The sequence below is a fragment of the Paramisgurnus dabryanus genome, chromosome 13, assembly GCF_030506205.2.
Source record: "Paramisgurnus dabryanus chromosome 13, PD_genome_1.1, whole genome shotgun sequence".
Classification (NCBI taxonomy): domain Eukaryota; kingdom Metazoa; phylum Chordata; class Actinopteri; order Cypriniformes; family Cobitidae; genus Paramisgurnus; species Paramisgurnus dabryanus.
This window is the reverse complement of record NC_133349.1, coordinates 14,809,561-15,386,276: the sequence shown is the minus strand read 5'-3', so window position 1 is coordinate 15,386,276 and position 576,716 is coordinate 14,809,561. Positions and strand designations below refer to the sequence as shown.

At 38.3% G+C, this 576,716-nt stretch overlaps 16 protein-coding genes across 47 annotated transcripts; 6 read left to right on the top strand and 10 right to left on the bottom strand.

Moving 5' to 3' along the window:
* Nucleotides 1-15,104: 15,104 nt before the first annotated feature.
* On the top strand, nt 15,105-156,324 carry sema6cb (semaphorin 6Cb). 3 transcript variants are annotated; one of them, XM_065245415.2, is made up of 21 exons: nt 15,105-15,314; nt 34,032-34,127; nt 73,489-73,590; nt 102,226-102,419; nt 106,197-106,311; nt 107,950-108,007; nt 110,281-110,337; nt 111,010-111,111; nt 115,899-115,989; nt 116,271-116,393; nt 117,905-117,993; nt 118,184-118,401; nt 118,580-118,711; nt 120,713-120,868; nt 121,157-121,330; nt 122,851-122,988; nt 126,115-126,192; nt 131,587-131,645; nt 133,067-133,117; nt 138,913-138,990; nt 152,737-156,324. In XM_065245415.2, exons 4-21 carry the CDS (start codon nt 102,281-102,283, stop codon nt 154,014-154,016), a joined length of 3,138 nt encoding a protein of 1,045 aa, XP_065101487.2. In that variant the 5' UTR covers nt 15,105-15,314; nt 34,032-34,127; nt 73,489-73,590; nt 102,226-102,280; the 3' UTR covers nt 154,017-156,324. The 3 variants fall into 3 exon arrangements, with proteins under 3 accessions (XP_065101487.2, XP_065101486.2, XP_065101488.2); XM_065245414.2 differs by having other exon boundaries at nt 138,913-139,065; XM_065245416.2 differs by lacking the exon at nt 138,913-138,990.
* A 31,338-nt stretch (nt 156,325-187,662) lies between these two features.
* LOC135727986 (cortexin-2) lies at nt 187,663-190,256 on the top strand. Its single transcript, XM_065246080.2, has 3 exons — nt 187,663-188,009; nt 188,262-188,440; nt 188,844-190,256. Exons 2-3 carry the CDS (start codon nt 188,426-188,428, stop codon nt 189,159-189,161), a joined length of 333 nt encoding a protein of 110 aa, XP_065102152.1. The 5' UTR covers nt 187,663-188,009; nt 188,262-188,425; the 3' UTR covers nt 189,162-190,256.
* A 1,836-nt stretch (nt 190,257-192,092) lies between these two features.
* tmem79b (transmembrane protein 79b) lies at nt 192,093-199,226 on the top strand. The gene is made up of 5 exons (XM_065298210.1): nt 192,093-192,240; nt 193,211-193,813; nt 195,130-195,324; nt 195,488-195,710; nt 198,340-199,226. Exons 2-5 carry the CDS (start codon nt 193,222-193,224, stop codon nt 198,533-198,535), a joined length of 1,206 nt encoding a protein of 401 aa, XP_065154282.1. The 5' UTR covers nt 192,093-192,240; nt 193,211-193,221; the 3' UTR covers nt 198,536-199,226.
* Nucleotides 199,227-203,890: 4,664 nt separating this feature from the next.
* Nucleotides 203,891-209,066, bottom strand: cct3 (chaperonin containing TCP1, subunit 3 (gamma)). Its single transcript, XM_065298209.2, has 14 exons — nt 208,940-209,066; nt 208,338-208,399; nt 208,205-208,255; nt 208,007-208,069; nt 207,827-207,923; nt 206,804-206,921; nt 206,137-206,323; nt 205,735-205,884; nt 205,516-205,648; nt 205,338-205,419; nt 205,033-205,213; nt 204,653-204,898; nt 204,440-204,571; nt 203,891-204,335 (listed from the first exon to the last, which is right to left on the bottom strand). The coding sequence occupies exons 1-14, from the start codon at nt 208,965-208,967 to the stop codon at nt 204,237-204,239; spliced, it is 1,629 nt and encodes a 542-aa protein (XP_065154281.1). The 5' UTR covers nt 208,968-209,066; the 3' UTR covers nt 203,891-204,236.
* Nucleotides 209,067-216,165: 7,099 nt separating this feature from the next.
* Nucleotides 216,166-221,365, bottom strand: pdia7 (protein disulfide isomerase family A, member 7). Its single transcript, XM_065298214.2, has 13 exons — nt 221,055-221,365; nt 220,552-220,630; nt 220,226-220,343; nt 219,997-220,104; nt 219,709-219,838; nt 219,488-219,601; nt 219,268-219,393; nt 219,009-219,191; nt 218,721-218,829; nt 217,288-217,416; nt 216,764-216,843; nt 216,593-216,650; nt 216,166-216,523 (listed from the first exon to the last, which is right to left on the bottom strand). Exons 1-13 carry the CDS (start codon nt 221,198-221,200, stop codon nt 216,434-216,436), a joined length of 1,470 nt encoding a protein of 489 aa, XP_065154286.1. The 5' UTR covers nt 221,201-221,365; the 3' UTR covers nt 216,166-216,433.
* A 1,828-nt stretch (nt 221,366-223,193) lies between these two features.
* pear1 (platelet endothelial aggregation receptor 1) lies at nt 223,194-277,502 on the top strand. 2 transcript variants are annotated; one of them, XM_065298213.2, is made up of 24 exons: nt 223,194-223,420; nt 252,157-252,264; nt 252,627-252,728; nt 253,238-253,338; nt 253,575-253,667; nt 257,937-258,061; nt 258,179-258,300; nt 260,453-260,561; nt 260,739-260,875; nt 261,102-261,314; nt 261,400-261,574; nt 261,677-261,797; nt 264,422-264,585; nt 264,967-265,069; nt 265,853-265,999; nt 266,083-266,214; nt 266,297-266,425; nt 267,094-267,219; nt 271,857-272,066; nt 272,354-272,463; nt 272,689-272,815; nt 272,907-272,969; nt 274,078-274,278; nt 274,425-277,502. In XM_065298213.2, exons 2-24 carry the CDS (start codon nt 252,158-252,160, stop codon nt 274,565-274,567), a joined length of 3,060 nt encoding a protein of 1,019 aa, XP_065154285.1. In that variant the 5' UTR covers nt 223,194-223,420; nt 252,157; the 3' UTR covers nt 274,568-277,502. The 2 variants fall into 2 exon arrangements, with proteins under 2 accessions (XP_065154285.1, XP_065154284.1); XM_065298212.2 differs by having other exon boundaries at nt 252,154-252,264.
* On the bottom strand, nt 277,263-305,901 carry lmna (lamin A). 2 transcript variants are annotated; one of them, XM_065245406.2, is made up of 14 exons: nt 305,783-305,901; nt 303,691-303,827; nt 302,707-303,068; nt 286,216-286,372; nt 285,199-285,324; nt 284,633-284,803; nt 284,298-284,423; nt 283,990-284,210; nt 283,602-283,887; nt 283,310-283,417; nt 283,108-283,227; nt 280,505-280,564; nt 279,997-280,212; nt 277,263-279,304 (listed from the first exon to the last, which is right to left on the bottom strand). In XM_065245406.2, the coding sequence occupies exons 3-14, from the start codon at nt 303,051-303,053 to the stop codon at nt 279,269-279,271; spliced, it is 1,974 nt and encodes a 657-aa protein (XP_065101478.1). In that variant the 5' UTR covers nt 303,054-303,068; nt 303,691-303,827; nt 305,783-305,901; the 3' UTR covers nt 277,263-279,268. The 2 variants fall into 2 exon arrangements, with proteins under 2 accessions (XP_065101478.1, XP_065101479.1); XM_065245407.2 differs by lacking the exon at nt 303,691-303,827 and having other exon boundaries at nt 305,783-305,899.
* A 3,461-nt stretch (nt 305,902-309,362) lies between these two features.
* mc2r (melanocortin 2 receptor) lies at nt 309,363-312,357 on the top strand. Its single transcript, XM_065298219.2, has 2 exons — nt 309,363-309,467; nt 311,336-312,357. The coding sequence occupies exon 2, from the start codon at nt 311,433-311,435 to the stop codon at nt 312,345-312,347; it is 915 nt and encodes a 304-aa protein (XP_065154291.1). The 5' UTR covers nt 309,363-309,467; nt 311,336-311,432; the 3' UTR covers nt 312,348-312,357.
* Nucleotides 312,358-314,298: 1,941 nt separating this feature from the next.
* On the bottom strand, nt 314,299-317,840 carry mc5rb (melanocortin 5b receptor). Its single transcript, XM_065298218.2, has 2 exons — nt 317,635-317,840; nt 314,299-315,373 (listed from the first exon to the last, which is right to left on the bottom strand). Exons 1-2 carry the CDS (start codon nt 317,745-317,747, stop codon nt 314,299-314,301), a joined length of 1,188 nt encoding a protein of 395 aa, XP_065154290.1. The 5' UTR covers nt 317,748-317,840.
* Nucleotides 317,841-324,478: 6,638 nt separating this feature from the next.
* On the top strand, nt 324,479-328,826 carry fam210ab (family with sequence similarity 210 member Ab). Its single transcript, XM_065298222.1, has 4 exons — nt 324,479-324,584; nt 325,631-326,079; nt 327,585-327,696; nt 328,106-328,826. The coding sequence occupies exons 2-4, from the start codon at nt 325,667-325,669 to the stop codon at nt 328,424-328,426; spliced, it is 846 nt and encodes a 281-aa protein (XP_065154294.1). The 5' UTR covers nt 324,479-324,584; nt 325,631-325,666; the 3' UTR covers nt 328,427-328,826.
* Nucleotides 328,827-329,134: 308 nt separating this feature from the next.
* Nucleotides 329,135-386,371, bottom strand: ldlrad4b (low density lipoprotein receptor class A domain containing 4b). 2 transcript variants are annotated; one of them, XM_065245400.2, is made up of 6 exons: nt 386,233-386,371; nt 368,123-368,628; nt 364,108-364,248; nt 338,426-338,580; nt 335,777-335,827; nt 329,135-334,163 (listed from the first exon to the last, which is right to left on the bottom strand). In XM_065245400.2, exons 2-6 carry the CDS (start codon nt 368,160-368,162, stop codon nt 333,612-333,614), a joined length of 939 nt encoding a protein of 312 aa, XP_065101472.1. In that variant the 5' UTR covers nt 368,163-368,628; nt 386,233-386,371; the 3' UTR covers nt 329,135-333,611. The 2 variants fall into 2 exon arrangements, with proteins under 2 accessions (XP_065101472.1, XP_065101473.1); XM_065245401.2 differs by lacking the exons at nt 364,108-364,248; nt 368,123-368,628; nt 386,233-386,371 and adding an exon at nt 349,392-349,794.
* A 2,258-nt stretch (nt 386,372-388,629) lies between these two features.
* ptk2ab (protein tyrosine kinase 2ab) lies at nt 388,630-464,214 on the bottom strand. Of its 21 annotated transcripts, none has more exons than XM_073811587.1 (36): nt 464,010-464,214; nt 453,914-453,940; nt 441,111-441,337; nt 439,453-439,619; nt 435,068-435,155; nt 434,244-434,323; nt 433,772-433,834; nt 430,387-430,441; nt 428,261-428,401; nt 427,944-428,021; nt 427,758-427,856; nt 427,571-427,688; nt 427,267-427,306; nt 426,809-426,867; nt 425,422-425,436; nt 422,049-422,105; nt 419,625-419,654; nt 418,381-418,478; nt 418,165-418,249; nt 417,899-417,999; nt 416,451-416,566; nt 416,151-416,251; nt 414,502-414,591; nt 414,067-414,271; nt 405,545-405,656; nt 403,150-403,270; nt 400,878-400,906; nt 400,420-400,506; nt 400,182-400,328; nt 399,557-399,670; nt 396,065-396,127; nt 395,106-395,145; nt 394,854-394,957; nt 389,783-389,938; nt 389,611-389,691; nt 388,630-389,533 (listed from the first exon to the last, which is right to left on the bottom strand). In XM_073811587.1, the coding sequence occupies exons 3-36, from the start codon at nt 441,303-441,305 to the stop codon at nt 389,321-389,323; spliced, it is 3,348 nt and encodes a 1,115-aa protein (XP_073667688.1). In that variant the 5' UTR covers nt 441,306-441,337; nt 453,914-453,940; nt 464,010-464,214; the 3' UTR covers nt 388,630-389,320. The 21 variants fall into 21 exon arrangements, with proteins under 21 accessions (XP_073667688.1, XP_073667684.1, XP_073667681.1 ...); XM_073811583.1 differs by lacking the exon at nt 464,010-464,214 and adding an exon at nt 462,820-462,895; XM_073811580.1 differs by lacking the exons at nt 453,914-453,940; nt 464,010-464,214 and adding an exon at nt 451,886-452,461.
* Nucleotides 464,215-466,464: 2,250 nt separating this feature from the next.
* On the bottom strand, nt 466,465-486,077 carry dennd3b (DENN/MADD domain containing 3b). Of its 3 annotated transcripts, none has more exons than XM_065298243.2 (24): nt 485,954-486,077; nt 485,014-485,151; nt 484,225-484,486; nt 483,300-483,415; nt 482,734-482,867; nt 482,325-482,436; nt 482,090-482,209; nt 481,737-481,955; nt 480,171-480,286; nt 479,931-480,086; nt 479,740-479,836; nt 479,562-479,665; nt 477,430-477,605; nt 476,686-477,210; nt 476,321-476,580; nt 476,060-476,230; nt 473,722-473,851; nt 473,487-473,594; nt 472,009-472,145; nt 471,646-471,806; nt 471,165-471,301; nt 470,274-470,389; nt 468,525-468,662; nt 466,465-468,080 (listed from the first exon to the last, which is right to left on the bottom strand). In XM_065298243.2, the coding sequence occupies exons 2-24, from the start codon at nt 485,095-485,097 to the stop codon at nt 467,874-467,876; spliced, it is 3,786 nt and encodes a 1,261-aa protein (XP_065154315.1). In that variant the 5' UTR covers nt 485,098-485,151; nt 485,954-486,077; the 3' UTR covers nt 466,465-467,873. The 3 variants fall into 3 exon arrangements, with proteins under 3 accessions (XP_065154315.1, XP_065154316.1, XP_073667674.1); XM_065298244.2 differs by having other exon boundaries at nt 485,023-485,151; XM_073811573.1 differs by lacking the exons at nt 466,465-468,080; nt 468,525-468,662; nt 470,274-470,389; nt 471,165-471,301 and having other exon boundaries at nt 471,711-471,826.
* Nucleotides 486,078-489,019: 2,942 nt separating this feature from the next.
* Nucleotides 489,020-499,374, bottom strand: slc45a4b (solute carrier family 45 member 4b). 5 transcript variants are annotated; one of them, XM_065298245.2, is made up of 8 exons: nt 499,283-499,374; nt 496,588-497,197; nt 494,085-494,273; nt 493,716-493,895; nt 492,479-493,569; nt 492,112-492,211; nt 491,447-491,658; nt 489,020-490,594 (listed from the first exon to the last, which is right to left on the bottom strand). In XM_065298245.2, exons 2-8 carry the CDS (start codon nt 496,838-496,840, stop codon nt 490,229-490,231), a joined length of 2,391 nt encoding a protein of 796 aa, XP_065154317.1. In that variant the 5' UTR covers nt 496,841-497,197; nt 499,283-499,374; the 3' UTR covers nt 489,020-490,228. The 5 variants fall into 5 exon arrangements, with proteins under 5 accessions (XP_065154317.1, XP_065154321.1, XP_065154319.1 ...); XM_065298249.2 differs by lacking the exon at nt 499,283-499,374 and adding an exon at nt 499,157-499,267; XM_065298247.2 differs by lacking the exon at nt 499,283-499,374 and adding an exon at nt 498,304-499,139.
* A 49,256-nt stretch (nt 499,375-548,630) lies between these two features.
* On the bottom strand, nt 548,631-550,649 carry gpr20 (G protein-coupled receptor 20). Its single transcript, XM_065246079.2, has one exon. The coding sequence runs from the start codon at nt 550,634-550,636 to the stop codon at nt 549,554-549,556; it is 1,083 nt and encodes a 360-aa protein (XP_065102151.2). The 5' UTR covers nt 550,637-550,649; the 3' UTR covers nt 548,631-549,553.
* Nucleotides 550,650-555,316: 4,667 nt separating this feature from the next.
* dgat1b (diacylglycerol O-acyltransferase 1b) lies at nt 555,317-572,696 on the bottom strand. Its single transcript, XM_065298250.2, has 17 exons — nt 572,186-572,696; nt 571,231-571,318; nt 570,338-570,378; nt 568,901-568,986; nt 568,244-568,296; nt 567,046-567,151; nt 565,000-565,128; nt 563,331-563,402; nt 562,533-562,636; nt 562,218-562,256; nt 562,075-562,116; nt 561,944-561,988; nt 561,650-561,762; nt 560,780-560,845; nt 560,502-560,589; nt 556,483-556,545; nt 555,317-556,236 (listed from the first exon to the last, which is right to left on the bottom strand). Exons 1-17 carry the CDS (start codon nt 572,386-572,388, stop codon nt 556,063-556,065), a joined length of 1,512 nt encoding a protein of 503 aa, XP_065154322.1. The 5' UTR covers nt 572,389-572,696; the 3' UTR covers nt 555,317-556,062.
* Nucleotides 572,697-576,716: the final 4,020 nt, after the last annotated feature.

Here is a 576,716-nt window from a genome sequence, read left to right as displayed (position 1 = left end):
CTGGAAAATGAGCATTTTAAAAAAAAGTGAGTGTCCCTTTAAACAAGTAATTGTGTGCACATCCCATCTTCTGGCAAGTGCAGGACAAAAGAAACTATTCAAGTGAAAAAAATGTAATGTCCGCATCACTTTTTATGCTTTTCACTACCATATTTTAATAAAGAAGCAACGTTTCGACCCTACTGGGTCTTCTTCAGGCAAAATCAAAAGCACAGTTGTGCCTGAAAAAGACCCAGTAGGGTCAAAACATTGCTTCTTTATTAAAATATTGAAATTAAAAGCAGTGTTGCGGACATTACAAATTGTATTTTATTACCATCATATGTTCCTGTAACTAAGTTGAAAGAGCTTGCCCAGTTAACACACATTCTGATAAAATGTAATGTAAGTCACTTTGAATGAATGCGTCTGCCAAATGCATAACGTAAATGCAATGTATGTCTTATTTGGTGAGAAACTTTTAAACAGAAGAAACCCTTTAAACAGAACATAAAACTAAAACATTCACTAATTCCAATTGAATTCCAATAGAATGGCTTGCATTCCCATAAATGAATGTTGGGTTTTTCACATTTCGGGGAGTTAGCTTTATGCTCATCTATTCATTCTACTGGCAAAGAGAATTAGTTCATTAGCGTCCTGGTGAGTAACAGGTTGAAACGCAATGGGCTTTATTTTTAAAACTGTGGCTTCTAATCAGCATAAAGTGCAATTGTTTAATTACAAATCTCTTAGGAGTCTCCACTTGATTTCGTATCTCCTGCATTTCTGTTCTGTCATGCATCTAGTCATTTACAATCAAATACTCTCGCACTCGATGGATTACAGACCTCCTGCTTGTAGAACTGCATCCTTACAATAACCCATCTGGCAGCTGATAGGGGAGAGGGAGCAGGTGAACCTGGCACCCTGCCTTTCTGCACAGGCTGAGCCAAGATCCACCTGATAGAAACTCCGTGTAAAGCTTATGGATTTAAATATCTCCCAAATCATCTTAAACATCAAGATTGTATCATGCTGGAGTTGAAAATTTTCTTCTTAAAGCTACACTTGTACTTTTAGGATAGAAATTAAATTCTTTCTCCTAGACACACTAATAAATGCAGAAGTTTGTCAAATCAACATATTTTTAAAGGCGGGGGGCGTGATCTCTGAAAGTCAATGTTGATATTTGAAATCTCCTAAATAAACTCACCCCTGGCAAAGATGTTGGTTAGTAGACAAGTGTGTTTTGGGACTTGGCCTGACTTCACTGTAAAAAAATTCTGTAGAAATTTCAATGTTATTGTAGCTGGGTTGCCGGTAATTTACCGTAGATTTATATTTATTTTATTTTCTGGCAAGAGTTTGTTCAAAGTTAAATAAATTTTGAATATTAACAAGTCTTTATCTTTACAGAATAAAACCATACAATAACAACCTCATGCAAAGCATTCTGGGAACCAGAAATCATCATCAACCTTTTTCTGTTTTTTGCTTCAGATTTTGTTTCCCAAAATGTGTTGCTTGATGCTGTTTTTTTAGTTTTACTCTGTAAAGACAAAGAATTGTAAATGTTTGATGTTTATTAAACTTTGAACAAAATGTTGCCAATAAAAAACATAAATTTAAATCTACGGTAAGTTACCGGCAACCCAGCTGCAATTTCTACGGAATTTCCGTGTTTTCAAAAATCATGCACCTCACCTTTAAAAATATATATTTTTTACTTTATGGTGTATTTTTACAGTATAATCTTGGAGAAATAAATCCTTTGAAAAGATTTCGGTAGTCTCAGTGTTTGGCCCAGGTTTCAAAGTCAGTGTGGTTTCCCTTGTCTTGTAAACATTAGGATAATCACCTGAGATCCAAGATGATACCTAAATTTTGCCAAAATGTCTCCCCACACCAATTGGAGAGAATAGCGAGAATTCAGGTTACCGAAATTTACTAGGAGTGTGATGTCCTCAAAACGATGTATACTTGATTAGTCAGACTAAGCTTTTAAACTTTTTTAAAAAACTGTAAATGTGCATATGTTTCCCAATGGTAAGCTATGGGCCTTTCTCGCCCACCATGCTGATCTAAAGAGAGTTGAGCTTAATACTATAAATGAGGGCTGCAGTGTTTGTGCTCGGCAAGCTGAGGTTGGACAGGTCATTGTCTGCTAAAAGCATTAGCAGAGAGAGGACATCTGAAGAGAGGTATATGGACAGCTTAATAACAGAACAACAGAAAAAATTAAATATAAAACACAGGATACCTTAAATGGATCCGACAAAGGCCATTGTAAGTACATTTTATTTCTCCACCCCCAAATGCATTAGTTGTCTCCTTTGTAAACACTGATCTTAGTATGGACCCATATAAAGTTTAATGCTTTTATTAGGTTAAAATATGTACATAAATGTTCAAATTTTCTTGCACACCACTCTATAAATGGCTGGGTTATTTTTAACCCATAATGGGAAAATATTGGACAGAACATGTGCTGGGTTAAAATGACCCAATGTTTGGTTGTTGTTTTGCAACCATGGGTTATAATAACCCACCAGTTGGGTTAAAACAACCCACCTTTGTGTCAGTTTTAACCCAGCTGTGTGTTCTGTCCAATATTTACCCATTATGGGTTAAAATAACCCAGCCATTTTTAGAGTGCATAAATATGTTTAGCGATAATCACTTTTGAATGTTGGGTGTGTGTCACATGGTCACATTTGAACTTGGATGTATTTTTTTCAGATAAATATTTTTTTATCATTGCATTTCAGTAAAATTACAGTAATAATATAATGCTAAGTGCTGTTTTTGCTTTTAAGAAAAATCTGTTTGAGATTCTCCAAATAACAGTCTATTTCCATCATGGTTTACATGTAAGTAAAGACCATCATTTGGTGAATACTAAGCAGGTATTGCGCCTCTGGCTGCAGTAGCTGCAGAAAGCTATTAGTGTCTTGCATTCATATAATGGTGCAGTGATGTGTTGCAATTTTTAATGCAGCTCTCGTGATGTCCTTTAATGTATGTAAGTTCAATGGCATTGATAAATGATACAGACTGATGAAGTCAAAGACCTTATTACAACACCCCAGAAGTCTTGCTTAATGCTGATCAACCACTTAACAAACAGTGAAAGATTTCGAGAGAGGTGAGGTTGATCCCGGACAACATTACCATTTTACCCCATGCAGAAAATAATAGAGCACTCATCCAATTACTCTACAAATATAGTGTTTTATTAAACATTTCTTGTTAATGGCAAACAAATATGACTGAAATGGGCCACTCTATAAAATGCCCAAAATTTCCATGAATGTATTCCATAATTTAAAAATTCAGTAGTAACACTGGGGCTGAAAATGGGATGACTGAATTCAGGGAGTGAATCTCAAGGGGGACGGAGTTCCAGTTCAAGACGTAGAAGATTTCCATCTTTTATCCATGTAATAACCTCCACAAACTATGCAAATTTCATACATAGATATAGAGGAATTTTCTGCATCTGTGGTTTAAAAATACTGTCTGTCCCCAACTATACAGTATGTCCCCGCAGTGAATCTCTCGAACTGAATAACACAGAATACAATTTGACTTACAAGATAAATGGTCGCATTGTTTGAATTTATTATAAATTTGCAAATTGCTGCATTACTTGGCATACACAAACAGCCTACAGTTAGTCTAATGAACTATAATTCACAGGTTCATAGTTTGATATGGTAAATCAATTTGGCATGCTGTCCCAAAAAATAAATACCGATATTATGCTGAAGGTGATGGATGGATGCCAAAAGTATTGGTCACAGCGTGAAGGTACACTATAAAAAAGGCTGGGTTGTTGCATGGTTGGGTAAATATTGGACAGAACCAACCATTGGGTTATACATAAACTTATTATAGGTTGTTGTTACCCAACCATGGGCTAAAACAACCCAACATTTAAGTGTAAGAACATGCTTGTCCAGGATCTTTAAAATATGAATGTCAAAATATGAAATATAAGATTGTTGGTAAAAGTAAATATAAGTATATTACCCACTTGTGTGCAGTACAAAAAGCCACAAGAGATAGCAAATTGTAGGTTTAATGCTTTTACAATAGATACTTTATATATAAACTGATCTTAAGAACAACCATTTGCTTTCTCTCAGTTATGATAACATCTTTTGCTGACGCACATTTTAAAACTAACCAACACTGTTGTTGTTGTTGGGCCAAAGTAACATTCAAAGTCTTTAACATTTCCATAGCACTTTCTGTGTTTGAAAACCAAAAGATATGAACACACTTTTGATGGCAGATAAATAATGCTAATCCTTTGAATATATATTACAATAATATATCATGTATTTCTATTGTACTGCTGACTGGCCTGCGCCACTATCTTATTATTTCAGTTCATTTCTTTTAATCTTGATCTACATGAAATGGTAAAGGTCAACTAGAAGCCTGTAAGCCTGTAAACACATTTACCCTCGTTAAAGCCCCACTATCATGCTAGAGATATGGATTGATTTGTTTGTTGTTTTGTTTATGATGGTGATGGAAAACTGTAAGGAAAGGTCAGCAAGTGAGGTCTTCACACAGCTTTCCGTTCTTAAAGCAATATGTTACTTAACACACACGCACACACTCACAAGGGTGGATGTTACTGTTTTCTCAAGCGAGAGAGAGAGAGAGAGAGAGAGAGAGAGAGAGAGAGAGAGAGAGAGAGAGAGAGAGAGAGATTGGATGCCATTACCTATTTCTTCATGGGTAGTATAGATCATTTTTTAGCACAGTTTGAGGTTCTCTGCAGGTCTATTCTTTCCCACACCCTTTCCGGGCTATTATGTGACCTGCCTCTTGCCGCCCACAGCAGGACACGGGATGGCAATGCTAGTATGGAGACATAAAAGCCAGCATGTATTCTTATAAAATATATGGATTTTGTGATGGCCACATAGACGCCTTATGCTATTGGCTAAGGGTTCATGCACTGTGATTTATTCAGAAATGTTTGTTCTGTTGGAAATTTCAAGTTGGTCAATGATAGGAACGACAAGGGAATTGTGGGTTATGGAAGTTCATGTAAAGAGCCACTGACTGGATGAACTGCCTTTGTGTACAATATTCTGTGCAAAAAAAACTATGACTAAACTTTGAAATAGAAATATATGTACTGTCGTTACATTTAAGCATTTTGGCAAAGATGGTAAGAAAACTCTAAAATAAGCTACTGTGATTTTTTTGTGCAAAAACACACTTTTCTTATCTACGACTTGGCACAATTAATGTAAGTTTTATTGATGACCAATTTTTATATATATAAACATCATCTTATGAGAAGCTTTCCTTTTTCTTTATATATATATATATATATATATATATATATAAGAAAAAGGAAAGCAGCTCTGGGTCAAAAATATATATAAATAATGCATGTATAAACAATCCAGGGTGCTCTTCAAAGGGAAACCTGGTGGATTGTCAAACTTAGAGCCACTACTTTTCCAGGATTTAATGATGATGTGGATTTCTCACCCTTTTTATACTGTAGGGCATTTTAGTAATCTTGATATGTCTTTGGTAATACTTTTCTAGTGTTTGTTTTTAGACTACATATGGGTAATATGTTTTTGATATGTGTGTGCATAGTAATGTTCCAGTATAACAAATAATTTGTCCAACCATCACTTGTTTTTTACTATTAGTGTATTCTTTGTGAACAGCTCAGTGTGTTTTGCTGCAATGAAGATAATTAAATAAGTTTTACTTAGTTGTTGTTAAGGTTGGGCGTGGGGCTTGGGTCATGTGACCATTCTCGTACCTCTCTACCTGATAAATGCATTCACCTGTTTATGTTTGGCATGCCCTGATGAAAACTGTGTAGTTGAAACGAATTGGCATGTAGCCATTTTTGATCAAAGGCTTTTATACATTTATCAGGAGTGCCTCATTTTTCTATTTTCTAAATAAAAATAAATCCTAATTTCTAATTTTAAAGAAATAAGTATTTTTACTTCATTCTGCTCAAAAACGCTTAAGATGTATTTAGTGCCAAGAGAGGTCACACTAAACACTGACGATGCCTAAACTTAGACATTTAGTCCTGAAAATGTATTTTTTAATTTTTTGTACATATTTCCTGTATTTTCTGTTTGTATCTTAATAAAATAGATTGAAAAATAAATATGGATGGACATTAAAACTTCTAAAACAACAAGTCTTATGGTGGTGGCCTAAGACTTTTGCACAGTACTGTACATGCTTCAAGTCAAGTGCAGCTTTTTAAAGAATGGTTTCAAGTGCCAAAGATAAAGGATTTGAGGTAAACTGCTCTTATCAAGGTGAGTCCATGCAAATAACAACCCATGTTGAGTCAGATAGATGCACTTTGTCACTTACACTGGCAAAGAATATGCAGGGTTGAACTTACAATGTCCTACTCCCTATCATATAAATGCATCTTCGCATGTTGTTGTCGCTCCTCTCCAGCTTAGCTTTCCGGCAAGGACAGAAAGGAGTATTTATACACACATCTTTTCGGGTCACAGATTCGATGCAAATTACATCCATTAGACAGCACCCTATTGTCATGGAGATGCATGTTGTGTGGAATCGTCTCTTCGGGTGAAGTATCTTTAGATGGCCCGTCCATACGTGAAGCGTCTGCCAACCCCGACAATGTGCAGCGCTTAGGGAGACCGGAATCTTTGGCGTTTCTGACTGTGATTACGTTGAGCAGATTGAGTGAGATTGTACAGATTGTCTCGTCAGATTGCACCTCTGTTTTTCTGCTCCGTGTTTGCGTGGGGTTGAGCGTGTCTGTTATTACAGAGAGCTGGGAGCCATATTGCGAGGATGTGTCTACAAATAGCTGCATCTACAAAGAAGCCTCACAGATGTCACTCTGCGTTTGCACCCTTCCGTCGTGCTGCGTCCGGCTTATCTGTCAGCCACACAACGCACCTGAGGAGCGGTGAGGTGTCATCGTAGCTGTCACCTGTGGGAACGGGAAGCCATTTTGCCTTTAATTGCTGTCACAAGAGTGAAGAGGGGAGGGTTGGCGTCCCCTGACAGCCTAATTAGTCTTCTTTAGCTTGGCTCTGGGCAGTAAACATAAAGAAGATCTGAGTCCATTGAGCACGGGTTCGATGTTGAGGCTTCTGGTGTGTTACGGATCGTCGGACCTCTAACACCCTTATTAATAGCTCCATCCATCCTAAGCCTTTGATTTCATTAACACTATGTCACCTCACGCCCTGCAGCCAGGCCCACAGGCTCTCTCTCTATCCTGACATGCACTCACGCTGGCTGTCTCCATCCGCTGACCTCCCTGCTGCTGTACAGACGCTCATTATACAAGGGACTCATTAGACGATTATTGAATACATGATCTTGCATATGTGTCGGGTATTGAATGGTGTTGAATATTGATTCGATTTGTGTACGACTTTTGGATTTATAAATAATCAGTGTGAAAGCTACTGTTGAGGGATGTACAAACTACTGTTATTAACATCACACTTTACTATGGTCAAGAAAGGTGTACAATAATTAAAGAATATGTGTTGACCTGACTAATTGACTTGTTAAACTAGTCAACCATTATGACCTATTATAGATTCTATTTTTGTTTCAGAGGAAAACAGAAGCTTGCTGTTGTTATGGGTGATGCAAAGTGATGCATTATGGAAGATTGTTTGATTAATCACTGTAATAACTTCAGATTTTCTCTTCAGCTCCATTACTTGACTTGGCAGCATGTCCTTGGCAGGAAGTCACTGAATTATGTGTTTGATAAACTTGTAAATGAGAGCATTATTTATTTTGCAGTCTTTAAATTGGCCAGCGTTGCCTAATGCAGATCAGGAAGACGGCAAATAAAACTAGCTGTAGGCATTAAAGACTGATCCTGAACATGGACGTCATGGAGACCCAGAGGCAGAGCAGCACTGAACCTCATCTGACCTCATGCTTTCCAAAATTCTCCTTTATTATCATTTATATGCTCTGGGGTTTCTGTCAGGGAGCGAGAGAAAGAGAGCCGTAGACGCACAGATTCAAAATGGCATAATTATTTTAAACCGCTTAAACTAGACAATAATCGTTGGTTCTTCCCAAAACCAACAATGTCCGTGTTACCCAAAACTGCATTCAGGCCACAAATCATTGCAAATGCGGGAAATGCCATCGCTGTTTAGTCGAAAGAAGAAGTTCGGCTTCGAAGAGTTCATAGAATATACAATTTAATTTTGACATTGAGAGATGAGGGGAATTTAGATTTGGTGCACCAAACTGCTCTTCGGGGTCAACTCATTTTCTTCAGCTGTAGGCCCGGCTGAATGTGAATTCAATCCTCGCACAGAGCACTTCATTTAATTCCATACATCTTAACAGAGAGCTGAAGGTGACAGAAGACACTTGTTGATATGTTTTGTTGTTTACAATCACAATGTTGTCCTTGTTTAGTACAAAAATATATTTTCTAGACCTGTTCCAGTTTCTTCTAAATAAAAGTCACAGTGTACTTTGATATAAATGACACATCCTATCATGACCTCATTCCTCCAGACAGATGGATTAAGTTCATGTTTATGGTTTGTTTAGTCATGTAAAACATGGTAACCTACATGGAGTCATTAACATAAGATCTGCATTTTATTTGAGCCCCTATTACATTGCTATAATGTATGTTATTTGGTGTAATGCTATATGTTTATGGTTCAAAAAACATTCTTTTTCACATAATTAACCACACTGTAAAAAATGCAGAATTAAGTTAACTTGGTTTTGCAAGTCAATTCAATCTTCTATTTTAAGTTTTGTCCTGTGATAAGTTGACATAACCTATCAAACCAAGATGAATTTGTTGAACCCAAATTTTTTAAGTTAGCTCTTTCCCCGACAGTGTTTTTTTAAAAGTTGCCAGCCAGCGCCAGCTTTTTTAAGATTTTCACCAAACTTTAATACCTTCCAGAAAATTTTCTTCTTAAAATATATAAACATACAAAAAACTGAAAAAACAGACCCTCTGCTTTAAAAAAAAAAGAAAAAGTTTCATCCTACCTTCATTAGTTCTGTTTTATCACCTCTTAAATATGGGTAAGTTTCTTCAAAAACACAAAATTTGAGCAAAAAGCTGAGATAATTCCATTTATGTGAAGGACTTTTGATAGGAGATCAGATGCAGAGCGGTCCTCAAAACTTACACGGACATACATCTGTTTGCCCTAGGGTGATACTTCCAAGTTTTATAAGTTGCTAAAGAGCTCCACCTGGTGAATAATAGCAGTATTGTGGAAAGCCAGAAATACTCGTAATTGGCAGGGAAGCGTTTTTTCTTTATTGACGAGTTAACTTGTAAATGGCAGGGAAAGAGTTAATGTAACAAAGATTTGACAAAAAATTTTTACAGTTTCAATTATTGTTGGTTCCATATGTCCCAACTTTCTAAAACGAGTTGATTTCTCCAACGATCATTAATCTGAGAAAGCACAGTGTGCTCTTATTAGCCAGCTATTCAGTGTGTTGTGATTGGCTGAATACCTCAAGCATGCGATGGAATGTGACACCCCTTACCATATTTGGAACATCACCTCCCAACAGGAGATAATATCGTATTTACAACCTTATCAATAAGAGCACGAATCTGATCCAGAAAATGCAGATAACCAAGCTGATCAATCAACTTTGGCAGTGTGTCTTGAGCAAAATGTAACAGATTGGTGTGGGTATAGGGTAAGGATCAAGGATCAACCTTCTGATCTCTATGCCAAAGTGATTTAAACTGCAATTCATTGACTGCAAAAGGGAGTCAATTCCCATAGACCTCCATGTTAAAATGCCCAACTTTACAGTAGAAAATTATATGTTAACAGCCTGGTACAAACATTGTTTTTGGTCTTTATAACTAAGTTTGTCCTTCGTGACAACTGTGAGGGGGTGAATTTTTTTGAAACCCATCCGTTTAAATTCTATTAAGCCTTAAAGTTCTGCATAATTTAGGGCGTTGCGACTTGAGTGACGGTTGAACTGCCACTGCTGTCACTAGAATCGTGCTAGGCGGGTGTGGTTTCGGCAACCAGACACCTCAGCTTCACCCATGTCCCGCCTCTTTACCCATTTTCAGTTATCCGCGAGTGATGCACGGTGACACCCAGCCAAGATGGCGATGGCAGGCAACGCCTACTTTAAGTTTCAATAATGCTCTTCAGAAACCAATAGGTGATGTCATGGACACGTCCATATTTTTTCAGTTTATGTTAAGGATACTAAACATAAAAACATGTCTGCATTTGCGATCATAAAAACAACAAATAACAAGCCGGCAGTTCTTCGAGTCCACGTCAGCCAGCTGCAAAAGTAAACTGTTTCCTACAATCTTTGCGTTATTTGTAGTCCAAGAAAAGAGATTTCATTTGGAGACGATAATTTGCGTCATTGTAGAAAAAATGAATGTAAAATCACACCAAAAGAAATGTAAAATCATGAAAAGATAAATAGGGGCTCTCTAAGGAGCCAAACTATTGCAACCACAGCACACTAACATTTAAATCCCTCCATTGGTACTAGGTCCCTGAAAATCAACTTTTGTTAAGTTAAACATGCATTTGACTTGAGCAAAGTCAATGATACAATCTCATTTTTGACCTGAGTGTTGTTAGGATATTCTCATTAATAACATTTTATCATCACGGCCTCTATGGAGGTCAGACCAGCTGACACACAGCAATTTTACTGTGCTCACATTTGTAATAGACTAAAATGAAAGATTCACCATTAATGAGGCACAGCAAAACTGAGCTGTTACACTGATATACCATCTGCCGACCAAATCTGAATATTCTGGAAATGGAACAAGTAGAGAAAATGAAGATGCTAAAATACGAAAAAATTGCCTGCAGGTGGAATGATATAAAGTTTAGGATGTTGCTGATGTTGGTTTGAGCTCCTGCCTCAGTTTCCCTTCAGCTTTTTGTTCCAGAGTCATGTGAAAGTTATGACTGGTTGACGGCGCTTCTGTCACGTTATTGCTACTTTATTCATTGGGCTTGTGTTTTTCGCCTTACACTCTAAAAAAACAAACGGTGCTATATAGCACCAAAACAATTGCTTTGGATCGTAACGATAGAAGAACCATTTTGGTGCCATATAGCACCGGTGAAGAACCAGTGAAGCACCAGTGAAGCACCAGTGAAGCACCAGTGAAGCACCAGTGTAGAACCATATAGGGGCCATATAGCACCACATATGGTTCTACATAGCACTATATGGTTCTACACAGGTGCTTCACTGGTGCTTCACTGGTGCTTCACTGGTTCTTCACTGGTGCTATATGGCACTAAAAATGGTTCTTCTATCGTTACGATCCAAAGCAACTGTTTTGGTGCTATATAGCACCGTTTGTTTTTTAGAGTGTATGACATCTGTTTCTTTTGTGCTTCTGTCTGCTCTGGTCTAATCGTAACATTCCTCTAAGGAATGACACCTTTTCTTTTGTTAGCAAATTATTTCCTACACATACAGTAGCTACAGTAGGGTCTATTGTGACCATTATTAATAATAGTGGTATTTCTTTATATATATATCAGCTTGTCATCTCCTTTCGACAGCACATAGACTCTGCAAGTGCAAAACCTTGCACATTTTGGAAGTATTTTGAATTATTTCCTGGGAATTGTCCCAGATTTTTACTGTGGTTTCATACCCACCACATTTATAATTACAAAACAGTTGCACTGAAGTGACATGAATGTGTTGATGTTGAAATGCTAGCAAGAAATGTTGATGATGAATATAAGCATGTGATCAGTGTGTCCAAACCCCTTTAACCACCTCTGCTTCTGAAAAATGTCAACATTAGAAAAGAGTGGGGAATATTTTTAACAAATTCCTGTGTCTGCTTCACATTGTGGTAGCATTGTAGAAGGTACAGCACAAATTAAGATTTTAGGATTGTTTTGTAACCCTGCCACAATCTAAGACCGGTTTGGCTAAAGGACTATTATTGGAGGGTATTTCAGCTAAAAACATATATTGGACTTGACAGCAAACCTAAAGCTCATAAATAAGAGCTGCATAACGCTGTATCTCATTTCACATGCGGATGAAGTTGTAAATATTGAACTTCTATACAAAATAGCCTACTTAATTCTAAGGGTCAGAAAGAGGGTGGAAAATGACCATAAAATAAACTGAATTATGAACTTTACTATCATAATAACAAAGCTTTTAAAGAAAGCCACCTTTTAAATCATATCTTTGTTAGAGTTTTATTATAAAAGTACTCAACTGAAAGTAAGAATCACATGTAAGTTTGTGCAGAACATAAATGCAAAGGTTTATGTTCATATCGATCCACAGTGTTCGTAGTCTTAACAGGGTGTCTGTTTGTTTCCAGGACCAGGAGGTTTCTAGATTACTAACCACATGATTTCCTAGAGATGATGATGACAACAACATGATGTGTGCCACCAAGTCAGTGTTTTTGGGTGTATAAACACAGTGTGGGCAGGTCATATGATAAACCACAGCACTTTGAGGTTTTGAGTCAAGACTGAATGTTTCAAGGAATGTTAACATGTAAACTTCAATAAGGCTCAGTAACATTTAAAGTGTCACATGATAGTTAAATTAGAGAGAAGTAAAAACAGGAGGATTTTCATGAGATTTAAAATCTGGAATTTACAAACAAATATAAACCTGGAAAATAAAGAAAACGAATTGGACATTTTTGTTAACACTGGTTTATGTCAATAATAAAATATATTTCATATTATTATTGTTTTATATTATTAATATGAATATTATTAATTTAACACTTTTTAGTTATGTTTCAGACCTTTGGACCTCACTGTAAAGCTTTTTCAGAGCTTTTGTTTGAATATTGCACACTGAAGCAGAAATATAAACAAGAATTAAAACAAAACAGACTAGTTGAAAACAAGAGTCTTTGTTATTAGGGGGTGTGCACACCAAAGCTTTTAAAATATTGCATACATTTTAAAATATTGCTAATCACATAAAGCCTTAAATGGCCTAGGACCTTCGTATCTTCAAGAATTACTATCAGAATACAATCCATCGCATACACTGCATTCACAAAAGTCATTTAATTATCCCTAGAATATCACTAGTGTCTAAAGGTAGTAGATCCTTTTCTCACTTAGCCCCTAAGCTCTGGAAAGATTTACCCAACAGTGTTCGAGAATCGGACACAGTCGATAACTTAAAGTCTAAACTAAGACATATCTATCACATAATTTGTCTAGTAAATATACTTATGCCGCAATAGTTAGCTTGTCCGTAACAAAGCATTCACATTCATCTGGGTAATATACTGGGTAATATACTGGGAAATACCGTAATATACCGGTAAAAGTGCCAGCTGCTGGCTTTTTTGAAAAGCACATCGTTTTCATTGGAAACAATTAAATATATACGCCGGCGTAAAAGTTTTGGGGTATACGCTACCTTATATCTCTCCACCACACTGTATTGACAGCTCTCTGACTTTGACAGTCATATTTCCAACGTTTGTGGGTAATATATGCTGAAATAGTTCGCTTGTCTGGAACTGAGAAGATATTCAACCACTATACAGTATGACACTTGCATTACATGCGTACGGCCCCTACACTAATATGATTTTGTTATTATTTCCTTGTCTCGTCCTCGACTCGTGAACACTGAGACTAACAGAGTTTTATAAATTTTATAAAATAGTATCTAATATATAGTATATCCTTTATACAGTCAGCTATGTATGGCACTCGCAAGGGTTTTTTCTTCATAGGACATTTTCCTCCTATTAAAAATATATATATTTTTTCCTAGTAGTTTTTTTAACCCCTTAATGGAGTCAGCTGACATTGGCTTGACTTAGAACTCCTTTCTATATGTTACAATATCACTACGCTCGCTAGTACGGGTTAATCTTAGCCGCTGTTCTCTGCTACTTAAGTCGTCCACCGATTTTTCTGTGTTTTCTCCTGCTTTTATTAATGTAAAGCTGCTTTGAAACGATTAAACAATTGTGAAAAGTGCTATATAAATACAATTGAATTTAATTAAATTGAACTATATTGGCAAGTTAAAGAGATGAAATATGGAAAAACATGTGTAACATTTTTGCCAACTTGCTTTTCAGAACAGTAAGCAGAGTCCTTTTTCATTGAAGGACATGGGGTTGTATGGGCAGATCTACAGTGAATGGATTTGTTGCTTTTCCAAAAAGTTCACCACAGTTACTGGGCTTTCAGCAAACATCTGATTGCCAAAGGAAATTACTCAAATAAATCTGACTGTAAATGCTCCAAAGCAACCAAAAAACCTAAGAAAAGCATGACAGCGCAAAATATAAAGATAATTTTACTATGTGCATACTAGTTCCAAAACATCTTTAACAGTCTGACATACTGGAAATCATAAACATAATTTTGTCCACCATCCATGTCTAAACTTGTTGATCTTTTCCATGCTTTATGTACTAATCCCCTTTCTTTTTGATTTTCCAGAAAATCACCAATAGTACCAATGGCCAAAGGTCATAGAGCTACAGTTTTACTCTTTCATATGTTTTATTTATAGCACAAAAACATCTAAATAGAGGAGAAAAATATGTTCAGCCACATTACATGGCTGGACCGGAGTGGCTGACCACGGCAGCTAACCCAGGTTTTATGGTCCACGGCTAAGCTTTGCTGGAAATCTCTTGTCAAGGGAGAGTTGAGCTCTCTAAAAGTGCCCACTGAACCAAGCTGATCTCCTATCTGCCAATAACTCTGGGTGCAGTCACACTGCTGAATGTTTGCTCTGAGCCTACAATCAACACATAACAGTGTTACAAATCCACATAATGGAACAAAATGCCCTTTATTTTATGATGTAACTCTAAATGCTATCATCTCATTTGCCATTAGCCATTTGAGTCCAGTCACACCAGCAGTTTGGGGTATGTAATGGATTATTAGTCATGTACATGGATCTACAATTCAAACAGGGCACGTTTTGGGAGGGGCTTCTGGGGAACTTTTAAAGAGAAACATCCAAAATACTTCGGCGGATCGTGATTGGATAACCGGCCTGTCATCTAAATCCAGGGGCGTGTCTTGCACGCGATCGTTCTCAATGTAACAGAGTTTAGCGCAGTCTTGCTTTGTAATAGGCGTGTGTGAACTGTATGTGCGCCAGGGGGCTTACCAATACGATTAATGAAGAAAATTAACGAGAAACGCTAAAGAAACGGTCCGATTTTCTGTTTCGTCTGTGTTTTTATACAAGCCAGCTTCGAGTCTGCGAGGGATCAGCGTCCGACACGAGCACAAAGGAACATTTAAAGGAAAACAAAGGTAAACGGGCTGTTTTTCTTCATCGCTAGAAGTTTGTTCATTGCGTATTTCTCTTGGATCTGATATCTGGACATGGCAGTCGGTGAAGTTTGTTTAGGATAAAAACACACCGCAATATTTTGCAGAATTTGGGGGAACTAAGCAGGTATCTGTTTAAGACGATACATGTATTTTACTGTGTGTGGCGACGTACAGGCAGTCTTTATTGTTAAAAACAGAACGGCTGTGATCTGAATTATTGCTCTCTGTAGTTTTTCCACGGGTTTTTTTGTGTTGTTATATCTACACGCAATACAGTATGGGCACTCTGCATTGCACAAGTGAAGGAACCACTGCGTATAATGTTTTAATTCTGTGATATGATTGTTGACATCGTATGAGTCACACTGGCCACTTTAAAGACTTGGGTTTTTCATATTGTGGTTTCCAGCTGAACCTGTATTTGCGGTTGCTGAAGGTGTTGGCACGCTAGACATTTATCGCGTCTGCGGTCGCGATCACACGACACGCGTCCAGTTGTTTAGATAACACGCGCAGCACTTTCAATGCGCTAGCTGAGTTAAATATACACAGACATCGTCGTATCTCGCTGTCAAAAATACTGATTATGGATATTTATGGCGAGTTTTATCCATTTAATATTTTTAAGTAGTTCAGCCCTAGTCATAAAGCGAGTGCAGGATTTTTGAAGCGTGTTGCACAGCTTTGACAGCAGCTTGCTGGACGGAGTATTTTAAAAGGCTGCTTATAATTACGCTTGCAAAAAAAATGGTAAGTCTTCCTAAACCCTCTGTAAAAGCAGTGAATTATTTTATGCTTTGAGTCTTCGTTGTTTTCTGAATACATTTGTTTTTCTTTGTTCTTCATTGTTTGTTATGACTAAACAAAACCATATTTTTCTATAGTGCCCCAAACTGTTTCAGTTTGGTGGAGGTTCTCGTGTAATAAAATAAGAAAAACCTCTTAAAAATTAAATTTTAAAGACGATTCAGAGCTATTGAATTGCTTTAAGCGATTTCGTCTCTGCCAAAATTCAGCCCTAAGCCAGAATATTAGCCAGCATTCATCCCTCAGACTGCAGGAGGTATATTTCTGTCATCCACCCCGAGGTTTCTTAAATCATCTAAGACTTATTGAATAATGAATAGATTGGTGGGCTATCATTACACGTTTTCCTGTGGTCCTGTACTTCCTTTTAAACGTTTAATAACTGTTTTTTAATGAGTGGGTTTGGTTCATAATTACAATACAAGGGCTCTTAAAATATTTAACCAGCAATTCTGATGGCACAAGTACAATTTTAATGAGTTTGTCTAGAGACTTATGTGTATTAAATTGCTATTTTTTTCTTGCTTGCTTAACCGATATTAAGATTGTTAGATAAGTATATTTATAAATCTTCCTGTTTACAGTCACTATTGTGTCCTATTGTCCTTTTGACGTATTGTTCGAGGTTGTCCTCTTCTGGTGGCAGTTTTAGTCTTTCTTGTATAAAAAAGGCACATTAATGGTGATTGTTAAAGTTTTTTAATAAATTGTATATATTTTATTAGTGAAACAGCAAATTAAAAGCAAGAAACGTGAAATTGTTGGATGATCTCGTCGGCATTCTGCATTCCAGTTACCTTTTGTCTGAGAATTTGATCCTTCAGTTCTAAGTCATCACAAGTACTGGCATTTAGTCCTTGGTTTAACATAAACTAAATATTTACCTGCTCATCGTTAATTTAATTAATACCATAGTTGAAGGTTTATTTGCATTTGGTGGTCTCTGGTAGTCAGACCCAAGGCATTTTCCCCTCCAACCTTTACCACCAGTTTTATCTTACCCCATCATGGCTGCCTCGGGGCTGAGGTAATGATGCATATAGCCTGGGGTGTAATTTTATTTCCAATTTCCTGTTGCTGTAGTTTTGCCCCGAATGATGTTACGCTAACTGTGCACCGCGGATGACTGTGGGCTCGTAATGGCTCTTAGGGTAATGAGAACTAAAATAGCCTGGGTGCTACGATTGGATCAAAGCCATCTACCTTTGTTTCTTTCCGATTTCATCAGACGAGGGCAATTTACTTTTAGGACTTGTTTCACTGGTTTAGTTATTCATAGCCATTTTTATGATAAATTGAAACTGCAGAATGGAACAAATGCGAGTTCGTTTTCGAACCGAGTCGATTCATTTACATTTGAATCTGCGCTAAACGACCAAATGTACCTGTTCTGGACCGGCGGTGAGACACAATAGATCACGTTCAATTAGTTACCCTAGGGAGTTCAGTCGGCACCATAATGGCCCCTCATATTTCATTTTGATTGTTGTAACCCATGGCAACAAGGTAGGCAATTGCTGTTAGGCACACGTGAAGGTAAGGCTATGGAGACTGGTGAGAAGTTTGTGGGGCGCAGTAGAATCAGAGCTGTTTGTTCCTGCCTGGCTGCCTGAGTCCAGTGAGGGGTTTCGTACCCCTGGGGAGTGAATTATTACCTGTCAGACCCAGAGCCGCTGCATCATCTATTACGCAGCCCTTCTCGTGGGGGCAGTCAGCCCTAGCATGGCATCACGATCAGTGGGCCTTGGCCTTCAAACCTGCCTTTCTCTTCCCAGTTGGCCATAACTTGTGTGGTTTCAGGTATTATATATGTGTGGTTACGCTGCAGGGAGGCACTTCCACAGAGAGTGCGCTAGATTGGTTGTAGTGTTTGTTAATGCCATGTTTAAGTTTACTACGGTAAGGGTCCAAGAGTACAGCTGAGAGGTCATGATAACTATTTCAGTCCTCTATAATCTTCTGTAATGGATGGCACCGTCGTGCTTAACCCTGTTATCAAGTAGTTGGTGGTCAATGATGCTAATTTGTCGCACATTCACACTTAAAGTAATTCTGGTACCTTTCAGAATCACTTCAGAATACAAACACCAAACCTATTTGTACTCCTGCCTCGAGGCAAGGACTGTTACTACCAGCAGAATGGGGTGAGAAAGCTAGTGATGCAAGCTGAGAGAGAGGTAGGGAGTGAGAGAGAGCGGGAGGGAGGGAGCATGAGTGTTGGACTTGACGTTGGACGAGAGACAGGCCTCAGCCCTCCGTTTCCTTCTGCCCTTGGACAGACTGCCTGGCTTCCAGCAGCTTTGTAAGCCATTTTTCTGAAACTTTAACCCTCTTGTCAAACATCACGCTCACAACCACAGCAGCCACAGATGGAGGGACACAGAGTACTGGCCACTCCTGCAAAGCACGCTGAGATGGAGTGTGTCCAGATACTGCACAAAGACAGAGATATGTTTGCAAATTAAGCAAGATTAAACAGAGCTAAAAGAAAAGCAGACCTCGTGCTAAGTACAACAACGATGTTCAATAGACACATTTCTGGTGTTTCATACATTTCCATGCGTATAATCAGTTGCTTGTGGGTGCTGGAGTAACAACAGATGTCCAGAGCAAGGATTACCATGATATGTTACCATGACTGCTATTTTTTTTTTATTAAATCCTCATGTGCCGTCAAAGGCTTCACCCAACCAGGGCAAATAGTACAGCTATTCGGAAAGGAATTTGTGTATTATATACAAGTAAAGCTCTGTGCATGCTTTTTTGGCACTTTTATGCTGTAGACTTGTATTGTAACTATAAACTAGAGGTAGACTGATTAATCGGTTTTGCCGATTAATCTGCACCGATAGTTCATTGATGGAACAATCCACACAAAATATCCATGCAGAGTGCGTCTGTTGCTTCATATCATTATGAAGTGATTAATTGCTGAATAGATGCTGCATTAGAAGAGAAACAACAGCAGGAAGCTAAGTTTGTCGTCAAGGTTGTTTAATTACTTTTGTTATATATTTCAGCCTTGTTTCACTTTAAGTGTTATGTTTGTTTTTTGTCCAGTATCCATTTTAAACTATCGGTCAATTAATCGGTTATCGGCAAGTAGGGACCAACTTGGGTATCGGAAAAATCCATTATTAGTCGACCTCTACTATAAACAGTTTGCTTGATATTATATCGCTGCAAGGTTTGTAGTATGGCTGTAACGATTAATCGTGCAAATGCGTGTTTTCTCAATAAAGGAATTTGAATGAATTATGGTGAAATTCCGCCACATCCAAAAGCCAGAGGGCGCTCTTGTGCAGAATCTCCAACTGTGCCACAGAAGAAGTAGCATTACAAACGCTATTCCAGAAATGTCTAGGGCTGCGTCCGAAACCGCATACTGTATAGTAGGTACTGAATTAGATGAAGTGCTACAACACGTGACATACGTCGTCATCACGTCATGTCATTTCAGCGCAAAAATAGCCGCATGCCTCTTCTTCTTCGTTGTATAACTCCTCTCCCGGGGCATCATGGGATAGTGAAGTGTCCATCGTATGTACACTGCAAATCTAACCGGAAGTAGTAGGTCATCCGGGTACTTTTAGCATACTGTTTTTCGAATACTATGTATTCGGACATACTACTTGCCTCGCCTACTGCTTTTCGCGTACTATATGGTATGAAGTAGGCGGTTCTCGACGCAGCATAGAAGAATATTTATATCGCCGTTCTTCAGATTGTTTCAGGTATTTTCATGATAATAAAGAATATTTTGAATGATTTGTTTAACGAGTGTTGCTTTTTTAAATGCAGGTTATAAACGACTCTGACTCGTAATGATTTTGGATTGATAAGGACTTCTTACTGACCAAAACGCCATAGTACACGCACAAGCTGCGCAAGTCGATTTAAGAATCGATTTTAGACGGGTCTTTTTAAGGGACACGCGATTTATCGTTACAGCCTTAGTTTGTAGCTTAAAGTCTCTGTCAATCTTGAAAATTTGTTAAACACATTATAAATGTCATGAATGTATGGCTGAAATACAACAAAAATACTGTAAACTAAGTACAGGGTTCCCGCGGGGTCTTAAAAAGCCTTAAAAGCATTGAATTTATGAATTTGGAAATAATACCTTAAAAAGACTTAAAAAAGTCTTAAATTTTGATGTCTTGGTCTTAAAAATTGTGCTGTATGTAACTTCTCCATATTGTATTTTTCCTTAAAAGTTTCTTTGTCAACCACATTTTGATTAAATCAGGGATGCAAACACATCGCTTTTCGGCACCTGCGGCTTTTCATTATTAATGGCATTTTGGTTGCGAGCACATCGTGTCTCTCCCGATGAGTCTGCTGTTTCTCGATGAATTGGGTGCGACATGAAGCGAGTTCAGCGTCACATGTTTCTGAACTTGAGCAGAGTTGTATGCATAGAGGTTTTCACGGAGGACCGGGTCCGATTAACATTATGTGTAAAACCCGAGGCGATCGGAAAACGGCCGTGATCAGAGTCAGTCAGCGCTAAAGTTTACGTGCAGTTTCAAGCTGCGTGCCTCCGTTTCTATTGCGATAACAGACTGGCTTGGTTTGAAAGTCACGACCACGCGCTGCAGTTTCTTTCTCCGTCCCTTTGTTTAATAATATTATTATTAATGAACCATCTTTTTATATCTAAAAAGTTTGCTCAAAGATCACAGAGATAGTAGCAAAAAAGAAATTTGAATGTCAAGCCCATTGCACGAGCAAAGTTCAAGCTGACTCTAGATATAAAAAACGCAAAGCTCTAATATAAAGTCACCAGTCACTGGGACAGCAAGTAGACTTTTGAATCTAAAATAATAAGTGGATAAAGCTCTTTTAATCTGCAAGAGAGGAATTAAAAGAGGCACTTTTACTGCTTCTGCTCTATCTAAAAAGGAAAGAAAACTACAAAAACCATAACACACCAATTACATTTATAATCTCTAGACCTGCACTTTCTATCATTAATATACTATACATATTATTGTATTCAAAAGAGTTTGATAAAAGATGTCATCTACACAAGTATTGCTTCATATGTCAGTGCAAAAACAGTAAAGTATTTTGTGATGCTTTGACAAACATTGTCAGCTTTGTTCATTTATGATTGGGTTTATTAAATATAATGTGAAATTAATATAAATGAATGCAGCCAGATGGAAGGCCCTGGTTACGTTGCAGGAGGTGGCCAGGAAGAAGAGGAAGAAGGAGTAAAGCAAGAAGAAGTGCTAGATAGTTCAATAAGAGTTTTGGTTTAACATAAAAAAATGAAGTTGAATATTCCAAATTAATGTTGGCATCTTTTGATTTTCGAATTTCATTTTACTCTATATACCTAGTTTGGTAGGGATGGCAGGGGTCGGTGGCAATGTAGCCTAAGTATCTGGATATTTGCCTGGGTGCGAGGGCTTAGATTACCTTTCTCTTTTTTGAACATACATGTGTTTGCATCTCTGTTTGTTTAATAAAGTAGTATAAATAAAGAGTGGCGGATCCAATAATTGAGAACGCAACACAGTCCCGGGTCACAGTACAAAATACTGCGAACACGTGATGCCTTCAGTAAATGAAGATCACCACAATCATAGACTGCAACACAACACAGCAACAGGCAAAGGAGAAGCGGGAAAAATCAAATAAAATCTCAGAAATTCCTTAACAACTTAACATTGTTTGGCAAACTTTCTTGTGGCCTACTGAAATTTTTTTTCACACCTGCTTGGCTTATCGTCTTTTTACCCATTTCACATCGGAAAAATAAATGAACACAAGTTCAAGGATTTTAGTTTTTCTTTGCTGGTAGGGACGTGAAATGGGTATTAATTTTTTATATAAATGGTCTTAAAAAGGTCTTAAAAAGACTTAAATTTAACTGGAAGAAACCTGTAGGAACCCTGTAAGTAGTACTGAATAGCAGAGTTAGATCATTAAACAGTTTTTCACCATTTCAGGATTATTTGGGCAGGGTTTAAACATGGCCGCGCCCCAACACGATTGTAGCTGTATTTGAAAGTGGAGACGGATGGCAGTTTTACTGCGAGTGGGCGTGGTTTCAGCGCAGACAGCGGACACGCCCCCACAGCTTAAATGGCAGAGAATGCTCATGCTGCCTATTTTTCCAAGATTTTGATAACTTATTTTATTTACTTGGAGTTTTTTTCAGCATTAATAAATTTGGTTTGGTGCTTAATAACATTTTTCTGTGGTGGGACAAACTCAAAACACATTTAATATCTGACTTTATATGGACTATAAAAGACCAAATCGGCTAGTCTTGGACTAAAACACATGTTTAAGCTTTCTCAACTTGCACTGACAAATCCTAAAATATGCCTGTGCCACTTGATTTGTCTCAAGATACACACTAGTGATGTCCTTTTTTAAGTCATGTTTATAAAAGATGCTAAAACATCTTAATTTTACTGAGACCTATAGTCCTGGCTTTAGCTAAGCCTTGTCTGTGAATCCGTGCCAAAGTGTTTCCATTAAGAATCCTTCAACTAGACACAATAAAGGTATTTGTTGATATACAGTAAGGCTATTGGATTAGTCACAATGAATGAAATAAATACAACTTTATTTATTAGTACTTACGTTAATACAAACTATTTTATATTTAAGTGCAGAGGAAATGTAACTTCCTTTAAGGTATTTAATAGTTGTTTTGCTATTGGATTTTTTTTGTTGGTTTAATGAAAACAAACGCAGCTCCCTTTCTCACGCACATACATTGTGATTCATTTAAGAGACAAAGGCCCTGCCTACACACATTGCTATTTTTTGAAGATGTAAAGCCATCCGAGTTATAAGAGCCAAATGCAGGCCGAATATTAACAGCATGAAATCACTGAAGCGTGTTATTGTTTATAGTATATTTATACGTTCTCTCCCATCCACCCGATTACAGACTCACGATTGCCCTGTTTTGCTCATTTGAATATTCAGCCATACCCGCAGCCTCCAGGCTCTGCCACACAGGCACCTTTTTGTCCCTGTCACATTGGTATGCTAGAATTCAAAGCAAAGCAAAGCTCGCTACCACGGGCAAGAACACCGCTTTCGTTCGCCAGCCACCATCTCCCTCGCCTTCCTAATGCCAACCTGCATTTCGAATGGAGGCTGCAGCTTTCCTTTCTAATTACTGTTCTCCATACATACAGGATATTGATTGGCTCAGTACAGGGTGGTGGTTTTGGGGTTGCTCCAGATTGTGCTTTAAATGATCTCTTAATCACTTTATAATGGAACAACTCTTCCTGCCGCATTGATTAGCTGCTTGTGCTGGAATTGTGGTGCGGCTTCAACTTTCTAATCTGGTTTAAAAGTCTTAGGGCTCGTTTGTAACATGCTCATTTTCCCAGAATGCCTGAGAAAAGGCTTAATTTTAACCTCTCTTCCCCTCATGGGGGAAGATAAAGCATCGTTCATGCGTAGATAACCTGATATAGAGTATTATGTTGCCATTTATGTTGCTTCCATCACCCTGTAATGAGTTTATAGCGTGGAATCTGATTTAAAGTGTGTGATTTTCAGCACGCTGCATAAAGAAAGCCACATTCTCCTGCAATGATTTTCAGCCTCTACGTGGAATTGAAGATTGTTTTTGGAAAGTTCACAAAACCCCCAAACTCCCATATCGGGAGCAAGTAAACACACACACAAACGGAGAGGCTCAAACATGAAGACGTCAAGTGAAAAAGAGCAGAACGGAGGTTTTTCTAGGGGGAACATCACTTATTTTCAGGTGTTTGGCAGCATCTACTTTGTTAAAGGGAAAGAATGTGAAGTTTTAAAGAAAAGAAAGAGGATGCGTTTTATATTGTTCGCATTGTGGTGACCTTTAAGAGTCAGTCGTTTCGCGTTTGTTTGCGTTTTCTTTTTATAGCAGCTATAAAGAGTGCATCTGAATTGCGCTTATCAGAGTTAGTGCTGAATAAATGACTTGACTGCTTCACTGCATGTTTTTAAAATGAAAATTTTTATGGCTCTAAAGAATGAAACGGAGCAGGAAATTACAGCCTGAAGATAAGGAGATTCTTTCCCGGTGGAATCCCGTGGTACAGCAATGCCACACGTCACTCATCCAGGACAAGCAGCATTCATCAACCGCAAAACGCAGCTTTGAATTGAAAATTCGTTTGTGAATGTGTGTGCACGTATGCTCAATCTGTCGGTTTAGTATGACCACCAGCATTTCTTGTCCACCCGGTTTCAGGGAAACATTTTTCAAAGATAGCTGTAGCACTGGTGCTTTGTAGGAGATTCAACTGAAAGATGAAATTTAAAAGATACATTTCTGGCAGTAATGGTATATATTACTTTTCAGTTCCCCCCTTACTACCCCATTTTTGACAAATTTTTTTCTCACAGTGAACCCAGGTAAAAAAAATTGCACCTTTACCGTTGTTGTTCATTCAATTCTTCGGTACACTAAGAGGACTTTGCTGAAAAATCGTTGGGAATTACTAAAGTTGTATTTCTGAATTGCCTAAGGCTGAATTTAACCAGATTATGTGAACATATAATATCTACCGAGCACATACGGTCAATAATGGCGCTTTTCCATTGCATAGTACCCCACGTTTAGTTCGGGTCAGCTCACCTCAGTTTGGCTTGGTTATCTTTTCCATCAAGTTTAGTAACACATCAGAATGGGAGGGATTATAGGCGTGCCTTATATTTGCGCTGCCTACTGCTGTGATATCTTACAAGTGAGAGCATTGTTGGAATGAAATGCATCCCCATACATTCATTTATTTCTCAGTCTGCCACAAAATTAAAATTGACCACCACAAATAGATGTTTGCACACTGTGTTTATCACTTCCTCTGTCTCACATGACCGTTTCTGTACAAACACCTGTGGCGTCAGTCGATATATGCGGACGTGCGCGTTGCAAATGTGCCGCCACAAACTGCAAGTCTGGAAAAAACTGTTATGGTGTTCCTGATTCACGGATATTTTCACCGCTAAAATGGAATTTGAGAACTTAAAGCAAAGCACAAATGACAACAGGTTTACTCGAGACAGCGCAAGCTAGCATGAAGGTAAAGCTAATCTTTACATTATAGCGATGCTGCTGGTAGTGACGTTTTGGTATTAGCTCAGCTCGCTTGGAACCTCAACCGAGGTGGTACAAAAATTTATCGGGTACTACGTTCTGCCCTCACTGGAAAAGCCCCCAAAAGTAAGCTAACCGACCCAAACCGTGGGGTACTATTCAATGGAAATACGCCATAATATAATCTGAGGTAGTGTTTAGCGGCTTTTGCATCAGAGCTTTTTATATAACTCACTATTGCTCGACCTTCAAATCCTTTTTAAAAATGTCATCTCATAAGCCTTCTTTTTCTAAAAGCTGTGCAATGATTGTTGCTCAAAGCCAAACTAGGATAAGGTTAAAATAAGTTATAAAGTTTTAGTGGTTGTTATACTCCTTGCCCCCCTAAATGGAAAGTCTACACTATGACCTTTTGTAGAACTGGTCAAGGCATTTGTGTTCGGCCAGAAAGAAAGAAAAAAAGCTGATCTGAGTTTAAAAACTCAATGTCTGGCTTTGTGTGCATGAGCCAATTTTTGTGAGTATGTGCACATAGCCTGGGTTTAGTTTGGACCCTGTTGAGTTTTACATCAGAAACACACTTCGCTCTTGCGCTGCTCCTGCAAACTCTCTTATAGAGACAGGGTTTATTTTTAGGTCTGGCTGCAGAGGTGGGAAAGGGGTATAAAATCACCCCTTGGGCCTCGGCCAAAACGCTCGCCCCCAACCCCACGTTCCTCAAGTATGTCTCACCGTCAACCGTTTGATGATTTAACTGTAGATGTACTATATGTGAGAAGAAAAATGTAGATGTTTATGTAAATGCTTTTTTGATTTTCTATCCATTACGGCTATTTGTATCGGGTACCTGCAAATATCTTCAGTCGGTTCTGGTGTGGAGCTTCCAGGCGGCTGCATTTGATCTCGCTTTATTGCTTTCTCACATTATCTGTGTGTTGGCCTGCAGCTCATCCCTGCGGAGCAATCTCTGATGTATGAGAAACAACTCGCTATAAACACATTTCAACCACAGAGACTGATATTAGCCCTAATGCATCTCTCGCTACTGACATATAACCAGATTTTCTCTCCCTTTTTCTAGTCCCCTGTGTCATCATATAGTGATCACAGTGGATATAACTGGGAGGATTCAAGTCTCCGTGAAATAATCAAGTCTGCCCTCCGTGCCACATCTCCCTCCAGCCCCCTAAAAATATCATGATGATGAGATACATTGATTTACATAGCGACAGGGCTGAGTGGGTTCTAGCTCTGTCTGCTTCCCAAAGGTGCATCATATGAAATACACATTGAATATAGTGTGAAACTGTAGTTGTTGTTTTTTTTTTGAGTCCTTGAAAGCTTGTCTTTTTATTTTCTGTTTTTCCGGCTATATGTTATATTTTTTGTAAGCGTAATCTAGACTGGTAGTTACCAGATTTTTCTCGGAAGGGCACTTTGTTAAACAGTTAGCAAGTCACATACTTCATTAATGTACTCAAACATATTCTTTGTTACTTTTTTTCATTTCGATTAATCCATAGGTTTGAAAAACGAATACTCGATTAACTTGGGGCGGGGCAATCAAAGGGGCGGTGTACGTGTCATGGTGAAAATAAAATATTTTTATTAAAAAACTCAAATAAAACTACATTTTGAAGAAACTGTGACAGAAAAAATGAACACATACTTTTTGATGAATAAAATTTTTTCAACAAAAACCTATAACAGGAATAGCTGTGTGATGAAGTGAAACTAAAGGGTTAATAAACACAAACTGAAGCGATTTTTATATGATGCACTCTACATAATATTAAGCCTTGATACAACGTAAATATATTATACAACATGCATCTATCTGCGCAAAATGCAAGACATGCACTACGTTATGTCCTGGACAGAAAGTTTAACTCCCGTTGTGTATGTGCACCATTACAGCGTGCTTTAAATCACGTCCAGTCAAAGCACAAGCTTCATAACATTAATCAGCTTTAAGTCTTTTGCTATTATTTTAGCGATTAGCTGTGTCATCCTTTCACCTGTTCTCAGTCAAGATGTGCTGGTATCGCTCTCTGATATCTTGACATTTGATGTTTAAATATGAGATGATATGAGGGAACTTGTGACGGCGCTGTACATTTTGCACCTGACTGACTGTATTTTCGTCTTACCAAAGTGAATCCGAAAATGACTGCATCTTTTAAAAACCATAGTGCCGCAGTGATGAGCCTTCACAGTGTTGTGCAGATCAGCGAGGTGGCAGCGGCCTGTGCGAGCGCCCATAGAAAGCTTTTGAATCATGCTTGGTACTAATGTTAGCTTGTGTCGACGTCAAACATGCACCCAGTCTTTACTACCACAGGTCACAGGGTTATCATTTTAATGATTGATCGTCGATGTCACGTTCGAGTACTCAGTCAATCGATTACTCATGCCTGTTCTTAACTTTAACGTGTAAAAAAGGAAGAATGCATGCAAAATGATCCATGTTGAGTTTAATCTGATGTAAATTACAATAGATAACATTGTCAAAATAAGAGAAGGCCCACAGGCAGCCTTTATACCTACCTAGTTTCCAGACAAAAAAGAAAATCTCCTTATTTTATTTTAGACTACATATGTGCAATATGCATATCGCAATAGTTTGCAATAAGCAAACGAGAGAGACAGAATAGACACAGTGAGTGATGCTTTTTTCTTTCACAGAAACAATGTGGAGCATATGTTGGTTATATTTAATTTTCAGGTTCAGTTCTAATAATTTTTATCGATATTACAAACTTAAAGCATGATTGTATCACATCATATTTTACTTTTTTTTTGTAGCAAAATCACGTTTTTTCTTCAATAGCATGCAGTCCTAGTTGCATGTGTGTCCCTTAACTCGCTGAACAAACCGTTCGGCTACTGGATCCAACAATGCTGCATTCAATTTAGATTTAGATTTTTGGGTAGTGTTCTCAATTAGCATGATAATAGCGTGTAGATAGACAGGAAGAACTAATCTTATTTTTTTCTGTGACAATCGACAGCTTATTATAATACAGAACGCACCATCGGTTAATCTAACATGCTGAACTGCTCTATAAATCTCTGATATCACACACCAGCAGCAGATGGGAAAGGGACAATGGCTTGAATTATATTTCACTTTTATAATATTATGTTTTTATAGCGCAACCCGTTTCCACGGCTATTATTTCGTTGTAATAGTTTCCCGGTGGGTACTGCAGAAAAATTGAAGCATTGGCACACCAGAGTTTATTGAAGGAAGAGTGAGGGCAGAGAGTAATAAGTTAGTGACGGGGGGGGGGGGGGGTATATTTGCCAGAGCAAAGAAAATGTTCATCCAAAAGTCTGGAAAAGTTTGTTATTTGAGTAAAAATAAAGAAGGTGGCATAATGCTCCCCAGGAAGTTATTTCCCCTCCAAGCATGCATTGGGACCACCCTGCAGTGATGTTTAAATGAAGATGCTTTTGACCTCTGTTTGACTAAGACTACATATTTCTCATTACGCAGTCTAACAGAGTCAAAAGGTCAAAGGTTAAGCAGGAGCAGTGTGTCCTAAATACCAAAGCTATTGATTTTTCTTCCAGGGAAAAGTTGGAGGGCGATGACCAGGGTCAAATCTTTTGCCCTCTCAGAGAGAGAGGAATGCTAGAAGGAAAAAGCAATGCTGCGTTTTTTCCAGTGGTGGTCTAACATTTCGTAAACTGACCTACATCTCTGTTTGTAATGGAACGGACACCACCCATGCCAACAACAGCTTGTTTCTGGTGGAAGGTGGTAAAAGGTTTAAGTCTTACACAATGTCCTGAAGCGTCAGGCAGTCCTCTGGGCTTCCCCGAGTAGTGGACCGTGGCACTACTCTTTAAAGAATTTAACTTCAGTAAAGGACTCATTTATTGAGCCTGCTGAGTCATTTGTTAGGGTTTAATTAAAGAATCACTTTGAATCGGACAAACATTAATTTGGCAAGTTTGTGTTCGTTGGTCTGTTTTGATGCTCGGTGAGAACCATGCAGTGGAGAACTTTAATCATCTCTGCAAAGTTGGACAAGGCAAGAACTCGACCATCAGATAGTCTCAGCATTAGTTAGCACACAAAGCCCTCGAGACCACAGCCTTGTGTGTGTTTACTGCTGTTTGTTTTATTAGTGAGATGATGTCCATGCCTTATTTATCTTCAGTAATTCCCTGTTGATCTTTTCTCTCTTGAGCTTTATCTGGGATGATGAGACCTCCTGCCTCAGGCTCTCTTACTTAATCAAACTTCAGGCGGAAATCAGCAGCCCCCTTCCACAACTCCGTTTGGGCAGATCTCTGCACGAGCTTGTATCCTGCGGTTTGGAAGGATTCGGTTTCTGTCTTTAAATAGATGCTGAGGAGAAGCGAAGAAACTCAAGCGTATCTAAATGCAACGCATGCCGTATTATCTTCGAGTCATTTTGAAAGGCCGCAGTACTTGTGGGCAGTGCCATAAAGTTATTATTAAAGTTTTGAATTAAGACCAAGCCATGCCGAAGCATATAGGAATTGGAAATCTGCCTACATTTCTCTGATTTGTTTGGCCATAAATGTTTCCAGCTTGTTTTCACTTTTTTCCTCTTTTGGATATAAATTTAGACTTGGGTGAGATTCTTTCTCAATGAGCACATGCTCATATTTATGAGCGGATAAATAAGTAGCTTTGGTTGTGAAAACTACCACTCATTTTCTGTGAAACCACAAGAGTGTTTATTGTACAAGTTGTGTTATTTACAATCTTTATAAATGAAGGAATTCTGGACCATTGAGTGAACCAGAGATTAGACAAAGATTTCTAGCCTGTTTTCTTAACTCTTGAGCAAGAGGAAGATTACTGCAAGAATACTGGCGTTCCTTTCTGCTACTACACAACAAGTCTGTTTGGCATAAAAGCATCTGCTAAATGGCCAGCAATTGAATAACGTGAAGGACATTTGGATAATTCAATTATGCTCCTCTTAAATTGAACTGAAATTGCATACTGGAGTCGACAACAGTGCGAGTCTCCTTGTGTTGCGTTTAACCAAAGAAAAAAATGCATTGGATTTGACTCCAACTTGAATTAACTGGCAATAAGACTCTGGCTGAAATCCCAAAAACATCACATAACCTTTAAATATACTATAATTGATGCACTTAAGTCATTTCTCTCTGGTACTCCTAGATGAAGTAATGTAAATCTGTTGTGAGCACTATGACTTTCAAACATGAGCTTTTTCTGATCAAGGTGTAGAAAGAAATAAAACACGGATGGTTTAGTTGTTAGCCTTTTCCTCTCCAAAAGCCTCCATGTGAACCCTGAGGAGCTGAAGGTGACCAGCTGGCCGGAGTTCTTATCAGGGTTTAAGCTTTAAAAGCCTTTAAGGAATGTCGGCGAAACGCCACCCGTATTTTGCTCTCTAAAGGCTGTGGGATTCACAAAGAGGGTATGCTTGAAAAACATTCTTCTGTTGAAATACTGATCAAAAATCAGGTTTCCTGGCCCACAGCACTACTCAAACCTTTCATTTTTACTTATTGATCAAGACACAATGTATTTTGTGACATTATATCGGATATGCTGAAAGTACCTTTGACCTGTTTCTTGACCGTATGCTTAAAAAACTAAATCTGCAAATAAGGACGAAACGTATCACAAAAAGCACAAAGCATTGGATTTCACCCAAATCCAGACTTAATAAAGGAACACGCCCACATTTTGGGAATTTAGCTAATTCACCGTATCCCCCAGAGTTCGAGAAGTCCATACATACCTTTCTCATCTCTGTGCGTGCTGTAACTCTGTCTGACGCAGCCCCCGCTAGCTTAGCTTAGCACAAAGACTGGAAGTGAATGGCTCCAGCTAGCAATAAGTGACAAAATAATGCAAACATTTTCCCATTATACGTTGTGATTTGTGTAGTCACAGCGTGTACAAATTACAAGATCATATGAGACACAGCCATCTTTTTACAGTATACAAACTGGGAACTATATTCTCAGAAGGCGAAGCACTGCTACTTGGGCAGAGTTATTTGTACACTGTGTGACTATACAAATCACAACACATAAATAGGAAAATGTTCGTGTTATTTTGTCACTTATTGGGAGCAGTTTGCTAGCTGGAGCCATTCAATTCCAGTCTTTGTGCTAAGCTAAGCTAGCGGGGGCTGCGTTAGACAGAGTTACAGCATGCACAGAGATGAGAAAGCAGGGCTCCAGACTAACTTTTTTCACTAGGAGCACAGTGGCCCCCAACTGAAAATTTTAGGGGCGCAACCAGAAAATTTAGGGGCACACACCGTAAATCAACATGCTTACCAAATATTCACATTTCTACTAATTTCCACTGTATTACTAATAAATACTTTAATGATAGATGCAGAAAGTACAATGTGCTGTTCAGGGGCGTTGCTAGACATAAAGCTCTACTGGGGCACAGTCCCCCCATTTTTTTTTTTTTTTAAACTTTTTCTTGAAAGCCTGCGGTGTGCAAGATACAATTTCCTTTGCTTAACCCGCTATTCCAACATTGCAACAAGTACTGGGAAAGACTAACATTTATTTAAAAATATTTAAGTATCATCTTCATATATACATATATACAACATAATTAACATGTCTTAAGGCATAAAATGTTTGGAAATAATGGCTGGAGAGAAAAAAATGTTATGCACATTTGCATTTTACATAACAATGATTAATAACTTCTTTTTTTATTTTTAAGAATATTTTCATTTTGTGACTACTAAAAAATCTATCTTAGTTACTGCTAACTGATTATGTAATGACCTAGAGCTAGTGAACTAAATATTAATTTCATATCTGAAAATACAGAACAGTATAACACAGTTTTTGTATGTGAACAATGCAATTTTATAGACTATTGACAGAGGTTTTCCTGAAATTTTCCCTCTAATGTTTAAGCCCTGACAGGGTAGGATGTTATGTGTCTTTACTTCCTTAAATTCATCATCTCTCATTTTTCCTTCCCTTTTCCTGCTTTGCACAAAACATTTCTGATGTCCATCACATGCGTCAATGAGATTTTCATTATTATTTAGAAACTTACTTTAGTCTCGCCATGTTTTCATAAACCAACTCAATCGCGTGTACTTTGTATGCGGCTGCGCACGGCAAAACAGTCGCATGCACGCCTCAATTCATGTCCGTGTCCGCGCACCCATTCATGTCCGTGCGCGGACGCGGACATGAATCTGAGGCGTGCACGCGTCAGTGCGACTGTTGCGTCGCTTTTTCAAACGTGAATTGGGTAACTACATTGCATATAGATCCGTTTTGCCGCGATTTGTCTTTGAATAAACTAGTTAACTGCTAAAATGTAAACTTGAGATTTACACAGGGGTACAAAAGATTTACACTGGGGCACGTGCCCCAGTAAAAGGGGTCTAGCGACGCCCCTGGTGCTGTTTCAAATTCAGTAACACATTTTATTGTGCACTTTTGGGAAGAAAAAGGTCAAATTTACTGGTTGCACATGTGCGACTGGATGTAAAATTCAGTGGCACACTCTCAAATTTTAGGGGCAAAATGCCACCATTTGGGGGCAGTCTGGAGCCCTGGAAAGGTATGTATATGGACTTATCGAACTCTGGGGGATACGGTGAATAAGCTAAATTCCCAAAATGTGGTCGTGTTCCTTTAAGAAGCTATGTTTAGAGGTTGCAAGGCTGAGATTTGTGTCCAGCACTATCCAAGTCATTGTATCACTTTTTAATTTTAGCCAAATAAACTCTCTTTTTCTGAATTTGAGTATAATTGCCACTTGCGGTCCGTTCATTAGAACATCAGCTATATGAAAGGCGTTTAACAAATGCAGGTAGCGCTCTATAATTCTCCAGAATTAAGAGGCCGCTCTACATGAGCATAACTAATTCACATTGCCCAGGGGGGATTCGCAAGTTGAAGATCGTTTTACAATATTAAACATGGCCGTTATTAGATCAATTTTTCTTTTTTGCAATTCACATTACTCTCTCGTGATGCGAGCAGCCAGACTGTCGCATTTCTCCAGCGCACAGTCACGGGGGACCCTGGCGCGTCTTTATGTAAAGCACAATGGGGTAAGACGGGAGAAAAGACAGTCAGACAGGATGAGAATAAGGTGCACGGAGACAAAGAGCGAGGGACACGGGCAGGGTGGGAGATAAAGAGAGACAGACAGACTGACCAAGGGAATAAGATGATGCAAAGAGAAATTGCAGTGGAGACCGAAAGAAAGAGAGAGAGCTGGGTGATGTCAGTAAGGAGCTGGCTGAAGCTAGCATCTCATTCTTGCACAGCAGATTGGAAGAGCAGATTGCGCTCTGAGATGCCCTGAGATTTGGGCAGCATCCGATGGGGGATTTGTAGAGATTTGGAAAGAAATCTGCCTATAATGAATGTTAAGTGAAAAGCATTTCCATCGTCTTCTCTGTGAAAACATTGTCTTTGAGCGTTTGTTGTGTTGGCTTTGGCTTTCTGTGTGTGTCACAATCCTGAGATATGACAGTCTATCTTTATTAACTGGTATCTGCAGACCACACAAACAGGGATGTTTTCTGAATGAAAAGACATTTGACATTTTAGTAACCCTTTTGGTTTGTTTGCAGAGACAATAGTTAAGAACATGATTTAGCAGAATGTGTTGAATATTCAAAAGTGGAATGTGTTTGTTTTTTATTGCGACTGAACGCCTTTATTCGCATGTTGTTGTGTTTTTTGCCTAAACTAGTGTTTATCACTGTATACTGTGAAGCTGCTTTGATAATGTAATTGTGAAAAGTCCTATACAAATAAATTTATTTAAGATTTTTTTTTGTTTTCACTTTAAGGTGAATTGTGGATTGTCCTGAAGCACTTTATCAGAAACTTGATTCACCGTGATCACCTGACTGAAGCTTTGCTGTCACATTGGATCTTCTTTTGAGGTAAGGGAAGAGTGATATTAACACACCTTTGGTTTCCCAATTGCTTCATTTTGTTTTCTATTCACGTTGTTTTATTAAAATTTGGTGAAGTACGGTTGAGCCATTGGAAAGACAGTCACTTGACCAGGCAGAAAATTGAAATCTGAATTCAACTTCATTATTCTTGCTGGTCTATTCACGCGAGGCCTCGCCTAGTCTGTCGATTTTTGCAGAAGAATACAAATATAATTTTACAACAACATCTGACAATCTGTGAGACAATCAGGTTTTGAGCATAAGTGAAGTCTCAGGGTGAACAAGCAACAAATAATATAAAGGTATTGAAATCTGAGAGGAAAACGGAAATAAAAGAGTGAAACAAACAGATTACAGAATCTTAACAATAGACAACACGGATAAGACGGCAGACTTGTCGCTCGCACATGGATCACAGCACACCTGTGCAGGGTCCTTGTACTCATTGCCCCGTCTGAATAGATACCTCAGAGATGGAGACGCCTCCGCAACAGTCACATGCATTCTGGATTGCATTGCTGTATTGGGTTGTGATGGGGTCTGTTGGGTGATTATAGGGAGCAGATGGTCGGCCAGATGTGGGGTTGCATTTGACCTTGGGCCCTGTGATAGGCTAAACATCGCAGGCGTCCTCCAGTGCTTCTCCACCTCCCTCAGCTTTGTTTCTGAGCTCTGCAGAGTCGCTGCACCATTTTGACAGCTTATGGTTGTTTTATTTAGATGAGCCATATGGAGCCATTATGCCACTATCGGGTAGGTGCTATCACTATTCCCAGTCTAGTTTATCACCCACTATGTATTCAGACGAAGGCAGGTTTAAGTCACCAAGGCTGTTCACAATGACAGAGGAGATAAAGTGGAAGATATGAGTAATTAGATTCAACCATGTGCTCGGAGAAAAAGCGGATGACAGAAATATAATTGGGGTCGGGTGATCCAGGGTTGATAGAGTGAATCTTTAGTAAGTCGGTTAAGATTTATAAACGCGCTCTCTAACGCACACGTCAGATTTAGCTGTCATCATAGCGGTTTACCGGAAAATGCTAATTGGTGAGCATTTTTTTTTTTTTGATGGTGAACATGATGGACCAGCATAAACCAGCCTGGTCCTGCATGGAAATTTATTTTAGGTCAGTATAGTCTTTTAATAGGGTACCCAAAATTCTGCTGCATCTTGTCATTTTGCTTCAATTGTATTGAGTAGTCTATTTAGGTCTTCTTCTAAACCTGTGGGATGCATCAGAATTGGGTTTGTGAGTGTTGGTTGAGCCATTATTTCACCTGTTTAAAGGAAAACACCACAGTTTTTCAATATTTTACTATGTTCTTTAACTTAGACGAATGAATACATACCTATTTTTTATCAATGTGTGCACTTTTAATCTTTGTACAATGCAGAGTGAATGTGTTAGCATTTAGCCTAGCCCCATTCATTCCTATGGCTCCAAACAGGGATGAATTTTAGAAGCCACCAAACACTTCCATGTTTTCCCTATTTAAAGACTGTTACATGAGTAGTTACACGAGTAAGTATGGTGACACAAAATAAAACTTTTGTTTGGAGCCATAAGAAGGAATTTGTCTAGGCTAAATGCTAACACCTCTAAGATGCAATGTACAAAGATTAAAAATGCACGCATTGAAAAAAGATGGGGTTGTGTTAATTCATCTAAACTGAGGTAAGAACATAGTAAAATATTAAAACATGGTGATATTTTCCTTTAAATGGTTTATGCCTCTCTGTTAACAACTTCATTTAAATGCTTGTTTGTGTTAACCACTCTGTTACTTATCTCACAAACATGTGCCTATCAAATAGTTTTATTTCTATCTCACAGTTTTCTTTACTAAATTGTACCACCATTCAAATTCTTCACACTCAGTTCTGACAATAGCACTGCAAGCAATGTTGACAGCTGACTTTCCTAAATTGATTTTGATCTCAGTCCAGATGTTCAGGTCACATTCTGATCTTCATTCACATTCATCAAACTCCTTTTTTTACTATGGATTTACTCACAGTTCTTCGAAGTCCGCCGATCAAACACTCTGTGACACAACAGGCAGAACTGAACTTATCATCTTGAGGTTTGAATTGAGCTAAAGAATATTTGATAGCTTTCTGGCAGTCTCAAAAGCAGTTTAACCCTCTGAAACACCACATCATCTCTTCCTCTCATGAGAGGTTTGTTTGACCATAGGTCAGCTGAATAGGCAGATGCCAGCAAAAGGATTTGGTCCACCATAGCTTTTTCTGGTAATAAATCCTCTCTTGATGGTTTATCACTCTCATTAATGTCAGCACCTGCTGTGGCTGGCCTCTATCTGTCTGCCCGCCGGCTCTGCAGCTGTGCACGGCACTCTGCCCACCAACCATGCCCTCTACCCTTCCACTCGACCAATGAGCAGTTGGCTGGGATTGTGTAAAATAGCTTCACTAGATTCATGCATGTAGGGGTTTGGGTTTGCTTTGTTGGTCCTAAACGTGTGTTTATTGTGATCTAAGGATGCACATTCCAGAAAATGAAGCAGAAGTTGTGCAAACCGAATAAAAAAGCTTGACTAGGTCATTGAATTTCCTGCCTGCTGAAATTTGATCTTTGGGTGAACAGAACCAAATATGGAGTGAAAAGAAAAAGAGGAAAATAAGAAGGGGTCACAGACCAGGAGCCCACCCCCTCCCACTCTTTCTTTTTGCACAAATTGGTTTCTTAGGACCCTCTTTATTAGACTTTGTTTGTGTGTTTTCTGCCTCCTTTAGTTTTTCGGTTAATCCATCAGTGCTGGCATCGGAAAGGAAAAAGCTTGTGCATTCGGAGCCAGGATACACCTTCTGGCTCATCTGTGCCTTTTAATCCTGAGAATAACCATGCTGGTGAGATTGCAGGCCCCTTAGAGTTTCTCCTTCTGGAAACTTCAAAGTCAGGCGTTGGAGATTTGGAATACAGGGAGGAAAAGTTGGCAGGGAGCCGGCATGTAGGTCAGCCCAGATCTTTAGCCGAGAGCCCATGGTTCAGTGTAGGTGGATCTGAGGCATGTTCTGTCACCATAGGCAGATGGAGGATTAATCCCCTTCCACCGCCACATGTTTTTGCATTATAAATGTCTCCCTTTATCTCTCTGTCTTCAGCTTTTCTAATAAGCATAATTGTGAATACAACCCTGGTGCCTCAAGATTTCTCTGTGGAGTTATGTGTCATTTTGTAAAATGAAAGTACATTTGATGGTAGTTTTATTGCTGTTTAATTGACTGAGGAATCCGATGGATGACAGGAAGTGAAGGGGAGATAAGGGAGGTTGGGGGCCAGAACCGAGAGGGGAAGGTTTGGCTGCTAGTAAATGCCATAATTACACCATCTGGCCCATAAAGCATATTTTTAGTTGATCGACATTCAGAAGTTGTCAAGTGCTCTGACAAAGTTTATTAAAAGCAATCAAATAATAATTATAAATAATAACAGTAAAAATGCTATTTATGTACAGATGGTCTGGTTAATTGATCGCTCACAAATGTTATAATGGGTATTAAAGGCCTTATTTGTCAGGTCATAGTGCAGGCCATAGTCAAAGTGTATAAGTGCCACAGCTCCCAATGTTGCTGCAGCACATTGGCAAACCCCTGGGTCATGGCTCTTGTTTTGGATTTTTATTTTTTAGAGTTAGCTTCTACCTGAGGCGATAAATTGGATAAATCAACTCATTTCATTAAGCTGTAATTCCATCTGGTAAAACTTTGTTTGCTGGTAATACCTAGCCAAAAAAATTCTAGTTTTGGAGGAAGCACCTTGACGCATGTGTTTGAACCGATGCCGTGGAGAAGGCAAGGATTGCAAAATTTGGGCTGTGAAGATTTTCAGTATAATTCAAAAACACAAAGGAGTAGCAAATTCATGGAAATGAAACGAATGAGGTTAATACAGGCTGATTTATGCAGAAATCCTTGAGGATGACATTTGTTTTGTTGCACACAAAATGTAAATGAAGAAGGGGAGCCTTGCTTCAAGATGTCTCTGAGGGAGTCACTCACTGTGTTCATAGAAAAACAGCAGTTTGAGGATGTGTAGTTGGGTCCAGCAGTCAAAGAGCACAGAAGATCTATTAATTTTATTTGCACATAGTTTAACCCAAGTTAAAATAAGCAATTTATGACATTGACCATGTTAATTATTTTGCAAGATGTTCAGATTTTCCTCATTGATGCACACAAGATGTTTTGTGAAACGTTGACAGCCTTTTGGAGCCTGTATTGGTTTGAAATTGCATGAATACAGCCTAATTCTTTGAACATATCAATTTTGGTGCTTTTCTTGGCTTAGTTTGTCATCTGAACTCATGGAATTTGAGTATGTTTTACAGGCTTATTTCTGCCAATGAGATGTGACACTGGCTGAAACCATTAAAGAATTGAGCATCAGTTCTTTAGATGCCAGAACTGTCTGTCTCAACAAAGGCATGAAGAGCTGAAGACGTCTCAGCACCAATCAGATTCTATTAAAGCTATTAGTTTAACGGGTGACTGTGGTGACAGCGCTCTGGCTCTCCGAGCTGATGTCAATCTGTTTGCTATAATACCCCAGGCAGAAAAGACAACTTGGGAATTCAGACTCATTCTTTTAAATGTTTTAAAAAATTAACAGCTTATGTGGTCTTTAACTCTAAAGACCCCCTTCAACCTGGCATCTAAATGCTTTTTAAGTGGCCAGAAAGCACATGACTACATTAAAAGCCTTTAGTTTAAATCCACTAAGAAAGCATTGTTATTGGATCATTGAAACCACCTTCAGTCGTTCTGACTGGCTGACGCCTGACGGGGGTGTAAATGTTAAGGTGTTTTCTGTATTCACATACGATTATCGAAGCATTTCTTAATTACTTAAAGCGTCCATAACCCATGTTTCGGCATATCTGATGTTAATCTGGAGTACCTATAATGTAGTATTACATCCTTCAAAGAGTCCTTAGTTTTATCAGATTTATAAAAGACAGATTAGATTTACAGATTCTTTCCGATAACGTACAAAAAAATCAGAAGGAGGAGCGAGTACGAGTCATGCAAAACTATACACTGTTTAGCATCTTTTGCAGCGATTTTTGTGTGACCATATCTTTGAACACCCCCGACCACTCGGTGAGTTTCACGTCTTTGTAAACAAAAGTTTAATGCATTTTAGGAAGGATTGTTCCTGTGCACCTATACAACCATTATAGAGGTGGGAGGTGATACAATAAACACCCAAAAATTCTCGGGCCAGCATCATATGTCCAAATTTCAGTCAAAACCGTTCTATTTCATCATAAACAATCTGAAAACAGGGCTTTAAGTGTAAAATACCGAACTTTTCCTTTAAGGTTGCACTAATAAATGAAATTTTTCTCATTTGTCCCTAATTGTGTTGCACAGTTTTCTTCATACAATCTTATAACATAAATTTGATATTGATATCACCACTTCTCCAGCAAGACCTTTTTTAGTCTTGCAAAGGCCAAGTGGGTTCATGGCTTTTTCTTCTACAGTACAGTAAATTTCTGTACAAAACATTTCTGAATCTTGCAGATGATCATATTTAAAGTGAGTTACAGTACATTTAAAGTATGCATTTTTGTCAGTTTGTGTTTTCACTGGAAGTCAAACCCATGATCTTGGCATTGCCTGCACTGTTCTCTACCATTTAAGCTATAGAAATACTGCTTTATATTCTGCTCTTACTATGAAAAATAGATTATGTAAGAGTGATTCAACAATTTTTTTACATCTGTAATATATACAGTAAGTGCCCTTTTCCATTTTGCAAAGGTGGCACTTTAGGATTAATCCAATCACTCTCCAGGCGCATTGAAAATCAAGGTGTAAAGCATTCTAAAAATTTGCCCAATACTATCTTAATGTGACACACATTGTAATGCTAGGTGTAAAGAAGGCCTATTTCTAGCTAAAGACTGTTGTTTTCTCCAAATGCGTTTGTGTGACAACGGATGTGCTTTCGTCTTGCCGTCTTCCTTCTCTCCTAATTCTGTCCTCACTCACTTTCTCCCTCATTTGCTCTCAAGTCTCATTTGTCTCATTATTTGAATTTAACAAAGCACTTTGTTTTCTTTGTGGGGGAGGCTTCATTTAAAGGCCTGATTGGAATGAGGAGATGATGGCGGTGAAGGAGCCATTTATACAAGATGAGAAGGTGGTCTAAGCTATTTTGAGAATGAGCCCCGTGCCCACAAAACCTGCCAATTAGCCTAAGTGGCCTCACAGCGAGCCGGATTAGTCCGTACCTTTCCGTGAAAAGCGACAGCCGCTTTTTCTAACAAAAAAAGTGAGAAACCTGGTTAAGCTGCCAGGCTTTAATTGCAGGTCTGGTTGCAAAATATCACGTTACATTACAGACACCCACATATGGCCGTGTTTTATGTTGCGGGTAAAATGACTTCCTGGTTAAGCTGACTGCCGTTTCTTCACATTTTCTACCTGTTGTGTCGTAGTGTACTTTTGTTCTGCCAAGCTGTCTGGCTCTGATTTATTTAATTTCTTTTCACGGTGTTCTGTTCAAGTTATGCTTACCGGATAAGCGTGTTTATTTTGGCCACATTGTGGTCTTTGTTGTACCGTAGGCTGTCGCGACTTAAAAATAGCAGGCGTTCGCTTCGTTCTCGTGTGAAATGCCTCGGTGTAAATTTGATAGAGAATCCAAAAAAAGGTTCCCACAGCCTGGACAGACAGCACGTATCGATCAGAGTGTAAAGCGGGGTTTTGCCGGAGATTAATACTCTGCTCAGCAGAGCTCATGAAGTTGTTACCGTAATGTGGAAAAACCAGAGTGATCAGCCTTATTGACAGTGCAGGGCAAGGCCAATGATTAAGTAAGTGAAGTGTATTTCGCAAGCATTCACTAGTTCCCACATGAACTATGTATCTTGTCTGGTATGTCCTACCACCAAACGATTTCCGTTGTGCCCCTTTGGCAGCACGTGTACTCGTGATAGATTGGTTTCATCCAAAACCCATTGCAGAAAGTACATTTTTAATAGGTAGAGGCTTGCGTATGCATCTTTATTTAACAGTTTTAATGAACGCATATTTATCTTGAAATTGTTAAATATCTAAATGGTGAGCATGGAAGGTCACCTTGAGAATTTCACCATTTTAGTTTTACTCTTGCCTATTGAACTAGCTGACCTGCATTGGAGAGATATGTGAGTTTTTAATCGGCGTGGATATTTATTTATGACTCTCAGCCTGCAGCTAATTTACCTCATCTCACTCTCCTGTTTCAGGTCATTTACATACAGCCCACCCCCAAGGCCTACAGGGACAGGATTACTGTATTAATTGCTTTCGGTGTGATGGAGAACAAAGCAATCTTTTTCTTCCTCTTCTTCATATTCCAACCGACTAATGCTAAGAACTTTGCAGGAAATTAGCCACTTGGGACTGAGCCCTTGACCGAGATAGAGGCCTATGTATGTGTGTGTGTCTCACACATGTGTCCAAGGTCCAAATTAACACTTTACACACAAAAATTAGATGTGGGGAGTAAATAAACCTTGCCAGGTAGTTGGTAACTTCATATGGAACTTTTAGCCTAGCCTTATATATGCTGTGATTCAAAAATAATAATGTGTTGTGTCACTAATAATTCCGGGTTCCCACGGGTCCTTGAAATCCTTGAAAGTTGTTGAATCTGGGGGGATAATTCAAGGCCCTTGAAAGTTATACATACATAGATACAGGTCATTGAAAGTGCTTGAATCTATTTTATGCAAGAAGTTTTCTGGAAAAAAAATCCATATTATTCCCTGTGTAGTGTAGAATAATATCATAAAAATTCTAGACTTTAAGCACACGTGCTAAACTATTCGCTTTAAATGCTTATATCTTCTATATGCGAATGTTGATTCATACCAAAATGCTTTTTTGCATAGTTGTGTTTGACACATGAAAACGTCTCTGGTTACGTATGTAACTGTTGTTCCCTGAGAAGGGAACAAGACGCTGCGTCTCCCTTGCCATACTTCCTGCGCCCCTCTAATGCCGTCTTCGGCAATATTTCAGATAGCGATATACTTCCTGGCTCCAGCGTCAATCTGTCTTTGTCGTTAAGCCTCACCTTTGGTTGAATTTAATATACACATTCAGACGCACTTACCCCTGGAGGCGTCCCCAAAGTGTCATCACAGTGCGAGTTCCCTCCAAAGCGAACTGTAACAATGTATTTTAAAAGGTAACACAATGTAACCTTGCTCTCACTTGAAATGTGTCCCCACATTCAGTCCTTGAATTTGAGGGTACTGGACCTGGAAAGTCCTTGAAAGGTCCTTGAATTTGAAGTTAACAAAGGGTGTTTGTTTGAACACTGATTATTTTAAGGGTTTAAAGGGGTCCTACTGTGCCATTTACTTAAGTTAGCTAGTTAGTTAGTGTTTATTTTTGATGTTTTGAGTGTAATAAATATGGGTGCACCAAAGTATCAGCGCCGAAAATTTTAGTCCAAAAATTGCTATATCAGTTTCGGGCAAAAAAAAAAAACCCAGCAGAAAACGCAAGCCGATAATGAATGTGGGTTTTTGGTTTCGGCAAAGAATTTCATTTTGGTGCATCACTAATAATAAATATCTGCAAAGTTAAAAGCATAATATCCACTTCAAAGGAAAATAATAAATAAAGAAATAATTTTTTGGTAAAGGACGGGACATTTCTGAAACACGCTGCAAGCGGTGACCAATCACAATTGACTGCGCTAGCTTGACCAATTAGAGCGCTCTGGAAGAAGGGACTTCAGTGACTCCTAAAGAAACAGAGCATTACAAACAGAATAGGAAGAGAGGTGCTGCAATATTATAAACTATAGTTTTTTTGAACAATCAAGCATTAAATCTATTCAAGTACATCCCAAAACACAAAAGCCTTCTTTAATGGCCAGTAGAAAATATTTATGGCAGGATAAGTTTACTTGCAAAAAGTTGATTTTGGTCTCTTTATATGCGTATTTGTCTGTAAATGGTCACCCTTATTACCTTATGGACACAGTGGATGCCAGTATTATAGCTTCTATAGTCTCCACACGTAGACACACATAAGCAAGTGAATTGATTTTTGTGCGAGTGCTGCACAATATGTAGCAAGGAGTGATTGAACGCCGTTTTGCAATCATGGGTCGCATGCCACTACTCTTTGCAGCCACCTGCATGCGACCCCTGTCGTCACGGTGATTGATGACCTCACAATAAGGCCTGACGTGTGCAGGTAATGTCACTGAATCTTCCACTACAAAGACCACTGCGTGCTCGATAATATTGACTTTGGTTGTTTGTGTGTATGTGAGTACGAAATTCGTGTCCCGTTCGCCCCCATTAATATGTTGTGGGATATCTTTTCCATCATCTCAATGTTATGGGATAGGTTTATCCTTGTCTTTCTATTGTTGGATATAAATGTCTCTTCTGTCTGGTCCAAAGAACAAAGGTGTAGGGCCGGGGCCGATACAGATCGAGATGATTGGATAGATAAGGGAATGGAAAAATGAAGGGATTATTAGATATAGGAAGAAATCTCTTTATCTTGAGGCTTTACCTTTCCGGTGTATGCTTCCTTTCCTTTGAACGTTCCCCTCGGGTGAATCTAAAATTGTACTCATATTCTCCATTCTTCAAGGCCAAATGCCAATGACTCTGTGCCATTTATGGTTTACACTTCCTGTTAGATTCATATCTTTTTTTGGGCATTTTTCACCCACAAATACGAAATGATCGCTTTGCAATTACTTTTGAAACCTGCATTTAGAGTGAGTGATGCCTGCATTCTCCGTTACTCACAATCCCTGAGGTTTTATTACCTGTTTAGAGCTCAAGGCGGTTCAATGATGGCCTTAGGAAAGACATTTAAGGCTAGAGAAATGTCTCTGTTTCTGTCTCTTCTAAGTCCAGAGGTGACTTCTAAAGCTCGATGCTTTTGACAAAAGTGTCTTAAATTGAAAAGCTCAAAACTGTGGACCACCATCTGTGTTACCATGGAGACTGTAAGGTTTTTTTTCCTCTGTAGTGGAGAGCACCAGTTACATGGCACTCTAATTGCCCTGTCAGACATTGGAGCAGGAGGTTTTAATGTGGAGTTTGGCACTTAATGCCAGAAGCAAAAAACATCCCCTCCTTTGTAAGTTTATTTAGAGTTCCAAGATGTTCCTCTGTAAGCTCTCGGTAAATAAGCTGTTCATACCCGAATGTCTGTTTGGCAATCATTGCAACTCTTTGTACTGGGTTGTACTGTACTTCACCACCCTGGGGTCTAAATGGAGTTTTGCACCTTCCATGCTAAAAAATGTTTTGTTTATTTTCACTTTTTGATAGCGTATGGGATTTTGTCAGCATCGTTCAGCATATGTTGCATGCGTCTTTCGCAAAAGAGTTGCGTAAGTTGCAAAATGCAGACTGTGGAAATAACCCAGGTATTTTGGTAGCACAAACCGGTTAGTCTGAAATATTTAAAAGCCTTAGTGACTATGAATCGCTGACAGAAACCTTTTGCTAAGTAGAATGGCGCTGCTGTTTCTGGCCTCAGATCTTTGTTTGAGAACATGTACAGTGCGGCCACTGACGCTGCACAGTTGTTGATGTAAAGCATTTTTGCTGTACCGTAATGGGGGAAAAATTGCCTGCGGTGAAGATTGCACAAAGCTTGAGTGTGTGTGAAAGAGCAGCGGTGATCTCACCTGCCCTGAGACTTCGGGCACCAAGCACACTTTGTTTCCGACTGGACCACGTGTGCTGGCTGGTGCCCTTCTCGCCCCTCTTACCTTAGCCATGCGCTTTGCCTGCAGGTGCAGACGGTGGAGAGTTGAAGGATGGGAGAGGGTAATCAATCGCTTCTGTTTTGTGATAAACAGTAATGTCTGTTGAACAGAAATGGAAGTGAAAGATGGGGAGATACTGATTTTATGAGACTCTATGAGAGCAATTTTTTTTATAACAGAATTAAATGAAATCCTTTTTTTGATGCATCACAAATTTTATGTGTGTGTGTGTGTGTTTCTCTTTTTATGGCTTAGGGTTTGCACTAAAGAAATTAGTTTTGTCAAGCAAGAACAATGAGAGGTGACATTGCATCCCAATATAGATTGACAGCGCAGCATATGTAAAGCAAGACATCCATTAGAAGGTGAACTTGGTTTCAATGACGGTTTAATGACCGGGTTTATGGCGTGTTAAAGCCAGTGCTTCAGGGGAGCTTGACCGCTGAGTTTATGATTTTCTGAGACAGCAGTTTGACCCTTAGGCTTTCATTCTTTTCAAACGCACACAAACACTCATAGGAGCTGAAATGCCAGAGGAGGTCAAGATTGTGTTTCGTTTGTCCTGCGAGTTACAGAGAGAGAAAGAGAGACACGGATAAAGAGGGCGGGTGTGTCTATCTTGTGTTGACTAGCCTATCAGGATGCCAAGTTCAACAAGTCAACATCATTTTCACTCCCTACTCTATTTTCTTTCCTTTTTACTTCTTACCCGCTCTCCTTTTGTCACCCAGATGGTAATCAGAGGGTCGGTGCTGTTTACACAAGATGTGATAAAATGAAAACAAAATGAAATCTTAGCTAACCAAATTCAGCATGTTACAAACAGTATTACCATAATGCAACATTCTGATTCTAAGCAACCCCCCCAAAAACACAATAACCGTGTTGCAGTTTTCCCAGTTGTTGCATCCCAAATGAAATGGCCTCAACTTCAGGATCAGAAGCTCTGAGGGGATATTGAGAAATTCGCTGTCTTTCAGCGCTTCCTCGGCTTGCCGTGTAAATGATTTCTAATGTCATTGTCCTTCAGGAGTCTGTAAACCGTCAGCTTTTTGGACTGCATAAAGACAACAGCGTGTGCGTTCCCACAGCTCTAAAGATCTTGGGAAAAATGCTGAGGGTAAACAAAAGCTAGCGTGTCACTGTGTGTTTTCTTTTTCTCTCTGGAGTTTTATGAAAAATCACAGTGTTGATGGGACATGCTTTGTAGAGTTATTTTTGACAAACTTTGTACTCTGGCTTGACATTGTGCATCTTCTAAAGCACTTAAACCAATCACTATTGGCTGGCGCCGTGGCTTAGTGATTCACTGGCAGATTAAGCCATTATGCTCACCAAATTTACTGAAAGCCTGTAAACTGTATAAACGGATGGAGAAAACAGTGTTTGCATAATTTTTTTAAAAAGTTTTAAGTAAAATAAGGTTTGTAGTTGATAAGAAGTAATTGTATAGAAAGGTGATTGACCAAAATGTATGTCAACAGGAGATTAATGAAAGGTTAATGTTAAATTTAATCCAATAGCTACAGTAGCACATCAACGAATCAAAGTTTGTATACTGTAGATAGCATATGTTTCAGGCTAAATAACTGGTTGCATTTTATACTTAAGGTTTAAATTTTAAAACGGACCATATGCTGAATGTTTAAGGAATATTAAAAAGGGCACAATTTAAAAAGCACCTATGGGCCGATTCACGTTTTTACATTTCCTTCTGTGTTGTCTCCAACGTAAATCTCTTTTCTTGGACTACAACAAACACACTAATTGTAGGCAACAGTTAACTTCCTGGGATTGGTGATGTAGACAAGACCGACATATCATAATTCCTTCCACTTCGGACTTAGCCCGTAAGTTAACTCCTGTTAGCATTGCATTGTGACCGAATCTTTTAAACATGGCAAGGAGCGTCATATTTCCACCTGATATCAGAGGTATTCAGACCAATCAAAACGTACAGATTAGCTGGCCAATTAGGGACATATTATACCAAATACACACAATAAAGTTGTTTTTAGCAATGAAATAGGTGCTCTTTAAAGGTGATAAATATTCACACGAAACACTAAATATTTAACATGCAGAGTTAAACAGTTACAGCCCTTGAAAAGTCCAGTGGGACACAGTTTGGTTTGTCTTTGTTTTAAATAGGATAGTTTTTGATTTTAGTCTCAAGCAGGGGCGCTGACTTTGGGGCCTGGTCTCTTCATGGAACTAAATACAACCGATCAAAACCCCGGTCTGGCACCACCACCCCCACTCTCCCCCCTTCATATTCAGCCCTCATTACCGCCTCATAAATAAATAATGAAGGATCAATGAGATGGGACATCACTGGAATGCTGGATGGAGCCCACTTAAATATAGAGCTTTGTAATTCCCTCTCTCACTCTTGCTGCTTCGCCTTTTTCGCTCTTTGGTCTTAATTGAATGTCTCATAATGCAAATTGCTCATCATTTATGGATGGGTCATGATGAAGCTGAAAGAGGCCTCTATTTCTTCCCCATACTAATCTGGGACTCTTGAGAGAGTCAATGATCCTGCTTGTGAAGATGTTCCCTACTGCTCTTATGCTGTGGATGATGTTTAGGGTGACCTGTAACTTTCCAGGGGTGCTTACCTGTCAAGTTTTGCCAAAGGCCTTGTCCTCCCCTTCTCACCTTGCATCTGTCTTTTCCAAGCCTCTGAAGTCTCTAATTGACTTTTCATGTGAGTACAGAGTAATTGGGTTTTAATTACAATTTTACGTACTGTTTTGATATTTAAATCAGTCTCGCCATGCAAGGGGAAAAGCAAATCACTGCGTTCTTTAAGCTTGGATGTTGTTGCAGTGCCGTTTTGCTGATTACGCTTTTGAACCCGGCTTCAGAGTTGAGTCACACGCGCGCTCAAAGTATTCAGTAGCAAGGTCTCATACACAAAGACCTGCTAATGGCAGCCTCGCTTGTTCACAGTAAATACTAATTACCTCCCATCACCCGCACACTTCGTCAAATCCTTTAAAACACATGTGAAGATCTATTTGGGAAGGTGTCGTATTTCTGTCCTCTTCATCAAAGCATTTTACTCTGAAGAACACCAGAAAAGATAAAGATGTCATTGAAATGTCTGTTAGACGATTCAAAAGATGTCCAAAGGTTTACAACACAGCTCCTTGCAAGATTTGACAGTGTTTGGCGTATGCAATAGAGAAGATGCAGATTTGAAATGTAATTAATTTGCAGTTTTCATGTTGGTTTGATGTTCTCGGTGTGGTTTGAAACATTAGTAATTGCAAAGCTTAAACAAAGACTCAACTCTAAAGTATAACATTGATTTGATTCTTGTGAATTACATAAGCATTTAACAGAAAGTGAACATGCCTGTATGTTGGAAGATTTTATTTATTTAAAAATAAGGTGTGCGATCTTTGAAGATTACTGATCTTGTTCCTCACAACATAATCAGAGATGTGGATCATAGTTCTTGAGATGTGTTTTCATGTAAGGCAGTGATCTTGGAAGATATTTTAATCTCCGAGTCTTTTGAAGCATTTTGGATCTTTCTGACGCATTCCTGTGAGTCTTAAGCATCTATTGATGTTGGACAAAACAAGATATTTTATTAGCATACCAATTACATGTCTCTTTACAAAATAGTTTATCTGTAACAAGCAATCTTTTGATTCATTATTTAGAAACTGTAGCTTGCTAAGCTTATCAGTGTTGCTATAGTTATTTTAATGTTACTTTCTTAAATATTTATTTTTATGCAAACTATACACCATCTATTCGTAGGTAGACTTAATTTTTTTACTAATAATAGTAAATAAGAAATATTTCAGTTAATCTGTTTGGTGTGTGTGTGTCTTTTGTGTGTATGGCGGTTTTAATTCACAGCAACTTCAGTGCATTAACTCAGCGAGCAGCACATCATTCAGTTTTTGTGAACTTAAATATCTTTATATGTGCATTTGTTTTTCGCATTAAGCTGTTGAACATACTCTGAAGACTTTAAATGTAATGTATGAAAACATTTATGGTGCTTTTATAAAAGTCTGACCTTTCTATAGCATGACACTAACAACCATGCGCAACAGAACAAACTGTTTTGGATTTGGATCAGTCCCGTTAGTCCGAAACCCAATCCAGCAAAAAAGTTCCGGATCGGCCTGATACCGATCCAGTGTTGTTTTTGTCAACGATGACGATAACTAAATAATTTCATTGACGCACCTTTTTTAATGACGATAACGTAAAGATGACTAGCTAAAATGGCTCAAGACGAGACGCTTTCGAGTTTTTGTTGACAAAACGGAACGAAAATTATTATAAGTCTGACGTTCACAATGCATGTCATTTCTGCCAATTTTGCAAGAAATCTGTCTGTTTTTAGCTAAAAAGTATCAGCAATGCTGGCGCTTCCTATCCTTGTTTTGGGTAGGCCCACCACCCGGCTGCCGCCATGCCGCGCACCAGATTTCACACAACAACACCACACCACACCTGTAGCTGTGGCGAGTTCAAAGGACTGTGGCGATGTCGCCAATAAACAGAAACGACGAGATGATTTATGGACATAGCCTACTTTCAGTATAATCCATCAAAAAGAAAAACGGAATGCATATTGGGAGACGACGGTAAATGTGGCGACCACAAACTAGGTGGGAAGAATACCACCAACCTCAAGCGGCACCTGAAGGCTTTTTTTTAAAGGTAACTAACATGTTAATATATCATATACATTCATTTTTACTCTACAATCGGTTTGTGACACATTTCATGGTAAGCTTAAGGTTTTACATGTGTCTACCTGTCAAACCTAAGCCCATTTCCAATACTTTTTAACCTAAATTAATTTATTTGTTTACTAAAATTGACTTAAACTTGACTAAAACCTTTTTGCGTTTTCATCGGCTAAAACTTGACTAAAACCTTTTTTGTTTTGTCGTTGACTAAAACTTGACTAAAACTATCAAGTTTATAAGTGACTAAAATGTGACTAAAACTAAAAAGCATTTTCATCCAAAAGACTAAGACTAAAATTTAAAGGGCTGCCAAAAACATCACTGTACCGATCCCAAGTATTGGATCTGCCTACGCCTAGTTTCAACTCATTGTTGGATAAAATAAGTACATTGTCTTGGTTATTTTAACCCAGTGATTAGGTTTGTTCACATTTTACCCATTGGGTAAAACAAGCTAGGTATTGCGACCAATTGTGCCATGTGACTATTTTTTATTTGGTTTTGATTAATTTTAAGTCAATGCAATATCGATAAGTTATCTATGTTTCATCAAAAAAATTGTTTTGCAACATGGATTTTGTTTGGTGTGCTGTCCCTTTAAGATGTACAGGACATGTAACGCACAGATCCAATATACTGCTATACATTTGTTTTCTTTCTGAATTGTTTACATTCACACAACGGACTACGTTTACAAGGGTTATTGCAACATTTTGAAGTAATTTTGTCTAAACATATTTGTTCAAGCGCATATGTGAACCCAGTATTCGGCAGTGTCTGAAGCTTTAAGATGCTGCTTTCCGGGCTCGCTTTTGGATGTACACACCACACACACAAAACTCAAACATCGTAAGAGTTTCGCATTGACATCTGTTTCAGGTCTTGTTTGCTTGAGTATATCATTTGGCAAGGCCAATTAAATATGATAAACTTTCATGACGTTGCCACACAGGCCTGATCGGGCAAGTGAAAGTTCTCTCAACTAGCCTGAGCAAAGTTTTCAGCACGTGCATTAAGAATCGATTAAGGGATTTCCAGGTTCGATATTGTTTTGTTAAATTGAAAATGTTTTTTCCCCAGCCTTGTCAGCGAGTGTAGATATTGCACACAGCAGTTTAAAAGTAGTTTCCGAAACACATATCAGGGTTATAAGTTCTCTCAGACTTCTTGTGTGGTTTGTGAATGTATTTTCTCTTAGCCATGTTGTGCACAGCTGCAGGTCTCTGCCTGAGGGAGGTGAGACGTTTTTGCCTGGATGTAATTGGTGTGACAGAGGCCTGCAGCCATTCTGTACTTCCACACATAGACTGGCTGTTAGCTTGCATTAGAGACCCTGCGGGTCCTGCTGTTACCCAGCACATCTGATAGGACAATCAGAGTTTTCTAACCGGTTTCCCTTCTGGCCTGGCCATTTAAGAGAGCGACATCGGTGCGGGATGCAAATTCAGGTTGGCTTTTAGTGGCTTAAAAGCTGTTTGGTCAAAAATCTAATGTTCTCATTTTAATTGAAAACCTTTCAAGTAGAACTTGTTTTCAAAAATATCTGCCATGTATGCGGATTGTGCTTTTTGTAATCGGGCCGAGATGCAGGCGGATCGGCTGTATCCGTGGTAACAGGTAAAGGTAGCTTGTGTTATGTGTGTGTTCTGCGTTAATGATATTTCATTTATCTGTGTCTCTGCCCTTTTGCAAAGAACGATAACGAGCCATTCGAAAGGCCAGAGTGCTCGTACACCCCCCCACACCTGCGTTGTATACCAATATCTTCATCTGTCTGTCTGTGTATATATCTGTCTGTCTGATGACTTATGCACGTGATTTGTACATCCACATACACGTCTATTTTGTTTATTTCTGCCTGTTTTATCTGCATACCTGTATTTGTCTTTTGCTTGTCATCTTTTGTTCAAGCCGTCCTGCGTTGGTTTCTAAAATCAACTACCACTCTAGACATAGAGAAAAATAAAGATATTTTCTTGTAACCTCCTTTTATTACCTTCTCCCTTTTTTGACCAAATCCATCGAGTTTCTGCTCAGTTGCACAGATTGTAATCTTATTCTGGCAGAAAGACCTGCTGGAAATGAAGCCATAGATCACACGAAAGAGAGCAGGCTGGGTAAGGGAGGGAGAGAGAGCGAGAGCTGGCAGAGATGGAAAGGTGGATGGAGAGATTGAAGAGAGCAAGGAATAATTGCATGAGAGTGAACAAGGAAAGGGTGAAATAAATAAGAGCCTTTATCCATCACCTGGCCCAATTCAGTGTTTTACCCATGTTACCTTGTTTTAGGAAGACCTGCTACTCAAGTCGAACGGTAACAATGTTGCACATGCAAAATAATACATACAGTACATACAAAAATTGTGTATTATATTATTATTTATTCTTTTTTCTTCTCTGTAATTATTTTTAATTTATTAAAGGGGCCATGGCATGAAAATCAGACTTTTCCATGTTTAAGTGCTATAACTGGATCCCCAGTGCATCTATCAATCTAGAAAATGTGAAAAAGATTAAGTCTTAGTCTCTACAAGCACATAAAAAATTAGGTCATTGATATTTGTCTCTCCTTATGATGTCATAAGGAGATCTTATTATAATAATACTGCCCCTTTATCTGTACTATCTAACCACGGCACAGCCATTTAGTGCAGAGAGAGAGCGAATATAATTTACAGCACAATTGAGTTTCAATTGCAACAAACCATCATCATTCGATCAGTGTTTGAATTTCATCAGCTCATTTGCAATTTAAAGGACACACCCAAAACGCCACATTTTTGCTCACACCTACAAAGTGTCAATTTTAACATGTTATAATAAATTATCTATATGGTATTTTGAGCTTAAACTTCACATATGTACTCTGGGGACTGCAAAGATTTATTTTACATCTGAAAAAAGTTTTGTGACATGGCCCCTTTAAAATCCTAACTACTACAATGGCTATCATAACTGGTTAGTTTAAATGATTAAACAAAAAAAGCCATTGCAAAGCATTACATAAATCTCAAGCTATATGCTTTGAATATATCGCTACAAAGCTGAAAATAATGATAACTGATATAGTTTGATCACTAATAGCAAATTATTTTTATATAGAGAGGATGGTCTCTTTTCACCGTATGCCCACATTAACATTCAGATTCTGCGGTATATGCTGCACAAATTCACTCCGACAATCCCATTCAATCTCACAGACACGGCTCTGTCTTTGACTTTCTCTCTCTCTCTTTAGGTCTTGCTCTCTCTCTCTTTCTTTCTCTCTTGGCTTTGGCGTGTTCAGAGGAAGCAAAGAGAGTGAGAGAAGACGGGGGTATCTCTGTTATGGAGAGCTCTTTAGTGTCTTTGTGCTCTGCATGTGTCCGGCCATACCCTCACATGTACCCGCTTGTGTTTGGACTCGCATAAAACTGCCCGTTCAGCCCTGGCAGTCGTTGCCATGGAGACAGAGTGGTGATGGACCCAGAGAGAAGCTGCAGGTAACCGAGAGAGATACAGAGACGGGCTTAAAAGAAAAAGGAGGGTGTTACTGGATGTAACCGTCTACTTTGAGTAGGTCCAGGTTGAGATAACACTTCATTCAGATAAACACAACTTCTTTCGTCTGTGTTGATGTCAAAGGGTTTTAAAGAAGCATCTCTGTATGAACACGGTCCATGTTACTTACAATTTATAATATGTTATAAAACAGGTTGATTAAGCTTATTACATTTGGAGTTTTATGTATATTTAAATATGAATATACATTTGCATGTATGCGTTTGGCTGATGCTTTTTCCAAATTGACTGATCAGTAAGTGTGTTCCCTGGGATCCAACCCATGCTTATGTAATGGTTTATCAATTGAGCTACAGGAACAATGCATACAATGTACATTTGAAAGTAGCTTAAACGTTTAAAAGAAAATAAAAAATTCCCTTGTGCATTATGCAGTATTTATATCATAACTTCATCCTGCCAAACAGCCAAGCATCTGTGTTATGGCCCATGTCCTCGTATTGTTTGTTTCATTTGCAGAAGTCAGCATGGAGCTGTGCGTAGGCTGCTCAGGGTGAATCACAGCAGCAAGATGAAACCTAAACCAGTCTGGAAAAAATCAATAGAGCTATATGTGGATCAGTATTAAAAGAATTAAGGCTCACGTTAACGTAATGATGGTTTTTTTCTTTGAGAACATGTGGAATGTGGGTATGTTATCGGTCTCGGGTGAACAATAACGAAAATGCCAGTGCCAGAGAGATTGGTGCTTTGACACGGCGAAAGATAACTATCAGAAACTAGGACAGTTCTCAGAGGGACAGTAAGAGACATGACAGCGAGGACAGGGGCTCATGATGAAGGCCCCTAACCTCGGCTTCTGATTCGAGTCCCACACACACTGATAGAGCTCGGTTTCCTTGAAGTGTCCTTCGCTCAGAGCAGGTGTTGTTACGCGGTGACCTGTTTGGCGGTGGAACAAAGACTCTATTTCTGTTTCATTCTCTCTTAAGTGTTTTAGAGATGAAAGACGTGCATTTCTGAAACGCCGTCCTTCTGTTTCAATCACGTCACAAATTCCTCTCTTCGGGTGAATGCTTTTTAAATAGTTGCTTTTCTTTCAGACCAGACTCATTGATCGTCTTGGTTCCTGGACGATCAACATTTCTTTAAAAGCATCCTTCTGTCTTAGCATCTCGTCTTCATCGGCCCAGCCAACTGACCTCCTCAGGGGGTCGCTCATGGAAGGCATCACCAAGGCTGTAGGTGTACTCATTAAATGCATCCATCCATTCCTCGCTTCCTCCACCTGTTCTCACTTGGAAGCTCTGAGGTTAATTAGCACATTCGATTAGCTAGACGCCTCCACAATTTGCCCTCGTTTTCATCTCCCTCCTTCAGTCTCTCCTCCTGAACTCCTTCACCTCTCCGATGCTCCTAAAACCTGTTGTGCGGTCCAGCAATTAAAAGCATAGTTTCCTCTGAACTTTGGTTATCAATCAATTAATTAATGAATAAAAGGATAATTTTTAGATAATCCCTACATTGAAGGGATATGCATATTAGTGTGTGATTCCTAAAAAATGAACAGTTGAGATGCAGGAACACCTCAAACCAAGCCACATCGCTCCATTAGACAGCAGTTGTGTGCAGTCCTCCAATGTTATTGGCCAGCTGCCGTTTCAAGAGACCTTGGATTTGGTGTGACAGAACTGGGTTGTTTTGTTGTCTGTATCGCTTCATTTGTCTGCATGTGTCAAATTGTGGCAGAGCCCCTAATAAGCTCCACAGGATCCAGATTTTGGTTTGATTCTTGTAGAACTGCAAACTGATAAAATGTATGCTTGCACTATCTCTTGGCATAAAAATGTCTTCCGAATGCATAAATATAAATGATGCCAAGTATCAACCCATTACCATCCCTGACCATGTGCAGCTATTTGTTTACTGTGATTTAACTAAAGATAACTGGTAAAACCAGCTCTTGCTGTACACCGAGAACTGTTCGAGACCAAGCTGCCATAGAAACACGCTTTGACATGTTGCGTGTGCTTGGTCCTGTTGTTTTTCTCTTGTCTTCCTTGTATTTTCTCACAGGGTTCATTAAGAACTGTGTTACAGATTAATGGAGTAGATCACCCAAAAAAATTGTGCCCATTGACTTGATTTTTCATAGTATGAATAAATATTACTATGGTTAAGTCAATGGTGACTACTCCTTTAAGTATTTTAAGCGGAATGTAACGATTCAACTGTCTGAAATCGATTCTGAATCGTAAGGCTGCGATTCTTTGTTTCATGCACAGCTTGTGCGTGTACTACGGCATTCGGTCAGTAGGAAGTCCTTTTCAATCTAAAATCATTACGAGTCAGAGTCGTTTATAACGTGCATTTAAAAAAGCAACACTCGTTAAACAAAATCATTTAAAAATATTCTTTATTATCATGAAAATACCTGAAACAATTTGAAGAACAGTGATATAAATATTCCTGTAGACATTTCCTGGAATAGCATTCGTAATGCTACTTCTTCTGTGGCACAAAGGGAGTTTCTGCACGGGAGCCCCCCCTGGCGTTCGGATGTGCCTGGATTTCACCGTAATTCATTCAAATTCATTCATTGAGAAAACGCGCATTTGCACGTTTAATCATTACACCCCTACAATACAAAGTTATTTGTTACTTTGATGTGATCAACAAACTCCTGCTTTCCAATACAGTTTTGGTTGTGCCATAGCACCACTGGCGCGCACAACCAATAATGTGAGTTTTGTGCAGGACAACCTGTTTTTCCAACCAATGTTAGATGGGTGGTGTTGTTTGAAAACTCATTATGTTTGCTATTCTGTTTGGTGATTCAGATGGCACTTCACCTTTAATAGAGTCTTTGTTGTTCTCTTTGTCCCATAGCCATGCATCTCATCAGCAAATCACTGCTGTACACAGTGTTCCAACTCAAGTCTTTGGACACCTTTGTACTATATTTTGCTGTCTAACACACACACACACCTCTCCATCCGCACAACAAAGGCTAACCCGCCCAGGACAAATCCTGCTCATTACAACCTCCTACAGTAAATATCCCATAATCCTCTGTGTTTTGGTGCCGCTGCATATTGCAATGCAGGTACCCCAGGGTGAGCATCCGCTGTTAAGCCCCTCTGTCCTCCGGATGCAATTTGTCCCTCCCCGCCTCAAGCCAGTCTATTCAGGGCAGTAAATATCAGCAAGGTTATACACATCTCGCTCGCTCACCCATTGGAGGCACAAGGGGAGGCGCTTCCGGGGAAGGCTGTGATGAGCCTTGGCGAGAATGAGGATGGATGGAGAGATGAGAGATGGGAATGATAAATCGTCTGCCTCTCCTTTATGTAAAAGAGGTACTTTTAGACATGACACAACCATAAATCAGACATGGGCCGCTCTGTGTAATTTCATTACAATAGCAGGCAGATGCACAGACACGCGCGTTCTTTCACACTTAGGCACACAGCCTTTCACAATGTGGTTTACGATGTCTGGGGGTCTGGGTTATAGCTGTGGGGGCGTTTAGCAATATTCACCTAATGGGTTCGTGTGTCTTTTCATATTTCTTTATAACACCACCGTTTCATCTGTCACACCTCTCTTCCACCCAGCCAGGTGTTTGATATATAATATATATATAAAATATTTGTAACTTTGAACAGTTCAAATATTTTATTAAGGATGCATTAAACAAAAATGCAACATGCACGCAAAATTTTTCAAGTATGAATTGAAGTTCAGCTTTGAGACAAATTTAAGGAGGCATTGCAAAAACATCATGTGCAAAGTTTAGAGAGACATAGCCCAGGATGGATAGACCGAGTACAGAGCTTCAATTCTGCTATGGCTGGTGTTCCAGCCGTGATGCATTATTTTCCTGATACCAGGTAGGGTGGGACAGAGTACACAAACAAAGCAAGTTTGGGTAGATTTTGATCCCTAAAGCAGGTGACGAAAGGGGTGTGTGTGTTTACTTTGTCATTCTCTGTCTTTAGACTTCGTAATGTCTTCGTAAACGTGCATGTATATTGAGCGAGTTTGTCCTCTCGGTTGGAGTCGCCGAGTGCTCCAGCTGTTTTGGCAGATAAGCCGTTGCCGGCGAGCTATCGGCTTCCTGCAGCGCATCAGCGGAACAGAGCGTCTTCTGTCGGCACACAAACCAACAACGCACCTTTCGTGAGCTATCACGGACTCGCACACCACAGCAAACCGACCACCTGCTCCAAAACTGTTCGCACAGCATAACGGGCAGGGTTCAACCCAACACGCCCCCGGTTACCATGGTAACCTGATTACCTTACAAACCAGCCTATCATAAACATCTCTTCAGCAAAAAAAGTCTTTAACCCTAATGAAACTGCACAACAATCCGGTGATGGCAGTGATTTGCACACCGATATTCTTGTGACGCTGACAATAATTGCACTAATGAGAACCGCTGTTCCCACACTTCTGTTGTTTTTTCTTTAATGCAGGGTCTGATGACTCAGACTGCCATGTTTAGCAAACGCTGAAATCTTTCCCAACCTGTCCATCCGTCAGGGCGTTCCACAACTGTCAGCCTTTAACTCTGTAATCACCACCTGAATCAGCTGAAAGCATTTTTGTCAGATAACACTGACCAAGCACCGCTGTCAGCTCAGGTAAGGGAATCGTTCTCCACCGCTGAAGAGAATGTGACCCGGCTGGTCTTCTAACTTACGGAAGCTGCGACTGCATCCATATACTAGAAAGGGTAAATACTGTACTTGCAATCGAGAGATGTATCAGACTGCGTAAAAATTATGGGTCTCCAACTGTGCTTAAATGATGCACGTCAGACGTGACCTAATTAACACTGGACATAATGAACACAGGATATGTGTGTGTGTGTGTGATAGGTTTTGATTTAGAAGATCTGTTTCTCATCTATAATATGCACAAATTGGCCAGTTACTTTTATTTAGGAGCACACAGCTGGCCAGAATAACCGGAACAGCTTTTTACTGTTTTTTTGGGAAACTCTCAGCGATGGGAAGTCATTTGTTAAACCTATCACAGAGCGAGATGTTTTCATAAACACGAATCTCTTCACTTGCTGAATATTCTGAACATTCTGTTCCAGGTTTAATTTAAAAGATTAGGTGAGATTGTTAGCACATCTCAACTAATTAAGCACTTGCGTTTATGTATGTTCGAATGTGCCTTCTTGCATTTGTGGGTGCGAGTACGTACAGGATCTGTTGGCACAAGGATGTGTTTTTCTTCAGATGGAAGGGAGTGCAGATCTCACCTCATGCGAGCTGCCTAAACTTAGCAGCCAGTGAGTGCCTCCATTCATTCACCTCATATTTACACAGCCCACATCATAAAGTCCCTCAGCTAGCTTAGGCTAGAACAGAAATTTTCTGAAATATTTTTCTTAGCTGCAGTTGTTTGTTTGAAGAGACTAATCATAACTAATCTATGAAGACTTTACAGTTCCTAAGATATACTTGGAAATGATCTTTTCTATTAGGAAAAATTGAAATGCTTTAATGTTACATGATGGAAGATAAATGTCTCCCTCTCTTACTCTCTCAAATGCTCTGTCTCTCTTTCTGTATGTATTGATCGGTTTTATTGGATTTTCGGTGGCATTTGCTCATTGCTTTCTCATTTCAGTTTATTGGATGACTACCACCTCGCATGTTTAGCAATCGAAGAAAACGCCAAAGTCAGACCAAGAAACAGACCACACTGCTTTTCCGCCCAACGATTCGCACTCCTACAACTCCCTGACCCGTGTTCAAACAATGTTCCTCTCCTGCTAGGCACTCAATTTATAGTTGATTTGATTTAGAAAAAGAATTTGCGAAGCAGTCAGGACTGTGTGTGCCAAGTTCGTTTTTGTTTTCTGGGTAAAAGGTCACTTTGCAGTCTTCTGTGTGTGTGAAGAATGATGGCTTATCCTGAAATATACTTTATGAACTCAAACTTTATGTAAGCAGCTGTTTCCCTTGAGGAATTCTTTACTGTAAATTTGGTGCGCTGTAGTCAAAAAGAGTAAAAAAACATATTTGAGCTAATGTAAAATCCAGCCATAGGAGGGTAAAAGTCTCTCTGAGCTCTAAGGTCAATAAGCAGCTGAGCATACGGTATCTAACCCATATCTAGAAGTCACCACAACGGGATCTTTCCCCTTTTTTCAAGTCAAGGTGATTGCCAAAACATACCGTATTAATAAGAAATATGTCAACTTAAAGAAAAACAACTGCTGATAGCAGAAAGTCACCGAGTTTAGACCGCCAAGGAGAGAAGAAACATACAAAACTTTAATATTTTTGTGAATCCATTGGCGATCAATTGAATATGCTAAGAAAGTGGGAGTGATTATAAACATATAATCGAAACGAAAACACTTGCTGCGTCCAAAAACGCCTACTTCCATACTATATAGTAGGTGAAAAGCAGTAGGCAAGTTGAGTAGTAGGCTATGTCCGAATTAGGGATGTATAACGATTAATCGCGATTAATCTAGCAGAATAAAAAAATGTGTTTACATTATAGATGTGTGTGAACTGTGTATAATAATTATGTATATATATTTATATATTAAGTATGTATATTTATATAGAATTCAAATTATACATAAATATACAACCATATAAACACATGTAAACATTTCTTAAATATATACATACATGTGTGTGCATTTATCTATACAAAGTTATTATATACAGTTCACACACATATAGGATGTAAACAAACACTTTAATCTCGATTAATTGTTGTGCATCCCTGGTCCCAATTCATAGTATTCCAAAAACAGTAGGCGAAAAGTACCCGGATGACCTACTACTTCCAGGTAGATTTTGAAGTGTGCATACGAAGGACACTTCACTATCCCATGATGCCCCAGAAAAGGATTTATTCAATGAAGAAGAAGAGGCGTCGTCATATTAAGGAATGGCGGAAAGCGGCGATGCAGCTGTATTCGCGCTGGTATGACATGACGTGATGACGACGTATGTCACGTGATGTATCAACATGGCAGATGTTGGATACGATGACAGTACCTACTGGTACTTCTTCTCATTCAGTACATACAATCAGAGTATGCAGTTTCGGACGCAGCCCCTGATATGTCCTGCAGGCTTATAAAGCCAGGTCGCATGGCTTCTTTATATATTGACAGAATTGCAGAGCTTATGCATGTTTTGTGCAAGTAACCACAAAAAAATTGTGTCGTGTTGCAAGAGTCCAACAACAACGGAGGGTTATTTTTAGTAGAATTTGTTTTTTGACTTTTGATTTGCTGACTTTCAGAATGCTGCTTAGTGCCATTGTGCATTCCAGGTTCACTTCAGTAATGTTGTTTTCTTCAAGGTAAGTGTTTTTTCAGTACTGGGTATGTCTGAAGTTTTGTGATGGGGTAAATGCATTGATCCAACTTCATGCATATTTCATATGGACCCCTTAAAAATTATATGCAGCATTTTTGCACAATAACATAAAAGTTACTCTTGGGTAAGTGTTGTTGACGTGGAGTCAGGGAGGAGAGCACTTTTGTTGAGGGGTGTGCAACATTTCCCCTACCTTTTTGCATAGATACAGAGAAAAAAATGGCAGTAATGTGATCTTTAGAAAACTTTGAACTTTAGTCTATTGGCAGAAATATTGACATCTTAAATCAAAGCATAAATGGCTCAAAACCTTTCAAATTCACTGTAAAAAGTGCAGCATTTTTGTCAAATCAACATATATTTTTGTTACTTTAACTTAAGTGAATCAATTTCAAGTTGTTTTATAATATATCAACATATCACAAGTCCAAACTTAAAATAGTAAGTTGAATTGACTTGCAAACCACCAAGTTGACGGAGGTGGCATTTAGAGCCTTTTGCATCTGAGCTCCTCATTTCCTACCTTTTATGTGCAATACCTGTGCATTGCATATTTTGCATCCCCCATTTTATTGTATTCTGGTTTAAAGGTGACCAGGAATGTGCGATCGGCATGTTAAACATGTTTCTCTTCTTGATTCTAACCTTCATTTTTTTCTCGAAGTCAAATTTGACGGCAAATCTCAATTCCTGACCTCTGTCCTTGCTTTGAGCTTTAGCTTTGGTGTGGCTTTCTGTTGTGTAGCACTGTGGTTGAATTCATAGTTTTGAAAATATAACAAATATGAATGAAAGTGAAAATGTATATTCTTTCCTGTTTGTTTATCCCTTAGGGCAATGTGTGCGCTGTGTGCATTTAGATTGAACTTCATTGCTGATGATAGCCAGATGTGTTCATTTGAGTCCAGCTTTATTCAGTCAGACTGCAGTAGATTAAAGGGGCTACAGTATATTTTAAACTTTTTTAGCTTTTTGTTCCCTTGAGGTTCATTTATTCTTGTATTCTTGTTTCGTGTAGTTGTTTATATAGTTTGTATGACTCAGTTCATTTTCACATGCATTTAATTAGATTTGGTTGTGTTTGCATTAAACATTTGTAATTGCCAGCAATGACTTGAATAAATTATTTTTAGATTTAATTAAAAAATATGCACACATCTTTTATATAAACACTATGCATTCAATGCTCTTGTAGTTGTACTGTGTCTCTTAGTTCAGTTCTTTTTCACATGCCTTTTAGACTTGGATTTTATTGTGTTTACATGAAACATTGTATCTAGCAACATGACTTTAATAGATTATTCTTTAATTTAAAAAAAAGATTTATATGTACTGAAATACATTTGAAATATTATTAAATTTGAGATGTATTAAGCCATTGTTACACCAAGCCCTAATGATCAATACCATGGGATTCTGGTTGACCCATTTTTGCAGCTTATTTTACATAATGGTCTAGACAGACCGGAGAGGTAGAGAACTGTAGAGGATGTTCGGTATACCTGTACCAAGTCCCCCCCCCCATTATATGTCCCCTCTTAAACCTGCACAAAACCAGGGGTCAAGTGATCTTATTGAACATGACAGAGGATTGAGAAACAGATTTACATTTTTAATTCCTGCTACTTGAGACTTTTCTGAAGTGTTTTGTCCAGACATAAATGACTGGCTATTGAATTCATTCTGGCTATTGAATTAACTTATTTATGGTCCAAAAATCTTCACCTGAATGAGCAAAAGCCCCTGTCTCTGTTTCATGTGTGTGGTATGTATCCATGCTGCTTATATAATAGAAATTTGCTTTTGACCATGAGTGAGACAAGAATTAAAAAGATAGTGGGCCATTAACCTAAATTGACGTCATGGTAATTTTTTAAGTGTCAGGGAGAATTTTAAATAAGCTTTTTTATTTTCTACCCAGGCCTTTTCCCAATCTCTCTTGAATAGTGGTTATGACATGCCATAGTTTTTTGATTTAGTTGTCACCCCCGACAGCGGCATACATCACCCCTGCTCTTTCTATAAAGCACAGTCTTATTTAAACATTCATCATTCCTCTATCTTCCATTACATCATTCAATCTTTCTGGCACCTGCTCTCTTTTTTTATTCCCTTATTTCCTCTCTCGGTTCTCCTGACACTCATTGTTCAACACGTTTCTTGGGTCTCTTTGGAAGGTGGGGCTGTGTCTGGGGCCTTCAAGATGTGGCATTTAATAAAGACATGCGGTGGGTTGCCAGGTTGTCAATTTTTATGCCGCTGATTAATGATTAATGATTAATGCGCAGAGATGCCATTATATTGCTCTCAAGCCTGATCGTACCCATGCGGCTGTTGGCCACTCGCCCAGAGGGGGGTCTGGTGATGCCTTTCATTTTAGATCGAAATTGTTGCATTTTGTGGCTGCTGCAATTGAACAACCAGCTACTTTTCTTGTGGTATTGGCTGTTTGTTGGTGCTGTGTTGAACGTGCAGACTCAGCATATAGTTACAGATGTGTGAAACTTTATGAAACGGCAATACTTCTGGGTCGGTGAGCATGTTCAATGTTTTCTGTTGAGCAACTAATGAACCAGAAGATATTTTAAAGGTGTCACATACTTTGAACCTATACATTATTACCCTCTTATAGTAATACATGAATAACAGAAGTGTCAATCAAAAATAGTTAGAATTTAGTTTTATCTTTTTACCCTTTCTAGAGATTATCTCTTTCCCACCAGGGGTTTTAAAAGAGTTGCCAGCCAGCAACAGCATTTTTTATGATTTTCACAAAAGTTGAATGCCTTCCAGAAAATGTTCTTTAAATATGTAAACATACAATATAGCAAATGACCCTCTGCTTTCAAAAAAAAAAGTTTCATCCTACCTTTATTTGCTCTTTTTTATCACCTCTCAAATATTGGTATGTTTTTAAAAAACATAAAAAATTTGAGCAAATGAGCAAAAAGCTGAGATAATTGCATTTTTGTGAAGGGGCTATACTTTCTGGTTTCATAACTTGCGTATCCACCTGGTGGATAATAGCGGTATTACGGATTGCCAGGAAAACAAATTTTTTTTTAATTGACGAGTTAACTCATCAATGGCTGGGAAAGAGTTAACAAACTATAGTACTTTAAAACTTCTACTAAAGGTGTAACTGAGCTCTATAATTGGCTAATTTCTTTTTTGGGCGCACTCACACAATCCAAACCCCCAAAGGCCAGTGACTAAGACTAGTGTGATCGCTCTGTACTGCACATGGGCGCAGTTTGGTTAATCGCGCCCTGGACGACTTGCAGAGGTGGCCTCGAGAACGGTTTACTTGGGCTTAGGGGCGGAACGGGCAGTGTGACCGGAACTCTTGCTAGAGCTTGGTTCAAAATGAGGGACGTCAATTGCGCGACCACCCACCTTCATCTGCCTTTGTAAAAACCTTTTGATGCGTGCAGCAGGGTTACGTCAATGTCCGAGCTGCACATGTGACAGATCAACCAAGCCATATGATGGCATGTGAGAGGGCTGTGTGTCATCACGCACCAAACGACTCAGAATAAAAAACACAGACTTAAAATTACGATGTGCCCCAGTGTTAAGAGACCAATTTACTTCTTGCTTTCTTTAAAACAAATGCATCCTAATGACGAAAGCACACCCGGGTAAGGATCGATAAAAGTACAGTGTGGGTGTGTGCTTCTGGGGGAGTAGGGAGGGGGACAATCGCGCTGGGGCACGGTTTGGTTTGGTTAGCCCTAGTGTGAGTCAGTGCACCCTTAGTGACATGCTTGTCAAGTATGCAACGCATACTCGAAATGTAACCTCAAAGTCTGTGAGGTGCCCGCCAAAGCTTAATTGTAAAAAAATTATTTATACATAGCTTGGCTTCTTTTATGTATGTTAACATTTTAAACGATGATAAAACATATCAACAAGTAAAATAAAATAAAATCAACAAGTAAAACAAAAACTTTAAGCTTTGAGTAGACTATAAAAATGTAGCCCTCTAGATTGTTTTATCCATTGTGGTAGCCCTTGCTCACAGAAAGGTCGGAGACCCCTGGCATCATATAACTTGAACACAATAACTATATTGTACATAGAAGCTCATGTTTTAGATGTAAATATGTGTATCCTGTTTCCCATCATATGTCCCCTTTGAAATAAGTAAACATTTCAGCCTGCAGCTGATGAAACAGTTGGTCAAGACATCGTCGAAAGGCCACTTGTCACCTGACAAAGATGGAACAGCAGGACTCCTCTGGACACAGAGAAAAGATGTGTCAGGGTCACTGTGAGCAAGACCAGTGAGAAAGATGGCATGATGAGAGAGAGAGAGCGAGAGAGAGAGAGAGAGAGAGAGAGAGCGAGAGAGCGAGAGAGCGAGAGAGCGAGAGAGCGAGAGAGCGAGAGAGCGAGAGAGCGAGAGAGCGAGAGAGCGAGAGAGCGAGAGAGAGAGAGAGAGAGAGAGAGAGAGAGAGAGCAGGTGCAGTACAGGAAAAGAAACGTAATCCACCTTTGACTGTGATTGGCAAGTTCTCTTTGTTTCCTTGAAGTCAGAGTGTACATGTGGCCATGATTCTGTTCACACTGCTGTGAATTTCAATGTCTGCTGTTTAACTCACAGATTGTTACTTTTAACAAATTTTACTGAAAAAGAAGAAAGAAAACACTTGAGACGAAGGGAGAGATACAGTGGTCTTTTTGTGTGTCTGACCCGTCTGTCCGTTCCCACGGTTTGAGGAGGATGAAGGACTGACCCTGTACGAGCTTTGGCTCTTCATCCTACCCAAACTCTTTTCTCACACACATACAGACACGAGCGTGGTCACATTAGTGGCGTCACTTATTTGATTTAACCATGTTGATTAGTAGACATAGAGTCATAAATCATTTTTTAACATTTGTTTGTTTGACTGTCTGGCAGCCTGTCTACATTTTAAATACGTTTGTTCAAATGTGGTCTGTTACTATCTAGCAATAACCATCAGATATGCGTCAGTCCATAAGATCTGTTATTCTATGTTTTGGCTTGCGTTTGTTGTTTAGTTGCTGCTTGTTAGAAGTCTATCCTTTGATTTCAAGAACAGAGGGATCTCAATATCATTAATCTCCTCCAGTTTCTTTTATATTGATACTCTCTGATTGAATAATGAAACACAAAGTGTCAGACTGGGAGTGGGGCAAAAGTTTATATTTAATAATACTGGGGTCGACCATGTACGGGTACAAAAATATAATGTGCGCTAAAACATAGATTGGGTATTATAGAACAAATTTGGCCCAAGGAACATGCCCAGTTTTATTATATCCCAGAACAGCTTGCTGAAAAAGCTAGTTGAAGTGACGTCTTATGTGATTTATTAAATGGTTATGTTTTCTTAAGATTGTACTACAACATTGTTGTACCCGTTTTGATGTTTGGATTGAGTTGAGATTTGTTGTCCTTGTTCTTGCTCACCGTGTGTTCAAGTTCTTATAGGAATTGATCCAACCTCTCTGTTTTTGTAGGTACAGCATTAAAATCTAGGGATGCACCGAATATTCGGCCACCGAAAATTTTCGGCCGAAAATAGCCCAAAAGAGCATTTTCGGCTTTCGGCCGAAAGACTTTTATCACCGAAACAATACGTCCGAAATGTTGTGATGACGCAAACAGAAACCGCGACCTGCACGTGCTTGTCTGAAGCAACATGTATGCGGCGTGGATGTATTTAACCGCAAAAAGGCGCTAAAGTACGCACAGAGGCACATGCGGTTGTGTCCGGTCCAGACGTGATCATCACAGTGAGTACTCTCTTCAAAGATCAGAACTCTTGATGTGTAAACTTTAGAGAGAGTCGCGCAAATGTGTCTCATACTGTATAGTCCATTAACATACATGTGCCGAATAAAGCAATGAAAAACAACGTAACGTTTTTATGCTGCGCTGTTTGGGATTCGCCTTCGTTCTCTGTGTGCGCGCGCGCATTTAGTGCCCTCAATAGTGCACACACGAGTGAGACGCAAACAAGCGAACGTAAAATCTTTCTGTTATTGACAGGGCACATATAAACAAAATTATCTCCAAAGTATTCTTTTTCTAATAAAAACATTTGTTTATGTCTAAAGTGTATTTATTACAGTCATAAACCAGTCTCTGCTTACAGTAACCTCAAATAACCTACTGAAGTCTAACAAAGAGACAAATAGCTCTAAAAATAATAATATATTTAATTTATACAATAAAGACAGTGTTATGACTCATTTAATTTGATTTCTGTACCAAATGCTAATGTTAGCCCTTATTAATGTGCAGCTTTGTTCTTTTTTATAAATGTTTGTAATTTCTTTATTTGTTATTAGATTTTCCCCACCCCCTTTTTGCTGATCTGAAAAATAATCCGATCCATGCCTCAAAAACTGTAATGTGATCTGAACCGTGAGTTTTGTGATCTGTAACAAACCCCTAGTAAAGTTAGTACACAGTGATAGCCATAAATGCATTTGTACTAATAATTGGCATAATAATTTATTTCGGTGTTTCGGTTTCGGTTTTTCGGCCTTGGTTTCCTCATTTTCGGTTTTCGGTTTCGGCCAAGAATTTTCATTTCGGTGCATCCCTATTAAAATCTCTTAAAGGGGGGACTCTTACTCTTACTCTCTCACTTCTTTTTTGTTCATCTGTAAATTATATATGAAAAGTCAGCGAGTGTTGCCATCAGCCCGACCACATCAGACTTCTCATTGCATATCAAAGTAGACTCTGAGAGAGAAATAGAAAGAGACATACCAAGAGAGAAAGGGAGTAGGGATGGGCATGATTAATCGACGATCGATAATTGATCGTTAAGAATTTAGTCGATGACGTTAATTTGTTATTGATTAATCGAATCCTTTTTTTATCTAATGCAGGTTGCGTTGCCTAGCGTAGCATGTGTCTTGAAGCAGTTTGACCTTCCGTTTTGATTTCAAAAAAATAATCATAAAGAGGTCATGATTTTTGGAACAAATTAAGTCTCTGTTTAAGAATGCGGCCCGCAGCTGCAGGTTCCGCTGCTTAAGAGCACAGCATATTCAAGCGCATATATCTTCCATTTGTCTAACTAAATGTAGTTTAACTGTTTGCCACAAGTTGATCTTGTAATAAAGGTCTCATGGAGGAAAATGCGCTGTATTTTTGTATTCAACATTTTTCAATTATAAAAGTTAAATAATTATTTTTTATGATAAAAATATTAATGATTAATCAATAGTCGATCGTTAATTCTCCCGACGATCGACTAAAAAAATTTAATCGAATGCCCATCCCTAAAAGGGAGAAGTAGGGTAAAAAAAGGTGAGGCTAGGCCTTTAGTTCACACGTAAGTTTACGGGTATTTTATTAACTAAATTTGTACTCCTTCTTCATTTTCAAAAAAATCTCGTCCACATAAGCACGATTAAAAAAATCCCCAATGAAGCCAACAGGTGGCGATATAACTCTAGCGGTACATTCACACGGGGCGTAAGCGTTAACGCTTCCCATTCACTTTCATTGCTCACGTCAAACATTGCCGAACTGAATTGTGGATTGGAGTGTGCCATATCATACCGTTCACGATAATACCGGTATAATTTTTTACATGCTGGTGATAAAAAGTAAAGTAAATTTTGTGGCCAAAAAGTAAACTAATGACTCAACTGAGCATCGCTGTGCAAATTACTTTAGTCACTGTTAAACTAAAGTGTTAAGGAGTTGCGTTATATAGGGAAACATACCAACTCGTACCACTGTGATGACAGTAACTTACTTAACTGACTGAATTTAAATCCAAAAAATGTTCACTGACCCACGTTTACTTAATATTTAATTAGACAGATCCATCTATTTTATTCATTTTCCATTAAATTATGCGATCTGATGAGTTTAAAGCTCCGTTTTACCCTGTTTGTTTCTTTAGCGACTGCCACGAGGCATGTGTGCATCGTCCGCTACTGGGTCCTAAAGTCCCCCTCTATTTGTCACAAACGACAGATACATTGCTGATTTCTTCTATTAATATGAAAATCTGATTTATTTACTTGATTTTTATCTGAACTACAACTACATTTATCTCACGAACCCAAATGTGCCATGATTAATGTTATTTATTTGATGTTTATGCAAACATAAGTGCATTTAAAATCATCTTAAAATCAAAATGTTTAATTGTTAGCTAATGACTAATGTTAGCTAGTGTCATAGTGATGTAAAATCTTCATATCATTTCATCTCTAGTTTGTACTTTGTTTACATTTGATTTGACTCATGCTGTGTGATCGTGTCACTACTTTTACTTATGACAACGAATTTACACTTTGAATTAGTCTGTCATCAATGACAGATCATTGGATGGAAATTGCCCTTCCTTTTCCATATTTTTAATATCGTCATAAATATCATTACCGCAAAAATTCTTAAAATATCATGATATAATTTTGAGGCTGTATTGCCCACCCCTATTGTGGATCCGTCGGCGCCTCGTCACTGCCGTTGGTCGTGGCAGAAGTTGAACATTTCTCAACTTTTCAAGCGGCAACGCGTGCGTCAGCCAATCAGATCGCCTTTTCCAAATAACCTAGAAAGAGCCAGCCAATTACGTTTATGGAAGACCGAAGCATGTATTGCGGCCACTGTGATTGGCTGTTGGCCACTCTTCAGACAAGCCTTCTGTCAAGCGTTAACGCTTACTCTCCGTGTCAATGTACCGTAAGCGTAAAGCCATGATGGCCAATTAGAAGCCTGAAAAGGTCATAAGCGGTTTCGATAGTATACCGGAAAACGTCTCATCTGATGTAAAACAAATGAGATGACAGCACACATTCACGTCACAAGCCATTCCACCGACTATACGGCAACACTGCAATCGGAGTTTCTGAAAATCTGAAAAAAGTTTTGGTGACCTTATCCTGCGTTTGCATGTATACGAAGAGGCAAAAAGAAAATGTAATGTTAACGCAGAATACAAAAGTTTAAACATGAAGGTGACGTTTATTCATGAATAAAAACATGGTCTGGTTTTTCAGCAAAGTTATCCCATGTCTGTAGATGATTAGAATATAGCCCACGAATCATTTGAACTACTTTAATCGTTATATGATGCGTTTTATGTTTTTTTGACGCTTGACAGATGTGGTTTCTATGGCCCATCATATGGCAAGATGTCTGTAATGATTCTTTCAAAAATTCAGATCTATGTTTCACGTAAAAAAATTTTGACAGGACCTGAGGATGATTAGATAATGACAGATAAACTGTTCCTTTAAGGTGGCCTTTATGTTTGCATAGTTTACGGTCCGTGCATGTGTACATCTATATGAGGCTCACAGAAAACTGTGATTTATCCATATTTATACTGCATGGTTAATGGAAACACAACTCTAATTTGTGTAGTTTACCTGGCACACAGACAAATAAACACAATAACTCAACACTATTATCATCTGTATACCATCTGTATGTGAACAGTAAAATAATTTTGCAGGTACATAAATGAATAATGATTTATATCAATAGTGTGAATATTAATAAAATTCATTTCTGAGCTCAGCTAGTAAAAACACAAACTTATTTTAAGCATCAAAACACCTTGGGTTTGTAACAAATGAATACTGATGTTCTCTTTGATGTTCTCACTTGCATGGATATTGTGTTATATTGAGTACTGAGAAGTTTATCAGATTTGTGAATAATAATGTATTTTTCTAGGACAAGCATTGGTTAGCGCCATCGGCATACACATTTCTCGAGCGCATATTAAGCAAAACAAAATAATGTTTACCAGTATTTCTGTTTGAATCCTTAATAATGGACAATGTTCTCTTTAGATAATAGTGGTTGCAATTGCAGGCGGTTCTTGGCTGATGTTTCTAGAAGGTTCAGTATATTACCATGCGCCACGTGGTCCCTCACGTTTTTCATTTCCCCACTAAAAGTCAGCGATTAATCTGATTAGTAATCTATCAGCTGAAGGTTCTGCCTCCTGGCTTTAATGGTCAAAGCCAAAGCCTGGTCTGAATTATTAACAGTTCCATTCCTGGAGACCGGGGACCATTTATCAGGAAACAGAGAGACAAACTGAAATAAAGAGACAGGTTGGGCAAAGTGGAGACTAACAAACAGGAGGGATTGTGGATAGAACACACAATTAGAGGAAGATATAATTCTCATAGCTTTAAGGAGGAGACAGGGAAAATGTTTACTAATAGTGTTGGTGTTGGAAGTACTTTAACCAAATATTTTTTTACATTTTATACTAGTCGTTCTTAACCCTAGACTGGAACGCAAATGTGACATTTTTCTGATATCACAAAAATGTTTAGCGAATAATGACTTTTTGATCTGCTATATAATGATATAAGCATGAGTAAATAATAACAGAATTGTAACATTACATTATTGTTTTAAGAGAAAATGCTTCAGGCAGGCTCCGTAGGTTAGGTTTTAGGACATAACATATCTATGCTTAAACCTCATGTAGGCTATATAAAACATGATCCTAAATCTAATCTTTAGCTTAAATGTTTTTCTGGTCAGGAGTGTCTCTGAGAGCATTTACAAACAACAAGAAGTCTGTCTGTGAAGAACAATCCCGCTTTAAGGACAAAAATCACATTGTAAAGCAAACAGCTGACACTCGGCTGATGTTTTTCATGCACACACATATTAATTTGCATAGTTATCTAAATAGGTAGATATTACAAACTCCTATTCATTTTATATAGAGCTTAATATAATACTGTGCACTAACCTAACAAAATACGTGCATTAGGAATTAACAAACATTGAATTACTATAGTAAAGCCTGGAGTATATTTTGTTGTTTTACGCATACAAGGACGCTTGTGCATTGGGACAAATTGGAATACCTTTCTGGTCTACATAATGGATACGTCTGTACGTGCACGGGTGATTCTCACGAAATCCAGTGTCCATTCTCATGAAATCCCTGTCCAGCATCAGAATAAAAAAAAACTTGAAGCCAATTTTTTTTTTTGCATATATAAGATTAAGGTCTGAACTTACTATAACCATTATTTTTCGAGGATTTAAAAATATTTCCTATATAATTATTTAATTTTTTTAGATTATAAAAAATTATCATTACCGCAATATGATATTACATTATATGTATGCATTTACAAACTCATGTTTCGGTAATGAGAACTAAAAAGTTGTCTAGGTACTATGGTGACAAACAAAATTAAAACTTTTATCTGGAGAGAAAAAATAAGAACTGCTTACCTGTTAGCCATCTTGAGTATCACAGTCAATTATGTCCCTTCCAACTAATGTTAGTTTCTTGAGGGCTTAAACAATAATTGAAAATTGTTGCGGAGGATGAAAAAATTTCTTGGACACATTTATATTCCTTTTTATTGTCTCTACATTTACCAATGATCACCAAATACCACATGTTTCTGTATTGTAAATGTTTATAGTATAACATGCACTGAAGCTTTTTATTTTTTTAGATTTTTTAATTATAAATATTTCAATGTCAAAGAACCTAAATCCAGTCATGGACACGTTGCGGTAATGATTATTTTTTCTTTAAATGTGGAAAAAACAACAAAATTGGTTTATTTGATGTCATATGAAATCATGTGCAAAATAGTACATGAAGAGATGTTTGTAACTCTATGCTTCTTATTTTGATACTCTTACTTCACATTTACTTTTTGAGCAAAATGTTTTATGACACCTCATAAGTCTAATTTCATGAGAATCACCCGCATGTACGACATATGCAGACACACAAATCACAACAAGCACACAAAGGCTGTCGCTTAATGTGTTATTTAGCCAAATGGGTATATACTGGCATCAGGCAGTTTCTACATTGTTATTCTTTTTTACCCTCAAGTTCATATATCCAAGCTGAAACTCACTCTCACCACAGTGTGTATTGATTTTATTGCAGTGTAACTTCATGCTTGGATAGTTAGATTAGCTTCATTTTAAATGAGCTGTGTTTGATGGATTTGCTCATCAAAATGCCAATTGACATCCACCAGCCAAAGCAGAATGAACTACGGTTATGCTCCCTGCAGTGTACAGGCATAAACACAATGTAATGTTCATGTGTGTATGTGTGAATTCAGTGCTGTTTTTACAGAAGCAGACCAGCATATAGGAAGCTGGCAGCTTTTTCAAAACAAGCTACTTCATCCCAACACGGCAAGATAAGCAATGTGTTTGTATTTTGCCATGGTTTGTTTTGTCTATTCTTCCCGTGTACCATAATACAAATAGTTTGAGCTTATTTGCAATGCCTTTAGCTCGCACCCCTTCTGTGTCCCCCTTGGTTAGCGTGTTTGCGGTGGGGGGTTGTGAGTGGGTGAGTTGAGCAAGAGCCTATGCATGAACACGCTATAACTCACTAGCGGTTAGAGGGGCTAACTGTGGTCAGAATGTGATAGCCTTGCACAAATGTTTTCCGGGAAATGCAGTCAATCCTCGCAGCCTTATCAGGGGTTTTAAAAGATGCAGGGGTATGGAATTCCAGGACTGGTTAATTGAATCCGTGATTTGGTCACGCTGACGGATTCCACGGTTAGATTATTTTTTGTATGGCACCTATACTTTATTCATACATGGCAGTACTTATTGTGCATAAAGCACAAATGGCTTTCATGACTTTCTTGTTGTTTTTGACGACAACGGGTTAATGAGTTAAAAAATTGTGCTTTGCGTTCTTTCTCCATGCACAGATGGGAGTGCAGTTCCCAAGCAGAAACATCTGGTCCTGTTTAGAGCTATGCAGTGTGTGTTTATATGAGAGTATTTTTTTAAAGCATGAGTAGGATTTTTTCTTCACAACAGTTTGAGCTCTGAATCTTCCTCTGTTGCGGGTCACTGACCGGTTTACATCTCCTGCCAACATGAGTCACCTACAAACCAGCGGTTATTTGTCTGCAAACCTCTAACACAGCCAGATCCAAATATACTTATGTCCATTTTTTTTTCTCTCTCCCTTTCTCTCTCTTAGCTAAACGAAGACATTTAGTTTTTGGAGGTGTTCCCTTGTGAGTGAAAAACAGGACCGTATATAGCCTGACTCCCCTACTGGCCGTCTGCTGAAAAGACAACAGTGAGTACTGAGTTCACCCTCTCTCTCTATTTACAGCGTACGAGGTTTCCTGCCTGTCATCATGGAAACGCCAGTTCATATTTCCTCTCTTCGTCATGGCAGACAAAATCAATTTTAGACACCGCAGTTTACAGAGACGCAGCATCGGTTAGAGATCAGCAGAACTAACAGACGCAGATCAACCTGTCAGGGCTGATGCAACCCGCGCAAGCCGGATCGCATCCGTGGAATGCGTCGCTAAGGAAACGTGACCGATGCCTGTCAGTCACATAGGAGCTGCGTATCTGAGATTAGTTTTTACGGTGCCGCTTAGAGCGACCAGACGTTCCTATAAAATTGGAGCATTGCGATTTTATGCACCGTGTCCCAATTAGTTTGATTCCTATCAATAAACATTTTAAACTGACACCAGAGTAATTCATGCTGTTTCTATCATAACAGCCAGCAGCAGTGCAATATGTAGCATTCGTAGTGGGTGGGTTACTTTCAGAAATGTTCATCTTGAAATTATACTCTTTAAGTCGGCAAAACTTTTGCTTTGTGTGAGATTTAAAGGTCCCGTTCTTTCTGTGTTTTTGAAGCTTTGATTGTTTTACAGCATGCAATATAACGCATTATTTTCCACATAGTTTACTTTTCTGTGTACCGCTGCTTTCACTGTCCTAAAACGGGTTGATGTCTTCCTTGTTCTATGAAGTCCCTCCTTCAGAAATACGTATCGAGTTCTGATTGTGTAGCTTGTTTAGTGTGTTGTGATTCGACAGCTTGCTGTTAGCTTAGCTGGCGACTGATGTATTCCTGTGGGCGGAGCTTAGACAAAAACTCTACTATTGACGTCATTAAAGCAGGAAGTAGAGGGCTGTAGGCTTTGAAAGGGGACTTCTGTTAAAGAAAATATATCGCCTGGCAGTGAACTTTGAGCTTTTTCATTTTACAGGTATTATTTATGCTATTATAGCAACATTACACACTAACTAGGGTTTAAAAAATGGGATCTGGAAGAATGTGACCTTTAATATAAATTGTTGTCATTGGTCAAATGTATCTAAACCATTGTAATAATTCAGTCTCTGTAAAGTCAGATATTTGTGTTCTGAGTTTGTCACACCACAGAAAAATGTGATATTGACCACCCCGCTGTCAGCACTAAAGCCACACCCACTTGTAAGCTGCCATCTCTCAACTTAAATCAAATCAAATACCAATGCAACCTGAATGGATGCTTGCGATTGTTTTAGGGGCGGGGCTATGCACAGTGGCTCAAATGCATCATCGAGCCACCATTTTAAGACCGCCTAAAAATCAGAAATTATAAAAAACTGATTAATGATCTAATTCTGCAATTCAGTACTACATTGTTTACAGTCTTTGTAACACGTTTCAGCTAACATTTGTAACATTTATAATGTGTTTAGAAACTTTAATATGCATTTGTTGTTTTCAGACCATTGTGAATTAACAGTAACATTACCCTATATATTAGGGTGGTCCTTATTTTTCAACTTAAAAGTTCATGCTCTCACCCCACCATTATGTTTGGATAAAAAAAATTGGGCACAATTTTTTTCAATATTAAAGGAACAGTATGTAGGATTGTGGCCAAAACTGGTATTGCAATCACAAAACATGTGGCTAAAGCTGGTACTGCAATCACACAGCTGGTGGCCAATATACAAAACGACAACATAAACATCAGTTGAGGGCTGCAACTCCACTTTTTCAATGATAATATCCTGGTTATACCACTGTTGTCAGTGATATAAGTATTTGAAATGAAAATTATTTCTTAATGTCTAGTGACATTTCAGGGCCATTTAATGATTAATTGATATAAATTTCTTACATACTGTTCCTTTATTATGTGATACTTTGTGCTAGCATGTATAATTGTTTAATAATATATACTTATGGCAGCAATGGACTTATTTGACCATGCTCCATGCAATTAAAACTCCTGTTTTAGTTGTGATATGTCTTTCAAAGCAGGAAAGCTTCAATGTGAATGAAGCACAATAGACAATATACACGGAGACAATGGCTGAAGCAACACGAAGCAAGTCCACTATATGGTTACTCGGATCAGAAGAGACTGAAATAACTGGAACAAAGTTACCCTCCAAGAAGTTTTATGTGTGTTGTGCGTTTTTTTGCAAAAATATGTGATTTTGGAAAAATTCAAAGGCTTTGAGCAACCTCTAGATATTGTAGGAACAATTCAAAATTTTGCACAGTGTGGTTTTATTGATATCCTAACACCATTTAGAGGTGAGAGTTGAACATTAAAAAAAGACACATTATAAGGACCACCCTACTATATACACTATATAAGGGTTGCCAATTTCTATACATATACATAGAGGAACACATGATACATTTTGCTGTAACATGAAAAGGTTGTTTTTCTGGTCACACAGTTGGCTTTGTCTAAAACTGTCATGCCCTCACATCATTTGGGCAGCACCATTGTCCATTGACTCTCTCTTTCTCTTCTGCTGTTCTTTGTGAGCAGAAACAACAATGTAAGCCCTCTCATTCTAGATTTCTCTCTGTCCATCTCTTTTGTCCTGGAATCCACATTTCGAGTCCAAGGCCACAGAGGATACCTCATGGTGCTATTCACTTGAATTGCTTTACTGTTTATTTATTCTCTGCGTGTTCTGTATAATCTGATTCAGAGTTGAGCAGGTGAGGACGGTCGCACCTGGTTAGGCTGGTACGTTTCGAAAGGTCAGATGAGGATGCTTACCGAAAATTAGTTTTTGCTTTCGTTTGGGGAAACGTCAAAATAGTTTTTTTTTTCGAATAGTTTAGCTAAATTGAAATTTCCATGTAAATGTATTCCATGGCCTTTTCCAAATATTTCGATTGGATAGTTGTCAACATTAAATGAAAATTGTGCCTGTATTTAATATGTTTTACATTTTTGATATTAGTATTACATTAACATTAATTCCCTGGGATTTGCACTCATAACTAGTGCAGACATATTTTTACGCTCATCCTCATGCCCTGTTGTAGTGTGTTGGGATCAGTACTCACCCTGTACAAGAGCAAAATCTCAACCAAAAAATAATACATTTTAGAGCAATCATCTAGAACAGTACTTGAGGTGGGCAGACAATTGTTAGGCTATCTATGTGCAGTTTATTGAGCATGAACAAGCAATATCAGACTATCCACTTATCCTAAAATTATATAAATGAATAACTGTATTATAATGAAGTGTCTTAAAGCCATAGCACATCACTATTCTGGAACTATTAGGATTTTAGCATTCACTTATGGGTGGAGTTTAATGGCTCTATATAGGATTCATACAAACAGTACCTTTACTTCACCTCAAGTCCACAGCCACCCATCAGTATCTGCATTTTGCATCGGCTCCCCGGTACTCCAAGAGGGATGCACTCGGGTGCACAAAAATAGCTCGGGGTTAAACTCTCTTTTTCGCCAGGAGATTGGCACTCCAATCACTTCCCGGTTCCTGGTCTGCTTGCCTAACCACTAGTTTCTCTAGTTATTTCAGTGTGTTTAATGTGTGCGGGTGCATGTGTGTGTTTGTCCCCTGGGGCCAGTTTGAGATCTGAGCTTCAGTGCCCTGAGACTAACAGGCAGGAGGAAGCAGATGGCTCCAAGGAGGGGTGACCCTGTAGCAGCTCTCTGACTCTGACAGAATTATATTCTCCTGTGTCACACATGCCTCGCTTCTGTAATCCTTATAGATACCCAGACACACACACACACGCTCACACTGATATTTTCTGTATCTCTGTAATCCATATGGCTGCTCCTCCTCCTGTCTTGCAATAACAGCCAGTGATGGGTAACCATGGGATTACGCTCAGTCACAGTGACACACTGACTTTAAATTATATAGACTGCATTGAGCAAACCCACACATACCCACAACGACTGAGAACGAAGCAAGGACAGACTTGGAGATTGAGAGCTCATTAAAGATCTCAGAGATGTTAAATTTCTTCATGCCGTCAAGAGTCGGCGCCATATTTAATGTGACACGGGATGGTGAGGAATGGAAGTACAGTTCGTTCAATATTTCACAATGTAACTAGGTGCCAGTCGTACATGTGACAAACATTGGCGATATGTCTTGCCACAGATTTCACAGTGGACAAATAGCTTTTCTTAGGGTTTAACTGGAAAACAAAAATAGAAAACAATTTGACAGCAGTATTGAGCACTGGTACTTCAGTTGTGCACAGCCTTGTTTTCATTCGTACCAACTTAAAAATAATGTATATTGAATGGATAATGAAAAGCTTACCCTAATGAAATATCCAGCTGGTTTAAGCCAATCCTCCCAGCCTGGCAAAGGTGGTCAAGCTGGTGGGTCAGCTGGTCGTCCAGCTAGACCAGTTTACAGGGTTTCCACGGGTTCTTGAAAATTTGTGAATCTGGTGAGAAAAATCCTCTGGGAAGTTTTTGAAAATATACATACAAAGATACAGGTCATTGAAAGTGCTTGCAAGAAGTTTTCTGAAAAAAATACATATTATTTCCTATGTAGTGTTGGATAATATCATAATAATTCTAAACTTTTTAAGCACAAGTGCTAAACTGTTCACTTAAAATGCTTATATCTTCTGTATGCAAATGTTGATTCATACCAAAATGCTTTTTTGCATAGTTGTGTTTGACACATAAAAACGTCTCAGGTTACGCATTTAACTGTTGTTCCCTGAGAAGGGAACGAGACGCTGCGTCTCCCTTGCTATACTTCCTGCATACCTGTATGCCGTCTTTGCCAATATTTCAGATAGCGATAAACTTCCTGGGTCCCGCGTCACCCTGTCTTTGTCGTTAAGCCTCACCATTGGTTGAATTTGATATACACATTCACACTTACCACTGGAGGCGTCCCCAAAGTGTCACCGCAGTGACGCAGTGCGAGTTCCCTCTAGAGGGGACTATAACAATGTATCTTAAAAGGTAACTCGATGTAACTTTGCTCTCACTTGAAATGTGTCCCCACATTTAGTCCTTGAATGTGTGGGTACTGGATCTGGAAAGTCCTTGAAAGGTCCTTGATTTTGAAGTTATCTAAGGTGTGGGAACCCTGAGCTTAAAAGTGACCAAAACACAGTCATACCAGCTTGCTACCCCAACAATACCTGCTAAAACCAAGCTGGGAAACCAGCTAAAACCAGCTTATGCTGGTCTTAGCTGGATTTTTCAGTAGGGTAGAGTAGCGTGAATTCTTATGTGCGTATGTGAAATAATTAAGAAGCCATCCAACATTGAGGAGTAGCGTCTAGGGGTACATCTACACAACAACAATGAACTAAAAACGGAAAAGTTTGCCTCAGTGATTTTGGGGTACAGATGACAATGTTGGTATGACATTTAAAGGTGCAGTGTGTAACTTTTAGAAGGATCTCTTAACAGAAATGCAATATAATGTGCATAACTATATTATCAGTGGTTTATTAAGACCTTACATAATGAACTGTATTGTGTTGTGTTGTACACCACGGGTCTTTTCACATGGAAGTCGTCGTCTTGTTTCTACAGTAGACCTGATTGGACAAACGACAGAGTGCGTTTCGTTCCTACGTTGTCTCAGACAACGACATGTTTGTCCTGTGGTGGCTCTACCATAGCTTCTCGTTGCATTTCAAAATTGAGGTTGGTTACAATTTGCAGTCTCACTGCTAGATGCTGCTAAAAAACCCGTACTGTACCTTCAAGTCTGTACTGATGAGTAGTCTATTTGCAATCCCCTGTACATGGCTTGAGATGGGGCTAATTGCTACGGTCAATGCTGTAATTTATTTTCCAACTAAACTCATTAAGAATTCCTGCAAAAACCTTCTCATGATCTGACTGAAATATAATCAAGATCCTCTTGCAATCTCACCGAAACATCAATTGAGAACTCTAGCACCCATAACTGGCCAGCATGTTTATGCGCAAAAGTAATTATGGGCTGTAGCCGGTATCGTCTGGAAGGTGGTGAGTGAAAAGCTTTCTCACGGTCAATTGTTATTCCACAACAGTGCAGCATTAAGTGAGGTATTGATCTTCTGATGTGATGCATCCGTCGGGATTCACCCACTGCTGATCCAGGATCAGGTCTGTCCGTCCTAGATGCCTTTCACCCGTGTCCTTTGATGCATTCACAACCACCACAGTGAGAGACGGCATCTGCTATGCGTTGGCTTGTGTATCAATCTAATCCTGGCCAGAAAACAACAATCAGGACTGAACCGTTTTTCAACTTTGATCCTACCTGAATATGTGTTTGGCCCCAAACCTTACCGAGCTATTAGTGTCTGATCCGTTTCCAAGCTTTGTGAACCTTTCTCACTTTCATTTTTCACCCTTTACTTTGATGTGTATACAGCCCCCAGTTGTGGTTTGTTACATTACCCTTTTCTCCAAAAATACTGTACCAAACATCCAGTCTCTTAAGAAGAAAACATATGCACACAACTTACGCAATCTTGTGTGCTTGTGTATGCATCGGGCCATGAGGGAAGCGCTAACTCATCCTCCTGTTCAATCTCGCCTCAGCTAAAGGACTTGAAAAGCAGCCAAAAGAAGATAAATGCAATGCATTTAGCTGAAATCAAAACCCCACGCCCCTTCCAAGGGATACCATGATGCTCAGCTCTGACTGGTCTTCTGAATGCTGTGGAAAGGATTGAGATGCCATTACTGATTTCTGCAGTGTGAGATAGCAGGAATGATACCACATATTGAGCTGTATGGATAGATAAGACTGGTGAAATGCTCTGCGTTTAGCTACCAAACACACAACCTTAGAGAGTTTTCTAAGACCTGCTGAACTACCTCAGAGTGATCAATTATTCATTTTCTATTATGTAACTAATCAATCATTCATCATTTTAAAGTGTGTTTCAGATCATCCAGTCTGTTATTCTGTTTAAACAAAAAAAATGCCATTGAAAGGCTATTTTACACAGTACACTTTGCAATAACCACAAGTTTCCAGACAATTTACAATGGTCAGGTGACAATGGTAACCATGGGTTCACACTAGGGATGTTAAGAATTAAATCGATAAAACTTCACGATTGTCGAAAAAGCAAGTGTGTGTGGCGCCTGCGCAAAGCACATACACAGGGTGTGAAAAATATAAACAAGCGGGCAGAAGTTAAACTAGCCATGATCACAAACGATGCTCGATGACAAACACACACCTGGGCTTTTTAACCTCATTCGAGACGAGGCTGGCTGCTGACGCAACGAAATGGCATTCGCAGTGGATCTGAGGGGGTCCGATGCCAAAAATGCAAATACGGTTAGAATACTGACAGCAAAGACCCTATTCAGGGAAGCCGGCAAGAATAGCATAGCAACGGTGCTAACGCTGCTTTACACAGGGAAGTTTTTAATGAACAGATTAAAATTTAATCTTAAATTCTGGCAAGAAACTAAAATGTTAACTGTAACTGACTGTCGTTACACTCTGAACGGCCGCAACATATATATCATTGATCATTTATCATAATTGACTGGCTGAGGCGCTACACGCTAAACGGGTTTTCTAATGGAAGGTTGAAATCTTCATAAATAAGCATCGTTGCTGAAAGTACGCCGCAGCTGAGGTGACAATGGGTGACAAAAGTGCCCTTCGTGTGTCTTTCTTGGATATAATTGCAACAAGCGGTGTATCAATGACTTGGAAAGTGAGGTGAACAACTAGAAAAATAACACTTGATGATAATGAAACTTTTATTTTGTCATGGACGCACAGACTTTCATCCGACTGTGCGGAGTGCACGTTATGAGGCGGAGTTAAACGGTGTTTATTAGTCATTATATTTCATTACGAGATTAAATTGATGATTTTTATCAAAACACCAACTACATTGACTCAATTTACAATCCCACTAGCATGTTATTTAGACAAAATAAAATCTGTTAATTTGCTTGAAGCTTGCATTTTTACGCACACTTTTATGTCATTGGCTAAATGCTACTGCTGTAAAGGCTTATTGCACTATTACTGTTAACGATTATTCGATTGATTGATCGTTAATTTAAACGATCATCGAATATGGGAAATTGCATAAATTGACATCCCTAGTTCACACCAGCTGCGTTTGAGGTGTCAAATTCACGTCTACCGTGTCTAGTTTGCCTCTTGAACATTTTGAGTTTACTTGCTTTATTCACGCATGAAAGACGCACGTAAAATTCTAGTTATCAAACATTCACACGAAAATTCATGGGAGGGGCTTCTGCGACTCTGTTCGCTTTCTGTAATCACGTCACTACTACATCAAGCTCCTGATTGGTTAACGCGGCACGTTTTCCGCCAAAGTTCACATTTTTCAATTCCCGCAGCAACGTTAAATTCATGCAAACTAGACGCTATACTATTAATAGAATGTGCTTTGGTGGGCAACTCACAGACGGGCACCATGTTGGAGACCACTGCTGTATATAGTACACATTTTACACAGAAACATTAGTGTAGTTTTTGATACCCTTTAGCTATGGTTTGAACTAAGGTCATTTACTTGTTGTTTATTTAGCTTGTTATCAGAAATAAAGTACTTTAAAAGGACTCTGTTGTTATTGATTCTGTGCCAAAGCTTAACGAAAGAGTTACTTTTGTTTCACCAAGGCCGTTTGTTTATGTTGTTATTGCTGCAACCATCTATAGTTTGATTAGGTAGTTAATTTACGTTTTAATAAAATACTTTTTTTTACTAGCAATAACTTGTAATATAGAATAGAATTTGAACACAAATCGATTCATTTAGAGATATATGAACACTAACATGGCAATAAACACCTCGCCACCTATTACGTACTGTGAAAAATGCCCCTAGCAAACATTAACAAAGGAGTAGATGAGACTCAGAATAGCTGACGGAAGCTTGTGATTAATGTGCATGTTAGACGCGGAGAAGTGGCTTTTATTCACAAAGGGTTTTGGCCTTTTGTGCGAGACATTCGCACCCTCTCATCTGATAATTGTACGATAGAGATGCGGTGAATCACTCTTAACAGTTGCCCTCTTATCTTTCCTCTGTCTGTCTTTTCCTCACAACATGCAAGAGCACTCGCAATCACGTTCATCCACACACATTCCTGTCAGCCCTCTGGCCCTATTTGACATGGTCTCACCAGGCCATCTCATGCCAGGATCATTTCAAAGTCTGAATGAAAGGGGCATCCAAACAGTGATGCAGATGATCCTTCGCTCCTCTGCTGCTCTCATAGACGCTGCGTTTATGCCCCCGGGTCACATTACAATATTCATAGAGCCGGGGTGTACTGTATATGTGAGCGAGGCCGCACATTTTCGATCTGTTTAATATAATGTTACATTTTTCAGCAGGTAAAGTGTGATGTGTCTGTTTCTGATTCTACTTTAATAACTCCTCAAGTCCGTGGATAAATGTGGCTCAGGGGCATTTGTGTTATTCATATTTCACTCCAAACTGTTTTTCCTTGAGGTAAAGTATGTATATCAGACCTCTATAGTGCTATTTCTGGGATTGATATCTGATCGACCCAGATTTTTTCTATGGGTAGCCAGAATAAAACATAGCATTCTACTTTTAGATTTAGCCCTGCTGCTTACGTGTCCAAAAGTATTGGCAGAAGATCAATTCATTCTGTTTTGGGCGTAACTAGACCTCGAGATAGTGCCAACCCTCTTTTTGAACTTTGAAAGTTGTTTTACGTTACAGATAAAAGAGTTTTGAGGGTTTTAAATGAGTTTAATTCAAGTTAATTAGACAGGCTTTAACTTCATCTCACAAAATAACAGGCTCTTATTATGCAAGAGTTTTGTAAATATATTATTTAGTAAATATATTTTGTATAAAATTTGCATTCTTTTCGATATAAAATTAATCTCAAAATGATTATTTACGTGAAATAAAATGCAACATGCATAGCTTGAGTTTTAAATGATGTCATGTTAGATCAAGTGTCTTTTTGACATGGAAATTATTGTTTATTGGATGCAGGTCGGTAAAGACGAAGCTGATGGTTTTTGTTTAGACTGGTTATGGCTGTCATCATCTGACATTATGAATGAGGAAGAAGTTTATTTTCTGCTGATTGTTACACGATGGCAAGCAGGTAGACCGTCTGTCAGACTATCTGTTTCTCATCATGTAAACATGAAAGATGCGTCACCTCTCGTCTTGGTGTTATTATGTGCACATTGTGCAAAGTCACATTTACATGCTTTACTGGTGTTAAGTTGTCATACCAATAAAGTGAAAAGATTAGATATGGGATTAATAAATAATTCTATTATAGTTGTATAGATGCATGTTAACACATAAATCATGCATATTTTGTTTATTGTATCTGTGAGGGTTTTTTACTAACATGCAATGGCTTTTATCAAAAGCGACTCACAAGTGCATTTAAGGAAGATTTTATCAAGTTTTTTGTGTTTCCTGGCAATCAAATCCTTGACCCATGTGTTGCTAGCGCCATGCTCTAACAGTTCAGATGGAGAAACAGCCTAAGGGTCGAATCTAAATTATTGGCTTCCTATTCCACGGAGAGAGAAAAACAAACAATAATCACAGTAGTAGTTTGAAACTTTACAAGTCAATTTTTGTTCCTTCGTAGCGTTGGGAAACCCTGAAGTAACACAGTTGCACATCTGACATTTTAATGAGAAAATATAATTGCCTTTACAGTGTGCCACAGAAGAGTTCGTAACACGCTGCTCTCCCTGCGAGTTCAACAGACCCGTTTCGTTTCATCCAGTGGTCCCTCCTCGCCTGAGGGGGTGTTGTGGAAGATTTGGGCCTTTGATCTGTTGATAGGACAGGAGCTCTAGAGATCTGAGTTTTTCTCAAGGTCTAAATGTGCTTCTATCCCCTCCTCCTTACTATAATTAACTTTGGACCCAGATGACTTACATTCATGGGACTCATAAGTCCGTCTTAACTACTTGGAAAAAGATTCTGGAGATTACACTGTGTAATTTTTTGCATTTTATTTACCATCTAAAATCTGTACCTTATTTTACCTTAGAGACACTTAGTAAAGTCTCAATGTCTCATTCTGCTCCTGGTTCAACAGTGGTGGATTGAGAGGCATCACCTATGTCCACAAACAGCCTAAAAAGCCTTTATTTCTAACCACTACGCAAGCTTCTTCAGTTTCTTCTGTTTGCTATTTTTACTTCTCATCGATCCGTGGCTCATATTTTTCGGTCTCCCCGTGCCAACTAAACCCTCTTTGTGTTTCATTATATTCAGATTTCAGGCCACTTGAATGATTTCAAAACATCTCCGTCTCCATTCGCATTGAAAACAAGCTCTCTGTTGCGCGTGTCGCAAGAGCTGATGGATACGAGACCCCTCTGGGGAGAGCTGTATCTGAAGACCGTAAATGATGTTGGTGGTTTTGGGATACGGGCATCCCAGGCTCGTATCTGTGTCTGTCTAATGTACGCACGGAGCTTCAGTGTTTCTGCGGTGAGTTTTGTGTTACAGAGATATGGTTGCAGAGTTGTAGCCATTATAAATTGAGTTGTCCTAAAATCGCTGGGTGTGTTTGGACGGGCGATGTGTGTGTGTATGTGTGTATATGATGTCTGGTGCCACTACTAAATTCCCAGACGTGACCAAGCACTGTCTCAATACTTTATGTATTGATTCAATTTAGATGATTCTCTCTCTCTCTCTCTTGCTCTCTCTCTCTCTCTCTCTCTCTCTCGCATACCCGCACAGACACGCACAAACAAACACACATGTGTCAGGCAGAAGAGTAATGGCCTCTCCCTGCCTCTTGCTCACACTAATGAGAATCTCAAATCTGACAAGTGAAGTGCATTTATCTCTCTCTCTCACGCGCACACACACACTTTTAATGACACCAAATCAAGACTGTTAAACACACACACAAACACACTTTGTTTCTTGCACACGGACACATTTAAATCTTCTCCATTACTCCTGATTTGTTGCTCGGGTATGTGTAGTCAAACATCGAACTATAGCACTGTGAACTAACCGGGTGCACTGGGACAGGTTTTGAGCTAATTGTCTGGCCTTTGTGAAAGTGAAATACTTTGGCAGCCACATTACACCCAATCGAAACGCATTTGAGGTTGTATTTGGTACCAATGAGCACTGTAGTTGGACCAAAATTGAATTAAGGGCCTAATGAATTGAAAATTTAGAGTTTTGTTGCTTTTGTTCCACGCATTTTCAACTTTGATGCTAATGCGGTCCTAAATATTGATGAATCTAACCTTTTGCAGGTAAAGACATTTATTTTATTATTGATATTTATTTATAATATCATTATTCCTTTTAATTTATTTATGTATTGCATTTCACTTGGAGAGGATTTGTGAAAGTGACGTGATAAAGTATGGTAGTCCATACTCGAAATGTAACCCCTGCATTTTACCCATCCTCACCACAGTGCCCTGGGAGCAACCTTGGGACGGGTGTCTTGTTCAAGGTCACCTCATTCTCTTCCTGCCGCCCATGAGACTCAAACTGGCGACCTTCGGTTATAAGCCTGCCTCTTTAACCATAATGACTACCCCATGACTTGTCGTTTATTGCTTATCGTGTCACCTTAGGTTAGGACCTTGGATTGAAAGAGGCTTCAGACCAATGCCTGACATGGCTGAGGTTTCCAGTCTCACTGTAGCTCTGCTGATGTTGAGTAATTATGATAACTGGATGCAGATAACTAACTGATGGTCAAAAAAATGTGGATTAAGAGAGATTATACATTTCAGATGAAAAGGAAAGAAGATGGAGGAATGCCACGATAACATAAGCCTTAATTAGAGTGGTCTCAAAGCCACATTTGATCTTTTAATCAGGTCTGGGATTGAGATTATGGGTTGGAGATTGAGATTGGGATTACATATGGGATTATCCCATTGGAAGACAAAAGTATCTGTGTCATTCAGCATGTGATCGAATGTAGTGTTAACAAATCAATGTCTCAACACACACGGACAAACTCATACAACCATGCTCAACTCCAGAGGCCCCTTCATAGTTTCTAGTTTGAATCAGATTGAATGCTGTACTACCAGCAGGCATATCATCATTATAGGGATCAGACGGGAGCAATCTCAGATTTAAGCCTCAATTAGATTTTAGTTAAAGTGATGCATTTTATGTCCTAAAAGATGCTTTGAGATGATGATGTTTATTTGGAGAAAATTTAACCGTATGGCCCAGAGACCCCTTCTGTAATGGTGCTCCACACGTGTAGTGTGTGAGCTGTGTGGTCTAAGGCTTTGAGAGCTCTCCATTAGTTCTGGTCTGGTAACATACTCTTCAAACAACAGCTGAAGGAGAAACTAGCAGATTAGTTTCAGTTCATTGGGCACAGGCTTGAATAGGATGTTTGTGACCGTGCCCTAACCAGGCCTGATGATACATCAGAACATATTTGGCATCTGTTGACAAAGTTCTTTCATTTCATAATCAAAGTTGGATGTTGTCTTGTTGGGTTGCAGTTTAACACACTTGAATAATGTCGACGACTGTCTAAATGTGACTATGAAATCCAGGCTTAAGTCTCATACTGTAATCTAATGATGATATATTAGGAGCATTGAATGTACATTGATTTAAATCTTTGAAATGCTCTTCTTTGGTCAATATTAAATATATCAAGGTTATATTTTCACTAAACATTATTTACATTATATAGGATATTTTATATATTTTATATAGACGGTTTCAGCAGTAACAACATAAACAAGCGGCTGCGTGGTCATCACGTAACTTCCGGTAAACTCTGCGAAGAATAAATAACAAAGTCCTTTTAAAGTAGTTTATTTATATAACAAGCAAAATAAACAACACATAGATTACATAGGAACCCAAAACATTTGTTATTTTCGACGAAGTATTTGTTTAGGAGTTCAGTTTCAGCAATTAGTCAGATCATTAAACAAACAGAAACTGGAAGTAAAGTTCGGACCAGACACTTATGGCGTCACCGCACGTGTGCCCGATGAAACGGGATATAAATATTTATATATTTATATTATTTATTTTTTAACTATTTGACTTTAAAGGAAACACTACCATTTTTCAATATTTTACCATGTTCTTACCTCAACTCAGTCGAATTAATACATCCCTATCAGGGTTTCCCGCAGAAAATTTCTTAGTTAAGGTGGTAGGGTTGTGCCGGTGGGCGGGCCGGGGGCGTGGCAATCAAAGGGGCGTCATGATGAAAATATTTTTATTTAAAAATTTTGAAGAAACTATGACAGAAAATGAACACATACTAGATTATTAATGAATTAAATGTTTTATCAACAGGCTAGTTATCCTCCAGACATTGACGAACCATGTGTTTCTCTCATTTCAGCCATGTGGCGTGTGCCCGCTCGCAGTGTGAAGCGCGTCCATGCTATTCTCCGAGATGCACTTGACTGCCTTTTGTGCAGCAAATTTTTTTTTTTGGACGACCTTGTTAAGGTGGTAGGGTATCCCAGCTTAGGTGGGCCGCCCGAACTCAAAAGTGCTGCGGGAAACCCTACCTATCTTTTTCAATGCGTGCACTTAATCTTTGACAGCGCGTCCTGAATGTGTTAGCATTTAGCCTAGCCCCATTCATTCCTTAGGATCCAAACAGAGATGAATTTAGAAGCCACCAAACACTTGTTTTCCGGATTTAAAGACTTTTACACGAGTGGTTACATGAGTATGGAGTTCTCAGGAGTGATCTAAGTGCTCTTCCGCCATACAATATGGTTCTCGTTTTTTCCGCTTAAAAATTGGCCACATTTTATTTTTTGCCACCACACTTACTTGTTTAACTACTCATGTAGCAGTCTTTAAATGGGGAAAACATGGAACCGTTTGGTGGTTTGTAAATGAATCCCTGTTTGGTTCCTAAGGAATGAGTGGAGCTAGGCTAAATGTTAACACATTCACAATGCACTGAATAAAAATTAAGTGCACGCATTTAAAAAAGATAGCTATGTATTAATTTGTTTAAGTTGAGGTAAGAACATAGTAAAATATTGAAAAACGGTGATGTTTTCCTTTAATACCTTGAACCCTGGTTGCCTTCCCAGTACACCTGTTTGATTTTTCGGTCATTGTTTTAAAAAAAGAAAAGAAAAGGGTTTTTAACATGTTCCTTTAAAATGAAATGTTATAGTGTTTTGAAATAATACATTTTTCAATGAACTCATTACCCTGGGAAATCATAGTCTAACATACAGCGACAATAAGATGGAGCTGCTAAGCGTGATAGACCAGAAATGCAAACAGCAAGGGCTCTTGTGTAGAAAACTGTAAATAACAGAGGTGACGGAAATATGAGACCACCCAAAGCTTTCCGTGTGTGAGCCTATGAGCTGGGTTGCTGAGCTTTGAAACAGCAACTGAATACAGTCCTGTCACTGGAAACTAACCAGCCTGAAATGACACGAGTCTCCTGCGCTGCGTCTGTGTGTGTGTGCACTTGTACTTGTGTGTGTGTGTCAGTACACAGCATGTATGTATGATCACAGCTGCGTGACGTGTGTGCATGTGTGCGCACACTTTTTGTGTGACTGTGTGTCTTATATCTGTCCTGCACAGCACGTATGCTCACAGCTCTATGACTGTGTGTGTGCGCGTATCAGATGAACATCAGTGCCTGGTAAAGAAACTCCTCTCCCAAATCGTCTTCACCAGGCACAGAGACACTGAGCTCAGCATGTGTCTGCACATGTGTGTCATACACACAATCACACACTATGCATCCTGTTGGTGCAGACTGAAGACCATATATGGATACTTTATCCATATATCCACAATATCAGGTGGTGTTGACTTTAGCAAACGTTCCTAGTTACAAATCATACACCTTTGTAAATCATACAGTCTCCCAGCTAGATATTTGTTCACCCTGTATATATTTAGCATCTATCTGACAATGTGTGGCATCCCATTCTTACTACAGTTGGATTTTAACACAGGCCTAGATTATAATGAGGCAGAATCATTGTAGTGTTTATTATACTTGAGTATGTTGCATGACACTCAAATATGCTTTATTGGCGTGCTGATGTCTCCTTTGGAGCTCAGAGCAGCTCTCTCTCTCTCTCTTTGTCTGTCTCTCTCGAGCTTTCTAATTGGAACGCTTGCATGCTGTGCTTGGTTCGAGTGAAAGACATAGAGAAGGAGAGCGTCAGGCAGATTTTGACAGACTACACTGCATTTCTTTGATAAAGACTCCTCCTCTCGATTCCTCGCTTACCCCTGCACATAACCACCCACTCCTATTTCTCCTGCGGGAATGCTTTGCGGAGTCTATACGTGATGACTTTAGCAGTCGAGTCCCTGGGATGTTATTTTTTCTGAATTTATAATAAAAATAGACTCGCCTAAAAAAATCTGAGGGGTGAAAAGACGTTTTCCTCCCTTTTTTCCGTCAGCACGCACACACTTCACCCTCCAATTATAATATCCGCCGAGGGATGGCGGCTCCAATTTCTGTCAATGCAGACAGGTAATGCCTCTAAATAACAACCTTATATATTAATGAGATCAAGCAAAAAGCCTATTTTGCATTTGTGACTTTAAAAGTCAAAGGAAGTGAGACAATTTGAAAGTAGCATGCATAATTTGAGGGCTTGTGTTTGATGAGGTTGTTGTCAGGTCATCTCGAAGAAAGAAAAGACGAATTGATTTTCCCCTCTGTTTAAATGACTGATTTTGCAAATTTGATGAAAAGCGGGTTAAGCGAGGGATGGACCTGAAGCACTTTGTTAATGCCGCAGTCATCTATGAAGTCTGTCTGGCTGGGAGACAGCAATGGAGAGTCTCTGTGGTTCTTGTATTGATCTGCTCGGTCAGAGTGTTTGCTGTCTGGCACGGATACCTCTCTGATGTCTGGTCAACGTTGTTGACGTTGATGCTGTTTTAAACTCTCAAGAGCGAAAAACTTCAGTGAAATGGATGAAAGTTTATTGGATCGTTATAGGGGCGGAACAGAGCTCATCTTAGTTTCAGACTAAAGTGCATGTTTGAGCTGCTTTAAAAACATCTTGCACTTATAGGTCTTAACATTTATCATTGTCTTTATTTTGTCTTAAGATGCACACCAGGTATGTTTGTTAAAACTACTTAAATGGCCTACTGTAAGATAACCAAGGCCTAGTCCTGGATTAATTTAAACCCTATGTGGAAAGTGCCCCTTAGTGTTTTACAGGGATGCCAACATGGACAGGTTGTGTTTCATTCATTCATCCCTAAAATATCAAATACAAAACTTTTATATAAGGGAGAGCGGGGCACAACCTAACGCTTTTTGGTTTTGGCTCAATCATTCAAAAAATATTGTGAGTTTGATTAAATCTATTTTTTACACAAGCAACAGACACATCTCTGCTACAAATGAACATTTGAAGTTTGTTTCTAGTAATTACCATTCTTGGACAATTACACCAAACGTGACAGAAGTGCAAACGTTACAACTTACCCCATAGGTGGGGTTAATTGTAACAGGCAGGGGGTTAGTTGTAACACTAAAAATTAAGTTTGCAGGCAAATATTTCAATACTGTTTTGTCTATATACTTAAAGTGGATATTGTTTATATATCTGTCTATAATAGACAGGTATCCACACTGTACTCATTCATCCAGCCCTTTTCTAACAATAGTTTAATTATAAATGGATACAAATGTCTAAATATGTGAGAAAAAGCAGCACAATTATGAAATTTTTTTTTATATGTGACCCAGTCTGTAATAACCATACTACAGTTTCAAAACCAAATTCTGAGATAATGAGCATCAAAGTCTGATTTTAGCCATTAATTTCATTGTAATTTCAATCATTGATGTAACCTTATTCAACCAATATTAAAGATATGAAAAAAAAAATTTGACACAATTTTTGATAAGACAGACACATTTATTTTGTTAGCAGCCAGCAATCATTCGTGTGTAGCCTATTTAAAACATGAAAGCATGAATTCTGCTATCGTTAGCGGTTTTCATATCGTAAGTGCTAAGGGGTTCGTTGTAACACAACAATTAACCCCGCTGGGTCAAAATATTTTCAAGCCCACCAAAAAAGTTGCTAAGAGCTGCAGACATATTTTAAAACGATGCTATGTACAAGACACTGATTAATATGACATAGCATTGGATTTGGTATCTTACAAACCCTACTCAGAAACCGAAAAAATAACTGTTTCTGGAAAAACATTAGACATTTCCAATAATTTGCGGGAGATTGTCTTTTGGGCAGCGTAAAAAAAACTGGAAAAACAAAACGCTCAACCTCGTGCAATAATGTAAACAGTCCGTTTACAACTAACCCCACATTAGTTTTTGCCCCGCGCACCCCTGTTAATCACAATGTGGTTTATGCTGTTTGACTGATTTAATCTTCCTCTCCCTTTCTGACTCCCAAAAATAACATAACCCCATCTGATTTGCACTGGCGAGATTAGCCATCATTTCTTTATTCACATATATGACATTTTCACCAGATATGACATTTCATGTGCCCAACCTCATGCTAATCAAGTCAGACATTGACAGCTTGTCCTCTTGGAATTTTAGAATGAGATGGGAAAAACATGAATTTTCATTGGTGCATGATATTAAGAGTGATGTTCTCGTTTCCTCCGGCATTCCCAGCAGAGGCAGTGCTGCAGACTGGCTCAGCCCACCAGAGTTTTCCTGCCTTGGACTGACCTTGTCAGGATTGCAAAACCCATGTGGCCGCGGCAGATCTCTTTCTTCCCTTAGGGATTGGCTGACTGGCATTGATAGTGAGAAGGTCGTGACCTCTCACTGACACATCAGACACCCGTGTGACATCAGACGCTTCTGATTTTTTTAATCAAAGCAGTTTTTTATAGTTTTTATTCCTCACAGCGCTGCATATTGTTCCATTTGCAGAGCCATATATTTAAAAATGTTTACACAGGAACTCAACCTGCCAGTGGTTTATAGTTATCCCTGCATATTAAGCTGGAGTAGGAGAAAGTACGTAATTATACACCTTACCTAGTTTTATTTGTCTAGTTCATAACTGCATACTGCAGTACATGCTGACAGGGAAACAAGCTATATAAATGTTTCATTACTGCTACATTTTAACAGTAAGCAGTACCAAGCTTCTGCATCTTTTGTCAGATGGCCTGTACCAGAGAACAGCTAGTCCCTAGATTTGTCCATGTTTACAAAGTTTATGGCAATCGAATATTTGAAATAAATCAAGTTATGATTCAAGCTGTTTGCATAAACAAAATGGGACAATAGTAGTATTGTAACATTTTTGTTGTCGCAGCTGCGCAACATTTTTGCCACATGTTGATGGTTAATAGTTGTTTAACCCATTAACTGGCGCTGTTTCGTGAGTGGGACACCTAAGTTTACTTCAATATTCTTCATGTAAATCTATCTATGTTAATTTATCACGACAAACTATATATTGATGGAAAAGTTTAATGCTATGTACACACCAAACGCAGAGCATCGCAATACTTGCTCTAGATTACTCTGAGGATTTAAAGGTATAGCGGAAGATTTTCCCGAATTATTTAAAAGAACCGCCCCTCGATATTTTAAAAAAAATGCTCCCGAGAGGGAACGCCTGTTAAACGCGTGCACGAGACAGAGAGAGAGCGTGCAGGAGCTCAGTTCTTCTCTTCGCTCTGTTTACAAGTTTCTGTCGGCATGTTTACCGTGTCTGTGCGGTTCGTGACTTGTGCCAGGGCTAGCATCGCAAATCATAGCTTACATCAACTTTTACCAGCAGTGATTTAAAATGGATTTCTCCAAATAGCATGACAAAATGTACCTTTCCAGTAGAAACTTCGTGTGGGAAGCCCAACCTGTCCTTTTAGCTCACGCCAGCGTGTGAAATAGTCTCCCATAAACATCTGGTCTTGTTTCTTTATTTATAGTCCTTTCTCTTCTTGTCATACAATTCGTAGACACCTTTTCTCTTGTGACCCTTAGACATTTTGAAAAAAAACAGTGAGAACGCGACCTTCAATGAATGTTTGAAACCGTAGCACAACACACATACACGTGAAAGTGCGCATGTGCAGAAAGCGAACGTAGAGGCGAGCACGTGCGACGGTTATACGTCAACATATAATCAGAATGATTGACATCTGGGATGACCAATAACAGTGGTGATCCACCCGGAAAACAAAAATCTTCCGCTATACCTTTAACTTTGTGTCATGCAAATTTTTGAGACGCGTTTGATGCAAATAGTGCATGTTTTTGCGGCAAACATGCTGCCCATATCCCGTCATTCGCATCGCCACATGCGATCATTAAGGACGCGTCTGATCGCGTCTTTGCATTGACTTTGTATGTAATCTACTCGCACAAAACTCGCTACGTTTTTCTATTTTTATGTATTAAAAATAATACTATATTGCATTTTTATTTATTACAAATAAATGCAAACTGCTATAAAAAAAAATTATATTTGCACCTCTAGACACTTCCGTAAAAAACCTTGAAGTGTCTTTTTTAAATTAGTTAATTACTACAAACTCACACTCAAATTTAATTTTAACTACATAAAAAATGTAAATGTTCTAGTTTGTGTCATTGTTAAGAGTTTTAATTAACAATAACCTTGACAGTTGGCACAAAGACAACAAGAGAGAGGTTTAATTTGTTTTGTAATCCCACATGAGGGTCATAGTGTTTCCTGTCTGTCTGTCAGCTAGTTGTCATTCTCTCTTATTCTCTGCACTTGAGAAGACTTTCACACTGGTATTGTCTGCATATTAATGTGTTTTTGGTTACTACGGTTACCAAAGTTCCTGGTCCCATCCCAAACGCCGATATTATGCAGAGTAGATTAAAAACTTAAATATGTGGTTTGGGATAAGGGCAAGCATGTCTATTTTATGAGCCATGATAATGGCCTCTTAACTTTTCTGTGCTGTCAGATGTCTCTCTCTCTCTCTCTCTCTCTCTCTCTCTCTCTCTCTCTCTCTCTCTCTCTCTCTCTCTCTCTCTCTCTCTCTCTCTCTCTCTCTCTCTCTTGCCCTTGCTCGCTCTCTCGCACGCGCACACACACACTCACTTATATCTGTTCTGCAGGGGCAGACCCTCAATAATTGCTTGACACTCCTTAAGTCCAGTTGTAATTTAGCCAAGCACCAGCAGGGTGGTCACTCACTGGAAATCTAATTAGTGTCTTGTGTGTGTGTGTTTGTGTGTGTGTGTACACATGTCTTTCCACATATAGTTTGTGTGTCCCCAATGAAATGTGCAATAAAATGACGGATGGCATTGACGGATTTTTAAAGAAGAGAGCTGCAAGAGCTATTCCTACCTGAATACTGACCTAAATGATTTTGAGTCAAACACAAAACTGGGAAAAGGTTTAAGTTGTTGTTTAGAGCCAAATATGGCTGTGTATTATACATTTTATGGTTTTAAGGATATATTTTTATGTACTGTATCTCACACAGAGCTGTATTGTTAGCTGTTTTTATGCGTGTGTGTGTAAATGCGTGCGTGACTGCATTAGCCCGCTAGGTGACCCCTGGATCATGTGACAATATCAGGAGACAGGTCGGTGGTAGTGATTGGTTGTTTTTCCGTAAACAAGTGGATGTCTGCAGTCTAAAACCAACAATGATGTCTTTGTGGTCATAGTCACACACGCATACACACCGTGACACTGCTTCCTCCTTGTTTTTCTTCCTCAACCCAAAAGCCCATAAGTCGTTTCGGTAATTTGTTTGTTTTTGTTTTTCTTTCCGCCGAATGGATGAGGGCTGTTGATCGGTTCCTGACTCTAATTTGTCAGACTAAAGATGAACCAAAGTCCAGGTTTGTGTATTTTACGAGAATCGTACGTGATATTCTTTCTCTTCAGCTCTTCCTAGCTCATTAGCTCACAGAAGACAAAGATGTGAAATATTTGCTCAGAGTATATGTGCGAGGAACATAAGGGACTCAGTTTGGCAGATTTCAATGAAGCGAGGAGTCAGCTCATCCAGGATGGTGTATTTGTAATTCAGCAGCAATTCCGCAGCAATTCACCTTAATGTAGGTGTAAAATACAGGAATTCGGTGACGGTTTCTCATCATTGACGGGTTGAAAGGTGTAATTTAAACTCGCAGCATCTCTAATCAGCAATGTTTTCTGCTGATGCGAGTCCACACCTCGGATGAAGCTCCAACACAGTTACATTTTTTGTTCAGTTGGATTCCAGAACTATATGGGATCTATACTGTATATGTATTGTGAATCTGGCCTCTGCCCCAGCTACTTGTGGGTCCCTGACAGCAGGGTTGCTGGGTAATGGGCCGTGCAGAGCCAGAGCACTAATGTGCTTAATCGTGTTTGAAATGACAGAGGAGCCCAGGGACACCAGACTTTATTATGTTGGGCCATGTATACAGAGGGGAGACTCATTCAATCTCTGCTTCTGATGGTGTGAAAGGGGTCCCAGGGTGGAAAAGAATAGAGGAGGGAAAGGGAGCGAATGAAGTGTGTCCTTTTCCCGTGTCAGAGGACAACGAGAGAATTACATTCCAGACAGCCCAAATCTTATTTGAATAAAAAATGATACCCTCTTGCTCTTTACACTTTCTTGGCTGATGTGATGTTTCCTTATGCAGGTGTAATAAACCGCTGATGGAATTTAAAATTGTCTGTGTGAAATTTTAATTGCGAGGTTTTATCGCAAGCATGCCTCTGGCCAGCGGTGATAAAAGACTTGTTAAAAACAATGTCAACTTGTAAATTAATATAGGTCTTTTAAAAGTGATATGACCTCGTTGCTCACACGCCATAAAAAACGGTCTCTGTGCCGGCCTCTGTGAGCGCTTTGCAAGTGATGGGAGAGTTGTTGGTAAATCCAAATGAATGTCAGATAATTAATCCTGAGCTCAAGAGATTTCTCTTCCTCAAACTTTACAGCAGCTTCTTCACTCACTCACCCCGCCCCACACCGCATCAGCAACTCTGCCCAGCAGCCCCACCCACACAGGGCCGACAGAGAGCCAGCACTGGCCCCTTGGAGGAAGCAGGGGATTAAACAAGGGTTTAGTCACATATCGACAGCTGTCTTCTCATCAGCACCCCACATTACTACAAACACCACATGAATGAAAGCTGATTAGAGTAAGAAGCACGCAGACAGTTTGCAAAGATGCTCGTGAGTGTTAATGTGTGCCACCTGCCTGGAAAAAGAGAGAGAGAGGGGAACTACTTAGTTCTCATTGTATGCATGTTAGTATAAATTGGAGGATTTTTGTGCATCATAAGCATTTACAGATGTGTGAATTTGATCTTGTACAGTTGGTGTGACTTAAAGGGATATTTCACTTTTTTTGAAAATATGCTCATTTTCCAGCTCCCCTAGAGTTAAACATTTGATTCTTATCGTTTTGGAATCCATTCAGCTGATATGATCTCTGATCACTTTTAGCATAGCTTAGCACAATCCATTGAATCTGATTAGACCATTAGCATCGCGCTAAAAAACAACCAAAGTATTGCAGAAGGCACAATGATATTATGCAGAGCCTGAAAATAGTCCCTGCTATTGAAAGTAACCAAGGGGACTATTTTCAGGCAGTGCGTAATATCACTACGCCTACTGCGGCCATGTTACACCAGCAAAGTCCTTTATTATTACGTCAGTTTGAGAGTATAGTTCCTAGCCATATCTGCCTAGAAAATCACAACTTTTAATTTTATGTCTGTTTTAGTACACGATGTAACTACAGAAGAGTCAAGTTTTAAATAGGAAAAAATTATTATTTTTAGCGCGACGCTAATGGTCTAATCAGATTCAATGGATTGTGCTAAGCTATGCTAAAAGTTCTAGCACCTGACCCGAAGATCAGCTGAATGGATTCCAAAACGTTAAGAATCATATTTTTAACTCTAGGGGAGCTGGAAAATTAGCAAATTTTCAAAAAAAGTGGACTGTGCCTTTAACATAAACAGGTGTGACCTAATGTAAGTGGGTGTGGCTTTATAATAAGCATTGTGCATTTCAATAGCAATAGAAAAATGGATAGCATGCGAGGTTGAAGCAATGTTGGTGGGGCTTTATACTCCAGTGGTATTGTACAACAGTGTTTTTAATCAAATTATTTTAACTGTGGGCTGCACAATGGAATAAGGTGGGTCACGCAAAGTCACTTTGATATTGCAGTGAGTGGCAGAGAGAGAGAGAGGGAGCACAAAACCAGTTTAAGGTGGGTGGGGCAAGTCACTGTGATATTGCGGTGAGTGGCACAGAGAGCGAGAGAGAGCACATAAAACCGTTTCGTCTAATAAATCACTGCCAGTGACAATGGTTGTAATATCTAAGGTATTTTGATATTGCAATTAATTTTTTATTACTTTCAAGGAAAATAAACTTATCTTTAATGAAAGAGAATAAATGTCTATTTCCCCCATATTTTATTTAAAATATTGTGGTGGTGAGATAGACATCCCTAAATGGGTCCTGAAATGAATTTTTTTTTCACTATGTGTCTGAATTACACATTTTTGTTGTCATGTAAGAAAATATAAGATTTTACTCATCCACAGAAAATATGCTAGATCATCTTTACAGCCACGCGGCAGACATTTTAAACAATGGGATGAAGGAACTGTCTGTCAAATCCAAATGTCCTACTGTATACAGTCAAATGCAAAGTGCTGATGTTACATCCACTCCACCCAAAAGATTATGATGACACACATCTCATCCAGCTTGTAATATCATTGTGCCAAGAATTTCAAGCTGTATTGGAAGCTTATTTATGTAGCCTGAATGTGCCGAGCTATACGGAGACAGACAGAGTGAGCTGAAGTGAAGTAATTAAGTCCAAATCCATTTAGGTCATTTAATTAATTGAGGGACACATTCAGTGGTTTCCCAGGCCTATCAGTGCTCACATCAGCCTTGAGAGCTGATTGAGGTGCCATTTGGAGCATGTACGGTGTTAATGACAGCAAAGAGAGAGGAGCTCGGAGGAATGGGCTGTCTGCTCTTATCTGCGCCGTACGCTACTGAGGTCTCAAACTTTTGGGTCTCTCAAGAGTGCTGAAGGGATGTCTTAATGTTGATTATTATTAGGGCAAGAGTTTGTTAAGGAGTAATTCAACCTGGCACCTGCTTTTAAATTTCGTTTTTTTATGAAGATTTCTGAGTATAATTGTGGTTAGTGGTGCTTGCCGAGGTAGTCTGTTTTACTTGGGAATCAGCTTGTTGACCCTTCATTGAAAATCTATGCACGCCACGGTATACTGTCCATGTCCAGAAAGGTAATAAAAACATCATCAAAGTAGCACATGTGGGTCAGTTAGAATGTGTTGAGGCATCGAAAATTTGAAGCATCGACTTTATTTAGCATTGTCTTCTCTTCCGCGTCTGTTGTGAAGTGCATGCGTGAGACTAAAGTCACGTGACTGCAGTGACGCGGATGACGTGTTATCCTCAGTCATGTTTGCGAAGTTTTGTTTCCAAACATACAGCGTGTGTTTCCCTCAGACTTTAAACGAAGCCAGGGCACACAAAAAAAAAACAGCTGAGACGCACCAGATAACACGCCAGCTGCGTCATACGTCATCCGCGTTATTGCAGTCACGTGACTTTAGTATCGCGCATGCGCTTCACAACAGATGCAGAAGAGAAGACAATGCTGAATAAAGTTGTAATTTTTGTTATTTTTGGACCAAAATGTATTTTCGATGCTTCAACATATTCTAACTGATGTTTTTATTACCTTTCTGGACATAGACAGTATACTGTGCATAGATTTTCAATGAAGGGTCAACAAGCTCTCATACTAAATCTAAAACATCTTAAACTGTGTTTCCGAAGATGAACTGAGGTCTTACAAGTTTGGAATGACATAGGGGTGAGTCATTAATGACATTATTTTCATTTTGGGGTGAACTATCCCTTTAATGCATGTGAGGCATTGTTAAAACAAAGGTGTACTTTACTTTTACAAACAGCCAAGAACAGACTTAAAATGTTCATCTGGCAGATGATTAAACGGGTGATTAAATACAATAGACTTGGACTGAAAAATAAAAATAATTTATTTGGTAAGAGCCAGAATATCGTGGGATCTTTTGACCTAAGCCAGCTTACACCCATCTTTACTTCACTTACAATGCAAATTATAGTTGTTAAACATTTTATTCCTGATTCACTTTATTTATCTATTTTAAGATTTGTTTGGAAAAGAGATTTCATTTTTCCGCCTGCTTCTGTATTTCACATGATCGTCTATTCCTTGAAAAGTAACTCTGCTCTGGTTCTGCAGTCATGAGATGTCCAGATGATATAGCTTGTGCTTGTCTGCCATGGTTCATGCTTGTTTGTTTCTATAGGACAAAGGCCACATGATCATTCAGGCTTTGGACTGTGAAAGATTATATCTTACCATTTGTGCTGCATTCTCAAAAAGAGTGTGTTTTTGTTAAATGTTTAACATTAGCCTGTCCATGTACCCAATGCTATTTTTCTGCGTATATCTATAATCATCACACATAATCATTACAGTATATAACCCTAACAGGGTGTGTGTTCATGTGGGGTGATATTAATACTGATGGGACTTCATATCCGTGTTGACACTGCCAAAGTGCTAAAGCTCTAACAGCAGATGACTACTTGAGTTCTGATCCAAAATACCGACTGGTCATTAAACGTTAATCGGCACGCTGGCCTCTCATAAAACACATATTTATCTGTAAGTCTGTTTACTGAAGCAGGGGTCTGGTGGGTTGCAACGATAAAATGGGCCACAGGTCTGTTCAGATAAAAGAAGAGAAATGCTAAATGTAAATAATTAAATGCAACTAACCATGTAATTATTTATAGCAGATAGCAAAAATAAGCTTTAAAAGGGAGGTTTAAATGTTTTCCATATACTATGCAGCTGACATCAAATGTAGCATTGGTTTTTTTGTAACATAAATGTGGTATATATAAGAAGTTTAGATGCAAAACCCTCTAAGCGCTCCTTCAAAAATAAGCAATGTTAACTGGTGCTGTCCCATGAGCGGGACACCCGAGTTTACTTTAATATTTTGCATGTAAATTTAATCTATTACGAAAAACTATATATTGTTGAAAAGGTCTAAGGATGTAGTTTTCATATTTCAAAACCTTTTAGCAGTATAATAATGCAGTGACTCTAATTTATTAATTTGTGACGAGTATGCAGCAAACCAACAGTCCAATTTTTTTATATTTTTATGTATAAAATACTACTATATTGCATTATTTTTATTTATTACAATAAATTAAAATTGTTTTAACAGTTTTTTTATTTAATATTTTTACCTCAAGACACTTCGTACAAAACTTAAAAAAAATAAAACTTGGGGTTCTAGACCAAGAAATGCCAAAGTTATATTAATTTGAAGGTGTACATCACCTTTTTACCCCCACACATTTAAAAATGGCTTATTTTCACAAATGTCACTTAAGCCATCTCATTGATAATTTGATTGTCTTTCGCTGCAAATCCCTCTAAAACCGACATGGCATTTTCTACCAAGAAAGCTGTCATTCCAGGGCTGTAACCAAAATAGACATTGACAGGGATATGTTCCCCCAAAAAATCAGAAACTTATATTTTTAAAATGCATATAGCCCTGAATGCTTCGGTCCCCCCAATATTGAAGATGTGGTTACATCTTTGGGCATTTCTGAATGAGCTGAGACCGGGATTAAGCATATTTGAAGCAAAGGTATTTAATGAACGAATAATACATGCCAAGAGCATCCGGTTAATATCATTATCTCATTTTTGACAGAAGTGGCAGTTAGCGGCTTTTGCATCTAAGCTCTTCATATATTAAACATCGGTTCTGTTGCAGCAAATTTAGTTACGGTTTACTTTGTGTGGTACTGACATTTAGAAATGATATTTTCACTTTTTCATATAAAGGCTCATTTTAATAATGTTGAATATTTGCCTTTTGCAGTTCGTGGGACTATTAAATGTAATAGTTATATAAGTAATAGTATAAATTTCAAGAGTGCTTCATGTAAAGTCTAAGTTCTGAAGCAAAACCAGTTGAAAGCCACTAGAATAAAGTACAATGCTTTTCTATCTATGGGCCATTGTATCATGTAGAATAACCTGATGCTGAACTCATTACTGCAGTCCATTATGAATCTAACACAAACACTCAAGCAGTTATTAATAATTCAGCCTGAATGACATTTTCAATAGGACTCTCAGGCAGGAGATTTTAATTTTTTTTCCTCTGCCTTGAAAAAAACGTTTTTGATCCATCCCTGTTGGCCTTGTGTAAAAGCTGACAGACTGAAACGATATCCCAGCAGCCTTTGCGGTTAATTGAGTTAAGTCACCTGTGAAAGACTGTACAGTTTAAGTCAATGAGCAAGGTGTCCCCCAGGCTGGGGCCCTTATAATAAAACCTAATGTGTTCACCCACGCACTCCTTCTCTTTTATTTCCTGAGCTCTGTTTCTCCTTTATTAAGTTGTGTGTGTGTTAATAATAAAGTACACTTTCAGTCAAACACATTTTGACTGCAGGTTGTTGGAGAATGTAACTAGATTAACAATGACTTCACAGTCGTTGCATGTACAAATTGATCACTTAGGTAATGCTGCAGCAGAAATGTGAAAGTATTGTGAAACCAGTTTGACAATGGTGCTCTCTTTATGGTCTCTTTCAGGTGGTGTTTGGTCCACTCTGGGTCATGTGTGGCTGACTTCTATGCTCTTGCTGAAATGAGGTTGGTGGTTTTGGGGTCGCGGCCCCTCTTGGCCTTGACCCTCACATTCACCTTTACCTGCCTAACTCATCTGTGCCATGGTGCCACACCCTTTCCTCAGGACCTGGAGCCCATCAGCACCATTGGAAGTGAACGTAAGTATTGGGGGGTGGGTCACAATGGTCAGCTGGTTTTCTTTTATTATTCGACTAGTCATAGGAACCCAAGGCTTGATGATTCGTGATGTGTGTTTTTGCACATATTAAGTATATGAAAAATGAGCATAATAGCTTCAGTCATAGGTTCATTTTCACTTAAACAATTGTGCAGTAATAAGTAGGAAATTATCACAGATTTGTTTTGGGACCTCGGGGAGAAAGTGAGCCTTAAACCCATGGTTTTGTCAGATCTTCATAATTCACAAGCAATTTGAATTATGATTGCAGTATCTCATACGGCATAGCAGTAGAGGCATTAAACCGTACCCTAAGTGTAAAAGTAAAATGCCTGCCAAGCAATCAGGTCTTGGCAGATGTAAAGCATTTCCCAGGCCAAAATCTCGTATCAGCAACCATGGGTGCCAAGTCCATCCCCACTACACCTTCCTGTTCCCAACCCTAATCTAGCCCCTTCCAGTTTACCGCCCCATGATGCTCTCCAGCTTCCAGACGCAGTGTTTCTAAACCTCAGAGCTGCTGTGAACTTGTTACTATTTGCCAAATAAACCCTTCAGTATTGGCCATGTTGAAAACAGCAGGATGTGGAGAGGCCTACTCAATGTCAAATGATGTGTAATAGATATGTTTAGTGTTTTATGTTGCTATTTTTGTGTTTTATTTATTTATTACAGACTGAGTACCCAGCCATACACTGTTTTTCATAATTCTTTAAGAATACAGAAAATATTCTGCTGGAATTCACTGAATTTGTTGCACCTGTAGCTTAGCTGTTAATTAGCTCTAGGGACCACTGGTGGGCCGCGGCCCACCGGTTGAGAATCACTGCCCTAAATGACAGCAGTGGCTCAGAGGTTATGTTTGAGCATGTACGTGAGCTCTGCAAGGTGTTTTGTTCTGTCGAAATGATTGTCCCTATTTGGGAGAGAGTACAAGTGGATCAGAAAGAGATACCGAGCCTCACAACCATTGGTACAGGTAGCTGGGCTAATAGAGCGCTCAGAGAAGAACATCACATGAGTAATGAAGCCCATTTATCAACTATTTCCACCTATGTTTGTGTGCTTCTACATCTTAAGGCTTTGTGCAAACGCTTTTGAACATTATATCATAGTCATAGTAATTTTATTGTCATTATACTGTATACAGTTGAACGAAATTTCGTTTCATCATTTAAACTCATTAGAACTGTGGCTGCAATGTAGCAACAAACAGTTGTCACTTTTGACATTAGTTAATTTTATTCTCTTTGTTTAATTATTTTTAAGAAGTGAGCGCCATATTCTAACACCCAGTTGCTGCAATGCATCCTACATCGCCATCCTTGTTTGGTCAAAAATAGTTGAAGTTTCATGTTGGCATAAAGTTTTCAGGCTTCTATGAGTACATGAAAATTTGAGAGACAAATATATGTTGCTTGTGTGTGGGTAAGTATTTAAGATTGCTATAATCAGTCCTTCCAGAAAAACGTAGTTTTTTTTGTGATTGTTGTGGGCAAAATCCTTGATCTTGCGGAAAATGCAATGGAATATGCAGGATATTTATGCAATTTTATGCAATGAAATTGTGGGAACTTGCAAAAATTGCGGGATCTTTCAGTTTTCAACTTTTGCAGCTTTTTAATGGTGTTCACGTCACATAATCATGTCACTTTATAACGTCCCCATGGCAATGGGACATGTAAATGCAACATTTTTCATATATGTGATTTTTTTGCTATGAAAATCCGCATATTTTGTGCATGGAAATCTGCAATTTATGCTGCGAAAGTGCAGCGTATTTGAAAAATTGCGTCCTCCGCATAAATATGCAGACTTTGGCTCAGAGCCGGCGCCATACAATAACTAATAGGGGGGCACGCTGCTTCCAACGGGGGGCACGCAATTGGCAACAATAACTTGCAAAACATGCATTAAAACAACAAATACAGTGCAAGTACACACTCATACAACTGGTACAGACTGTAAGCTAATTGTATCACAAACAAATAAGTATTACCACTTTGCAATGCTGTTAATGGTCTATAGCCAAACTTCACATTTTAACTAACGTAAATGAAAACAATGCTAATTTACCTTTAAAAAAAGCTGAAGGCGTTGTTTGCGAACATTAAACTTCCTTAAAACAGTGTCCTGTAGATTTAAAAATTCTGCCTCGACCTCTAATCTCAGAGTTTCATTAATATGCTAAAGATGTAAAGACGCAACGCTGCAATACAACCAATCAGAGAAACTGGTCTATTTTAATTTTTAAAAAAAACGTATATCAACTATATTTTCCTCATTTGATTACATTAAAAGTCATGAAACATTCGATGTTTAATTTATTTTAATTATTCTTGATATATATTAAATTAATAAAAAACTGTGTAGGGGCACACAACCTGTTTGGGGGGGCACGGCCCGCGAATGCCCCCCCTTGACGCCGGTCCTGCTTTGGCTGATTATGCGTAAATCATGCGATCGCATAATCGTGTTTTTCTGGAGGGACTGTATAATATTTCTTGAATATTTTTTGTATTGAGGAATAAGGGTTCCGTCTGTCTCTCCATGACTCTGTCTCTATAGACATACAGGAACTCCGGGAAATCTTTCCTAAGTGATGATACTACAGGGATCATATGGTGTTTACCCCAGAAATCCCTTGGAGAAGATGGGGAGGTTTCTTCTGTAGTTTAACCCTTGCATTGTTGTTTTTGAACAACAGTACAACCTTCAGTCACTGCTGAGTCCACCTGTGGCCTGCAAAACTTTAAAAATCCACATGCGTATAAAGTCTAACCGTCAGCTATTATATTGGGTCTTAGCAATAAAGATCATATACAAGTATACTTATATTGTTTATGTTTTCTTTCCACCCACAGGTCACGTCTGTGACCCTATTTTTCTGCAGAAGGCAGTTTTAAAAGCAGACCTGTAAATTAAAGGTCCCCCCGGGTCACTGTAGTCATTGAAATTGAATTTGTTGTGAAGCCATACCAAGAGTTTAAATTGTTGTGTGGATAAAAAATTGTGAGCCCATTTAGCTGTCGTAAGAAGAACATGGTGAAGTAACTCTTGACTCTTGACATTCTGCTAGAAATAAATCTCTTATGTATAAAGGAGAATAATTTGCAAATGGTACTTGCTATGTCAGAATGTAAACACACACATCAGTATAGCTTGCAGCAAAATGAGATCTGGGATATGAATCACTTTTCATGTTGATGTAAACAGTGGGGGGACATGTTTATCAACCTACCGCTTGAGCACCACAGCCTAATGAGTCTCAGTGCTAACCACTGGACCACAAAACTCAGAGTTTTATAGATATAAATATTACTTGTTGTTATTAAATTACAGTTAAATAGGGAAATAATTAATTGTAAAATAATCCTTAACCTTAAAGAGTATGATAAAATAATGTTTAAGGTGACACCAAATATTAAAACAATATAAGATTTTTTGTTTATTGTTGGTTCATGTGTTACTAGAACACCTGGTAAATCATGGAATGTTAGTTTTTATTTCCAAGCCTCTAAATGTGACTGAAATTAATAAAAACTTTCAAAATCATGGAAAATGAATGGTAAAGTGTGTATTAAGTAATAAGATTTATATTGCTGTTTATGTCTTCAGTCTCGGCTGCATAATGTTTTAATAAATCTTAATATTATATTCATACTGGAATGGTCATAGAAAAGTCATGAAACATTTATTGGTCAAAAAAATGCTGGGAACTGATATTACCATGTCTTTTCTCTTCCCCATCCTGCAGACACCTACCTGTACCCCAGTTACCAGGGGAATATGTCCGATAATGACACTGCCAGGCTGGGGCTGGATTTTCAGAGGATGCTGCGGATTAACCACATGCTCTACATTGCTGCCAGGTATCCCACGCCAATTCAGTCACACACACACACACAGTTACACTGCACCACTGCAGAGAAAACCACAACCACAAAGGTTTGCAGAATCTAGATTCAACATTTGCTGAGAAATCCAAACCTTCTGTTTCCTACACAAGGGGACTGTTTCTCCAGACGGCTACAGTGATAAGACCCACGCACTAATGATAAGGGCTGGGTGATTGGGCCAATCAGTCTCATTCAGACCTGGATTGCAGACAGATGGATGCTTGCTCACTCTGTCACCACACTTACCCATTCTATTTCCTCTTCCTCTGTCTCTCTGTATGTCGCTTTACCTCTCCCTCTCTTTCTCTCTGTTTTCTGTCCCTTTCACTACAATTCAGTGTTTTTGTACTATTGTTATTTAGCAACTAAAATGGCACATACATTAAATTGCTCATACTATTTTTTGTTGAATTCTGATTGTTCAGAATCGGTTGTAAACTACAGTATATCGGTTTGCATGCACTATTGCCACAGTACAAATACAGACAATAAAAACTTTCAGTTAAAGGTAACTCTAATAAAGTAATAGTAATATGGCAATAAAAACACATTATTTATAATAATGATAATAATGCATTTTATTTGTAAAGTGCTTTTCTTACTGTGGGTTCACACCAGACGCGTTTGAGGTGTCAAATTCACGTCTACCGCGCATAGTTGGACGCGTGAAATTCTAGTCATCGAGACATTCACACAGAAATTTGCATCATGGGAGGGGCTTCTGCGACTCCGCTCGTTTCCTGTAATCACGTCACTACTAGAGCAAGCTCCTGATTAGTTAATGCAGCGCGTTGTTTTGCCCAAAGTTCAAATTTTTCAACTCGCGCGTTTCCCGCCGCAGCGATCAATTCACGCCATTTGCACGAACAAGGTGAAATTGCGTCTACCGCAGCGAGCTCATTCACGCCGCGTGACCTCCAGACGCACGTTAGCGCATGTTTACATTGACTTAACATTGAAATCACTCGCGCTTGACGCCTCTACCGCGGCTGGTGTGAACGCAGCATTAAACCCAAAGCGCATACAGTACAATAAGCAAAAACAACAAGGGCAATAAAACAATTAAGAATATACAGCCTTAAAAAAACGTGTCTGTCTTAACGTCTTTGACGTGTCCCAAAGTTTGTGCATTTACTGATAGTTGGAGGAAGCGCATTCCATAGCTTGGGGGCTTTATATGAAAAGGCTCTTTCCCCCATGGACTTGAGCTTACATGAAGGCTGTTGTAGTAAGAGAGAATTAGCAAACATAGTGAACGTGATTGGGTATAAGGGCTCATGAGGTCACAAAGATACTCTGGTGCAGTCCCATTTAGTCCATTGTATGTTAAAGCAAGAATGTTAAAATCAGTTCTCACATTTACGGGAAGTCAGTGTAATGTGTTCATGAGGAAAGAGCAGATTTTTAAATATACTGTAGCTTGCTCAGTATTCGAAAATTGTTTAAAAAAAAGAAAATTAGAAAATTAAAATAGAGAATTGTTGAAATATAAGTTTTTCTAGAACAGTAACAAATGCATCTCATCTATTCCTGATGGTTTTGGGAAATGTGGAAGGAGGTTTAAAAGCAGCTTTTAAATATTAAGTGTTGTGTTGTATTCTGTCTTTTCAGAGATCATGTTTTTGCCATTAACCTCAGCGCTTCTGCGGAGCGTCTCATCCCCCAACAGGTAAACCCACCTGACCCTCAACTTCCTGTTTTATTCATTTGTAGTGGCTCTCTTTTTCAAAGATCTCTGTTGAAGTGTGTGATATTGGAATATTTTTCTTTATTTGTCTTTGGGGAAGGACCATTCAGAAATCTCATTTTTCAAATGAGCAGTTCTCTTTATAGCCCCTTTAAAAGCCCTTATATTCTACACTTCTGTAGCATTTTATATTTTCCCTGAGGTCCACTTGTAATGTAATGCGGGACAAGGTCTTTTGCACCAAAAACACCTGTAATTTTGTTTTACGCAATCATATTCCACCGTGTCTAAACAGGCTGTTTTTGTAATCGTACCTTTAAGACTTTTATGTTAATGAGATCTATTATGGTTTAACTCTTATTTAACACTTACCGTTTATGGATTTGAAGAGCTCAGATGCAAAAGCCACTACATGCAAAAATGAGAATTGTTATTTACAAAATGCTCTCGTCACAAACGATACGTTCATCAAATACTTTCGCTTAAATCTGCTTATTCCCGGCCTCGGGTCATTCAGAAATACCGGTATGTTTATAAAATCTATTAAGAGTCTAATACAAAATGCTAATTTACAAGAAAACATGTCAGACGCCCTTAGATAGGTTTGCATCTGAGCTCTTCGTTTGCGTTTTGCTTTCCTATACAGTTCCCACAGTCCCATCATTCAGTAACAGCCTCTTTGAAAAGACTGCATTACATTATGACTGGTTCACAAACAATCCATGCCGAACTGGTGCACACATAATGGATTTTCTGAAACATCTATTTTTGTTGGGTTTCAATAAATGGACTGGGTGAAGTGTGTTTTGGGATATTTTATACTGAAGGTTGAAGTATGTCCATAGTTCCTTCAAAGGAACAAAGAAAATACTGTTTTCCATTTGTTAGTTGTATAAACCAAACATATTGTGGTACTTACAGGGGAGTCATTTTAAAACATCATGTGTGCGCTTGTGACAGGAAAAGATGTAATAAACTTTGTGGCTTATTTTGTGCAAATTCTGAGGCAGCATTGAATGTTTCTTTTAAGCAGAAAACAATCCATGAATATAGGCAATAAAGCAGAAATTGCATAAAGAAATCTATTATGTCAGAGTAAGTAACAGAAATAAATATATAAAGAGCTCAGATGCAAAACGACACATTTGTCAAAAAGGAGAGGATTATATAAACCGAATGCTCATGGCACGTACTCCACATTTATCAAATACTTTCGCTTCAAATCTGCTTAATCGTGGCCTGAGGCCATTCAGAAATGCTGGTTTGTTGGCATAATCCATTGAAGGGGACATTTCACAAGATATTTTCAAAGATGTAAAATAAATATTTGGTCTCCCCAGAGTACATATGTGAGGTTTTAGCTCAAAATACCATATAAATAATTTATTAAAATTTGTTAAAATTGTCACTTTGTAGATGTAAGCAAAAATGTGTCATTTTGGGGGGTGTCCTTTTAAATGCAAATGAGCTGATCTCTGCACTAAATTGCAGTGCAGTGGTTGGATAGTGCAGATTAAGGGGCTGTATTATCCCCTTCTGACATCACAAGGGGAGCCAGATATTATAGACCTATTTTTCACATGCTTGCAGAGTTGCAAGTTACAGAGTTGTTATTTTTCAAATTTTCTATGTTGATAGAAGCACTGGTGACCCAATTATAGCACTTAAACATGGAAAAAGTCTAATTTGTTCCCTTTAAATGCCACGTTTTTGCCTATGCAGAGGTTTCCAAATCTCGTAAGGATTCATGACCATTAGGATGCACCCTTGAAAGGCATCTGCTAATCCCACTAGATTTTGAAACGGAGCTAATGTTTTGGTTAATTATAATGTTCATTAAAGTAATTTGCTTCTCTGTGACTTTAATCTCTTAACTTTCAAGAGTGAGACATCAGATATTACTGCAGTGAATGGTGTTGTTGTTTTACCCTGTCATGGTGTCTGTGTATGTGAGTGTTGATTGCCTGGTGTTCCTGTTGGGTGGGCTAACGGGGGGTCAGTCCAGTAAATCACTGTAATACAGCCTGACCTAACGACACCAGCAGCCACCCCTGACACACACACATACACATAAAGGCACGAGCACACATCCCACAGCTTGTTAACAACCTTTGAGATCTCCTTTCCTCTTCATTGCTCAGTATTCTCTGCCTGTTTGTTTATTATCTGTGATGCTTATTGAAGTAAATGAGATTTTCTCATTGCAGTTGTTGTGAATAGGGACAAGTCCATGATTGTGTTTCTTTGTGTGGCAGAAACTGACATGGAAGACAAAGGATGTGGAGAAATGCACAGTCAGGGGGAAAAACAGCGTGAGTAAACAAGCTTTTTATTTTTCTCTACACTTTATCTCTTTTTCACTCTCATTTTTCTCAATAGACAACAGTTAAAGGTCAAGAGAGATGAATTGCATTTATGCTTTTGCTAAAGCATTTAAAGTAGATATGTATACTATATAGAAAATAAATAAAAGCGCAGATTAAAATATGGAAAAACAAAAGAGAGAAATGGATAATTGGGTTTAAAGGGGTATTACTATGACAGTGCCGGAAAAAACATACAGACACAATGTTTTGCATAATGTGTATACATGCATTCGTAATGACTACATGAACATAATGACTTACTGTACTGCATTTGAAACATGCACATTAGAAGCACTTTTGGGCCCATTACGCATGGGGTACATACCACCACACACAGGCTATAATGTTATTATAGGTTTCAAAAACTGAGTTGCACTGAGCGAGTCTCATCCTGGGGCTTAGCATTGGGATTATGGTAATTTTCTCTCTGTGTGTGTGTGTGTGTGTGTGTGTGTGTGTGTGTGTGTGTGTGTGTGTGTGTGTGTGTGTGTGTGTGTGTGTGTGTGTGTGTGTGTGTGTAAAATGATTTGAAGATGACTCAGTCTCTGTGTGAGTGTGTTATGCAGGAGCTCTGTATAAATATACTGCGCATAAAAGTCAGTCTTCTGCCTCTCACAGGATGAGTGTTACAACTACATCAAAGTCCTGGTGCCACGTAACGACGAAACTCTCTTTGCGTGTGGAACCAATGCTTTCAATCCCACCTGTCGCAACTACAAGGTATGTTAAGCCTTTATCTGTCACACGCACAGACTCATATGTTCACACACAGTTTTCAGATGTCTCTACAACTGAGTAGATTTTTAAAGCTTCTCTTTAAACATCGCATCTGACAGCCTCCTTGAACACACAGACACGTTTGTCTTGAATGTTTTAGCATTTAATTAAATTAGGCCCAATAAAAGAAATATATTGGGCCTCCTCCGCCACTCAAAAAGTAAATCATGTTCTACACACCAGTCTCAATTCCAACTTGAATTTGCAAAGGGAGAAATGAATTTTTGTGAGGCTGAGCATGACATTTTTCTTGTAGTTATCTAGGAATTTTGCCTGTTTGTGTATTTTTTTGACTGCTTGTAAGTGGCTTTCATTGTCAGTGCTGGTGATCATGTGCTTGTAAGTTGTGTTGGTTTATGGTGGGAGATATGTTTTGATGTAGGAGGTATGTTTTTGTTGTCAATAGGCATGTGCTGGTATTAAAATTTCATGTTGCAATAATTAGTGAAGTTTTTAATAATGTTTGATTAATGGTGGACGGTATTATCACAGTGTTGAATTGCATCACAATACGGGTTGAAAAGTTGAGATAAAGTCACAGACTTTACACACTTTTACAGTACAATAGTGTAATCAACATACATGGTCAAATACATATGTAATATTAAATTCAATGAAATGGTCATTATTTACTGACACATCACTTAATTATAAATAATTACCAGTACTGTAATTCATGTTTTTCTTCCTAGATAGCAAGCAGTCGAGTAGCTTATATAGATTAATAGACATTTTTAACTCTTTCCATGCCAACTTTTTTAAGTTGCCAGCCAGCGCCAGCATTTTTATGATTTTCACAAAGGTTTAATGCTTTCCAAAAAAAAATCTTCTTTAAATATATAAACATACAATATCCTGTATCAAATGAAAGAACAGACCCTCTGCTTTCAAGCAAAAACCCATTTCATCCTATCTTTATTTGTTTTTATCAGCTCTCAAATATGGGTAGGTTTCTTCAAAAATACCAAATGTTAAGGTAATTGCATTTTTGTAAAGTACTTTTGATAGAGATCAGATTCAGAGTGATTATCAACATACACTGAGTATTTACTGTTTGGCCTAAGTGGATGCTTCCAGGTTTTATAAGTTGGGTACGAGCGCCACCTGGTGAATAATAGCGGAAATACGGATTGCCGTAAAAATCGTTATTGGCAGGAAAGTGTTTTCTCTTAATTGAAGAGATAACTCTGCTTTGCAAGGCTTTGTAGAGGTCTTCTCAGGTCCAAAGAAATGTACCGACCCAAAATGACCCGAATCTCTTTATACCCGAACCTGACGTGCATACATTTTTAAAAAGAAAGACCTGACCCGAGAAGATTAGACCTGAGTCTGACCTGAACCAGTGGCATTTTTTTTAACCCGACTGGACCCGAATGTAAATGGCACCGACGTGTGTGCAGTCTGCAGCCCCGCAAGCAGCAGTCAGACAGAAGGAAACCCCGCTGGTCTTGCAACCAATTTGGCGAGCTACTCCATTTGTTTTACTTTATCTCACTACGACACCAATGTAACCGGTTATTGAGTGTATCAACGAAAATTAACCTACCACCAGCCACAAAATGTTGCAAGTGCACTTGGCAAACAGAGGAGATGTTTGAAAAGGACATTGACACACACACGCAAGAGAGTTCAGGTCTTCGGGTCCGTTCGGCAAAACACATTCATTTTAAATTACCCGAGACCCGATTCCGCTGTTATTATACCCGACCCGTGTCCGAGTCACAGGTGAAACTTTTAGACCAGAACCTGATCGGGTCTCAGGTCGGACCTCGGGTTTTCGGATCTAAGTGGACCTGTGAAGACCTCTAAGTCTTTGACTGAACGTATACGCAAGAAAACAGACTATACATCAGGCTTTACTATTAGTGAATTTCTATATTTTAGTTGTTAAATTATGAGACGGAAACTTTAGCATAGATGGCGGACCTCTGGTGGACTCTTCAACTGCGAGGAATGCAATGGATATAATGGTTTTTAATTTGGTACACTGAAAAAAATCTCTGGTTGTACAAAAAATGTTGAATCAAGTTTTCTTAAAATTAAATTAATTTTAATTAATTTAATGTTAATTTCATTTTAAGAAAACCTAATTTAATCATGTGCAACCGATGTCCAGAAGTTTTTTTTTTTCAGTTTATTTATACCTCTTATTTGACCCTTTTAGAAAGAGGATAAATATTCATCTTAACTCATCCTTTTGCCATTCTTCTGAGACTGTTTACATCAGCGTGTGTGTGTGCATGACACGTATACAGCATGCACACAGCATACAGGCAATCTAATTTTAACTAGTAAAATAAAAAGATGATGCAAATTCTTCTTCAGTGTTATTTTAAGTGCCCACAGTAACACTACTCTTCATTTTCACTTCCGCGATATAACGCATTAAATTGTTTACCTTCATCATTCTGATAAACCTGTTTGACAAAAAAATCTACATAAAACATTCTAGTGGGTGCAAACGTTCTTATTGGACAAAAAAAAATTCTGAATGTTATTTTTCTGCATTACCTGAATGCACACACATTACGATGTTTGCACATTTCTGGATGGGGAATCAGGGCAGTCATAAGATTGATGGATTGTCATCAACTGTCCCTGAGCAACGTGTTTGATTTAGCGTATGGGTGCGTGCGCGTCCATGTGTTTCTCTGCGATGGAAAGCATGTAAATCTGACTATACTTTGCGGGCCAGCAGGGAGTCAGCTAAACTCGCAGATGAGTCTCCGCTCCTGATTTATGCACCTTACCCTGACGGCATCTTCCTTCCCTATCTCTCTCTCTGTCTTGCTCACTGTCTCGTTTTTTGCATCTCTCTGAGGAGGAGGCCGGTCTGTTGGAGCCCTGGAGAGGGAAGATATGTCACAACGTGCAAATCATGTCACTCAGTTCCTCTGCCTCGTCTCCTTGTGCATTCCTTCACTCTCAGCCCACAGCTCCAGAGGTTACACATTAGCTGAGAAAAGCTTTCTGGAAAACTTAAAAGAGAGGTTGTAGGAGATTTAGGGCTAAAAGCTGTAAACATTTGCAAACACTTAGGCTTTCATAGCATTTATATTCTCCTGTGTCCTTATATGATGTTACGTATGATGTAAATTTCATATTTTTGTTTTTCATGACCATTGTCTAGCCTTTCCCACACTCAAAATGACCCTGCAGTCACATTAGCTACGACACGCACTCGCTTGATGGGCGTTACTTGGCAGTATCTAAAAGCGGTATCAAAAGTCACTTTAGAGGTATTTTTAAGTTACAAGAACAATGTTTTTGGATTTAAAAGTATTTATTTCTCGATAAAAGTAACAAAATATATGAGATAAAATCGCATCGCTCAGCATTTGCATAAAATAGCCTGCTTGTCTATTTTGGCCCCGCCTAGCTCGTCGCTTGTTGCTGGGAAACGGCCACTCCCATTGAAAATGAATGGTAGCCTGTGCCCTGTGGCTCTGTCTCATGTAGCTAATGTGACTGGGGGGGGTAGTCTGTTTAGATACTGTACCATCAAGACTTCGCTGCATCCCAAATATTGAATTAGATGAAGTACCTACTCATCAACCGTTAAAACATTAGGTACTATATAGTATGAATATGGATAGTTTGAATGTTCAACATCCGCATTTTGATATATCATGTACATATGTTGCTGTATGTTATATATGTTGTACTATGTTATAGTATGGAAGTAGGGGGTTTTGGACGCAGCCTTCGATATGAAAATGTAGGTTTTTGTTTAAATTTCATGTCATCCAATTACAAAGGTCATGAATTGTGTTTAGTGTTTGTTTTGAGTGCTCGTTGGAGGTTTTTGCACAGATATCTGGAGCTTGTCTCCGGTGTTACAGAAATGTTGTGGACCGGTGGGTGTTGCGTGTTTCCTGTTTGTTTTTGTTATGTTCCTCTTTGGGAACTGGAGGCGTGAACGGCGTGCCAACTTCTCGTGTTAGTCATAGGAAGAGCAGAAGCTACAGACCTGTGGTTTTTACAGGAAAGCGGCGTGCTAACTGCCTCTGTTTGGTGGCACCCACATATGTCCGAGTCCACGATGATATTCACACCTCAAGCCCTCACAAAGACCACCGGATTACACGTGCACACAAGGACACACATTTAGCGGTGCGTTACTGCTGTGAGGGTCCTGTGGGCATTCTAGTATTCAGGGTCACACGGTGTGTCATCCGCACCGGCTTAGCACCTCCTGAACCTGTTCAAGCTCACCAGAACTTACTCTGCCCTGTCGCTCGCAGAGAAAAAAGAAGAATAGTCGGAGCGTTAGATTGCTTCCAGCTGAACTAAATGTGTCGACACCACTGTTATACAATGTGTTTGTTTTATTCAATTTTTTTATTTACATTTATCCAAACGCTTTTATCCAAAACGAGGTATCTATTTTATCAATATGTGTGTTCAATGGAAATTGAACCCTTGGTCATTTGCACCGCTAATGCAGTGTTCAACCAGTTAAGCTACAGGAACATCAACATGTGTTTTGTTTTTACTTCTAACCCTTCAGTCTAAGTATTACAGACACAGATCATGATAGATGTATGGATGGATGCCAGTAAATCGTTGCAAAGTGGGACACCATACTCAAACGTGCATCATTCATATGAGCACCACATCTCAACCACTGTGCAACTATCCAACCAAAGCATATTTGTTTGTACAGAACTAAGATCCTGTTGCTTTTGCAATATTCTTACTAGATTTCTTCTGTGTCTCCGTCTGGTCAGATGTCATCTCTGGAGCAGGACGGAGAGGAGGTGATCGGTCAGGCCCGATGCCCTTTCGAATCACGCCAATCCAATGTTGGCTTGTTTGCCGGTGAGTTGGCATAGCACCAGCTGCCTGGGGAGGAAGACACGAAATCTCCTATAATCTCGCTAGTGTTCGACTGACATTTTACAAAGCACAGAAAGTGGCAGCGAGACAGCAGTGATCACAGACGCACAGAGATTTAAAAGGGACATCAGGGAAATGAGAACGCCTCAGACTAGAGTTTTTTTTTTTTTTTGTACTGTATACACGCTGAACCGAACTGAACTCTTTACGGCTTTATGGCTTTGTTGTTGCTGTTTTATCAATACTCATTTCTCACTTCCCAGGCGGTGACTTTTATTCAGCCACAATGACGGATTTTCTGGCAAGTGACGCTGTGATTTATCGAAGCTTAGGAGAAAGCAGTCCTGTCCTGCGCACTGTAAAATATGACTCCAAATGGTTACGAGGTAAGTCACGTGACCTGGGTTTATTAACAGTTGGGGTTAGTAAAGTACAGAAGATACAGAATTGTCATTTGAAGTTGAATTTAAGTAAATTCGTATTTGTGCTGTACAGTAAGTTTAGGTTTTCTTTCTTTTTTGTGTGAGTGAATTACCTGTACCCATTAACTGTTTGTGTCATAAACATAACATATGGGGTATTGTTAAAAACAACAACAATAATAATCAATGTATAAAAATTTGTGTTTAAAGTCGTCATGAAATGGAAGTTGGGATTTGTTTTTTTCCATATTGTTGTGACATATATCCAAGTAAAATGCAAAACATATAGTGTGGGATTTGATTTAGTTCATTGGGAGTAGATAAGATCATTGGATGTTGAAAGTCTGGCCATTAGACGTTTAATATAGCCCCGCCCTCAGGCCAAGACATGCATCATTAATAAAAGAGATAAGAGGGGAAGTTAATGTTGTTAATTAAAGATTATGAGGGCACATAAACTTGACAACGAGGCCTGATGAAGACCTCTTAGGTGAAAACATTGTGTGTATTTTAATAAATAATTTTGGGAGTGGCAGTGTGCAGATTTTTGTTTTGTATTAGTGAAGTGTTTTGGCTAATCATTCACCTGCCTTTTTTTTTTGATGTGCAGATATTTTTTAAGGCACGTGAATAAAAAAAAATATTTACAATTATTTATAATAAAAACTGAAATATCCCATAAAGCATTGTTATTTATGGTCACTTAAAGGGACACTCCACTTTTTTTGAAAAAATGCTCATTTTCCAGCTCCTGTAGAGTTAAACATTTGATTTTTACAGTTTTGGAATCCATTCAGCTGATCTCCAGGTCTGGTGGTACCACTTTTAGCATAGCTTAGCACAATCTATTGAATCTGATTAGACCATTAGCATTGCGCTAAAAACAAGCAGTGTTTCGATATTTTTCCTATTTAAAACTTGTCTCTTCTGTAGTTACATCGTGTACTAAGACTGATGGAAAGTTAAAAGGTAAAGCGATTTTCTAGGCAGATATAGCTAGAGACTATAGTCTCATTCTGGCGTAATAATCAAGGGCTTTGCTGCTGTAACATGGCTGGAGGTGGTGTAATGATATTACGAACTGCCCTAAATAGTCCCCTTGGTTACTTTTAATAGCAGGGGACTATTTTCAGGTGCTGCGTAATGTCTTTGTGACTCTTGCAGCTATGTTACAGCAGCAAAGTCCTTGATTATTACGCCAGAATGAGAGTATAGCTCCTAGCCATATCTTAAATGCATTATGCTAAGCTATGCTAAAGTGGTACCACCAGACCTGAAGATCAGCTGAATGGATTCCAAAACGGTAAAAATCTAATGTTTAACTCTAGGGGAGCTGGAAAATGTGCATATTTTCGAAAAAAAGTGGAGTGTCACTTTAAATTTGACATTGTGATGGACATGTTGTGGTGCAATATATTTTTCTAGATAATGTCTTCACTCTAATTAAACTCCATTTTGTTTTTGTCTTTATTCAGAGCCTCATTTCCTGCATGCTATAGAGTATGGGAACTACGTGTACTTCTTCCTCAGTGAGATCGCAGTAGAGTACACTACCCTTGGCAAGGTCAGGCCCACAAATTTCTCCCAAACTTTGGCTTCTCTGATTTAAAATATTACATACTTCTTTCAAATCAGTCAGACTGAATTCAAGTGCAGAAGTGTGAAGTTGTTCTCAAAAAAGTCACGCTGTGTAAAGCTCATCTCCTGCATCCTTTCATCTCTTCGTCCCTCTCATACTCATCTACTCACATCAGGTGGTGTTCTCCAGAGTCGCTCGCGTGTGCAAGAATGATAACGGTGGTTCTCCGCGGGTTTTAGAGCGCTACTGGACTTCATTTCTGAAGGCCCGGTTAAACTGTTCTGTTCCTGGCGATTCGTTCTTCTACTTCGATGTTCTTCAGTCGCTAACCAACGTCATTCAGATCAACCACAGACCTGCTGTGCTGGGAGTCTTCACTACGCAAGCCAACAGGTGCATTCACTCATTCTGCTTTACGCAAATGTATACACTGACCTTAAATTTAATCCAAAATCCAGTCCATTTGGTCTGTTTTCAATATAAAGCTTTTGTTGTTGAATGATTTGTTTGTTTAGAAAAATTACAACATTGTGCGCAATAACAGCAGAGCATTTCCTTGCTCTCTCCTCAGCATCACCGGTTCTGCCGTGTGTGCGTTCTACATGGATGACATCGAGAAAGTGTTTAATGGGAAATTTAAGGAGCAGCGAAACAGCGAGTCGGCCTGGACGCCAGTCCCTGATGAGATGGTCCCCAAACCCAGGTGAGATTATCACACAGAAGACAATAAAACAAATCAAACATTACACACAAAAGTATCCTTGCTTGTCTGGAATGGATATGGTTTGTTTTATTTGCGTTGATTCTGGTCTCTGGAGTTAAGAGAGCAGTTTTTTTGGCCTAACGGACCCAGAGGAGAATTGCAACAGCTTTAATTTAATAGTGGCAGATGGTTGGAATGGGTCTTGTTAATTGTATGCATGTGCTGTTTATCTCCATAATTTTTAAGTCCCTTTATAGGAAGGACAAGAAAGTGTTTTCCATCTTCCCTCTGTTTTACTTTTTGCTTCTTTCTGCTTGACCTGCTCTCTCCTTTTTACAGTGTGCATGACTCAAACTGTACATTTATGTTGCCAAAACCATGCATTACAAGGCTGACAGCATACACTTCTCTGCTGCTGAGAGATGAAATTCAGTTGCTCAACTCTTAGTGCACGCCATTATGATTGAATGAGTGAGGGTCAATGAGCTACTTCCAGAATGTGACTGCAGATATCTGTATCATTTTTTTATTTCTCTTTCAAGATTCAAATAGCTTTATTCACTGTAAAAAAATACATGTTGCATGGTCGTTTTGTCTGTGTTTTCGAAGCTTTGATTGTGTGTACGGTGCCCAAAATGTGTTCAGGTTTTGTGTGTAAAAAAGCGCAGTATTTTCACACAATTTACTCATCTCTATAACGCTGTTTTCACTGTCCTATAAATGGGATGATGTCTTCCTTGTTCTATAAAGTCTAATTGTGCAGTTTGTTTAGTGTGTTGTGATTTGACAGCAGCTTAGCTTAGCCAGAGCCATTTGACCTTAGCTGGTGACTGATGTATTCGTGTGGGCGGAGCTTAGTCAAAAACTCCTATATTGACGTCATATATCTGGGAAGTTGAGGGCTGTATTCCAAACCGGCCGTTCTCTGTAGTCCTTGACAAGTGAATTCTGTAAAAAATATTGCTTGGCATTGAACTTGGCACTTTATAATTTTTAAGGTATTATTTTATGCTCTGGGCGTCCACACCAAAGCTTTTACGCCCGCGGCCGGCGCATGTTTTCTATTGTTTCCAATGGAAGCTCTGCGTTTTTCAAATAAGCCAGCAGCTAGCGTTTTTTTCGTGCTGAAGGACGGCACTCCAGAGTTGAAAGAGATTCAACTTTGGGTGAAAAGCTCCGCTCGTCAATGTCAGTTCTCACACACCCGCCCAATCACAGCGGAGGAGGGGTAGGACAAGTATCACAACAACCAATCAGCTCACAGCTTAAGTATTACAGCTAACAAAGCGCTCGGCTGTAGAAAGCTGGCGCTCAAGCATGTTTTTAATTGTTTCCAACGGATGCGCGGATTTTTTAAAACAGCCAGTAGCTGGCAGATTTTTTCCGCACTGAAAGCAGGCGTTCAGAGATTTTTCTGCGCTTTTTCAGCGCTGAGCGCCGAGATTTGAAAGACATTCAACTTTGGGCGAAAATCTCCGCTCCTCAATGTCAGTTCTCACACAGCCGTCCAATCACAGTGGAGGAAGGGCGGGACAAATGTCACAACAACCCACCGGCTCACAGCTCAAGTATCACAGACCAAAGCGCTCAGCTGAAAAAATAGCTGGGATTCGGCATCCTCCAGGCATTTTCGGCCGCATTTAAAAGTTTTGGTGTGCACACCCCTTCACTAAACAAGTAATTACAACTTTCTTGACTAGAGAGAAGTTTGTATAAATAAAGTTAAATGGGCTTAAATTATTACAACTTTATTTTTATCATTTATTGCCACTTCTAAATTAGTTTAAAAAGTTGAAATAATGTAATAACATTTTTTTACAGTGTTTGCATAATAAATAAAGGCTGTGCCAAAGCATAGGAACATTTTTAATGTTATGCATTCAAACAGTAAAATTTAAGTATTAATAAAAAATCTCATTATGAGTCCATCATGTCATTTTATGCATGTTTTACTGGTGGAACTTGACATACCTCTCTTAACATCCCTCCCTCTCTCTATAGGCCGGGATCCTGTGCTGGTGATGGCCCTGCTGCTGGCTATAAGTCCTCTACAAATTTCCCAGATGAGACTCTTACATTTATTAAGTCTTACCCACTAATGGATGAAGCCGTACCCTCGGTCAACAACCGACCCTGCTTCACACGAACCACCAGCAGGTGCGCGTACACAAACACACTGGTTCACATGCTCCACTGAAGGTCATTTGCTCTTTAAAGACTTAACTGCCTCACTCACTTCTACACACTCTCCCTCACATTCACGCTTTGTTTCTGAAGTCATCTCTTCATTCTCCAGCTGTTTTTTCAACATCTGCGTCTCTCTCTCTCTCTCTTTCCCCCGAGGGCTAGCAACAGTACTGCAATATAAAGAAACATTTTGCGTCATGATGAAAAGACATGTTGTGATTTGTTTTGTTTACTAATAAGCTCTTGTTTCACATCTAGGTTTAAGCTGACCCAGATCGCAGTGGACACGGCAGCCGGGCCTTACAAAAACTACACAGTTCTGTTTCTAGGCTCGGAAAACGGGCGAGTTTTGAAGATCCTTGCCAGCACACACCCGAACTCCACATACAGCACCCAAGTTTTAGAGGACATAGATGTGTACAACCCCAGCAAGTGAGTATAATACTGTTGTGTAGAGCAGCACGCATGCCTAAAACCTGGGATATAGTTTTTTTTTTTATGTGTATGCGCATGGTCGAACACATAGCCTTGCAAAGTACAGTTTATTTGACGCGTATGATGCATGTGCAATGCACCAAAATGCAATGTATCTCTTTGGGTTACATATTACATTCTCCTGTATGCACATTTTTTTTAATAAAACCTGGCGTGTGCGTACAGTACGCACGCACTCCTCTAATGACAAAATTGCTTCACACGCACTGTACATGGACCTTCGCATACACTTAAAAATTGGCCTATACGTCAGGCTTAATATCTACATGTGAGTGCTTTATCAAGATGGCTTCGGAGTTATTGGACTTTCTTGGAAGGAGCAAGACAGCATGGCTACACAGAAATATTTTTTACACCATTTCTTGCATCTGTTTAGGCCATGTGTGTTTACACACATACAGACACATGCACAAAATAACACATCCTCATCTCTCTCACACACTTCACCCCCATCGACAGGTTTCGGGCAAATATAAACATGCACAAGCAGACAACCCTAACTTAATGTCAGAGGAGGTGCTAGATTAAGACCGTATCTTCACTGCAGTGGATTATAAGTGTGGAGCTGTAATTGTACTCTTGGGATTTCAGCCTTGTTTGTGTCCCCACTGTGTACCTGACAAGCAGCCTCGGCTCCAGCTGAGCCTCACAAGTTCCACAACAAAACATGAGCTCATCTTCATCCTAAGTGAGGAGAGCCTGGATTTCCCTCATTCCCTGTATCCCACCCATAGGCCAGTTAACTTTAGTAGAGACATTTACATGGCACAAGGGATTAATTTAGGATGTGAGTCACCCTTAGGATATGACTTGTGTGGAACACATATTCGTCTTTTTATTATTGGGGATTTCTTTTCCTCCCATTAGAGAGCAGACCCTCTTCTTTCTTTAGCGGTAAAAAACTGTATTTTTTCAGATTAGCCAAACACCAAATGCAATTATTGGACATTTAGACCACTTGTCTTTTATATTGCTATCAGAATGTAAATAGACTTCAAACTAGTAAAAAATATATATCTGAAAAATACTGCCCACCCCAAAAAGCAGCTTACATCCCATCCCGTTTGTGCAACTGGATAAAATTCTGGATATGGAGCTTGTTGCCACTGTGGCTCTTCTGTTCAATACAATAAATTACTAGCAGTGCACAGTCCAAACGCTCTCACGAACCTCATGTTTGCTTGCAATCAGTGGCAGATGTCTTATGTCTGGGAACGCAGGCATGTCAGGCAATTCTGAAAGGTAATTTTAACCAATCATTCTGATGACCGACTTTGACCTTTTAGAGTGACCAGACCATTTTTCATACAGTTATGTTTTATACCATTCAGTATTTGTTACGTTTGCTATTTTTTAATTCATTGAAAATGTAATGGAAAAAGACGCATTTTAAACAGATGAGAAACACCTAACTGATTAATTGGTTTATTTACTTAAATTCCCATTTCCCTCCCCAGGTGTAATGTTCAAGGTGAGGATCGGAAGATTCTAGGTTTGGAGTTGGACAAGGACCATCATGCCCTCTTCGTAGCCTTCTCAAGCTGTGTAATCCGTGTTCCCCTCAGTCGCTGTTCGGATTACGGCGCTTGCAAAACGTGAGTGATTACTGTATGGACATGATTCTGAATTCACAATCCAATTAGTTGTATAGTAAATCTAAGTGCACAACTTATTATCTTAAAGAGACTTTTCAAACATGTTCAAACTACATATACTTGAAATAGTCCTATTGACAATGCAGTGCAGCAACTCAGTACTGAGAGGAAAATTTATGCCAGTCTTCGAAAAGTCTTGTGCGTGGCTTCTCTTTTGATCTATTATGTATAACGTTCTCCATAAGTGCGCTGAAAGTGCTATGCGTTTCCAAAGACATGCATGCACTCGTTGAGATGCATTTTAGAGGGCACAAAAGCTTTAGTATTCAGCTTGTCCTGAAAGCTGCACCTAGAAGACACAGAGAGATGGGTCTCTGTGGATGTAGATGCGTTTCCATCACAAGCTGCAGTCCTTTATCCAGCAGCATCACCCATGCATTCCGCACTCGCACGCAAATTACAGCCATCTGATTGGACACAGGCCAGCAGCAAACAATTTCTTTTTTTTTAGCACAGCTGTATTATGAGCAAGCTGATAGAGTGTTTCCTTTTCAAAAGATTTTCAAATCCTATCAGGGGATTTCAATCCAAAAACAATTCTGCTTGCTCGGTGATGTTGGATCCAGCCGCGTCTTAACTTTTTGCTAATCTGTTAGCTCATGCCGCCTCAGTCTCTGAGGACAGACTTACATGATAACCCCTGTTGATATTTGTGTGAAAACTTTATTTTTACGGTTTTCTGTCTGTGGATTGGTTTCATGACTGTGGATGCGAAGGCAATTTCGTTTCTCTACACTTAAATGCTTTTATTCATTCAAAAATAAATAAAAGAAAATGTTTGTTGTGATCAAGGAGTTTGTTTTCTTAGAGTCTCACAGCAAAAATAGTTTTCTTTGTGTTTTCCAGTAAAAACAAGATATATTTTCTTGAAACAATTAAGACTTGTGGTAGTGAAGTTGCATTAGACTGAAAATACAGTATTATGTTTTTAAACTGAGGACAAGAGACTGATGAAGAAAATTTAGAAAACGATCTAAAAACTCAAAAGTAAGAATAGATAATAATGCTATACAGTAGGCTGCATTTGCAAGACCATATGTCCTAGTCCCATATTTGCTAGTCCCTACACTTACTACTATATTTTTTACGCATTTCCAGTTAAATATGGAAGATTTTTGTATTAAAATATATCCAAGTTGGTAACACTTGAAAAGGGGAGTTCGTAAGACTGACATGACACATTCATGGTCATGACATGACATGTGCAATTAACATGAAGGAGATTTTATGCACGTTTATGACAACTTTATTAAGGGTCATTCATTCAATTATGTCATTTTAAATGCAGAGATGACATTGTTTAAGATGTATTTGTCATGACGACTTGACATTATAACATCGTCATAAATATTTTTCTTGACCTCAACTACAGTAGTTCAAAATATAATTTGTCATTAAATTGTAATTTTGCTGTCATTTTAAGTTTCCTCCATATCTTTAACAAATAAAATCATTCAATAATAATAATAATAATAATAATTAAAATTGATAAAATTATATTTTAGTGGATTTGGAGACCGATTCACCTACAATTAAATAAAAACAGTACAATGGTGGGTTAAGCCATGCAGCGTTGGGTCCATATTGCGGCAAAGTTAATTACATTAAATTAAATTAATTAAATGTTTTGTTCGTTTTTTCTTCCATGTCGAACATTTCAGAACCTCTGTGTGAGGAAGACCAAGTTTTGTTAGTTCATACATAAAGTTAATTACAATCTTTTGATGTGTCTGTTACATTTTGTTGAGGTATTTAAAATTATTTGACAGTATTAACACTTAATGGCATTTAAATGGCAGTTTAATGTAATGTTAACCCATAAAGCTAGATAGTTTCTTAAGTTTGAAAATATTCTGCTATGTCATGTTTATGACAGATTTATGATAAGTTATGATGTATTGGTTTATGTCAAGTTGTCACAACAAAGACAAGTCAAACAGTGTCATCTTTGAATTAAAAATGACATAATTGCACTTAATGACAATTGCCATGAAATTGTCTGTAGTGTATCATGCCAGTCTTATTACACCTCCCCTTAAGTAAAGTGTTACCAAAAAGGTCAGCTCACTTTTTACTTTTGCTGCCATAGAAACCATAGGCGTGTTTATGTGGCAATGCGCAGAACAATCGGCATATGACATTAAAGTATTGTGACAGCGAAACGAAAGCAGCACTCTTGGGATAGTTGGGATCACGTGAAGTCAAACAAACCTACACCCTAAAAAATTACAACTTAATGGGCTGTTCTCGTCCCTTTTTGACCCAAAACTGGATTGAAAAAAACCCAGCTTTTTAGAGTGTATGCAACAACCGAGGATAACCCTGACCATGATGGACGTTTGCAGTAGTTATGTCTAGCACACCATTTTACTGTGGCTCTATCAAGCCACACTGTGGGGCCTAAATGTAACGATTATAAAACTTTATTTCAATGCCTCATCGACAATAAAGTATCCACCAAACATCAATGATCAACCTGTGACGAGGAAAATATAGAAGGAAATAGGAAACAGTAGTGACCTTGCCCTTTCACTCTATGACTTGCATCAAGTTACCTCACACACTTTCCTTACCTCTCTGTCTCTCGGACTTTATTTTTCTGTCTGTCTATTTTTTCTATTTTTCTTTCTGTATTCTTTCTGTCTCTCTTTGTCTGTCTGTCGTTCTGCTTTTTCACTCCCTCTCTCTGTTTCTTTGGGTGACTTGCCAGTTTAGCCATGTATCTGAATCTCAGTTGGCCTCTGGCAAACACAACACTCCTGTCAATCATGCAACACAAACATACACACACACACCTGGCAGTATAGCAGTAAGACACACTCTTTTTCTTTGGATTTTTACCCTCTGAACAGTGAGGGCCATTTATGCTTAGTTACCGAGTTGTCGCGTCTGGCTGTCCTTTCCAGCATGTGACATACTGTATACTTAGAGGGAGAAAGGAAGAGGAAATTGGGGAGGAGGGGTTTGGGGGTTGTTGGGGTAGAAAAACACGCACAACCTTTCCAGGACATGTGGTATGAGTTAACTCTCTCTCTTTTTCTTTCTGTGTATGTGTGTGTGTTTTAGGAGCTGTTTGTCCTCGCGAGACCCATACTGCATCTGGTTGAGTGCGGGGAATTGTGCCACCGTGGCGCCTGGATTCAAGTGAGTTAAACCGCATCACGCAACCTTCTATTAGTCTTGCCATAGTAAACATCCTATGGCACACTTTACAGTTCATTACTGTATAAAGAGGCCACACATCTACTGTACTCTATACACAGTCTGTATTCTTATAGAACGCAACACTATTTAAAAGTCTCTTACAGCTCAAGTTACTCAAAACATCTTAAAAATAACATCTGGAAAAAATCTGATGGCCATAAAACGTCTTGAGAATTTATTACCAAGCACATTTACAAAAAATCTACCAGACATATACTACACAATGGCCTGGATGACTTCATACTGTAGATGGCTAAAAATAATTTTTACTTTAAATTCATTATAGAGCAGAGTTTTAAAGTGGCTCAATTTAATCCTTTTAAATTAGTATCATCCTCTTATAACTGTTTACAATAAATTCGAGTGAAAAGCCCCTTTACTCTGTTGTTGATGACATCACTGTCACACTCATTCACGCCATCTGTTGTTAGTTTGCATCTGCTGCTTTAGACCAGTATGCAGATATTGTCTCAGATAAACTTTCTTCAAAAGATAAATATAAAGGCTTGTTTACTAAACTTAAAAACTGTTACAAATGGCACATGGCGTTAACGTCAAAATAACACGTGTCTTTCACAGCACAAACATTATGTGCCCCTTAAACCAAGTTTATAGATATTTTATTGATGGTTTTTGGCATTCTATAATTCATGATACGTGATTTGAGCATTTGCATTGCACATTTTGTATAATTGTGTTGTATAGCATGTTAGCATTTAACAGATTAACATTTCTTAACATTCGATAAAAAGGTAAATTTTATATTGTCAGATGTCTTAAATTATACATTCTCTGTTTTGCGTTTACATTGTAATAGTACATATTCCAGAGGTATTGGTGCATTACCACTTTTGTAGTCAAATTTATGTTGTCATAAATCCAAAACATCATGGCATTTTAAAGAGAACATCATATAAATTTATTGCTAATGGTCTTGCATAACTTCCTTAGAGATGTCTTATAAAGATCTGTTCAGTGTAGTGGACACCATGCATCAATGGGTTAATGACGGCCTGTAAATTGTATTTTTATGGATCCGGTCCCTTTACGCAGTTTTTCTGTAACCCAGTTGTAGTGTTAAATGGTTTTACTTCCTATCCACAACTTTGGCTCAATATTTGTGCCAGCATGTGGTCCTTTTGTATCTGTGAGTATGAATGTCTTTAAATGGAGATGTAGAGTTTTTTGTTAAACGTATAAACATTATTATGAGTCCAGCAGATTTCCAGAATGCGGTCAACAAATTGTTCGGAACATGAGGAGGGTACTTATCATTGTCCCAAGAGACTCTTGGTTTTTCTCCAGTATTCAATTATTTCCATAGCCAAACTTATGTCGCAGTCATACATCTTTTGCTGTCAGATGCCATAAAGTGTTCTTTAATCATATAGCAGTTTGTCATTATTATAAAGAGCTGGAGAATATTGGATTTAAGCTTGGGTTCTTTCATAAAGCCAGAAGCATCAACACACATACTAGTCAGGCCTATGGAAACAGCTATCAGCATTAAAGGAAAACACCACCGTTTTTCAATATTTTACTATGTTCTTACCTTAACTTAGACGAATTAATACATGCCTATCTTTTTACAATGCGTGCACTTTATCTGCTTAAATTGCCACATTTTATTTTATGCCACCATACTTACTCGTGTAACTACTCATGTAAATATGGAAAACATGGAAGTGTTTGGTGGCTTCTAAATTTATCCCTGTTTGGATCCTAAGGAATGAATGGGGCTAGCCTAAATGCTAACACATTTACGACGCGCTGTACAAAGATTAAGTGTACACATTGAAAGAAGACAGGTATCTATTAATTTGTCTAAGTTAAAGTAAGAACATAGTCAAATATTGAAAAACGGTGGTGTTTTCCTTTAATGCTGATTCCGTTTTTATCTTGGACAAATATTGTTCTTTCCTAACAAACCATACATTAATAAAAGCTTATTTATTTAACTTTCAGATACTGTATAAATCTCAATTTGCACCTTTCTTTTAAACTGGAGAACTGCAACATGGATCAGATTTTATGCTGGTAAAAACTCTGACTAAATAAGACTAGATAATCTCATAACAGGTAACAAGACAGGGCACAATATGTTCGGAGGGGAACTATAGCTGCCAAGTGTACTGTGCGTTTAATTGCTAATCAGCTTTTAATGAAATACTGCTAGACAGAGAAGGTGACATGAGAAAAAAGAGGCCAATAGATGTACTGGTAATAATTTGACTTTCTCATTTTTAGAACAGTTCTGTAACTTTTCACACTTTGTTCTGTGCAAAGTAGGGTTGGGGAATATGAGAAAAAATATGACTTTATTATCTTGTGTGAGATTTTCCTTCTGTATTCCCCTTCTCCCCATGCGCTCGTTCTCACTCCCAGGGGCAATTTAATCTACACGCGATGGGGGAGAGAGTGTTTTGTGCTAAAGTGTGTGTGTGTGTGTGTTGGTGAATTTAGGCATAATGAAAAGCATGCGTCTAAGAGCCATATTGATGTTCAGATATTATGCACCTGCGAGATCCCAATTTGCCTCTTTATGTGGGAGACTTTTTTTATCTTGTCCTTCCATTTATCCTTCGATATGAGATGAAGTCATATTCTCTCTTTCTTTCTTTCCCTCACTCTCTCTTTCTGTTGCTCTCTCTCCACTCAGGTTAATGGAAATAAGGACTCTAAATCATGTCAGGTAGAGAGGGCTGATTCACAGATAGATTGAATATGCAGGGCGGGGCAAGAGAGAGGCAGGTGTCTCGGCAGGGCTGAAATAGGGTGTCATTATATGATAAGTTGTTTAGTGTGTGTGTGTGTTCATGTTTTACTCTTAAAGTTGAGATTTCCTTTTCAGACGTCACCATTGTACCCTGTATTTCACAGTTAGATCTCAGTCCATTCTTGATTCTTTAAATTGACTTAAATTAAATCAAGTCGGCCATAGATCAAATCTTTAGTGTTTCAGAGCAGTGTATAATACTGATTTTGTCTTATGCACCCTCACAGCTCCAAGCTAAAGTAGCCCTTAAGTGACACTAAGTCAGAAGTGTATTTATTTTAACTCTACTTTAGATGTATAGTCACAAACTCATGTTTATACATTTATAAAACCTGAGCTTAAAACACACATTTGTTTTTTCTTGGCTTTAAAGAAACACGCTTTGGGGGACTTTAGCTTATTCACCATATCCCCCATGGTAAGATAAGTCCATATCCTGTTCATCTGCAAGTAGATGTGCTTCGCTTTCTAAGAATATAGTTCCCAGTATGTATACAGTTAAAGGATGGCTGTGTCTCATAAGACTGTGTTATTTGTACAAACTGTGACTATAAAAATCACAAGATATAAATGGGAAAATGTTGGCATTATTTTGTCAGTTATTTGGAGCAGTATGCTAGCTGGAGCCATTTACTTCCAGTCTTTGTGCTAAGCTAGGCTAGCAGTGGGTGTGTCAGACAGATGGACTTATCTAACTTTTGGGGATACGGTGAATAAGTCCCAAAAAAATGGTGTTAAATGAAAATGATGAAGTTGTTTTCATAGGTTTAACAGACTAAAATGCACTAAAAGTACATTTATATACATAAATGTAAATGTAACTACACTACTTCTATGGGGACTCAAAAAAGAGATGTAATGCCAAAATGTTAGTGACAGACAAACCCAGCCCCTATTCACTTTCATAAAAACACAAAATTTGTCATGTTCAGTGGAAGAAAGCAACATAAGAGTCATACGGGTGTGGAACAACATGAGGATGTGTGCGCAAACCATTTAAATACCCCATGAAACACAAACCCCAGGTTTGGGAATCACTGTTGTAGAAAACAAGCGTGCAGTGATATATGAGCTTTGAGAATGATAGTTTTGGACGTTTAGATACAAAATTGCACTTTCCATTAGACCACATTCCCTGATCTAATCGTGTCTCCATGGTAACGCTGAGAGAAAGGGAAAACCAGCAGGATGTGTTGTGCATCTGTGTGTGAGATGTCACTCAGGTACTCAGCAGTGAATAACGGTGACACATTCGTTTCTGTGATGCCAAGAGCAGAGGAACATTGCGGCCGGTGACCGACGCGTCACTGTGGTTACGCTGTTAGACTGCATGACTCTGCGACATCCTTCTCAGTAAGCATAGTCGCTTGCATTTGCTCTTAATGGACTGTTTTGCCCAAACACTTATTTTCTTTACATAAAGGAAATGAGAGTCAAAGCGGAAGACGTTTTTATTTATTGACACTTGAATGAATAGTCCATGTAGCTCTTTCCACAAATTTAAAGGTGCTCTAAGCGAATTCATGTGTTTTAGACCATAAAACATTTTTTGTTACATACAGCAAACATCTCCTCACTATCTGCTTGCTACCTGACTGAAAAACGCGATCTCTGTAGACAGCCCAGGCTCCACAAACAGCAATAACAACACAATGGCCAAACCTAGCACCACGAAACATCACAAAGTGTTCCAGACAAAAAACGACAAGAAGGATTTGGGGTGGGGGTTGGGTGCGTTCATGAAAGCACAGAAGGGAGGGGGAGGGGAGGAGTTAGCTACGCTCCGTTTGTTTGAAAACAGTTCAAACATCAACAACAGGTGACGTCGCACAGATTCGCTTAGAGCGCCTTTAACTTTAAAGGAGTAGTGTGTAGATTTTAGCGGATTTTTAACATCTAGTGGGGAGGTTGAGAATTGCACCCCTCCCTTTTGAAGCACAAAGAAAAGCTACGGTAGCCATCATAGGACAAACATGTCATCTTCTGAGACAACATAATGACAAATGCGCTCTGTAAGGTTGTTTTTCCATTAAGGGTTACTGTAAAAACATGATGCTCCAAAATGGCAGCCTCCATGTAAGGGGACCCTCTGTGTATGTAGATAAAAATGGCTTATTCTAAAGTAATAAAAACAATACAGTTTATTTTGTAAGGTCTTTATACACCAATGAAAACATAGTTATCTTTTTTATATTGCATTGCTGTCAAAATAACTTTCTAGAATTTACAAACTGCACCTTTAAAGCAGTAATCTGGTCTCCATACATTGTTTCACTTATATTTTTTTAAATATGTTATATATAAATAAATATGTTGTCAGGGTACTTTATTGAAGACAAATGTCCTTGTATGGTTGTATGTCACACGTTCAAGCTTCACTCAGATTGTTACGTGCTATTTCCCTTCACAGTTACTTAGAGAGACAACAACAGCATGATGACAGCAGAACTAATTAGAAAGATCATTCAAGGAGACAAGCACAAAAGAATGATTGTCACTCGCTTGTTCTTTCTCTTACTCATCTTCGGTTTCTCTCTGTGATTCTGTCTCTGTCACAGGTCTGGATTTGAACAGTATGTTGAGAGTGGATATCTTCAATACCCAGACAGCTGTCATGGTGAGTTTCAGACAGTCCGAGCTGACTCGCTCTCAAAGATCATAACTCATCCACACCATTATTACAGCCCTGCAGATTTCTGCTTCTTGTTACAGCACAGTACATCCTCTCTTATGCTCTAGAACAATTGAAACTTGTTGAAGGAGAATCTGACGAAACCTGTCAGAAATTTTTCTGGTTCATGTGTCACAAGATGCATGTTATGTGATGGCAGGTTTTTGAATTATCCTTTATTAACATAAGTGTAATGTAAAGCTTTTTTATTAGACTCTTATGTTTAGGTTCTGTAATTTTAGTTGAATAGCAATTAAAAGGTTATTGGTCATTAATTAAAATTTTCAAAAATGTGATTTTAGTTATTTTCTTGCTATTTAAGAAATTTGACTCTCTTTCATTGCAAAACCCTCTAAATGCATGCAAGCTTTTTAGACAAAAACTTCCACCAAAAATAACCAATTTTTGCACAAGACATAGTAAACAGTTCAAAATCACTAAAGTTACAACTAGAAACATTGCAAGATTCAAAAGGTAAAAATAAAGAAACTGAACCACACACTGGGGGGTGGCAAGTTTTAATGACTTTCCTGACTTTCCATGGTTGTTTTACATTCGTCTTCCGTGTAATTTCAGGACTTTGCTGAAAAATCGATGTGGTGTTTAAGGGATTCTGCCAACAGTATTTCTGAATGGCCTAAAGGCCAGGATTAAGAGGATTTAAAGTGAAAGTATTTAATGAACATGCGTGCCGAGAGCATTTGGTTATTATTTTTATCTCATTTTTGATGGAGGTGACGTTTAGCGATTTTTCATTTGAGCTCTTCGTATATTTAAAGAGTTTGGTTCCAAAACGCAATTAATCCATTTTGACTAATTTGGGTAAAAATGTGTTTTCTTTACCAAGAAAGTGACAAGATGATAACCACTATTTTCTTTTACAAACTTTCACATAGTATCTTTAGGTTATAATAACATTTAAAATTCAAATCCATAATTTGATTTTCAAAGATTTATTATAAAAACTGATTCTTTTTTCCGCAAGTGGTGGTTCTAAAAATGCGTGGAATGGTGCGCTATGATTGGTTGAAAGGATTTATTGCATTCTGCAGAGAAGGAGGACTGCCGTTTGTCGTGGTTTGGAAAAAAGCGAGAAAAGATGAATAAAGAATTTACTTCATTCTGACTGACTGATTTTGTAACAATTTTTTTTTAAATGGCGCTAATTGCGTGTTTATAGTTATATAGTTATATGTTTATATATATATTGCAATAATGAGAATTTAAAGAGAGAAATTTGATTAGTTGCAATGAAAGTATATTAAAATATTAATTGTCACATATTAAAATAATAATTGTGTTTACATTGTTGTATTGTTTATATAATCATCTCTCATTCTCATTCTTCTTTTGTTTTTATTGTGTAGATGTCTTGGCCACAACCCGCAAACAAAACCCCGCCGTGGACTCTGCATATGGTCAGTGTACTAAATTACTACTGTGTGTTTTCATTTTATTAAAACTCATTCAAATCCCATTTGTAAAATATCATTCTTTTCCAGCCATATTCATGGTCATTTCTATCAAAGCAAGAAAAAAAACATGACCAGCCATTACTTTCCAACAATAGGCACAGATTGCTATTATTATTGTGACATTTTGTGGCTAGCACCTTGGTGTGAACAGAGCAGCATATCATTTTAATATCCGACAGTTTTTCTCTCCATCTCTCTCTCTCTCATACACTCTCATAAAGCTTCAATCTGTCCTGCTCTGACCCCTGATCAGCCCTACAATGATTTCGACCCAAGCGTTAACATCCCAGATCAATAACGTGCATTACACAAATGACCGTCAGTGAGGCTGCAGGCGACAGATCTGAACTGGCACACAGGACTCGACTTTCTGACTGTGCCAGTGAGCTTTGAAAGAACAACTGAAATTCACGATCTGACAAATTAATTCTTACTGAGTGGATGTGTGATATGTCAGTATGTGTGTGTGTCTAACAGCGGGGTGTATGTTGTGATAGACACACACACACACACAAATATGCACATGTACTGTCTGTGACTTGAGAGACAAAGCATATGTGTGTGCTTTGGAGAGCAATAGGGAGCGTGAGTGTGAAAGGGAGGGTGAAAGTGTGTGTCTGAGGGTGAAAGAATAAGTTGCAGGGTTTGGTTTTCATTTTTTGTGGACTGTATTACATTTCAGACAGTCATGCGCTAATACTAGCTGACAGCTGGCTTCTGTATGTGTGCGCCTGTGTGTGTGTGTGTGTGTGTGTGTGTGTGTGTGTGTGTGTTATCCCTGGGTGGTTTTGTCTGGTTTTGTTTCTAAAGCGTGCCAGTAGCTACAGAGTGATCCGGGTCAGAGCATACAGCTATTTAACCACACACAATACACACTGACGTTCCCTATACTATCCAAAATATTGCTTAGAGTCATTGTATTGCCATCTGGATTAGTCACGTTGGGTTATTAACACGGATTAGTTTTAGTAAACAATAGCTTTTTTTAGTCACCTGCCTTATTTTAATCTGCAACTAATGAACCAGTGCCACTGTTAAAATAAAGCGAGCTGAAATATCTCTCAGACAGCCTTGAAACGGTCTACTAGATAATTGGAGGTGAATAATTCCCTGGTGACTCCCTAAATTTTGTTACTGTCTGTTTAATATGCTATTTGCATATTAAAAAGAGATGAGGGGAAGAGAGGGACGAGGAAGAAGCGAAGGAGGGATCAGAACAGATGAAAGGAGAAGTAGAGGAAGAGCAAGCTAATGAAAGAAGGGAGAGAGAGATCAAAAAGTGAATTAAAGGACTGCGAGATCAAGAAAAATGAGAGAAGGCTCTTGAAAGAAAAAATGGAGAGATCAAGGAACGCAGAAGGAAATAGATGGGAAGGTTGGAAAGTGTTAAAGAGAGATCTATTCATCATTGCATTAGCCTGTAGTGTTGTCTTCAGATTGTTGGTACGAGTACGTGGGATGCTGGATGGCTTTTCCCCACGCTCCTCTCTTTCTGTGTGGGGTTTTGTATGGTGTGAAAGAGCACACAGTGGGTGCACCGATTCAATGAGCTTCCCCACAGATTAATTCAGTTTGCATCCTAAGGCACCCAAGGTCCTCTTCAAGCCGGTGTAAATGACACAGCAGCGTACCGTCCTTCTCTTTTCACCTCACGCTGAGACGCCGCCTCCCGAGACACCGTGGCACAGTAATTAGAAGTCTACCTGCATTCGAAAGGAGTTATTAGGTTCTCCGAACCCAACTCCCAGGCTATCTTTCTCGCTTTCTATCTTCCCACTGTGTGATAAAGCCATCCCATTGTGAAAGCCAGACAAAAATTCCCACAATGCACTACTGTTTTCCGACAGCTCTTTTCTTCCGGCACCCTTTAAATAGAAAAGAATTGGAAATGGTAATAAAAGCATCCCCTGTGCCAACCCTCAGCCTCCCGACTGAGCGGGCACCGTGTGGCTCGGATGGCAGGCTGACAGCCTTTATTTAGAGGTGGACAGGCTGACGATGGGCTCCGTTCTTGGCCCGGTCACTCGGCTTGTGCTGATGAGTGCCTTGTGACGGTACATTAAGCATTAGTCCAGTGATGGGGCTTTTCGCAGCGGCCTGGGCGCAAGGACAGGGAGAGGAACTTTTCAAGGTCATTGGTAATTAAAATTGCCAAGGATGGAGAAAAGCTAAATCTCTGTATCGGTCTCACTAGGATTTCCTCAAAGTCTGTGGTCTGCAAGTATATTTAGGATCAGCACTTTGTGGAGGACAGATAGAAGAAATGAAGGGAAGAAAAACTCTTCTGAAATATGCTTAGACTTGGCTTTTTTTAAGATTAGCTTCAGTTCTGAACTTTTGCACGCCTCTGATCAAATGCTACAAGTCCAAGGACTGTCATATAATGCAATAGGGAATATGAAACTAGAAACACTTTTTGGATTCTGACTTTTCAATACTTTTGAATGTAGTTCACTCAGGAATTGATACAGTGTGCTGTCATTTTTACTGACCTTGATCCAAACCTGTATGACTAAAATGTGCTGTCTTACACAAAGATGTGGATTTGTAACATATAGAATATTATTCACATGTTATGGACCATGTTTATTTTACTTTTTGGTGCTTTTTTATTCTTTTAAAGCTAGTATTTCAGTTATTTATTGTTATTGAGTGACCAATACATTTCTTCAAATTACTCTTGTTTTTGTTCCAAAGTAGAAATACAAATTTAAAGTGATATAAGGTTTGTTCATAATGACATAGAAGTTATTTTTAGATAAAAACAAACAATGCTAAATAGCACTAAAAGTGGTTCTTGTCTCGTAATCATAAAGGAACCATTTTAAGTGACATATAGCACAGATGAAGTACCTGTGTAGCACTGGTGTAGAACCATATGTGGTGCTGCACTGGTGCTATATGACCCCCCATATGGTTCTTCATAGGTGCTATATGTAAGCAATAAGGTACGAGAGGCTGTGCTGTATCGTGAATAAGTAACGGCTGAAGGGCGTTGTTAGGCACAACGCGAAGCGGAGTGCCTACAACCCCTTCAGCCTACTTATTCACGATACAGCACTTGCCTCAAGTACCTTTTTGCTTTTATAAAATGGTTACCACACAATATTAAAGTAAAAAATATTAGTGCAACTTTCATGAAGTTAAATCAATAAAAAGCATTCCTTCCACTAGAAAAAATAGTCCCTGACCATGAACAAACTGTGTTCCAATGTGTAATATGCATGAAAGCTCAACTAAAAACAACAAACCGATACGTGTGGTTGCTAAGGGCGCGGTGATAAACAGAACTGTTGGGTGAAGCAGTCATAGCCATGTTTTATCGTGAATAAGGCACACCTATTGACCAATCAGAATCAAGGATTGGAACTAACCGTTTTATAAAGCACTAAAAATGGTTCCTCTATGATTACAGGCCAAGAACCACTTTTAGTGCTATTTAGCCCCATGTGTTTTTAGAGTATTACGCAGTGCACTTAGTAACGTTTGGCCTGTGTTGTGCTGCCCAGTTTTTGGCTACCAGTGTCATTTAAAAAAAGGCCCTATTAGCATTTCATGGAATGTATTCCACGAGCAAACACGTACGATAACTGGGGGTTTCGAAAAAAAATAAAGCAATTAATATCTGTCTAGTTATGTGAAAAGGTCCCCATTAGTTGAGTCACTCTGTGTGAAATAAATAAACTTTTAATAGGTCACTGTACGATTGGATTCAGTATGTGATTTGTTCACATATTGTTCCATTTCTTTTTGGGTAATACATTTTTAATGAGAAAAAACTGAACGCACCTTAAACAAATAAACCATCAGCTGGAGGATGTGTTTGTGTTACGGTGTTCAAATTACTTTGGAAGGTTGTGTTCCTATTTTTTTCCTGTTTGATAAAGTAAGCTACAGTATTTATCAGCCAATCTTCCTCCTTTCCGAACAAAACAACTACAATTATTGTTAAAATTTTGCACAAATGTTGTACTTTATGTTGCTTTTATTTTACCTATACTTTTTATATTACACTACACTGTAAAAAAAAATTATATAAAATCATCATATATTTTTATGTTACAAATGAAGTTAAACAATTTCAACTTGTTTTTAAAGGAACAGTATGTAAGAAATTTATATCAATTAATCATAAAATGGCCCTGATATGTCACATTAGGAAATCATTTTCATTATTATTCAAATACTTATATCACTGACAACAGTGGTCCGGGATATTGCAATGTAAAAAGTGGAGTTGCAGCCCTCAACTGATGTTTATGTTGTCATGTTGTGTATTGGCCACCAGTTGTGTGATTGCTGTACCAGTTTTAGCCACAAGTTTTGTGATTGCAGTACCAGTTTTGGCCACAATCCTACATACTGTTCCTTTAAGTCAAAACTTAAAGAGTAACTAAACCCTAAACCAACTTTTTTTAGTTAATGATCTGTAAGAAAGGAGCTTTATTAGTCTGTTCATTGATTTGAGTAACTTGACATTTTGGTATAAAGTGTTTCAGTGCTACAATATATGGTGTAAAAACGCCTGAGTGCTGCCCTCTTCAGGTTGAATAGTGGCTACTGCACTTGAATTTTCCTATTGGATGTTGCGGTACTGCGTGATATAAGCGGTACAACCCTACGTAAGCGGGTTCAAGCACACCACACGCCCTTGTTATAGGGGTGTCACGATTCTCCAAATCCTCGATTCGATTACATTTTTGATTCTAAGGTCACGATTCGATCCGATTCTCGATTTTTACATTTTTTTTTTGAAGACAAAAATGATATGCCATTATTTATTATTTATTATTATTATTATAGTTTAACATAACATGCACATTGCACAACTCGCATGGGGGTTTGTGGGCTTCACTTAACGCGAGAGCTTGTAGAAAGAGGATTCCTTCTTGCACGCACATGGATTTAATGCACATTAACTTAATGCGCGTGTCTTGGACTCATAGCATCTGAAATAAATCCAGCATCATAAGCAGCTGCGCTTCTCTCTGTCTCACGTGCACGTGCACGCGCTCTCGCATCTGTCCGAAGTCTAAACATAAACTAAACGTAGTAATCCTTATGTATTTGTTCAGTTTTTTGTGTTTCATGCGAGCTGAGGCAAACTATCCATTTTGTTTAAATATAACCCGCTGCATATTTGCGCCTCCCTCACTCTCGCGCACGTGCAGAGAGCTGCGCTCTGTCCAAAGTCAGATCACTAGTAATCCTGTTTATGATATGCATTTCAAGGAGATGTAGCATACCTCGTGTTTAAAATATGATCGCGTTCCGCTGGACAGATGTTTTTAAAGGCATCTCTGAGAGTTTTTTTCCCTCGCTTGGCAAGCCGACCGGACGTGACATGGGGGCGTGGCAGCATTGACGATCCCATTTTTTAATTCGAAGTTCGAAGCTGTGACTTAATTTCGATCGATTTCGATTTAAAATCGAAATCGTGACACCCTTACCTTGTTATGAGCTCAGTTCATCTCCTTTATCTCCGTTGGGGTCTGCCCACTTTTCGTGCATTTTTCAAATATTGCCAGTGGGTGGAGTCAGGCTCTGACCAGAGGTTTAGTTACTCTTAATATAAAAATAGAAGGTTGTATTGACTTGTGTAACCAATTTGTTTTAACCTTTTTTTACAGTGTGTATTTTTTTAACAATTCATTTGTTTGCATTTGTTGTATTCCTGCATATTACGGATATCTGATATTATTTTGATATTTTGTTGCCCCCTTCCAACACAACCACAGGAAAGACCTCACCCACAAGCGCTACCCCAACCAGTCAGGGGCCAGCTGTGCCTAAAGTCAAAGGTGTCCCTGAAACAGGTACCCACCCTGAGGAGGGGAGTCGGGGAGGGCAGGGTTCTCCTGACTTGGAGCCAATCAGTGTGGAGATGGAGGGTAAGGGGGCAGGAAGAGGCCCTTGACCCGTCGTCTGTCCTTCTAGCTTCCTTTTATCCCAAGTTGAACTTTTCTAGCGCTGTATTGGATTCCACTGTGTGACCCCCAGAGCCCCACATGACACAAATACTCGCAAAGAAACACAACTCAAAATGCACGCACATCAGTTGTAAGACACAACGTACCAACTTCGAAAGATAAAAAGCCTTTGAGTCAAGCAGTCTGTCAGCAATTATCGCATTCGAACTTAATGGAATACATTTCCCACGGTGTTTTAATGCATAGAGTCTGGTTTTCACTCATGTGTCCCAGGCTGAAGTTATGTACAGTAAAATGCAGCAAAATGATCATAAATTCAGTGGCTGTCGCTATGATTGTTCACTCAGTTCATAATGAGAAGCACCAGCAGTCGATAAATAAGCAAAGGACTACAAGCCCGCAGGCAGACAGCGCCTGATAGAAACTTCCAATGTGCAATCTTTTCAGCGGCTCGGTCGAGAGCTGTCGTGTGCTCGTGCAATCAAAAGAAGGAGCAGGGGTTTAGTAAAAGAGCCACAATGCACCTTATCTTTCTTTCTTTTTCTTTTTACCTTTCTCTTCGACTCTATTCTCATTCATATTTCTCTCTCTCTCTCTCTGTTCCTCTGTCGTTGTGGCTCCTAGTAGAGACATTAAAAGTAATGTGTTAATACTCACAAAGGTCTTCTAGAAGACTCCGAGATGAGTTTTCACACGTTGACTGTAAGGTGAGAGAGGCACTGATGAAATTTTGTAGCCCCATTCAAAGAAACTCATTGGTTTGAAATAGATAACCATGAATAATAAAATAAGTAATAAAGCGAATAAGAAATGACAGTTTTCATTTTAGGGTGAACTGTTCTTTTAAAATTAACTTCACATGCTTAACCGTTATACGAGATTGTATATAGATGAAAATGTCATCCGCTAATGATTTAATCTTCTCAACCTGCATTATCATGGTTAATTTTAGCGAACGGAGGGTCAAAGCCGAGCGAGTCATTTTGTATCTCTTTAGCTATACCCGAGTAGGCATGGATGAATCTTCCTCTATTTATAAAAAGAAAGCGATAATGATGTCTGCCAAAACGAAACCTCTATTTGTTCCGAGGTGACGGCTACCGAGTTATTTTAAACACACCTTCTCGCGGGTCATTCACACACTCAAATAAGCAGTGTGATGGCAGGAACTCTGGCCCCCAGATAATTTGTGAGCGTGCTGGAGGACGGACCGCTATGAGTGGGTGGGCAGACTCTGAAACTCATTAAAACTGTAGAAGATGAACTGACAGTGAACTTCAGCTAAACTCCCAGATGAAGATGCATTCAGTCCTGCAGAGAGGCTAATAATACCTCAGCAGACCGAGAGATGGAGGCTTAGAGAGTATTGAGACAGTGGACAAAATACGCAGGTGTCAGCAAGAGATTGAGAAGAGGAGGTGTGCGTTCCAATCACCGATATAAAGCCCTGCAAAGAAAAGGGAATATGGCCATCTTTTGTGAAATAGATTAATATCTATTTTTGGCATCAAAAGAGTGCACACGGGAGAAAGTAGTATGGAGCCCAGGAGGTGCATTGCTTTTGTCGCAGTGCACTGTAAAAAAAAAATCTGTAGAAATGACAGTATTACTGGCAGCTGTTTGCCAGTAAATTACTGTAGATTTAAATGTACAGTGCAGTGCAAAAGTCTTAGGCCACCAGACTTCTTTTAGAAGTTTTAATGTTCATCCATATAAATTTTTCAATCTATTTGATTAAGATACAAACAGAAAATACAGGAAATATGTATAAAAAAAAAAATTCAGGACTAAATGTCTTCTTTAGGCATCGTCGGTGTTTAGTGTGAACCTCTCTTGGCACTAAACACATCTTGAGAGTTTTTAAGCATAATGAAGTAAAAAGACGAATTTCTTTATAATTAAAAATTAGGATTTAATTTTATTTAGGTTTAAGAGATCCTGCAGTTTCCTGCTATTGCTTGAGTGTAAGGAGAGTTTACCTTAAAACTTGACACATCAGTTAATATTTTTATACAGTTTTTAATACTATACACCCATTTCCTGTATTTTCTGGATGTATTCTATTAAAAAGACTGAAAAACAATTATATAAGATCACTATAACATTGCAAAAACAACTAATCTAATTCTGGCATGGTGGCCTAAGACTTTTGCACAGTACTGGCAGCAGTTTGTTAACAAGTCTTTGTTTTTACAGAATAAATCTATAAAATAACAGCTTTACGCAAAGCATTCTGGGAACCAAAATCTGAAGTATAATGAGGATTCTGATTCCCAGAATGCTTTGCATCAGACTTTTATTTCGTAGATTTATTCTGTAAAGACTTCTTAATGTTTAATGTTCATTTAACTTTGAACAAACTGTTGCCAGTAAATAATATAAATTTAAATGTACAGTAAGTTACTGGCATACAGCTGCATTACAGCAATTTTTTTACACTAACGTCTGCGTACACGTACAAGCCAAATAAACTATACTTTGCAAAGCTGTGCGTTTGACCGTGCTTACATTCGCATACACGTGAAAAACAGACTACACTCCAGGCTTTATCCTGGATTACACAAGGCAGGGTCACGTTTGTATAGTTAATACAATTACAATTGTTCATTGTTTATTCATGTAAGTTTATTGTGCATTACCAAGATGCATTTGATTTAAATAGCTTTTCCTGGACAGGATTTAGATTAATCCAGGACTTGGCCTTAGTTATATTAGGACATTTAAGTAGTTTTTACAAACATTCCTTACGAAAAACAATCTTGAGACAAAACAATAACACTGATGTATGTAAAAATGTGTCAGTGCAAGATTTATTTTAACTTCAAACATGCAGTTTCTGGGACAAGGATAAGCCCTGTCCGGGAAACCACCCCTAAATGTTTAAATAAGAATTAACCATAGAGGTATTATTGTTAGGTCATGTTAAACTAAGTTAACAAATGGGACCCTATCGTTGCCATTGTTTATTATTGTAATTTATCTTTTATTTACTCAAGTTAAATTTACCTGACATTGTTAAGGCAGCAGTGAATACTTCATAGGGATCCTACAGTATGAATTAGAAAATAACCATACACATGGAGGTAAAGGTAAGAAAATGTTAAAGGAAGAAGTAGGAAATCTACTGTCAGATGATTTTCGCTCCTGATCACGTACACAAACATGGTTTTATGGTTTTCAGTAAAAATAAAATAATTAAAACGCTCCTCAAAGGCAGGTTTGGTAAGGGCTATAATCTCTTTCATAGGAGCTCTGGTCCTGAAAAGAGCAAAGTGACGTTCATCTCATTAAAGTGTTTCACTTGTAAATGTCACAGCTAGTCTGCTGCCCATGTAGCCACAGCGAGGCAATAATGTCCATCACCAAAGGTCACAAAAAAAGATCACGTTTTCTTCTAATATTTTCCCCCGGCACATACTCTCACACATGCAGACTCGAACCCAGGGCCCGTTTTTTACACTATATAATTATATATAATTTAATCCAACGGTGGCTCCGACACAAAACCCTATACTATAATAGCGTGCACACAAATTCATTCATACACATTAGTTTTTAGTACTGTGGGCTCATACAGTGTTTGGATCCATATAACGCGCTTCCTAAAACCCTCCGCCCTCCTCCTTGCCCCCCTTCATCCGGTCCTTCTGACCGGAGAGATGTAGTGTTTTGTTAACCTGCCTGTTTTTTTCCAGACTAATGCTTCACCTTCTAAAGTCTTCTTATTTCCCCCTCTGGGTTTAGTGTAGGATCTCTTAAAGCCTGAGCTCTGTAGTCAGACTGGAAGATTATTGCCTTCAGCTTTTTAGACTTCCAAAACTCGCTGTCACCTTTTTTTAAGTCTCAAATAGAGTTCTGGAACTTTCTCCCGAAGACTAGAAACACACAGTCACGCACACATATAGACTTCAGCTGTAATGGGGTGTAGTCTTACTGTGAACTCAGGCTTCAGAGTGAAGCTCCATCATCTCCCGCATGCTTGCTTTATGCTTCTCTGAGATTTTTGGATAGTTTTCCCAAGATGGACCAGTGCTGACTGTTCCCTTGAGTTTCTGCTGTGTGATGTATAAACAAGTGCGTGTGTGCGTGCGTGTGAACCCGCTGCATGAATCTAACGGTTCTTTTATTTGAAAGCACACCTGAACAGAAGATCTCTTTCTTCAACTATGAATGCATGATGCTTTGTTATGCATGACATTGTGGTATTTTGCAAGATGTATAGATTTTTTTGTGAATTCTTTCAGATTATAGCTGGACTGGATTGTTTTTGCTGAATTTTTGTTGTTTGATGTGTCTGATGTGTCTGAGATGAAGTTTTTTAGAAAGATAATAACATCAATAACTGAACACTGACGATATCAACCCAGAATATCTATCAGGGTTCCCACTCGTCCTTGAAATCCTTGAAAGTTTGTGAATCTGGTGGGAAAAATTCAAGGCATTGGGAAGTTTTTTAAAATATACATACATAGATACATATGTCATTGAAAGTGCTTGAATCTATTTTATGCAAGAAGTTTTTTGAAAAAAAAAATCGTATTATTCCCTGTGTAGGAAATTCTAGACACTTTAAGCACAGGTGCCAAACTGTTTGCCTCAAATGCTTATCTCTTCTGTATGCGAATGTTGATTCATACCAAAATGCTTTTTTGCATAGTTGTGTTTGACACATGAAAACATTTCAGGTTACGTATGTAATTGTTGTTTCCTGAGAAGGGAATGAGACGCTGTGTCTCCCTTGCCATACTTTCTGCTTCCCTGTAACGCTATCTTTGGCAATATTTCAGATAGCGATATACGTCTTGGCTCCTGCGTCACGCTGTCTTTGTCATTAAGCCTCCCCAATGGTTGAATTTGATATTCACATTCAGGCGCACTTACCCCTGGAAGTGTCCCCAAAGTGTCACTGCAGTGACGCAGCGCAAGTTCCCTCGAAAGGGAACTGTAACAATGTATCTTAAAAGGTAACCTTGCTCTCACTTGAAATGTGTCCCCACATTTAGTCCTTGAATTTTAGAGTATTGGACCTGGAAAGTACTTGAAAGGTCCTTGAATTTAAGTTAACTAAGGTGTGGGAACCCTGATCTATTTATATCTTATTTTTATGCATTAATGTGTTTTTAATCATAGCAGGTAAAGTTTTTGGACATGCTTTGTCCCATGTTTCAAGAATCAGTGGATAGATGTTAACAGTGCAATGTGGGACTTTTAGCAATGAGATTGTAAAATGGCTCAGTCCAAAGCTCACCCCACCTTTTTCGAAACGCGTAGTGAAGCTACGGTAGCCACCACAGGACAAACATGTCATCGTCTGAGACAACATAGTGACGTAGTCTGTTTAGGGCTACTGTACAAACATGACGCCGATAACATGACAGATACTTTTAAGGTAATAAAACTATACAGTTAATTTTGTGGGGTCTTTATACACCACTGATAATATAGTTATGTGTATTATATTGCATTTCTTTGAAGAGATCCTTCTAAAAGTCCCACATTGTACTTTTTAAAGATGCTTTAAGCTATTCAGAAATTCCTTACTAACTGAATGGTCTGAGAAATAACTTTATATGCCAAATACAAAAGTGAAAATCTATGGCTAACTCACACAGGCCGTAGGAAATTCGAGTGACAAGAGCACCAGGCTGAAACACAAATCCATTTTTCCTACAGACACACTCAATTATTTACCTTTGTCGCTGGGTACCTTTTCATATCCTCAGTCTGTGTTTAATTTTGAGAGAAAGATTTTTCACTCCTGCGTCTAGATCAGAGAAGTCAGTCACCTTTTGACTAAAAGAATTTCTTGTCATTTCTTGGCATTTACACAGGTCAGGCTAGATACAGATACAGGGCAGGAGGTGGCAGCTGCTCGATTTAAACTTCTGAAACCACTTTTCAGCACTTCAAAATATTCAACAATGCATTTTTTGAAGCATCCCCACCAAGGGGTCCGAGACCCCACAGTTACTCACTTCTATTTCTGAAGACTGCTTTCCCACTAGCCACATTAGGGTGGGCAAAATTAATTTTAAGCTTTTGCAAATAAGATGTTGAAAATCCCAGAGTTAAGATTTAAGTTCTATCCAGATGCGTAACCGCAATAACGAGCGTATAGACAATGAAACTGTCTATAGTGGAAGAGAAAGAAATGGTAATTTTAAGGCCTTTGACTTAAAGGGACACTCCACTTTTTTGAAAATATGCTCATTTTCCAGCTCCCTTAGAGTTAAACATTTGATTCTTACCGTTTTGGAATCCATTCGGCCCACCTTCAGGTCTGGCGGTACCACTTTTAGCATAGCTTAGCATAATCCATTGAATCTGATTAGACCATTAGCATTATGCGTTTGATATTTTTCCTATATAAAACTTCACTCTTCTGTTGTAACATCTTCTACTAAGACAAGTAAAAGTTGAGATTTTCTAGTCCGATATGGTTATGAACTATACTCTCCTTCTGGCATAATAATCAAGGACTTTACTGCTGTAACATGGCTGCAACTTTTTATTTTCCACCGGTCTTAGTACACAATGTAACTACAAAAGAGTCGAGTTTTATTTTTTATATATTTTTTTAAGAAAAATATTGAAACTCTTTGGTTATTTTTTTTTTTTTAATTTTTTTTTTATTATTATTATTTATATAGTGCAAACACAGAAAGTGACTCTATTTACATGTGGTAAATAACAATGAATAGAACAAAACGGAAAACAGAAAAAAAAAAAACATTAGACAAACAAATAATAAATACAGCCATTGCCCATACATATCATGTTGTAAGTATATGTGTGTGTAAAGAATGAGGGGATATTTAGAGTAATGCATACACGTTTAACAGTAGGTAATCCAATTAATAGATACATTTAGATATATTCATACGGTTAAAATAGAGGAAGAAATAAAGAGGAAAAAAAAAAAAAACATATATATATATATATATATATATATATATATATATATATATATATATATATATATATACCAATAAATAAAATGGGGGGAGGTAGCACAAACAGAGGGATTGAAAGATGAGGAAAATACATACACCACAAGCACCTAGCCTTGTGTGTTTTGAAGTATTGGGGACAGATGTGGCATCGGGCCCAAGGAGCAGCCCCTCATGGTCACATAGGATAGTTCCCACCTCAGGCCTACCCTGTTTTGTTTGAATAATGATAAATGAAAAATGAAAACCTCTAATGTGTGGTGCATTTAAAAAAAATGGACATGCAGTGGAGATCCAGACCCGGGTAGTGGTCAGGTCAACACACACGTCACACTTACCCTATGTTATATTTGTAATATTAGGTTGTATATTGAATTAATATGTATCAAGAAATCTACTGGTGTTTAGTGCATTAAAAACAGTGTGATGTGCAGTGCCGAACCAGGTCATAGTAAAGCCCTTGCCAGCACACACGCCACACTTGCCCTATATTTTGGTTATGGTGTCGATGTTATATTTTTAAAGTGTTTTAATAATAGCAATAATGATAATAATAATAATAATATTAATAATAATAATAATAATAATAATAATGATAAACGAAGGAGGCACGAAAAGCTGGGTCAGACTGAGGCTGGTAACAGCAGAGGAAAGATTATGGGGACAACCAGGTGGCAATTTCCTCAAACTCCATGCCACATCCATCCACCATCATCAGGCAGAAAATCTGCGAAGGAGAGAGAGAGAGGAAAATAAAAACAAAACAAAACAAAACAAAAAAAAACAAGGGGGGGGGACTGGGGACAGAAGGAAGATGGGGGGAAAGAGAATTAAATGTCGATATGTTTATAATCAGTACAATATTAATAATTATAATAATTAATTGATACTACTAATAACATTATCAATGTTTCTCCCTCTTCTCAGAAATGTATTTGGTGGAGAAAATTAGAAAAACAACAATAATAATGTCAAAAACAATAATATAATAATAATGATAATAATAATATAATTTTTTTTTTAAATAGATAATTAATTAAATAGAAGAGTGAGGAGAGGAGTATAGATCCATGTAGCAGTGTAAATAATAACAATAAATACAAATGAAATAATGTTAGTAATAACAATGGTTAAATAATGAACAATATATATTATGATTTTATATTTATAAACAAGTATTTTAGGAAAAGAAAAAAAAAAATGAGGAGGAGGAATGTGCGTGTATCCGGGTTCATATGTCTAGTAAACTGAAGTATTGTAAAAATGGGTTCCAGATGTCAGTGAAGTTATCTGTGGATGTAGTTTTTTCTAATGTTATGTATTCTATAAGGGTATTGGTCCAGTGGTTAATGTGTAGACAGTTTTTTGATTTCCAGTTTAATAAAATTATTTTCTTGGCGATAGTTAGAGAAATAAGTATGGTATTTTTATGTTTGAGTGGAAAGTTATCTATTTCTGTAATATACTTTGGTTATTTTTGAGCGTGATGCTAATGGTCTAATCGGATTCAATGGATAATGCTAAGCTATGCTAAAAGTTGTACCGCCAGACCCGGAGGTCGGCTGCATGGATTCCAAAACTGTAAGAATCAAATGTTTAACTCTAGAGGAGCTGAAAAAATGTGCATATTTAAAAAAAGTGGAGTGTCCCTTTAAATGGTTCTTTGGAGAACCAAAAATAGTTATCCTGTGCCATCGCTGCAAAGAACTCTTCACAGTAAAACCTTTAATATTAATGTTGTAGTCTTGCACAGAGCCCACAAATGTGCATGTCACACACAGTATTTGTGCAAAACTCGTTCTGCTCTTCAAGACCCGTGTATGCCCTGTATAGTCTGTCTGCAGCCTATTGAAGATGCTTTATGATGCCATTCCTTCAATCACATCAGCGCATCAGAGGTAATTGGGTAATCAAGAAGCAAGACTATTGAATGCACAGAAAAGCTGTGAGGCTAATGTATCTAATTCCTTCAAGTCTCCTTAAGGACACAGTGAGCTATATCCAATATACTTAACATCTGGTCTCCTTACAGACAAAGTCAATAAACAGAAATCCTTTTGCTGCTTTCTAGGGAAAACTGATTCAAACCAAACCGAGAGCTATATAACCCTACATCGAAATTATCCCTCAGGACGTCACTGTTTTCCTTTCACCTTTGTGCAGAGAAACAGCACACAAACTGCACATCAATAGCCCTCGAAGCTCTGTGATGCCTTATATCACACCATCTCTAAATGCATCTGATCTATTCAGTGATATCAAATTTATGGTGCATGAGAAGTTCCATTCCCGAGTCGATCACAGACAAACACACACAGAGAAAGAGAGAGAGAGAGAATGCATCTAAAGAGTATGTGTTTGTGTTTGTGTGGAGGAAGTCTTTTATTTGCACATACAGTGAGAGCACATCAAAAATCAGAAATTTTATATATTAACCTTCACATTATTTTGCTTATCAATAGTATTTCATAAATTTTCAGTTTATTTTTCCATGCAAGGCTGCCGATGATGACTTCTGTAAATGAAAGAGTCCAGCTATGAAGTGTTAGCAAGAAATACATCGAATTTAATGTACTCACTCTTGGCCCCTAATGTATAAAAACTACCATAGTACACACACAATCACCAATCCCAAAGCATCGCGTTCCTCACGCCAATCACACCGCCCAATTTGCGTCATTCACATTACCCTACGTCTACTCGAGTCTTTGCGTTGACTTTGTATATAATCTACTCGTGCAAATCATTGAATTCGCGTTTGGTGTGTACACCCCATAAGAGATCCCCTTTCAATTAAATACACACATCTGCTTTTCACACAAGTCTCTCTCTCCCACTCCCCGGCTCTTTGAGGAGTTAGCTGGGTTTTGACAGAGGCCTCCACAATCCCTCACACAGCCAAAAGGAAGATAAGATTGCAAGACTTTTCAGAGTTTTCCCCACCGAATGTCTGTCACTCATTTCTCCCGAACCTATTCTCTCCATCAAACTCCTCTGTTCTCACCCACTCTCTTTACTCTCAGTACCGACTCATTTTCTCTCTTCTCCTTTCTCAATAAATCTGTCATTCTCTTTTCTAACAATCGTCTTTCTCCATTCTCTCGGTCCTTTTCTTTCTTATCCTCACGCTCTTTCATTCAGTCAATGAGGAGTTATTGGATTTTTGACAGGGGCCTACACAATCCCTCGCAAAGCCGAACCCTTTTTTTCCCCTATATAGGTTTTGTCATCTCCGCACCTCTACTCTGCTCTCACCCACTCTCATTTTTTGTTTTTTATTATTTCTTTTTTTTCTTCTCCATACTTCTTTTTAGTCATTCTCTCATCCTGTAGCATTTTTTTAAGTTTAAGTTGTTTTTGGCAAAGAGACATCTGTCCTTCTTCTGCATGTCCCTGTTTTTCACACTTTCTCACTATTTTTAGCATGTGTTCGCCTTAAAAACTGAGACTAAGACAGAGATAAAGCCCGCAGCTAAAAACTCATACTCTAGTGTTTAATGAACACTGATGGTGATCTTGTTTGCATGGCCTTGAAAGTTACTGACCCAATTACAAAGTCAGTTTGATAGTTTTAAAGGAGAGAGAGTTCAGCCAAAAATGAAAATTCATCCATAAACGCTCCCTCATGTTGAGCCAAACCTAAAAAAAGAAGATATTTTAATAAATGATGGTAACCATAGGGCTCACGATAGCCATTAAATTAGGAAAAATAAATTCGATAAATGTCAATGGGTACCGTTAACTGTGTGGTTGCCATTTGTTTACCAAAATATCTTCTTTTTTTGTTCAACAGAAGAAAGAAACTAGTGCTCAAACTCGGGGTGCATAAATGATAACAGAATTTAGATTTTTGTGTGAACTATTTCTTTAAAGGTGCAGTGTGTAATTTTTAGAAGGATCTCTTGACCGAAATTTTAAATAATATACAAAACTTTATTATCAGGGGTGTATAAAGACCTTTCATAATGAACCGTTATATGTTTATTACCTTAGAATGAAACGTTTTAATCTACATGCACAGAGGGTCCCCTTACATGGAAGTCGCCATTTTGTGCCGCCATGTTTCTACAGAAGCCCGGACAAACTTTTTTACTAAGTTGTCCCTGAAGATGACATGTTTGTCCGGTGGAGGCTACCGTAGCTTCTCTATGCATTTCAAAAGTGAGAGGTGAGGAGTGGACTGAGCCATTGGTTGCAATTCGCAACCTTACCACTAGATGCCGCTGAAATTTACACAATGCACCTTTAAAGTGCAAATTGTGTTTAAAGTCTAGTTGAATATATGTAACCCTGTAAGTTTAATTTCATTAATTAATTTCACATTGATTTTAGTGCCATATAGCACCGGCAAAGCACCTGTGTAGAACCACATAGTGCCATGTAGAACCATATGTGGTGCTATAGTGGTGCTATATGGCCCCCATATGGTTCTACACAGGTGCTTCACCGGTGCTATATGGCACTAAAAACGGTTCTTCTATGATTACGAGCAAAGAACCACTTTTGGTGCTATATAGCACCGTTTGTTTTTAGAGTCTATGACATGACCTTATTCTATTGAAATATTAAATATTAAGGTTATATTTTCACAAAAATGTATGTAGGAAACAACTTAAAGGGGACATATCGTGAAAATCTGACTTTCCATGTTTAAGTGCTATAATTGGGTCCCCAGTGCTTCTATTAAACTAGAAAATATGAAAAGTGGTTACTTTTGGTAAACAATTCTCTGCAAGCATTTAAAAAAATAGCTCATTGAAATTTGGTTCCCCTTGTGGTGTGAAAAGGGAATAAAACCGCCCCTTAATCTGCACTATCCAACCATGGCACTGTCATTTAGTGCAGAGATCAGCTCATTTGCATTTAAGAGGACACACCCAAAAACATTTTTGCTCACACCTACTAAGTGGCAATGTTAACATGCTATAATAAATTATCTATATGGTACTTTGAGCTAGAACATCACATATGTACTCTGGGGACACCAACGATTTATTGTACATCTTAAAAAAGTCTGGTAAAGTGTCCCTGTTAAGCTTGGCTTTCACAGGCAGGGTCACGATTAGTTAGCTTGCATGCAAAATAGATTGTATTTTACTTTAGTATGTTATAATACAATAATCATTACGATTCAAATTATAATTTGTGTCCTAATCGGTTTAGAAGTTCGCTCATCAGTGCATCTGAAGTGTACTAACATGCAGTTTAGTCATAGAAAAGGAACTTGTGGTGACATTATATGCGTTTACATGTGTGAGTCATGCATCACATGGCATATGTTGGCCCTCAGACCTTCCCAGGGGCCAAAGACCACAGTTTATAGGCCAAACAGATGAGTCAGAGAATGATAAAGGTCTCTTTAATTATTTTAACATAGGCCTGTTATTGCTTACAAGAGAAATAAGCAAACTCTGACAGGTCTCATGGTTGTTTCATCCAAACATTAAACACGTCAGTAATGATACCTTTAAACCTCATTCTTATTAAAACAAAAGCCGTTAAGTGCTTCCCATAAACATTATGTGAAATGTGGGGAAGTGCATGCGTGTGTGCTCCTTCAAAAGTTTACTTAGCTATAACTCATCCAGGTTTCATCTATGAAGTTGGTGAGAAACATTTCAGGGAGTTGGCGAGAAGCTCTCCTTGTTCTATAGTTATAGAGCCGCCGCAGCTCTGCTAATGTGTTTGTATTGATGCCTGGAGGAAGATTAGCCTTGTTTTTCTCACATAGTTATTATGTATTCATAGATGTATTTTTGCTTACAGCAGCTAGAAAAAGCGCAATAGCATCCCTCTCTCTCTCCTTAACTCGATAGCTTGCTTACGGTGATCCACCCACTCTGTGCTCGCATATTGTTGTGTTTTCCGTCTCTGTATTGAAGCCTTTAACAGCTATAAAACTCTGTTAGCCTTGCCAAGTTCGTCTGTTAAAACACCTAATGCTACACGTTCCTTTCATCTATGTTTAGTTTTGGCTTTGTTCGCACAATTGTCTCAATTTAGATTTTCATGATGTGATTAGTTTATTAATCGCATGCTGTTTTGCAGACTGCCACCACAGATATCTTAAGCATTCCTTATCAATTTGAAGTTACGGTACCCTGTTAAGCAGGTGTTTTGGATGCGGTGTCACCACTTACAATTATGGCCCTCCAGTGTAGTAAGACCATCATATCTTTAACCTGTAGGTTCTCCATTAACCGCCTTTCTCATAAAGATTAAAGAAGGAAATATGGTAAGGGGGAGAAATGGGGAAGAGCTGATGGCTGTGGGAGTTACTAATGATCTGAGCGTGCACATGTTTCCAGAAGCACCTTTACCCTTAGCTCATTAGGACTGTAAGGTGGTTCGTGCCTTTCGTTTTTGTTTTATTTTGCTCGCAATAAAGCCATCTTCATGTCATATTCATACCATCTGAACAGCATGCATAGTTTGGTTCAGAACTCCAATATCAGCTTGAGTCAAGCACTCCTTTCTGCGTCTTTTCAGATTGCTCACTATGAGACCATTAGTGATTGCTCACGAGGACTGTACCATTATTTCATGTTAAACCAATGAGAATTCTGGGTTGTCAGCAGTGTCAAGTGTAAACAAAACTTTTCTTCTTCACTGCGGAAAGTTCACCTCACCTTGCTGTGTCTTTACACTGTACTTATCTTGCTTTCTTTCTCCCTCTCTGCAGGAGTACGCCGACCCCCTGAGGTAGATAAGTCCAATCACAGTGTTCACTACACTTTGCTGATTGCATGTGTACTAGTGGCGTTTGTCCTTGGTGCTTTCCTCTCTGGATTCCTTGTCTCCTGTTATTGCAACCACAATGTTAACAAGACCAAAAGGCTGTCGAAAGACCCAGAGGCACCAATCCCCCACGCTCTATCCCTGCGCAGCCTGGCCAAGCTAAACGGCTTGCTGGAGAGTCAAAATAAGGATGAGAAACTGGACGTGTCTTCACCCAAACTCTACAACTCTTTCTTCAGCAATGGCAAAGAGCAAGCACATCGGAGGAACGGCCACCACTCTGGCATGACGGACCTCATACATCCACATCATCATCATTCCACAGAGCTCACCGGCCTGCCGACGCCCGATTCCACACCGGAGCTTCCCATCAAGAGCATGAAGGCTTTCAAGAACCAGTGGGAGAAGAATCAAAACTGCAATAATGCAAAAGAACCCAAATCTCATAACATGGGTGCATCTCGACCGACCTCCGCTATCCAGCATCAGATGTTTCCTTTCTCCCAAGGACTCAGCAACGGACAGGTACTGGGTGGCTCGGCGCACCTCGATGAACGCAAAGTCCACAATGCCGAACGTGTCGTAAATCAACCCTATCACTGTTACCCGCACAAGATCGTGGACGTCACCTCCCTCGACGAACTTCTGAAACACATCCACGAAATCAACGTTGCTACTGGTAAAAGTCCCACTGTCCTTACTTCCTCCATGTCAGCCCATGGCGGTCAAATGGCGTTCGCGAACCGCATACAGCCGCACATCCCAGAAACGGAGTCTGCGCCTTACTACAGCTCCTCCACTCTTCCTCGGGACAGTCTCACTCGTCGGATGGACGTCCCTCCCGAAATTCCTCCCCATCATCATCAGTCCACGCTGGAGAGAGCTGCCCGTCACTCATCCCAGCGTCACTCACTAATAACCACCCCCAAGATGCCCAGCGGGGGCGTGGTGCCACGACAACACAGCTTCAACCAGCGCAGCTCCCATCAGCCCCTCCTGCTATCCCGAATGAACTCCGGCGGCAGCAGTACGGGTTGTGACGTACGACATCCGCTCATCCCTAACGGATATCTAGCGCGCCAGCACAGCTACAGCGAGCAGCCGGATATTCACCGTGGAGCTATCGTCCGCCGGACAGCCTCGCTTAAGCCCGACGTCCCGCCCAAACCGCTGTTCATCCCTGCCAGCTCGCCCGTCAACCAGGCAGGGAATTTCAACTACTGAATGATGGAAAAGCCTGTGGTTTTTCGTGAACGGTTCTCAACCTCTCAGAACTAAATGTGTGAGGATTAAAAGATGAACTGCCTTTATCAGGGACAGAACCTCTGAAGATTGACTGCCAGTGTTGTCGACTTTACATTAGAACTATGACCTCTTTTTTTTGTTTCATAAATATATTTGTACCATATTGGTATTGCTCAGCTATTGGCCAATAGGAGGGGAGGAGTTGCAAGAGTCCACACCCACCTAAATTTAGCCTGACACAGTGATAAGTGTGTGGCTTTACGGTGTCCCTTTGGATTGTCTAGACGGGCACTACAAATCCTAAGTTCCGGACCTGATCGTTTATCCGAACAAGCGTACACACACCTTTGATACTCTAAAATCTTTCTTGCTTTGGTTCAACTATTCTGTTTGTGTAGAGTTGATGAACTGTGCTGATCCCAAGTAGGAACATGTATATATGCATGCATGTGTGTGCGCGCGTGCGTGTGTGCGTGTTCATAACTGCACAGAATATGTGAACATATACATGCCCAGTGTATGTGTTTAGAATATCGAAATGGTTTAGCCCCTCAGAAAGTTTCTTTACCTTGTTTTTGAAGCAGATGTGCCCATACAACCAATGAAGAGTTCTCTGTAAAATCCATAAGCAATAATCTCAACCTCATTCTCTCCACTCCAGCGTAATTCAACTAGAAGAATTCAACTCAATAAAAGTTAAAGTGTAGCTATAGAAAAAGTTTCATCAAAATGCTCAGTCGCCAATGAGGTGAATCAATCTTACTGTCATGAAGGAGAAGTGTGTACTGTATACACCCAAGAGGAATGTATTCTTTGTCTTTTGGTTTAAGGGTGCTTCAGTATTTATCCTCGAATCTCTGGTATGATAAAGTTTTTAACCTGAAAATGAATCTAAAACCAGGTGTGACACAGTAAAGAAACAAGCGATAATAGTTCAGTATTTGTCCTAACCAGCAGGTTTCTGGGATGATGATGCGCAAAGGGGAGCCCCTCCCACATTGGTCCAATTCACAGCTATCATATATGTTTTGATTGGCTGTGATAGATTGCAAACAGACAAATTGCTTGTTTTTAAGAACGCGTTTCGTCTGGCTAAGATGCCATAAAAATTCAGAGCAAATTATTTTCTATTGAGTTATTCCTATACTATGTGTTACAAACATTGTATCAATATTAACACTACACCTGTTTTGTGTAAATAGATATAAAAATAACTAGCCAAATTTGAATTGTTTGTGTAAATTTGTGCCTTATTTAATATGATGTGTTGGGGGGTTGGCGGCGGATCGGGATAGGAAAGAACAGGGCAGAGGAGCCGTCATTATATTTTTATTTTTAATATTAGTATTTTTTTTTTATTTTGGTTGTCTGTATGTGTCATAGCTATTGTAGATATATATTTCTAAATACTTTTGATATCCCCAGGCTGTGTGAGGCTTTTGCATTTAGATCAGCATCTATTTTCTTTCCGTCTTTCAAATGCGTTTAAACTCCTGCCCTCACAGAACTGGGTTTTTCCGAAATTGTATAACATAAGATACGTAAACTTCTTCACTCCAGCGTATCTTAATATCTTTTGTTTAATAGCGGGAGGAAGACTTCTTAAGCTTTGCTTTTTGTTGGAGAAGAGATGTGTGTGAGTGATCGAGTGAGTGAGTGAGTGTCTGTGTGTGATCCATAAGGAGACGGCATCAGTCGTCTTTAGTTCAAACACATACCTCCCTTTCCTTTTCCCCAAATACTTCCTCTGCTCCAAATCATCTTCTTCTTCAGTCTGTCTAAGACTCTATGATGCGTCAGCTTTTGCATAAATTTTTGGTGCTGGTCTGAAACCGTTTTATCATGTACACTCGAATGAACTTTTCAAATTGGCTGCCTGTAACAGTGTCCTGTCGCTCCTTACAAAACCAAATGCAACATTGCATTTTAAAGAACTGCTACTACATCATATGCATCATCACAGATGGAAAACGGACTGAGTGTTGAACGTCTGCTCCGCCCTCTGCTGCAAACTGGAGTGAAAGACTGGAGCAGGATGTACTGGAGTAGTTTTTTTATTTTTATTTCTATAGGTATTTTGATGGAAAGGGAACTGCGCGTGTCTGTTTTACCTGCTTTAACCATTGAGGTTTCTGTTATTGCACAGTGTAAATACAGTCCTGGAGTTTCACAGGATTCAGTGCTCTGTTATTATTGGGCAAAACCCCATGGATTCTCCACCCCTGCTTTTATGGAATACTGTTGTATTTTCCTTATAACAGAAATAAATGAGAGATCATAACATGCATTTGCTTTACTGATTGATTATATTACACAATTACCTGTTTGTCTCCTTTTGTTTTACATGTAAAGTGACATTCACACTGCATGACATTTTTCAATGATTTACTAAGTTGTTTCCTTAAAAATCCCAGATTTATAATGACCATGTTAAGAAGAGAAAAATATTTGGGTGTAGTCAAGGTCTCGCTGCTGTCGCACATCCTGATGTAAAGCACAGCTGACTCAATTGTTGTTGTTGGCCAACCCCAGCTGTGTTACAAGGATGCATGAGATGATGTTGACCGTACCACACGAAGGCCAAAAAATGACTCCATAGCCATTTTGCTGCCCTTGGTTTTCATGTGAATATATGTATTGAATGTGATTTCTATGGCTCTCTGGCCAGATGTTGAATGCACGTGCAAGGATGGCTTATGGCTTAGCTAAGTGGAGACCTTTAACCAACAGAGGACTCAAACTGAGACGCCCACAGTGACCTGATATCTGAAAATAAGAAAGTCCAAGTAATGTAAAATAACAGAGAGAGAGAGAGTGCATGCGTGCGTGAATGTTGAAATGTGCTACACTTAGGGTGTCCAGAAACCTTAAGCTGAAAGTATAATTAATTTTTTACGTGCACAGACGAGCGCACACTCTCACAAAGCATATTTCATTTGATTTGAGCGCAAGCATAGACATTGGATGCGTGCAATACCTCTCCTGGCCTACAGGGGTCCATAAGGAGAAGTTAAAGGGCCTCCATTGTTGATATAGCTTGCACTCAGTCCAGTCCGTTTGTTAATGCAGATTTTTTCATCGACTACCTTGTTAATCAACTTTCTACAGGGCACGTTTGCCACCTTTACCTTGAAATTCACACTTAAAGGATTAGTCAATTTTATTTTAAAAAAATCCAGATAATTTACTCACCACCATGTCATCCAAAAATGTTGATATCTTTATTTATACAGTTAAGAAGAAATTATGTTTTTTGAGGAAAATATTCATGGATTTTTCTAATTTGAATGGACTTTAATGGACCCCGACACTTAACAGTTTTAATGCAGTTTAAAAATTGCAGTTTCAAAGGACTTTAAATGATCCCAAACCAGGCATAAGGGTCTTATCTAGCAAAACGATGGTCATTTTTGGCAAGAAAAAAAATATGCACTTTTAAACCACAACTTCTCATCTTCATCCGGTTGTGTGACAGGCCAGCGCGACCTCACGTAATACGTCATTACGTCAAGAGGTCACGGATGACGTATGCAAAACTACGCCCCAGTGTTTACAAGTGTGGAGAAAGAGGACCGTTCCTACGTTGTTGCATGTCGAATGATAGTTATTAATGTCTTTGTGTCAGTTTATTGTTTAAAATGGTCCCCAAATGTGCGTTTCATATCTGTAACACTTGACCTTTCCACGGCATTACGCAATTACTCGAGGTCATGCTGGCGCGTCACACGACCAGAGGAAGAGAAGTTGTGGTTTAAAAGTGTATATTTTTTATTTTTCTTGCCGAAAATGACAATTGTTTCGCTAGATAAGACCCTAATGCCTCGTTTGGGATCATTTAGAGTCCTATGAAACTGCAATTTAAACTGCATTAAGTGTTGGGGTCCATTAAAATGAGAAAAATCCTTCAAAAATCATAATTTCTTCTCTACTGAATAAAGAAAGACATCAACATTTTGGATGACATGGTGGTGAGTAAATTATCTGGATTTTTTTGGAAAGAAAATGGACTAATCATTTAAGTTTTGAGAGCCAAACGTGTAGGGGGTAGTCTATCCAATAAAGGCAAAAATGGCCCAAAAACATAACTTTAAAAAAAATTAACTGAGTACTGCATGAGAATACTATGAGCCTCCGCCAGTTTGATTTTTATAAGCAACAAATCATCCAGATCATGTTTAATACGAATTATAATATGCTAATCTGGTTAGTTTTCCCAGACATAATTTTTAAATAAATCTATAAATCTTTGATCTTAGCCTGCTTGTAAATGTTTTTGTGAATGTTTTACATTCCACAGATAACAAGATGAGCATCCCATTTTGCCTTGCTGTGTGTGTATGTGTGCACGCGCGTGCGTGGATGCTTTTATATTTAAATAGAAGATTTTTCCATTTGGCCGCTGCTTTCTCAGCACTATCTTCTCTGAATAGATATGAGCTTTAGCACTCAGACAGAAAATAAGGAACCATGATCTTGAACCACGAGACAGAGGACCTTGATTAAATGCTCCCTGATAGTTTGCTGGTTCTCTCTCTCTCTCTCTCTCTCTCTCTCTCCGCTCTTGTTCAAAGGCAGTTGAGATTAAATTCTCGAACTTTAGCTGCCCTCATCAGCTCAAAGCCTTTACTAGCTCCAGATCGAAGGAGGTTCTGCAGATGAACAGCGGCAGTACTGACTTGTTGTCATTGCAAATCCGCTTGCTGTTTTGTGGATTGTTTGGTTGTGGCCAAAAAAGAAAACGCATGATTTCGCTCAAAAACCAGCAAGGTTCAAAAGTGACTTTTACCAATCTAGCTAACAAAAGCATTGTAGATATCTCACATAGCAAAAGAATGAATGCATTTCCCGGATCACTTTTTTCCATGCATTTATATTAGCCTGGTTAGCCAGACCTACATCAAGATGTAAGGTCTGGCAACTCTTCACACAAACGGCTCAATGCAAGGGGCGGGATATAAGGTTGTCCCTCAAAATGCTTCTGCACGCAATAGGATAGCGCTATGACGGATCAGAGCAACGAAAAAGGTGACGTAGTTACCGTAACCAGTCGACAAAACTCCAAACACATCTTTCTTGCTTAAAAAGGACTTCAGTAGGGTTTATTTGCTCTTCTCTCAAAGAAAAACATAAGTCTAAGTCCTCCAGAGTCGCGGCCAAAGCCGCTTCAAAAGATAGCTGTTCGCCAGCAGCAGCAGCCATTCTCTGTTTTCAAGTAGGAACCGTTGCAGCTCTGTCGTCATCATGTTAAGCCCGCCCCACAGACGCTACACACGATGTGATTGGCCTGACCAAATTTTGGTTTTTGGACCGGTTAAGTGTATTGTGAGTGCCTAGACCAGGGGTTCTCAAAGTTTACATTCAAAGGTCCGAATCTGAATTCTCATCATTTTCATAGGTCCGGAAAAACTTTATGTAAATCATTTGTTTATATAACAAATCAACACAAACAGTTTGGGAAAAACATAAGTGTATTTTGCATTTAAAGTAAAAAAATTTTTTAAACATAAACACAAGAAATATGCAAAAAGAAACCAGGTGCAAAATACAGAGCAATCTAATTAGAGAAATGGCACAGTTTGTTCTCCATCAGATGCATAAACCATGGCAAAAAAGTGTGGTTGGTAGGCAGAGACACTGACCAAAATTAGGGATGCACCTATAAATTGGTTTATGATGCTTGCTATGTTTCTCATGAATTACGGTGAAATGCCGCTACATCCAAAAGCCAGGGGGCGCTCTCGTGCAGAAACTTAATATGCGCTGCAGACGAAGAACAAGACACACGCAGCTCCAGGAAATGTCTTAAGGATATATTTATATTGCTGTTCTTCAAACCTTTTCAGGTATTTTCATGATAATAAAGAATATGTATAAAGATTATGTTTGACGAGTGTTGCTTTTTCAAATGCATGTTTTAAACGACTCAAACCAACAGTGATTGCAGATTGATAAGGACTTACTGATCAAAAGCCGTAGTACGTGAAGTAGCTGTGCATAATAGGGACTTTAAGCAACAGCCTCTGGTGGAACGGCAACGGCATTCTGACGTTGGTTTGCGCATGCGCGAATTTAACTGCTACTTTGCGACGTTCTACTGTAACGGTCTACTACGGGAGAACAGCTGATTTGCCGTAGTCGCTACAACGTGAGAGAATATGTAAATAAATGTTATGTTTTATGGCATATGACATTGTAATTGCATCAGTTTATGATTGTACCAAAAGTCTTTTATATAATATGTGTTCAAATGTTTGAAATTTAAGCAAATTTTAAAGATTTTTAAGTATTCAACATTTTCAGTATTGCTTAAATCTAGGTTTTAAGATTTATTTACATCATACAATAGTAAAAACTCTTCTTCTGACAGAAGATTGTCATTTAATGCCAAAAGCAATCCTTCTCTTGTTTTTTTAAATGACATATTTTTGTATCTTAATAAATGAATTAATACCGCGTTGCGCTGTCCTGTTTACGGTTGCTTAGTGATTTTTACGTTCTTGGCTACGGCGGTCTGACAGCATACTTCCGGTCGCCGTAGCCGTTCCATTCCCAGCTGTTGCTTAAAGTCCCTAATATCTGGGTGTGATGGCTACAGCGTCACACAGGAAATTTTTAAATAACTTGTTTTATTTTCTGACCAGGAATACTCTTAAATCTAAAAAGAAAACAAAACTAAACGAATGGTTTACAAGTTCAATATGCATTTGTAATGTAGCAAATGCTCACGTTTAATCAATCACATAGAAATTAATGCACTTGTAATATGAAGTGGACGCGGGTCCGGATCAAGTTCTCGTCGGGTCCGGATTCGGACCGGAGTCCGGACTTTGAGAACCCCTGGCCTAGACTAAACCCTGGCAGCAAATATATTTTGCGGCCGCTAGGGTGCGTCTAGATTTCTAGGCTACATTTATATCTGATTTGATGATTTTGTTATAAATAAAGGTATACACAATGTTTGCTTTATGTATTCATTGTTTAGTACATCTGTTTCTGCCTACAGCAGAATTCCAGAGCAGACAAGTGGTGTTTGGTTCAACGGACAGACTAACAACAGGTTACCTGACACAGTTTCCATTTTTCCTCATCTTATGAGTAACTGTCTGATATTACCCTGGCAAGAGTCATCAGATCGGTGTCAGAATATACACTTCATTCCTGCCTGTCCGTTTTTTCCTCCATTATTTTCTTTATTTCTCTCTCATTCACTTCGTCTCACTATCTCTGTTTCTCCTGGCTGGTTGTCAGGGCTCTGGAAGTGTGAGGGTTATTAGAGAGGTGCATTCTGGGAAACGAAATGAACAGCTTTCATCTCAGAGCTGTCAGGCACTCTTAACATGTTGAACTCAAATGGAGCTGTTAGACCAATATCTCAAGTGAAAACACCCGCCTGGTTTCTCTTGTTCGATATGGAATGTATTATTTTTGTTGTTAACTTCCCCACTTTGGAGGTAGAGAAGGGTTCCGAGCCCCACTTGTCCCCAATTGCCCCGACAAAATAGTAATCAAGAAGTCTTTACGTTTAACAGCATTAAAGACTTTAAAAAGAAAAAATAAACGTGCAAATGTATTATCACATTGCATTAAATAAAACTTTAAGTAAGGAATAATTGATGACGGGCCGTTGTCGCAAAGCGGAGTGGCCATAACACCTCGGGTGTGCATTATTCTTAAATAATTCAATGGCCTGGAGTCAATTATTCCGCTTATACTACGGAATACCACACCTCAAGACATCAATCACATGATATATTTGAATGGATTCGTCCGTTTTTTGTACTTAAATCGCTATTGTGAGTAGGACTATTTCTTCTGTGTCTCATCCAACGGCTCTTTTGCTTGTTCCAAAACGTCATTTAAAGGTGCAATGGAGACTTGAGCCGTTGATAGCATTCTAATGCAGTTATTAATGAAGTTATTTGAAAGAGAGCAACAGAGACACAGAGAGAGAAAGAAAGGAAGAAAAAGAGAGAGAGAGAGATGGATTGTGTGAACTAGGATACCTCTGTGTGTCTCTAAACAGCGCTGTTTTTGCCTCGGAAAATCGTCTGTCATGTTGTTTTTGTTAGTCTGTTATTACAGTTAACTATGTGAAGTGGAACTGTAATGCGGTCAAGAGATCTGCCTGGAACTACGTTCGCCGTGCGTTTCCCAGAAAATAATTGCACCCCTCAGAACGTCAGATTAGCCAATCAAATTCAAGCATACATTAACAATGCTACTGTGTTAACATTTTGTCTCTGACAAAAGTCATCCTACTTTCTTTACTGCTGGCTTTTTGGTTAGGTTTGATTAGGTCTACTGTCTGTCTTGGTTTTCTCTGTGGGTGCCGAATGTCCAGTTTTCTTTTCATTCCGTGTAACAAACGTATCCATTGTTTATTAAAGATTTTGTTAAATGTGTCATTTTGAGTGTATGGTCAATAATATAGAGATGTGCACAAAAATGACCAAATTTCCTCCCATTTGTCACGCCCTACTAGTAATGTTCCTATTTCCACCAGTGGGGCCGGCCCCACACTTTGAGAAACGCTGGTCTATGTGAACACACTGAATTGGTTTGTAGCGGTGTATTATGCTATGAGTTTGTTTGTTTGTGAGAGAGTGGTGGGGTTTTTATCTGTTTCACAGTCAGTAACACAGATGAAAGGATGTATACATAACAGAGCATGAGAATAGACGCTGCTGACAGCATGCTATACAACTATGCTGACTACATCTGTTTAGATGTGTATGCACTTGCAGGTTTATTATATTGGGGCCTATTCTATTTACAGAGCGTATAACATCATTAACACCAGCATTTATGGCTATAATAATCATTTTGTACATCTATCTTATTAAATAAACAATTGCATTCAAAATCTGACTTAATTTAAAATACTAAAGCTTTTTTCAGTACATCTTTCCATCTTTGTTTTCTTTGTTTGCATATAAAGAAATGATGCATATAATTTTTGGCAGATTCTCTGTTATGAGTCTTTTTTCTGTTAAATGCTACAGCACTGCAAACCGCACAGCATTTGGATACATTTACATGAATCATAAACCAAAGAGAACCACATGTCTCCATGTATGTGCGTATTGAGAGAAATACAGCCGGTGGACTGTGTCTGGCTGCCGTTACTCCCAAGCGTAATGTCTCTTCAGAATTGCTGCTACATTATAAAATTACAAGACTCCCTGCTATTTGCCCCTTACATATTTTAATAGTTCGAGTCCATCAGCGAATTATCATTTGATTCACTTTGGATGAGTTTAAGCACATACAGTATGCACGTAAGATAGGTACTCTTTTAGGAACCTGTAAATCCTCCAAAGATTGAGCACCATAGAATAATCCCATCCTGTTGTCATGGTAACCGTGTCCCACTATGTACTCTCTCCTAAAGCAGAGTGACCAAACGGGGCTCACAAAACCTCCTTAAGTGTACTTCTGTGCCATAGCATGCCATACTCTTCTCGGCAGTGATGATCACGGATTTAGAGTTTTTCGATGAAAGGCAGATGGATCTCAACCAGAACTAAGAGCTTCCAGAAAAGTGAATAACTACAACTTGAATAATAGGTAACCGTGCTATCCACTGAGGAACTGTGCGACCTTAAATTTTCCAAATGATAATCATTATGGCCTTATTGATAAATAACAGGATCACTTAACCCCAAATCTAGGTGTACATGTTTAATAGGGCATTAATGTCCTTAACGCTTTAAAGATCTATGTGTGTTTTGGTAGGGATTGTTTTAACCCAAACCCAACCAATCCTGTATACAGTACTTGCATTTACATATGCATTTGACAGACACTTTATCCAAAGCAAATTACAGCTCATTCAAGGTATACATTTTATCAGTAAGTATGTTTCCCATGACCTGCTACTGTAACACAATGCTCTACCGGTTGGTCTCCTATGCTGGGTTATTGCAACCCATGATTGGTTCAGATATAGTATTTTCCTATAGATTAATTTAACCCATCCATATTTTACCCAGCCATGAACTGTAACAACCCAGTCGTTTTTACACTGTGTGTTGTGTGGGGAAGTCCCTGGCAATAGTACAGAGCCTGTTGGATCAGTGAAGGACTATGTGCAATGGGTGGCATGTCCAGTATGCCAGACAGCCGTGGCACACCCCCATTACAGTAAGGGCCGGCTTCATCCAGTTTCCCCTGATGTACCAGAAACCTTTACTCAGCACTTTTGACATTTTACATTGATACAGTAACACACCTGTCTCTGCCTGTCACATGATTACTCTTCCTGACCATTTCACTACATTGGCAGCCTTCCATACCTGCCTGCCCCAGCCTGCTTGTCATCTACACCCTGCATCTGCCCCCCAGCTGCTTTAATGAATCCCACCCTAATTACCTTGCAAACCACAGTGTGGGCATATGCACACATGCACATTCTTCTACCCGCTTTTAATTAACCTACAAAGTATGACCCCCATCCCAGCCAGCACACGCAAACATACACATAGCTAATAGTCAAAGGATCGGACCATCTAAACCACTGCGGGACTCACGTACATTACCAGCTGTCGCAGGACATCTGCTCTGTCACCTGATGCCGGGGATTTTGGGTTTCAATACAGAGTCGTTCTTATGCCAAAATTGTGATCAACATGAATGCCTATATTGGTCCGGGCTGGTTTATGCTGGTTAGTGGTGACCTTGTTGGCACGCCAACATTTCAGCAATCAGATACTTTTAATCATTTTATCTTGACTATTGTATCTAATCTAAAAAAAATCTGGGTTGTTTTTAACTCTTAAAACTTATTTAACCCAACTGTTGGGTTTGTATATTTACATTTACATTCAGTTATTTAGCAGACGCTTTTATCCAAAGCAACTTACAAATGAGGTAAACAATAAAAGCAATTAGAAGAACAACACAAGAACAAAACATACAGTAAGTGCATACATAAAAGCAATACATCTCGTCAAGTCTAACACAGTACACATAGCCAAGGTTTTTTTAAGAACAGAAAAGATAACTCTGTATTAGTATAGTGAGGTGTTGGAGGAAGAGATGGGTTTAAGCCGATTCTTGAAGATGAAGATCAGCAGATCTTGTCCCAGCCGGCAGATCAATCCACAAATGTGGAACAGATCCAGAGAAGGTACGTGATAGTGATTTTTTCCTAATTTGGGATGGCACCACAAGACATCGCTCATTGGCAAAGCACAGGGATCTACATAAGTCTGTATAAGTGAGTGAAGGTAAGGGTGGGCTGACCCAGTGGATGGGAGCAGAGATTTGAAATTGATGCGAGCTACTATAGGAAGCCAATGTAACCTGACAACGAGAGGAATGACGTGCACCCACTTCGGCTCTTTCTTTTTTTTTCTTTTAAACACCATACCAGCTTCTAAGAATTTATTAATGCAGAGAATAACGTGTAATTAAATAAAGTAATACTAGAAAAGATGTTTAAAATTCATTTCCTCTAAAAATCTTCGGCTCATTCAAGATCATTAAAGGACCTATTGTGTACCTTAAGAAACCTTAACCAGCCTGGTTAAAAAAAGTTCCACTGGTTTGGGTTGGACTGGGGTCTAATTTTCTCGGGTTTGTCTCGGGTAGGGTCTTTCTTTAAAAAAACGTATTTATATACGTTGGGTTTGGCTATAAAGTGATTCGGGTCATTTCGGGTCGGGTACATTTCGTTGGACCCGAGAAGTGATAAAAATCACTCTTAGTGATAAAAACAACACATTAGTGTTGATTCTGGGACAACACTTTGGTGCCATCTTCCACGGTTAGGAACTTAAGTGTGGGTTTCAACAGCAGTTTATCCTTCGATAGTCATATCTCCAACGTCTGCCACACAGCATTCTTCATTCTTAGAAATATCTCAAAAATATGCCATATGCTGTCTACATCAGATGCAGAGAAGCTTATCCACGCTTTCATGACCTCTACAATAGACTATTGTAACTCGTTACTCGGGGGATGCCATGCAAATCAGGTAAACAAGCTTCAGCTAGTTCAAAAACGCAGCAAGAGTGCTTACTCGATCGAAGAAGTATGACCACATAAGCCCAATTTTGGCATCTTTACACTGGCTGCCAGTTAAATATCGCATACAATTTACCTACAAAGCCTTAAATGGCCTAGCGTCTTCGTATTTTAGAGAATTACTATCAGAATACAATCCATCGTGAACACTGCGGTCGCAAAACCCTGGTCTCTTAACTATCCCTAGAATATCAAAAGAGTCTAAATGTGGTAGATCCTTTTCCTACTTAGCCCCTAAGCTCTGGAATGATTTGCCAACTGTTGTCCGAGAATCAGAAACAGTCAATCACTTTAAGTCCACCAAAACACTTTGTGACCCTTACATGCGAACGGCCCCTACACTAATAGGATTTTGTTTCTCTCCCTCTGTCTCGTCCTCGATCCCGAGGACAATAAGACAATAAGATCTACTGGCCGTCTTTCAATGTGATGCCCAGCCGATGCTTGACCGACGACCACCAGCGGTACCCGTTTAATCTCTTTAATATAATACTAACCTCCTATATATATATATATATATCCCGAGTGGTTTTTTTTCTCCAAGGGGAGTTAGCCGACATTGGCTTAACTTAGCACCCTCTTCTATACGTTACATTATTAATACACTCGCTTTTAAAGTTTATTCATAGCCGCTGTATTTTGCTACCAATTTTGTTTGTCGATTTTTCTCTGTTTTCCCCTGCTTCTATTAATGTAAAGCTGCTTTGAAACAATTACCAATTGTTAAAAGCGCTATATAAATAAAATTGAATTGAATTGAATTAAAAAATTACACGTTATGTGTTAAAAGCTTAACACAAAAGGATAAGTCTTTCTAAGTGTGTACATGCTTATGTGACCATACATTCTACATGAATGTGCCATAAACTGCTTCCTCACTTCAAAAGTTGCCTACACAATACTACACAATCATGAATCACCTGTGGTAAAAATTACAGTAATGCACTATTTCCGGTAGCTTATTGCCATGTGAATCCCTGTATAATTACATTTAATGGAAATTATGCTTTTAACAGTCCCCAATGCCCCAATCCTGATCACTAATTGATCATTTATAGGCATCATTAAAATAAATACTCAAGGTCCTAACCCAAAAATCACTCCATTTTCTATATTTTCTATAGTTCCCTCGAATGCTGTTAGTGTGAAACCACAACACAATCCTCCTCCAGTGCCACTTATAGTTCCTGCAGCTTATGTGTGTAAGGTGAAAAAAGTCCAAACCCAGAAAACATTTTACTCCATTTCCAGTTTGATTGGTTGACATAAATTGAAAAAGCAAAATGAACAGATCAGTGAGGATTTAAAATTTGTGTTGAGTAATGGCCTCAGCTTAAAGTATTTGGGGTCTTCATCTCACACTCGAGGTCTGAACTCCTGATACCTATAAACACTGTTTGCCTCTTTCCTCGTTTCCATTAAAGATCAGGGGCCGTATTCACAAAGCATTTTATCTTATCACTAAGAGTACTCCTAAATCGCACTAAAAGATTTTAGCTAGGAGTTTTCTTTTAAAAGTTATTCACAACGCCTTTCAGACCTACTTTTAGTAAGGAAAAATGATAACTCCTAAACTAAGAGTGAGTCTTCGTTGCTACGGATGACGTCAATTCTCATGCACGAGCTGCCTCGCAATGACCACGGTGATTGGTTGTTAGATGACAGGGCTGTCATGCGGAACATAACACAGACGCACCAAATCATGGAATTACAATATCGAAATATGTCTGTGTCCTTTACAAAATAATAATAATAGTAATGCCATCGAAATGCATATATAAAAGAAAAGTCGTGAATTAAATTAAATTAAATCAAGCCTAATACAAATGAAAACCGCCAATTGCCTAATAATAAAACGACATTGCATTAACACTTGCTTGATTAATCTACATCCTATTAGCCTAAATAGACTACTTAAAGCAAGGAAATGTTGCCCATATTAAAGAAGCCTGCCCAATGTAATAAATAAATGATGGTGGAACTCGCCAAAACGAAAAAGAAAGCCCAAATGGATGCAGGATCAGTTTTGCTGCTGGCCCAGTTGGTGCTGGAAAAAAGAAACGTAATAAAAGGGAAATTCGGCACTGAGATATCAAGCAAAACTAAGCGTGAGACATGCGAGAAAGTGATGCGCGGGTCAATGTACAAAACAACTGGCACCCGACCATCGTTTTCAACTAACCCGCCCGCAACTCGGACCGCAAAAAATAAAAAATAAATAGTGTACCCGACCCGCTCCCTGGCCAGCATTTTTTTTAAGTAGTAATTGTTTAATAGTTAATTGCCATCTTTATTTCAAACGACCCGACCGAACGCGACCCGAATATCATAAAAAATATTTTTGGATGACTCGTGACCGCGGGTGACCGCATGCATCCGCTCATTTCGGATCAACCCGCGCATCACTGGGGAGAGGATTTGTTGCAGATCAATGCAGCATTCCCGCTTATGTCGCGGACCCCGGACGAATGCGAGAGGCGGTGGTATATGCATTACAATCGCAGTAGAGGGTTGAGATTGCAGCCTTTAAACAGACTAGCATGGCAACAGTTATGCCTATAATATTAAATATTTAATATCATTATTGTTTCATGTAATTCTAAAAAACTTCCTGCTTGCCATGAATGTAATGAATTATGAAACAAATGTTATAAACAATATGCTTACATTAAAGTGTGCTTTTAAGTATGTGCAATGCTTTTGAGTTGGTGAAACTGTCCATGTTAAGGAGGATCAGCACCTAAGGCATTTTAAGATCTTTTGTGAATAGGTCTTAGGGAGTTAGGAGTCCTCTCGACTTCTTTTAAGCTGTCCCAGACTTAGGTGCTACTTTTAGGGCTAAAATGCTTTGTGAATTACTCTTAGTGAAAAAAATTAGGAGTCCTAAATTTAGGAGTGACACGCCCATTATTTTTAGGAGTTGCTCCTAAATTCGCCAGTTAGGAGCTACTTTTAGCCTTAAAATTCTTTGTGAATACGGCCCCAGGTTTGGAGGATCACGGAAATGAAAAAGTGATCTGATGAAAAGAGAGCAGAGAGATTGCGTGTTCCTATCACAGGCTTTTTAGGAGCTGCCTGCACTGCGGTGGTCCCCACAGAGGAGGCCCTGATAAACACCAGGTGCCAGTGCTTCACAGATTGAACTAATCTTGCACCGGCATGAGAATTTCTAGGGTTCTGTAATTTTGCACCCAATTAACTAGAAATTCTAATTGACTAAAAATGGACCAATCTGGTTGTGTACTGTAGAGTCGAATATAAATTGTGACCATCTGAGAAAGATGAGAGTTAGGAATAGGAGCATCTGGAAAACAGTTCTCTTCCTGCTGTGCATGTGTCATGATGGAAAAAAGCCAAAGAACATTGCACAGGGAAGACAGAACGCAGAGAAGATACTGCTTTGGGAGTCCCTTTCCGTAGCTGTGGATGATGTAGACTAGATCGCCAGTGAATGAGGATGAGAATTCAGACAGAGCTTGAAAATGTAGAGAAATAGTTTACACCTTCTTGTAAAGAATATTGTTTTTGCATCTGAAGCACCACCTGATCCAGCACAAAGAAAGTTTTGTGCAACTGAATTTGCTGAAATTGACAATTCCCAGATTTTGTGAAATGCTGGATCAACAACTTTTTGGTCCTGGAGCAACAAAACTGGGTTCAGACTGCTTACATTAGCTTATAACTTTGGGTTTTGGAAATTCTGTTATCGCTTTTATTATACTGATCCAATGGTTTGTAGAGGAACAAACCCAGATGCAGGCAACAGGTATATACAAAGGTTTTTAATACAAAAAGCAAACACTCACAAGGTGGTAAAACAAAGCAATGACAGATGAAAAACAGGACTGAACTAAAGACAGACTAGACTGGACTACTTAACATTAAACTTGAACAATAAGCTAGACAATAGGTGTTTCTCAATGTCAAGGATACTTCCTTGGCAGGACTGGTCCTTACAAGTCACTTCCTTCAGAGGCTAGGAGAGGCCTGTGAACTTAAATATAAGTGCATAACTGCATATGATTCAATTTGTTTAAGTTCACAGAACTCAAATGTATGTTTTTTAAAACTAATGCAACCGGTTTACTTAAATGGTTTGAGTTGAGTTAACTTTTAGGTTTTACAGTGTGGAAGACAAGCATGTAGACTGTATGATGATGACACCTATTGAATCAGAGGCTTTGACGGCTGCGTCACAGCGGTAAACATGCGCTAGGGGTAAACAAATACTGGTCGTAGCAGCAAACACATTGTGCGTTGATCATGTTGAATTTCTGACACTGTCAGAAAGACTGGGACAGCCATCTTTACAGCTCTCCCACTGTACGACATAAGACCACAGATGAAGAGTCACAATCACAGAAATCGCCACAATTGTTTCACAATGGCAATCTTTCATGTAGGACAACCAAAAACCCAGCAGTGTATCCCATGCTTAATAATAACACAAGGACAAGAGGGCAAAATCATGATACTTATGGCAATGAAAAGGAGGATGTAACTTAAATGCATTATTTTCACAAATGTCATTTCATTGGAATTTAAAGGGAAAGTTCACCTAAAAAATTAAAATTCTGTCTTCATTTACTCATCCTAATGTTGTTACAAACCTGTATACATTTCTTTGTTCTGATGAACTCAAAGGAAGATATTTTGAGAAATCCAGTCATTCTTCATTATCTTTTCTGAATAAAAGTAAAAGCAAAAAAAAAAAAAAAAACGGTCAAAATCCTAATAATAATAATATATTTGGTAACTTCTTTAACAGTGTAAAAATTCAACATGATCTCTCTAAAAGTCGTTTTATAGTCATAAAAAATTTAATTAATTTATTGGTGTCCATGGCACGAAATTCAGCTTTTTTTCGTGACTTGAGCACGAATGTCTTTTTCGTGTCATTTCATGTATTGTTTTCTCATTTGTTTCCCTATTTTTAAATCATTGGTGCTTGGGGTTGGGCCGCAGGGGCGTCGCTAGACCCCTTTTACTGGGGCACGTGCCCCAGTGTAAATCTTTTGTGCCCCGGTGTAAATCTCAAGTTTAAATTGTATCAGTTAACTAGTGCAATCCTTTACAAAGACAATCGCGGCAAAAACGGATCTATATGCAATGTAGTTACCCAATTTACGCTTGTAAAAGCGACAAAGCAGTCGCATTGACGCGTGCACGCACGTATCCATGTCCGCGCGCGTCTTTGCGTCATTAGCGCACAACCGCATTCAAAAGGTGACGCCACGCGAGTGAGTTAGCTTATGAAAACATGACGAGACTAAAGTAAGTTTCTAAATAATAATGCTAATCTTATTTTGACTCGATCATTATTGGCTTCTGTAGATGGACATCAGAAATGTTTTGTGCAAAGCAGGGAAAGAGAAGCAGAAAGGAGAGATGATGAGTTTAAGGGAGGTAAGAGAAACTACATCCTCATCCTGTCAGGTCTCAAACATTAGAGATAAAATCTCAGGAAAACCTCTTGTCAAGTCTATAGAATTGCATTGTTGCTGAGAAAATCAACAGATGGATACTGTTCTGTATTTTCAGATATGAAATTAATATTTAGTTTACTAAAATATTAGACACATAACAGCAGTAACTATGATTGAGATTATTTAATATAGCAGGCATAAAATGACTGTTTTCTTAAAATATTCTTGTAAAAATAAGTTATTAATCATTGCTATCATTGTATAATGTAGAAAATATTTCTCTGCTGTCCTTATTTATGCCTCCAAACATGTTAATAATGTTAGGTATGATGAAGATTACAGTTGTATGCATCTTTTGCAGTAACTGTTGCACTGTAGAATAATGGGTTAAGCAATTAAGGACATTATATAGAAGTGTTGCACACTTCTTGCACACAGTAGGCTTTCAAAAAAAGTCAGCAAAAAATGGGGGGCCTGTGCCCCAGTAGAGCTTTATGTCTAGCAACGCCCCTGGGTTGGGGTTAGATTTGGGGTTTGGGTTAGGATGTACTTTTATGTATTGATTTCTAAATGTTTTTCTTCCGCTTTTAAAACTAGTCTCGCCAGGAGTTGGGGTTAGAGTTAGGATGTCTAAAAATGTAACAGAAAGTTATTCTAACCCCAAGCGACAATGGTAAGAAAATAGGAAAAAACAATGAGAAAACAATACATAAAATGACACGAAAAAGAAAGTCGTGCCACAGACACGAAAAAAAATAGAAATTTGTGCGAGTGACACGATAAAGACCTTCATGCTCAAGGCACGAAAAAAGCTGAATTTCGTGCCATGGACATAAATAAATTAATCAAATTAGATTCTCTCTTAAAAAAGAGGGAAGGGAGAAGGGGAAAAGAGAAAGGAAAAAGAATTATGAGAATAGTAAATGTTGAATTTTTAGGAAGTACTTGTAAAAAATATTTGATATTGGGTTTTTTTCTTTTTTCTTTTTTTTCCTTGGTGCACTGTTACGCAGTTTTATTTTAGCTATGGTTATGTGTGTATGAATGCAAGTAAGTATATGCATGCATATATGTGTATGTGTGTGTATAGATATGTGTGTGTATATATATATATTATTATTTTAACTGTTTTATTGTGTTCGAAATAAATAAAATGAAATAAATCAAATTTTTCGTGACTATTACACGACTTTCTGTGAGATCAGTCTGAATGTGCCTTAATTCATCAAATTCTTCTTTTGTGAACATACTGTAGATGACATAAATCGTTGTAGCATTTAATGGATTCTGCCAACAAAATGTCTGGCAACAAAATGGTATTCTGAATGGCCTGAGGCCGGGATTAAGCAGATTTGAAGCGGAAGTATTTGATAAATGTAAAATGCATGCCAAACACATTCGATCAATATCATGATCTCCTTTTTAACAGCGTTTAGCGGCTTTCGCATCTGAGATGTTATGAAACAGCTACAAAATAGAGCAGAGAGTTACAGATATATTTTAGTAAGATGTAGGAGGTAAAACCCTTCCGATTAATCTTGTCCAACATCAAAGCTTAATTTTACTAACTTTTTGGCTGTCATCCACCCACCTGGTTATGCTGACAAAGCACTTGAGTTCTTCCTCAATGGTTTATGCTGACATTCAATTAGTCCCAAAACCAGTGCACCTCCTCGCAGTTAATGACTCTGAACCATAATCTTCCACAGAAAACACTTATACCATTTGTTGCAAAATGAGGGTTAAAAATAGCCCAGGGTCAGTGCAGTCAGCATGACACAGCAGTGAAGATTTCTTTGTTACTGCTGCTTTGTCTGTTTTTGTAATAAAATGTTTCTCTAATGAATTGCAAACGTTTCCCACGCTTTGTTTAGTTGGATTTGAATTCATCTAACATAAGTTATCCAGTGCTTTATTGACGATGAAGCGATATAGGCCTGAGACGTTTGTAAAAAGCAATTATTTTGTCTTTCATCACCCTCTCAAGCTTGCTGTGAAGAAATTCATCAAAGGTCACCGCAGGCCTATGTCAAATCATGCTTCTACATATGGATGTTTGGCTGTGGTTGTGGGTAGAGACAAAGGCAAAGAGCTACAGTATAGAAAGAAAAGGAACAATTTAAAAGCAACCACAAAAAGCTATTTAAGCCTGAGGTTTAAAATATCATGCACAATGCAAAAAATATTGTCTTCTAACGGTATGAAAAATGCAGATCTGCGGATGCAACACATTAGTGTGGTAAATGTTCCTTTCTTCTGCTTTCATTTTAGCATTGAGTGTCTCTCACCTCATTTATTTCAACAGCCGTCTCAGCTGAATAATAACGATCGATAAGATCATTCATCTTTGAAATATATGATCACATATCCGTGAGCTGCCCGCAGTTTCTTCCATTTGCATCCATATTAACAGCAATGCGAATGAATCAGTCAAATGTTTCATTACTGTAATATTTCTGATGGGGCTGCAGCCGTACCTCACAGTCTTCATATCGTTGTATAAGAGCTTGCAAATGAGATTTAGATAGTGGTTTTGTTAATGATTTTCACTAGACATATATTAATGGTGGTTAATGTTGTTGCTGTACAGATGAGTTTCTTCTGCTGGCACATTAAATGGTTATGTTTACACTTTCACTGAAACTCAGGTAAGATCCTAGGCCGGTACAAGCTTGCATAATTAATTTCATTTTGAGTAAATAAAGCTGAAATATTATCCAGCATACTGCCGTGATATTGGCCGCTTTACTAAATGTGACACGTGTGCGTATGTTTTTCAATCTTGAGTTTGTTATTAGGGGTCAAGCCACGAAGTGGCGTAGACACCTATTGTTATTGTTAGTTTTCTTATTATTATTCATCCTAGTTCTTCCGCCATTGAAGTCAATGGCAGCCCATAGAACCGTACGTAGGAAAGTTATGTAATTTGGCACACATGTAGAGGACAGTCTTAGAAGTTACTATAGCAACATTGGTGTGTCTAACTCAAACCCTCTAGCGCCACCAACAGTCCAAAAATCCACTTATGTTCATGCTCATAACTTCTGACCCGTGAGTCCTAGACACTAAATTCTTGTTTCCTCTGAATCCTTGGCTCATGATGATTCAATTGCACACATTGATGTCATTTGTGTCATGCACATCTTTCCGCCATTTTGAATTTTCCGTAAAACCTACTTTTTCGAACTCCTCCTAGAGCGTTCGTCCGATTTGCATGTCCTTTGGTATGTAGCATCTAGAGACACCCCAGACAAAAAGTTATCAAAAGCTTTTTGATAGACCAATGCGTTCTCATATAAATTGACAACATATAAGGCGGCGAGCACGCCAAAACGGACGTGAGGCCGTATCTTCGCAAAATTTTATTGTATCGACACGAAACTTGGTATATGTCATAACAGTCATGACCTGAGGGTGCCTGCAATGTTTCGTCGCAGCGCCACCTAGTGGTCACGAGATTCGAAAAATGCCTATTTTTGCTTATAACTTCTTCAAACTTGAGTCTAAAATCATGAAGGTGGTCTTGTTAGATTCCTTGAGGCATGCCGAGTCAAACGATACCAAACGGTTTTCGGTCGGCCATTTTGGGTGTCGGCCATTTTGAATTTTCTCATTAAGTTCAGTATTTCACAAACAGATTGGCGTATCGCTACGAAATTTGGCATGGTTCATCAGTGACATGTTCTGAGCGCACCTATAAATCTTTAGGACGGCGCCACCTAGTGGTCAGGATATGTAAAATAAATTTTTAAAATCTTTATATCATTTGATTAAATTGCCACTATGACATAAGACTTCACTCTAATGATTCCTTGGCTCATGCTGAGTCCGACTGTACCAAATATGTCAGAGTCAAACCTACTTCCTGTCGGCCATTTTGATTTATATTGAACAGCTACTTTTTCGAACTCCTCCTAGAGCGCTCGTGTGATTGACTTGATTTTTGGTATGCATCATCTAGAGACACTCTAGACAAAAAGTTATCAAAAGATTTTCGGTAGACCTATCCGTTGTCGTATAACGCATCAAAGAATGCGAGGGCGAGCACGCCAAAATGTGTTTGAGCCTGTATCTTCGCAAAACTTTTGCGTATTAATATGAGACTTGGTATATGTCATAACAGTGATGACTTGAGGGTGCATGCACCATTTCGTCACACTGCCCCCTACTGGTCACGAGATATAAAAAATGTCTATTTTTGGTTATAACTACTGCAAATTTGAATGTAAAATTATGAGACTGGTCTTGTTAGATGTCATGAGGCATGCCGAGTCAAACGATACCAAATGGTTTTTGGTCGGCCATTTTGTGTGTCGGCCATTTTGAATTTTTCTTTAAGTTCAAGTATTTCAGAAACGCAATTGCGTATTGTTATGAAACTTGGTATGGTTCATCAGCAACATGTTCTGGGAGGACTTGTAAACTTTTCGGTGCCCCCTAGTGGTCAAGAGATTTGAAGCTATATCTCTGCATCTCTTTATCGTATTTACACCAAATTTGGTGGGTGTCATCACAATCAAGATCTGAGTCACAATTTATTTTTTGGTCAGTGCCCCCTAGTGGTCAAGTCATTTAAGGCTATATCTCTGCATCTCTTTATTGTATTTACACCAAATTTGGTGGGTGTCATCACAATCAAGACCTGAGTCACAATTTATTTTTTGGTCAGTGCCCCCTAGTGGTCAAGTCATTTAAGGCTATATCTCCGTATCGCTTTATTGTATTTACACTAAATTTGGTATGTGTCATCACAGTCATGACCTAAGGCACCATCTATTCTTTCGGCACAGTGCCACCTAGTGGTCTCAAGATACGAAACAATTGCTTTTTTTCATAAAACTAATGCAAACTTAGATCTTAAATCATGACAGTCATCACGTATGAATCATTTTTTGCCATATTTGGCTTGACCCCGGTATCGCTGCTTGCATCTATATTTATTATTATTATTAGGGGTCAAGCCCCGAAGGGGCGTAGAACCCTATTGTTATTGTTAGTTTTCTTATTATTATTAGGGGTCAAGCCCAGAATGGGCGAAGACCCCTATTGTATCCGTTAGTTTTCTTTTTCTTTTTCTTTTTCTTTTTCTTTTTCTTTTTCTTTTTAAATATTATTCTTCTTCCTGTTCCATTGCGGTCTATGGCAGCCCATAGAACCGTACATAGGAAAGTTATGAAATTTGGCACACTGACAGAGGACAGTCCAAATAGTATCCACAGCAATTTTGGAGTCTCTATCTCAAACCCACTAGCGCCACCAACAGTCCAAAATTGCACTTACCTTTTTGCTTATAACTTCTGATCCGTAAGTCCTAGAAACGAAATTCTTGTTTCCTCTGATTCCTTGGTTCAAGACGATTCGATTAGACCCTATGACGTTATTTTCCGTCATGAAAATTTTTCCGCCATTTTGAATTATTCGTAAAACCTACTTTTGCAAACTCGTCCTAGAGTTTTTACCCGATTGCCACGAAAATCGGTATGCAGCATCTAGAGACACTCAAGGCAAAAAGTTATTAAAAGAATTTCGATAAACCAATCCGTTCTCGTATAGCGCGTCAACGAATTTTACATAGAGCGCAAAAAAACTGATTTTAGGCTGTATCTTCGCCAAACTTAGGCCTATTGACACGACACTTGGTACTCGAGATGCCAGTCAGGAACTGAGGGTGCATGCACAGTTTCGTTGCAGCGCCACCTAGTGGTCAGACGAATGTTCTATACGCCTATAACTTTGGCTGCGATAAAAGTATTTTCACGGGACTTGATTTTTTGGAGTCCTGAGTAGTCGCCGAGTCCAACGATACCAAACATGCCAGGATTCGCCTTACGGTTAGCCCTGTGCATCAAAATAGCACTTAAAAAACACGCGCGAATAACTCCGCGAGCGTTATTCCGATCGACACGAAAACACCATAGGAAGAATATTGCATTACCTTCTGAACAAAAAGTTCTATTGGCGTTATATTAAAATTTTCATCAGAAATGGCCGAAAAATGCAAAAAACGAAAAATTACCTTTAAATTTTGCATTTTTTACACATAAATGGTTATAACTTCGCAACGAAAAGAGATTTTTTCACCAGATTTGATACGCAGATGTACGACCACAGTCTGAGGCCACACAAAAAAAAATGGTATGCCTCCACCACTAGGTGGCCCTATAATTGAACAAAATCTTTCATATCAAGCAAGCCCTATGGTCATACAACTATTTTATTGCTTAACTAAAGTGTATAGTCATGAAACTAGCTAGATGTAACACAGTCATGACCTAAGGTTGCATGCACAGTTTTGTCATAGCGCCACCTAGTGGTTTTGAGATAGAAAATGGCTATTTTTGCCTATAACTACTGCAAAAACACATCTAAAACCATGAGTCTTCATGGATTATTCCTTTCATGAATTGAACTATAATCACTGGTGCATGTTCATTTACTCTCTAGCAACCAATGAGAATACCTTATCAACCGTTTTTGCAAGAGCTTTTTCTCTGCATCAGAACATTGTAGACACATGGGGATGGTGTATTTTGACTCATTTAACTTGTTGTAACATGTTGTGACACCATGGGCGTAGATTTAGGGTGGGACGCTAGGGACATGTCCCTACCAATATTCAGAGAAGACTGAATTGTCCCTAGCAATAATTTCGACCAAACATTTAATCTGTATTCATATATAACCACTAATGTCCGTCTTGTTCTTGTGTTTTCTATTTTTTACTTATTATATTTTTGTCAGAAATCATTTAAATTAGATTAGAAATCTTTTGCAATCCCGTTCTGTAAAAATAACGCTCTATGTGGTACACAAACGGTTAACAGCTTTCGTTCTCTGCAATGCCCGCCTTCGTAAGTCACATCGCTAATATGATTGGCTTTGCATTTCTTTAGTCCCGCCTCTCTAACGCACATTGCTAATATGATTGGATTAGCATTCTTGAGTCCCGCCTCTCTAACGCACATCACTTTTTGATGGGCTTGTCTTTACTCGCTACGTGTGATAGGATGGTTTCACTTTGTACAACGCGCCAAAGTTCACTCAACAAGACGTGCGTGATTATTCGGGCGACAGGTAAGTGAGGAAGAAAGTATTATTATACCCACTGTAACTGTTTCATGCACAAAAAAAGTTGTGCCACATAATGATTCAAGGACAGTGTTTTCACCAATACAGGACAATCCCATGTTAACCCTGAGGAGTTGCAAACTTGTGTCAACCTTTTATAAATGGGGTGGCAAGGTTATTTAGAGGGTCCCTAATCCATGAAAGAAAATAACCCCAACATGGTAAAAACATGAATTCATGTCATGATTGCTGAATACTTTCATTACTGCACTGTGTTCATTACTTGCACAGATGTAGACATAATGTTGCATTTTAAACAAACTATTTTTTTCACACTGATTAACTGTCTGTTAATGAAAAGAAGATTTAATGTAAACTACAGAAACGTTAATAAACTGTGTTCAGGAAACAGCATGATATATATACCTACTTCAACACTGGGATTTTTTGGCAAAATTAAATTAAGAATTAAATATTAATTGCATATTCTTCAATATTATAAAGTTAATATGGATTCATATATGTTACTATGTGATTTTCTTTTTTTGACAAAGACTTAAACAGCTGCTGTTTATTAGGCTCTAGGACATAACGAATTGTTTATTATAGTACATTAAATTTGGGATGGCACCGGGGGTGGCGAGTCAGATGTCACTGAGTAAAGTACATACTGAGTTGTCTGTTGTTTATGTCAAGTAAACGGTGATAAACAGTTTTTGCAATGCGACCATTTTATTTATGTCCCCACCAATGCCAGAATCAAACCTACGCCCTTGTGTGACACATGTTTTGCCACTGCAAATATCACTCACATGTTCTTCAGTGCTCTAATGTTCCATGACTGTCAATAACAGAACGACGATTGCAGTAGACAAGAACAGAGATTATTTTTGTTGATTATTTTTGCGTTTTTTCATCTGAAATCATTAGGTTTACCTAGGTTCTTCGGTCTGCTTATCCAAACTCAACTTTACACCCTTCTGTGCCCTTTTCGGCTTGACCCCGGTATCGCTGCTTGCAGCTATATTTTTCCTTTGTTTCTAGACAATGAGTTTGTAAGAAAATTAAAGAGACAAAGAGCGCCATCTACAGATGCAATTTAAAAACATTTAAGAGACGAAAAGATTTAAGCGTGTTGCTCTGCTGCCACCCAGTGGTCAAGAGGTTCATTAAATGGATGTGACGTTTTAATTCGACTGTTTCTGTTTGTAGAAATTATACAATAATTTCGTGTCTGAAATTTAGTCAAATGTGGTCGTGAAGACGAGAAAACATTTAACATTATGGTAATGAGCTAACGTTAAGTGAAAGGCAATGTTTACAAGTAACGTTAGACGTTGGAGCAAGGTAACAACACAATTTTTAAGTTAGGTGTAAGTCAGATTAATGCGAAAAATTTGAGTTTTCGTACATATAACACACCTTAAAAACCACGGTCAAACTGAATTTTTTGTTTATATATTTGTTTTCTCTGTCTCAGTTCCGAATTAGAAGGGGTGGAAAGTGTATTTTTGAGTTCACCTGTACACTACAACAGAAATTCGGTAAGTGGTGCTATTTAAATCTACAAGAAGAAAGCGAAAGGAATTTTATAGAGTTAGTTTAATTACAGAAGTGCTAATTCTGCACGTGCCGTTTGTGCACATTATGTGAACACTACCATAAACTACGGTTCAAACGTTTAGGCTTACTTTCCTACCTATTTGTCACTTACATGTTAAAAACAAATAATAAAAATAATATGGATGGGAATAAAACTTTTTGTTGTGACTAAAATAATCGAAATGCATCAAGGATATTAAATTAGCACCTTTGGCCAAAGGGGAAGTTTCACGTTAGTGTTTGGGGGCACCCACAGACCGACAGAGGAACTGCACTTTAAGATAGACATGAGTGGGGCTTTGTGGATTTAAAATATGATTTAATCACAAATATTTTAGCCTTAAGTTACTCGGTATGCTCACTAAAATAATAGTATATGAAATATGAAAAAAATCAAAATTGGCTCTGGTCTACCCCCCTCAAACTCTGCCTATGATAGTTAGTAGCAAAATTTGCAGAAAGGCTCTGACATTATCACCCTGAGATTTTAAGTAGTATGTATTGAAGAAGTCCCTATCTGTTCTGGGTTTTTGCATTATTAGCAGGGGCCTCACTGGGCTTTGAATGTTTTCAGTAAAATTATGAATTTTCCATGCCATGTACGCATCATCACCTGAGCTGCAGTTAAATACCTGTCTGTGCTTTTTATTGGTCTGTCTAGTGACTAAACTGACCTCTGGAACAAATACCTTGTAGAAAATAATATTTTGGTTTTTAAAAGATGAGGGGTGACAGTGAGTATGGATCACTGCTTTGCGGATTTGGCAGGCAGGCAAAAATGGAAGAATCTGTAGCTCATATTGTATACACTAAAGAGCACCTATTGTCTGATTCACGTTTTTAAATTTCCTTTGGTGTGTATCAGTACATGTTAACAATATGCAAAAGGTACAAACCCCAAAGTAAACAATGATGCGAGTTATCATCTCCAACGTAAATCTTTTTTTCTTGTACTACAACAAACACATGGATTGTAGGCAACAGTTTACTTCCTGGGATTGGTGATGTAGACAAGACCGACATTATCATAATTCCCCCCGCTTCGGACTCCCAGCCTGTAAGTTAACTCCGGTTAGCAACTGAATCTTTCAAACATGGTAAGGAGCGTCAGGTTTCCAGCTGCCGTCAGATGTATTCAGGCTAGGGCTGTCAAAATTAACGCATGATTAATACAACTCACAATTTCTGTTTGACTCTTGGTCTAGCCCACAGCTGGATGAATTGAGACGCAGCAAGTGACCCGCGCTGTCTAGATGAGTCTGAGGTTTTCATAAAAATAAGAACATTAAGCTCTCGTCTAGTGAATCCAATGCTCTAAATGGTCATTAAACATCTAAAATAATCTTTATCTGTACGTTTTCTGAGTGGTGTACCATTCAAAATCCATAATCTAAAGGGAAGTTGAGTCTACATTCACTTGTTCGTATTTTGGTTTCGTTTTTAACGCATGCGGAAATAACAGAAAATAGACTGCAGGACTTGCTTGATGTTAAAATAATTATTAAGAAAGATAAAGTTCGGGACCTGATTGATGTTAAAAGAGTTGTTAAGAATGACCAGACTCAAAAATGATCTTCCTGATGCTGACGTCTGAAGCACATGCACACAAATATATAGACATCTACACAAAATTACAGTTTTAAAAATATCTGTTTTTGACAAGTATTCACGCAGGTATGACCTATAATCTGTTATATCTGAAGTGAATGTTTGGTTAACTGTTGAGGAAAAGTATATCTGCTGTGTATCATTATATTTAACCCTTTAATTAGCCTACCGTATCTTAAAGTGGTCTGTCTCAATATCAAAATTAAACAATAAAAGAAAAACATATATTTAACATATAATGATATTGTTTTTGCTTTGCGTAAACAGGTGTAGTTCTGTCATGTTTTGTCAGATTCCAACAAATCATGCATTGTTTTGAAGTTTTTTAATAGAGAATGTTATATGTTATATGAAATATAAATAACAAATTTTTGAAAATTTGCTCTTCCCAACTCAATTTGCCAACAGAGGTCACAAATGATGCAGCAGCAAACAGAAATGGAGAAAGAACAAGGTCTCCTAAAGGGAAAATCATATATTAAACTATGGCTGATGGTTCTGTTGAAAATGTAAACAGTCTGTTGTAAACATACATTTCCATATAGCATATACATTTGTCCAAATCCATGTTGATTAGAGCATTAAAAACTTGAAAAGTGTCACATTTAGGTAAATTAAGAACAGATAAAAATGTGAAATTAATTTGCGATTAATCGCAAGTTCATTTATGAAATCATGAGATTAATCTAGATTTAATTTTTTTATCTATTGACAGCCCTAATTCAGGCCAATCACAATGTACAGAATAGCTGGCCAATCAGGGACAAAGAGCTTTTCAAATTTGTGCGTTTCAGGAAGATGTACAGTATGTGGAAAATAATGTGTTTTTTAAACCATAAACCCGCAAACATTGTATTATACCACATACACAAATAACGTTGTTTTTAGCAATGTAATATGTGTTCTTTAATTTTACACAGTGATGTTTGCTCAGTGTAATGGTCGATACGCTTTAGCTATGATTTGAACTAAGGTTTATTTATTTTGCTTGTTATGAGAAATAATCTACTCTAGAGGGACTTTGTTGTTATTGATTTTGTGGCAAGATGTAGCTTCTTCAGGAATTTGTAAATGACTGTTTAACTTATTGGTTCCAATTTAATTTTGTTGTAAAACCAATCTCACTATTTGTCAAATAAGGGTATTTGATACTGAACAGCCCTGTCACTGTTAAGCATCAAATATAGATGTCATTCATAATATTACATTTCTAGTTTTTTTTATTTTTTATAAATCTTTAAAAAATTAAAAGATTAGCAATTTTCAAAAACTTTTTTTAGTATCAAAATTATATTTTGTATAATCTAGCAAAGCCACATTTGACAGCCTTTGAGCATCAGTTGTATTAAAATAAAGTTTAGAATAATTTAGAATAACAGAGTCCCGATTTAGATATAATATCAAACTGTTATTACAAAATAAAAACAATGATAACATTTACGGTATGTTTAATATGTTTGTGCATATGCAGCAGTGTTTTCTTCTCTTCTACTCGTCAGTGCTGTTTATAATGTTAATGGTTTTCTAACTGTTGATCCGGCTGTTGAGCTCTTTGCTATCATGCTGGAGCACCCGGTATGTGTTTCCGCTGTATTGGCTCACGGGACACTGACTCATTTCTTATCCCTTACATAGTGCAATTCCCCATATAAGAACTAGTAAATGGAAGTGTCTCATTTTAGACGCTTACAATTTCAGGCAGAGGTTACAGAGCATTTGATTGGACAGGACATTTGATGAGAAGCTGACATGTAGGATGATGTCATAAAAATTCTAGACTTTTTTAACACACATGCCAAATTTGTACGTTTTGAATTATATCTTCTGTACTTAAATTTTTTGGGCCATACCCATTTATGTATATCCTTAAGCCTAACGTATTTATACTAAAAGGAAAAAGTTTAATTTAGATTTTATGAGGACACTTTAGCGCCATTTAGTGGTGAGATTACGAATTGCAACCAACAGCTCACCCCTCAACTTCAAAACGCATATGGTAGCCACCACAGGACAAACATGCACTCTGTAGAACAGTTTGTCCGTTTAGGCAAGGCAAGTTTATTTGTATAGCACATTTCATACACAGAGGTCATTCAAAGTGCTTTACACAGAAATGAGAAAACAATATATAAAAAAGAAAAAGAAAATGTAAAAATAAGATTTACACGATAAGATCACAATAAAGACAAAGATACATGAGAATTTAAAATAAAAATTAAAGAAAATAAATGTGATTTTAATAAAAACAGTTTAACATGTTAAACAGAATAAAACAGGAGTAAAAGTGACTTGAGTTAAAAGTGCAGTCAGTGTGAAGCAGCACAGTGCTCATTCAGTAAATGCAGAGTTAAACAGATGTGTTTTTAATCTAAATTTAAAAGTATTTACTGTTGAAGCACATCTGATCTCTTCTGGAAGTTGATTCCAGCTAGAGGTGGCATAAAAGCTAAATGCTGACGCACCTTGTTTTGAGTGAACCCTTGGTATTTCTAACTGACCTGATCCTAATGATCTGAGTAATCTGTTAGGTTTATATTCAGTTAGCATATCTGTCATGTATTTGGGTCCTAAGCCATGAAGTGATTTATAAACGAGTAACAATACTTTAAAGTCTATTCTAAATGTAACAGGAAGCCAGTGTAAGGACCTGAGGACTGGAGTAATGTGCTCAGATTTTTTGGTTCTGGTCAGAATTCTGGCAGCAGCGTTCTGTATGAGCTGCAGCTGTCTAATGGTCTTTTTGGGGATCCCAGTAAGGAGTCCATTGCAGTAATCCACCCTGCTGGTGATGAAAGCATGAACAAGTTTCTCTAAGTCCTGTCTTGAGACAAAACATCTAATTCTGGCAATATTTCTGAGATGGTAAGCTGATTTGCTTATCGCTTTCACGTGACTACTGAAATTAAGGTCAGACTCTAAAATTACACCAAGATTTCTGACTTTATTTTGTGTCTTTAGACCCCTAAGGTCAAGGTATTTGTTAACTTTGAGAGTTTCATCTTTATTTCCAAATACAATGACTTCGGTTTTGTCTTTGTTTAACTGGAGGAAGTTTTGACGCATCCAACAGTTAATTTCATCAATGCATTTACATAGAGAGTCAATGGGGCTGTAGTCATTGGGTGACAGGGCTAAGTATATCTGGGTGTCATCTGCATAGCTGTGGTAAGCAATTTGGTTCTTTTTCATTATTTGACCAAGTGGGAGCATATACAAATTAAACAGAAGCGGTGCAAGAATTGAACCCTGTGGGACTCCACATGTCATGGATGTCCACTCAGATTTATGGTTACCTATGTTCACATAGTAACCTCTTCCTTGGAGGTATGTTTTAAACCATTTGAGAACCATCCCAGAGAGCCCTACCCAGTTTTCCAGTCTATGTAAGAGTATGGTGTGATCTACTGTGTCAAAGGCAGCACTAAGATCTAGTAGCACCAGCACTGATATTTTACCTGAATCAGAGTTTAAGCGAATATCATTTATTATCTTTATGAGCACTGTCTCTGTGCTGTGATGCTGACGGAAACCAGATTGAAAGTTGTCCAGATAGCCATTTGAGTTTAAGAATTTGTTCAATTAGTTTAGGGCTATTGTAGAAACATGACGGCGACTTCCATGTAAGGGGACCTGCAGTAGATAAAAAACGTCTCATTCTAATGTAATAAAAACATATCAGTTCATTATGTAAGGTCTTTATGCACCACTGATAATATAGTTATTTATAATATATTGCATTTCTGTCAAGAGATCCTTCTAAAAGTTACAGAATGCTTAAAAACAAGAAGTTTATATTAAGTTACTTACATTAAAGTGACATGCTTCATTTCACCAACAAAAACAGTTCAAAATCTAGTGTTTTACAATATTATGCATTACAATATTAAGTTACTCCCCAAAAAAGTAACTAATTGCATTACTTAGTTACTTTTCATGAAAGTAATGCTTACGTTACTTTTAAGTAACTTTTGCGTTACTTTTTCTTACTTGGCTGAGGCTTGATCTCTTTCAGGCCTTGCAAAAATGTCAAGCTCTCCTGCCATCTCCGTTTCTGACTCAAACTGTTCTCACTCAGGCACACATAGTGCGTAATTCTATGTTAATATGTTAAGTTTAATCCAGTACATTATTTTATTTTTAGATTGAATTAATTAATCTGAAAAGTATCTTGCGTTACTTTTTTTTAAAAGTAACTCAAATATTAATGTGTACATTTATAAAGTAATGCGATACTTTACTTGTTACTTCAGAAAAGTTATATTATTACGTAATGCGCGTTACTTGTAATGCGTTACCCCAACACTGTCCAAATCTATTAGAATTACGGGTATCTGCAACAATACAAATTTTGTTATTTATAGTGTTTTGTTTATTGAATGAATTCGCAGTTTTTAAAGAATTTGGTGAATCAATGATTCACTGATTCATTTATATAAATAATATACATTAATCCTTATTTATTACCATAACGTGCTTTGAATTATCTTTATAGTTCAAATAATATTCCTACACTTATAATATCTGTGATTATAAATCATGTAACCCAAGGAAACTATACTAACACGAGTAAACTCATGTTATCATGTAAAACTTTTTCAGGGTGACCCCCCCCTGTAAGCCCTATCCCTATGTGGGCCACAAAACAATCTCAAACTTAGAATTTTAAATAAAATACATGTTAGATTATATAATGCTGGAGCATCTGTTCTGTTGGTTATAGCCTCATTTCACTGATGTTTGATTACACAAAATGTATGATAAATTCATATATTTTATACAATGCTATAAAACTGCCACCATCTGACAGCGCAGAGAAGTTTATGTTATACAGATTATTATCTTTTATGGCTTGTAGAATAGGGTGACCAGATTTTTCAAATGACAAGCAGGGACATGTCCTTGTTTAATGGTTAAAATATCCTTGAAATCTTATTTGTTATTGTATGACAGGAGTCTCCAACATTTTGTGAGCAAGGGCTTCCACATTGGATAAAACAATCTGGAGGGCTACTTTTTTGTTTTATTTTACTTGTTGATTTATTTAATCATTATTTAAAGAAGCTGAGCTAATATTAAAAATATGTATAAATATTAAAATTAATGCTATTAATAGAATGTGCTTTGGCAGGCTACTCACAGACTCTGTGCGGGTAACCTGGTGCCTGCGGGCACCATGTTGGAGACCACTGGTCTATGAATTTAAAATCGAGGACAAAACCTTTTTTGAACGTTTTCATCTTTTTATTCTTGTGGGTTTATGGAGAACAAAACACTTAACAATGGGACTGCTCTATACCAATATTTGGATAGAAGTTCATTAGTAAAGCCAACCATATTTGTGACAGATAAAATCATTAGTTTTGTGTATAACAACTGGGGGAAATAAATATTGTAGCATATATAGAATATGTTTTTTTCACTATTAAAACACAAAAATTTTCACAGTTAATGATTCTATAAAGGTCAAGATTCATACATTCATTCATAAAGACCCTAGTCAGAAGTCTTAAAAACAAATCTGCTTTTTGCTAATAATACATGGCTGCCTTTTCTTCACCGTTATTTCCAAATCACAGCAATCAATCAAACATTAAACCAGTCTGCTCCCTCTATAATATCATGATTTACATGATCACATGTTTTCATATGCACACATTTATTAGACTGTAGGTACAGACAGTTTTTTAAAATGTGTTGGCATGACAATCCCAAATTCAAGCCGATTAGCCGGCGTTCATGAGCTGCTTGTGTGGCAAACATCACGACTCAGTGTAGTTAAAGACCGTATTTAAATGTGTTGTTAATCCAGCAAAGTTAAAAGCGGTGACTATTTTTAGCTAGTGTTGTTATCACACATCAGTGGCTCTCTGTATTACCCGCCGCCTTCACAGAGACACACGTTTACACTGCGCTTTGGCTGGATCACACTTGTCTCTCACCAGCTCAGCTTTACTGAACACACTTGGAGGGATTGCTATGGCAACTGGTTGCTATGGGTGATGTGACACCACTACATGCTCATCTTGGTGAGGGAAAGAGGGAGTTGGACTACAGAGGAGAGGAATGGAAACAGAGAGCAGCGGATTCTCTTTTGATTCCTGAACGTATCGACGAGCTGCCTCGAAAAGTTGTGAAAGACATCTGTGTCTGGGTGGACAGCGGTGATGGAAGCCGTCTGTCTCTTTGGTTATTTTGGATCCCCGTCACCCACGCACCGATGAATCCTCTTCAGTAACAACAGGTGAGAAACTAATGCGTTCGTTATGTGTTCACAGTGTTTCGGGTTGAACTGTCACAGCTGTCAAAATGCAAGCTAGGGATTTTCTGTGAGATCAATCTAACATGTACACACACAGTCACACGAAAATTGCATGAGTAAAATAAAAATGGAGATAGTGATGGACACCTTGTTTACAGGAATCCAAAATCCAAGGCACTCAACGCCTGTGTGTTGTTGATTTTCAAGCAACACATTGTATTTGTACGATTTCAGGTTATCTGAGAGAAATCTTCGCATCGGTGGTTCACACAAAATCCTTGTTAGACTCTGAGGCAGATATCAGAGGGAGTGCCAGGGCTGATCGTGAGTGCTGGCATCAAAGAAGTGAACCATTAAAGGGTCACCGGCTGCCACAGAAACAGAAGCGGGTTTAGAGAATGAATCGTGTTTTGGTAGGAAAAAATGGATTCGATTGAATTTTCCTGCTGTATTGGTAGAGAGATGTGTACTCAAGGCTACTTATTATCCCCAGCAAGAATTTCAATTTTCAGTGATGTGCATAAGAGTCGGAGGAATAACATATAATTGTGATTCACAGCTGTACAATTATAGTAGTCTTATGTAACATGGTGTATAGCAGTAAACGTGAGGCCTGTGTCTGATGTATTGACATACGCACATTATACACACATGAATATATATATATACAGTATATATTCTGCAAATCATCTGAATGTATGTCTGGATTCTAACTAGCTTCTTTTATCATATATCTTATATGATCATATTTCATGTTTAAAGAAGACATTTTCTAGTGACGTTCTCTAACCATATGGTATAAAATGTGTGTTCTAGAATGGCTCTATCCAGGAACCTGTTGATTTCGAACGTGGTGAAAATGGCCGCGTGCCCCTGACCCGTGGCGTCACACTGGACAGGATGGCCGAGCACCTCCACAGCAGCACGCTGTCTGCGTCTGGGGCCAACCAGCCCATCCCTTTCCTCACGCTGGAACAGAAGGCTGCCTTTGTCTTCGTCCTCCTCCTCTTCATTTTTCTGGGGCTGCTGATCGTGCGCTGCTTCCGTATCCTGCTGGATCCCTATAGCAGCATGCCGAGTTCCACATGGACGGACTATATGGAAAAAGACACATTCGACTATCGCATCGCCTGAGCTGCCGGCCGGGTTTCAAGCTGGGAGACGTGCGATGGTTACCTCACACAAACACACACACACACACACACCACCACCTTCACCTCAAATACACCACCTCAGAGCTGACTGTACCTTTCAAGTGTTGTTGTTCTGTAATGGTGGTTTCGTGTACTTGGTGGTCTGCACTTAAACATACATCGTCTAACAAAGGTTGATACAGGGTTTTTATAAACTCACAGATTTCACCACTATCCACTGATGTCACATTCAGCGTAGCTGAAAACTCTTAGCGATGATGACTCATTTATGTTTAAAATCTGCCAAATAGCTTTATCATTTTGAATGCATATGGTATTTTGTACGTCCAAAGAATGACAAAAATTGCAAAATTATGTAAAATAAGGTTAATTCATTTTTGAATGAATCATTTCACACTTATCATGAAAAGCACAGTGCATCGGTTCCAGGATGATTAAGTCCTCTGAGCTCTACGTTTAGGGACTCGAGATTTGCGCCTTATGAATCTGTGTGTTTACAGAACAGCAAGACAAACTGGCCTTGCTGTTATTCAGCTAAATGTCAATCAATGTACTGACCTACCAGCCTCTATGGGCAATCTGAATGTTTCACTTGACAATGTCTCCCCGCCTCTCTCTATACAGTTTTCTTAATGGACTCTGCCAATGTTGAAATGGACTTTTCTTTCAAATGTTTACTGTTCTGCCCTGGCTTTCAGCACAGTGTTTTTCTCAGTCTGTGTTTTGCTTAAGACGTACATGTTGAATAGAAACGATGCCGAAATAAACAGGTGCAATATATGTCTAGTGTGCAGAGCAGGTCAATATTACCATTTAGGTGCAACTTAGGTATTGCTTTAAAGTCAGTCGTGTTTATCTGGGGATCATTGTTTTCCTAGGACACCGGTCTGCTGTTCTCACAATGCACATTGTGTCTTAGCCGAGTGGTGTGTCCGGTATTTTTGAGCCTTTAAATGCAGAGAGATGCTGGTGACTTTATTCCAAGAGAAAATGTGCCATGTAGTTTACAAGTGGCTTTTGCATTTTAATGTGCTTTTATATTTGTTTCCAAATAAAATGACATGTTTACATCTCACCCTGTCGAGTGTCATGATACATAACGCCAACAAAAATGTGATTAAAAAGCATATTGCATGCATTGTTTATTGATTTTATTCAGTTTTTCTACTGCAAGCCACAAATACAACATAATTAGATATGAAAAGCCCAAATAGATGGCGGGGGACACTTATCTCCTCACTCTCGCTCTTTTAATCCATAAACATCTCCTCCTGCTGAGAAAGACATCAGATTCCCTTTCCAGAACAGCATGAAAACAGCTTTAACCCCTTCATTAGCATTGTGTGAACAGCAGGGACGCACGCTGGTATAGCAGCTTTCGCAAGAAGGAACGTGGAGCAAGAAAACATCTCAAAGTCATCTGTTTTCATCTTCTTGTGCCACCATGTACAGATGTGCTTTCACTTAACCTCAGGACACCATTGATGGTTTCATTTTATGGTGCCACATCCCAGAAGGGCCCTTTTGGTTCAGAACGTCATGCTGTGGTGCAAAATGAATTAGGTGTGTGGTAGAGGAAAAGGTAATGAGACATGTAATGTAGGCAAGGGCAGTGCTACTTTATCAAACTACATGTTGTGCATTTGGGGGGTCATGTGTTTCATTGACATAATGTTCCCACTGCAATACTCTTACAGTGCAGATCTGCAGAATCATTTTTTATATGCACAATCTTATTTATTTTCTTGGCACATGCTAAATTATTACCAAAGTGACTTATGATTTGCGTTTTCTGGGTGTATATTATTGCTGTGAGTGTGACTGTTACCTCAGCTTGTCGCACAGTTGCAAAACAAGCAAATGAAGATGAAAAGTAAAAAGTAAAGCATTATCTGATACAAATCTAGTACATGCAAAAAAGAACATTGTATTTTAAAAGGATAGGTCTGATTTTTTGGAAACTAAATTTGAGTAGATTTTAGCATGAAGCCTGAAATAAAAAAGTAGGAACACTAATACACAATCTTCTTCAGTTTAACTGTTATAGGTTTAATTTTGTATGTTAATGTTAGTTGGCCAAAAAATACCTCAAATATTTTCTATTTTTACAAAAAAAAATTCTTATCTTCTACATAATTACAGTAATATACGGTTTTAGTGACAGCAACATAAAAGATCTCTGATATTTCTGATAACAATCTAAATAAATAACAAGTAAATAACCTGGCTAAAGCGTATCACTGAGCAAACGTTACTGTGGAAAAATAATGTAGGCTATATGTTATCTACCGATTTTTTGAATTCTTGACTGGCTGCCAAACCTCTCTTTACACAGCAGTGATTCATGCTCGCTGTCTACCCTCGACTTTAGAAAACCGCAACATTTTATTTTCAACAAGATATATGTTTCAGAGGTAAGTTTAGCCACTATACCAGATCATTAAACAATTAACCATACACGAAGTTAACTTAGGGCCAGGCACGTGCATAATGTAAAGCAGACATAGTGAGCTGGGTTTTATTTTGTATCACTTTATTATGCCCTTCCCTTTCCTCACCAACGTTTCTCTATTTTGTTCATGCATGTCATTAAGGTTTTTTTTGACTTCATGCAGTTCCGCATGAATAACATCACAGTACCGCGAGAGCGATTCGAAAGCAGGCTCCTCTAAATGGTTTCTCGAAGCACTCTCGCGGTACTTTGATGTCATACGACTGTCGGTTCTTGCTGTTCCGCAAAAAGTCGAACGCACCTGTTGCCTGCATTGGCAGAACCCTTTCAAAGCGATGGGTTTAAATCAAGGTGCATGACGTGGCTTATTTTACTAATATTTGGCTTATATTGTATGCGAATATAGAGATGTATATTTGATTTGATATACGATGTCAACGTCTACTGTGCAAAGACTACACTGATTAGAAAACAGAGCGAAAGTCACCCACCTTCCCTTTAAGAGCTTGTCCCTTTAAGAAACTTCACCTGGACACACCTGAAGTTCTACTACAGAAGTTTCATTTCAAAACAGGAAGAGAAACATCCAAGAAAATAGAAAATCAGGGTGAGGACAATAACAAAAATAACCAAAAATACTTTTACAATAACGTGCGAACCGCTACGTGATTCGCGTATGTCCAACGATCTGCCGTGTTTTGACGTAGCAAATAGCTTCAGTTGTTTTCGTCCTTCTTGGGATTTTCCTTCATTTAAACAAGGCAATGTGGTTAAAATTCAGGATCGGATGTGTCGTATAAAGCTATAACACACTGAAAATAACTGTTGTCGTCTCTAATTTTAGTGTTTTTAGAGCTCAGTCTGTTTATGTGATAATGTGTCGTGTTGCGGCCTTATCGTTGAATTGTGCGCTAAACTGTGGCACGCGTTTCTGATCAAGCTTTATAATTTACCATGGATTCATTTTATTTATTTATTTAGTGCAGATGTTGTGTTTTTATACTAAATATTTATTCCTAGTAGAGTTGGCAACTTGTTGCCTCGTTTTTCAAGTAGGCCTAAATAAACTCTTCTGATAAATATGAATGTAACGTTACTCCATCCTTTTTACAATTAGCTGTTATGGAAAGCAATTTATTTATAATACATTTATTTTTTTCCACAGTTTCATGACTGTTGGCATCATTTTATTTTAATAGAAACTACTTTAAGCTGACCTTTATTATCTTTACATGTGGTTTATGTTAACTGTAAATAGCAAAGCTATTGTATTTATATATATTTATTATATTTATATAAAGCTATATAAATACAAAATAAACTGTATAGAAAAGTAACATAACACTGCACGTGTTATGTTACTTTTCTATACAGTTTATTTTGTATTGAGTAAAATTGTTGTATAAGTTAAGTTAGTTGAAATGCTTGTCACACTCATCATCTTACAAATACCCACAAACACCAACAACATAAGTCGGCTGTTGGATTTTGTATGAACAGTGTGAAGTTACTCAGACTCTTGCCAGTTTCTCCTCATCATTCATTTAAATTTAATTTTCTCCAAAATCTGTCTTCAGGTGCAGGTAAGATGGACAAAGGCCCTCCTGCGACCGCAGCAGTGCCCCAGACCCCTGAGTGGGTTGCAGATGTAGATAATTTAACAAAGACGAAAAGCAGCACTGAGAAACCAGAGGAGGATATTGTCAAATCTGCAGATATGGAGCCCAGTACCTTACAATGGCCTGAGAAGAAACCTGAACCACAGAGCGCAGGCAAGGATGGAGAGAGTGCCAGTCTGAGATCTGATTGCACCTCACTTCAAGGCGGAGTGAGCCGGACGGAGAGTGAAAGGGAGGAGTTTAAAGAGAAGCAGAAGGTAGATAAGGGATGCATGGATTCAGGGGAAAAGAGGGTTTCAGAGTTGGAGCTGAGGAATGGAGTGAAAAGTGCCTCTTACACCGAGATAGAGGTGGAAGAGGAGAACATTATGCCAGATAAGGCTGCCAAAGTGTTTAACGTCAACGTCCTGCGTTCCACCAGCCAGCCCGAGTATCCTCGGGACAGAACATATGATTGGAGAGATGGTGAAGAAGAGAAATTTCTGGATACGCACACTAACCATGGAACACCTGTGGATGATTATTACCCTGACTGGCCCGTTGAACGCAAACTACGCTGCTGTAAGTAAGGCTGTAAAATGCCCAAAACATATTTGACACAGTCTTAACCCTAAAATAAAGACCAGCATTTATCATAAAAATCTAATAGAAATGTTTTGAATACAAACACACTTCGATTGTTGCTGTCAGAATGAAAAGTGTTGCAGAAATGTTCTTAGAAATATGAAAAAAATCTGCACATTGTTGATGCACATAAGGAACAGACAAAAATGTATGTAATTATTCGCTAAACAATTTTCCAACGTTTACCTGCAAGCCTTATCCCAATTGCACCCATTTAAATTTGCAAGACAATAACTTTAATTTTAAGGTTAACTGTGCCTTAACTCTTTCACCGCCAGCGTTTTTAAAAAAGTTGCCAGCCAGCGCCAACGTTTTTCATGATTTTCACCAAAGTTTAATGCCTTCCAGAAAATGTTCTTCTTTAAATAAATAAACATACAATATACCAAATGAAAGAACAGACCCTCTGCTTTCAAACAAAAAAAACGTTTCATCCTACCTTTAGTGGTTCTTTTGCAATCAGCTTTTGAATATGGGTAGGTTTTTGCAAAAACACCATATTTTGAGCAAAAAGCAAAAATAATTCCATTTTTGTGACTGACTTTTCATAGAGATCTTATCCAGAGCGATCTTTAAAACAGACACGGACATGCAGCAGCTTGCCATAGGGCAATACTTCCGGTTTTAAAAAGTTGCGGAAGGGCGCCACCTGGTGGATAATAGCGGTATTGCGGAAAGACGGAAAATCTCGTCATTGGCGGGGAAGCGTTTTCTCTTAATTGACGAGATATCTCGTCAATGGCGGGGAAAGAGTTAAAGGGGACGTCTACACCAAAGCTTTTAAACACGATTGAAAGCGCTAGGCGGATGCCAACTTGCCAGCGTTTTTTCAGCTGAGTGCTTTGGTTTCTATGATAATTTTGTTCTGTTTATCAGTCGTTTTACGATGAAGCGATTGGTTGTTGTGGTATTTGTCCCACCCCTTGTCCTCTGTGATTGGAAGGCTGAGTTAAAAGTGACACTGATAGGCTGAACGTTTCAACCAAAGTGGAACATTTTGGGTGCTCAGCCGACCCAAAATGTTGACGCTCAGTCAGCGCAGACAAAACCTGCCAGCTGATGGCATTTTTGAAGAGCACAGCGCTTTCATTTGTAATAATTGAAAACACGCAGGCCACAGGCGTAAATGCCCCCTAAGGGTCATAATAAAAGTAAACTTCCATTATAAGTCCTGCACCACACAGCTCAGGGTGAACTGAAATGATATTTTTAAGATGGACTCATGAAAGATTTGATCTCTTGTTTTTATTCAGGTAGCTATGGTGGATCTAGTCGTGATGCCCTAAAACTGGGTGCGTCTATGTTCACCTCAGCTTTGATCTTCCCTATGTTGGTGTGGGGTGGGTACGTCTTTCTGCCATTTGATGCACCTCCACTCGACAGCGCTCCCTTGCGGCTGGTTTACACACTGCGCTGCTCTGTTTTTGCAGTCATCCCTATCGTGCTTGGTAAGCAACTTTGAATTTCCTGCTTTGTGAAACTCTCTGTCTATATAAATATACCTTTGTGTTCATTCAGTACTGTAATCAATGGTTTATAGTAACAACAATAATAGGAAGGAATTTGAGGCTATCAATCACTTTTTCTCACTGTTGTTCAAACCACTTTTAGGTGTGTTGGTGCTAGGTGTGTCACGTCTATGGTATCGCTCGTTGAAGCCACGATTTGAGGGGGAGATGGAAGTCAAGCAGGTTGCCGTTCACCAGCGCTATGTGGAGGATTCCATCTCCCTCTTTCTCCTTTATTTTCTTCAGCTGGCTGTCATGGCTGCTTACCTGAATCAGGATCTGCTTAAACTGGTTCCTCTTCTGACCATCGTCTTTGCCCTTGGCAGGTACAGAATCCCAGAAATTACCCACAGTTTTACTACTTTAACCATACTTCAACTATGGTATTTTAGTAGTTCTACAGTATCCACATGTACCGTTCTTTCCGGACTATAAACCCCACCGGAGTATAAGCCACATCATTAAAAAATGCGTCATTAAAGCAACACCAAAGAAGGTTTTTTTACCTTAAAATAACGTTTCCAAAAAAGTTTCAGTCGTTCATCCACTCGAAACGGCGTGAACGGCACTTTCACATTCGCTTTGAAGCCCTCTATCGGCCAAAACCACACTAAAGAAGTTTCCAACCGTCGGGTTGCGGTCTTGTAGTTCGAGTGAAAACTACAAAAACTTGCTTTACGGCAGACCTACAATCCAATCAGAGCCAGCTTTGCTGCAGTAGGCTAAATTATTTATGACAGTGGTAATGGAAAATTCCGCTTCCAACCTGTAGGGGGAGCAAAGAGCAAAAACTCTTTATTGTTGCTTTAAGACGAAATAACATCTATATAAGTCTAGGGCTGTGACGGTCATTATATAACCGTGAGACCGACGGTTATAGTTGAACACCGTCATTAGAACTCTATAACCGGCAAAACCGTGTTATTAAAATATTTTAAAAAAAAATTTATCATAAAGAATTTTTAAATGCTATTTAAAACAATTGTTAACAGTCTGTGTTATACGCCCCACCATGTTCTCACGCAGTGAAAAATACAGAGCGGAGCAGACACTGACAACGCGCTGACATACAGGACAGACCAGGTTACTTTTCGGTTCCTTTTGAGATTAAACGTATTAAACAAAGTCTCACCTTTCAAATCATCTCTTCCTTCTAGTTAATTTATAGCATCAAATAAACATGAATGACCATAAGAAGGAATGTTGTTTTAACCGCGGAAAGGCGTCAGTACACTCCTCTTTTCAAGTTCAAATCCTCCCATGCTAATCTACTAACTCTCCTGAAAGCACATTCACTGCTTGTCTTGCTGTTAATTTTAAATAAACGTAGAGTAAGTAGCTAATCAGTGTCTTGTTTATTCAAACGCCGGTTTACTTCGCAAGTGTGAGCACTGAACAGCGCATACTGTATGTGGAGAGCGTTTGCCGCGCGTGGCCATTGTCGGCTGCGTTTGCAGCGCATACTGTGCAGTTTAATAACAGTATAAAAATCTCAAGTTCATATTACTTTACTTTACATGCATTTATGAGCAAAACCTCTTCAAGACGCTTTTTAACCCACATTCTGGTCCATGTGATGACAGATATAGACACAATTAAATCTGTTTCTCTGAAGATTATCAAAATAGATGAGAGAGGATTCATGCTGAGCAGAGAGTGACAGCACAGTCTTCTGTAAACAGTGTGTTTTTAAATATTTCATTGCTTTCTGTTAAATTGCTTAAAGTCATTACTGTTTAAAACACACTTGGCATCACATTCATGATTTTATGGTAAAATTACACTTTCGCGTCAATCCACAAGCATTTAATCGAGCAAAACGCCCCCCACAGACATTTGACTCACGTCATCACCAATTCTGAAACCGGCACACCCCTATATAAGTCACAGTGGACTATAGGTCGCGTTTATTTAGAAAATTATGTCACAAAATTCAAGCCGAAGAACAGACATTTAATCTGGAAAGGCAAGTTATTCAGTTAAACAATAGCGGACAGAACAGCAGGCTGAATAGATGTCTGTACGTTAAAAGTAACATTATCAGTTAATTAAAGTGACACTTTGTAGTTTTTCAACCTTCATAATATATTTTCAAGAACCTTGTGATGGTACATCGACTTAAAATAGGTTAAATGACATGACTACCATAGCCTGACGGGGTCTGTATCGCTTTTACTCGTACTTTAAAACTTGGGGTTTCGGGTAGTAACCCGAGCACAAAACAAAAAAACTACAAAAATTTAAAATAAAATAAAACCCATGAAATGATATTCATATGACATGCTGGAAGGCACACTTTGTGACCTAAAGAGTTGTCTTCTTTTCCTTTGCGACAGTGCCGCGGCGCTTGTGTCCTCTATGGGCGCTGGATGTGAAAAATACATGTCTAGCACCCCCTAGTGGCCAAAAAGTTCCATGGTGTGCCTTTAAATGATAAACCATATCATACAGATCTTACCTGGAAGGTTGAATAGGCTAAATTAACCGAACAAGCCAACTTGCCTGAAGTTCGCATACTCGTCATTCCACATTACAGAATCCATTGAATTACAGAAGCAGCATATGGCAGACTCTCGCGGCTGTAGACTGTAATGTTGTCTCTTGCCTCATAAATGTCAAAATTAATTTATACTGACTTACAAGGCGCACCTGATTGTAAGACGCAGCACCAGCCAAGTTATGAAAAAAACCCACGGCTTATGGACCGTAAAATACGGTACTAATAATTCACCACAGTGATTCTATTTTAATCATGATATTTGTGGTAAAACTATGGTTTTAAAAATTCAAATTGGTTTGCAAAATATTTTTTCATAAAGGCTTTGGCTTATGTCATACGTTTGGTGATTTGCAAAGACTTCTCACTCAGTTACCACTTTAAAAGAGCACCGTATGTTTTGTATTTGGCAAACAATGAAGTGTTTGATATGGTGTTTTGTGTTGTGTGCACCACAGATTGCTTTACTGGATCGCAGCAGCGTGTGAGAGCAGCGTGAGAGGCGTTGGCTTCGGGTTCTCTTTCCTTCCAATGCTGGTTATGCTTGTGGCAAATCTCTACTTCATTTTCCTCTCAGATTCTGGAGGTTCTATCTTCGCACCCGACATTCCAGAACCACAAGTTCCTTCTGTAAAGCAGAGGTTCTGGGGCTAAACCAGCCATGATAGACTTCTCTTGGCAAATGCCCAGATATAACCCTGAATATATAGACACTCGAAGCCAGTTAAATATGCATTGGACAATTACTGCGTGAAAATGTTTAATCAAACTGTGATTTTTCTTCCTCATTTCTATTCTTGAGTACTTTTATATAATGACCAGGTGGGTTTTGCTTTTGCCAGAACACCAGTCAAACTGCCAAGGAGAAGAGAAGAACAGCGAGGCGAGGGAGGAATAATGAGGGAGGAAGTGTGGATCTCTTTTCGGAATAAACGTATAAATAGAACTGAAAACTTTAGATATTAAGCTGCAGTTAATTAGGCTGAAGTACGATAGATGTACTATAGTTAAGCCAACAACAAATACAAAGCAGATGCAGGATCAGCTTTTTAATAACTCGAAATGCACTAGTTTCAACTTTTCAACCACTTTATGAGACTGTAAATATCTCAAAATGAAACTTTCAGATATTTATTCCTCAAATATGTATTTTGTATGCTCAAAAATGGGTAAGCTTTATGCAATGTTTGCTTATTCAAACCGCCCAAGTATTGTGTTGTTTGCCTGCCTGAGCTTGTAATTTTCTACGGCTGCTCCTTTATTTTCATTTAGTCATTTAAGGGTAGTGTGCCGATAACAATGTGCAAAGTGTAGAAATAAACTTTTAATATATTTGTAAAACAAACTACTGCTTATTCATCATTTTTCTAAACTAAGATTAAATATTTGTAATCATATTTGAACAAGTGTGTCGCGAATATGGATGTAAAAAATAGTTCATGAATTTCTTATATTTTCATTAACACTATGATATGCATTGCTTTAGTTAGGCCTACTTACTTTTATAGACATTTTATAATATGTGAAATTCGAAACGCATGGTATTACATAAAAATGTGGTGGCTCACAGATACGACCTGTTTAACAAGTTTTGAATACATTTTTTGTCGGAGGATAAAAATTATTTCCTGTTACCTGCTGTCATTTGACAGCAGAAACAAACACGTACAAAGGACGAGAGACTCTGTAAGACCCTTAAAACGGTGTATGGGAAGACCTCATGAACACTTGGGAAAATATTAACCGGTATAAACAATAATCGTTATGACATCTCAAGGCAGAAGGAAACATAGCGAGTGTCTCTTTCGAATGAGGGAAAACTGCCCGTTTCGGAAACTGAAGAGAAACAAATGCGGCGGTAAGAAGATCGATAACACGATTGAACTGACATTGAAACAATTAAACTTAAAAAATAAATGTTTGTTTGGTATGTAGGGAAGAATGCAACACTTTGTATTTCGCTCAGACAGACTTTTTGGACTACCAACTAATAATTTTTATTTTCCTGTCCTACCATTTAACTTAGGGGTGAAAGCATATCACGTATTATTCACATTTATATTTTATGTGAATAAAAAGCCATGTTGCAACTGACCCCGAGCCTGGGGACAGTTAGACTGCACCACACATGCCTAACATATTCAAAATATTTAATTTCATAAATTAACTTTTACTTGAATCACTAATTAAATACTTAGATTTATAGTATTGTGTATTTTTGTATACCGAGTTTTTTACGTTCCTTGTTTATGCACGGCAAATATGCAATTTTTATATTTTAGTGTGAGACCCCAGGTGAAAAAATAGTACATTTTAAAAAGTACACTTAATAATGTACCCTACCATTTTCACGCACGAATTGTTGTACTTACTCAACTCTGCTATTTTGAGGCAACACTTACTTCAATCCACCAAAGTTTCATACTACTTGGTATCAATTTGCACTGATACAGAAGTTGAACTATACTTTTAATTAGTTTAGTTGTATTTTTTTACTTTTATTTAGCACAAAAATAACAATTTCTGATATTTAAAGGTGCCAAAGAATGCATTGAAATAATGTTACATTGTTCTTGATATTTAAATAGAAGGTATGTAACTTTATTAAGTGCAGAAATTAATCGTTTTTACATGTCCATTAACAACCCTAGAATTTGTAATTTGAGTGAAGTGGTCTATTTTTGCCCTATTTGTAAGGGTCATGAGTAATAATGTTGAGCTCTGCTCTGTTTGCTCTGCGGCTTATGCCAGTAGCTCACATTAGTAAACAGACCTTATATGTTTGAGCCTGTATCAGATTAAAATACAGATTTTGAGGAACAACTAATTGTTTGGAGATTGTTAATGGACGTTTCTGAGTGGTAAGTTTGTGTTATTTTTCAGTATGAACCTGCAAAATGTAACTGTAACATCAATAGTAGAACATCAGCCTAAACGTTAGCATATAGCATTAATTAGCATGTAGCACTAATGCAGCAGTCACAACTTTGTAATAAATTTAATGTTTGGGGCGTACATCTCGACTGTGAGGTCACTGTCAGTGTTTTGTTGAGATTGGTCTGTTTTTCAGTAGTTTTTGCGTGCATGTGGTTTACATAAAAACGAGGAAACAAATGCATTTGAGGCTTACGATATGTTATTACCATGAGCTCTTATTGTTTATCTATCCCTAGCTAAATAGAGTTTTTATTCTATGGCACCTTTAAGTATATTTTTAGTTATACTTATTAATATTTTATTTTTACCTGGGACAGAAAGAATAGAATGAAGAAAACATTTTTAATGCACCAAACTTGTATTCACTTAAATGACTTGTTGCAACCATCCTAATCAAAACGTTTTAGCTAGGCACATCGACCTTGTCACTCAATACCCTTTTCACCTAGAACTCAACAAAACTAATTCAAGTTTTGACAATTCATATTTAAGGTCGAGGCGGTATGACAAAATACATCAGAGATCAAAATAAATTGAAATACCTCAAAATGTGTTTTTAATAAATTAAGCAGCAAATGTTGAAATTGCTCGTTTCCAGAGAATTGTCTACATAGTTTGATTAATTTTTTGTTCATTTTGTCAATACTTTACATTCACATTGTCCAGACTCAAGGAACTCAATCGTGTCCAATGGAGAACAATGGGGAGCATCTAAAAGTCAGATAATGGCAGGACCCTCAGTGTCAAACAGTAACATTAACACGGCTGTCAGCATTGAAAGCCTCTCGAGACCTCCAGCAAACCTCCAGTCTGTTTCCCACCCGCAGGAGGAACTCTCAGGTCTGCCTATAGCGAATCATATTTCTGAATTGTTTTGCTTGACATTAAAATGTCATTAAGGGTTCATGTACTTTTAGCTGATTCTATTGTGGGAAAGAGGTCACTAGTATTAGTACAATACATAGTGTTGTTTAGATAACACTGTTTCTTCTCCTGTTATCTGAACAGCTATGGACACAGATATGCCCCCCTCAGCAGCCAGGCCAAATTACATGGTGTCAGGCACAGCAGGACGTTCCAGTTTCAGCCTCATCAACCACCAGCAACACAACTTGTCCTCCAGCGACACCAGCATGGGTAACAGAAGCTGCTCAGGGGCCAAGGCTATCACAAAATGATCACTTAAACACCTAATGACATAATACTAAATAAAAGACAACTTTCTATAGTAGTCATTATTGTATAGTCAGGTGTTTACTACACACCAAAAAATTCTACTTATTGTCAGGAAATGAAACTAAACCTCAAAATCTTTACCCTAATTTTCCGTTTTCTTTTAGAGCTAGACAGTGGAGTGGACCCAGAGACAGGAGAACGAGCTCAGGGGTGACACAAATCTGCATGTGTTAAGGAGTGATGTCGTTACTGCATGCTGGGTATTTCAACACGCTTCACCATGACTACTTTGTATACATTTGAATGTGGTATTGCTTCAGTCACTGCACAGTGTTAGAAATGCCTAAAGGAGCAGTCGGTGCAGCTAAAACAATTCTTTTTGACATAAGATGTTAAAAGTGCATATGAAGAGTGTGGTTCCAAAACGAGAAAATTATTTTTGTCAAAACATTTTTTATTATGTTATCATGTTTTTATTGTGCAACTTAGCGGTTTTTATTTAGTTCACACAGCTTTTTAATGTCAAAAAAATATTTTGGGTCCCCAGAGTATGTATGCAAAGTTTTAGCTCAAAGTACCATATAGATCATTTATAGCATTTTTAAATGACCACTTTGTAGGTGTGAGCAAAAATGTGCCATTTTGGATGCGTCCTTTAAAATGCAAATGAGTTGATCTCTGCATTTAATGGCAGTGCAGAGGTTGGATAGTGCAGATTCAGGGGCGGAATTATCCCCCTTCTGACATCACAGGGGGAGCCAATTTACAATGCCCTATTATTTCACATGCTTGCAGAGAATGGTTTACCAAAACTGAGTTACTGGATTGTTCTTTTTCACATTTTCTAGGTTGATAGAAGCACTGGGGACCCAATTATAGCACTTAAACATGAAAAAAGGATTTTCATTATATGCTCCCTTTAATCAAAACAAACCAACTGCAGTTTGATTGATATTAATTGGAATGCACAATCAAAAACAAGATTTTTGCGGGGAAAAAAACGAGTCATCTTTTTTTGAACCAAACTCTTCATATTATCTTCTGGTTAATTAAAGGTTTCATCCACCACACTGTCCATTTCTTTATCAGAGCTAAATGACACAAAAATCTTGTGCAGGTGTTGTTTTATGGTGAAGCATTATTTAAAGGTGCAGTGTGTACATTTTAGTGGCATCTAGTGGTGAGGTTGCGAATTGCAACCAATGGCTCAGTCCACTGTTCACCCACCGCTTTTGAAATGCATAGAAAAGCTGCAGTAGCCACCACTGAAAAAACATGTCCTCATCGGAGACAACTTCGTTAAAAAGTTTGTCCGTTAAGGGTTTCTGTAGAGACATGGCGACACAAAATGAAGACTTCCACGTAAGGGGACCCTCTATGTATGTGGATAAAAACATCTCATTCTAAAGGTAATAAAAACATAACAGTTCCTTAATGAAAGGTCTTTATACACCCCTGATAATATAGTTTGTATATTATTTTGCATTTCTGTCAAGAGATAATTTTAACAATTACACACTGCACCTTTAAACACGGTTTTAAATGCATGTTAGTCCAACTTTTGACATTCATTCTTGTACTGTATATAATGTAAATGCGCAGGGAATAGCAGGGAACATTTTAAAATGATATCAAAACAGAGCACTTGTTTCTGTTATGTTGTTGTTTTATCGGTCTGCTGGGGAAAACTGTATTAAATCTTTTAACTTTTTGATCTGATTCAAATGGGATTCCTTTTTTAATTATTGTTTGCAGTAAGTGCTTTAATTCGTTAATTTGACAGACTTTTTAATGTGTTTGATTTAAGCAAAGCTGTTATTCTAAGCTGTTAACTCAAAAGGTCAGAATTGCAAATAAAGCACATAGCAAAAAAAAAAATCTTTCCACACAACATGATCAGATTTTACATTTATAACCGGTAGGAAATACAAAGTAACAATACCAGTATAGTGAAGTACAGTGATACTAGCACAAACACATCCTAATCCAATCCAGGGTTGTTTCATTTGCCAGAGGAAAAACTAAATGAGGGTAGAAGAGCTTCTGGCCTAATGATACAGCACAAAGTGCAAGTGGCTTTTAGAAAACATTTGCTCGAGAACCATGTTTTGCACACAAATGTGAATATATTTGCTTCATTCCATTTATCATTTGCCAGCATCATTTGCGAGCGGTTTTCTCACAACTGTCCTTTTGTACTCTTCTTCCTTCATTCTCTTTCTTTTCCCTGTGTCTAGTTCCTCTACTCCCTGTCCTCCATCGGTGCTCCACCTGACTGGTCCCCTCCCTTCTTCTTATGACCAGAAACAATGTCATCAATGCGGAGTAACAGGACGGCCGTCTAGAGAAAGAATAAAAGAATTCAAACATTAACAAAAAAAATAGACAACCTTCTAATCCAAATATAGTCACCATATATACGGATACATATATAAACTCTCCTACCTCCACTGCTGTCTTGTATGTTTGGGCTTTAACTGCCAGAGGTTCCCAGATCCCCAGTTGCTCCATATCAGCCAGGGTTCCCGTCTCTCCATTGACCCCCCATGAAGTGCTTCCCTCCTGGGTGTGCTTGGCCTGAAAAAGGAGTTGAGACACTTAAACATTGAGAAATACCACCTTTACAAATTGCTTCAATAAAAAAAATAAACCTCTTACTCTGAGAGCAGTGAGCACACGTATTGCGGAGGCTCCACAGTTTTGGATGAGTGTACGTGGGATAACCTCCAGTGCCTGTGCTACAGCCCGGTACGGCCACTGCTCTACACCCGTCATTGTTCGTGAACGCTCTGTCAGCCGATGAGACACTGCCATCTCCACTGCTCCGCCACCTGGCAAGAGATTAGGGTCCAGCAGGACGTTACGACACACCTGCATGGCATCCTGTAAGTTCCGCTCCACTTCCTGAGAAGAGAAAAATCATCATTCAAACTGAGAAAAGTCAATTACCTCAAGCAAAATCTGCCTAAAGCCACAGCAAACTATGGCTCAGTTGATCAAACGTTCAATAAAGTCATACATCTCTTTCCTTCACTTACCGCCAAGATCTCCTTGCTGGCTCCTCTCAGAAGGATGGTACAGGCTTTTGGGTCTTTACACTCCGTCACGAAGGTAAAATATTCATCACCAATCTTCTTCACTTCAAACAGTCCAGCTCCTGTACCTACATCCTCTTCACGGAGCTCATCTGTCCTGCTGGCAATACGTGCCCCACATGCTCTGAAAGGCACAAAAACAAACTAAATTAGACATGGATGTGCATACGTTTAGACATCAGATAACCATCTTGTCATAAGATGCCACCAACCACACAATGATATATGTAAATATGATGTCTCTGCACCTTGCAATACGGTTGTTGTCAGTCTTTCTGATACGACGGATTGCAGTGATGTTCGCTTTCACCAGATAGTGCTGAGCCAGATCTACAAACAGGACAAACCACAAATATGAAACTCCCATTCTGATCTCACCAGCATCCCTTTTCATAAACACACAATTGTGCTACTTCTCATTTGTACCGGAGATGCCTTTCTCCGTGAAGACCAGGTCAGGTTTGAGACGAATAATGTCCTCACAGATGTGCTGAATGTACTCTTCTTCCATTTGCAGGATGCGGGAAAAGTCTTCCTCACGAGTGATCTCAATATCAGTCTGTGGAAAGCGAATTTGAAGTTCTTGGTTTTAAGTCTGTATGAACCGCATTCACAGAAGCATTCTGGTTTCAGGCAACAACTCACCTGACTTTCACCCTTCTTGTACTCCAAAGAGCAGTCCAGCAGAACAATTCTGGGGTTCTTGATGAGCCTTCGCATACGGGGATGCGTTACATCCTTATTTACCATCACGCCCTTTAGCACGCACGAGTCCTCGATAAAGCCACCAGGCACCTATATAGATTCATCAAATCAGTTAGTTGTGTGCCTAAGAATGTTCTTACAACTCCTTGACAAAACAATCAAACAAGAATGTGCAAAAAATACAAAACTAGTGGGTTTTGATCTATATCGAAATATACAGAATTTTTAAGTTGATACTACCTGTGAGCTTAAAAACAGCATACAATGGCCAAAGACGCCACTTCTCTAAAGTGAGAGAGAATGAAGTGTACACATAAACTCTTATTTCCATCTGTCTCCTACCTTTTCAACTTTGGCATAGTTCTTAATGTCAATCTCCTTGCGTCCGTTCGCCTCGAGCTCAACAGTACGAACTGCGTCCAGAGCAATGTTACAAGCCAGGGTGGACCAGCGGCTCAGAGCTTTGGTGTTGATGGCTGAGTTTATAATCATCAGCATCATATCCCGATTATTCACATCTACTGGAGTGCTGTAGGGGACAGAAGATACACTATCTGACTCCAGAACAATCACAGCTAAAGTCCAAAATCAAATTTAAAAGATATACTCCTTCCTTAAAGGGGACATATAATAAAAATCTGACTTTATTCATGTTAAAGTAATATAATTGGGTCCCCAGTGCTTCTATCAACCCAAATAGGTCTTTGAAATTGGGCTCCCCTAGTGATGTCAGAAGGGGATCATCTTATATTAAAACCGCTCCTTAATCTGTACTATCCAACCACAGCACTGCTATTTGGTGGACACACCCAAAATGGCAAATTTTTGCTCACACCTAAAAAGTGCCAATTTTATCATGCTATAATAAATTCACATACGTACTTTGGGGACACTAAAGATTTATTTTACATCTTAAAAAGTCTTGTAAAAATGTCCCCTTTAAGTGTAAACATATCAAATCTCTAGTGATAACTAGAAAACTTTTCAAACCGTATGTGTGTGGGATTACCTGATTTCTTTGAGCAGGTTCAACATGTCATCCAGAGCCTGTCTGTATGCACTGATCACAACAGTAGGATGCATCTGCTGTTCCAAAAACTGCTCAGCCACTGACAGCATCTCACCCGCTGCACACATAATAAACCATCACGACATCATGAGTATGAAGACTCTAACAATAGCTGAGCATTGAAAGTTACACTCTGTACAACACATTTGTCCATTAAAACTGAATCCCCGTTTTCAAAAACCTAGGGAGCTGACTACAGAGACACAATGTTAGGACCTCATGTGTGCAACATGTCCAAAACGTGTGCGAAAGACGAAGTGATTGATGTATTACCAACTTTTCTGTCCTTATTTAACTCTTTCACCGCCATTGACGAGATATCTCGTCAATTAAGAGAAAACGCTTCCCCGCCAATGACGAGATTTTCCGTCTTTCCGCAATACCGCTATTATCCACCAGGTGGCGCCCTTCCGCAACTTTTTAAACCCGGAAGTATTGCCCTATGGCAAGCGGCTGCATGACCGTGTCTGTTTTAAAGATCGCTCTGAATGGGATCTCTATGAAAAGTCCATCACAAAAATGGAATTATCTCTGCTTTTTGCTCAAAATGTGGTGTTTTTGCAGAAACCTACCCATATTCAAAAGCTGATTACAAAAGAACCACTGAAGGTAGGATGAAACAGTTTTTTTGTTTGAAAGCAGAGGGTCTGTTCTTCCATTTGGTATATTGTATGTTTATATATTTAAAGAACATTTTCTGGAAGGCATTAAACTTTGGTGAATATCATGAAAAACGCTGGCGCTGGCTGGCAACTTTTGTAAAAAACGCTGGCGGTGAAAGAGTTAAGAGATCTTTCAGTCTTTGCTTTAGTTCATATGATGCGTGTCTGCTTTAACACACATTATCTGCAGCTTTCTTAATACGGATTTAAAGTCACATAATTCAGATCCATAACATTTTTTAGTATTATATGGTCCCACAAATTTAGTTACGAGACAGAGTATAACACAGATGACTCTTACCCAGAATAATTACAGAGGTGGTCCCATCTCCAACCTCTTCATCCTGTGTACGACTGATTTCAATCATGGATTTGGCAGCAGGATGCTGGACTTGGATCTGAACGTAAGAAATGCCACAGAAAATTTAAATAATCTAAAAATTATACAGTTCAGAGGCAATGAAGTGGTGTTATAGATTACCTCTCTTAGAATGGCATTGCCATCATTGGTCATGACAATACCACCCATGGGATCCAGAAGCATCTGCACACAGAGAATAAATCATTTGATAAAACATTTTACATAGTATTGCATACTTGCAATACAAAAAGCATCACTGGTTCATCTGTGCATTACATGTACATGGCATTTCTTTTGTGCTAAAAATCAGAAACATACCTTCATCATAGCCCTTGGTCCCAGACATGTTCTGATGACATCTGCTATGGTCTGAAAAAAGAGAGGAAGAAAAAGATAAGTGATTTTGCTCCTTCTGACACGCCTGTCAAATTTAAGATAAAAACTGACCCACCTTGGCAGCACTGATGTTTCCTACTTGGACCTTCCGCCCAGACTCTCTTTTGACGTTTTGACCTATTATCAGATGTGCATTAAATTAATAACTTACCAGCGATATTTTTTTATTTTAAGAAAGGTTTATTAAATAAAGACGTAAACCCCAAACTTTAACAAAAAACATGAGCACTAATAATAAATACATCGCTATCTTTCTATCTAATATTATGGACAGGGTGCAGCCTTGGTCAGCATTTAGCCTGCTGCTAGCTAATACATAATCTTTCAACTGGCATTAAACACAACCGGCTGCACAAACAGATGGCTGAGAATAAAACAGTGCTAGTTTTATTATTCACTGTGTTACTTGTGACGAAACATTAGAATTAATATCAGAGTTAACGAGCAACATTAGCTACGAAGCTAACACAATGACTAATCTCCACACTGACATGAGTTTGTCAGACACGCGAGGCCACCGTGCCACACTAGTTAGCATAGCATTTCAGCGCTGATGCTATAAAACTCCTTTATTTTAAAAGCAAACATATCCATCAGCTTGCCACTCGAAATTAGGAGTTACGCATTTATGAATATTATGATGAAATCAGCACTCACTAAGCACGAGAACCGGTCGGCCCATCATCTTTGCTGCGTGGTTTAGCTCACCGGCACCGGACAACGCGCACAACGGTAGAAGGGAGGATGCACGAGGCGTAACTGGGTGTTCCGTCACACAGCGGACCAATAAGCAAACGAGAAATGTTTGACATACATCCCACTCCACCAATCACAAAGAGGTTAGCACACTCCTTAGAGGCGGGTCTACGATGGGCCGCTCTGAAAAGTTCTCGAAAGAAGCCTTATTTGAGCAATGAAGAGAGCGCTTTCACATCCACACAATGCCTTAAGTTTACCATGTTTATTTGTGATAATATCTAAACTAGTTATTTTAGAGATATAAAGACTTATATTATATTGAATAAAATATACAGTCTAAGCTAAGGGATACATTTTCCGATTTATGCAAATTATAAAAAAAAAATGCTCAACACGTCAGATGTGTTTATCCTCCTTTATTGTGTGTGCAAACATGAAACACTCTTATTTAAATACATAAACACAGTTTCAGAAATAAGTGCTAAAAGATTTACTAGCCTGAAATAAGTTTACTCACAATTCCTCAGATGAATAAACGGAGGATCTGATCTGAGATCAGCCTTTAATGGATGTTTTTACTTGACAAGACAAATATGAGGTTGAAGGTAACTTTACTATTTTTTTATTCTTTTCACAGGCTGTTACTGCACAGTTATAAAAACCCAACAGAGTCGTACAGATTTGAAACAAACCATTTTATGGAACTATCTAAATGGACCATAAACAATTATTTAAAATGACAATGTACATTGCAGTAACATTCACACAAATTGTAAACTAAACATAAAGATGTTTGTAATGTTGTAAAACTGACTCTTATTTTATACAGAAGTATTCAGACAATCTACTGTATGGTACACCTGTGATCTTGGCACATACATTTTTGACCTGTAAGCTTTACTAATCCTATAGTTAGTGAAGGTAAACGCTGTGCAAACATTTGGTGTACTCCATACTCCATCCCAAAATAAATATAAAAACAACATAAATGTTGGTGAAATTGTATTAAGCAGTGATATACATTAGCATATGGTTATAGGATGCTACAATAACATATATAACCTATGAAATAAAAAAAACGGTCTTTAAATAAACGTTGTAAACACAGTAGGAAATCTGGAAATTGTCTTATATGCAGTGAATTTGCAAATGACTTGAACAAAAAGTGTGGCTGAAAACTGAATAAAGGCAGCAGATTGATAAATAACGTCTCGGTTACATATGTAACCCTCGTTCCCTGAAGGAAGGGAACGGAGACGTCACGTCGTGACCGACGAATTGGGAACCGCTTCGCGGGTGACCTATCTGCTTCGAGAAACCTTTAAAACGCCAATGAACTTGGCATGCAGATAATTGCATCTGCCGGCGCCGCCCCGCCGCACAGGTATTTAATGAGCGGCAGGTGCAGTTATCAAATCAGCTATTTTTTGCTGAGAAAGCTGGACAGAAGGAAAGGGTCCGGCCGATATCAGCAGTGGAACAGCAAACTGTGGCGACGGGACGTGACGTCTCCGTTCCCTTCCTTCAGGGAACGAGGGTTACATATGTAACCGAGACGTTCCCTTTCAGTCGGTCACTACGACGTCACGTCGTGACCGACGAATTGGGAATCCCTACCAAAGCGCCACTGAAGCTGACCCTTCCAGTGCCTGCATAAACCCTCCGACTCTCCTCTTTAAGGGAACGGAAATGGGGTTGAAGCAGAGGCCGGTCACTACTTGTTCCTTAACCCACGATAGTGACTAGGCGAACTGGGAAGCGAACTCGTCAGGCGGGACTAAGATCGCTGCGGAAAGAAAACCCTCTAGGGGTCTACCACTAAGGTGATGGATAAAAAGACACGAGGTCTATAAAAAATACACTCTCTTAGCAACACTAGAGAGGCGCGGAACGAACTCCGCTAAGGGAAACATGGTAAATCAGAAACTTTCCACGGAAATACTCACAAAGAAACCACTAGGGGGCGCAATGTGGGCGCTAGCCTCACCCAGATAGTCAAGGATACATCTAGTGAGAGGCTGGCAGCCGATGCTCCGCAACATCGGCCACCAAGCGGTGGAGGAGACAAAAAACAGCTTTTTGTAACGTTTTTGCCTTAACTGCCTTCCATAATGGTGCGGTCGTGCAGCACCGAAAAGAAAGGCACCAAGCCGACACAGGAGCCGTTCCTCGATGTTCTCACTGATCTGACGAGAGAACTCGAGAGGATACCGGCTCAACACGAACACTATAGAATCTAGTGAACGTATTAGGTGTCGCCCAGCCAACAGCTCTACAAATATCTGAAAGTGAGGAACCACGAGCCAAAGCCCAAGATGAAGCCACGCTTCTGGTTGAATGGGCTCTCAACCCAAAAGGGCAAGGAATGCCCTGTTTTTCATAAGCCAGGGCGATTGTGTCTACAATCCAATGAGACATCCTCTGTTTAGTGACAGCTTTCCCTTTCTGCTGACCACCGTAACAGACAGAGAGCTGTTCTGAGGTCCGAAAGCTTTGAATGCAATCCACATACACACGTAATGCACGCACAGGACATAACAAAGCCATGGCTGGGTCTGCCTGCTCCAAAGGCAGCGCTTGTAAATTCACCACGTGATCTCTAAAGGGAGTGGTGGGAACTTTAGGCACGTAGCCCGGCCGGGGTCTTAGTGTAACGCTGGATTCAACCGGTCCGAACTGAAGGCACGAATCGTTGACCGAAAATGCATGAAGATCCCCTATCCTTTTAATAGAAGCCAATGCGAGGAGCGTCAAAGTTTTCATAGTGAGAAACCTGACGCTCACAGTCCGCAGAGGCTCGAAAGGGCAGTCCTGAAGGGCTTTCAGCACCATGGACAAGTCCCAAGGAGGAATAGAGGGAGGGCGCGAAGGATTCAGCCTCCGTGCACCTCTTAAAAACCTAATGACCAGATCGTGCTGACCCACAGATCTACCGTCTATGGGTACGTGATGCGCGGATATTGCCGCGATATCTACTTTAATGATAAGTGTCTTCTCCAAGCGGTGCTGGAGATATAAAAGCACAATACTGATCGAGCATTCCCGGGGGTCCTCTCGTTGAGAAGTACACCATACAACAAACAGGTTCCATTTCAGCGTATACGCCTGCCTCGTAGACGGCGCTCGCGCTACAGTGATGGTGTTAGATACCGCCTGGGGTAAATCACCTAAAACCTCCGCGCCCCGTCCAGAGACCACACATGGAGGTTCCACAGATCGGGGCGAGGGTGCCATAATGTGCCAGGGAATCAGCCAGGGAGGGACTGTCGCGAGGAGAGTGAATTCTGTTAAACCAATTCCTAGTTGTCCGGTACGGCGCAACTAATAGAATGCGCTCCTCGTCCTCCCTGACTTGCACAGTGTCTGCGCAATAAAGCTTACTGGGGGGAAACCCCGCGGCCAGCTGTGTGCCAGTGCATTCACGCCGAGTGTTCCCTCGGATAATGAATAAAACAGGCGACAATGGGTTGTCTCTGAAGAAGCAAACAGATCTAACTGCTCTGCCGAAACATTTCCAAAACAGCTGAACCGACCGGGGGTGGAGCCGCCACTCGCCGGGGCGCGCTGCTCGTGAGAGCGCGTCTGCCGCTGTGTTCAGCGACCCCGATATGTGAATGGCGCGAAGAGACCTCAGATACTTCTGACTCCAGAAGAGGAGAGACGGGCGAGATGCGACAGGTGACGAGAGCGCAGACCGCCTTGGCGATAGATATACGCTACAGCCGCAGTTTTGTCGGTGCGCACTAATACATCTTAAGCATCGAATCGCGTTGATGAAACGGACGAGCGCAAGATATACAGTGCACAGCTCGAGGCAATTTATGCCAATGTCGCTGGAATGTCGACCAGACCCCCGAAGCGACGAGCCCGCCGTACGTAGCTCCCCACCCCGTTGTAGAGACATTTTTGCCAACAATAGCATGCCTGGAGACCTATCTCAGTGGCATCCACACCCTGAGAACCGCTGGGTCTGACCACGGGGTGAAAGTGTGACGGCATCTCGATGTAATTATAATACTGTGAAAGCCGGTGAGCCACGCTCTCCTCGGGACTCGGTCATAAAGCCAACACTGAAGCGGTCTCATATGGAGCAGCCCGAGCGGTGTCACAGCCGCAGCTACTGCCATATGCCCCAGAAGTTTTTAAAATTATTTTAGTGGAACCGCAACCCTGCCTTTAAATGTTTAGGCAAGTCAGAATTGACTGAACACGCGCTTCTATGAGACGTGTTGTTAAATCGACCAAATCCCGTTATATTCCGAGAAAAGAGATCCTCTGCACCGGGCAAAGTTTACTCTTTTCCCAGTTGACCTGAAGACCGAGACGAGCGAGGTGTTTAAGTACACGATTTATGTGTGTGCACAGCATCTGACGAAACTGAGCTATTATGAGCCAATACGCCAAAACGCCAACACCGCTCTCTCTCTCTCAGGGGCTGCAGTGCGCCCTCCGCAACTTTCGTGAAGACACAGGGAGAGAGAGAGAAAGCCCGAACGGTGAGACTTTGTACTGATATGCCCACCCCTCGAACACAAAGCGGAGAAACGGCCTGTGTCGGGGAAGTATGGAGACATGAAAGTACGCGTCCTTCAGGTTGAAGGCTGCAAACCAATCCTATGGGCGGATGCATTAAAATATGCTCCTCTGCGTAAACATTTTGAACACCATTCTGTGAATGTGAATTCTGTGAATTCTCGACTCAGTACGCAGATCTAGGATCGGACGCAACCCGCCACTCTTCTTGGGTACAACGAAGTAAGGGCTGTAAAGCCCCGACTTTATCTCGGCTGGAGGGACCGGCTCGATCGCGTCCTTCGCCAATAGGACAGCAATCTTCCGCACGCAGTACGTGCGCATCGGCAGCCTTCACCGTGGTGAAGCCTGAATATTTGAGAGGTAACCGGGCACATTGAATGTATAACCGAGACGGATCGTGCGTAAAAGCCAACGCGACGGGCTGGGAAGCTCTTTCCAGGCCCCCAGATACCGAGCGAGAGGAAATTAACGGCACGATGTGTACCCGTGGCGAGCGGAGACGGGGAACTCAACGACGCGTGCTCTTTGGCCGCATTGTGAGATGTTGTGTGTAATGAAACACTCACCCGAGACCGCTGATGGATGCTGAGCAAAGGGGCTCCCTTGTAGATGTCCCGCTCGATACATCCGCTGGCGAATGAGGAAGAGGAGAATGTAGGGTTTTGAGCCCGTCCGAAGCTCCTATATGCCTCCGGGGACCTGGAGAAAGAAGAGGAATTCGCTCTTTGAGGTTAGTGGGTGCCGATTGAAGTCGGCGGAACACAAAACGAAACCAAGGATTCCCCACCCGGCCCTCCTACGGGGTGGGGGGGGAGTGATATTTTCACCATCTCCTGACGAGCGATCCTCTCCATCTTCAGGTCGCCCGACTCAGAGCCGCTAAGTTTCATTTTCCACCTTTGTAGCGGGCTGAGTGGGCGGGTGAACAGCTTACGACAGGTTCCTCAGAGCTGCCGGGATGAAGGAACGAAAAAGCCGTAGCAGGACACCCTCGGCGAAAAGCAGACCAATATACTGACGTATCGGAGGGGGCAGCTAGGCTCCGACGTGGCATGAAGCCTCAGTCTGCTCTAAAGCGGCCGATCATTGTTGGACACTCTCAGCCGCGTCGCCGAAATGGCTGGTCTAAAAAGGAACATTAGGGCGATTATTAATGACCTACTTAATGCCCGCAAGACACAACCAGAGATGGCGTCCCTGGACCACCGGGGGGTGGGCATAGCACGTCCGGCGGCCTGTGGGGTGAACCCAGTCGCTCGTAGCGCCAGGTCAGAGCCACACAGGATTCTTTAGTTGCCGGACCGTGACCTCGCCTGTGCAGATCCTTCAGTGCCGTAGCCTGGCGGACCTGCATCGCGCCATGGCGCGCACGGCAGAGGCCGCCTCTCACAAGCCCGTGGGTCTGTGAGGGGAGGGAGGCTGGTCTCTTGGAGCAGCATAACCCTTAGCGGCCCCGCCGTCAGGAGAGGTGAGAGGTGATGGCTGAACGGTCGGTTCCGGGAGGAAAACGAGTTTTCCATGACCGTGTCAACCAACATGCACCCCGGGAAGAAAGGCACAGAAGGTTGGGGCTGTTCTTGCAGTCCTGAAGTGCCAATCATCTAGGCGGGACGGTGCGGGTGGGGGAGGAGCTCTCCGCTCCACACAGACCGTCTCCGCGCTCCCGAACGTACATGGCCGCCACTCGGGGTCGAGCACGGGAGCCCCTACCCAACCCGAAGGCGGGAGTGGGTCCGAGTCGGCGACCGAATAGACGACCCCCTCTCCGATGCTGTGACAGACATAGAATCCTCGTGAGGACTGAAAGAGGACGAGAGCACGTAGAACACGCGCCACCCGTCTCTTACGGCACCTCTGGCTGTGGATGGGGGTGCTGAGAGTCACTGGACGAACCAGCTAACCGATTCAGCACCGTTTATACGGAGATAAAATTTCCGGAGTTTTGCCACCGCACCTTTAACGGGGCTCCGCAACGGAAAAAAAGGGGGTGACGTTCCCGGAGGTACGAAACCCGTCTCCGCCATCCAAGAGGTTCACGCTCTCTTAGGAGTATGAACCCTCCACGAACGCCGCCTCAGCATGCACTCTTGCGCACGAGAGAGGACGATCGTGGCCACCCGGGGACCCATACATTTGCCGCATCCAGAAACACGGACAGAAAGACATCTTTAAAAAGACGCTCCTGCCTCAGTGCAAGTGAAATGCTGTCTTTAAAAAGACGCAGAACACCGCAATACTCTTTTAGAGGAAACACTCTTTTAATGTGCTGATGTTGATGAAGCACACAGGGGAACGGCTACGCACACACTCAACTAAGAGTGAGAAAAAAAATTAAAAAGAGAGGTGGAACACCCGCGAGCCTCCGCTGAAATGCCTTTGCCCAACCAAATCAAACACGCAGAGTTCTCCAAAGAGCAGAGAGTAGCTTCTCGTGAGCAGTCAGTCTGCCAGCTTTCGAAGCTAAAAAGCTGATTTGATAACTGCACCTGCCGCTCATTAAATACCTGTGCGGCGGGGCGGCGCCGGCAGATGCAATTATCTGCATGCCAAGTTCATTGGCGTTTTAAAGGTTTCTCGAAGCAGATAGGTCACCCGCGAAGCGGTTCCCAATTCGTCGGTCACGACGTGACGTCGTAGTGACCGACTGAAAGGGAACTGATTTTTAAAAGACATCAGTATTTAACTTTTTAAACCACAATCCTTAACATATACGCAGTTTTAGTTTACAGTCACTAACACTTTACAAGTGAATAGCAGCTTTAGCAGTGGGCCAAATGGGCATCAATGATTCCATTCAATTTCATACTATATAGCTGCTTTGAAGCTGTGAAAAAATAGTTGTACTGACGATCAAATGATCTCTTCAGTGTGGCTCTGTACATATCTCTACCTTAAAGTCACTGTCTCTATGTTTGTTTACAGTTCCTCCCTTGAGTCGCTAAGGACGAGTGGATTTGTGGCTTCTTTCTTTAAGTAGCTGATGAAGTCACTAACCTCCCGACCACCCTGGAAAAAGATTTATTAGTAAATAGCAGTATATGCTTTTAATTGAAGTACAATATCTGTGAGTATTACCTCATATCGCTGTGGCTGCTCTTTTTGTCCAGATGGTACAAAGTAAATTGTTGGAAATCTATAATTTAGATAAAATATGTGATGAATCAACGATGAAAAGGTAGAATGCAAATAAAGATCTGATGCAATTGATTATAAATGGAGATTAACAATAGATAGATAAAAAGTTACCCTTGGACGTCATAATTAGGAGGAACATCATTAGCAGTGGCATCCATTTTGGCTATAACAATGCTGGGGTCCCCAGAAAGCTGGGATACAAAAAACAAAAACATGAATTCTACCACAATAACATTAAAAAAAAAAAAATGCTTGCAAGCACAAAGATACTTGGATACTATGTTTTATAATATTGATTGATTTCCTGATGTTAATGCAATGCAGATATTAAAGGCGGAGTGCACGATATCTGAAAAACGCTTTGGAAAAGAGAGTCGGGCTGACTACCAAAGCACACTTGTAGCCAATCAGCAGTAAGGTGCGTGTCTACTAAATAACATACTTGCCTGGGATGCGTATGTGTGGGGAAGGTCTATCGACAGAAGGTCTAGATTCTATTGGGGTATGGGCGTGTTTGTTTAGGTGATTTCAAATGTCAACATTGGCTTTCAGAGATTATGCACCCTGCCTTTTATTCAAAAAGATGTGCAACCAACAACACATGGCTTTTAGAACAACAGATCAATCTGCCAAACCTTTTCTCCAAGCTCCTTGTATATGGGCTCCAGGTTCTTGCAATGGCCACACCAGGGAGCATAAAATTCAACCAACACATCCTTTTGTGGATCGTTTACAATCTCATCGAATGTGTCGGCCACAACAACCTGTGGTGCATTCAAGATTTTTTTTAATGTCAAGAAATGTATTTATTTACTAGGCAAACAAGCCTATTAAACCTAATTTTTGATTTCTCTCAAAAATTATATTCATTTGAAATATAAATTTGTATAGACCAATTTCGTGTTTGCAAACAGAGATGACGTTTTTTGTGGGCGGAGCCAAACTGGTTGCAGAAAGTGACTGCTCCGCAGTAGCGTTGTGAAGTGTTTTAGCATTAAACCGTGATTTTTATGGATCCGGTGTTCTGTCGAAGTCTGATTCCCCTATGTTTCCATTTAGTGCAATTTTTCTTATAGCGTTTTAATCACGTTACGTTTATTTTTTAGATAGATAAAAAGTTTAAATGGCTTGGCTACTGATATGCATGTATGTAATGTATATGTATTGTTTTTTTTTGCTAAATCAATTATTTTTACAGTCTAAATAGCTAAAGTACATATAAAAGCAATACTATCATGTATTATATATAATAGCGTTTATTAAATATTTCATAATTTTCCTATTTTCTATTATTTCTTTCTTATATTTATCTTACGTGTTAGTTCTAAAACTATTATTAAAGTATTATGTTTAAACATACATTAAAAAGGCCTGTTTATATATTAATAACACTTTACATCATGTGTGTGTGCTATATTTATATATTTATTAAGTATGTAAACATAATAATTTTAGAACAAACAGGAAGAAGACATAAGCTAAGATATAAGGAAATAAAAAGAAATAATAGAAAACGAAAAAATATGAAATATAAAAAAAAGATATTATTGCTTTTTCTGTATAAAAAAACATTTATTCTGAATAAATTATAATTGTAACGTGATAAAAACGCTATAAGACACATAGAGGGAACAGACTTTCGACAGAACACCGGACATCTTCTCTACTTATTTTCTATTCTAATTATTAAAAGATTTCCAGATGATTTCCTCGCTCCATTCTGTCCGTTTAAGGGCTTATTGTAATCATAAACACCTACGTTTATCTTCAAATGATGTCTTCGACGATGGTATTCTATAAAAATGAAAGCCATCTTTTTTGGCATTCTTATTCTGACACTTAACAGCACAACAGGACATTTTCTAGTGAGTTACCTTGCTCGTTTCACTCGTGTCTAATTCATTTCCACAGTTTTTCTGCAACCGCATTGCGCGCGCAGCTTGCAGTGACGTAACTGTGACATCTACTCTAAATTGGTCTATACAGATTATACTATTTGAACATATCATCAATATCAATGACAGACAGAAAGATTAATTTCAAGTCATATACAAAGTGTTTGATGTACCTTGACAGGGCCATCGTTAGAGTCTGGAACAGCTTCACTCTTAACATATCTTTTCAATTTATTATCAAAGTAATCTTCCAAGAACCTCTCCAAGGACTTCCCATCTCTCCTAAAAACAAATAGAAGGGCTAATTAAACACACTGACTAAAGTTCTGAAGATTCTTGGACTTAGTTTTCAAATGTTTAATTTATTTCTTACCAGACTGCTCATACTGTACAAAGTGTGAAATTGGACAAATTGTAAGCAGTATGTATGGCGTGAGCATTAGATGTGTTGCAAGACTCACGTGAATTCCTCTTGCATGCTGTACTTGTGTCCGGCACTGGTTCGGATGGTGATGAGGGGAATGTCTCCTTCCTCTGACAGACCCAAACCAAACTCCTCCTCAAGCTCATCCTGGAACTCCTGCCTATCTGCAACCGCAAAATTCAAACCTCGACCCTGGAATTGTGTCGCCACCTTCATTATTCTGAGATCAAAAGAAAAGCAGAGCTTCAATAGTGGTCTGAAATGAATCAGTGATGTTGCACTGAATGACTCCTCACCTGTTTCTCCAATAGTTTGTGCCTTTAATATTCCGTATATAATCTACATTGTAGTATGCTGTAAGCAGGTCACTTTCCCTCAGAGTCTCCCTGTTCTCAGTGGTCAGATGTGGACAGAGCCCAAATCTATGAGAAGAACAAGAGAAATTTTAAATGGGAAAGATATGGGGACATAAACAACAATAAAATAAAACTGTACTGGGATTATGGAGTAGCTTACACATTGTCTCTGATGAATGTGCGCAGAGAGGACAATGAAACCGGTTTAGTGTATTTTACCACACTGTCCTCAAACTTGCTGTTCAAGCGTGGAGGACGAAACAGCAGAACACACCTAAATGAATCCGAACAAGAGGGAAGTGTACTCAGAATAACATGTGAAAAACAATATAACAGTATTAAAACAAAACATACGGTCTTAATGTTTTAGGTCATACATACTCTTCAACTACACCGTATTTCAGACCTGTTCCCACATCAGTAGAATGGGCAAATCGATAGCTGTCACTCATGGCACTAGATGCCTTCAGAAACTCTGCAAGCTGTTCACTGTCGTCCCCAGAGAAAAAGCCTGAGGCGTAGGAAAAAAGAGAGAGAAACAAAAGAAAAGAAAGAAAGAACTTCAGTCACATGCTGTTGTATAAGATTTATTCTGTTATTTACTACTTGACTTTTTATATCACACTGAAGAAAAGATTTATACAAAGATGTATTACAGATTCAACTCACCCACCACACCAGCCTCAAAGTTGTCAACAAAAGAATCCAAATCAACCTCACTGATCAGAGCAACAGAACTCGGCCCTGAATGCTTTTTCATATGGCTGACAATTCCAGCTGTAAAAGAGATTACAAAGAAAAAACAATGTTATGCATTAAATCTATATGTCTGTCTCTCTCTACATATAAATATGAATTATATACATATGCTATTATATAAAAGAAACAAAGCACCTACCTGCTGTTCTGGGCCCATCATAAGATCCAGCTTCCTCTCCACTGCGGAAGATTTTAAGTGTGGGGTATCCATTTACTCCAAAACGTTCACAGATCTCAGTGTTTGTTGTGCAGTCAACCTGATAAAACACAACAGAGAAAGTGTCATTTAATACATATGATATGTGTATTCTAAAGTTTGATAAAATAACACACTTGATATAGGGCTGATGATGACAGACCAAAACTAAGAAAAAGTCTCTCTTTCTCTCGCACAACTATTTAATATGAAGTGTTAAAAAGGCAGGATATCCAGCTTTAACAGGAACTGACAGTGTTACATCTAACCTTTGCTAGAGGCACTGTCCCTTTCAACTTTGTTGCAGCGGTCTCATATTCAGGAGCCAGCCTCTGGCAGTGACCACACCTGAAACATTATAAACATTAATGTAAATGATACTTTATGATACACAAAACCAGGCAGACAGTTTCAGGTTTAAGACAGCAGAATAGAATTAAAACCATGCACATGCAGAAAATAATTAGACCGAAGGGTTGTTTGAATTATGACAGATTTATGCATCATTACATTTAAAGACCGTAATGCACAACATAGATCTATGCATTGCCAGAATTACGCAGCGTGCAGAATACGAAGAGTTAATTGCACTTTGCGTGCATTACTATGCATAACTGAAGTATGCAGGATAAGCCAGGTCCTTCTACAGACAGCCCCATTCAAAAACTAAGAAACACAGGTTCAGTTAACAAGCCCTAGTAGTTAGATGTGTAACTTGTTAACCAAACAGCATCGGTTTAGGGATTTATTCAACTTCATGTTTGGTACATACCAAGGTGCGAAGAACTCTACCAGCATAGTCTCATGCATGGCTGCAGTGCGATCAAAGTCTGAGTCTCCAAGCTCGAGCACATCGCTGCCCTCTGAAGATCCAATGACCAGTATGAGACTGATAACAACAGAGCACGCAAAACGCATTTTCACCACACCGAATATGAGCTCAACCTGGGGCAGAAGTGGCACTGAAACTGAACCGAAGTCAAAGTTAGCAATACTGCTATACCACTTTGCTACGAGTACACTCGCGACTTGAGCAAAGAGTGAGTGGCAGTACGGGAAGCCAGATGGTCCAGAAAGACCAAAGAGGCGCTCTACTGGCAAAAGCGTTTGATAAATGTTAAAGCGCGTATCATATTGACCAAGGAACGTGATATTAAATTTTTTATTATACAGCATATACCAAAGTAAATAAATGTTTCTAATTCACACCAAACACAACAACATTAGTAAACATTAGACAAAATAACCAGGAAAATTAAAACAAACTAAACATTGGGCTAGGGGTAATATATATATACCCTACAACAAAAAATAAATAAAGGAAAATTGTCTTGAGTCCATTCTACTATTGTTGTGATTTCAGCCGTATTAGCAAACGAGGACCCATTACGTCATATTGTTTCGAAACTCCGATGATTCACCGCTAGGGGGTGTTGTTCACATTGAATGTGCAAATATGTAAAATTGCATTTTTAGGCATCTAATGGCCAAACTGACCCCCCCCCAAACCCTACAAAACTATGCATACTATAAATAACATTAAATACATGTTAAAAAGTATACATTATTAAATCAATTATATTTTTATGAAGGCAAAAGTCAATTGATGAGGCGATAAAGTAGTTAAGTACAAAACAACAAGTAAAAATGCTAAAGTTTTCTGAAACGCACAGCAAAGTACATTGTCAACAACTTATGTGGAAATCAGTGATCGACAAAGTAATTAGAATTGTAGTGACCCATTCAAGCACTAGGGGTCAGCATTATATATGCTTTTGACTACTCGTGACTATCAGTCTAATAATAGCAATATAGAAATTTTATTTTTCTGTACCCTGGTCAAAATAGCCAGAGTCACTCTAAGTAACTTGTAATTTCAAGCAGTTCTCTAAATATGTAAAATATTAAAAAATATAAATACATACAGATAAATAAGTGATGTAAACATTAGGATATGACAGATATGTAATAGAATGTTCAGTTTTATGCATTTGGCCCTAGAAGAAGTACACTAGTGCACTGATTCATACGAAAGATTTCTGTTTAATTTCTTAGAAAAAGATGGTATACAAAGAAACATAAATCATCCAGGGATTGTCAAGACCTACAACATGCAAGTGCAACTCTGGTCTTAAACTGATAAACTGATGCCAAAACTGACTCATCCCATCTTTTGCTGAGTGTCTGAGAGAAACAGGAACTCTGTTTTCTTTCATTCTTTATTATTTCCCATGTCATATAGGGTTATCTGTTAATATGATGTGTGAAGGGAAAATACGTACTGGAACGTCACTTATCATTAAACCCAGCAGGAAACCATACCAACAGTCACATACCCTTCAGAACAGTGGCTAACCAATGTTCGTTACCCTTTCTTTAGCCCAAATGCTATTTTAAGAGGGCATTCTAAATAGTAATTTAGAAAGAGGTCTGCTTTGTTGATGTTTCAGATCCCATATATCTCATTTGACATGACTATTTTTAACTCACTCAGTTTTGAAAGTTTAAAAATAAAAATAGTTTTGTATAGTAATTTACTTAGATCCAGCCTAAAAGAGATGCAAAGGAAGACAGTTTAGTCTTAAATATTTACACCAAATATTATTTAATCTTAAATTGTAAATTAAATAATGAGGAAAATACTTTAAAATCTCTCTGTTGATTTTTTTGCAGTGTAAAAGAACGTTAAAGGTGAAATATTTTTTCCATTAATAATTACGGCAACACAAGAATTAATTCATACTACTTATATTTTGCAAATGTGCATTATTTTTATGAGTATGAGTATTAATGTATTTAAAAGTATTAATTGTTAAACATACGCTAGCTCAAAAGGGCATAAAAAGTGGGAGAGAAAAAAACAGGCGGCGTAAACGCGTGCCCACTCCTCCTTTCCCACCCAGGGCTTTCCGCCGCGCGCTCTCCTGCGCACAAAACTACATGATACGGTAAATGATAACGAGCACAACAATTCAACCATCACTTTGGCAGTAAGACTCGGCTTCAAACTTTATTTACTGATTCACTTTTACAAAGCGTAAAGAAGGACGTCCGTCTGAAACACCGTGTCCATTTTCCTCTTGACGGAGCACTCAAGAATATTCGTTCAAGACATTTCAATGCCACTTCTCCAGTAAGGTAAGAGAGTTTTATATATTGCGCAACCGATGAGAGAACTGAATATCCCTTTTGCACCAAAAACCTTTTATATTACAATTGCATAAATGTTTGCTTGAATCCACTTCATTTTCTTTTCTTTTCTGGAAGCGTTTTTGCATCTTTTTCTTATTTATTTTCTCATCTTCCACCCTGACTGACCTACTTCTTGAAGTCTTCTGAAGTCTCCTGAAGTTTTCTTGTGAGTTTTTTATTAGACGAGAGAGGTACATTACTTCTTTGTATGGCTCACTCTCTAGGTGAACTTACATTTGTTGAATTGTGCAGCTACTGTATATGTACATTATCTAGTCTAAAAAAATTTCCTCCATAACAAAGTCAACACTTGTATTTATGATCTTTGCCAGATGCTGTTTTAATGTATTTCTGTGTTATAAAAGTGTAATGTAAAGCGCAATGCTGATGGAGTTCAATTTTGTAGTGTTTCAAAGTCTCTTCAATACAGTTCTGTCATGGCTGGTTGATCTAACAGTTTTTTGAAAAGTATCCAAAAGTTTATAAATTATAAGGTGGAGAGATTGTAACATGTAATTTTGTTTAATACAAAACAAAGCACTGGACCCCCTAAGTAAGCTGATCTTCAGTATGTAAGACCCTCCTTATTCTGACCTTGACCATGGGTCTAAATGATTCCAGACTAGTAAAGTTAATTCATTGTTTGTATCAGCATCTGTTTGTTCCTACAACAGTCTAAAATCAGGTCAAGCTTATGAATAGAGGTTCAGGGTTTGTACCTGCCAATTGTTCCACATCTGGACTGCAGAGATTAATTGATTTCAGCAGGAGGAACGTTTCACCTTGACAGCAGCATACAAAAGCCTTAATAGAAAGCAGCTGTTTTAGATCTGGGTTCTCTTTTGGGTCACTAGCACTGGGTTGGCACTATCTCTTTAAATTAAATTCTTTGGATTATGACCAGGCCATATGCCAAGATATAGGCATAATTATCAACTAACAAACCAGAATTTCTGATTCTACATGTCGAAAGAAATAAGGCTAGGGTTTGAAAACAGCATAGAAATTCCATTTCAAAATAATTTTCTAATTCATACATAACAGAACATTTGTTTAAGAAAATAAAAACCGCATTGAAGAAAGAACATATAGTGAAATTGGTGGTGATGAGATGGGGTCATTGTGTTAATAGAGAAGGATGGTGGGTAATATTTCCACCACATGCTTACATAAGACACATGCTCTTACAGGAAAAGGCTTTGGATTTGTTGGGTTCTTCCTGAAGCTCTTCCCTTATCTTGTGCTGTGCCCCAAAATAACTTTTTTGTCCTGAATTTGTCCTTTGGCAGAAGTTTATTGTTTTCTAATGAAGCATCTTGCTTCGCATTTTTGTTATTTGTTTACTCCCGTGTTATTTTCAAAAGCATACGGTCAAACAGGGACAAACACAGCCTTTGGGTTAAATTAGAAAACTGAATTAGAAAATGTTTATATCAACCCAGCATTTAATTTGAAACAACCCAGCATAGGTAAATACCAACCTAATGGGTTGGGTTTGTCCCTTTTTGACCCAATGCTGATATAAAACTAGTATTTTTTGAGTGTGCACACCTGGGTATTATCATCATCCCTCATGTCACATCAATTCATTTTATTGAGCTGAACTGCCACAGAATGAGTTGCAGTGTGACGCTGGGCCCACAGTCCTGGCACTGGTAGAAGAGAAAGGGAACCTGATGTTGTTTTGCAAGGAAGAAAAGAACGATGACTGTGGGGAAATAAAAAAGCATAGCTGCCTCTGTGAGATCTTACAGTGTTTCAATAGAGAACGTTAAGAAGAAAATGTTATGACAGCCACCAGTAGCATGTCTTTATTTACTTGTGATTGTCAAACAGATATTTATTGCTTAAAGGATGCTCCTTTAAACTTTAGGGAACCTTTCTTTTTGTTTCATTCAAGTGCATAAACCTCATTTTAAGACGTTTTTTTCTAAACATCTGCCTTCAGCAGAAACTGAACCAGATGTTGAGATAAAGTAATTTTAAACTCATTGAGGGTTGCAAGCAAATATTTGAGAAACTTGAAACATACTTCAAGTAGAATGCATGTCTAAACTTCAATAGCAGACTATGGTGTCCGAGCATTTAAGGCAAACTTGAGAGAAAAGAGAGAGAAGCTGCAGACTTAAACACAAGCCTCTATTTGCTTTCCGCTTAGTTTTATTGCTGTCTAGAAGAAACAATTGATTTATTAAACAGGTCTTATTTGTGATATTTCTTTCCTATGAAAGGACTCGGATTTGACTGGAACACTTGGAAAAATGGCCATGACATCCATCAGTAGCACTTTTTTATGAATATTGTGATTCATGACATTAGAAAGTTATTTGTTTAACCGGTTTATCAGAGACGGTTCATTCTCTTTTCCGAGTGCTGCCTGAAGGTGGTACTCCTCTGCATCTGCGCTATAGAATAAAGTCATTGTTGTAAAAATCATATTTGGAACTTGAACCTCTATATTTGCAGCCATTGTCCTCTCAACGTTTCAGAATTGTGTTGTTTTTTAAAGCAGGTTGACAACAGAGGAAAAAAAACCTTCCATACTTATACTTATGCTAAAGTTTGTCCCTTGAGATCCAGTCGGAAAATTCATTGTGGACAAATATGAGGTCAGGACAAATATTTTGCATTTATGTGTGATGCACAAAAACACAGATATTTGTCAATATGGATGTGTAGCGTGAGAACTGTGTGTGTTGGATGTGTACTGAAAGGGAAATGGACAGTGGATGACAGACCTGGAGTTTCTTTCAAGATGTTTCCTTTTGTTTTGTTTCTGGTTAACTCCCTGGTGTTCTGCTGTATAAGAGGAGGAGACACTGGAGACTTTTTTTTTAAAACAATGAAATGCATACAAATGTACATGGATCCTCGATCCTGAGATGCAAAAATAAACCGTTTTAACCACATCAGGTGGAAATGTACAAGAAAATAATCTAATTCCTTGTTGCACTTACATTTTTAAGTTTAATCAACATGAATTCATTTCAACTTTCTTGATTAGTGAGGAGTTGCTATAAATTATAAAAAATTAAGTTGAATTAGCTTAAGTTATTTCTACTTTTTTAAATTATTTATAGCAACTCCTCACAAGTCAAGAAAGTTGAAATGAATTGTAATTTTAAGTTGAACAAGTGCAACAAGAAGTTTTTATAGTGTTTCTGGAAAAACACTTTATTTTTTATTCAGGTTTCTATATACTTCCTATTTGTTGATAAATTGTTGCCAGCACAGAAATTTGACCCTCTGTTTCCTCTTTTACTCTCTCTGTCGTCTCTATTGCCCAGGACATCCTGAGTCCTGCATCTCGCAAACTCTGTTTACCTGCCGCATTTTCTCTTCCATACCTCTCACTCCCTTCCTGTTATTGTGGAAGTTATAGAGTCTCCTTTACATACCATTAAGCTCTCAGCTTTTGATGCATTTGTTAGCAAAATTACAGTTAGATGTAGCAAATCAGATGCAGTGAATATGATTTTACGTCTTGTTATTAAACAGTTAATGGTCCTGTCATTGGCCAATACTATCTGAGTGAAGTTGTGATTTTGCATGGGTGAGGAGCAGGTCAGACTGATGATGTCATGGACTTGCTCTTCTTGGCAATATTTTTAAAAATCCTTTGGATAGGGATATAAATATGATTTGAACTGTGACTGGAGAGGGACATTGAAAATCCCTTTACAGGAGTCACCTGTAGGGCAGACAAAATGCAGTGCAGCTTTTTTGGTAAAGCCTTTACTTTCAAATGCTCAGATGCAGAAACATCTGGTTATTTTTCGGCAGTAAAAGGCGATAAAAAGATAGCTTTAATAAGCAGCAGGTTTCCTCTTCAGTCTCCAGCAGTGCTCTATAGCGATGGCCAGTTGAGTAAATTAGGGAGCTTTAGCAGGAATGTGCTGGCGGAGAGTGGACTTCCTCTTGGGAGCTGAATGATGGCAAGTGGGTGATGCAGTGATATTCTCAGATACAAGATGCCAACTTGAATTCCTTTAAAACTTTGTATCTTGATATCTTGGCATTTTTGTCAGAGAGCTAAAAGAGAAACAGTACGTTTTTAAGCTGCCAAATAAAATACAAAGCATTTTTGCATTTGAAAAGAAGTTCTGAAAATACGATGAGATCTTCAGTTTCATGATCACACACCTGATTTCCCTCTTACTGCTCCTTTTAGGTCCTAGGGAAGGCTCAGTGTTGTATATCAAACTGTTTAAGTTTACTTAATCCAGGTATGAACCAAACCTCTGGAAATATAATAATAAATATGGAAATATTTTCATAAAAATAAACAATAATAAGAATAAGAATAAGCTTTACAAATGGCTTATCCTGCTGTATTTTGTATCTGTCTGCATGGGCAGTGTGGTAATCTCATTCTGATCCAAATGTTTGCTCATAAATAAATGGGTCTCTTAAGGTCAATTCCTGTGTGGGACAGCTTTACTATACCCAGGACAGGGTAATAAAACAATGCAGAGAGGACAAAGAGCTCACATATGAAAAGTTCCTTAACATCCCAGAATGAGCTTGAGTTTGTATTAGTGTCTGCAAATAAATTTGCCATCCAGCAGCGTGTTGATTCAGAACAGATGCTGGGGGAGTCTGTTATCTCAGAGTTGAGTCTTGCATCAGTCCATTAAGCAAAGCTAAATAAAATGGTGTTTATTAAAACACAATAGGAGGAAAGTGGTGATAGTGTTGTGATGATATGTGATGGCTGAGATAAAATGCTGAGGACTACCAGCATGTCTCTCTGTATTGATACTGTTTTGGGTGTTTCCTTTAAAATGCAAATGAGTTGATCTCCGCACTAACTGGCAGTGCCGTGGTTGGATAGTGCAGATTAAGGGGCAGTATTATCCCCTTCTGACATCTCAAGGGGAGCCAAATTTCAATGACTTATTTTTTAAATGTTTGCAGCGAATGGTTTACCAAAACTAAGTTACTTGGTTGTTCTTTTTCACATTTACTAGGTTGATAGAAGCACTGAGAACCCAATTATAGCACTTAAACAAGGAAAAAGTCAGATTTTCATAATATGTCCCCTTTAAGTGTATCAAAATAAACTACAAATACAGAAGCCACAACATGTATCAAAATAAACTACTTTATTTTTGTATTTTGAACATACTACAAAATGCTTTTACAAGGGAGAATGAAATTTCTTCGCAAACCTTGCATTAGCAACGCTGACAAACAAGTCATTTGTAAGATGACAACTGATGGCACCTGTTTTCATAGCAACTTGTTTCTAACTAATGAATCATTTGATTGTTATCATAAATATAATAATAAATTGTGTGTCAGGTGTGCATATTCATGCAATGGTATGCAAACACAAATATTATGATCTTACTAAACAGCTACTTCAACTAGGGGTACCCCTCTGTGCAACAATCAATTATTTATTTATCAAATCATTGGACAACTTTTTAGCAGTTGAAATAATTTCAACAATTATTAAATTATCATTATGTTTGGATTTTAAATGTAGCCAGAAACTTAATCTGAATTTAATCGCATTTCTATGATGTCATCATGTAGACTTCTTACAAAGTATTTTATAGTATTTTAAAAATAAGAAAACAATAAAGTATTGGGATGCAAAATACGAAGGCATTTTCATCAACCCTATCAAATACAAATTACAAAATAATATTTTTTATTTTAAATTACTGCATACGGGAGCATATGTGTACAGGTAAACGCAAACCCTTGCAAAGCATAGTTAATTTGACTCACTTGATATACGTGCGATGATGTTTAATGCATGCACATTGCGAAAAGTTGCAATACCTCTCGTGACCTACATACTCCTGTACACACATGAGCGACCTATGCATACAATGTACCCCCCCTCCTCAAATGACAAAAATTGTGTCACGCAAAATAATGGACCATACTTCAGTCTTTGTTCAGTACAACTGCAGAATAACTCTGTGTACCTTTATTCTTGTGTGTACCTTTGCAAACGCAATTTTTAGGTCAGTAAACCGAACCTTTTTTAAAACCCCTGGCATGGTAAAGATGTTCAGAAACTCGCTTTGCAGTGTTGTTGTGTAGCCAGTAAAATCTGAGATTTGTGAAGTCGGGGTGTGCGCTGTTATCTCCTTTGATGTCAGATTATAAACCGCAATCTCCTTTGTTTACATGAGGCAAGTCTGTGCAATGGCTAAATTATTTCAGTGTTTGACCTGTGTTAAAGGTATGAATAGTGACTAGGGGTGTAACGATTAACCGTGCAAATGCGCGTTTTCTCAATGAATGAATTTGAATGAATTACGGTGAAATCCCGGCACATCCGAACTCAAGGGGGTGCTCTTGTGCAGAAACTCCCTTTGTGCCACAGAAGAAGTAGTATTACAAACGCTATTCCAGGAAATGTCTACAGGAATATTTATACGCTGTTCTTCAAATTGTTTCAGGTATTTTCATGATAATAAAGAATATTTTGAATGATTTTTATTTAAAAAGTGTTGCTTTTTTAATTTCACGTTATAAACGACTCAGACTCATAGTGATTTTAAATTAATAAGCACTTCCTACTGATCATAGAGCCGTAGTACACGCACAAGCTGTGCATGAAACAAAGAATCGCAGCCTTGCGATTCAGAATCGATTTCAGGCAGGCATTTTTAATGGGACACGCGATTGAATCGTTACATCCCTATTAGTGACCATATCAATATTGATTAAAAAAAGTTTTTAGTTTATTATTTTAGATGTTATGGCAGCATTAAAAACCAATAACTTTATTATTACTATTTTTTATTTTTGCAATTTAAAAATCTTTATTTTAGGAGTCAGGTTTCAAAACAGGGTTCCCACAGTCATGGAAAACCTGGAGAACATGAGGGAATTTTCAATTGTCTGATTTCCAGGGTGGAAAAGGTGAAAAGGAATTTTTATAGTCTTAAAAGTCACTGAAAAGTCATGGAAATTTCTATAATGTTAGTTATGGTCTAAAACGATTCAACAGACTGTTGAACACAAGCTCTTTATGAAGGCAATCTCTAATAATTCTTAATTTAAAAAATCACTTCTGGAAAAATCATTGACAGTTCACTGTCCTTAGTATGTGGGAAATCTGTCAAAGCACTATAAATGTTAAAATAAAACTGCTATTGTACATTGTTTAAAATGTCAACTAAAACATGTTTCAATAAAGACTGAAGCCAATCTATTTGTATTGGTCTTTTCCTAATCAATGTTATATCAGATGCACACATGCACTGTTGTTAAAGTCCTGACAGAAGTAAGTTCAGGAAAATGTCCCTCACAGAGAGATTATTCAGCTGACTTCACAGCTGTGATTCTGGGTCTCCAGCCTGGATTGATGTTCCTTTGGGTCCTATTGGGACCGCGGCGCTCTTTTCCTAAAATTTTCTCTCGCTCTCTTTCTCTTACTCGCATGTGTTCTGACTGCATGCCCAGACTCTTCAGGGTCTCATATACACACACACTGCACTCATGGAAATCTGCAATCAATTTATGCAGAGGGTTGGAGGGGATCAGATTAGAGACCCCCCATTTTTGGAGAGTTGTTTGTGTGTATGTGCATGCTCATATGGAAGAATATGCTCATGTGGGTACAGTGCAGTACATGACGATTGGCTTGGCTCTTTATTCACACACATATGCATTTGTTCAGCATTTCCTTATCATGGATTACATGCAGCATGCTTTGTTTTGTGTGACAGAGGATGCACAAGTTACTGGACAGTCATTCATCAGTCATTGACATGCGAACAGACACTTAATAACACAAACACACAGTAGGAGTCTAAAATTAAACTCCTCTCGTCCCATCACTCTTTCAGCCTTAGATTTAAGCATTCTGACAGAGAGTTCAGAGAGCAGTTAACTAAACTGGGTCACAATCCTTAGAGCAATAAGCAAAAACTTATGACAAAGTGAGATCCAAGCTTTTTGAGTATTTTGTTTTTCCTTTCATCCTTGTAATGGAAAAAAATAAGTCTTACTTTTGGAAACGTGCTTGTTTATGTTGCATGTGTTGGAAAAACAAAATGTGAAAGGAATGGTCATGATGTCATGTTCAGTGTGTCACTGAAATTAAGAGAGTAATCTCATCCGGCCCTTTGGGAAGAAAACTGGAGAATGCTAATTTTTCCCTAAAGCTGTACCAAACATGATGTTACATATTTTATGAGTTGGCTAATTTGTACAAAGTTAATTGTGCAAAAGGTACAGCATAAAAAACACAACGAAACTCGACCCCTAACCCCAACATCACAGGGATCAAGGCAAATCATACAAAAATTTACAAATGTGGTCGTACGAGTGAATACGAAGTAGCCACCTCGTAAAATACATACAAATTGCTATGAGATAGCTTTGGATGTGGACCATTGTAAGCCCAGAAAAGAGTTAAATCAACTATAAGATTTGTATTTATTTTGTTTTGAGGTGATGGATTATAGAAAAATAAGGTTATTATTATGGGAAAAAAATCTTCTCTCTCCCTTAACAGGTTGTTTCTCTAAAGGTGAAACTTTGTAAGCTGTAAGTGACTTTGTGCGGCACTTTTACAGTTATTGCCTTTCTATGACAAATTGCTTGTCATAGAAGCTGTTGCTGTTTTCCTCGCTTTTGTATGTCACTTTGAATAGAAGCATCTGGTAATTGCCTAAATCAGTGGTTAAACTTTTCGGCATGTGTAGGGTGCATCCCTTTGAGCCCCCCCACCCAAAGAAAATTCATGACATAAAACAATCTCAAACTTGAAATATGAATTAAACGAAACATAATAAATTATACAATGTAGGGCTGTTGGTTAGTAGCCTTGTTTTTGTGTGGTTTAATTATACAGAAGTTCGGATAAATTCATCTGTTTTATACAATTTCATAAAACTGGGGTCCCCTGGCACCATCTCATGCCCCCCAAATGTGAAAATTCAATTAAAATCTTTTTAATAACCTTCAAATAATAAACTTTTGATTCCCAGTGAATTTACAGTTACAAGTTAAGGTATACAGTTATTTTCAATTTCAAGCTTCAGATTCTATTTAGTTAACTAAGTCATAGTAAAATACCCAGAAGGACATGTTATAAACACCTAAAATATTTGCTTATTAAACAATTATGACATTTAGAAGGCTAGACATACTTGTTATAATTTATATAATACTTTGTTTAAAAGCTTTTACACCTGGTGCAATTTACATGCATTACAATATAAACATTTCAAATTACATACCAGAGCATGAAAGTGGATAAATTCCCAATAGTCTCTAAACATGATTTTCTAATAATAACAATGAGTATTAAAGGTCAAATTAAGATAAGCGCATAGTAAAGTAATTGATGGACAGCGACTGCTTGATCAGGTCAAATGACTCAGATGGCTGATTTGTCCAGAATGCATCATTCTTAATATTTGTGGATGGACATTTCTGTCTACACAGGAAGCAGAAAGAAGTGACATTAGCAGAGGAAGCAGTGAGTTAGAGGAAGACGTACGCTAGAAATCATTTCCTGTCAAGTACAAATGTGAAGAGTCATGCTGCTGGGTTAATCAACATTCCAGAGGAATTAATGGAAAATTCCTGTTCAAAAAAATAAAACACATCATCAAGAGTACATACCCCAAATGTCACAGTTTTGAGTCATTCACATTTCCGCTAAAAACAATACACTGGCAATAAAATGGCGAATGGACAGCTAACTGTATAATAAGTGTCACTTACTGACTTAATAATTCAAATATAGAAATTCAAATCAAAATGTTATGACATTTTAAAATGTGGCTTTTTTGAAGGCACTGTATATGAAGACTTTGGTTCCAAAACGTGATAAATGTTACCACCAAAATCAGTATTGTGAGTGGTCAGTGTTAAAAAGTAAATTCTTCGTAAAATCTGATATCCGCCGTGTTATTCTGTCATCTTTTCTCCCTTTTTTCCTAAAACGCAGTAAACCAGTCCTCCTTCTCTGCAGAATGCAATAAATCCGCTCAACAAATCACAGCGCACCATTCCAGGCACTGTACACAACAATGGCGGGGCGTTGAATACACACGCAATCCTAGATTTCCTCATCTACTTTGTACTTCGTGATCAACAAACAAAAACCAAATAATACTTTTGATGGCATTGTTAATGTAAGCAGCTTGGGCAATGGAAAAATGCGGGCTTTTGTCATATTCCCAGGGGATCTTATGAAAAACGTTCCATTTTTTTACGCAAAGTCAACGAATATCGAGCAGGACCAATACATTTTACAGCTGATCGCTGTCAAAAAAGTTCAGCAAAGACGTCCAAAGGATGACAGCAGCAATGACAGTGTTATTAATATGACAAAGTAAGTGTTTTGATTAATCCCATTAGTGTTTTGATTTTTAATCAGTGTATACAACGAAATTAATAAAACATGGTAAAGATGAACGCACATTTATATATTGATTCAATAGATTTATAGCATTTAAAAAAAAACTTGTCATGGATTTATTGCATTTTGCTGAAAAAATAATCAGTTTTTATAATAAATCTTTGAAAATCAAATTATGGATTCGAATTTTTAATGTTATTATAACCCAAAGATGCTATGTGAAAGTTTGTAAAAGAAAATAGTGGTTTTCATCTTGTCACTTTCTTGGTATAGAAAACACATTTTTATCAAAATTTGTCCAAATGGATTTATTGCGTTTTGGAACCTCTTCATATATTTGTCTGACGATAAGACGCAAAAAAAAATTCTGCTTCGGTTTTTGCCTCTCCATGTTCTGGGACATATAAATTACGGCCCATGTAATTATGGTGGTGCTTGGTCATGTCTTTTTAAAGAGCACCAACCTCAGAAGTGCCCATATCTTTAGGTTTTCTGCCTCTGAGGGTTTGGTTCAGCATGGCAACACTATCATCACAGCTGGGGATGTGTGTGTGCATTTAAATGTGACTTTAATTTGATCCTTTGTAGTACCTTTACTGTATGTGGTTAAAATATGACAGCATGTGTTGGTAAAGAGATGTGTTTTGTTTGTTTGGCCACCACGTGTCTCAGGCCCAGTAAAGCCACAGTCATGCAGTCTGTGGTTATATGGTCCACAGTGTCTTGAAGAAACCAGCTGTCAAACTCTGAGGTCCCTCACAAGGCTTCAGGGGAACTCTGCTCTATGCCTTTAAATGGCAGAAAACTTTAACCGGCTATAACGCTGTGAAATATCACAGAAGAAGAAAAAACAAGAAAAGTATCATCGGTCCATTTTTGGACCTACAGAGTGTGATGTTTAACAGGTCTTTCATCACTAAATAAACTTTGATGAGCATGTTGTTTTTCACGGAGAAACTGTCTTTCTGCTTTCAGGATTACCTCTGAAAAAACATTTATGGATACAGCAAAATGGTCGTCATGGTAGAAGTCTTATCGCAAATCTTCTGCCTGTAGTTTTTCCAACTGTGAGGTCATGCGAATATAATAGTTATGGCGTAATCCAGCTGATGACAGAACTAGAACAAGTTCAAATTCACCATCGCAATCACACAAGGTCAAGTTTGCCTGAAAGATACACGAGGAAATTACATATGGATTTCTGGGATGCAGGTCTTTCATGTGTGCGGAGTGGTCAGGTTGGTCACTGTGGCTCGTGCGAGTGTGGAGCAGTGGTTTTTGACCCTAGAGAGATTGGGGGGGTGTTCAAGGGGGTGATAAAGAAGGAAGGGCCCACATATCCTGTTTTTTTCTTTTTGGAGAGCTACTCAAAGCTTATACCAGCTGCAGAGCATAGCATGACATAAGCTTGTGTTTCTTAGCCAGACTCAGGAAGGTCAGCTGATGTAACTTTTATTTATTTTATTTAAAAGATTACAAAACACAGAAAAAAAATCCTTTTTTTATTACACATTTATCAGACATTACTGCTTCTCTCATAAACTCATATAAAAGTTTTCATGAAAAGTTTTTAAAGGTTCAACAATTCAGGCCTCACTCACTGTACTTGCATAGTAAAGCTTTTCGCAGTATTTTTCACACAATTTAAAATGGGAAAAGTATGGACTGTGGTAACATATTCAACAGAAATTTGGAGCTGTCTTTTTCCAGACTGCAAAAAATACTCAAAGGAGAAGTAAATCAGTAGCAGTAGCCAAATGTCAGGTATGTAAAATTTTGGGATAAAAAAAAAAATACACCAATAAATACTCTTATTCTGTGTAATTGCAAAGTTTTGTCAGTGAGCCTTCATTAAAAAAACATCTATTATGATGAGCCTTGTGTTCTACAAAGGTGGGATGGTTTAATAGTGTTAGGCAAGACAAACATATATGTCAGGAAAAAGCAATGTCTGGCCGTATGCCAATGTCCACAGACCACTGGTTGTCTGGCAAGTTGTTAGGGTCAATGTTAAGGCCAAGCTGATAATAGTCAGTTTTACTGGCATCTTCACAGCAGCCGCTATGAAAACCAGGAATTATGTTGACTGTTTTGCCACTCAACAGGATGAGCTCCTGCGTGGTCACATGGAAAAGTGACGTCGTTGCATACCCTCTATACCACTGTTTTCACTGTCCTAAAAGCAGGCTGATGTCTTCTATGTCCTATGAAGTCCCTCCTTCAGAAATACGTTACGAGTTATGATTGTGTAATTTGTTTAGTGTGTTGTGATTGGACAGCAGCTTAGCTTAGCCAAAGCCGTTTGAGCTTAGCTGGCGACTGACATATTCCTGTGGGCGGAGTTTAGTCAAAAACTGTTTTATTGACGTCATTCAACCGGGAAGGAGAGGGCTGTATGCCAAATCGGCCATTTGAAAAGAAAATATATCGCTTGGCATTGAATTTTGAGCTATATAATTTTACAGGTATTTTTATGCTCTAACAGCAACATTACACACTAACTAAAGTTTGAAAAATGTGATCAGAAAAAAACATGACCTTTAATTAGAGAAAAATGGTCTTGGAATGATGTGAGTAAATAATGACTTTGAACCTAAACTCTGAATAAATTTAAATAAATATTTAAACCATTTGAGAGAAAAAAAATCCACTGTTAAATGTGATTAACATATGGCCTTCACAAAGCACACAGCCTGATGTTTGTTCTAGCACTCTTTAAGTCTTTTAAATATTTTCTCCAGCAGTTTCTCTATAGCGTTTTTATGGTTCCCATCACAATTACTTTTGCATCTTTATGTGAAAGCTGGGCATATGGGTATTTTAACCGAGGGGTTGGCTGAGAGTTGCCAGCATATCACTTCATTTGCTGAAATTGTTTGGGTTTAAGACTTCTGTTGCACAGACTACGACAAACACTATTAGAAATCCATCTGGTGCTGTGAACGGCTATTATTCTCCAAGTTCTGTGTTTTGTCTTTCTTTTCAAAGTAAAAACAGAAATCTTGCTGTCACAGTTCGCACAAAGGAACGTTCAAGTTATTTAACAGAAGCACAAAACATAAACGTCAAAGAGAGAGAGAGAGAGAGAGAGAGAGAGAGAGAGAGAGAGAGAGAGAAAGAGAGAGAGAAAGAGAGAGAGAGAGAATATAAATACACTCTAAAAATGGCTGGTTTATTTTTAACCCATAATGGGTAAATATTGTACAGAACACGTGCTGGGTTAAAAATGACCCAATGTTGGGTTATTGTTATGCAACTGTGGGTTATAATAACCCAGCAGTTGGGTTAAAACAACGCAGTATTGGGTCAATTTTAACCCAGCTTTGTGTTCCTTCCAATATTTACCCATTATGGGTTAAAAAAAATTTTTTTAGAGTGTAGTTCTCAAAAATCATACTAACTAATTTAAATATTTGTTAATGCTTCACAAAATGTGTGAAAATGATCAGAGGCTGTATCCTGGAAAACCATCGAAAACTTTTCAATCCCCTAAAATACTGTTTTTTTATTATTATTAATTTTGCTTAAGCTAGAAGTATATGCAATTTTTTACATATACATGTTATATAAATTGAACTACAAATACAGGTTTAAATTAGGCAATTAAAAGGGCATTTCTGTTTAACATTTCTGTTTTAATTTCCCGATGGTTCTCCTTACTCTTTTCCACATTCGATTTGCTTTTCGTTTTAGCCTCTCTATTTAGCTTTTCCGTGACTCTTTGGGTCCTTGCAAATGGTCAAATGAGAAATGCAAATTAGCTATGGCAAGGTGGATGTAACAAGCTCGCTGATTGGCTCTGATTGTACGTCATGCGCAGATTTATAGATCTCGCATGAGGACCCAAAGAGTCACGGAAAAGCTTAATAGAGAGGCTAAAACAAAAAGCAAATCGAATAGCAAAAGAGTAAGGAGAACCATCGGGAAATGAAAACAGAAATGTTAAACGGAAATGACCTTTTAAATGCCTAATTTAAACCTGTATTTGTAGTTCAATTTATGAATCCAGTTACTTATTTCTCTTTTTAAATCGCTTTTTAAAATACATTTTGAAATTCCATTATTTGACAATTTATAAATGCAATTTAAAATGATGAACTTATTGAGTGTTTTATGTTGTTTTTGTAAATTGTTATATTAATTTGAACTATTTATTAATGGATTCATATTTCATTTCTACATTATTTTTATAATCTCACTTTTTATTGCCTAAACAAATGTTACATAATGTTTTTTTTAACTTTGTCTATTTATTTATAGATTAATTAATGAATTTTTAAACAAATTTATTAATTGCTATTTTTATTGTCCAGGTAGTTATTAAATATTGAAGTTCTTTATTACATTTTGCATGACTCTTGTGGTCCTCCATAAGGTCTGCCTGATATAAACACATACAAGTAAACAGGGCAGCGGTGCTTTTTCTAAATGCAAAATGCAATAACGTTACATATCAGCCAATTTTAATGGTTTACTGTAGTTGAGATTTTTTTTTGATATAAGAACTGTGAAAACTCACGCTAACAGTGATTCAGCTTATTTTTCTTGGTCATCTCTAATATCATATGCAAGTGAAATCAGACACAGACGCATGCAAACATTTGCGCTTATTCAACACTTTCTCACGCTTACTTATTATTAATTGTCACTTGGTATGCATCAGAACAGCCTGTAGCTGCTAGGTTATGTGTTTTCCATTGTAATTATGGCTTGTGTAGCCCGTAAGTGGATATTTTAGTGGTTAAGAGCCGCCCCCTATATGACGCCTTCGCACAGTCCCTCAAACCGATTCCGTTCTTGTGTTGCTGAAATGCTTTATGAGATAGGTAAACAAAGTGTTTAAAAACCAAAAGACTTGGAACGTGACGAATCTGGCATCACAATGTTTTTTCTAGGGGACATAAACATGATTTTACTACATGAATTTGAAATATACAATATTAAGTCAATGGATTTGCAAAACCAATGCTTTAATCAAATAAATACACACTGCCACAGACTTAAACATTACTAAAGCAGTAAACATGGAAAAATGGGTGGAGAACTGACTCACTAACCCTCGGTTTATGGATGAGGGGTTCACTACCCCACACCCCCACACATGTATACACACTCCTGTATGTGGCACTGCTCTGAATCCAAACCACAGCTAAACACTATGTGGTGTGGAGGCTGAATGAATATTTGAAATGGAGTCCCATATGTTTTACATTACAAAGCTTTTATCCCAGTTTACCGTAAATGGGTTTTACTGGTTTAACTAAAGTTAGTGTGTCTGAGTCAGAACTGGGTTTTGGTCAAATGACAGACAGATTTTGATTATTATATTGCACCTTTCTTCCTTTTTCTTTATCTCATTGTGTCTCTTTCTGGCAAGGTAAATAATGGTGTGGCAACTAACATGGATCTGTTCTGCCAAACGGGAGCCGGTCAGCTGCAGACAATCATGATTATACTGTAGTACTCTAGTAACTCGTCACTCACTCGTCTGAGATGTTTTTATGTGGTTGTTTTTGCTAAAGTAGACAGTCAAGTTGAGTGCGGATGAACTGAGCTCATTGAAATGATGTTGTTTTGGACTGACTGCTGCTGTAAGTGCTGAGTTTTGAGATCAATGTTACGCAAAAATAAAAGCTAGGTGAAACTAAATGTTATATTCACAAATACATAAAAGATTAGGCACTACAGTGGCTGCTCGCGAAGGAAGTCCCGCCTTCCAGTTAAAAGAACCAATCATTTAACGATAAAAACGAATTCCTTGGGAAAGGGGCTCTATCAGAGTTGTGTAAAGGGGCGGTCAAACTAGATTTTTCATTCCATTGACTTCCATTCAAACGTATGCGAATGCATCAGACCAGAAACGCAAGTTTGTGTGCCGATATTTCGCATTTGGCTTTTGCTTTTGATAGAGATCAGATTAATAGCGATCTTTAAAACATAAATGAACATGCAGCTTCTTGCCTTAGGGCGATACTTCCAGGTTTTATAAGTTGCGGAAGAGCAACTTGGTGGATAATAGCGGTATTGCGGAAAGCCGGAAAACTCGTCATTGGCAGGGAAGCGTTTTCTCTTTATGTCGGCGAAAGAGTTAAAAGCACTCTGTAAATAAAATTTTATTGAAGTCTAGTGAACTCTAACTTGCGAATTCGTATCACGTGGATATGTGACCAGTGGAAAATAGGTAAATCACAGCGTGACCTTTCTCTATACTGAAAAGCACAAATGAACAAAACCAAATATCTTGTGTCCAAAAAATATTTGCATGCTCAAAGTCTAGTATGGCAGTGCCGGATTATCCATAAACGGGATTGTGCGAGTGCCCTGGGGCACCAGGCAATAAGGGGGCACTAAAGGCTCCAGGCTGCGATCAATTAGAGGTTTTGACACAGCACGATCAGGTTTTTTACAAGAAAAAAATGGTTTACGGACAACCATGACAAAAATACTAAATGCACGATCGAGTTTCTACCGCACATTAGCATGACGCACCAATCGTTTTATGTCACCATGCGCTGTATGATTATTACACCATGGGGTTGTATGATTATTTGGTTCATAACTTTCCATTCTTAAAGTTTCATCATTGTGCATGATGCATGTGCAGCAACTGTAAAGTCTATTAAGTATTTTTCAGTATGCCGTTATTGTGGAAAAAAATTAATAATTGCATTGTAGGCTGATTTAGGTGTGACCTAAATTTTCTGCCAGAGGTCACAGTGCTCCTAATAATAAAAAGTTGTTGTTTTTTTTAGGGGGGACTTTAAATGTGGTCACCCTGGGGCACTACACTGTGTTAATCCCATAGACTGTAAAAAAGATGGACGTAGTGTCCATGACGTCACCCATAGGTTTTTGAAGCTTAAAGGAGGCATTGCCTGCCATCGCCATCTTGGCCACCACGCATTACTCGTGGATATCCAAAAATGGGTAAAAAGGTGGGACATGGGTGAAACTGAGGTGACCGGTTGCTGAAACCACACCCGCCTAGCTCGATTCTAGTGACAGCAGTGGCTGTTCAACCATCACTCAAGTGGCCACGCCCTTAATTATGCAGAACTTTAAGGCTTAATATAATTTAAACGTATAAGTTACAAAAAAATTCACCTCCCTCACAGTTGTCATGAAGGCCAAAATTAGCTACACTGTCAGAAATAAAGGTACAAAACTGTACCTTTTCTGTCACTGGGGCTGTACCCTAAGTTTCCTTTTTATACCTTTACAGGAATACAAAACTGAATACAATTTTGGGTAGATTATCGTACCTTAAGGACCTACATTGTTAGAAAAAAGTTGAAATATGTTCCCTAGCTGTCAATGGGGCAGCACCCTTTAAAAAGGTAATTGTATGGACCATTAGGTACAGATATATAAACATTTAGTACCAATATGTACCTTTGAGATACTTATATGTATTTTTGAGATACTAATAAGCTCTCTTTGGTCCCAGAATGTACTTCTGAGTTACTAAAATGAAATCCTTAGGTGCAAAGCTGTAGTTTTCGAAAGGGTACAGCCCCAGTGACAGAAAAGGTACAGTTTTGTACCTTTTTTTCTGAGAGTGTATATAGACCAAAAACAATTTTTGTACCAGGCTGTAAACATATTATTTTCTACTGTAAAGTTGGCCATTTAACATGGAGGTCTATGGGAATTGACTCCCTTTTGGAGCCAGCCTCAAGTGGCCAGTCAATGAATTGCAGTTTAAATCACTTCCGTATTGGCTTTATCAGGGAGATCGGAACGTTGCCCCTCGGTTAATCCGGGCCTGCCCTTAAGGCGCTTGCCAATCTGTGCGCATGCACAGTATCTGAAACAACCAAACCTACACTGTAAAAAAATTCTGTAGAAATTACAGTAATTCTGGGTATTATTGGCAACTAGCTGCCAGTAACTTACTGTAGATTTTACATTTATGTTATTTACTGGCAACAGTTTGTTTAAAGTTAAATGAACATGAAACATTTTCAGTCTTTATCTTTTACAGTAAGTTACTGGCAACCAGCTGCATAATTACAGCTAATTTTTTGAGGTTAAGAAAATAAAAATGCACGCGATTTTAGAAATATCTGTCTATTCAGGTAGATAAAACCATATGGAAGAAAAATAATGACAAAAGTTTTTAAATTAAAATAGCCTGTTGAATTGTACTACCTGAAAAAAAATGCATTGTATTAACCGTACTTGAATTTTAATGCATTGTATTTTTATGTTTTTGAATTAAAACAGCCTGTTGAATTGTACTACCTGAAAAAAATGCATTGTATTAACCGTGCTTGAATTTTAATGCATTGTATTTTTAGGTTTTGCATTTTTAAGGGCTGAAATTCAACATGCGTGTATATTTTCTGTATTAAAAATTCAATAGTCCACATTCACCTTATAGATTTCACTTTAAAATATTCGGTCTGTTTAAAAATACAACGTAAAATATTCAGCAGGCAAGTTTCAGTCCATTTAAATTCGCGTCCAAAAATTCAAGTCCAAAAATTCAGTCGTACAGATTTCAACATTTAACATCCGGGAACTGCAGGAAAAGCAGTAGAGTACCGAGTATAATCTCATCTGCTGTTAATCGATCTGGCCAGCAGGTGGTGCACGTGTTCGCAAAAACTTTGTACATGTAAGATGATTTATCCACTGCAGTGATGAATGTTGGCTTTTATGTTCAGTTTTAGTAGAACAACTGTAATACACTCATACAGAGAGTGTATTGTTTGGTTATGTTATTGACAGGATACTAAACGGTTTTTAAATGCCATATAAATTAAATAGGGCCTTTCTGCCTGCTATTGGCTTCGTTTCTCAAAAGCTAAGTTGATTGTAGATTTTATTGGTGGCAATCTACCATCTTCTTATGCCTACGAGAAACGGACACGTTTTTGTAATTCGTCACCTCAGTTTATAAACCATACTCGGATTATTGAACTGTTCAAGTTACAAATTGTGCGCGCGGATTAATAAACCATACGCACAATTAAACAATCAGTGCTCTCAGATTTTCAATCCATATCCACAAATTCATAAACAATAAATAAACAGTGCACACGCTTTCGCAATGGTTTTGCAAACTGAGTCCACTACCGCAGAGGTCCCCAACCACCGGGTCGTGGACAAGTTGCCACCGGTCGCAAGAACATCCTGAAAAAATGTGTATAATAGCTACGTTATAGTTTAATCAGGTGTTTTGTCCTTTACGAGCCGACTTCAAATAACATATCAATCCCCTTCTATACAGGGCCGTGCTCACTCTTTTTCTTTGTCTCTCTCTCTCTCTCTCTCTCTCTCTCTCTCTCTCTACCAGCGCATCGGCGATCACATTGCTGTCATATTAATGCCGTAGCCAGGATTTTTCAAATACCGAGGACAACCCCTACATTTTTTTTATTATTTATATTTTTTCCATATTACAGAATAATAATTAACACGTCCAAACTACAATAGCACATATGTAACTGTGTCTGTGAGAATTTTTGTTGGTGACTAAAAGCATCCAAAAAAATCAATGGTTACATTTCATCATCTGAAGTCACCCTTTCAGTGGCGGATGCAGAACGTGACATATGGGTGGGCATGGATTAAGTCCGGGTGGACCTGAATCTATGGGTGTCACTTTTGAATAAGAAACTATAACAAGTCTATAAAATTCGTCAAAACTTCAGGAATCACAAGCGTATTGGTGAGAACAGCCGAACTGCACGTCACATTTTTGACATTATTGATATACTTTAAATTGTAATGCAACATGACATTAATTAAGCCTTTTTGGTTAAAAAAATTATTGGGCTGTCATATAGCCTACAAAAAAGAACCTGCACACAGTGACAAGAAATATAAATGAACACAAAAAACCTAATACTTTTTAAAATAGCCTATTAAAACTGTTTAAATAAATTAAGCTACTAAATGCTTAAAATGAAGCTTCACTCTGAGCGAACACATACCTTGACGAAGGCTATTTGCCGATACGTTGGTTATAATAAATAATTTTTGCAAGTGAGTGTGCAGTCACTATTTTGTGTTATAAAATAAAGCTTCTAACATCATATTCTCTTCATACAAATCACTAAAAATATATTTTCGTTCTCACATATTTAAGATAACTTACTAAATAAAGAAAGAAAAAGGGAATTGCTAGAATAATGTTTGACTCTGAGGTTAAACGAAATGACAAATAAATAAACATTAATATACTTTTTGATGACCATAAGAAGCGGGTACTCGTAAAGAGCGGAGCCGAGGAGCGCGCATTTCAGACGTGAACACGAAAGGAATAATGGGTTTAGTTATGCTTTCACTTCATTTCCTGACAGTTTCACTTGTTAGTGGGGATAGTAATAACTAACAAGATGACACCGAATTACATACAATATAATTACCTAACTAAATCTGAGAGAATGCAAACCCATTACAATATTTTTTCCTCCGACGGGCAGGGCGCAGATACATCTTTGTAGCCCGACAGGAATTCGCCATAGCCCCGGGACAGTTAGACATGGATACAACTTCATATGGTGTATTTTACCTATTGCATGTTATGTTAAAAACAGTAAAATTATAAGTAAGCCTGATAACTATTTAAAAACTATTATAAAGAAGTTGAATGTTGCGTTATATGGTTCTAATGAAAAAAATATTCCCGAGCAGCTTTCAGCCATGATCACTTTGAGAACTTTTTTTGCAAGCAAGTGGAAAACGTATTTTGAATAACAATACGTTATAAATATGTGCTGCGCGCTTTCCTCTCAATAACATAAACACACAACAAATATATGACAGCGGGGTAAAAAATAGAAAGGAAACATCTGATCACAGTGATGTTGTTTGATAGCCTACCAGCTCTCTAACTCAGCACTAAGTCACGCCATGTTTATTGCTACACTTTATACAATATAGTCTATTGCTTTTAGCAACAAATAGCCTATCATAACAACCTATAAGCCTACTGTGTAATTGAGACATTCATTTAAGAAATGCATTAAAAGCAGAAAGAATAGGCTGCGGAAATATAGTGGGTTCACTATAATCCACACCACAGACGTTCTTGGTTTGCTTCTTATTTATTAAATCGAGGCAATTGTTTGATTAAACATTGATTAATATTAAGATACAATTTATACAAAACGAAATTCACTTTAAAGAAAGTCTTTCTACAAAACAAACCTATGCAGGGCTCGCAAAATCGCTACCCCGACGTCCCGAGTATTATTTTTTTTTTTTTCATTTCTGATTGGGCGGGCCAGCTGTCAATCTCCGCGCCTGCCTGCAATTAGTTTCATTTGCGATATCAAATGAATGTCTTCATTTTATTCATAAAGTCATACCTTTGCAATTCTTTGATCGATTGTGTTTTAGAAGTACTGTATGCTTAAACTCTAATGACAGCAATGTGATCGCCGATGCGCTGGTAGAGAGAGAGAGAGAGAGAGAGAGAGAGAGAGAGAGAGAGAGAGAGAGAGAGAGAGAGAGAGAGAGAGAGAGAGAGAGAGAGAGAGAGAAAGAAAAAGAGAGAGCGCGGCCCTGTATAGAAGTGGATTGATATGTTATTTGAAGTCGGCTCGTAAAGGACAAAACACCTGATTTAACTATAACGTAGCTATTATACACATTTTTTCAGGATGTTCTTGCGACCGGTGGCAACTTGTCCACGACCCGGTGGTTGGGGACCTCTGCGGTAGTGGACTCACCCTTACGAAAATTAACCATGGTTTTACTACAGTTAAAACCAAAAAACCATGGTTACTGTAGTAAAACCATAGTAACTACAAAATAACCATGGTTTTGGCAATCATGGTTTTCAAAAACCATAGTTAAACTATAGTTAGTGTAGTAAAACCATGGTTTTGCTGATAGTAATCAATACACCAAAAAACCATGGTTACTACACTTTTACCACAATATAACCATGGTTAATTTTCGTAAGGGCAGTTTGCAAAACCATTGCGAAAGCGTGTGCACTGTTTATTTATTGTTTATGAATTTGTGGATATGGATTGAAAATCTGAGAGCACTGATTGTTTAATTGTGCGTATGGTTTATTAATCCGCGCGCACAATTTGTAACTTGAACAGTTCAATAATCCGAGTATGGTTTATAAACTGAGGTGACGAATTACAAAAACGTGTCCGTTTCTCGTAGGCATAAGAAGATGGTAGATTGCCACCAATAAAATCTACAATCAACTTAGCTTTTGAGAAACGAAGCCAATAGCAGGCAGAAAGGCCCTATTTAATTTATATGGCATTTAAAAACCGTTTAGTATCCTGTCAATAACATAACCAAACAATACACTCTCTGTATGAGTGTATTACAGTTGTTCTACTAAAACTGAACATAAAAGCCAACATTCATCACTGCAGTGGATAAATCATCTTACATGTACAAAGTTTTTGCGAACACGTGCACCACCTGCTGGCCAGATCGATTAACAGCAGATGAGATTATACTCGGTACTCTACTGCTTTTCCTGCAGTTCCCGGATGTTAAATGTTGAAATCTGTACGACTGAATTTTTGGACTTGAATTTTTGGACGCGAATTTAAATGGACTGAAACTTGCCTGCTGAATATTTTACGTTGTATTTTTAAACAGACCGAATATTTTAAAGTGAAATCTAAAAGGTGAATGTGGACTATTGAATTTTTAATACAGAAAATATACACGCATGTTGAATTTCAGCCCTTAAAAATGCAAAACCTAAAAATACAATGCATTAAAATTCAAGCACGGTTAATACAATGCATTTTTTTTTCAGGTAGTACAATTCAACAGGCTGTTTTAATTCAAAAACATAAAAATACAATGCATTAAAATTCAAGTACGGTTAATACAATGCATTTTTTTTCAGGTAGTACAATTCAACAGGCTATTTTAATTCAAAAACTTTTGTCATTATTTTTCTTCCATAAAACCACCTTTTGGCGCGACTTCTCTCAAGGCACTTTAGTATTGAGAAAGTTCAAACAAACTTTAAAGAGCAGCAAAAATCTTATTTTGAGTGCATTTGTGAACCCTCAGATGAACTTCTACAATAGATTAAGTGTTGTGTATCAACAGATACTTCAAGAGGCAGACATATGACCTCACTCAGAGATAAGCATTCTAGCGGGCTGTGTGTTTTCTCAGTAAGATCTCAGTACTGTTTTATTTCATACTACGAGCTTTAAAAACAGGAGGACTGCAACAAACACTTCCAAGCCCTGTTGTCAACTTGAGCAACGTAGCAGTTGTTTTATTATTACAAAAATGACACAAATTAAAAAAAACTGCTGATTTAGAAAGTGATGTTGAACGTTTAAGAGCTTATTTTTGTTATTTTCAAGTCTTTTACTGCTATACTTCATTGCCGTTTTGGCAGTGTGTTTTCTTGCTTGGATGAAAGAGTGTGTCAGTTGAAATCTGTTTGGATATCCACTTTTTGCTACATTTGTCAGTGGTCAATAGAACTGTGATGGTTTTTATATATAGATGTTATGAGAGACTATTTATGCATGAAGGGTCCATGGGGTTCAATGTTATTATGCAACCTTTCTGTCTCTCCCTCTGGTTTTTGACTGTCTCTCTTTTTGGCTGTCCTTTTTTTGACGGCTCATTTTTCGTTTTATTTTCCTTTTCCCTTCATCCCTCCATTCCAAAGAGTGAGTAATATTTTCGCCCCAAATTAGAATGCAGCCCCAAACAGTTGTGGAGAAGGACAGGAAATAGGGATATTTGATCAATGCCATGTGAAACCTATGCTATATGAAACCCTTACTGTATATACCAACATTAAAGCTCTGCTTTCTGACTTTCCAGCAGAGCTAAAACAAACTCACGGGAAACTGTGTGAGCATATTCATGTCCTGTCAATTCTTGTTTTGAAAGCAATAATGGAATTACCATAGAGCTAGCTTAGTACAGAATAAGTTGCCCATGGCTTCCCTGGATAAACCATGGCCATGTGGGTGAACCAAAGTGCAGCATTTATAGCTGTGGTTCTTATGTTGGTGATGCAGGTTTCATTTCGGCTAGAGATGTCCAATTTTTTGTCACGCCTTTATAAAGGCAAATGCAAACGATTTATGAAGTACTATCACAATTTCCAACTGTGCATTGATTGACAAACTTACTAGCAGCAACGTGTGCATTTTTACTTTGCTTCATAATGTTCTTAATCCTAAACATGAGGACAGCGCTTTACTAACCTAGCCAGACCTATGACTGCATCTGTTTTCATTCATTTTCCATTATAAAGAAAACCCTCAACTGGATTTTGGAACAGTGTTGTGGAGCCTTTTAAATGACTGAACATCTTTGGTTTGAGCGATCACAGCACTTTCACTCAGGCTGCTACCTCCATCGCTGTGCATGTCCCCTAAAAATATCTTCATCATATTGAACTCATTTTTAATGTGGCACTAATTCTTGTTGTCAGATGCAAACAAAATGTTGATGAAAGAAATTTCTCTCTCTCTCTCTCTCGCTCTCATTCCCTTCTTGTTTGTGTCGTGTAGTACGTCGTCTCCATAATTCGTCCACATGAAAGCAATAGAGTGCAAAGAACAGCCAGCTGTTTGTGTCATTAACATCAGCTCATGGTTTAATACTGCACCTTATACAGTCTTGCAGGGGTATAGCAATCCATTCTAAGATTAGGGAGTTTTTAAGTAAATAATTTGGATCGTCCAAAATGTTTAATCTTATAATGTAGGTCATCATAAAATGTTGCATGCATCTGTGGCAAATCATCTTCAACCAATGCATAACCAAATCCAGATGCTTTTACATAAAATATTTATCTGATATTTGAAGCAGCGGGTGCACTTTGAAAAACAGTGCACGCCTTGACATTGTGATTCCAGATAAGCATCATTTCTGGATCTGAAAGTAAACATATTTTATACTGAACGCATAAATGTAGCCTATGTGATATATTTTCTTAGATTTTGAATGGTCAGTGTGCAGCATCCAGTACCTCACTAGATAATTATATTCAATGTCCAAAAAATCAGTATGTACTGTAAGCGCTTACTTTGAATTAAATGCATTTGACTCTTAGTCAGGTTTGGAGTAGATTTAAACCATTTGTTTGTCACAGACGCTTTGTCGCGGTACGCTGCTCATTAAACACGCTCCTAGTTTCTCAGCTCACAAGAATCCTGATGTGGTCTCAAGCCCTTTTTCTAATGAAGCACTTAAAGAAAAAACAGAGCAGAATTGTTATTTACTCCACCCCAGTGAAACCTATAAAGTCCTATAGCACTTAATGAAAACCTGACATGCATATGTAGAATGTTCTGGACTCTTTCTCTTTGTCAAGTTTGATCTAGTTGTGTAAGATGATAAACTGACCTCCATTTACATTCATTCATTCAGCACACGCTTTTATCTAAAGAGTCTTACAAATGAGTCTTTCATATGAGTTTGAGTTTAAACGCTGTTTTTCTTTATTTGTTCTTAAACCAGAACTGACTGGTTATTTGATTCATTCAAATTTAAATTCTGAGGGTTTTTCTGCACTTTTACAAGTAATAGAAAACAAAATGTTTATATTTGGAAGGTGTTTATTCTTATGATCTGTTCAAAAAGATCTTATGAATAACACAATTTTTTATGTTTTATTTTTTATTTTTTCTAAATGTGGTACAACAGCTCTGATATATGTTAACTCTTGTGGGTTGTTCAAATTCACTACAAAAAAGGCCACTAAGTTAAACAGCTGTAAAAATGTATCAAGTGATACCCCAAATGAAGCTCTGTTTTTTAGGTGCCACATGGTGATCAACAGTAAAATTGACAAATTTGACCTCTTTGCAAGAGGAAAAAGCACCAACAATCAAGAATGCATGATAATAAGGTGTCATGGCTTTGCAATCAAAAAATGTCATTATAATGGAAGTCAATGCGGCAAAAAACCCCACAAACAACTAATTAGGGAGAGAAAATTAAAATCTGATGCTGCATAAAAACAAAAAAATGCATCAATGCCAATCGTTGACAAGCCCAAGACTGTGAAAAAGGTTTAAAAAATACAGTGCACAATCACTTTTTATATTGAAAATCTGTCATTTTGTGTATTTTTTTCCCAAAAATCAGTGACATCACTTATGAAATTGGCAATTAAAGAGTTAAAAGCATGAAATTTTTGTAAACATATGATAGTTTTGAGAACTGGTGATTAACAGATTTAAAAAAATGGAAAAAAATTAATTTGATACATTTTTACAGTCGTTTGATTTAGTGGCCTATTTTGTACACGAACAACTGAAATGATAGTAAATTAGCCCACGGTATATTGTTGAGTTAAAAAAAAATTAAAGCATTTGGGGAAAATATGTGTCAATATAAGATTTGTCACCAAAAATCATTCCATTTGCTGGAATACAGAGAAAGTTGTGGCCAAATTAAGACAAAAAATATTTAAAAATCGCGAAAAATGGCCTCAACAGGGTTAAGATATGTCAGTCCAAGATGTTTTTAAATGAAGGCAGTTATTTTTCTAACTTTTTTTTCCTAACATGTAACATACATGACTTCCACATTGTTCCTGTATGATCTAGTGCAGTGTTTCTCAAACTTTTTCAGCCCAAGGACCACTTAATCTTCCATTTTTTATCTGAGGACCACCTAACAGAATCCCACTCTAACACGCCCCCAAAAAACATCAAAATAGGAAGGATAAGCTAAATTTAAGTTTAATATGCAACTGTTTCAAATCAAAAAAATAATTTTTTAAACACAAATGCAATGCTATGTTCAGAAATTAAAATTATATGATATGAATTTTATTTCATTTGAAAAAGTAAATGTGAAATGAGTTGCAGCTTAATATGAACAACAAACTGCACATGTGGAAAAAACTGCAATTAAACATACTATAACAGCCTAGGTCCCACTAAATTTCATTCCAAAGAGCCATTAGTTTAAAACTGAGGTGGTGGGTATATGAAGTCCATGGTTGTATATGGTAACAATAAAATGCTGAAAAAAAATGTTCCCCTTAGTGTCCAAAATCACTGAAATTACAGGGATTTTACACATGAAACAAAAACTAGTACATTACAAAACTAATAGATCTGTGGATTTTGGCTGCTTTCAGTTGACGCTTGATCTTTTCTTTTGACTCCTATTTGGTTTAGCCACCGATCCATTTTTTAAGTTATTAAAACAGAATGGCAAGAACTGATATCACAGTTTCGCAACTGCATTAAAAATCTACTTAAATAAGTGACGATTGTATAAACACTTGCCTAGTTTAGGTCATCTTTTGGCGGAGCACTGGGGGGGTTTGGCGGACCACACTTTAAAGGAATAGTCTACCCTTTTGCCATATTAAACTATGTTATTACCTCAACTTAGACGAATTAATACATATCTATCTTTTTTCAATGCGTGCACTGTACAGCGCGTCGTGAATGTGTTAGCATTTAGCCTAGCCCCATTCATTCCTATGGTACCAAACAGGGAAGCCACCAAACAAAAAGTTTTTTTCGTAGCATAGGAATGAATGGGGCTAGGCTAAATGCTAACACATTCACAACGCGCTGTACAGTGCACGCATTGAAAAAAGATAGGTATGCATTAATTCGTCTAGGTTGAGGTAATAACATAGTTTAATATGGCAAAAGGGTAGACTATTCCTTTAAGAATTGCTGATCTAGTGGTATAGCATTGTGTTAGCAGCACAAAAGTTTGTGATTTCGATTTTAGGGAACACATATAATGATAAAATGTATACATTGTAATGCACTGCAAGTCACTTTGGATAAAAGCGTCTGTCAAATGCATAAAAGTATATGTATTTTCGAACATAACAACAGCATGTTTTTTAGTTGTATCAAACAAATCTCTTGAAATGAACTCTCTTCTAACTATTATGACTGTTAGCTATAATATAAAACAAAACTCATATGTGTCCCTGTCTGTGAAATCCAGTCTAAAGTCTTAGATTACAGATTAAAGATATCAAGGTTATATTTTCACAGAATGTTCTTTACATTAATTTTATGTAGAATAACCAAAGCCCTGATAAATTTCTTATCCCACAAGCTAGACACAATAGTGTGGTAATTTGGAGTTGCATTTTTTTTTCAAACAGGAGGAAGAGACTCATTGTGCACATATCCTGACATTGTTCAATAGGTGTGTGTATATGAGAGAGCAAGCACTCATTAGGTTAGTGTTATGGGAGATTTGTCTGGGCTCTTCCTAAGCATCCTCATAAATAATACCAGATGGCTTCAATGTGTTCTGAAATGGAGAGAGAGCTGTGAATCAGCCCTGAAGTGTCATGTCAACATTTGTGAGGGGGCAGAGTTTTGATGTTTTATAAGACGGTCGACTGTTTTTATGCTTACAGCAGGATGAAGATGGCGGAGAGCTGTGTGGTCCTGTTTGTCTTGGGCTGTGTGTGTGGACTGTCATTGTCTTTAGACCCTCGAGATCCAAATGTCTGCAGCTTATGGGAAAGGTAAGAATCATCCAGTATAACCAGGTGCCAAAAACAGCAGGTTTGCTCCACTGCATTCTGGCTACCAAAACGGTCCAGCAATGCATTTACCAGAAATAACAAAGCATTTATTTTCATGGCAGTAGGTTTGGTTGAACTAAACATTTGGAAAGACTGTGGTTCAATATAGTGAGGTAGTGGTCACTTATGCAACCTGTAGATTAACTGATAAAGCACAATGCTAACACTGCCTGAGGTTTCATTCATAGGTAACACACAAACTGTATACAATACATATATTTAATATAGGCCTACCACTGCCAAATGCATAAACATGCCTGACTCACATTTTCCAAACTAACAGGATATTTGTTCCTCTCTAGTTTCACCACTTCAGTGAAGCAATCGTATGCTCGCCCGTTTGACCAAGTGTATGAAGAGACATGCACTGAACCCTGGAGCCCTAACAAATGTACCCGACACAGGTGACAAACACGCACTCACTTAAGCATCACACTCACAGTTACACCGAGTTGACAAAGACTAAACTCACGCATGAATAGTAGAAGTTTTGTGCTGCTGTGGTTTTGGGTCTTTAGCTGAGGTCATAGCTGGGACTGTATGGTTTGGCAGTGAAAACTGCTCTGGGTCCAAGTAATTGTGATTCTGGTGTGCACAAGCACGCTCCCTTTAATATAACGCTGGAAACTCGCTCTCCTGCGGGTCTTACGGCTGTTCCCAGAGGGCTTTTTAAGTTTAATCTGAACTAAGGCGAAGGGAAGGGCATAAAACAGTTCTAAATATTAGAATTTTTTGGGTAAAAGACGCCAAAAGCTGATTTGGGATAGTTACTGAAACAGAAATGCTGAGTGCATTTAATTTGAACAATTGCTGATCTGCAATAATAAAGACAAAATTTCTATCGTATGGCTTTGGCTTTTGAATATCCCCATGTGGAAGGCATTAAACTTTGTTTTTCACTCATTCTCGCCAGGATCACTTATAAAACTGCGTATAGGCAGGTGGTAAAAATGGACTACCGTAGGAGATACCAGTGCTGCCGTGGCTTTTATGAGAGCGGAAATAACTGTGTCCGTAAGTATTAAATCAAGGTTATACTAAAGTTTGGACTTTTATCCCTTTGTGCTTAGTTTGGAGTCATTTTAGGAACCAAAAAAAAAAAACTGTATCCTCAAGAGGAATGAAAAACCATATAGCTATACTGTATTTAATAACTATATATTGGATTTGTGTTAATGCATTTACAAAAGATGTAAGCCTTTCATGTTTCTCTGTGTTTATTTTTTCTTTCCTGATGTGAATTTGTGTAGCACGTTGTACCAAAGAGTGTGTCCATGGCCGTTGTGTAGCACCTGATCGGTGTCAGTGTGAAAGCGGCTGGCGCGGAGACGACTGTTCCAGCTGTGAGTTACGCTTCACACAAACATACTTTTTATTCCTATCACCTCAATATTGCACTACTCTCTTCACTTTTTTGCATTCTTTTTCTAACATACACGCACACGCACGGAGAGATGTTTCATTGGCTAGTGCTGTGGTTTCATTTTTAAGCGTGTTGTCATCTGTTAGTGTTACTGTGCACATTTTAACTGGGCCCCATTTTCCCTGTTTTCCTTTTCCTCTTGTTTTCTTTTGCCCTCTCCTCCCTCCTCTTTTTCCCCTCTTCCCTCTACTTCACTTCTCTATTTTAGTTTGTATATATATGTGTGCATCATGACAATGAAAAACTTTGCACTGCTAAAGTTTTTAACGCCTGCCATCTTTTCTTGCTTATCATATCTTCAAACTAAGACTAGGACCAGTTAACACATCCATCTGAACACAATTCACAATTTATATTTTTTTAATAAAAGCTTGGTGTACGGTGATGTTTAAAACCACATGTTTACAACGACACAAACAACAGAAGCTTTTGTATGAACCAGTTTACAAAAAATACTTGCTGTGTTGTCACACAGACAAATACAAAAGCATATGTGCATCCATGCTTACGCATCACTGACACCTACTGACCTGCCCGTAGAAGAATGTAGAATGAAAAATGATGGAAAGTTTGTCTTACCTTTCGCTCTTCTTCCATATAGAGCGCCCGCTGTCATCTGGTCACAATGCAATGAAGGCTTTGCAAAGAGGTTTTTATTGAACCATGAGGGAGTTAAAAATTTAACATGACAGCAAACTCTCAGCTTTTGTATAAACACATCAGACAGCCATATTGCTCATTTTACAAGCTTAGGGACTTTTCTTAAAGGTACAGCAGCAAAAAAGACCATTTTAAAAAGCTATATAAAGAATGTTTAAAATGTGACATAAATATTATCTGCTTAATACGTAACAATTACATAACAACACACACAATCTCAGTCCAAGTTCCTGCTTTTTTGAAAAGTATAAACCAGAGTAAAGCTGTATTCTCAAATACACAGGACATGCATGCTATCAAATACAAATTTATTAATATGCTGGTTCGACGTGCAGTAAAACTGATGTTAAAGGACCCTGCAGTTTAGTGTAGTAAAGTGTTTTCCAGGTTTTTTTTGTTTTAGCAGGAATGAAATGGAAACTAGCCTTTCATTCAGACCTTTTTCTATAATTTGGCTCTGGTCTTTGTTTAGTTGGACTGTGAAACCCTATTATTAGCTTGCATTGGAGGAATATGACTTGATACATCCTGAATATCTGTGTGTTTGTAGTTTTGTGGGAAATTAGAGAGGTTTGAGGTTTTAAATACACATTTTCTCACTTTGTCCTAAGGGACCAAAGGCTAAATTACTTGAAACTACTGTTCATGCCTGCTAGCAATTTGTGCAAGGAGATAAAGAAAACTGAATGTTTTAAAGTTGAGAACAAATTTAAAGGTCAAAAACATAGTACACACAAGCTAATCTTTTGGGGAAATCAGTTTTTTTTTTCAAAACGATCCTTATTGATCTAAATCCTGAAAAATAAAGGTTCCTAAATGGTACCTGGTCGGGCTATATGGTTCCACATCCACAGGACCATTCGATTGCACAAAAGCTTCTTTGTAATGGAAAAAACAAGTACAAAAACAAGTACAGATAACGTTCCTTTAAGAACCCTTGACTGAAAGTTTTGTGGGGAACCAAAAATGGTTATTCTGTGGCATCACTATGAAGAACCCTTTATACCGCCTTTTTTTATAAGAGTTGTGGAATATCCTTGTCCCAAAAGGTTAGGTTTGACATTAGAAAGAGTTTCATGGTTGCTGACTATTTAGGCAAAGGCTTCTGGGAAAGTGACCTTAGACATTAGACCCTTAGCTCAAAATAATATATTTTCTCTCGAGGGCAGGAGAGGAATTTTCTCACATTCCTTATTCAGTGGATACATGGTGTTTGAAAAAAGTTATTTTTTTGTTTTTAACTTACACAAAAGAGTCTTAGGGGCGGTTTCCCGGACAGGGTTTAGATGAATCCAGGGCTGCGTTCAGCCCCGACAGAACGTTGCACAACGTTTATTAAACTGAAACGGTGATGCATTGAACACCCTGTTGTGATGACGCAAGAGTTGCAACTACGGTAGCTGAGAGGCCATGCTTTGTGTTCTTTTTTAAATGTTTCTGAAGCCTGATGAAATCGTTATAAATGTGTGTTTAATACTGTAAAATACCCTCGATGTTACAGTCACTGACCTTGCCTTCCAGAATGAAAGACAACATTCCAACTTGAAACCATTGAGAGAGCTGTCTCTTTACTATCGCGTGGTTTTATACATCTTGCCGCTGATTGGGCTGACATTTCTGACACACCCACCAAACAAGAGAAAACGCTTCTAAAACCTGTTGCATTCCGTTGCACACCGTTTCAAGGAAACATGTCGTTCAACCCGGAAACCGTAGCAAAACGTTGCGCACCGGTGTGAGATTGAACGTGCCCCAGGACTAGGACTTAATATATTAGGACATTTAAAGAGCACCTGATGTGCAATTTACGTTTTTACATCTCCTTTGGTGTGTAAGTTTGTATTAGTACATGTTAACGATATGCAAAAGGTACAAACCCCAAAGTAAACGATGACGCAAGTTATCATCTCCAACGTAAATCTCTTTTCTGGGACTACAACAAACACACAGATTGTAGGCAACAGTTTACTTCCTGGGCCTGTTGACGTGGACACGACTGTCATTATCATAATTTTTTACCGCTTGGACTCAAACCCTGTAAGCATTGCATTGTGAGTGAATCTTTCAAACATGGTAAGGAGCGTCACATTTCCGGCTGATGTCAGAGGTATTCAGGCCAATCACAATGTACAGATTAGCAGGCCAATCAGGGAGCTACAAAAAAATCTGGAGCTACAAAAATGTACGGTGCGTGGAAAATAATGTGCTTTTTAACTGTAAACCATGCGAACACATTGTATTATACCAAATACACAAAATAAAGTTGTTTTTAGCAACGAAATAGGTGCTCTTTAAGTATTTTTTTTATAAATATTCCTTGCGAAAATATCATACTGGTGTGCACATTCAGACAATACAATGACACTTATATATGTTAAGATATGTAGGTGCAAGATGTTTTTAATTTAAGGCAGCTCAAACGTCCATTTTAATCTAGGACTATAAGCCATGTCTGGGAAACTGACCCTTATCTTTTATGCCATTTTAGGCACACTTATTTTGTTGTTTAATTGTGACTTTACACGTTTATCCTAAGGAACTTTACGGCAGGGGGCTTGGGAAAGGGACATTTAAAAATAGGCTTTTAGTGTAGTTTAAAAGTGAGAAAAGCAAGTTGTTAGGCTTCCTCTTGTCTCATTTTAAAAAGCATGTATTTGCTTAAGAGCTCATTGTTTGAATCGAGACAGCTGGTAAGGTCCGGTTTCAGAGTTTGACTGTGATCGTGGGGAACAGGAATCATTTCCCCCCATTTGTCAGAATGCATTGTGATTGGCTAGACCCTAGGTTCCTAAATCTGTGCACTGAAGAAAATAAACAATAACTTTACCTAATCATACTGGAAAGTGAAAACACAGCAGTAAATATATATACTGTATATCTGCTGGCATTGTTTGGCCAGAATGCCAGAAATAGAAACAAACCATCAAAATACTGTACAACCAACTGGAATACAAAATCATACATCATAAACATCCACACTCAATACATTTGATATAGTCCAACAGGCCTGACTCTTCTGCAATAGAGGACAAAGTGAGTTCGGATCAAAATGATTTATGTTCACTTTAAGAAGCTTTCTTGGTAATCAGCTCTTCTTCTTGACATCCTCCACATGACTGTGTGTATAAATGTGTCTGTGTCAGTGATGGATTCCTCTTCTTTAACCCACAAAGGGTACGTGTCATCAGTTGAGGTTGTGTCCATGAAATCCAATCCCTGTGTGAGCGCTGGCCCAAGATCTCTGTGAGGTCCGGCCAAATTCCCTCTGTAAAATTTCCCATTATAAACTCATTCCTTTTGTTGATCTCCGTGCAAATTCTCCAGTCAATCACGTTATCAATTTGTTATGCTCTGAAGGGACGCTCCACACAGGGCCTCCAGAGTGGTTTTCAAAGGACCAAACACAAGTCCGATCACCTTTAGTGACCATTTAAACCAAAGAAACCATTTGTGTGTGTGAGTTAAATGAATCTAAACTGACTAATTAATGCTTATCACTATGATTTAGCTGAATTAATTTGTGTTTTAGCATGTGATGCCCAGCATTATGGTCCAGGCTGTAAGCTGACCTGCGAGTGCCAGAACGGAGGATTGTGTGATGTTCTTAAAGGATCTTGCCTCTGTCCGGCTGGATTCACTGGTCAACATTGCAAGGTACAGTGCCACCAAAAAAATGTTGTTTCAAATTTCAAGATTTGAACATTCAAAATATTCTATCAGCAACACTGCCCCTAACCATCGATTTGACTTTGATCATTGTCTGCCTGTCAGGATCCGTGTTCTGAAAAGTCATTCGGTCTAGGTTGTCTACAGGATTGCAAGTGTGGAACAGGAGGATTCTGCAATAAAACCACTGGAGAATGTGTGTGCAAAACAGGTTTTACTGGAACATTGTGAGTACTGAGAAGCAAATACTTTAATATATATGTGTGTTTTTGCTGCAACAGAATTGTATTGTCTCTTAAGTGATGAGTTTTAATTATGAATTCACTTGTTGTGTCTCTAAACATTTGTAGACATCTTACTATCTGCTACATTTATGACATTACGTGACTGCTTTGGCACAAAAAATACTTTACTAACATTAAAATACTTTGTAAAAAAAACATTTAAAGGGACAGATTTAGTAACAGCTTGCCAGAGCTGGCGCCAGACCATAACTGGTGGGCACTTGGCTTCCAACGGGGGGCACGCAATAGCAACAATAACTTGCAAAAACAAGACATTAAAACAACAAATACCGTGCAAGCACACACTCATACAACTGGTACAGACTGTCAGCTCATTTCCCATGTAAAGTGCACAAGACCACAAACTATGTGCAAAACTACTGAACCTCCGCTGCGCTCGCGCTTTGATCGAAGCAACAACAAACCGCCCTCGCGCGGCGCAAGCCATTGAAATGAATGGGTTGTATAGCGCAGCGCACACTGCGTCCTAGCTTTAAAAAAGCCGCTTTACCATAATCACGTGCTGATAACGTCTATAGCCACACTTCACATTTAAGCTTACATAATTTAAAACAACGCTAACTTACCTTTAAAATAGCTGAAGATGGCGTGTACGAACATTAAACTTCCTTAAAACAGAGTCCTGTAGATTTGTAAATTCCACCTCGACCTCTAATCTTTGAGTTTGAGCCAGTCTGTGTTTGCATGAAGTCAGATGGAGCAGGCGGTGCTGGTTCGTTCTAAATGTTCTAATATCCATATTTTACACGATCCATTAAATGCCGCGAAAAAACGCGTTGCTAGTATCAAGTCACAAATATGCTAAAGACGCAAGACGGGTGAGACGCGGCAATATATCCAATCAGAGAAACTGGTCTATTTTAATTAAAGAAAACATATATCAACTAGATTTTCCTCAGTTGATTACATTACAAGTCATGAAACATTCAATGTTTAATTTATTTTAATTATTCTTGATATATATTAAATTAATAAAAAACTTTGTAAGGGGGCAAAACAACGTGTTTGGGGGGCACTGCCCGCGAATGTCCCCCCTTGACGCCGGCCCTGCAGCTTGCACCAGCGCAAACCATCATTTTGGCAATAAATAACGACAATTTACTTAAGACGCACAGTGGATAATTAGCGCTGAAAAGGTCTAGTCTAGTTATTTTTGCGACTGGCCTTATTGCATATGCATTTCTAGGAGTTTACCTTTCAGACACAAAATTTATGGGAGAAGATTATTTAAATGATTCACGCAAGGAGAGCCTTCGAATAGAGAGCGTGTGGTACAAGGCAGAGGGTTTTTGACACGTAACTGTTTATTTGGAATGCCAGAGGCATTATTCAAAAATATTGTTGCCAGGCCATGTTATTTTTTGTTTGCGAGAGGAAATAAAAGAGTAGTCACTAGGAGAAGTTACACATCTTGTAAACCTTTATTTTTTGACCTCCAGTTCTTTTTAGTGTACTATGGGTTCCTTAGCTGGGATTTCACACCCCAAATTTTCCGCTGCGGTGTCCATGGTGCTGAACTCAAGCGCATCAGGCGTTAGTAGATCACCTGCACCTCATCAGCTTATTTGCAACCCTGCTCTTAGTAGATTGCGTTGGTCATTATGGAAATCGGTGCTTGTGTTATTTAAATTGGGTCTATTTAGTAAATAAGATATAACCACTCCCATCTGCACTTTTTTGGAATTGAGCTATCACATACATTTTTTACTACATCTGGCCCAAAATGTGAAATAAATAACATACACACAAATTTGCTCAGTCCAAGTTTATGCTTTTAGAAGTGAAATACAAAGTACAGCTGTATTCTTAAATGCACAGGACTTGCTATCACATGCAAACTTAGGGTTGCAGTAAAGCTGATGTTAAAGAATCCTACGGTTTTAGTTTTTGCGGTTTTGATTTTAGCATGAAATTTTAGAGAACTATTCATACAGATAGGACTTTATTCTTACATGACTGATTAACGGCCCGCAGGCGTTGCAAAATTGGCCGCCTAAGGACTTTGGTTTTACTCTCTCTGTTTAGTTTGACTGTGAAACCCTACAACACAGTTATTTGGTGTAATGTGTGTCAGGTGTGAGGTGTCATGTTTGAGGCGGGCCCAATGTCCTCTACGCTGCCCATGTCAGAATGGCGGCATCTGCAAAGGAAGAGGAGTCTGCGTGTGTCCTCCTGGCTATATGGTGAGTGTGTGTTGGATCTTGTTTTCAAAATAAAAGTCCAGTTGTAAGTGTAACCTGAATTAGCATTATACTTTAACTCACTAATGTATTATCTGAGTCGCAAAACTCCATATTTAATTTCAATTTCTATAGTGACATATATTTTATATAATCAATAACTGCATTGCTCTTTGTTAGGGTGAAGTCTGTACTCAGCGATGTCCACCAGGCCGGTTCGGTATTAACTGTTCTAATGAATGTATGTGCCATAATGGTGGCCACTGTGATCCAGTGAACGGCCAATGTCAGTGCGATGCAGGCTACACAGGAGAAAGGTCAGTATGACCTCTCATATTGAACATTTACATTTATGCATGGGCGGATGCTTTTATCCAAAATGACTTATATTGCATTTAAACTATACATTTTTTATCAGTATTTGAGAGCCCTGAGCATCGAATCCACGACCTTCCTGTTGCTAACGCAATGTTTTATTAATTAAGCTCCACTGAAACGTATGTGGTTTTACATTATACACATGCTTGTGTCTCTCCTGTGAAGGTGTCATGAGGAGTGTCCAGTGGGTACATACGGCAAGGACTGTAAGGGTGTGTGTGACTGTGCTAATGGAGCTCGGTGCTATAACATCCACGGCGGATGTCTGTGTGATCAGGGCTTTACAGGTCCCCGCTGTGACAAAAGGATGTGTCCTGATGGGACCTATGGCATGCATTGTGAACAACGCTGCCTCTGCAACTCACAAAACACTCTCAGGTGTGGACTGTGTTATGTGTTGTATTTCAATCAGCTGTTAATCACAAAAAGGTGCATGCATGTTGATATGTTATGGTTGTTACAGCTGTCACCCCCTGAAGGGGGAGTGTACCTGTCATCCTGGTTGGGCGGGGCTGTATTGCAATGAAACCTGTCCACATGGTTACTATGGTAACGGTTGTCTCGAGCCCTGTCTTTGTGTGAATGGAGGAGTGTGTGACACAGTGACCGGCCAGTGCCATTGTGCTCCTGGATACACAGTGAGTGGTTACTGTCACTATAATGAATAGACTTACAAAACTACAAATCTAATATGTTTGAGTGGATTTTACATACTGGTTTTATCTTGTGTGTGCATTTAGGGTTTGCATTGTGAGAAACAGTGTGAGGATGAGTTTTATGGGAAAGACTGCTTATCTCCTTGTACCTGTGTAAACTCTATAGCCTGTTCTCCTATTGATGGAACCTGCTTCTGTAAAGAGGGTAAGTTTAAATGAACGAATATATGAATGAACGAATAAATGAATGACAGGTTTTTATTATTTTGATGTGTGTCAGGAAATTAGTTATTGTATGAACAGATGATTAAACGAACAGGCAAATTATTTTGCTAGGACTAGGGACACAGTGTTGACAGTGTCTGTTGTAGATACAGTATCAGGGTCACATCAGCAATGTTTTCTGGAAAATATGTAAAAACTCTCAAGAGGATAAATTTAGATGACTTTTAGCACAAGACGTTCCAGGAGAACTTTTACAGAATCTTCTACAATAACAGCTACCAAAGACTATTAACAACACTGTAAACTATCTCTCAAACTATCTTCATCATCACCATTTAAGGCAATAGCAGTGTCGCCAGATAAATTTACAGTACCGTTCAAAGGTTAAGGGGCATTTGCTCTTTCTTCATAAATTTTTCCCACATTTTTGAATAGTAGTAAGTACATATGTAACTCTGGGAGTTGACCAAAGAAATAAAACCAAAGTGTTAAACTGTTAAAATGTTATCAATTTTAAAGTGCACTCCTGAAAATAAAGGTGCTTAAAGGTTCTTCACCGCAATCCCATAGAAGAACCTTTTCACAAAGAACCATTTAGTCAAAAGTTCTTTAAAGGGACACTCAACTTTAAAAAAAAAAACTCCCCTAGAGTTAAACATTTGATCTTTACCGTTTTGGAATCCATTCAGCTGATCTCCAGTTCTGGCGCTAGCACTTTTAGCATAGCTTTGCACAATCCATTGAATCTGATTAGTTTATTAGCATTGTGCTCAAAAATAACCAAAAAGTTTTATTTCCTATTTAAAACTTGACTCTTCTGAAGTTACATTGTGTACTAAGCCGACGGAAAATTAAAAGTTGAGATTTTCTAGGCAGATATGGCTATGAACTATACTCTCATTCTGGCGTAATAATCAAGGACTTTGCTGCCATAACCTGGCTGCAGGAGGCGCAATGATATTACGCAGCAGACGAATTTAGTCCCCTTAAGCCGCCTTTACACTGCACACGACATACGGAAATGACAGTCGGAGTTCTCCCCCTAGTGGCAGTCGTAATGAAGTTTCAGTTAAATCGTATATGGGAGAGAAGCTCATTCCAGCGCAAGAGGCTTAATTCTAATGTTTAGCATGGTGGAATAAATAAATGAACGCAAATGAATGAAACAATAAACAGCTATGCATATATGACAAAGATTGCCAATATTTTTTGGAGAGAACATATAAAGACAAGATTAAATTAATAACATACAAAAATTTAATTAATAATGTATTACTTATCAGTAATCAAAAGTGTTTTTTTAAGGATTCAAGTGTTACTAATACAGTTAAACCAAAAGGATTAATCATTTTCACCTCACACACAGTTTGTGATTGGAATACTTCCGGTCGGCATATCGCATGCGGTTTAGTCGCACAAGTTCAAATTTTTTTAACGGATCCAACGCTCAAAACGGATCCGATATTTACGCATCCGCAGATGGTCGGCACCTCACGCAACCCCTTTGCGACTCTCCATAGGAAATGAATGACATCCGGCTTATTGGCCGTCGTTTGTCGTGTGCAGTGGAAAGGCGGCTTTGGTGTCTTTCAATATCAGGGGACTATTTTCAGGCACTACGTAATATCATTGCACCTTCTGCCTTACCGAATTTTCCGGATTATAAGTCGCTCTGGAGTATAGACCCTTTTACAGGCCACGTGATCAAATAGTCTGCGCGCGGATTTTGGCAACGGAAGTGGTAGTTAAAATAACTTTCTCTGTCTGTGTTGCTTCACTGCTGATTCTTGAAATACTTCCGTTGCCAAAATGCGTGCGCATACGTTGCCACGTCATCATTGTGTACAAACAGTAAAAGGGTCTATAAGTCAAATCAGTCAAAAAATGCGTCATGAAGAGGAAAAAAACATATAAGTCGCACTGGACAATAAGTCGCATTTATTTAAGAAATTATTATTCTTTTTGGTGACATTTTGTTTAAGTCTTTCCCTGTTGTCTTTAAGTTAATGTTTCAGTTAACAGTTTTCAGGTGTAGGTTACAGAAGCAACATATAGCGCCCTCCCGTGGCTGTAGACGGTAATGTTTTCTTTTGGTTCATGTTAGTCAGTATGAATTAATTTTGACATACAAGTCGCACCTGACTATAAGTCGCAGGTCCAGCGAACTATGAAAAAAAGTGCCACTTATTGTCCGGAAAATACGTTAAATGTCAAGTGACCCTAATCTTTTGACGGTTAGTGTATAAAAACTAAAAATATATATAATATAATATATTTTCCTTCCGCAATTTCTAAAAAATAAAGTTCCCTAAAAGGTTCTTTGTCCGGTTGTATGGTTCCATAAAGAACCTTTAACATTCACAGAACCTTTATATTGCACAAAAGGTTCTTGTAGTGTTAAAAGGTTTTATAGCCTATAGAAAGAAAGAAATTGTTCTTCTTTTAGGAACCTTTAACTGAAAGGTTCATTAGAGAACCAAAAATGGTTCTTCTATTGCATCGCTGAGAAGAATCTTTATTTTTAGAAGTGTAGCTCCTTATAACATTTGACTATCTTGGGGTAGAAATGAGCTAAATAAGCACTGTGTTTGTGTGTGTATTTAGGTTGGAGAGGTCTTGACTGTTCTGTGGCGTGCTCAAAGGGTGCATGGGGTCCTGGCTGTAACTTCACATGTCAGTGTGCAAATGGGGCATCCTGTCACCCTGCTGACGGGTCATGCAAATGCACTGCAGGATGGAAAGGAGACAAATGTGATGAGCCCTGTCCTGTGAGACACACATTCACTTCATTATATAATTCACTTTTTTTATTTATTTAGACTAATTCATTGCATGGGAACCTAACAGATTCAACAGATGTTGTGTATGTTCGGCATATCTGTCTCCTAAATCAGCAGAAATAATGTAACCCGTCAGCAAAAGTTATAAATCTGATGTTAAATACATAACAATACGTGAGTGTTACAAAAACACTAAGCAGATATTGTTGAAAGACGAACTTTTGCTGAGAGTTTATGTTGCGTAGCTATCATCATTTATATAAAAGTTGTAATTATGTTGGAGCCGTATAATCTCACTGAGAGGCTGTCTGCGTTACTTGATACTTATGAATCAGGATTTCCATTCTGAACTGCTTCTTTACTTAACAGATAGGCACGTTTGGACCAGGCTGTCAACACAAATGTGACTGTCTGCATGATGAGGGATGCCACAGTATTACAGGACAGTGTCTGTGTTTACCAGGCTGGACAGGTAGGACCTCACTTTTATTATTTCTTACCTACATGGACTTTCTTATTAATGAAACAAAATTCACATACATATTAATGGTTATATAAGTAGATACACATGATATCAGTCAGTGGTTTCTGTAATAGTATGGTGTATTATAAAGAATAATGGAGGAAAACAAAAGCGTACTGGCGCTACATGTTGGCGCACTAACCAGGATCTACTGGTGCCAACACGTATTAGAAATTTAAAGGGATTCTGTCATACTACACCTAATTAATTCTGCAAAAGTAGTATAATGCATACATAATAACTAAACAATTTGCATGCATACACTGCATAAGTATTGTTAATTAAGTTTTCCAGCTTATCCAAAGTTATTCCTCACTATTAAAGATGCACTGAAGTGACTTGAAGTGCACAGCCTTGTTTAATACATTGATGTAATTTCCACTGAAACAAGAAGCTAGGGTGGGACATGTTGCGTGACCCCTCCCCCTTTTTTAACATAGCCAATAGTGTTCGTTTACTTCACAAGCTGGAAACTGATGAGGAGCTGAAGTGCAGAATGATGTCATAAAATTGTATTGGAAAAAGCAAAAAAAATTAAATGCTTTAACAATGTTTTGGAGCATACTATTTTATAAATATCCCAACATATTCATCTTGAAAGACAAAAAGCATTCTGATGTCATGGGGACCTGGTTTTGATGTCAAGTGGTTAATATTTCCCACAATGCTTTTTAGAGACACTAAATATATTAGCAGATCAAGTTTCAGTCTGTTTTCTTCATTTTTCTACAGGTTCACGCTGCACAGAACGATGTCCAGATGGCACATGGGGACATCAGTGCAACCAAACATGCTCGTGCCTCAACAGCGCCACCTGTCAGGCACACACTGGAACATGTCTGTGCAAACCTGGATTCTGGGGAGCTCAGTGTCAACACAGTGAGCAGACGCACAGGCATTACACAAACCTGTCTCTCTAAGATCTTTCCAGATAAATAGTCGTCTTTTCTCTCTTTCTGTAGAGTGCAGTGCCGGTCTGTATGGAGAGAAGTGTAGCCGTCAGTGTCCGTCGTGTGAACATGCCACTTCCTGCCATCACATAACAGGCGAATGTCAGTGTCTGCCTGGGTTTACCGGAACACTCTGTGAACAAGGTTTGTTTTGCACACACACACACAGATTACAAACCTCTGTTGTGTTACAAGTGCCTGATGCAAGTTGTCTGCTTTTGTGTAGCCTGCCCCATTGGTCGGTATGGAAACCAATGTAGCAGTGTATGCATGTGCAGCAACAATGCAACGTGTCATCACAGGGATGGTACCTGTATCTGCCCTCCAGGATGGGCTGGATCAGACTGCTCCTCATGTGAGTACCTTACTATACACTATTAAAAATTAAAGGGATAGTTCATCCCGAAATAAAAAAATTGTCATCATTTACTCAGCCTCATGTTGTTACAAACCTGTATAAATTTCGTGGTTCTGATGAACACGTTTGTAAACGAACCGTTTGTGGACCATTTCCATAGTATTATTTTTTCCTACAATGGAAGTGAATAAGGTCCATTTTTCAAAATATCTTCCTTTGTGTTTTTCAAAACCAAAATATTTATACAGGTTTGTAGCAACATGAGATTTTTTGGGTGAACTATCCCTTTAAGGTTCCCAAGAGGTTCCTTAGTCTGTATGGTTGATACCTGTCAACATTGGGATTTGAAAATAAAATAAATTTCCAGCACCATAACCTACCCCCATGAGAGTCATAAGTGTGATAAAAAGCAAGATATTTGAATCTAGAGGCTTTTAAATGTTGATCTTCGTCGTAATACCATACTTTTTTAGTCTTCCAAGTTCCGACTTTTTCTTTTAACTGTTTCCATAATTCCAACTTCCAACAGTTGCTTTTCCTAAGGGGGGCCTGTGTCCTGGATGTGATCTTGGAATAAACTCACAATGTTGAAAATATGTCTTTGTCTTAAAACAGACTCAAAGCTCCACGTTTATCAAACATTTGCCAAATATCTGTCTTTGTAGTCTGTCAGATGGGGACATTTGGCACTAACTGTGCTCAGATCTGCTCATGTCCACCAAACCATTCCTGCGACCCTCATACTGGAGACTGTGTGTGTGTGCCTGGATCAGATGAAGACTGCAGACCAGGTATTAGCCTTAACAGTGACCTACGTTCTGTCTGTTTTTTATTATTTGAATTATTTCTAACTTTTCAGTACATTTCTAAATGTCTACTTTCAAAAAAGGCCAAGAATATGGTTGTAGATGTCATAAAAAGCATTGAAACCATTTTACATCTATAATTTTTTAGGGTTTATACCGAAAAAGAGTCTTAAAGGGATAGTTCGCATTAAAATGAAAATTCTGCCATCATTTACTCATCCTCATGTTGTTTTAAACCTGTATGATTTTTTTCTGATGAACACAAAAGAAGATATTTTAAAAAATGATGGTAAACACACAACAGATAGTGACCATTGACTTCCATAGTAGGAAAAAATATTTTGGAAGTATTGTGATAAATGATGGTAAGCACGGAGTTGATGGTACCCATTAAATTCAATAATATTTTTTTTATTTCTACTATGGAAGTTAATGGTTACACAAAAGAAGATATTTTAAGAAATGACGGTAAGCACACAATTATTTTGTAACCATTGACTTCCATAGTAGGAATAAAAAAATATGATAGAATTTAATGGGTACCATCAACTGCGTGCTTACCATCATTTATCACAATACTTCCAAAATATTTTTTCCTACTATGGAAGTCAATGGTCACTTACTGCTGTGTGTTTACCATCATTTCTTAAAATATCTTCTTTTGTGTTCATCAGAAAAAAATCATACAGGTTTAGAACAACATAAGGATGAGTAAATGGTAACAGAATTTTCATTATAAGGTGAACTATCCCTTTAAAGGTATAGTTCACCCCAAAATAAAAATTCTGTCATCATTTCCTCACCTTTATGTTCTAACACGGCCATTCCCAAACTGTGGTCCGCGGACCACTAGTGGTCTGTGAGGGTACTGCAGGTGGTCCGTGTAAAGGCAAGATTAAATATAGAATAATAAATTTTTTTAAGAAAAATATATTTGTTTAAGAATATTTTTCAAGAATCTGTTGTACTGTATGGAAGGTTTTTTTGGTCTTTTTTAAATTAATTAATTAAATTATAAAATAATTAATTAAATTATAAAATAAAAAATAAAATCGCAAAATATGTCCCAAATTTGAAAATTAAATGCTAAAATAAAAATTAAAACATTATATTAAATTATTTCATTTTCATTTTTAATGTGATGAAGCATCATTCCGGCCAAATTAAAAAAGAAAATTAAATTGATGATTTGACATTTCATTTTCAATATAATCTTGAGTCAAGACTGACAATATTAAAATAAAAAATCAAGCTTGAAAAGGAATCTGTAAATAAATTTTAAAAAGGGTTTTTATTCATACCCAAACAATAATTGGGACAAAATTAAAATGTAAAGTTCAGTTTTAATTTTATGTTCTCTTTAAATTATTTGTTTTCTTTTTCGTTTTCATTTTCATTTTCAACTTGTATGCAAATTCAATGTTAATCAATGGGTGGCGTTTACATGCTTAAAAAAAAAGGGGATTGGCTGAAGCAGCATTGCCAACTCAGCGACTGTGTTGCTAAAATAGCGACTTTATTGCTACATCTAGCGACTTTTAGGCCCATTTAGACAAACTTAGCGAATGTTTGGATGAATCTTAGCATCACATCTGTACAGATAGGCTACTGTGTCGCTTGTACTGGCCCACGAGTGCCGGGTGGCGCTGTCCCGGTGAAATGTGCGTCTGGTGTCTCTGTGCATGAAGCTGGGCAGTGTAGGAGCTGACGCGTGGATGAGATTCGCGTTCATTGTTTACATTTGAAAGGAGGAACAAACAATAAAAAGTGGCTGGTCCGCTGTTATATATGCGTATTTTCACACATCTGATCCGGTGAGGCGTCAGCCATTCTCATCAAATGCATACACGTAACACAGTGTGATTATCGTGCAATACATAATTATGCCAAAATCCGTTAAGGACTGGAGTATCATATGCTCGCAAAATTGGTGTATATATAGCACTATAATCACACTGCGTGTTATTTGTATGCATTTCATGAAAATGGACATGAGTGACCAGTCACTTACTTTTGCAGCGGGCACACTGGCAGAGCAGACCTTCAGCCTTTGTGGTATTTGTAAGCGGTCCTCATTTGTAACGCTGATTTGTGAGTAGGGCTGTGACCGTACGGGATTTTATTTTACCGTGGTGAAGAAGCAACTGAATCACGCGGTTAGACTGTTAGCACAACAACCCACCCCATATTATTAAAACAACAAATTATATTAGCAATAACAATGTGAAATAATATGTATTTCTATATGTTAACTTTTGTTTTTTATATCTTTTGAATATACAATGATTTATAGACCTTTTATGTCATCGTTTATAACCCATTTTATACAATACATTTCATAGAATAACAACCTGAAAACCTGCAGAAAGAACATGCAGAGTTTAAGATTGTTTCTGATGAGTTGTGCAAAACCTGATTCCTATTTCTTTAGACATTCATTTTCGGTAAACTCTCCGTGAATAGAAACACACTTCTCCAAACATGTTGCAACTTTTAATAATTTATTGTACAAAAAATGGGTTACAAACAATGACAAAAACTGTTCCATAATTGATATTAAACTCAAAAGATATAGAAAATAAATATTATTTAATGTTATTATTGTTAGTATGTTTAATTAGATTTTCTCAAAGTGGATACAAAACGAAATCGACAATTGCATCATTACGTAAATAACTGCGCAAAACTTATGGATACTCCAATCATTGCTTTCAGAAATTCGCTTACAGTAGCTCCAGATATAAGCACAGCATTCAACCAAATAACGAGTTGTGCTGTCAGTATACGCGCTCCTGCCTTCATAACGATAGTTGTCATGTTTGCCCATTATAGTTTTAAATTATTATTATGCTGTCATTATCATCACCAGCACAGTGCTTCTCCTTGAATGAGAAAGCTTAATATGCGCGTGGCTCGGACTCCTTGCACATGAAATTTCATGGGCATGGCTCTGACATTTTCTTGCAGAGATATTGTTATTCGCGCAGGGGTTTAAAACCAGGGAGTGAGTTGGTACAGTTCAAGAAATCAGAGCACTTGGGCATGACGCGCTTTATAAGGTTGCGGCCGTGACATCACCGCAGCTGGCATCTTATTACAGCAGTGATGCAGTATTACTGTGATATCGTCACAGCCCTTATGTGGGTAGCTCGTCTTCCACACTTCAGCTATGGTCAGAAGAACTGTATGTTGTGTCCAGTGCAGTGTACACAGAAGACTCCGAGAGACTCGCATTTCACAGAGGACGCAAGTTCTGATACTTGTACAGACAACACATAGGCTAAATAAACAGATAGGCCTAATGTTAATTTAAAAGTAAGTGACTGGTCGGTGTATCAGCTCGTTAAACTGACGCCTCACCGGACCAGATGTGTGAAAATACGCACATATATAACAGCGGACCAGCCACTTTTTATTGTTTGTTCCTCCTTTGAAATGTAAACAATGTACGCGAATCCCATCCACGCGTCAGCTCCTACACTGCCCAGCTCCATGCACAGAGACACCAGACGCACATTTCACCGGGACAGCGCCACCCGGCACTCGTGGGCCAGTACAAGCGACACAGTAGCCTATCTGTACAGATGTGAAGCTAAGATTCATCCAAACATTCGCTAAGTTTGTCTAAATGGGCCTAAAAGTCGCTAGATGTAGCAATAAAGTCGCTATTTTAGCAACACAGTCGCTGAGTTGGCAATGCTGCTTCAGCCAATCCCCTTTTTTTTAAGCAAGTAAACGCCACCCATTGATTAACATTGAATTTGCATACAAGTTGAAAATGAAAATGAAAATGAAAATGAAAACGAAAAAGAAAATGAAAACAAATAATTTAAAGAGAACATAAAATTAAAACTTTACATTTTAATTTTGTCCCTTTGATTGCTTGGGCATGAATAAAAAGCCTTTAAAAAAATTTATTTACAGATTCCTTTTCAAGCTTGCCTTTTTATTTTAATATTGTCAGTCTTGACTCAAGATTATATTGAAAATGAAATGTCAAATCATCAATTTAATTTTATTTTTTAATTTGGCCGGAATGATGCTTCATCACGTTAAAAATGAAAATGAAATAATGTTTTAATTTTTATTTTAGCATTTAATTTTCAAATTTGGGACATATTTTGCAATTTTATTTTTATTTTATAATTTAATTAATTATTTTATAATTTAATTAATTAATTTAAAAAAGACCAAAAAAACATTCCATAGTACTGATGTGATGACCAGTTATAGTTTTAGTGCTAGTAAACCTATTTAGAGGTGCAGATAAATTCAGGACATATTTTATTAAGAGTATTATAAGGTGGTCCGCGAAAATTCTTGATTACAAATAGTGGTCCACACACACAAAAAGTTTGAAAACCCCTGTTCTAACAAACCTGTAAAAAAAATGTTGTCCTGCTGAACACAAATATATCTTCTTTTGTGTTCAGCAAAACAAAGAAATGTATACAGGTTTGGAACAACTTGAGGGTGAGGAAATGATGACAAAATTGTGTGGAATGTCATTTTGCTTTGTCTTTCATAACACATTATTATTTGTAACTTCTACAGTGTGTTGTAGTTATGTGTATGCTTAAATACAAATGTATATTTTAATGATACTATTGTGTGTTTTTCAGAGAGGGAGCAGAATATAATGGTACCAGTATCTCCAGTAGAGAGGGACTCGTGGGGGGCAATCGGAGGCATCGTGGTGCTGGTGATTCTGGTGGTGCTTTTATTGGCTGTTTTATTGCTGTATCGTCGGAGACAGCAAGACAAACAGAGCAACACACCTGTCGTTTCGTTCTCCTCGACCCGTACTGTCAGTTCAGAGTATGCTGTGCCAGGTATGTGCTACAGAGACTAGTGGTTTATTCAAAAAGTATTTTTTTTAGTAGTTAATTGTTTTCTACATAAAATTATCATACATAATGTAAAGAACATTGATATGTGCAAAAGTCTAAGGCTACCACCACCAGACTTGTTGTTTTAGAAGTTTTAATGTCCATCCATGTTTATTTTTCAATGTATTTTATTAAGACATAATCAGATTATGAGACTTTAGCCTGGCTCACAGACGGGTTCACAATAGTACACTGATAAATATTTATCTTATATTTTGATATTTTTGTAGATATACCACTCAGCTACCATCACTATTACTCAAACCCAAGTTACCACACGCTGTCTCAGAGCAGACCTCCACTGCCCCACATCCCCAACAACCAGGACCGAGCCATCAAGGTGTGTGATACTGTTGTTAGTTTCAGAGCATACTACCTTTATTATTTCTGAAGTATTTCTAAGTGTGCTTATTCAAGGAATAGTTATATTGTTTTTCCACGTAAGAAAAGTAAACAGTCAGTGACTGCCTATAATCAATAGACCCTGAAGTGTGTCTGTGTCTGTATGAAGATTTAGCACCCCATTAAACAGAAAGATCTTCCCATGTCTCTCATACTTTGGTAGAACACCAACAACCAGCTGTTCTGCAGTCTGAAAAACAGAGAGAGAGAAAGGAGAGGGCTGTTTGGAGCTGACACAAATGCAACTCTTCCTCCAGGATGGAAACACCAGGAGCCTCCAAAAGATCCAGGTAATGACTCAAAATTTCATCGGACGAACTCTTGATTTCTTAGTAATGTCCCTTACTGTGCAGTTGAAATATGGTCTTGATCGGTTTGCAGGGGCTTTTGGGATTGATCGGAGTTACAGCTATAGCGCAACTATTGGGAAGCGCTACAACAAAGGTAAAATTTGCTTTGATATGATTGAAAATGTGTGTCTCTCTCTGTGAAACCCAGCTAAAGTCTTTTTTTCCTACAAAAATCATCCTAAAGAACATTCTGTGAAAATATAACTTTGATATCCTTCATGCTAAAGACTGAAATGAATGTGAAATCAATGATTGAAATCAAACTTTGATACTCCTAATTTCAAAATTAAATCATGAGACTTTAGCCTGGATTTCACAGACTGTTTCACATATGAAGAGTTTGGTTCCAAAACTCAATAAATTCATTTTGATTAATTTCGGTAAAAAAAAATTTCTATACTAAGAAAGTGACAAGATGAAAACCACTATTTTCTGTTTCAAACTTTCACATAGCATCTTTAGGTTATAATAACAAAAAATTCAAATCCATAATTACATTTTCAAATATTTATTATAAAAATCTATTTTTTCTCGCAAAATGCAATAAATCTATTAAATGTGCATTCATCTTTGCCATGTTTTATTCATTTAGTTGACTAGTCGTATACACTGATTAAATGAACATTAATGACATTAATCAAAACACTTACTTTGTCATATTAAGAACACTGACATTGTTGCTGTCATCCTTGGGACGTTGTTGCTGAACTTTTTTGACAGCGATCAGCAGTTTTGGTCCTGCTCGATTTTCATTGACTTTGAGTAAAATAATGGAGTTGGGGTCAGTGTGTTAGCATGACAGAAGCTTGATGCTGTCGTTGGAGAACAAGCAACAGCGGGCATTTTTCATTCGCCAGAGAGCCTCTCACGTAAATTATTCGATTTTGATGGCTTACGTTTCTTCCCCACCACAGGTTTATCAATGCCATCAAAAGTATTATTTTATTTTTGTTTGTTTGTTGATCACGAAGTACAAAGTGGATGAGGAAAACTAGGATTCTGTGTGTACTCAACGTGCCGCCATTGTTGTTTACAGTGTGTGGAATGGTGCGCTGTGATTTGTTAAGAGGATTTATTGCATTCTGCAGAGAAGGAGGACTGCCGTTTATTACGTTTTGGAAAAAAGGGGGAAAAAAGTTTTGGAAGCAAACTCTTCATATATCGTCTTATTAAGTTGTATGTAATACCGTTTGTGGTTACAGAGCTGAAAGATTCATGCGTGGCAGTAAGCAGCAGCTCTCTAAACAGTGAGAACCCATACGCCACCATCAAAGATCTACCCGGCCTGCCACCATGTCCACCAGAGAGCAGCTACATGGAGATGAAGTCTGCGGTGCCCCGCGAGCGATCCTACACTGAAATCAGATCACCTGCCGTGACCTCTTCTTCTCCAGTTTACAGAGGTAGTTTTACTGCACTTATCAAAAGAAATATGATCTAATATTACTGTCTAGCATCAGTCATTTTACACATTCAGTAAACATACAATCAATATGGGGTTTCATGCATCACATGTATCATGGTTCAGTATTTATTTACTTTATTTCAGAGCACTGTTCTATTGGCAACGTTCCGGAACAAGAGCCTCAGAATCACTATGATCTGCCGATCAACAGCCACATTCCCGGGCATTACGATCTGCCCCCTGTGCGGAGACCACCCTCTCCATCACCACGGAGACTGCCCCATTGATCTCCTTACACTTTAGTGTTTACAAACTTTGCTGCTTCTGAAAATTCACTGCCAAAAAATGCCAGTTTACAAAGTGGATAATCCATGCATTGATGGTTGGGAGCAAAGACTGTCACCACAGCTGCACAACACTGCCATCTATTGGACGCCATTGAATGTTAATGGAACAGAATGCCTCTTCTTAAAGGAAATGAACCCAGCACAAAGCTGTTTTTCCACCTGTAAATATTTTATGTTTTTTTTAAACACAGACAAGAAGGAACTTACATACAGACGAAAGAGCTTTTGACAATTTGCTGGATATTGTGTCACACATACTGTGTTGTATAAATCACGCTGCCATTTCAGTGTGTTTTGCTCAGAAACACACCTGGCAATTTTAGTACTTGACTGATGGGCAAAACCCTTTATGAGCTTAATCTTGCACATGTTTCTATATGGAGATAGTTGCTCATTGCCTGTCACTTAGTGGCCATATTTAAATATTCTTTGTGTGAAATATACACATAAAATTGCCAAAGATATACAAGGAATGTTCAAATGAAAGATTATGCCATTTATTTTAAATAGGAAGAATCTGTGCTTTGATGGGTAAAATGCTACATATCGGTTTTTAATCTGGTAATCAGGGTTGTAAATGACAATATCACTTTATCAGTTAGAGAACAGGCTTCATATGAGATTGTAAATTTGAAAGCACATAAAAGATTGCTTTGAATGTCAGTTGAATTCAACAATAAAATCTGTATATAGTGTAAATAAAAATGTTTTCATGCACAATGTGTACATGAATTATCCTTGTCAGTCAGGTATTAACTAAAACACTTAGGGGCAGTTTCACGGAGAGGGATTAGGTCTTAGCTATATTAGGATATTTAAGTAGTTTTTACAAACATACCTTACAAAATAACAATACTGGTGTGCATCTTCTTGAGACAAAACAATGGTACTGATATATGTTAAAGGCGACAGCGAATTAAAACCCATTTTTACCTTGTCTTTGTTGAATAATGGTAGTCTACCCGCATTCAAGAACATACAAAAATTGCTAGACATGCTAAACATCTCAGTCTCATAGAAATTCCTCTTTTAGAAATGTCAGCCAGAAAACGGCCCAATCTGAAAAACTGATGCTTATGACAGCACAGGCATCTCCCAGCCCCTCCACTTTAAAATAATTGGCTACATTTTTTGAGTGGCAGCAAAGTCAGCCAATCATTAATGAGATTGCAAGTTAAGCCAGTAGGGGGAGCCAAATAGGTGCAAAACCACTTGTTTAAAATCCCCCACCCTAATAGAGCTATCTGAGAGAGGTTTTTAGGAAGCTTCAAATGGCGCTTTTCCATTGCATAGTACCCCACGGTTTGGTTTAGTTTGGGTCGGGTCAGCTTACTTTTGGGAGCTTTTCCATTGGGTGCAGTACGTTTTACCCGATACTTTTTTTCGTACCACCTCGGTTGGGGTTCCAAGCGACCCGAGCTGATACCAAACGTGACGCGAAAACACAGTAGATCACTGATTGGTCAATCGTCACCGTAAAGATTAGCTTTACCTTTAGTGCTAGCTTGCGCTGAAACATTTTGTCATCTGTGCTCTGCTTTAAGTTCCCAAACTCCCTTTTAGCGATGAAAATCATCCACTGGTTGAGAATCAGGGACAGTTTTTTCCAAACTTGCAGTTTGTGGCGGAACATTCGCGACGAGCACGTCAGTATCAATGCAAATTCAAAGAGGCTCAGCGGAGTGTGTCAACTACTGACGCCACGGGTGTTTAAACCGAAACTGTCAAGAGAGATAGAGGTAACCTTAATTATAAACGCGTTGTGCAAACATCTATTTGTGGTGGCCAATTTTAATTTTGTGGCGGACTGATAAATAAATAAATGGGAATGTACAAGGATGCTCTCACTTGTATGATATCACAGCAGTATGCAGCGCAAATATAACGACACGCCTATAATCCCTCCCACTGCGAAGTGATACCAAACTCGATGGAAAAGCTAACCACGCCAAAGTGAGGTGAGCTGACCCGACCCAAACTAAACTAAACCGTGGGGTATTATGCAATGGAAAAGCGCCATAAGGCATTACAGACCCAAACAAATTTTTTTTGTCTACATGTCACATCACAGAACAAGGATAAATACCCCGTTCAATCATTCTATGTCACCTTTAAGATATGTCAATGCAAGATGTTTTTAAATAAAGGCAGCTCAAACATGCATTTTAGTCTGGGACTAGGATAAGCCCTGTCCAGAAAATCACCTCTTAAGGTTTTCCTATAATACAATTCAAATCAAAACTCAAAACTTTTTTTGCTAATGCAGCACACATTTGCCTACAGAAACCAATTTACATACAATCCCACATCAAAGTATTTCATTGTAGTCAGGTTTCTCATTAAAGCTCATTCATTCTTCGCTTTAGTAAAACAAGTTTCACCAGAACAGTTAACTTTTTACAGTTAACTAATTAAACATGAAAACCCTTGAGGAAACAAAGATGTAAATCACCTGTAAACAAAGCACATGTTTGCAAAACAATGCAGCATCCACATTGCCTACAGGGATGTATCCTTATCTGTTTAACGGCAATATAATGAGATGATCATTGTCACATGAGCTTTTAAGCAATGACTGCAGGAAAAATGCAATCAAATAAACATTTTGAATGGAAAAAAGCATGTTAGGAAGCAGTTTAAAAAGTCAGAATGGCTTTATTTAAATGCATCATATTAAGGCACAGTTTGAAACAAGGCTCTTGAAATAATGTTTTACATCAATTCTGATATCTTCACACAAGTAAATTAGATTTAAAGACTATGAAAAGCAAGCAACAAAAATGTCATGCCTTGCAGTCGGTTTTAACTTCTTTTTTTTTTTTGTTGACAAAAACCTTCATGACTTTAGCCAATGACAAAATAAAAACATTAAAAATACAGAAAACAAAAATAAAAACAAAACAAAAACATCTTTTGGTGTCATGATCTTATACTGTATTATTTAAATCTTTGTTTCATGATGAAAACGTATACTAACAGAAAATGATTAACACATTAGTGTTAATTAAACATTCAAATTCTTTTCATAGGATATTTAGTCAAATTTAAAGATTTCAAACAAACAGATTTCTTATTATAAACAACAAAGACATGCCTTATTACACTAATATAATAATACCAATAGCTGTTTAAAGCAGAAATACAAAACCGCAAGTCCTAAGTATATATGTAGAAAAAATAGAACGATACTATCCCATATTTTCCATTAAATATCCAAAGCTCTGCAATGCAATTCAATAAAGTAATATATGTACTGTAATATGCCAGCAAAATCCAGTCCTCTGTCTGGGGAGCCGCGTTTAGCTTCACTGAATATCTGTTTAATACATTACTGATCTTTTCATAACCAATTAATCACGTTTAAACTTAATTCTCAGTGCAAAACCCCTTTATGGTGAATTATGTCTCTGCGCTGGTAAAAATAACTCTCATTACTGGAGTCTTACAGCTGTCCAGGTGAGGAACTGGAATATTTACTGTAAGAGAGGAGTGACGGGAATATCAACACGCAGCCCATAGATATACTTAAAAAAAAAATTATTTAGTGTAAATGCGTATCTGATCTTTAACAAAACTTAAAACATAGCAAATACCACCGAAAAAATGAAGGGTAAGGTTAAACCAGGGAATGACGGTGGCCATTTTGCATATTTCAATATTCTGCCTCTAGGGCCCCAAACAAAAACGAATCGCTCGTAAACTAGCAACATTTGTAACGGTTCCTTACAACATCGTTTTCTTTTCTCTGCAAGTTAATTTTACAACAACAAAAGTCAGCTTTTGTTTAAAAAAATGCAGGCAACTTCACAATTACAAACAGTTTTCTTATTAGACGCTTTAAAGTTCAAGTCTTTCAGAAACTTCTTAAGACAGCATATTTTGCAGTCTAATAGGGGTTTGTAACAACTTCCCCTACAAATCAAAAAAACACAGTACCAATTTAAATGTGCAACTTTATAGCACTTTTGCATCCAGACCATCTAAATATAAGTTTTATAACCTAAAGTCTCACCATAACAAAACTCTGACATGAGATTCAGCTCTATTGTAAATTTGTGAGCACTTGCTACTGCCGTTCATAATTGATAACAGTGCGTCTTTGGTGTTGTCATCTAAATATGTTTCCCTTTAACAAGTGTGCATAAAAACTGCAAGAGGTAGCACAGAAATACCATAAAACAAACTTTTACACAAGAGTCTGGGATGGTCAATAATATAAAGTAAAGTGGAACCAGATAACCAGCCTGCGGTAAGAGTTTTGTTAGAGTTTTGATACAACAAACATCGTGGAGAAGGTTTGTTAACTGTGCGTGTTGCATTATGACAGCATTCCCGTGTAGAGTTTATGGTGCGAGTGTGAAATGCTCCGTTCGCCTCTCTACCTGAGTACAGTATGGTGAAGCTACTGCCATCATGCAAATCTATTAAGAGTATGTTGGAGAGAATATTATACAGCTACAGCATATAAGTTACTATGAAGCCTTTTGCCATACCAAAGCCAAAATCTACCCCGCAGATTATGAAATATAAAATAAGAAAGGTACAAAAAATAGCATGTCATAAGAAGAACAATAATCCAATAAGGAATTAGCAAGGAATGAATTATTCCTGCCTTGTTAATGGAGAGATGTCCACAGCTGTCTACATAATAGAGCAGCTCTCTAGTTTGGGCCCAGCCTAAGAGAGTGAGAAAGAGAAAATTAATGTTACAAAATTTTATATTAAAATAAAAAAATAAAATTTTTTTACACAAGACTTACAATTAAGTAAAAAGTAGGGCTGAGCATAGATTAATCTAGATTAATCTCATACAAAATAAAAGTAATTTTTTGCATAATATATGAGCTTGTGATCTGTGTAAATATTATGTATATTTAAACACACACATACATATATATACACATTTAAGAAATGTTTTATTTAAATATTGTTTTTTTATTTATATATAATTTAGAATATATAAAAATATAAATAAATATATATACACATGTAAATGTTTCTTAAATACATACATGAATGTGTGTGTATTTAAATATACATAATAATTACACACAGCACAAACTCATATTATGCAAAAAATTACTTTTATTTTGTGTGAGATTAATCTAGATAAATCTATGCCCAGCTCTAGTAAAACGTTTAATGAAATCTAACAAAAAAATTTAAAAAGTGGCTTAAAAGTCAATATATTGTATGTTACTGTATGCGTTTGTTATGTCTACTCATCTGACACAATGTGACTTCTTTACATTTTATTAATTTGCCTTTCAATGCAAAAAATAATTCATGCATTTCTCTGATTAGTTGATTTAATCTACACATTATGCAATAGATGTCATAATAAATTGATGTCATAAGTCATCACAAACCTGTCTGGGTTTGTCGTTGCCCACAATAAAGTGTGAGGGCGACACAAAGCTGTCGGGCAGCCCTCCTCCGCTGCTGAACGAGCGGGATGCACTCGAAACTCCAGAGCTGGTCGTCATGCAACTGGTGTTTTTGTCCGACGGCTGTCCGCATGAGCCGCAGACCACCGTACGACTGCGCAGGTTATACTCACTTTCTCCGCATGTGCTGTGGGCGGCCTGCAGGGGACGACAGCGAGTGAAAAACAAGGAAACCAACTAAGACTCAGAATGGTAGTGGATCTTAATATAGACAAAGTGCTTCTCAGTTCATTTTAGTACTATGATTCACTGCAGGGAAACTCACATGCGAACCTTACACACAAACTACAAAGATGGTTAAAGAAAGAAGATGTTCTTTATGACTTAAGTGCTTATGTGACACCAGATACTTTATACTGATACGTCTAAAGATGTCAAATCTATCTAGAATTGTATCTATCATTTTACAACCAATGAGATGCATATATACCATATCATCATCTTCATCATCCTGGAAAAGGGTACGAGTCACCTTCCTCATAGCCATTTCCTGAAGAAACACAAATAAAAAGGGAGCAAATGAGTCACTTTTGCTTTAGTCTTAAATTGCCAGACTTTTGACTTAAGCATAAGGTGTGGTCCACAGCAGCTTTTTCTGTCCAGGCACCGCCCGTTTAGGAAGTGTCTGACCGGGCATTTAGTGTTCAGGGTGTGTTAAAGGAAAAACACCACTGTTTTTCAATATTTTACTATGTTCTTACTTCTTACCTCAACTTACCTAAAGTAATACATCCCTATCTTTTTTCAATGCATGCACTTAAAACAGCATGTCATGAATGTGTAAGCATTTAGCCTAGCCCCATTCATTCCTTAGGATCCAAACAGGGATGAATTTAGTAGCCACCAAACACTTCCATGTTTTCCCTATTTAAAGACTGGTACATGAGTAGATACACAAGTACCGGTAAGTATGGTGGCACAAAATAAAATGTGGCAATTTTTTAAGAGGATAAAAAATGAGAACTATATTGTATGGCGGAAGAGCACTTAGTTTGCACTTCAACATGGGGCGCAGTAAAATTTACGGAAGTTTGACCTAGAGGGGGAGTGGTCAGGATTGATGCGGTTACTGCGCACCGAGGTTGAAATGCTGCAAACTAAGTGCCCTTCCGCCATACAATATAGTTCTCATTTTTATCCGCCACGTTTGATTTTGTGCCACCATACTTACTTGTGTAACTACTCATGTAACAGTCTTAAAATAGGAAAACATGGAAGTGTTTGGGGGCTTCTAAATTCATCCCTGTTTAGATCCTAAGAAATGAATGGGGCAACACTAAATGCTAACACATTCAGAACACGCTGTACAAAGATTAAGTGCACGCATTGAAAAAGATAGGTATGTATTAATTCGTCTAAGTTGAGGTAAGAACATGTGTGGCTCTCTCTTACACCCGGCGCAATGCAGTGCAATGCGCGACGCAAGTGTCTTTTGCTAGTTTCAACCCGGCGCAATGATCATTTTCACGTTTAGCGCCACATTGTTTAAATAGCAAATGCATTTGCGCCCCCTTTTGCGCCCATGGGCGTTCTGGTCTGAAAACTAGGTGTGTTCAGGCGCATTGTTGGCGCGTTGCTATTTTGAGGCAACTAAAATAGACTAGGCCATTGACCAACTAAAACCTGGTCTAAAGTCTAAAGTCAATGGCGCAATATGTTTTATGTTATTTAAAGAGCGCATTAGTAAAATGTGCCTAAACGGGACGACAACGCGGGTTTGCTTAACACATACATGAATGTGCAGCAGCACAAAAACGCTTTTAAATATGAAAGATTAAAGGATTGAATGTAAAAGATTATTATTGAGTCTCTTGGACATAAATGCGGACTAATTATGAGACGTTAGAAGACAAAAAGAGCTGCTTCACCTGCAGCCTGATAAGTAAATAAATGCTTTGCTTTAAACAAATGCATCTGTTTTTAAATGTTTTTTTAAAAAGCTACCTCACGGATTTATTGTATATGATGACCTGTGGATATGGTGAGATGAGAAACATTTTTAAGTAATGCTTAAAAAAAACTGACGCTGTCCAAGTGCTGAACCTTGCGGAGAGCCGTTTGTAAATTCTTTATCTCCTGTTTGTTACAAATAAAGTATTTTTAGAGTACAAACCTTTTCTTACATACTTGTAAATTATTTTTTGATGATATTGGATAGCCATACGTTTAAAGCAATTAAAAGCCTGCTTTTTTACTTCCATGACTAAAAGAAAACGGGTTCTAAAGGTTTTAATAAAAATAAAAAAAATTCAATACAAGTGAAAAACCACACAATTATTTAACATTAATCTTAAACTGGGGATCTTCTTCCTCCGCTTAGTTTTTCAGTTTACAAAGTCCGTCATCTAAATAGGGATTACGCACAGCGCCAGAGCAACTGGCTTTTAAAGGGGATGCGAGCTGAGACTCTCATTGGTTTATTTCACGTTACGCCCAAAATACTCCCATTACTCAAAAAAAAATAAGGACCAACCTTTTTCGACCATGCGCTCGTCGCACAAACCATTTTTCCCGTCGTTAAATTAGCAAAAGTGGGTTTGGACACGCCCATTTAGACGTTGCGCTGTGCGCTTTAGACAATGCGCTTAGATCGTTAAAATAGGGCCCGTGGTGTTTTCCTTTAAACCCACTACTTTTAAGTCCTTTTAACAAAGTCTTAGACCAGGTCCTATTACATCTACTTAAAAGGGGGAAGACTGATATCTTAAAAAAGTCAAAATCAGAAAAACAATTTCCAACCAACAATTAAACCTGATATCAACAGTACCATAAATTATGGTTGTTAAAGAGACAGTTCACCCAAAAATAAAAAATCTGGTCATCATTTACTCTTATGTTGTTACAAATCTGTATAAATGTCTTTGCTCTGATGAACACTTTTTATTAAAAGGCAGGATTTTAGTTGCTGGAGTGGCCATATTGAGCTTTGCATTGTTCCACATTCATTGTAACAGTATTGTGATATCTTGTTAATTTCTATAATCTTTGGATAATCTTAAACTGAGACCAGAAATACATTTAACATGATCTCACCTCTCCACTGGCACTGATCAGGGTGGTCTGAAACAGATCTCCACTGCCCCACGAGTTCTGGGTCTTCCACACCAGGTCAGACGGGGGGTTGTGGGATGCACCAGCTCCTGCGGCCCAAATCTGGTAACAGGTTGGGACACTAAGTTACCGCAGGAATTTATACAATAGAAGACAAATGTTACAAATTAAAATGAATACGCACGGTGACAGTCTGGCCCGCCTTCAGGGTAAATTTTGGTGGGAACTTGTAGATAATGGGACTTCCAGAACCAATCTGCCTCTTCACCTGCCAGTGTCCCAAATTTTGATCCTGGGTAAAAAATAAAGGAATGCAATTAATAACAATTAAGGAATTAACTGTTAAAATTATTTGCTTTAATTGTTCATTTACACTTACACATTTGCCAAGGCATTCAAGATATGTAATGGGAATAAATCCCTGTGTTTCAATTGGTAAAGCATTGCTTAACACTGCAAAGGTTTTCTTTTCTCACCTGGTCAGATTTGTTACTAAGGCGGACATATTTTCCCTCCATGTCCACTTCGTCCACAGTCACGCGGCCACTGGCGGAGGCCTGCTGGGAGACGCGTGTACGTGTGACGGTTCCGCCGACCACGCTAGAGGCATCGCTGTCGTTATCGTTCAGTCGCCGTTTCTTCGCACTGCCGGATGCGGTGCGAGTGGTGCTGCTCTGTACCACACGTGCGTGAGTACCAGAACCAGAGGTGCGGGACACAGTTACACTGCGTGTAGGAGGAGGACTTGGAGAGAGACGCAGCCTTGACAAAAACCACATCAGAGATTTGTAAGTAAGCATATGAAGTTGTACATGTAATGTACATTATTTTAGGACCAGGTGCGCATTGAGTGACTTCTCTCACCTCTCCTCCTCGCCCTCCAGAAGCTTCCGGTAGGCACTGATCTCCATGTCTAGTGCAAGTTTGATGTCCAAGAGTTCCTGGTACTCGTCCAGCTGTTGCTGCATGCGTTGTCTCATTTCAGCCATCTCTTTCTCCTTGTCATCCAGGCGACGGCGCAAGATCTCCCTCTCTCTGGACAGACCCTCCTCCAGCTCGCGGATCTTCGCATCACGAGCGGCCAACTAACAATTACAGGAAAAGGAATTTCTAAGCAACGCTTGCCTTTAAGCACTGCAATAAACATTTGAAGCACACGCACGTGTGTGTACCTGTTTCTGCAGTTGACTGAGCTGAGAGGTCATGCTCTCCAGCCTCATACGGCTTTGCTGCAGTTCCTCATGGGCGGCACCCACCAAATGACTGTTCCTGTCTGCGGACTGGCGAGCATTCTCAAGCTGCAAACATAAAACAGCATGACATTTAAGTATTGCATATGCTTTCATATCCTAAATCTCTGACAAATGCTCCTGGAACTAGATCACTCCGCAATTATGTATAAAGGGCGGACAGGTTAATCCAAAGTGCCTCCGGGAGATCATAAAGCAGCGTACCATTAAAGTTAATCCAGCACATTCATCGGCTCATACATTGATGGTTGTGTTACCTTAGCGTTGTAGGTCTTCTCGATCTCCTCTTTGTAGATACGAAGCTGCTCTTCATGCTGGATGCGGAGTTCAGTCAAAGCCTCGGCCAGTTTACTCTCAAACTCCTGTGGAGAGCCGCTGTCGATTTCCACCATACGCGACTCATGCCTGCGTTTAGACTCACGGATCTCCTGTATAAAAACATCTTTTACATTAGGTCTACACTGATATATGGGATACTATCTGTGTAAACATTGCATACTTAAAGGGATAGTTCACCCCAAAGGAAAATGTGGTCATCACTCATGTTGTTACAAACCTACTTTGTTCTAATGAACATAAAAGAAGATATTTTGAGGAATGTTTGTAACCAAACCGATCATGAGCCCCATTGACTTACATAGTAAAAAAGTCAGTGAGGCTCCTGATAATTTTGGTCACAAACATTTTTCAAAATATTTTCCTTCATGTTTATCAGAACAAAGAAATTTACATAGGTTTATAACAATACGAGAGTGAGTAAATTATGATTTTGGGTGAACTATCCGTGCAAAAAATGTAAGTGTAAAAATTAGGTGTGCGAGACCTCTTTATAAATGTTCTTCTGGAATTCCAGTTCCTCTTTCAAGGTTTGGATTCGGTTCTCAGCATCCACACGCCTCAGCATTTCATCCTGTAGTTGCTTCTTAGCATCATTCAGATTTCCCTCCAGCTGTAACGCACATTTACATTCATTTATTAAAGTTCAACACACACTTAAACAACAACAACACTTGTCTTTATATTTTATTAATATTCAGGGTTCCCACACCTTAGTTAACTTCAAATTCAAGGACTTTCAAGGTCCAATACCATCAATTCAAGGACTAAATGTGGGGACACATTTCAAGTAAAAGCAAGGTTACATCGAGTTACCTCTTAAGATGCATTGTTACAGTTCCCTTTCAAGGGAACTCACGCTGTGTCACTGTGGTGACACTTTGGGCACGCCTCTAGAGGTAAATGCATCTGAATATGTATATCAAATTTTACCAATGATGAGGCTTAACGACAAAAACAGGGTGATGCGGGAGCCAGGAAGTATATCGCTATCTGAAATATTGCCAATGACGCCGTTACAGGGGCGCAGGAAGTATGGCAAGGGAGACGCAGAGTCTCGTTCCCCTCTCAGGGAACAACAGTTACATACATAACCCGAGACGTTTTCATGTGTCAAACACAACTATGCAAAAAAAGCATTTTGGTATGAATCAGCATTCGCATACAGAATATATATAAGCATTTAAAGCGAACAGTTTTAAAAGGCTAGAAATTTTATGATATTATCCTACACTACACAGGGAATAATGTGGATTTTTTTCCAGAAAGTTTCTTGCATAAAATAGATTCAAGCACTTTCAATGACCTGTATCTATGTATGTATATTTTCAACAACTTTCCAGGGCCTTAGATTTACAAACTTTCAAGGACCCGTGGGAACCCTGAATACTCCTGGACCTCAACAGGTATAAACTGACAACCAGATCGTATTGGTTCTTAGCAAACACTGAATTTGTAACCACTACACTACCCTTGAGTCTGACGTTTTTAAAAAAGTCATCACCTTGGCCAGTTGGGCTTTCAGATCTCGGACTTCCACCTCCAGGGTTCTTTTCTCTCCAAGAGCAGTGGAGAGTGCAGCATCCTTGGAGTTCAGCAGAGCTTCCAGATCCTTCAGCCTGGCCAAAGCCGTTTCAAGAGCCGCCTCTTTTTTACCGTTCCTATAGTTACAAACATAAAGAGATAGAGTTAGAGCATTTTTTCACCCAGACACACATAGGTAGAAGGTAGTACAAGGTAAATTTGCTTCACAAGGTCGTAGAAGAACCATTTTTGGCTAAATGATTGCATTGCAAAAAACTTTAACATCTAAAGTACCAAGGCAAAGCTTGTAAAAGTGTTCATGTAGCTCAAAGTTTGATTTCCAGAAAACAGTTAGTGTTAAAATATGTACAGGTATATCTTGAATGAACTTTGAGTCACTTTAGGTAAACCATCTGCCAAATGCATAAATGGTAAAATGCAATAATCAATCAAATGCATATTAATGTCAGCCTGCCCAAATTTCCCAGGCTCATTTTGTACCAAAACCCAGGACCCCTTAAAATCTATAAACACTAACCCCAATAAACCGCTCTTTTAAAAAATCCTCCAACCTCCAACAGTGAATTTAAACCACATGTGCAAGACTCTGGGTTGTTTAGCTCCAAAACATAATAAGAACCACACAAAATCCTTATATAACACAAACCAGCTGAACATCTTGGTAAACAAATCAGTGAAAGAAAAATGACTGGCTGATTGTACTAAATGAAGGTTCAAGTTTGCCAAATTCTTTATCTAAAATGGCACAAAGCCCCATTAATTGTAGGTGTCTTAGTTTCTAATCCTCTGTAAACATCTCATTCAGCTTCAAATGTACCACCCAGACATGCAGTACAATGTTTTAGACAGTATGTTTTATTTCAAAACACTGAGAGTCTATAGGACTCTTCTTTGCACAGATCACATTTCAAAAGGCTGGTAAAGTAACTCAAGCTCACTATAATTGACATGATTAACAACCAAACAGGGCATAAAACTATTTCAACTGTCACGCTTTACACACACCACCCACCCAGACAACCAAACACCCACCCACCCAACCACACACTTACTTCTCTACTCCAAGACTGGATTGTACACTAAGTATGTGTCAGTGTATATAGAAACAAAATTGATTGTAGATGTCTGCTGTTGATAAAAAATGAAATAATCTAATCTAGCTCTAATTTAACATCACTGGTTGAGCAATCATTGGTTTCTCAATAAACCCCACAGCGCTAAAATGTTTAATTGTTTGGGAAAATAAACCTACAGTATAAATGGCTAAATTTATTTGTCTATGTATGTTAAACTGAGATTTGGTGTGTAAGTGGAGCAATCCTGATACCTGCTTCCTGTGGGAGGGAATTCAATCAACTTCCCATTGAAAACAACACAGGGTCTTTTAGGACTCATTCTATTCTTTCCAGTCACATTATCTTCAATAAAAGTTTTACAAGGCTGGAAACCAATACATAAGTAATCTCTGACACTTTTACTGACACCTAGCAGTATAGATGCTGCATCATCCATTTCATGTAATTAAATATATCATTAGTTCATATTTAATGTATTCCACCAGCATTCCTATTAGGCTAGTATCTGCTTAAACTATTCCTGAGATTTTTTACAGGGAAGAAACTGTCGGCTTAAAAACAAAAACACTTCTGAAGAACTGGTTATGGAAGTTTTAGTTCCATCAAAGGCAGTTAAAAAATGCCTTTAATTCAAGTAGGGTTTCAACATAAACTAATTGCAATTCTTAAATATTTTAAGAGGTTGCAAGCTAATTCTTATGAATTTGTGAGACGTTACTCGAGCACTGTAAAAATTCCTTGTTGCACATACTGTACATTCACACCGCCGCCGACTTCAGCTTCCAAAGAAGCTCAAGCCATCCGGCCAAGGATGCCTGTCAAAATGTTTGGGGAAACTTGTTGACGCTTTGGCCGCTCTGAAGTCTGTTTTCTCGAAACTAATGTTTTGGTAGGAACGAAAGTTTACATTGTATGTTTCTCCAAATCAGCAGCCAGCAAAGAACGTCTAGGCTATATTCCGATTGGTTGCTGGCGTTTTACCGCTGATTGCCACTGAACCGCGTCATAGCTCATTACCATAAAGATGAGCTTCTTTCAACTTTCTGATTAACGCTCTGGTCGCTCAAAACGCCATGCCAATGGATTTGACGCTTTTTGCAGCTGAAAAAAGCCAGCTTCCATTGTAAATGAATGACTTCCGGTAACCTTGGAAGCTTAAGTCGGCGGCGGTGTGAACGCAGTGTTACATTTTTAAGTTTAATCAACTTGAAATTACAATTAATTTCAACTTTCTTGACTAGCGAGGAGTTGCTATAAATTATAAAAATAAAGTTGAAATAACTTAAGCTAATTCAACTTTGTATTGTGTAGGGGTATAATTTATAACTCCTCACTATTCAAGAAAGTTGAAATGAATTGTTAATTTAAGTTGAGTAAATGTAAAAATTTAAGTGCAACAATTTAAGACATTTAATATTAACAAGATGTGTCACTGGTATTGATATTAATTGGGGAGATCGCAATGGTCAGTATGGCCACTCTAGTCCCGCCTTCCAGTAAAAAGAGCCAATCATCAACCATTAAAGAATGAAATCCTCTGGGGAAGGGACTTTGTGCTTCAGCAAAATCTGGAGGCGATGCAAATATGGTGGTGTACAGGCGCAATGATGCAACATCCTTAAAAAGGCTTTGGTACAATCTGCTTTTACCACAGTGAAACTGGGTTTAGGGGTTGCAGCTTCATTCTTGCACTTTCCTGATCAAATTTTTTTGGACAATTTGTATGAACTCACACAAAATAGCCGCCTTGTATAATACTTTCATTTTTCCATGAAATCAGAGGTAGTTTTTGTAAATGCTCAGAGAACACTGTTAGAAAAAAAAGGTAAAACTGTACCTTTTTGTCACTGGGGCTGTACCCCCATAGCTTAATTTATACCTTAAAAATATTAAAGGAAACATATAACTTAAAGGCATATTGTGTACCTTAAGAAAAATTTTGAACAGTAAAATTTTAGGGGTACAAAACAGTTAACTGTACCTTTAAATGTACATAATACACTATCAGAAAAAAAGGTACAAAAGCTGTCATTCGGACAGTACCCATTGAAAAGGACCATTTAGGTACAAATATGTATACATTTGATACGGATATGTGTCTTTGAGGTACTAATATACTTTTTTAAGAAACAAAGTTGTAGTTTTTAAAAGGGTACAGTCTCAGTGACAGCTTTCGTACCTTTATTTCCAAGAGATATTGCAGCTTATATCAAATGCACTCTGTTTATGTGGAAAATTCTGCCCAAATCACATCATTATAAATTGTTTCAATGGACACAGAGAGACTTGAGGCCTGTGCTGCAGGAGTTACGACAACACACAAGCAGTAACACAAGCTCACAGTGCACTGGAACACTGCACACTTCTCTTTAGCAAATAGAAACCAAGCCCATTCGTCAACACCACATGCATACTTGTTTAATTTTATACTTTATAACACAATACCTGGCAGATCTTTGAAATGCTTGTTCTGCAGTGGTGTTCCTTTAGGGGACACATTAAAAGTTTTACAGTACCCTGGGGTCCACATTTTTAAAGGATACTTTTTTAAACTAATGAGTCAGTGTTTACAGTTAAACTCACATCAGCAGTTCATTCCCTTATTTGGTTTCTATTATCTTGTTATATTTATCAGCATTTCACTTTTTCTGTTTATTTAGTTTCCAGCATCTCAAGGATCTGTTCACAGGAAGTCAAACGAACCAGAGGCTCTTAAAAGTAGACAATAGGACAACATGTTTTAATGTCCCCTCTGTGCCGGTTCTCTATGTTGTTGACAGGACTTGTTGTTTGCCCAAGCCTGGTCAAAGTTTATACTGCGATTGGTCAGCGATAGATTATTTGGCTAAGCTTAACTACAGCTTTAAATCATGGGAACAAAAATGTGGTTTATTTTATTAAACACAACTGGAAAAACTGTATTATATGGTATAGAGTTTGTAAAATTACAGCATTTGGCACACAGGGGCTCTTCAATATAAGCATCAGTTCCAGTAAGTGTGCACTTTGTGTGTTGGATTGTATGTGTGTGTGAGAAAAGGAAAAATGGGTTTGGCTTGGCATCGTAAAACCATTGGAAACATTTTAGGCACAATGAAAACTGGGTAAAGAGAGAAAAAAGGGCGAGCAAGAGAGGAATGCATCTACTCAGCCTCCAGCTCCTCTGCAAATCACAACTATCTTTGTTTTCTTCTGTGACGAAAATGAAACCCACAAAAAGCCATCTTAATGTTTGCTGTATGGTTACTATGGCAAAGTGAGTGGGCCTCATGACTAAAGGTGAAAATATGGACATCTTTGAGGGAAAAGACCACTAAAACAAGAAAAAAAATTGGGTTTCCCCAAGAACCACTTACTGTGTGTAGTCAAAACATTGCCAAATGCACATTTTCCAGTAGATGGTGTTAGTAAAACTCATAGCCATTCATTATAATGCACTTATGATTCCAAAACCACACTTTAAAGCCCATTTATCTCTTAACCTTACACAAACCCAATAGTCACCACCATTATATTTGAACGAAACATTACATGTGTGGCTCTCACGAATATAGCCAAAGATGTCAAGAATACAATCACCTAAATAAACAAAGTCTTGTTTAGGTGCATATTCTCAGAATTTTGCTCATTGTCTTTCTCGTCCTGTATTAACTGTGAATACGGCAACCAGATGCTTGTAGGAAACAGTACCATGTAACAGCCTGAAACAGACAGCTGTTACCTGCTGGAAGGTTTTGAGAAAGAAAATGATTGTAAGCATTATTAAAAGCTTTGTAAAACAATAAAGAAACTAAATAGTAAAACCATACTATGGGACACAACACATTATTAGTCTAATAAAGGACTGGGAAAAGTGCTTGTTTACATTTACATTTATTCAGCAGACACTTTTATCCAAAGCGACTTGCTGTACAAAAGTGAGGTAAACAGCAAAAAAACAAAACAAACAATAACATGAGAAGTGCGATACAAAACTGACTGCTATACAAGTTAATTACTTATTAATTAGTTATTTCCTTTTCTTTTTTAACTTGTTCCTATGTTGAATTAAAACAATTTGCAAATCATATCACCAAGCAACTCCCCTTCTTCATTCAGCCTTACAATCTTAAAATACACCCATTCACTGCTTTTGACGTAAACGTGACCTACACTTCTATTTTCCACCGTATCTGTATGGGTACAACACATGTGAGATGATCTTAAAACAGAAACATCTCATATAGGGGTTCCCCATTCCCTCACCGGTCAAAAAATAGCTCTAAGTAACTGTTGAGACGACTCTGACTCACTCTCACCAATAAACCAAATACGTCTCCATGGAAACCAAATAAAACATACAGAAGGGGAAACCATATGGTCAAGAGGAAAAAAAATGGTAACAGGGTCCTATAATTCACTCGACAAATTGAAAAGAGCTCCAAGTAGACCAGGACAGAACTAAATTTGGCACATCACTGGGATCAAAATCTGGGAGAAAATGTTAAAATCTCTTAAGGACATAAATCCTTAATAGTGTTTAACAGCTATCAAGATGAAAAAGATTATGCAATACCTATAATGTAGATAATCTCTATATACGGATATTAATCTAACCATTTATCTAGTCATCTATATATGTTGGTGTACTCCTAAATGTTGACAAATGTACTTTTAGCAGATATGTGCAAATCTACAGCTTCTCTCTTCTAAAAATTCATACCAAAAATGTTAATGACTCACACTGCACTCATTATGGTAACTAAATGTCCCTTTCCCTCACTAACTTTTGTTCTGACTAACAATAGCAAATACCAAATCATGCTCATGGCTGTGATGTGAACTGAAGGCTATAAGAAAAGCATTTTACAGACGTTTTAATGCTGACGTGCATTTGCAAAGCAATTACAGTTGCATAAATAATTTGAGATTTACGCTTAATATATAAGATTATGAATATAAAAATATTAATGAAATTATAATATACATGCAACATGAAGAACTTAACAAAGAAATTGTTTAATAATTCAACAAATAAACTATTCATTGCACGACAAGTGCATGAACATGAAAACCACTGGAAACAACAACATACAAACAATACCTAAACAAGAACAAAGAAAAACTGGGGAATTTATATACACATGACAGTCAAGGCTAACAAGACCTGGGGCCCTGAATGATAACCCTGAACTGAGGAAAACTGAGTTTTCCGTTTTAGAATGGGAGGTATGTTAAGGGTAAGTCAAGGCTGTTTCAAAAGGAAAGGATAACGTTTACTCAGAGTCTGTTTTCAGGGTAACTTAGAACCTAGCCTGTTCAGGAGCAGTTTTTTCCTGTAATCTCAGAGTTTCTTGCAGTCTCATCCCCTGTTTAGCAGTAGCGGTGTTTAAAAATCTTGTTAGTTATTCACTTCATTCATTGTTTACACTTTTATTATGTACACTGTAAACATTTTTAGCTGACTTTAAGTTAAGCTGTGTTAAAAAGTCATTTTACATACTATTTTATATATTTAGTACATAAAAAGTTTTACTTAAAATGTAAAACTAAATTGAAATGACTTGAAAGCTAATTTGATATACTTGGGTGCAGAAGCTGTCTAAGTGATTAAATATCATGTCCTTTTATAGAGGATCCTGTAGATGATGACGTGACATTAATTTGTAGGAATTTTTCAGAATTTTGAGGCCCCGATTTTTGTCATATCCATGTGCATTTATTTGACAGTATAATTTTTCTTTGCAATCATTTTAGATATATCAATACTCATCCTTACCTGACTAATGTCAGCCTTTGTGGCCGTGCTCTTACATCTGAATAGTTGCCTTTACGTTTCTTATAACAAGTTTGGCAGAGTAACACAAAAAAACAAACTACAAGGACGATGAACAAAGACTTCCAAAATAAGAGATGGAAAACTAACATGAAAATAAATTATAACATTATGAAACCCATTGGTTTAGTAGGTTTGAATAAGAAATACTGTAACACTACCAGTAATGTAACACTTCCTGTTCGTTTAGATTTTAGAAAATAACCGTATGCTCACTACGTTAAAAAAAATCTGAAAAATGACACCGGCATAACCACATATTCACATATAACCACATTGCTAAGCTTAGGTGTTCTGTTCCAAGTAAATCGAGGTAAAGTGCCACAAAAATGAAAAAAATTAAATGTTAGGAATCTTCTTAATCTCACTGGTAGATCTAAAGGTGTGACCTTATTATCGAGACATGTCCCTATCTGTAACAGAAGCAAAGAACCTAAAACAAACAGTACATTATTCCCTCTGTTTAATTCAATAGCACATGACAACTGCTTACAGACTTTGCTTTCATAGTTTAAAACAGCCATAATTTATTTAATCCTTCTGTCTAGTCAGGCTAAAAAGCAAGACGTGTGCAAAATCATCCTGCTTATATTTCAGTGACAATTACGGCACAAATTGCTACATATTTTAATGCAATCATACTACAGCTGAGCGCAGTTGTACAGCAACTGGGCCTCATCTCTACAATGCCAAATCTGTCTATGCTCTCAGACTGGAGTTAGAAACATGCACGTATACTAAATCTACCTTTACAATATGCTTTAATAAAGAGCGCTTTGTTTCAGAGTTTGTAACGTGGAGAATTCAGTTAAGTCCTGCCAGCGTGGCAGCATTGTGTTAAGGAGCCGGAGACGCCGATGGTGACTCACTCTCTCCTTTACATCCGTGGCCCGTCGACACCGCCAGAAGAACGCCAATTACAGTAACCCGCTCCTCCCTACGCTTACACGAACCCGGACTAACAAAATCTTAGCAAACTACAGGATGAGGATCTCTGGCCGTGTGATATAAACAGTTTTCCAGTGACTCTTTAACATAATAAACATAACCAGATGCCTATCTCCGTCCGCCCAAATATAATTTTGCATGTATGCAGCTGGCTTTGGTTAAGAATGAAACAGAACTGGTGTGTTTAAATGTGTATGTGCATGTGTAGCGTTCCTCATTATGTGTGGTTTGGATCTGGCAAAGGGCAATATCAACTCAGGCTATGAGTCACATGGCACCACCACGTGACTCCACCTCCTCTATCTTTCTCTCTATTCATGAATAGTTTTGCAGACTTTGATGATGGCATTTTAGCAACACTAACAAAGTTTCAGCACATCGTGTTTAATTTTAACCATCAAAAGTTTGTAACCAACTTTGATCCACCAGACAAAACAAATAGATGCACGTACAAGATAGTACAGGTAATGTGCATTGGTAATGAGCCGATTGGCTCTTTTACCTTCGGGTGTGGCTTGCATTCAAACGGCTGCTATAACAAACGTTATCCCATTAATTTTTCTGTCTCCTTCCCCTTTATGTGGTCTTTGCATAAATGCGTTGTCTTTAAACAACGGTTACACTGAAAGCTATGAGGGGAAGAATTTCACAGCAGAACCCTGTACACAGGTTAACTCTGATTTCTAAACAAATTACTTGCAAATGAAAAACATGTATGATCTTTATAGTTTGAAGATGGCAATTACATAACCGACCGAATGAGTCAGTCGGTCCACAGGCCTTCCAGATTCAACCACAACCAACTGGAACTGTATGTGCGCTTGAGAAAAAATTTAGATGTGCATGTGCACTTTTAAGAATAAAACAACTTAAATACTAAACTGAGAAGTTATCAGTCGGTGTGTATCTAACCAAATATGTATTCATGTCTAGACCCAATCATTATAACTGATGACTTGGAGATCTCAGGATAACTTTTTTATTTGACATAACTGGACACCTACAAGTACACTTTAAACACACAGCCTGAGATAGCCATCAATGGACGAAGAACATTTTAAATATTTATCTTTTTACATTTTTTTAACTTTGTCATTGCAACTATTTGACCTTAAGTGACCTCAGTCGAGCAATGCATTTTGTTAAAACATTCAACAGAGGTGGAATAAATGTGTAACTTTCTGCAAAGTGATGTCACAGATGATGTCACAATTTACTACATTATCAAGAGAGTAAGCAAGTAGCACAGAACCTAAAATTTTGGATGATTTATGTCTTAAACATGATATGCTTAAGACAGTTGATCTTCAGTGAGGTCATGAGAGCAGCGAAATTTGCCTTGAGGCAGTGAACACAGTGACAAAAGAAAAGAGATCTGTACACCTCTTACAATGAAATTCAGGTCCTTACTAAGAAATGAGAGATGATTTTCTATTTAGATGCATATGGTGTGATGAACGTAATGCTTTTTGATACGGGTGCTTGCAAAAGTTGAGAGATTAAGGAGAGTGTGAGAGAGTTAAATGGATAAAAAAATATTTAAGTGAATCTTGCTTTTTTTAAGGCAAGACAATCTTTAACTAAGCAAGAAATTGCCATAATGGGAGTGGTACGTAAGATCTAAGATTTGATAGTCACCTGGCATTTTAAGAATGTAACCATTTAATATACACTAGTTGGTTGTAAAAGTAGATTTTGAAACATATGGCCAAACCACAGAAGGATTATCTTTTTAAATGTGACGTGTGTGTCGCCATAGGAAGTGTTTATTGCCATGTGTTAGATTTGATAAAGCCAGAGGATGATGGGAGAAAATAAACACTTTTGTGGAATTTTCTGCATAAACAACCCATAAACTAAAGTGGTTCTGTTTAAACACTATCCAGCAGAAAGAGGTACTGTATATCAATACAAGCAGGTTAGCCTTACAAAAAGCGCTGTAGTGGTAACATGGCACTTTGGTAGTGTTGATGGATTACAATTGTATTTTATATAAACAAACTGCAGTAAATACGGTACCGCGCGACGTGAGGCATGGATTACAATGGATAACAGTGACAGTGATATGTGTGATTTTAACACCATAAAAAGAGATAAAACAGATAAAACCTTTAAGGGTGGAGTTTTCTCCATAAGGTTATCTTTAGCCAGACTAGTACAGTTGTAACTTTGCACCACTGAAGATAACAGGTAAGCCAGTCAATGGCAAGAAAAGAGGGAGGGCCAGGAAATGACTCACCAGTCAAACATAGTAGTATTTTTTTAAGGCTGAAAGCTGCCCTACTTGTGTTCAGTTTGCCCTAAAGCAATGTACAGTATAACGATCAGAATGCAGTTTATAAAACAATTACAACCACATACCGTGGAAATTGGACTGAATTCTTCATTGGCTCACAAAAAGATCCAAATTTTCATCAACTACAATCAGGCTGCATAAGAAACACAAGTATAGAGAGGCAATGGGGTTGCATACTATACACAACTTTAACACTATTGAAACCAGAGATAAGCTCACCTTCTAATAATCAATACTTTAATCTTTAACACTTCCTCTTGTCTTGAGATGCTGAAATGCGCCCTTGATTACTAAGATTAAAACTAATACTGAACGAAAATTAAAAACATTTAAAACATTTGGCAAATATGTTTTAAACAATGTACAACCACAGCCATGATTAGGGTTGGGCGATATGACCAAAATTTTTAATGCCATAGAATTTTCATAATTCTCACAATAAAACGCAAAATATACAAAATACAAACACAAAAAAGAAGATTAAAAATAAACCAAACTCAAGCTCACTGAAGAGAGACAACTCAACTCAACTCAACTCAACTTTATTTATGTAGCACCACTAAAAACAACGATTGTTGACCAAGGTGCTGTACATTAATCCATAGAGTTAAAATTAAATAAAACTAAAAACATCAATTACACCAGAAAAGACAGGACAAAGACATAAAAACACTCCAAACACCGCAATATCAACTACACTTATAAGCCAAGGAAAACGTTTTAAGTTTAACCTTAAACTCATGTAGTGTGGTGGCAGTTGTAATAACAGCAGGTAGACTGTTCCACAGTCAGTAATGAAAGAATGATAATAAATTATATATTTATATATTAGTCAAGAGCAGTGAGAGATTTTTTTCTCAATGCTGTTTGATTAACATGAGGGACAGATAGGAGCAAAATTAGGTAACTTCTCATTTAAGACCAAAGTCCGGTTCCAATAAACTGTTACACATGCATTTTCACTTTCATCCGTTTACTTTCGCTTAAAATCTAAACAGTCGTGTTCATGAGGATACTTGCAAAGACGCATATTTTGCCGCATATATGTTTTTAAGGCCAATAAAGTGGCAAAAATGCTCACGATCTTAATGAGCAGCGGATGCGCTACTATTTGTGTTTCAATGGCTTAAATCACTTGTATTAAAACTTCAGTGCTTAAATACGTGTACAGCGTTAAGTTTATGTGACCGCGCGCACAGCAACATGACGTGGGCGTGTAACTTCAATAGAGACGATAGTCCAAAATCTCTACCGGTTGACAAATGTATCATATTTACCGGTTTAACGGCCACTCCTAGCCATGATATGACTTTATTTGAAGGTTCAAGACCTGGACCTATTTGTTTTATTTTCGAACAAATAAAATGGCGGCCAAAAAAACGACTGGAGCACAAATTGTGTGTAGATAAAGTTTTATTCACATTTTTTACACCTTTTAATTGCATTTCTTGGGAGAAATTAGTATTGTAGTTTAGTAATTAGTTAACACAAAAGCGCTCTCTGTTTATATTTCAAACTAAATTTTTTTAGGCTGCCTATTATGTCTGTCCGAAAGCGCTTCTTGCAGCTGCCTTCATGCCTCTGAAGTCATCGCTTTATGAGGCAGCGACCTTAGCTTTCGGACGTAGCCTATGTTGTCTCAGGGCGTTTTCACATTAGCACTTTTGGTGCGCACCCGGGTTCGATTGACATCAGAGTTCGGTACATTTGGATGATGTGAACGCTGTCTTCCGAACTCGGGTGCGCACCCGCGAAACATACTCGAGTCCGCTTAAAAAGGGTGGTCTGGGGTTCGTTTCATGTGAACTCCAGATCGGTTCGCTGCTAATGTGAGTGCAATCGTACCAAATCGCGGAAGTGAACCGCTGTTAATTACGTATTATATGGAATCTCCCACCAAAACAGACGTGTGTGTTTGTGTGCGTGCACTTACCTTGACAACAAAATGCATAGAATGCTTGCTTGAGTTTTTTGTTCTTATTTTTTTAAACCTCTGGTTTTGTTTTCAAATAAATAATACAGAAACGCACTTTCGTCTGTCTGCCGCAAACATACTAAAGTCGTTTCGATGACAACGCGGTCTGTCCGCCGACGTCATTTTTTGCGGAGGCATTCAGAAATCATCTCCCTGCTTGGAGTTCGTCAATCACGCTTGTCGTCTTCTCGTTTACAGCGGTTGCCAAGCAACATGAGAACGCGCCGGCTGCAGCTTGATGATGCAAGCGTACCGCGGTTCGGATGCAAAAATAATATGTGAACACAGTCCATGGGGGGCATGGGGAGGGGGAAGCAATCGAACTCGGGTTCGGACCAGGCAATCGCACCAAATGTGAAACCGTCCTCAGACGATGATGTGTTTGTCCTTGTGGCTACCGTAGTTTCACTATGTGTTTCGAAAGGGAGGGGTGAGCTAAGCACTGAGCCGCTGGTTGCAATTCACAGTCTCACCACTAGATGCCGCTATAATCTACACTCTGATCCTTTAAAGCTGCAACCCATAACTCTTTTGCTTAAAAATTTACAAAAATCCTTTATTGCTAGTACAAAAATTATAATTGAAAACAATCTCATTATCTTTGCCCGATTCACAACGGCGGCCTATAACAATGATTTATAATTAAACTGTCAGGTATGATTTTGCAGGTTATGTCAGTTTGACCCTTATCAATAAAACTTTGCAATTAACTTGCAATTTTGCAAACAGAGATGACGATAGATAGGAAAGAGTTATGGATTAAGACAATTACTTTTACATTATACATTTAATATAAGTAAAGACATCAATCAAATTTCCTTTAAGAAACTGCAAAAGCAAAACAATTCTAAATATAATGTCATCTGACTTTTCCCAACTTTCCTTTTGATAGTATAGTTGATTATTTAGTCTACATTTGCATTTTAGGTGATGATGACATGTTGCTCTTTCAAAATTCATTGAAAGACATGTTTCATCTGCTCGGTCCACAGCTGCAATCTTTCCACATATGAACCAACTGATCACACACTCCCACATTGCACCTGTCCACACACACACACACACACACACACACACACACACACACACACACACACACACACACACACTAAGTCTTGTGTCTGGTAATTACCACAACAGCCAAATGGTGTCATCCAGAGCCAACAACAGAGACCAGAAGCACATGTACACTAACCACATTCACACACATCTCCTCAGAGCCAAAGATGTGAACTGTCTGACACTTCAAAAATCAGTCTGACACCTGAACTGTAGTTAAACTGAGCAATCTGAATCTTGTTGTCATATCCCAACCTGAGCTACACCAAAGGACACATTTTAAATATGGTGTGTGTGAAAAATTTGTCAGAAACTTTTCATTGGTCACTCGGGCCTACTGTAGCAAGCACTGGGTCATTTTAACAATATGTGCTGTCTGTCCAGATACCTAATGCAACCTTTAAAGCACAATTTTACTAAAGTCTCAGTTAATCAGTGTTTAAAGAACTATAAGGTATTATGTATCAAACTATATGACAATGCTGGTGATTCAATATGGACATAAGGCTTTTTTCATGAGGCGAGTCCCTCACAGTTGCCTAAAGCTCATGAGTCACTACTAAGTCCACTCATAAGCATCTCACACATCCTGGCAGGTCTGCGTGGTTGCTGTAGAAACCAAACACTTCCAAACAGCTCTGATCCAATCTGCATTACAAGATGAACTGTTACAGGAACACATTTAAAGACTGGGAGACAAATAAAGACCATCCAGGTCTGCCCGCTTCTCTAATTTAACCACAAATATTATCAAAACGTAATACGGGAATGACAATAACCCATAGCACTGAGCTCTGAAGCTAAGCAATTTCTCTGAACTTTCTAGTTTCACACAACTGTCCTAGAATGTTGCGGAAATTATTTGGTAAAGGGATGTGATTGGCCATGATACAGTATCTGTTTGTCTTAAAAGGACAGTTTACCCAAAAAATAAAAAGTTCTGTCATTATTTACTCACCCTCATGTTGAGTTTGTATAAGTTTCTTTATTCTGTTTAACACAAAAAAACTCATACAAACATGAAGGTGAGTATATGGTGACACGATTTTCATTTTTGGGTGAACTTCCCCTTTAACATCACACCCTTTTGGGTGAGAACAAACCACTCACTTAAACATGACTAAATGTAATGCCATAGAGACCGCAGAATAAACAGTCTGAGAATATTACACTAATTATTACTATGACTAATAACTAAAAAAAAAAAAACTATGACTAATAACTAACAATTACATAACAATCATCAAATAAAAGTAGACTGTAAACCATTATTTGCAGATAACCTGATAAATAATCGTTTTAATAACCATTAATTCTTCTGTACAGTATATACTTATTTAAATATACATTCAATGTCATATTTATTATATTATAGATATTATTCAGTGTTATATGAAAGAGTCAAATTAATTAAATTAACTATTAGTTATCTCCTCAATGGGCGGAAAACACTTCTCTGCCAATGACGAATTTTTACGGCAATCCCAACTTATAAAACACTGTAGCATCCACTGATCCAAAAACAATAAAAACTCTGTGTATGTTTTGGTTATCATTCTTAAACTGATATCTAGCAAAAGTCCTATAAAAAAAATGCAATTATCCCAGCTTTTTGTTCAAGATTTGATATGATAAAATGTATTTATTTTTTTTAAGCAGAGGGTCTGCTCTTTTTGTTGATATATTGTATGTTTATAAGAATTTTCTGGAAGACATTAAACTTTTGTGAAAATCATAAAAACTGCTGGCAGGGAAAGAGTTAATGATGACTGTGATAAAACTAATAATCAAACTTTATACTGCATTCCTAATAAAGGAAACAAATGTTTCTCCAAATGCATTATTAAAGGTGCAGTGTGTAATTTTTAGAAGGATCTCTTGACAGAAATGAAAAATAATATACAAAACTATATTATCAGGGGTATATAAAAACCTTTGTATAATGAACCCTTATGTTTTTATTACCTTTAGAATGAGATGTTTTTATCTAAATACACGGAGGGTCCCCTTACTCGGAAGTCGCCATTTTGTGCCACCATGTTTCTACAGAAGCCCTTAAGGGAAAACCTTTTTTTACTAAGTTGTCCCTCTCAATGACATGTTTTTCCGGGGGTGGCTACCTTAGCTTCTCTATGTGTTTCCAAAGCGAGGGGTGAGCAGTGGACTGAGCCGTTAGTTGCAATTCACAACCTCACCACTAGATGCTGCTAAAATTTACACACTGCACCTTTAATGTGTATCCGTGGGCTTATTGGTTGCTAACTTGCGTGTCGCTATAATGTTTATATTATAATTTAATAAAATTGCAGAACAAAAAGCTTTATTTATTTATAATACAAACCAACTCTAACGTGGAAATTAATTTCATTCATTGGTGGACCAAATAAACAAAAAAACACAATGAATCTGTTGTAAAGGGTGTGGACCCAACAGCCATTTCTCCACCAAACCAAACACACCCACATCTCACACCTGTTCACACCTTTCATACCGGAGCAGACGAGCACAATATACTGTAAAAGAGACAGAATGTGTGCGTGCGCCCCTATTTACACCTTGTATTAGGATATGATCCCATCACAAGATTTAATCCATCAAACACTGCATTTAAAGCCAGGGGACAATGCTTTCCAGTTATGTGTGGCTTTTACATTCAGTAATGACAGTCACGGTATAATACTGAACCAAGCATGTTGTCTAGCTTTTGTCCATGTCTATTCTTCTTCATAATATGATGATTAGAACTATAATTGCAAATGTGTTTAAGCTAATGCGTTACAGGAAAAGATGTATCATAGAGACTAAAGCGGAAAGCTGTCAGCTTTTGTGACAGGAGCAAAAAGCAGACACACCAGGCAACGAACCGTCGTCACAGTTCAGCTAAAATTAGCAGAGGACTAGGCTAAGTGCCATGGGGTCGGCACCGTTCTGTTCCTTGGGTTAAACTTATCTCCTGAATATATGAAAGAAATTTTAGAGAGGAAGAAAAGGCGTCCACTGATACCAGCCGGTGCCTGCAGTACTTATGCGTCAGCAACTTGCACATGTGACGTGCCATTGTATAGAAACTGAAACTGGGGGTATTTTTTAGGAGCCTGGTTATTGGTGGTAGGAAACCCCTTATATACTCAATGGGAAAGCACTCATTTGCTGATTTTGGAAATTAAACATTGTTGTATGATTACTTGCACTTTTTATGAAGAATCTTTTTTAAAATCATTAAAAATCCAAGGGCTCCTAATCTTATAAGTTAATTATTGAATTGTGACCTGCACACCTACCTGGCCTTCAGCTCCTTGTAGTCCTCACGAACTTTGCTGAGCTCCAGCTGCAGTCGGGCTCGCTCTTTGGCAACCGAGTCCAGAGTCTTCCTGGCGTCCGCCAGTTCGGCCTCGTACGCCGCTTTCATGCCACCCATCTCTCGGCTGATCTCCGTCTCCGACTCGGTAATGCGCATTCGCAAGGTCGCATTCTCCGACTCTAGAAATCGCACCTTATCGATGTAGACCGCCAAACGGTCATTCAGGTTGGACAGGTCCTCTTTCTCCTGCAGCCGGGAAATGCGGGTGGGAGACAGGACGTTGGTAACCCCTCCACGGGTGGTACGTTTTTGACCTGGAGTCTCCATAGCTGCACTACTGCCCTAAAACCGTACAAGAAGGAGGATTCATTTATAGTGAGATACAGTTCATAAACTCATTTATGGAAATAAAAAACCATGTAAATTTTTAGGCTCACATGTTCCTTCCCTCAGCCTACCCACAGTCCCTCTCTCTCTCTCTCACTCTCTCTCTCTCTCTCTCTCTCTCTCACTATGTGACTTACCTTCTCTGCCACGCCCAACCACTAATCATATCCAAGTATGTTCACTTTTTTAGGAGTAAACACTCATTATTTTTTTAGACAACCTCAAACATCCCCCTCCAAAACAAATAAATGTGGTATCAGCATGTACTGCAGCGTATCCTAGATAAACTGTCCAAACACATGCACTATATTTATGACTGACATGCATACGGCAGCTTTCATCAGATAGATATTTAGTTTGGAATGAATCCTGAATGCAATACCAAACGTTACAATGTGCTGAAACAGGCCTGTGCGACACTCCCCCTAGACAGACTTACTGAGCCCAAACGTGCCTCTACCTCTGCAATGCTTAACAGCTATAAGCAACACAACTGAAAGTAGTTTACAAAAAGCATTTATAAACTACACCACACACAGCTGTAATCAATAGACTGTAATATGCCAGAATCACTAACCTGGTTGATGAAAGCGATGATGGTTTGTGTTATTTAAGGTCCTAAAGCTTCTGTGTCCAGAGCAAACTCTGCAGTGAGTGTCTGGTCTGACTTACGCTCCAAGCCTCTGGCAGAAACTCACGCTGACGCTCAACCCTCTTTTCAAAGGTCGAGGAAGAGAAGGAGGAGGCGAAGAGGAGCAAGGGAGGGAGAGAAAGGTGGAGCTTGTCAAGCCTGGCTCAGTAGGTCCACACAAGGGAATACAGAATTTACGGTTGTTAAATCTTGGTACTTTTGGTACTTATTATATATTCTAATCTGTACCTTCAGAAACATTCACTTTAATCCTAACATTTATCATTTATATTCGTAAAACTTAAAAAAACAAAAATATGCAGCATTTAAAAATAAATAATAATATTTCCATAAAATCAGAGGTAGTCCACAGGGCTTTGCCCAACAAGCATCCCAACCAAAGGCATACACCAGGAAAAACATTTCTGTATTCATCTCTCACGAAAATCCACAATAAAACCAATCCTTGCTGTCCGAAGCTTTAAATGTAAAGGTCAAAGAAAGCTGGTGGAGATGCAAACAGCACTTCTTGTATTAAAACCCAGCCTGTCAGGGAAGGACATACTAAAAATAAAGTATCCAATCAGGTGTCTTGAGGAAAAAAGAGAAGGAGTAAATGAGATCCTTTTTAGGGAGGAAGGTTGTGCTTCAGTTTACACGCTACTCCCCTTCACTACATAGTGCATACTAGCTTACACTGCTTGCTGAACAAGTAAGGACACATTCGCAAAACAACCTACCCGTTTCATCAGTAAGTATGCATCATACAAAACATGTTAGGGAATGGCACCAAAGCTATCCAAAGATATGCATCAGCACTAATGCATTTGGCAGAAGCTTTTATCAAAAGCATTCCTGGGAATATGTGCATTCCCTGGGAATCAAACCCAGGATTTGGTGTTACTAACATCATGCTAGTAACATAACACAGTAAATAATTATGATTTTGTGTGTTAATCACTATGTGCAAAGAAACTGTTCTGGAAACACCACTGGACACTGTGACGTAAGTTACGGCTGTAAGGAAAATGACATGGAATACTGGAAAAAGCGTAGGGGTAGATCAATGGAAAAGTCACAGCAGTCTGTGAGAAAGGCCTGGCTTCAAGAACACACACACACTTCTGTACTTTCTCCCTTTTAATGTTTCTGTCTTTGTCTATTTAAACGTTCGCTGCCTCGTTTTTAACACACACACACACACACACACACACACACACACACACACACACACACACACACACACACACACACACACACACACACACACAGCATTCCAACACAACAATAAGATTCCCTAGTCTCCACCCAAAGTGTCGCAACTACTGGGAAGTCAAGTTATAGGAGACATTAACATATCCCTTTTGATAATTAACTATGGTTTAACTATTGGCTAGTGATCAACCACAGATTTTTTTTTAGTTTGTAGTAAAACCACAGTGACCACAAATTCACAATAGTCTCACTACAGGAACATACATAGTTTACACATGACATGTCTTGTAGTTAAAATCTGGTAATACACATTTTAATCAATCCAACTTTAACTATAATAAAACTATAGTTAATTTTCCCAAGAGTGCCAGCTATTTTGCAGGAATACTTAAATGTCAAAGGGTGGAGTAAATTTGGGACAGATGCTGCAGGTTCCAACCAGCATGCTTTTTACAACACTCGTGCACTCAGATCGTGTTACACACTTCCAGAACCATCCTTAAATGATACTGTTGCCTGTTCATATAATTTTCATCAAGTACAAATGATGATTAATATCTGTAACCTATTATACAAAAGATTAAATAAAAGCATATTTTACTGCTGTACAAAAGACTAATTCATTTCTAAAGAATATAATTCACATGAACAACTGGGATATATTTAAGGAAGATTATAGGTTGTTAAAACTGGTGAGTCATGCATTAGGAATTGAAAGTCTGAGTCTAAACACCACACAAAAATGGCGTTGCTATGGACCAGAGTAACCACCGCGGAGGATGAAACGTTAACCAAAGACTCAATTGTGGAAATAATGACTCACGTCACGGTTCTTCTATCCCAAAATCAGGAAATGTTTGAAGGCGCGTTCAGGCTCCACCATAGCCTCCTGACTCTTCTGCAAATGCGCAGAAGATCTGTAAAACGCCCTCTAGTGGCCATTCCGTAGACAAGCAATGGCTTCATACATGGTGACCGTGGTTAAATTAGATTAGACAGAGGCAGGCTTAACCTCCTAAGACCCGAGCTTTGGTTTGGCTTGCATTTTAGATTTCTTCCAGCTATTTGGGATAAGAAAGAACCAATAAATATAATAACAAAATATTTTTCTTTAACATAAAGCAGTGTAATTGTTCACGTTTGTGTACAACAGTTTTCAGTTACACAGAATTACACTCTAAAAAAGGCTGGGTTATTTTTGACACATAATATTGGACAGATCACATGCTGGGTTAAAAATTATCCAATGTTGAGTTGATGTTATGCAACCATGGGGTAAAATAGCCCAGCAGTTGGGTTAAAACAACCCAGCACTGGGTCAATTTTATTTTTTTAAAATAAAAAATAAAATAAAAAAGTTTAAGTATTATGGTACAAACAACAAAAATGTTATCTCCACGTTATGTGGACACTCCTTTTAAACTTAAGCTACTATTATATGTTTTCAGCAGGACTTCCTGATCATAGATGCCTGTAGAATAGATATTTACATTTTAAAATCTAAAATTATACATTTACATTCTATGATATAAAAATGAAACCGTCTGCTAAATTAATAAATGTAAATGTTGCATACTACAAAGACAGCCTGCATTATTTTGTTTTATTGTTAATTAATATAGGAGTGACTGGTATGTCACAAACTGTTTTTTTTCTCAGGAGTTTTACTGTAATAAAACCCATGGTAGGATCATGTCGATTAACATGGTAGATTTTGTCTTGATTGCATGTTTATTTCTTAAATGATCATATTCAGGGGGGCTGGATATGGTAGAAAATTCCCTGGGGAAACTGGGGTAATTTTAAATTAGCTACTTCTTGGTTGGTTTAAAATAACTAGCATTACAATTGTTTATGTTTCCTCCTAAGTATTTACTTGAGTAGTGTCACACATAACAATTTAACAATGAATTTGTCCTCAGGTTAAAGAAAAAATTTGTAGAGTGTAAAAAATTGGACATGTAGTTTATGGATATTTTAAATAAGATAAACATCTGAAATAGACCCGATACACAAGTCATACACTGACTGTGAAGTGTAATGTGGCAGGCGTGAATGACACATTTTAAAATAACTGTTGCAATACAAAGCTCATTATGGAGTCATTTTTAATGCTATTAAGATGTTTAAACATAATTCTTTTTCAATTCCACCAACTCCGTTCCCCCTCTAAAATTCACTCCCCTTCATTTCCAGCCTTGGGAATTACCCGGCAGACCCCATTAAAGACCACTGAAATGACGTGTAATGCACAGCCTTGCCTTGACGTAATATCCACTGAAACTGAAAGTTGGGGCTTTCCCTTTTAAGATGAAAATATAAAGTGTTTCTTTTTGGCTTACAATAGAGTCCGATGTGAAGCTGAAGTGCAGAAGTGTCATAATAAAAGTAGAAAAAAACTTTATCCTGCCAATGAAAGCGGCAACAACTCCTTAATTCCATTTCAAACGCAGTAATAACAAAGGTGTTGACTATGACTCTGGTGACCTCTGCTGACCATTAGGATCATGATCAGAGTCAGTGTGCCGTGCATCGCAATTACGCGGACTAAGAAGACAGCAGCCTCTGAAGACTGAAATGAGAAGGTCTATCTTACGGAGAGAGTTGGGTGCCTGCTGTTCCCGCTCCCGCGCCTGTCAGCGGGACCCACCTACTTCTATACTTTATAGTAGGCGAGAAGCCCTACTTCGCCTACTATAGTATGCGGTTTCGGACTCAGCGGTGACACCAGAGACGTTTCAGACTTTTAAAAATAATGTGTTTCTTTTATTGGAGAGAATATGATGCGTTGATGCAGATTAAACTACCCAACAGTATATCAAATTTAACAACCAAATATACAAAAGTAAAACGCACACTATTGCAGCAATAATATTAATTCACATCATTAAAACATTATAATACTAAAACAGTGACAATAAATTTGCTAAATATACACTTTTATTTAACTACAGTTATGAATGTTTATTTTAAAATACCCAGACGTCACAGGCGCGCGTTGAATCTTGAATCATTTTGAGGCTGCGCCGTTTCTCAATCAGAAGGCTACAGCCTCCGGAGGTCGCATTTGTAGGCTGCATAGGTTCATTTCAGAATAATAACAATTTTAAAAGTTGACTATTATTCTTAGTTAATCTTAAAGTGGTGTAATATGCTTATGACTTGTGAATGTACTGCTTAGTTAACTGAATTAAACAAGGCTTGATGACGTATGCAGCCTGCATATGCGACCTCCGGAGGTTGCAGTCTTCCGATTAAGAAACGGCTTGCATGTCAATGAGCTTTTGATTTGGGATATCGGCCTTCGTCATTGGCCTTCAAATACGGCCTTTGAAAGACGCAGCCCCTAAAGAAGATGAAGGTCGCAGCCCCTGAATTGGGATGCACCACTTTTACCCACTTGGTGGCACCATTATCACAGATTTATTACCTAACTGTTGACATTAACCTTAAAACATCTGTCAATTTAAAAATGAAACACAGAAGACTTACATAACATGGCATTTCAAAATGGTTAAGTTCGGATAAACGTTTATCATGTCTAAATTGAAACATATGTCACAAATGTATCTACACTAGTCAACATTTGAAGTGGATCAAAACCTTTCCTAAAAGTTGCCTTAAAACCAATACCCAATATCCGTTCTTGTCTTAGGACAACTTGGATGAAAGTTTTTGGTCCACCTCAAATGTTGACTAGTATATTAGCCATTAGGAACGTGTTTGTACTTTGTAGGTGTAGGGCATCACCCCACAAAGAAAAATTACCTACTTTATTTTATACTTCTTTTTAAATAATTATTCTTGAATACACCCTCGCATAAGTGTCCGTTTCAATCGTGTTTTACAATGATTATGATTATAATTATGTGGTACAATAAAGTTTCCAAAGTTCAGGTAACTCAAAAAGTTGAATATATGTGTTAAGTATAGTGCTGAAAATAATAAAAGAAATGAACAGGTGCGGGAAACATGACATTTTGTAAAAACAGAGGCTTTCTCTGAAATATTAATTATGACTGCTGAAACTAAAAAGTTAAATTAATGCCTGGGCAACCGTATAACCTCAAATATTTTAGACTTATAGTGAAATGTGAAAGCAAAAACTCTTTTAATGCTCTTTAAAAAAGATCAAGGTCAAGCAACCAACCAACCATTTCTCCCTTCATTTGTTGAGAGCAGGCCAGCTTCACATAAACACAACCAGTGTAACAAGGTTTGATAAATAGAGAGTGTTATGAAGTAAAGTTAGATTGGCCTTGTGTTGTGCTTTGTTTGTTGTCAAAAGGAAAGTGGGCACAAATGGTTCACACAGCCTTGGGCACTCAAGGATACACAAATAGACAAGCATGTCCACATGCTATCAAGCCCCTAAGCCAATAATTGCCATAACAGCGAGGGGCCACTAGTCTGATGTCTTGCGCCATTCCAGCTGAAACAGATGAACATTTCTATTGTGAATAGTTAGAGTTTGCAACACTCCGTGGATGTGTTTAAAAAGAGAGACGGTAAGTGAGTTTGAAGAATACTGAGAAAACTGAATTCTGAATAGTGTATGCTGTTTCTTTAAATCTGTCTGGATTCAGGGGGTCTTAAACTGTCCAAAATTGGACATGGGTATTAGTCTTGGTACGGATCAATAGACTTTTAATTGGCAGGAGCGTTGGAGTCGTTGTCAACATTGGAGCTTTTAATCTCTGGCTCTGTTCTGGCCTTTTCAAGTTTTAATTATGGTTGCCTTTGTACTTGCAACACTAAAACTGTAGAGCAGATTAATGAGGAAAGAAATAAAACGACAAATAATGGATTACACAAAATGAATGAACCTTTGTGTTTGATGTCACTTAATTGATCCTCAGTATGAAATGTTGTACTCTGTCATGTTCTGACAGGTGTAAAGGCTTAGATAACAGGGCATTTTTTCATATTTTTACTTAGTATATAAAAATATATGCAATAATGTACATACACAAGAAATACAGAAACTGAATGTGAAAAAATATTAATGTTATTAACAGACGTATATAACACACAAAAAAAATCACATTTAAATGCTCTTATCGATGATGTTTCTAATAGCATACCAGCAGCATCATGTAGACACGCTAGTGCATGTATAAAGCACATTATTATGACTCAGGGCACATTGTTACATTGGGAGGTATTGTTGCTAACAGACTGACAGCATTCTTTCATCTCTCTTATCAATTATTTTTTCTCTCGTTCTCATGATTCAATGGCTTTAACATTGAGATGGCTTTAGATGTTCTGTATGCATTAAACACATAAAAGAAACTTCACCAGATTATATCACAACTAGCTGCTTTAATACCATAACAGATTTTGTTCCCTGATAAAGGTCTTAAATGGTAATGAAGTTAAATGTTTCTCTATTTACAATTAAGAGACACATTTAAAATAGTTTTAAAAAATCAAAGACTATAATGAGCAGATGGAGTTCTTTAAAAAAAAATGTTATTATTAATTCTATTTAAGTTTTCTTTAAAAAAATTCATGTTCTTCCTGTTAAAGGTCATATATATTTATATTGAGAATGTAGGCAATCATATAGAGCTTTTTAATTTGCATTAGATATGTTGCAGGGTGAGCGGAGACAGGCACAGTGGGTGTTAAAAATCAATAAATGTTTAAAAATAGGAATTAAGTGTCCATTGCTATAGATGCAGTGTCAAGAAGCTCCAGTCAGAAGCCTGACTGAAGGGTGGCGATAGATAGGACTGCGTCCCGTTGACATCAGGGGTGGTGTTCTTTCCATAAAAAACAAAAACAAAACCACATGACATCTACAAACACATAATGCTAGCTTTTTCTCAGCCTTGATTCTTATTGACTAATGCCACTTAGTTTGACATTTCGATATCTAAAGCATTGCCCTTCATATATTTTTAAGTGCCCTTGTGCTCTGATGAAGGCCTAGATGTAGGCCGAAACATGTTGGTGGTATTTTTAAGTTCCATTATGAACTAGCATCTTTATTAAAGCGGTTTTATAATTTAGAAGAGTGCCTTGGTTTCCTTTTGTTGTTTTTGAAATTTAGCTTATTTCCCAAAGAGCACCTTCGATTTACATATATTTTTGACATTTTGTACACTGTTTTGAACACCGTAGCCCTCCAGCCCCTGCTTTGTGGGTGATTGTTTTTGTGATATATTTTTAAGTGTTGGGATACTTGGGTGTCCAAATATTTTTGTCATACTACAATAGCTACATAAGATTTTATTTGACTGTTTAATCTATTTTGTACCTGACATTAAATGTATCAATGTAATGAATGAAACTAAGAATATTCACTTTCTAAATGAAGATGACATCATCTCTATTATCTTCATAAAAGCAAAATCTTTGTGTCTTACAGGTCAGTTCTTATCAAATCTTTAGCTGATGAACCACCATCCATCTAAGTAAAAGTTTAATCTGCATGTATTTGGTTTCTTGACACTCATCGATCTATCATGAACTTTAACACAGAAGCTCCGTCTACGAAGCATACAGACTGTGCTGAGGTTCAAGTGCCCATGGAGGTTTTTATGGCCATCACCATGGCCAGTCTCAGTGAAAACATCTTGGTGGTTTTGGCAGTGATCAAAAACAAAAACCTTCACTCTCCCATGTACTGCTTCATCTGCAGCCTGGCTGCGTTCAACACCATCTCTGGACTCTTCAAGACGCTGGAGAACATCATGCTGTTGTTTATCGATGCTGGACAGCTGAACTCCACTGGCAATTTTGAGCTGAAGATAGATGACATCATGGACTCGCTACTCTGCATGTGCTTCCTGGGTTCATTTTTCAGTATCCTTGCCATAGCTGTGGATCGATACATCACCATATTCCACGCGCTACGGTATCACACGCTCATGACCATGCGTCGAGTGGTGGTTATTTTGTCAACCATCTGGGTGATGTGTGGTATCTGCGGGGTGCTCATGATTGGGTTTTTCCAAAAAGCCATGGTGATGATCTTCTTTGTTGTGCTCTTCTTCATCGCTCTGCTCTTCATCCTTCTGCTCTATGTGCACATGTTCCTGCTAGCACGCCACCATGCCAACAGGATCGCATCTATGCCAGGTGCCAGATCCCGCCACAGTAGAAGCGGTATGAGGGGGGCGCTGACGCTCACCATTTTGATTGGGGTGTTTCTGGTCTGCTGGGCTCCATTTAACCTTCATTTGCTGATAATTATGATCTGCCCAGAGAACCCGTACTGTGAATGTTACCGCTCTCTCTTCCAGCTACATGTTGTGTTACTGGCGAGTCACGCAGTTATTGATCCAGCCATCTATGCCTTCCGGAGCGCAGAGCTGAGGAACACCTTCAAGAAAATGTTCTTGTGCTTGGGTTCAGGGATCTGTAAAGAGTGTATCTGAGAGGGAGAAACATGTCTGACCGGTAAGGGCCAGATACATTTTCGCATGTGGAATAAAGTAGGTGGTACATGCAGAAGAAAAGAATCAACTCACATGTGTTAAAAAATCGAAATGACATTTATTAAATACAGAAATATCCATGCATTCATTTACTGTAGCAGCTTATTAACATAACCAAGGTAAGGTAGGGTAGGACAATGCCCTTTACATTGCTCTTCACAAAAACTTTTCTGCAGTACAGTCTTTCACAGATATCATTATAAATATTTGTAAACGACACAAAGTTTGTAAAAAATCACCAGCAGTTTGTACTTTTGCAATGAAAAGAAAAATACATCAGGCATCTACATGCATACTTTTATACACTTGACATTTAAATAACACACAATTTTACACAAATATTTAGAATTTTGGAAATGTACTTAATTTTTTTTCTTGTATTTTTTGCATGATTTTTTAACTTGCACTGTAAAACTTACAATCTTTAAAAATGACTGTTGGTCTTACCTGATTATGTCAGGTTGATTCAGTCATATTAAATAATACTTTGATGTGAATAAAACCATTTAATATTTTTCTACCTGACTAGATGTTTTATTTAAGATGTATTGTGACACCATAAGTTAGTTTTCTATATAATTATAAAACAACTAATTTACACTTAAATCACTCAATATACAAGAAATTACTTTCTAATTCTTCTATACATTTTTAGCATATGTAGAGGTTTCAAACATTTCAAACCTGTTATGGTATGGTATGTATCTAAATAACCTATAGATCTCACAAATTATATTTTATGGTTATTTTTATGGTTTATGGTCTGCTAGTAAAACCAACTTGTATTTATTATGTTTAGATTGTCTACACATGATAACAGTATGCCTTACTGACCTTTGTGTCCAAAGATTTTATGTTAATAAAAGAAAAAAAAATCTAACAGATTTCCACTTTACATATGAATATTTATTTTCAGTTTACCTATGATTATTTTTATTTTCAATAACATGTACATGTGTTCACCTTACATATGAATATTTAATATTGCTATTGGAAAATGTCTTAACATTAAAAGATGAATATGAGACAAAAGTACAGAATATTTATTACCTGTTATAACATATACAATTTATCAACTCAACAGAAGAAATTTTTTTATATCAGATTTATATAGGATTTTAATATGTCTATCTATGTGAGCATATTGAGAAAATGGCTCACAAGTGTTAAAGGGATAGTTTACCCAAAAATGAAAATTCTTATGTTGTTACAAACTTGTATAAATGTTCTGATAAACATGAGGGAAGATATTTTGAGTAATGTTTGCAACTAAACCGTATTCTTTCTTCCTACAATGGAAGTGAATGGGGTCTTACAAACATTTGGTTTGGTTACAAACATTCCTGAAATATCTTAACTCGTGTTCATCAGAACAAAGAAATTTATACGGGTTTTGTAACAACATGAAAGGGAGAAAATGATGACAGAATGTTTCTTTTGGGGTGAACTATCCCTTTAAGTGATAAACTGTGTCCTGATGCATTAAAGACCACCTATTTCATTGCTAAAAACAACATTATTTTGTGTGTTTGGTATAATACAATTGAAACAAACAAATGTTAATAAAATGTAACATTTTGTTTTTTTGCCTTATATTCATCTTACAATTTTTTTCCCAACAGCAATTTTGTCCTTACTGTTCCAATAAATATGAAGGGCACTATATATTTAATTTCTAGTATAAATACACAAAATTACACAATTCTGAACCATTTCAATTTCCTATTTAACAACACAAAACTTAACACAAAAAGTAAAACAAAAATGGCTCATGCATGTGCTTAACCATCCACCCTACCTCATCTGCAACCGCATATATGCACAGATCAATCCATCTAAACACACATTCATCCATCAGTCCATACCGTCCGGTTCCTTCAAGAAACTTGATTCAATATTTGCTGAACAGGCGACAGAAACTACGCAGTCCGTCACACAAAATGATCTCTTTAAAGGTCTTTCTCATCTCCTGGCTCCTAAACGCATAGATCAGCGGGTCGATCACTGAGTTGCACATGATGAGTATCAGATACATGTTAAAGTGAGACATAAAGCAGACACAGTAAACGTTCTGTGGGCAGGAGATCATAAGGATGAGGTGAAGAAAAAACGGCGCCCAGCACACAATGAAGATGCCCAGCAGTATGGTAAGGGTAACAGCACCCTTCATGCTAGCTCTCTGCCTGATGTTGGCATTGTAACCTGGCAGTGCCGCCATGCGTTTGACGTGCGAGCGCGCCAGTAGGAACATGTGACTGTAGAGAGAAGCCATCAGGAGAAGCATGGCAAAAAACATAGCTACCAGGCACACCACCACAGGCTTTGTGTCGGAGTAGATGATGAAGATGATTCCACAACCCGTGGAAAAAGTCCAGATGGAGCTGATGATAATTCCCGCTCGACGTACTGTCATTATGTTATGGTAGCGTAGGGCGTAGAAGATGGTCACATAACGATCCACGGCGATCGCTAACAGGCCCCACATGGATGCCACCACAGAGATGCAGATAAGCGAGTCGAACACATTATCCATCTGACGGATAAAGTGATCTTCAATGACCAAACTCCTGTTAGCCAACAGGTGGATCACTATAGTCTCCCATGCATTTGACACGCTTACCAACATGTCAGCTACAGCCAGGCTGCAGACGAAGAAGTACATGGGTGAGTGGAGGTTCTTGTTCTTCACAATGGCGAGAATGACCAGGATGTTCTCAAGCAGGCTGATGAGACCCAGTGTGAGGAAGACCTCAGGCGCAATGTGCATCTGATCACATGCAGCCAATGCACTCGATCTGTGCTTGCTGGACTCTTCGCTGTTGTTCGTATATCTCAATGAAGAATTTGGGGAAAGCGTGGGAAACTCGGAGATGTTCATGTCCTGATGTGGTGTGGGCTGGAAGGTGTAGCTCAGGGTCTGGTAAAGGGCACCGCTTGACACATGATGATGTACCTGTGCACGTCCGCTGTAAAACAAAATTAAGTTGTTGAAAGAAATAGCAAAATGCATTGCAAGAGAAAACATTCTTTAAACTTTTTTAATTGAAAAAAATTGGTGACTGATGTCATATGGGTTACAGAAGGATAATAATGCTAATGATAATAATAGGGGTGAGCAGGGCACAGCCAAACGTGCTGTTGAACAGCAATTGATAATAATACTGAGTTAACAAGCCATAATTTACTTACATTACAGCTTACTTGATAAGCTGGAAAGAGGCCAATCACTGCCGCTTACTTCTCTCTACTTACATTACTAAAGAAAGCCCAGCCTTAACAACTGAGGTCAGCAGGAGTCAAGAACACAAAGACTTCAAGACTGTGTCTTCACTTGAAATCTTGCTGCGCTGAGATGGTCAGACCACATGTTAACGTCCTTCTGACCTTTAACCATTATGGGTTATGGCAAGCTGGTAATCACAGCTCAGGGCTTCACAACCAAATTTTGCACATTTTATCCTGGTAAAAGCGCATTACAACTGAATAAAGTACTCAGTTGGCCTGGAATTACCGTACTGGAAATCAAACAACCTGGCAACCTGTAACTACAATACAATTTTGCCTAAAATAACAGCAAGTGCACAATTCCACATGTCACCACTTCTACTGAGTTAGAAAAAGTACTATTATATACAGACACAATCCCTGCTGAAAAAACAGCATACCAGCAAGACCAGCATATGTTGTGTTTTGTTGCTGATTCCCATGCTGGTCCATGCTGGTTTGGTGCTGGTATAGCTGGTGGTCATCAGCATACCAGGATCAGCACCAGCATCCCATGCTGGTCATACCAGCAAGACCAGCACCAAACCAGCATGGGAATTATGCTGGTCTATGCTGTTTTTTTTTCAGCAGGGATATTTTGCATCTGGGACTCTTTCTGTGTCTTAGAAACAAGTGCAGTGTATAGAAGACTAAGCAGAACTGAAATGTTTCCTTTCTTAATTGTTGAAATGTTAAATGTGTTTGCAAGATTATGTTTTTTGCATTTTTAATGCATTTTCTTTTGGAAAGTAAATGTTTGATCAAACATCAAATCTGATATTATAAATGTTTAATCGCCAGTCATATTTTGTCCTATAGTTTTGGACTATACTGACTATGAAACTCTCCAGGAAAATATTCAGTATATTGCACAAATTTTCTAAGCAGAACTATGAAACAAGAGAAAATTAATTCAGTAAAACCACATAATGTAAACAGAAATATGCTCTAGTTAAAATTTGCTATGCTATTCCACAGCGGTTCACTCCACTTCCTTAGTTAAGATAGTTAAGCATGTTTGTTGACAGGGAACTGGACAGAAAAATATCATATTTAAAATTTTGTTTTCCTCATAAGCTCCTTAACTGTGTTTGTGTTTCCTTAATTGTCTGTTTGTGTTTATCTTATCTTGTCTTGAATTGCTGTTTTTTAACTTAAGCCCCTTGTTTAAATCCCCTCCTGATGCTTGTAAGATGTTTTTCCTCAATTAAATCAATGAAATTACAACTGGACTCAGACAGGTGGATCATCAAAGATGATCTTTAATGGTTAATATAGACTTGCAGTCTTCTTACAAGTGACACACTAATCTTAAAGTGCTTTGATGGTATTGCAGACACTTGTCATTTTTTTCCCTGATAAGGAATAAATAATTGAAATTATTGGAATATTGATTATTGTAATGCCTTTTGTCAATACACCTGAGTAATAAGTCTAAAATACAAACAGGCATGCACATGCATATGTATGCAAACACACACACACGCACGCACGCACGCACGCACGCACGCACGCACGCACGCACGCACACACACACACACACACACACACACAGGTTTCCATTTTTATACTTTCCATAAACACAATGACTTTTATACCATACAAATTCTATATTAACCCTTTCCCTAACCTAACCCCTTAACGTAACCTTACAGGTATTATCGTTGTGGGGACATTTGGGCACACCATAAGGATTACCAGGTACGCACAAAGGAATGGACACTAAAAGAGGATATCATCTGACCATATATTTCTATTTGTGTGTGACCCATATGTCTATTTCTATGGATACAATACATGAACAGAAAACTGTCACTCAACCCAAAGACATTACTCAGAAGAAGAAGAAGAAGAAGAAAAAGAACAAATGTGGTATTTAACACAGATAACAAGTATAAAGTACATTTAAATGTACAATAATCACACACAAAAATAATAATAGTGAAATAAATAAATGACTCACGGTTGTATGGCCGCTCCAAATATTGTAATTGTACCATATGTTGTATTCAGTGTAGTGAAGTTGATGGTAGAGCTCTCTAAAGACGGCTGCAGTGTGTCAGCGCGCGCACTCATATAGCACAGTGCGCGCTCCACCCCCGCGGTAGCGCATTGATGCCAAGCCACCACAGCAATAACTTTAAATCCAGACCTGGGGTATCATTTATGTCGTTTTCATGTAAATTCTCGACAAATACGCAATTAAACAGTTTGCTGAGCCTGACACATAGAAGAAACATCGCAGCGTATCACTATTGTAAACATGCACAATCACTTTCTTCTTTATCATATCGCAAAGTTTATTTGCTTAGTGCAGTTTTTAATATCAGGGTGCCATGTCCAGGGTTACAGCGAAATGGACATCACAATGATAAGATTAAACCAAGTTTAATATTAAAACTCTAACGATTTTAAAACCCTTTGTATGCAGATTTGTATGAAGTATGCATTCTGCGATGTTCAACTATCATATTTCAGCTTAATCACTGTGTCCTAACAAAGTTTACAAAATGGAAATACAATTTCAGCTGATGCTTTGGGGGTATGGAAGGCATAGACCAGCATAAATGAAATATTTTTTTAACTGTATATGTACAGTTTACCTGTTGATCATGTTTAGCACACAGACAGTGTATCCCAGGGGTGGGGAACCCTGGGTCATGAAGGGCCACTGGAGGGTTAGTTCCCACCTTAATCAAACACACCTGCATTTCATTTCTAAGTAATCTTGAAGACTTTTATTTTAATTTTTCAGGTGTGCTTAATTATGGTTGGAACTAAACTCTGCAGGACAGTGGCCCTCCAGGACCAGGATTCTCCAAATAGGGTATAGAAATTAATTGATTGATTAAATAGAACAGAAGGAAACGTAACGCTCTTTATCCACTAGCAGTTTTTCAATATTTTATGTTCTTACCTCAACTTAGACAAATTAATACATATCTTTTTTCAATGCGTGCATTTAATCTTTGTACAGATCTTTTATCTGCTTAAAAAAATCACGATGTTTTATTTTGTGCCACCATACTCAATCATGTAACTCATGTAACAGTCTTTAAATAGGGAAAACATGGAAGTGTTTGGTGGCTTCTAAATTCATCCCTGTTTGGGTCCCAAGGAATGAATGGGGCTAGGCTAAATGCTAACACATTCAAGACGCGCTGTACAAAGATTAAGTGTACGCATTAAAAAAAGTATGTATTAATTCGTCTAAGCTGAGGTAAGAACATAGTAATATTGAAAAACTGTGGTGTTTTCCTTTAGGAAACACAAGGCAACCTGTTTAAATTGTAGCTCAATTTGGTAGAGCATTGCAGCATTAGTCATGGGTTCGAATCCCAGTAACACACATACTGATAAAATCTATAAGTTGAATGCACTGAGAGTTACTTTGGATAAAAGCGTCTGCCAAATGCTTACAGGCATCAGAACCATTCAACACTTACAGGGGACATAACCTTACACAGTTATAAAACTAAAAGCATCTGTTAGATATGACTTAGCAGTGAGAGAGAGAAAGAGACAAAGAGCATAAACATTTAAAGAAGAAAAGACAGACACACCAATAATGTGTTTTATGGTCAGATGTGTGACAGTTGGATTCCTAATCAAACTTATTACAATACAGTTTAGTTAAAGTTATTAACCTCCACTGTCACAGATGCCAACATCTACAAACGCATCACTTTGCCACCCACATCAGCAGTCTGGAGTGCAAATAAAATATTTTGAACTTGTCTGTCATGTGCATTAAAGGCTTTGTGTACCATACAGCTGAGACTAGCGTTTGTCAATTCTAACAAGCAGAAGACTGAACGTCACCAAAATCTAATTAAAAGTTGGAAATAAAATGAAATTTTTCATTTTTAAATAAATTTTTAAATAACATGTTACAACATGTTATTAAATTATGTGACAAAAAAACATGGAAAGAATCTGACAGATTTTTGATATGACCACTGATCACTTTGATGTGCTTATTCAGGCTCATGACAGATAAAGCCAGATTACTCAGCTCGTCAGCTTTGAAAACTCTTTATCCTCATAAGAATGTTTTAATCTTCTTATAACATTAACATTCACAGTGTTCCTCCTTATGTTAGATTTGTCTCATTATAACCATTGGTCAAATTGGTCATGAGATATTGGTCATAAGACATTGGTAATAAGATATTATTTCCTAGTACGCATTGGCCTCAGGGCTGTGGACCAGTGCCACCCTGACCCTTAACGTTTCCCTGCTCCTCAGCATTCGCTACATTCGGAAAATAAGCATTTGCATGTGGAATATATCTATGAATTACATCTTGTAAAAAGATTAATAGTTTCCTGCTCCTCTAATCCTCTAAATTTTGTTTTCTGAGTTGACTCAGGGGGCAACCCTTACGAAAAAGAAGTTTATTCAAGTGTGCTATAAGTATACTTCTTTTAAACTTAAAATAAAAAAGTATACTTTCAGTTTACTTTTTATGTACCTCTCTAAAATGTACTTTAGGTACTTCTCAGAAATATACTTAAATTGTACTAAAGTATACTTGACCTATACTGACCGAAATGTCTAAGTATATTTGGCCTATACTTGTTTACTGACATATACTTAAAAGTATTAAGTAAAAATGCAACAACGAAAGCTACATCAAGAAAGCTGCAAAAAGCCATATGAATAGCCCTGGTAAAAAATAAATATACTTTATTGTATTTCAAGTATATTTAACTTAGCATGTACCAACTTTTAATATATTGAAAGTATGCTTACAACATATTTGCTTACAATTAAACTTTTAATATATTTCAAAATAATTATAATTTAATATATTTTCTAAAAGTATACTTTAAAAAAATATACTTGGAGTTAAAGTTCTGTGCAATTTTTAAAGTATACTAATTTGAACTTATTTTAAAGTTTATTTTAGGTATACTTTATCTGTTAAAGTTATCATTATAATAATGCACTGACAGCATATTTATAAAATACATTATTTAGCATCCTTTAGAAACAGTATATTTTAAGTAAATTTTGAAAGTATATGTAGTGTACAGTACAAATGTGTATTATCTTCATGGAGAATCTTTAGTGTTAGTAAACTAGTAGGTTATTAATTGTGTGCTGCAGGTATACTTGCAAGTATTCTTTTACTATACTTTTAGTTAACTAGTAGTTTACTACTCAACTTTACTTTAAGTGAACTTAACATCATACTATATATATATATTAAATATAATTTATATTATAATATATATATATATTTATATTATATATAAAGTACAATAAATTGTTCCTGTGTATTAATTTTTATACCTGACATATACCTTAATTGTACTTTCAATTTGAAGCTAAATCTTTCGTATGCTATCAGTGAGATAATCAAACAATAAAAAAAGAAAAAAATATATATATAATGGGACACTACAGTGGACACTGTAGAAATTGTGAGTAAAAAAGGAATGGAATAATTTGCAAATCTCATAAATTTATATTTTATTCACAATAGAATATAGACTATCTCTGCCCATCTTGACTTCTGAGAGACACTGCCACACTTTTTATACCCAATCATGTTGCCAATTAAGTTGCAAATTGGTCCTTTAGTTGTTCCTTATGTACATTTAACTTTTATACTCTTATTGCTACCTGTCCCAACTTTTTTTGGAATGTGTAGCTCTCATAAAATCCAAATTGAGCCAATATTTGGAATGACATTTCAAAATGTCTCACTTCAACATTTGATATGTTATCTATATTCTATTGTGAATAAAATATACGTTTATGAGATTTGTAAATTATTCCATTCCTTTTTTACTCACAATTTCTACAGTGTCCCAACTTTTTCTGATTTGAGGTTGTATATATATCTATATATATGGCTGAACCCCCTGAATATTAACTTTCGTTCTGGACTCCATTTCCCATAATCCCGCATGCCTGGACTGATTAATCTGCACCTGAAACTCATTGGACAGCCTATATAAACTCTCTGGAAACATTCAGTCAGTGCAAAGTCTTGATTTGTACCAGCTGTCATTGCTGAGTGGTTTGCCTGCCTGCTTATCTATCTGTATTTATTGATCTTTATTTGTTTTACCCGGTTTATGAGTATGTTGCCTGTTTCATGACTACGAGATTTGCCTGCCTTACATTGCTGTGTTTGCTGTTGTTTGACCTTGCCTGTTGGAATATGAGTGTGTTTAATAAAAACCTGCAGATGGATCCTCAGTGTCAAAGTGCTTTGTTACACAAGCAGTATACAATAAGTTACATACTAGTTTACTAAGAGTACACTAACAGAACACTTCTGCATGTACACTTGAAGTATATGACTAATAAACTACTAGTTAACTAAAAGTATATTAAAAGAACACTTGGAAGTATACCTGCAGCACATAATAAGTAACCTACTAGTTAACTAAGAGTACACTAACAGAACACTTGCATGTACACTTGAAGTATATGACTATTAAACTCTTAGTTAACTAAAAGTATATTAAAAGAACACTTGGAAGTATACCTGCAGCACATAATAAGTAACCTACTAGTTAACTAAGAGTACACTAACAGAACACTTGCATGTACACTTGAAGTATATGACTAGTAAACTACTAGTTAACTAAAAGTATATTAAAAGAACACTTGGAAGTATACCTGCAGCACACAATAAGTAACTTCGAGTTTACTAAGAGTACACTAACAGAATATTTGCATGCACACTTGAAGTATAAGTCTAGAAAACTACTAGTATACTCATGAGTTCACTTGCATTACAAATGAAGAACTAATTGTGCACTAGTTGTACACTTAAAGTTGACTACTCTTACACTTATAGTACACTTAGAAGTATACTTTTATATACTAAAAGTGGGCCAATTTAGTCCCAAGCGGTATTCAAGCAGTACACTTACAAGTATACTACTAGAACATAAATGTTAGTACACTTACTACATAAAGTATACTTAAAACTATACTCCAACATTACTTAAGTATACTTAATAAAATTAACTTGAAGTGTACTTCTTTTTCGTAAGGGAATGTCTGACATATTAACTGACAAACTGACAAGGTTTTTTTCAAATGAATTTTTCATCATCTTGGTTACATAACAATGTGAAATATCAAATGGAGATGGTGACCATAAAAGCTAATGGGATGCATGTTGTTTAGTTGCCTCCTATTAGGCTTTACCAGTGTCTAGCAAAGATTGCTGTTTTGTGCCCCTGGGTAATCAAACACAAAATAGTAAAATTAAGTAACCTGACCTGGCCAGTCATTATTTTATTGTACTTTATATTTTATGACCAGATAGTTACTTTATTGTGCATTTGCTCAGATGAGAGAGAGAGAGAGAGAGAGAGAGAGAGAGAGAGAGAGAGAGAGAGAGAGAGAGAGAGAGAGAGAGAGAGAGAGAGAGAGAGAGAGAGAGAGAGAGAGAGAGAGAGAGAGAGAGAGAGAGAGAGAGAGAGAGAGAAACGGTCTTCTTTATTTATTCTTTAGTTACACCATTCCAGCATCTATGACCATTCATGGTGAGAACCAGTTAATCCATAGGGTTAGGGTCCAAGTTGATACCCAAGTTGATACAAGATTTGCAAGAGGTCCAATCACCTAACTTGCATGTTTTTGGCCTGTCGGACGAATCCGGAGTACCTGGAGTAAACTCACGCTGACACAGGGAGAACATGCAAACTCACACAGAAAAGTCACCTGACCTAGCCAGGGCTCAACCCAGCGACCTTCTTGTTGTGAGGCAACACCTGAGAAAGGGAATTTAAAAAACAAACACAAAGTTTTTGCCACTGGACACAAACTCAGGAACCTTAAATTAATGAAATTTTAACTAAACTGCTTTATTACATAACATAACATAACATAACATAACATAACATAACATAACATAACATAACATAACATAACATAACATAACATATTATAATATAGAATATATTTTTTAATTCCTCTCTGTGTTTTATAATTGTTTTATACTGTACAGCACTTTGGTCAGTCTTGGGACGGTTTTAAATGTGCTTTGTAAATTAAAAGAACTAGAACTAGAACTAGAATAGAATAGAATAGAATAGAATAGAATAGAATAGAATAGAATAGAATAGACCAGACCTGAAGAATGACAATAAAGTTTTATTCTATTCTATTCTATTCTATTCTATTCTATTCTATTCTATTCTATTCTATTCTATTCTATTCTATTCTATTCTATTCTATTCCATTTTATTCAAAAGAGCAATAATGATTGACAGAAAAATATTTGATGTTAATTTTAAATTAACCTTTATTATTTTAAATCAAGATATGTTATTTAAAATGTTAGTAAAAACCTACACAAACATACACATTCTCCATTTAACCTCCATCTATTGCAGAAAAAATGTAACTACAGTTTATGTGGCTACAGTACATTGTAACGTCTTGTGAAAATTCTAAATAAGAAATAATTTAGTTGTTATTACTTAATCATGATAATAAACAATGGAAAAATGCCTTATAATAAATAAATAAAATATTTCCATAATATAAAACTGTTACAGTTAGTATAGACGCAGCAACGTACATATCATTCAATCTGTATACATTTTTCATCTGTGTTTCCTGGAATCGAACATGACTAGACGTTCATAACGCAATGCTCTACCAGTCAAGCTATATCGTATCTTATATTATATAGTATAAAATAATAATATATATTAGGGATGAAAGAAAGATGTATAGTTTACAGTACCAGCAGCAGCAATCTTTTCAACAAACTGAGGTATAATGAGCATACAGCCTCAAACGACTACATTTCCCATAATGCACCGCGCAGCAGCGCTCCATGTGGATGTGGAAATCGCGCGTGTACATGACATGAGGCATGGACCGCAGGGAGGACTCTCTTTAAACCCAGAGCAGACCTTCATGAGGTGAATGTAAGTATTGCTTCTCTATTTTAACATTTACAACGTCTTTCTGATTTAAAAACTGTCTTGTTTCAGACGTTTAGCTGTACGTGTGCTCGTGTAGCATGTTAGTTAGCTGAAGTTTAAATCAGGGCCCAGTTAACTTGGACTGAACTATGATAGTTGTACTTCTGCAGGCAGCGACAGTCTGTCCTCCAAAACCATTCAATGTCAGCTGTAGAGAGATTCGGCGTTTAAAGTTACGACCTTATAATGTCACGTTAACTGTTACCTCCTACAAACATCTCGGAGATTTAGTTCAAAACGTGTATTGAAAATAAATGTTTAGTACAATTATTATTTTGTAGATATGTAACGTTAGATCTCTGTAGTTTTTACCCTTTTTTAAAGGCTGACGGTGAAAAACGTTTGCTAAATCATAAGTAAAGAAATTGTCCACGATAATGCATTGCCACGGGAAGCACTGACAGCATGTTGGGATAAAACCATCCTAGTATTTAAAAATGCCCAAACATGCTGTTAAGTAGACGCCCTAGTAGGCTGTAAGACAGTCAGTGTTTGGATAAAATTTGGATAATAGTGTCTGCACCATAAAAATTATAAACAGAGAAATAAAGGCAGAGTTTACTCAGTGTACCATTTTTAGAAACCCAACTGACGTGCCAAAATTGTCTGACAGGTTGAAACTAACCCTAATAATCACTGGAATTAACTTACTGTACCTTTAAACTGATCAGTCTGGAAACTGACAGTGCCATGACCCTTACCTTACCTTTGCATTTGTTTATCACGTTCAAACCGTGTGACTGTTGAGTTACATTTTTTGCATGTAAAACAACTCCACCCTACATCATTATGTTATGCTTCAAGTAGCTTTAAAATACGTTTTAATTGTAAAATTCCTATAAATTGAAATGGGTTTTAATATCATGTTAGACAAAACCAGTAAAACATTTCTAAACTTGATCTATCATAAACCAATAACTGAAAGTTTAGAGTTTGTCTACTCATGTTAATATGCCGGACAATGTTTTAAACCGACCTTGTTTGTCCAGGATCTGTAGGTGGCGCTCTATAGGTGGGGGGAGGTGATGCAGCGGATGTGGTCTTCAGTCACTCTGCGGCAGGTGTCCCGGCTGCGTTCTGCGTACCTGGGTCACGCCTGGGCCGCACGTCAACTTCCTTCGACCATCCAGGCCTCGCGCTGCTTTAGCTGCACTAATGTTGTGTGGGTGAACAAAGTCCATAAAACGCCTGTGGAGGAAGAAACGCCATTGGACCCTCCGCAGAGTCTTGCAGGAACTGAGGGTCTTTACAAGGCTGATCCCGGGTCTGTAGAGACTGCCCCTGAGAATAAGGGCGATGTCGATCCTCTGCAGGACAAATCTATTGGGCTTTTCCAGAGATTTAAGAAGACGTTTAAACAGTATGGTAAAGTGATGGTGCCCGTGCATATCGTCACATCCACTGTATGGTTCGGTAGCTTCTACTATGCTGCAATGAAGTAAGTGAATTAACAATACAAACAAACAGATACCATAGCATATTTAGTAACCGGTCGCTAGCTACCAGCTATTCATAGGATTGTTTTATCTACCTAGTTTTCAGCATTAGGGCCTTATATTTCTCTAGTGACAACCAATATTTTACACTATGTTTTAAACATTCAGCCCTGATTATAATTACAGACTATAATCTAGCGTCATGCATTTACCAGTTTTACAATGATTAGTAGAAATCATCACTCAAAAGTTTTGGTACATAACAGGTTAAGACTTCCCAGCAAGCAATTGTGGGTTTAAAAGCAGTGGTGGCCGATGACTTCTTTTTTTGAGGGCAGACGATGCGAAGTTCGTCACATGTATGTAACCCATCATGTGTGTGGTTCGTAATTTTAAAATATGTGTTCAGTGCGTTAAGTGAACCTATGTCCATCACGTGTCTTGTCAAAATAAGTGCCTGCTGCAGACGCGTATAAAGGGTTTATGATAAAATAGACGCTTGCATTTGCCAGATACTCGCATAATCTCATGCGCAATCAGAGTTTAGTGTTAAGGGAGTGTCTTGCGTGTATTTTGTGAACGTGAGCGTCTCTTTTATCATCAACAGGTTTGACATGTGTGCAGCAGGCATTTATTTTTTAAGATATTTTTTGGGCCATTTTTGCCTTTATTGGATAGTAATTAAGGAGACGACAGGAAAGTATAGGGTGAAGAGAGGGGTATGGGATTGGCAAACGACCTCGAGCCGGGATTCGAACTCGGGTCGCCAGAAGTGCGTCTGCACCATGTGTCGGAGCACCATCCACTACACCATCGGCTCCGACAGCAGGCACTTATTTTGACAAAACACATGATGCACATGGTTCACATGATGCAACAAACACATATTTTGAAAACACGAGCAACACACATAACACTCTGAACACATATTTTGAATTTGTGCCCCTCGGAAGAGCAGTCACAAGCTTCAACTGTTTAAAAGACATCTAATAGCCGTCCACATCACAGACGTCTAGGCTAAAACAAGGCTTAATTTGGGCGGTCTGTGAAAATCAAATAGACACTAAATAAAACCAAACACCTTAATCACTGTTGACTTTGCTTACCTGATGGGATATCATACAGTATGCAAAATGACATGTAACCAAATTCAAGGTTATTTTGGCTAGAAGTGGGTTACTTGTAGCCAGACTATATCGGGTCTATAGTAACCCAAGGTGGTGAAATGACAACTACTGCTTGCTGGGTTAAGACTTCAGTGAACTAAATTAAGTGCAGATTAAGCACACTGTCTCTAGGGTAGGACTGGCAGGGAACTTGACATTTTCCAGATCAAGTCTGTCTGATCTTTAGCAGGTCAGAAAACCTGTAGTTTAGGAAAATGCCATTTGGAAATCAACAGCTTTTCTAAAACCACATTTTAGGCTTGTGAAAACAAATCATTCCTCTCTGGTATAGATGCATGAATGTGAATGTTCTGTATTTAGTATATATGTGTTCTCCACAGAGGAGTGAACCTTGTCCCGTTCCTGGAGTTCATTGGTTTACCGGATTGGATGGTGGGAATTTTGCGCGATTCCCAGGGTGGCTATGCACTCACAGCCTATGCAATGTATAAGGTATGTAACATTCTGTTATTAAGTATTATTGCTTCATTGAAGCAGTAGGTCTCAACCGGTGGGCCGCAATTAATTTGGTTGTCTTTTCTGATGTCCTACCATCAGGGTAGGATAAAGCATTATCAACAATGTATAAGGGGATATAAAAGTTTATTTTGTGTTTCAAGTGCAGCTGATTGTATTTATAAATGGGAATATATTTGTGTTATTTTTAAAAACGTAGTTGGTGTTGGTTGCTTTTTTCTTTCATTAATAATATGCTTTTAACTTTTATCATATACTTTAATTTAAATTTTTGGGTGAACTATCCCTTTAAAGCTACACCAGTTAAACCATAAATACTTAAAAGGTATTTTAGTTATTTTTTATCTGGTGTTGTTATTTAAACCATATGTCTTTCTGGTCACAGCTTGCTACACCTGCCCGATACACCGTTACACTGGGCGGCACGTCCCTCTCCGTCCAATACCTCCGTAAACATGGATACCTCTCCACCCCTCCGCCTGTTAAAGAGTACATACAGGACAAAATGGAGGAGACCAGGGAAAGATTGACTGAAAAAATGGAGGAGACAAAGGAGAGATTTTCAGAGAAAATGGAGGAAACCAAAGAACTGCTATCGGACCGAATGGAGGGGACCAAAGAGCGTTTTTCTGAGACGAAAGACAAATTTTCTGAGAGACTTCAGGAGACGAAAGACAAAATGTCTTTCCGTAAGAAACCTGATTAGGAATTTGCTGTGATTAAAGAAATCACACACACAGTCAATTACTCAAGGAGAAAAGTAGGTAAAAACTCAATCTCACGGGTTTTTTGTGCAGTTGTATCTAAGTCTTTGTTGACTTTGTAAGGTACTGAACGTTCACCTACAACAACTGTTGGTCTGTGTTCATGAAACACAAATGTCTGTTAAATTAATGATAAGAATACATTCTCATGTAAATGCATTAAACTGTATGTAACAAGGTACAAATTGTTTTGAAGTGAATAAGGTAACAAACTTGAAATATTGCAATAATGTTAAATTCACCATATCAGGCTAAAATCAGGACTGTATTAATTTTAATATTACATTTTGAAAAGTGTTTCTACTTGACAGCCAAGTGATAAATATCAATATCTGTAATTGATATGTGTGTTGTGTGTCTGTATTTGAATTCTTGTGCATGATGCCTACACAATCTAGTTCGGTCATTTTCCCATAACAATGTACGTTTTGTATTGCACTGTTTATGGACTATCCGGGATGCAGACTGTGGAAAAATAAAGAACGTTTATTACATACACATTTTTCCACTTTTGGAAATAGCATTGTGTATTAAAAACAACTGCTGAAATTGCTAGTTTTATTAAGGTGATTTGTGTTCATTAAATGAATAAAATTGTTAAGTTGACATATTGTTTGTATTTAAAACCAATCTGAATGTAAGACATAGGGAAACTGGTACATTTTAGTTTATTAGTTGAACTGCAGTTAGACAACAGCAGAAATACAAGCATAAAAGTTTGACTATAACAGTGATTAGAGCAACGTTTGATTACATTTTTCTGTGGGGATAAACAGCATTGCAGTAACAGACCTTAGGCTTAAACCTATTAGTTACATCACAATGAATTAAATAAAAACAAAATATGTAAGTTTTTTTTTAAGTGTGAATATGCACATGTGCATGTATAGAAAAACGTCCGTACACATGAACATAAAGGAAATTTTGATCAAGCGTAAAAAAAGTAAAAAGGTCTGCGATATTGTGATGCTCTTTAGTTCTGAATGGCTGCACTCAGACGCTTTTCACAGACACCTAATAAGCCTCAGTAAATTACATCTAAACCATTTTCGTGTGTGTTTGTGTGCAAGAAAAATGCTTTTTGTAGCTCTGAAAGCTTAATACATTGCTCAAAATGTCACCAACTGCTGTTAGTCAGGTGCTTGTAGTCAAAATGGCATCGCTATGTACATTATTTTCAGGTATATAACTATAGACATGCGAATACAAGCTACTGTACAGTGGAGCACCGGCACATAAATATCTGCAATTAAAATCATTTTTTGCTCCTATACACCACATACACAAGAATGTCAGAAATATATAACAAAAATAAGAATGTTAAAACTACATCTCTCATTTGGTTCATTATTAAACTTTGCAAAGACAGGAAGCACAACACAAGGTGTCTCGAAAACAAAAAATCATGTATCTGTTGGGATTAAAATAATAAAACACTTATTTGAAATCCAAAACGTTTAAGCAAGACTGTCTTACCAAAGCCCTCTGTGTTTTTGTCCATGAGTGGGAGTCTGGCACAGGTTGGTGGTTAGATATCAAAGTTTCTATAATAGGTAGATTCCAATTTAGAATTAACTAGTTAACTTGTAACTAAATTATTGACTTTACTATTAAAGATGTTTAGTGCACATCTCTTGTATGTAGTTGTGGCAGTTAACATCTAAATGGTTGTCCCAGTACATCCGTTTGCAGGAATAATACTTTTAGCATCTTTTTGAAAACAAATTTCCTTGTTCACAACTGCAGGCATTTACAAACCGTGCCACCATTTTAAAACCTTTATATCAATTATAAATTGTTACATTATTAACGTTGTCTTTTTTTCTGCGGTTTCTACCCATTGGGTAGGATATGTGCATACAGACTGACTTTATTTACAGCACCGTACAAATAAAAGAGGATTAAAAAAAACGTTACACCAAAGAAAGCACCATTGGAAGTGAGGCACAGCTAAGGTGGGAACTTTGAGTGCAAGTGGGTTCCTACGTCGCTCAAAACAACACGATCAATAGGCACCGATTTAGCTCGCGAGTCACATGCAAACATCCTTGGACAGCAGAAAACGGCGGAAAGCAAGACGAACGAAAAGCAGACGCGTTTATTGGGATGGTGAACAAAAAGGCTAAACATAAAAAAAGAAGTAGCATAGCAGCAGCAACGGTGAAAGCAGCAAACTGATCTGGAAATAGAAACGGGGGTTTTAAGTTGGAGATGGTTTGAATATTGTGCTCAGTGAAACAAATGTTGCTAAGTTTTGTTGCCTGTGCTTGACAAGAGCATCTATAGCAAATCTAGAATTTTATATCTAGCTTCTCTGTTGTGGTTTATAAAATGACACATGTGGAGTTTTGATTCCTTTAGTCTGATTTGGAGCACGGGGGTCCAGATGACAAATATAAATCCCACCAACAGCAAAAAAAAAAACAACAACAAAAAACAAGAGTAAAGCCAATCGACACAGACGCTGAAAACCATATGATTTAAACACATTTTGATTGGCTGACTCTAACATTCTGAGTACAAACAGAGTAGCTTATAAAGGTGGATGTGTTGCTTTGAAAAACATCTTTTTGACCATAACTCCCACATAACGAAAACAAGAATATAAAAACCACCATGGCCTTTGTACAAGTCCATTTGTCCTTGACAGGCTAAGTGGTGACCAATAGCAGGGGCTCAGTCTTCAGTCTCCTTATTAAAGGGTTCGTGTGCACAAACTGTAAAGAGTCTTTGGGGTTTCTTCTCGATTCTCTCGACCTCTGAACCAGATTCAACAGCTCTGGTCGGAGCAACATCATCTATCTGGGCCTACATGATTGTAATTAAGCTTAAAGTGAATGCAGAGAACCGCTCGGATGAGTACAGGTCATGGATGCGTAAACACAAAAACAAGTGTGCGCACTAGACAGGAGCTGGTGTCAGGGTTGGGATCAAAAGCAACAGGACAGAGGAATGCTGGGTTTAAATGGATCATTTTAAAAATGCTCATCACATTAGCCCTTGACCTTACCATGTTTTGAAACCTGATTCATTTTTATTGGGACTACATAATAATAGAGGATGCAAAAGGGATTCACACTAGGAGGTCGACCGATATGTTTTTCAGGCGTACCGATACGTGTGTCTGGTGTAAAAATGAAAATGCTGGAAAATATGCTCATTTTCCAGCTCCCCTAGAGTTAAATATTTGGTTCTTACCATTTTGGAATCCATTCAGCTGATCTCCGGGTCTGGCGCTACCACTTTTAGCATAGCTAAGCGTAATCCATTGAATCGGATTAGACCATTAGCATCACGCTAAAAAATAAGAGTTTCAATATTTTTCCTATTTAAAACTCGACTCTTCTATAGTTACATCGTGTACTAAGACTGACGGAAAATTAAAAATAAGATTTTCTATGCAGATATGGCAATGAACTATACTCTCATTCGGCGTAATAATCAAGGCCGTTGCTGCTGTAACATGCCTGCAGGAGGCGCAATGATATTACGCAGCAGCCGAAAATAGTCCCCTTAGTATCTTTCAATGGCAGGGGACTATTTTTGGCTGCGGTGTAATATCATTGCTTAAATTTCTGTGGGTCTTAGTACACGATGTAACTACAGAAGAGTCAAGTTTTAAATAGGAAAAACATTGAAACTCTTTGGTTATTATTTAGCGCGATGTCTAATCAGATTCAATAGATTATGCTAAGCTATGCTAATAGTGGTAGCGTCAGACTGGAGATCAGCTGAATGGATTACAAAACGGCAAAAATCAAATGTTTAACTCAAGGGGAGCTGGAAAATGAGCATATTTTTTTAAAAAAGGGGAGTGTCCCTTAAAGAATAACAAGGGTTTGGACCAAACTTTCTTTAAATGAAAGATACCGATAACCAGAAATTTTTTTAATATCGGCGCCGATCCTCAGTCGACCCTCTAGTTCAAACACTAAACTTTTTGTTCTAGAATTGGCAGTGGAGACTAAAACAGAAATAAACAGAAGTGAGCGGGCTATAATTAAATGAAATCCACAATGATACAGTGCTGGATTATATTAGTTATCTTAAAAGTCTGTTTTTAGTTGTTATTAACAGACAAAAGTGCAAAAGGCATGCAATGGTGACCTTTAAACTTAAATGATGTTAGTTTTATATTCCAGCTATAAAATATACATATAAATAATAAACTTTAAGGTTTAAGAAACAAAAAAAGAGCAAATGAAAAACGGTGAACTCTCCATAACCACTTAAGGATAACAAAAGTCTCATAACACGTCAAGCCTTTACAGATCTATTAGTAAACTGACTTTTCTTTAGACAAAAAACTTCAGATCAGCTTGAATATAAGTGGTTGAAAGTGTCACTGGTTAGGGTAGATGAGACTAAAGCGGGCTCTCTGTATTCTGTGCCTCATATAGATAAATATTTAGGCTGGATCTATGATTTTTTTTCTTGTGCTGAGGACAGACAAGACCACTTCCCTCTCATAGAGAGCTTGCATTGAAGCATACGATCGGATGTACATGAAAACAAACAGTATAAACAGTAAACGTATACGTCACCCATCGCTACCCCCCTCTCCATATTACTCTGATTAACCAACAATAGTGCAATTTCACAGAAGGTTTTACATGTATAACAAGTCTTTAAGACAGTCGATGCCCCATGTGACACCTTCCGTATAAACCTTGGCACTAGGAATTGGATTTACACAATTTTTCGCATTTATGTTTTGTTCATGCTGCACAGATCTCGGTCTTTAAAAAATAAATTCTTATCCACCCAGTGTCACGTGTGGCTTGGGCGGTAGGGGTACGTTTAAGGGGATACGACGATAAAAGTCAACAAAAACAACAACAACAAAAGGCCTGTCTTGTGCTCGAATAATGTTTTCGGATTTGTAAGCTATACACAAGTAATACAGAGCAACGAAAGTAGGAGACTGCAACCGTTATGTTAGCACAGCTGGTCTGCGAGAAAAGAAATAAAACGTTGCTTTAGCAAGCTCAGCTCCACACAGTTTTTTTGATTTTGTCGCCAAGATCCATTAAGCTCTGTTGTGCATGGGAGTGTCTATGAGGGAGAACCCATTCCTTTTATGGGTGTGGAGAGTGGGCCGCCGATCATGTGCTTGCCCCGCCCCTTTCAGACTAGTTCCTCCCTTTGTCTGTCCTTGCTCAGTGCTATTGTGCTCTCTGGGCTGCTTGGATCTGTCCGGCCCCTGGGCGGAGTCTGCACGGTGACGGGGACAGGTGCGTTATTGCTGTGCTGGTGGAGGTAAAGTACTATGCCCGAGTGCTGCCCGATCACTTGACTGTAAGCGGGCGGAGGGCCCTCCATGTGTCCGTGGTTACTGGAATTGACGACACTGATCCCAGAGTTGCTACTGGGAGGGCGTGGCCCACCGCCACCCCCTGAACTGTGCATGTCAATGAGGTCGCTGTCGAAGATGGTCCGGTTGGGTGGGGCGCGTACGGACTCTCTGTTGAGCTCGAGTTGCTGCTCGGGGTCTCTCAGCTGCAGCGTGCAGGGGCCCTGGTACGGCGGCGGTTCCTCCCCGTCTGACAGCGAGATGGTGGGCGGCAGGTCGATCTCATGCTGCAGGTATGGGTAGGTGGGCTGGAAACGTCGGAAACGATTATGCTGCATGAAAGTGGGAGCAGTAAAACGGTCCCTAGGCTGAGGAGCGTACACCACCTGCAGAGGAGAGAGGGAATAAAATCAAATGAGAACCTGCGTTCTTATTTTTAATAGATGTCATACCATTAGTCATAAGCATTACATTACTTTCAGGCATTTGGCAGATGCTTTTATCCAAAGTGACTTACAGTGCATTCAAGCAATTCATTTTTATCAGTATGTGTTCCATGGGAGTCAAACTAACAATCTTTGCACTGCTAACGCACATACACATAACCTAAAACCTTTCAGTTTCCAGGCCTTATATTTAAAGGAAAACACCACAGTTTTTCAATATTTTACTATGTTCTTACCTCAACTTAGACAAATTAATACATACTGATTTTTTTCAATGCGTACACTAAATCTATGTACAACGTGTCATGAATGTGTTAGCATTTAGCCTAGCCCCATTCATTCTTTAGGATCCAAACAGGGATAAATTAAGAAGCCACCAAACACTTCCATGTTTTCCCTATTTAAAGACTGTAACATGAGTAGTTACACAAGTATGTATGGTAGCACAAAATAAAAACGTGGCGATTTTTTAAGCGGATTAAAAATGAGAACTATATTGTATGGCGGAAGAGCACTTAGTTTGCAGCACTTCGACCTCGGCGTGCAGTCACATCATCACTCCTGACTACTCCCCTCTAGCTCAAACCTCCGTCAATATTACTGCGCCCAAAGTCAAAGTGCTGCAACTAAGTGCACTTCAGCCATACAATATAGTTCTCATTTTTATCTGCTTAAAAAAATCGCCACGTTTTATTTTGTGCCACCATACTTACTCATGTTACTACTCATGTAACAGTCTTTAAATAGGGAAAACATGGAAGTGTTTGGTTGCTTCTAAATTCATCCCTGTTTGGATCCTAAGGAATGAATTAGGCTAGGCTAAATGGTAATACATTCATGACGAGCTGTACAAAGATTAAGCATTGAAAAAAGATAGGTATGTATTAATTATTCTAAGTTGAGGTAAGAACATAGTAAAATATTGAAAAAAGGTGGTGTTTTCCTTTAACCATAGATAATAATAGTAAATCCTGTTTAACTGCTGTATCTTAACACAAAAACTCCTGTGTTCTACTCATGCCACATTTATACAGATCAATAATGACCAATCCATTTTTACATAACTCACCAAGGGACCAAACATAAACTGTTCCCAGTTCAGACATTAGTATGCTAATGTGCAGCTGATGGACTAACACGACTAAAATCTGCATGCGAGTTAGCCACTGAGATCAGTATCATTATAGCAAGGGCCACGTTTACATTAGCAAGATGAGGATGATGAGTGGCAATTTACACAGATAGACAGCGAGTGTCTGGCCTCTCAGACGGCTGTCTAGACGCTGCCAGAGGAGGCAGAGAGATTAATGATGCGCTGAGAGGCCGCGTCCCGGCGAGGGGGGGCACCCCCCTCCCCAGACGCAAACAATGAATATATACACACACGCATCCATCGACGTACTTTATTTTCAGTGCAAGCACTCGTATAGTCATACTGACGTGTCCATCCTCACCCACATGGGCACAAAGACAACACACACATGAAACTTTAGACAGACACGCTATTTATACAAGAGAACAACAAGGCCCACGCACACAAACACACAACTCACCTCAGATGCCCCTTGCCTCAGCCCATTATCTGATGGCCATAAAGATCCCTCCTGCAAACAAGACAGATGCAATATACATTTATTTCAATTGCAGAATAAGACACAGCTGCAATATATTTAAAACAAGCATGTAGGTTTCAAGTATTCTAGTCAAGGAAATGTGATTTTCTTTAAAAGACATTAATAAAGTAGTACTTTTATCTTAAAAATCGGAAATTTATTTAAAAGGAACATTAAAATTATAATGGATGTACTTGATGACCTTTATAAAACTGAATACAAAAATCCTTTCAAATCACAACAGATATTCCTCTTAAAAATTAGGCTTATATGTGACCCTGTCTGTGAAATACAAGCTAAAGTCTCAATCAAAGTATAATTTCGCTTTAATCTCAATCTTTGACATGGTCTTACTCGGTCATTATTAAAGACAACAAGGTTATTTTTCACAAAATGATTTTTAGTGTTGGGGAAGTTACTTTTTAAAGTAATGCATTACAATATTAAGTTACTCCCTAAAAAAGTAACTAATTGCATTACTTAGTTACTTTTCATGGAAAGTAATGCTAAGGTTACTTTTTAGTTACGTTTTCTTACTTGGCTCATGCTTGATCTCTTTCAGGTCTTGCAGGTGCTTTTTATGACTGAGAAGTTCTGCATACAGAAATGTCATATTTCTATCGCAAAAATGTCAAACTTTGACCTGCCATCTCCGTTTCTGACTCAAACCGTTTCCGCTTAGGAGCGCACTCAAAAAGTGCATAATTTACGTGACTACGTTCAGTTTAATTCAGTACATCATTTTTAAAAATCCAATGGATTAAACTGAAAAGTAACTTGCATTACTTTTTTACAAAAGTAACTCATTAATGTTTACATTTATAAAGAAATGCGTTACTTTACTCGTTACTTCAGAAAAGTAATATTATTACATAATGCACGTTACTTGTAATGCATTAAGGGCTCGTTATAGTTATGCGTAGGTCCTACGGCGTAGCCGCGGCGACGTAGTATCCGCGTCGGTTTTCATTTATACTTTTGCGTCGTCGTCCACGTCGACGTGCAAACACCCGCGCAGACCGCTGGTAGGCAGTATCCACGTGTGTAACCACAGTAGCAGCATGACTGTCAAAGAAGCAGCAGCTTGGCAAGTTAACCCACAAACGAAGAAGAAACAGCAACTCGTCCACTTGTGATCCGATCGATGAAAACACATCTTAATACCAAGTGTAAACAGCCCCTATGATTTGAGAAGACCAGGAATGATGGAAGTAAATAAATAGCAACGTTTGTTGCAGTTTGAGTTAAATCATTCCCTCAACTTGGCCATTCTTTGTTTTCACCGTCGCAAACGGAAACTGGTGGACCAATCACAGCGCTTGCGGTTTTTGCGAGGTGCACATCAGGCTACGCATAGCTACGCACAGGCTACGGATAGCCTACGCCGAACTTACGCACGACTATAAATCGGGCTTTACCCCCAACATTGATGATCTTTACATTATGTACGATGATTTTATGTAGAAAACAGTAAATCACAAAAAAGACTCCTGGCTGGGTTTTCCTGCCTGTGAAAACCCAGCTGAAGTCATTTTTTATTTACTGCTTTCTACATCCTACATAAATGTACAGAACAGTCTGTGAAAACATAACATTGACATCTTAAATATTGACTACCATGTAAATCAAACTTTGATGCTTTGTTAAATCCTATTTTGTTCGGTGTCTTTATATATCCATGCCATTAAAAAAAAACCTAAGAGCATCATTCTCCAGACACCCCTGCCTGCTCCCCCTCTGATCTCCCTCCTCCTCGGGTTTCCCCATGAATGAAAATAAAGGTCTCTGTCATATAGACGTCTCTCTGGTGGCTGCTGCAGTGGTCTGCGCATGTCTGCGTTCGACTGCCGTCTAGACACATCTGATGCATGTAATCAACTTTGCCTGGTCTCTGAGGGACACTGCCATTGTGTCCTCCATAACACACTGCCTTCCTACAGGAAAAATGTCTTGATGCTGCATTCAAAATCTATAGTCTCTGTCTGGTTTAAACACAGCAGGTGCTCTGAAGATTTCAAAGTGTTTTTGATAGTAATGGCAAAAACAGGAAATAAAAAGAATGGGAAATTGAAGAGGGGGGACTCTGACTTGAGTCACACATCGGCTCGATATGTAAAAGTATGTGCCACACAATTTGTCTTTTTAAAGTGTTGTGCTTTGTTTCGTGCTATCTGCCTCCAGCAGAAGCAGAACCATATCAAAAATCCTCCCTCTGGTGAGACACCCACATATGCACCGCTTTCTCCTCTGCTCAGTATAGGGTGGCATGCTATTTTGGATTAGATATAAAGGAGGTCTTTTCAGAAGTAAACAAACACAAACAAAACACTTGAAAGACTTTTAGGTTGTGCTGAACAAAGCACTCTTAAACCAAAGCACTGATAAAAGCTTCCTTGCATAAGACTGTGTGTGATAAATAACTGATGGACTGTGATACATGAATGTAAAAAACTAATGGACACATAAACATGGGAACACAAAGATTTTGTATAATTTTCTTAAAGGTGAAGCGTGTCGTTTCTGTATTAGCGTCAACAAACGGAGACGAAAACGGGTCAGCCAAACAGGATTTAGAACAGGCAGACTTACCGGCTGCAGAGAGAGATCCTGACTCTGTGCCTGGCTCGCCCGGCTCAGGAACGACCACGTGTTGAGTTTATAGTGGTTGAGCAGGCACACGACCACCACGACCATCACAGTCATGACTACGATTATGATCACGATCTGCACAAACTCCAGTTCAGCTGTAAAACATAAAAACCAGAAGTGTAAGTCTTAGATAAAGCGTAGGTCTCATAATGACCAGGAGATGGCAGCAGAGTCCAGCTGCCGTCTAAGACTAATATGGTTACCCAAATTTGTAGAATCATAAAGCAAAAAATGATGCAGCCATTTTGGTTTGAGATGAAATAACAGGATTAAAATAGCTTGTATTATAGGATTTTAAAAGAATACAATGCTGAGTGAGAAAGTATAAGAATAAATTGCTGTTCTGAAATGTGCCTATCATTTAAACCAGAGAAAATGAGGAACCAGAAGGTTTAAGTGGTCCCCAAGAAATTTCAAAGGAAAAAATTGGAAACAATATGCTGTCTGTCTTTTTAATATCACAATGACAGTTTATCTAACAGAGTTTAAATGTTTCTTTATACCAAATAACATTTTAGGGAAAAAATAAATGGTTCATCATATTTGGGGAAAGTTTGAAAACCCTTATTAAGCAAACAGACAAGTGAATAAAGTATAAAGTTAGATGTCCACCCTGCACAACACGCACCACTTGAATGTGAGTGCATAACAACTTGGCCAAAAGCTTAAAGAATGTAGCTCATGTCTACTTTTATATCTTCTGACATCCTTGTCTGCAACAGGCTGATGAAGTCCAACACACCCCGAGCCGTGTTTCTGTAAGGCCTGCGTATTGTGTTTGAACATGAGGAGCACGTTGCCGGACCACAGACCTGCTCTCTCAGTCAAGACGGGCCTGTTTCTCTCAAGGAGACACTTTGTGGAGAGTCTATGGGCTTTTCAAAAAGCACAAAAATGAGCTTGGAGAATTCTCCACCAACTGTGCCGAGAGACTATTCTGGAACCTTGTACAGTCGAGCGAACACAACAGAGTGTCATGGAGCGAGAATAAAAGTATGCGCCGTTTCCTGCAATGCAGTACTGCGGGATACTGGCACTCACACATCAAAAGAAACAAACACTTCTCTCCCAATTTAGGGCATAAGAGGAGAAACCAAAAGAAGGAAAGAGAGAGAACAGAAGGGGCGGGTGATGAAAAAAAATGAAGTGACAATCAGGCAGGGGGGCAGATAAGGAATAAAGAGACACGGATCGCGGTGCTGGTAGGAACAAATATGACTACAGACACAAATCTATTAGACTGGGCCTGAATCAATATAACACAAAAATCACTGCAGGCTTCATGCTGGCAACAAGAACCCTCAGCAGTTCTTAAAGAGACATTCCACTTTTTTTGAAAATATGCTCATTTATCCAGAGTCAAACATTTGATTCTTACCGTTTTGGAATCCATTCAGCTGATCTTCGGGTCTGACGCTAGCACTCATAGCATAGCTTAGCACAATCCATTGAATCTGATTAGACCATTAGTATTGCTCTAAAAAGACTGACGGAAAATTAAAACTTGTGATTTCCAGGACAGATATGGCTAGAAACTATACTCTCAAACTGGCGTAATAATTAAGGACTTTGCTGCCGTAACATAGCTGCAGCAGGCGTAGTGATATTACGCACTGCCCGAAAATAGTCCCCTGCTATTGAAAGTAACCAAGGGGACTATTTTCAGGCAGTGCGTAATATCACTACGCCTGCTGAAGCCATGTTACATCAGCAAAGCCACTGATTAATACGCCAGTTTGAGAGTATAATTCCTAGCCATATCTGCCTAAAAAACCCAACTTTTAATTTTCCGCTAGTCTTAGTACACGATGTAACTACAGAAGAGTCAAGTTTTAAATGCTAATGGTCTAATCAGATTAAATGGATTGTGCTAAGCTATGCTAAAAGTGCTAGCGCCAGACCCGGAGATCAGCTAAATGGATTCCAAAACGATAAGAATCAAATGTTTAACTCTAGGAGAGCTGGAAAATAAGCACATTTTCAAAAAAAGTGGAGTGTCCCTTTTAGCTTTAAACTAAAAAGAACCAGATTTATGTATAGGATTAAGTGTAGAACATATACTTCTGATTCCTGTTATTATTCCACTGTTGCAAATACACTATGCCGCAAGAGTGTATCCACTAGTACATAAACACATTAATAAAGGAATCTAGCCACATCTATTAACCATAATTTAATAAAGACTACTCATTTATCTGATTTATAATTTCAAAATTTAAAGCAGACAAGTTAAAAGACAAAATCCACTCCAGATCATACAAATTCCTGGTGATTGTTCACCACTTCTTTATATGTGGTTAAGCACCATGTCACACAAGTGATTTTACAAAGCAGTCTGGGTGGATCCAGCTGAGCTGTACAAGAATTTGTTGGCACTGTAGCAATACAGTAAGTGAATAAGTTGATGACAGGATCTTTTCTCGGTTAATCACTTGGCTTTGCTCTTTCTCACATGCAGAGAGAATTTGTCCTTCATCTGAGTGACAGTGTGGGGAGCTGTTCTTTGATTGTTACTACGTCCTGTCCTGGTCGCCTACTGACACACTCTTTGTCCTATTTTAACATTGAACATTGAGAGAGAGAAAGAGAGAGAGGGGGAGAGAGAGAGAAAGAAAGAATGGTAAAGGTGTCTAGTTATCATAGACTGTGGGTCTGGACACCACCAGTCTCACATGGCCACACCGTTGACTGCGGCAAAAGGTACCGGACCATGCGCCATCGGCAGCTTAAGCTGTCCAAGAACCACCTTTTTAGACAGAAAGAGACATGTGTCTGGCATGTAAAGCAACCCTTCAACATTACTTTTGTTATATGTATTCGTAAGAGGTGGGGTTATCAAAACTATCATACTATAATAACAATCAATCAAGAAGGAACACGTGTACTTCTAAAATGTAGGGGTGCGCGAGGCAAAAACTAACCTGGGGTTACTTACTGTTTACATTGTTGCACAAGGCTGACCTTTAATTTTTCAGTTTTTTTGTTCACGCTGCTAAAAGACGATCTCCCGCAAATTATTGGAAATTTATCATGTTTTTCTAGAGAGTTATTAATGAACGAGTGTTTTGGTGGCATGTAAGTAAATGTTTTCATATGTTTTTTTTTTTCGTTTTTTTTAAGTTGGGTGTGTGATACCAAATCCAACGCTATGTCATATTAATCAGTGTCTTGTTGACTAAAACATAGCATCGTTTTGAAATATGTCTGCAGCTCTTAGCAACTTTTTTGGTGGGCTTGAAAATATTTTGACCCAGCGGGGTTAATTGTAACACTGTGTTACAACTAACCCCTCAGCACTTACGATATGAAAACCGCTAACTTTAGCGTAATTATTGCTGGTGTTTTAAATAGGCTACACACAAATGAATGATTGCTGGCTGCCAACAAAATAAATGTGCTTGTCTTATCAAAAATCGTATCAAATTTATTTTTTACTTTAATATTGATTGAATAAGGTCACATCAAAGATTGAAATCATAATGAAATGAATGGTTAAAATCAGACTTTGATGCTCATTATCTCAGAATTTGATTTTGAAACTGTAGTATGGTTATTACAGACTGGGTCACATATAAAAAAATGTTTAGTCATAATTGTGCTGCTTTTTCTGACATATTTAGACATTTGTATCCATTAATAATTGAACTAACGTAAGAAAAGGGCTGGATGAATGAATACAGTGTGGATACCTGTCTATTGTAGACTAATATATAAACAATATCCACTTTAAGTATATAGACAAAATAGTATTGAAATACTTGCCTGCCAAACTTAATTTTTAGCAAGTGCTACAACGAACCCCCTGCCTGTTACAATTAACCCCACCCATGGGGTAAGTTGTAACGTTTGCACTTCTGTCACGTTTGGTGTAATTGTCCAAGAATGGTAGGAAAAATAGGATTCATAAATGTCTCCCCACATCCAAATCCAGGCTGAAGTCTTAATCTAATTATGAGATTAGGAGCATCAAACATGAAACTATCTTACTCAGTCGATATTAAAGATATCAAGTTAATATTTTCTTTACATTACGTAGAATGATTTTATAGAAAACAGTAAATTACCAAAAGGTTTTTTGCAAGCAGGGTCACACATTTTCTGCTATTTTATTGTGGAGTTAAGTACATTACTGCACTTCCTGTGTGGAAGTTGCATAAAATCTGCCAATCAGATTAGTGTTTATCAGATTGAGAAAGTCATTTCTTGTTTTGTGTGCAACATGTATCAGAAGGGTGGCAAACAGTGGGCGTATCGTGGGTGTCTGAGGCTAAGACTTGTGTATTATGGACTGCAGATTAACCATACAGAGTGACTGTCTCTCAGTAGACCACACTGAGAGGATCAAAACGCATCAGGCTTTTCTGTCACCAGGCAGAGCAGAACAGAGTGCTAGACCAGACACTGTGTGAGTGTGTTTGGGGGGGGGGGGTAAGAAGGAGAAGGAAGGCAAGAGAAGCGAATGATGGTGTTTAATAGAGGCAGAGAACAGTGATTTGTGTATGTGGGTAGCAAGTGTGCGTTGAAGGTGACATGTTCAATGGACTAGACAGAGGCCACTGCTTTCAACATCTGCCTACTTGTGCCCTTTAAATGCATTAACCAATTTACGGTGGCATTTCACATATTGATGCCCATTTAAACATATCTTAGAAAACCAAAGACCTGAATCTAAACCATCATCCTAAATTGTTGCAGACTACAGCAGGGGTGCTGAGGGATTGAAAATGCAACAAAAATGTTGATTCATTTATATTTATTTATTCTGAGTGTCTATTTACACCAAGTGCCAGTAGTGTCCCTTTGGGGTGTAGGCAGTAGTGCCTAAGACTCGTAGATCAAGTTAGAATCCGCCTTTTTGTCAACCCCGCTCAACTGCTTGTCTATTCGGACCTTGTTGACATCATAGCTGGTTACGGCCATACACACAGCACTGCAACCTAAAAAATCTCCGTGCCTCTGGACTAGACTAATGGCGATTTTCCATTGCATAGTAGCCACGGTTTGGGTCGGGTCAGCTTACTTTTGGGTGCTTTTCCAATGGATACAGTACGTTTTACCCTATACTTTTTTTAGTACCACCTCATGGGGTTTCAGGCGAGCTGAGCTGATACTAAATGGCGCTTTTCCATTGCATAGTACACCACGGTTTGGTTTAGTTTGGGTCAGGTCAGCTTACTTTTGGGAGCTTATCCATTGGGTGCAGTACGTAGTACCCGATACTTTTTTCGTACCACCTCGGTTGGGGTTCCAAGCGACCCGAGCTGATACAAAACATGACGCGAAAGCAGTATGCAGCACAAATATAACGACACTAGGGATGCCACAATTCTCAATACATTATTGAACCGTTCGGTTCGACCCCCACGGTCCAATACGCGCAGGTGAATTGCGGTTTTTCGGTTTATCCATCCAAATCTGTCAGTTTTATATTCCCTGCACTTTTGTTAATGTGCGCATGCGCGTGATCTGCACGCTTATAAACGCCACAGCGAGTTGATATCCAGTCACTGTGCGCTAGCTGCGTTAAACTCTGCTTGAACTCTGCTTGCAATGCTGGTGTCAGATTTCATTCGCGTGCACACACACCCAACAGAAGTACAACAACAAAAAGAAGCAGCACGACTGTCTTTTAAATCTGAGGTGTGGATTAATTATTTGCGCGTGTAGATTACATACAACATCAATGTAAAGATGCAAATTCGCGTCGGGCAATGCGAATGACGCAAATTGGGCTTGTTATTGATGCAAACGCGCGTTATTTGCCTCAAACACGTCTTCTGCGCAAGTTGAAAAAGTTTAACTCAAGAAGAGAATGCGCCTGATGCTAAAATAAATCCCACCAGTAATGTTGATTGAGGAACGCATTTTTGGTTTCTACACAGACATGATGATGTTGGATTTAACAGTAGTGCAGTAAGGTATAGCCTTCATTTACAATGTAAAGTTTAATTTACTAAGTACAGGTATATAAAATGGCCAATTTATGTAATGTAATGAATTCACATGTTCCCCAGTTTGAATAGGATATTATTTTTATATGTCTTTATTTAATTATATCTTATATTATTGTATCAGTACACTAGAAATATGTAAGATGATTTTTGCATTTACATAAAATAAAGAGAACTGCAATTAAAACCAGTATTTTTTTCTTCTGAACATCTCAATGTTTCTGTTACCTAAGCATAGAATAATTAAAAACACTTTAATAGGCCAAGGCATCAGAACCGAGACCGAACCGTAAACCGTGAACAAGAACCGAAATATGTATTGAACCGTGAACTAAGTGTACTGTTGCATCACTAAACGACACCCCTATAATCCCTCCCGCTGCGAAGTGATACCAAACTCGATGGAAAAGCTAACCACGCCAAAGTGAGGTGAGCTGACCCGACCCAAACTAAACTAAACCGTGGGGTACTATGCAATGGAAAAGCGCCATAAAACATGACGCAAAAACACTGTAGATCACTGATTGGTCTGAGACAATCGTCACTACTAGCGTCATCGCTATAATGCAAGATTAGCTTTACCTTCGTGCGTACGCTGTGAAGCAAGCCTCTTGTCATCTGTGCTTTGTTGTAAGTTCCCAAACTCCCTTTAAGCGGAGAAAAGCATCCACAGGTTGGGAATCAGGAACACCATACCATATTTCCAAGCTTGCCGTTTGTGGCGGCACATTCACAACATGCAGGTCCGCATGCAGCCATTATTGCAACTTTTAATGAAGCTCAGCGGAGCGCGTCAACTTACGCCACGGGTGTTTGTACAGAAACTGTCATGTGACACCAAATCTATTTGTGGTGGTTAATTTTGATTTTGTGGCGGACTGAGAAATAAATAAATGTATGGGTGTGTATAGCATTGCAATGACGCTCTCACATTTATGACGTCACAGCAGTAGTCAGCGTAAATATAACGACACGCCTATAATAATGGAAAGGCTAATCAAGCCAAAGTGAAGTAAGCTGACACAACCTGACCCATGGGGTACAATGCAATGGAAAAGTGCCATAAGTGATGGTCAGCATGTTGGCTGAAAGCTTAATCAGAACTGTGCTGGTTCAAGTCCCAAAATGAGTGGACCACGCACGAGATAACACCACCAACCTGTCCTAGCAAGACTTAAGCTTATCTTACTCCAGGTGGCAAGTCATTTTGGATAATAGTATATGCAAAATTTTACAGTAACTGAATGTCCTAACTCGGGAAAGGTCATGGTACACTACACTTCCAGTTTCGAGTCATTTTCTGTTCTTACTAAAAACAAAAACTGTGTGTGAACAATCAGCCAATCAGAACATTACAGCTATACAGATATATAAGAGAAAAAAAATTACAGATACAATACATACAGCTATGTGGATTGATATTTGACCAATGAGATTTTACAGTAGCTAGACCAAAATTCAAGAATCACATGTAATATCCAAGAGGTTGAAGCAGATCTGTGTGGGTGTGTGAGATGGCACTCGTGTTCACCTGACCCCCTTCTAATCTGTTCAGAGGTGTGTGTGACTTCCCCATGTAGCCAGATCTGATGTTTTATGCTACAAACACACGCTAATCCTCAATAATTTATGGCATTTGCACATAACACCCAGCGCCACACACACACCTCTCTCTCAGATAGTCTGAGAGATGAGGATCCTGCACCAGACGCTGCATCATGCCAAGCTAGTGTCAAGGTAACAAGAGCAGGTGAGCCAGTGCCCCAACACAACAAACTAAATCCTATATAACGTTTTTACATCACGTCTGCCTAAATATATTTAAATCTATACATTTCGATATGGCAGAGACAGTGGAAACTTGGAATAGCATTGGGTTAGCACTGGAAAGGTCATGGGTTCAGGGCAAACGCATATTGATATAAAATGTATAGCTATAATGCTCAGGCTATGCTTAGGATAAAAGCATTCACGTAAGTGTAAACTAAAATCTTTCAAATCAAACCTTAACCCAAGGCTATACCTCTACTGCAGTGAACATTTGAAAAACTGAACTGACAAGCAGAATGATTTTGTTTGTCAGCTTGTCTATCGCAGTCAGCACACCGCTATGTAACGTCAAACGGTTTTGACAGGCGATTGAAAACATCAGTGACGTGACAGCAATGAGCATTTTTAGCTCATGAACATAAAGATGGCTGTAGAATACATCCCAAATTTCAAAAAAAGGTCTTAGAAACCAGTCTGTGGGTGTCTGTAAAGGACCGATCACACAGGTTGTCTGTGTGCTGAAATGAAAGGCCAGAGGCATGCAGGGACAGTGAGAAAAAACACAAAACAAGCTGGCAGACTGGCATCCCGCTGAGCACCAGGGGAGTGGGCATCCAGCCCGGTTCTGCAGAGAAGCCACAGAACACACAGCACAGATAGTCTAAACCGGCCATCACAGCCACGCACGCCAACGCAGCCTGATCTCCACAGCTATGCCACACTGGAGCTTCACCATCAATAAAGAGATTGTTTAAAAAGAACGCAGATGTCGAAAGAGGAGGGCCATGCATATTTTGACCTTGGAAACAATTATATTTTTGTGACAATGTGTAATTACAGATTCCGCACAGATAATCACAGCCTATGTTTGCCCGAGCCGAATATAACCAGCGCTTATTTTGGTCTCCACGGTCTAGGGTGGACATGACCAAACGGATGGCAGCTAAGGTGTGGCGACCTAAACAGTCATGTTGCCAACTGAACGCAGACTTACCAAGCCCACAAACTCTAACAACCATGACCGCAATTATAAAAACCTTGCCAGACGTGTTTTCTCTCCTTTATTTCGTTTAAAAAGGTGCAAGACGCGGAACAGACCGCCTCGGGGCATGCTTAGCTAGGAAGGCAGTTTCTAAAAGATCTGTTGGAGGGAAAATAAGCTCCGCTTTCAAAAACATTCCTGCATGGCCGCTAGATGAACTTCAGTGATGAGAATCGCACTACTTTATCCGAGTACATTAGTATGGGACAGAGTTTACTGGTGACATTTCCAAAGAGCCAATTCAAAGAGAGGAAAAGGCGGAGAGACGGATAAAGAGTTGGTTCTTTATTTCCCAAAGCCGTGTCGATGTTGGCCACACCCTCCTCTTATTAAAACTTTGTCCTTCATGGGTGGTCCTGTTTATCGCTATATAGAACAAAGTATGGATTTCTAACAAAGCACAGCTCGTCCTTGGTTTACTCAGGCTGTCTTGGCTAATGAGTCACACTCCCTAAGGCTGGATCCGACACCAGCTGCTTTTAAAAGCCTGGAGCAGAACACTAACGTGCAGTAGGTTACAGGTTTGGGACTCGCTCCGGGCAAGATCTGTTACAAATACGCGTGGGGACAAAAGAAGCTTTTTTCAGGTTTCATTACTCTAATCTCATATAGTCAAGAAGGGAGAATTTTGACTGAGGCCACTCCTGATAAAGCCGGGCATTGTGCGTGGGCATAAGGATCATCCTGGGTAATGCCAGAAGCAGCACTCAGACTGGCATGACGACACTGGCCTTTATCAATAATTCATAGTGGCACCTCGGGGCTGCTTAACCCGGCACAGTTTCGGATGTGCTTAGCTCGCTGTGGATCCACAACTAAGAGAGCCTGTCGTCAAACAATCTGTTTTCAATTTCGGCCTAATATATAACTTTTCAGCCTCCTTCAAAAGCCATCTTATGGGTTTGATGTTTTTAAGGAGAATCTTTAAATATTTTAAATTAATGGATAAATCAAAACGATGCACTTGGGTTAGCAAAGATGTCATATTCTGTACTAGCATATGTTACATTACATGTAAGAGGCAGGCCTCCCAATACGCTACTGAAAGGCCTTTTCTGCCTACTGTGTGGGAATTCCCCTGGACTAAATTCATAATTTATGATCCAGACAGAATATGAACTTTTCACTCCATGAACAGAGAGAAAGAGCCTGTGTCTTACAGATCCATCATCCAACCAGGGCAACAACACACTTCTTACATTTCAAGACTCAAGTGGTCAGATTTAGACAGACAGACTGACATAAAGAAAAACTATCAGTAATAAAGTATGCATCAATATGTTAGGTCAATACCAATTCAACATCCTATTTTAGATTCAAGTGCATTAGCCAAGAACATAGTAATGCTCCCCTACATTGTTAGATATTCTATAAATATTTTACAGTTTAAACTTTGATCACTGATATTTTGGCAGACACTATGACTACCATTGCAAAAAAAAAGTCTAAGGGAGAAAAAACATGAATATTTTATTTAGTATTATATTTATGCATATTAAAGTGGCTCACAGTACTTTCAAGCTACACATTTTACATTTATATTTATGTTTGCAGTGCATTACAAGATTTACATTTTATCATTACGTGTGTTCTCTGGGATTTAACCCACAACCCTTTGCGCTGCTTATGCAATGCTCTACCACTGAGCTACAGAAACACATCAATAGTAAAGTTTCACAAAGTAATTTGCTCTTAAAAATATACACTAAAACAAATAGTGCAAAATAGTATTAAAAGCTCATTTTAATAGTTTAAATTTAAATTTTATTAACACGTGAAACGAGCTTGCTAAGACATAAAACTTGACTTTTAAATGCTCAAGAAATGTATGACATACATAAACTGTCATAATAAACAACGGTTTCCTGGTTTCCACGGAAGTCGAGCACTAGTCTGCAGTTTATAAACTCTAAAAGGCTTTCGCCCCAGCATACGTTTTAATCCTGTCTGTTGGGTTTACGTCCCAGACACATTCACAGACAGACTGCGTTGAGAAATCCGACGTGTACAAATGTGACGCGCTGATAAGAGCAGACAGCCAGACGATACCGCAGACGAAATAAAATAATAAACACACTCACGCGCTCCAGTCGCAGACATCAAACAAACAGCAGAATAAAGTCAGACAAAGTGTAACACTTACAAATTTCCATTCCCTGGAGTTGGGATCCGCATGTGATGTTAGAGCCATCCGGTGCGGTGAGGTTTCGCATGGAGCACGTTAAATACTGTAACCGGTGCGCGAGGCAGCCGGTGTAATAAGCACGTCCAACAGCTCGCGCGGAAAACGAGAGCTCGCGCTCGCAGCCTTGACATGCTGTTTCTCACGACATGTTTTCCGGTAACGGCACTACTTTGCGTTTACTTAACGTTACCGAATCTGTCCGCTTTCTATACTCTCTCTATCTCTCTTCCTCTTTGACCTCTCCGGTTGAAAGGGAAAAGCGCAGTGTTTGTGAGATCAAGCCGGCGGAGTTTCTCTCCACCCCTTCTGAACACCCCCCTTACTTTTTCAGGAGACTGTTCGTACGCGCGCACTTGTGCTCCTCCGTCGTTGACCGGGAGAGGGGGTGGTCGCGCGCAGTGCTCGAGTGTCTAATGTTACACCTCCCCATTAAAGCCAGACGCGAGCAGTCAAGGCGAGCATTGTAGGGAGGTGACCTTCGTGTGACCCCGCTGTCTGGCGACACAGAGCACGTGTCCGCAAACAACAACCCCCTTCAACTTCAGGCTCTGTCACGAAGGGCGCGTGGGCGAGTTTGCGCGTGCCCGTGAAGTCCATCTGATCATAAGAAGTTTCATTTGCCACCAGTTTTGGGTTCTCACGGCCTCTTCTGAAGCCTAAGCTGACGCCCCTCAGTCCACGTAGCTTTGTGTATTAAATTATAAACAAAACTTTTGTTGTCACTACTTGAAAAATCATTTAAGAATTATTTAGACTCCAAAATATGGAGTAATACAATTTTCAATTATTTTATCACTGCATTTTTAAATGTATTTATTACATCACTACCTCATTCGCTATCACGATACTACCAACGCCGCTCATCCGAGTACTGCCAGTCATATTGACCAGTACTATTAATCACTCCGCTAATAAAATAGCTTAAATTAATATTCAGCTAGGCTTGTAATAGGTGAAGTAATAATGTGCATTCATTTGGATGTTATCAATAAATAAACATACTTCAGGAAAAAAGACTACCTGATCACTTTTTTTATTCTGCTAGATAACAACTGTTTGGATGCACATTATTTATGCATTATTATGTGTTCAGTGGTAGAATGCATAAAATGTTAAATGTACATTATTCCTACAATTGACTCTTAAGAATTACATAACATTTTATTTTATCAGAAGCAAGTGCGGTTTTATCATTGTACATTTACATAATTGTTAAACATCAAACTTCCGGGTGTGCGCCCCACTGATCTGTACGTCACCACAGTCTGGATCTGCAGGAGGGGTCCAGGGGTTTAGGGTGCTATTTGGGACAGGACAGCCGGTCTATAAATAACCTGGCAGCTATATGGACTTTTATTGAGGGGCAAGGCAATATACTCGAATCCACATTGGGGTAAAGGGGAGGAGGAGATGCTAAATAGTCTGTAATCCTAAAGGCTACCTTAACACTCATTATTTTTTTTTTTTAAGTATTTCAGCTACACTGAAATCCACACAACTTAGATAGATCAAACACTTTCAATAAAACATTCATTCCTGCAGTAAAATTAATCAAAGCATGATTTTTTTTATTCTAGGAAGACATTCAACAGTAAATTAATAATCTACAGTTGTAAGAAATACCTTTAAGTTTAATAATTCTATATTTTTTTAAAGTACCTCTTCCCGACACTAGAAGTTTAAAAGATCTAACAGAGTTGAATAAAAACACTGATTTCCGGTAAAAAAAAGAAACACCATTTAAGTTCGTATTTCACTGAACTGAACATTGCTATCATTCCCGGCTAAGGCAGACATTGAAATGAAATGTGAACTTTTAAAATTTTACCCCTAGTTAGCGATTCAGCCCTCAGGGGAATAAAATGACATTTATCTGTCTGAAGTCTAGACTGGAAGTAGAGTCGATCCGCACACACATGCGTGCATACAGACACATCCCCCATTAAAACAGACATGGGAGGAGAGCCAGAGTCTGGTGGGGGGTTTAGGGGTCAAGTCTGAATTTGAATGCCTGTCTGAGGAGGAAGTCTCTGGGGTATTGAGGTGGATTCTCTCAGCATGCTAATGCTACCGGTTTGGTTTTGAGGTAAGAGACCTGACACATTGCCATATCATTTGTGTATCATAAAACCTTGTTTACTCAATTGAAAACCTGAAACTACCTTGAAACCTTAAAAAACCCTTAAAAATTAACCTGAACATTTACCATCTGTTAACGAAAACAAAAAGTGAAATCAAGTTAAATCACATTTTGGTGCTGTATAATAAATAAACAGTGCCCGCTAGTATCACCCCTGCACAGAAGCCTCTACAAGCAAAACAAATTTATTCAACCAAAAAAGCTAAAAACTAAATCACAATCCATTCTGAAACATCCAAAAAACCCAATGTTTCCTTATTTTATGGTAAATTGCTGGCAGTAGCCAAATGGACAAAAAAAAACACATACGCAATGATCCCCGTTCAATCCAGTATTTCAAGAAATTATGCATCATAACTGACATCATAATCCTGCTCTTATACTTGTGAATAGGTAGTTTACAACAATCATTGTAAAACAGGTCTATTAAACTAAAGACATATAGCTAATATTCATTTAACTGACAGCCCCTAACAAACCTTGAAACATTATAAGATCATACGACACGTCCAACAAATAGCTGATGACTAGATACTTAAAATACCAATGCTGCTTTACAGATTACTGCAGGAACAAAATTACATGCTGAGCCCGACTTGATGACAGGTTTCTTTTTCACGAGCCATCCAGGCTATGTGGCAGCTATAAAAACTGCGCAATCTGTTCTATCTACAGTGGGAAAGTCCTAAAAAACAGCAAGATGCAAGCATGTGAAAACATTCCAGTTATAACCTGTAATATAACTACCCCAAAAAAATGACAGAGACACTTCCTCGTGAAACCTGCATTTTGTGATACTCGCACAAATCCCTGCAGGACACGTTGTGTGAGACGGGGGAAGGGGGAACTGTTTGTCTGACTGAGTTTATGACTGGGGATTGCTATCTGCAAAGCCAAGATGGGTCGCCTGCAGATGTGATGCATTGCAGTGTGTGTGTGTGTATAATCACCAGGTATTGAGTTTTTTCACCTCTCCTGCAGCCTGCTGAGCATCGTAATGGGTCGTCTGCCCAGGAGTGAGGTAATGTCTAGGTTTAATGCCAGCCTACTGCACTGGCTGCACTCATACACAAACACGCAAACACACACAGGGCCACAACAGGAAGAACAGCAGGCGCCACAACTCCCAAAATGGCCGCTGTTGTGACTCTTAATGATGCTGACAACATAATTAGCATTTTGCTAACGAGCCACATGGCAGAGTTTGCTTCCCCGGACGCTGCCATACGGCCTCACGGACAACACCTGTCTGCTCTCGGTCCGTTTTATGACACATCATCTCCTAACATAAACACGGCCACACCAAACGGATACTAAAGCGGAGGATCCCAGATGACAAATAACCCCGTCTTTCACGATTTGGGCTACTGCACCCAGCAGGTTGTCGGTTCAACTCCCAATCCTGGCAAAACACTATAGAAACCTTATTAAATAATAATGACGCTCCATATGTATGTGTTTACAAAGACGAGTCTCTGTGTTTTCGCAAGAGATATTAATGTTGTCGCTGTAGCTTGCGTGGCATTAAATATTTACAAGGTATAGCTTCATTTACTTACCCTCATGTGTTTCAAAACCCAATGGACTTTCTTAGATTTTTATGGCAGGGTTTTAGTCTTCATTTTTCCATTTAGCGAAAGTGACCAGTCAAGCAAGACTTTCAAGGCCAAATATTTCTCCAATCTATTTCTCACTTTAATGGTGCTTTTTGGTTCTTTTGAAGCTTGACGGCTCCTGGTCCAAACAAAAAAAATGTACGTTGGCGTTTCACGGAAGAAAAGAATGTACAGTTTAGAAACAGCATAAAAGTGATGATGACAGACTTTAATTTCGTGGTGGTGAACTATTACTTTGGTAAATTTTGATTTACCACAACTCATGATGCAATGTTCTCTTATAGTTTAAAAAAAAGATGCTCCGTAGGTAACCTTAACTCATTTTCTGACTCAAACATGTTTAAAAACTACAGAAATAGATTTGGGCCCAAGGCCGATCCATTCGCTGACAGAATAATTTGTTTTATTAATAATGTGATATTTCGCTCTATAACTGCAGACTAAAGCACAACCCAAGTTAAGAGCCAGTAGTAATTTAACTCAGTACTATGGTAAGATGTCTTATCCCAAAGAGAAACTATTTCCAAACGTGATATAGGAGATTGTAGTCGAAGCTGTAGCGCTGTGACCTGTATCAACATGATTTAAAGAATAAAATGACCCAGAGGTTTGACATTTACATTTTACATTTATGCATTTGGCAGACGCTTTCATCCAAAGCGACTTACAGTGCATTACAAGGTAAACATTTTTTATTGGTATGCCATGACCTTTTGCGCTGCTACCACAATGCTCTACCACAAACTCTAGTTGAATTTGGATATAAAACGGAAAATTGCGTAGGTAAACAAATTTAGTGCATGTGACCCTTTGCTAGCCGATCACAAGTGGGAATGCAGTTGGTCAAGCTCAAGACAAGGGTCAAGCTTAAATTTACAACTACTGTGCTTTCATAAAACATACACGGAGGGCAGTCAAACTATGGTAAACAATGTTTATTTGCTTGTTTATTTGTCAAGACTTTACACCTTTCAGGGTAGAGAGTGTCTAGTCCCTAACTCACAGCTGAAACTACAACCCCACACACACCCTCCCCTCATATGGGTGAATCAGTGTAAAACCCATAAGAATTTAATACCACCCCATTTAGAGGAAGTGATGTTTACATCAGGGCCCTTTTATTTTCACTCTATTCCCATGAGTCACATGTTCAGCCTCCAGCCAATTCACATCCACAGATTCCCAAAAACGGAGATCACAGCAGTCCGACTTGTTTTTGTCGTGACACACCTTTAGTGTGTAGGTCAGTGGAGAGACAGAAAGAGAGGACACGTATGACTTGAGCTCAGCTGACCTGAACTTCAATGCGCTGAACTAGAAAAACAGACACGCACAACAAAAAATTATGGCAAATATGACAAAATATGACCAAAGTAAATGTTTTTTAGCTGTTGCCATGCAGTTTTCCGAGTGGTTCCTATAGTTGAGGGTGATTGCTAACTATCCAATCTCAAAAATCTTACTGACAGGTATCTACAATACTCATACCTTTACAGTATTTCAGTATCTACGGTATTCAAACATTTGAAACTATAAAGCATTTCATGAATATTAATGTGTTTGCAATATAAAGTGCTTTGCTCTATTTGATACATATATAGAGACACAATGAGAAAAGAAAAACACACAACTGCACCTCACTTTTCTTGAGGGATGTTTTTAACAAATAAAGAGTCATAAAAAACAAAAGAGGCTGCAGAAACTAAACAGCACATCAGCAGGAAACGTTCTTCTCATGTTTCATTCTCTCTCTCCTTTTCTCTCTCACACAAACACACACACACACACATTAAGAATTCATTTATTCCATTCATGCATCTTCAAGCAACAATGCAACCTGACATTCTGCAATCAGAGTGTGAATGAGTTTAGGTTCTGAATTTCATCCATACAGCCGTGACTGTTATGACATAAAAACACATTATGAGGCATTATGGGTAAACTGGAAATGAGCTAATAGGACATCGCAGTATGAAAGTCTTCATTCACTGAGGGAAGAGAGAAGATATTTCTGAGAAATGAGCACCTCAGGGGTACAAAAACACGACGGGTTGGAAGAGGGAATGCGGAAAGAATGAGAAACCATCCTCATTTGCATTCTTACTCATTTAAAATTGTTTAAAAATGGGCAAGCATTTTGCGTGCAGAGGGCACACTAAAAACAACCCCATAAGAGAGGCTTCATAATGTAGGTTCAGTCTTTGTTGAAACATTGTAAACTGGCTGTACTACAATACTTCAGTATATACAGTACTGTGAAAAAGTCTTATGCTACCATTAGATTTGTTGTTTTTGCAATGTTATAGTGATCATATATAATTATTTATCAGTCTCTTTATTATAATACAACCAGAAAAAAAACAGGAAATGTGTATGTAGTATTAAAACTGTATAAAAGTATAAGCTGAAGTGTCAAGTATTTAGGGTAAACTCCCCTTCCTCTTCAGCAATAGCAGGCAGCTGCAGGATCTCTTAAACCTAAATGAAATTAAATCCTAATTTTTAATTCTAATCGAATGACTTCAGGACTTCAGTCTCCTCAAAAAGCTCGTTTCGTGCCAAGAGAGGTCACACTAAATACTGAATGATGTCTGAAGAAGACATTTAGTTCTTTTTTGTTTTTAATTTTGTGTACATATTTCCTATATTTTCTGTCTAAAAAAGAGTGAAAAATAAACATGAATGGACATTAAAACTTGGCTAAAACAACAAAGTTGGTGATGGTGACCTAAGACTTTTGAACAGTACTGTATATCATGGTGTTGTAGAAGTAGTGTATTTAAACACCATCAACTTTGTACACTGTAGTATTTTCACTTTGACCGGCTGGGGTGAAAGGTTCAAGCCATAATGATTTTATGTAGAAAACAGTAAAATCACAAAAAAGACTTTAGCTGGATTTACACAGACTGGGTAAGAAAAAAAGTGTCTACAAAGAAAGAAACAAGACCAAAGTGTTTTTGGGAGACTATTTCACACGCTGGCTTGCGCTAAAAACACAGGTCGGGCACGCAAAATTTCTACTCGACAGGTTGAGTTTGGCATGTTATTTGGAGAAATCCATTTAAAATCACTGCTAGTAAAACTTGATGTAAGCTATGATTAGCGATGCTAGCCCTGGCACAAGTCACGAACCACGCAGAAAATGTATGAGCCATGCCAACAGTGCACACGTTTAATAGGCTTTCCTTCTCTGGAGCAGGTAAAGTGTTGCGCATGTGCATTTTTTTTTAAAAAAAGTGTAGGGGCAGTTCTTTTTATAAATTTGGCAAAACCTTCCGCTAAACCTTTAATCGGCCATGTATTAATAGTGTATATCGGCTTTTATCGGAGCACCCCTAGTCTGAAGTCTTGGTGAAATGCAAATCTTCCGACAGCAGCTGCAGGGCGGTCAGAGCAGAAATACAATACAAGAAATCTGTGAATTATCCAAACTTTTGTAAAATCCTGATCCATTGGTAATGCCGGGCCTAAATCTCCAGTGATCTTTCAGAAACGGCTGTTTTAACCCCAAATTGCACTTTTTAGTCATTTTAATCTAGATTTGAATAAAGCGCTTCTATGAAACACCTTTTTTTCATGGGACGCCTAAAGAACCCATGAGTGTCGCCACCAAGCATTTGTTGGTAAACAGTAATTTCATCTATACGGTTCTTAATTCCGATTCGGGTATTAAGCACAAACAATTGACATAGTAAAAAAGCCCAAGTTTCAAGCCCAGGCTTCCATCTCCTGTGACACGGGGTCCTTCTTTCTCTGCCTCTCCCGTTTCCTTGCATTTCTCATTGTTTTTGATTGGATTCCCGAACGACTTAGACGACTCCATTTATCGCTCTGCCTCTTTTTCTCCTCTTGTTTTTTCTTATTCCTAGTCTATCGCTCTTTCAGCAAAGTGAATGAAAGCAAAGGAGCAGAGCTGTCAGTTTCCCATCTATAATGGCCCCAGCTGCATCATTACTCTCTCGGCTCACTCACACACACAGGGTCAACGTACTTAGGTAACGGATGAAGAAACGAGGGAGGGACGCAGGCCACAGACAGAGAGAGAAAGAGAGATTCCATCATACTGGGAGGTTCGAATGACTGAATGAATGCAGCGAGTAAATGAGTGAATGCAGAAGAATAGCGCCCGATAGACCTCCAACTCAGCCACGATAAACAATCCCAGAATCCACTGTGAGCCTGCGTGAGGTGACACTGTCTGAAACCCATCAGTACTGACGGTGTTGACAGCCAACGAATACAGAACCACACGGCACTCGCCCTGAAAAACAGCCCCGCTAATGCGCCATCGTGTGTGGGATGTGGATCAAAGGATGTTGGGGGGGAAAGCGAGCGAGCGAACGAAAGAAAAGAGAAAGCGCAAATCTAAGATTTCTCTTTACTGACAGTGTTCTTATTCATCGGAAAGCTCTAAAAAAGAAAACAATGCAAGAAAAGGACTATTAAGAAGCAAAAACAATCACAACAGTCAAACTATTGAGCACGAGATGAATTTAGTGCACAGGTGCTCCGCCCGCTGGTTCGTTAAAGTGTAAATCTGAGGAATTACTTCTCTTTATCCCGAATATTGCGCAAAGTCAAATAACGTGAATCAAAGCGAACGCAATCAAAGGAGAAATACCACCAAGACATCAAATACCAAACACAAAAGTGTCTCATTCAACACCATCATTATCATCTCGCATTAAAACCATGATTAAGACCCTCTGAACTTCATTCAGGTCTCCTTTACAGTCGGGCATTCCTGTAAGCCGAACAATTCCATCATCCGGCACTTTCCTTGCACTTGCAAGAAGTTCAAACGCTTCATCTGAGACTTGCCCTCCCTCCAAGCGACACAGATTGCATACAGAAGACATGACGTCGGTTTGGTAATGAGCCCCTTAGCATGAAAATGCAGCCTGCTGTGGTCGCCCAGATTAGCATGAGAGATGATGGAGATTAGCGATGGAAATCCGTAACTCAAACAAACTGATTGTTGAGCTCTTCACATCAGACAAGGCTCTAAACGTGACCTTCGTGACCTCTGAACCTCATCAACCTGTTATAAACCATCGAGGGGATAGGAAGGAAAACGTGAGGAGAAAGTGAGAAAGTATGGGATCTGTATAGATTGACGGACATCAAAGTACAGGATATGTTGGGCCAGTGTGAGAGGAACGCGGTCTTACTGAATGACCATTGCCTGACAGCTTCAACCAACTTGTCTGTAGCTCTTGAAAAACTCGTCTTTCACACACACTTCTGTGAGAAGAGCAATTAACAAACACACAAACTGTTGAAGAGGCTGATTTACATACTCTTCAAAGTGTGTCGCTATCGTGCCGCCTTCAAAAAGGACAGGAAGAATTGTAAGCTTTTATGCGGCGTGAAGAAACTTTTCTGGTTTTATGTGTGAATAAAGGTTTTTTGTTGGTTTTAAAAGTAATGCTATACGTTCGCCAAATACTCCGCTGGCAAATCTGTGCCGGGAATGGGGCAGATGCAATCGGTTTTGCGGTAACTGCTCATCACAAAGCCTGAGCCTACAGTATATACAGTAAGACGATCCTCGATGTGGTTTCTTAAAGTGCGCAATGCATGTCATATTTAATCAGCATCACTCTTAAACTAATTCCTGCAAACACATCTGTGGCCTGCGTGAACCGGCACAACAGATGCTCACTCATACCTCTCTGATGTCTCAGCACAACACATTTAGGCATTTAGCAGATGCTTTTATCCAAAGAGACTTACAAAAGTGGGGGAAAGAGCAGAGCGATTCGTCTGAGGGAGACAATAATATGAGAAGTGCAATACAAAGTTACTTGCAACTTAGAGACAAGAGACATGATACTTCAACATAGCAGCCTCGTGATCTTTTTAAGGAAATAGTTTACACCAAATGCGAGTTCTTTCTTTATTTACTACCATTATTAAACTCATTCAAAAACGCATAAGCTATTTTTCCATTAAAACACAAAATACTAGATTTTTTTTTCAAATGAAAAATCTTATGCCGCTTTTTCATTTCATAGTACATCACGGGTTGGGTTAGCTTACTTTTGGGGGCTTTTCCACTGGGTACAGTACCTCCAAGCGAGCTGAGCTGATACTAAAACGTGACGTGAAAACACTGTAGATCACCGATTGGTCCGAAAGAATAGTCCTTACCAGTGCCACTGCTAAACGCAAGACGCACCTTCGTGCTTGCGCTGTCTCGAGCAAACCTGTAGTCATCTGTGCTTTTTTGTAAGTTCCTAAACTCCCTTTAAGCAGTGAAAAACATCCACAGACTAAGGGCGTACTCACATTATCCAAACCAAACCATGTCCCAGCGCGATTGTCACCCCTCCCCACTTCCCCAGGTGCACGCACTCACACTGTACTTTTTATCGATCCGAGTCCGGGCGAGCTTTTGTCATTAAGATGCGATTGTTTTGAAAAAAGCAGGAAGTAAAGCTCTCTCTTAACACTAAACATTTACGTAACCACGCTGCTCACATCAAAAGGTTTTTACGGAGGCAGATGAAGGTGAGTGGTCGCGCAACTGACGTCTTCACCTTTTGAATCGCGCTCAGGCGCGATTGCGCTCACACCACAGCCTTCGGCGCCTGAGCCCAAATGAACCGTGCTCCGGCCCACCTCTGCAACCCGGCTGCGGTGCGATTAACCAATCCGTGCCCGGGCGCGGAACAGAGCGATCACACTAGTCAAACAAACCAGGTTTTGGGGGTCAAACGCGCCCGAGCGCGGTTTGGTTTGGATAGTGTGAGTCCGCCCTAAGAATCAGGTCTCAGTCAACACCACACCAGTGTTTTCCTTGCAGTTTGTGGCGGCAGACAGTAAAAAAGATGGACGTAGTGTTCGTGACGTCACCCATAGGTTTCTGAAGATCGTTTTTGAAGCTTAAAGTAGGCGGTGCCTGCCGTCGCAATCTTGGCCACTCATCACAGCGCATCAATCACGGATTTCCGAAAATGGGTAAAAAGGCGGGACGTGGGTGAAGCTGAGGTGACTAGTTGCTGAAACCATGCCTGCCTAGCTCGACTCTAGTGAAGCAGTGGCTGTTCAATTGTCACTCCTTAATTATGCAGAACTTTAAGGCTTCATATAATTTAAACAGATTAGTTACAAAAAAATTCACCCCCTCACAGTTGTCAAAATTTGCTATAAAGACCAAAAATAATTTGTACCAGGCTTTAAACATATTTTCTACTGTAAAGTTGGCCATTTTAACATGGAGGCCTATGAGAATTGACTCCCCTTTGGAGCCAGCCTCTAGTGGCCAGTTGATGAATTGCAATTTAAGTCACTTCCGTATTGGGTTCATCAGAGAGATCGGAAGGTTGCCCCTCGGTATATGCACTGCATTTTTGCAACTTAGCGGAGTGCGTCGACTGACGCCACGGGTGTTTGTACAGAAACCGTCATGTGAGACAGGGGTATAATAAACGCAATCTATATGTGTTGGTTAATTTTGATTTTGAAGCCGACTGACAAATAAATAAAACGCTGTATTCCAATGATGCTCGCTCTCACTTTTTGTATGATGTCACAGCAATTGGCAGCGCAAATATAATGACACGCCTTTAATCCCTACCACTCTGAAGTAGTACTAAACTCAATGGAAAATCTAACCAAGCCAATGTAAAGTAAGCTGACATGACCTGACCGTGGGGTACAATGCAATGTAAAAGCGCCATTACAAATTGCCCATTTTTTTGGTCGCAGTGTGGTTAGGGTTTGGTTCACTAGATGCCTAGTATGCATATTATGCTGGAAATTAAATCACACTCTTATAAAGACATTCAATACATTTTTCCTATCATAAGCTTCAGTTAAGTAGTCTGACATTTTTTTCCGTATTTGCTACACGGTTCATTTGAAGCAAGGTCATTATATTGTATATAATATTAAATACTCTGTAAAGAGACAATGAACACAAAACACACAGAGCCACAAGTACATATAAAATTGAAAATGGTAAAAGACATAAAAAGCCGAATAAATGAATTGCATCAAATATGGATGTAAATGACTATATGTAACATAAACAAACTTCTTTAAGACCCAAACTTAACTTCCGGTAGACTTCCGTAAAAGATCAATAACAACAGAGTCTCTCTAGATAACAATAAAATTAGCTTAGTTTAAATCATAGCTAAATTGTATCAACTACTACCATACACTGAGATAACTTTATTAACTTTAAACTATCTTTGTGATCAATTCATTATTTATTTTCTTACTATTAGTGTTGAAATATAGGCTCACCGTCTCCCCTCGTATTAATGAAACAGAATTTTTTTATTTTTGACAAGGTATTTGTTTGAGAAGTCAGCTTAACCACTAGCCAGACAGATAAACAAACACAGACCGGAAGTTAACTTCGGGCCACGCGTGTGCGTTGGATAAAACCATCTATTATTCAAAATATCTACCAATTTTTTATCTTTCTGTTATCTTTTTCTCAAGATGGAATTTAAATTGGACACTGATGGAGAACATGTTTTAGCCTGACAATTCTGTCAATACTGACTGACTGACTCCCACACGCGATGCCAGTAAATGCGCACCACTGACAAAAAAGATAACTGCAGCAGATCCTTAAAGCCAAGCATAGCTTTTCATCATACTCTTAAAAAACAAAACACCTCACTCCCTCATTTTCTGCAAAGGTTGACGTCCCTCACCCCAACCACACAATGTGTGGAGGCAGAGAGAGACAGACTGCTGTGTTCAAGCTGTACAATGCGTGTCCGATTGTCAACATGAGGGACACTAAATATTTGAAGCCATTGCTGTTGCTCCTTAAAATTTATTTACTTCCCTTCATTGCCAATTCTATTTTTTCATCCATTACTGACTCAAACATGCTGTCTTGCACTGCTGTAATTGCATGTTTATATATATAAATGCTATTCACCATATGAATATAAAGTATTTGTCATTCCAAGGCACACTTAATAAAACTAAATATGGAACTGAGAGGAGAGTGAAGTAGAGAGAGGGAGGGTGAGACGGAGAGAAATTTCGTGCAGGGTGTCTAGACTGTATTCATGATCAATCTGTCTGGTCCTGCTGTACAGACAGAGATTGCAAACCCGATTAGACTCTAAACACTTCCTCGGATTCGGTCGAGCTCCCAGCATATTTCGTCTTCACTAACATCCATCAGCATCTTTCCGCTCTCCCTCTGGCAGTAAATGGAGGCTGTTTGTCTCTAAATTTCTCTAACCGAATGCTCTCTCAGCGTCCCCCTTACAGAAAAACACGGGAAGCATGACACAGCAGGAACAGCCGACTGATTTCACCACGGGCAGGACAGAGAGAGACAGACTGCTTTTTTGGGATTGTCCTCAGACTTAAAGACACAAAAGAGCTTTAGTAGATCAAAGCTGACTAGCTGCCACTGTCTCACACTCGAACCACTTATACACACAAACACATACACACACTCCTTCTAGACATTTCAGCGTGTAGAGACATCACTTAACACTCGTCTCACACTTGCACCCTGCAGGTGGCTTGGACATGAACGTTTCAGGAATTCAGATGAGGACTGACCAATGGGAACGCTAGATCCTGCTGACCTCATCAGAACCAGAACGCAGACAAATCCGAGTCTGGAATCACAAGAGAGATGGAGCCCGCTTGTAACATCTGTCTTTTGGGTGATCTTATCACTAAGGGTCAGCTTTAAAAGGGTCATAGCGTGAAAATGTGACTTTTTCCATGTTTTAGTTATAATTGGGTCCCCAATGCTTCTATCAACCTAAAAAATGTGAAAAAAACAACAACCCAGTAACTTGGTTTTGGTAAGCCATTTTTTGCAAGCATGTGAGTAATGAGATCGTTCAGATTTCACCTGTTTTGTGAGGCAGGTAGGAAGGGCAATTACAATAATACCGCCCCTTTATCTAAACTATCCAACCACAGCACTGCCATTTAGTGCAGAAAGAAAGAGAAGGAAAAATAATAGGCTTTATGCCCAGCTGCACTACTTCCTGAACTTCAGCCAGCTCCTTGGTTCCTGTCTTCCATTATTGGACAAACTGATTAATCCAGGTGTGTCTGATTATTGTGGTTGTGACTACTGAGGTCAGGCACACCTGGATTAATCAGTTTGTTTGTGACTACTGAGGTCAGGCACACCTGGATTAATCAGTTTGTCCAATAATGGCAGACAGGAAACAAGGAGCTGGCTGAAGTTCAGGAAGTAGTGCAGCTGGGCATAAAGCCTATTGAGTTTCAATTGCAACAAACCACCATCATTGTGATCAGTGTTTGCATTTCATCAGCTCATTTGCATTTTGAAGGACGCACCCAAAAATGGCACATTTTTGCTCTGAGCTAAATAAAAAAAATGGGAATTTAACATGCAGTTATAACAGTTCTGTTAAAGGGGGGGTGCATGATTTTTGAAAAAACACTTTGAAAAAGAGAGTCGGGCCGAGTACCAAAATACACTTGCAGCCAATCAGCAGTAAGGTTCGTGTCTACTAGCTGACATAGTTGCCTGGGTTGCGAATGTGTGGGGTGGGTCTATCAAAAGAAGGTACAGATTCTATTGGGGGTAGGGGCGTGTTTGTTTAGGTGATTTCAATTGTCAACATTGGCATTCAGAGATCATGCACCCCATCTTTAACACAACTGCATGACTAAAATACCAATGGACATTTGCTTGATATCATGTCATGTATGCGATGAGATTAACCAAGCCAAGAACATCTGGAAGAAACACCAAATTTTGTGCTTAATATACACACAGTTACAAATTGTAACGAGTGCTGCCACAAAACCATAGATTCAGAAATTCGATCACGACGATCATACAACATACAGCCGATGCATTTTACCACCAAGCATAAGCAATGACGTGTCTTGCCTGACTAAACTAACTACAGATGCTAAACAAGAGTCATAGACTTACAGCTGAAGATGGCAGATGCAGGATGCTGGGTGGAGACTGGGCAGTGCTCCTCATCACTGTTGTCCCCACAGTGGTTGAGCTGATCACAGACCTGTGAGCCCAGGTTCAGACATCTGCCATTAGCGCACTGGAATCTGCACTCTGGGGGAAAAAACACAAATGGGAAACCACGGTGACTCATACAACCTTTTAATCAATAACAATCAGAGTCTGTCTCTGTTTTCACACCTGGGCTTGTCAAGTTTCAAACTTTGATTTGTTCTGGCCTTTGTGAAAGAAACACTGATCCGTACAACAACCCACGCTAAAACAAAATGTTTTAGAAATGTGACTTAGACCAAAAATTATATTGGGTGATTGTCACGAAATTAAGTTTATGATGTGTCATGAAACATTTTGATAAAAAAGTAAATGCAAAGTAAGAGTATCAAAATAAGAAGCATAGAGTTACAAACATCTCTTCATGTACTATTTTGCACATGATTTAAAATGACATCATACAAACCAATTTTGTTGTTTTTTCCACATTTAAGGTGAACATTTTCATTACCACAGCGTGTCTAAGACTGGATTTGGGTTCTTTGACATGGAAATATTTAAAATTAAAAAATATAAAAAATATAAAGCTCCAGTTCATGTTATATTATAAACATTTCCAGTAAAAAACATGTGGTATTTGGTGATCATTGTTAAATGTAGAGACAATAAAAAGGAATATAAATGTGTCCAAGACCAATTTTCTCATCATTCGTAACAATTTTCAATCATTGTTTAAGCCCTCAAGGAACTAAAATTTTCAAAAAAAAAAAATTGTTGGAATGGACATAATTGACTGTGACACTCAAGATGGCTACCAGGTAAGCAGTTTTTATTTTTTCTTTCCAGATAAAAGTAAATTTTTTTAGTTCTCATTACCGAAACATGAGTTTGTAAATGCATATATTTAATGTTAATGTAATATCATGTTGCGGTAATGATCATTTTTGATAATGATAATCTAAAAAATGTAAATAATTCTATAGGAATTTTTTAAAAATCCTCTAAAAATAATGGTTATAGTAAGGTCAAACCTTAATCTTATATGTGCAAAAAATTGGCTTCAAGGGCTTTATAAAAATTTTGATGCTGGACACCTTCTAAATCTGGATTTCGTGAGAATCACCCTATTGGGATGATGATTAAATGGCAAGAAAACATTGACAAATAGATTATGAAAATGCTTATTACATATACAGTATACACATATTATATATAGGTATGTATATTTTATAAAGTTTACGGTATCTTAGCATTATATATTTTGCCATGGCATTATGGATTTCTCAGTGTCATAGAAAAGACTGTCACAGTATTTCAGTAAAACAGAACTGAATTATAATGAAAGAACTGCTTTAGAAAGCAACTCGTAATGTTTTTTTATTCAAAGTGTTTCTGTAAGGGGCTCTAAAGAGACTCTTAACTAATGTCATGGCCAAGCCACAATCAGAGTAGAATCTGAAGTTAGCAAGCGAAGTTAGTTAAACTGTCAAAGCCAGCTACTTGATAAACATTAGTATAGCATTCAGTTCTTATAAATGGTAGGTCTCCTGAATGAATCTACATTTTGTAGACTTCAGAGTAACACCGTTTCAAAGGTTTTTGGATAAAAAGTCCTATGCGCTTTCTGCAAGGGTCTTAAAATGCTGAACCCCAGAAGTTTGAGAAAAACTTGCAAAGATTTGTGGTTCTCATGCGACAATGATCCTCCATATGTAGGTCAATGGCTCTTATAAAAGATCTTAAAATAAGTCTGCTCGCAGACACGCTTTTAGGGAAACTCAACGCTGACCTGATACCGGTTCAGATTCAGTGCTGTGAAAAAATGTAGACTATAAAGTAATAATACAAGAGAAGGAATCCAACTAAACAAAGCAGCAGGCAGGGATGAGACCAGCCCTTGAAACAACTTCTCTGTGTGAGGAGGAGGTGCTAAACATTTCCAGACCATATTCATGCAATCTTTTAGAGGGTGTGGCGCAACTTGGTTCTCGAAAATGTTATTTTGATCCTCAGACAAACATAAAAAGATAGTAACAATCAAGCTGTTCAGAGAAGATATCATGTGATTAAACAAATACATCTCAACATAATGTCCTGTCAAGAATGCTGAATCATTAAATAAGAATCGATTCAAATAAGTTTCAGAAGAGATGAGAAGATTCAGAAAAGGCTCAGAGGTTACAGAAAAGAAGTTTCAGAATGGATTCAAATAGGTTTTCGGTAGAGAAAATTAAGTATGGGTTGAAATTGGTTTCAGAAAAAAAGAGGAGATTCAAATTGATTCAAATTGATTCAGAAGAGAAGATTCAAAATAGATTCAGAGTTTTCAGAAAATAAGATTCAGAATGGATTCAAATAGGTTTTCGGTAGAGAAGATTTAGTATGGGTTGAAATTGGTTTCAGAAGAAAAAAATAAGAATCAAACTGACTAAAATAGGTTCAAAAGAGATGATTCAAAATATATTTAAACAGGTTTCAGAAGAGAAGATTCAGAATAGATTCAGTGGTTTCAGAAAATAAGATTCAGAATGGATTCAAACAGGTTTTGGTTGAGAAGATCCCAAATAGGTCAAATTGGTTTCAGAAGTGAAGATTCAGAATTAATTCAAGTAGGTTTCAGAAGAGATGAGAAGATTTAGAAAAGGCTCAGAGGTTACAGAAAAGAAGATTCAGAATGGATTCAAATAGGTTTTCGGTAGAGAAGATTAAGTATGGGTTGAAATTGGTTTCAGAAAGGAAGAGGAGATTCAAATTGATTCAAATAGGTTCAAAAGAGAAGATTCAAAATAGATTTAAACAGGTTTCAGAAGAGAAGATTCAGAATAGATCCAGTGGTATCAGAAAATAAGATTCAGAATGGATTCAAACAGGTTTTGGTAGAGAAGATTTAGTATGGGTTGAAATTGGTTTCAGAAGAAAAAAAGTTTCAAACTGACTAAAATGGGTTCAAAAGAGATTATTCAAAATGGATTTAAACAGGTTTCAGAAGAGAAGATTCAGAATAGATTCAGTGGTATCAGAAAATAAGATTCAGAATGGATTCAAACAGGTTTTGGTAGAGAAGATTTAGTATGGGTTGAAATTGGTTTCAGAAGAAAAAAAGTTTCAAACTGACTAAAATAGGTTCAAAAGAGATTATTCAAAATGGATTTAAACAGGTTTCAGAAGAGAAGATTCAGAATAGATTCAGTGGTATCAGAAAATAAGATTCAGAATGGATTCAATCAGGTTTTGGTTGAGAAGATTCAAAATAGTTCAAATTGGTTTCAGGAGTAAAGATTTAGAATTGATTCAAGTAGGTTTCAGAAAGATGATTCGGAATAGGTTCATGGACAATTGTAGCCTAGTGGTTAGTGCGTCGGGCTTGTACCCAAGAGTTGCCGAATCGAGTCTCATGGCCGGAGGGTTGCGGATAAACAACACGCATGACGTTTACTGCCCATAAAAAATCTTTCAAAAAACGCAGCTGCCACTGCCATAAACACGTGTGATCGGCCCCTTAGCATGGATCTAAAAAGTTTTCGGAACAGGAAAAAGATTAAGATCTGATTCAAACAGGTTTCACATAAAGTTCAGTTTTCAGAGAACGTTCAGTTCAGAGAAAAGAGAATATGAGAATATATTTCTATGTCTGCAGTGTAGTAGACAGTCAAACTGTAGTTTAGTACACAGCCCCCCCCACTCGTCTCGTACTTTCTCTCCCTTCTCTCTTTCTCTGCATTCCATTCCAGGCGGGGGAGAGAAACGCAGCCTGTCTGAGAAATGGAGCAGAGGAGGATGGGAAGGGAGGGGGAGTGAGGCGAGAGCTTTGAATATCAGCACAAAAAAACATCATGAGTTTGTAAAGCACAACATGACCCTTCTCGTGAGCGCAATCTTTACTGCTGGCACCAATCATTAAACCCAAGTTCATGCCAAAACAAAAGCTTATCCTTTAATTCCCAGTCCGAGGTTATAAACCTGATCTGGCGCTCACCTGTGAAAGCATTGGTAGCCGGTAGGTCAGCCTCCTGCATACTGCTCCTGCCCGAGTTTGTGCCCACGTTATTGGCTCGGAGTGCCTGAGGGCTCCTGGGGGCCAAACAGCCACCTCGCTGCCATTCTCACCTCATCAGTCCATGTCTCCTGCTCCGACCACTGCCCTCTGCCTCCACAAAGGGCAAATAAACTCAGAGGAAAGGTAGAAGGGGGGGAACAAAGTCTAGTAAGTAGGGCTCTATTCAGCAGAAATTAGGGTGGGGTTGCCAGGGCAACCAGCTCACCGATTACCCTCCCAGCCAGAGCCAGCCAGCCATAGCTGTGCATGTGTGTGTGAGGGAAATATCCAGACAGGTACTTGATATACTGTAAAGCAGGTGCTTGATAGCTGGTTCAGATGGAGATTGTGTGGTTGCTGCTGCTTGTCCTGGGTGGATAAACTCTTCTCAGTGTAGCAGAATGCTAATCAACGTGCACCACCTCATCTTTCGAACCACAAGAACGCTGTAAGAAAGAGAGAGACAGATGTTAAGTGGTTAAAATACTGAAACCCAGACAAAGTCTGTGGTCAAAAGCTAGCTCCTTTAAAAATGTAATGCTCTCCATGCTTTCCTTTAGGAATTTTTTCATTGTTTATTTACTAAAAAACATTCTTCTAAACCCATCTGAATTACTTTTATGGCAATTTTTGTCATGCTAGAGCTTGAAAGACATGACCACTATGAACATGTCACTGTAAAAGAGCTCAATAAATGTTTACTTTTTCAGTAAAATTGAAAAATAACATCATAAAATGTATTTAACTCCTCAAGAAATGTTATTCATATAGACTTGCAAAGTGAATATTTTGTAGGTCACTATGACTTAACATTGTTTTGCTAGTTTACAGCCAATGAAATGAGAAAAATGTAAAGTTTCCTAAACGGTTTTTAGTCCTTGTGAAGAAACTTCTCAAGAACGCTACATCGACCAACATTCAGTTTCTAAATTTTTAACGAATTTTGTAACTAAGAAATATCTCTTGATAGAAATGCAATATAATATACATAACTATATTATCAGGGGTGTATAAAGACCTTACAATATGAACTGTATTGTATTTATTACATTAAAATGAGACCTTTTTATCTACATACAACAATAAAACAATAAAATTATACGCTAGGGATGTGCATCGATGCATCGCGTTCCCATTAAAAAGACCTGTCTAAAATCGATTCTGAATCGTAAGGCTCCGATTCAGTGTTTCATGCTTGTGCAGCTTGTGCATGTACTACGGCTCCGTGATCAGTAGGAAGTCCTTATCAATCTAAAATCACAATGAGTTTGACTCGTTTATAATGTGCATTTAAAAAAGCAACACTCGTCAAACACAATCATTCAAAATATTCTCCATTATCATGAAAATACCTGAAACAATCTGAAGAACAGCGATATAAATATACCTTTAGATATTTCCTGGAATAGTGTTTGTAATGATACTTCTGTGGCACAAATGGAGTTTTTGCACAAAAGCGCCCTCTGGCTTTTGAATGTGGCGGCATTTCACCGTAATTCATACAAATTCATTCATTGAGAAAACGCGCATTTGCACGATTAATTGTCACAACCCTAGTATACGCACATCGGCGCCGACAGGTGGCACCTGTCCGCGGTGCACAGCTACGACTAAGGAAGTTGCTCAAATCCCTGTCATGCCAGAGTGCCACTCACATAGTTTAACATTAAATGACATCATATTTGTCCCAAATCATTAACGATTAGCATTGGCTGCTAATGTATATTTTGCATTTTGAAGTAGATGCTATCTGTCGAAGCTTGCGTTATTTAATATGCACTTCTCCGGTGTACGATCCCTCAGAGTTGTCCTAGACGCAACTCGACAAGGCGCTGAGCGTCCGGTGTGCGACCTCCCTTGCCATTTCATACCGTCTTGTATCTATGGAAGCCCTAAACGGACAAACAGTCTATAGAGCGCATTTTGTTACTACGTTGTCTCAGACAATAACCTGTTTGTCTACCATAGCTTCATTATGCATTTCAAAAAGGAGGGGTAAGCTGTGGACTGCGCTGTTGGTAACAATTCACAGTCTTACTGCTAGATGCCATTAAAAGTCCCACATTGCACCTTTAACTAATCTGTGTACCGTTTCCATCTTTAGTTGTTACTTTTTTAAGGCTATAAAAATGATGATACATTTGTATTATTTGTAAATAAAGATTCAGGAGGAACATCATCCCACTGCTATCATTGTTTATTTTCTATCATTTCTATTCTTTCAGCAGATCTTCAAGTTTGGGAGAAGATTTAGAGGAGCATCAGCCCTAAACGTTTGTTACGTAACACATTACAATGCTTTACTTGACACTGATTAATCACATGTCAAAGATAATGCTTCTGTGGCTTAATAGCATTGATTTAATGTCTCAAAAACATTCAATTTTCATCTGGAGACGACTAGAGCCATGGACGTGTTAGAAGGTGTCCTTAGACAACCTTCAAAGCTCTCTGACATCCCAGAGGACACTGCACTGAGTACAAACCGTCGGCTGTGTTACTTAGAAACACGACAAGCCCTCGCCTCGTCTGACCCCGCCACAAGCCGCGCAGCGAGAGCCAGTTTCATCACAAGACAAATATTATCCCACACACGTTAAAAAACAAGAGAACAGCATCCAAATCAAACAATGACCGAGTCGCAGTCAATAAAGGTTGTTTCAGGACACAACTACTACGGCAGTCACACATAACACAGGTGAACATCTGCCAGATGTTTGTGTTTACTTTTCTTCATTGTTATCTCTTTGTTCCCCAGTGTGTTCCTAGACACTTCTCATCTCAGAGTAAGGAGCCTTGGGAGAGTGCATACTTGGGTCTGTGCATATTTTCACATCTTTGGTACGTGAGAGAAAAACCCTCTACTGTAAAAGGCTTTGTTCTGAAAGGCAAAAATTGGCGCAAAATAATATAAATGTTTTTTTCAAACCACTAAAATCAGATCAAGTTCACTGTACTCTTAAGCTGCGTACACACCAGTGATGTGCAGGTTGATCCAAAATGAGCGGGTTATGAGTCATCCAAAAATATTTTTAACGGTATTCGGGTCGCGGACGGTCGGGTCGTTTGAAATAAAGAGGCCAATTAACAATTTTAAACAATTACTACATTTAAAAAATGCGGGCCAAGAAGAGGGTCGGTATAAATTATTATTTTTTAGGGTTAGTTGAAAAGCATTGGTCGGGTGCGGGTTGTTTATACACATCGCTGGTACTAGGGGTGTCACGATTCTTAAAATCCTCGATTCAATTACATTTTCGATTCTGAGGTCACGATTCGATTCGATTCCCGATTTTTTATTCTTTTTTTTTGAAAGACAAAAAATTATATGCCATTATTATTTATTATTATTATAGTTTTAGATTAACATGCACATTGCATTCTTTTCCTTGCATGGGGGTTTGTGGGCTTCCCTTTACGCGAGAGAGCTTGTAGAGAGAGGATTCCTTCTTGCACGCACATGGACTTAATGCGCGCGTCTTGGACTCCTAACATCTGAAATAAAACCAGTGCGTCATAAGCTGCTGCGCTTCTCTCTGGCTCACGTGCACGCGCTCTCGCCCCTGTCCAAAGTCTAAACATAAACTAAAGTAGTCAACCTTACGTATTGTTCAGTTTTATGCGTTTCATGCGAGCTGAGGGAAACTATCCCTTTTGTTTAAATATAATCCGCTGCATCTTGGCGGCTTTCTCGCGCAAGTGCAGAGATCTGCGCTCTGTCCAAAGGCAGATCACTAGGTAGTAATCCTGTTTATGATATGCATTTTAAGGAGTTGTAGCAATACATCCCTCGTGTTTAAAATATAAATCGCGTTCTGCTGGACCGATGTTTTTAAAGGCACCTCTGAGAGGTTTATTTTCCCCCACTTAGCAAGCCGACCGGACGTGACATGGGGGCGTGGCAGCATCGGCGATCCCATTTTCTAATTCGAAGTTTGAGGTTGTGACTTAATTTCGATCGATTTCGATTTAAAATCGTGACACCCTTAACTGGTACACACCAAATACAAAGCATCGTGTTTCTCACTCTAGATTATTTGCAGGATTTAACTTCGTGTCATGCTAATTTTCTAATCGCCCTTCCCAATTCGCAAGCCCCGTGTGTATTATTGTCTGTTCACGTCTGGGTAATTCTCATGAATTTAGACTTGCGAGGCGTCATGAAACATTTTGTTTATAAAAGTAAGTGCTATCAAAATAATAAGCATACAGTTATAAACATCTCTTCATGTACTATTTTGCACATGATTTCAAATGACATCATACAAATCAATTTAGATTTTTCCACATTTAAGGGGAACATTTTCATTACGCAATGTGTCCATGACTGGATTTGGGTTCTTTGACATGGAAATATTTATAATAAAAAAAATCTAAAAAACAAAAATAAAGAGCTTCAGTGCATGTTATACTTTAAACATTTACAGTAAAGAGACATGTGGTATTTGGTGATCATTATTAAATGAGGAGACAATAATAAGGAATATAAGTGTGTCCAAGACCAATTTTCTCATCCTCCGCAACAATTTTCAATCATTATTTGACCCCTTAAGGAACCAACATCTTCACCAAAACAAAAAATAGTTGAACGGGAAATAATTGATTGTGACACTCAAGATGGCTACCAGGTAGCAGTTCTTATTTTTTTCTCTCCAGATAAAAGTTTAAATTTTGTTTGTCATAGTACCTAGACAACTTTTTAGTACTCATTTACCGAAAAATTTGTTTGTAAATGCACATATTTAATGTAATATCATGTTGCGGTAATGATAATTTTTAATAATGATAATCGAAAAAAATATATAATAATTCTATAGGACATATTATGTAAATTCTCTAAAAATAATGATTATACTAAGTTCGTAAGAAGAAATCTTATATGTTCAAAAAAATTTGGCTTCAAGGGCTTTTTAAAAATTCTGATGCTGACACCTTCTAAATCTGGATATCATAAGAATCACCCATATTGACTTTGCATGTAATCTACTTGCGCAAATTATTAAATTCGCTTCTGGTGTTTACACAGCATTAAAAACAAAGTTGCTTAAAAGGTTTTTCAAAGCGATGATACAAAAGAACAATTTTAACAGTAAACGTTCTTTGTTTTTTTAATCTAAAGAACTGTTTTTTTACAACAAAAACCATTGAAACAGAAATGTTCTTTGGATATTAAAGGTTCTCCATGGAACCATTCAGATCAAAAATGGTTCTTCTATGTAATCATGAAGCACCTTTATTTAAATGAGTGTATGTAATGAATAGCGAATGAGTAAACAAGCGGTTTCAATGTGTCTCCTGTATTCCTGATGACCATGAACAAATTTATCAGTTTTTCACTCTCCCGGTGCTGATCGTCAATTTGTTACTATGGTCACTGATGTAATTGTATAGGAACAGGCATGGATTACTATGCCAAAAAAACTGATCTGATTTCATTGCCTGAAACTGTACGTGTATGTGTAGTGTGAACAAAGCAGCTGACAAAAAATAATGCATGATCCTCATTGATCTGTATTGCACTTGACAAAGTCCTTTATTTCACAGCCACATCCAGACTTTGGTGCTCCAAGTTTTAAATCAGTCTAAACTATTAGTTGACTTTTAAAAGGTTTGTTAATGTGTAAGAACTCAATGTTATTCACTTATGAGACTGACTTGCAGTCTACACTACAGTTTTTACACAAGCTGCTGTTATATAAATGAACTCCTGGGGAAAAACATCTATAATGGAATTTTGAAACTTAGCTCATAAGATCCAAGCTCAGAAGAATGTTGGAATATCTAAACTACAATCTCCCTCCAGCAGTGTTTTGTCTTCAGACATCTATATTCAGTGTCTACATCTGAAGTTAAAAAACAGATGTTTTATATCTTTGGGCAACAAAATGACAGAAGATCTTGACAGAAGCATGCAGGGTTGAATGTCATTTAAAATGATGTTTGACACATTAAAAAAAGTTTCTGCAGAATAAACATAACTAAGCAGTCCAGATATGAGCACTGTCTAACCAATTGGGTCATGACACAGTTCCAAATAACGGTCCTGAAACATCTCCATTTTTGCACATGACACAACACCACTAACATTACTATGAGGATAGCATGCATCCTTACATGCAGGGACCACTGTTCACATTTGGCTTCTCTTTACCGTTCCTGTTTTCACTTAGAATCTAAGACACACCCACCGCTGTGAGGGTTTACTACATCACAGGGAGACCAACCACAAAGTCAACATCCAAAAATAAATAGTGTGTCCTATTATCTTTTATGCCAGCAGTAATTAGAAGCATCTTTGATGGTTCTGATTTTTTTTGGTTGTGAACCAAATAACTTTCGGTAAATCACTTTCAGGCCGTGCTCTTGCGCAGTCCCAAACCTAGAAAGGACCTTGATGTAGATCTAATGTACACAGACCATCAAGAAGCTAACCTCATCCTCGGATGATACCACCCAGAGTCTATAAGCTGGCAGCCTAAAGTAATTATACTGTACACAAACTAAAAAAAAGTACTCTTAAACTAGCAAAGCTATAACACTGTAATTTGGGGAGTAAGGTCACTAGGGTTGGGAATCGAAGTTTAATTCCAATTATGGAATCAGATCCATAAGAAAGGAATTGGATTATAAAATTATAATTTCGATTATACTTAATGATTCAGGACCGCACGGTCACATCATTTTCACGTCAACAGCCAAGACCTGAAGCAGTGCACAGGAGCTTCGGCACGACAACTTCAGTTCGATGGATCATGGTGGAAAATGCTCTGTGGCTGCATTTTACAAAATCAGAAAAAAAACAAAACTAAGTGTATTATCGTGAACAACTATCATGTTGCAAGATGGGTTTCACCAGCAATATGGTTAGGAATCAATAAGCAGAATCGATACATTTCAAACAATGCCTAACCCTAAAGGTCACAGGTTTTTTTTAAGGATTAGTCTGTCTGGAAACAAATAGCGCTTTTCGTCGGAGCCGATGGTGTACTGGGCAGCGGTCCGACATATGGTGCAAACGCACTTCCGGCGACCCGAGTTCGAATCCCGGCTCGAGGTCCTTTGCCGATCCCATACCCCTCTCTCCACGCTCTACTTTCCTGTTGTCTCTAAAAAATCTACTGTCTATCAATAAAAGGCAAAATGGCCCAAAAAAATAATTATTAAAAAAAATAAATAGCGCTTTTAGTCGTGCCGATCGCATTTAAAATGCATCTGAATTACATTTCAAAGGATGCTATTATCAGTCACACAGTGGAAAATAAAACTATAACCATACTGGCTTGTGGTTGGATCGGCACAGAATATAATAGTTACAAAATGAGAACCATTTGGCACAATGATGGAAGAGCATCTTATGTCACTGGTGATGCTGAAAGGGTTAACTACTCAATTACTAGATCTAAATCTTGTTTTAGACACTAACTAGTAAGTTAAAGATATAAAGATAATTTTTTAAGTTATGTCTATGAATTAATAATTACGTTTATAAAATGCAATTCTAAAAACATTCATATTTTCTAGTTTCTACAATTTGTATGTTTTTTTTTTTTACATTTATAGACTACAATTATTGTGAAATAACCTATTTTAGATAAAACCTGTCCCTCAACAGCACATAAAAAACAACTTCGTCTGGTGACACAAGATTATGAAGAACTCAACCAAAGCCAACAAAACATCAACACACACAAAAGACAATTCATGTCCACTAGTGGAAACTGTCTCCTGAAGCACACAACTAAACGATTGGACTGAATGTCAACCATGCTGAAACAACTCAAATGACTGCAATAAATGTCTGCTGAAACAATCTCTCCATCTCTTGGTCTGTCTACTGGTTGTGTAATGTGATTTCAGCAGGGGGTCTGTCGCTTTCTTTGCCTGGTTAAATCATGATAAAGCTCTTAGGAACAACTACGCAATGCACTGATTCTTCTACGTACTGTAGACTTAAATTATAGCAGCCTAACAGATGCTTTCAAACAAGATGGCATTATGACTTGTAAAAGTCATAATAAGCTGATAAGAAGTTTTAAAATTACTTATTTTAGTGGCAGTGAAAATAACAGGGTAGCACAATATATAGAAATTGAAAAGCGAAAAGGTGTATATAATAATATGCATAGCAATAGCTTGCAATAATTGAATGATTTTAATACTTCGAAAGAATGTTGTGTGTGCTCTGATGATTATAAAGAATGTAAAATATGTTTTATATAGCTTTTATACAATTTTCAGATTTGTATATTTAAATAAACTCAGGGCATTCAGAAATACCACTTTGTTAACAAGAAACAATGTCAGACGCACTTAGAGGGTTTTGCATTGGAGAGGCTGTTTACACCAGATATTAAGATGGGTTTTCGTCGATCGGATCACAAGTGGACGAGAGAAACACATTCCGTTTACCCCAGGTATTTAAATCCGTCTCTTTTTGTCCACTTTCGACTGCTTTGAAAGTGGACAAAAAAAGTGCAAGTACGTGACAAACTGAGGCGCGTGCTACATGAAGGCGAGTCAAGGGCCGTGTATACGTATTTCCGAGTCCGCAGAGCTTTCAAAGTCACCGCGGCTATGCGTGGATGGCCATGTTCGACACATACGAAATACAAACGATTTCTTATTCAAATTATACTCTACCAGGCCGTCAGGGCAGCAATGTAGGTGAAGAAACGTATCCGGTCTACCATTGCAAATAAAGTTTAGAACAAACAACGAGAAAAGAAAACAGGAAATAAACAACATGGTGACGAAAATGCTCCACAGATTTCTGTTCTTGAAAGAAATGAAAATAAAAGAAGAGAAAACTAAAGTGTGTGTGCAAATGCTGTCTATTTCCTGTGTGTAATTGTTTGTAGTGGAGTGTCCTGTCTAAATGTTTTCTCACGCATGCGCTGTTGTACGCAAAATAGTCTTTAAAAAAACAACATGCGAAAAAATCGTGATTTGTCCTAAAACAACCGTAATATATGATATTTCCCCATATAAACCGGTAGACAAAATTAACCGGTAGAAATTTGTCAACCGGTAGAGATTTTGGACTATCGTTTCTATCGAGGTTACGTGCCCACGTCACGCTCCTGTGCGTGTGGTCGCGAAAACGTAACGTTTGAACACGTATTTAAGCACTGCAGTTTTAAAACAAGTTATTTTAAGCCATTGAAACACAGACAACAGATCTGTATGCGTGCGTTCTTTCTGTGTGTCAGGAGCGGACAAGTCGCGCAACCGCTGCTCTTTCTGTCTGTGAGGAGCGCGCAAGTCGCGCGACCTCTGCTTATTAAGCTCGTGAGCATTTTTCCCGCTTTATTGGCCTTAAATACACATATGCGTCAAAATTCCCGTCTTTGCAAGCATCATCATAAACACGACCAGTAAGGTCTTAAGAGAAAGTAAACAGCTAAAAGAGAAAGCGCATGTGTAACAGTGTATTGGATCCGGACTTTGGTCTTAAAGGGGAAGTTACCTAATTTTGCTCCTGTCTGTCACTCGTGTTAATCAAACAGCATTGAGAAAAAAATCTCTCGCTCCTGATTAAATCACTTTTGTACCTTAAATAAAAATATATATAGGCCTATACATACATGCATAATTATTTATTATCATTCTTATTGACTGTGTATCTTCAGAGAGCTTGAGTTTTGTTTGTTTTTATCTTCTTTCTATGCTTGTATATGTTTTTTGTGAGAATTATGAACATTTCTATGGTATTAAAGATTTAAACCTTATTAAAACATAAAAAACTCTACCGTGATACATATCGTTATCATGATATAAAATTTATCCTATCGTGATAGAAGATTTTGGTCATATCGCCCACCCCTACTTCTTTCCTGATTTCTTTGTGTTGATGGTCTGTGGAGACTGTGGGCGAGTCCCTCTGCTTTTGTTTAAACATGAGCTGGAGAAATGACAGGTTTAAATGGACCCAAACTAATATTATGTCAGAGTCCACTGCTTGTCTTGTTAGTAAACATGCTGCACATTGTTTTGTACATGTATAGGGTTGTATGTAAGAGCTTTCTCTGATATTTCAGCGCAATTGAGGAAACAAGCTCGCGCAACTTTCACACGCTTACAAAATGAAACCATAACGAAAGATGTGGAGAGCAGCCGCTTTAGCTTTATTATTGAAAGCGTAAAGATTGTGCGAACCCACAGTGTACAGCGCTTTCGAACATTGGTGCTCGGTACATAACGCTAGATAAATAGCCGAAGAGTAGGCGCCCTCTTGTGGCTGCTCGAACACATTCGACCACATGTGCGTTTACACTACAAAAGCAATCCGGTTGAATGCGTTTTCGACTACCTCTGAATGTGATCGAAAGTGCTCAAAATGTTTTGTGTATCGTTAACACCTGTCTTTAGCGTCGCCCACTAGCGTCGCCCACATCTTAATACCAGGTGTAAACAGCTCCTGAGCTCTTCAAACGTTAATCTTTAAAGCTAAGCCCTAAATGTATCAAGTCTAACATAAATAACTCTAAACCTTGTTCTTAGAAAAAACTATGATGGTTTTTATCACTTCTATTTGCCCAATACTTGAGATACAACACCGGATACTTGCTTTCATTACACAGAAAGGGCATTCAGAGAATGTACACTTCATGGGTGTACTGTTCCTTTAAGACCTTTGACCAGCTTTAAAGGGTATCATTATAAATAATTACAAACTTGAAGATTCAATAGACTCAATTTCCTCACCTTTCTCCAAGCTATTCTAGCAATTTCATATAGACACGACAGCCTAGCCAAAGTGGCAAACATAAAACACCATCAAAGTAAAAGGTTTCTCCGTTTCACATAATTCTTAGGGCTGCCCTCTGTTGTCTCTTTAATAAGAGGGACTAAACCTCAGGTAAACTGGCGACCAAGATCTGCAGGTTACCAAATGATGACTCAGCTGTCTGGGTTAGTCAGATTTAGGTGTGTGCATATGTGTGAGACAGTGTTAGAGACAAATAAAGAAAGAAAATCGACATTGCATTCACACACAGGACTCAATATCTCTGTACGGGCATGGTTAGTTTATAATAGATACAACAGAATGAATTTATGATAGCATGTCTGCACAGTGTCAGGTTGGCTGTTGTTTTGACAGTCTATTCACTCCACCAATACTGCAGTATCTGCATTCCTTCTGCAGTCCTCTCTCTGTCTTTCTCTCTCTCTTTTACTCTTTTGTTATTGCTATAAGCTTTCATGTTATGGTTGCCCCTAGCAGTAATTTGAGTGACAGCACCTAATCCCACCTCTTATGTAGTTTGCCCCACCTCTCTCAAGTGAATAGTTTACTTGGTTTAACAGTCAACCCAGCATAGGCAAAATCTGGCATGTATTAAAGGCTGTTTTTTATTATGCAATATGTTCAAGATTTTAGTTGCCCTGGCAACAGCAAATGAGATGACTTGATTTTTCGACCCAAAAAGATAAGAGATCTTAATATAATACAACAGTATAGTTAGTCGGATCACAGAGTTACATAAAAAAAGCAAATCAATCACATTTGGATCCATGTGGGTGGAAAGGATTCAATCAATTTGTCCTCAAAGAACTGAAACGCAGACATTCAAAACAGAAGCAAAACTCAAACACAGACGACAAACAAACACAACTCTGAAGCACACGTCTCTCCTCTCAGCCAATCAATCAACAGCCCTCTGGGACTCCGCCCACAGCGTCTAGACAGTCAGACCTTTGCTGCTCCACTGCATTCTGCATTGGTGCACACATGGGAGGTCAGCCAGGTCAAGTCTAGCATGAGCTCAATCCACACACTTGTTCTCCAGGGCTTTACAAATGATGTGCTGGAGGATTTAGAGGATATACAAAACTTTAAATAAGCTAAAGCATTGATTTGTAAGGGCTTAAAGTGCTTGTTTGCATACTTCTAAATTTCCTGAAGAAAATGTAAGTGGTAGGCAGTTTCCTCATGTAAAGGTTGGAGATGATATCAAGTGTGGTTACCAAGGCGTTGCTAAGTCGTTATGAGTTTTTCTTAAAGATTGTTGATATGTGGTTGCTGTGGTAGTTTCTAGGGTTTTATGGATGGTTGCTCACTATGTTAAGTGAGAAGAAGAACTCACCACATGTCTACAATATTCACATGTCAATTAATAAATGAATAATAATTTGTTACATTTATGTAGCGCTTTTCTGCAACACTTAAAGCGCCTTACATATGAATCTTCACAACCACCTCCAATATGCACAGGGCTCCAGACTAACTTTTTTAACTAGGAGCACAGTGGCCCCCAACTGAAAATTTTAGGGGCACAACCAAAAATTTAAGGGCACACATCGTAAATCAACATCCCACTGTATAACTAATAAATACTTTGATGATAGATGCAGAAAGTACAATGTGCTGTTTCAAATTCTGTGTCAAATGTACTGGTCAAATGCACATGTGCAACTGGATGTAAAATTCAGTGGCACACTCTCAAATTTTGGTGGCAAAATGGCACCATTTGGTGGCAGTCTGGAGCCCTGTTGCAACGTTCACCTGGATGATGCGACGGCAGCCATATTGCGCCAAAACGCCCACCACACACCAGCTTATTAGTGGAGAGGAGACAGAGTGATATAGCCAATTAGTGTGGGGATGATAAGGCCAATGGGCAAGTTTGGCCAGGATGCCGGGGCACACCCCTACTCTTTTTCAAATGACATCCTGGGATTTTTAATGACCACAGAGAGTTTAGTTTAACCTCGGTTTAATGTCTCATCCGAAGGATGGTGCGTTTTGACAGTATAGACAACATAAACAAGCATTCAATAGTAACAACATAAACAAGCACTTTCGTGGTCAACATGTAACATCCGGTAAACTCTGCTAAGAATAAATAACAACAAAGTACTTTAAAGGGATAGTTTACCCAAAAATGAAAATTCTGTCATCATTTACTCACTCTCATGTTGTTACAAACCCATATAAATTTCTTTGTTCTGATAAACACAATGGAAGATATTTTGAGAAATGTTTGGAACCAAACCCCATGGTTTGTGGATCCCATTTACTTCCATAATAGGAATAAAGGATACTATGGAAGTAAATGGGGTCCAGGAACATTGTTTGTCAATGTTTGGTTTCAAACATTTCTCAAAATATATTCTGTTGTGTTTGTAACAACATGAGAGTGAGTAAATGATGACAGAATTTTCATTTTTGGGTGAACTATCCCTTTAAACATAGTTTATTTATATATAAGCAAAATAAACAACACATAGATTACCTAGGAAACCAAAACATTTGTTATTTTCGAATGAGGTATTTGTTCAAGAGTTCAGTTTAGCAACTAGTCAGACTATTAAAAAAACTGTAACTGAAAATAAATGTACCGCGTCACCGCACGTGCGTCCAATGAAACTATAGTGTCTATGAAACTATAAGTGTCTTTAGTGATTTCAATGTTAAGTAAATGTAAAGATGCATTTATGCGCATCTGAACGTGTTGCGGCGCGGATGAGGCGTTTAGCATTCGTAAACGCGAATTCGCCTCATTCGCGCGTCTGGTTCGAATGACGCAAATTGGCGTCTGACGCCTGAGTTAAAAAATGTGAACTTTGGTGTCAATTTGCGCAGCGTTAACCAATCATGAGCCTGCTTGCTGCTGTGGCAGCAGGCCGGCCCGGAGTCACTCATTCAACGTTTAGGAACGACTGATATTTCGTGTTAATTTTATCTCCAAACGCTTGGTTTTTACGCGTTTTAATGCAGTCAAAATGTTCAAGCGGCAAATGCAAATTTGACGCTTTATTCGCAGTTGGTGTAAATCCAACATTAGGACCCACACAGACCACAGGGTGAGCACCCCCTGTTGGTCTCCCGAACACCTCTACCAGCAGCAACCTGGTTTTCACAAGAGGTCTCCCATCCAAATACTAACCAGGCTCAACCCTACTTAACTTTAGTGGGCAAGCTGTATTGGGCTACAGGGTGATATGGCTTGTTATTGTTATTATTGATAATTTATAAATTATAGGAAAGATATAATAAAATATTCGATTTTGTTTTAAAATATACAATTTATAATAATTTTGGTGTGTGCCTTTCACTAATATTCTGATTATTTTATTGGTTATATATTTTTTAAATAACATTAATTAAATTGATTAAATAAAGTCTAATACTAATCAATTACCCACAAAAAATAATTTTAAGATGTTTTTAAACAAAGTCCTTTTTGGTTTCAGTTTACAGCCACTGCAGTCTGAATTTTCTGTTCCAGGCCAGATTTTTCATTTGGGTGCATCATAGCCGATTTTGCATATGCCTCAGGTCACTCCTTTAAGTCTATGGGATTTTGTGCAGTGATTTTGCTTAGTTGAAATAATGGCTGTCCTCTGAGAGAGGTGATTTAGCCAAGCAGAGACGTAGTAAATAATTAGAGTCCTAAAAGTTTGTGTCCTCTAGCGGAGCTGATGTCAAAGTCAAGCGGTACTGCAAAAGAGAGCGGTAGAGAGAGAATTAAAAGAGACAGCGAGAGAGGAAGAGAGGGAGAGAGAGAAAAAGAAAGTGTGTGAATGGTGCAGAGTGCTGCAGTGTCCTGTATCAGAACAGAGATCAGCTTTGAAGCATAAGGGAGAGACAGAAACATTAGAGATCTTAGTATATCTACACTACAGCACGTACGGTTTCTGATGGAGCAACGGCGTTTACACACAATAGTGATTGATTATAATGGGGTTTGGTGCATTGCAAGGACACGGTATAAAAGGAAAGGGGTTTGTGAAAGTGAAGCTCTATGAAGCAGGATCATGTGATCAAAAGTGTATAAAATATAAATTCAATGCACTAAAATCTATATCTCAACTTATACAAACATGTAAATCAACAAACACAAAGTAGGGTTTACTGATGGCATTATGATGCCATAATTATGATACAGTTCCACATGACCTATTTTTACAAAAGAAACAGATTTAGTGTCAGAATGTTTGGACCTCTAATAACTGCACAAGCTGAGCGGTAGTGAATATCTCAATCTATGCCATGCGGGGACCTCAGTTCCCCTCATGCCCCAGCATGCTTCCATCTGTCTCCCACTACAGGATGCCAACCAGGGACCCCGGCCCTATCAGACCATCTTTACCATATGCCTATGTTCCGAGATAATCCGTAGGGATCGGTCTCAGGGCTGAGAGAGACCACTTATTCTAATCTGTAACCCACAGCTGACACCACATATGGGTGTATAGCACTGACATTAGAGCAAAATATGTGATGCGTACCAAGGTTTGTTTAATAATGAAGTAGAGTAAGTCTCGAACACATAGGCGGTATGACCTTTTGTCATAGGCCGATCCATAAGCATCCGGCTGTGATCGCTGCCTGACAGCCTCTACTTTTGGCCGCGTTGTCTCTTCTCGTCTCAGTACGTTCGGAGGGGGTACAAGTAATTTTAAGATCCTCCTGGGGGTCTTAGCTAAAGTGTCCCTACTTCAACTGATCCAAACACAGTTCTGCAGTACCTCCAATAATGACAGACAGCAGGGTACGGAGAACGACAGCTGATCCCGGTTCAGCATGCCGTTCCTACCCAAAGCCCTTATGCCACCTGACGTTTCAGTGCCAGAGGCCAGATGATGTGCTTCGCAGCAAGACAGGAAGCTTGGCGTACGATGACTCCGCGTCAGACAGACGGCTCTCAGCGAGACGGGAAGCTTTCTTCCCACAAGCAGTGAGTGTTCCGGTCTGGAGTGGGCTGATGTCCCAGCTCTCAGCCTCAAATCACTCACACGCCATCAGGATAACACTCAATTTACTGTGCTTTACAATACTCGAATCATTCGATTACAGAATAAAAGTCAAATAGGGAGGACAGGCCAGACAGGGCAATATATCGTCTAGTCAAAACAATCAGACATTATATGTATCGGCCAATAAACGTGCCTGCTTTCAGCTTGAAAATCTACAATATTGACAATTATGCAGGGTTATATATGTAACCCATGACCATGTGTGTGAAAAACATGTTAAAGTCTCATAATCAAATTATGAATAATAAATATTGGAGCATAAAAAAATTAATTTCTTAATTTGTACATTATGTAGGATGATTTTATGTAGAAAACAGTAAATCACCAAAAAAACACATTTAATAGGTTTTCACAGGCAGGGTCACAATTTCTACAAATTATTATCAGCTTATTTCATCAGTAAAATAAGTTTAATTCCCATTTAATTTGTTTATATCAACCACTAATACAGACTTATTAACTCTTATCTGTTTGCAATATTATGTTATTTATAGAAATCATTCAATCTCAACACTTTTTATATTTATACATGTATGCATACTATAAAAAACCTATGCATATACCAATTCTCACTTATAAATACATGTTTACATCAACTCTTAATAAATTAAACACCAATGATATTTGTATTATTATGCAAATATGTTTACTGACAATTTTATATCCTGCTGTTTCTGTAAATAATGTTTTTTTTTTTAAATGTGCATGATCTTTTTATTCAACTTGTACTTGAATCAATCAAGTGCAAAAGGAAACATCCCTAAGATCTTCCATAACAGACTCCTCAATATAACTTTTTCCCAGCTGATGGTGGTGCATAGGTGTTCATGCACAAAGTGTTTCAAATTGTTTCCCACACTTCAGAATCGAAAGCACAACCCAAATCTCTGAGAAAACATCATTTTGCACTATTCACTATAAGTCCCGTTAAGCTTCTGTCACACTTTTTACCGATGTATCATTCTTCACCCCTCGAGCTGCACGCGTCTACACAACTCACTGTTACACTTGGCCCGATGCCACTAAAGATCCATTAGCCGACACCGTGACACACCTCGCTCGCTGTCTGCCTGCATGCAGCGGATGATCACAGCTGGGACCCGAGCTCATTTTTCAGCGGAAAGTGTTTGAAGAACGTCATTCAAGTGGACCACAAAGAAACTCGCGTGCAGGGAAAACAGCGAACTTCTGATGCAGAAAAGAAGTGAATGGGAAAGAGAAGATAAAAGTGAATGTGTTTGATGGCTTTGTGGGCAGTCTTTCTGGCAATGAAGGACGCAATCATGTCAGTGTCTTTCAATTGGGCCAGGACCTGCAGCGCACAGGAAAGGACACGGAGAGTGAAGTCTGAAACTGGGCTGAACAACTAGTCACGACAGCCACTGGCAGCACACTCAGTCCAAGTCTGGCCAGAGTCAGCTGGCAGCTACACACACACCCGTGCAATCCCGTTCTGTGTCTCGCATGTATAAAATATTTAAACCAAATTAATAAAGAGACGTTAAATGCTTTGGACATCACTGCGATTATAAGACATTGAAGAGTGACGCAAAGTTACAGTTAACCGCTCAACATAACGTTTTGTTATCACATCATTGTGCGCGACTTCCGGGATGCAAACGGTAATGCAAACACATGAATATCGAGGAAATCAGAAACGAATTAAGTTCCCAAAACAATTTCCCACAAAAATCGCTATATAAAAGAAGATAGAAAACTATCAAGTTCAAGTGCAAATCTCTCAAGAGAAAGCATATCAAAAAATAAACATTCGTGAAAAACATTTGTAAAAAACACAAATTCTGTATTTATAATGTGCAATTATTAAATATATTTTAATTAAAATGTTAAAAACATGTCATAGCAAATTTTAATAAACATCTGCAGAATAAGCAATATACATATCGCGGTCCAAAATAAGCCTGGTTACAAGATGAAGAACAATAATTAATTACGTTAAGGGTCCGGGGACCCGGCTGTGGTCTCGGTTAACGGACGACCACTAAAATTCAGTCTGATAAAGGAACTATATGTGAGTCTACTGTACATATGGACCATACTATAGACTTTAACTTAATCCTACGCATTGACCTGATCATTGGCTTTCAGTTGTCGGATTGGAGATGACGTGAAAGGGTCCCAACAACTTTTCTGCCCCAGTCTGGAAAAGCCGCTGCGCTCGTTATTCTACCCCCGGGGGCCACTGGCACAGCTGGCATCATTACGCGCCCATCTGATGCTATTTGCATTAAATCACACAAAATGTGTGAAGGATATCGCTTCCTTACCTGTTAAAAGAGGAATCAGGAAATGGCACTGCGGATCTACTGAGAGCACACGCCTGAGCCGTGTCGTCTGGCGATCCGGTGAAGATGACCTGGATTTCACCGCCAGACTCGACGGCGTAAAAATAATCAGGCGCACAGAGACTAGTGGAGGACAGAGGGCGGTGTTTCAAAATAAGAGTCCTAACCAATGAAACACATGGACGACTCAAAATAAGAGTCTTGGAATAAAGTTGAAGTAAACTTAGTGGCTAGTTATACGGTTATTGTCTTTTGATATTGGTTTGAGGTATGCAATGTGTTTATTGTAAATTAAATTTTATAATTAAATTCTACTCCACTAAAGCAAATAAAAAATTAGTTTTTGTTTAAATTTAAAGCTCGGTATATTGTATTATTCCCATTCGTTTGATCGAGATAATTTTATAGTTTGTGTGTAAATACGTTTACATATATAAATACAAGTGTACAGTATAGTCCCTCTAAACTTGAAGCCTGGAAGGTAACGTTAGCAGGAGCGAAGTGTATATACATACCGCCCTCTACTGGAATTAGGCTTGAACTTGAAATCATTGTTTATTCATTAAATCAAATAATATGGATTTATACAGGTTTTTAAACACACAAACTAAATAACTAATAATAAAACTTAATATGAAGAAATCCCTCAACTTAAAACAAAAGAAATGTTTTTATTATAAAGCTGGCTCTTATGTTGAGTAGGCTTGGTGTTATTGTGCCTTCTATCTTACTGATTAAATAAGTAACTTGATTCTGAAGCCATGAATGACCATATTTATGATCCAATTCGTACTCTCTTATTACATTACTGTCATCCTCCATGCTGGAAATGATGATAAAACTGTTTGACTGTCATCTCTAATTGGCCAGCATGATTTTCGATGAGTTTTCAGCAGCGCTCGAGACATCATGACCCAGTAGAATTTATTCTCTATTAAACTATGACTTCAGCTTACTATAAAACATCACATATCTTTTTTTTTTTTTTTTTAAGAAATATGACAACCTGGATAAATATAAAACGTTGGTATATGCATGCAAATTGGAGTATAAAAGTCTGAAGCTATGCTAAAAATGTGGGATTCAAAAAACAAAAAAGTTTTAGGATTTTTTGTTGTGATTGTGAAACAAGAAAAACTTTAAATTGTATTGTAAAAATAATCAAATAGCACTTAACCATTTTACATACACTTTTCGACAAACAGAGCATTGCATTATTTTTTATTCCTGATTCCAGGACAGGGCTTATCCTAGTTACAGACTAAAATGCATGTTTGAGCTGCCTTATGAGAGTGCCATTGTTTGTGTTCAAGGGGCCATGTCACAAGACCTTTTTTAAGATGTAAAATAAATCTTTGGTGTCCCCAGAGTACACATGTAAAGTTTTAGCTCAAAATATCATAAAGATAATTTATTATAATACATTATAATGTAGCTTAAACAAATTGATTGCAACCACTTACCTTAAAAAATTTGAGTAAATTGAATGAATAATTTTTTCAGTGCAAATTTCAATGACCTATATTTTTCACATGCTTGCAGAGAATGGTTTACCAAAACCAAGTTACTGGTTTGTTCTTTTTCACATTTTCTAGGTTGATAGAAGCACTGGTGACCCAATTATAGCACTTAAACATGGATAAAATCAGATTTTCATGCCATGGCACTTTCAAGATGCACACCCTTAATATCGTAAGGTAAAGTATGTTTGTAAAAACTACTTAAATGTCCATAACTAGGCCTAGTCCTGGATAAATTTAAAACCTGTCTGGGAAACCGCCCTATGCGCTACCTGGGATCAAACCCAAAAACCTTCATGGTGCTAACACAATGCTCTACAACTGAGCTACAGGCACATTGTTAAAATAATAGTTTACCCCAAAATGAAAATTCTTAATTTTCTTACCCTAATGTCCTGCATGGCAGAAGAAAGCATCATTTATTGATGATAGTCACACATTTTTTAGACATAAACTATAAATTAAACTCCCAAAAGGTCAGATTTATTTCATTTTACAAGATGCTCATTTAAACATGTTTATATTTTGCTGGGCTAAATTAAATCTTGAGGTTTAAAAACTCACGAGTCCTGCCAGCTCAAGTGCAAGCTGTCACTTAAGCAAAAACAGGAGAAATAAATTACTATACAACTCACTTTTCAATTCACAGCCTTTCACTCTACTTGTTATGCTGGTAATATTATTTGTAACAAAATAGTTAACTTTTGGACCACATACACATAATCATGATCCTGTCTGTAACCATAATGTAACCCTAGCATGATATTTACCTATTAAATTAGAGTATTTTTCAACCACATTACCTTACTGTGATTATCTCTGAACAGCATTTATAGAAAACATGAGACTATAAAAAATCTTTTAATTCAGTCATAGCTTTATTTTACCTCTAGGTGGCACAGGGCCCAAATGTACAACACTCTCCATCTCAGTCCATGGGAGAAGTGTGGAGTCTGCAATGTAGATTGAGACATGAAATCCAGATTCTGCAAATCCAGACTCATCTCAAATTCTACTGTGCAAAACTGACAGTCTTAAAAATACAGCTCAAGGTTCATGACTCTACAACTAGAACCTGAGCCGAGCGGGATTCTAGATTTGTGTGGTCTGCCTTGTCAATAAAATACAGACATATTAGATACAGTGTAAGAGTGTCTCTTTATCCTCTAGAGACTTTTAAAGCACAGAGCAGCCCCAGATTTAGAGCCTTCTTCTCAGCGTCCAATCACAATCCTCCTAAAGCAGATCACCAAATCCCCACGTAAGCGCTTCACCGAAGAGGCAAACCGTCAGGCCCTGTCGTTACGTTCAGTCTTGACTAGTTCAGTCCGATCCGGGTGATCCAATAAATAAATCCAGAGCCCTTCTCACGGCACCCGCACTTGCAGTGTGGCTTTAACCGAAGGGTCAGTGAGTAAATAAAGGGGGCACCATTAGATTCCTATTGTGTCCAAGTTGTAGAAATCTGTGCTGGTGTGTTGCTAGGGCATCGTTCTGCTGTACGTTGGTGTCCCTTTGCCTTATTCCTAATAGAGTCCCTAAGCCCTGGGCTAATGTGGCCGCACCTGGCCCAACATCTTTAGCCTGGCCTGGTCGATAACGTCCAGCAGGTTCTTGGCATCTACAGCAAGCGCGTGAGCAGCTGTTAGCATCTGTTTCTTATAGTCCTGCTGCAGGCTGGTCATGACGTACTGTTGAGCTAACTTCATCTTATTTATCAACTCCGCCAGGTCAGAATTCAGAAGCTTCTGGGCCATTTCAATCTAAAAACAAGAGCAATAATTAGCTTTGCTGACATGGGGATTGACAGCAGGCCTTATAAGACAACAATTTTTTTTACCTCTCTGTGAGTGTGAGCAGGGAGTAAAGGTATTGTCTCATCCACGGTGGCCAGCAGCGTCCTCAGAGCTAATCCCACTTCCTAAAACACACACACACACGCATATCACTATGTAGAGAATGTAGAAAAAACACATAAATAAACACAAAAATAAATTGAATCTGTGTCGTACCTTTACCATGGGCACGTATTCTTCAGGTGGAGCTGGCTGGATTTTACTGGACATCTCAATCACAGCCTTCACAAGCCCCGTTACGTTTTCATAAACCTTATCATTGGACCGATCCAAGTTAGCTGTAGGGGGAGGGTTGATCTCCTGAGGCTGAATCTAAAGATACACAGAAAATTATATTATATTAATTATATATATATATATATATATATATATATATATATATATATATATATATATATATATATATAAACGTATAGTATTTATGTAAATGGACACATACAGGTTTATGGCTCCAATACATCATTAAAGATTTAGGACTATAACAGAGGTTTGTTACAAAACTTATGTTACTTTAATAAGTGATTATGAAGATGAAGGAGATTTCACCAAGTAGGATGTGATCCTGGAACAACATTTTTATTAACCAATCAGATTGCATAATTGGGGTGTATGTTAGATTTAGGTTTAGGATTGGGTTTAAAAATTCTTCTCAAACTATTATTTCAATCAAATTTGAGGGGTAAAAATGTTTGGGGTATCTTTGATTAAAACGTTGATCCAGGACTAACAAAAAATGTCAATCCAGGATTGCATCTTACTTTGTGAAATCACAGTGACCGATTGGGAAATGAACAAGTTTGAGTTATGGTACACACATAATGGACACTAGGTGGCAGCACAAGCAGCTACTGGAAACCAATCACCACTTCCAATACTGAGCAGATACCCTGATTGATTTTAACCAGTGGCCGCCGTTGACTTCTTTTTCCGAGGGTCCACGATGCGAAGTTCATCACAATATGCATGTAGCCCGTCATGTGTGTGGTTCGTAATTTCAAAATATGTGTTTTGCGTGTCGAGTGATCTTATGTGCATCACGTGTCTTGTCAAAATAAAAGCCTGCTGCAGACGCGTCTAAAGGGTTTATGATAAAAGAGACGCTCGCGTTTGCCATATACTCGCATAATCTCAGGCTTAATCAAAGTTTACTGTTAAAGGAGTGTCTTGTGTGTATTTTGTGAACGTGAGCGTCTCTTTTATCATAAACGGTTTTGACGCGTGTGCAGCAGGCACTTATTTTGACAAAACACATGATGCACAAGGTTCACATGACGCAACAAACACATATTTTGAAGACACGAGCCACACACAACACTCAAACACTTATTTTGAATTAGCGCCCCTCGAAAGAGCAGTCATGAGCCGCCACTGATTTTAACACCAAACATATGACAACATAACATTATATGAGAAATGTTAAACAGATCAAAATAATAATTAAGAAAAGATCAATGTAATATCCCACTGAAAGTGCCAACAGACTTCCATCTGGATTGAAACGGGTTTGCTCTGCAACCAAGCAATCTCAAATATTTCATTAACCCATAATGTACACTAGATGGCGCTACAAGCCTAACAGCTAGAATGACACTCGATCTTAGCCTAAACCAGTTGTTCTCAGTCCTTGGGCCCCCCTTCCAGAATGTTTTAGATGTCTCCTTATATATATTAAAAAAAACACTCTTCCAGAATGTTTGAAACATTTCCTTAATTATCAAACTAACAAGCTGATGAACTGAATCAGGTGTTTTATATATGAAGACATCTAAAATGTTCTGGGAGGGGGACCCGAGGATAGGAATTAAGAACCACTGGCCTAAACAAAGAACATGCAATGAGATACAGGAGGTCTATGCAAGGCGCTATAGTTTTGGCTTAGTTGATAATTGGGTTATGATTCTAAATTATATGCATGAGTAATGACATAGCAACTAGATAAAAGGGGTACAAACACAGACAGAGACATTACACCAAATCTACAGTTGGTCTTACCCTCCAAGGCTACCAAAATGTGCAACAGAAGAAGAGTAGAGAAACAAATGCATAGAAATAGAGTGTAAAGAGAGAAAGAAATAAAGGGATTAATATAAAGAACTTCACATATTCATGCTGGAACACAAAAGAAAGTGAAAACAGTTCGGAGTTCCTACAAAAGTCAGTGTGCAAGGCGATATATTTCTAGAATACAATCTCATGTTTGCTTAAATGGCTTGCGGTAAAGTGTTGCTATTTGAAAATGAAAAACACACACATTGGTTAAACTCCCAAAAAGTTATAAAAACATCGCAAAAGCAGACTAGAATTATGTACACATTGTTTCTAATTTTATTTTCTATTTTGTGCCGTATTTCTGCTTACAGTTACGAGACCCCCTGCGTGCCGAGCCACAGCATCAGGAAAATGCATTGGAATGGAAACTATTGGGTTTACGGTGTTCATCTGTTTTATGGGAGACCCTGCAGAGTAATTGTGTGTGTGTGTGTGTGTGTGTGTGTGTGTGTTTGCGCGTGCGTGCGTGTGTGCGTGTGTGTGTGTGTGTGTGTGTGTGAAAGGGGGCTTTAGGAATGAGGATGATTTTAATGAGGCTTGGCGAACAGCATCTGTTGGCATGTTGACTCCTGAAGGCGACCCTTGAGTACAGATGCTTATCTTACATGTTTCAGAGTGCATGCATGTTTGTGTGTATTTGATACGAGCGTTAACTTTATTTGGTCTAAAAACAGCAAACAGTGATTATTGTAAATTTGCACAAGCACAATGCATGTCTCAAACAGAAGTATTTTCTGTGCATGTGTGTAAACTGTCTAAAATCAGCACTCATTGAGTGCCAAATGCGGTTAAATAGAGTTATTATGAACTTTATTAGGTACGAGAGAGCGGGGCACAAAGTAACGCTTTTTGACTTTGGCTCTATCATTCAAAAAATATTTAAGTTAGATTAATAATTTTTTTACACAATCAACATACACATCTCTGCTACAAATGAGCACTTAAAAGTGTGTTTGTGGGACTTATTGTTATCGTACAATTACACAGAAAGTGACAGGAGTGCAAACGTTAAAACGTACCCCATAGGTGGGGTTAATAGGCTTTATGCCCAGCTGCACTATTTCCTGAACTTCAGCCAGCTCCTTGTTTCCTGTCTGCCATTATTGGCCAAACTGATTAATCCAGGTGTGTCTGATTATTGTTGTTGTGACTACTGAGGTCAGGCACACCTGGATTAATCAGTTTGTCCAATAATGGCAGACAGGAAACAAGGAGCTGGCTGAAGTTCAGGAAGTAGTGCAGATGGGCATAAAGCCAATTGTAACAAAAAGAGGGTTTGTTGTAACACCTGCTAGAAAATTTTGTTTAAACACAAATAATTCAATAAAACTCTGTTTATGTACTAAAGGTGGATATTGTTTATCTATCTGGCTGTAATAGAAACATATCCACACATTCATCCATCCATGATCCTTCATCTAACCATCCTTGTATTACGCATCAATGCATATTAATAGATTTTCTTGAAAGGGATACACAATTAAGACAAAACTACATTGTTTTCATTTCATTATCATTGTATACCTGAGGCTTAATTGTAACACTGTTACCCTGTAGTGCAAAAATGTTTTTAATCCCAGCTATCAGTTACTAGGAGTTGCTGACATTTTTCAAAAAGGTTTTATGTTTAAGGTAACAAGACAGTGACCTACACACCCAACTCAGAAATTGAAAAAAAAAAAAAACATAAAATGAAGATATTTACTTCCATGGCTCCAAAACACAATTTGTTCAACATCTTAACCAAAACATCAAAACTTTTCACAAATTTACAGGAGATCATCTTCTGACAGTAAGAGAAAATGACGTAAAGCACAGATTGCTCAGCCCTGTATAAATATATAAAGTAGCCGCGTTACAATTAACCCTGCGTTAGTTTGTGCCCCGCTTATCCCTACTGAAACATAATACACATTGATGAAATCAAATCAAAAGACTAATAAACTAAAAGAATAAAAAGGATCTGTGTCAATGCGAGGTGTATGTTTTTTGGAAATCTAATAAAAAGTTTTAAAATTAATAAATACATAAAAGAATAGTAAACTAACTGAAGCTAACTTATGTGAAACTTACAAGCAATTTAAACTGTAAAGACATGCAAACCGTGTACCAAAAGTTTTTTGGGGGGTCAGAAACTCAATATTTTGACACATAAAATATTAATTCATATAAGAAAATAAAGCACTAGGATAAAAACCAACATTCACTTTTTAGATTTTTGGTGGCAGGCAATGACACTGTTGTGCAATTCACTTGATGTGGTCCAAATTCTAGATCCTTGTGTGCAAATACGCCTTGGTAAAAAACTGACCAGTCCACCAGTGCACAGTTATTTATAGGTAGACTTATGGCGCTTTTCCATTGCATAGTACCCCACGGTTTAGTTTAGTTTGGGTCGGGTCAGTTTACTTTTGGGAGCTTTTCCATTGGGTGCAGTACGTAGTACCCGATACTTTTTTTCGTACCACCTCGGTTGGGGTTCCAAGCGACCCGAGCTGATACCAAACGTGACGCGAAAACACTGTAGATCGCTGATTGGTCTGAGAGAATCGTCACGTCATCGCTATAATGTAAATATTAGCTTTAGCTTACTGCTAGCTTGCGCTGTCTCAAGCAAACATGTTGTTATCCGTGTTCTGCTATAAGTTTCCAAACACCCTTTTAGTGATGAAAAACATCCGCAGGTTGAGAATCCGGGACACCATAAGTTTTTTCCAGACTTACAGTTTGTGGCGGCACATTCGCGACGTGCACGTCCGCATTATATATGCTTATATGCAACTTGGATGAGGCTCAGCGGAGCGCCGTCGACTGACGCCACGGGTCGGGTGTTTGAACAGAAACTGTCATGTGAGACAGAGGTAGTTATAAACGCGATGTGCAAACATCGTGGTGGCCAATTTTAATTTTGTGGCAGACTGAGAAATAAATGAATGTATGGGAATGTACAACAACGCTCTCACGTGTATGATGTCACAGCAGTAGGCAGCGTAAATATAACGACACGCCTATAATCCCTCCCACTCCGAAGTGATACTAAACTCGATGGAAAAGCTAACCACGCCAAAGTGAGGTGAGCTGACCCGACCCAAACTAAACTAAACCGTGGGGTACTATGCAATGGAAAAGCGCCATTTGTTTCTCATGTGTCCTGTATGCAGTGTGATGCTTCTAATACCTTTACGCCTTCATTGTAGCTCTCTGTAGGGTTCAGGCCAGAAACTCCTGCTGGGTGGCTGGGAGCTCCGGGTCGAGGAGGCTTTTTAGGAGGAGCTAGATGCTCTGAGGATTACAAGAAGTTTTAATTTTACATTAGTGCACTATGCAAAGCTGAAAAGACACAACAGAGACCTATATCTACTGAACATAAGTAAAAAACCCCGTAAATGACGTGAAACCAAACTGAAACAAATAAAAAACAAAAACTCACCCACTTTCCCTATGGGTTGATAAATGTGCTGGTTTCCAGTCTGCAAACAGAAAACACAGTCACAACATAGCCAGTTAAAAATATGCCGGAGCCAAGACAGAGCGACCGTGCCATGTGTGTTGTTGTGGTCTGGGTTGGGAGCAGCCTGAATGCCTGGCATGCCACACAAGACCACAGCGAATCAAAAAGGACAACCCAATGGGATAGCAAAGACATTCAAAACCACTGCTGCAGACAAACAAGCTATAACACAGCTGAAAACGTCTGCTCTGAGATCAGCTTCATCCATCCAATTCACAGCATGCGTGACACATCCACAAAAACTGCACTGGATCAGGATAAAGCAGCACTAAAATCACAGTAACCTACTGTGTCAAAGTGATGAATGACATGAGACGGGACATCTTACGTGTGGATAAGGGTTGTTTAGTGAACTCTGTAGAAACTAGCGCAGGATTTTAGCTCTTTGTGTTAACATTAGCAGTGACTGTGAGCAGATCAGATTGGGTTTCTACACAAAAGAGTCATTGTTACCAGCGCACTCATTTATGCTACTGATCTACCGATAGATACCCAGCCAAAATGCATCTTAAAATTATACACAATGATATGAGCATATGATTCATTGCATACCTTGATGGTAAAACAAGGGCAAATGAAACACATATGGACATTTTTTTACTAAAGTGGCATAGTGTACTCAAACTACAGTACAGTAGAATGGGATTTAGAGTGCCAATCATTCCCAAAATGATTTAAATCTCACTGTATACACTGTATAGAGAAGAGACTCATGTCCTCCTGCAGTAAATCACATTATGCTGAACATGAGCTGATCTGCTTATATGTCCCACTCTTAGCTCTTATTTAAAAGTGCAACTTGCACATTCCAGACTTGGAGAAGATACGTAACACAATTATATTTTACAAAGAAAACTAAAAGGAGAGCAGAAACTCACTGGTCCCTGAAGACTTCCATCATCACGTTCAAGGCTTCCTCTGGAACTTCTCCCATCAGGCTTCTGTAACACAACAAAAATGACAAATATTACCTCTCATCTAATTTTATTCATTATGTCTAACACATCTGTTGTACTACTAAATCATCACTCACACTATCAGTCACTCTCATTGTGTATGGCAGTGTTACCAAAGTGTCAAGTTAAATGAATATTAATTAAAACTAGATGAATGTTTTATAGGACCTTAATGCAAAAAAGTACAATCAGGTTCCCCCCAGACACATATCCAGTGTAAAGCATTATATGAAGAGTTTGGTTCCAAAACGCGATAAACGCTATTTTTTAATTCTTAATTTTACACAAAATCCGATATCTGCGGTGTAATTCTGTCATCTTTTCTCCTTTTTTACCAAAACGCGATAAACGGCAGTCCTCCTTCTCTGCAGAATGCAATAAATCCGCACAACAAATCACAGCACACCTTTCCACGCATTGTAAACAATAAGGGCGGAGCTTTAAATACACTGAATCCTAGTTTTCCTCATCTGCTTTGCACTTCGTGATCAACAAACAAACAAAACTAAATAATAATTTTGATGGCATTGATAAAACCTGTGATGGTTTTCTGTGGCGGGGAAGAAACGTAAGCCACTCGGGCGACGGAAAAATGCCGGATGTTCTCACACGACAACATCAAGCTTCTGTCATGCCAACACATTGACGCCAGAGGATCTTATGAAAAACTTTCCATTATTTTACTCGAAGTCAACGAAAATCGAGCAGGACCAAAACATTTTACAGCTGATCGCTGTCAGAAAAGTTCAGCGACGACGTCCCAAGGATGACAGCAGCAATGACAGTGTTCTTAATATTACAAAGTAAGTGTTTTGATTAATGCTATTAATGTTTCTTTTTTATCAGTGTATACCACTAGTCAACTAAATGAATATAACATGGCAAAGATGAATGCACATTTATATATTGATTTGATTCAGTAGATTTATAGCATTTTGAAAAATAGTTGTCATGGATTTATTGCATTTTGCGGAAAAAATAATCTAATTATAGTTTTTATAATAAATATTTGAAAATCAAATTATGGATTTTAATTTTTAATGTTATTATTACCTAAACATGCTATGTGAAAGTTTTTAAGAAAATGGTTGTTTTCATCTTGTCACTTTCTTGGTATAGAAAACACGTTTTTACCCAAATTAGTTAAAATTGATTTATTGCGTTTTTGAACAAAACTCTTCATATTGTATCACCTGTTAAGTCTGTTTTACTTTGAAAGACCAAAATTTGAACACACCAAAAATAGAAACCTCTGGGAAACATCTTCAGATGTTTATTCACATGCACCCTGTTCACATGCTTGAACTGTCTGTTTATAAATGTTACAATAACATCATGAGAATGTCCTCCAACATTAAAAACAGAAAACTTATCGCAACTGAGCTATCTTTAATAACACTCATACCCTTACAAACAACTACCGTACATCCATTTGATTCAACTCAAAGCAACCCTGATCTGCATCCTATCCATGTTTTCTCTATTCTAACAAAACCCGATCAGCAAACACAAACCAAAACACAAATCTAGTAACTAATTTAACAAAAATATTACAGTTCTGTAAAGATTTCCAGAATTAAGTTTAAATCATGCCCTGCTGTACAGAAAACCTAAACATTAATGCAGCTCTCAGTACACACTTCAATTCATTCATTCACAAGCTTTTACATTAAATGAATCTTAACAGATACATATCTACAAATATACACACAACTACTATCTCCTCCCAAATTTACTGTACCAGTTTTCCGAAGCATGATTTGAAGACCTGCATCTTCCCGGTCGTTCCTGCGTGCCTTTCTTTCTGGCGTTTCTTAAACATGGAGTGCAGCAAAGAGTGGATCTCCATTAAGTAAGAGTGAGATATAACTCAAAGTGTGTGCGTGTATGTGTGAAGTGACTTGTTTCTTGTTTCTAGGACATGTCTACGTACATACTGACTCACTCACAGCGAACGAGCTTCAACTCGGCAAAGCCAAGCCCTTTTCTGCTCTCTCTCTCTCTCTCTCTCTCTCTCTCATCTTCTAGCTCTGTGCTTTCCCCACCCTCTACTTTTTCCCTCATGTGCATTTGAACGCAACATCTGCTAAGAAACAACCTCTGATCAATAATTTAACTTTCAGTAGACATGACAATGAGTCATGTTGAGTTTACCCATCTCACACCCTTAGTGCCAACCAAACATTCAATACAGAGGAATTCCTGTATATAACACTCCTTCATACAGAAACTGCGCTTATATAAAACTGTTTGAATCAAAAACATTTCATATTCATTAAAAAAATCATTAAAGTTTCAACTGTGTGTGTGGAGCCTAAGATAAAAATGAATGTTGTTTGCTGTGGTGGAGCTCTGAATGCCCATTTTACTTGGTACAGGAAGCTGCTAGAGGATTTCTGGAAGATGACTGAACATAATAACATAGTGGAGATAGAAATGATGGAGACTGTATGACCAAACTTGGCATACCACAAACGGACACAAAGACTCTCAGACAAACGCATGGATATAAACAAGTGCGTATGCACCCATATCCGTGCACAAAACACAATGGTTATGCTTGCATATTGTTATATACATTACACAATGCCGCAACAATGCAAAATGATGTGGAATAAAATCCCCATATACCAGAACTGAACGGAAATTTTTTTCAATTTGTAGACACTTCAGATGACCAGCCCTGAAAATAGATATGAATTGTGTGGTCTGCTTGCAACTGTTTACAAATGCAGGGGGAAACCACAACTGGTGGAACGTTCTCAAACATGAAAAAGTTCAGAATATTATGTTATTGCTGCAGCTAAACATAAACATAATGATGATTCATAAAATCTTTTAGGGAGAATTGAAGAAAAGGAAGGAAGGAAGAAAAAATAAATAAAAGGAGAGGATGAGGAGAGAAGGGGAAAGTAAAAAGTAAAGGGGAGATTTAAAAGACGAGCAGAAGAGAGGAATATTAGGGAAGGAAAGGGGAATAGGAGAGGAGGAAAAGAATGAGGAAGTGAAAAGAGAGGGAGAGTCAAAAGAGGAGGAGAGGAAAGTGGAATAGGAGAGAAAGAAAGGCTGCATTCCAAAGGTCGCACTTCATGTGGGCTTGCAGTCTCGTAGACTTACAAATGTCCATTATGTCCACAAGACCGTAGGTATTGGTCATTTAAGGTCTGAAAAGCGTGATCATAGGTGCCCACTTTATGGTCGATATGCGCCCCAATGCATGCTTTTCCTGAGCCCGCACTTGAGAGCACCACTTCTTCCCATTACGTCACAAAAGTATGGGCTTGTACAGTAGGAAGTAGGGGTGCTATTTGGGACAAGAGGAGGAAAGGACGAAGGGGAGGTGAGGAGGAAGGGGAGAGTCAAGAAGTAGGACACAAGAATGCAAGTTCACGGTGAATGAGGTGGGATTAGTACCAGTAGTCTCTCCTCCTGCTCCAACCAGCGTTGATCATCCTCCATCTGCTGCTTTTGCAGTAATAACTGCTCCTCCATCAGCTGAGACAGACCTCCTCTCAAAGCCGCTCCATCCTGACAAACGAACACACACCTTTATGTTTTAGCCTCTGGTTGTTGCACATATTACAAACACCCAATAACTGAAACAAAACTGCAGTCTGGAGCTCGGTATCAAAATGTACAGTGGGAGCTATGCTGTTTATTACTTGCATAAACAACTACTAAAGCGAATGATAGAAATGGAAAAGCGGAGGTATGCATAGAGATAAAGCACAAAATGTGAAATCTGTAATGCTGCGTAAACACCATAGACTGTAAAAAAAATGGACGTAGTGACCCATTGGTTTCTGAAGATAGTCGCCATCTTGGCCGCGCATCCCTCGTGGATATCCGAAAATGGGAAAAGAGACAGGATGTGGGTGAAGCTGAGGTGGTTGGTTGCTGAAACCACGGCCCCTAGCTCAACTCAAGTGACAGCAGTGGCTGTTCAAGCGTCACTCAAGTGGCAACGCTCTTAATTGTGCAGAACTTTTGTAACAGAGTTTTAGATTTCAGTAGTCAGGAAACAGCTCTCTTTTCTCACCTCCATGCCAGGGTTCCACATGTGATCCTGAGCAGTTCTGCGATGGTTCCAGCTGTCATGCGGATCAAGTCCCGTGCCGGCGCCCTGTGGAGGGTACAACCCACCGGGTACAGTAAGCAAACCACGGGGGTCTGAGTGCCCTCCCATCTACGGCAGACCAATGCACACAAGTCAAATTAACATGCTTTACATACAGTATTCAACCATACAGTCTACATGAATACAAGCAGCACCATACCTGATAATGATTGTGCTGGCCAATGTGCTGAGGACTTGGGTAAAACCCTTCACTAGATCTGGGACTTGGGTATCCAGGTCGACTGGGCTGTAACCACACACAAACTTTGTCATTCCGCTAGTATACATTTCGATAAGCAAGTTTAAGGTTAGCAAATGCTGTTAAAAACGGTCCAACAGATGCACACAAAATCCATGTATGTTTTGTGTGGATAAGGATTTCAGGCTGTTGAAGGGAAAAATCAAAATGGCCGAACAAAATGCAAGCAGTTAGTTAAACAATAACCCAAACGCATTCGTTATTTCTGAAATGTTACTGCATGAGAGAGGACGGGAATTAGATTTTATAGGGATGAGATTGAACAATGAAAGCTGATTGGCAGGAGGCAGTCCTCGTCCGACTGGTTGGGATACTCCGTGCTCAGCTGTGGGCGGAAAACAGCAGAAGGACTGATCTACCTTGTAAACCCTTTCATAGAGAGAGTCGACTGACCACAGCTCCAGATGAGCAGAGGAGAAAAAAGGAAGAGGAGAAAAGTAGGTGATAACAGAGTAACACAACAGTAACACACATAACACATGACAGAAGTGTTTAAATGAGGGTAAGCGGGCAGGTTTAGATTTTTCAAAATGACTTTAAAACCTTCCAAGCAAATCAAATTCAGGAACACTGGAGTGATGTTTTACAGAAGGGTTTTTACAACTGTCTGCATTTTTTAAATACACCTGCTGTCTATGATGCAAAATAGAAGAGATACACACAACCACACAGCAAGTCTTAATTTCAGCCATGTCACACTTCAATCCTATATTTAGTTGGCATGCATTGAAGTAGCAACATGCAGTTTTCCACACTGGACCATTATCTGTAAGTTTCAACCTGTTTAAGCCCAAAATGACCTATGATCATGTCTAAAATGGTCTAAAGCTGATTTATAATAACAAGAGCCTTTAAGGGATACTCCAGCGAAATATCAAAATTATCCCATGATTTACTTACCATCAAGCTGTTCGAGATACACATGTCCATTAACTTTAAGACGAAAACATTTGGAATTATTTTAGTAAATGTCCTTACTCTTCCAAGCTTTATAACGGTAGAAAACAGGGATCATGGAACCTCGGACATTAAACCCCCAAAAAAGTGCATCCATCCTTCACAAAAGTAATCCACATGGCTCTTACTGTGCGTTCACACCAGACGCAGGAGAGGCGGCAAAAAGTTGGACAATTTAACAGATCTTTCAACTCAATCTGCGCCATCCGTATTTAAATTTTCAAGTACAGACGCATTTGACAGACATTCGTAGCGCCCAAAAAACGGCTCTGGGCATTCGTAAACCATGCCTCAAATACGAGAAAATGAGCATGTGGTTCCCAGACCACGTCTCATTCTCTATGAGACTGGTCTGGTGTTAGCAAGGCTAGTAGTTCACAGAGAAGCTAGGCAAAATCATGTTCATTATCGAGGAAAATCGACTCCTATAATCTATACGATTTTGCCTAGCTTCTCGTGAACTATGACTCTGTGTAGTAAATGCTGCTCCATCTGAAAGCAGGTGATGGCAATTTACCACTAATCAAGAAACAGGCTTAACTGATTAAACACACATGAGAATCACAGGTGATTTTTTGCACAGCCCTAAAAATATCAACTTTTCAAACTTTATAAACTATAATAACTAGCTTCAGGTAACAACGCCATCTTGGAGAGCTTGGAAGAGCAAAGACATTTAAAGGAACAGTATGTAGGATTGTGGCCAAAACTGGTATTGCAATCACAAAACATGTGGCTAAAACTGGCACTGCAATCACACAGCTGGTGGCCAATATACAAAACGACAACATAAACATCAGTTGAGGGCTGCAACTCCACTTTTCAAATGACAATATCCTGGTTATACCACTGTTGTCAGTGATATAAGTATTTGAAATGAAAATGATTTCTTAATATCTAGTGACATTTCAGGGCCATTTAATGATCAATTGATATAAATTTCTTACATACTGTTCCTTTAAATAAAATAACTCCAAATGTGTTTGTCTGAAAGATGATGGACTTGTGTATCTTGGACGGCTTAAGGGAGGGTAAATCACGGGGTAATTTTGATATTTGGCTGGAGTATCGCTTTAAGTCCTGAAGGGTCACTAAGACTCAGGCTGCGTCCAAAAGCTTAGGCAGCTTACTTGTTGCTTCAACGCCTTATCACAAAGTGATTTCACAGGTAGAGTTTAACACAAAAAGCGCTTTGCACACAAAGGCACCTCCAAATACCTTGAGCCGAACAAAATTACGCACATGCACAGGGATATCAAAGGCAATGAAGGATTGCAACCCTTGGGATCGGATGTGCCTTTGTGCCGCCCCGCCTTGGAATGCATTCTCTGAAGGCAGCATTTTTTTTTTAGCTTTCAGACACAGCCTCAGAGTCATAGCAGTTAACACTGCTGAAGTGTAATTCTGTACCTGGAGGATATCTGTCCTACACAGTTAAGCTACAATCCTAAACAAACACATTTGAAGCAGTTGACCAAGATCTTAAGCATTCCTTGACAATTACAGAAAGGTGGGTTTGATTAAGTTTAGAACCAAACTCTATAGGACAGTTGCTCTCCAGGACACCCACTAAATACTGCTGTACTTTACCACTAAACACCTAACTTAAAATTTGTATGTTAAAGTTAAGGCACTTGTGCAAATCAATATGCCCTTAAAACAGTCCTAGCACACCTGCCTGTGAGGGTCTGCAGTGCACATGGTTCAGGCTCAGCTGTTGCATGGAAGGATAGTAGGGGTCGAAGAAAGCAGGCTGGGTGGCACTGGGGGGGATAGGGGGTCTCCTCCAGGGACCCTGGGGGAAAAGCAGGGAGCAGTGCAACGGTAATGGTTGAAGCAGAAGCTGCGTCTGAGCTTGCGGGAATGGGCTGCTCTGAACGTTAAGCTGTCGTGTATTAGTAGGGGTTTGAAGGGGAGGGCTTTGGTGAGACTGTACGTGAGGTGATTGGTTAATAACTGTTTTGTTGCATTGCCCCAGATATGAGTTAGACGTCTCGGAGTGCTCAGGTTGGCGGAAGCAAAGGGAAACCTGGGAACCAAAAGGATGCTGTGTGGGGCGTGGAGAAGCAGACAGACAATCCATACTGAAGCTGTGCTGGAGGGGACGTCTGCGGGAGGGCTACACACACACGCATACAGTGAAAGACGATCCCATTTGACATAAAGAGAACACGGCACAAACAAAAGGGATGACAAAAGCAGATGTTTAGAAAAGCATGGAGAAGAATGCAGACATAAGCACAGATGCACATGTGACCGGTTAAAGCAACAAGACGTGAATCACAGAGAAGCATCAAGCTTATTTACATCACAGGGGACAAAACAAAAACTGTACCATTAGACCACACTCTTAAAAATAAAGGTGCTACTGTACATGATGGCATAGATGAACTATTATTGGCTGTATGGTTTAATAAAAAATCTTTTCAGTCAAAGTTCTATGGGGAACCAAACATTGTTCTACTATGGCATCGCTGCAAATAACTATTTATAACACATACTCAATGACCTCCAACACGCATAAATGCCACATTAAAAATGGCTTAATTTTTCTTTAAATGCACCACTGCCTCATTCAAAACAGGTTCATTATACCCCTGAAAACACAAACACACACACAGACATCAGCACCTGGGCAGGATGGTTGAGGGGTCTGACAGCCACAGATGGAAAGAGAAGGAAGGAAAGTAAGAGTAAACCACACACAGAGAGAATAGAGGGAGGGAGCTCAGCCAGGCCTATCAATCACCGTAATGAGAGCAGCAGAGGACACAGGAGTTTAAAATCGTGTCAAACATAATGATATTCATTAAGCAGCCCATTCATTTAACTGAGGTTTTGATTATTTGATCAATAATGGTCGATTTTGTTTCATGTTCCAGATAATAAATGAAAGGCTGCTCTTATCAATTAAAGGGTTAGTTCACCCAAGGATTAGAATCATTTATGTGCCCCAAAAATCTCTGATACATATTAACAAAAGCAGGAATTATGATAATGTCGATCTTGTCCACGTCAACCGGCCCAGGAAGTAAACTGTTGCCTACAATCTGTGTGTTTGTTGTAGTCCAAGAAAAGAGATAACTCACATTATCGTTTACTTTAGGGTTTGTACCTTTTGCATATAATTAACATGTACTAATACACACTTACATAACAAAGGAAATGTAGAATCTGACCATAGTTGCTCTTTAAATGCATGGGTATATTTGTAGCAAAAACTAAAAAATACACCGTTAATTATGGATTTTTCTTTATGCCAAAAATCATTAGCATATAAAGTAAAGATCATGTTCCATGAAGATACTAAGTAAATTTACTACTCTAAATATATCAAAACTTTATTTTCGTGAGTGGATGCAGTTGTAAGTGACTTTATTTGGACAACTTTAAGGGTGATTTTCTCAATATTTAGATTTTTCAAATAGTTGTATCCTGGCCAAATGTGGTCCTATTTTAACAAACCATACATCAATGGAAGGCTTATTTGATGTATAAATCTGCATTTCAATTACTTTAATGATAACAATTATATTACTAAAGAATGAAAGGCATATACATCTGGAGAAGAAGGGCGAGTAAAACATGAATTTTTATACTTGGGTGAACCATTTCTTTAAAAATAGCAGCTTGTTCTGAATAAACATTTTAACCCTTCATTTGCTGCTAAACAGTGCTGCTCTATGAACAAAACTGTAGGCATAGCACATTATAACACAAAACACAGCTTAGACAATAGTTACAGGGAACTTTCTCTAGTGCTTCACCTAGTGTACTTCACTTTTGAAAACATCAGACTAACACACACAGACGCTCTTGCATAGCCACCATGTGCTGAAGCAACAAATGGTGACACGCTGCTAACCTTTTAACCTTAGCAGTAAATCTGCCATTTAGGAGGAACTCAAGCTGCCATAAAATGTAAAATCGGCAAAGACTTGAACATTCCAATGAATAAAGCACATATTGCTTCTTAGTAACATCAGTGTAGATATTATACGTCAAGACAGCTCATTTTAATCAAACTGGCTGAACAAAATATGTGGCACAGTTCAGAGCAGCTACTTACTTTGGGTGGCGCCTCATCCGATCCCCCCGAGTCCCAGGAAACGGGGACCTGTCTTCTCATCTCCATTCGGCTGCGCTCCTCCTGTTGAGCCTTCTCTTCTGCGAGAATCGTGCTGCACACATATTGGTAGATGGCGTTAACAAATAACATCATGTATCTTTAAAGCAGCTGACTGGGTGACACCTTAAAATCCTGAACTGATCAGCTTGAGAGATCCAGAGGAGTAAATAAGTTAGTTCAGCTTACTTTATAACCACCCTCTAAATGTGGTAAAACTAAAGCTCTTCTATAAAAACGGTGAGTAATGATTACATATATGAAAGACATTTCCAGCTAACTGATTGTGAAAGGTAGAGTCAATGCAGAGAGTCAACACAGAGTAATGGAGATTTCAGCAGCTGTTGCCGAATCCTGGCATCGTTTCTGAAACGCTATTCATCATATTACACAATCAGAGACATCATGACACGCTTGAAGTAACGTCAGACAGCCCACATACTATTGTTCTTAATCCTCTTAACACATACATAGATGTGATACGACAGACAGCTTTGGATAAAAGTGTTTGCCAACATCATAAAAAATTATTTTGAGATCCTCGCGTTGAGCTCTTACACCCCATATGCACTGTGAATCACCTTCATGCGTATACAGCTTTATGGTGCATCCCCTCAATTAAACACACACAGGCATCTTTCAAACTTAAACAATAAATGCTTAATAAGTTATCAATGACCCTTAAACTCACCACACAGCCTGAATGTTTTCTGTAAAGGTCCTAGTCTCGCTTTCAGAGGTGACTACAGAGACACAGGAGGTGCGAATGCCAAAGCGTGAAGGTCTTAGTGGCGAGAGAATGCGAGCTGCCTCATGGCTTGACTCTCTGAGAGACTATTTCTGGAAACTCTATTATCTCTGACCGAGCCCATGTGTGTGGATAGAGAAGAGAGATGTAGGATAAACAAAAGGGACACCTGTTCTGATCAATCCAGACCTCTAGTGCTCAGCACTACTATATAGTGTTTAATTTATAGTACTCCAAAACCAGTAGACAAAAAGTGCTCGGATGACCTTCCACTTCCAGCAAGATCCCGAAGTGTTCATTCGATAGACACTTTACTATCCCAAAAGACTGAGGGGCATTGTTGTATTAAAAAATTCCAAAAGCGGTAACACAGCTCTATTCAAATGCAAATACATATATTTAACAGCTGTCCCTTATGGTTAAATTGCGCTAGTTTAATGTCATTCCAGTTAACGATTAACTTGTTGTAATGACGACGTATGTCACGTGTTGTTTCAACATTGCGAATGTAGTATGTTCAAATTCATACTATCCATATTCATATTACATAGAACGTACTGTTTTAACCATCGATGACCTACTGTCTAGTGCTGCCTCACAATTATTCACGCCTAATCGTTTGCAGAATAAAAGTTTTTGTTTACATAATATATGTGGGTGTACTGTGTATAATAATTATGTATAAAAACACAAACATATAATTAAGAAACATTTGCATGTGTATATATGTTTATGTTTATATTTATCTGTATTATATATAAATATTTTTATATAAATATATTTTTTTCTTAAAAGTATACATGTATGTGTGTGTATTTATAATAACATCATTATTATACACTAGTGAAGCACCGATGTATCGGCCACCGATATTTATCGGCCGATTTTTGATGAATTTGAAACCATCGGCATATCGGCAAAAGCACGAGAAAGGCCGATACCGACTGTTTATTAATTAACCGCATAAAGGCAATGAGTTGCATGTCTGTTGTTCAATTAAAATTATTTAATGTTCTGGTGTGCACTATACTTAAGCACAGACAGAAAACCTTTGTTGAGCTGGCTCAAATGTCTTGGACAATAAAAGAAACAGACTGCACTTTAGTGGGGGAAAAGAAGTCCAACTTTTTTTGAAGTAGCAATATATATACTCTGTTTAAAGCAATAGCACTGGCATTATTTATGTTTATTAAAGAAATCCATTATATGTAAAAAATGAGTTAATGTTGTTTAAAAAAGAAATGCTGAACAGCAAAACCACCTTTGAAGGATGTCATGTTGTCTTATTATATTTGTTTGAGCTTAATTTGTGCCTCTCTTATTATGTTGGTCAGTTGAATGTTAATTAGATCCAATCCATGTTCAGTAAAAATAATTTGATGCAGCAATAAACTAGCTAATAGACCAAATGTATAGTATTGTATACAAGTGTTTAATACCGGTATCGGCATTGGTATCGACCAGAAGTTGTCTGTTTAAATCGGTATCGGTCCAAAAAAATCCTTTCGGTGCATCCCTATTATACACAGTACACACACATATATTATGTAAACAAAACTTTTATTCTGCAAACAATTGGTCGCAACCACTGATCTATATAAATGACTGGATTGCGCATGACGTCACACTTGTGAAGCCACCGCGCCGCCATGTTGGTATACCCAAACGTTCTATTAAATCAATGGACGTGATCAGATTTTAATGATAAAACATCACTTTACTCGTCTTCATTTTTATATGTGAAGTTACCCTGTACATTATTACAACACAAACGTCCTAAGCATGTAAATGGTTATTTACTGAAAATTGTACATTTTGCGTTTTAATCAGTTATTATACATTCATCTTTATTACAGTATCAGATCAGCAGACAGACCGCAGCATATTTAGTATTAATGACAATAAACGCGCTCATTCTGAAATCTAAATAAATAATCATGCTTTGTACCGTATGTGCATGCAATAATTTGCTAATTTTGTAATTATGTTATCTAAACTTACAAGTTACCTAAACTTATTTAGAGAAATAACGCTGACCGTCACAGTGTAGCTGAATGTCAAAAAAAAACTTTATTTATACCCGTGTCATTAACAAATGCAACAGACACACTCACCTTAACGTTTTTTTATAAATCCATTATCCAGCCAGATTAAAACATAAACATTGCATATAACACCAGAATTAACAAATAATTAACGTACACATATCCTAAAAATTAACCTTGTGTAACTGATACGCTGTAAAGGGGGTAAATTTTGATCATGATTTTGAATGGAAGTCAATGACGCTCTCTGCCGGTTGGGAATACCAAGATGGCGGCTCGAACTCTGCGCTGGCTTCACCTCACGCAGTTACGTCAAGCATTCTATGCGCAATCCAGTCATTTATATAGATCAGTGGTCGCAACTAATCGTGAGGCAGCACTACTACTGTCAAAGTATGTGATTTCTGACGCAGCCAGACACTGAGGTATACCGTTACCTTTCACCATCACTTCTAAGCCCCAATGCTGAATGACGGCTAACTAAAGAAGACCCAATACAGTCCGGCTACGAGTAACCCATTTCTACCCTAAAAAACCTTGAATTTGGTTACATGCATTTTTGCCTAAATAACTTGAAGAAGCACAATATTCCATAATGTAAGCAAAGTCAACAGCTTTCGTTTCTTCTAAACGTATAATGTATGCATTGTCTATTCTTGGGCTATGGTTAGACGTCTATTAGACTTTTACTGACAGCCCAAATTTTGCCTTGTTTTAGCCAAAATGGCTTGCTGGGTATGCTGTATATTTTATCATCATGTAGTACGAGAAATTCATGGATACAGCACTTCTGTTCTTTCACTTCATAGCTGATTATGCAGTCTGAGTGTGCAGATGAATAAAAAATCATTCCTGATTATGCTTGCCATCTACTTTCCTTTAACAATTAATTACGTTTAAAAAATCATTGAAAACAATTTCCATTTAAAATGACTTAATCATCTTGTGTGTCAGACTCTTGGGTTATCTTTTATTTAATCTTTATTACAATCAGTTATGCTGAAAGTACACAAACCGCCTTTCATTTCATGATCGTAAATGGAGAGCTCTTTAACACAAACCTCATCTACACTAATCATGTTGACGCAATAAAGTCCATAAATGTACCTTAAAAACTAACCACAATTTAAAGCTGAAGAATACATCATCTCGGTGGTTTCCTTTATAACCACAAGAGGATATTGACTAAGCCGGAGCGCTGATCATTTTAACACCAATCGTTGTTATAAATTCAAAGCGCAAATATTTACAGGGTCTCCTAGAAACAGATGTGCCTCAATGTAATGTATAGCAAAATTAATACTGGAAGGGTGGTGGGGGGAGAGGGAGACTTGTCTAATATGCATTTCCATAAATCCACTCCTAAAGGCAACTATAACTTATTTTTTAAGATTTGGTGAAGAAATTAAGATTTGATAATATATACAGTATCTACCTCAGAGACATTTGTGACCCGGACTGTAAAATCCAGGCTAAAGTCTCAAACTAATTATAAGAATAGGATCAACATTTGATTTTTAATCATTGTCATAACCTTACACAGTCAATATATTAAAGATATCAAGGTTATAATTTCACAATTGTCTTTACACTATTTAGGATGATTTATGTAAATAGCATTAAATACGACTGGGTTTAGCTGGGTTTTCACAGGTAGGGATCTCTAATGTGAGATCAAATAAATGTCCAGTGTTTTCAAATCTGTTTTGGGTGTGATGCTTGAATGTTTTTGCTCAAGGCAGAAAGATTCTTCATATTATGAGGCAATCAGAGTAATGTTTGTCTGTCATGGGGTGCAGCTGAGGTAATTTTTCCTTCATTTTTGAGCGGTTATATGGGAATTGACTGCATGTATGGACATGAAGAGACATTTTGGGAAGTTAGACTACTGCATTACGAAGGATGCTTTCCAAACAGCTGCATGCCATAGAGATTCCTTTTTTGGGTCTGCCTGCGAGTATGTGTGTGTGTGCACGTGCCTGACCGAGTCAAAGAAAGATAAAGAGAGAGGGAGTGTGTTTTTCCTCATAGTTGCCATTTCAAATCAGGTCCAGACGGGAAGTGTCATAGACAGCCAGTGGGTGGGTCATGACTAAAGTGTTTCAACTTCCTTTAAAATTGGACCTAAGATGGGCTTGAACTTGCACCGCCCCACTATTACCAGTTAAATGTGTCAGACTTGACACATCCTTTACTGAAAAACCACCCAACCAACCATCTAATCTTGCTAGCATTACAGCACCCTCTACTGTTTTCTGCAAAACACTACTTGACTAACAGCACTACCTATTCTTTAAGCATGAAATGTGCCAAACCTTAAAGGAATATTCCATTTTCTTAAAAGAAAAATCCAGATAATTTACTCACCACCATGTCATCCAAAATGTTGATGTCTTTCTTTGTTCAGTCGAGAAGAAATTATGTTTTTTGAGGAAAACATTGCAGAATTTTTCTCATTTTAATGGACTTTAATAGAGCCCAACAATTAACACTTAAATCAACACTTAACAGTTTTTTTCAACGGAGTTTCAAAAGACTATAAACGATCTCAAACGAGGCATAAGGGTCTTATCTAGCGAAACGATTGTCATTTTTGACAATAAAAATAACAATTAAAACTGCAAGCAGTGATGGAAGGGCCCTCGCACACATGACACCGCCACGCCGTGGCATAAGAATTAAGGGAACAGTAGTAAATACGCATTTAAGCATGTAAACATAGGTGAACTATTTAAAAGTGTAGTATAATGTGCCACATTTCCTGTTGCTAATTACAAATTACAGCGAGGTAGCATCGTGTAAGATAGCATGAGAGAGAGAGAGAGAGAGAGAAAGAAAGAGAGAGAGAGAGTGAGTGAGTACATGTAAATATTGGCACGTAGATGTGTTCAGCCCAGGACTCTTATTGATCATGTAAAATGTAGGGCAGATCTGACTTTGAATAATCAGTGTAAAACATGTTACTTCTTGTTGCCAGCAGGTGGCGCTATGGCCATAAGTGACTATTGGCATGTAGATGTGTTCAGTCCTGGACTCTTGTCAATTATGTAAAGTTTGGGACAGATCAGACAATGCATAATCATTGTAAACATGTCACTTCCTGTTGCCAGCTGGTGGCACTATAACTATAAGTGACTATTGGCGTGTAGATGTGTTCAGTCCAGGACTCTTATCAATCATGTGGAGTTTGTGACTGATCAGACATTGCATAATTAGTGTAAACATGTCACTTCCTGTTGCCAGCTGGTGGCGCTATGACCATAAGTGACTATTGACATGAAGATGTATTCAGTTCAGGACTCTTATCACTCATGTGAAGTTTGGAACAAATCCGACATTGCATAATCATTGTTAACATGTCACTTCCTGTTGCCAGCTGGTGGCGCTATAACTATAAGTGACTATTGACATGAAGATGTGTTCAGTTCAGGACTCTCTTATATTTTCAAAATAAGCCCAATATAACATTATTCTCGTCAAAACTGACAATCATTTAAGTTATATGTATATTGTTTTGTTTGTGTTTTAAAGTTATTTATAATTAGTCAAGTTTACTGTTTTGTGCACTTATATTAGAATCATTTTGGATAATAAAGTTTATTGTTAACTTGTAAAGCACACCTGCCTATATTACATATCTTTGTCACGTCATTTTAAGTGTTTGATCACCACATTTGTGAGTGATCATTGCAAAAAAAGTATTTATATATAGTATATTCTGTTAATGTATATAGTGTATTATATGTACAGTAGCCTGCTGTAGTATAATATACTGTAGTATATGTGTACTGTACTATAATATACACATAAAGAATATCGGCCGATATACCGTTATCTGTCTTTTTTTTTTACCCTAATATCTGTATCGGCATCGGCCCCAAAAAATGCATATCGGTCGGGCTCTAATGTGAAGTTTGGGACAAATCCGACATTGCATTATCATTGTAAACATGTTACTTCCTGTTACCAGCTGGTGGCGCTATGACCATAACTGACTATTGGCATCATAAGTGACTGTAGATGTGTTTAGTCCAGGACTCTTATTAATCATGTGAAGTTTGGGACAGATCAGACATTGCATAATCATTGTAAACATGTCACTTCCTGTTGCCAGCTGGTGGCGCTATAACCATAAGTGACTATTGACATGTAGATGTGTTCAGGTCAGGACTCTTAGAAATCATGTGAAGTTTGGGACAGATCGGACACTGTATGCCTGAGTTCCAGCAACCTGTTTCATAGAGAAACATCAAACTTTGGCTGGCCGAAACAGACACAAATTTTAACATAGAATCAAATCCTTCGCAATTTAGCATCACAAAGGCCTTAAGATGAGACTCGCCAAATATGATGATGAACCGACGAAAACTGTAGGAGGAGTTAGTTAAAGTATGACTGCTGGAAATGAGAAAAACTGAGCCAAAATCTGAGAAATAATTCAAATTAGCTGACTTCCTGTTTGGTGTAGGGCGTTGCTTCAAGAGACTGTTTTGTAGGGCTTGTAATAAAACATGAGCATACCGAAATTCGTACATGTACATTAAACACAGTCCAAGGGCTGCTTCAGTGAATATTTGAAAGTGGCGCTAAAACATGTTCCTTCAGGTTTCCAGCTGGTGGCGCTATGGCTATAAATGAAAATTGTTATGTAGATGTGTTCAGGTCAGGACTCTTAGCAATCATGTGAAATTTGGGACAGATCGGACATTGTATGCATGAGTTCCAGCAACTTCCTGTTTCATGGGAAAACATCAAACTTTGTCAGGCCAGAACCGACACAAATTTTTACGTAGAGTCAAATCCTTCGCAATTTAGCATCACAAAGGCCTTAAGATGACACTCACCAAATATGAAGATGATCCTACGAAAACTGTAGGAGGAGTTAGTTAAAGTATGACGCCTGGAAATGACAAAAACTGCGCCCAAATCACAAAAATAACTCTGAATAGCTGACTTCCTGTTTGGTTTACGGCTTCGCTCCAAGAGACTTTTTTGTAGGTCTTGTCATGCTACAGAAGCGTACCAAATTTCGTAATTGTACGTTAAACACAGTCCGAGGGCTGCTTCGTTGAAAATTTGTAGGTGGCGCTATAGAGCCATTTTCCCACGCCTAATTCCAAAGCCCACACCACACTTAAATTTTCACCACTCTTGACATCTGTGCAAAATTTCATGAGTTTTCGAGTATGTTTAGGCCCTCTAAAGTCCCGCTGAAGTCGGAGAAGAAAAAGAAAAAAAATTATAATAATAACTCCTTGAAGAACAATAGGGTCCTCACACCCCGGTGTGCTCGGGCCCTAAATATACACTTTTAAAGCACAACTTCTCATAGAATTCGCTTAAAAAAATTGCCACATTTTGTTTTGTGCCACCATACTTACTCGTGTAACTACTCCGCTTTAAATAGGGAAAACATGGAAGTGTTTGGTGGCTTCTAAATTCATCCCTGTTGTGATCCTAAGGAATGAATGAATGCTAACACATTCACGATGCACTGTACAAAGATTAAGTGCACAAATTAAATAAAGACAGGTATGTATTAATTTGTCTAAGTTGAAGTAAAAACATAGTAAAATATTGTAAAATGGTGGTGTTTTCCTTAAAGAGCATATTGACTTTGTGCTGATCTTTTCCTACTTTAAATTTTACAAAGCAAAGTCATGTGGACTGACCTTAGTTGAGCTTTGAGCTCGGTGAATCTGGGTCTTTTGCTGGGGTCATACGCCCAGCACTTAGTCATCAGGCTGTAGAGGGTCGGTGGGCAGCTGGGTGGCATAGCCAGACGTTCACCGTTCTCGATCCGCCCAATCACGTCGTTATTTTTCACACCCTGGAATGGCTTTACTCCGTACATCAGAATCTCCCACATACACACTCCTAAACATACACACAGAAAGCTTTATTTTCCTCTTTTACATATGTTATAAAAAAATTCTAATTTTAACTCGACACACTGTGCTACACACAGACAAGACCCTTGGTTCATTTTCTAAACAATCTAGAGGTCTTGGATGGATTAAACAAATTTTGCTAATGGAAAGTCTTGGTAAGCATCACTGCGTAGTCCATTAGGATATACTGAACATGATTCACAGCAATAAACTTACCAAACATCCACACGTCGCTAGCTGAGGTAAAACGTCTGAAGTTTATTGACTCCGGCGCCATCCATTTAATAGGTAGTTTTCCTTTAGAGGCTGCAAAAAGAGAAAGACGGGAATTTTTTGTAAAAATGTTGTAAAATATTTTATAATTAAAGCTCAAAAATGTAGTGTATAATTATAAGAAAGATATTTTGAAAGAAATACAATATAATATAAATGACTACATTTTCAGTGATGTTTAAAGAACTTATACATACACCACGTGTCCCCTTACATGAAAAGTTTTGTCATGTTTCTACAGTAGCCCTAACCAGACAAACTGCTCAACAGGGCGTTTCATCACTACGTTTTTTTCTGAGATGATGGCATGTTTGTCCTGTGGCAGCTACCATAGCTTCTTTGTATGTTTCAAAAGGGAGGTATGAGCAGTGGACGAAGACGTTGGTTGCAATTCGCAATCTCACCGCTAGATGCCACTAAAATCGCCACACAGCATCTTTACTAAAGCTTCATCTGCAGTAGAATTGTGCAGTAGATATGGGTCATTTAATAATTGCAGGAAGTCTTTTTCCAGCTTTTTTACATTATTTTATTTTTTGGTAGTCATTACAGTAAATAATTTTTTATACTGTCCTGGTCGGCCCCACAAAAAAAAAAAACTCAGTGTCTGTCACATATTTAAAAAGAATAATTTAAAAGTAAAATATAATCGTATACATATACAACAGACATGTTCCAATGAAAAAGGCTCCCGACTTCTCTGCTTTACCTGTAAATTGAAACATTGCATCATTTCTTTGTGTTTTACCCAAGTAAATGTCTGTTTTACCCAAGTAAATCTTAAATAATTACCGGTATGTTTTTGGCTGGTGCACCCAACATCTTAACGTCTCTTTGCACTACCAGCTGATGTAACAAGCAACACACATTTTTGTTCACAACAACCAATAAGGTAGGAGAAACCTCATGACACTGCTAAGAAGTTAATGTGAGCGACGCGTCTCGATGGTAACATTGCATGAGAATACGCTTGCCCCAGGCCACCGGGCAGTCCTTTATGTTGAGCCCTACATTAGCTATGTCCCAATTTTAAAACGGCGACCTTCGTAGGACACAACCTCAGGCGAGCGCTTGGTCTTTGAAGGTCGGTAGCCATGAAGAAAACTGAAATGAGACAAACTATGGTAAATTGACTGTATTTATATAGCACTTTCATAGACCCATGGCCATCCAAAGCGCTTTACATTTATTGCCTCACATTGCTTTTATTCTGATTAATACACCTTAATTTAACAAAGGTTTAAATTTTTATTTTAAAATATCCAGCCGTCATGTTCAGCCGTTAGCCTACAGGTGCGCAATGAATCTCGGAATAGCCTTGCCTCCATTGTAAGCATCTTTTTCAAATTGGTCGCAGCCTTAGAAATGGGACACAGCTATAGTTATGGATCACAAGATGTTACAGGGCATGAAAATATAATATAATATTGCCATGGCCTGTAACATCTTGTGATCAATGACAATGAGTACAAATAATAGCCATTTTAAAAAGCAACAACAAAAAAAGAAGTATAATCTTTGTATATGCATAAAGCATCACAACATTCTGCCAAGGAAAAAAAGCGATAATATGTTGATGAAAGCATCAAAACCTTTATAATAAGAGCTGTCCTCCATGTATCTAGACAAACCAAAGTCTCCCAGCTTTACACAGTCCACCGAAGACACCAGAACATTTCGTGCAGCGATGTCCCTGAGGTAGAGAAACATTACAAAAGTGCTGAGTAGATGAACTTCAAGTGCTGATTTTTTTATTCTATATCCAGTATAGTAAATATGTTTTTTTGTACGTCTAATAGATTTAGATCCTTTGAGCAGAATTATTCAACAGAAAGTAATCTGTGTTCAGTATTTGTAAATGTCTATGTGCTTTGGACAGCATGTACACTTACCTGTGCACAAAGCGTTTGCTCTCCAGGTATGCAAGAGCTGTGCTGAGCTGGTAAGCAAACAGGATGAGCGAGGCTAAATCCAGACTGTATTTCCTAATCTGAAGAAACGATCGGAGCTAGGAAATAAAGGAGAAATAGACTTTCAAAAATAAAGCAGTAAATAAGTGTTTACTATTCGACTCTAACAATGATCACTAGATGGCGCTGGTGTATAATTCTGTTACATGATATTTAAGGCTGTGTCCTCTCTATTTGTAGGTTTATACAGCACTGCTATAATCATGGAAACAATAACACGCAGGTGTAAGAAAAGACAATTCAAGAGAGTTTTACCATTTCTCTGCACCACTATATATAATGAATAATACCAAAAATGACTATGATCACTGTAGTATTTACATGCTAATGATGGAAAACAGTAAACACAATAAAGGACTGCCTACTTCAATCATCTATTTGGCTAAAACAAGAGTTTAAGCCAGGTATGTGGAGCTTAAAGGGGACATACCATGAAAATTTGACTTTTTCCATGTTTAAATGCTATAATTGGGTACCCAGTGCTTTTATCAACCTAGAAAATGTGAATAAGATCAACCCAGTAACTTAGTTTTGGTAAACCATTTTCTGCAAGCATGTGAAAAAATATGTAATTGATATTTGGCTCCCCCTGTGATGTCAGAAGGGGATAATGCCACCCCTAAATCTGCACTATCCAACCACAGCACTGCCATTTAGTGTAGAGATCAACTCATTTGCATTTTAAAGGACACACCCAAAACGGCACATTTTGCACACACCTACAAAGTGACAATTTTAACTTGCTATAATAAATTATCTATAATGATATTTTGAGCTAAAACTTCACATACGTACTCTGGGGACACTGAGGATTTATTTGACATCTTAAAAAAGTCTTGTGAAATGTCCTCTTTAAAATAAAATATGCAGCCCATCTAGAAATTTGATCCATACAGTATAAACAAACATTGTGCTTTGGATGTCTGCTCAGTTTAGTTAATAAGGGTGCTTTAATAAAATTGAGCATTGCAAGTGGTCACAAGAGACACATTTGAGATGCATGTAACAGATGTCAACAAGATCTTGGTTGATGCAGGGCTCTTAGTACGACAAAATCACACGTATATACCCAGCTCTATACACAGTCACAGAGCGTGTCACTTTGATTGAATCATCTGGGTACTATAACAAGCCGCCACTGCTAGCAATCATCTTTACTGCACCTTTATGGCCATTTTATGAGACAAGCAGGCATGATGGATTCCTTCAACCTTAAGCTTGGCCTCAATCTCTGTAAATAATGAGCGTTTAATAGCATCACTTTCCCTTTGAGTCTTGAGTTATCTCTTCTGTGCTGATTTAAGTCATTTAGCCTCATCCCCCAAACCCCCACATCAAATTATAACACGTAGCCCAGAAAAATGGCCCACCTCTCCCAGCGTGCACAGCTCCATGATGATCCACACAGGGTTTTCCGTAATGACGCCAATGAGCTTTATGATGTGAGGATGATCGAACTGTCTCATGGTCACTGTGGATATATGAGATATATGTTATAGTGCTAAATATAAGCCAACATCGCAAAAATGACAACTTTTTTCGGTTAAAAGCATCGTCCATCTGTGATCGGATCAATGAATACGCATCTTAGTTAATACCAGGTGTAAAAATGTAAAAAGCTTGATTTGGCACTCACATGCCTCCTGAAGGAACTTTTCCCGAACACTGTCCGAGGTGCAGTTCTTACAAGTCTTGATTGCCACAGAAAGTGCAGGGTTCTCCTGATATCAAACAAAAAAACAAGCCTTAAAAATGTACTTTTCCCCCACTGTGTTTACATTGTTAATCCACACAAATCAAACATTAAAATACATATACATTCATATAAGTACTGCTATACAGTCGCTTATACCAGACATATGTAGATCCCTTGGTGGACGTCTCCAAATTGGCCCTCTCCTATACAGCGGCCTAGCTCGATTCTGTCTCTTTGGATCTCATAGTCCCGGGCTGAAAGACAAAACAGATTCACAGTCATCACGCATTGTGTGATTGGGAACTTTACCCCATGTACTCTACTTGGATATACAAACAAACAAACAAACATTTAAAGTGGCACTCCACTTTTTAAAAAAATATGCTCATTTTCCATCTCCCCCAGAGTTAAACATTAAATTTTTACAGTTTTGGAATCCATTCAGCTGATCTCTGGGTCTGACGCTAGCACTTTTAGCATAGCTTAGCACAATCCATTGAATTTGATTAGACCATTAGCATAGCGCTCAAAAACAACCAAAGAGCTTTGATACTTTTCCTACTGTATTTAAAACTTGACTCTTCTGTAGTTACATCGTGTACTGATGGAAAATTAAAAGTTGTGATTTTCTAGGCAGATATGGCTAGGAACTATACTCTCATTCTGGCGTAATAATCAGTGACTTTGCTGATGTAACATGGCTGCAGCAAGCGTAGTGATATTACGCACTGCCCGAAAATAGTCCCCTTGGTTACTTTCAATAGCTATATTATGCATAATATCTGCATAGAAAATTGCAACTTTTAATTTTCTGTCGGTCTTAGTACACGATGTAACTACAGAAGAGTCAAGTTTTAAATAGGAAAAATAACTCTTTGTTTATTTTTTAGCACAATGCTGATGGTCAGATTCAATGGATTATGCTAAGCTATGCTAAAAGTGGTAGCGCCAGAGCCGGAGATCAGCTGAATGGATTCCAAAACGATAAGAGTCAAATGTGTAACTCTAGGAGAGCTGGAAAATGAGCAGATCTTCAAAAAAAGTGGAGTGTCCCTTTATGACACCATGCAATTCTTTAATCAATGTATCTGTTCAATAATATAAAATACATCCCATACATGCCATAACAACTTAACTACCAATCACAAAATGAATATACATCTCAAAAACATCTCAAATCAAATCATTTTAAAAAGACATGTTAAGTTATCATCTTAAGATTTACAAAAAACCGTGTAAAAGCCCTTTTGAAACACCTTCATTGAAGTTAGATGTGTCTGTTATATTAAGTAAATGAATAAATGATATCCAATCAATCACAGAAACAAAATACAGGCAAAGCAAAAGCACACAAACACACAAGCAGAAAGGAATGAAAGCAGCAGGAGAGACATTTTTACCTTCTTCTAGTCCGTAATATTCTGTTGTGCCAATAATAAGAGAAAACAAAATGGCAAATATAACACTGGACAACATTAAGGCCATCATTACTGGACAAGTATTTCCTTTTCATAATGTAGATGTAGATAGTAGATTCGTTTACACATAAATTAAACACCAAGTCCTCTTTTCTGACCAAATCTTTTTAGCAGGATCATTTCAGTTATGGAAGTATATAGTAGATTTACATTTTTCTATACGTCTATTAGAATAATATGTAAATGTACAATGAAAGCGTGCATGCAGCTGACAAAGGTTTGAGTCTTGCCCCGACTAGGACGCACGCATACACAAAGAGATAAAACTGAACGTTATTGTAGGGTTCAGTTTCAGATCTAAACAAACAGCTAAGCAGAAACCAACAATGACTCAAGGCAGTTTAAGAGCCTTGGCATCAATAACACCAAACAGTGTGTTCAGGTAGATAACATAGAAAATAGAAAAGGAAAACATAAAATAGTATTGTGCTTGATTGATATATAGAGTGTGTATTTACAATAGAACCACGTAATAACTATATAACTCCATATCCCGACATTTTCAGCATTAATCTCAAATTCAATACATTGTCCAATTTTAGTTTACAATATAGCAAGGCAATACTGTTACAATACTACTACTCCACTACTTTAAAGGAACACCGCTTTTTTAAATATGCTAATTTTTCAGCTAAACATTAGATTTGTACCTTTTTTGGAGTCCATTCAGCTGATCTCCAGGTTTGGCGGTACCACTTTTAGCATAGCTTAGCATAATCCATTGAATCTGATTAGACCATTAGCATTACACAAAACAAAAGAGCTTCGATATTTTTTCTATTTAAAACTTGACTCTTCTGTAGTTATATTGTGTACTAAGACCAACAGAAAATTTAAAATTGCAATTTTCTATGTAGATATGGTTAGGAACTATACTCTCATTCTGGCGTAATAATCAAGGACTTTGCTGCTGTAACATGGCTGCAGGAGGCGCAATGATATTACACAGTGCCCGAAAATAGTCCCTTTGGTAACTTTTAATAGCATGGCTATTTCGGGCAGTGCGTAATAATATTGGAAACTTTTTGGTTATTTTTGAGCATGATGCTAATGGTCTAATCAGATTCAACAAATAATGCTAAACTATGCTTAAAAGGGTACAGCCAGACCCGGAGATCCGCTGAATGGATTCAAAAAACGGTAAAAATCAAATGTTTAACTCTAGGGAAGATGAAAAATGAGCATATTTTCAGAAAAAGTGGAGTGCCCCTTAAAAGGTGACATCGGATGCCCATTTCACACAAGTTGTCATGTTTCTTTAAGGTATTTCTGCAACATTTTTGGTAAAAATTTGTCAGCGGTTGTGAAAAAACACACTTTTCTCCTCTGTTCACAGTGACCCGTTTTTGGTGCATGTATCTTTAAATGCCTAATGAGCTACTGCTTACCCCGCCCATATCTTCCATGGGTTGTGTCGAGGCGAGACACGTGAAGTGCTGAATATCTCTTGGTGAAATTATGTCAAGTAAACAACAAGACGATGCCCACAAAGAAACATTGAAACGGGCTGCTGGATGACACATTTTTAAACTCAGACAGTTTCTAACAAACTGGCGACATGTTTTCTTTTCACCTTTTCTGAGCTGGCAAACACAACTAAATGCAAAAAAATCAAGTGAAAATTTCATCCGATGTCACTTTTAAACTAGATACAACACACTTTAAACTTAAAAGGAAAGTTCACTTTAAAATGAAAATTCTGTCATCATTTACTCATCCTCATGTTGTTCTAAAACTGTATGAATTTCTTTTTTCTGATAAACAAAAAAGAAGATATTTTGAGAAATGATGGTAAACACACAGCAGATAGTGACCATTGACTTCCATAGTAGGAATAAGAAAATATAATTGAATTAAATGGATACTGTCAACTGCGTGCTTACCATCATTTATCAAAATATTTTCTTAGTCATTTATCACAATACTTCCAAAATATTTTTTTCCTACTATGGAAGTCTATGGTCACTTACTGCTGTGTGTTTACATCATTTCTCAAAATATCTTCTTTTGTGTTGATCAGAAAAAAGAAATTCATACAGGTTTAAAACAACATGAGGATGAGTAAATGGTGACATAATTTTCATTTTAAAGTGAACTATCCCTTTAAGATTCTTCACATGTCCTCCAGATGTTAAAGGATGTAACAATTTACCAAAAAAATGGTTATTCTATGGCATTGTAAAGCAATATGCTTATATTGAAATATTCACAGCGTACAAGCACAAAAAACTTTAATTTGTGGACAAAATAACGAAAAATGATTGTAGCTAGTTTGAGAGTGAAATTAATGCTTAATAATTATAATACTTATCTGTGACCAGTGTGAAATCAGACACAGATACTCACTGGAAGGCATAGTGTAGGTGTCCTCTTCATCTATGATCTCTGCGTAGTCGTCTGTTTCTGAAAAGGGAATAAACAGTCTGTGTAAGCTCAAATACCCCAGCAAACTTTTCAACACAAGCACAACCAACCGCTTCCCAAGTGTCTCTGTGTCGAAGCGTTTAGCTCTCTAGCGTGCAGGAGCTCGAGTTGGTTAAGATCACATCCACACAACTGTGATATCAGAGTTTAAAGTGCAAGTATGTGGATAAAAGGGGGAGCGTTTTTCCAGAGAACAGAAAAACAGATGAAGTCATGGGTAACCCTGCAGCTATTGTGTCTATCCTGTCTAGTTTTAAGTATGAACCCAGAGCAATGTGGTGGAAATCAACAGATTTTGACTGCTAAGACAACTACCAAGTAAAGACTACCATAAGCAAACACTTCACCCTTACAGCAAAAGAATAGGATGTGTGTTCTTAAAAGGTATTCTCAGGCAGGCGATGACTACTTGCATTCTCAGAAGACGAAGCACCGCTACTTGGGCGGAGTGATTTGCTCACAGCACCCGAGAAGCCCCTGGTGAGGAGCAGAGAGTTCGGTCAGAGTTGTGCAAATCACTCCGCCCAAGTAGCAGTGCTTCGTCTTCTAAGAATATAGTTCCCAGTATGTATACTGTTAAAAGATGGCTGTCTCTCATATCACCTTGTTATTTGTACACGGTGTGACTATCCAAATCACAACATATAAGTAGGAAAATGTTCGTGTTATTTGTCACTTATTGGGAGCAGTATGCTAGCTAAAGCCATTCACTTCCAGTCTTTGTGCTAAGCTAAGCTAGCGTGGGGCTGCGTCAGACAAAGTTACAGCACGCACGGAGATGAGAAAGGTATGTATGGACTTATCTAACTTTGGTGGATACGGTGAATAAGCTAAATTCCCAAAATCTGGGCGTGTTCCTTTAAAATTCCACTGGAAGGTAAAGGTGCAGGAGGTCATGCACCTAGACACCTTATCTTTCTGGAGTTTAAATGAACATATGTGACATAGGTTTAGATTTTGTGGATTTTAGTTCATTTTGATTATCGTTATCTTGCGTATATGCAGGTGTAATCACTCATAGGTGTAAAAAATAACAGAACTGAAAGTTTATCTCCTGGAAAAACATTGATGACTAATTTCCTGCTACACAATCCCTCCTCCTAATACAACCTGTGATCAAACAGCAAGTAGGAAACTATGATTCACAGCTGTGACACAATCTAAGCATATTGACCCACGTATTGTTTCAGTGTCCAAAGAAAACCAATTCTCAAATGGTCAAGCCATTTAAAGTCCCGGTAAAGTCAATCTTGAAAATTGTTTTTAAATTCTTTCATGCAAAGGTAGGGTCAGTTTACCGGACAGGGTTTAGATTAAACCAGAACTCGGCCTAAGTTATTGTGGCACATTTAAGTCGTTTTTATAAACAAACCTTGAGACAAAAAAATGGGATTAATATATGTTAAGATATGTCAGTACGAGGTGTTTTTAAATTAAGGGAGCTCAAACATGCATGGAACTAGGATAAGCCCGGTTTGGAAAACTGCCCCGTAATGCCTAAATGTATTGCAGAAACACTTCACAATGACTGTAAACTATAGTACTAAATTGCAGAGTTAGATTGTTAAACAGTTTTTCAAAATTTCTGAATTCAAAACAGTGTCATGACGCACTTGAAACACAGCGCATGGCCCCACCCCTAACACAACAACGAGCATCCAGTCAGTTTGTAGCAGTATTTCAAACTAAGACCTTGTTCACACTGTCAATCCAAATCTGATTTTGATGCATACCTGATTAGAATCAAATCACATTAAGAAGGTGAACGGACAGAAACCAAATGAAATCCGTTTTTTCTAATCCGTTTCAGGCTATATCCAGAGGTGGTTCGAAATCCTTTTCAAATCGCATTTCCGGAAACCCAATTCAGTCTGATCGCTCTGATCACATTTATGTAGCTTTTTGGTTATGTCATGCTGTCGCATAATGTTAAACATAAACACGTCAGATGTCAAGGCAGATTGTCGTGCCAGCGCAACGTCGTTGCCATAGAACGATGATCAGGAAAAGAGCAGATTGCTACAGGAAGCAAAGATTAGATCTGAACAGTTGTAATACACATAAATGGACAGTGAGTTCGGATATGCACCAAAATCTAATTTTGACTGACAGTGTGAACAGGTATAAAAGAGATGGCAGGTTTTCCATGAGGGGACGTGTTAAGGCCGTTTCACACGGTACGCGGCAACCGCGTGTGTTTAGTTCTTTTTCAATAAGAGACGTATGGAAAGTGGCAAAACAGGGACGGTTACAGAGGTGAAGCGGAGTTGGTCCACACGCCTTGCTTGTGCACCCAAAATTCAGTTCCTTCTCCGGACATGGTACTTCATGACAGGCGCCGTTGAAGATAAACATATTTGCACTAAATGCTGCACAAAAAGCTTCCAATACAAGAGAAAAGCTGAAGCCGCGCGGCGATTTTGCCGCTTACCGCGTACCGTGTGAAACAGCCATTACAGTGCCGACAGTGGACACACCCCACCACTCGAAAGCAGAGAATTCTGCCTGTTTTTCCAAGATTTCCAACTTATTTACTTGTTTTTTTTCATCATTCGAATTTGGTAAAGTGGTTAATAACACATTTTGTCTGTGGTGTTACACATTTAATATCCAACTTTACAGGGACTTTAAAAGAGTCAAACACTGAAACAATATCGGCTGCGTCCGAAAACTCAAGGCAGTGACTCGTTGCCTCGCTGCCTCATGAGGAAATGACTTCGGAGGCATGAAGGCAGCTCAGAGAAAGACTTTCGGACACACTTCAAAGGCATCGTGTTTGAAATATAAACAGAGAGCACCTTTGTGATAACTAATCACATATTTGAAAACTACAATACTAGTTTCTCGATAGAAATGCATTTAAAAGGTGTAAAAAGTGAAATTCTACCTTAATTTACACTAAATTTGTGCTCCAGTCGCTTCCTTGGCCGCCATTTTATTTTTTCGAACTCGACCAGGCTTGACCTGGTACATTCTTATTGTAAGCCCACGCATGGGTATCTCAGGAGACAGGAAGTAAACCCAACATTGAATTCGGACATGCCTTGATGCCTTCCTGCCTTTGAAAGCTGCCTCAGAAGGCAGCAATTTAGAGTTTTCGGACGCAGCCATCATATTTGTACCCGGAGGGACAGGTATCAGCTAAACTTCTTTGTTTATAAACCATTTGATAGACTTTTTGCATGTTTTTTTATATTAAATATCCATCTGTGTCAAGTAAATGTATTCAACGGCACTTGTGTTTTTCAGTTCGCCTGAATTCAGCAATAAATGCATATTAAAAGTAAGACTTTACCATCATCAATATCATCTGTGGATCCAGCCAGCATGCAAATGATTTAAAAGTCAGAGAGAGAGACAGAGAGAAAATAAAAAAGAGAATTAGATGAATTTATTTATCATAATAAATAAAGTCAACGCTGAGAAAAGGCTTATAGTGGGTAAGATGATTTCATGGTTGTTACACATGCAATAATCAAAGCCCCAAGTAACAGAAAGCAGATTTTAAAGAATGGACTAACATTCCTTAGATAAATTGAATAAGCATGCACAAACTTTCTCTAACACACACACACACACACACACACACACACACACACACACACACACACACACACACACACACACACACACACACACATTCTGGTTTCCATGTTTTATGGGGACATTCCATAGACGTAATGCATTTTATACCATACAAACTGTATATTCTATTCCCCTTACCTGCCCCATTCCCTAACCCCAACCATCACAGAAACCCTTCTACTACTTCACATTTTCAAGATACATCATTCTGTTTGATTTATAAGCTTGTTTCCTCATGGAGACATCAAAATGTCCCCACAAGGTCACAAAAACATTGGTATTCCTATCTTTGTGGGGACAATTGGTCCCCACAACGTGATAATTACCAGGTACACACACACACACATACACACACAAACAACCAAAGGTACAATTACAGTGTAATGTAGTGTCACTACATTTATTCAAATTGTAGAAAAAAAAAATCAATTTCAGTGAACTAGACAAAAGCCTATTACTGTGTAGAGTGCTAGTAGTAGTGCAATAGCACATACAGATAACAGTCTATAATGCTCACTGATCTAGAATCAGATTTATCAATTCAAACTTTGGGTTTTGCTTGAATTCATACACAATTCTACTTATTCAAGATGCTTTTATTTAAAGCAGTGATTTCAAAACATAAATTTCTGTGTTAAAGAAATAATTCACCCAAAAATTTAAATTTTGTCATAATTTATTTAAAACCCTGTATAAAATTTCTTTGTTCTGTAAGATATTTTGAGGAATGTTTGTAACCACACTGATCACAAGATCCAATGACACCCATAGTAGGAAAAAATAATAGTGCTTCTGATCAGGATACAAACAGTCCTCAATATATCTTCCTTTGTGTTCATCAGAACAAAGAACTTTATACAGGTTTGTAATAACATGACAGTGAGTAAATCAATGATGACAAAATTTCCTTTAAATTAACGATCACCTCTTTTGAAAACCAATGCAGGTGATCACAAACTTCATGAAAGCTAATGTATCCGAGTCAGCAATAACCATGACCATGTGTTACCCAGTAACAGAAAACACAAAAAGTCATCATCATAATACAAATTAGAGGTCACAGCTCAGGACGTGAGAGGATGAGAATATGATCCTACCTGAAACAGAGATGGCTTTGGCCCGAACGCCTTGTAACCGTTTCTCATGGTTGGCTGATCTGCGTGACAGAGATTGAAGAAGATGAATGGTGTACATTTTCGATCAAACTTAATCACAGCGTGACCTTCTCCAAATCAGGCAGAACATACTGATCCGTGCTGAGGCCACTAAGCCAGGCTGTTTCATTAGTGTGCGAAAGGGGAGAGGACATAACAGACAGGCACGGACACTGATTTTTAATGGCAGTTAGGCTGAGGGTGAGATTAGTTTAGAGGTACGCTGAGAGATTCCACATGTTTGAGCCACAGGGGCTTTTTACACCTAGTCACTTGTTTTTCACAGACAGAGAGACATATTATGAAACAATTTTAAGAATTTGAACTTTATATAGGTCAATAATCAAATAAGCAGATTTGTGGCATTGACCATGTTACCTCATTTGAATTTTGAGACTTACCTTGGAGCCTTTGGGATTGATGGAAGCGCTCTCTCTCCCTCTGTTAACACAGAGAGCATGTGTTTTTTGTTAAAAATGTTTATGTCACGTAACTGAAACAAGACTAAGTAGATCTATCTAAAGTTGTATTTACAGTATACAAGTGTGCTGGCAAAGCAACAAAAATCATTAGGTGTTTAATGAGTTTGTGATTTGAGGTGATATGAGAAAAGAGATCTCAGAAAAAGAGTTTACCAGTAACCCACATTAAAGTCATAAGGTGGCAACCTGCAATTTACTATTTGTGTATATTTTGTAGACTCACCTTTCTGTACCCGGACAATAAACGAAGAGGACAACCCACTAACAAGCCTGCAGTATCCGTCAATGAGATCAGCCATGTTCTCTGCTATGTTCAGAGTCGTTGTTGTTACAGTCAGAGGCTGGAATGCACAAACAAGATTACAAACTAATACCAAACAAACAAAACAAAACAAAAAGATATGAGTTACCTCAGGTGCCCCGGCCACATCTAACTGCAGCATTCCCTTCCTATCTCGCTCCTCAAACTGGATGTTCTGAACCTGTGTGAAGTTGGCCAGGTGCGTGGGCTGCACGGATAGAGAAAGAGAGATATTAGTCAATCAATGTAGTCCTCCACCCATCGATCAAAGCATTTGTCACATTATACTACTTACATTCGAGCCTTTGTCCGTCAGATAACTGATCCCCTCCTCAGGGCCGATGGCCAGCTCCACAGATATCACCCAACTCGACTGTCACACACAAAATATCCTTACTTTTGAGCCATATCTACCTTGACACATTTTACATTTCATACAGGAATAGTACATTAATTAACTTATTTGGCCAACAGGGGGCACCACAGAACAATCATTAAATTACACCGTCACCATCATGGTGGTTGCAATAGTGATACTGGGGAATTAAAAGATGTTTTTTAAGTTAATTAAATTAAATTAAATTAACTAGAATAAAGTGCAAACATACTTACCCCAAGAGCACATTTAAAACACTCCTTGTCAAATCTGTATATGGGCGACAGGATTTCAAAGAACCCGAGAATACACTGCTCATCATTCAAATTGGCAAACTGTTTAAACGTCTGCTGGATCAATTTTCGCAGCGACTTGGCCTGAAAAACAAAACACAACATGACACTGTGGTTTTTTATTTAAAGGGACACTCCACTTTTTTGAAAATATGTTTGTTTTCCAGCTCTTTTCCAACATTTGATTCTTACCGTTTTTGAATTAATTAAGCTCATCTCCAAGTCTGATCTCCGCTACCACTTTTAGCATATAGCTTAGCACAATCCATTGAATCTGATTAGACCATTAGCATCGCGCAAAAAAAAATAACTAAAGAGTTTTGATATTTTTCCTATTTAAAGCTTGACTCTTCTGTAGTTACATCGTGTACTAAGTTTGACAGAAAGTTGCGATTTTCTAGGCAGAAATGGCTAGGAACTTACTCTCAAACTGTTGGCCGAAAATAGTGCCCTGCTAATGAAAGTAACTAGGGGACTATTTTCGGCTGCTGCGTAATAATGCTTAAAAACTTTACATTTTTTTGTCAGTCTTAGTACACAATGAAACTACAGAAGAGTAAAGTTTTAAATATGAAAAATATCGAAACTCTTTGGTTATTTTTTAGCGCAATGCTAATGGTCTAATCAGATTCAATGGATTATGCTAAGCTATGCTAAAAGTGATACAGCCAGACCCTGAGATCGGCTGAATGGATTCCAAAACGGTACAAATCTAATATTTAACTCTAGGGATGCTGGAAAATGAAAATTTTAATAAAAGTGGAGTGTCCATTTAAGAGAGTTTCAAATTTTAGTGGCCCGACAGAGAAACAATTAACCAATAGCATGAGTTTGGTGGGCTTAATCAAAATCGTGAGTTTGGGGCGGGTCCATTTATTCCCCGAACAATGACTGTAAAGGTAGCAAAGTAGGTAGAGTACAGTTGAAAACAATCAAAATCCTGAAATATTGTTTGATGAAATAACAAACCCTTTAAGAGTACACAAGGCTTATTTCAACAACCAGGAAAGCTGATAGTGTTGTTTAGAGAATCATTTAAGAGAAGTATTCAGTGAGTCATTTCAAGTGGTACAATCTAACACTGAGAGCAAATCTCATCCATTCACTCACTGATTTCCTAAAACCGGCTCTGTTAAATGGTAACAAGTTAGCACATGTTTCTTTACTAATTAGTAAGCTTAAACTTAACACCAAACATTAAACTGCTTCCTGATAGCTTTCAAACGAATCTTTATCAACGTAAACAAGATGTGTCAAATTATATAAACACAACCAAAGTAATTATTATTCACAGATGATAATTAGGTCATTAAAATCAGGATCCTCTCATGAAGAGCTTGGAAATATTGGTGGCGCTAAAGGATCTTAATTAAAAACAAAGACGGCCCATAACTCTCTCAGTTTCCTGACAGGGCCTTTGGTTTCCATGACAACCAATGAAAAGGAGGCGATTTTGGGCTGCTCTGGGGTAGAATGAATATACATGGGAAGAGCAACACCGTACGAAAGCGACAAAATAACATCTTCAGCACAAAATGGGGAAATCCCTCTGGAACATACAAGCGCATGTGCTAACAATTTAATAACTCGATTTATGATGTAACGATCTGAAAAGAAGAAATAATTGCTGATCCAGAAACATTATGAAATAAAATAGCAGTCGTCCGCTGTAACAGCAGACATACAGTATTATACAGAAGACAGAGTAGGTAGGTCAGGTTGAAAAGGAAACTTGCTCTCTAGCAAACTGTATGTCATTAGTACAGTTCTCCTCATCGCAACCTCAGAGAGAGAGATAACAGAACTGGGGCATAACATCTCATGGGTCTGAGAGCACAAAGGGAGGCCAACCAGATAATAACATGAACAATAACATTTCATTGGATACTATAAATCAAGACAAGAACCTCTCCAACCCCAACCTATTATTTATAAAAAAAATCTCCACCCTCTTTACACTTGTTGCCAGACTCCAATTAACATTTGTCAGTTCGCTTTGGACCCTGATTTATAGGCTAAGGCAAGAAAAATATCATAAAGAAGGTATTGCACCAAAAATGTCTCTTTACCTTTACTGAGTCCACTATACTCTTTGGAAAAAATCTCCGCAGACCAACATCCTTCCTGCATGGAGAAAAAGAAATTAAATGTAGTGTTAAAATATCCTTAAAATTTTAATTCTGCCATCAGTTACCCATTTTGTGTTTTCAAACCCATATGACTTCCAGTTTTTTTTCTGTTCGTCACACAAAGCCATTATATTGCTTTATGACACTGCTTGTAGGAATGCTTGAATCTGATTGGCCAGTTGCAAAATTTGCAGGATTGTTATTCCCAGATAACAACCCCTCAAAACTAATAACACATGGTAACCTGGATGCTGCAAATAATTTTTGACAGGTACAGTTTATATTACACAAAAAATAAATACCGTATTTTCTGCACTATAAGTCACTCCGGAGCATAATGCGCATCAGTCAAAAATGTGGTTTTAAGAGAAAAAACATATATAAGTCGCACTGGACTATACGTTGCATTTATTTAGAAAATGACATCACAAAATCCAAGCCGAAGAACATCTGGAAAGGCAAGTTATTCAACTAAACAATAGCACAGAACAGCAGGCTAATTAGGTGTCCGTACATTTTAAAGAAACATAAACCATTATTTACACGATACAAAATAGTATACAGAACATACTTGTGAGACTGAATAGGCTAAATTAACACGACAAGCCAAATCAAGTTCAAAAAGGTCCCGAAGTTATGTAAGGACGGTTTCACATTTGGTGCGATTGCCTGGTCCGAACCCGAGTTCGATTGCTCCCCCCTCCCGATGCCCCCCATGGACTGTGTTCACATATTATTTTTGCATCCGAACCGCGGTACGCTTGCATCATAAAGCTGCAGCCGGCGCGTTCTCATGTTGCTTGGTAACCGCTGTAAACGAGAAGACGACAAGAGATGGGCTGTGTCCCAAACCGCATACTTCCATACTATATAGTAGGCGAAAAGCACTACTTCTCGTACTCTTTGCCTACTATATAGTATGGAAGTAGGCGATTTGGGACGCAGCAATGATTTCTGAATGCCTCCGCAAAAATTGACGTCAGTGGACAGCCCGTTGTCATCGAAACGACTTTAGTATGTTTGGGGCAGACAGACGCAAGTGTGTTTCTGTATTATTTCTTTGAAAACAAAACCAAAGGTTTAAAAAAATAAGGACAAAAGTCAAGCAAGCATTCTATGCATTTTGTTGTCAAGGTAAGTGCACGCACACAAACACACGTCTGTTTTGGTGGGAAATTCCATATAATACGTAATTAACAGTGGTTCACTTCCGCGATTTGGTACGATTGCGCTCACATTAGCAGCGAACCGATCTGGAGTTCACATGAACCGGACCCCAGACCACCCTTTTTAAGCGGACTCGAGTATGTTTCGCGGGTGCGCACCCGAGTTCGGAAGACAGCGTTCACATCATCCAAATGTACCGAACTCTGATGTCAATCGAACCAGGGTGCGCACCAAAAGTGCTAATGTGAAAACCCCCTAAGTCGCACCTGAACTTAAGTTCCAGGACCCACCAAACTATGAAAAAAAGTGTTATAGTCCAGAAAAGAGTTATAGTCCAGAAAATACGGTATGACAAATATGTCTTTTAATAAAATATATGACATTATATTTACAAATGATTAAACTAAATAGTGTGTTTGTGACATTTGAATGTCTTGTCTTTCCTCACGGAAGTTCTGCATTTGTTAAGAATGAGCAAATAAAATATTTTAAATCAATATTTAAGCTATAATAATTGCTAAATATTTGACTCTGGTCCTTTGAATTATTTGAAAATAATGCACACCCACGCTGTAACGGCGCACCGCTTCGTGCTCCATTACCACCTTGGGTGTGCATTATTTTCTTATAATTCAACAGCCCGTCGTCAATTATTCCTTACATAATAATAACAACCTGCTGCCTATACATTGAAAAAAAATTATTCATTCAATACACTTTTTTTAAGGTAAGTGGTTGCAATCAATTATTTAAGCTACATTTAAACAAAACAAAAAAATTGGTAGCACTTTATTTTACAGTACATGTACTTACCTTGTACATATATGGTAAATAAGTTGTACTTACCGACAAATGTGTTGTATTTACTTTTAGGCATCTACATGGTAATGAATTGGTATCATTACTGTACTTACAAGTGGTACATACTTGGTAGTTATTATGTAACTCTTGATAAGTACTGGGTAATAACAGATAAATACTTATAGTGTAGCTATACTGTAACTAACGAGAAACATTACTGTACTTACAAATAAATATACAATATAAGTATTTAGTATTTACAGGCTTAGGGTAAGTTAGGGTAAATATTTATAGTGTTCATATATGATAACTAATATCAAACACTACTGTACTTACAAATTGTATATACACAATAAGTGTGTACTAGTGAATGTACCCAGTAGTTAATGGATATGATAGTCAATGGTTGGGTTTGCCTCAGAGTGACATGTATATGATGCTATATCTTAGGTGGTAGGTCCTATGTAATAACTGTGTAAAAAGCACATTATTTTACGGTAAGTACAACTTATTTACCATATATGTACAAGGTAAGTACACGTACTGTAAAATAAAGTGCTACCAAAAAATGTGAAAAATAAAATAAAAAACTTTTGTTTAAATGTAGCTTAAATAAATTGATTGCAATTGAGTAAAAAAATTTAGTAAATTGAATGAATTATTTTTTTCAGTGTACATTATCCTTGGAATATACTTGGAATATAGTGTGTACGCCATATGGACTAATTGTATGCTGTATGATTGTCATTTTTGGAGCGTAACCATTTAATTTCATTGAACCGGAAAGGGAAATGTGATAATTTAAGCTCTTTTTTATCATACAGGTTTGAAAAGACACAAGGGTTAGTGCAGGGAAGAATTTTGATTTAAAGAAATAATAGTTCTATAAAATTGTTAACCAAAACAAAGAATCAGATCTGAGTAATACAGTAATAAATGGAGCCAATGCACCACTGCAGAAGATAAGCAAAGATCAATTAGACTCTACTATAAATAGCTCAGACAGGTTTCAGTGGGCAAAGCAACACAGACTAGATATTCTGACCCATATACACACAATCTGAGTGTCAAATGGTTTACAGACCTACTCTTTCAGTATGTAGTGAGAAAGCCTGATTTAATAATAATGTCTGATGTACCATAACAGTGTCCTAAGTAACAAAGCTAGAAGCAATAAAAGCACTTTCTTCAATGTTAATCCAATTTCTCTTCTGTGTGACAATTAGCAATTTGAAATTGTACAAACAAACTCGGTACAAAAAAGATCAATTCAATTTGCTGGAATTGCATCTGATCAGATTAGAATCAATTACAAGTAATCAAAACATAAGCAGCATCTTTCCCAGCAATGACTTACTCTAACAATTCATAATTTGATTTCTTATCCAGGGCATTACCACGCATGTCCCTGAAAAACCTCCTGAAACACAAACAATAGGAGAAGAATGAATTAAAAAAATTAGTTGTTAAAAGTCATGTTAAAAACATAAATATGGATGATTTTTTTAAATGTTTTATTTTATTTTAATAATCTTGTACTCATTGTCATGGATCACCAAATGTTGCAGGACATAATATAATATTTGTTTTATATTCTCGTGACTTATATAGCTGAAAATCATGATTTTATTTTTCCAAATAAGTCAGTTTCTATTAATTGTTAATTTTCAGCTAAAGTATACAAGACTTTTTCACAGAAAATATTAACATCTTGTCATCCATGATGATGATGATAAGCACCAAATTATTAAAATAATTAAAAGACAAAAAAAAAAAACTTTGGACACCAAATGTACCTGCAATTAGATAATCACCCATTAGTCACATACCTGATTTCAAGGCAGCCCAGTTTAAGTGCTATGTCTTGATCAACCTGGTCAGCAATTTCCATCATATAGTCACTTTTCACCTGGAAACAGAAATGTAACAATATTACACATCTGGCCACGAAAAAGCAGCACTTCAAGTGAAATTGCCAAGTAAAATAATTTGGGAGAAAAATTTTTTAAATTCTTCTCTGGAACAGACTGATCTTGCACTTCATGAATAAATTATAGGGCATGATGCCCTCAATTTAAAACAAGCAGATAAGACAGAGCTAATATGCTTTTCATGAAGAAAATTAATGGTTTATCAAAAAAACAAACAAACGAGTTTTGCTGTGTTACCCGTACAGAGTTTTTCTTTAGAATCAGTCACATGATCCAAAATAATTTGTTTACCTACCTTTTATGTAATGAAATCACAGATAAACTAATTATCAGACAATCTTCCCTAAGTAAATGCAGGTTTAGTATCTTTCTCAAGCGTGAATGACATTTTTAGGGGGCATGTGCGCCTATGTCAGTTCCCCCTAGATAACTAGGGTTTATGTCTCACATTATCAAGAACGTTTAAAAGTTTATGATTATTTTCGACTAGTAACACTTACAGTGTATTCAATCTACATATATTTTCTATGCAGTGCATTCACTGGGAATCAAACCCATGACGTGTGTTGCTCCATCAGTTAAAAACATTTACTGGTTTTCCCAACATCGCTCTCATGACCTGCTGGACACCTGAGAGGGATCGGGATCAACCAATTAATGCTCTTTGTGGGGTAAAAAGCATGTTATGTTTCTGCTAACTGTCAGATTAAATCATCCATCACCTGATGATAAAAGTAGTTGAGAGTTGGCTGGTCCTCTGTAAACTGCTTTAAAAATCCTTTAGGCAAGTATCGAATCCGTAGCTCATATCTGAAGAGAAGAGAGAGGAAGAAATGATGTAAAAACATAAAACATGTGCTTGCTTGATGTGCACCTAACCAGGTGTCACACATCCTAACCAATAAGGAATAAAGCCAAACAGGAATAAAGCCCTCAGATGCGATACATTTATTGTGTGCTGAAACACTGGTTTTGAATGTTGAACAATAATAATGTTTCAAAAAAGATTGCTGATTTTTTTATTTGACTGAACGTGCCAGAGAGATACGCTCTTGTAAAGTCTGCCAAACAACACAATTACAATTCCATCAGCGCCTGCTCTCAACAGCTGCATATGTCGGGGAGGTAAAATTACACCCTGGTTTTATGCATCTGGCTCACTGTCTGTTTGCAATTACTCCAAATTAGTTTTACACATCTCTCCATGTGAGCATGAGCCAGAGCGCTGTAGCACCTGCCTGACACATCTACGTAAATCGTCTGGGGACAATGTACAATACCTGGCATTTGCTGCCGTCGTAATCTGACAAAGACATAAATAACATTAATGCAACCTGTTCCTTAAGTTAAAACACAGAGCAAAACAACAGTGGAAATAAACTGAGCAGAGAATGGCATCACATGCTTTGTGTGGGTCAGAGCTCTTTTGCATTGGAAATGTGTGGACATTTGGATTTGGTAGGACAGCAAGATTTTCTAGTAGGCACATAAAATATCGATTCGCTGCCTATTAAAGGGGTCATGACATTAGGAATCTTATTTGCCTTGATCTTTTGACATATAGCTGGTTTTGGTATCATTAATCCATACTGCCAGTTTTATAGCTTTAACCACATTTTCTTTTCAATTTTAAAAGCATTTATGTAATCATTCTTCTAAAAAATAACATCCGAAACGTTTGCGTCGCAGATTTGTGTGCACTCTCTATGTATTTGGCACCATAGATATGTATATAAAGGCTAGATGGCTCGTCCGCGCTGATGGCCAATTGAGTTGAACGTCCGCATTTTGGCGGCCATCTTAGGACAGGGCGCTCGCCCACTCGTAGCATTGAGTTTTAATGATGCAGGTACTTTTAAATGACCATAACTTGCTTAATTTTTTACCGATTTTCAAACGGATTGGTTTGTTATAAACGTCAAAGATGTACCTATGACACTGAATACGTATACTAAAAATAAATAAAAAATTCATGAAACATGTTAAAGCATCCATAATTATAGCCACGTTAATAACGTTTGTAAAAAACCAAACCGTTTGTAAATCCGTCAAGAATTCAGCAAGTTACGAGCATTTTAGTTGGCGTATGTCACTCACCTTCCGTCCACAGCAGCAGGGAGCAGCACTATGGCAGCACTGACCTAAGATGGCCGCCAAGTGACGACACAGCTGACTCCGCCTTGAGCCATCTAGCCTTTATATACATATCTATGTTTGGCACCCTGTATGTTTGTGCACATTGTAGCGGGTCACATGACACTTACGCGATACCAAACTTCATTCACCCCAATGGAAAGCATTTTTACACTTTATGGAAAATTTCTTATCATGTTAATCAAGCATGCTGCACAAGCCCTAAAAAGTGAAGCCAAAACGTCTCGATCGCCCCCCAGTGACTGGTCCCAGTATAGGTCATAAACCCCGCCTCCCCCGTGTTATTCAATGGGACTTGAGACCAACTAAACAATTTAATTACACTTCAGATATTTTTTTCCGAAGCTGGTTTCTGTCATTTACTGTAGTTTTTATCACGCTGATGTAAATTCAAGTGTTTGTTTTTAAAATAAGTTTGTTTTTAGTTAGTTATTTAATTATATAAAAACGGTGGTGTCACGTCATGATTGACAGCTGTGATTATGCGCATTCTGCGAGAGTGGGGCCTTGATTTCGCGGCTTTACTTCCTACTCACTACTGCGCAGGACCGGTCCCGAAAACGCTAATGCACAGACACAAGACCAAAGATGTCAGTGGCGTATCGGGAATGTGACGGCTTCACCTTTCACCAATGGAAGAGAGGGAATGGCTGTCGTCCATTTTGTTTTTTACAGTCTATGATGTTAATGTATTAACAAGTATCTCATTCTCAGGCGATTTTAGCCAGGGGTTCCACGCAAAGTAGGGGGCAGGACACTTCAGAGTCTAGAGGGCATTTAATTGGACAGAAAATTTAATGAGAAGTGAAGGATGACATCATAAAAATTCTAGACATTTTAAGGGCACGTACCAAAAATTTCGAATGCTTGTCTTTTGTCTGCAGAATTTGTCTGCATTTTGTACCACACACCTTTATATTTATTTTAAGCCTATCGTATTTATACTACAAGTTCAATTTTGATCTCATGGGGACTTTAAAGGGGAAACACACAAATCAGACTTTAAATTTAAGGTGGAAAATGTCATAAATTACTTAAATTTGTGTTTTTCAGCAAAAAGTTATATTATAGTACACCTCAGGGAACATTAAAAAATAATAAAAAACACATGTCATGCTTCTTTAAAATTCCCAATAAACCACACAATAATATTGTTAAAACAAACCGTTTAGATTTCTGCTTTAGATCAGTTTATCAGACTGTATTTTTCGGCTATGCTGAAAAATAATACTATTACATTCAGGAAACAAGATCACTGACAATGAAAAACACAAGCTACCCTGTGGTCCCATTTTATTGGATCCTCTTCTATTTCAGCAGAGGAATGTAACCTGCTGATCTCTGTTTGCAGAGGGTAATTTTTTGCTTTATAGCAAATGCTGCGTGTTATCTGAGCTCTGTTTCTCATTATAAAGACATGCTGGAGGGTAAGCAAGCCGAGATCATCCTTTGAACGGCGGACTTCCCCGCAAACACATAGAAAGCCCATTCATCCCTAATGAAGGAAATGGATGGAGAGGACAGCTCTGGGCTGTATGAATGAAATATGAACAATATGCAATTCAGTTGCATCGCTTTAGTCAGCTTCATTAAGTAAAACTAAAAGATACATTCATCCCAAAGCTCCAGCCAATGGGCTGACCGCATTGCAGACTTCTCTACCTTCCTCTTTCTGCTCAGCACATTATTTATTCATGAGCCATTATATCACCCCTTACCCCCTAAAAACAAATGGTAGAACAATGTGCACTGTCAACCCAATAAAACAGGCATGACCTGGATATATAAAGGCCTGTGTTGGATGTAATGTTGCTTAAAGGGGCTATGGCATGAAAATCTGACTTTTTCCATGTTTAAGTGCTATAATTCGGTTCCCAGTGCTTCTATCAACCTAGAAAATGTGAAAAAGATCAACCCAGTAACTTAGTTTTGGTAAACCATTCTCTGCAAGCACGTGGAAAATTAGGTTATTGAAATTTGGCTCTCCTTATGATCTCATAAGGAGATCTTATTATCATAATACTGCCCCTTAATATGCACTATCCAACCACGACACAGCCATTTAGAGTAGAGAGAAAGAGAGAGAGAGAGAGAGAGAGAGAGAGAGAGAGAGAGAGAGAGAGAGAGAGAGAGAGAGAGAGAGAGAGAGAGAGAGAGAGAGAGAGAGAGAGAGAGAGAGAGAGAGAGAGAAAATAAATGACAGCACAATTGAGTTTCAATAGCAACAAATCACTTATCATTGCGATCAGTGTTTGAATTTCATCACCTCATTTGCATTTTAAAGGACACACCCAAAACGCCACATTTTTGCTTGCACCTACAAAGTGTCAATTTTAACGCGTTATAATAAATTATCTATATGGTATTTTGAGCTAAAACTTCACATGTGTACTCCTGGGGACACCAAAGTATTTTTTTTACATCCGTATAAAGTCTTGTGACATGGCCCTTTTAATACAATTAAATAAGGGTATGGTACATAATTCATAATCTTTCTGTATACTGTTGAACTCTAACCGCCATCATTAGATTCAACAGACCTCAAAGCGAAAGTGGGGACCACTATACCGAAAAGCATTATGATTACAGAAATCAATGCTGGAGTCCCTAAATGGCCAAATATACCTGCCAGTATTTCACATAGTGTAGTTGATAGCACATGGGTAGTAGAGCGGACTTGTAAGTAAATAATGCATCGTTTTGTGGTAACTTTGTGTAAGCTGTGTTAGATTGGTCAGAAAGTCCACCAGAGCAATGTTTGGATGGCCCCACAGAGCAACCGTGTTTACACTTTTTGGGGAAATCAACCTACAAATGGCTTAATTCAAGCATTTTCTGTATATCAATAAGAGAACGTATTTTCAATATCAAAAGACAATCCACAAGAACTGTCAAGAGATATAATAGCAATGCTTGTATGGTCATGATATCAGCTTTAAAATAATTAACTCACCTCCACTCATCCTGGGGATGACTGTGTTCGTACCTCTCCCTCACGTGAGAAACGCCCATATCAGGGTGGAGCCAATGAATTTCACCTGTCCTCAGATGACTCAGACGCAGACCAAAGCAAGACACACACCTTACTTTATGGATGTCTAAGATCTTCTGTATAATGCCCTGAAACACAGAAAAAAGATATACATGAAAGTAATTCTATTCCTAAGCCCATGCTGACACTCTCTGAAATATTCAAAGCAGCGCACATCTGAACTGAGAAGATGCTGAAGATCAGAGGTCTTTCAGTTGAATCTCTCATTGATTAATGTGTCATGCGGTGGGTCAATATGTTGAATGGAAGCTGGGAAAGAGAGAGAATGCAGGGCATTCAAGACTCGGCTGAAACATCATACACAATGTCTAACAGGATAGAAACATGCTATTTAATTCATTATGCGAATTGCAAAATGCATTAGTGCAGATCTGATAGGTTACATTAGTGTTTGATGAATAACGATAGCTGATATCTCTCAAGAGCACTTACAGACATTAAATATTAACATACAGCATACACAACTTATTAAAGAGGCAAAACCCAGATTAATTACAAGCTTTTATCACACTTAGCCCCAAAACAGAATTTAATCTATTTCACAAAGTGAATTAGTAATGGTTCAGTAAAGGCGCTCTGAATACAGCAGGTCTTTAGATATTTTGATGAGGTTTCGCCCCGAAAAGTATACGGTGTAAACCTGCAAGAAACAGCAAAAAAACTGGGTAACGACAGCCGTGCGAGCGATAAAAGCAGGACAATGCACTTTGAAGTCTCACAGCTACTCTCCTTCAAAAACCAACCTCATTAAATAATTTAGAGTAGTAAGCCATTGTCTGAACGGTTTTACCACAAGCACTCTAGTCTACACCACGCCAAGCTGCATACTGAACAACTCTGCACAGCCTGGAGCTCAAGAGGAAATTTTAACCCAAATGCTAGGTTGTTTCAACCCATTGCTGGGTAAATGGGTTATTTCAAGGGGCTACCTTCCGATCTCTCTGATGAAGCCAATACGGAAGTGATTTAACTGCGATTCATCGACTGGCCGCTTGAGGCTGGCTCCAAAAGAGAGTCAAATCCCAATGACCTCCATGTTAAAATGCTTTACAGTAGAAAATAATATTTTTACAGCCTGGTACAACATATTTTTGGTCTATATAGCTAATTTTGCCCTTCATGACAACTGTGAGGGGGGTGAATTTTTTTGTAACTCATCCGTTAAATGATATTAAGCCTTAAAATTCTGCATAATTAAGGGTGTGGCCACTTGAGTGATGGTTGAACAGCCACTGTCACTAGAGTCGAGCTAGGCGGGCGTGGTTTCAGCAACCAGTCACCTCAGCTTCACCCACGTCCTGCCTTTTTACACATTTTTGGATATCCGTGAGTGATGCGCGGCCAAGATGGCGACGGCAGGCAACGCTTACTTTAAGCTTCAAAAACGATCTTCAGAAAGCTATGGGTGACGTCACGGACACTACGTCTATCTTTGTTTTACAGTTTATGGGTTATTTATAACCCAACACATGGGTTTGTCTATATTTGACCCAACTATGGAAGAATCCTAAAGCTGTCATAGCTTACACCCAGGTGACCCAGCAGATGTGTACACTTACCCTGACATCGGTCGAGTCCCCGTGTCTGATGTTGCTGGCCCAAGTGCAGGGTTCACTGCTGCTCTCGAAGTAGTGGAAGACCTTGAGCACGCGCTCCGGAGCACCCGCCGTCCGCTCCATCCCTGCGCTGAAGCGAGGCTTCACCCCCTGGTTCAGGGCATGTGGCAGATTGGGGTCCAGGTAAGCCGCTGCCATGGCTTTGGTGGGTGCTAACTGTCTGTCATATTCTACAGAGAAGACACAGAAAGATGATGTTAACACGTGAACAGGAAATAGTCTTTTGGTTGATACAGATAAAAACAACTACTGGTCGATTCCGATATTTGTCACTTGCTCACTTATTTGAACTTTTGTTAGTTAATTAGATCAGAGTTTTGATAAGGTTTTAAATGAGCAAAGTGTAAAAGCACATGCATTAAGATATACTAGCTAGGTTATAGATATAGGTTTCATCGGACACCCGCGCTGTCGCAGTTATGCACCTGAACCTAAGTAAACTTCCAGTCTGGCTGGTGGCTAACCTGATCTCTGAAACAAAAACCTTGTTGAAAATAAAATGTTTGGGTTTGCTAAAGAGGAGGGGAGATGACAAGCATGGATTACAACTGTGTGAAGACGTTTGGCACCCAGGAAAAAATTCAAGGACCTGTAGCTAACAATCCATACATCAAACAGTTAATAAGTGTTAGATATGATATATGAACGAAGGTCACTTGTCATTTATTTTCCCTTGTTGTCTGAAATAAACTACTGTAAAAGGAAGTATGAGATCGTCCTATCGTCAGCCTGTAAGATTTGCCGATACACAATAGTATCGGGGGGCGGGGCAGTAGTTTACTCATTTATTTATTTGTTCATTTTTGCTCATTTATTGAAGTCACTTGATTGGTGGACAAAAAAAAAGGAAGGGCAACACTGTCATTACAACAATCTTCTTAAAACTAATGCCATTAATCTGACCGAGGCGCTCTAAAACTTCCTGCGTGTCAGGGAAGGGGAACAAAACACTTGCTGGTTTTAAACCCCTGCATGCCAACCTCTCTAGTGCAAGGAAATGTCAAAGCCACGCGTATTACAAGCTACGTGCGAAGAAGAGTCCGACTCATGCGCATTACAAGTTCAGGTGCTAGGGGTCCATGCCACGCGTTCAGGTCTGAGCAAGAGTCCAAGACACGCGCATTATGTCCAGGTGCGTGCAAGAAGGAATCAATGCGCATGTTAATGTTAAACTATGATGATAATAATAACAACCATCACCAACTATCGTCATGATGCACAATACTTTCGTCTATCCGCACTACCCTTATCTGCCAATACCAATAGTTTTGTGGGGTGATAACATTTTCTGAATGATTGAACATTACCTTAATGAGGTTTCTTTACACTTTCTATACACAGAGCTCAATTTCATTGCATTAACAGGATATATCGACCATGACTATATCGGCCGTGTGTGTTTTTTTATACCAATACCGATTATTGAGCAATATATCGGTGAAGAACTGTATCTATTTACCATTTATTATAAGATTTATGATAAAGATTTCATTTAATTATTTTACCCAGAGAACAACACTGGATTATGCAACAGACTCTGTGTTTGTCAGCCTTTTTAACTCTTTCCCCACAATTAAAGGAGTCATTTCACAAGACTTTTAAACAAATGTAAAATAAAGCTTAAAATACCATATAGATCATTTATAATAACATGTTAAAATCGCCACTTTGTAGGTGTGAGCAAAAATGTGCCATTTTTGGGTGTGTCCTTTTAAATGCATATGAGCTGATGTCTGCACTAAATGACAGTGCCGTGGTTGAATAGTGCAGATTAAGAGGTGGTGTTATCCCCTTCTGACATCACAAGGGGAGCCAAATTTGAATGACATATTTTTTCACATGCTTGCAAAGAAAGGTTTTCCAAAACTGATTGCCAATGACAAGTTTTTCCGGCAATCCGTATTTCCGCTATAATCCACCAGGTGGCGGTGGATATGTCTTTCCCAACGTATAACACCCGGAAGTATTCCCATTTGGCAAAAAGTTCAAACTCTGTGTATGTTTTGAGGATCATTCTGAATCTGATCTTTATCAAAAAGTCCTTCACAAAGATGGAATTAACTCAGCATTTTGCTCAAATGTTTTTATTTTTTGAAGAAACCTACCCATATTTGAGAGGTGAAAAAAAGAGAACAAATGAAGGTAGGATAAAAAAGTGTTTTTGTTTGAAAGCAGATGGTGTGTTCTTTCATTTGATATATTAGATGTATGTTTCTATATTTAAAAAAGAAAATTTTCTGGAAGGCATTCAGCTTTTGTGAAAATCATGAAAATGCTGGCGCTAGCTGGCAACTTTTTAAAAAACACTGGTGAGCAAAGAAGAAAAAACAATTTTCTGATAGTCTTAATTTGATCAAAAATCAGCCTATAAATCGGTGCAGTTACAATAAAAAAAAAAATGGCACATATTTCTACAGTTGCTGTGCAATGTATGCTATTTATTTTGTCTTCAAGTAATAATAGTAAACAGTTTCCTGCATTAGTAAAGATTCTCATTCAGAACCTCTAAAATCAATACAGCAGTCAAAATCCCATTCGGGCTTCAACAGCCAGACATTAATCAGAGAACCAAACCTTCATTTCTATTTCAGGATGCGCAGATAAATCAAAACAAAGACAAGAGAATGAAAGTGCTCAGTCAAGTTGTTTCAAACATGTCACCAGAACTCAAGCAAGATAATCCCAAGATCCCAAGGCTTTAGATCTACACTGATGAGGAAGAAGCAGTGACAGTCTTCTCTTGGATAGCATTATTAGCTCAATATTTAACTGTCAAAGCACAATCTGCAGCAGAATGTTGTGGGTCTAACACGAGGTTGGATCTTAGGGGAAATAAAGGAAGACGTCCAGACAGGGACATTTCAGATGGACAGATGTCTCCTACACACATGCCAGACGAGTGGCCTTGAGGACTTCATGATAATGTGAGATATTCTGCTTCAAGTGCGATGATTCACGTTGGCACAAAGTGGCATTCCAGAGCCGCAAGGTCAACACAACAATGCCTAATTGTTCCAGGTCAAGCAGATCATCCTAAAACATTCCCACAATACCTTAAATGCATTTTCTGTAGCATGGTTAAATAAAGAACAGTAAGGTAAAGTTGAAGCCATGAGCTTATATGCGCAAAGTTGTTGCCGTTTACAATCCCACTAGACCGTTTTGATGACATTAACCACAATAAAACTTACATCTATAAATGATATGAACATTCATATAGTAATTAAGAATATGGTTACGATCAATAAACTTCACTAAACAGGGAAGTAAATCAATATAAAAGTACCACCGCGGGTGCACAAGAGTAAAACTTGTGTGACTTTATAGTTTAAGTTAGTTTCTAGCTAAATTCCCTACCTTTTCTGAAGAAGGGCCAGCAGGTACAAGCCAGCTCGGATCTCAGTAATGCAGGGCCCAAAAAACCCTTAAAAAACACAAACACTGGGCAGCCAACAGCACTTAAGTCCAAAGCACACATTCACCCGAGTCCAAAGGACGCCAACGAAATACATCAAATCCGCACTTTCATTACTGTCAGACCTTTGGTGTGCATTTCAGAAATAAAACCCCAGTCTGCACACATATTCAAAGACACACAATACATTCACGTAGCTTCCTTTGAGTGACATCACATCCTGCATCATAATCCTGTCCTTACTGGCCGAGGCTTCATGTGGCTATGGTGATCCAGTTCCTGTCTGATTGTCCTAAGGAGACCAGGACACTTCCTGAGAAAACCTCCCAGAGCAAAAGACCTGGAAACAACGGTCCAAAAATCACAACACTAATCACATACTAGCTGAAGAACGCAAGCATGCAAACTGGCTCACATACACACAAGTAAACACACGTGGTTAAATAGGACCTTGGCCAGGAGGAGGAGCTTACACACATATCTGTCAGATGAAGCAAGACCTCAGAATTTACTAAACAAATTTGGAGGGAGTTGCCACACTCTGTAACCTTTTGATTCATTACAACAATTACACATAAAGTTTGAAAAAAGACAGATCACACCAATGGTTTACCTGGGATTACAGCAGTCAGATCATAAAACAGTTTATATATGCATTGGTTATTATGAGATTACAGCAGACTGGAGAAATGTCAAAGTTACTTTACCGCAAACACAACAAAGGCTGTTTTAAGTAAAAAATAAGGTGACAAAACTGCATCAATAAATTCAGCTAATATGGTGTATTAAAATGAAGCAGATTGTAACCCCGGATAACAGCTTTAAACTAAAATCAATGCATATATTCATGAATAACAATGGGTGAACACTAGGGTGTTGGCAACAACTTCACAGTACGATAAAGTTTCCTATCCCAATACCAATGCCACGATGCTGTGCACATCACGATACAGGTCAATTATTAGTTACATTTCTTTTGTTCAGAAAAATTTGTTACATTATTATCTGTTTATTGTACATTGAATAACCAGTGTTGTGTTTTTGACATTCATTTATTAGCTTTTAGGGGAATTATTCACCTTGACACCCTTACTTTCAACTTCTTCTCTTTTGTCTTTTTTCAAAAAGGTGTTGCTTTATTATTATTATTTATTGCGGATCGCATGCGTTCCTTCCATATGGATCACGGATCAACTACAATCATTAACACCAGTAATAATGAGAACGAGCCGATTACAGCCAATGTTACTACTGTAACTAATGACGACGATCCGGATTCAAATGCGACTCCACCACCGAAAAGTAAGACTTGACGTTAAACATTTCGGAGAGAGTGCCTTAAAGATTTTGAGTGTCTCCGCTATGAAAATGCCTTGATGTAACTTACTGTGTTTACTGTAAATCCCGTAAAACGGCGTTGGTGGCAGAATCAAAACATTTTAAGCGCCAGACCTTGCTTAAACATGGCAAAAGTGCCAAACACACAAGAAGTGTCGTGACAAATGTGTTCATTATTGATAGAGACACCGACCTGTTTGTCAAAGAGTGTTTGACAGTGTATGTGCGCATGCGATGGTGAATGGACATCAGACAAACATCCTTGTGGTCCATGTTTATGTGGAACACGACAATGCTGATGGTATGTTTTTGTTGTATTTTTTTAAACATTGCCTATTTAGTAGTAATAGCATCCTGGTGATGCAGTTATCAATACCAATATTAGCCTTCTATATTAAGGTCACTTTTGTAATGTCTCAATTAATCAGTGTTTTAGGTGTTTGCTAGATTTTCTATTGTAATCTTAATCATGTTAATGCTGCTATACTATTTCAACAGCATTTGGGTATTAATTTAGGAATCCATGCAGCAAAAAAAAAAAAAAATAAAATAGAAGACCAAATTTCTAATCCTGGCCATAAGATGTGTAAAGCCCGGTGGTGGCGTTTTATTTTTAATAAGATAAATCTATTAACATATACATTGTAGTTGTGGTGCTTTTTAATTTTTGGATGGATGCGCCTAAATTATTGCTTGTGCTCCTAACTCTTTAAAGTTGGGAGCACCAGTGCTACCAAATAAAAAAGTAAATTTTGAGTCCTGATTGGGCTGTGATCATGGGGCGTGTTTCAAGCGAACCAGGACAAAAAAATGCCTCTGCACTCAATTGGATGGACCTACAACCAATCAGAGCATCCGAGTGTGTGATGCATGTTGAAATGGCGTCTTTTGCAGCCTGACCTGAACTGCTAGTAATTTTGCAACAATGAGACTAACATTATGATTGTCCTAAGTACGTTTATCGACACCTACTATGTTCACAACATTTCATTCATAGTGCGCTCCATCAGGAGTTAATGACAATGTATCTCCATATAATTTTTTTGAGCACTAATGAACACAACTTTAAATTTGAAAGATTTGTTTCAGGACATTTTATTTTCATCTCATTAGCACTGCAGTAAAAATTTCCGAAATGTTTTGTGCCTCATTTAATGAATCTCTGAACATTAAATACAGCCATAAAATCTTGCAGTCGAACACCTGAGAGTATTATGTTTACATCTGTTATTTCTATTTATGAAACCGGTTCAGTGACATTAAACTGAATGATATCATGACGTTCATTTAATGAAATGATTTGCATGAATGCTCTGGAGTGAACAAAACACTCCAGCACACAGGGTTTTTTGGGTGGGAAAACTATTTCTTTAAAAATGAAAAATGAACTTAATTGTTTTGTTTGTATTATGTGATCTTGCAATTGTGGCTCACCAGAGCATTAAATGTGATTAGACTGAGCTGCTGTAAGCGCACAGAATGCTTATAATGGTTTTCGAAGCCAGTTGCGAATAATTTTGCTGGTTGCCTAACAAGCTGTAAAAACCTCATTCATACCAATCCAGCTTCATCACCAGAGACAGCACAGTACATCAGTACATCAAGCCCTGGGAATTGAACCCTTGACCTTTGTGCTGCGAAGGCAATGCTCTGCAAATGAAATGCCTGCATAGACATATGTTTCAGACACATGCTGAGAATTCAACTACTACAAGCTTTACCTAGGCAGTCAACAAACTTTTGAAAAAGAGAGAGAGAGCGTTCAAAAGAAAGCACCAATCCCACACAAAATGTGTGCTTACAATATCTTTGCCCAGAAACATAAGCCGAGGCATCTGATAGTGAGAGTGGTCTTTCTCAACCTCTCATTCACTGCCTCCCCACCCTCCATATCTCTCCATCCTGCATACCTACAGGTTAAACTGAGACGTTGACTGGAGGAGCTCTCAGATAACCCATGAGAAAGACACTTTTCATGGGGTAATTCTACACAGACATCCAGGCTGCAGATTCTGTGTCCTCTCACAGGAGGTAAGCAATAGCCTCAAGCAAACATACAGATTCTCTGCCGGCTTTTAGAGAAACTAAAAACTGGATGGGTCTGTTCCTCTGAAAAGGTTTATTTTGATTTCACCCCCAATTTCTCTACGGACAGGAGACACACCCCAAAGTAAGAGAGTTATCGTCTCCAACGTAAATCTCTTTTCTTGGACTACAACAAACACATGGAATGTAGGCAACAGTTTACTTCCTGGGATTGGTGATGTAGAGAAGACCGACATTATCATAATTCCTCCCGCTTCGGACCCACAGCCTGTAAATTAACTCCTGTTAGTAACCGAATCTTTCAAACATGGTAAGGAGTGTCACGTTTCCGGCTCATTTCAGGAAGAGAGTGAAATCTGGATCTACAAAAATGCATGGTATGTGGAAAATGCTGTGTTTTTTTAACCATAAACCATGCAAACACATTGTATTATACCAAATACATTGTTTTAAGCAATGAAATAGGTGCTCTTTAATAATGCATATATTTGAAAAAAAATCTAAAAATGAAAACAATGGTATTAATGGCATGTCTTATTTCAGGTATCGTGACATTAACAGGTAAACACATTTTATTAAAGTTTTCAGTAATAACAATAATAAAAGTAAGAGCAGTAAGTGGCTTTTATCTTTCTTGTCAATATTGTTGTAGTACTTTTGATATTCGTAGTTCTCTACTGTATCATTCTTTTCTAATGAACACTTCTCAATCTAATCTATTAAAGCTTCTAAATCTGTATTTGGTACACAAAAAATATGAACTTTCCTTTGGTTGTGGGGGAGACAAGCAATGCAGGAAGTCAATTTATCCATTCAGCAAGGATGTTTGGACCTGAACACAGAGTCAGTCTCATAGATATGTCAAAAAACAGCCAACACTTGACCAGCAAGACACTGTTAAGAAGTGACAGCGAAAAAGATTAAATGATAGATGTTGACTATATGAAATTCAAATCTCTGTGAACCGGAGTGAAATAATCAGGGTGGGAAACATAAAAACTTTATAAAGCAGCATGCTTGGTAGGCTACAAAAACATTTCTAAATAGCACTAAAAGTAGTTCACATAATCATAGGGGAACCACTTTAAGTGCTATATAGCACCTATGTAGCCACAACCATAATTGGTGTTATATCACGACTACAGCACCACTTATGGTTCTACATCTACAGCACAATGAGACTAAAGATAGGTGCTAAATAGCATTTAAAGTGGTTCCCCTATTATTACGAGCCAATGAACCACTTGCTATTTAGCGTCATTTTTTACATTTATGGCAGACGTTTTTTTGTCCAAAATCCTGTCCACAAAAATTTATCAGCATAGTTTGAACCCATGATCCTTTGTGCTGCTAACTAGAGATAAACCGAATATACGGCCATTGGAAATTTTTGTCAGTTTTTGGCCGAAATACTTTTATCACCAAAGCAATACACCCCAAATGTTGTGATGCACAAACAGTGGCGGCGTTTCACGAAAACCTAGGGTATGGCAAAAATTCTTCGTACAAGAAGGCCATTCAAATAACGAATCTATGAAACCACATTATCCATATGTGAACATACTCCACCAACCTGTATAAAATCATACTATGATTGCACGGATGTACACTTACTGACAACAATACGGAAGCAATACAAATGAAAAAACAAAAACAAAATCATGGTTGTTTAAAATGCTTTTCAAATGTTGTCATTCTTAACTAAGTGCAACTCCAGAAACAGATAAACTAAAACAAGATAATATCAAAACATACTGTAACATCCCTTCACAAATCTTGTCATGACAACCGCCAATCAACACTTATAAACACACAATAAAGACTTTTAAATGATGTGATAGAGCACACGTAGTTAACCCAGCCAGCTAACCAACTAAGACTAAAACATCAAATAAAACTCTTAGTAAAACAGGGGTAAATGCAAAAACAAGTCTTACCTTTTGTCGTCGTGCAGTTTTTATTCCACAAGTCGCCATATTCAAAAACGCACGCAAATAATTAATACAATTCATTCGACTGCGCTACAATTTCCCAGTGTAAGAGAACATGTTTATTTATCCACAGAGAACAAATCATTTTACTTTTGGAATAATGTATGCAATATGCATTTCGCGAGTGTGGGGGAGAACCGTGAGTCTGTTTAAATGTTAAAACAAAAAAAAAGGAGTTTACTTGCGAAAATAAAGATTATAACAACAGCGTTCATCATGAAACCTCCTGCACAATTCAAGCTGCGCTGCAAGAACGACAGGTTGATGACATCAAAGTACCGCGAGGGTGAGGCGAGAAATCATTGGAAGAGCTTGCTTTCAAACCGCTCTCGCGGCACGTTGATGTCATCCACATGTCGGTTCCTGTATTATAGCATGAAGTCAAGCACACGCGTAAATTATCCATATTAGTGATGTACCAATGTTCAGATATGTTCTACTGAAAATATTTAACATTATTTTTAATGAGCTTCATTATAGCCTGTTGATTTCTGGTGTTTTGTCTGAATGCTAGGGTATGGCTAGGGTTTATGCTGTGCTGTTTCGAATTCGCCCTCCGTCTGTGTGTGCACGCGCGTTAAGTGCACTCAGTAGTGCATACACAGAGAGACGCGTTTTAAAAAGCAAGCGAACATAAAATCTTTCTGTTATTGACAGGGCATATACAGTACAAACAAAATGATCTCCACAGTATTCTTTTTCTAAAAAAACATTGTTTAGGTCTTAAGAGTATGTATAAATTAGAGTCAGAAACCAGTCTGTGCTTATTTGGTCTTAAAGAGACAGTAACGTCTCTTAATGATAATTAATAATTAATTATAATAATTAGTTACATTTATATAGCGCTTTTCCAGTGCTCAAAGCGCTTTACATATGAATGGGGGAATCTCCTCAACCACCACAAATGTTAATCAAACAACCCAAGACAAAGATAAAATCACTTCTGTAACTCTAAAAATAATAATAATAATAATAATAATATTTAATTTATACAATAAAGACAGTGTTATGATTCATTTCATTCAATTTCTGTACCTAATGCTAATTTCATACCTTATTACCGTAATGTTCAACTTTGTTCTTTTTTTATAAATGTTTCGGTTTTCAGCCTCGGTTTCCTCTTTTTCCGTTTTCGGTTTCGGCCAAGAATTTTCATTTTGGTGCATCCGACAGAAGGCAGATAATCAGACTGACAGGAGATCTGATTGTTCATTAAACTCAGACTAATGAGTTAAAGCTCTTAGACAGAGCTAATCTTCAGTACTGTATTACAGAGATCAATCCCAACTTCCTTCTCTTGAGAGGCTGTTTTCATTGAACCGTGTCAGAAAATAGATAAGAAATCAACCAATTTCATTGAATTTGCCCATGAATGGATACATGTACATGCGAAAACAGTTTTAGATCAGGGAGTCAGGCAATCTTACAAGGGCAAACAACAGTGCCCATTTATTTTAGAAATGTTTAGTCAGGACTCAGGAGCCTAAATTACCACCAGGTAAGAGCAAAATGAAAGTGTGCTAAGGTGAGTAAATAAAAAAGTGATTAAATAATCAAATTTTAAGAATGATAAATCTGACCTCGTTAATATGTCAGACGTGCGTGATGCCAGCTAATATGCCTCTACTAAAAAAACAAAGGTAATATATAATGTAGATAATGTGCTACTGTTGCAGTTACCAGCAAGAGATTAAACTAACCCACATTCAACAGCACTGTACTACATCCACTCATCTGAGATTTTATTCAGGTCAATCATTGCCAAAATAGAGCTACGGGTGACCCAAAGGTCATACACTACACCCTTCAATTCTCATAAACCACTGATAATCAATATCCCACATCCTGTAAGACAAATCCACAAGCAGAGCTATGAAACAACATCATTGAGGTTTTTGGAAGCAGTGTGCTATATCTAGGTGACATACTTGGCAGAGGGGGAGGGTACGAGTAGACACAGGCTCCTCGTGCCCAGCACAGAGGAAACGGGCTGCACCCACTGCTTTCCATCCGCTGGCCTCAACTCTCGGTTCTCTCCCGGGCCCAGCGGTTCTCCTACTTCCTGACACAGTCATAGGGAGCAGGGAGGGACCCCAAACGCACTTCGACCGGGCCACAAGAACGGCCCTTAGAGGCTTGGGGTGAGGTCGGAGGGAGCCAATTGATATGATGCTCAAAACTTAAATCCAGAGGTGCGCAAGACTGAGACGATCCACGTGGACATCCGATTATGGGAACAAGCGTGGTGGAGAAAAACAAATGCAGGGCATGCTGGTTTCTTGCCCTCTCATTAAAAAACCAATACACCAACAACAGCAGTGAAACAGATCTTAAAGTGACAAGTAAATCCCAGAGCTGTACTCCAGAGTAATCCAGAGGAGGACTGCAGCAGTCGAGGCTGGAACAAAAGCAGAAATGTCGAGCAGTATAATCCTTAAATGTTAAAACGTTTCCTTTTAGCAACCTTTCGGAAGTTCATCCAGATCAAGAGATGTGTGTGTGAAATTCTCACAAGCTGGAGAGGGAGTGTACGAGAAAGGGATGGAGAGAGAAAGAGAGAGAGAGTTTCTACTCAATGGGAGAGCAAACAAATCAGGCCAGATGAAATAAAAGGAGGGGCCTCTATTCAATATGCTAATGAGCTTCGTAAAACTGATTGCCATTTGCCGATCAGCTCATGTTTACAAAGCACAGCCCGGCAGGCTGAAAGAAGCAGCCGATCAGGTTTAACCAGGGTCAGGGTTTGACCAGTGTCTGTTTACATTCTCGGCATTGTGCAGCATATTTAAATACCAAGTGCTACTGTTTGTAAGGGCTGCTAATCACTTTATGAATGAAGGAACATGACATGCAATATGTTGCACTAACAGTTTGTGACTCTGCAGACAGCTGTGGTATTTGTGGAGATTCACGTAGTGTGGGACTGCGGTAAAGTCCAGCAAGCACCTGACAAAGCTGAAGGAAGGAAGCCTTCTTTCCTGTTTTTGACAACAGGTCATACTTTCAGTGTACACACGCAAACACCCATAAACAAACTAACTATGTAACCACAGTGCATGCAAAGCTTTCGTTTATATAAAATTTTTAAATATTTTAAAAAGTGTCTCATCAAAATATAGACTGTAGTGATATCAAAATGAAAGCAAGACTATAACACTCCCACGTTAAGACAAAAAGACCTACAGACAGTATAAGCAAAGGTCAACACATCCAGCACTGCGAAGACCATTGCAAGCAATATTTTGAAACAATCATAATGCTGAAAATAATTAGCTGTTGTTCAAGTTTCACCTTTTCATGCTTGCCAAAGATATACATTTTCATTCTAAGCACTTGTTCCCTATAGAGAGGACAAACAGGTCATTTCCTGCTATACTGCATTCTCAAATATCGGCCAACAGTGCCCATTTTGTGCTTAATAATGGCCTCTACAGATGCAATAGAGACACACAGGAACACTACTGTCTAAAAAAAGGCCCACCCTCTCACCAACAGTAATGTCCTTGGCAGCGGAAAGAATCAAGGGTAAAAATCTCAAACATCATCTGATTGGCTGGGCTTCTTGCATTTGATTTAATAACAGTCCAGTTTCCCAAAACTATCAATGCACTACAGTTACAGCACAGACCTGGGCACAAATACAGAATTGCATTCAGAAGTAACTTTGAACATGCAAAATAACAGATACTGTATTGAACATTTTTGCATGAAAATTCACTTTTACATAAATTAATAATACATCAAATGAGAAAACTGGGAGAAAATGTAACTCCTTGTCATACTGGCAGCCCAAAGGGGTATGACAAGCTTGGGAACAAAATGTACTCATCTGCTTTACAGAACAGAACGTGTTCTACCCAATTTACAATCTGTAAAGGGTAAAATAAGGTTACGCTGACATTAGCTAGGCAGTTTGATATCCATTGCAAAGTTATGAGTAAAAGATGTTCTCTTACCTGCGTAATATGATATCCTTGAAATATCTGCAGAAAAAGAAAAAAATAATACTGTATAAGACTTTGCAAATGATCAATATAAATGTTTCTGTTTAATGATGAGTTCAAACAAATAAGCTAAAATAAACAGTTTGCGTTGCTGTTTGTTGCCCTCTAGCTGTCACCTACTACGTTAATCTCCAGTAGACAATAAAGTCACTAGCTAAAGTGAACACTAAATGTTGTTTATGGCCATTTGGAATAACCAAATTGTGGATCCAGTGAGATTAGTCACATGGCATCTGCAGCTCAAGTGAAACCTTGTCGCAAAACTAAGCACCCAAAAATGGAAACTTATATTTTAATAGTTGATAGCATTCGCTAGGTATTATTCTGTAGATCTGCTTGAGCTGGTCAGCAAGAGCATAAAAACTTTGATCTAAACTCAAAATTTAAAGGGATAGCTCAACAAAAAAAATCCTGTCATTTACTTAAACACAAGTTGTTAACACGGAATCTGGCGTTAACGCAGAATTATACATATTTTGAATAAAATTCTGTTTTTGTGTGGGAGAAGAACGTATGTTTGGGTGAAATGCAGACCGGGGCGACACACCCCCTCATGTTATTTCAGACCCTCTCCAAAACACTGAAACCATGCCGAAGCGGCTCTCGACGACTCTGTTTTCTTTAGCGAAAAATTAAGAAATTTGACGCTAAGCACTTAGTTCCGAGCAGTTCTCACGTGACTTTTATGTGACCGGAGTACTGGTATTTTGTAAGTTTTGTCAACATTCCGTTCACTGGGAGCGCAAAGATACATTCACTCTCTCATCTCACTGCAACTCTCTCACGTGCACGCGCTCGCATCTGACCGAAGTCCGAACACAAATCCTCATGTATTTGTTCAATGTTATGCGTTTCAAGCGAGCTAAGGCAAACTATTCCTTGCGTTTAAAATATAATCATCTGCATCGTGGTGCCGCTCTCTGTCTCTCTTTCGCTCACACAAGCAGAGAGCTGCGCGCTCATGCTGTCCGAAGTCAGATCACTAATCCTGTGTATGTTTGTAAAGTTATATGCATATCAAGCAATCTTGTTTAAATTATGCATCGCGTTCCGCTGGACCGATGTGGCACTTCTGAATCCACCACTGCTTTGACACAATGCATTGAAGTGTGTGTGTGTGTGTGTGTGTGTGTGTGTGTGCGTGCGTGTGCGCGCGCGTGCGTGCGTGTATGTTTTTACAGTCATTAAGTAATAGTGTTATCCCGGTTTTCCCAGCCCTACTGCAAACAGGGAATGTTAATTTTTTTTTTCTTAATAAATTTAAGGTAATTCCTATTGTATTTAATCATTAACATTAAAGGCACACTCCTTTAATGACTAAAATAACAGTAAAGGGTAAAAAAAATAATTGCCAAAAATGAAAACGGACAAAACGGAATTTGCAAAAATTCAAACGGACAAAATGGAATTTGGGAAAAAATAAAACGGAATTTGGGAAAAAATGAAACGGATTTTATAGGGCACTAAAATTTTCTTGTTCTGCTGAATACAAATGACGATATATTGAAGAATGTTTGTAACTAAGCAAATCTGGGGCTCCATTGACTTTCATAGTAGGAAAAAATAATACTACAGAAGTAAATGGTGCCCCAGATAGGTTGGTTATTAACATTTTTTCAACATATCTTTGTATGCAGCAAAACAAAGACATTTAATTTATACAGGTTTTCTACAAATTAAGGGTGAGTAAATGATGACAGAATAAATTTTTTTTTAGTAAACTATCCCAAAGGAAATTCTTAAACAATTAAATACCAACATGTTACAAATCCCAAAAGGAAGATTCATCTTAAACACACATTTAGTGCAGCCTAAATAAGGAGATGTATGTAGAACACAAAAACAGAATAGAAAGTATATAAAATCACTTAAAGGTCACATATTGTCAGAACTGAAATTTTGTGGCTTTTTCATGAGTCATGACAACTGAGGTCTAGGGGCTATGCAAGTACCATATAAGTTTCAAAAGACTCATTTAAGAGTCAAATGCACACAGCCTGCTTGAAGTAGCTGTGAATTAAAATGGTTTGTTTGTACTTCCGTAAAGTTGTTGTCACCAATACACAGTCGCCGCCTTCAGTCTCCTCCACCTCCTTTATAAAACTTGACTCTTCTGTATTTACATTGTGTACAAAGACCGACGGAAAATTTAAATTTGTGATTTTCTAGGCAGATATGGCTAGGAACTATACTCTCAAACTGCCGTAATAATCAAGGACTTTGCTGATGTAACATGGCTGCAGCAGTGATATTACACACTGCCGAAAAAAGTGCCCTGCTATTGAAAATAACCAATAAACCAGATCAGCTGAATGGATTCCAAAACGGTAAGAATTAGGGATGCTCCGGTCGATATCGGCCGATAATGGTATTTGCTAAATTTGCTGATCTCGTGAACTGATCTTTCTGTTTACTTTTGTCATCATAGGGATCCTGAATGCGGCTGCAATTACAGAAAATTTTTTACGTAGTGCAAGCATTTTTATAACCCGTTGCTCATGTGCAACGTGCAGATTTAGATTTCTCTCTTTGCCTTTAAAGAGATATGTGTATTTTCTATGAGGACGCTCTCCGGCCAACAACGTGACGCGTCTTCACATCACCATTAAACAGCGTATACAACACATATCTATTGCGGACAATTGCATCCTCATGCAGAAAGTTTATTATTTGCACGCATTTTAAAGTTTTAACCGTTTAAACTTTCTTTTTCCTCACAGCCGCTCTTGTCTGCGTACGCCCGCCGCGTGAACACACAGCAGTCACCTGTCATCAGTGCACGTGAACAGAGCGATCTCTCTCACGTCTTTAAGCTGCAGTATCCTTATTCATCTCTCAATAAAATCTCTCTCTGCTTGTGACTAAGGAACTGTTATACTCATATGCGTGTATATTTAATTCATACAGTAAAGACTGTGAAGTGTTTTATTTTCATTACTTTTAACAGTCATAAACCTTTTTAAAGAGATATCAAATTTCTCTTTGCAGAGTTGTGCTTACTTATTTGATTCTCTAATAAAACAATACCTAATTACTGCAAGTAATATAACAAAGGCAACATCTGTGATATTACTTTATCTAGAAAAATGTTAACAGTTACAGTCATCAAAGAGCTTGCATTTCAGCTTACAAAAAAAAACCCTGGTATCGGAATCAGTACCAGCTGATCAGAAGATAACAAATCGGTAATCTGTATTGGCTGCAAAAATCCTCATCGGAACATCCCTTGTAAGAATCAAATGTTTAACTCTAGGGGAGCTGGAAAATGAGCACATTTTCAAAAAAAGTTAAGTGTCCCTTTAAGGACATCATAACCTAAAATAAAACTCTAGAAAGCTTAAAAATATGGGACCTTTAAAAAGCTAACTAAAAGCATGAAATGCAATATTAAATTTTCATTGCTATTTGAAGGACGCAGAATATCACTGCACTTTAAATGCCACATAGCTTTTAAGCACATCTCACTGTGTACCACTAATGTAAACAAGCAAAGCTGGCGAGATTTTGCATCAGTGATGGATTGTGTTTTGCTGCATAAAAAGGGAACAGAAATACTTTGTTTTTAATTGAAAGGTCATCGTTGTGATACTCTGCAGAACTACTTGGTTATATGTCTGTCAGTACTGGCTGCCAAGTTTCATACTTCTGCCCAAACTATGTTTAGCTTTAGAGTTAATGCCAGAGAGATCTCTCCATAAATACAGCTATCAAAGTGGCAATTCACCTGAAATATCTCACTGAGCAATGCAAAGGAACACAGATGCCAAAAAACAAAAACATACAGTAATTGAGATAAAGTGACAGTTACTGTGCAGAGAATGAAAAAGAAAAGCCATAAATCAAAACAAGAGAACATTACAAATTGTCCCAAATGGGTACAAACAGGAGGTGTGATGTGCCAGTCTCTGCAGCTTCAGGCTTATTGGTAAGACTGACAGGTACTGCTGTGGTGAGAGCAGGAGACAAGGTAAAGATGTTTTATTCGTGTAATCTTCTGACTGATTTCACGTGTTTAAATCTGAAGACTGTCAATCATGCCACAATAATGTTTATCAATAGCAATAACACACACAGTGTGTGAACAATAAGTTCAGGTGATAAACCAGGTTACATCAGGTCAAAGTAGGGATGCATAGCGATTAATCACGATTAATCTATAGCAGAATACATTTTTTTGTTTACATCATACATGTGTGTAAACTGTGTATAATAAGCAAGCGTGCCGCACAAGCCCTGAAAAGTGAAGCCAAAACGTCTCGACCGCCCCCAGTGACTGGTCCCAGTAAAGGTCATAAACCCCGCCTCCCCATGTTATTCAATGGGACTTGAGACCAACTTAAAAATTTAATTACACTTCAATTATCTTTTTTACGAAGCTAGTTTCTGTCATTTACTGTAGTTTGTATCATGCTGATGTGAATTCAAATGTTTGTTTTTAAAATAAGTTGGTGTTTAGTTAATTATTTAAAAACGGTGGTGTCACGTCATGATTGACAGCTGTGATATTGTGTGATATGCGTATATTTTGTGAGAGCAAGGTCTTGATTTCTCGGCTTTACTTCCTGCTGACTACTGCGCAGGACACTGGCGGCTTCACTTTTCACCAATGGAAGAGAGCGAACAGGCGTCGTCCATCTTTTTTTACAGTCTATGATAATAAGTATGCATATATAAATATGCACATATGCATGTATAATTTTAAGGAAAAAAATAATATATTAAGTATTTATATTTATTTAAAATTATAATAACATTATTAAAATTATATAAAATTATAAATAAATATAACACACATATGATGTAAACAAAAACTTTTATTCTGCTATCCTGTCAGCTGGTTTTTGATGAACAAATTAGACTAGCTTTGACCGATTAAAAATCATCTGAACTTCATACAGAAATCAAAAGCTGCACTCAGCTGTGATTTCAAGCTGAACTTATAGAAGACAACAAACACGTGATTCTCTGAATATTGGGCAAGGATAAAGGAGGATTGCAGCCAATGTCATTTATGCATTTTATGGATAGTGAAAAACAGTCAAATAATAAAACTGAGATTAGAAAGTGGCCCAATGTTTTGCTCATAATTTCACAGAGAAAATCAGCTGGTGGAAAATGTAATGTCCTGATGTATTTTCATGCCATAGAGGACCAACAGCATCCAAATGCCAAATAGGGTGTTTCTTTAGAAAATATATGTTTTATCTTTTAAGTCAACATGACATTTTGATTTTACGTTGACTTTAAAGCAAGAGCAAAATATAGACAGAGACTCAAGACTAAAAAGAAAGGTTTGAACGCAAATGGCTTCCCTTTCCGCAGAAGTGTGTAAAAAAAGACAGATGAGAGGACCTACCCCTCCCAAAGGCATCTATAAAAGCCATCCATCAGTGCAGGACCTTCCTTCACAAAGCACCACACAATTTCACCCATATTTACCACTTATCTCGCCTCCCAGCCGTCACAGCTGGGCCTGTGAGACTCCCATGAATACTTGTCACCATGGTGCTGACTGACAGAGGCTGACCTGAGACCAGTTTTTTCAGATTAAGATTTGGGAAAAAGATTCTGATTATAAATCAGTAAATGGCAGGGCTTCTACCACAAATGACTAACAGTCAAAAACAAGAACCAGATATCAAATTAATAAATCAGTAGATTGTGTAGATTATTTCATGATCTTCCTTGGATGTGAAATCTTTAGGACAATATCTTCTGACCTGTCACCCGAAAATATAATAAAATGAAACCCTTATGCGCTCCAAGCAGGTTAGAAGTGCAGGTCTCTGTCAATCAATAGTAATAATAACAGGGAGAAATGTCATCATGTCACATTCAAGGACTAAAAACAGCCCGGTTTAATTCCTCTAATGAATAGCCCTGAGGACAGTGGAGACAGACCCTGAATCCTGCCTAAATTAAATAAATCCACAATCCACTCATCAAGCCTTATAGACTAATAATATACACCTGACAAAAATGTGATTCTAGTGCTCTCACTGAGCTGCACTTGGGATCGTCCGGTCAGGTAGGAAAAACTGGAAACAATAATTTCTTTACGTGCTTTTGATTTTGTACTGCCGGCTCGAGCCATAGGAACATACTAAATATTCATCCATGCAAGCAAAATCTCCCTTCACGATAGCCAACACTGAGTCAACACTCGTCAGTCTATATCAGATTACAAAACTGACAGAAGAACAAAGAACTGGATTTTAGTAAACACTCAAAGCGATTCAACGGTCACAAACAATAGCATGATTCAACAACACTAGCAAATCAAAAGTTTAAACAGCTATCTATACTGTCAGGCCAACCACAAAGGTTGCAAGAGATTATTTTCAGAAACGTTATTGGTGTCTGAATACACAAAATGTATCTGCGTTCATCATTGCAAAGTCAATGTAAAAATGTAGAAATGATGTTAACTCTCTGAGAATCAAAACTACACAAAAATGTTTATTTTATAAAGTAATTTAAATACATGCAAATATTCTTAAGGTGAATGTAAAAATGATGCAAACTCTCAGCCAATCAAAAGTAGGGGGCCACAGTTTTCAAAAAGGTCCAAATCAGTGCTGATTTAAAGGGACATGTCAACCAAAAATTTTAATTTGTTCATCATTTAGTCATCCTTGTGTTGTCTAAAATTAAGGGTGGGTAATAAACTGGTATATATGATAAACCGGTAGAAATTTCTCGACCTGTAGAGATTTTGGACTATTGTCTCTATCGAGGTTACGCGCCCAAGTCATGTTGCTGTCCCCGTGGTCACAAAACTTAACGTTTGTACACGTATTAAAGCACCGCAGTTTTAAATCAAGTTATTTTAAGCCATTGACACACAGACAACAGTGCTATATGCGCGCGCTGTTTTGCATGAGAGAAGCACGCAAGTTGCACATACGCTGCTTATTAAGCTTGTGACCATTTTCTTTTTTGCCTTAAAGGGGCCATGGCACAAGACTTTTTTAAGATGTCAAATAAATCTTTGGTGTCCCAGAGCACATATGAGAAGTATTAGCTCAAATACAATATAAATAATTTATGTTAAAATTGCCACGTTGTAGGTGTGTGCACAAACGTGCCATTTTGGGTGTGTCCTTTAAAATGCAAATGAGTGGATAAAGTGGAAACACTGATCACAATGATGGTGGTTTGTTGTAATTGAAACTCAATTGTGCTGTGAATTATTTTCTCTCTCTCTCTTTTTCTCTGCACTAAATGGCAGTGCTGTGGTTGGATAGTGCAGATTAAGGGGTGGTATTATTATAATAAGAGCTCCTTATGACATCACAAGGAGAGACAAATTTCAACGACCTATTTTTTCATGTGCTTGTAGAGAATGGTTTACCAAAACTAAGTTACTGGGTTGATCTTTTTCACATTTTCTAGGTTGATAGAAGCACTGGGGACCCAATCATGGCACTTAAACATGGAAAAAGTCAGATTTTCATGCCATGGCCCCTTTAAATACATATATGCATCAAAATTCCCATCTTTGCAAGTATCCTCATAAACATGACCATTTAGGGCTTAAGAGAAAGTAAACACCTGAAAAAGAAAACGCAATTGTAACTGTACTATATTGGATCCGGACTTTGGTCTTAAAGGGAAGGTTACCTTATTTTGCTCCTGTCTCTCACTCATGTTTTTGTGAAAATCTCTCACTGCTCTTGACTTAATCACTTTTCTACCTTTAATAAAATATATAATATAAATTATCATTTATTATCATTCTTTCATCACTGACTGTTTATTTTCAGTGAGCTTGAATTTTGTTTGTTTTATCTTCTTTTTTATGCATGTTTAAGTTTTTGTGAGAATTATGAACAATAACAATATTTTAATAACATAAAAACTTTATTAGAAAGATAAAAATGTAATGCATATTGTTATCATGATATAAAATGAATCCTACTGTGAAATTTTCTTTCTTGCAATACAAAACCTAAATACAGTTATGGACAGATATCCTTATTACAATTCAATTAGCATCTTTGTTTTTCTATAATATGAAAGTGAATGGGGACTGAGGCTGTAAGTCCCTATAACATTCTTTTGACTAACATTTCTAGCAGTACACAGAAGTCATACAGGTCTGAAACAACATAAGGGTGAATAATTATCTCTTTAAGATAAAAGTAACATTCACAACGCATGGCTGGTGGATCATTCCAATACCTGTAGTAGACCAAAAGCTATGTTGAGACTTGTCAAATACACAGGAATTTGTTCTAAACAATGTATTATGCATAACAATGCATTTCATATATCCTAAATATGGAGAATGACACTAAAATGACAGAAATCTTGAAATCTAGAGTTAAACAACATTCCTTCTGAAAAATATTACAATATAGGGATAATGAGCAAAGTTAGTACCATTTGCTACCTTAAAATAAGGAAAAGGAAATGGCAGGTTATGTATTTTTACCAATAACGGCAAAATTACATTACACAGGCACACTTGTATTTGGTGTCAGAAGATTTGAAGTTGGCTGGAAAACACCACTAAATAAAAACATAGCCTGAAGCATAGCTCTACACCAAGCCAAGCCACCTGGAGTTCTTCCGATCAAATTTGCATTGGAAATATGAAATAAGGCTCGGCGTGGCCACACTCCACCATGAAAAACAGAAAAAATGCCTATTCGATCTTATATGTGACTATACCAAGCAATGTTTTCAATTCTGAGATGAGTCACATGGATGAGTTGAAATATTATGTGACATAAGCTCTCACTGTACTAAGCTGTCCGTTTTAAACTCTCCTCCTGTCTTGAAATAGCTTTTTAATAATGAATGGATTCCATTACAAAATGCCAATTTAATTAAATGTCAGCAGACCCACATACCTGCACTGGCACAACTTAGAAAACTCCAGAACTGCATGGTGTATTTCCATGTACCCGATCGGGTGAGGCTGTTTCCTCAGCAATCCCTACCTGGACTAATGACGTAACGCTAGAGAATACCTGCGCGCACACCTATAGAAGCCCCGCCCCCAAAATAGCACTGCGATGATTGGTCAAACCATAAAATATTACGGGATGTGCGTATATAAGTGCTTGAACATTTATTGTATACATTAATTTAACATTATTGTTTTTTTATTAAATAACTTTTAATTCTCATTTTGTAGCAAATACGTTATTCATTAATTTGTATTTGAAAATCATTTGGTAGTGCTTTGTGTTTAGCAACCCAAAGGCTCAAAAATTCGATCCCAGGATCACATTGATATGAAAAAAAGAGACTGTATCATGTACTTTAAGCCGCTTTGGACAAAAGTTTCTGCCAAATGCATAAATGTAAGTCTTTAACGGCAAATAACCAGTGTCATCCCTCGGTTAACGTAATACCACCTTTGTGTAACTGTTACCTCAAGCAGGTGATCCTACATAACAATCCATTTACAGTAAATATACCAAGTTCTGGTACTGCGAGTACTTATGATACATTAACATCTGATACATAATTTCGGCGGTAATATCCATATGAAGATATTACTGAAAAGAACCGTGCCCGCGCACTAAACTGGTTTCATTGTTTGTCTGTTGTTATTGTTTTCAGCTCACCATGTGAACTGAAACACTGCTAACGTTACTACTGCGATCATCTGACAACCCTTTAACACAACACATTTACCTCAACATAACCGTACCCCAAAGAAGATAAATTAATACCGGTTATCACACATACAGGTTGACGTTTAACGTGACACGACACATTTTTTGTGAGGAAGAAAATCATGGAAATTGAAATGATGAAGTATTGTTTCCTTTACTCTGCAAAACCCCGAGGTTTGCCCGCTATCAGCAATTTCATAATGATACCGGAATCCTAACAACGCTGCAATTCAACAACACGCCTCGCATTCATAATCTAAGACAACACAACATGTCACATTGGCCCAGGAAAGCCCACTCTCCTGATCCAAGTATAGATACGAGCCCCTAACGCTATGCTACCAGGCTAACACACAGTTATTGCAATTATTAAATCAAATCTGAAACGTGCACCGTTAACACAGAACAAGATTTACCGTATTCTGTTCATCAGCCGTTGCAAAAACGCTCTCTCTTGACAAACACCCTTTATTCCCCCGTGATTGGTTTAAGACTGAATCCTGTGTTAGCGCTGTTCGTGCCGTGGGTCCGTGCAGGATCCGTGGGGTCCGTAGTGGATTTGAAGCCGGAATCCTCCCTCTTGCTCTCACTCTCGCTGCTGCTTGAAATGATGTCCATTAGCAAACGAATTCTAGTGAACCGATTCGTTTAAACCAATTCGTGAATCACTATAATATAGAGATTTTCGAAGTGAAATGTAAGTGTTGTAATGTTGATGACCGTAAACAACGCTACACTGGCACTCCAGGTGTGTATATACTTTTTTCTTTTGGGCAAGGCAGGGAAATGTACTTAGCAAAACATTGCCTTTTCTTTTTTTGACAGCATAACGGAACCAGGAATTATGCACTGAATAAAGAGCTAAATACAATAAAATAAAGTGTTAACAAGGTATTTGTTTGTATTCAAAAGCATTGACAAGCAACACAAGCAATGAACCCACTCGTTAAAACGAATCTCGTGTAAGAACCGATTCACTAAATGAATCGGTCTTCCCAACCCTGCTGCAGTTCGGACGCTCCAATATGGCTGACGCACTGAGGCTGTCCAATGCTGGGTTATGAGGTCCTTTAAGATCTTACTGTAACTGTACACAAACTTATCAGGTGGTCATCACAAACAAAGGTGCAGTTAGGAATGAGTCATTTTCCATCAAAAGTATTCAGGACATTACACTAAAGACAATAAAGACAATGCATCTTAGTGACTGACATTAAAAATAATTTAACAAATAAAGAGTAATGGTAATTTTCTGATGAAGAACATACTGTACTGTGATATAGGCTACAGTATAGATCCATATTTCTCAATTAGGGGACCCACTTGGGGCCCTCAACAGATTTCTTAAAGGGGCCTCAAGATTATTTAAATGAAAAAAGACAAACCAAGCATTTAAAAAAAGTTAAACAACTAAAAAATCAAGATGTTAATGTTTTTTTTTATAACAAATACATATCTTTTTATAGTTATGTCAAGTTCTACAATATGATAAATTGTGAGTGGGGCTTCCATTATTGCTGTGGACAATTGTGTGGGAGCTTAATGTAAAAAAAGGTTCAGATTTACTGGTAAAAATACTTGAGTGTGCTGTTAATAGGGATTGATTGGGAAATGGTGCCACCAACAGGAAAAATTGACTTTACTGCATTGCCCCCTGTCCAATGCATAAAACATGGCACTTGTGAAGCTGTCAGCTGTATCCAAGAAGGTGCCCAAAATATATTTGAAATCAGAACTATAACCTTTTATGAATCAACAGTCTTGTTATTCATCTTCTGAATTACACAAAAATTCATTATGCCATGCACACCAGCACTAAAAGCTTTAATATGTGCTACCCGCCTACACACACACACACTCCAGAGACTCTAGGAATGGATGGATGTGTGCTGGCTTTGTCTTCCTAGACACATCCCCAAAATTCCTTCCAATGACGTCTGACACTTGGATGGCTGACCCCAGGGTCAGAATGTAAAACATCAGCCAATCACTGCCCTCTGCATGGGCGGGAAAATTCAGCCCAGGGGCCCTTCTGCAAACACCTACAAAGCAAGACATTTGATCTAGGATCAGCCTCACAGCTTTATAAAATTATTTAAATGATTGACAAATACTGACTCCACATAAGCATTGTTACTGTAGGATACAACATAAAAAAGGAAAGATTAATAGTGTCAAAAATGAGTTACTTGTCACAAAGCAAAACCAATATACAGTTTGTGCAAATATCATAAAAGCTGTCAGAACATTACAGGGCCATATTGTTTCCAATAAAGAAGGCAATGTTTCAGACAATTACATTGTTAGGACAGTAAAGCACACATTTACACATAACTCCTCAATATTTATATTTAATTATATCATAGTATTTGTTTTATTGAATTCAATTTAATCTTTTTTTTTTCTTTACCCATTGTGGAGACTTAACTGTGAAAACCCAGCTAAAGTATTTTTTTTTTGTGATTTATTGTTTTCTATATAAAATCAACATACATAATGTACAGAATAATCTGTGAAAATATATCTTTAATAGTTAATTGAAATTATAGTGAAATCAAACCCAATCTCATCCATTAATCTAAGTCAGGTCACATTTGCAATACATTTCCACCTAAAACATCTGAAATGAATATACGATAGATGAGTACCTTCTGCATAAAATCACAGAAGCCACTCCAGAAGCACCACAAGGACTGCCATACTGTTACACAATCTACTCATTAAGGCTGCCGTCCATCCTCAGGCAATGTATACAGACCTCAACTCTTTGATCTGGGGATTTTCAGGAAATTGTGAGCATGTCAGTGCCACAAACCTCACCCAATTTTATATTCAGCTGTTTCGGAATAAGAAGGGACTTCAAAAGCACTGTTTACTTCTACAAAATATATTGTTATTTATTTAGAGCCACAAGTATTGAGAGCTTATATACAAATTATATTCAGTGCGATACAGTATTTAACACAGAGATCTGAGCAATCCTATTGATTTGTGATGCTGAACTATTTCAAACAACCTTGTAATAGCTGGTTCACTCCCTAAATTGTTTAACTGAGTATTAAAAACCACCTAATCTTTTTTTTCGAAGTCCTCACAGAGTAGTGTCAACATTGGCTAAGAAAAGGTTAGCTTAACTCAAAACCATTACAAGCAGCACTATTCGAATGCCTGATGGGGTTACATGACACATTTAAAAGGGCAAGTGTGTATGTAGTGCATTAAACTGGACATTTCAGGTCAAACTGGGTTTAAAAAAAAAAGTAATACACCAAAAATAATATTTTAACGAATTTGATGGATTACTTAAAATTCTGCCTTTCAATAAATTAACAGAAACACTTAAAACAAATACAAAACAGTGCATCCCTGCTGAAAAAACAGCATACCAGCAAGACCAGCATATGTTGTGTTTTGGTGCTGGTTTCCTAGTGAACACCAGCTAAACCAGCATCAGCACCAGCATTAGCACCAGCTAAACCAGCACCAAACCAGCATTAGCACCAGCATCACACGCTGGTCATACCAGCAAGAACAGCATATGTTGTGTTTTGGTGATGGTATGCTGGTGACCACCAGCTAAACCAGCATCAAACCAGCATAGACCAGCCTAATTCCCATGCTGGTTTGATGCTGTTTTTTTTCAGCAGCGATATGTGTAACAGAGCTTTTCTCAACAGAAACATTTCATTAAAGGGCAGTGTAGTTGCACATTATAAATTCGAATGCACCTTAAAGGGACACTCCACTTTTTGAAAATATGCTCATTTTCCGGCTCCCCTAGAGTTAAACATTTGAATCTTACCGTTTAGTGATATTACACACTGCCCAAAAATAGTCCCCTGCCATTGAAAGTTACCAAGGGGACTATTTTCGGGCAGTGCGTAATAACACTATGCCTGCTGCAGCCATGTTACATCAGCAAAGTCACTGATTATTACGCCAGAATGAGGGTATAGTTCCTAGCCATATCTGCCTAGAAAATCGCAGCTTTTAATTTTCTGTCTGTCTTAGTACACGATGTAACTACTGAAGAGTCAAGTTTTAAAAAGGAAAAATATTGAAACTCTTTGGTTATTTTTTAGTGCAATGCTAATGGTCTAATCAGATTCAATGGATTGTGCTAAGCTATGCTAAAAGTGCTTACGCCAGACCCCCAGATCAGCTGAATGGATTTCCAAACATAAGAATCAAATGTTTAACTCTGGGGGAGCTGGAAAATGAGCATATTTTCTAAAAAAAAGTGGAATGTCCCTTTAATGGACATTAAAATATCAGCTGGTTTAATCGACTCTCCAAATGGCAATTTTGCCATCAAGACTTGCGGAGCCACTGAAAACATATCGGTCCTCAGCTGAGAACAGCGTTTGAACACAGTCTTCATGAGCCTCAAGCTCCTTCTCAACCATCAGACTATCAGAGTCCAACACAAAGATCTTTCCCACAACCTTGCTGAGTCCTGTCCCACCACTGTTACAGCCGATCCAGACCTTTAGGAAGAAAATAAGACATGTCAATTCAATAACATGCTACTGTATGACTACTCAGTCTTATAAAAAAATTTGTTAACACTTTAGTATAGGGACCAATTCTCACTTTAACTAGTTTCTTATTAGCTTACATATTGGCTGTTTATTAGTGCCTATAAAGGACATATTAATGCCTTGTTCTGCATGACCATACAGTATTGTACATCCCTTAACCCAATCCAATACCTTAACCTAACCGCTACAACAACTACATTATTAGCTATTAATTAGCAGTAAATTGGGAGTTTATTAAGGCAAAAGTCTATGGTTAATAATCAATAAGTGTTACCGAAAATATTCTGAATTTCTAAATTATTGACTAAATTTCTGGAAACATTATAGCACATTACAAACAGTAAACATTATGGTACAGTACAGTAAGAAAGCACATTACACACTGAATACCTGATCTTTGACCTTGATCATACAGGTGACCCGACAACAACCAGGAAGTGTGACCTGTTTAGGTGCTTTAGTTAGGTCGGATGTGTCCCATATGCACAGCTCGGCCGAGTCTGCGAAACTCGTCCAGATCTGTTTTCGCTGAAAAGAAAAACAAGAGCCTTGAAATCACTGGTTGTATGTGAGTGTATTATCATTTTATGCATTTTACACGATGAGAATAAGTCTGTAGACCAAGGGAACCTCAATTTAATATTAAGTATTATCTATAACACTCATTTCTATAATAATGAACAAATACTTAACATTAGAAACAAAATGTTTTAATCTAGTACAGTTTTTAAATTAAAGGGATAGTTCGGCCAAAAATGATATTAAACTCATGATTTACCCACCCCCAAGCTGTCCGAGTTGCATATGTCTATCGTTTTTCAGACAAACACATTTTCGGATATTTTAGAAAATGTTTTAGATCTTTCAGTTGATTAAATGTAATGTTACGGTATCCACGACCTTCAAGTCCAAAAAAGTGCGTCCATCCTTCAGAAAATAAATCCAAACGGCTCCAGGATGATAAACAAAGGTCTTCTAAGGGTAATACACGCCGTGTTGTTGTAGAAATATCCATATTTAAAATTTTATTAACGAAAATAAATACCTTCCGGTAGCGCCGCCATCTTAGACTCCTCTGTATTCAGGAGAGAGTATTAGCATAGTGTACGCACTTTTCTTAGTGACGTATGACAAATTCGGAGGGCAGGAGTACAGAGCAGCAGCAGAGTAGCCTCCGTAGGCTGCGTAAGCTCTCATCCTGAATGCGGACGCGACTAAGATGGCGGCGCTACCGGAAGGTATTTATTTTCGTTTATAAAGTTTTAAATATGGATATTTCTACAACAACACCGCACGGATTACCCTCAGAAGACCTTTGTTTATCATCCTGGAGCCGTTTGGATTTATTTTGTGAAGGATGGACGTACTTTTTTGGACTTGAAGGTCATGGACCCCGTAACTTACATTTAATCAACTGAATGATCTAAAACATTTTGTAAAATATCCGAAAATGTGTTTGTCTGAAAAACGATGGACATATGCAACTCGGACAGCTTAGGGGTGAGTAAATCATGGGTTTAATATCATTTTTGGCCGAACTATCCCTTTAAAGCTTCATGTTTCTTATCTGTCTAAGGGGGGCACCATTGCAGGGCTTTCACAGACAAACCCAAGGATCTGCAGATGACCTTTAATTTGTTTCTTTAAAATGTAATTTTTTTCAGTGGCGGCTGGTGACTGCTCTTCTGAGGGATGCAAATTCAAAATATGTGTTTGGAGTGTCATGTGAACCATGTGCATCACGTGTTTTGTCAAAATAAGTGCCTGCCGCACACGCGTCAAACCGTTTATGATAAAATACACGCAAGACACTCCCTTAACAGTAAACTCTGATTACGCATGAGATTATTAGAGAATCTCATCTCATCTACTCTTTTATCATAAACCCTTTAGACGCGTCTGCCGCAGGCACTTATTTTTACAAGACACGTGATGCACATACGTTCACTCGACGTGCAGAACACATATTTTGAAATTACAAACCACACACATGACGGGCTACATACATGTTGTGACGAACTTCGCATCGTGCGCCCTCGAAAAAAGAAATCACCGGCTGCCCCTGCATTTTTTACTTAACAATCAAAATCTAGAGTCCTAATACTTGCAGTGTATACAGTGCATGCAGGTAATATCAACCTCTAAGTGCAATGTGATCCTGCTAAAGACACTGGCTTGGATGTTTGCATCTAGGAGAGAAATCTTACGAAGCAGACATCCATTCTGTCTCAGCTCCATTACACAATCACTGGCACCTTTACAAATTATAAACAAAGACAAAATAATTAAAAAATCTATATTTTGACTTGACTTTAAAAGGTTTTGCTATACATTGTTAATTAATGTTTGCAGATAGGTTTTTTCAATAGGCATCTAAAGGTGTTTTTGTTGCACATGGAGTATATCCAGTACTGTGCAAAAGTCTTAGGCCACCATGCCACAATTAGATTAGTTGTTTTTGCAATGTTAGTGATCATAATTGTTTCTCAGTCTCTTTAATAGAATACATCCAGAAAATAAAGGAAATATGTATATAGTATTAAAAACTATATAAAAATGTAAACCGATGTGTCAAGTTTTTAGGGTAAACTCCACTTCCACTTGAGCAATAGCAGGAAACTGAAGGGTCTCTTAAACCTAAAAAAAATTTAATTCTAATTTCTAATTTGAAAGAAATTAGTCTTTTACTTCATTCTGCTCAAAAATGCTCAAGATGTGTTGTTTAGTGCCAAGAGAGGTTACACTAAACACAGACGATGATTAAAGAAGAAATTTAGTCCTGAAAATTTAATTTTTTATTTTTTGTACATATTTCCTGTATTTTCTGTTTGTATCTTAATAAAATAGATTAAAAAATAAATATGGATGGACATTAAAACTTCTAAAACAACAAGTCTGGTGGTGGTGGTCTAAGACTTTTGCACAGTACTGTATGAACTGGTTAAGATTAAAGTTTTAATGCAGAGTTTAGCATGTAAGAGTATTGGTAAAGTTAAAGTATATCTTTAATTAAGTTGATGACAAACTTACCACACCATAGGGTGTCATGGATTTGAATGGACTGTAATCTGTCACAGGTCAGATGAAACTGTCTCTTCACCTTCAAAGTGGGAACATCCCAAACAATCACAGTGCCATCTGCACTACAGGAAAACACCTGCACGGGGCTTTGGGAACACATCATATTATATTAACATTTCTTAAGTAATATCTCTGTTCCTGAACACACAGCATGCAAATAGACAGAAAATATCCAAAACAATGCTGCCACCTGCTGGTGAGGCTTAAAACTTGTATATAGTTTTAGTGCATCAGTAAAAGATTTTTTAAAGCACTGCAAAGGGCACAGAGTACACTCTTAAAAATAAAGGAGCTTAAAAGGTTCACAGTGATGCCATAAAAAAGCCATTGAGTCAAAGATTCTTAGAAGAACCGTTTCTTTCATACCTTTTATTTCAATCCCCTATTGAGGTTAAGCCAAATAAAAGTTTGTCTTCTGTCCAAAATTCACCTGAGATTGTGGTTCAGTTTCTCCAGGGCGAAATCTGTGACCTCTCCACGATGTTCAGTCAGCTGTTTGTGACACAGCATACTGCGAGTGTTGATTATGTAAATGACGGAGTCTTGAGAACCAATCCACAACTGCTCCTGATCTAATCCCATCATGCAGTTCTGGGGAAAGAGACTGCCATCTTAAATCCAATATAAGATCAAGAGTTTAATGTTCACTCTGCCACAAATTGTAAAAAATAGTAGAAACCTAATTTGATCCTATATGGCCACAAAACCAAGATTTGGTCAAGGACATCATCACCGTTGTTTACCATCCATACTAAATAAATCCATACATACATAATATATCAGTGCTTCTTACCAATGAAGATTCTCCAACATGAATGCAATGTTGCTGTAGGGTCCAACTAACAGCATCAAACACAACCACCTTCCCACAGCTGAGAGCACACCAGAGCTTAGGGTTCCCATCCAGGTCAGCAGAGAGAGTTAACTGACCTTTAAAAAAAGTAAAAGAGTGATTGAACACTTTGAACACTTCTGACAAATGGCTCTATGATTCATTTATAAGTTTAAAATTTGCACATACACAGCACAACATATTGGGGTGGTTTCCCGGACAGGAATTAGCTTAAACCAGGACTAGGTCTTAGTTTAATTAGGAAATATAACTTGTTTCATCAAACATGCCTTACTTAAAACATTACTTGTGTGCATTTTGAGGCAAATCAAAGGTACGGATCTATTTTAAGATATGTCAGTGCAAGTTGTTTTCAGTTTGAACACCTCTTATATTGATTTTAGTCTAGTAGTCGTCTAATCCCTGTCTGGGAAACTGCCCCATAGTGAAACACATGTTACAACTCTCCACAGAATACATAAAAATAATAAAGATAGGAAATTAGGAATGACACTTGATAATTGTTACAGTTCTTACTTGATTTCAAAATGTGATAAATGTGTTAAAGGTATAGTTCACCGAAAATGAAAACTCTGTCATCATTTACTCATCCTCAAGTTGTTCCAAACCTCTGTACATTTCTTTGTTCTGCTGAATACAAAGGACGATATTTTGAAGAACATTTGTAACCAAACAGATCTGGGGCACCATTGACTTCCATTGTAGAAAAAAATTATACTATGGAAGCGAATGGTGCCCCAGACTTGTTTGGTTATTAACCATTTTCATTATCAGGTGAGTAAATGATGACAGGATTTTCATTTTTCTGTGTCACATGCAAAGTGCTCCCCACGTTTGGCTTATATCAGTGTTTTGAATTTCACGAATTATGGACAACAGCTCTGCTAGCTCATGGAGGCTTTCTTTCTGCTAAGCACCATTTTCTATTTATCTATTAGTGTTATCAAAAATAAAAACAAGTTCCCCTTAAAATATCTGAGGGCAAAATGCATCCTATGTATAAAAACTAGGGCTGGGCATAGATTAATCTAGATTAATCTCATACAAAATAAGAGTATTTTTTGCATAATATATGAGTTTGTGATGTTTGTAAAAATTATGTATATTTCAACACACACACACATACATATATATACATTTAAGAAATGTTTTATTTATATATTATTTTTTATTTATATATAATATGGAATAAATAAATATATAAATAAATATAATATTTATAATAATATTTTCATAGATACATACATGAATGTGTGTGTATTTATATATACATAATAATAACACACAGCACAAACTCATATGTTATGCAAAAAATTACTTTTATTTTGTATGAGATTAATCTAGATAAATCTATGCCCAGCTTTAATAAAAACACTCTCTAAAATAACCATTTATGTAACTTAAATATTCCTGCAGACCTGGAATGAACAGCAAGACATCAACAGACTGAGGGCTCCTCATGTTCTCTGATGGATTAATCTTGTGCTTCAGCGTCTCGGCTGTGGGTCTGGGAATAATCATGGGGACTGTGGGAAACAAAGACAAGAGATAAAACATGAAGCTCTCTTGATTTCATCACACATCTTTTCTCAAAGTTATCTCATATAATATCCAATAAAACCCAGACAGGACACATTACAGACTGAAACACACCTTCATGGCGTAGTTTTTCATAATACGCCAGCTTGGAGGCAGCAAGAACGGCTTTCTGTGTCTGTAAACAGCCCACCACAGTGTCCATGAGCAGGACATTGGTCAGAGCCTGCTGCACATACTGCGGGTCCTAAGGAAGTGAACAGGGTGTTACTGTATAAACAATAGACACCAAATTTTTACACCCGCGGCCGGTGTATGTTTTCAATTGTTTCCAACGGAAGCTCTCCGTTTAAAAAAAAGCCAGCAGCTAGGGGTTTTTTTTCGCACTGAAAACCGGCGTTCGGTGTTTTTTCTGCACTGAGAGTTGAAAAATATTAAACTTTGAGTGAAAAGCTCAGCTCGTCAATGTCAGTTCTCAAATGGCCATCCAATCACAGTGGAGAAGGGGCGGGACAAATATCACAACAACCAACCGGCGCGTCGTACAACGACTGATAAACAAAGCAGAAGTATCACAGCAACCAAAGCCCTCAGCTGAAGAAAGCTGGCAATCAGTGAAAAAAACAGCTGGCATTCGGCGCCCTCCAGGCATTTTCAGCCGCATTTAAAAGTTTTGGTGTGCACAACCGCTTACTCTCTAAAGAGGGGGAGATACACAACACACATAAAACACAATGAACAGCACATACCAATGATAATAAACTGATGTGTTTAAAAAAAGAAAAATAATGCAAATTTCAGGTGCAAATGATGCGAGTTAACTCAAAATGTTTACCAATCGTCCAACTATGCGTGAATAGCGATTTATTCGCTTCTGGTGTGAACGCACAGCTAGCGGCAGGGTAAGCGCGCTCAAATAGAGAGCGACACCACAGCCAGTTAAACATACTTAAACTTTTATTTTTAGAAAGCCGCATTGGAAAGGAGGAGCAAAGCACCGCGCCTAAAAAAGTGCATGACCCGACTGTGTCGCTCTGTATTTGAGCGCACTTTCCGCATGGCTAATTTCAAAATAACGTATTTATGCATGCCAATGACGCAAAATGTTAACCGCCCCCTTATGTTAGAGAATAGATTGTGGTTTAATCATCAGAAATTAAAAGACATATAGTGTCACATTCAGAGATTGTTGTTATATTTTAAGTAAAATATTTGCTCTATTCATGATTAATAGGACAAGAGACATTCATAAAGAAAAGAGGTTCGTGTAGCTCAACTGGTAGGGCATTGTGTTAACACAGTGCAAAGGTCACAGGTTTGATTCCCAGGGAACACAAATACTAAAGAAAATATGAAGAGTTCGGTTCCAAAACTCAATAAATCCATTTCGACTAATTTCTGTAAAAACGTGTTTTTTATACCAAGAAAGTGACAAGATGAAAACTACTGTTTTCTCTTACAAACTTTCACATAGCATCTTTATGTTATAAAAACATAAAAAAATTAAATCCATAATTTGATTTTTAAAGATTTATTATAAAAACTGATAATTTTTTCCACAAAATGCAATAAATCCATGGCAAGTTTTTTTCAAAATGCTATAAATCTATTGAATCAATATATAAATGTGAATTCATCTTTGCCATGTTATATTCATTTAGTTGACTAGTGGTATACACTGATTAAACATTAATGGCATAAATCAAAACACTTACTTTGTCATATTAATAACACTGTCATTGCTGCTATCATCCTTGAGACATTGTCGTCTAACTTTTTTGACAGCGATCAGCAGTAAAATGTTTTGGTCCTGCTAGATTTTTGTTGGCTTTGAGTAAAATAATGGAAAGTTTTTCATAAGATCCCCTAGAGTCAATGTGTTAGCATGACAGAAGCTTGATGCTGTAGTGTGAGAACAAGCAACAGCCGGCATCTTTCCGTCTCCCGAGTGCCTCTTGCGTAAATTATTCGATTTTGATGGCTTACGTTTCTTCCCCACCACAGAAAACCACCGCAGGTTTATCAATCCCATCAAAAGTATTATTTTGTTTTTGTTTGTTTGTTGATCACAAAGTACAAAGTAGAGGAAAACTAGGATTCTGTGTGTATTCATCACTTCGCCATTGTTGTTTACAATGCATAAAATGGTGCGCTGTGATTTGTTGAGAGGATTTATTAGATTCTGCAGAGAAGGAGGACTGGCGTTTAACGCTTTTTGGGAAAAAAAGGAGAAAAAATGACAGAATAACACGGCGGATATTGGATTTTGCATAATATTAAGAATTTACATTTTAATACTGACCTGATAAAATACTGATTTTGGCAGTAACAATTTTTTTTTTTAAATGGCATTTATGGCGTTTTGGAACCAAACTCTTCATATATACCTTGACTGCACTGCAAAAATGCCTGCCATAAATGGGAAATAAACAGGCTCAAATTAAGATTCCTTTACCTTATGGTTGTCTGCCATTATTCTCCCAGCCCACATCTCCTTGACCATTAGGTTCCACAGTTCACACTCAGATTTTAAATTTGCCTCAAATTTCTCTTTCTTCAGTCTGTTCTTGATCTTTAGAGATGGGATCCTCAACAACAGAAATGAAGCAGTAGAGATCTTCAAGTCCTGCAAGGGTTAACAAAATTCATCTAGTTACCATCAGTGGTGTCTAGCAGCTTGCATCCACCTACACAGAAAATTTGGTTGTATTCAAACCTCAATGTCTCTGAACTTGGTGATCTCAACATATCCCGGCCTGCCTGTAGTCAGTAGGAACAGCCTCTTCTGGGTCATAGCAATTTTACCAACACCATAACTGGTCTTCACAGAGCTGGACAGCTTGTACACACACTCGCTGTTGTCCAGATGTTCCAGGACCTCAGCGGGCAGCTGAAGATCCTGTGCCTCCGCTTCGCTCTCCTTCCAGTAGGTGTAAAGCACTCTGAACGTCTCCGGATCAATCTGTTTTTGCTCACCTAAAAAGGTTGAAGGGGAAATGGGATCAGAACAAACATCAGGTGTCCTTTCATGCAGATAAAGCGTGAATGAAGCAATAAAATCAACTATGAAAAATGACCTACCGACTGTAAGAGCCTCAAACAATCTCTGGGCAGTAGCCACATCCCTCACAATGCCAGATTCCTGAGTGCACCTCACAAACTCTTCCAACTGCATTGGCGTCCTGGGAAGCTGAAACTTCTTAACCCGATCATCTGAGTCTATACGTTCACTCTTATCGTTGGTCCTCGCCTTAGAAATGAGTGGCCTGAGCTCAGATCTCTTCTCTGCCTGGGCTTTCTCCTCTACGTGCAGAGAGTCCACCAACACCCTTACCAACTCATGTGGAAAAATCTCAATATCTGTTTTGTAGAGGGTCTGGAAGTCACTGAGGGCATCCAAGCGTTTAGAGTTCAGCATGTTGACAAGGCCTCGCAGGTAGTAGTACCTGGCGAGCAGGCTGGAGTCATCAGGTGGGGTGGCTGATATGGCTCTGTTAAGCAGGAGGACAAGATCTCCAAAGTAAAGGCACACATGGTAGCAGCTCAAGGGAGGAGGGAAATGGGCCAGTTTGAACATCTTTACTGGTCTGGCTGGTATATTTAGAGCTTTGAGGAAAAAGATTTGCAAAGATAATTGGTAAGCATGCAAAAATACTAATCTAGATTAAAAAAGGGAAGGCTACATTTTATTTAAGAACATTACAGTATGTTACTGTAGTTATCTACAATAATTTACAACAAATGTATTTTATGACTTACAGAGAACACTATTTCAATAAAAAAAAGATTATTAAAGAACATTATTTTAATGTTTTTTTTTTTTACTTATTTCAGGAATGGTTGGAGATGTCGGAGATGTCTGTTTAAGGGAACTTGGTTGAGTCTCATCGCCCAGGTTAGGAAGACTTGTGCCCAGACGTTTACTTAGACCGCTGTCTTGGCAATCATTTTTCATCTCCTTTATAGTGCGTCTATGAGAGAAATCCATTGATGCTTTTCGTCTGCACAACAAGTATAAAGAAATAATACATATTTTATAATACTTCTTTTTTTTAAACCATAAAATATATATTTGCTTTTTAAGATGTCCCAGTAAGTTTAATGTAATGCCTGTATATATTCTGTACAGTAGCAGAAATGTTTAAATGAGATAATGATATTGACAAATGCTCCCGAATGCGGCACGAATTATACACTCTAAAAACAAACGGTGCTATATAGCACCAAAAGTGGTTCTTTGCTCGTAATCATAGAAGAACCGTTTTTATTGCCATATAGCACCGGTGAAGCACCAGTGAAGCACCTGTGTAGAACCAAATAGGGGCCATATAGCACCACATATGGTTCTACATAGCACTATATGGTTCTACACAGGTGCTTCACTGGTGCTTCCCGGTGCTATGGCACTAAAAACGGTTCTTCTATGATTACGAGCAAAGAACCACTTTTGGTGCTATATAGCACCGTTTGTTTTAAGAGTGTACGTTCATCAAATACTTTTGCTTCAAATCCGTTAATCCCAGCATTAGGTCATTTAGGAATACTGTTTTAAGGCAGAATCCATTAAATACCACAACAATTGTCCAGCAAAGTCCTCTAAGTGCATGGAAAAAGACTTGGATGAACGAAGGCCTGTGTAGTGACTAATAACCTTTTTATTGCCACTAAAGTAATATAACTGAACTTAAACATAACAGCCTGATAAAAAAATGCTAATGTACAAGAAAACACGTCAGACACACTTGAAGGGTTTGCATCTGAGCTCTTTACATATTAATAAGCATTTCATATTTTTGGGAATATTTTCTATGTATAGTTTATATGTATGTTTTATATTAGTATATTGTTTGATTTGTATAATTTTATTTCATATAGATAATTTATTATAGCATGTTAAAACTGCCACTTTGTAGGTGTGAGCAAAAATGTGCCATATTTGGGTGTTTCTTTTAGATGCAAATGAGCTGATCACTGCACTAAATGGCAGTGCCATGGTTGGATAGTGCAGATTAAGGGGTGGTATTATCCCCTTCTGACATCACAAGGGGAGCCAAATTTCGATTAACTATTTTTTGCATGCTTACAGAGAATGGTTTACAAAACTAAGTTACTGGGTTGATCTTTCTCAAATGTTATAGGTTAATAGAAGCACTGGGGACTTAATTATAGCACTTAAACATGGAAAAAGTCAAATTTTTGAACTTCCACAACTTATAAAACCACAAAGTATCGCCCTAGGGCAAACAGCTGTATGTCCGTCTAAGTTTTGAGGATCGCTCTGCATCTGATCTCTATCAAAAGTCCTTTACAAAAATCAAATTATCTCAACTTTTTGTTAAAATTTGGTGTTTTTGAAGAAACCTTCCCATATTTGAGAGGTGATAAAAATAGAACTAATGAAGGTAGAATGAAACGTTTTTTTTTTTTTTTTGAAAGCAGAGGGTCGGTTCTTTCATTTAATATATTGTTTTTTTTATTTAATATATGTTTATATATTAAAAAAGCCATTTCTGGAAGGCATTAAACTTTTGTGAAATTAATGAAAAATGCTGGCAGAGAAAGAGTTAAAAAATTAAAAACCGTTGTTTTCTTTGTTTTAGACAGTCATTTTCATCTTTATATATTGTGTTAAATATATCAGAGAGGGTTTTGGTGTATTCAGCTCTTAACCGTTTCCTCGTTTCTACATAGTTTATTTAATTTGTATAATTTTAAGCCTTAATAACAAACACATTTAGGTCTTTCACCATCATTTTCACCATTGTCAGGAAATTGTTGTACAGTATTGACTGGTCCTCTCACTATAAGTCGATACAAAAATTATGAATAAAATGATCATATAATGACCTATATTATGACCCATATTAAATCCACATAGACAAAACTACTGTGTAGTAAAAGTAACCAACAAATCACTCTCATATTTAACTTGACATAATCCATTAAAAACAACTTACTTTTGGTCTTCTGTCCGAGTGTTCCTCTCCATTCTGGTGAATGCTTTCAACTTTCCATTCAAATGGTCTTTCAAGAAGGAGTGGAAAATGTGTGTTTCCAAGACCTGTCATGGCAAAATACCATCAGTCGTAAAGTTTAGTCACAGGAGGTGAGCCATTTTACAAATCAGAAACTTACCTTTTTATAAAACGGTTGGTCTGCTGGTTCCCGGGTCTTTAGAAATTCATCTGTGTTAAAAACTCTGTGCTCATAATTCAGATGATCATCAACATCTCTGGAAAAGGAAACAATAATCAGCCTAGTTAGACGGTTAAATAGTCCCCTGAGTCAAATTCAATTGATAATAAAAAGCATAAGCTTTTGATTACCTAAACATGTTCACGATGAGCTCCAGGGTGATGTTCTGAATATCCCGATTGAGTCTGTGTTGCCAGTGTCTTCTCCGCATACGCAGCTCATTAACATCACTACAGATGCCACGATAAAGCACTTCAAGGTCATAGTGTATCTGTAGGACTTTCCTTCTGCATGAAGAGTTACACATACATCAAGAGCAAGACAAGCAAGCAAGAGCCAACTGAATGTTCAAATGACAGAATGTTTCTTACCGACTCTTGAAACACTGAGCAGCTGTCTGAGGGGCTTCTGGAAGATCAACATCATTATTGCCTGAACAACACACTGTTCCCTCATCAATATTGATCAGAATCAGATCATCTGTCTCCTGATATAGGTATGAGACAGATTTATTAGGCTAGCATGATAAAATTGAAACTAATTGTGACACTGCCTGTGAAAACCCATCCAAAGTCATTTTTTCTACATAAAATCCTATTATATAATATAAAGAACATTCTGTAAAAATATAATCTTGATATCTTTAATATTGACTAAGTAAGTCTATGGGCCCTATCATACACCCCGAGCAATGCAGTGCAATCCGTGACGCAAGTGTATTTTGCTAGTTATAACCCGGGGCAATTATAATTTTCACGTTTGGCGCCACGTTGTTTAAATAGCGAATGCATTTGCACCCCAATTCTATGCCCATGGGCGTTCTGGTCTAAAAAGGTGTGTTCAGGCGCATTGTTGGCGCGTTGCTATTTTGAGGCCACTAAAATAGACTACGCCATTGACCAACAAAAACCTGGTCTAAAGTCAATGTCGCAATATTGTTTTTGTTATTTAATGAGCACGTTAGTAATATGCAGCTATTAACGGGACAACAACGCACGTTGCTTATCACATGGATGTATAAACATTTTAAAATATGGATAATTAAAGGATGAAAATGTAAAAAATATTATTGAGTCCCTTGGACATAAATGAGGATCGATTATGAGACCTCAGAAGGTGTAAAGAGCTGCTTCACCTGTAGCCTGTAAGTAATTAAATGTTTGCTTTAAACAAATGCAAATATTGCATTTTTTTTTAATGTTTTTTTTTTAATGCTACCCCACAGATTTTTTATTTCTGTTGACTTTGTACCTGTGGATATGATGAGATAATAACCGTTTTTAACCAATATTTTTAAAACACTCACGGTGCTGTCCGAGTGCTGAAACGTCTCCACACGTTTGTAAATTCTTTATCTCTTGTTTGTTACAAATAAAGAATTTAGAGTACAAACCTTTTCTTGCATATTTGTAAATATTTTTTTGAGATGACACAGATCATGTAGGCTATCCATTCATTTACAGCAATTAAAAGCCTGCAAATTTTACTTCCATGACTGAAAAAAATGTCCAAAAATGAAAAATTTAATACAAATGAACCAATGCAGTTTTTAATATCAATCTTAAACTGGTGGTCTTCTTCCTCTGCTTAGTTTTTCAGTTTACAAATTGCGCCATCTAAATAGGAAATTGGCATGGCACCAGTGCAACTGGCTTTTAAAGGGGATAAGACTCTCATTGGTTTATTGTACGTTACGCCCAAAACACACCCATTTCTCATTACAAGAATAAACAACCCTTTTAGGCCGTGCTTTTGGCGCACAAACCATTTTTCCCGTCGTTAAATTAGCAAAAGTGGAACCGGACACGCCCGTTTCGACTGTGCGACGTGAGCTTTAGACAATGTGCTTAGATGGTTAAAATAGGGTATGTCAAAGATTGAAATTAAAATAAAATCAGTGAGTAAAGTCAAACTGGTAAAGAGTTATTATACTGTACCTTGGCAACTTCCTCATAGTGACTAAGGTGGCAACCCATGAGGAAGGGGGTCGGTGCCATGACAAAGTCAAGCATCTGACGGGACAGTGTGGGCACCAGTGGGTGCTGCCAGCGCAGGGGTCGAATATACAGCATGAAGCATTCTGCAATCAGAGTCAGTTTGGCCCAATCTGAAGAAAAGAACACCATACGCTGTTCTGTGAGTATACTGGTTATGATCTGTGGAGGAACAGACACACACATGTCAATTTTTTTCTGTTGGCCAGAAGACCATCTTTACTTTAGTTGTTTGAATAGAAAACCCCCCATTAACTTTTTTTACATATTCAGTCAACAGGGTCTACATTAAAGACCTGCAGCAGCTCCCTGGACTCGAAGCAGAGGAGCGGAAGATGAAGATCCAGGTCAATAACAGGATAATTTTTATCTTCTCTGGATGGAAGAACAATTGTGAGAGGGGACAAAGTAAACATCTGGTGGGAAACAGAGAAACACACTTAGATCTTATTCTTGAAACTTCAGAAATAATCACTTCACATGTATTATATAAGAATCTCTTAGATTTGTTAACACACATTTGATGCCTACCACGTGCAGTTGACCAGGGGGAGGAATTGGCACCAGAGCCAGTTTAGCAGAGAATTCCTTTACTTCCTCTTCCATATCAGTATTTTTACAGATTTTGAGTCGACACAAGAGGCTAGGAAAGAGACCATTAAGTTTCATTATACAGTAAACTAAAAAAAACATTATTTTATACTACACAGGAAAAAATAAGATAAGGAACAGTGGAAATCACATTGTTTATTTAAACAGTTTCCTTCAGTAAGATTTATTTCGTTTATTGTGCTCCTAAGAAACAAAATAATGGCACAGTGCTGTTGTTGTAAAAGCATGCTGTACCTTCTAATTGACTGACATGTTATAGTCTCTACTGTCTTTAAAGTATTTTCCAAAGGAAGACATTATAACTCTTAAACCTGACTTTTGGCCATACCTAGACAGGCAGTCTTTGAGAGTGTTGTAATACGGGTGTTTTGATATGATGCAAATCCCATAAGCACTGTAAATTTGTGGAGATTTAGAGGAAGGGTGATGCCCATTCAGCATCCGCTCCTGGAAAATCCATTTCTGATAAAACAATGTGAGAATTACCGTCACACCTCTTGTTGTAAAGAGTGGTGGATATACCAAGTACTGTACTGCAATTGTAATATCATTTATGAAGTAAACAAAAAGACTTGCTGTTCTTATGAGAATGCTGTAGCTTTATATTTAGAACTGTAAATTGTATTATTATTGTATTATTATTATTATTATTAAGGTGAAACCATAAATATTGTTTTATTCAAAGTAAATGTCCTCACTTTCACAGTTTAAAAGCAAACACAACCTCTACCAAATGTATTAGTCAGTCTCAAGAATTCTGCCAGCAACATGGCCACTAAAAGCTAATGGCAATGCTATGGTTTGAGTTGGCACAACACTAAACAACAGGTAATGTAGATCACAGGTGACCTGTCAATACACAAAAATAATGAGAGGTTATCGTAGTAATCTAACCTGTACTGGTCTATAGTACTGGAGAACTACTCCATGTGACTGGTTTCCAAAGACGTCAGTAAACACCAGAAAGTGGAATTGTTCTTCCTGCTGCTCCTGAGATACAGAAAGCCCTCCTGAATTAAAATAAATAAATTGTCATTTTAATAATTTACTTTTAATTAAATAAAAAAAACATGTAATACATTTTGAGACCTTTACAACCTGTTTGGAATGGATTAAAATTAAAATACCAATGGACAGCAATAATGTATAAGGCCTTAAAGAAACTAAGTGCTATGAATTTCAATTATATCAGATAACTTGGACAATCCTAAATAATGATATAAAAGAACTTAACTGTAAATATAATGAAAACTGAAACAACTAAAACTAGAGAAAATTGAAAAGTGAAAATCATACAAATAAGGCTATACTGTCTAGTTCAGTGGTTCTTAACGTTATTCCTGGAGGCCCACTGCCCTGCACATTTTGTATGTCTCCCTTATTTAACACACCTGATTCAAATCATCAGCTCATTAGAAGAGATCTCAATGAACTGAACTGAGTCTGCCAGATAAAAGAGACATACAAAACATGCAGGGCAGTGGGCCTCCAGGAATAACGTTAAGAACCACTGGTCTAGTTTACTGCTTGAGTTTGAATAGATTGCAGCGTGCTGACCTTTACCATCACCTACAGTGCTATTATGATTTTAGTATCTCAGGTACGACACTGTGTCATGTATCAAAAATTTGTGTGAAACAAAATTACAGTGTATTATATATATAAAAACATATAAACACACTAGTTCTTATAAATGTTTTGCATCTAAACTCATTGTTAAGCTATAAGTTTGTATTTTCTGCTTTAATAACTACCGTTGCACAATTTAGTTATCAACGTAATAATTTAAGGCTTTGAATGATTTTACACATGATTTTACCTGGAAAGCAAAGTTGTGGCAGGGCCGCTAGATCCAGGTCTTTAGGAACGTTGAAGTCCTCTGCGGCTTCCTCCTTAACTTTTCCTGCATTGTTCAGGGGTCTGTCATTCTTCTTCTTAATGAAGGAAAACCGTCGCTGGGTGTGGCTGAACCTTCCCATCCCTGGTTCATTGATTCTCCCTTTGGTCACAAATGGAGGTGCATGAACCTGAAGGACCTCGGGATCGAGAAGTAAAGGACTTTCATTCACCTGCAGAAGAGACTGGGCACAGACAGGAAAAGCAGGATAAAAATTAAACATTGTAAGTGGTGATTTTCTTGTAAAATAGTCATACTTTAGCCTACTACTTTATTTTTTTTAGCTGTATGTCCCCTTTAACAAAATAAATGCAGAAAAGGGTTTACTAGGAAAAAATCATACTTTTCCATAATTTATTTCCATGTAGCTTTTACATAAACTGTTAAAGTTAAACTAAAACCGAAACTACCTCATATATCAAGATGCAAAACTTTAGTAATCAAGACTTTTATTAAATAACATTCCATGTGCCTGTCTGATCATGTTATTAACAACACATTATGTTCTTAAATAAAGAAACCAAGTTGGTAATGTCACCTTAACAAACCAGGATCACATTTTAATACAAACAATTTTACATGATAATACACATTTATATTTGTGGCAATAAACACACAGTTTAGTAGTTGCAAACACAGTTACTGTTTGTACTAACATATGGTAATGAATGTATTATGGTTAGGTTCATCTCACACAGGATATTATTTTACCTCACACACCTCTTTCAATGTATCATTTGAAAGTCCAACAACAACACATGCTTCAAGTAATCCTGAAGGGAGTGGCTCTGCCATTGAGACTCACTCTTCATATAACTGAATGGTGGTATAACCTTCACTTTATGCAACCTGTGAATATATAAGAATTTTCAAAAGAAAACCGGAATGTTTGAAAGGTGTTGAATACCATAGTAGCAAACTGTGTTTATAATCATAAATAAAATGGTATGCCTGTGGCATAACACAGGGATAAAATAAACAACTTTTAAAGTCAACTTACAAATAAGACATCAATTAAAAATGTGACATCATTACATCAAAATTACATTGATATGATGTATGCCCAGCTGCTATTATGTCAACAAAGTTTAATGTAATGCTTATTCTTCTAGTCGGTGTCGGTGAGTCTGTCAGTAACCTCTTGGTTTTGATTTAAAGCGACCCTAATGGGACTCATGTGTGTCCTAAGATCTCTCCTCTGTATTGAATAACCCCGGGCAAATTTAAATAAAAGTATGAGCATCCAAATAAAAGTTTAAACACACCTGAGACAATATTTACTGTATTAAGCTTCAGTTTAAAAAATGCACAGTAAACTTTAAAACAGTAAAGTGAGCTGGTAAGGTAAAAGTCAAAAACTGAAATTTTGCATGTTATCTGAGCAATGTACCCTAACGTTACTTTGCGTTAAGTTAAAACTGGTTTTAAACATGGCTGTGTAAGAAATTAAATCATTTTATGTACAAGACATTTCACAAAAACCCAACTGCAACAAAACACATTTTTGATGAGAAGCTTTGTCGCTTATGAACGTTTCCTTTAAATTATTTAAAAGCTGTAACCTCGCTATAACACCTCTATTACCTCTATAATACTGTATGAAATAAGGTTTTTTTACGAATGTATTAAAAAGAAGAAACGTAACTGTTACCTTCGTCGATCATCAGTATATCGAAAGTGATGTTATGCACTAGGACCGCTGAAGATAAACACCACAAAACCGCTCGAGACCCGTGAGTGACATGCGCATGCGCACTGGAGTACAGAGGCTGGCCAGGTGTATCACCTCTCAGGATTTAGGATGCTTATATTATATCATTCATGCCGTTCAGAGCATAACGTTTTTAACACTGACAGCGTATTTACTACGCAGATAATGCATTATTTAGATGGACAATCATTGTCATCATAAATGCGTTTAATATTAGCAGCAAATTGTCGAAAGTTACAAGTACAGCACATTATTTTAGTCAGGACCGATCTGATAAGTTTCCAACCTTAAATATTGGTATTGGAATAAATAAAATGACAAGGATAGCATATTATTAAGTAATACGCATTAGATTTATTGATGTTCCAAAAATGAAAAGTCAGGTATATGCCCACTAACTACCATGCATAAAGCAGTTCTTAAAGATTATTATGTTAAATCGCCAAAACACTAACGCGTGCTACAGTATATAACCATGTAATAGACAAATTCTGCGCAAAAAGTTCTTTCTTAGACAAGAATAAAATTTTTATATGTCACTTTTCGACGGTTGTGGCTAGAAGGGGTACAGCCTACGGCCAAAATTTTGAACGGATGAGCGCTGTTTTTATCCCAATCATCCAGCAAACCTAACCATACAATTTCACGGGATTTAAGCCGTAGCTGTATCCTTTCAAGATTGCCAAGGTTGTTTTCAGGGTTGCCAGGTCCAATAAAAATGTTCAGCCCAATACAACTTTCCTATTTTGAGACAAATAACTAAACTGTGCTTTTAACATACTAACTCTGTATTTAACAATATTATCAATATTATATAAAAGATGGGTTCACATGGTACCTAAATATTTTTTTTTACATTTTTGTTCTTGTTTAGGTTTCGCAGAACAGCACAGTTAATGTTCGTAACTGTACATAATACGCTTTTGGGACATAAAGGCAATATTGCTCTGAGGAGTCAAGACATGTCTAAACATGGGGCGGTATAAAAATCCTAAAATGTATGTTTAAGCTGCTTTAATGTAAAAACACCTTGTCCTGTTTAATTAACATATTTTGTTGAAATTGTTTTGTCTGAAGATCCACACCTGTAGTGTTTTTTTGTATGTAAAAACATCTTAAATTATGCTACATAATTAAAGGCCTAGTCCTAGCTTAACAAACCCTGTCCAGGAAACCGCCCCTAATACCTGTAGGTGAATATGAGGAGAAAATTTCACGTTTTATTACTGATCTGTTTTAACACACAATTTACCAACTCAACAGATTAACACGTTTGTATTTTATTTCTTCTAATGTGATCATGTTGAGATATTGTCTGACAAGTGTTAAGTGATGAGCTGTGTCCTGATGCATTAATTGTTCACACATGAAAAGCAGAGATTGTGTATCAGTGTGATCCATTGCTTCTGCAGTCTGAGTCTTGCATTTGATGACAACACACATAGCCCTGCTAAAAAAACAACAACATAAACCATCACAGAAATTCTATTGTTTTTATTGAGAATTGTATTGGTTCTAAAGGAATATCCCCTTAAACACAATACAGTGTATTGGTCTTTGTTGGTCTCTAATGGTATGTATTGGTTCTAATGGAATATGGCCCAAAACACACAGTTTAGTGGTTTTAATGGTAAAAGCTGATGGTTCCTATTGGTATTTTAATGGAAACCCTTAGAATGTTCTGTAATGGTTTTATTGTTTTTTTTTTCAACAGGGAGGTCAGGATGAAAGTTTGTGGATAAAGCATACGTGTGCCTCATCAGATTTTAATAAAATGTAACATTCTGTACATTTGCCTCTTATTTTTGTAATTCTTACACACACACACACACACGCACACGCACGCACGCACGCACGCACGCACGCACGCACGCACACACACACACACACACACACACACACACACTTCAAGCATTCTGCATGATACATGGATTAACAAAAAAAGAAGAACAAGTTATCTCAGATATCTTCCGATTTTTGGACCATTAACAATGCTTTTAGGCATATGTGTTAAAAAGAAATACATTTTGTTTCTCTTCAGATTCACGGTTGTCCGGATTAAATGTGTTTCCCCCCGATTTAGCCTACCTGCCATTGTTCATACTTCTTTATTGCTTTACCTGCGGACAAGCGTGGCATACTGGCTTGTGTTTGGATTAATTTGTGTGTAGTAGATTAAGTTCCCTCCGTAATAGACCTGGAAGCTGCATGGCGTTAAAAAATAAATTAACAAACAAATAAACATGCATATTATAATTTACAACCGCATAAAAACTCCCAGTATAACTCTTCATGTAAGGACATTTCTAAAGTGATATTAAAACGCGCCCCTCCACGTTGCAGCCGTCTTTGGGTTGCCAGGTATTGCTGGCACATAAGGTAACGAAAGAATGATTCTTTTATAACAGAACCACCCCCCCCCCCCCAAACAAAACGCAACCGCGGCTCCGAAATGTCTCCCGCGATTGTATTTTCAAAATAGCCTAATAGTGTGGGAAAACATTAACCTAATACTTAACCCAGAGTCCTTTAAGGCTCTGACCCAACCTAACCCTAAACCCAACATCTCGCGAGATTTGGCTGTGGCTGTATCCCCTTCTTTATGCACTTGCTCCATCTAGTGGTCATTTGCGGCTTTTGCTACGAATAACCAAAACCACAAAGAAATCTTTTTGTTTGTTTGTTTGAAACAACTGCACTGGCTGCACTTTTGACTCAAGTCACTTTTACTCCTGTTTTATTCTTTTTAACATTTTCTAAACTGTTTTTTTATTAAAATCACATTTATTTTCTTTAATTGTTATTTTAAATTCTCATGTATCTTTGTTTTTATTGTGATTATATCGTGTGTCTCCTATTTTTTTTTCTTTCTCTCTGTTATATATTGTTTTCTCATTTCTATGTAAAGCACTTTAAATGACCTCTGTGTATGAAATGTGCTATACAAATAAACTTGCCTTGCCTTGAAATAACACCACAGCCAAACACTGAAAGAAAACTCTTAAGTTGGTGATAAACTCTTTATCAAAATTGAACACAAAAAAATCAACATCTGGTACCTATAAAAATCTCCATTTGGTTCGAACACTAGAATAAAGTTTAAAGCAGTACCACATATGCAAAAAAAAAAGGAAAGATAAAGTGTACACCTTGTTAATGAAACACACACTCAAAAAGAAAGACGTCCTGTATAAGAGACCGTATACAAAGTCTACAGACCTCTGTAAACAGATGTCAATTTCCAGCAATATATTAGCATTGAACATTTTGCAATGTTACATTTATGAGTCCACAAACACATGACATAGGCACTGTCAGGAAATTTGTGCAGCTACAGAAGATAAACCATTGTCCTGTCTTCTTGAAATAGAAGCAGATTCAAAGATTGTGTCAAACTCCACATAAGTAAACTACACCTTAAACAGTTGCCTATTATATTTGGCTGTTAAAAATACAGCTACTACTAGAGTGTCATTGAAATGTAATGCTGATGAAAGATTTGCAATAACAGCTGAACACGCTTCTTCATTGTACCCCCAAACACTCATGCAATGGAATAGGGGGGCAGCCAAATCTTCATACCCTTTGTACCTAAAAAATAGCATATACCTAAGAAAATCAAACTAAACTCTCAAATCCACTCCCAAAATTGTTAGCACACAACAAACATTTTGGGATTGTGCATAGTCAAAGTCTAAAGAGAGCGTGTTGCGCTCACAGCAGCCGTTCAGCTTTCCCCTGAGTGTTTGATCAAATGAGTGTAATGAAGTAAATACAGTAAAACTAATCCAACATACTGTATCTTAACACTGAATCAACCAACAACAAACATGAACTGGGTTGTCACTGCATGTGGCATGTACATGTGGAGCAGTAAAACACAAACAAAAAAAACAGCATGGTGTTTACACTGTAGTGAAGTAAAACTAGTACACTCGACTTTATGTAAAAGTTTACAAAACTAAAATATGCATTCCATTCTGAAAAATGAAAATGTGGGTTACAAATATTACATAGCTTTTGAAACATCACAAGTCACATATTCGACCCAATAAAGTCTCTGTATCGTATCTACAGCCTTACATTCAGCTTATGCAAAAGTGTATAAATCTAGAAAAAGTGCCTGTATTTATCAGCAGGCCAAACATATTTGAACCTTATATTTGTTAATTGAACCATTACATAATGTTTTAAATGTATTTCTGGTCGTAACACTTAAACCGAGGATTCAACCTCTGGATTGCCTGCACCGTTCCTTGACGTTGACTTCAGATTGCCCATTTTCTCTGTACCATTATTGGACCCTGTATTTGACTTTATAGAGCTAGGACCTTGCTCATCTTCTTCATCATCATCATCATCTTCAGTGTCTGGGTAGATGACAAGGAACGCTGCAGCAATGAAAGCAAGAAACGAGCCTCCTGATGCCACCATGGGGATCACCCTAACCGAACCAACAGCATCTACAACCGCACCAAGTGCAGATGCAACAGAGATCTGAGCGATGTACACCTGACAGGTCAGGATGGCGCAGTCGATGCCAAAACCTCTCCGGGAGTTACCAGGGCTGTGGTGAACATACTATGACAAGGAAATAAAAGATGAAAAAAGCTTGTTAAAGAACTGCTCAAAACATTTTGCATTGTTAAAGCAAACATATTTTAAGGATGTTAAAGTTGTTCTATATACATTATTTATATACGAGGAGCTTAGATGCAAAACGTCTCTATCTGTAAGTGCGTTTGACATGTTTTCTTGTAAATGAGAATTGTTTTAATCAGAATCTCAATGCCAAAAAAGAGATATTTATGAGTACCCTGAGGTCAAGATTAAGGGGATTTGAAGCAAATTTATTTGATCAACGTATGATATGTGCCAATAGCATTTGGTTAATATCATTATCTCATTTTTGACTGAGGTGGCATTTAGTGGCATTTAGTGGCATTTGCATCTGAGCTCTTCATATCCACTCTTTTGTTTGACATTATGCAAACGCATTCTCACTAAAGCCCGATTTATAGTCGTGCGTAAGTTCTACGCCGTAGCTCTGCGTAGCCTGACGTGCACCTCGCAAAATTTTTTACAGCAGGTCAGGTGTCAGGTCTACGCGGACCGCAAGCGCTGTGATTGGTCCACCAGAACCCCTCCCGTCAGGTAAAAGAAAACTGCGTCATAGGTATTTCCGTTTGCGACGGTGAAAACAAAGATGAGCCAAGTTGAGGAGTGATTTAACTCAAACTGCAACAAAACTTGCCAAGCTTCTTCGCACTGCTACTGTGGTTACACGCGTGGATACTGCCTACCAGGTGTGTGTGTTTGCACGTTGACGCAGACGCAAAAGTTTAAATGAAACCGACACGGAACCTACGCCGTAGGACCTACGCACAACTATAACGAGCCCTTAATATGGAAAAGTTTTTAAATGATACAGACCTCTTTGATTTCATGGTACTGTCCCAGCAGAGAATATGGGCAGTATGACATGCTCATGACGATCATTCCCATTGTGCTTATCATCACCATGGCAACATATACATTTGGAAAGATGGCCATGGTGGCTGTGCCAACAGCAAAGCCTAGAGTCCCCAACATGTAGATGATTTTTGTGCTCAGGTCGTACCTGTCGAGAATCCTCTGAAGCACATCTAAAAAACAAAAGGTTGATGATTGTTTAAACAGCAGTGTGAATTGCAAGCATAATCACAAACTGTATGTAGCTAAAATCAAAGTCTTGTTCAGCTTACCCACATAAAAAAAAAAGAGTAACGGGCCAAATACAGAACCTTGCGGAATCCGTTACAGATATATTATATAGTACTGTTTTTTTTTAACTAGGGCTGCACGATAAATCTGATGGGATTCATCTGCGATTATGAATGCGATATTTCCCTGCTTATCAGTGAACTATGGCTCTGTGTAGTAAATGCCGCTCCATCTGAAAGCAGCTGATGGCGATTTACTACTAATAAAGGAACCGGCTTTACTGACGAGATGCGCGTGACAATCGCATGCGATTAATCATGCAGCCCTACTTAAAACTGAAACGTTCTCTACTTAATGGGAAAGTAGAAATGTAACCAGCAACACATTTAACACACCTGAGCAGAGAGCAGCTGTAGCTGCATAGATCACAAGCCCCCAGCAGCCCATCTGTACACCTTTATTGTAGTCCTGAGAGGCGGTGGAGTTAGCAGCAGCCTGGTTTGGAAAAACACATCAACGGAGTTGATTAAGTATAAGCCAGAATCCATCAATACTTGGGAAATGGCTGCTTTATGTATCTTTCATTACATTTGTGAATACAGTAAAGTAACTTTAAATGTTGCAGCGTGTTTGGTAGATAACAGTCTATGTGTTGCCATTTTCATGCCATCAGTAGAGCTTACAAAAGTAAAAAAAGCTAAAACTCAGACTTAAAAATTGTTTTAAATAATTGAATAGCTTAAAAATCTGAATATATCTTACAGTTGGGTCTCCTTCATAGATAACTTGGCCCATGAAGTCAGTGTAAAACACAGCCTGTGCGATCATGGAGAACCAGGTGAGAAGGTGACAAACACACAGACGCCAAAGCTGTGGAGGCATCTTCAGCATGGACAACCACAACAGTTTGACAGTCGTACCATCATCTTCATCCTCGCTTTCTTCATCTTCTTCAATTCTGCGAGACGTGATGATGCCCCGCGGTTGCAGTTTTCGCCTCCCGTGCCGCTTTACTACTTTATCGAGGTCGTTCAGGCTCTGTGACGATTTGATCGGTCCACCCATGTTGGCGTGGCGACGGCGCCACTGATAGCCTCCACGTCTATGATAAGAGAAGGTGAAAGATGGCTGGCGGTAGAAGGAAGGGTGGCGGCAACGAACTGCAGCACTTGCACCGTAATGACGTAAACCGACTTTGCCTGCCTGACTAGCACCTGCAATTGTCGTTCTGTGTCCATTTCCAGTATGGGTTACTCTAGGAAGACTTTTGCCATTGCTACCATGCTTATCTAAGTGGTGGTCACTGCATTGCGCAAACTGGCTAGTGTTTTGATGGAAGTCCGATGCTGCTACATCCTCTCGGGGAACCCAAAAGTCCTGAAACAGACCTGGTTCGATGTCATTTAGGAACTGGCCTTCGAGGTCCAAGTCTAAGTCTGCATCAAGCTTTATGGTAGCATCTGGCATTGCTAGAATCGAGTCACTTTTACTTCGCACTAAGTCTATGTCGAAAAAGTCCTCTGGAATTTCATGCTCTGACCGATCGTCCTCATTGGTTGAAAATGGCTCCTCTTCCGGAATGAGTTCTAGCTGAGGAAAGAGGCGCGTGGATGCAAAGCTGCTACAGGGCTTAATAGAAGGCATCTCGTCTTCATCATCATCCTTCAGTTCCTCTTGCTGGGCGGGGTTATATAGATGCTCATTGATGCTGAACATATGAAGCGTTGTGGAAATGATAAAGATGATGGCTGCAAAGAAAAAGAGGACCTGCTCTTGGGCCTTGAAAGCTTGAACCAGTAAGGTATTGGTCCAGTCCAACCCTCCAAACATGTAACCTACAGCACCTCCTAGACCTAAAAGACAGGCAGATATAAGAAAAAAAATGCATGATATTACTTTTAATGAGATTGTATGAAAAATAGAGACTTTCTCCTAAATGGATAGTAGATAGAAAATTGTCATTTCATCATAAATTTTTCTCCAGCGTCCGTCAAAGTACCTGCTGAGAAAGCGTGGATGTTTAGAGCCATATCCTGTTCATCAGTATCGGCCACATCCAGGAGGTAAGCTCTTATTGGTCCATCTAAAGCATCAGCACAGAAATCCAGAATCACCACACCAAGCACAGTCAGAACAATCCCAATAGTTTGATTGTTGGGGACGTCACCCACTGACAGACCTGGATAAAAACATTTAAAACAAACTGTTAGACCAAATAATATACAAGCATTTATTAAACAACAGCGAATTAGACATAATTGTTCACTATATAAAGTTAATGTAGAGACAATTACATAAATTTCATGTAAATCTTGCATGCAACACTGTATGGATTTGTTCTTAAATTAGTAAACAGTTTTAAAATCACCTATAAGAGATCCATTGAGAAATAATGCCAGTCCAATTAACAATCCCACACAGAGAGCCAAAATAAAAGGCCTTCTCCTTCCCCATTTTAAAGTGCAACGATCACTTGCTGAGCCAATCACGGGTGTGAAAATTAAACCCAAGATCGGGCTGAGAAACCAGGTCAAGCTGTAGTACTGCTCCGGGAGACCTGCAAAGACATAGTTTTTAATTGTACTAAACAATAAAAAATGCATTTGTAAATATTCAGAAAACATGCTCCCGTATCAATTTCTCTAAAAAAACAATAATTTAGCCAGTTATTTTTATTTCAAAATAGGCCTTCCGTGTCAGAATGTTTGGTTTTGTTTAGATCCGTGTGATCATGCTCATTTCTAATTTACCCAACGGTGTATTGCGACAGCTCGGTTGACAGTTATCACAGTTATATAAAATCATAATTATCATAATTATATAAAAATTAAAAATTAATTAATCATGTAGTGGGTTTGCACAAATTTGCATTGCAAACGTAAAATGGGCAGATAAACGTATGCTTTTATCGTCAGTTGTGCTCCTGTATGTGTCTGGCAACCCGTGAAAGGGAGGCAGGATAAAACTTCTTTAATATTTTACATTTAGACTGGGGTACCACCACTAGAAGTCAGTGTTACATACAGTACAGCTCCTTTAAGATATAAGGCGTATTATGCTTGAATGAAACATGTCTCCAGTTCATTAACCCAGAATTTACAACACCATAAACCTTTCATGTAGAGACCTAAGCTTTATAGTAATGAAGCAATAACATACTCTGATCTCATTTCCAATTCTTATGAGTTTACGGATCGTAAACTAAATTTAAATTGATAACATGCCAACCACCTTGCATAAATATGTTACTGTAGATTACTTTTGTTTGGGATTTTGGAGACCCCATGAAAAACATATAAATGGCAATTTACAAATACCAGATCTATCTGCTATAATGTGCAACACTGCTGAGATACACTTTTGTACCTTCCTAAAATGCAGAACTGAGGTTAGTAACATATGTTCACTAAAGATTAATATTATTATTATTTTAGTATTTCCAAGGCCCCAAACATAAAAACAGATAAAGGTTAAACATTCCTAGTCTTGCATTTAGAACTCGTGTCAGAAATGATGACATAACAAAAACGCATGATTACTCAAGGGAAACTGTAATGCTGGTCAGACTTCTCCTTTCTTTCAAAAGGTTTTAGATTTTCCAAATGTGTGAGAGCAGTACAGGTCATGCACGTGGCTAGATGCTGACTGCGAATGGGAGAACCGAAAATGCAGACATGTCAAATGTCAAATTCCCAAATCATAACCCATGGGTGGAAAAACCTTCAAAGACTGACGTCCATCCAACCAAATGCATCAATGCAATTAAACACATTTGAGCTCTACAGAACATCTTCTGACATTATCAGCCTGTGTTTGTTGTTGGCAATAAAACTTAAAAGCCTTAAGGGACATAACTTAAAAGATATGGTTTCCTGAATACACATTGCATTTAATGTTTACTAGGACATAATGATTTACTCTATAAAGAATGGTCGATCGTATTAAAGGGATTGTGCACCCAAAAATTCCCTCATAATTGACTTGCTTTCATGTTGTTACAAACCTGTATAAATTTCTTTGATCAATCCGAAGAATGTGGTAACCAAATTTTCCTACTATAGAAGTTAATGGGGCTCAAGATCGGTTTGGTTACAAACATTCCTCAAAATATCTTAATTCGTGTTAATCAAAACAAAGAAATTTATACCGGTTTTTATAAACATAAGAGTGAAAAAATTATGACATAATTTTTATTTTTGGGCAAACTATCCCTTTAAACTATTTAGAGTTTTATTTTACGTATTTTAATTATGCAAACTATTTAAGATTTTATGGACTGAACATATTACGCCTACACCTGAACAGTTAAGGACATTTTTAAGGGACACCATTAAAATAATGGTTAATAGAGTAATTTGGGCTATGATATGCTTAATCGGGGAAATTGGCTTTTTAAAGTTTATTGGATGATATTAAAGATATTTTCTGCCATTAAAGCTATTAAAATTGCTTTTGCTATTACATGGCCTGAGAACGTGCTATCAAATGAAAACTTTTGTTAAATTAACCCTGTGATTACCCTTCATGACAGAAATAGAAATGTGCACTTACACATTCCCTGCATTCCATGCCAATGCTTCCGCATCCATTTTTGCAGGCAACCATGGAAACAAACATTCCTCCACCTTACTACTATTACACATGGTTGGCATTGTCACAGTAGAGAGCTGTTACCAAATCCAAAGGAATTTCCTTAGTCAATGATTATTAAAAGACTTTAAGCCTGGATTTAATTAAAAAAGCTATCCCATATTAACCCTCTATCTATAGAAAGTGCAGAACTGAGAATGCAAAAATTCAACTTCACAAAAACTGTTTAAAAAGATTGTTGTGTCTTGGATGTGTCTGGATAATGTCAGCCGAATAATTACCTAGCTGCAACAGCACAGGTGTTACCAGGGCTGTTTCCATGGCGTAGCAAAACTCTCTCCCAAACATGATGGCACCGTGCATGATCCATAACCGCTTTGAGATGTGATTCACAGAATCTTCACTTGCCGACTCGTCTGACATCTCCTCTTCCCTTTCTCTCTCTGCATCCGGATCCTTATCAGACATTATTGCTATCTCCAGCACCGGAACGGGCTCCGAAACAGCCGTTTTAGGTGCCATACCGGCCTGCATAAGCGAAGCTGACGTTGGGTTTTGATCCAAGACTGGTTCCTGTTTAACTTACCAACTCCCTCTCACAAGTCCAAACTCCTTTTATCTGCTTATACCCTTCAAGCCTATCTTTCATAATCCACAGCAGGTTTTTGATTAAAAGGACACTAACCCATAGTCAAAAAAGAGGTCATGTTGTTCCTTATATTTCCGTGACTGATTTACCAACCCTTGTAATGAACACAAATCCATATAGAGTTTTGTTGGTATAACTCACAAGTCATGTTTTCTTGAAGGAAAAAAGGGAATACAGAGAAGGCACGGAGAGCAGAACAGGTGGATGTTCCTTCGTGTGCCTCCATGGATTTACTTATTAATCTAGATGAGAGAATAAGATGAGAAAATGAGAGTAACAGACAGAAATCTTGGCAATAACAACTGACAGGGAGAAAGATCAAGGCACTGGAAAAATCTTGGCATTCCTAACCATAAATATAGTTTTGCTGAAGCATGACTTATATGGCATATCTGCAATCGCTGAAGAGAAAAAATAGTGTCTGTCTAAACAAATAGAAGACATAATAATAATATAATAATAATAATAATAAGAGGGTATTTAAAAGCTTTAATAAAGGATCATATACGTTAACATGACATGAATATATCTTCTATTATAGTAATGACAAACTATACTATGTGCAACCTGTAAAAGTCAATCGTCAAATCTCTAGGCAAATTATATTTAACGTTATATATCAAAAATGGAAATGAATCATCATAAATAGCGACATATCTCCAGTTTACACACCGATATTGACATAAATAGCGACACATTTCAATGTACACATATAACTTAAGCTTGTGAAACATAGGTAAGCGGTCAAGCATCTTACCGTTGCCACGGTAACCACCTCAGGTAAACGCGATTGGTGTGCGCGCGTCTGTCAAGTCAGAGCTATCTGACTTATTTGAGTACTAAACGCTGTTTAAAACGCATTTAAACGTTTGACTTGATGACGTGATGAGGTGAGTCAGCTGTTACACTCTACTGTCGTATGTTAAACCAACAGTGTTGTGAGAGGGTCTGAAGGTCATTTAGAATGACTAAGTTAAGCATTGCGTAATCATCCAAAAGTAAAAAACGCAAAATCACGTGATCGACTAAAGCTACTCTACATCAGCAAGTTTGACGTCTGAAAAACGGTTTATAAAATAGATCAGATTGAAAATCATATTATACATCATTCCAACATAAATAACCTGGAATGCTACAACATTAAGTTACATGTGTCGCACATACTTAAGACAATTGTAAGACATAACTGTTACCTTGTACTTCAAGTAACGTAGCATGCGTTTCATTCACCCAAATGGCAGAGCAATAATATTAAACATTGTTTTTTTTAAGTGTTTTTTAAATGTTGTTTTTTTAAAGACAAAAATTTAAACCATACGTCAGAAGTAAGACCACAGAAGAAACTTACGCGCACAGACAGAGACAGGACTGAAATATCATGTCTTTCAGTTTCTGACTACATGAAACATACTTGATAACTGCCCTGTGCGTGTGCACTTTTCTGATAAGGCTACACCCACTAGGTTCTGGCAGGTACAGCCATGTCCAAGTCCCAATCCCAGCATTACCGCGCAAGCTGATGTCACCAAACCCAGGTGAACCAACAAACAGACACCTGCTTGGATCTACAGTAGTAGAGAAATGACAATACTATATGTATGACAGACAAATCGTCTTTAGAAGACGAGGACGTAACGTTAGAGTACTAAAACGTGCTAGTCAGGCCCATTACAGTATGCAGTCCTTTAGGGCACGGTGTGCTTAAACCTTTAAATAGGTGACAGCCTTTGATGGGAGAACAGGTTGTGCCTAAACGCGTACCGTTTCCTGTTTGTGACTGGATGTACGCCTGGATACCAAACGTTACACCTAGACATCTTCGAACAACACGGTTAGATACCAGCATTAAACATACGAACAACCTCTCTGGTTAAAATAAATGAGAATAAAACTACCAATCACAACATTTTCCCTGTGATTTTCCTAGGATTGCCAGGTCATCAGACTGTTGCATGCAGTCATGTGCTTTCATCTGTTTGGTGTTGCACGTATTTAACATCATACACGAGTAAATCATGTTGCCAACTGTATCGCCTGTAAGGTTGAAGTGATCGGACTCGAAATATGGAAAACCAAGAAGCAAACGTTTGGGTTTCGCTAAACTTTCCACGTATAATCTGTCTGCTTAATGGTTACACAGTCTGTTAGCCGGACTGCTAGCCTGCTAATTAACTTGCTGGTACTGTAAATCAAGCAGATACCTTAAATTCCCGAGCACGACGAGCGGGTCGATTCATAAAAGTCGTCTTCATTTATGGATAAAGGAAGAAACCGTGCAACCACAAGTGAAAGAAGTAAGTTGTTAATGAGCGTTGAGCGAAATGTACCTGCTCTCCTGTATCAGGTCGCGGATGTAGGCTACTACGGCATCTATTGTCTGCTTGAGGTTGCCAGTCGTTACGCTCTAAATCCCCCCTCGTAAATAATATCGCTCGTTGCTGTCAGAATCTCTCAGCTAAAACTATTAAGACTCATTCCGCCGGTTTTACAGACATGGCTTAAGGCTAAAATTCTAGACTAAAACACTTGTTTGAGGTGTCTCAACTAAAAACTAGATAGTAAAGTTTGAAGACAAACTTTATGTTGGCTTGAGAAAGCGTAGCCTGAACGTTTAAAACGGTTTGACATAAGTTTAGTTTAGTAGGCTATCTGGCTGTTAGTATGTTTAAGTATGAAGGTAGCATGATTTACCATGAAGCTAGCATGATGTTAGCATGATTAGCATGAAGCTAGCATGATGCTAGCATGATTAGAATGAAGCTAGCTTGATGCTAGCATGATTAGCATGAAGCTAGCATGATAAGCATGAAGCTAGCATGATGCTAGCATGATTAGCATGAAGCTAGCATGATGCTAGCATGATTAGCATGAAGCTAGCATGATAAGCATGAAGCTAGCATGATGCTAGCATGATTAGCATGAAGCTAGCATGATAAGCATGAAGCTAGCATGATGCTAGCATGATTAGCATGAAGCTAGCATGATGTTAGCATGATTAGCATGAAGCTAGCATGATGCTAACATGATTAGCATGAAGCTAGCATGATGCTAGCATGATTAGCATGAAGCTAGCATGATGCTAGCATGATTAGCATGAAGCTAGCATGATGCTAGCATGATTAGCATGAAGCTAGCATGATGCTAGCATGATTTGCATGAAGCTAGCATGATGCTAGCATGATTAGCATGAAGCTAGCATGATGCTAGCATGATTAGCATGAAGCTAGCATGATGCTAGCATGATTAGCATGAAGCTAGCATGATGCTAGCATGATTAGCATGAAGCTAGCATGATGCTAGCATGATTAGCATGAAGCTAGCATGATGCTAGCATGATTAGCATGAAGCTAGCACGAAGCTAGCATGATGCTAGTATGATTAGCATGAAGCTAGCATGATGCTAGCATGATTAGCATGAAGCTAGCATGATGTTAGCATGATTAGCATGAAGATAGCATGAAGTTAGCATGATTAGCATGAAGCTAGCATGAAGTTAGCATGATTAGCATGAAGCTAGCATGATGTTAGCATGATTAGCATGAAGCTAGCATGAAGCTAGCATGATTAGCAAGAAGCTAGCATGAAGCTAACATTTATTGCGTTGCTAGGGTACTAAGTTTGGTTGCTAGGGAGAAAATTGGCATCCCATAATGATCACCCTTCAAGCCACAAGTTAAACGGTCCAACCCCCGTGTCTCTACAATGTTCTGATGCGGAGATATAAGGCTTTGTTTATTCCGTTGCTAGGGTACTAAGTTTGGTTGCTAGGGAGAAAATTGGCATCCCATAATGATCACACTTCAAGCCACAAGTAAAACGGTCCAACCCCCGTGTCTCTATGATGTTCTGAAGCGGAGATATAAGGCTTGTTTATTCCGTTGCTAGGGTACTAAGTTTGGTTGCTAGGGAAAAAATTGGCATCCCATAATGATTACACTTCAAGCCACAAGAAAAACGGTCCAACCCCTGTGTCTCTACGATGTTCAGATCCAGAGATATAAGGCTTTGTTTATTATGTTGCTAGGGTCTTCATATTTTGTTGCTAGGGGCGTGGCTTAATACCTCAATAAGAATCCTAAGAGACTGATTGGATGCCTGAGTAAAATGAGCCCACCCCTATGTCTCTATGACACTCTGGTGCAAAGATATCCATCTGGGCTTTTTATAATGGTAGTCTATGGGAGATGTTGCTAGGGTACCCAAAATTGTTGCTAGGGGCGTGGCTTAATATCTCTGGGGTGATCCTAAGAGACTGATTGGATGCTTGAGTAAAATGAGCCCACCCCCATGTCTCTAAGACACTCTAAAGTGAAGATATTCCATCTGGGACGCTTTTTTCCCTTTTATGGGCATGTTTCCTGCCCCATTATAAGTCAATGGAAAAATTTGGGGGCCTCTTACACCCCAGGGGTACAGCTTACACCCCATTGTGAGGTATGTTCTTACACAGCCTGTCAGCCTCCTTAAATGTGGTAAGCCACAAGTTTCTACAAGTTTCTCACTCGCAGCTTTGACCCGTCAAAGTTTGTCTCAATGTTAAGTCAATGGAAATTTTGGGGTGTTTCAGCGCCCCGTTTAGGAATTCGGAAGGTCCCATCAGTTAGAAAAGATATAGCAACTCGAGTCAGATCAGACCGAAGGTATGTCCAAAGTTTGATGGCTGTAGCTTGAAAGCTCTAGGACGAGTTAGAGTTAGAAATTTTAGTCTCAGAAGAAAAAGAATAATAATAACTAGATAGAAAAGTTTGAAGACAAACTTTATGTTGGCTTGACAAAGCCTGGCCTGAACGTTTAAAAAAGTTTAAGAGAAACTTAAAACAAGTTTAGTTTAGTAGTCTAACTTTCCTTAAACATGATTTAACAAAAAGTTAGCATGTTACATGATTTAGCACTAAGTTAGCATGATGTTAACATGAATTAGCATGAAGCTAGCATGATGCTAACATGAATTACCATGAAGCTAGCATGATGCTAACATGAACTAGCATGATGCTAACATGAATTAGCATGAAGCTAACATGATGCTAACATGAATTAGCATGATGCAAGCATGAAGCTAACATGAATTAGCATGAAGCTAGCATGATGCTAACATGAATTAACATGAAGCTAGCATGATGCTAACATGAATTAACATGAAGCTAGCATGATGCTAACATGAATTAACATGAAGCTAACATGAATTAGCATGAAGCTAGCATGATGCTAACATGAATTAGCATGAAACTAGCATGATTCTAACATGAATTAGCATGAAGCTAACATGAAGCTAACATGAATTAGCATGAAGCTAGCATGATGCTAACATGAATTAGCATGAAGATAGCATGATGCTAACATGATTTAGCATGAAGCTAACATGAATTAGCATGAAGCTAGCATGATGCTAACATGAATTAGCATGAAGCTAGCATGAAGCTAACATGAATTAGCATGAAGCTAGCATGAAGCTAACATGAATTAGCATGAAGCTAGCATGATGCTAACATGAATTAGCATGAAGCTAGCATGATGCTAACATGAATTAGCATGAAGCTAGCATGAATTAGCATGAAGCTAGCACGATGCTAACATGAATTAGCATGAAGCTAGCATGATGCTAACATGAATTAGCATGAAGTTAGCATGAAGCTAACATGAATTAGCATGAAGCTAGCATAATGCTAACATGAATTAGCATGAGGTTAGCATGATGCTATCATGAATTAGCATGAAGCTAGCATGATGTTGACATGAATTAGCATGAAGCTAGCACGATGCTAACATGAATTAGCATGAAGCTAACATGATGTTAGCATGATTAGCAGGAAGCTAGCATGATGTTAACATGATTAGCATGAAGCTAGCATGATTAGCATGAAGTTAGCATGATGTTAACATGAATTAACATGATGCTAACATGATTAGCATGAAGTTAGCATGATGCTAACATGAATTATCATGAAGCTAGCATGATGCTAACATGAATTAGCATGAAGCTAACATGAATTAGCATGAAGCTACCATGATGCTAACATGAAGCTAACGTGAATTAGCATAAAGCTAACATGAATTAGCATGAAGCTAGCATGATGCTATAATGAATTAACATGAAGCTAACATGAATTAGCATGAAGTTAGCATGATGCTAACATGAATTAGCATGAAGCTAGCATAATGCTAACATGAATTAGCATGAAGCTAGCATGATGCTAACATGAATTAACATGAAGCTAGCATGATGCTAACATGAATTAGCATGAAGCTAGCATGATGCTAACATGAATTAGCATGAAGCTAGCATGATGCTAACATGAATTAGCATTGAAACTAGCATGATGCTAACATGAATTAGCATGAAGTTAGCAAGATTTATTATGAAATTAGCATAAAGCTAGCAAGAAACTAGCATGAAGCTAGTATGACTTAGCATGAAGCTAGCATAAGGCTAACATGACCAAAATACCCAACCCCCATGTCTATATGATGTTCGGATCCAGAGATATAAGGCTTTGTTTATTATGTTGCTAGGGTGCTCATATTTGGTTGCTAGGGGCGTGGCTTAATACCTTGATAAGAATCCTCAGAGACTGATTGGATGCCTGAGTAAAATGAGCCCACCCCCATGTCTCTGTGACACTGTGCTGCAAAGATATCCTTCTGGGCATTTTATAATGGCAGTCTATGGGATATGTTGCTAGGGTGCCCCAAAATGGTTGCTAGGGGCGTGGCTTAATAGCTATGAGATGATCCCTAGAGACTGATTGGATGCCTGAGTAAAATGAGCCCACCCCCATGTCTCTACGACACTCTAAAGTGAAGATATTCCATCTGGGACGTTTTTATTCCCTTATATGGGCATGTTCCTTGCCCCATTATAAGTCAATGGGGAAATTTGGGTGCCTCTAACACCCCAGGGGTGAAACTTACACCCCAATGTGAGGTATGTTCTCACAGTGCCTGTCAGCCTCTTCAAATGTGGTAACCCACAAGTTTCTACAAATTTCTCGCTTGCAGCTATGACCCGTCAAAGTTTGCCGCAATGTTAAGTCAATGGAAAATTTGGGGTGTTTGAGCGCCCCGTTTAGGAATTCGGTAGGTCCCATCAGTTAGAAAAGATATAGCATAAATCTACGTACCAGTCTTAAAAGTTTTGTAAAGTTTTGTGGGTGTAGCTTGAAAGCTCTAGGAGGAGTTACTGTTAGAAAAAGTGTGGACCAGAAGAATAATAATAACTAGATATTAAAGTTTGAAGACAAACTTTATGTTGGCTTGAAAAAGCGTAGCCTGAACATTTAAAACGGATTGATAGAAGTTTAGTTTAGTAGGCTGTCTGGCAGTTAGTATGTTTAAGTATGAAGCTAACATGATTAGCATGAAGCTAGCATGATGCTTGCATGATTAGCATGAAGTTAGCATGATGCTAGCATGATTAGCATAAAGCTAGCATGATGTTAGCATGATTAGCATGAAGCTAGCATGATGCTAACATGATTAGCATGAAGCTAGCATGATGTTAGCATGAAGCTAGCATGATTATCATGAAGCTAGCATGATGCTAACATGATTAGCATGAAGCTAGCATGAAGCTAGCATGATTAGCATGAAGCTAGCATGATGTTAGCATGATTAGCATGAAGTTAGCATGATTAGCATGAAGCTAGCATGATGTTAGCATGATTAGCATGAAGCTAGCATGATGCTATCATGATGTTAGCATGATTAGCATGAAGCTAACATGATGCTAGCATGATTAGCATGAAGCTAGCATGATGCTAGCATGAAGCTAGCATGATTAGCATGAAGCTAGCATGATGTTAGCATGATTAGCATGAAGCTAGCATGATGTTAGCATGATTAACATGAAGCTAACATGATGCTAACATGAAGCTAACATGATGCTAGCATGATTAGCATGTAGCTAGCATGATGCTAGCATGATTAGCATGAAGTTAGCATAAAGCTAGCATGGTGCTTGCATGATTAGCATGAAGCTAGCATGATGCTAGCATGATTAGCATGAAGCTAGCATGATGCTAGCATGATTAGCATGAAGCTAGCATGATAAGCATGAAGCTAACATGATGTTAGCATGATTAGCATGAAGCTAGCATGATGGTACCATGATTAGCATGAAGCTAGCATGATGCTAGCATGATGCTAGCATGAAGCTAGCATGATTAGCATTAAGCTAGCATGATGCTAGCATGATTAGCATGAAGCTAGCATGATGCTAGCATGATTAGCATGAAGCTAGCATGATGCTAGCATGATTAGCATGAAGCTAGCATGATTAGCATGAAGCTAGCATGATGCTAGCATGATTAGCATGAAGCTAGTATGATGCTAGCATGAAGCTAGCATGATTAGCATGAAGCTAGCATGATGCTAGCATGATTAGCATGAAGCTAGCATGATGCTAGCATGATTAGCATGAAGCTAACATGATGCTAACATGAAGCTAGCATGATGCTACCATGATGCTAGCATGATTAGCATGAAGCTAGCATGAAGCTAGCATGATTAGCATGAAGGTAGCATGATGTTAGCATGATTAACATGAAGCTAACATGATTGGCATGAAGCTAACATGATGCTAGCATGATTAGCATGAAGATAGCATGATTCTAGCATGATTAGCATGAAGCTAGCATGATTCTAGCATAATTAGCATGAAGCTAGCATGATGTTAGCATGATTTACATGAAGGTAGCATGAGGCTAGCATGATTAGCATGAAGGTAGCATGATTTAACGTGAAGCTAGCATGATTAGCATGATGCTAACATGATTAGCATAACGCTAGCACTATTTAGCGTGCAGCTAACAAGATTTAACATGAAGTTAGCATGATTTAGCATGAAGTTAGCAAGATTTATTATGAAATTAGCATAAAGCTAGCATGAAACTAGCATGAAGCTAGTATGACTTAGCATGGAGCTAGCTTGAAGCTAACATGACCCAAAGACCCAACCCCCATGTCTCTATGATGTTCAGACCAAGAGATATAAGGCTTTGTTTATTATGTTGCTAGGGTGCTCAAATTTGGTTGCTAGGGGCGTGGCTTAATGCCTCAATAAGAATCCTATTAAGACTGATTGGATGCCTGAGTAAAATGAGCCCACCCCTATGTCTCTATGACACTCTGGTGTAAAGATATCCATCTGGGCTTTTTATAATGGTAGTCTATGGGAGATGTTGCTAGGGTACCCAAAATTGTTGCTAGGGGCGTGGCTAAATAGCTTTGGGGCGATCCTAAGAGACTGATTGGATGACTGAGTAAAATGAGCCCACCCCCATGTCTCTACGACACTCTAAAGTGAAGATCTTCCATCTGGGACGCTTTTACTCCCTTATATGGGCATGTTTCCTGCCCCATTATAAGTCAATGGGAAATTTTGGGGGCCTCTTACACCCCAGGGGTACAGCTTACACCTTAATGTGATGTATGTTCTTACAGAGCCTGTCAGCCTCCTTAAATGTGGTAAGCCACAAGTTTCTACAAGTTTCTCACTCTCAGCTATGGCCCGTCAAAGTTTGTCTCAATGTTAAGTCAATGGAAATTTTGGGGTGTTCGAGACCCCCGTTTAGGAATTCGGAAGGTCCCATCAGTTAGAAAAGATATAGCACACTAAGTCAGACCAGTCTGAAGGTCTGTGGAAAATTTGGTGCATGTAGCTTGAAAGCCCTAGGACGAGTTAGTGTTTATAATTTTGGGGGGAGAAAAAGAATAATAATAATAATAATAAGTTTAATAGCAATAACAATATATTGGCTTTTTCAAAGCCAACATAATAACTAGATATTAAAGTTTGAAGACAAACTTTATGTTGGCTTGAAAAAGCGTAGCTTGAACATTTAAAACGGTTTGACAGAAGTGTAGTTTAGTAGGCTATCTGGCTGTTAGAATGTTTAAGTATGAAGGTAGCATGATTTAACATGATGCTAACATGATAAGCATGAAGCTGGCATGATGCTAGCATGATTAGCATGATGCTAGCATGATTAGCATGATGCTAGCATGATGCTAGTATGACTAGCATGAAGCTAACATGATGCTAGCATGATTAGCATGAAGCTAGCATGATGCTAGCATGATTAGCATGAAGCTAGCAGGATGCTAGCATGATTAGCATTAAGCTAGCATGATGGTAGCATGATTAGCATGATGCTAACATGATTAGCATGAAGCTAGCATGATGTTAGCATGATTAGCATGAAGCTAGCATGATTAGCATGAAGCTAGCATGAAGCTAGCATGATGTTAGCATGATTAGCATGAAGCTAGCATGATGCTAGCATGATTAACATGAAGCTAGCATGATGCTAGCATGATTAGCATGAAGCTAGCATGATGCTAGCATGATTAGCATGAAGCTAGCATGATTAGCAAGAAGCTAGCATGATGCTAGCATGATTAGCATGAAGCTAGCATGATGCTAGCATGATTAGCATGAAGCTAGCATGATGCTAGCATGATTAGCATGAAGCTAGCATGATGTTAGCATGATTAACATGAAGCTAGCATGATGCTAGCATGATTAGCATGAAGCTAACATGATTAGCATGAAGCTAACATTATGCTAGCATGATTAGCATGAAGCTAGCATGATGCTAGCATGATTAGCATGAAGCTAGCATGATGCTAGCATAATTAACATGAAGCTAGCATGATGCTAGCATGATTAGCATGAAGCTAGCATGATGCTAACATGATTAGCATGAAGCTAGCATGATGCTAGCATGATTAGCATGATGCTAGCATGAAGCTTATATGACTAGCATGAAGCTAGCATGACTAGCATGAAGCTAGCATGATATTAGCATGTTTAGCATGTTTAGCATGAAGTTAGCATGATGTTAGCATGATTAACATGAAGCTAGCATGATGTTAGCATGATTTTAGCATGATTAGCATGAAGCTAGCATGAGGCTAGCATGATTAGCATGAAGCTAGCATGAGGCTAACATGATTAACATGAAGCTAGCATGATGTTAACATGATTAGCATGAAGCTAGCATGATTTAACATGAAGCTAGCATGATTAACATGATGCTAACATGATTAGCATGATGCTAACATGATTAGCATGAAGCTAGCACTATTTAACCTGAAGCTAACAAGATTTAACATGAAGCTAACATGATTTAGCATGAAGTTAGCAAGATATATTGTGAAATTAGCATAAAGCTAGCATGAAACTAGCATGAAGCTAGTATGACTTAGCATTAAGCTAGCATGAAGCTAACATGACCCAAAGACCCAACCCCCATGTCTCTATGATGTTCAGATCCAGAGATATAAGGCTTTGTTTGTTATGTTGCTAGGGTGCTCATATTTGGTTGCTAGGGGCGTGGCTTAATACCTCAATAAGAATCCTATTAAGACTGATTGGATGCCTGAGTAAAATGAGCCCACCCCTATGTCTCTATGACACTCTGGTGCAAAGATATCCATCTGGGCTTTTTATAATGGTAGTCTATGGGAGATGTTGCTAGGGTACCCAAAATTGTTGCTAGGGGCGTGGCTAAATAGCTTTGGGGCGATCCTAAGAGACTGATTGGATGACTGAGTAAAATGAGCCCACCCCCATGTCTCTACGACACTCTAAAGTAAAGATATTCCATCTGGGACGCTTTTATTCCCTTATATGGGCATGTTTCCTGCCCCATTATAAGTCAATGGGAAATTTTGGGGGCCTCTTACACCCCAGTGGTATAGCTTACACCCCATTGTGATGTATGTTCTTACAGAGCCTGTCAGCCACCTTAAATGTGGTAAGCCACAAGTTTCTACAAGTTTCTCACTCACAGCTATGACCCGTCAAAGTTTGTCTCAATGTTAAGTCAATGGAAATTTTGGGGTGTTCGAGACCCCCTTTTAGGAATTCGGATGGTCCCATCAGTTAGAAAAGATATAGCACACTAAGTCAGACCAGTCTGAAGGTCTGTGGAAAATTTGGTGCATGTAGCTTGAAAGCCCTAGGACGAGTTAGTTGCCGAAATTTTGGGGGGAGAAAAAGAATAATAATAACTAGATAGGTACATTTCCTGAAGAAAATGTGAGTGGTGCTTGCCGTGGCAAATTTCAGGGGACAATTTATGATTATACTCCAAGCCAAAAGTAAAACGGTCCAACCCCCGTGTCTCTACGATGTTCTGATGCAGAGATATAAGGCTTTGTTTACTCTGTTGCTAGGGTACTGTATTTGGTTGCTAGGGAAAAAATTGGCATCCACTAGTGATTACACTCCGAGATACGAGTCAAACGGTCCAAACCCCGTGTCTCTACGATGTTCTGATGCGGAGATATAAGGCTTTGTTTACTCTGTTGCTAGGGTACTGTATTTGGTTGCTAGGGAAAAAAATGGCATCCACTAGTGATTACCCTCCGAGTCACGAGTCAAACGGTCCAACCCCCGTGTCTCTACGATGTTCTGATGCGGAGATATAAGGCTTTGTTTACTCTGTTGCTAGGGTACTGTATTTGGTTGCTAGGGGAAAAAATTGCATCCACTAGTGATTACCCTCCGAGTCATGAGTCAAACGGTCCAACCCCCGTGTCTCTACGATGTTCTGATGCGGAGATATAAGGCTTTGTTTACTCTGTTGCTAGGGTACTGTATTTGGTTGCTAGGGGAAAAAATGGCATCCACTAGTGATTACCCTCCGAGTCACGAGTCAAACGGTCCAAACCCCATGTCTCTACGATGTTCTGATGTGGAGATATAAGGCTTTGTTTACTCTGTTGCTAGGGTACTGTATTTGGTTGCTAGGGGCGTGGCTTGGGAGTGGCCAATGATGTGCCCAGTGATTACACTCCGAGTCACAAGTAAAACGGTCCAACCCCCGTGTCTCTACGATGTTCTGATGCGGAGATATAAGGCTTTGTTTACTCTGTTGCTAGGGTACTGTATTTGGTTGCTAGGGGCGTGGCTTGGGAGTGGCCAATTATGTGCCCAGTGATTACACTCCGAGTCACAAGTAAAACGGTCCAACCCCTGTGTCTCTACGATGTTCTGATGCGGAGATATAAGGCTTTGTTTACTCTGTTGCTAGGGTACTGTATTTGGTTGCTAGGGGCGTGGCTTGGGAGTGGCCAATGATGTGCCCAGTGATTACACTCCGAGTCACAAGTAAAACGGTCCAAACCCCGTGTCTCTACGATGTTCTGATGCGGAAATATAAGGCTTTGTTTATTCGGTTGCTAGGGTGCTCAAATTTGGTTGCTAGGGGCGTGGCTTGGGAGTGGCCAATGATGTGCCCAATTGTTACACCCCTAGTCACAAGTAAAACGGTCCAACCCCCGTGTCTCTACGATGTTCTGATGCCGAGATATAACTGTTTGTATTTTATGTTGCTAGGGTGCTCAAAAGTGGTTGCTAGGGGCGTGGCTTAGTAAGTCTGTAAGGATCCTGAGAGACTGATTGGATGCCTGAGTAAAATGAGCCCACCCCCATGTCTCTATGACACTGTGGTGCAAAGATATCCATCCGGGCATTTTATAATGGCAGTCTATGGTATAGGTTGCTAGGGTGCCCAAAATGGTTGCTATGGTAACCTTACACCCCATTGTGGGGGACGTCCTGACAGAGTCTAGCACCCTCTTCAAATTTAGTAACCCACATGTTTCTATGAAATCCTGGCTCGGACCTATGACCCGTCAAAATGTTTGCAATGGTAAGTCTATGGGATTTTGCCCCATTGACTTTTCATTGGGGCACTTTTGGGCACCTCTTACACCCCAGGGGTACAACTTACACCCCATTGTGATCCATGTTTTTACAGAGCCTACCACCCTCTTCAAATGTTGTAACCCACATGTTTCTACAAAATCCTCGAGCGGAGCTATGACTCGTCAAAGTTTGGCGCAATGTTAAGTCAATGGGATTTTTTGGGTGGTTTTTCGCCCCCCTTTCGGAAATCCTGCACCCGATCGCTTATAAAAGTCATAGCACACCTCTCCTCAATAAGCCGGTTGATTTGAGCCCTAATTTATGGGTCTACGACAAAGCGTGCGGGACGAGTTACGCGCCGAAAAAGTGTCCAGAAAAAGAATAATAATAATAATAATAATAATAATAAGTATGCAAGATAGTAATAGTGATGCTTTGCATAAATGCAAGCACCACTAATAACTAGATATTAAAGTTTGAAGACAAACTTTATGTTGGCTTGAAAAAGCGTAGCTTGAACGTTTAAAACGGTTTGACAGAAGTTTAGTTTAGTAGGCTATCTGGCTGTTAGAATGTTTAAGTATGAAGGTAGCATGATTAACATGAAGTTAGCATGATGTTAGCATGAAGCTAGCATGATTAACATTAAGCTAGCATGATGCTAGCATGATTAGCACGAAGCTAGCATGATGCTAGCATGATTAGCATGAAGCTAGCATGATGCTAGCATGATGAGCATGAAGCTAGCATGATGCTAGCATGATTAGCATGAAGCTAGCATGATGCTAACATGATTAGCATGAAGCTAGCATGATGCTAGCATGATTAGCATGAAGCTAGCATGATGTTAGCATGATTAGCATGAAGTTAGCATGATGTTAGCATGATCAGCATGAAGCTAGCATGATTAGCATGAAGCTAGCATGATGCTAGCATGATTAGCATGAAGCTAGCATGATGCTAGCATGATGCAAACATGATTAGCATGAAGCTAGCATGATGTTAGCATGATTAGCATGAAGCTAGCATGATGCTAACATGATTAGCACGAAGCTAGCATGATTAACACGAAGCTAGCATGATGCTAGCATGATTAGCATGAAGCTAGTATGATGTTAGCATGATTAGCATGAAGCTAGCATGATGCTAGCATGATTAGCATGAAGCTAGCATGATGCTAGCATGATTAGCATGAAGCTAGCATGATGTTAGCATGATTAGCATGAAGCTAGCATGATGCTAGCATGATTAGCATGAAGCTAGCATGATGCTAGCATGATTAGCATGAAGCTAGCATGAAGCTAGCATGATGTTAGCATGATTAGCATGAAGCTAGCATGATGCTAACATGATTAACACGAAGCTAGCATGATGCTAGCATGATTAGCATGAAGCTAACATGATTAGCTAGCATGATTAGCATGATGTTAGCATGAAGCTAGCATGATTAGCATGAAACTAGCATGATGCTAGCATGATTAGCATGAAGCTAGCAAGATGTTAGCATGATTAGCATGAAGCTAGCATGATGCTAGCATGATTAGCATGAAGCTAGCTTGATTAGCATGAAGCTAGCATGATTATCATGCGGCTAGCATGATGTTAGCATGACTAGCATGAAGCTAGCATGATGCTAACATGACAAGCATGAAGCTAGCATGTTGCTAGCATGATTAGCATGAAGCTAGCATGATGCTAGCATGATTAGCATGAAGCTAGCATGATGCTAGCATGATTAGCATGAAGCTAGCATGATGTTAACATGATTAGCATGATGCTAGCATGATTAGCATGAAGCTAGCATGATGTTAGCATGATTACCATGAAGCTAGCATGATGCTACCATGAAACTAGCATGATTCTAGCATGATGAGCATGAAGCTAGCATGATTCTACCATGATTAGCATGAAGCTAGCATAATTGTAGCATGATTAGCATGAAGCTAGTATGATGCTAGCATGATTAGCATGAAGCTAGCATGAGGCTACCATGATTAGCATGAAGTAAGCATGAGGTTAGCATGATTAGCATGAAGCTAGCATGATTTAACGTGAAGCTAGCATGATTAGCATGATGCTAACATGATTAGCATGACGCTAGCACTATTTGGCGTGCAGCTAACAAGATTTGACATGAAGTTGGCATGATTTAGCATGAACTTAACAAAATGTATTATGAAATTAGCATAAAGCTAGCATGAAACTAGCATGAAGCTAGTTTGACTTAGCATGGAGCTAGCATGAAGCTAACATGACCCAAAGACCCAACCCCCATGTCTCTATGATGTTCAGATCAAGAGATAAAAGGCTTTGTTTATTATGTTGCTAGGGTGTTCATATTTGGTTGCTAGGGGCGTGGCTTAATGCCTCAATAAGAATCCTATTAAGACTGATTGGATGCCTGAGTAAAATGAGCCCACCCCCATGTCTCTATGACACTCTGGTGTAAAGATATCCATCTGGGCTTTTTATAATGGTAGTCTATGGGAGATGTTGCTAGGGTACCCAAAATTGTTGCTAGGGGCGTGGCTAAATAGCTTTGGGGCGATCCTAAGAGACTGATAGGATGACTGAGTAAAATGAGCCCACCCCCATGTCTCTACAACACTCTAAAGTAAAGATATTCCATCTGGGACGCTTTCATTCCCTTATATGGGCATGTTTCCTGCCCCATTATAAGTCAATGGAAATTTTGGGGTGTTCGAGCCCCCCGTTTAGGAATTCGGAAGGTCCCATCAGTTAGAAAAGATATAGCACACTAAGTCAGAGCAGTCTGAAGGTCTGTGGAAAATTTGGTGCATGTAGCTTGAAAGCCCTAGGACGAGTTAGTGTCGGAAATTTAGTCTCAGAAGAAAGCGGAATAATAATAATAAAAATAAGTTTAATAGCAATAACAATATATTGGCTTTTTCAAAGCCAACATAATAAGTTTAATAGCAATAACAATATATTGGCTTTTTCAAAGCCAACATAATAACTAGATATTAAAGTTTGAAGACAAACTTTATGTTGGCTTGAAAAAGCGTAGCCTGAACGTTTAAAACGGATTGACAGAAGTTTAGTTTAGTAGGCTATCTGGCAGTTAGTATGTTTAAGTATGAAGCTAACATGATTAGCATGAAGCTAGCATGAAGCTAACATGATTAGCATGAAGCTAGCATGATGCTAGCATGATTAGCATGAAGCTAGCATGATGCTAGCATGATTAGCATGAAGTTAGCATGATGCTAGCATGATTAGCATGAAGCTACCATGATGCTAGCATGATTAGCATGAAGCTACCATGATGCTAGCATGAAGCTAGCATGATTAGCATGAAGCTAGCATGATGCTAGCATGATTGGCATGATGCTAGCATGATTAGCATGAAGCTAGCATGATGCTAGCATGATTAGTATGTAGCTAGCATGAAGCTAGCATGATGTTAGCATGATTAGCATGAAGCTAGCATGATGCTAGCATGATTAGCATGAAGCTAGCATGATTAGCATGTAGCTAGCATGATGCTAGCATGATTAGCATGTAGCTAGCATGAAGCTAGCATGATTAGCATGAAGCTAGCATGATGTTAGCATGAAGCTAGCATGATGCTAGCATGATTAGCATGAAGCTAGCATGATGCTAGCATGATTAGCATGAAGCTAGCATGATGCTAGCATGATTAGCATGTAGCTAGCATGAAGCTAGCATGATGCTAGCATGATTAGCATGAAGCTAGCATGATGCTAGCATGATTAGCATGAAGCTAGCATGATGCTAGCATGATTAGCATGAAGCTAGCATGATTAACATGAAGCTAGCATGAAGCTAGCATGATGCTAGCATGATTAGCATGAAGCTAGCATGATTAGCATGAAGCTAGCATGATGTTAGCATGATTAGCATGTAGCTAGCATGAAGCTAGCATGAAGCTAGCATGATTAGCATGAAGCTAGCATGATTAGCATGAAGCTAGCATGATGCTAGCATGATTAGCATGAAGCTAGCATGATGCTAGCATGATTAGCATGAAACTAGCATGATTCTAGCATGATTAGCATGAAGCTAGCATGATGCTAGCATGATTAGCATGAAGCTAGCATGAAACTAGCAAGATTAGCATGAAGCTAGCATGAAGCTAGCACGAGGCTTGCATGATTAACATGAAGTTAGCATGAGAATAGCATGATTAGCATGAAGCTAGCATGATTTAACGTGAAGCTAGCATGATTAGCATGATGCTAGCATGATTAGCATTAAGCTAGCACTATTTAGCGTGCAGCTAACAAGATTTAACATGAAGTTAGCATGATTTAGCATGAAGTTAGCAAGATTTATTATGAAATTAGCATAAAGCTAGCATGAAACTAGCATGAAGCTAGTATGACTTAGCATGGAGCTAGCATGAAGCTAACATGACCCAAAGACCCAACCCCCATGTCTCTAAGATGTTCAGATCCAGAGATATAAGGCTTTGTTTATTATGTTGCTAGGGTGCTCAAATTGGTTGCTAGGGGCGTGGTTTAATACCTCAGTAGGAATCCTAAGAGACTGATTGGATGCCTGAGTAAAATGAGCCCACCCCTATGTCTCTATGACACTCTGGTGTAAAGATATCCATCTGGGCTTTTTATAATGGTAGTCTATGGGAGATGTTGCTAGGGTACCCAAAATTGTTGCTAGGGGCGTGGCTAAATAGCTTTGGGGCGATCCTAAGAGACTGATTGGATGACTGAGTAAAATGAGCCCACCCCCATGTCTCTACGACACTCTAAAGTAAAGATATTCCATCTGGGACGCTTTTATTCCCTTATATGGGCATGTTTCCTGCCCCATTATAAGTCAATGGGAAATTTTGGGGGCCTCTTACACCCCAGGGGTATAGCTTACACCCCATTGTGATGTATGTTCTTACAGAGCCTGTCAGCCACCTTAAATGTGGTAAGCCACAAGTTTCTACAAGTTTCTCACTCACAGCTATGACCCGTCAAAGTTTGTCTCAATGTTAAGTCAATGGAAATTTTGGGGTGTTCGAGACCCCCGTTTAGGAATTCGGAAGGTCCCATCAGTTAGAAAAGATATAGCACACTAAGTCAGACCAGTCTGAAGGTCTGTGGAAAATTTGGTGCATGTAGCTTGAAAGCCCTAGGACGAGTTAGTGTCAGAAATTTTGGGGTAGAATAATAAGATATAAGTTTAATAGCAATAACAATATATTGGCTTTTTCAAAGCCAACATAATAATAAGCTTAGATCGAAGAACAGTATGTTGGCTTTGTCAAGCCAACATAATAATAATAATAACTAGATAGGTACATTTCCTGAAGAAAATGTGAAGTGGTGCTTGCCGTGGCAAAATCCTCGGGACAATATATGATTATACTCCAACCCAAAAGTAAAACGTTCCAACCCCCGTGTCTCTATGAGGTTTTGATGCAGAGATATGAGGCTTTGTTTATGCGGTTGCTAGGGTACTGTATTTGGTTGCTATGGAAAAATTTGGCATCCACTAGTGATTACACTCAGAGTCACGAGTTAAACGGTCCAACCCCCATGTCTCTACGATGTTCTGATGCGGAGATATAAGGCTTTGTTTACACTGTTGCTAGGGTACTGTATTTGGTTGCTAGGGAAAAAATTGGCATCCACTAGTGATTACACTCTGATTCACGAGTCAAACGGTCCAACCCCCGTGTCTCTACGATGTTCTGATGCGGAGATATAAGGCTTTGTTTACTCTGTTGCTAGGGTACTGTATTTGGTTGCTAGGGAAAAAAATGGCATCCCATAATGATTACACTCTGAGTCACGAGTCAAACGGTCCAACCCCCGTGTCTCTACGATGTTCTGATGCGGAGATATAAGGCTTTGTTTACTCTGTTGCTAGGGTACTGTATTTGGTTGCTAGGGAAAAAATTGGCATCCCATAATGATTACACTCCGAGTCACGAGTCAAACGGTCCAACCCCCGTGTCTCTACGATGTTCTGATGCGGAGATATAAGGCTTTGTTTACTTTGTTGCTAGGGTACTGTATTTGGTTGCTAGGGAAAAAATTGGCATCCCATAATGATTACACTCCGAGTCACGAGTCAAACGGTCCAACCCCCGTGTCTCTACGATGTTCTGATGCGGAGATATAAGGCTTTGTTTACACTGTTGCTAGGGTACTGTATTTGGTTGCTAGGGAAAAAATTGGCATCCACTAGTGATTACACTCTGATTCACGAGTCAAACAGTCCAACCCCCGTGTCTCTACGATGTTCTGATGCGGAGATATAAGGCTTTGTTTACTCTGTTGCTAGGGTACTGTATTTGGTTGCTAGGGAAAAAATGGCATCCCATAATGGTTACACTCTGACAGAGTCGTATAATAATAGAGTTACGACACTCACATAGACGTCCGTTGTAAGAATGGAATGCGGAAGTAACAGCGTTTCATGTAGTGACCGGTAGTGACGCATAGTTCCAAACGCAGCACTGAAGCCCATTCATTTCAATGGCACCTGCTGGTAAATCGATGAAATTACAGTTTCTCTTTACATTTTCGGACATTTCATTAATATAGTCAACAGTGATATTTTATGAACTCTGCTGTAGGTAATGATTATCGTTAATAATAACTAGTAAAATTTTTATATTTTAATGAGTTGTGTATAATGTGTGAATAATATAGATTTAATGGTTTAATATTTTATTACTGGTGGCCATCTACTTATCTTTTTTTATATATTACGAGTAACACTAGGGGGCAACAGCGACAAGCTAAATGCCTTATAAGAAAGTCACACTGCTTCACAATGCTGCTATGTGTTTCATTGTGTTTGGTAAGTAATATGAGTGATGTATCCTCGAAAATCATGTATGATTATATAACATTTAATGTGAATTTAAAATATGAATTTAGTGTGTTTCTGTTATGCTTCACTGTTACAAATAACCACGTTGGCGATCTTTTTTGTGATTTTAATATAGTAAAAGTGTAGGAATTATGTTTTTAGCAGATTGATAGCCATTTATATAGCCATATTTTGCTACAAAAATAAAAGATTAACTGTGTTGCTGTAGTTGGTATAGATAACCACAGTTATATTTGGGTCACAATTAACTGTTTATCATTATTAACTGATTTACTGTATTTCCATCACTCCCTAGTAAAAAAAACCGTTATAAACACAGTAAGTATAGTGATCAATTCCCATTACAAGCTAATATTTACCTAAAATAGCTGAAAACCTATGCAAACAGATTGACAGCCCTGCTTGGTTTGGAACTGTAGAACGTTACCTGAATCACGTGACCGCGCGGCGGCGAGATCAAAGCGTTTCGTAACTCTGTTATTATACGACTCTGCACTCTGAGTCACGAGTCAAACGGTCCAACCCCCATGTCTCTACGATGTTCTGATGCGGAGATATAAGGCTTTGTTTACTCTGTTGCTAGGGTACTGTATTTGGTTGCTAGGGAAAAAATTGGCATCCCATAATGATTACACTCCGAGTCACGAGTCAAACGGTCCAACCCCCGTGTCTCTACGATGTTCTGATGCGGAGATATAAGGCTTTGTTTACTCTGTTGCTAGGGTACTGTATTTGGTTGCTAGGGAAAAAATTGGCATCCCATAATGATTACACTCTGAGTCACTAGTCAAACGGTCCAAGCCCCGTGTCTCTACGATGTTCTGGTGCGGAGATATAAGGCTTTGTTTACTCTGTTGCTAGGGTACTGTATTTGGTTGCTAGGGAAAAAATTGGCATCCCATAATGATTACACTCTAAGTCAGGAGTCAAACGGTCCAACCCCCGTGTCTCTACGATGTTCTGATGCGGAGATATAAGGCTTTGTTTACTCTGTTGCTAGGGTACTGTATTTGGTTGCTAGGGAAAAAATGGCATCCACTAGTGATTACACTCCGAGTCACGAGTCAAACGGTCCAACCCCCGTGTCTCTACGATGTTCTGATGCGGAGATATAAGGCTTTGTTTACTCTGTTGCTAGGGTACTGTATTTGGTTGCTAGGGAAAAAAATGGCATCCCATAATGATTACACTCTGAGTCACGAGTCAAACGGTCCAGCCCCCGTGTCTCTACGATGTTCTGATGCGGAGATATAAGGCTTTGTTTACTCTGTTGCTAGGGTACTGTATTTGGTTGCTAGGGAAAAAAATGGCATCCCATAATGATTACACTCTGAGTCACGAGTCAAACGGTCCAACCCCCGTGTCTCTACGATGTTCTGATGCTGAGATATAACTGTTTGAATTTTATGTTGCTAGGGTGCTCAAAAGTGGTTGCTAGGGGCGTGGCTTAATACCTATGTAAGGATCCTGAGAGACTGATTGGATGCCTGAGTAAAATGAGCCCACCCCCATGTCTCTATGACAGTGTGATGCAAAGATATCCATCTGGGCATTTTATAATGGCAGTCTATGGGAGATGTTGCTAGGGTGCCCAAAATTGTTGCTAGGGGCGTGGCTTAATAGCTCTGGGATGATCCTGAGAGACTGATTGGATGCCCGAGTAAAATGAGCCCACCCACTTATCTCTACGACACTGTAAAGCAAAGATATCCCATCTGGAACTGTTTTATTCCCTTATATGGGCATGTTTCCTGCCCCATTATAAGTCAATGGGAATTTTTGGGTGCCTCTTACACCCCAGGGGTACAACTTACACCCCATTGTGATCCATGTTCTTACAGAGCCTACCACCCTCTTCAAATGTTGTAACCCACATGTTTCTATAAAATCCTCGAGCGGAGCTATGACCTGTCAAAGTTGGGCGCAATGTTAAGTCAATGGGATTTTTCGGGTGGTTTTTCGCCCCCCTTTCAGAAATCCTGCACCCGATCCCTTATAAAAGTCATAGCACACCTCTCCTCAATAATCCGGTCGATTTGAGCCCTCTTTCGTGGGACTACGTTAAACCGTGCGGGACGAGTTACGCGCCGAAAAAGTGTCCAGAAAAAGAAGAATAATAATTATAAACTAGATAGAAAAGTTTGAAGACAAACTTTATGTTGGCTTGACAAAGCCTAGCCTGAACGTTTAAAACAGATTGAGAGAAATTTAAAACAAGTTTAGTTTAGTATTATAACTTTCCGTAAACATGATACCAAAAGTTACCATGTTAGCATGTTTAGCACTAAGTTAGCATGATGTTAACATGAATTAGCATGAAGCTAGCATGATGTTAACATGAATTAGCATGAAGTTAGCATGATGCTAACATAAATTAGCATGACGCTAACATGAATTAGCATGAAGCTAACATGATGCTAACATGAATTAGCATGAAGCTAACATGAATTAGCATGAAGCTAGCATGATGCTAACATGAATTAGCATGAAGCTAGCATGATGCTAACATGAATTAGCATGAAGCTAACATGAATTAGCATGAAGCTAACATGATGCTAACATGAATTAGCATGAAGCTAGCATGATGCTAACATGAATTAACATGAAGCTAGCATGATGCTAACATGAATTAGCATGAAGCTAGCATGATGCTAACTTGAATTAGCATGAAGCTAACATGAATTAGCATGAAGCTAACATGATGCTAACATGAATTAACATGAAGCTAGCATGATGCTAACATGAATTAACATGAAGCTAGCATGATGCTAACATGAATTAGCATGAAGCTAGCATGATGCTAACATGAATTAGCATGAAGCTAGCATGATGTTAGCATGAAGCTAGCATGATGTTAGCATGAAGCTAGCATGATGCTAACATGAATTAGCATGAAGCTAGCATGATGCTAACATGAATTAACATGAAGCTAGCATGATGCTAACATGAATTAGCATGAAGCTAGCATGATGCTAGCATGATTAGCATGAAGCTAGCATGATGCTAGCATGATTAGCAGGAAGCTAGCATGATGTTAGCATGATTAGCATGAAGCTAACATGAATTAGCATGAAGCTAGCACGATGCTAACATGAATTAGCATGAAGCTAGCACGATGCTAACATGAATTAGCATGAAGCTAGCACGATGCTAACATGAATTAGCATGAAGCTAGCACGAAGCTAACATAAATTAGCATGAAGCTAGCACGAAGCTAACATAAATTAGCATGAAGCTAGCACAATGCTAACATGAATTAGCATGAAGCTAGCATGATGCTAACAAGAATTAGCATGAAGCTAGCACGATGCTAACATGAATTAGCATGAAGCTAGCACGATGCTAACATGAATTAGCATAAAGCTAGCACGATGATAACATGAATTAGCATGAAGCTAGCACGATGCTAACATGAATTAGCATGAAGCTAGCACGATGCTAACATGAATTAGCATGAAGCTAGCACGATGCTAACATGAATTAGCATGAAGCTAGCACGATGCTAACATGAATTAGCATGAAGCTAGCACGATGCTAACATGAATTAACATGAAGCTAGCATGAAGCTAACATGAATTAGCATGAAGCTAGCACTATGCTAACATAAATTAGCATGAAGCTAGCATGAAGCTAACATGAATTAGCATGAAGTTAGCATGATGCTAACATGAATTAGTATGAAGCTAGCATGATGCTAACATGAATTAGCATGAAGCTAGCACGATGCTAACATGAATTAGCATGAAGCTAGCATGAAGCTAACATGAATTAGCATGAAGCTAGCACTATGCTAACATAAATTAGCATGAAGCTAACATGAATTAGCATGAAGTTAGCATGATGCTAACATGAATTAGTATGAAGCTAGCATGATGCTAACATGATTAGCATGAAGTTAGCAAGATTTATTATGAAATTAGCATAAAGCTAGCACGAAACTAGCATGAAGCTAGTATGACTTAGCATGGAGCTAGCATAAGGCTAACATGACCAAAAGACCCAACCCCCATGTCTCTATGATGTTCGGATCCAGAGATATAAGGCTTTGTTTATTATGTTGCTAGGGTGCTCATATTTGGTTGCTAGGGGCGTGGCTTAATACCTCAATAAGAATCCTCCGAGACTGATTGGATGCCTGAGTAAAATGAGCCCACCCCTATGTCTCTGTGACACTGTGCTGCAAAGATATCCATCTGGGCATTTTATAATGGCAGTCTATGGGATATGTTGCTAGGGTGCCCAAAAATGGTTGCTAGGGGCGTGGCTTAATAGCTATGGGGCGATCCTGAGAGACTGATTGGATGCCTGACTAAATTGAGCCCACCCCCATGTCTCTACGACACTCTAAAGTGAAGATATTCCATCTGGGACGCTTTTATTCCCTTATATGGACATGTTCCCTGCCCCATTATAAGTCAATGGGGAAATTTGGGTGCCCCTTACACCCCAGGGGTGAAACCTACACCCCAATGTGAGGCATGTTCTTACAGAGCCTGCCAGCCTCTTCAAATGTGGTAACCCAGAAGTTTCTACAAATTTCTCGCTCGCAGCTATGACCCGTCAAAGTTTGTCGCAATGTTAAGTCAATGGAAAATTTGGGGTGTTTGAGCGCCCCGTTTAGGAATTCGGTAGGTCCCATCAGTTAGAAAAGTCATAGCACGCTAAGTCAGACCAGTCTGAAGACTTTTGGAAAGTTTGGTGAATGTAGCTTGAAAGCTCTAGGAGGAGTTACAGTCAAAAATTTTGGGGATCAGAAGAATAATAATAATAATAATAATAATAATAAGCTTAGATCGAAGAACAGTATGTTGGCTTTGTCAAGCCAACATAACTAGATAGAAAAGTTTGAAGACAAACTTTATGTTGGCTTGACAAAGCCTAGCCTGAACGTTTAAAACAGATTGAGAGAAATTTAAAACAAGTTTAGTTTAGTATTATAACTTTCCGTAAACATGATACCAAAAGTTACCATGTTAGCATGTTTAGCACTAAGTTAGCATGATGTTAACATGAATTAGCATGAAGCTAGCATGATGTTAACATGAATTAGCATGAAGTTAGCATGATGCTAACATAAATTAGCATGACGCTAACATGAATTAGCATGAAGCTAACATGATGCTAACATGAATTAGCATGAAGCTAACATGAATTAGCATGAAGCTAGCATGATGCTAACATGAATTAGCATGAAGCTAGCATGATGCTAACATGAATTAGCATGAAGCTAACATGAATTAGCATGAAGCTAACATGATGCTAACATGAATTAGCATGAAGCTAGCATGATGCTAACATGAATTAACATGAAGCTAGCATGATGCTAACATGAATTAGCATGAAGCTAGCATGATGCTAACTTGAATTAGCATGAAGCTAACATGAATTAGCATGAAGCTAACATGATGCTAACATGAATTAACATGAAGCTAGCATGATGCTAACATGAATTAACATGAAGCTAGCATGATGCTAACATGAATTAGCATGAAGCTAGCATGATGCTAACATGAATTAGCATGAAGCTAGCATGATGTTAGCATGAAGCTAGCATGATGTTAGCATGAAGCTAGCATGATGCTAACATGAATTAGCATGAAGCTAGCATGATGCTAACATGAATTAACATGAAGCTAGCATGATGCTAACATGAATTAGCATGAAGCTAGCATGATGCTAACATGATTAGCATGAAGCTAGCATGATGCTAGCATGATTAGCAGGAAGCTAGCATGATGTTAGCATGATTAGCATGAAGCTAACATGAATTAGCATGAAGCTAGCACGATGCTAACATGAATTAGCATGAAGCTAGCACGATGCTAACATGAATTAGCATGAAGCTAGCACGATGCTAACATGAATTAGCATGAAGCTAGCACGAAGCTAACATAAATTAGCATGAAGCTAGCACGAAGCTAACATAAATTAGCATGAAGCTAGCACAATGCTAACATGAATTAGCATGAAGCTAGCATGATGCTAACAAGAATTAGCATGAAGCTAGCACGATGCTAACATGAATTAGCATGAAGCTAGCACGATGCTAACATGAATTAGCATGAAGCTAGCACGATGCTAACATGAATTAGCATGAAGCTAGCACGATGCTAACATGAATTAGCATGAAGCTAGCACGATGCTAACATGAATTAGCATGAAGCTAGCACGATGCTAACATGAATTAGCATGAAGCTAGCACGATGCTAACATGAATTAGCATGAAGCTAGCACGATGCTAACATGAATTAACATGAAGCTAGCATGAAGCTAACATGAATTAGCATGAAGCTAGCACTATGCTAACATAAATTAGCATGAAGCTAGCATGAAGCTAACATGAATTAGCATGAAGTTAGCATGATGCTAACATGAATTAGTATGAAGCTAGCATGATGCTAACATGAATTAGCATGAAGCTAGCACGATGCTAACATGAATTAGCATGAAGCTAGCATGAAGCTAACATGAATTAGCATGAAGCTAGCACTATGCTAACATAAATTAGCATGAAGCTAACATGAATTAGCATGAAGTTAGCATGATGCTAACATGAATTAGTATGAAGCTAGCATGATGCTAACATGATTAGCATGAAGTTAGCAAGATTTATTATGAAATTAGCATAAAGCTAGCACGAAACTAGCATGAAGCTAGTATGACTTAGCATGGAGCTAGCATAAGGCTAACATGACCAAAAGACCCAACCCCCATGTCTCTATGATGTTCGGATCCAGAGATATAAGGCTTTGTTTATTATGTTGCTAGGGTGCTCATATTTGGTTGCTAGGGGCGTGGCTTAATACCTCAATAAGAATCCTCCGAGACTGATTGGATGCCTGAGTAAAATGAGCCCACCCCTATGTCTCTGTGACACTGTGCTGCAAAGATATCCATCTGGGCATTTTATAATGGCAGTCTATGGGATATGTTGCTAGGGTGCCCAAAAATGGTTGCTAGGGGCGTGGCTTAATAGCTATGGGGCGATCCTGAGAGACTGATTGGATGCCTGACTAAATTGAGCCCACCCCCATGTCTCTACGACACTCTAAAGTGAAGATATTCCATCTGGGACGCTTTTATTCCCTTATATGGACATGTTCCCTGCCCCATTATAAGTCAATGGGGAAATTTGGGTGCCCCTTACACCCCAGGGGTGAAACCTACACCCCAATGTGAGGCATGTTCTTACAGAGCCTGCCAGCCTCTTCAAATGTGGTAACCCAGAAGTTTCTACAAATTTCTCGCTCGCAGCTATGACCCGTCAAAGTTTGTCGCAATGTTAAGTCAATGGAAAATTTGGGGTGTTTGAGCGCCCCGTTTAGGAATTCGGTAGGTCCCATCAGTTAGAAAAGTCATAGCACGCTAAGTCAGACCAGTCTGAAGACTTTTGGAAAGTTTGGTGAATGTAGCTTGAAAGCTCTAGGAGGAGTTACAGTCAAAAATTTTGGGGATCAGAATAATAATAATAACTAGATATTAAAGTTTGAAGACAAACTTTATGTTGGCTTGAAAAAGCGTAGCCTGAACGTTTAAAACGGATTGACAGAAGTTTAGTTTAGTAGGCTATCTGGCAGTTAGTATGTTTAAGTATGAAGCTAACATGATTAGCATGAAGCTAGCATGAAGCTAACATGATTAGCATGAAGCTAGCATGATGCTAGCATGATTAGCATGAAGCTAGCATGATGCTAGCATGATTAGCATGAAGTTAGCATGATGCTAGCATGATTAGCATGAAGCTACCATGATGCTAGCATGATTAGCATGAAGCTACCATGATGCTAGCATGATTGGCATGATGCTAGCATGATTAGCATGAAGCTAGCATGATGCTAGCATGATTAGTATGTAGCTAGCATGAAGCTAGCATGATGTTAGCATGATTAGCATGAAGCTAGCATGATGCTAGCATGATTAGCATGAAGCTAGCATGATTAGCATGTAGCTAGCATGATGCTAGCATGATTAGCATGTAGCTAGCATGAAGCTAGCATGATTAGCATGAAGCTAGCATGATGCTAGCATGATTAGCATGAAGCTAGCATGATGCTAGCATGATTAGCATGAAGCTAGCATGATGCTAGCATGATTAGCATGAAGTTAGCATGATGCTAGCATGATTAGCATGAAGCTACCATGATGCTAGCATGATTAGCATGAAGCTAGCATGATGCTAGCATGATTGGCATGATGCTAGCATGATTAGCATGAAGCTAGCATGATGCTAGCATGATTAGTATGTAGCTAGCATGAAGCTAGCATGATGTTAGCATGATTAGCATGAAGCTAGCATGATGCTAGCATGATTAGCATGAAGTTAGCATGATGCTAGCATGATTAGCATGAAGCTACCATGATGCTAGCATGATTAGCATGAAGCTAGCATGATGCTAGCATGATTGGCATGATGCTAGCATGATTAGCATGAAGCTAGCATGATGCTAGCATGATTAGTATGTAGCTAGCATGAAGCTAGCATGATGTTAGCATGATTAGCATGAAGCTAGCATGATGCTAGCATGATTAGTATGTAGCTAGCATGAAGCTAGCATGATGTTAGCATGATTAGCATGAAGCTAGCATGATGCTAGCATGATTAGCATGAAGCTAGCATGATTAGCATGTAGCTAGCATGATGCTAGCATGATTAGCATGTAGCTAGCATGAAGCTAGCATGATTAGCATGAAGCTAGCATGATGTTAGCATGAAGCTAGCATGATGCTAGCATGATTAGCATGAAGCTAGCATGATGCTAGCATGATTAGCATGAAGCTAGCATGATGCTAGCATGATTAGCATGAAGCTAGCATGATGCTAGCATGATTAGCATGTAGCTAGCATGAAGTTAGCATGATGCTAGCATGATTAGCATGAAGCTAGCATGATGTTAGCATGATTAGCATGAAGCTAGCATGATTAGCATGAAGCTAGCATGAAGCTAGCATGATGCTAGCATGATTAGCATGAAGCTAGCATGATTAGCATGAAGCTAGCATGATGTTAGCATGATTAGCATGTAGCTAGCATGAAGCTAGCATGAAGCTAGCATGATTAGCATGAAGCTAGCATGATTAGCATGAAGCTAGCATGATGCTAGCATGATTAGCATGAAGCTAGCATGATGCTAGCATGATTAGCATGAAACTAGCATGATTCTAGCATGATTAGCATGAAGCTAGCATGATGCTAGCATGATTAGCATGAAGCTAGCATGAAACTAGCAAGATTAGCATGAAGCTAGCATGAAGCTAGCACGAGGCTTGCATGATTAACATGAAGTTAGCATGAGAATAGCATGATTAGCATGAAGCTAGCATGATTTAACGTGAAGCTAGCATGATTAGCATGATGCTAGCATGATTAGCATTAAGCTAGCACTATTTAGCGTGCAGCTAACAAGATTTAACATGAAGTTAGCATGATTTAGCATGAAGTTAGCAAGATTTATTATGAAATTAGCATAAAGCTAGCATGAAACTAGCATGAAGCTAGTATGACTTAGCATGGAGCTAGCATGAAGCTAACATGACCCAAAGACCCAACCCCCATGTCTCTAAGATGTTCAGATCCAGAGATATAAGGCTTTGTTTATTATGTTGCTAGGGTGCTCAAATTGGTTGCTAGGGGCGTGGTTTAATACCTCAGTAGGAATCCTAAGAGACTGATTGGATGCCTGAGTAAAATGAGCCCACCCCTATGTCTCTATGACACTCTGGTGTAAAGATATCCATCTGGGCTTTTTATAATGGTAGTCTATGGGAGATGTTGCTAGGGTACCCAAAATTGTTGCTAGGGGCGTGGCTAAATAGCTTTGGGGCGATCCTAAGAGACTGATTGGATGACTGAGTAAAATGAGCCCACCCCCATGTCTCTACGACACTCTAAAGTAAAGATATTCCATCTGGGACGCTTTTATTCCCTTATATGGGCATGTTTCCTGCCCCATTATAAGTCAATGGGAAATTTTGGGGGCCTCTTACACCCCAGGGGTATAGCTTACACCCCATTGTGATGTATGTTCTTACAGAGCCTGTCAGCCACCTTAAATGTGGTAAGCCACAAGTTTCTACAAGTTTCTCACTCACAGCTATGACCCGTCAAAGTTTGTCTCAATGTTAAGTCAATGGAAATTTTGGGGTGTTCGAGACCCCCGTTTAGGAATTCGGAAGGTCCCATCAGTTAGAAAAGATATAGCACACTAAGTCAGACCAGTCTGAAGGTCTGTGGAAAATTTGGTGCATGTAGCTTGAAAGCCCTAGGACGAGTTAGTGTCAGAAATTTTGGGGTAGAATAATAAGATATAAGTTTAATAGCAATAACAATATATTGGCTTTTTCAAAGCCAACATAATAATAATAACTAGATAGGTACATTTCCTGAAGAAAATGTGAAGTGGTGCTTGCCGTGGCAAAATTCTCGGGACAATATATGATTATACTCCAACCCAAAAGTAAAACGTTCCAACCCACTATCCACTAGTGATTACACTCAGAGTCACAAGTCAAACGGTCCAACCCCCGTGTCTCTACGATGTTCTGATGCGGAGATATAAGGGTTTGTTTACACTGTTGCTAGGGTACTGTATTTGGTTGCTAGGGAAAAAATTGGCATCCACTAGTGATTACATGCCGAGTCACGAGTAAAACGGTCCAACCCCCGTGTCTCTACGATGTTCTGATGCAGAGATATAAGGCTTTGTTTACACTGTTGCTAGGGTACTGTATTTGGTTGCTAGGGAAAAAAATTGGCATCCACTAGTGATTACATGCCGAGTCACGAGTAAAACGGTCCAACCCCCGTGTCTCTACGATGTTCTGATGCTGAGTTATAAGGCTTTGTTTACACTGTTGCTAGGGTACTGCATTTGGTTGCTAGGGAAAAAATTGGCATCCACTAGTGATTACATGCCGAGTCACGGGTAAAACGGTCCAACCCCCGTGTCTCTACGATGTTCTGATGCGGAGATATAAGGCTTTGTTTACACTGTTGCTAGGGTACTGTATTTGGTTGCTAGGGAAAAAATTGGTATCCACTGGTGATTACACTCTAAGTCACAAGTCAAACGGTCCAACCCCCGTGTCTCTACGATGTTCTGATGCGGAGATATAAGGGTTTGTTTACACTGTTGCTAGGGTACTGTATTTGGTTGCTAGGGAAAAAATTGGCATCCACTAGTGATTACATGCCGAGTCACGAGTAAAACGGTCCAACCCCCGTGTCTCTACGATGTTCTGATGCTGAGTTATAAGGCTTTGTTTACACTGTTGCTAGGGTACTGTATTTGGTTGCTAGGGAAAAAATTGGCATCCACTAGTGATTACATGCCGATTCACGGGTAAAACGGTCCAACCCCCGTGTCTCTACGATGTTCTGATGCGGAGATATAAGGCTTTGTTTACACTGTTGCTAGGGTACTGTATTTGGTTGCTAGGGAAAAAATTGGCATCCACTAGTGATTACACTCTGATTCACGAGTCAAACGGTCCAACCCCCGTGTCTCTACGATGTTCTGATGCGGAGATATAAGGCTTTGTTTACTCTGTTGCTAGGGTACTGTATTTGGTTGCTAGGGAAAAAAATGGCATCCCATAATGATTACACTCTGAGTCACGAGTCAAACGGTCCAACCCCCGTGTCTCTACGATGTTCTGATGCGGAGATATAAGGCTTTGTTTACTCTGTTGCTAGGGTACTGTATTTGGTTGCTAGGGAAAAAATTGGCATCCCATAATGATTACACTCTGAGTCACGAGTCAAACGGTCCAACCCCCGTGTCTCTACGATGTTCTGATGCGGAGATATAAGGCTTTGTTTACTCTGTTGCTAGGGTACTGTATTTGGTTGCTAGGGAAAAAATTGGCATCCCATAATGATTACACTCTGAGTCACGAGTCAAACGGTCCAACCCCCGTGTCTCTACGATGTTCTGATGCGGAGATATAAGGTTTTGTTTACTCTGTTGCTAGGGTACTGTATTTGGTTGCTAGGGAAAAAATTGGCATCCCATAATGATTACACTCCGAGTCACGAGTCAAACGGTCCAACCCCCGTGTCTCTACGATGTTCTGATGCGGAGATATAAGGCTTTGTTTACTCTGTTGCTAGGGTACTGTATTTGGTTGCTAGGGAAAAAATTGGCATCCCATAATGATTACACTCTGAGTCACTAGTCAAACGGTCCAACCCCCGTGTCTCTACGATGTTCTGGTGCGGAGATATAAGGCTTTGTTTACTCTGTTGCTAAGGTACTGTATTTGGTTGCTAGGGAAAAAAATGGCATCCCATAATGATTACACTCTGAGTCATGAGTAAAACGGTCCAACCCCCGTGTCTCTACGATGTTCTGGTGCGGAGATATAAGGCTTTGTTTACTCTGTTGCTAGGGTACTGTATTTGGTTGCTAGGGAAAAAATTGGCATCCCATAATGATTACACTCCGAGTCACAAGTCAAAAGGTCCAACCCCCGTGTCTCTACGATGTTCTGGTGCGGAGATATAAGGCTTTGTTTACTCTGTTGCTAGGGTACTGTATTTGGTTGCTAGGGAAAAAATTGGCATCCCATAATGATTACACTCCGAGTCACAAGTCAAAAGGTCCAACCCCCGTGTCTCTACGATGTTCTGGTGCGGAGATATAAGGCTTTGTTTACTCTGTTGCTAGGGTACTGTATTTGGTTGCTAGGGAAAAAATTGGCATCCCATAATGATTACACTCCGAGTCACAAGTCAAAAGGTCCAACCCCCGTGTCTCTACGATGTTCTGGTGCGGAGATATAAGGCTTTGTTTACTCTGTTGCTAGGGTACTGTATTTGGTTGCTAGGGAAAAAATTGGCATCCCATAATGATTACACTCCGAGTCACGAGTCAAACGGTCCAACCCCCGTGTCTCTACGATGTTCTGATGCGGAGATATAAGGCTTTGTTTACTCTGTTGCTAGGGTACTGTATTTGGTTGCTAGGGAAAAAATTGGCATCCCATAATGATTACACTCTGAGTCACTAGTCAAACGGTCCAACCCCCGTGTCTCTACGATGTTCTGGTGCGGAGATATAAGGCTTTGTTTACTCTGTTGCTAAGGTACTGTATTTGGTTGCTAGGGAAAAAAATGGCATCCCATAATGATTACACTCTGAGTCATGAGTAAAACGGTCCAACCCCCGTGTCTCTACGATGTTCTGGTGCGGAGATATAAGGCTTTGTTTACTCTGTTGCTAGGGTACTGTATTTGGTTGCTAGGGAAAAAATTGGCATCCCATAATGATTACACTCCGAGTCACAAGTCAAAAGGTCCAACCCCCGTGTCTCTACGATGTTCTGGTGCGGAGATATAAGGCTTTGTTTACTCTGTTGCTAGGGTACTGTATTTGGTTGCTAGGGAAAAAATTGGCATCCCATAATGATTACACTCCGAGTCACAAGTCAAAAGGTCCAACCCCCGTGTCTCTACGATGTTCTGGTGCGGAGATATAAGGCTTTGTTTACTCTGTTGCTAGGGTACTGTATTTGGTTGCTAGGGAAAAAATTGGCATCCCATAATGATTACACTCTGAGTCATGAGTAAAACGGTCCAACCCCCGTGTCTCTACGACATTGTAAAGCGAAGATATCCCATCTGGAACTTTTTTATTCCCTTATATGGGCATGTTTCCTGCCCCATTATAAGTCAATGGGCATTTTCGGGTGCCTCTTACACCCCAGGGGTACAGCTTACACCCCTATGTGATGTATGTTCTTACAGAGTCTATCACCCTCTTCAAATGTTGTAACCTACATGTTTCTACAAAATCCTCAAGCGGAGCTATGACCCGTCAAAGTTCGGCCCAATGTTAAGTCAATGGGATTTTTCGGGTGGTTTTTCGCCCCCCTTTCGAAAATCCTTCACCCGATCGCTTATAAAAGTCATAGCACACCTCTCCTTAATAATCCGGTCGATTTGAGCCCTCTTTCATGGGACTGTGGCAAACCGTGCGGGACGAGTTACGCGCCGAAAAAGTGTGCAGACATAAGAATAATAAGATACTAGATAGAAAAGTTTGAAGACAAACTTTATGTTGGCTTGACAAAGCCTAGCCTGAACGTTTAAAACAGATTGAGAGAAATTTAAAACAAGTTTAGTTTAGTATTATAACTTTCCGTAAACATGATACCAAAAGTTACCATGTTAGCATGTTTAGCACTAAGTTAGCATGATGCTAACATGAATTAGCATGAAGCTAGCATGATGCTAACATGAATTAGCATGAAACTAGCATGATGCTAACATGAATTAGCATGAAGCTAACATGAATTAGCATGAAGCTAACATAATGCTAACATGAATTAGCATGAAGCTAACATGATGCTAACATGAATTAGCATGAAGCTAACATGATGCTAACATGAATTAGCATGAAACTAACATGATGCTAACATGAATTAGCATGAAGCTAACATGAATTAGCATGAAGCTAACATGATGCTAACATGAATTAGCATGAAGCTAGCATGATGCTAACATGAATTAGCATGAAGCTAGCATGATGCTAACATGAATTAGCATGAAGCTAGCATGATGCTAACATGAATTAGCATGAAGCTAGCATGATGCTAACATGAATTAGCATGAAGCTAGCATGATGCTAACATGAATTAGCATGAAGCTAGCATGATGCTAACATGAATTAGCATGAAGCTAGCATGATGTTAACATGAATTAGCATGAAGCTAGCATGATGTTAACATGAATTAGCATGAAGCTAGCATGATGCTAACATGAATTAGCATGAAGCTAGCATGATGCTAACATGAATTAGCATGAAGCTAGCATGATGCTAACATGAATAAGCATGAAGCTAGCATGATGCTAACATGAATAAGCATGAAGCTAGCATGATGCTAACATGAATTAGCATGAAGCTAGCATGATGCTAACATGAATTAGCATGAAGCTAGCATGATGCTAACATGAATTAGCATGAAGCTAGCATGATGCTAACATGAATTAGCATGAAGCTAGCATGATGCTAGCATGATTAGCAGGAAGCTAGCATGATGCTAGCATGATTAGCACGAAGCTAACATGAATTAGCATGAAGCTAGCACGACGCTAACATGAATTAGCATGAAGCTAGCACGACGCTAACATGAATTAGCATGAAGCTAGCACGACGTTACATAAATTAGCATGAAGCTAGCACGACGATAACATGAATTAGCATGAAGCTAGCACAATGCTAACATGAATTAGCATGAAGCTAGCACAATGCTAACATGAATTAGCATGAAGCTAGCACGATGCTAACATGAATTAGCATGAAGCTAGCACGATGCTAACATGAATTAGCATGAAGCTAGCACGAAGCTAACATGAATTAGCATGAAGCTAGCACGAAGCTAACATGAATTAGCATGAAGCTAGCACGATGCTAACATGAATTAGCATGAAGCTAACACGATGCTAACATGAATTAGCATGAAGCTAGCACGATGCTAACATGAATTAGCATGAAGCTAGCACGATGCTAACATGAATTACCCTGAAGCTAGCACGATGCTAACATGAATTAGCATGAAGCTAGCACGATGCTAACATGAATTAGCATGAAGCTAGCACGAAGCTAACATGAATTAGCATGAAGCTAGCACGATGCTAACATGAATTAGCATGAAGTTAGCATGATGCTAACATGAATTAGTATGAAGCTAGCATGATGCTAACATGATTAGCATGAAGTTAGCAAGATTTATTATGAAATTAGCATAAAGCTAGCACGAAACTAGCATGAAGCTAGTATGACTTACCATGGAGCTAGCATAAGGCTAACATGACCAAAAGACCCAACCCCCATGTCTCTATGATGTTCGGATCCAGAGATATAAGGCTTTGTTTATTATGTTGCTAGGGTGCTCATATTTGGTTGCTAGGGGCGTGGCTTAATACCTCAATAAGAATCCTCCGAGACTGATTGGATGCCTGAGTAAAATGAGCCCACCCCCATGTCTCTGTGACACTGTGCTGCAAAGATATCCATCTGGGCATTTTATAATGGCAGTCTATGGGATATGTTGCTAGGGTGCCCAAAAATGGTTGCTAGGGGCGTGGCTTAATAGCTATGGGGCGATCCTGAGAGACTGATTGGATGCCTGACTAAATTGAGCCCACCCCCATGTCTCTACGACACTCTAAAGTGAAGATATTCCATCTGGGACGCTTTTATTCCCTTATATGGGCATGTTCCCTGCCCCATTATAAGTCAATGGGGAAATTTGGGTGCCCCTTACACCCCAGGGGTGAAACTTACACCCCAATGTGATGTATGTTCTTACAGAGCCTGCCAGCCTCTTCAAATGTGGTAACCCACAAGTTTCTACAAATTTCTCGCTTGCAGCTATGACCCGTCAAAGTTTGTCGCAATGTTAAGTCAATGGAAAATTTGGGGTGTTTGAGCGCCCCGTTTAGGAATTCGGTAGGTCCCATCAGTTAGAAAAGTCATAGCAACAATCTACGTACCAGTCTTAAAAGTTTTGTAAAGTTTTGTGGGTGTAGCTTGAAAGCTCTAGGAGGAGTTACTGTGAGAAAAAGTTTGTACCAGAAGAATAATAATAATAATAACTAGATAGAAAAGTTTGAAGACAAACTTTATGTTGGCTTGACAAAGCCTAGCCTGAACGTTTTAAACAGATTGAGAGAAATTTAAAACAAGTTTAGTTTAGTATTATAACTTTCCGTAAACATGATACCAAAAGTTACCATGTTAGCATGTTTAGCACTAAGTTAGCATGATGCTAACATGAATTTGCATGAAGCTAGCATGATGTTAACATGAATTAGCATGAAGCTAGCACGACGTTACATGAATTAGCATGAAGCTAGCACGACGGTAACATGAATTAGCATGAAGCTAGCACGATGCTAACATGAATTAGCATGAAGCTAGCACGATGCTAACATGAATTAGCATGAAGCTAGCACGATGCTAACATGAATTAGCATGAAGCTAGCACGATGCTAACATGAATTAGCATGAAGCTAGCACGATGCTAACATTAATTAGCATGAAGCTAGCACGATGCTAACATGAATTAGCATGAAGCTAGCACGATGCTAACATGAATTAGCATGAAGCTAGCACGATGCTAACATGAATAAGCATGAAGCTAGCACGATGCTAACATGAATTAGCATGAAGCTAGCACGATGCTAACATGAATTAGCATGAAGCTAGCACGATGCTAACATGAATAAGCATGAAGCTAGCACGATGCTAACATGAATAAGCATGAAGCTAGCATGATGCTAACATGAATTAGCATGAAGCTAGCATGATGCTAACATGAATTAGCATGAAGCTAGCATGACGCTAACATGAATTAGCATGAAGCTAGCATGACGCTAACATGAATTAGCATGAAGCTAGCATGACGCTAACATGAATTAGCATGAAGCTAGCATGACACTAGCATGATTAGCAGGAAGCTAGCATGACGTTAGCATGATTAGCACAAAGCTAACATGAATTAGCATGAAGCTAGCACGACGGTAACATGAATTAGCATGAAGCTAGCACGATGCTAACATGAATTAGCATGAAGCTAGCACGAAGCTAACATGAATTAGCATGAAGCTAGCACGATGCTAACATGAATTAGCATGAAGCTAGCACGATGCTAACATGAATTAGCATGAAGCTAGCACGATGCTAACATGAATTAGCATGAAGCTAGCACGATGCTAACATGAATTAGCATGAAGCTAGCACGATGCTAACATGAATTAGCATGAAGCTAGCACGATGCTAACATGAATTAGCATGAAGCTAGCACGATGCTAACATGAATTAGCATGAAGCTAGCACGATGCTAACATGAATTAGCATGAAGCTAGCACGATGCTAACATGAATTAGCATGAAGCTAGCACGATGCTAACATGAATTAGCATGAAGCTAGCACGATGCTAACATGAATTAGCATGAAGCTAGCACGATGCTAACATGAATTAGCATGAAGCTAGCACGATGCTAACATGAATTAGCATGAAGCTAGCACGATGCTAACATGAATTAGCATGAAGCTAGCACGAAGCTAACATGAATTAGCATGAAGCTAGCACGATGCTAACATGAATTAGCATGAAGTTAGCACGATGCTAACATGAATTAGTATGAAGCTAGCATGATGCTAACATGATTAGCATGAAGTTAGCAAGATTTATTATGAAATTAGCATAAAGCTAGCACGAAATTAGCATGAAGCTAGTATGACTTAGCATGGAGCTAGCATAAGGCTAACATGACCAAAAGACCCAACCCCCATGTCTCTATGATGTTCGGATCCAGAGATATAAGGCTTTGTTTATTATGTTGCTAGGGTGCTCATATTTGGTTGCTAGGGGCGTGGCTTAATACCTCAATAAGAATCCTGCGAGACTGATTGGATGCCTGAGTAAAATGAGCCCACCCCCATGTCTCTGTGACACTGTGCTGCAAAGATATCCATCTGGGCATTTTATAATGGCAGTCTATGGGATATGTTGCTAGGGTGCCCAAAAATGGTTGCTAGGGGCGTGGCTTAATAGCTATGGGGCGATCCTGAGAGACTGATTGGATGCCTGACTAAATTGAGCCCACCCCCATGTCTCTACGACACTCTAAAGTGAAGACATTCCATCTGGGACGCTTTTATTCCCTTATATGGGCATGTTCCCTGCCCCATTATAAGTCAATGGGGAAATTTGGGTGCCCCTTACACCCCAGGGGTGAAACTTACACCCCAATGTGATGTATGTTCTTACAGAGCCTGCCAGCCTCTTCAAATGTGGTAACCCACAAGTTTCTACAAATTTCTCGCTTGCAGCTATGACCCGTCAAAGTTTGTCGCAATGTTAAGTCAATGGAAAATTTGGGGTGTTTGAGCGCCCCGTTTAGGAATTTGGTAGGTCCCATCAGTTAGAAAAGTCATAGCAACAATCTACGTACCAGTCTTAAAAGTTTTGTAAAGTTTTGTGGGTGTAGCTTGAAAGCTCTAGGAGGAGTTACTGTGAGAAAAAGTTTGTACCAGAAGAATAATAATAATAATAATAATAATAATAATAATAATAAGCTTAGATCGAAGAACAGTATGTTGGCTTTGTCAAGCCAACATAATAATAACTAGATATTAAAGTTTGAAGACAAACTTTATGTTGGCTTGAAAAAGCGTAGCCTGAACGTTTAAAACGGATTGACAGAAGTTTAGTTTAGTAGGCTATCTGGCAGTTAGTATGTTTAAGTATGAAGCTAACATGATTAGCATGAAGCTAGCATGAAGCTAACATGATTAGCATGAAGCTAGCATGATGCTAGCATGATTAGCATGAAGCTAGCATGATGCTAGCATGATTAGCATGAAGTTAGCATGATGCTAGCATGATTAGCATGAAGCTACCATGATGCTAGCATGATTAGCATGAAGCTACCATGATGCTAGCATGATTGGCATGATGCTAGCATGATTAGCATGAAGCTAGCATGATGCTAGCATGATTAGTATGTAGCTAGCATGAAGCTAGCATGATGTTAGCATGATTAGCATGAAGCTAGCATGATGCTAGCATGATTAGCATGAAGCTAGCATGATTAGCATGTAGCTAGCATGATGCTAGCATGATTAGCATGTAGCTAGCATGAAGCTAGCATGATTAGCATGAAGCTAGCATGATGCTAGCATGATTAGCATGAAGCTAGCATGATGCTAGCATGATTAGCATGAAGCTAGCATGATGCTAGCATGATTAGCATGAAGTTAGCATGATGCTAGCATGATTAGCATGAAGCTACCATGATGCTAGCATGATTAGCATGAAGCTAGCATGATGCTAGCATGATTGGCATGATGCTAGCATGATTAGCATGAAGCTAGCATGATGCTAGCATGATTAGTATGTAGCTAGCATGAAGCTAGCATGATGTTAGCATGATTAGCATGAAGCTAGCATGATGCTAGCATGATTAGCATGAAGTTAGCATGATGCTAGCATGATTAGCATGAAGCTACCATGATGCTAGCATGATTAGCATGAAGCTAGCATGATGCTAGCATGATTGGCATGATGCTAGCATGATTAGCATGAAGCTAGCATGATGCTAGCATGATTAGTATGTAGCTAGCATGAAGCTAGCATGATGTTAGCATGATTAGCATGAAGCTAGCATGATGCTAGCATGATTAGTATGTAGCTAGCATGAAGCTAGCATGATGTTAGCATGATTAGCATGAAGCTAGCATGATGCTAGCATGATTAGCATGAAGCTAGCATGATTAGCATGTAGCTAGCATGATGCTAGCATGATTAGCATGTAGCTAGCATGAAGCTAGCATGATTAGCATGAAGCTAGCATGATGTTAGCATGAAGCTAGCATGATGCTAGCATGATTAGCATGAAGCTAGCATGATGCTAGCATGATTAGCATGAAGCTAGCATGATGCTAGCATGATTAGCATGAAGCTAGCATGATGCTAGCATGATTAGCATGTAGCTAGCATGAAGCTAGCATGATGCTAGCATGATTAGCATGAAGCTAGCATGATGCTAGCATGATTAGCATGAAGCTAGCATGATTAGCATGAAGCTAGCATGAAGCTAGCATGATGCTAGCATGATTAGCATGAAGCTAGCATGATTAGCATGAAGCTAGCATGATGTTAGCATGATTAGCATGTAGCTAGCATGAAGCTAGCATGAAGCTAGCATGATTAGCATGAAGCTAGCATGATTAGCATGAAGCTAGCATGATGCTAGCATGATTAGCATGAAGCTAGCATGATGCTAGCATGATTAGCATGAAACTAGCATGATTCTAGCATGATTAGCATGAAGCTAGCATGATGCTAGCATGATTAGCATGAAGCTAGCATGAAACTAGCAAGATTAGCATGAAGCTAGCATGAAGCTAGCACGAGGCTTGCATGATTAACATGAAGTTAACATGAGAATAGCATGATTATCATGAAGCTAGCATGATTTAACGTGAAGCTAGCATGATTAGCATGATGCTAGCATGATTAGCATTAAGCTAGCACTATTTAGCGTGCAGCTAACAAGATTTAACATGAAGTTAGCATGATTTAGCATGAAGTTAGCAAGATTTATTATGAAATTAGCATAAAGCTAGCATGAAACTAGCATGAAGCTAGTATGACTTAGCATGGAGCTAGCATGAAGCTAACATGACCCAAAGACCCAACCCCCATGTCTCTAAGATGTTCAGATCCAGAGATATAAGGCTTTGTTTATTATGTTGCTAGGGTGCTCAAATTGGTTGCTAGGGGCGTGGTTTAATACCTCAGTAGGAATCCTAAGAGACTGATTGGATGCCTGAGTAAAATGAGCCCACCCCTATGTCTCTATGACACTCTGGTGTAAAGATATCCATCTGGGCTTTTTATAATGGTAGTCTATGGGAGATGTTGCTAGGGTACCCAAAATTGTTGCTAGGGGCGTGGCTAAATAGCTTTGGGGCGATCCTAAGAGACTGATTGGATGACTGAGTAAAATGAGCCCACCCCCATGTCTCTACGACACTCTAAAGTAAAGATATTCCATCTGGGACGCTTTTATTCCCTTATATGGGCATGTTTCCTGCCCCATTATAAGTCAATGGGAAATTTTGGGGGCCTCTTACACCCCAGGGGTATAGCTTACACCCCATTGTGATGTATGTTCTTACAGAGCCTGTCAGCCACCTTAAATGTGGTAAGCCACAAGTTTCTACAAGTTTCTCACTCACAGCTATGACCCGTCAAAGTTTGTCTCAATGTTAAGTCAATGGAAATTTTGGGGTGTTCGAGACCCCCGTTTAGGAATTCGGAAGGTCCCATCAGTTAGAAAAGATATAGCACACTAAGTCAGACCAGTCTGAAGGTCTGTGGAAAATTTGGTGCATGTAGCTTGAAAGCCCTAGGACGAGTTAGTGTCAGAAATTTTGGGGTAGAATAATAAGATATAAGTTTAATAGCAATAACAATATATTGGCTTTTTCAAAGCCAACATAATAATAATAACTAGATAGGTACATTTCCTGAAGAAAATGTGAAGTGGTGCTTGCCGTGGCAAAATTCTCGGGACAATATATGATTATACTCCAACCCAAAAGTAAAACGTTCCAACCCACTATCCACTAGTGATTACACTCAGAGTCACAAGTCAAACGGTCCAACCCCCGTGTCTCTACGATGTTCTGATGCGGAGATATAAGGGTTTGTTTACACTGTTGCTAGGGTACTGTATTTGGTTGCTAGGGAAAAAATTGGCATCCACTAGTGATTACATGCCGAGTCACGAGTAAAACGGTCCAACCCCCGTGTCTCTACGATGTTCTGATGCAGAGATATAAGGCTTTGTTTACACTGTTGCTAGGGTACTGTATTTGGTTGCTAGGGAAAAAAATTGGCATCCACTAGTGATTACATGCCGAGTCACGAGTAAAACGGTCCAACCCCCGTGTCTCTACGATGTTCTGATGCTGAGTTATAAGGCTTTGTTTACACTGTTGCTAGGGTACTGCATTTGGTTGCTAGGGAAAAAATTGGCATCCACTAGTGATTACATGCCGAGTCACGGGTAAAACGGTCCAACCCCCGTGTCTCTACGATGTTCTGATGCGGAGATATAAGGCTTTGTTTACACTGTTGCTAGGGTACTGTATTTGGTTGCTAGGGAAAAAATTGGTATCCACTGGTGATTACACTCTAAGTCACAAGTCAAACGGTCCAACCCCCGTGTCTCTACGATGTTCTGATGCGGAGATATAAGGGTTTGTTTACACTGTTGCTAGGGTACTGTATTTGGTTGCTAGGGAAAAAATTGGCATCCACTAGTGATTACATGCCGAGTCACGAGTAAAACGGTCCAACCCCCGTGTCTCTACGATGTTCTGATGCTGAGTTATAAGGCTTTGTTTACACTGTTGCTAGGGTACTGTATTTGGTTGCTAGGGAAAAAATTGGCATCCACTAGTGATTACATGCCGATTCACGGGTAAAACGGTCCAACCCCCGTGTCTCTACGATGTTCTGATGCGGAGATATAAGGCTTTGTTTACACTGTTGCTAGGGTACTGTATTTGGTTGCTAGGGAAAAAATTGGCATCCACTAGTGATTACACTCTGATTCACGAGTCAAACGGTCCAACCCCCGTGTCTCTACGATGTTCTGATGCGGAGATATAAGGCTTTGTTTACTCTGTTGCTAGGGTACTGTATTTGGTTGCTAGGGAAAAAAATGGCATCCCATAATGATTACACTCTGAGTCACGAGTCAAACGGTCCAACCCCCGTGTCTCTACGATGTTCTGATGCGGAGATATAAGGCTTTGTTTACTCTGTTGCTAGGGTACTGTATTTGGTTGCTAGGGAAAAAATTGGCATCCCATAATGATTACACTCTGAGTCACGAGTCAAACGGTCCAACCCCCGTGTCTCTACGATGTTCTGATGCGGAGATATAAGGCTTTGTTTACTCTGTTGCTAGGGTACTGTATTTGGTTGCTAGGGAAAAAATTGGCATCCCATAATGATTACACTCTGAGTCACGAGTCAAACGGTCCAACCCCCGTGTCTCTACGATGTTCTGATGCGGAGATATAAGGTTTTGTTTACTCTGTTGCTAGGGTACTGTATTTGGTTGCTAGGGAAAAAATTGGCATCCCATAATGATTACACTCCGAGTCACGAGTCAAACGGTCCAACCCCCGTGTCTCTACGATGTTCTGATGCGGAGATATAAGGCTTTGTTTACTCTGTTGCTAGGGTACTGTATTTGGTTGCTAGGGAAAAAATTGGCATCCCATAATGATTACACTCTGAGTCACTAGTCAAACGGTCCAACCCCCGTGTCTCTACGATGTTCTGGTGCGGAGATATAAGGCTTTGTTTACTCTGTTGCTAAGGTACTGTATTTGGTTGCTAGGGAAAAAAATGGCATCCCATAATGATTACACTCTGAGTCATGAGTAAAACGGTCCAACCCCCGTGTCTCTACGATGTTCTGGTGCGGAGATATAAGGCTTTGTTTACTCTGTTGCTAGGGTACTGTATTTGGTTGCTAGGGAAAAAATTGGCATCCCATAATGATTACACTCCGAGTCACAAGTCAAAAGGTCCAACCCCCGTGTCTCTACGATGTTCTGGTGCGGAGATATAAGGCTTTGTTTACTCTGTTGCTAGGGTACTGTATTTGGTTGCTAGGGAAAAAATTGGCATCCCATAATGATTACACTCCGAGTCACAAGTCAAAAGGTCCAACCCCCGTGTCTCTACGATGTTCTGGTGCGGAGATATAAGGCTTTGTTTACTCTGTTGCTAGGGTACTGTATTTGGTTGCTAGGGAAAAAATTGGCATCCCATAATGATTACACTCCGAGTCACAAGTCAAAAGGTCCAACCCCCGTGTCTCTACGATGTTCTGGTGCGGAGATATAAGGCTTTGTTTACTCTGTTGCTAGGGTACTGTATTTGGTTGCTAGGGAAAAAATTGGCATCCCATAATGATTACACTCCGAGTCACGAGTCAAACGGTCCAACCCCCGTGTCTCTACGATGTTCTGATGCGGAGATATAAGGCTTTGTTTACTCTGTTGCTAGGGTACTGTATTTGGTTGCTAGGGAAAAAATTGGCATCCCATAATGATTACACTCTGAGTCACTAGTCAAACGGTCCAACCCCCGTGTCTCTACGATGTTCTGGTGCGGAGATATAAGGCTTTGTTTACTCTGTTGCTAAGGTACTGTATTTGGTTGCTAGGGAAAAAAATGGCATCCCATAATGATTACACTCTGAGTCATGAGTAAAACGGTCCAACCCCCGTGTCTCTACGATGTTCTGGTGCGGAGATATAAGGCTTTGTTTACTCTGTTGCTAGGGTACTGTATTTGGTTGCTAGGGAAAAAATTGGCATCCCATAATGATTACACTCCGAGTCACAAGTCAAAAGGTCCAACCCCCGTGTCTCTACGATGTTCTGGTGCGGAGATATAAGGCTTTGTTTACTCTGTTGCTAGGGTACTGTATTTGGTTGCTAGGGAAAAAATTGGCATCCCATAATGATTACACTCCGAGTCACAAGTCAAAAGGTCCAACCCCCGTGTCTCTACGATGTTCTGGTGCGGAGATATAAGGCTTTGTTTACTCTGTTGCTAGGGTACTGTATTTGGTTGCTAGGGAAAAAATTGGCATCCCATAATGATTACACTCCGAGTCACGAGTCAAACGGTCCAACCCCCGTGTCTCTACGACATTGTAAAGCGAAGATATCCCATCTGGAACTTTTTTATTCCCTTATATGGGCATGTTTCCTGCCCCATTATAAGTCAATGGGCATTTTCGGGTGCCTCTTACACCCCAGGGGTACAGCTTACACCCCTATGTGATGTATGTTCTTACAGAGTCTATCACCCTCTTCAAATGTTGTAACCTACATGTTTCTACAAAATCCTCAAGCGGAGCTATGACCCGTCAAAGTTCGGCCCAATGTTAAGTCAATGGGATTTTTCGGGTGGTTTTTCGCCCCCCTTTCGAAAATCCTTCACCCGATCGCTTATAAAAGTCATAGCACACCTCTCCTTAATAATCCGGTCGATTTGAGCCCTCTTTCATGGGACTGTGGCAAACCGTGCGGGACGAGTTACGCGCCGAAAAAGTGTGCAGACATAAGAATAATAAGATACTAGATAGAAAAGTTTGAAGACAAACTTTATGTTGGCTTGACAAAGCCTAGCCTGAACGTTTAAAACAGATTGAGAGAAATTTAAAACAAGTTTAGTTTAGTATTATAACTTTCCGTAAACATGATACCAAAAGTTACCATGTTAGCATGTTTAGCACTAAGTTAGCATGATGCTAACATGAATTAGCATGAAGCTAGCATGATGCTAACATGAATTAGCATGAAACTAGCATGATGCTAACATGAATTAGCATGAAGCTAACATGAATTAGCATGAAGCTAACATAATGCTAACATGAATTAGCATGAAGCTAACATGATGCTAACATGAATTAGCATGAAGCTAACATGATGCTAACATGAATTAGCATGAAACTAACATGATGCTAACATGAATTAGCATGAAGCTAACATGAATTAGCATGAAGCTAACATGATGCTAACATGAATTAGCATGAAGCTAGCATGATGCTAACATGAATTAGCATGAAGCTAGCATGATGCTAACATGAATTAGCATGAAGCTAGCATGATGCTAACATGAATTAGCATGAAGCTAGCATGATGCTAACATGAATTAGCATGAAGCTAGCATGATGCTAACATGAATTAGCATGAAGCTAGCATGATGCTAACATGAATTAGCATGAAGCTAGCATGATGTTAACATGAATTAGCATGAAGCTAGCATGATGTTAACATGAATTAGCATGAAGCTAGCATGATGCTAACATGAATTAGCATGAAGCTAGCATGATGCTAACATGAATTAGCATGAAGCTAGCATGATGCTAACATGAATAAGCATGAAGCTAGCATGATGCTAACATGAATAAGCATGAAGCTAGCATGATGCTAACATGAATTAGCATGAAGCTAGCATGATGCTAACATGAATTAGCATGAAGCTAGCATGATGCTAACATGAATTAGCATGAAGCTAGCATGATGCTAACATGAATTAGCATGAAGCTAGCATGATGCTAGCATGATTAGCAGGAAGCTAGCATGATGCTAGCATGATTAGCACGAAGCTAACATGAATTAGCATGAAGCTAGCACGACGCTAACATGAATTAGCATGAAGCTAGCACGACGCTAACATGAATTAGCATGAAGCTAGCACGACGTTACATAAATTAGCATGAAGCTAGCACGACGATAACATGAATTAGCATGAAGCTAGCACAATGCTAACATGAATTAGCATGAAGCTAGCACAATGCTAACATGAATTAGCATGAAGCTAGCACGATGCTAACATGAATTAGCATGAAGCTAGCACGATGCTAACATGAATTAGCATGAAGCTAGCACGAAGCTAACATGAATTAGCATGAAGCTAGCACGAAGCTAACATGAATTAGCATGAAGCTAGCACGATGCTAACATGAATTAGCATGAAGCTAACACGATGCTAACATGAATTAGCATGAAGCTAGCACGATGCTAACATGAATTAGCATGAAGCTAGCACGATGCTAACATGAATTACCCTGAAGCTAGCACGATGCTAACATGAATTAGCATGAAGCTAGCACGATGCTAACATGAATTAGCATGAAGCTAGCACGAAGCTAACATGAATTAGCATGAAGCTAGCACGATGCTAACATGAATTAGCATGAAGTTAGCATGATGCTAACATGAATTAGTATGAAGCTAGCATGATGCTAACATGATTAGCATGAAGTTAGCAAGATTTATTATGAAATTAGCATAAAGCTAGCACGAAACTAGCATGAAGCTAGTATGACTTACCATGGAGCTAGCATAAGGCTAACATGACCAAAAGACCCAACCCCCATGTCTCTATGATGTTCGGATCCAGAGATATAAGGCTTTGTTTATTATGTTGCTAGGGTGCTCATATTTGGTTGCTAGGGGCGTGGCTTAATACCTCAATAAGAATCCTCCGAGACTGATTGGATGCCTGAGTAAAATGAGCCCACCCCATGTCTCTGTGACACTGTGCTGCAAAGATATCCATCTGGGCATTTTATAATGGCAGTCTATGGGATATGTTGCTAGGGTGCCCAAAAATGGTTGCTAGGGGCGTGGCTTAATAGCTATGGGGCGATCCTGAGAGACTGATTGGATGCCTGACTAAATTGAGCCCACCCCCATGTCTCTACGACACTCTAAAGTGAAGATATTCCATCTGGGACGCTTTTATTCCCTTATATGGGCATGTTCCCTGCCCCATTATAAGTCAATGGGGAAATTTGGGTGCCCCTTACACCCCAGGGGTGAAACTTACACCCCAATGTGATGTATGTTCTTACAGAGCCTGCCAGCCTCTTCAAATGTGGTAACCCACAAGTTTCTACAAATTTCTCGCTTGCAGCTATGACCCGTCAAAGTTTGTCGCAATGTTAAGTCAATGGAAAATTTGGGGTGTTTGAGCGCCCCGTTTAGGAATTCGGTAGGTCCCATCAGTTAGAAAAGTCATAGCAACAATCTACGTACCAGTCTTAAAAGTTTTGTAAAGTTTTGTGGGTGTAGCTTGAAAGCTCTAGGAGGAGTTACTGTGAGAAAAAGTTTGTACCAGAAGAATAATAATAATAATAATAATAATAATAAGCTTAGATCGAAGAACAGTATGTTGGCTTTGTCAAGCCAACATAATAATAATAATAATAATAAGCTTAGATCGAAGAACAGTATGTTGGCTTTGTCAAGCCAACATAATAATAAGTATGAGCAATAGTAATAGTGATGCCTTGCATAAATGCAAGCACCACTAATAAGTTTAAGTGCAACAACAGTATGTTGGCTTTCTCAAGCCAACATAATAACTTGCGCGTACAGACCTTAAAATATGACAGTGCCATTGATTTGTTTTAAGGTACACACCAGTAACAGATTTTCCTAAGGCGTGTTTATAGAAAAAATGCTTTAACGTCTTAATTTAACTAAGGCCTTGTTCTGGCTTTAGCTAAGCTTTGTCTGTGAAACCAGGCTAGGGCTGTCAAAATTTAATCGAAATTAATCGCATAAAAAATAAAAGCTTGTGTTCGCATAATGTATTTGTGTGTGCATTTTGTGTAATTATATATATATATATATATATATATATACACACATATACACATATACATGTATAAATTTAAGAATTTTTTTGAATGTTATTTATGTATATTAATATATTATATTATATTATGCAAAACAGACTTTTTTTGTATGCAATTAATCACGATTAATCTCTTGACAGCCCTAAAGCAGGCCGTTAAGTCATTACTTTTACTTTATTATGTTTAGTGATTAGAAATGGAAGGCATAACAACATAATTGATATCTTAAGGTCACATTTGATAAGGAACGTACTGTATAGTAGAATTACAACAAACCATTTGGGATAGCATTTCAAAATTCTTGTACTTGTATAACCACTTAGGTGTTATTGTAAAAAAAAATCTTATACCTTATTTGTATGCCTTAAAGGTGCAGTGTGTAAATTTTAGTGCATCTAGTCGTGAGGTTGCAAATTGCAACCAGTGGTGTAGTCTACGTGATACGCAGGTATACGCCGTATACCCACTAGAAATGGTCAAGGATTTCCGTATACCCACTAAAAATAGCGCGAGGATGTGTAACAGCATGGTTTTGTGACATATTTTTGAACTTTTAGTCATAATATAGATGTGAAGCACTGATCATTAGCATGCTACACTTGCCACTTTAGCGGGTTGAAATACATATTAGGCTATATACTTCCTGCCGAACTGCGCGATCCGATCGGCGTATGAATTTCTATGAAATCAAATTACTATAGTGACGCGAAAGTGACTGGGGAGCAGACTGGTGTGACGCCACAGGGAAGTGACAGCAAAGCACCGCGAGAGCGACTCCAGTTATCACATGGAGAAATCTGATTTGAATCGCTCTCGCGGTACTTTGACATCACCAAGAGGTCTGCTTAGCGCCAAATGAAGTCGAACCTGCAGTGTAGCTGCTCACGCGACACTGAGAAGTGAACGAGTGAAGCAGTGTTGCAACATAAAATCCATAGAGCTTACAACGCACATGTGAGTACAACATTTAAATCATCAGTCCAGTTTATTACTTTATCTGGAGGTAAGGCTCCAAATGCAATAAAATAAGCCCGTGATAATATCCTGATGGTTTTTAGCTGCCTTCAGTTCCTCTGCATGTTTGCTTGTGCTTCACAGTGTTAAACTTTCCTTCTCTGTGTTCATTTATATATCTGCGTTCAAGATCATCTTGACAAGATGTATATGATCTTAAACTTCTGTGAGGAAATTCATGTCTGCGTTGATGTTCAGTTTTAGGCTACAGGATGGTCTTGTAATAATAATTAAGTATAAGCCTATTTTCATTTTTAGACAATGCTTATATTATATGCAAAAAAATAAGCTTTAATATCAATGACTATGGAAATTATAGTTAATTCATGGTCATCTTAAATGTGTATTAATTAAAAACATATAGTTGTCAGATAATATCTATTGAAAGAGTGAATATTTTTTTCTCCTTCAATGCATGTGTTTGCCACGGATTGAAGATTGTAAACAGTTTATTTAATTTTAATTAATAGTTAAGTAACTTTTGTTCCTGAGTTAGATGTTGATTAACACTAAACCAGTCTAAAAATCAGTTCAGTTTCCCCAGCTGTAAACCCATTGGCTCTAAAGTCTTTTTTTTTCTTATAATAAACTGACATGTTGATAACACGTTCAGTTTATGTGTTTATGAGTACACTTTCAGAATGCTCTAAGTTACATGAAGATCCATACTGTATGCATCTGTGAGTGTTGTGGTGCTTATGAGGTGTCGCGCTGGGACGAGTGAGCATAAGGATGAGAGGGAAAAATCACAGTATACTCACTACAAAAATCTAGACTACACCACTGATTGCAACCAATGTTTCAGTGCAACATTCACGGAAATGCATAGAGAAGCTGCGGTAGCCGCCACCGGACAACCATGTTATCGTTGGAGACAACTTAGTAAAAAAGTTGGTCTGTTAAGGGCTTCTGTAGAAACATGGCGCCAAAAAATGGCGACTTCCATGTAAGGGGACCCTCAGTGTTTGTAGATAAAAGCATCTCATTCTAAGGTAATTAAAACATAACAGTTCATTATGACAGGTCTTTATACACCACTGATAATATAGTTATGTATTTTATGTTGCATTTCTGTCAAGAGATCCTTATAAAAGTTTCACACTGCACCTTTAAGCATTTTTGATAGGGTTTGGTTGCCATAAACTCCTAAACCCAGTTTTTTGTAACATTTTTACAGTAATGTGGCTTAATAGAGAGACTCCATTAAAATGTTGTTTTAGTTAAATAATCATTTCAGCCCTACATGTGTTTTTTTTTTGTTATACTTTATAAAAAAATGGAAAAATGGAAAAAAAAGAAATTGTCATACAAACAATGTTTTTTCCTACAGAAGATGCAAATCTAGTTATTATGTAACATTTCTAAACACAACATACAAATACTTTTTATATTGTAAACAGATATTATTGACAAACAGTAGCAATTATTCTCTCTGCAGTGCTGATTTAAAGCATTGTAGATCTGTTGCAGTTGAAATTGTTGCATAACTCTTTTGTCTACACTATGGGTCTCCAACATTGTTCCTGGAGGGCACTTGACCTGGATATTTAAGTTTCAACCCTACTCCAACACACCTGCCTTTAATTTTTATGTAGCCCTGAATAACTTGATTTGCAGGTTTTAGGTGTGTTTAATTAGGGTTGGAACTGGAATCTGCAGGACAGGTGCCCTCCACGAACAGGGTTGAGAACCAGCTGCGTCCGAAAGCTTAGGCAGCTGACTTCGGGAAAGCTCTGGGAAACGCATTCGAAAAGACTTCACAGGCAGCGTAATGGAATTCTGTTTAAAAAATATAAACAGAGTGCGCCTTTGTGATATACAGTCTAAAAAATGCTGGGTTATTTTCAACCCACCGATTGTTTTAACCCAAAATTCTGAGTTGTTTTAACCCATTATTGGGTCAAATATAAACATTTTCCGGCTATATTTAACCCAACGGCTGGGCTCGTCCCTTTATAACCCAATGCTCGTTTGAAATAATTTTTTTAGTATAACCGCATACTTGAAAACTACAATACTAATTTCCATTCCACGCTCACACACATGCATAGAATTGTGGGACAAGCCTATGAAGGTATCTCAGGAGACAAGAATTAAACCAAACATTGGATTCGGACATGCCTTCATGCCTTGAAATGCTGCTTCCGAAGACAGCATTTAAGAGCTTTCGGACTAAGCCATAGTCTATGCAATACTTTAAATTGAAATGTGCTCAAAATCTCAACAATGAAGAAAATATGCAAAGATCTGTGTAAAAGTTCATCTATGCCAGTGGGTTTGGCTTAATAAAACGTGGTAATGGCAACCCTTTAAATACTGTTCTGTGGGCCTTTATACCGGTTGGTCTCCTTGCTGGTCAGGGCTCAGGTTTATCCTTGTCATACTATTAACTATAGCAGTGCCTGATCCTGAACCCTTTGAGCTTTTCTGCATGCTGATAACTTCACCGCTTGTTTGTTCTCTCTCTGTCTTCCTGAAAAAACTCCTCATAGTAGACTGAAAGTTAGTAGTGACAAAACAGTACACCACTGGATCCAAGCAACTGTTCAGGCTGCTCAGGGTGACGGTCACGTGGTACACAATCACGTGATAGGGCAGATCAGGATTAAAGTAGACCAGAACTTGACGGACGTGAAATGGTGTGAAACAGACGGTGAAGATCACCAGCACAGTTGATAGCAGATGCACGGCTTTCATGCGTCTGTCGCGGCTTTGCCGCATAAGACTCGGGCTGGAAAGAGCGCTCACGATTCTAATAGTAAACACTACAATAATCACCATTGGCAGGAAGAACTCAAATATGGTTAGCACAAAGAGTTTGGAAAGGCAGCAGGCCGAATGCTTGAAGGCCGTCGTGAGAAACGAGTAGGTCACAATAATAGCAAACAGCCAGATGCAGACGCTCACCACTTTGGCCACGTTGGGGTGCCGCCATCTCCGTGAGGCCTCCGCCTGCACGATGGCCAGGTATCGATCTACACAGATGCTGGTGAGGAAGAGGATACTGCAGTACATGTTGACAAAGTAGCTGAATATGTGCATGTATGAACAGCTGATGCACTTTCCCCCACTGTAATACAAAATGATACGAGTGGGCAGGGAAAGGTTTACCAGCAGATCTGTCACCGCCAGGTTAATGGTGTAGATGACTGACGTAGTCTTCGGTTTGGTGCGGAAGCAGAAGATGTACAAAGCTAGGCTGTTGAGGGCCATTCCTACCATAAAGATGAGGGTGTTAATGACAACAAGAGCAATCCACAGGCTGTAAAAGTCATTATAGAGGCCTTCGTCGAGGTGGGCCAGTATCTGCAAATAAGGTTCAGGGTATGGTGGAGAGGTATTGGTTGTTAAGGGTGGAGCTGATGTTGTCGTGAGGTTAACCTTCGATGACCCCTTTGTCCTGGTCATCTCCATGGTTTCAGGGAGAATCTGCACTAAAAACACAAAATGACAATAAGGAAAACTCTGCAATTACATAAGACAAATTTGTTTTAAACCATCTATTTTTAATTGTACTCATGACACAGGTTGTGGGTCACTGAGCAAAAATGCATTTTTATATATAAAACTTCAAAATTAGTTTTTATGTAACACTTCACGATAAAGTTGTATTTATTAATGCATAAGCTAACATGAACTACAGTAAGTATGAGCAATTTTTTGTAATAAAGCAAAATAATTTCTGCATTTTTTTAATGTTTGTTAATGGCAATACAGTTTTTCATGTTAGATAATCGTTCATTACCAAATGTTAACAGTTATTTTAATAAAAATAAATAAATAAATAAATTATATATATATATTAAAAACTAAAATTAACATGAACGTAGATTTGTAAAGTATTAATCATTGTTTCTTTTAGCTAATGCATTAACAAATGCAACTTTATTTTAAAGTGATACTGATTTTTAAAATAATTTACTTATATTTATATACTGTAGTGTATGTTGTCGCAGTGGACAGTAAAAATATAGCACTAGACTATGTGGCAGTTATTTATTCTGTAGGTTTAGCGTGCCAGCAGTTACAGTTTTAAGACTGTATGTCTCTCAAACCCATGTCACATGGTACAATGCTGCATCATGGAAAATAGCCCCCAAAAACAAATATACTTTCCGTCCACTGAAGGAGGAATGGGACCAATAAACAAACAGCCTGGATGCTTCTGACGAAGATGTGCCTACAGTCTGGCATAGTTCAGAGGGTGCTCTAAGTGTTTACAATGAAGAGTAATGGGAAGTATTTGTTTGGATATTAAGATTCATGGGAACAGATCTATCCTGCTACATTACGCAAATGTAAATACACCATTTGCATCAATTTCGAACAGCCTCATCAGACTGGTATCTTTGTTATGCGTTTATTCACTCAGGCTTTTAACGTTTCACAACTTAAGGATCAAAATTAAATATTTATTTATAAAAAGGCTTAGATTTAAACATCTATTAAAAGCAAGCACTGGTAAACATCTGTAAATTGAATTTCATTTGACTTCTTAATGTTTGCAGTAAGTAATCCACCTGACTGATAATTAAAAGATTAAAAGGACTATTTTTCTTAAAACAGTATATTATAGATTATCCTATTTGTAATTTCATTCTCAAATATAAACAAGGAATGATGTTCTCCGTAAGCAACAACAAAACTAATGACCTCTCATCAATACCACAAATCATCATCAAGTTTTTAATTTCTTGCTGTAGAGGTCAAAAGTCCACTTTGGCAAAATTGTGGCTCCTTTAAAAACCTTATAACAATTTCTGGGAACAATTTCTTGACAGTTGCAAGCACATGATATACAGCTGCTCTAAATATGTGACCAACCATGAAGAATTGAATTTTAATTTCTAACTTCATTACTTATCCATTCAGTTAAATAGTGCATGTCCAATAAAGCAAAAAACAAAATGATTAAACAATGAGGCAAACTTGTATTTCCAGCAAATTCAACTGGTGATGAATGATTTTAAATGAGGAAGATGAGATTGCTTACCTGTACATGTATAAAGTGGAGTTAAAAAAAGAAAAAATACCACCAACAAAACAAAAGTGTTGAATTCAAAGCTCGTTTGTTCCTAATAAAGCAGTTATAACTAATGTTAGGCTAAAATAACCTTGAAAATGTTAAAAACAAAATTCTTTGTGCTGAAAACAGGTTGAACATCTTTGCGTCTATTAAAGAGGTAAAAACGTAGAAAGCCCCTCCAGCTCTCTCTTGAAAGTCTGATCTGCAAGCCTCCTTTTCTTTCACTCTGCTTCTCTTTCACTCTTTTCCCTCCCTTTATCCTTAAACACTCACAGGATGTTCAGCTCAGTTTGGATCAACTCATTAAAGCACAGGATTCCTGGATGCTACAGTATTTAGATTCATTCATTAGATTTTCTTTTTAGATTTAGATTTAATTGTGTTTTTCTAACTAAACTTCAAAATACGCAATACTTATTTAAAAGAAAAATGTAAAAAATGGCCCTCGGCTGTCATTTGGGCAGCACATTTGCAAAAACCTTTGCACGTAAATAGTGCATACACTTTAAAAATGGCTGGGTTATTTTTGACCCATGCTGGGTTGAAAATAACCCAATGTTGGGTTGTTGTTATGCAACCATGGGGTATAATAACCCAGCAGTTGGGTTAAAACAGCCCAGCATTGCGTCAATTTTAACCCAGCGGTGTGTTCTTTACCCTTAAAGTTTCAAATTAACCAGCCATTTTAGAGTGAATTAGTACATCAGAGAAACATATTGTATTGGTAACATACAGTATTACATATCCTTTTAAATGATACTGCCCCAGTGAGAGCTTTCGACATTTTGTTTCTGACAATGTATGCATATTTATATCTAAGAGCAGGAAAACACATTAAGTAGGCTACTGATGTAAGGCTTTGGTCAGCAAGAAAACACTTGTAAAAAGGCTAGGGTGTCTTTATACACAGTTTCATAATACCAGCAAGACATTGTGAAAGAACTTAAAAGAACAGGATATATTAATATTGCCAGACAAGTCTACAATTTTCCACATTTCCTGTATGGAAACTCATCCATCATCATCTGCCAAGGCTTCGTCCCTTGTTTCCGAAACGTCTCCAACCAGAATGTAAATTGTCAAATGTGACCTGGGAGTTTGAATCATTGGTATTGTACGACTTAATACCGTTTATGCATGAATCCTAATTGTATGTGACAATTAATACATTTTGCAATGTGATATTGAACTCAGGTGCAATCAGAGAGGTGATTTATCTACCAATCATTATAAAATTTCAACCGTATATAAAGATATACAGAATTTTCTTTACATTTAATTCTAATTTAGATTAGTGATCAAGTATGCTGTTTCCTCTTCAATACTTCCAAAAGGACATGACAGTTTTGGCTTTCTAAAATAAAAAGCTAGTTTTTCTCTGACAGACACAATAAATTATCCAGAACACATTTGTACACCTTTTAAGTGCTTTTAATAAAAGGTAGACCATTGTTATGTGCAAGGGTTAGACAGAGCTTAAATCACCATGCTTAATCCCAGGCCGTGACATTAAACATGATGTCACAATGACACAACACAGAGAAAGAAACAGATTCTCACACAGACCCCTCACATATGTGACTGAGAATATAGGGTATGTTACATGCAATAAAAACTAAAAACTGTAAACGTTTTGATGACTCAATAATAGTCATGGGCAATTTATTAATAATAGTACCATTAAGAGAAAGTTATCAAGAGAAATGCGCTACGAATGCAATATATAAAATAATAGGCAGTAGTTTAGCATTCAAGTAAAAATAACTAAACATATTTAAATCAAGATAACCCAGAACTAACAATATTTAGTTTAGTTTAATATTTAGGCTTATTACTAAAACAAAAGATATTATATATATATATATATATATATATATATATATATATATATATATATATAATTAATATATTTTGCTTCCCAAGTACATTTATCTTTAGATATTTATTTTACCAAATGTCACCCTGCCTGGAAATCCAGATTAAAGTCTCATAATCTAATTATAAGAAAAACCACTTATTGATTTCATATTAATATCAATCTTTGACATGACCTTACTAAGTCAATATTAAGGAGATTATATTTCCAGTTCTGATTGATTTTATGTAGAAAACAGTCAAAAAAGTTGACTTAAAACATGACTTTGCTGGGTTTTCACAGACTGGGTCACAATACCCAAACACAGATAAAAGGTAGAATTGCAGTGTAAATTCTCATTAATGGTTACAAGATAAAAGTATTCTCGGTGCCAGCAAACTATAGTGCATGTCATAGTTTTAAACCATTATTTTGGTTGTCACCAAGCCCTATTATCAAGACTGGGAGTGAAAAGCTTCAATACAGGGCAATTATCTGCAAAACATACTGTATAACATAGAGCTGAACCTCGGTACCCAGTTTAGAGTAGGAAAAAACTTCATCCCCTCCCTGTTGGATAATACATCAATGTCCCACGTCTCTGTTTCACTTCATTCTGGTTACAGTTATAGCAACAATACCGACAATTCTGTCAGTTCCCTGCAAATGACCTGTTCAAGTCATCTTACTAAAAATGTGAATAAAACACTTGCAGAAATGAACTGAACCAACCAGCAATCATCTGTTAAAATATTTGGCCAACACATTTATCCCTTTCATTTGCAATATTTAGTAAACTAAATACACAGTGACACTATATAGCATTGATTTTCTGTGCTGTAATCATTCTCGGGTCGTTCCTCTTCATTGTGCATATGGCAATGTATACTAAACAGATTGTAGCGCAGTAAAGCACTATCTGCCTATTAGATAACACAGGCTCTTTGAAGTGCGTCTGTGCCGCTGCAGCACACAAAAGGGTGTTCATACAGTATAACCCATGGCTATTATAAGACTTATCTCTGAAGCCATTTATCACAAACTTGCACTGATTGTACAGATCTGGCATCCTCATCATGTGAGGACAAATTGCCCTGGAAGGGCCTGATCTGTGAAAAAAATACACTTTGAGATTACAATGCATCCGGTTCTCTCTACTGAATACAATTATAGTTGATAAATGTCTCCACAACAACAAATAATTGTGCTACAGTAGTGTTCACAGGGTGTTTATTCTCAAGATCCACCACAGGGTGGCGCACAGCAAAACGTTATTTGCTATGGACAGATGACGTTTGTACAAAAACAATAAAACATGTATAGTTAGATAAAAATCGATTTTAAAACAATATAGAAACATATAAATATTTTCTCTCATTTCCCTTTGCAAAAATTTAAGTAAAATGTCTCCCACATATTGCTTAAAAATATATATTCATTAAAAAATGTAAACCTTTCTGTCCCAACAAACTCTGCTTGCACAAGCATTTTCTAGATGTATAAATTGACATCTAATTAAAAACAATTTCATTTAACAGCATTCAACCTATTTCCAATATAAAACATTTTAACAGTACTATGCAAATGTTACAAAAATGCTCAATTGTATTAGGACGGTTGGCCCGACTAGTACCATGTTGGCCAGCAATGCAATTAGTCACATTTAAAACCATTAACATCAATTGCACACATTATGAATCTTGTATTTTAAACGCTATCCTGTGCATTTCTATCCTAACTATTAGCACTTCAGGTAAGTAGATTTGCATAGACTGGCTGTTTACACACATCTTAAAACAGAGAGTTTATGTAAATATAAAAAAAAAACCCTGACTGCCAGTACTTTTAAATTGTATCAGTGTACACCCACTGCTACCTCTTCGAAATGCCTAAGTCTTACAGCGAAATATACAAGTCTAGACAATCATTCCCACATATCATTCAAACAAACTTCAGCGATCAGTGTGAGTACAGCGCTTCATCGACTGCTGGGTTGTCCTGGTTGTGGATGACATAGTAGTCGTGAACATACATCAAAACTGCGATGGGCTGGCCAATAATGAGCGAAAGCCACACAGCGGCGTTTCCATAGTTACCTCGAAGGAACCTGGCCACGAACCATGCCAGTGGGAGCTAAAACAAATAATTATATTTTTATATACATCAAATGATTAAAAACATACACAACATATAAAGTTCAGATTGTTATAAATGTGAGACTGATTTAATACTTAATATAGGCTACTTTACATGGATATACAAGTATAACCAATACACACATACATGTGTTTATGTATGTAACCAACAAAACATGTGTTTATGTAGCCTGTCAAGAATACTACAGCAAATGTATTTCTGTGTGTCTAAAATTTTTTTTACCTGTGCCATCATACCCATAAATGCCCATAGTCTGAACATCCTGAGAGGAACGCTGACCAGGTACTGCAGAGAGAGAAAGAGAGACATAATCTCACATTAACACATATAGTACCTGTTTCCTACCAGATTTTGGCTTTGCAAAGTTTGTGTTTTACTAACAATAAACCTGCGCATTTTGAACAATGCTTAACCCTTATAAGTCCCTTGGGGTCAATCTTACCCCCAAGCCACAGATCCTTAGTTAAAAACACGGACTTTTCCAGATTATCTGTCAATATTTATATAAAAACTGGACTTGATTCGGTTGTTCTAAAGATGTGTAAAAAAATTGCCAAAAGAGGCCCTTTGGGGGCGCAAGCACGCACACATTCTGGTTTCCATGTTTTGTGGGGACATTCCATAGACGTAATGCATTTTATACTGTACAAACTGTATATTCTATTCCCTTCCCCTAACCCAAACCCTAACCCCAACCATCACAGAAAACGTTCTGTTATTTCACATTTTCAAGAAACATCATTCTGTTTGATTTATATATATCAAGACAAAGTAACACTTACACACACATATAGACACAGACACACCCAGACACACCCATACCCACACACACACTTACATTCAGTCAAATATCTGTGGCATTTTGTAAAAACAGACATTTAAAAATGCATCAAAAACTATATACTATTTGAAATTATATTTATTTTTAATGTGCTTTCTAAAGTTTATAAATACATAAATTCACTAAATGTATCACTAAAGTAGTGATGTGAGCAGTTGGCCACATCCATTAAGATAAATGGATCTCTATGGGCCACTGCTGGTCAAAAGGATTTATTTCCTAAACTGTAATTCTTTTATGTTTTTTTTAAATACCAGATGGTTAAATTCAACACAAGGGGCCCTATTTTAACGATCTGAAACGCAAGTGCGAAGCGCAAAGCGCAAGTGAGTTTGTGGGTGGATCTTGGGCGCTGTTGCTATTTTCCCGGCGGGAGAAATAACTCTTGCGCCAGGCACAAATCAATAAGGGGTTGGTCTGAAGTAGGTTCATTATTCATAGGTGTGGTTTGGACGTAACGTCAAATAAACCAACATTCGTAATCCAACGTCATCCAACTTTCCCTTTAAACGCAAGTGCGCAAGTTCCATGGCGGGTTGCTATTATTATGACGGATTTACCAGGCGCACGCCAGGAGCGGTTCACAGCCGAGGAGACCGACGTTCTTGTAAGAGCAGTCAAAGGCAGAGAAGTTGTCTTGTATGAGGATAGGAGAAACCCGCCCAAATCAGCGTCGGTTAAACAGGCATGGGAGGAAATAGCCACAATTGTCTCATCAGCTGGCATCCCCAGGACGTTGCGCAGCAAGTGCTGCAATGATGTCAGGAGACGGGGGAATCCCAAGCTTGCAAGCATAAATCGGGCACGCCGTGTAACGGGAGGTGGATCTGCCTCTATTCAGGACCTGACGCCAGCAGGACATCCCTGTGGGCCGGTGCAAAATACGAATGATACATGCGTAACTGACAAAGTCAATTGCGCTGGGTGCAAGATAGGTCCCATAATAACTAGATTAATATCTAAAAACAATTTAAATCAAATTAAAAAATTATATTTTATAGTAGGGATGCATCGATACCGATACTGGTATCAGGTATCGGCCTCGATACCACATTTTCTAAAGTACTCGTACTCGTTAAAAGTCCCCCGATACCAGGGATCGATACCACGGTCTGAGAAATGTCTATATTTGAGCGGCGTGTAAGGGGTTAATGCCTCTTGTGTTGTCCAAAGAGGCAGAGTTTACAACAAACTGGAAAACTAGTCCCTTTTTTTTTGTTAAATTATATGACTAAACCTGTTACCTGTAAATTTAAATCATGTTTTTTTTATTAAGTACTCGGTATCGGCAAGTACTGAAATGCAAGTACTCGTATTCCAAAAAAGTGGTATCGGTGCATCCCTATTTTATAGGCAAGCTAATGGTGTAGTAAAGGAATTTAGTGGTAAACAGGTACAAAAGTACTTTATATCTCCCAAAAGACAGCATAAATGTATAGATAGGAATTAAACAAAAAAATATAATATTTGTAATCAGTCTTTTAATTTCTGGGGTCATTTTTACCCCCACAGAACTCTAATGTATGCAGGAAAATCAGGGCTTATGAGGGTTAAAAAGTAAGCTGTAATGCAGAAACGATTCTGTTCATTTCGAACTGGGTATCAACCTTCGATTTACAGAGTTTGTCATCCAAGTCGATTCGCACCATGAACTGCAGAATGAGCCCCATGATGTTAATTTATTACTGAAGGGTAGACCAACGCTGTTGTCCTTTTAACAAGGTGCTTGACCTCTACTCCAGGGCAACAACGGTCTATCAGCCGTTGCTTGATCAAGGCTACATCACACCCTAAAGAATATTAATTCTAAATAAATAAATCATTTAAAAAAATTTAATGTCTTCATACTTTTTAGATATTCCCGAGAAACTTCAGATTTACGGCCGACTCACCATCTGAACTTTCCGAGTCATGACTGTGATCCGGAGTCTAGTTGTGAGACTTCCTGTGAAGGTCAATGTTTTTTAATAAGACTGTTAAGAATACTATCTGCCTGCACCTGCAGATTGGACACATCTTCCTTTCTCATTGCTCTCCGCCTCCACCCCCCCTCAGCTGAGCTCACAGCTTATCAGAAAACAGCAGCCTGATAGGAGCCTGTTCTTCCTCTTCCTCAACCTACACATCCCTCTGCACTGACCTTCATCACTTTTGAAGATCAGTGGCTACAGTACCGGCTAAACGCTGGGCATCTGCTTCAGACTCACATTTTCTATAATTTTACAAAACCTTATATTTACGGGTCACTCATAAAATTGGCACAAAACAAAAGTTAAATGCTGCTTCATGTTTAAAATATATAGTTTCTTATTAGCTTGCATATTGGCTGTTTATTAATACTTATAAAGGACGTATTAATGCCTTGTTCTGCATGACCACATTGTATATCCCTTTCCAATCCAATACCTAAACCTAACCACTACAACAACTACCTTATTAGCTATTAATTAGCAGTAAATTAGGAGTTTATGGGGGCAAGAGTCATAATTAATAATAAATATGTGTTCTCCATACTAAAGTGTCACCGCAAAGGGTCACCATTATTTATATTACACAATTAAGCTATGCTTTTATTAGTCTCATTCATACTGAAGGTCTGGGAACCATGGCCACTGAATGGCTAAGGACCACCCAAGAGGCCATTTGTAAAAAGCACGTAAAAAGCAACCAATCATGAAGTCGAACAAGCCTTATGCCTCCACAATAACAGACCGGTGTGCATCAATTAAAACATTAATTCACAAACATCTCTTCAGTTCTTAACAACAATGGCAAACGTGTTAAAATATCATTTTTAGATTCCATTAATTGCATCAAGCAAAACTCGGACCTCCTTTAAATACTTTTTAAATACTTCAGGCTGTGAACCTTGTATACTTTTGGGTTTGTGTTGTTTCCAGGTGGACCGTTTAATAACGCGACACGTCTTTCAGAAACCATATAATATAATTCAACCAATCAGAGGATGACTTTCAAAGCCGAGGAAGCATAGGGTTCCCACACTTTAGTTAACTTCAAATTCAAGGACCTTTCACGGACTTTCCAGATCCAATACCCTCATATTCAAGGACTAAATGTGGGGACACATTTCAAGTGAGAGCAAGGTTACATTGTGTTACCTTTTAAGATACATTCTCCAGGGGTAAGTGCGTCTGAATGTGTATATCAAATTCGTTTGGACCTGGAAGCGGTTGCGCATGATGTCAGACTTAACAAGCGCATTAATTAATTGAAAACTTAAGCATTCTGTATGTAAACAAATTAGGGTACTGAAAGTTGGTATTGCACACATTTGTAAAATGATATTCACTCAGGTTGCTGCCCTGCTCAGACTGTTAACTTTCACTTGCCGTGACCCGACAAAATATTTCAAACAGCATGTGATTTATGCATATCTTACCTCGTGAAAGAAAGCAGAGGCGAAAAACACAGCCGATTGGCTCAGTAGCTTGCCAGCACCTCTTCTCAGCAAAGGCTTGTAAAAGTGCCTTTTGCAAACAGGAGCGAGAGAAGCATATAAACTCAGTCAGTATGAGCCGTATATTACCATATATTTCTTACAGACAGACCACATTATAGTCTCTCTTCATTATAGTCTCTGTGAGCTTTACTGTGTCGTTTTTCATCTTGCCACCCTAAAGCTGTCTGCAGTCGCTTTCAAAACCTCCATTCACTCACCGGAGGCACCATTTGTGCACGGGAATATTCCAGTTTTGCCAGAAGTATGTTATCGTCTCGGAGTTCCTAAAAACAAAAAAACACAGTGAGTCACTTTGGCTACCTGTGGATATGTGTGTCAAAATGTGCACCAAAGGTTTATTATATAAAAATTATTATTTTATAAAAAGTTTATGAATCATAAGTTTGCCGTTTCAGATTATGAATATTATAACTATTTATGTACATATGCACCTATTGAATTTTTGTGTGTGACCTATTTTACATACTTAAAGGGACACTTCACTTTAAGTATGTAAAATATGCTAATTGAGTTAAATACTTGATTTTTACCATTTTGGAATTCATTCAGCTGATCTCCGGGTCTGGCGGTACCACTTTTAGCATAGCTTAACATAATGTATCTGATTAGACCATTAGCATCGCGCTAAAAACAACCAAAGAGTTTCAATATTTTTCCTATTTAAAACTTGACTCTTCTGTAGTTACATCGTGTACTTAGACCGACAGAAAATTAAAAGTTGCGATTTTCTATGGCGATATGCTTAGGAACTATACTCTCATTCTGGCATAATAATCAAGGACTTGCTGCTGTAACATGGCTGCAGGAGGCGCAATGATATAGTGCCTGAAAATAGTCCCCTGCTATTGAAAGATACTAAGATACTGCCAAAATCTACAAACATTACTGGTGTGCATTTTAAGGCTAACCAATGGGCACTGATGTATTTTAAGCTATGTCAGTGCAAGTTGTTTTCAGATTGGACAGCTCTTTTAGTCTAGGACTAGTTAATCCCTGTCCGGGAAACCACCCCGTAGTGTAACACCACAGCAGCTTTTTACTTTAAAGTTAAAGATAAAATCACTCACCACCAGTCCCTGTAGAATTCTCGATCTCCAAACCTCAACAGCTCGGCCACAAAGTTCATTGAAGAATGGAAGAAGGAGTAGAAAAAAATCAACCAGAGGAGGTGGTTTGGGACCTAGAACGATAGTATGATATAGTGTTTGTTCCCTTGATGGGTTAGAGCTTCATATTTTCCCAAGCAAACATCTGTGCAACCAAACATCAAAGAGATTTTTAAGAAATCACCTGTTCTTTAATTGAACATTGTGTTTGTATTTTGTGGATAAAACATTGACCCTTAAGCCCTAAATACTCACAGCCAGTCTAAGCAGTCGTTCAGTCATTCTCTTGTAGTCCATTTCCTACAAATGATAAATGAGGTTTTAAAGAACTAGACATAGCGATTGTCCCTAAAGCACAGAGCAACAGCAGTTAAAGCACAACACACCTGCAGTGGCTTCATTGAACTTCGAATGACTGGCACCATCCACTTATAGAAAACAGAAAAAACAAAAGATATGAGCTATAACTCAGACATGAAAATTACAGGTTTGAAACATATTTTCCCCCAGAATGCACTATGCCACTTACCTGCTGTGTTAAACCGACCAATAACTGAGTGAAAAACAACTGCAAAAGAGAAGTGGAGATTTTAATTTCAAGCTAAAAATAAAGTGAAATGTTAACCATGTTATTTTTATTGTGTGTACTGTGAATTAAATATGCAATTGCTGTAACTGCTATGGAATTTTCAGATTTTGGTCTATGACAGTCAACAACTAAATCTAATTCTTAAATTTAAGATATGTGCAAAATGCACAAGCTGTCATATTGTATTTTTACAGTGAAAAAACTTATTGGCAAACAACAATGCTGACAGGAGATATGTCCATATCAATAGCCTACCATCTCAAAAAGCCTCCTTAGCAGAAATCCCATCCGTATGGATTCAGAGCGTGGAAAATTCAGCTCATAGCACAGGGTTGGTGCAAAGACAAAATAATACATGTCTGAAAAAGTCAAACGCACACAGGTCAACAGACAAAATGAGTAGGGCTGCAAGCAAATATCTATACATGTGAGTATCGTGATATTTTGTTGGGCAACACTGTATACATTCTCAATAATGTGATATCAATATTAAAAAAAAAATAATAAATAAATCATACAGTTTCAGGACTCAGATTCACGTTTTACTTAGAGTTTACATCCCAACCACTCTTCTCTCTGAACTTAAAGGGGACATTTAACAAGACTTGGTGTCTCTAGAGTATGTATGGGAAGTTTTAGCTCTAAATATCATATAGATAATTTATTATAGCATGTTAAATTTGCCACTTTGTGGGTGTGAGCAAAAATGTGCCGTTTTTGGGTGTTTCCTCTTAAATGCAAATGAGCTGATCTCTGCACTAAATAGCAGTGTCGTGGTTGGATAGTGCAGATTAAGGGGCGCTAGTATCCTCTTCTGACATCATAGTGGGAGCCAAATTTCAATGACCTATTTTTTCACCTGCTTGCAGAGAATGGTTTACCAAAACTGGGTTGATCTTTTTCACATTTTCTAGGTTGATAAAAACATTGGGGACCCAATTACAGCACTTAAACATAAAAAAGTCAGATTTTCATGATAAGTCCCCTTTTATAAGCAATCTGTAATTAGGATCATAAGAAATGTTTTGTGACTGTAAAGACTGAATGATTTACCTCTGAGAGAGAGATTTCCTGGGTAAGAGACCTGAGCCTGCATACTGCTGGGCCCAGAGCGAGGTGATGGACCTAAAGCACACAGCAACTGTCAAGAAATAAAGAAACTTGGCAGAAGCTCTGTAAACGATTGAGGAGCTTCTGTATTGGCAAACAGTGACTGTATTCTAAAACTCATGGTGCATTGGTTTGGTAATTAAGTACTGAAAAACATATTGAACTGTGTCACTTTAGTGCATTACTGTATGTCTGGTTAAGACAGCGGTATATAGATCGGTATTGTGTGTAGAGAAGTTGTTATACTAGTCAGCAGGGTGACAGTGTTCATCATCTCATGATGACAAAATGATAACAATTTAGGTGACACTCCACTTTTATGAAAATATGCAAATTTTCCAGCTCCACTAGAGTTAAACATTTGATTTTTACCGTTTTGGAATCCATTCAGCTGATCTCCGGTTCTGGAAGTACCAGTTTTAGCATAGCTTAGCATAATCCATTGAATCTGATTAGACCATTAGCATTGCGCTAAAAAAATAACCAAAGAGTTTCGATTTTTTTCCTATTCAAAACTTGACTCTTCTCTAGTTACATTGTGTACTAAGACCGATAGAAAAATAAAATTTTATCATTTTCTAGGCCGATATGGCTGAGAACTATACTCTTATTCTGGCGTAATATCAAGGACTTTGCTGCCGGAGGCGCAATGATATAACTTAGTACCCGAAAACAGTCCCCTGCTATTGAAAGATACTTAGGGGACTATTTTCGTCTGCTGCGTGATATTTTGCGCGGTCTTAGTACACGATGTAACTACAGAAGAGTCAAGTTTTAAATTAAAATATCGAAACTCTTTGGTTATTTTTGAGCACAATGCTAACGGTCTAATCAGATTCAATGGATTGTGCTAAGCTGGCCATTCCCAAACTGTGGTCCGTGAGGGTACTGCAGGTGGTCCGTGTTAAGGCAAAATTAAATATAAAATAATATATTTTTAAGAAAAATATATTTTTTTAAGAATCTGTTGTACTGATGTGATGACCAGTTATATTTTTAGTGCTAGTAAGCCCAGTAAACCTTTAGAGGTGCAGATAAATTCAGGACTTTGTGTAGACATATTTTATTATGAGTAATATGAGGTGGTCCGTGAAAATTCTTGATTACAAATAGTGGTCCACACACACAAAAAGTTTGAAAACCCCTGTGCTAAGCTATGCTAAAAGTGGTCCCGCCAGACCCAGAGATCAGCTGAATGGATTCCAAAACGGTAAAAATCAAATGTTTAACTCTAGGGGAGCTGGAAAATGTGCATATTTAAAAAAACGTGGCGTGTCCCTTTAAGGCTGGTAGATAAAATCTACATGAAAAACACAATAAAATTATGCTACATAATGTAAAAATAGTTATGTGAATATATAACCTTGATATCTTTAATATTGACTGAGTAAGGTCATGTGTCAAAGATTGACATCAAGGCTGAAATCAAACTTTGATGCTCCTTATCTCAAAATTTGATTAAGACTTTATCCTGGATTTCACAGTGTCAGTTTTAATATTATTAACTTATAACTATGAACTACATATATTGAAAAAGCAATGACATGTCTGTGCTGCAAAATAGACTGCAGGTTGATGATTTGTCTGATGATGAGATGATGTTTTAACTCACATGAAAGAGATCTTGAGAGACTGCGGGCCTTCACTTGCATTCTCTCCCTGCACCACCTGTTAACGTCCTTATACGAGTACAATTTTAAGAACAGGATGGTGTAGATTCCTAAGGCAAATGCCCCACCAACTGCACACAGTGGACACAATGACACAAAAACACTGAATCAATGTATCAAACTAAATGCAAACTATCTTTGAGAAATAACACAAACACAGTGAGAACAAAACGTTTTCAAAAACACAACACCGCATCAGTCACGTGACCCAGCACGTCATACAGCCCATCACCAATGTAGCGTGCACAGACCTGGCCCACACTCGTATGCTCCCTCAACCGCTGCTTTATCAATAGCGGCCATATGCCGGGTGGAAATGGTCCATGCAGGGGCTCTGGAGTACCTCTATGACCTAGAGATGGACTCGAACTGGGCTGCAGGACTGACAGCGGCCCCTGAGCTGACCTGGCTGTCTGGTACAGCGGCACCACGCACGGCACCAGGCTGACAGATGGAGGCGCGTTTTCGCCTCCCGTCGAGCAAACAGATGAGGGCGGACGGAAGAGCCAGTGAAAGTCGTGGTATGGATGGAAGCAAATGAGGCAATACATTCCCTACTAAAGAAACCCTCGGGAGGCCCTTACGATTGCAATCTGAATATCGTACAGGTTGTGAAATGAATAACACACTTGATGATATAGAGGAGTGCTTATGATGCTGGACATCAACTCTGGTGTGAGAAGAAATATAACGCATCATTATACCATCACTGAGCGAGTGCTGTAAGAAAAGTCACTTTCCGAGTTTACAAACACTGTTAATGGGAAACAAGTCAAACATATTTCTTATATTATATATTCGGTTGCAGACGTACATTTTTATTCAAACCTCCATGGCTTACGAATCATGTTGTAAACCATCGCAACCCTATAGGAACTCAGATATTCTCAAACCCAGCAAGTGTATGGGGGGCATACCAATATTTACAGTAAATGGTGGGCTGATGGTTGATATAATGCTGATGTATTATAAATAATCCAGTTTAATGATGGGAAATTGAAAGAATTGCTTTTTTTTCTTCACGCCAAAACAAAAAAAACTAATCTTAGGCAATTGAGAGGCTTTTTCATGGGCAGACGGGTTTGCAGCAGTAGTGAGGAAAGGGATACAAGGATAAGATATCTTTATTTTTTAACTAATAATATACAAAATGCATCACAGTTAACCACAGTGTGTTCAAAACTTTGAGAAGTGTAGCTAGTATGAATAAAAACCCCATTCACATGCCAGCTGATCCTGTAAGATCCGATTGCTGGTACAAAAGATTTGTTTAATCTGTTATTCAAAACACTGGGTGTACCCAAACATTTTTCAAAGCTGGGTCACCTAACAGGCATATTATGATAGAAAACACTGTTTTGTGCTGATGATTCTCTAGAACGAGAATAAAATATATCAGAAAGCACAAAAGAGTTATGTGCGTGTTTAAGGGGCTGTCCACACGGAGACGCGAATCACTGTATACGTATAAATTTTTTATCGTATTGGCGTTTCGTCCACACGGATCCGGCATTTTGGGAGACTGGAACCGCTATTTTTGAAACCGGGTCCTAAAGTGGATAAATCTGAAACACCCTTGCGGTTTCGTGTGTACAGCCAATCCATATATTTTGTGAAGCGAAAACGTCGTAACATTACGTGTCGGCAGCTTCACACGTAACAGCAACAACAATAATGGCGGACTACATGATTGTGTTCGTGCTACAGAAAAGCCTACTAGCTTTATTACAGCAAAATCTATTGCTTCAATGCAATTGTGGTGAGCAAGCGATAATGGACAACACCATACGCCACATGCTTATGGGTCTTACATATATACTACACCGCTTTCAGTCGGTTTCAGTGGTTTCGTTTGTGCGCAGATATTTCTTGAGACGACGCCGTGTTTACAGATTGTTTTTTTAGAACGAGGAAAAAAAATTATCGGATAGGGAATGCACCGGCTTCGTGTGGACAAAGCCTTAGACTTTTATAATGTACAATCTCACCTGGTGTGATAGAGGGCAGCTTCAAAATGACCATCATAGGAAAACACATGACGACGGTTAAGTTGAAGATATAAATCAGCAGGCCAACTTTCTCACTGATCGACCCCTGGAAAATACAATAAAGAAACACTGACCAAAATCCAACCACAAGTACGACAATATAGTTGTTACTGTAGACAAAGCGACACAACCCGACATGCATGACATCACAATCAAACCAAACAGCACAATATAACAGCCAAGAACTTAAAGACCACATGAAATCAATATTAGAGTTTTGTGGCCCTAAGGCTATCAGGCTGAGGTTTGAGCTCAATCTATACAGCATGTGTACTCATAAACATTTACAAGTGTACACATAAATATTGACCAATTTCACTTTTAGCAAATATATGCATTTAAAATTTACAGTCCTTTACTCTCGAGAAAACGAATAAAAAATATTGATCCGCTAAAATACAGTTTTTGTCAAACCAAATGCTCTCTAAAACGCTCATAATATACTGAAAATATCTAGAAAATCATTTAATAGCTGTTATGCAATTAAAAGTGAAAAATCCACCTGGATATGTCTCTATGACTAAAGTTGTGGGTTCAATTGAATATATGTCAACACAAGAAAAACTGTGATTGACTAACAAAATCATGGGGTCTTAAAGACATAATCAATTGATACATGACCATAACACAGTAAAACAATCACCTATATAATACTATAATCATTCAAATTAACAGAAACCACACAACGACATTATTGCACAAATAAAACCCATTAAAAATCAAATCAAACAATCCCAAACATTTTGAATTTGGTGAATGTTGAACATATAAGTGCATTTACTTTATAGACTCTGACCGTACCTTTTTAGTCAGATCCTGGTCAATATCAGCAAAATGCCTGAAGTGTTTACTGCAAATTCACTCAGTTTCCATTAAGCCTGTTCAGTAAATGTGCTGATACTCAATTCACATTTGCAAGCTCTTCCAAATATGTCAGGCTTTTTAAAATGCAATGAATCAAATTTACTTTCTAAATTGATCTCTTTAGAACTGGCAACCCATAATAGTATCGTTCCAAACCCTAAATTATACTGCGTTAAGTGAACACAGTGAATCTTTACATTACTACGACAATGACTTCATTCATTATGATAAACGGATGAAATCAAGATTAAATGCGAAGGGCTTTTGAACTCACCATAGCTAGTCTTCTCTCTGTGTACAATGCCACAAGTATGAACACATTAGAAACTGCAAGAAAAGAATTATTATACTGTCAAATGAATGCCGTTTTGGTAATGAAAGCATAGTTCGCTTCAGCGGTTAGCTAGTGTTTTGTAAGAATTTCAAGAAAATTTTCATAGTTAATAAAAACAGCAGTTTGCATACAAAACACATTTCACACAGTTATGAGGAGACAGTCATTTTTGTAGGGTGTAATGTAACCAAAGAAGGTATAAACTGTACATTTAATTTATAAGATTAACCTTATAATAGGGCACACGGCTACGCATGCACGCAGTCATCATGGCTATCATACATTAGACAATAACACCACCTGCTACAGTACATGAGGCAGGTGTACAATTAAATTGTTATGTGTACAAAGGCTTAAGTAAAAATATATTCTTAAATGCAACCTAAATGTAATTTTTATATTTTCTACTGTACTGCCATTCAACAATTACAATGAAGATAAACATAAATGTACAAGTTTTTTTAAAAAAACAGGATGTCAAGATTATAAGTAAATATTTTCAAATTATTTTTGCGTGATCTAAATGTAAAAAAATTTTTTCCTTGTGTACAAAAGAATAGACCAAAACAGAAGAAATATATTTTTGAAAATCCATACCTATAACCAGGCATGCAGCTGGCCAGCTATAAGGGTCTGTCAGGAACAATGATACCACTTGAATGGGGTCCACTAAAATGCCATACCTAGGGTGGATGTACATTCAATTACAAATCAGACCAAATGTTCAGACATTTCCCAACCTCTTAACAGTCAATATACATTTATAAACAACTACTTTTTCACTCATACGCATTTAACAGATGCTTCTAATTCCTGTATCTCTCCCCTATTAAAAGCCTCACTCTGAACTGTGGATTATTTGCAGTGCTATACTGGCAGGCAGTATCAGCAGGCAGCTGTATACATACTGTCTGCATGGAGCAGTAGGCAACATGATGGCAGCATATGGTCCACACAGCATGGGGTTCAGCCTGTACACTTATCAAATAAGCCCTATAGACTCAACATCTTTAGTATAACTTTCAAAACAAACACAATACAGAACTGCATGTCTTTGGGATACAGCACATTAACTGAAATTGTGTTGCTGTAGCTCAAATTTTTTTTTTGCAGTATAAAAGGTTGCATACTGATCTGCTTTCTACAGTATGTACATATTATCTAGGGTAATGTATTACAAAAAATTATAAAACATACAGTACTGTGCAAAAGTCTTAGGCCACCACAACCACCACCAGACTTTTTGTTTTAGAAGTTTTAATGTTCATCCATTTTATTTTTCAATCTATTTTGTTAAGATACAAACAGAAAATACAGGAAATATGTAAAAAATAAATAAATACATTTAATTGTCAGGACTAAAATTTTATTTTTCAATCTATTTTGTTAATACAAGAAATATGTAAAAAAAAAAAAATGTAATTGTCAGGACAAAATGTTTATTTTTCAATCTATTTTGTTAAGAGACAAACAGAAAATACAAGAAAAATTTTTTTTTTAATTTTTGTCAGGACTAAATTTCTTCTTTAGGCATCATTGGTGTTAAGTGTGACCTCTCTTGGCACTAAACACATCTTGAGCGTTTTTGAGCAAAATAAAGTAAAAATATTAAATTCTTTAAAATTAGGATTTAATTTTATTTAGGTTTAAGAGATTTCAGTTTCCTGCTATTGCTCAAGTGGAAGGGGAGTTTACCTTAAAAACTTGACACTTCAGCTTATCCTTTTATACAGTTTTTAATACTATATACACATTTCCTGTATTTTTTGGATGTATTCTATTAAAGAGACTGAGAAACAATTATATATGATACCTATAACATTGCAAAAACAACACATCTAATTCTGGCATGGTGGCCTAAGACTTTTGAGCAGTACTGACTATTTGGTTAGGCAGGGAATCACATTTTCAGTATGTTCAAAATTTAAAAAAAATCTATGTCAAACTAGCACATATAGATGTCCATAAATCTGCTTAAAACACCTGTATATTGGCGATATATAGTAAGTGAACTGTATAAATACTTGTTCATACCTGAGAAGGTTTTCCAAGAACAGGCGTGCATTGCTCAAAACCTACAGTACAAACAAAGCAGACATGCATTAAAAAAATAAATGAAAGGCACCACCAAGAATACATCACTATGACTGACTAAACACGCTGCAACCTCCGGAATAAAAAACACCATCTACACAAAGATCTTTCATCACGTCTGCTTACAGTTTGCAGAGATATATTGAAATTCATATACATAAATCTACACCAGAGACAGACGAACATATTCCTAGATATCGAACGAAAATGCAAATGCACACTGTACACTGGAATATGAAACAAGTCCGGCGAGGCTGAAAAAATATTGTGATGACAAAATAGATTCATCTCATAGCTCACATTAACAGTAAGCTGAAAAGCGTGAATGCGTTCTTCACAGTTTCGGAGATGAGGACTTGGCTGGCTGTGCTCCATGTTCAGTTAGTGTTTAGACAGACAAGCTGTTTCATGCTGTTTATTTTTAGGTGTCGTTTGGCTTTAAGTGTGTCTTCGTAAACAGACACACTAATCAACACGTACCATATGATTGTCACGCACCATCCAACATTACTTAAAATGTGTCACTGCAAAAGACGTGCGTTACTAGTCTGGGTTTTCCTCATTTAAAACTAATTATTCATTCTGCGTGTCTTAAAATTAAAAACAGTATCTATTCAATATGACACAATATCCTACCTCCTTTAATCTCTGTTAACGCCTGATGTGAGAAGCAATAAAGATTATCTGTACTAATCACGGTCGGCACCTCTCAATAAGAAGGAATGTTTACTAGCCCGACTGATGTGTTACTAGAACTATACGAGTAGGCAAGTCAATGCATGCAGTCACTCCCTATAACTCAAAGTGTGTATATGTGACAGTTTCACACTCACCAGCATTACCACACACCAATTCAGAATGCCTCTGTAGTTTTTGAAGCTGCTTGCAGAACTGAGCATCGACTCCTGCATTTTGTGGCAACTGGGGGTGAAAAAGAGAAGATAAAGTGATAAGAGTATGAAGAACCAGCTGAGCGAGATGTTACTGGGCATAATTATAAAACTATTTACAGGGTCCAGAAAGGTCATTTTCTCTATCGATAAATAAAGCATAAGATACAATAACCATAAGAAAGCAAAAAGGCCCTTAGGGTAAAAGGCCAAGTTCTAGACTACAACAAAAATCAACATTGCAGTACTTTGCTAACATATTTATCACAAGCACTGTGAAAGTGCCCGGATCCATAAGGTTATTGTGTGCAGTGTCAAAAGGTTGTGTTCCTGTTGCTTAATTGGTGAAGGACTGTGCAAGCAGCACAAAGATCATTGGTTTGATCTCCAAGGAACACACATACTGATAAAAAAGTATAGTTTAAATGCATTTTAAATTGTTTTGGAGAAAAGCACCTGCCAAATGTAACTAAAGGTAGGTAAGGTACAGTAAGTTATTAATACGTTTAAAAATTTTAATAATTTAGTTATGAGGATCTTTAATATTCACATAATATCAAATACATTTGAAGACGATACATTTTGTATTTGATTAAAAAGCCAATAATTTTTTTTCAGTGTTTAGTGACTATATGGAATATAAATCCTATCAATAAAAGGGAAATTAAACCAGTTTTCAGCATTATTTTACACAAACTCGTCATATACTTCTTGAACAAAATCATTATTAACATCACATACCCACTCTACTCTGCCTGTCATACTGTACACAGTACGCATGTGCAACGTACTGTATATGACGTAAACAACTTGACCATTCACATTTATCATAGTTCCTAAATGACTCCTAAAACGAAGCTACAACCTATGCATTTTAATAACGTAGACTGAATCTCACCTCATTTGATCGTATTGGTCGCATTTTCGTTTGCTGTCTTCATTCAGCTGTAAGTTTTTAGGGAGAAACTCTGGAGTCTTGGAGGCGCTTTTGACTCCTGACGCCGCGCCGTTTCTGGGCTGCACGGTTTCAGCCTTGACGTTTGTGATAGTCGCGCGTCTGCGACTCCGCGTCACGGGCCTAAAATCATCTTTGTCAATCATATTTCAAGCAAATCGACCGCAAGCAAACGAATTAAATGACCCAAGTCCACTCAGGAGTTTCATTTGGCTTTGCAACCGGATAGACAAGTTGTACGCAAACCATTAGTTTTGCAATGTCTTAAGATGACGCAAGATGTGCAGCAACACTGCTTGACTCACATAAATCCGCGTGGACTTCAGCAAGTTAGTATTAGTAAGAGTCTCGCTCAGATTTACGACTTTCCCAGGATCTATTTCCGCGTTTTCATCCTCCCGTTCAAAACGACACGTGTAGTCGACGTCAGTACAGGATTGCAGTGAAACTCTGCTACCATAAGGGGCAACTTGTCCCAAGCAAACATGCACCATAGTTACTACACTTTGTTAAAGGGGACATTTCACAAGACTTTCTGAAGATGTGAAAGACATATTTGGTGTCCCCAGAGTACGGATGTGAAGTTTTAGCTCAAAATACCATATATTTATTATAGCATGTTAAAATTGCCACTTTGAATGTGTGAGCAAAAATGTGAAATGTTGCAGTTTTGGGTGTGTCCTTTTAAATGCAAATGAAATGACCTCTGAACTAAGAGGCTGTTTACACTTGGCATTAACATGCGTTTTCGTCGATCGGATCACAAGTGGACGACGTAAATGCCAGGTGTAAACGGTGTTCAAAACGTTTTGAGCTCGTCCACTTTCGACCACTTTCAACCACATGCAGAGGTAGTCGAAACCACTTTCGATCGGATCGCTTTGGAGTTGCGGTACGCAAATGTGGTTGAATGTGTTCGAATAGCCACACGCGACCACCTTCTCTCCGCCCATTTATCTAATCTGAGGTATTAAACTCAAGTTTTACGTCTTTTTTTGACTTCTGGCGTGAACATACAGTGAACAGCACTATTTTTTGGCCTTTTATTGATAAAACTATTGCGGGTGTTCTCCGTAGTTTTGTTTTGAAAGCGTGAAAGTTGATCCTATTTAATCAATTGCGCTGAAAATTCAGAGAAAGCTCCAACATATAAACGTACAAAACACTGTGCAGCATGTATACTTGCTAAACAAGCAGTGGACTCCGACATAATATTAGTTTGCTTATTAGATTTTCCTTAAAATCCATCAAGTTGACTCATGATACCATCAAATATAATCGCAATCGCACATCGCAATATTAGCATCAATAACCGCAATGGGAAAAATTACCCAAATCGTGCAGACCTACTTGTAATTTTACTACAGTTTAGTAAATACTAAAGAAGACTTAACTATTTTTGTGTTTTAGTTGTGAACATCGAGTCGACAGCAAAATAAAACATCAAACAAATAAACAAAAAGTGAAACAAATAAAATATCCATTCAAAGCCGACAAGTAACTTTATTAAAATAAATACTGCCGACCAGTTGACACGTTCTGAATGTCAAAACCTTTTATATGCTGTGACCGAAAGCTCTAAAATGCTGTCTTCGGAGGCCACATTCAAAGGCAGGAAGGAATCAAGGCACGTCTGAATCCAATGTTATGTTTACTTCCTGACTTCTGAGATACCTTCATCGTCTTGACCCACAATTCTGTGTATAGGCGTGCGCAGGGAATGTGATTGGTCGAGCCTGGCTAAGTAAAAAAAAATAAAACGGCGGCCAAGAAAGTGGCTGGAGCACAATATTTCTGTAAATAAAATGTTATTTTTACTTTTTACACATTTTGATTGGATTTCTCGCAAGAAATTAATATTGTAGTTTTCAAATACATTGTAATGAATGGAAGCCAAAAATGTCCGCCCATGGGCGCTGCCATGTTACGTAAAAATGTCAATTTGGAGCCGGAGCATGCGCAGAAGGAATCGTCCATGGGCCAGAGGCGGAGCCACGGTATCAAACTTCCGCCCAAATGCTTGCGCGCACAATTCAACCACACCAATCATAATGACAAAATGAAACTTATCACAAAAATGAAAAAAATAAACATATATCAGCATGATAAAAACTACCTTATAGGACCAAAACATATTTTGGAAAATTTTATTGGAAGTGTAATCATTTATTTATTTAAAGCCGAGTTCGTTTAGATGGAGAAGGCGGGGTTTATGACTTGAACTACAGGCAGCCACCAGGGGGCAATCAAAGAGTCTACGGCTTCACTTTTCAAGATGTATGAGGCACACCCGGTTGAAACTCAGAAAAAAATGAGTTTTGCACATGCGTATCAATTTGAAGGCCAAAAGCCCTCGTGCTCAATGATATAAGCAAGGTTTGTTCACATTATTTCTTTCCACTTAATGTTTATTATCTCTTAATTCGAGACATCCGTCAAACAATATAATACACTTGAATAAATGAATGAATGGTTTTAATTTCCTATTTTTTATTTACTAATAGCAAGTAACCACAGTTTCATTGTACTACTTACAAAGCAATTTTTAAACGGGTGGGACTCACAATATTTTAATGACCACCATTATTAGGAGTTTCTAAAACACTGGTGAAAATTAGCCAAGAAATATGCAGACAATCTTAACACCTAAGGTAAACCTCGGGGGCTGAGGAGCTTTACTAAGATGTTCAGTGCTCATCAAGGCAGAATTGTTTTACCTTCCTTCTTATTAAAATAGCAAAGTAGCCCCTATTAAATACATTCTGCAGTATGACCACAAACATAAACCGAAGAAACGACATTTCATCCTCATTCACTCACAGCTAAAATCAAATTTGTTGTGTGCAGCCATCCTGTTTTGATGTATGAAGACAGGCTGTTTATATCAAGCAGTGCATCAAAATTTAAAGAAAACTAGTTTTTGAAATAAATAATCAATTATTTTATTTCAGTAGAATTAAGAGGCTGAGGTAGAAGTTACATGCCTCTCAGGGTTGAAGAAACTGACCTGTGACCTCAAAATAAGTTTTGCTGCATTCACATGAAACATACATATGCGAAAAGAAATCTCAAGATCAAGTTATCCTATTGGTTTTTATTGCCATGCTTTCACTGTACTGTTTTGTCAGCAGTTCAGTTGTGTCTTGTTTTTATTTTATTCAGAGAAATTTCCGGAGAAACACCTGCAACAGAATTGCTAGTTAAACATAACTCCATTAAATCCCATGAGCTACTGTATGAAAGAGTAACCTCTGAGCAATAACATTTTCCTCTTTGCCTTTCTCTCAGTAAAGACACAGCTGCTTGTTTCACTTGGCTGCAAGCCCCTGGATGAAATAGGAGACCAAGAAAGATTAATTCTATACATTTCGGTGGCAGGTTGATTGTATTTTATGCCTGGCCGCATGACTTGTGACCCGCTCTTCTGTCAGGGCTGTCAGAACAAGCTGGCAGGGGTGTTTGGGTGTGTGGGCCTGGGGTGAGGAGGTATGTGCCCGGCTGCGAGTGTGTCCTTGGGTTTGTAATGAAGTTGTGAGGCGGAAATCACTCACTCCTGCGTGGCGTACTGGCACGTCATGTTTTATCACAGGGATGCCACATTTACTCAGTCATTAGGGACCAAAAGCTAGTTTATCTCAGTTGCGATCCGAGCAGACGGATAGACACTTCAGGGGTGGCACTCTATGTCAGCACTTTTGCAGTTCAGTCAAGGACTTGACTCCCGATATCGCTGTCGTTCTCCATACTTCTCTGTCTTGGTTGCTTTCTCTCTCTCTCTCCTGAGTCATCTCTGACAGGTTGATTTTTTAAGATAGCGTCTGCCATTGTGACATCACTTAAATGGTGCCCAATAAAAGACATATTATGAGATTAGCATTATGCCGCAACCATGAGTATCACAATGCCCACATCACACACAAACTCTCCCTGGCAATCTCTCTCACTTTTTATACACTCACAGTGTAGTCTATTGATGTTTGTTTAATTAAAAACTGATAATTGTCTGTTCACAGTTTGTGTCTGATAAGAAGAGATGGACAGGTCTCCAGGCATACATGTTGTCTCATGAATAGCATTACTGATTCTGTTTATCTGGCTACAACACACCTGTGCATTAGTTTATTCTGCCACAGGCACTCACTGCCGCTTAAGTTCCTGAATTTTGAGCAAATTGTTACCCACCACTATAGAATCTAACATCTAGAATTTACATATGATCTCTTTTTTTTTACTCTGATAATTGCATGTTATTGGCTAATTTTAGCTTCAAATTAAAGGGTTTTACATTCTGTCAGTTTAGTCAAGGTCTCTGAGTTCACCATAGAGTTTTACCTGGCAACACAGCTAAGAAAATCTAAAAAAATGATGTTGTGTTTTGCCTGCAAATCTTGAAGTAACATTTATATATAAAACTCAAAGGTCACCTAACTTCTGTAATCAATTGAATAACTCAACCAAAGTACATTTTCCCTCA

What these genes read in the sequence shown, in the direction of transcription:
- sema6cb (XM_065245414.2), top strand. Translation starts at nt 102,281, where the DNA reads ATGAGGTTGGTGGTTTTGGGGTCGCGGCCCCTCTTGGCCTTGACCCTC. An exon ending in AGCGTCTCATCCCCCAACAG is followed by an intron (nt 108,008 to 110,280) that starts GTAAACCCACCT and finishes TTTGTGTGGCAG; the next exon opens with AAACTGACATGGAAGACAAA. An exon ending in GATGTGTACAACCCCAGCAA is followed by an intron (nt 121,331 to 122,850) that starts GTGAGTATAATA and finishes TTCCCTCCCCAG; the next exon opens with GTGTAATGTTCAAGGTGAGG.
- tmem79b (XM_065298210.1), top strand. Translation starts at nt 193,222, where the DNA reads ATGGACAAAGGCCCTCCTGCGACCGCAGCAGTGCCCCAGACCCCTGAG. An exon ending in AGTCATCCCTATCGTGCTTG is followed by an intron (nt 195,325 to 195,487) that starts GTAAGCAACTTT and finishes AACCACTTTTAG; the next exon opens with GTGTGTTGGTGCTAGGTGTG. An exon ending in ATCGTCTTTGCCCTTGGCAG is followed by an intron (nt 195,711 to 198,339) that starts GTACAGAATCCC and finishes TGTGCACCACAG; the next exon opens with ATTGCTTTACTGGATCGCAG.
- cct3 (XM_065298209.2), bottom strand. Translation starts at nt 208,967, where the DNA reads ATGATGGGCCGACCGGTTCTCGTGCTTA. An exon ending in GACCAAGGGCTATGATGAAG is followed by an intron (nt 208,070 to 208,204) that starts GTATGTTTCTGA and finishes CTCTGTGTGCAG; the next exon opens with ATGCTTCTGGATCCCATGGG. An exon ending in AACCTGCTCAAAGAAATCAG is followed by an intron (nt 206,324 to 206,803) that starts GTAATCCCACAC and finishes TGTCCCCTACAG; the next exon opens with CACTCCAGTAGATGTGAATA.
- pdia7 (XM_065298214.2), bottom strand. Translation starts at nt 221,200, where the DNA reads ATGCGTTTTGCGTGCTCTGTTGTTATCAGTCTCATACTGGTCATTGGA. An exon ending in AAATACGGTGTAGTTGAAGA is followed by an intron (nt 219,602 to 219,708) that starts GTATGTATGACC and finishes GGATTCATTTAG; the next exon opens with GTGTGTTCTGCTGTTTCGTC. An exon ending in ACATTCATCAGAGACAATGT is followed by an intron (nt 219,394 to 219,487) that starts GTAAGCTACTCC and finishes TTCTTCTCATAG; the next exon opens with ATTTGGGCTCTGTCCACATC.
- pear1 (XM_065298213.2), top strand. Translation starts at nt 252,158, where the DNA reads ATGAAGATGGCGGAGAGCTGTGTGGTCCTGTTTGTCTTGGGCTGTGTG. An exon ending in GTCTGCAGCTTATGGGAAAG is followed by an intron (nt 252,265 to 252,626) that starts GTAAGAATCATC and finishes GTTCCTCTCTAG; the next exon opens with TTTCACCACTTCAGTGAAGC. An exon ending in ACAGGTTTTACTGGAACATT is followed by an intron (nt 258,301 to 260,452) that starts GTGAGTACTGAG and finishes AATGTGTGTCAG; the next exon opens with GTGTGAGGTGTCATGTTTGA.
- lmna (XM_065245406.2), bottom strand. Translation starts at nt 303,053, where the DNA reads ATGGAGACTCCAGGTCAAAAACGTACCACCCGTGGAGGGGTTACCAAC. An exon ending in AGAAGAACATTTATAAAGAG is followed by an intron (nt 284,804 to 285,198) that starts GTCTCGCACACC and finishes GTTTTTATACAG; the next exon opens with GAGATCCGTGAGTCTAAACG. An exon ending in ATGATGAAGATGATGATATG is followed by an intron (nt 280,213 to 280,504) that starts GTATATATGCAT and finishes CGTCCCCTGCAG; the next exon opens with GCCGCCCACAGCACATGCGG.
- mc2r (XM_065298219.2), top strand. Translation starts at nt 311,433, where the DNA reads ATGAACTTTAACACAGAAGCTCCGTCTACGAAGCATACAGACTGTGCT.
- mc5rb (XM_065298218.2), bottom strand. Translation starts at nt 317,747, where the DNA reads ATGAGTGCGCGCGCTGACACACTGCAGCCGTCTTTAGAGAGCTCTACC. An exon ending in TTTGGAGCGGCCATACAACC is followed by an intron (nt 315,374 to 317,634) that starts GTGAGTCATTTA and finishes TTTGTTTTACAG; the next exon opens with CGGACGTGCACAGGTACATC.
- fam210ab (XM_065298222.1), top strand. Translation starts at nt 325,667, where the DNA reads ATGCAGCGGATGTGGTCTTCAGTCACTCTGCGGCAGGTGTCCCGGCTG. An exon ending in TTCTACTATGCTGCAATGAA is followed by an intron (nt 326,080 to 327,584) that starts GTAAGTGAATTA and finishes TGTTCTCCACAG; the next exon opens with AGGAGTGAACCTTGTCCCGT. An exon ending in CAGCCTATGCAATGTATAAG is followed by an intron (nt 327,697 to 328,105) that starts GTATGTAACATT and finishes TTCTGGTCACAG; the next exon opens with CTTGCTACACCTGCCCGATA.
- ldlrad4b (XM_065245400.2), bottom strand. Translation starts at nt 368,162, where the DNA reads ATGCAGGAGGCTGACCTACCGGCTACCAATGCTTTCACAG. An exon ending in GGCTACCAATGCTTTCACAG is followed by an intron (nt 364,249 to 368,122) that starts GTGAGCGCCAGA and finishes TTTTTCCCCCAG; the next exon opens with AGTGCAGATTCCAGTGCGCT. An exon ending in TGAGGCAAGGGGCATCTGAG is followed by an intron (nt 334,164 to 335,776) that starts GTGAGTTGTGTG and finishes TCTCCTCTGCAG; the next exon opens with GTGGTGTACGCTCCTCAGCC.
- ptk2ab (XM_073811574.1), bottom strand. Translation starts at nt 444,645, where the DNA reads ATGTGTGCTTTGGACTTAAGTGCTGTTGGCTGCCCAGTGTTTGTGTTT. An exon ending in GTTTTAAATGTGCTCTTGGG is followed by an intron (nt 428,022 to 428,260) that starts GTAAGTATGTTT and finishes TGTGTGTGACAG; the next exon opens with TCGAGTTGGGTGATATCTGT. An exon ending in TCTATGAAAGGGTTTACAAG is followed by an intron (nt 400,507 to 400,877) that starts GTAGATCAGTCC and finishes GTGTGGTTACAG; the next exon opens with CCCAGTCGACCTGGATACCC.
- dennd3b (XM_065298243.2), bottom strand. Translation starts at nt 485,097, where the DNA reads ATGGCAGAGCCACTCCCTTCAGGATTACTTGAAGCATGTGTTGTTGTT. An exon ending in ACTCGGACAGAAGACCAAAA is followed by an intron (nt 477,606 to 479,561) that starts GTAAGTTGTTTT and finishes CTTGTTGTGCAG; the next exon opens with ACGAAAAGCATCAATGGATT. An exon ending in CCAAGTTCAGAGACATTGAG is followed by an intron (nt 476,231 to 476,320) that starts GTTTGAATACAA and finishes TAACCCTTGCAG; the next exon opens with GACTTGAAGATCTCTACTGC.
- slc45a4b (XM_065298245.2), bottom strand. Translation starts at nt 496,840, where the DNA reads ATGCAGGCCGGTATGGCACCTAAAACGGCTGTTTCGGAGCCCGTTCCG. An exon ending in TCTCAATGGATCTCTTATAG is followed by an intron (nt 493,896 to 494,084) that starts GTGATTTTAAAA and finishes GTTTTTATCCAG; the next exon opens with GTCTGTCAGTGGGTGACGTC. An exon ending in TCTATGAAGGAGACCCAACT is followed by an intron (nt 492,212 to 492,478) that starts GTAAGATATATT and finishes TTTCCAAACCAG; the next exon opens with GCTGCTGCTAACTCCACCGC.
- gpr20 (XM_065246079.2), bottom strand. Translation starts at nt 550,636, where the DNA reads ATGGAGATGACCAGGACAAAGGGGTCATCGAAGGTTAACCTCACGACA.
- dgat1b (XM_065298250.2), bottom strand. Translation starts at nt 572,388, where the DNA reads ATGATTGACAAAGATGATTTTAGGCCCGTGACGCGGAGTCGCAGACGC. An exon ending in GCTGCCCTCTATCACACCAG is followed by an intron (nt 565,129 to 567,045) that starts GTGAGATTGTAC and finishes CACTGTGTGCAG; the next exon opens with TTGGTGGGGCATTTGCCTTA. An exon ending in GTTCAATGAAGCCACTGCAG is followed by an intron (nt 561,989 to 562,074) that starts GTGTGTTGTGCT and finishes TATCATTTGTAG; the next exon opens with GAAATGGACTACAAGAGAAT.